The sequence below is a fragment of the Gymnoscopelus braueri genome (assembly GCF_963280865.1).
Source record: "Gymnoscopelus braueri genome assembly, chromosome: 17".
Taxonomy (NCBI): Eukaryota; Metazoa; Chordata; class Actinopteri; order Myctophiformes; family Myctophidae; genus Gymnoscopelus; species Gymnoscopelus braueri.
The window spans coordinates 42878412-43353969 of record NC_137617.1 but is presented as its reverse complement, the minus strand read 5'-3'; the positions used below and the strand labels follow the sequence as shown (position 1 = coordinate 43353969).

Below are 475558 nucleotides of genomic sequence, written 5' to 3'. Positions count from 1 at the left end.
GTGACAATAAAGTTGAAGTTGTAGTTGATTGGTCAAAATCATGTTTTATTCACAAAAAAATAGTTATGGATTGCAGCTTGAAAATATATAATGTATATAAATGAAATAAATAAATAAAGGCTGACATACTTTTGAACTTACATGGTCTTAGTCGGTTTGCCAACTGACACAAGTTTTAAAATGTTTAAATTGCATAGAGTTTGGCTGCGGAGCCATTGTGCTGCGAATTAGGCTTCGAGTCAGTCTTAACGTGTCAAATGTTTGTAAAAAACATAATTATGGAAAGAAAATGGTTTATTTTTCTGCACTCGCTCAAGGGATTCCGATGATAATAATTTAAGGAAAGCGTCACTTCGGGGGTCTCACGATACTACTGATCCTTAACGATGTGTGTCCACCGAAGTTAAACTTCTCGTCAAAACATGCAAGCATATTTCTTTGTGCCTATAAACTATACTTGTTTGTCCTCAAAGCCAATCTTTTCCACAACATTCAAGTCTATGTTAAAATGCTCTCTCTCGTTCTCTCTCTTTCTCTCTCTCTCTCTTCTCGTTTTCCTCCGTTTACTCTTTCTCCCACACCTTGCTATGGAGAATGAGATTTTCTCTTAGGGGTGCATCCTTCTCCTCCTTAAAGGGGTAGTTCATGTTCTCATGACATTTGTTCTATCGATTAGTCACCCCATGGAGAAAAATATCCATGAATTCAAGTCTCCATGGGGTGACTAATCGATAAGAACAAAATATTTTTGGGTGAACTATCCCTTTAACAAAGTGAAGGGCAGGTGTGCACCTAACTATTTTCTGCGTTGTATGCTTTTATGCTTGGTGTTTGTGAAGCACAAATCCAACACTAACGTCAAATGGCAGAGGGAGGTATTTTCTTAAATATTTTATGGTTTATTTCAATGAACACAAACAAACACACACACATACACACACACACACACACACACACGCACAGAACAAAATCTGTTAATACTGTCATTATCCAGAGAATACTTTGGAACCACGACCTCTGTAAATAACTTGTACTATAACGGACTGCTATCTTATTTTTTGTTTAGGTTTTTTGTTTTTCTGATGTGCCACTTTTATGAAGTAACTTCTTTTTTTTATACATCTCCTAATGTGTCTCTCTTACGGTGGAGCATAACAAAGTTCGCATCATTGAAGAAGGACATTGTTTCGTAAACCACTTAAAGTGGCACAACACATTTTCAACCGTATCTTCATATAGGGCATAGCAGTGTTGGCCATTTTGTGGTGCCACCGATAGCAAACCCATACATTTTTCCCACAGAGATTTCCGAAAATATTCATACAAATTAGTTAAAGCCTGGAATCAAGCCATCCAGGCTCATGGTGAACCATGCCCATTTGATTCTGTGTCAAAACATATTTTAATATTTAATTATATTATATAGTATATTTAACCAAGCCAATGGGTGGCTTGGTTCCAGGCTTAGAACTATTTATGTAAATATTTTCGGAAAGATTTATGGGTGTTATGTGGCACCACAAAATGGCCGCCACTGCTATGCCCTATATAGCCTAACTGGTGCTCATTATAAGATGATTTCTGCTCACTCTGTGTCTCCTACCAATGACATCATCAGTGGTGCGGTTGCAAGCCACTGTAATAGAAACTGCAGTCTTTCGCTTCCTGGAAAGTTTGTACAGTATGCTATAATAGAACCTGTTGTTCTTGCATTAATAATAAATCCCAAAAAAAGTTTGAAAGCTCGTTTGAAATGGCCAAACCATGCCTATACCCTACTGGTAGACAGGGTTCTGAGTTGCCCACAGACCTCCTTTGAGACACAGGCCGAGTAGACAACAATGGGGCCATATTACAGTATAAGCATTAGTGAGGGCCGTTACTGTATATGAAGATGATGTTGAAAAATAGGTGAAGCATTCCTTTAAGCTCTATTCAAAAAGTATTTTTGAATGTTTTTGGAAACTTTGGAAATGTACGCCTACTATATAATGACAAGCCCAAAAATAGGGACGACAGTTTGAAAGTTGTTAAAAGAGTAGTTCAACCAAAAAATGACTTATTTTCTATCAATTACAAACCCCATGAAGCCTTGAACTCATGGAGATTTGTTTTGTTTTTGTCGCATTCCTGAGCCAATAATTTGATGACCGGCGGAGACTCAAAGAGTCTCCTACTGATGACTCGGTTATCACATTTTTGACTCAGGAATGCGACAAAAAAAATCCATGAATTCAAGGCTTCATGTGGGGTGTAATTGATAGAAAATAAGTCATTTGTGTTTTCTGCATACCATTCCATTCAAATAAAGCTGTACAAATCAAAACTCTGGCCACCACTTTGTACAATGTGCTGCTCTAACTATGACATATAGTTAAATAATATACATAGCAAGGTAACCTGACTAACTATTACCTTATTTGATTTTTCCATTACAATACATATCACCAAAAGATGCATTCTCCTATTGACCAATAATGTTTTAATGTAGGGATCTTTTAATATGATTGTTTCTTTTTGTATTATTTTTTTGTTGATTTGTTTGTTTGTTTGAGTGCATGTTATACTGTGTACAGCCATCAAGAGTGTGATCATTTTGAGTGATAATTGTGAATTTAATAAAAAATACCTTTTGAGTAGAATTGTCCACGTTTTTTGGAGTGCTGACATTGCTTGTTGTAGTAATTGCTGTTCTGCCATTCAAAGACTTTTGGACATTATAGTCAGTGTGCAGAATGTCCCGTTTCACAAGGTATGTATACAATGTATTAAAATCTTTTGAAAATAGCCGATATACAAGCTTATGTTGATGTATTGTATACAGCATAATGTGTTATTAAACATACATTAACCACTTCAACCCTATATATACTTTGGCTATTTGAAAATAGCAACGCGTTGTGAGCTTGTAATTTGTTTTAGATATTCTGCATAATGAGTCTACTTGAGATTCTTTAAGTACATTTTGATACCAATGCTTTTGTAAAAAAATTATTCCACACTTTTACTTGTAACAGAGTATTTCTACATTGTAGTATTGATGCTCTTGCTTATAAGTAAAAACAAGTGTGAATGCTTTCTCCATCACTGCTTGTGTGTTTGAAAGCGTATATAAAATGCTGGCAATTGATTGATTCTGACCCCGTATAAACCAACTAAATGGCCCACACACAGCAGCTGGCAGGACCAATGGAATCATTCATGACCACGCAGCATACGGCTCACTTGGCCACACTATGCGCACATATCTGGTTTTAGAAGATAAAGGTTGTACGTTTATAACCGAGATAAGATGTGCTGAATTTAATTCTGGTTGATGATTAACGCAGTCACGAGTGGAGAGACATTTTGCATTCCATTAAGGGCTATAGGCAACCTTAGGTATGGCTGCCAACATTAGCACAGGGGAGGGTGGCATAAGTGTGAGAGAGGAATTTTATTTTAAAATGTATATTAAAAAATGTCAATTTAATTAAGTCTGTGTGCAAATTACATCCCGCACATAATTCTACTTTCATTCAACCTCTGAACTCTGACTGGGGAGGGAGTCTGAGAGAATATTATTGCTTTTAGTTCAACGGTCATTACAATGTCCTGATGTGAAAGAAAATATTTCAAAAGAAGGCACACTGACTGATCACGAAAATAAAAACATGGCACTCTATGTTAAAAAGGTTGCCGACACCTGAAAAAGCATCCTCCTGAAAAGACATGGCAGGGCACTGTTTTGCGTTTTCTGTTTGTCTGTAATTTTCTAGCATGCCTTCACTGGATGTTGGGAAAATGTAGACTACTAGAGGTTCTGCCTCATATCTACTGTATGTCACACTGATGATCCGACTAATATGCCCATATATGGGCGTCAGGGGCCACATGCACAAATTGACGTTGTTCGGCAACTATTTCTGTTGTGTTTGACATCAGTGCATGTTACGTTTGTGACGTCCGTCCGCCCACAAGGCAATTTTCATGTAGGATGTATCTGTTAGAGCGGTGTATGTCTGGGACAGTAGTGCATGACAAGAATATGGAATGTGATATTCCAGCGGTGTTCTAGCTATTGGTGCAGGTAGAGTCATATCATATGAACCAAATGACAGAGTGACATGGTATGGCATAGAAGTGGCATGGCAACAAAAGTGAATGTTTAAACTTTGTTAAAGTAAAGATTATGCATTGATTATCTCAACGTGTCTACTACCTGTGTCTCCTCCTTTCACTAATTTTCATGTCCAATCAAACAAGTTAGGCCAGCCATAGATTTACATTTGATCATAATTTCTCCCAAAGCTTCATTTGCATTATGTTTTGAAGTAGCCTCAACATTAGGGCTATTTAACAACATTCATTGGAAAAGGGCCAATTGGAAAGGTGAATACTGTATATTTCAAATCATACTGTTTAACATCCATTTTAGTAGTGTTTTTGGTACCACCTCTGGTAGCTATGTTGTCTGTTAGAACTGTCGTTCAGCAACGGTATTACTTTAAAATACACCTCGCAAACAAAAAAGTTTGTTTAGAGAAGTCAAAACACATCTATCTGAAATGGTCTATTGTTAAAAATACAGTATACCAGTGAAGGATTATCCAAAATAACATTTGTAACACAGTATGACTAAAAGGAAACTGACTGCTTTGTCTTTAATATCGCACAGTCCTATTAAAGTATTATCATTATGATTAGAATGTGAAGAACACCATAACTACTAGCCTCACTAACCATTGTTATATGGTAGTATGGTAAATTGTTTCTATATTAGGAAGCATCGACAATGCCTCTCTCAGCCAATCATAATTTAAAGTCAGAACTAACTCTGACATCACGCCGACACTATAAAACCCTGTCCAAGCTAGAGTTCATTTCAGATTGCACAGTGCACAGTGCTCGTCCGAGGACCCTGACGTTCTATACTGTTGTTTTGTCCAGGCCGGCTGTCACACTTTAGCAAGACAAGTGTGCCGGATTGGACCAAAGAGGGGCTGCTAACAGTGTATGTTGTCGTATTCCACTTAAAAGTCTTCGCATTTGTTTTTGGGACCGTGGCATAATGGCCGCCGAAGATAAAATGGATATGTCCTTATCCGACATCATCAAACAGGACAGACAGCAGAGAGGAGGAAGTGGGGGCAGAGGTCGTGGAGGTCGAGGCGGCTCAGGCAGAGGCCGAGGAGGCGGTGGTGGTGTTGGTCATTTTGGAGGACCCACCAGAGGAGGAGGATATGGCGGCCCTGTGAGGTACCGTGGCCGAGGCAGAGCGATGCTGTACGGCAGGCCCAAGTGGCATCACGACGACTTCAACGCCAGCGCTGGCGGCAGCGGCGGCGGCGGATGGTCCGGCAATGTGGACACCGGAGGCAAGCTCGTCGTCTCAAACCTCCACTTTGACGTCTGTGATTCAGACATCGTGGAGCTTTTCTCTTCCGTCGGCACTCTGAAGAAGGCTGCCGTTCGAGAGGACCAATACGGAAAAAGTTTGGGCGTCGCAGATGTCCACTTCAAAGAGAGGGAAGACGCCCTGGAAGCCATAAAACAGTATGATGGCTGGACACTTGACGGGCGCGCCATGCACATACAATTAATGGACCCACAGTTTGAGAGACAGCGGCGGCCGCCCATGCAGGGCGTGAACAAACGCGGCGGATGGAATCGTTTCGACGGAAACTTTGGAGGCATGCAGAATATGTCGAGGTCACAGCGCCGCAGGAGCCAGTGGCCACAGCAAGCGGGTATTTCTGCAAAGAAACTTGACGCCCAGATAGATGCATACCATGACATGATGGACACCAGCTAAAGGATGAAGCCATTGTGCCTGTTAATGTCCCCGGTCTTCCCCTCCTGTCTGCCCAGAAGGGCAGGTTTTACAGCCTTCAAATGGGCAGGATATGTTACACTTGGGTGTCCTCAAATGTGAGTCTGAATTGTGCACCAATTGTTTTCCAAGGTGACTCCTTTTTTTTTTACGGTGTGGCGCTGTAGGAGGCACAGAGCTGTCTAGAAGAGATGTCTGTGTGTGTGTGACGTGTGTTTGTCCAGGGCTAATCTCTCGCAGACCGCTGTACTGATAAAGAGCCAGATTTCTTGTGCACACTGCCAGTAGGCCAAGGAACTATACCTTCACCGCAGTTTTTTGAAACATTTGATTTGATTTTATAACAATGGGAACCAATAGCTGTCTGATTGAGACTTGTTTTAAACCATCTGTACATAATTAACCATAAAAAAGTTAACTATACTGTGTCAGACTATTCTCATTACTTTTTTAAAGTACCAAATCGAATGAGAAGGAAAAAGTAGCCAGGCTCCTTCCATCAGGAGGACTGGAGTGGTATGGATTTGTGTTCCATTACCAGCAACCCCCCCCCCAGCCTAGAGAGAAGAGCTCAACCAGGAAAAGAGGACCTTACCTGCGGACCCCAGCCCCCCCTCCAAGAGAAGAGCTCCATCAGGACATGGCCATTTCCTGATGACCCCACACCATGATGGAGTCAGGTACTATCACCATCACCACCAGCGACCACCCCTGCGAGAAGAGCTCAACCAGGAAGAGGACATCGGAGATTTCTTCAAAGAGTTCCTTGGCTACTACTTACAGGAAGGAAGAGGATGATGCTTCCACTATTGTTTTTTTGTTTGCTCCATGTTTTATCAAAAACTAAATTGAACTTTAATTTTATAATAGTAATAAAAGACAAATGGCAGGGTCGGATCCGGCTGAAACCTTCCCCAAACATGGAGTTACGTGTCAAAGTTATGTCATAGATCACTGACATTTCCGCCATAGACTGGCCCAAATATAGAGTTCCACCTGGCCTATGGTAGAGATATGAATTCCACAGAGAAGGCTACTTGGAAGTCAGTCTATGACGTATACTGTATAGTGTGACAGTGGAAAAACACGTCGCACGTATAGCCTGTCAGAAAAGCCAATTGAGAGACACACAATGAATTGTAGAATTTATAGATACTGAATGAATAACCTTTATCAAATAATAGAAGAAAAAAAAATGAACGGAAGAAAACGGTCCTTTTCAGGGCCACTTCCTCTCCTATTGCTGTGACCTTGTCGTGGTGGAGAGGCTTAAAGTGACTCAGACCCTGAGAGTGATGCTGGTGGGGTTTCAAACCCCTGACAGGTTCAACCATACCAGACTGGTCACAGGTGAGAGTCCAAACAAACAACAGCAAAGTCTCTTTTTTTTGTTGCATTTAGTTATTTCGAGGAGGTACATTGTCTTAATTAACCCATTATTAAAACCGGGAAAGCATCGGTGTCATTCATTTTAAGCACTTTAACCATTGTTTTATACTTTGGCTATTCAAAAATAGCTGATCTACAAGCTCATAGTGCGTCACTTTGTGCTGTGCTATGAGCTTGTAGATCTGCTATTTTTGAAAAATCTTGAAAATGTGTGCAAATCTTTGAATTATATATTTCCCTGGAACAAAATATTTTGAGATGGGGTGTCTGCGGCAACATTATACATATCATTTTGGGGGTCCATGACATGAAAACGTTTGAGAACCACTGATATAGCAATCTATGTTTTTCAGAAAACTGTTAGGATTTAGAAGACAATTGTAGAATTGGCCTTAATGGGTTAACACAATTGTTGCTGCCACTACACGCACGCGGCAAGCCTCCTGCAGAGCCACACCTGATAAAAGACTGTGGACTTTTATCCAGTGATGTCATTCCTCACAGCAGGTAGTTAATGATTCTCTATTTACAGGAATCACTTCTCAGTTTTCAGGTAACACGTTGACACTGGAGGACGCAGCTTAAGGAGTCCGGACCAGTTTCTTCAACCAGACGCCTTGTAGGAATCACTCTGAATGAGAGAAAAGGTACTAATCTTTTGATAGATAATATCGTCGCTGTCGGGCAGACACCAGCTATTTTGTTGTATTTGACTATCGATTAGTCTGATTTAGTCTGACTTTCATTAAAAGGTTTCTTGCAAAAATACAGAAAATAGCCATCTACGAACTCAGAAGACATTGCATTGCGATGTGTCATGAGCTTGAAGATTAGCTATTTTTGGAAACATTTTCCTCCTAAATGTATTATTTAATTAAAATATATCATTTTTTGTAATCAATTAAATCGATAAAATATATGTTCGATTGACTTTTGCACCCTTATATATTGCTGCATTCACATGGATGTTGGACATTTTGCTTACTGTGCTATGTGTCAGTGTTAAAGTCCACAGCATAAAGTCAGGTGGAATGCTTGCACACAGTCTATTATAAAACCTAAGGTGTGTGTAGTAAATACATATATGTAATTAGAGTCTAATTATATATTTAGAAGATAAGGGATCTTACAGCTAATTTGATGATGTGTTCGTATAGAAGCTCCACAACAGTGGTGGATTTGAACCCACAACCCACAGCCCGGTGGGCGGGCACTTGACTGAACATTTGTAAAATTCCCCTGCAAGCCATCAGCTCCAGGACATTTGTTAGCTAGCATAGATTGAGGAATCCATTTTCAGGTAGCAAAATTATACATTATCATTTTGGGGGTCCATGACATGAAAAAAGTTTGGGAACCGCTGATATATTTCAGAAAACAGTTTTTAGAAGATTTAGAAGACATTTTGTAGAATCGGCCTGAGCTCAGGCCATAATGGGTTAACACAATTGTTGCTGCCACTACATATTGTTTGTAGCTCTCCTTCTGGTAGGTATGCACACACGCACACACACACACGCGCGCATGCGCATGCACACACACGCACACACACACACACACACACACACACACACACACACACACACACACACACACACACACACACACACACACACACACACACACACACACACACACACACACGCACTCACACACTCACACATACATACACACACACACACACACACACACACACACACACACACACACACACACACACACACACACACACAGCAAGCCTCCTGCAGAGCCACACTGTGGACTTTTATCCAGTGTCATATTTCTCTATTAACAGGAATCACTTCTCAGCTTCCAGGTAACATGTTGACACTGGAGGACGAAGCTTAAGAGTCTGGACCAGTTTGTTCAACCACACGCCTTAGGCAGGTGATAAGGAATCACTCTGAATGAGAGAAAAGGTACTACCGGTAATCTTTTGACATAATCAGTGGTGGAAAAAGTACTAAAATGTTTTACATAAGTAAAACTATCAATACTGCAATGTAGAAGTACAGGAAAGACAGGAATAAAAAAATTACTTGAGTAAAAGTACAAAAGTATTGGTATCAAAATGTACTTAAAGTACCAAAAGTAAAAGTACTAAAATGTTTGAAAATAGCAGATCTGCAAGCTCACAACGTGTTGCTATGCGACGTGTTGTGCGCTTGTCTGCTATTTTCAAACATTTTAGCTTGTAGATCGGCTATTTTAAAATAGCCTATAGGTGTAAAATAGGGCTAAAGTGGTTAATGTATGTTTTATAATATAATAATTTATATTTGCAAAGTAACTAGTAACTAAAGTTTTCAAATAATTGTAGTGGAGTAAAAGTATAGGTACCACTTAATATTTGCCTCTGAGATGTAGTGGAGTAGAAGTAAAAGTATAAAAAATTGGAAATAGTAAAAGTACCTCAAAATTGTAGTTAAGTACAGTACTTGAGTAAATGTACTTAGTTACTTTACACCACTGTCTTTTGATATATAATATCGTCGCTGTCGGGCAGAAACCAGCTATCTCCATTTTTCAACTTTTTATTTAATTTTTTATAAATCAGTGCTAAACACCCTTTACGTCTGTGTGTGGGTTTTACAAATATTGATCCAATGAAAAATATAAAAAAGTGCTTCTGACTAAACCTCCTAACTCCATTGGATCCTCAAACTGTCAGTCAAACCACCTAACTCCAACTTTGGAGATTGTTTGTTGTTTTTTCCATCATTGATTAGAATGACGAAGTCGGACGGAAAAAAAGCCTATCTCCACATTAATGGTCAAAAACCTCCTAACTCCACTTGAGCTGTATTTTGGGTAAAGTGATGATAATATAAAGACACATTCAAGTATTTTACAATGTATAAAGTCACCATACCAACTTTGATGAGGCTGTGTTGTGTTGTTCTAAAAAAAACTTAGAACAAATTATATAGCGATGCGTCGTGAGCTTGTAGATTGGCTATTTTTGGCATTTTTGGATACCTTTTTCTCCTAAATTGATTATTTAATTAAAATAGATTATTTTTTGTTATCAATTAAATCGATAAGTTATACGTTCGATTGACTTTTGCAACCCTATATGGCTGCATTCACATGGATTGTTTGTGATGATGTTGGACATTTTGCTTACTGTGCTATGTGTCAGTGTTAAAGTCCACAGCATAAAGTCAGGTGGAATGCTGGCACACGCAGTCTATTATAAAATCTAAGGCGTGTGTAGTAAATACATAAATATGTAATTAGACTCCTTCACTCTAATTATATATTTAGAAGATAAGGGATAAGGGAAGATAAGGGATCTTACAGCTAATTTCAGTCCATCAGTCAAAAATTGTTAACATATGAGAGAATGTGGTGATGATCAGGGCATCAAGTTTCCTTCTTAACAAAATTGTCTAATCTATCATAGAGGGTAGAACTGTTTTTTTGGGGTGATTTTTACCTCCTTTCTCCCCAATTTAGTTCTTATGCCAATTGATTCCTCCCCACACACATTTCTGTGTTGTGACTGCTGTTGTATCCTATACTGACTGCCCCCACCGGGAGGACGTAGAGCCTTCATCCTACTCCTCCTGCCCCAGCCTGTAGGAGTACCTGCAGTACCCTCTCTATAAATTGAATACACAGGACCGCAATGGAAATAAGCCCTGCAGGGCTTTTTGTGCTATCCTTTTAGCACCATTGTATAATCCAGTGGTTCTCAACCTTTTTCATGTCAAGGACCCCCAAAATGATATGTATTTGGCCGTGGACCCCATCTCAAAATGTTAAGACATTTAAAGACTTATACAATAATAAACAAGGCATAATTAACACTAGTAGAATTGAACATATACTGTATGTACAGTAAACTGGGGAGGAGGGAGTGGGTGGGGGATCCTTTTTGGTGTTAAGCTTAGAGGGCGTTTCTAGGACTCTTCACAAATTGCACACATGTGCTCTTTTATGGCAGTTTTGAAGGAGGGTAAGGAGTCACACTTTTGGATGTTTGTTTGAAGAGCATTCCACATTTTGGTGGCATAGCAGTAGAACAAATTTTACCCCATGTTTGTGCCAAATCTATGTTGAGTGAGATCAGAGGAGCGCCCTCTGGTGGTGTGCCTGCGTGTGTCTTCTACGCTAGTCTGAACTGCACATTTTCCTTGCACAGCTCGGAATCTGTTCTTGAGAGATTAACCATTATCTGAACAGTGTGCAACACACGCCATTCTGACACCCCCCCCCCCACCCACCCCCTCGACAGACCTGCTACCAGTAGTGATATCAGATCTAAATAGCGGTACAAAGTCCCAGGAAGATTATTGTGATTTTATTGAGATTTATTTCACAGTCACATGGCAGGCCAACTTTAGTGACTGACTGTCCTTTCCAGTGGTGGGAAAAGTACTCCCATGTTTTACTTATAAGTAAAAGTATCAATACTGCAATGTAGAAATACTCTGTTATAAGTACAATTCCAGTATTCAAAATGTACTTGAGTAAAAGTGCAAAAGTATTGGCATCAAAATATACTTAAAGTACCAGAAGTAAAAGTACTCATTTTGCAGATTCACAAGTACAAAATGTATAAACATCTTTTGAAAATAGCAGATCTACAAGCTCACAATGTGTCGCATCGTGATGCATTGTGAGCTTGTAGATCTGCTATTTTCAAATGGGCGAAATACATAGGCTGAAGTGGTTAATGTATGTTTTGTGATAATAATCTAAATCTGCAAAGTAACTAGCAACTAAAGCTGTCAAATAATTGTAGTGGAGTAAAAAGTACCATATTTGCCTCTGAGATGTAGTGGAGTAGAAAGTATTGAAAATAGGAAATACTGAAGAAAGTAAAAATACCTCAAAACTTTACTTAAGTACAGTGCTTGAGTTCATTACTTTACACCACTGGTCCTTTCAGCGACCTTCTGGTGAAGGTTTACCTTGCACTTTACCCGTTGTACATTGAATCCTGATCTAACTGATTTGAAACATATTTATTATTTATTTGTACAGTATGTCTATTTGTATGAGTTTTATGAGCGGCAAATTCCTGAAGTTGAGGTGGCAATAAATTATTGAATTGAAGTACATTAAACAGTAGGCTATACTGCACAAATACTTAGTTTGTAGACAATGTTACTTAAATATACAGAAGTTTAACTGAGATTATGTTAAATGTAACATGTTTGTCAAATGTAGTAGTGCAGATATATTATTTGAGCATAATAACTGTAGTAATAATAATAATAATAATAATAATAATAGATTATTGTGACTTATTTTACTGTTTAACAGTTCAAACAGCAGCTGTAGACAGGATGGCCAGTGGAACCTCAGCTTCCATCAGAGGTGAGTTCTATTAAAACACATGAAACCAGCAAAATGACACTGGTTTAGTCTGTCATCTTTACATATATTATACACAATATATTAAATTTTTCCAACCAGGGAACAACAGCGACCCATCAGAACTGAGAATTGTTCTGATCGGGGGAAGACATGAAAGTAAACCCAGCGGAAAGAGTTCAGTAGGAAACATCATCCTGGGCAGAGATGTCTTTGAAACAAACAGAAGAACATCCAAGAGTGTCATGAGACAGGGGGAAGTGTCTGGGAGACAGGTCACTGTGGTCAACACTCCAGCATGGATGTCTCATCGGCCCCTAGATCTGACCCCAAAACTGACTCAGTTAGAAATCCAACAGAGTATGAATCTGTGTCCACCAGGGCCCCATGTCTTTGTCCTAACGATGCCATTGGATAGATCACATTATGCAGGAACAGGGATGTCAGTAGAGGAGCATGTTAGTTTTCTCCTCAGTGACCGAGTGTGGAAACACACTATTGTGGTGTTCACTGTAGCTGATGAAAACAAAATGAGACATGATCTCATTAGATCTGACCCTGAATTAAGATATCTTACTGAGAAATGCGAAGGCCGCTTCCATGTTCTTAACATCACCGACAGTGGAGATGGAAGTCAGGTCACACAGCTGCTAGAAAAGATAGAGCAGCAGATGGTGACTAGTAATGGTTGTCACTATGAGACAGAAAAACATGTCTCAGAGGAACTGAAGAAGATGGAGAGAGATATCACAAGAAGAGCAGATCAAAGGAAGGCAGACACTCAGAAACAAACAACTAGACTTCCAAAAGATATTGGTATGTTTTGTACTTACTTGTATTATTCTGATGTGAGGAGATCATATTGGCAATTCATTTTTTGTTTTACATGCTGGCACACAATTTGGAAAGGCTCACCTTTTAGTTAACGCTGGTGTCCCTGTTTTGAAGACGGATATAACGTATAACACAGGGACGTGCACAGATAGACTCTAGGTGCTAGAGCACCTGCCCTTTGCCCTCTTGACCAGAAGTGCCCTTAAAAAAAAAAAAAAAAAAAAAAAAAAAAAATCCAGTTTACAGTATGTAGCCCATGGTGACATCGATCAATTCTGGATTAAAAGCTTCTAATATATTGACAATTCCCCACAATGTGCATTGCAATTTTCTTCTATAAATCTCACACTACTAGGGCAGCCGGCGGTTCCGCGTGCCGCGCAAGGTGCCCTTTTTTTTTTACTTGAGCACCTGCCCCTCAAAATGTCTGTGCACGCCACTGGTATAACACATGTGTCACATCACATGTAGATGAATGAGCGTTGATTGCGATGCACTCCACGCCAATCTACAAAACACATTCGTGAAAATAGGCTCAAAGGGATAGTTCACCCCCAAAATGACTTTTTTAAATATTGCTTAGTCACCCTATGGAGACTTCAATTCATGGAAATGTTTTGATTTTTATGTCTCCTACCGGAACCGCTGCTTACCGGTCCGCTGGTCATCAAATTATTGGCTTAGGAATGTGACAAAAACACAAAAATAGTCTCCATGGGGTAACTAATCAATAGAAAACTGTTTGGGTGAACTATCCCTTTAAGAACAGCATCTGACATGTTGTGTCACAATGTGTAACGTTGCAAAGCAATGTGAACTTGTAAATAGGTTAATTTGTGAAAGTGAAAGTAAACTATGTTTTCTCTGACAGGACTTACTGACCTCAGGATTCTGTTGTTCGGAAGGTGTTGGTCTGGAAAGAGCTTAGCAGGAAATGCCATTCTGGGAGGAAGTGTTTTTAAAGCAGGTCAGAGGTCAGCACAGTGTGAGGTGAGACAAGGTGAAGTAGCAGGGAGACATCTGACAGTGGTGGACTCACCAGGCTGGTGGTACAACAGTGAACTACAGGACATTTCAGAGATGGACAAACTAGAGATCCAGAACAGCGTGTGTCTCTGTCCTCCTGGACCACATGCTGTTCTGCTGATGGTTCCTCTTCACCAAGCATTCACCAAAGCACAGAGAGTAGCAATAGAGGAACACATGACACTTCTGTCACAGAGTGTTTGGAGTCACAGTATAGTAGTGTTCACCTTTGGAGACTGGCTGGGAGGCACAAGCATTGAGCAGCACATTGAGGCTGAAGGGGAAGACCTCCGCTGGCTTGTTGACAAATGTGGGAACAGGTATCATGTCTTGAATGAGAAGAGACATGACACTCAGGTCACAGAGCTACTGGACAAGATAGAGGAGATGGTGGCAGGGAACAGATCTGGACACTATGCAGTTGATGGAGATGTTTCAGAGAAGTCAGAGAGGAAGAGAAACATAGGGGAGCGTGTCCAGACATTCATGACCAAGACACACAGACAGAAAACTGCTCTGAAAGCTCTTTTTCAAGGTAATGTTTATATCCGCCTGTCTGTTATCAACCTGGCTGGTCATTTATTATTATAATAACAATATTGATAATAGTCCTTATGATGATGATGATGATATTACACTTTTTTATATAGCCATTTGATATCAGAATACAGTTCAAAGTACTGTACAGTACAGTGCATAAAAAGAAAAAAATAATAACTAAGTAACTATTCTCAATTTTTTATTTGCTGTAGGCCATATTTATTTTTTATTTAAACTTTATTTATTCCATCAAATCCATATAGTAAATTCTCCATATTAGTGTCATAGTCGTTTAGTATGTAGGCTACAACGTATATCTATTTCAACGTAAATGTTTTCATCAATTAATGTCGTACTTTGTCGTTCAAGTGTATCACGTAAAAATAGCAAATCTACAAGCTCACATGTCTTATCACAACGCATTGTGAGCTTACAGATCTGGTATTTTTTTAAAGTCTGTCTATTTATGAATATTGAACCAATGATCAGTATTAAGAAGAGCTTGTGACTAGGTAATAACTATATCCATTGGAATACATTCTTTTTTGAAAAGTTACGGTTTTGGAACATACACAGTAAAATTTTAGTTTGACTAAAGACCAACCGATTGATTTGCTGCAGGAATTAATTCATGATTTTTTATAAATTTACATAACTGATCACATGAAAACATACAGCATAATAATACTAAATGATACATTAGTAGGCTAGTACTGTTCTGTGGTCAGTTCAGTCAGAATTGTTTATAATATTTCCTATAACTCAATCTCTGAATTCAGGTCCTAAATATTTTTGTCAGTGTTAAGTGAACTAATGTAGAGTTTGTGTCTGTCAGGAGAACATCAGAGTCTACCAGATGTGAGGGTGATGCTGGTTGGAGGGGAGCAGGATCAGAGAAGCAGAGCTGGAAATCACATACTGCATCATTATGCGTTTAAACGAACTCCACTCAAGGTGAGTAATACTATATGAATGTGATGTTAAAATGAATGACCTCTAGGTAAACTGTAATGAGGTTTTCTGATGATAATGTAAAAGTATCTGCTGTCCTGAATGTTTAACACATTTTGGGCGGGATCCCCTTTTTGTAACTATACCTTTCAGGACGGGAATAATGAATAATTTTTGAATAAATAGTGGAAGTTTTTCAGAAAACTTAGGTCAGGATTTAGAAGGCGTTTTTAGAATCGGCCTCAAGTCTAAATGGGTTAATCACTTTCACCCTCGTGTCCCAAAATGTTTCATAATCCTCCCCCTTCTTTTTTGCTGAATTGTTCAAAAATAGCAGATCTGCAAGCTCTCAACCTTATTGTTCTTATTGTTCTGCGATTTACGACTAGCCAAAGTATAAAATAGGGCTTATGGATTTAAGACATCTTGTGAGATGTGACCAGTGATCAGTGCACACAAGTTCCCTCTTAGTTTATTGTATATTACATTTACATGAAACTGAAGTTAGTCTTCAGTATTCTGATAGACAGTTAATCCTATATTAAATAATGGGAGGGCGGGCCGGCCATATACAAACTCGATAACCATATATAGGCATGCCACTATGACATATACTGTATGGAGATCTGGTTGTCCAGAGCCATAGATCTGACCGCTGTGCCCATATACATATAGCATATACGGTCATGTGCATATGGGAACAACCGACTTCAAACCTGGCACATGCATCGGCAGACTCGAGAGAGTGCGGTGCCCGCCGTTGAGTAGTTCGGATATGCGGTTGTCCAAAACCACTGATCCGACCAATATGTCCATAAGTATATAGGCCTATATAGACATCCAGTTGTCCTGTACATGCCAATATATGGGCATGTACAGATGATATCAGGGATCACCATATTGGCATAAAAGGGACAAGGACTGACAGATACAGAGATTTCCATATACAGTATGGGTACAAAAGGGACACAGTCAGACAGGTACAACGGGTACTCTGACCCCGACACTATGACTCGGCGGTGCGACAGTTGTGAGGGCCGCGTAGTGGCCTGAAGTGTTTAAAAAACAGGTAATAATTGTGCAATGTGTGGTGAAAATAGTACAAGCTCACAATGCGTTATGAGCTTGTAGATCTGCTATTTCTGTTTTGAAAATTAAAATTTGTGCCTAAAATGACACGTCCACAATAGGGACGGCAGGTTGAAAGTGATTAAATAAAGAAATAGATACATTAATAATAATAATGATGACGACGATAAAAATATATAATAACAATAATAAACATTCCATATTCCATATATAGGAGAATGATAAATTCAGAATGAAGGTTTTGACTATTATGACTAACATACACTATACCTCATGTTCCAGGAGTTTAAAACCCAGACTAAACTGACAGAATGTGTCAGACAACAGAGTCGAGTTGCTGACAGAAATGTGAGTGTGGTGATCTGTCCAGACTGGTCGACTACACCTCCATCACAGAAGATCAAAGACGTCCTTCTTCACGGTAAGACTCTGTGTTCTCCTGGACCCCACGCTGTCCTGTTGACTGTTGATGTCAGGTCCAGTTTCTCTGAGGCTGACCGGAGATCAGTGGAGGAACAAATGGAGCTGCTGGGGGACAGAGTCTGGAGACGCGCTCTGGTTCTGTTCACATGGGGACGGTGGCTGGGTGAGCGACGTGTTGAGGAGTACATAGAGTCTGAAGGTGAACCTCTGAGGTGGCTCCTGGAGAAATGTGGCTGCAGGTACCATGTTCTCCAGTTCCTCAAGTGGGACATTTACACAGAAGTAACAGAGCTGATGGAGAAAATAGAAGGCGTGGTGACAAGGAACAGAGGACACTTTGAACCTTTAGACTCGAGGGAAATCAGGCCTGTCAGAGACCCAGAACATTTCAAGGTGGAACATGAGACAAGACAGAAGACACTGTTTGAAAGACTGAAAGGAAAGAAAACGATAACAGATGAAGAATGGAACAATCTGAAAGAAGAATTGAAGAAGAGAGAGGAGGAAGGGAGAAGGAGAGAGGAAGAAGGGAGGAGGAGAGAGGAGGAAGGGAGGAGGAAAGAGGAGGAAGGGAGGAGGAAAGAGGAGGAAGTTAGGAGAAGAGAGGACGAGATGGTAGACAGGATGTTGACGTTTGTGGTGAAGGAGCCAGAAGAACCAACCGTGCCAGCTGTCACAGGAAGGAAGAGAAGGAACCCCATGGACCTAGATGATGCATGGAGTATGGACCATCCTCTATTTTGTGAGTTTCAATATAATTGATCTGCTATACTAACATACTTCAATGTGACTTGTATGTTCTTAGCATTACAACATCAGGAAAAACTCTGAAATGTGGAAAAAACACTAAACACAAAAAAGGGACCTAGATTCTAATACACATTCAGTAATAGTGCATGTGAACTCAAAATAAATGAATACATCATCAACAGTATAGTATGTATGTCATATCATTTATCATAAGTTGCGGATCTTTCTTGTATTATTGTCATTGAAAATGTCTTGTTGTCTTGTGTTCCTGCAGTCAGTGGCGGAGCACCATCTGAAACAGGAAGTTCATACTTCAGGTCACCTGTCAAGGTTTCTGATTGGCTGCTGAAGGGACATCCTGGACCAATAGCACCCGATTCAGGACAGGACACCATGAGTGAAGCTCCTACCAGCCCTATAGGATGAGTATGAGAGATGACGATGTTTCATAGATGAAACTTTAATTTGACAACAATCACGCACATTTCAATGCTTTTTTTGTTTTAAGTTAAGGGACATATTTCCATAAAAGAAGTCTCAGTGCAGATGAATAGGATGCAAATAATCTGTCTACTCATAGGAGACACCTGGTGTCAATTGAAAAACAAATTTCAAGTATTTACATTGAAAACAAAGAATCATGAAAGTGGAGACATCATCTCGAATAATTTGATTGACCCACATGGACCAATCAGGTCACACACTAGATATGCCGTGGGCCAAATGCGGCCCCTGGGAAGCTTTCTTGTGGCCCCTGGAACACATTCTATATTCTAATGTTAAAAAAAAAGAAAGAAAGAAAAGAAAAGATGAAACTGTCATCAGGCTGGTCCCAGACTTTTGCTCTTCCTTGGACCTGCCTGTGGATTATACCAGGGACAAATTACTTTTGCTTTTTTTTTTGCTCCTCCTCATGGATCTACCTTCGGATTATACCAGTGTCAGTTTACCGCATGTGGATTATGCGGTCGACAAACTTTTTTTCAATAAAGCTGAATCTCATTCTGATCTAATTAAATTATTCACCAAAAACCTAAAATAGAAAATCATGTCGGAAAAATCACCCAAGATATGTTTAAGAAAATTAATGGTGTCATTAATGTTATTTATTCCCACACATGTGAAAATATGTCTATTTGACACAAATGCAATGATTATTATTATTGTATTGTATTGTATTGTATTGTATTGTTTATTGTTTTTGTTTTTTTTATGTGTTTTTAAGTCCCTAAACTGACTTATTTATTTATTCTGTAGAAATTGTATTTCTATTGGTGTTATTTGTTATGCTATGTTGATGAATTGAATACATAGGACCTCAATGGAAACATGTCCACAGGATTTTTTTGGGGTTATCCTTTTAGACCAAGTGTATGACGTGCTGTACTCGTGCTGTTTGCATTTCTGTCTGTAAAGTATTCAATCAATCACTCAAGATATAGGCCTAAATGCTCACTTGTATTCATTACTTGGAGAAGAAACAGATTCAAACCATAAGTACAATAAAATACAATAATAATATGAAAATTGTGATTTATTATTCATTTATTTATTGGATCAGACTCATTATTAAGCACCAACCAACACTGACCTAGGGCTACAATGATCAATTATTATCTATTTTTTCCAACATTTTTTTAATATAATAAAAGATAATTGTGAAAACAATTTAAGGGAATCGGCTAGATCAATTGGTCTGATATAACACTTAAAGCAGGACTATGTAACTTTCCTCTTCTACCCCGCATTTGAAGCTGGTTTCCTGCTTAAGTGCTGAAATGTTTACCACTGAGCTAATAGAGCCGGCCTGCTTGCTCAGGGGATAAGTTGAATCTTAACCATCAGGTCAAAATCTGTGTCAGATCCTGTGTCTAGGTGAGACATGACCTTTGACACAATCCAAATGTCTCAATAGAAGAGCAGGGAGACAACATACAACCACCCCAGTAGTATAAGTTATATCGTATTAACATATTCTACCATACAGATTGGACAAAATGACATTGTATTCATTTAAAAGGAAGTACATAGTGAGTACAATGGCATGCAATTTCCCCTTATAATGACAATAATTACAATACCAAAATAGGGATGCCAGGTTGAAATGGTTAACTTTTACTTTCTTCACCATCCATTTAAATTTTTTAAAATAAATCATATTTTTTTGTAAATTAGATTATTTTTTATTAAGTGTTCCACCCCTAAACTGTCCTATTTCTTTAGTTTGATGTGCTGGCCTTGAGAGGCCACTGTCATAATGCTATTCATTGTTGATAGTCAGCTGTTTAGAATTGTACACACATTTATTTCCCTGCCTATAGTACACTATGGTGCTCCCAGCTGTATTGTATGAATGGTTCACAATAAACACAACATTTATGGATAAGCATACTGTACAACAGTTTTGTTTGCTCAATTGATTACTGCCAATGACTACCTGAGGAAAAATACTTTTACACCAGTACTCTTGTTTAGTCAGTCCAAATACTACTGTACATGAACATGAGTGACCTCAGTGATCACAGTTAACCTTTGAAAAGAAGAAACAGCCACTGACTAGCTTTGATCCTTTCAAAAGGAAACCAGCAACATCATTATACATGTTTAAAACATTTTGCATAGCTGTTTGGATGACACGGCCTGTGCTCTCACAGTCATCAGGCTGAACCTCCTGTGTCGTTTCAACCTCCAGGCTACACAGGGTGAACTCTGTGTGGACTGGGACATTGTAGAGGCCATTTGTCAGAAAGATCTCCCGATTTACACCCAAGATATGTTTAAAGGGATGTTTCACTTTCAAACATGTTTGGGGTCATTTTAACGTCTGCTCAGGCTTTTGTGAGCCCCCAGACAGTTTTTAAGTTGCTTCAGTATTTAGATGTTTGATATAAATTTTATCAGACACGCCCCCAACCTATACAAACCCAATGTAACTTCAAACTTACATATATTATATATATATATATATATATATATATATATATATATATATATATATATCCCTTTAACCATGATTGATTCATTGAACAAGTCATTATTCTGGCCGTCTGTAAGGCGAAGATCCACAAAGCTTTATGTCTTTTTAACAAGTCAACTATGTTAACAACAATCATGGGTCATTCCTCTGTATGGCAGGATCATTTGATTTTAATGTGTTTATGGCATTGAAAGGGTTGGACATTGGACAGACTACAGTTAGTGATCATGACTTGTTATCTGCTGAAGACACATGCTGGATCAATAGTGCCCTCTACAGGATGTGATGCCCATGAGGGCTCAAACACATTTTAATAGGTTAGGTTCAAATGTATTTTATCATGTTGGCAGAATGACTAAATGACCGTCTACTCTACAGAATCTTGTAGCTTGAGGTTGTAGCTCATCTACAGCAGTGGTTCTCAACCTGTGGGTCACAATGAGTGACAATTTAAGGACTTTTAATACCTCAGACAAAACAAAAAAAGAGACAAGAAAAAACTACAATAAATACTGGTCAAACATGGGCCAAATTGTCAAATAATAAGAGGCAACATTTTAACGAATAGCCAATCTACAACGCCTCGCGAGCTTGTAGATCTGCTATTTTCACAATATTTATCTGTGGAACTGAGTCAAACTAAATGTAATGCCTCAACTCCTACAATTCCAAGTGCTTGTCAGGGCGGGGGTCCCCAGTTCAAATATGATTATTTTGGGGGGTCCCCAGTTCAATATGATTATTTTGGGGGGTCACAGCCTGAAAAGGTTGAGAACCACAGTACCTGTACTTTTTGTAAAATTACCAAATCAACTTTATCTACAGAGGGAATATTTAGCTAAACATGTTGGTTTTATATATCTAGAGATATATCAGCTTTCATGTGGAAAATGTATTTCTATGTTATTGTCACCTTTTATTTCTATTGTTAAGATTTGAATGTAAAGTATACAGATTCAGTTGTTTGATATTGATTTATGGAATCATATTTGTTGTACTGTTATATTAGATTTGGTGTGTGGGATCCTATATAAATGTTATATATAGAATGTTAACATATAAGTATTTTTGTCTCATCTACATATAAAATCTTCCATCTAAGAGTATAGATGGCAAACACATAATTTAATAGAACTAGTAGATATATCTACTAGTTCTATTAAATTATTTGTTTGCCATCTGACTGACAGAAATGTAATGATTAATAGGAATAGTAATATGACAAATCAAAGGTGTGTTTTTTTCATTCAATGTCAACTTTAGGACAGTCATGGATGAAGTGCAGTGGTACATGAAGTTTGGACTTCAATGCATATTCATGTCCTATACTTAAAGTGGCACTATGTTTTTTTTACTACTTAATACAATTTAATTCTGTCCAATCTGTATGACAGAGTAGGCTATGTTAATACATATTAACTTTCACATAACATTGCATACAATTTGGGGTGGTGGTTTTGTCTCCCTGCTCTTCTATTGAGACATTTAGATTGTGTCAAAGGTCACGTCTCACCAAGACACGCAAGCAACCCGGCTCTATTAGCTCAAAAAATGGCAGCACTTGCGCAGGAAACTATGTTCAAATCCGGGGTAGAAGAGGAAACATAGTGCAGCTTTAAATATGCGATAGGCACTATTTTTTAATATTACCCCATAGCCAGAAGGTTGTCCATATCAGTAATAATTCTCATTTTACACATCGAACACATCAAACCTCTTACCAGAGGTGGGGACCGACTTAAAAAAAACCTGGATACACTACCTTGACTCACTTCCCCTGGGTTAAAGCAGTAACCAGACTGAATGCCACAAGCATAATCACAAACAATCGACCCAAAAAGTAAAAAACAAACAAACAAAAAGGTAAATCTCAAATAGTGTACAGTACTGTTTTTCATAATTTATTGTTAACTATTATGGCCACATGCTTTTTGTTCATGACTTTCTCTTTTTTTGTTCTACTGATTCTACAGAGTGAAGACCCGCCCTCGCTGCGGTTGCAGCCAATAGCATTCGTTTCCGGTTGCTTTTCGGGGAACCGGAAGTTCCAAGATGGCGGATTTGAAAATCGCCAAAAAGATTGCTTCAAAACTGTTCTGTATAAACCAATGGGTGACGTCACCGCTCCCTTCGTCCATATTTTTTACAGTCTATGGTTGGTATTTAATCCGGAAGTAATCTCAGCTGGAGGTTAACCAACAGGATGCGACGCAACAGGCATTGTTGAGAATGATGTCTTCCAGTGCGGTAAATTCAGAGCCTTGTATCAGAGTTGCGTCACCTCGGGGGCAGCGCCGTTCACGTGGTTCATGTAAACTCGAAATAATGACAAACGCTCACAGACTCCACTGCATTCCGTAAACTTCCGGTTCAGGTCTTTGTCACTATTCGGCTCCTCGTACTGACACGACTCTCCTTAAATGGCTCTGGGTTAATCATACCGTACTAACAGGAACAGGAACTGTCCGGCGGCTTGTCCAACGTGTGCGGTGCGTCCAATTTGACGTTGTCGATCATTCCGTCTTTGCTCGTCTCCTGCATGCTCTCCATCCCGGGGAGTGCGGCCGCCAAGCATCGGAACAGCTGTTTGTCGTTATAGCCCGTCTTGGCGCTGGTCTCGGTGAACATGGCGCTGAGCTCCTTGGCCCTCCGTTCTCCTTCCTCCGTCGTGACTTGCCTCGTATCCGCCAGGTCCGTCTTGTTGCCCACAAGCATGACGATGACGTCACTTCCTCTCTCGCTCCTCACGTAGTCGATCCATTTCGTGGTCTGCTCGAAGGAACGAACGTCCGTGATGTCGTAGACCACCACGGCCACGGTGGAGTCCCGTATGTAGCTGGGGATGAGGCTCCTGAAGCGCTCCTGTCCCGCCGTGTCCCACAGCTGCAGCCGCACCGTGCGGTCCTCCAAGTGCAACGTCTTTGACAGGAAGTCGATTCCGATCGTGGCCTGATACGTGTTGTCGAACTTGTCGTTGACAAAGCGCGTGATCAGAGACGTCTTCCCGACACTCTGCTCCCCCAGAAAGACCAGTTTGAATTTTCTTAATGGGCTCCCAAAGTCACTGTTACCCACGGACATGTTGGGGAACGTCTGAATGATCTGACTTGTCTTGTGATGCTGTCAAAAGTTCTTATAGGTCTTATAGGAATGGACACTGCTGCTGGGGTATCCTTGAAGGACATCCCTGAAGGATCCTTCTATTTATCCATCTCCATGCCTGACGTCACAGGGCTGACATCACAGCATTGACGCAAGAGTAATGACAACATCCCAGAGATGAACTTAAGATTATTAGTATGCACCCATGACCAGATTATTAACATCTGCCCACGCTATCACTTAGATATCTGCAAGTGTCAAATCTACCCAGATTTACACTGCTCATTAAAGTCTATTATAAACGTTTGTTTGGTAAACAAACAAATAGGTGTGGTGTAATGTGTGTAAAGTTTACATCAGTTTTCAATTGTAACCTGTGTGGTATTGTCTACCTGTTGTCTTAGCCTCTGCCTTGAAGTGCTATAAGTGTGACAACGACTGCACCAAAACCGAAGAATGTGGTATGCTCGCTGGTACCAAGATGGATCGTTGCGCAACGTCAAAAGGTAGGCTAATATCTTTATTGCTTCAGACAACTGTCTCTCCTTTTTACACAAACATTTCACATTCCTCAGCTCAGAAAATTGTCCATGATGTTTCTGATTTTCAGACAACATTGCTGAATGATGAAAATATGTTGTATCACAGTGATTTAAAAAGTAGTGAAAGTGTTTACAGCTGGTAAGAGAGTAATGTGCAGTGGTGGAAAAAGTACTAAATGTTTTTACTTAAGTTAAAGTATCAATACCATCATGTAAAAATACTCTGTTACAAGTAAAGGTCCAGTGTTCACATTGCACGTGAGTAAAAGTACAAAAGTATTGGCATCACAATTTACTTAAAGTACCAAAAGTAAAAGTACAAAAATGTTTGAAAATAGCAGATCTACAAGCTCACAAGGCGTCGCCATGCGAGGCCTTCTGAGCTTGTATATCGGCTATTTTCAAGTAGCATAGGTCTAAAATAGAGCTAAAAGTGATTAATGTGTTTTATAATGCAATAATGTATATCTGCAAAGTAATAAGTAACTAAAGTTTTCAAATAATTGTACTGGAGTAAAAGTACAATATTTGCCTCTGAGATGTAGTGGAGTAGAAGTACTGAAAACTGGATACACTCCAATAAAGTAAAAATACCTCTATACTGTACTTAAGTACAGTACTTGAGTAAATGTACTTAGTTACTTTTACACCACTGGTTGTGTGTGTGTGTGTGTGTGTGTGTGTGTGTGTGTGTGTGTGTGTGTGTGTGTGTGTGTGTGTGTGTGTGTGTACCCATTAAGACCTGCAGTACAGCGGCGTTGTGTATAGCGGCGGCAGCTACGGGCGGGAGGTGCTCTGACAAGGACTTGTGCAACGGAGCCACCATCGCTGCAGTGAGCCTCTTGGTCCTGGCTGCAGCTGCACCATGTGGTCTGTGTCGCTCTGCTCAACTGAAGGATTCTCTCTGCTGCTTCAGTTTGACCCTTAACATCTAGTTCAGGGGTCTTCAACGTTTTCAGGCCAAGGACCCCCTAGCTGAGAGAGAGATGAAGCAGGGACCCCCTCCTCTATATTGTATAAAATTGTGTTTCAGATTAAAAAAAATGTTTTTACTTAGTCTGCTATTTTTTCCCTCTACACCTATAGCCTCTTTGCCAAAAATAGCCGATCTACAAGCTCTCAACGCCTCGCAGCACGAGGCGTTGAGAGCTTGTAGCTCTGCTATTTTCGGCTAATGTTCCCCTCAGAAAAGGAATTTTAGGGTTCAAGTGGTTAATGTAAAAAAAACGAAATCCTATCGCACAAGATTTGGCGGACCCCCTATAGTAGCTCTGAGGACCCCATGTTGAAGACCTCTGATCTAGTATCTCTAACTGCTATCCACTGCTCATCATCTAGTAGTCTATAGCTTTTTCAGGGAGATCGGCAAACCTCTTTGACACAAAGTGTCGCGTTTTATTTTATTGATAGGATCAGTTTGCTATATCAACATTAAGTTGAATTATGAGACCACATTATTTCCAACAGATTTTGAGTTCCCAAAATAAATAACCTTATTTTTTTCTTCTTTTGAAATATTTTCTTTCACCTCAGGAGTACATTATAATGACCAATTAGACTCAATAGGCGCAATAACCCACCTATCTCCCACACTCCCTCCCCAGTCAGAGTTTAGAGTTTGCATGAATGTAGAATTATGTGCAGGATGTAATTTGCATTCAGATGTGAGGGGACTTCATTTAATTGACTATTTAAAAATATATATTTTTTATTTCAAAAGAAAAAACCTCTCTCACACTTATGCCAGTGTGCCAGAGATCACCCTACCCTGTGCCCATGTTGGCACCAAGGTTGCCGCCCACCCCTGTAGCTGATCCACTCCCCAAATAATACTCATTGATTTACCAATGCTTGTCATTCTGTATTTTTTTTAACCTTATTTGTGTGCAGCATCCATTCATTTGTATTAACACATTCTTTTTTTTTGACAACCCGTTAGTGAGTGTCAATGTGGTTTTCATGTCTCTGCTGTCTCACATTGTCCGTATAAATGTAGCTACAGACTTGGATGGAAAAAGAGGGTTAAAGTGAAAATGTTAGGATTTTAACAGACTTTTCCTTTCTTATACGAGCTGATGATAACAGCTTCCTGTCAGAATGTCAGTTAGAAATCTGTGAAGTTACAGATAAATCACATCATGATAGAGAAAGAGATAATCATAACATTTATATTTAAACCTGTTATCATAAAGATCTTCACTGTATTCTGAATGCGTCACATCGCGACGAGTTGTGAGCTTGTAGATCGGTCCTTTTTTCCCACTATAAAAAAAATGTAATTGATAATGTTTTGAATGTTTTTACCTATAATGACATGCCCAAAATAAGGATGCCAAGTTGAACGTGCTTAAAGCTGCACTCTGTAACTTTCCTCTTCTACCCCGTATTTGAACCTGTTTTCCTGCGCAAGTGCCGACATTTTTACCATTGAGCTAATACAATTGAATCTTGACCTTTAGGTCAGAATTTGTGTTAAAGCGCCGCTTTAAAGCAAGTTAGTTACCCTCCTTCCATCGATGTATCAAATCAATTTCAACATTGCTTTCAACGCAGCATTACTGTACAGTATATAATGTTTCTCTTGTCAAGATAAAACTAGTCTTCCTCGGGACCAGTGTGAACCCCAGTGCCTCAAAAGATTATTATTTTCTCATGAGGAAATAAAAGGAGTCACACATGAGTGACACATCACTGACAAAGCTGCACTCAGATCAAATTAATTATATTCCAGTTCTTAATGTTAACTTTGGTGATAAAGAAAATCTATTTGGTACAAATTCTCAGATGCAGGACCATCAACTGTGACCTTTTTGTCAAGATACAATAACATTCAGCTTCAAAGATTTGGACATGGAGCTAACTTTAAACTGAGGCCATTTGTTCTAAAATAAATAAATAGACATTTTTAATGCATAGAGTAACTGTCATGAAGGGTGTTTTGATTAGTGATTAGACATATTTTTTCACCAGATCATAAGTAACATCTGGTGATATGACACAATACCTTACATGCTCATTCTGCATGCATACAGTTGACATATAAAACAGAACATTCTCTATGTTCAGTATATGTTTGTGCAGAGACCTGCAGAAATTGGCGACAATCTTGTGGGTGCCGGGGAGCACGAGCACCCAAGGAGAAAGCCGCGCACCCACAGGAAATGTGTCGGTCGGATGACTATTATGTGATGCTTTGTAACGTGCACAGCATGTATGATGTACCCGCTCTGATACCGTGTGTTATTGTGAACAGAGGCAGCCAGTGCATGAGACAGGAAAGAATGGTGATCACGCACACTGTCTTCACTTACAGCAAAAAAGTATTTTATTGCCAACTGACATTCATCAGGTATTTCTGATTAAGGGGTTAAAACTTGGTTGATGTGTGTGTGACTTGTTGTTGAGTACCCTACCCACCTAACATAAATCGGCATCCATGCCTGCAGAGATGGTGGTTGCAGAGAGGCAGGTGTTGTTTGCAAGGCATGTGGTTAGGTTGAAGGTTTCAATTCTGTCATTTCTCAGTAGACACGATCTACAGCCTTCTTGACCACATCCTCTGCTCTCATGAGAGCAGAGGATGTTTCATATGTACCCACACGCACGCACAAAACCACCCCAATTGTATAAGTTATATTGTATTAACATACTCTACCATACGGATGGGACAAAATGACATTTTCATTAAAAAAAAAGTTACATAGTGCCTCTTTAAGTAGATCTCATGTCATATTTTTTTTACAGTACATGTTTAAAAAAAAAACTTAAAGTACAAGTAAAAGTAAAAGTAGAAGTACATTTCTTAATTTTTATATCAATGAATTGCTGTAATGCCAGAAACACGGCTAATGTGAGAGCAGAAGTGTGGTAAAAAGAAACAGCCAACCTAAAAGTACTCAGTACTTTATAGCCTTCCTAGAGATGTACTCGAGTAAGAGTAAAATATTTGTCTTGGAAATGTACTCAAGTAAGAGTAATAAGTATTAAAACAATCTAATACTCAAGTAGAGTACAGATCCTCAGAATCTGTCCGTTACTGTCCACCACTGATCTGTACACACTCATAAACACCTGTAAGGGTCCATTTGGTTCCATCTGTACACTCTCAGAGTTACACACCTGTAAGGGTCCATTTGGTTCCATCTGTACACACTCATATTTACACACCCGTAAGGGGCCATTTGGAACCCCCTCAAGGAACCATGAGGGTCCCTGGACCACACTTTGAGACCCACTGGTGTAGCAGAGTGTTTCCAGTGAGTCACCATGCACAATATCAGCACCCTGACTCTGTTTGACCAGAATGGAACGGAGCCTTCATTAGTATCATTGGTAACAGCTGTGAAGGAAGTACGGGAAGAGGTCCAATTTCTTTCCAATATGGCTGCTATAAGTACTATTTTTTTTTACTTAAGTAAAAGTATCAATATACTGCAATGTAGAAATACTCTGTTACAAGTAAAAGTAAGGTATTCAAAATGTACCTCAGTAACGCACCTCGGCTACTCATTCAAACATGGAAAAAAAGGTTTCAGGGTCTTTTTCATTACATTTGGGCAAAAGGCGCAAATTGCTGAACATATCAAAATCTTGAGCTTGAGACCCTGAGGCCGATGACCTACTCCTGTCCACCCCAGCCTCCCCAGCTGTGACTTTACCTTCTTTCATTAGCTCCAATATGGTCCGCTTTATCTCAAGTCCAGAGTGCTCTATTCGCAGCCTCTCCACTTGTAACCCCTTCTCATCTAAAGTGCATCAAAAAAAATGGCAGCATCAACAAAGAAATACAGATAGAGCACGTTTTTTTGGTTAAAACAAAAAGTTGTTTGTTAAAAGGTTAAAGCACTATATTCTGATAGCAATCATTGCTATATAGTGTTTGTTAAGTCACAGGGGTCTCCCTGTCTCTCCAGATCTTTAATAAACAGAAAATACATTTTCAGGTAGGTGACAAACTGTCAGCCAATCAGAAGAGAGTACCCATTTATCAGCTTAATTTTAGTGATCCAGTTGCAATTTTGTTTGATCATTTCTTTTTGACATCACTTCCAATTTCACTTGTTTAATCTGTATGCTGACTGAGTTCTCTATCCTGATTGGATAAAATTGGTATCCTGACCCGAAAATGCATTTTCTGTTTATTAAAGAGCTGGAGAGACATGGAGACTCCTGTTACTGAACAAACACTCTATAGCAATGAGTACTATCAGAATATAGAGCTATTTAACACTTATTTTAACCAAAGAAAATCACTTACCCTACCTTTAATATTATAATAGATTATATACCTACTAACATCTGCCCAAGCTATCACTTAGATATCTGCGAGTGTCAATCTATTTTTTACCCAGATCTACACTGCTCATGAAAGTGTTTTAATTGTAAACGTTTGTTTGGTAAACAAACAAATAGGTGTGGCGTAATGTGTGTAAAGTTTACATCAGTTTTCAATTGTAACCTGTGTGATATTGTCTACCTGTTGTCTTAGCCTCTGCCTTGAAGTGCTATAAGTGTGACAACGATAACACCGACTGCACCAAAACCGAAGAATGTGGTATGCTCGCTGGTACCAAGATGGATCGTTGTGCGACGTCAAAGGGTATAATATCTTTATTGCTTCAGACAACTGCCTCTCCTTTTTACACAAACGCTGATGATAACAGCTTCCTGTCAGAATGTCAGTTAGAAATATGTGAAGTTACAGAGAAACCACATCATGATAGAGAAAGAGATAATCATAATATAACATTTATATTTAAACCTGTTATCTTAAAGATCTTCTCTGTATTCTGAATGCGTCACATATCGCATGTTGATCGGTCCTTTTTTCCCCACTATATATATATTTTTAATTGATCATGTTTTGAACGTTTTACCTATAATGACATGCCCAAAATAGGGATGCCAAGTTGAATGTGCTTAAAGCTGCACTCTGTAACTTTCCTCTTCTACCCCGGATTTGAACCTGATTTCCTGTGCAAGTACCGACATTTTTACCTTTGAGCAAATAGAATTGAATCTTGACCTTCAGGTCAGAATTTGTGTTAAAGCGCCGCTTTAAAGCAAGTTAGTTACCCTCCTTCCATCGATGTATTAAATCAATTTCAACATTACTTTCAATGCAGCATTATATAATGTTTCTCTTGTCAAGATAACACTACATTTATTGTAATGATATTGCATTGTATTCAGTGGTTTGGCTCTACTCTTGTGCTACAGAGTAATTACAGAAACAGACTAAAAATACTGGTATTTCATGAACAAGAAAATACCAGTGAACAATTCCTATTCTCCAGGATATCTAAGTTCTCTCTGGGCGTTCTATAGACATGTCTTTGAAGAAGCTCCACCTTCCACCATGAAAAGGAGTGATTTCCTCCATTCACACTTTCTCCATTCACTGTTCTAAATCCTAAGAGTTTTCTGAAAAACGTATGTTGCTATATAGCTAAAATCTAAAATGACACAGATAGTTTCCTCGGTTTTAATATGTTAATACTCGGCAGCAGTTCTGTGGAATGGACTCCATGCAAACGAGTAGTTCACCCAAAAAATGACTTATTTTCTATCAATTGCACACCCACTGAGTTTTTAGTTTTTGTCGCATTTCTGAACCAATCATTTGATGACCGGCGGAGTCTCCGGTAATTTGATGACGGATAACCCGGTCATCAAAATGCATAATAAGGTACAATGACAATAATGTATTGTTATGACCGGGTTATAAAAAGAAATATGTTAATACAAATGAATGGATGCTGCACACATAAGGTTTATTATAAAAAAAATACAGAATGACAAGCAGTGGTAAATCAATGAGGATGATTTGGGGAGTGGATCAGCTAAAATATATAGAAATAATTAGTCAATTAAATTAAGTCCCCTCACATCTGTATGCAAATTATATCCTGCACATAATTCTACATTCATTCAAACAAAAATAAGTTTATGTATTATGGGAAATCAAAATCTGTTTATTTTGATGTGGTGTAATCACAATAATTAAAGTTAATGTTGATATGGCACACTGACCTACCAATAAAACAAAACGTGGCACTTTGTGTCACAAAGGTTGCCGACCCCTGAAAAGCTAGATGATAGCACTTAGACATCATACAAGATGTCAGGGTCAAACTGGAGCAGAGAGAATCCTTCAGTTGAGCAGAGCGACACAGACCAGTGGTGCTGCCAGGACCAAGAGGCTCACTGCAGAGATGGTGGCTCCAGAGTCGGAGGATCCAGAGACGCCGGTTTCAGAGACTTGTGCAACGGCTCCGTTGCACAAGTCACTGTCACAGCATTTCCCCTCCGGGTGCGCTTCTTTCAGTGTGGCCGATGCACACTGGGCCGATGTAAAGCAGGCCTTAATGGGTGCTTTATTCACTGCACGCACGCACGCACGCACGCACGCACGCACGCACGCACGCACGCACGCACGCACGCACGCACGCACGCACGCACGCACACACACACACACACACACACACACACACACACACACACACACACACACACACACACACACACACACACACACACACACACACACACACACACACACATTACTGTCTGTACCAGCTGTAAACACTTTCACTACTTTTTAATGAAATACAACGTATTTTCATCATTCAGTAATGTTGGCTGAAAATCAGTGGTGGCCTTAAAAGTCTAGAAAAATCATGGACATTTTTTTCTGAGCTAAGGAAGGTGAAATGTTTGTGTAAAAAGGAGAGGCAGTTGTCTGAAGCAATAAGAATATTACCGGTTGCCTCCATGCATCTATCCTGACCCGGACGACAATCTTCAGGCTTGGTGCAGACGGGTTGGTCTGGGCTGCTGCACACATAGCACTTCAAGGCAGAGGCTAAGACAACAGGTAAACAATATCACACAGGTTAAAATTGAAAACTGATGTAAACTTTACACACATTCCAAACAAACGTTTATAATTTAAAACTTTAATGAGCAGTGTAAATCTGGGTAAAAATATATATCTAGTTTATTTAAGGTAGATTGATACTCACAGATATCTAAGTGATAGCTTGGGCAGATGTTAGTATATAATCTATTATTATATTAACTTGTTAGTAGGTAATATAATCAGCTATAAAATTAACTTGTTAGTAGGTATATAATATACTAATATATTAACTTGTCAGTAGGTATATAATCAGCTATAATATTAACTTGTTAGTAGTTATATAATCTACTACTAATATATTAACTTGTTAGTAGGTATATAATCTACTAATATATTAACTTGTTAGTAGGTATATAATCTACTCAAATATAAATTTCAGTATCAGTTGTTAGTAGGTATATAATATACTATAATATTAACTTGAGTATCAGATGTTAGTAGGTATATTATATACACTATAATATTAACTTGAGTATCAGATATTAGTGGGTATATTATATACTATAACATTAACTTGAGTATCAGATGTTACACTGTGTGTGTATTTCACTGTCACAGTGAAATTACTGTATATCATTAATGTATTATTATTATTATTATTATTATTATTATTATTATTATTCACATGTTGTGAAAGGCAGATAGCAGACAACAAAAAGCATATAGCAAATACTTACCATGAGGTAAGAGCACGAGGCCAAGGATGAGTATGATCAGACGCATTGTGTCGGACACAGAGGTTCAAATGACACATTGAGCAGCAGTGTTAACCGCTTTAATAGCTTTGTTAAGGGGGCGTTGCTGGTGTCTGCATGGGAGTCAACGTGTTAATATGTATAAATACATGTGTCATTTGTTCTAAGTCTTTAGGATTTATTGTTGTTGAATTGTAACCATCTAGAATGAAAAATAACAACCACATCTTAATCTTTAGTAAGTTATCACCTATAAACTGCATACAATACTGTATGTGTGTGCGTGCGTGCGTACGTGCGCGTGCGTGCGTGCGTGCATGCGTGCGTGCGTGTCTGGGAAGCCTTTGAGAGAAGATGACGAAGGAGTAATAGGGGACACACCTCAGCATCTGTACCAAGATAAAAAAGAGAGAAGTATGACTAAGTTACAGAAGCGGTCACCTTTATCATCAACTTCATGTTGAAATGTGTTGTCTGTAGATCGTATCACAATAATCACATGGGCAGAAAAGTGCCAAAATAATCTTCTAAAGTACAATTCAAAGGAATTAGTTCAATAAAGCTAACTAAAGTGCACAGTCCAATGAACTCACCTGAGTCTAAAATCGTGTTCCAACACTGGTGACTTATCGAAATAAGTGACTCCAGTTGTTCCAGCTGTTTTAATATTCCATTATGAATCTGATCCAATTCATGTGATATTTGACCCTCTAGCCTAGTAGGTTCCCATGTAATTGTTTTGTTGCCTTTGTTGTTTTATGCCATGTTTTTATACCCTGTAGCACTTTGAGGTTTGCAGAAATGTAAAGTGAGTTATGAATAAAATTCATTGCAGATTTTGATTATTATTACAAAACATGCATTGCCCACTTCAGCCCTATGCATACTTAGGCTATTTGAAAAAAGCCGATCTACAAGCTCACAACACGTCCCAAAGCGACCCGTTGTTAGCCCAAACTTTTCAGGCCGCGTCTCAACAAAATAATCATAATGAGATGGGGACCCCCAAGTACTTGGAATTGTACTCTGCTGCCTCAGTGGAGCTATTGCCGCATCGGTGCATTTCACGAAAACCCTGGGGCTCAGTGACATGCCAAAAGGAAGAACCGTGTACTCGTACACTTTCCCTTCGTAGCCAAAGCACAGGAATTTCCGGTGCGGAGGGTAGATTGGGACGTGGAAATAAGCATCCTTGAGATCTATACTCGTCCACCAATCCCCCCGTCGTACCGTGCGTAACAGCGTCCTGGTTGTTAGCGTTCGAAAATTGAAGACCCTCAGATATCTGAGGCCTTTCAGATTCAGAATGGGTCTCACGCCCCCCCCCTTCTTTTTCACCAGAAAGTATTCCGAATAGAACCCCAACCGGTTCTGATCCGGAGATAATTCTCTGATCGCACCTTTGCTCAAGAGAGACAAAACCTCCTCCCTCAGCGTCACGGCCGCAGGGCCCGACGCTCGAGAAAACAGTACTTTGTCTGACATCGGAGGTTTGCTGGAAAACTGCAACCTGTAGCCCTTTCGAACAGTGCGCAGCACCCAGGGATTCGGTTTGCAGGCTTTCCATTGATCCAAACACAGAGCGAGGGGATTCGACGGGAAGGTGGGGGCTGCTGACGTCACCTTCTCCGTGGAGCTCGCGTCCGTTTCCATGGGGACCGTTAGCTACAGCTGGGTCCGTGGAGAGGCGCGGGGTATTGACGTCATCGTCACCGCAGAGTGCGTGCTCGTTCCCGAGGGAAGCGGAGGCGCCGTCGCTCTGAGTGTCGTCACAGCGGAACCTTTCTGCGACGAGGGTGCTACCCGGAACGTAGCTCTCGTCACTCAAGGGGAGCGTGACCGGTGTAACACCGGGGCCCTCTGACATGTAAACATCCGCCTCTCCTCGTCCGCCATCTTGGGGAGGTTGAGGGAGGCGGCCATCTTGTCTCTCCTCCGTCCCACAGAGGCGCTTTTCTGCCATCTGCCGGACGGATGAGAGAACTGGCGTGACCCAGTTAGATATTTTACGTTTACATTGGGCACCTGTTTTACACCCTGAAAGCAACACTTTAGAGACATTTGATTCATTGTAAAAGGTTGTACCTTCAATTGATTCAAGTTGGTCATTGCATGCTTCGGTATCGTCCCAGCAGTGCTCGGACTGTCGACCAAGGGACAGACCGAGCACTGTGGGCTCATTAAAGAGAGATGATGATGGGGCACCCCATTTGCTTCGGGGTGCGATCCGCATCGTACTCTGACAGGGGAAATAATGAGCGGTTGTGTAATATGCAATACTTTTATTCCACACACAGGCTGCACATCTTTCACACACAGTGGGACCACAGGACGACAAAATTGAACCTTGTTCACATTGTAAAGCGTCTCTTTTAGTCTCTTTGTCCCCGAGGAGCCGCCCGTGGCTCTGTCCATCGGGGCAAGGCAAGCGCCAGTCCTTTTCCCTAAGTGCAGCTGGGGAAAGGGCCCTACACCACACCGACCTAGTGGTAGTGGTGGGGCCAGCTGAGGGCCTGGTGAAACCGGGAAGGAAATGTCACCTACCCCGCCCTCTTCCACTAGCCCCGCTGTCCTTGCGTTGGGACTTCGGGGAAGAGGGTGGGGGCGGGGGGGGGGGGGGGGGGGGCTTCTCATCCTTGCGTCTGACGTCGCCCACTCCGAGCGAACCAGGCCGTCCCTCCCGGGAGCTGGTTCTGGTCGAAGATGAGCGGGATGTTCCCTGTCGGCGAGCGGGGGCTTTCCTCTTTTGAGGCTGATTTTCAGCAAGTGGGGCCGGGGTCTGTGTCTCCTCCGCCTTTGTGCTGCGCAGCAGCTCGGCGGCCGTGTGAAACAGATTATCCGCCTTGAGGGGGAGATGGAGCAGCTTCGGGGCGAAGTCCTTGTCGTACTCGGCGGCGAGTTCGAGCCATTTCGCACTCTCCATGTCCGCGACGAGGGCCATGGCTCGACCCGTCCACATCATGCCGTGGCAGGTGCACATGATGGCGATCTGCACCAGCCTTTCGAGCTCCTTTGCATCTGCGACCCACTCGGCGTGTACCTCTGTAGCTGTGGCCTGGTCCCCCAAGGGTTTGGCCACCAGCTCCACGAGTCTCTTGGCGGCCGATCCTTGCAGGAGGGCCATGGCGTTGAATGCCTCCGCAGCACGGCCCGAGGCCTTGTAGAGGACGTTCAGCGACCCGGTGTTGGTCCTCCTGCTCTGGTCCGTGAAGACGGGTCTCTCATCGACAATCTTTACGGAGCCAGGCTTGCCGTCCCCGAGACTCCTGGCCAGAGTCGGGTCCATCGGGGGAAGGCCGACGACCCCCAGGTCTGCAGCTGAGACGAGCTTCGTCACAAACCCCAGTTTGGATGGCTCCTCTCTCTCGGCCCACGAGAACTGCAAGGCATTCCTGACGCCGCTGGCCTCGGGAAGCAGTTTCGATTCCACCCATCTGGGGGGAAGGGCTGCCAGACCTTGGAAACCTGGAACCGGGGCTGCGCCTGCCTCCATCGGTTGCTCCAGGCCGCACCTCACGATGGCCCGCCTGAAGATAGCCGATACTGGCTTGAGTGGCTCCTTGCCTGCGGTAGAGGCCTCCGACGCAGGAGCAGAAGGAACGTCAGGCCCCGGGCTCGACATCGTCACCTCCTGGACCTCCTGGTACGAGGTGAGTTCCCCTTCTTCCTCCTCTTCCCCACCTTCATCCATGTCGGCGTCACCTGTGGTGTCCTTGACATCGGAGAAGATGATGCTGCCTTCGGGCGTCGGCGAGTTGACCCAGGTTGGAAGGGAGACGGAGGGGGAAGCAGGGGCGCCACTGGCGGAGACCGGCGACGAGGTTAAGGCCCCGGAGGCCACCCCGCGCCGGTCTCGAGTAGCGTCGCTGGCCCTTGGAGCGGCGTGAAGCGGCGGGCCCATGGCTCCAAGGTTCTGGGCCACTAGCGGAACAACCAGCGGTGCTGCAGGCCCCCTGGCGAGGGGAAGGCCGCCGCGGTCGTCGCTTGCAGAGGCAGCGAGCAGATTGGCCCTCGACAGCCGATGATCCAAATGGAAGACCGTAAAGCATGCACATGCCCGGCAGGCGTCCTCGTCTGCTGGGTGGTAGCGGGCGAGGAGTGCATGGTGCGGCGCCAGGCAGGAGATGCACAGGCGGTGCGGATCATCGGCTGCCACAAGAAGACTGCAGCCCACTAGGCCGCAGACCTTCGGAGCCTCCATCCTATCCTGCTCCGACACGTGGCGAGATAAGGCTAGGTAGCCACCTAGCCTAACTTAAAGGAGAATTCCGGACAAATTAAGTGTTATCTTTCATGTCTCGTTACTCACCTAGCGACGTAAAAAGTGGCGTTCTTTTTTTGGCAACACGAGTTGCCAGGTTCTGGAAAGAAACAAGCATCCAGTGTTAAATCGTTCGCCATTAACGGCAGGCTCGCAGGAATTTTCAGCGCATGTTTGACTATCATGAGACTCTACAATGAATCGTAGTAGAGAAAAAAATAACATTGCGTCGGTTATAATAGACGAACTTCACTAACCCACTCGCTCCCATTATAACAACGGAGGGTGTTTAAAAAATGACGACAGGGGAATATATGGAAAAAAAGAACGCCACTTTTGACGTCGCTAGGTGAGTAACGAGACATGAAAGATAACACTTAATTTGTCCGGAATTCTCCTTTAACGTCTAGCTTGCGGCCTAACCTAATAGAAGCCTGAGCTAGCTCGACACGGGGAAAACAGAGAGGATAGGAAATAAAATAACAAATAACGATAAAGATGAGGTAACGCGGGAGCGTTAATTAACATTGACTGCCAGAGTTATTTTCATAAAGTACTCCCCCCTTGCCAGCGATTTGCGTGTTTTTTTGTTTTGTTATTTTGTTATTTAATTTTCATATAGATTGTCTAGCTGGACTTTTGAACTCATACGATCGTTCCACCACTAGAGAGCAGCAAATAGCCAGCTTGATCAGCTCGCTGACTCACTCGCCCCCCCCACACCCAGTCAAACAGTCAAATACGTCAAACCGGATGTGACGTGGTCTCAGATTCTCTGATCGGCGAAAATTACGATGTGATACACGACGGCGATGACTGTTCGTCACCCAGACCATAGATTATAGAAGGGGAGGTCTCCGTTCGTTTTTTATACCGTGTGAAAAACCGTGTGTTTCCCTATTCTGGCCAAAAATGACCGTGAAAAAAAAAAGAAAACCGGAAACGGAATTTGCGTCATAAAACCGGATGCAGTGGTGGGTGAAGTAAGTGGAACCTGAAACTTAGAGTGATTCATTACAGAATAGCGTGATCAGAGATTAAACCACAAAAAAGACCATAGATCTTGGCGGCTAAGCTATTTATTAGATCGCATTAATGCGATCTTGGCGGCCAATGAAACTTTTTAAGCCTGAAACGCCCATAGAGGTACCGTAGAGGTACACTCCGTGCCCTCGCTTTGGGATTTGTTGGGATCGAGCAAAAGTTCTCCGTGCTGTTGTGCTGAAAACTCTGCGCATTCGCTAGTGCAGAGTGAAGAAAGAGGGCGTATCCCAGTTACACGAGGGGTTTTATACTCCTTCCGGACTACCGGTTCCGCGTAACATGACCCTATCCAATGAAATTGTTGCGGGAGTCCATGTGTTTTGCTCTGTGCATCGCCAGGGGGCGCTGATATCCCATAAGTAAGTATATTACGAGAGGAGTGACATAATAACCTTGATTTTGCGATGAAATATGCAGGGTTTTTTTGCAATTTTATGCTGTGAAATTGCGGGAAGTTGTGAAATATGCGGAAAGTTGTGAAATATGCGGCAATATGCGGCAATATGCGGCAATATGCGAAATATGCGATGCGAAGCGCATATTATGCGAAGCGCATATTATGCGATGCAAAGCGCATATTATGCGATGCAGGCTTTTTGAAAAAACGTTACCCCTGCATAATTATGCGCCATTTTACTGATTATACAGTAAATTCTGCGATCGCATAATCACATTTTTGTGGAGGGTCTATGTAATGTTCAATTACCACAATAATAAGTAGGGCCGGGTATCGCCTGCAACCTCACGATACGATATGTATCACAATACAGAGGCCACAATACGATAGAGAGAGAGAGAGAGAGAGAGAGAGAGAGAGGTGCAGCTATTGGTAAAAACACGAATCAGCCTGTTATAGCGCCACCATGAGGCTGATTTGAAACATTTCAATTGCCATTTCTTCCTCGGCCTAGTGGGAATGTGTGTGCAAAATCGCAGGGAAATCGCTTAGCCAATCAGAATGGAATATGAAAAATCTGAAAGATACATTTCTTTGTATGACTATAGCGATACTGTGTACCAATTTGCGTGATGTTCGGACAAAATCTTTTGGAGTACTGTAAAAAAGAATTGTTTAGCAAAAAGCAGCCTACTGGTGGCGCTATGACAGGCCCATGTGAACATTTTGGGGCAGAGATTCTGCTCTGGCATCCAGGGATTGTGCGTGCACAGTTTCGTTGCGAGCATGCCAACGGTGGCGGAGATTAGCTGTCCACAGACGGAGGGGGCGACGGACGGACAGACACACGGACACACAGACACACGGACGGACAGGGTGCAAAACATACTCTCTCGCCATGCCTTTCGGCCTGGCGGAGACAAACATACTCTCTCGCCATGCCTTTTGGCCTGGCGGAGACAATAACACATTTTATTCATAACACACTTTACATTTTTTGCAAACCTCAAAGTGCTACAGGGTATAAAAACATCAAAGGGAACCAAACAATTACATGGGAACCTACTAAGCTAGAGGGTCAAATTTCACATGAATTCATATGGAATATTAAAACAGCTGGAACAACTGGAGTCACTTATTTCGATAGGTCACCAGTGTTGGAACACAATTTTAGACTCAGGTGAGTTCATTGGACTGTGCACTTTATGCTGTTCCCACCACAGTAATGGCCTATATGTCAAGAGTGTGATCTAGGCTATTTGATTTTGCCTAAGTCAAAGACACTGTGACTTGGGCTAATTTATTTTGCCCTACTTAGGCCAAAAATATTGCTTAAAATAATTTGGCCGGGGTGTAGTGGACTGAATTTGTGCGTATGTGGCATATGGCCACCTCTTGACCAACACGCACGTACACACAAATGCACGCACGCCAGACTGATTTACGGTAAGCAAGGAAAACACGAGGTAATACATCAAATGCATGGAAATAGTAATCTAGTAATAGATCGTAGGCAAACCAAGAACTTATCATCAGTATAAATAAACAGTATAATAAAAAAAAAGAATAATCTGTACAATGAAACTATATACACACTATAGGATGCCAGGTCACCAAATGAACCTGCCATCTGTGCTATGCTATCTAAATGACATTTTAGCCTTTGCATAAGCCTTGCTATTGATATGTCTCATCAGGTGAAAGGGCTGGTTACAATTATTTGGGCAGAGAATCACTTTTTTTTATTTTTTATCGAAGATTTCGATTTTGGTTCAATGACACAATTTAAGACTTAATTCCTTGCATTGTGCACTTCAGTTTAATTCATTCCTTTGTGTTACAATCATTTGGAAGATTATTTTGCAACTTTTCTGTCCATGTGATACGATCTATGGACACAATTTCACATGAAGTTGATGATAAAAGTGACCGCTTCTGTAACCATACTTCTCTCTTTTTTTATCTTGGTACTACAGATGCTGCGGTGTGTCCTCTATTACTCCTTCGTCATCTCTCAAAGGCTTCCCGGACACAAGCACACACGTAAGTACGCACGCACGCACGCACGCACGCACGCACACACACACACACACACACACACACACACACACACACACACACACACACACACACACACACACACACACACACACACACACACACACACACACACACACACACACACACACACACACACACACACACACACACACACACACAAAAAATTGAAGGCCGCATATCCAGCCCTATATTGCGCTGATCAGAGCTATGGTCACGAGTTATGCCATTTGAAGTGTTAAACACTGCTGTCCGCACGCACACACACACACACACACACACACACACACACACACACACACACACACACACACACACACACACACACACACACACACACACACACACACAAAATTGAAGGCCGCATATCCAGCCCTATATTGCGCTGATCAGAGCTATGGTCACGAGTTATGCCATTTGAAGTGTTAAACACTGCTGTCATGGCCCATGTGTATGCAATTTAGTTTTTTGGGTGTGACTATCTTCATGGCAGACCCCTGAACAGTGTTTGTGCAAGTTTGGTCTTGACGTTTGTGACGTCCACCGTCCGTCCGCCCGTCCGCCCGTCGGTTGACCCTCTAGGCAATTTTAATATAGGATATATATCGTATATAACATAATTAAATATTCAAATATTTCTTTGGTCAAATTGCCTTTACAGTATATCCTTATTAAAGATTATGCTGTTCCCATCACAGTAATGGCCTATGTCAAGAGTGTGATCTAGGCCATTTGATTTTGCCTAAGTCAAAGACAATGTGACTTGGGCTAATTTATTTTGCCCTACTTAGGCCAAAAATATTGCTTAAAATAATTTGGCCGGGGTGTAGTGGACTGAATTTGTGCGTATGTGGCATATGGCCACCTCTTGACCAACACGCGTACACACAAATGCACGCCCGCCAGACTGTGTGCCCGCTACATGGAATCAAGAGGTGCGACAATGAATGCCTGGGTGATTTGCACAAATACTACCGCTGTAGCAGCCTAGCATGCAGCTTTGTTGTTGGTGCTTAACCCATTACAACCGGGAAAGCATCTGTGTCATTTTAGATTTCAATCTCACAACGCCTCGCACTGCAAGGCGTTGCCTCTTTCTTACGAAACATTTGCAAATTTGGCCAATTTGGTATTAAAAAGGGTCTTAAAAGTCATTAAATTGTCACTTTAGAAATCCCTGTATATACTTATACTGGGTTTCACCACACTAGTCCGACACACCGTTAGTAATGTTTTTGGCCTAAGTAGGTCAAAATAAATTGGCTGGTCTGGCTGGTAAATTGGTGGCTCCCGGATGAAAGGTGTATAACAAACCTACAGGTAATCCAGAGCGATTTACGGTAAGCAAGGAAAACACGAGGTAATACATCAAATGCATAGAAATAGTAATCTAGTAATAGATCGTAGGCAAACCAAGAACTTATCATCAGTATAAATAAACAGTATAATTAAAAAAAGATGAATAATCTGTACAATTAAACTATATACACACGATATGATGCCAGGTCACCAAATGAACCTGGCATCTGTCTACATAACATGCTATCTAAATGACATTTTAGCCTTTGCATGAGCCTTGCTATTGATATGTCTCATCAGGTGAAAGGGCTGGTTACAATTATTTGGGCAGAGAATCTGATTTTAATTTTTTTATGAAGATTTCGATTTTGGTTCAATGACACAATTTAAGACTTAATTCCTTGCATTGTGCACTTTAGTTTAATTAATTCCTTTGTGTTACAATCATTTGGAAGATTATTTTGCCACTTTTCTGTCCATGTGATACAATCTATGGACACAATTTCACATGAGTTTGATGATAAAAGTGACCGCTTCTGTAACCATACTTCTCTCTTTTTTATCTTGGTACAGATGCTGCGGTGTGTCCTCTATTTCTCCTTCGTCATCTCTCAAAGGCTTCCCGGACACAAGCACACGTACGTACGCAAACACACACACACACACACACACACACACACACACACACACACACACACACACACACACACACACACACACACACACACACACACAAAAAATTGAAGGCCGCATATCCAGCCCTATATTGTGCTGATCAGAGCAATGGTCACCGAGTTATGGCCATTTGAAGTGTTAAACACTGCTGTCATGGCCCATATGTATGCAATTTAGTTTTTGGGGTGTAACTATCTTCATGGCAGACCCCTGAACAGTGTTTGTGGCAAGTTTGGTGTGGATCGGAGCATATATATCGTATATAACACAATTAAATATTCAAATATTTCTTTGATCAAATTGCCTTTACAGTATATCCTTATTAAAGATGATGCTGTTCCCACCACAGTAATGGCCTATGTCAAGAGTGTGATCTAGGCCATTTGATTTTGCCTAAGTCAAAGACACTGTGACTTGGGCTAATTTATTTTGCCCTACTTAGGCCAAAAATATTGCTTAAAATAATTTGGCCGGGGTGTAGTGGACTGAATTTGTGCGTATGTGGCATATGGCCACCTCTTGACCAACACACACTTACACACACATGAACGCCCGCCAGACTGTGTGCCCGCTACATGGAATCAAGAGGTGCGACTATGAATGCCTGGGTGATTTGCACACATGCTGCCGCTGTAGTAGCCTAGCATGCAGCTTTGTTGTTGGTGCTTAACCCATTACAACCGGGAAAGCATCTGTGTCATTCAAGATTTCAAGCTCACAACGCCTCGCACTGCAAGGCGTTGCCTCTTTCTTACGTAACATTTGCAAATTTGGCCAATTTGGTATTAAAAAGGGTCTTAAAAGTCATTAAATTGTCACTTTAGAAATCCCTGTATATACTTATACTGGGTTTCACCCCACTAGTCCGACACACCGTTAGTAATATTTTTGGCCTAAGTAGGTCAAAATAAATTGGCTGGTCTGGCTGGTAAATTGGTGGCTCCCGGATGAAAGGTGTATAACAACCTATAGGTAATCCAGGGCGATTTACGGTAAGCAAGGAAAACACAAGGTAATACATCAAATGCATAGAAATAGTAATCTAGTAATAGATCATAGGTAAACCAAGAACTTATCATCAGTATAAATAAACAGTATAATAAGATAAAATAAATAATCTGTACAATGAAACTATATACACTCTATAGGATGCCAGGTCACCAAATGAACCTGCCATCTGTGCTATGCTATGCTATCTAAATTACATTTTAGCCTTTGCATAAGCCTTGCTAAAGAGATGTCTCATCAGGTGAAAGGGCTGGTTACAATTATTTGGGCTGGGAATCTGATAAAAAAATGGTGTCATTGAACCAAAATCAAAATCTTCAATTACATTTTTAAGACTTAATTCCTTGCATTGTGCACTTCAGTTTAATTAATTCCTTTGTGTTACAATAATTTGAAAGATTATTTTTGCAACTTTTCTATCCATGTGATAGGATCTACGGACACATTTCACATGAAGTTGATGATACTTCTCTCTTTTTTATCTTGGTACAGAGATGCTGCAGTGTGTCCTCTATTACTCCTTCGTCATCTTCTCTCAAAGGCTTCCCGGACACAAGCACGCACGCACACACACACGCGCGCACGCACGCACGCACGCACGCACGCACGCACGCACGCACGCACGCACGCACGCACGCACGCACACACGCACACACACACACACACACACACACACACACACACACACACACACACACACACACACACACACACACACACACACACACATACACACAAAATTGAAGGCGGCATATCAGCCCTATATTGCGCTGATCAGAGCAATGGTCACCGAGTTATGGCCATTTGAAGTGTTAAACACTGCTGTCGTGGCCCATATGTATGCAATTTAGTTTTTTGGGTGTGACTACCTTCATGGCAGACCCCTGAACAGTGTTTTTGGCAAGTTTGGTCTTGACGTTTGTGACGTCCACCGTCCGTCCGCCCGTACACCCGTCGGTTGACCCTCTAGGCAATTTTAATATAGGATATATATCGTATATAACATAATTAAATATTCAAATATTTCTTTGGTCAAATTGCCTTTACAGTATATCCTTATTAAAGATGATGCTGTTCCCATCACAGTAATAGCCTATGTCAAGAGTGTGATCTAGGCCATTTGATTTTGCCTAAGTCAAAGACAATGTGACTTGGGCTAATTTATTTTGCCCTACTTAGGCCAAAAATATTGCTTAAAATAATTTGGCCGGGGTGTAGTGGACTGAATTTGTGCGTATGTGGCATATGGCCACCTCTTGACCAACACACACGTACACACAAATGCACGCCCGCCAGTCTGTGTGCCCACTACATGGAATCAAGAGGTGCGACAATGAATGCCTGGGTGATTTGCACAAATACTACCGCTGTAGCAGCCTAGCATGCAGCTTTGTTGTTGGTGCTTAACCCATTACAACCGGGAAAGCATCTGTGTCATTTTCGATTTCAATCTCACAACGCCTCGCACTGCAAGGAGTTGCCTCTTTCTTACGAAACATTTGTAAACTTGGCCAATTTGGTATTAAAAAGGGTCTTAAAAGTCATTAAATTGTCACTTTCGAAATCCCTGTATACACTTATACTGGGTTTCACCCCACTAGTCCGACACACCGTTAGTAATATTTTTGGCCTAAGTAGGTCAAAATAAATTGGCTGGTCTGGCTGGTAAATTGGTGGCTCCCGGATGAAAGGTGTATAACAACCTATAGGTAATCCAGAGCGATTTACGGTAAGCAAGGAAAACACGAGGTAATACATCAAATGCATAGAAATAGTAATCTAGTAATAGATCATAGGTAAACTAAGAATTTATCATCAGTATAAATAAACAGTATAATAAAAAAAACTATAATCTGTACAATGAAACTATATACACACTATAGGATGCCAGCCAGGTCACCAAATGAACCTGGCATCTGTGCTGTGCTATGCTATCTAAATGACATTTTATCCTTTGCATAAGCCTTGCTATTGATATGTCTCATCAGGTGAAAGGGCTGGTTACAATTATTTGGGCAGAGAATCACTTTTTTTTTTTTTTTTAAGATTTCGATTTTGGTTCAATCACTTCAATGACACAATTTAAGACTTAATTCCTTGCATTGTGCACTTCAGTTTAATTCATTCCTTTGTGTTACAATCATTTGGAAGATTATTTTGCAACTTTTCTGTCCAAACGATCTATGGACACAATTTCACATGAAGTTGATGATAAAAGTGACCGCTTCTGTAACCATACTTCTCTCTTTTTTATCTTGGTACAGATGCTGCGGTGTGTCCTCTATTACTCCTTCGTCATCTCTCAAAGGCTTCCCGGACACAAGCACACACGTACGTACGCACACACACACACACACACACACACACACACACACACACACACACACACACACACACACACACACATACACACTCACACACAAAATTGAAGGCCGCATCTCCAGCCCTATATTGCGCTGATCAGAGCAATGGTCACGAGTTATGGCCATTTGAAGTGTTAAACACTGCTGTCATGGCCCAAATGTATGCAATTTAGTTTTTTGGGTGTGACTATCTTCATGGCAGACCCCTGAACAGTGTTTGTGGCAAGTTTGGTCTTGACGTTTGTGACGTCCACCGTCCGTCCGCCCGTCCGCCCGTCGGTTGACCCTCTAGGCAATTTTAATATAGGATATATATCGTATATAACATAATTAAATATTCAAATATTTCTTTGGTCAAATTGCCTTTACAGTATATCCTTATTAAAGATGATGCTGTTCCCACCACAGTAATGGCCTATGTCAAGAGTGTGATCTAGGCCATTTGATTTTGCCTACTGTAAGTCAAAGACAATGTGACTTGGGCTAATTTATTTTGCCCTACTTAGGCCAAAAATATTGCTTAAAATAATTTGGCCGGGGTGTAGTGGACTGAATTTGTGCGTATGTGGCATATGGCCACCTCTTGACCAACACGCACGTACACACAAATGCACGCCCGCCAGTCTGTGTGCCCACTACATGGAATCAAGAGGTGCGACAATGAATGCCTGGGTGATTTGCACAAATACTACCGCTGTAGCAGCCTAGCATGCAGCTTTGTTGTTGGTGCTTAAAGGAGCATTTCACCCCTGGAAGAACTTGCAGTCACTCAATGTTAATAATATATATATTAATTATCTATTATAATATAGTAGATAACAGTAGCAAAATTTCAAATTTGCACCCTATGGCCCGAAAAATATAGAAGTCTTGACTTTGACTGGATGACTGGGGTTTGGCTGCATTACTACAATGACCACAATGCTTTGTGGCACTGCACTTCCTTGTGGGGAGGAGGCTGCGTGGGGGCGTGGTCTACATTGTAACTTTCCCCTCCCAGTTCTCACTACAACAACATCAACAAACACATACAGCACATTGGCCAGTGTTGCCATGTCTGCTTATTATAAGCGGCTGGTTTCTAAAATGTAGTTGATATTTGGGCTCGTTTCCAAATGTTTTGATTGTTGTTTAAAACATGTTCATGTACTTTTCCACGGACCCTCATCTGTGCACTGCGCGCCAACATATTTGCCAGGGAGACCCTACCAAAAATGTGTTGTTAAAATGTTTAAAAAATATTCCACATTTTGCACTTTTTTCCCCTCAAGATTTTTGGGAAAATAGCAGATCTACAAGCTCACACTGCGTCACATCGTTACGCATTGTGAGTTTGTAGATCGGCAATTTTCAAATAGCCCATGTCTAGGTTTAAAGTGCTCTTGGCACAGGTATTTTCTTTTGGGCTTGTTTTCATATACCTGGTTGCTTATTTCTCTCACAAGATCTGGCAACACTGAATGCTGAACTTTTCCGACTTTTTTGTCTACCTTTGGATCACAAAACACGACATCGAAGCCATGTTCTTTCTTGGACCACGTGAAATCTGCCTCTGTTGAACCTGTAGTTGGACCAGTAGCCTACCCATTGCAAGTTACCAGGATGTCAGTCCCATCATCACTGTGTCTTGGCTGCTGTTGTATTGTGTTCTGTATTGATTTGATTGTATCTTATAGTGAACTAAATATATATCATGTATAAATTAGCATAGTAACACTAAACGTGTGTGTCTGTGTGTGCGCGCGCGCATGCATCAATTTTTTTTCTACATTCCATCCCACCATGTAGACAGTCCGGTGCTGGTGACGTGATGTCCATCTTCTACTTGGGAGTCGGGACATCCATGGAGATGCAGCATATAGTCAACAATATAATAATATAACAAAACGTTTCATACTCATGTCATGTGTGACTCCTTATTTCTGAGAGCATATGTTTCACTGTCATTTCCAGTTATATTCTTTGGACTAAACTTATAGAAAACATGGGCATTACTTTAGAATGACATGCTAATGTTCAAATACTCTTGTCATACACAGCCTAATCGTTTTTTGTTTTTGTTTTTCAACTGAGACCGTTTCATGCTTTCAATTGGTGTATATGGATAATATTAGGTTTTACTATAGCCTATTGTATCTAAGACCAGTAAAGTTGAATCCAATGTGCTGGGGTCCCCAGAAAAATAATGATTACATGTAGAAGTAAATAGGCTACTAACAGAATGAACAAGACCTTTTCACTATTATATCTGTAATGCTTACAGTCATGTAATTATGTACCATTCTGCCAAATGAAAGACCATCTCCTATATCATGAAACAGTATCAACAAACAACCCTTATAGAATTGGGTGTTCATACATTTTGTCATTATAAATGCTTACACAATGTAGAATATACCAATGAGTAGAGCAAGCAGTGTGTAAATGTAACCGTTTTATTTTGAAAAATAATATATATGGCTGTAGTCAAAGGTCTTCATCAGCAGTTCCTTCATTTTTGCAGGCTGACGACACCACTTTCTGTCCTGTCATTGGAAAGAACACATTAGATTAGACTTGTAGTTTACATGGATATCACCCGACTTACTTACTTATGCCTGACACCCTTTCCAGGGTATAGGCCGTCGACAAGGGACCTCCAGAGTTCTCGGTCACTGGCATTCTTTTCTATCTGCGACCAGGTGCCTCCCAGCCTCTTGGTGTCTGCCTGGAGATCCCTCCGCCAGGTGTTTTTGGGCCGACCTCTGTTTCTCTTCCCCTGGGGGTTCCATGTCAGAGCCTGTTTGGTCGTATTTGACACTGGCTTGCGTAGTGTGTGCCCGATCCATCTCCATCTTCTTCGTCCGATTTCATCTGCTGCTGGGAGTTGTTTGGTCTTCGTCCATAGGTCTATATTGCTGATCTTGTCTGGCCAGTGTATTTTCAGGATTCTTCTGAGACATTTATTGATGAAGGTTTGCACTTTATTTGTTGTGGTCTTTGTTGTTCTCCATGTCTCTGCCCCATAAAGCAGGACTGATTTTACGTTAGAGTTAAATATTCTTATTTTTGTTTGTTGTTGTATCTCTCTAGAGCTCCAGATGTTCTTGAGGAGTAGGAATGCTGTTCTTGCCTTACCTATCCTAGCTTTCACATCTGCATCCGTACCACCCTGGTTGCTGATGATACTCCCCAAGTAGGTGAAGGACTCTACTTCTTCCAACGTGTTGTCCCCTAGAAGGATTGGCTCTGTGCTGGTGTTATTTATCTTCATGAGTTGTGTTTTTCCCTTGTGGATGGAGAGTCCTACTTGTGAGGAAGTCTCTGCCAGTATTTTGTTTTTTTCTTGCATTTGGTGGTGACTGTGAGAGAGTAGTGCCAGGTCGTCGGCAAAGTCCAAGTCGTCTAGCTGTGTCCATAACGTCCACTGAATTTCGTTCTTTCTTTGTTCTGTTGTTTTTCTCATTGTCCAGTCAATGGCAAGTAAAAACAGGAATGGGGATAGTAGACAACCCTGTCTGACCCCAGTTTTGATCTCAAACAGGTTTGTGAGCTCCCCATCGTGTATCACTCTACAAGTCATTCCAGAATAGCTGTTTTTGATTATGTTTACTATTTTAGTGGGCACTCCATGGTGTCTTAGTAGCTTCCAGATGGTCTCCCTATGTACACTATCGAAAGCTTTTTCATAATCTACGAAGTTGACGTAGAGTGGTGCATTCCACTCTAGTGACTGCTCTATAATAATGCGGAGCGTGGCAATTTGATCTATACATGACCTGTTCTTTCGGAATCCTGCTTGCTGGTCTCTTAGTTGGTGGTCAACTGCATCCTTCATTCTGTCTAGGATTACTCTATTTAGCACTTTCCCTGGCACTGAGAGTAGGGTGATCCCTCTATAGTTGTTGCAGTTACAGAGGTCCCCTTTCTTTGGGAGCTTGTTGATAAGGCCCTCTTTCCAGTCTGCTGGTATCTGTTCCTCTTCCCAGATCCGTTTGAAGAGTGGATAAAGCAGCCTCACAGTGGTATCGACATCTGTCTTTAAGGCTTCTGCCGAGATGTTATCTGGCCCTGTTGCTTTTCCATTTTTCAGCTGTTGTACGGCTTTCCTGATCTCCTCTCTGCTGGGTATGTCACAGCTGATGGGGAGGTCGGTCTGTGCTGGTTGTATCTCTGGGGGGTTTGTTGGTGGGGGTCTATTGAGCAGTTCCTCAAAGTATTCGGCCTATCTATTAAGTTGGCCGTCCTTTGTATTAATGAGGTTTCCCTCTCTATCCTTGACCGGTCTTTGTGGCCTGCTATATCTACCTGACAGCTTTCTGGTGGTGTCATACAGCTGCTTCATGTTTCCATGTCACCCGAGGTGATACCTAATTTATTCTTAGTTGCATGCGCACTGAAAATAGAAGACCTACAAGCTTACAAAGTGTCGAGTCCACGACGCGTTGTGAGCTTGTAGATCTGCTATTTTCGGGACCTGACGTCGTCATGTACTCAGTAGCTTTGAAACATGTCAGTCATGGCGGAGCTTCAACCTGGTGTTTGCACTTTCTACATGTACAGACCGTACATCTACATAAACGTTCAGATTTCAAATATAAAGTGCTGACCTCATGCCACGGATGTTACAATTTGAATCGGGTGGGTCTAAGTACCAGTATCTTACGTATTGTTTAATAAAAAGCATTTTAATCCAATCGGTGGCCATTTTCACCTTATGCTTTCAATTACGCGATCCTATCGGTTGGGATGTATATTGCACTCTGATACATTATACATCTAAGAGGAAATGGCCACTGTTCGGATTTAAATGTTTTTTTATTGAACAATACGGAAGATACGGGTACTTAGACCCATCCGATTCCAATTGTAACATCTGTGGCCACGGGGTAAGAACTTTATATTTGAAATATGAACGTTTATGTAGATGAAAGGGTTGTGAATGGAGAAAGTGCCAAAACCAGGTTGAAGTTCCGCCATGACAGTCATGTTCCCAAAAAAAAAGACATGGGTTTCCGTGGCTACAGGCAACGTCAACAATAACAAACGTTCCGTTCACGCCACGGCTCCACAAGCTAGTTTAGTCTATCCGAGGGATACAACATGAGATTATAGTGATAGTGGCAACTTTACAGCATGTTTACTTACTCGAGAGACAAGCGTCCACCGTCCACGGTCCGTGTACATTCTGTCAGTTCCACTAGGAAACATCCCCGACGGGTTGTTGCTCCTCACTGTCCGCATAGCTGCGTGTGGGTCCGGGTACTAAAGTATAACTCTGATATGTTTGCAGACGCCATGATAGTACACATGTGAGGTAGCTAATGGGAGTGGTCGAGTGGGGAAAGAAGGTTGAACAATGTTACGGTGACACCTTCGGGGCCGGTCCTTTGAGCTAAGGGGGTTGGTTTGGATTTGAACCACACCTGTAGTCACCTGCAGTCATGTAGTGCGGACATAAGGTGAGAAGCTGCGGAAAACGTAATTTGACGCTATGGGCAGCAAAATCGGCGAAGTTTCCCTTTAACCCATTACAACCGGGAAAGCATCTGTGTCATTTTCGCACTGCAAGGAGTTGCCTCTTTCTTACGAAACATTTGCAAACTTGGCCAATTTGGTATTAATAAGGGTCTTAAAAGTCATTAAATTGTCACTTTCGAAATCCCTGTATACACTTATACTGGGTTTCACCCCACTAGTCCGACACACCGTTAGTAATATTTTTGGCCTAAGTAGGTCAAAATAAATTGGCTGGTCTGGCTGGTAAATTGGTGGCTCCCGGATGAAAGGTGTATAACAACCTATAGGTAATCCAGAGCGATTTACGGTAAGCAAGGAAAACACGAGGTAATACATCAAATGCATAGAAATAGTAATCTAGTAATAGATCATAGGTAAACCAAGAACTTATCATCAGTATAAATAAACAGTATAATTAAAAAAAAGCATAATCTGTACAATGAAACTATATACACACTATAGGATGCCAGGTCACCAAATGAACCTGGCATCTGTCTACATAACATGCTATCTAAATGACATTTTAGCCTTTGCATAAGCCTTGCTATTGATATGTCTCATCAGGTGAAAGGGCTAGTTACAATTAATTGGGCAGAGAATCTGATTTTTAAATTTTTATGAAGATTTCGATTTTGGTTCAATGACACAATTTAAGACTTAATTCCTTGCATTGTGCACTTTAGTTTAATTAATTCCTTTGTGTTACAATCATTTGGAAGATTATTTTGCAACTTTTCTGTCCATGTGATACGATCTATGGACACAGTTTCACATGAGTTTGATGATAAAAGTGACTGCTTCTGTAACCGTACTTCTCTCTTTTTTATCTTTGTACAGATGCTGCGGTGTGTCCTCTATTTCTCCTTCGTCATCTCTCAAAGGCTTCCTGGACACAAGCACACATGTACGTACGTACGCACACGCACACGCACACGCACGCACGCACGCACGCACGCACACACACACACACACACACACACACACACACACACACACACACACACACACACACACACACACACACACACACACACACACACACACACACACACACACACACACACAAAATTGAAGGCCGCATATCCAGCCCTATATTGCGCTGATCAGAGCAATGGTCACCGAGTTTTGGCCATTTGAAGTGTTAAATACTGCTGTCATGGCCCATATGTATGCAATTTAGTTTTTGGGTGTGACTATCTTCATGGCAGACCCCTGAACAGTGTTTGTGGCAAGTTTGGTGTGGATCGGAGCAACGGTGCGCCTCGCAGGTCTTGACGTTTGTGACGTCCACCGTCCGTCCGCCCGCCTGCCCGTCGGTTGACCCTCTAGGCAATTTTTATATAGGATATCGTATATAACATAATTAGATATTCAAATATTTCTTTGGTCAAATTGTCTTTACAGTATATCCTTATTAAAGATTATGCTGTTCCCACCACAGTAATGGCCTATATGTCAAGAGTGTGATCTAGGCCATTTGATTTTGCTTAAGTCAAAGACACTGTGACTTGGGCTAATTTATTTTGCCCTACTTAGGCCAAAACTATTGCTTAGAATAATTTGGCCGGGGTCTAGTGGACTGAATTTGTGCGTATGTGGCATATGGCCACCTCTTGACCAACACGCACGTACACACACACATGCACGCCCGCCAGACTGTGTGCCCGCTACATGGAATCAAGAGGTGCGACTATGAATGCCTGGGTGATTTGCACACATACTACCGCTGTAGTAGCTTAGCATGCAGCTTTGTTGTTGGTGCTTAACCCATTACAACCGGGAAAGCAAGGGGGCACGGTGGCACAGTCGGTAGTGCTGTCGCCTCACAGCTAGAAGGTCTTTGTTTCGATTCCCGCAGGGGACGCTGTGGGCGCTGGGGGCGTGTTCTCTCCTCCGCGTCATCAGTGCCCATACCCTAGGTGGGGTTGGCGAAAGGGCCTACTCTGTGTGGAGTTTGCATGTTCTCCCCGTGTCTCCTAGGGTAGGTACCCTCACAAAAACATGCAGTAATCCTGGTCACTATACTGCCTCCCCCTGGCCAGCCGGGGCGCCTGATGGAGGGGAAGGGAACTGGTTGGAATAACGTGTTCCTTCCACGCGCTACGTCCAACCAGGGAAACTCTCCGATGTCAGGTGACAAGAAGGTCATTTGGCTCTCATATATAGTACCTTTATTAGAAGGATCAACCCCTTGAGATGAGTCATCTCGTTTTCGAGAGGGTCCTTATGACAAAAATACAAACAGTACAGTAGACAAAACAATACAATAAGTACAACCATGCATACTATACATAAACAGGACAAAACAGACTTGACAAAACAAAACAAAACAAAACAGAACAAAAGCTCTCCAGAAACTGTCCGCTCCCACCCCACCTGAACACCCACAAAATAAGTAATGATGTACCCATGTAAAGCTAGTTAATCCAAAACACAAGTAGCAACTACATGCACATAACAGGTAACAAGCAATGACATACACATGCAAGTAAACATAAAACAAACATGCACATGCACTTTGGAAATTAAATTGCAGTATATTCCTCATCAATCACAGGATAGATAAGAGACAGAGAAACAGTCCAAAGTTAATCAGAAGTCAATCAGAAGCCTTTAGAAACAAGAGCAGGTTATTTGAAGATGAGTAACGATGGAAACTTAAAAAATATTAAAGGAATTAATAGTTCTAAGTGAACTTTGAAGGAGGCATGAGCTCGGCCCTGGCCTCCCTTGGTTGGCAGAGGGAAGGTAGTGCCCAGGATTACATAGATAGACAATTGGCACTGGGTGTAAAAAATAGGGTTACAAAATCGCGGGATAAAAATGTAAGTTAAAAAAAGAAAAGAAAACGGGAAAGCATCTGTGTCATTCAAGATATCAAGCTCACAACGCCTCGCACTGCAAGGCGTTGCCTCTTTTTTACGTAACATTAGCCAATTTGGCCAATTTGGTATTAAAAAGGGTCTTAAAAGTCATTAAATTGTCACTTTCGAAATCCCTGTATACACTTATACTGGGTTTCACCCCACTAGTCCGACACACCGTTAGTAATATTTTTGGCCTAAGTAGGTCAAAATAAATAGGCTGGTCTGGCTGGTAAATTGGTGGCTCCCGGATGAAAGGTATAACAACCTATAGGTAATCCAGAGCGATTTACGGTAAGCAAGGAAACACGAGGTAATACATCAAATGTATAGAAATAGTAATCTAGTAATAGATCATAGGTAAACCAAGAACCTATCATCAGTCTAAATAAACAGTAGGCCTATAATTAAAAAAAACAATAATCTGTACAATGAAACTATACACACTATAGAATGCCAGGTTACCAAATGAACCTGCCATCTGTGCTATGCTATGCTATCTAAATGACATTTTAGCCTTTGCATAAGCCTTGCTATTGAAATGTCTCATCAGGTGAAAGGGCTGGTTACAATTATTTGGGCAGAGAATCTGATAAAAAAAATGTAATTGAGGATTTCGATTTTGGTTCAATGACACAATTTAAGACTTAATTCCTTGCATTGTGCACTTCAGTTTAATTCATTATTTTGTGTTACAATAATTTGGAAGATTATTTTGCAACTTTCTGTCCATGTGATACGATCTATGGACACATTTTCACATGAAGTTGATGATTAAACTGACTGTAACCATACTTCTCTCTTTTTTATCTTGGTACAGATGCTGCGGTGTGTCCTCTATTACTCCTTCGTCATCTCTCAAAGGCTTCCCGGACACAAGCACACGTGCACGTTCGCACGCACGCACACACGCACACATGCACACACGCGCACACACACACACACACACACACACACACACACACACACACACACACACACACACACACACACACACACACACACACACACACACACACACACACACATATATACACGCACACAAAATTGAAGGCCGCATATCCAGCCCTATTAGGTGTACCAAAAAATCCTAAAGGGGGCGTCAACATGTGTAACTTGGTAGCGGCGGCCATTTTGGGAGGCTGGCCGCCGGAGTGTTGGGGCCGGAGGGTACATAAACAGCTTGTAAACAATGACCTGACCTCATTTTTTTTACTCACAGTCACAATGGTGATTTTTTTTTACCAAAAACATGAAACTGCTATTTTGTCTCTGCTAACTAAAAGTAACTAGGTATTCAACTAGGCTAGGGTAGCCTAGGATAGTCCAGAGTGTTACTGTCTTTTTCTCTCTCTAACGCTATGACAGGCGGGCTGCTCTGCTCATAGACCGAACATTACACTACCGTGCGAGGTCTCCAACTTACTGTACATAAAAAATAAACAAAGCTATTTCGCTACTCACCGAAACTTTCAACAACACAAAACTGCCTGAATAATGAAATAGTTTTGTTCATTTTTATTAAAGTTGGAGACCTCGCACGGTAGTGGAATGTTCGGTCTATGAGCAGAACAGCCCGCCTGTCAGAGCGTTAGAGAGGAAAAAAAAGTCACTTAACACTCTGGACCACCCTAGTTGCATTAGTTAGCAGAGACAAAATAGCAGTTTCATGTTTTTGGTAAAAATGTACCTTTGAGAAAATGACGTGAACAAACACGGCTGTACTTGGGTAGGTTGTTGAACTTTAAATCTTTGTGTGGTACAGCTGAGATCCAAGCCATACTACGTCTCTTGAACAGTGGTAGAAAGTAACTAAGTACATTTACTCAAGTACTGTACTTGAGTATTTTTTTTAGGTATTTGTGCTTTACTTGAGTATTTCCAATTTCCAATACTTTTACTTCTACTCCACTACATCTCAGAGGCAAATATTGTACTTTTACTCCACTATTTGAAAACTTTAGTTACTAGTTACTTTTCAGATATAAATTATTATATTATGAAACATACATTAACCACTTCAGCCCTATCTTATACCTCGGCTATTTGAAAATAGCCGATCTACAAGTTCACAACGTGTCGCATCTAAACGCGTTGTGAGCTTGTAGATCTGCTATTTTCAAATATGTTAGTACTTTTACTTTTGGTACTTTAAGTATATTTTGATGCCAATACTTTTGTACTTTTACTCAAGTAAATTTAGAATCCTGGACTTTTACTTGTAACAGAGTATTTCTACATTGCAGTATTGGTACTTTTACTTAAGTAAAACATTTGAGTACTTTTTCCACCACTGCTCTTGAATACATTGTTAGCCTCACACTGTATTCAATCTTGAAGAGGAGAGCTGCGACATGTGAACAGCTTTCTCATAGACCAGCCACACATGTGCAGTGTGCACTGATCACTATGTATTCGGCAAAGAAGTTAATGTTTACAAACACAAACCACCGTCACTCTCTAGTCTTAAGCGCGTCTCTATGTACCGTCTGACCCCCAAAGGGCTGGAGCGTCGAAAAAGGGGGCGTGGCTAGCTTTTGGTGACGCGACGTTGGTACACCTAATATTGCGCTGATCAGAGCAATGGTCACCGAGACGAGTTATGGCCATTTGAAGTTTTAAACACTGCTGTAGTGGCCAATATGTACGCAATTTCGTTTTTTGGGTGTGACTATCTTCATGGCAGACGCCTGAACAGTGTTTGTGGCAAGTTTGGTGTGGATCGGAGCAACGGTGCGCCTCGCAGGTCTTGACGTTTGTGATGTCCACCGTCCGCCCGCCCGCCCGTCGGTTGACCCACTAGGCAATTTTAATATAGGATGTATATCGTATAACATAATTAAATATTCAAATAGTCCTTTTTGCTGCCAGCTTTTGTCATTATTATTTCCTGTTAGCCTATTATATACCCAGTCATTATACAGTAAGGTAATAAGGAACGTTCACATTCAATTTTATTTTTTTAAATACATTTTTCCCCACGATGTTTTAAGCCTATTTTTCACCCAGTGCCAATGCCTAAGCTTGTAATCCTGGGCGCTACTCTCCCTCTGCCGGCCCAGCCCTAAACCCCTTTTTGATGCTGTTTCTTATAAAATCATGTGAATGCAAATATAAAGGTACGACCAGCTATGTAAATTGTCATACAATTCTGTTTCTATGTTGAAAACGACACTTGCTGATGCCGACATTTTTAGTTTAGGCAGAATTTCAGAAAATGTACTTTACTTTCATATTTTTTATCCTGCGATTTTGTAACCCTTATTTTTCACCCGGTGCCAATTTTCTAAGTCATCCTGACCGCTACACTCCCCTCACCAGCCTAGGGAGGCCAGGGCCGAGTTCATGCCTCCTTCAATGCATGAGAGCCAACTGACCTTCTTGTCACCTGACAGGGGGGAGTTTCCCTGGTTGGACGTAGCGCGTGGAAGGAACACGTTATTCCAACCAGTTCCCTTCTCCTCCATCAGGCGCCCCTGCTGTCATGGGGGAGGCGGTATAGTGACCAGGATTACTACATGTTTTTGTGAGGGAATTAACTACCCTGAGAGACACGGGGAGAACATGCAAACTCCACACAGAGTAGGCCCTTTCACCAACCCCACCAAGGGTATGGGCGCTAATGTACTTTAGTGCGTGCGTGTGTGCGTGCGTGTGTCCGCCTGTCCGGGAAGACTTTTAGAGAAGATGACGAAGGAGTAACAGAGGAGACACACGGCAGCATCTGTACCACACTCTAAGGGAGGAAAGAAAAAAAAGAGATAAGTATGACTAAGTTACAGAAACGGTCAATTTGATCAACGCCATGATGAAATGTGTTGTAGTAGATTAGTGGTTCTGTTTTGGCAGCAGTATAGCTGACACCCCTTTTCATTGATCTGTGACTCTGAGCATCGCCTTTACCCCACGACAGCATTTTGCCTAGCAACCTACAAAAGAAAACCATAGCTAGCATACCTGGCCCGGCCAAATAGCAGATCTACAAGCTCAAAACACGTCACATCACGACGTTTTGTGATTTTGTAGATCGGCTATTTTCAAATAGCCAACATCTAAATAGGGCTGAAGTGGTAATGAATGTTTTGTAGGCTAATTATAATCAAAATCTACAAAGTAACTGGTAACTAAAGTTTTCAAATAATTGTAGTGAATTGAAAAGTACAATATTTGCCTCTGAAATGTACAGTAGTGGAGTCGAAGTAAAAATATTGAAAATTGGAAATACTCCAGTAAAGTAAAAGTACCTGAAAATTGTACTTGAGTACATGTACTTTGTTACTTGACACCACTGCTTGTCCCAGCCTAGTGGAAAAGTCAAGAAAACGACCTGCATGTTCTCGCCCAGCAGACACACACACACACACACACACACACACACACACACACACACACGAATGCACGCACGCACGCACATAGACAGTTTGTGGGGGTTGACTTGTTATTTTCAAACCAGCGGTTATGAATTCAGTAACTATAAATCACATGACTTAAGAACAAATGACACATGCAGTTATGCATATTAGCACGTTGACTCCCATGCAGACACCAGCCACGCCCCCTTTACAAAGGTATATAAAAGGCTGTTAACGCTTATGCTCAATGTGTCATTTGAACCTCTGTGTCCAACACAATGCGTCTGATCATACTCATCCTTGGCCTCGTGCTCTTGGTGGATGGTAAGTATTTTTTTCTTTCTGATCTGTTTTAGTTTAAAGGAGTATTTCACCCAAAAAAAAACAAAAATACGTATTTTCTGTCAATTGCACACCCCATGAAGGGTTAGGGTCTTTTTAATCATCACATTATTGGCTCAGGAATGCGACAAAAACTAACATATTTCCATGAATTCAAGGCTTCATGGGGTGTGTAATTGATAGAAAATAAGTATGTTTTTGGGCAAACTACTCCTTTAACCATTTAAAAACCGGGAAAGCATCTGTGTCATTTTACATCATTTTGCATTACAATCTTTTAACCGCTTTAACCATATTTTATACTTTGGCTATTGGCTAAAATAGCAGATGTACAAGCTCATAGCACGCCACTTCGTGCTGCTCTCTGAGCTTGTAGAGCTGCTTTTTTTTTTTATTGTGAACATGTGTGCAAATATATATATATATATATATATATATATATATATATATAAAAAAATTCTAATTCTTTATCTATTTTTCTTTTTTTTTTAAAGCAAAATTTGTTTTACTTCCGGGGGTCCGTGGAAATTATTGAATATATTGCAACACAAGTTTTTCATAAAACTGTTAGGATTTACAAGACGTTTTTAGAACCAGCCTCAGGTCTTAATGGGTAATTCGTTTTTTAATTGTATGATATTGTCTACCTGTTGCATTAGCCTCGGTGTCTAAATTGGAGTGTCACGAATGTGACATGTCTGTCACAGCCAAGAAGGACTGCAGTAAGAAGAAAACATGCACCACGGAGGATCGCTGCTACACATCAAAAGGTAATTATCCTATGGCTTCAGACAATCACTTGTCCTGTTTACATGAATATGTCACATTCCTCATCTCAGAAAAAAATTCAATGATCTTTCTAGACTTTAGAAGGCCCCTATTTTGTGCGTCGCCTTACCCCTTATGCCTAAACATTTTAGGCATGTATTTACTATTTTGAAAAACATTTTGAAACCGCTCAACTAGCCGATCTACAAGCTCACAACGTTTCAATGTAGATCGGCTAATTTCGCTATTTAAAAATGTTTTTCAAAATTGTAAAAAATAAATGCCAAAAAGGTTTAGGCATAAGGGGTCATTATGCCTAACACTGTGTGTGTGTGTGTGTGTGTGTGTGTGTGTGTGTGTGTGTGTGTGTGTGTGTGTGTGTGTGTGTGTGTGTGTGTGTGTGTGTGTGTGTGTGTGTGTGTGTGTGTGCGCGCGCGTTCACAGAGGGTGGAAAGGATAAGAAGGGCTGCATCGCGAAGGCTGAATGTAAAGACGGAAAGGATTGCTGCGATAAGAACTTGTGCAATACAGCCACCATCTCTGCTATGAGCCTGTTGCTCCTGATCGCCCCGATGGTCCCTGTTGCTCTGTTCAACTGAAGGATTCTCTCTCTGCTTCAGCTTGACCCTTACATCTAGTATGATGTCTTACTGCTCTCAGTCTCGTTCAGGGGTTGGCAACCTTTTTGACACGAAGTGCCATGTTGTCATTGTCTCGATAGTCATATCATATATGTGCCATACTACAAACATTAAGTTTAATTATGACACCACGTCATATATTTCCAAATGATTTTGATCGTCCATAGGCTGCATAGCAAACGTTATTTTTTCATTCTTCTACGTTATTTAGCAATGCTTTCTTTCAAATCAGGATGTTCGATCATAGACTCAGCAAGTTTGAATGGATTTAGAATCATGTGCAGGATGTAATTTGTATCTGTTGTGATATGAGGGGACTTAATTTAACTGACTGAAAATGTAATTTTAAAGAAAAAAAACCTCTCTCTCAAACTTGTGCCAGTGATCACCCTCCACTGTGCCCATGTTGTCACCGTGCCTAAGGTTGCCTAACCCCCTCTAGCCAATCCCCTCCCCAAATCTTCCTCACTGATTTACCACCGCCTGTTTTTCCATATTTTAATAATAAACCTTCTGGTTAAAGAATTCATCCTTTTGCGTGGTGTTTGGACAAAATCTGTAGGAGTACTGTCAAAAATGTGTCTAGCTAAAATCTGCCTCTATAACGCTACAACAGGTCCATGTGAAAAAATTCGGGCAGAGGTTCTGCTCTGGCATCCAGGGAGTGTGTGTGCACAGTTTCGCTGCGATCAAGGCAACGGTAAAAACAGCACAAGTACAGTTAAAACACTTTGTCTAAAGGTCTGTCAAAAAAGTCCTTGCGGTCTTGTTTCCATTGAGGTCCTTGGTATTCAATTTATAAACATATAAAGTAGCACCAACAGTTCAATATCATCACAAAGTACAGAAAAAGGGGGGTCGTCTGTCTAAGCTAAGGGAGAAGTGGTACTACCTCCCCCTTTGGCCTCCTGAAAGGTGAATTGAACACACACACACACACACACACACACACACACACACACACACACACACACACACACACGTTTTTTGGGTGTGACTATCTTCATGGCAGACGCCTGAACAGTGTTTGTGGCAAGTTTGGTGTGGATCGGAGCAACGGTGCGCCTCGCAGGTCTTGACGTTTGTGACATCCACCGTCCGTCCGCCCACCCACCCACCTGTCGGTTGACCCTCTAGGCAATTTTAATATAGGATATATATCGTATATAACATAATTAAATATTCAAATATTTCTTTGGTCAAATTGTCTTTACAGTATATCCTTATTAAAGATGATGCTGTTCCCACCACAGTAATGGCCTATATGTCAAGAGTGTGATCTAGGCCATTTGATTTTGCCTAAGTCAAAGACACTGTGACTTGGGCTAATTTATTTTGCCCTACTTAGGCCAAAAATATTGCTTAGAATAATTTGGCCGGGGTGTAGTGGACTGAATTTGTGCGTATGTGGCATATGGCCACCCCTTGACCAACACGCACGTACACACACACATGCACGCCCGCCAGACTGTGTGCCCGCTACATGGAATCAAGAGGTGCGACTATGAATGCCTGGGTGATTTGCACACATGCTGCCGCTGTAGCAGCCTAGCATGCAGCTTTGTTGTTGGTGCTTAACCCATTACAACCGGGAAAGCATCTGTGTCATTTTAGATTTCAATCTCACAACGCCTCGCACTGCAAGGCGTTGCCTCTTTCTTACGTAACATTTGCAAATTTGGCCAATTTGGTATTAAAAAGAGTCTTAAAAGTCATTAAATTGTCACTTTAGAAATGTGCTGATACGCTGTATACACTTATCCTGGGTTTCACCCCACTAGTCCGACACACCGTTAATATTTTTGGCCTAAGTAGGTCAAAATAAATTGTCTGGTCTGGCTGGTATATAACCCTATATATATTATGTTCTGTACCATATAGCAGCGAGGCTCAGATACTGTGTGTGTGTGTGTGTGTGTGTGTGTGTGTGTGTGTGTGTGTGTGTGTGTGTGTGTGTGTGTGTGTGTGTGTGTGTGTGTGTGTGTGTGTGTGTGTGTGTGTGTGTGTGTGTGTGTGTGTGTGTGTGTGTGTGTGTGTGTGTGTGTGTGTGTGTGTGTGTGTGTCTCCAGGAAGCCTTTGAGAGAAGATGACGAAGGAGTAATAGAGCACACTGACTTTGCAAAAGCTCCCAGTCAATGCTTTCTTACAGATTAAACGTTTCCGATACACAGACTTCCTGCAGCTGCCGTCCAGCGGATGTGGCAGTTTTTTTTGTGTGTGTTACTGATCATCATAATAATAATTCAAAGATAAATCATGACTATAATAGGCACCACTAGACCATAATACCGTAGGTAGTATTAGGTAGACCAGGAGACAGGCCTAGTCCTTTTTTGTGTCAGCTTTTGTCACTATTATTTCCTGTTAGCCTATTATATACCCTGAGTCATTAAGGTAATAAGGAACATTCACATTCAATTTTATTTTTTTTAAATAATTTTTTTTCCCACGATTTTGTAAGCCTATTTTTCACCCAGTGCCAATGCCTAAGCTTGTAATCCTGCTACTCTCCCTCTGCCAGCCCTAAACCCCTTTTTGATGCTGTTTCTTACAAAATCATGTGAATGCAAATATAAAGGTACGACCAGCTATGTAAATTGTCATACAATTCTGTTTCTATGTTGAAAACGACACTACAATATGTGTCGTTTTTTGTCGAAATTTGTAGTCTAGGTAGAATTTCAGAAAATGTACTTTAGTGCGTGTGTGCGTGCGTGCGTGTGTCCGCCTGTCCGGGAAGCCTTTTAGAGAAGATGACGAAGGAGTAACAGAGGAGACACACGGCAGCATCTGTACCACACTCTAAGGGAGGAAAAAAAGAGAGAAGTATGACTAAGTTACAGAAACGGTCAATTTGATCAACGCCATGATGAAATGTGTTGTCTAGTAGATTAGTGGTTCTGATTTGGCAGCAGTAGCTGACACCCCTTTTCATTGATCGCTGACTCTGAGCACCGCCTTTACCCCACGACAGCATTTTGCTTAGCAACCTACAAAAGAAAACCATAGCTGGCATACCTGGCCCGGCCAAATAGTAGATCTACAAGCTCAAAACAGGTCACACATCACGACGTTTTGTGATTTTGTAGATCTGCTATTTTTAAACAGCCAACGTCTAAATAGGGCTGAAGTGGTTAATGAATGTTTTGTTATAATAATCTATAAGTTAATAATAATAAGTTATCTACAAAGTAACTGGAAACTAAAGTTTTCAAATAATTGTAGTGAATTGAAAAGTACAATATTTGCCTCTGAGATGCAGTGGAGTAGAAGTAAAAGTATTGAAAATTGGAAATACTCTAGTAAAGTAAAAGTACCTGAAAATTGTACTTAAGTACAGTACTACTTGAGTACATGTACTTTGTTACTTGACACCACTGCTTGTCCCAGCCTAGTGGAAAAGTCAAGAAAACGACCTGCATGTTCTCGCCCAGCAGCCACACACACACACACACACACACACACACACACACACACACACACACACACACACACACACACACACACACACACACACACAGGCGCGTGCAAACGCAGATACAGTTTGTGGGTGTTGACTTGTTGTTTTCAAACCAGCGGTTATGAATTCAGTAACTATAAATCACATGACTTAAGAACAAATGACACATGCAGTTATGCATATTAGCACGTTGACTCCCATGCAGACACCAGCCACGCCCCCTTTACAAAGGTATATTAAAAGCTGTTAACGCTGCTGCTCAATGTGTCATTTGAACCTCTGTGTCCGACACAATGCGTCTGATCATACTCATCCTTGGCCTCGTGCTCTTAGATGGTAAGTATTTTTTTCTTTCTTATCTGTTTTAGTTTAAAGGAGTATTTCACCCAAAAAAATATGTATTTTCTGTCAATTGCACACCCCATGAAGCCTTGAATTCATGGAGACTTTTTAATTATCAAATTATTGGCTCAGAAATGCCACAAAAACTAACACATTTCCATGAATTCAAGGCTTCATGCGGGTGTGTAATTGAAGTATTTTTTTGAGCAAACTAGTAACTACTCCTTTAACCATTTAAAAACCGGGAAAGCATCTGCGTCATTTTACATCATTTTGCATTACAATCTTTTAACCGCTTTAACCATATTTTATACTTTGGCTATTCTAAAATAGCAGATGTACAAGCTCATAGCACGTCACTTCGTGCTGCTCTCTGAGCTTGTAGATCTGCTATTTTTAATTGTGAACATGGGTAATTCGTTTTTTAATTGTATGATATTGTCTACCTGTTGCATTAGCCTCTGTGTCTGCCTTGGAGTGTCACGTATGTGACATGTCTGTCACAGACAAAAAGGACTGCAGTAAGAAGAAAACATGCACCACGGGCACGGAGGATCGCTGCTACACATCAAAAGGTAATTATCCTATGGCTTCAGACAATCACTTGTCCTGTGTACATGAATATGTCACATTCCTCATCTCAGAAAAAAATGCAATGATCTTTCTAGACTTCAGAAGGCCCCTATTTTGTGCGTCGCCTTACCCCTTATGCCTAAACATTTTAGGCCTGTATTTACTATTTTGAAAAACATTTTGAAACGGCTCAACTAGCCAATCCACAAGCTCACAACGTGTCAATGTAGATCGGCTAATTTCACTATTTAAAAATGTTTTTCAAAATTGTAAAAAATAAATGCCAAAAAGGTTTAGGCATAAGGGGTAATCTACTCAGGCTTTTTTGTTTCACCCCAGACAGTTTTTGTCTGGGGTCAGGGTCGCTTGATTCAGTATTTATATATTTGATATTCATTTTATCAGACAAGCCCCCTAACTACACAAACCCATTGTAACTTCAACCTCCATTTCAACCATGTTAGATTCATTGAAAACACCCGTCCTTGGTTCTGGTGACTCATACTGCCCTCCTAATACGTGATTATGTTTGAACGTGAAATATCCCTAAGTACAGTACAGAGAGTAAGTGTGTGTGTGTGTGTGTGTGTGTGTGTGTGTGTGTGTGTGTGTGTGCGCGTGTGTGTGCGCGTGTGTGTGCGTGTGTGTGTGTGTGCGCGTGTGTGTGTGTGTGTGTGTGTGTGTGTGTGTGTGTGTGTGTGTGTGTGTGTGTGTGTGTGTGTGTGTGTGTGTGTGTGTGTGTGTGTGTGTGTGTGTGTGTGTGTGTGTGTGTGTGTGTATTTGCGCATGTGCGCGTTCACAGAGGGTGAAAAGGAGAAGAGGGGCTGCATCGCGAACACTGGATGTAAAGACCCAATGGTCTGCTGCAAGGAGGACTTGTGCAATGTCAAAGCCGCAGCCATCATCAAAGGCGGCGGCACCAACGCCGGAGCCACCGACGCCGGAGCCACCATCTCTGCTGTAGGCCTGCATGTTGCTCCTGATCGCCCGGATGGTCCCTGTCGCTCTGTTCAACTGAAGGATTCTCTCTGCTTCAGCTTGACCCTTACATCTAGTATGATGTCTCTAACTGCTATCAGTCTCGCTCAGGGGTCGGCAACCTTTTTGACACGAAGTGCCATGTTGTCATTGTCTTGATAGTCATATCATATATGTGCCATACTACAAACATTACGTTTAATTATGACCATATTTCCAAATTATTTTGATCGTCCATAGGCTACATAGCAAACGTTATTTTTTCATTCTTCTACGTTATTTAGAAATACTTTCTTTCACATCAGGATGTTCGAGCAAGTTTGAATGAATGTAGAATTATGTGCAGGATGTAATTTGTATCTGTTGTGATGTGAGGGGACTTAATTTAACTGACTAAACTTTTTTTGAAAATGTAATTTTAAATAAATAAAACCCCTCTCTCTCACACTTATGCCAGTGTGCCAGTGATCACCCTCCACTGTGCCCATGTTGGCACCGTGCCTAAGGTTGCCTAACCCCCTCTAGCCAATCCCCTCTCCAAATCTTCCTGACTGATTTACCACTGCTTGTTTTTCCATATTTTAATAATAAACCTTCTGGTTAAAGCATTCATCCATTTGTATTAACAGTATTTATTTACAACCCCGTCACCATAATACAATGTTGGCATTGTACCTTATTATGCAAACTATATTATACTATACTATATTATGTATTATATATTATATATTATATATTATATATTATATATTATATTACGCTATATACTATTGTATTGAACTATATTATTGTACCAAAATAATTATAATTTATATTATTAATATTATGATTTATATTATTATAATGATATTATTATATTATACTATTATAATTATATATAATGTAAATTATACTATACTATACTATACTATATTATTATACTATTATGCAAACAAGCATTGAATCTGGACATTTCTGAACCAGAAATACATTTCGTATCAACATCCTAGTTTTAACTGCTTGTGTTGCTGTCGGTGTTTAGAGAGAATAAAAAGAGCTATATTTAATCATCTTCTGTTCATGAAATATCATAACAAAAATGATACATTTAATGAAAACCTCATATGTCCAAAACTGTTATTTTTTTTTTGGATTCAAATAAAAAAATTGCAAAAGTAGCAGATCTACAAGTTCAAAACGCTGCGTTTCAAGCTTGTGGATCTGCTACTTTTGATGCTTTTGTGCAACGCTGTAGTACGATCATGTAGGGCGATAATTGATTTACGAAAAAACACAAGAAGTTAAAATATGGAGATAAGAGATAAGCTCGATAGCGACAATATGAGTTTGTTTACGGCTATAGTTGAATTTTCTCGGACATACTTACACACAGTCAGGGGGGGGGCAATTGAGAATAGTTATTCAGAAATGACGTTTGGTAACTTGTTTGGGTAAAAGCTGAAAGTCTAGCTGAAGGCCGGGACTCACGTTTGGGTCACGGACCAATTTTTATGGGTCGCAAGTAAATATATATCTTTCTATATATTTCACTACTTTAACTACATTCTGTAGTACAAACCGAGCCCATGGATATCATGCTGTGTAAGAGTTGTCACAGCCCCTTTGGTCTCGCCTGCAGGGCCTGATGTGTTGTCTGTCTATATGTCTGTGTACAGTACACTCCCCTGTGTGTGTTTCTCCCACAGAGCCTATAGGCGTCGGCCAACTTGGGGTTCCCAATTAGGTGCATTGGGAGCACCTGATCAATGCTCCCTGGAGCCCTATAAAAGAATGGGTGCCAGTTCCATTCCAGGTGTCCTTCTCCAGATTGACAGCACCCTTTTGCGTGTATGATTGAGTTTACACACACTGCAACACTCCCACACTACATTGATCACACATCCATACATTGCTGACATTACTGATTACTGAATTACACAGCTCACACCTTTTTATAGCATTATTTAAGTTACTTGTTAATAAATTATTGTTATTTTTTGCTCTACCGCCGTGTCCTCCTCAATTTGTCATGGCATCACGGGCCGGGTTGTGACAGACCGTTGTACTGGTGAAGGAGACTCAAACCAGGCACATTTATTGACTGACAAATACTCTTCTCCCTCGCCGTCACTTTGTAGTTTGTAACAGAACATTTGTGCAAGGGATAATTTACCCTGATAAGGTCTGACACATTATGTATGTCAGGCTTTACAGTAGTGACCTGGCAAGTACCTTGTGCCAGAGTAACAAGGGCCCCGCAAGGGCTTGTTCAAGTTGGTTAGAAGAGCCCTATGACATGTTCTGTCTAGAGCCTCAGGTCTTAATGGGTAATTCGTTTTTAATTGTATGATATTGTCTACCTGTTGCATTATCCTCGGTGTCTGCCTTGGAGTGTCACGTATGCGACCCGGATGAAAGAGACACAGCCCAGCATGACTGCACCAAGAAGGATTGATTGATGTACTTTATTTAGTAAGACAACAGTACATGGAAGTACAAATTCACAATAAAAGGTCTACTAAACTGGGAGACTCATTAAGCACTGAGCTTGTTTAAGATGAGATCCCCATGCACACAAATCATGATGACATATAAGAGACAGACAGATATACACACACTACTATACAGAACGTCATACAATCAGCTTACAGGTTACTGGTATGAAGAGTGAAAAATATGTACTAGAGAAGGAAAAAAAAGGAAACATGTAGTCCCACCATGGATCGCTGCTACAAAGAAACAAGTAATTATCCTATGACTTCAGACAATCACTTGTCCTGTTTACATGAATATGTCACATTCCTCATCTCAGAGGAAAATGCAATGATCTTTCTAGACTTTAGAAGGCCCCTATTTTGCGCGCCGCCTTACCCCTTATGCCTAAACATTTTAGGCATTTATTTACTATTTCGAAAAACATTTTGAAACAGCTCAAATAGCCGATCTATAAGCTCACAATGTGTCAATGTAGATCGGCTAATTTCACCATTTTAAAATGTTTTTCAAAATTGTAAAAAATAAATGGCGAAAAGGTTTAGGCATAAGGGGTAAGGCGGCGTGCAAGATAGGGCCCATTTATTAAAGGGATATTTCACTTTCAAACATGTCATTTTAACGTCTACTCATGCAGGCTTTTGTGTTTCACCCCAGACAATGTTTAAGTTGCTTGATTCAGTATTTAGATTTTTGATATTCATTACATCAGACACGCCCCCTTCCTATACAAACCCATTGTAACTTCAAACTCCATTTTAACCATGATAGATTTATTGAAAACACCCGTCCTTGGGTTCCGGTGACTCATACTGCCCTCCTAATACGTGAAGGTATTAAGAGGGTATTAAAAAACACAGCAACTTAAAAACTGTCTGGGGTGAAACACAAAAGCCTGAGTAGACGTTAAAATGACCCCAAACATGTTTGAAAGTGAAATATCCCTTTCAGTACAGAGAGAGTAATAATATCTATTCTCTCTCACCTGCATGACGCAGGCTGACTGTAAGTCAGGCCCTGGAGGGGCCTGCTGCGAAACTAACTTGTGCAACGGAGCCACCTTCTCTGCTGTGAGCCTGTTGCTCCTGATCGCCCCGATGGTCCCTGTCGCTCTGTTCAACTGAAGGATTCTCTCTGCTTCAGCTTGACCCTTACATCTAGTAGCCTATATGATGTCTTAACACATTGAGTGCCAAAACCGTATTAATACGGTTTTGCAAATACACCCGTGGAGTGCCAACTTTCCTAAAAAACGTATATATACGTTTTTTTTTATCTTTTTGTTTTTTTCGTTTATTTCCATGCGGGAGGGGCCAGAGCAGCTCTGGGATCACCCTAGGCGATTCTGAGAAGGAAGGGCCAGATGGATCATCGTGTCAAAAACATAGCAATACTTTCTTTCACATCAGGATGTTCGATCATAGACTCAGAGCAAGTTTGAATGGATTTAGAATTATGTGCAGGATGTAATTTGTATCTGTTGTGATGTGAGGGGACTTAATTTAACTGACTAAACTTTTTTTTAAATTTAATTTTAAAGAAAAAAAAAACCTCTCTCTCACACTTATGCCAGTGTGCCAGTGATCACCCTCCCCTGTGCCCATGTTGGCACCGTGCCTATTGTCTAGTGGTGGAAAGGACTCATTGCCCAGAATGCCCACACATCCATAAAGCTACTTGTGTCTTTATTTACTCACCATATAACAACTGCAATAAAGGTTTATCTTACTTATCTTGTGTCGATTAATTAGCATTTATTTCTACACAAAGGAAAATGACAACATAATCCAATTCAGCATTCCATGACATACATTCATAGTTTAGTATGAAGGTAAAGTAGGCTCAATAAGAATAAGTGTCGTTCTTAAAGACTCAGGTCATAGTTCATAAAAACAGAGGTCATGGTGGACAAACACGTTCTCAAGTAGATTAATAGTTACACTGCAATCTGTAATAAGTTTAAAACGTATTAAAAAATACATTTAATAAGTATAATGCAGTATGTGAATGTATTGGAACCCACAGATATACTTTATTTAGGCTTCATGGTTTGAGTTCCACTGTCAAACCTTTGTGTGGAGTATATAATTTAACATATTAACCTTATACTTCACAAGAGCTTGTAGAGCTGCTTTTTCCGCAGAATGTTTGCACACTTTCACTTCAATGCTATGCATTATTCACCACTGGAGATAGTTATGGGACAGGTCATTGCTTACAAACTGTCCTGCAGCTTTATCAATGAGGAGGGTTCAGCATTTATTCATTTATAGAGCTGTTTTACAAAAGCTCTCCTCGGCCCTGCTTTCTTGGAATGTTGGTGTTATAGCTCCCCCTGCAGGTCACAACAACTTCACACAGGAGTTGTTGTGTCCGGAACTGATCTTCTGTAGTGTGTTTGTTGTCAGGAGGACACATCTAGGTGTAACACGTCGTCCCTTTGAAGAGGAGCTGCGGGAGGAAAGAAAGTGTGTTTGTTGTTAAAGTTTAAAACGTCTAAAACAACGAGGTATGTTTATTTAAGGTGTGTTTGTCTTTGTGTTCATGAGTTTTACGTTTGATGTACAAATATACATGTGTACGTTATGTTTGTGTCGTTTGCGTGTTGTGAGAGCTTGTTTACAGTTGGACGTTGGATTTAGGCTGATGTTAGAATGGTGTTTAATAGAGATGTTAAATACATGTGAGTAAAGGAAGAACCAGTGAGTTTAACCAGGAGGCAGTGATGGTGATGTGGAAGTAATGGTGGGATAAAGACATAGCCTTAGATAAAGACTATCGTAGATGTATTTTATCGATTTTGACATTTTTATACCTACAAGAGTCTTAGCGACCACCTCCCCCCTAGTTTGCCCTGGAATTTCACCGGTAAAGCCCGTATTTCTCCTAACATGTACAAATGCAAAATATAAGGTACTTTCCCGCTTGCCCCAAATGTTAACTAGGTGTCCGGAGTATTTGTGAAATGTATTAGTCCATATTGTTCAATAAAGAAGTGTTTTAATCCCGTCTGTGGCCGAACGCCATTTCTTACCCCTCGTTTACTTCCTGTTTACATTGAGTGCAATTCCGACTTTCACCGGATGTGCCCCGTCACTACCGCCCATTGTTAACTTCCGACAGAATCGGCCACATACATGATTAAAACACTAATTTATTGAAAAATATGGACTAATACATTACACAAACACGTCGGACACCTAGTTAACATTTGGGGCAAGCGGGAAAGCACCTTATATTTTGTCTTTGTACATGTTTGGAGAAATACAGGCTTTACTGGTGACATTCCAGGTTAAACTGGGGGTGGTCGCTAAGACTATCGTAGATACGAAAGTAAAAGTTAGACTCGATTGATTGATTGATTGATGTAGTTTATTTAGAAAGACATGAGAATAGTACATGACAGTACATAACAGTACATGGAAGTACAAATTCACAATACAAGGTCTACTAAACTGGAAACCCTCATTAAGCACTAAGCTTGTTTAAGATGAGAACCCCATGCACACAAATCATGATGAAATATAAGAGGCAGGCAGATATACACGCTACTATACAGAATGTCATACAATCAGCTTTCAGGTTACTGGTATGACGAGAGAAAAAAAATAAATATATATATATATATATATACAAAAGAGGAAAATGAAGGAGGGGGTGGGGGGGGTAGGTTAAGACTTAGACAGGGGCCATTTTCGAATTGCAGCCTCCTGAAGGTGTATCTTTAGGGCAGTTTTGAAAGTGAGTAGGGTTTTACACTCCTTTACTCCTTTTGGTAGGGCATTCCACATTTATGATGAATAGCATGAGAACGAGTTCATACCCTTAGTTGAGCCAAATCTGGGTTGAACATGATCAGTGGAGCTGCCTCTGGTGTTATGATCATGGACTTCATTAACATTTTGGAAGTATTTTGACAAATACAGGGGGATCCCAATGTTGTGGTGTATCTTGAAGACCAGGCCCATAGCAAGTTGCTGTACTCTGTCCTCAACCCTAAGCCACCCAATCCTAGCAAAATGAGCAGGGGTTAGATGGGTTCTGTGATTGAGGCCAAGAAGTAGCCTTACAAGTTTGTTTTGGGATGTTTGGAGCCTTGTTTTTAAGGCCTTGGAGGTGTTGTGATACCATGAAGTGCATGCATAATCATAATGACCTTGAATGAGGGCCCCTGCAAGAATCTTCAGAGTATTCTTACTGACTAGGCGATCAATCCTCCACAAATAGCGTGTTGTTCGGTTGACATTTTTGATCACTTTTTCGGCGTTTCTTTTTTTTTTTTTTGTGGTGTTTTTGTTACCAGAGAGGTTTGCCTCCAAGAAAAAATAAAATACACTTTACATCTACGATAGTCTTGCTAAGGCTAATAAAGAGTAAAGACACACATAGACCAGAGTTTGATATTTGAATAGACCCCATAATCAACGTCTGCTTGAATCCTTTTCCTCCTCATTCAGTATTTGATCACCTGGTTAGTGCTGATGCTGCTGACATCATGGTTAGATAATACTACTACTGTACTAATTCTGTCTAAATACTCAAGTAACAGAATTAGAATAATGCTTATTGCCAAGTGTGTTTGCACATGTCAGGTATTTGTCTTGATGGGGTTGATGCATTGACAGCAAGTTTTCACAGCGGGTAGTAGCATACAGTACCATAATAATTGTGTAAATGAAATGATTGCACACATACATTTAATTTCATATTCAGTCCACATACATACACTTGGTGGAGGGGATTTGTGTGAAGGGGACCTCTGTACAGTAGCTATACTGTAGTTATACTTCACCGACTGTGAGCTTGTGGATCTGCTGTTTTCTTATAATATTTTGAAAATCATTTAAATTATTTTCATTTAATGGCATGTCCAAAATAGGGATGCCAGGTTGCCATCCTACTATAGATAGCAGTGTAATATTGACGCTGCTATGTACTATGTTGCAGTGATGTGTATAGGCTGTATACTTCTATACCACTATACCACTATACTATTAATGCAGGTATGTATGCAGCAGTGATGTATATAGCCTTTATTCTTCCATAGATATCTCTGTAATATTAATGCTGGTATGTGTGATGGGGTATTTCATCATGTCTCCCACTGCAGTGTGTGGAGTGGAGTCTGTTTAGCAACTACACTGATTAGTATAACTATTATTATGGTAAAGGAGTGATGAGAGGCTCTCTGCTGCGTCTTGGTGGCCACCTTGTGCATTACAAATACAATTTAGAGTGACTTATCCAGAGTGACTTCCCAGAGTGTAAGATCAGAGTAAATGACATGAACCCTATAGTCAAACACATAGCTGGCTAAATGGTCACATAAATTGTAGAATAATCCATTATTATGATGTAACGGTGGCGTTTGTATTGGCATGTTACCTGTACATGTGGCCTTCTAGCGCCTTCCTGTATCTTATTTTCAGAATGTTTCAGGATATTTATGGGGCGGCAGTGGCTCAGGGGTGGAGTGGTCGGGTAGAGTGAACTGGAAACCGCAAGAGAGTTAATGTCGAAGTGTCCTTGTCTGAGCAAGACGCTGAACCCCTAATTGCTCCCGATGAGCAGGTTGGTGCCTTGCATGGTTTCCTCCGCCATCGGTGTATGAATGAATGGGTGAATGTAATGCACAATCTATGTAAAGCGCTTTGGATAAAAGCGCTATATAAATGCACCATTTACCATTTATTTAGCCATAATAAGTACAAATATATGCAATTCTAAGAAACTACAGCTGTGACTACGCTATTGAAACCAGGGGACTTTGTACATGTCACATGAGAGTGTTGAGAGAGTTGATTGATTAGATCAGATAAGGACGTTGTTTATGTTTCCTTTCCTAGGTTTATAACCTATTGGCCTAGAAGTGTTAGAGTATATTTGTATTGTAATGTTAGTATAATAAAATCATCAAAGACACGGGTCTGAGTTGTGTCCGCTAACTCGGTTGCTCCAATACCCTTTACAAGGGGAGATCTAATTAGTTGCATTGCTTGTGTGACTGGCTAGATAATTGTACATAAATAGAGTGCAAAGAAAACAATTTAGTGCTTCAAAGAAACTAGGATGGCAGGTACACGTCAATCCTTCTAAGATCTGATTAAACAGCATGCTGTCTAAATAGCACAAAAACAAATCTCTGAATAACAATAACATGTGAACAAATAACCAGCATATCTATGCATAGTATAACTTTGTAACACTGTTTAAAAAGGGGGCACGGTGGCGCAGTCGGTAGTGCTGTCGCCTCACAGCTAGAAGGTCCTGGGTTCGATTACCGCCGGGGACGCTGTGGGTGCTGGGGGCGTGTATTCTCCTCCTTGTCATCAGTGCCCATACCCTAGGTGAAAGGGTCTACTCTGTGTAGAGTTTGCATGTTCTCCCCGTGTCTCCTAGGGTAGTTAATACCCTCACAAAAACATGTAGTAATCCTGGTCACTATACTGCCTCCCCCTGGTCAGCCGGGGCGCCTGATGGAGGGGAAGGGAACTGGTTGGAATTACGTGTTCCTTCCACGCGCTACGTCCAACCAGGGAAACTCCCCCCTGTCAGGTGACAAGAAGGTCAGTTGGCTCTCATGCATTGAAGGAGGCATGAGCTCGGCCCTGGCCTCCCTAGGCTGGTGGGGGGAGTGTAGTGCCCAGGATCACTTAGCAAATTGGCACCGGGTGAAAAAAGGGTTACAAAAATCGAGGGATAAAAACTATAAAATATAAAATAAATATTAAAAAAAAAAAAAAAAAAGTGCTATACAAATAAAGTTTTATTTTTATTATAACAATACGCTAACACGTCAAGAAGCTATTTCTTTGCATTTTAAACGTGGTGAGAGAGTAACTCCAATACTCCATTCGTTCACATCTTACCACATTATTACAACCTCATTTCACTAATGCTCAGCCTGAGTTGAATTAAATCACTGTGATCAACAGGCAATAAAAACGGTTTTAGTATGATCAGTGAATCATGTTCATTCCATCAAGGTTCCCTTTGTACCCTCTCAAGAGTTAAATGAACGCTGAGGATTTCACTGTGTGACCACATGTAACCGTAATGTTGTGTGTTCTCTCTGCAGACCAGACCCACTCCACCTCACCTCAGACATGGCTGACAACATCCTGGATGCTGCCTGCCAGAGAGAATCACCACAGGCTGCCAAGAGGATGAGACTGGACACTGACCATGTGAGTGAAATTTTTTGTTTTGTTTTTACATGTTTTTTTCAGCTTTTGTCAGCGGAGTAGACAGAAGAAAACATCATTTCAATATCAGTTTAAATTTTTTCCCCTACATCCCCCCTCCCCCATTACTGGTTAATGTCCAAGCAGACAAAGCAACATAAATAAATAAATATTTATTATATATTAGTACAAACTAAAGATACATAAATACAGTAACAAATTGATAGTGACAGATATCCATAAATATGTGTACCTGCAAGCACACATCAAGACATGATTAAATGTTGAGAAATAAATAAATAATAGTAATAATAAATAATAATAATAATAATAAACAGGTGACCCCCCCTTCTCTCTCTTTTTTAATTTTGTTAGCCTAATTGCAGCCAGTTACCACAGCATGTCCCTTGTAGGTGTGACAATTTTCAAGCATCATTACCAGATCAGCAACATTACTCACAGATGAATAGTAGTTTAATTGTCTGATTTATAAATCTCCCTCTGGATGTTGTTGTCGTTGCACTTCAGGAGGACGGCACCAGTGTACCTCTATCCTCCCTGGATGCTGAGATGTTTGTGGATCCCAACCATCCCAACAAGGTCTTAGAGGGTCTCAACAGGCTGCGTCTCAACAGAACCTTGTGTGATGTGGTTCTGTGCTGTGAGGGACAGGAGGTCCCCTGCCATCGTTATGTACTGGCCTCCTTCAGCCCTTACTTTGAGGTAAATCCACACTCGGTGTTTCCCCTAGGATGAAGTTGTAACCATGGCGCCCGGGAGCGACAATTCTTTTTAATAATTCTTTTTAAAGATTGTTTTAATTTAAATTATATATTTTTTCCTCAAAATATTAAGTTGATTGACAGTGTCACTCTGGCTATTGACAAGCAAAACAACACCTCACCTCAAGTCCTTTATGTCTGTCTATCAGTCATTGTTTCAGTGACGCAACACCACCGACCGCTTTCTTTTTCTCCCAAATGAAGGGGGCCGGATTCTAATCTTTTTTGCAGATGGCATTAGTTACCTTCCACTCCCGAATCATAGCTCTTCATTGTAGGCAACAGGCGATTAGGACGGAGATAGTGCGGCGTGGAATTCACTGCGCACGTAGCTCTGCGTTTGGAAAGCTGTACCATAGCAGCTACAACCAGCTTCAGCGTGAATATGTTTTAATTTAAAATGCCTGCTGCTTCGATGGGACAAGTGGGGTAATTAAAGAGGCTTATTGAACAGCTGAGAAACATGCACATTTTACCACATAGAAAAGTAGCGCAAATGAAGTACAAATGTTTATGCTGAAGTCTGTGTCCTGTGAGGTTTTCTCTAGCTCAAGAACTCAGCAGTCAGATGCGTCCCAGCAACAGGCATTTGGGTTGAAAATAGTGAAGTAAATGAGAGGAGGGGGGGGCAAGGGGGCTGTAAATACTAAAACTGGAAAAGCATGGACTTAGCGCGACTGCAAGCTCTTGACAAAACAAATACATCTGTTGCAACTTGATTTAATATGCTGCGATGATGTACAGGCAAGCGCAAAGTTATTGATTTGGGCCGGAATATGAATTGATACAAATTCTTCTGCAAATACCAGCTTCAACTTAAGTTACTCACCGTCAATGCGTCCATGGCATGCATCTTTGTTAGCCTTGGATCAAGACTATCATAAATGTATTTTATCGAGTCAGACTTTTACTTTCATAGATATACAAATGTCATAATCGATAAAATACATCTATGATAGTCTTGATCTATCTTTTTGAACAACAACATCTGCGTTGAAATCATCTTAGAAAAGCATACGGTAGCTGTAAACACAAAACAAAACACATTCCAGCGAGCCGACATACGGTGCACGGTGGAGCCTAGTAGGTTACTGAAACCTTTGTGACCCATAGAAAGCTGTTACCCTAGGGAAACCCGTTTCACAGGAGACCCGTTTCACAGGAGACCCATAGACCCAAGAGAGCACGAGAACACGGCCCAATTCATACCCTGTCGCACAACGGCGTTGCGCACCTACAAGCTGAACACCGCTGAGTTTGTTAATTATCTGTTGCATTAAAAATAATATATATATATTTATATATATGTATATTTTTCTTATTTTCATAAAAATCAAGCTGTGGTGGCCAAAAACAAGGCGTGGCGTGCCGCCACTGTTAACACATTGGGTGCCAGCATTTTTTCATAACAACTTACGTTGGGTGCCAGCATTCTCCCCATTGACTGCGCTTTGCTGTTTAAAGCTCTAGACTCCACGAGGAGCAAATCCATGTAAAAAAAAACATCCATTCATGTTGCGCGATGACCCTGGCTACAGCCTGGAACGATAACATTTCACTCGCGAGTTACAATGGGGGGGGATCGCGCATCGCGCATGACCGGTTTTCCCCACCGGAAACAGATTCGGAGATATAGGTGTTTTAAAGAAGGAAATAGACAGGAAGTGGATGGCAGCCATGTTTTTGTTTTTCCGGTGATCTATCTGGCCTATCCTTCTCAAGATCACAATGGGTACTCCCAGAGCTGCTCTAGCCCCGCCCGTGTGGAGAAAAACGAAAAAAACAAAAAGACATATTTCACGGTCTGGACCGTGTTCGGCACCGGACCGCTACTCTGCGCAAACACGGTTCAGACCGTGTTTGGCACCCGATGTGTTAAATGCATATAGGGGAAACACTGACACTTTTATTGACCTACTGTTAAGGAAATACATTTTAATTCTGCCTTGGCTTTCAGGGGAACCGATGATCATGCTATTTCCATGCTATGTCCAATTAATTAAATTAACCGTTGACACTATGTAAATAAGAAAGGCCTAAGCCATAAACATGCCCAAGCCAACCATTCAGCTTTTCAACCTGCACAGGCCATGTTTACATCTGGTATGATGGAGTCCACACAGGAAAGGGTGACCATCAGTGGAGTAGAGCCTCAGATGATTGGTTTGCTCGTGAACTATGCCTACACTTCTAAGGTCTCCATCTCTACTGATAATGTGAAGGTAATGTATTATCATCTTAAACCTCATTCATTGTCTCCATGTTTGTCCTCCTACATAACATCAGTGCTTAATAAAGACATTTTGTTCATTTGTTCTAGGCCCTGCTAGCAGCATCAGACTTGTTTGATGTCACGGCTGTTCGAGAGGCCTGCTGTAAATACATGAGGCGTCACCTGGACGTAAATAACTGTGTAGAGATTTACTGCTGTGCCGATGACCACTCCTGTAAGATGTTGGAGAAACACAGCATGGATTACATTCTGGAACACTTCAGTCTCATCTACCAGCAGGTCAGTGATTGAGGAATCATATATTTCCCGAGTTGATTTTGTCTGTTGTTGGCTTTTATCTGCTATAACATTGTTTTATTACTATTACTCAACCTCCCACCACCACAACTGACCCAGACCTGGGTAGAAACATTCAATCAGTCACAGTGATTGGATATATATTAATAAGCTACAGGCACATGTCCATTTCACTAAACAAACCATCTATCAACAGTGAGCACTTCAGAGGAGAAAATGTTATGAGAACAGTCTTCTCCATATATGGGCTAATCTACTGTATTTCTTTTTCTACCAATAGGAAGAGTTCCTGTCTCTCTCTGTGGAAAGACTGACAGAGGTTCTCTCCAGTGACCATCTCAATGTGCCCAAGGAGGACATGGTGTTTGAGGCTGCCATGCTGTGGTTAGACAAGTGTCCTACCCGCAAGCACAGCTTTGAAAAGGTCAGTCATTTCTTAGTCTCACCTTACCAGACGATCAGAGGTCTCTGCCTATCAATATGTCAGGGGTCTTCTAAATGCAAGGTAGTTTCTAGAGTCACTTTCCAATACATGCTTGGCATCTACTGTATATGTGGTATTGGCTGGTAATATGCATAATTATTATGTAATGTTGTTCCAGTTGGTCTGGTAAATACTTGGTGTTCTATGCATTCTTTTAGGTGCTACAGCACATCCGTCTGCCTCTCGTCAGTCCCTCCTACCTCCTCACTGTGGTTGAGCCTCTGAGCCAGAGGTTCATCTCTGAAGCCAAGGAGCGTCCCTACTGTAACACATCACGCCCACGCAGGACCACAGGTACCCTGCTGAACACATGCATGCATGTTGCACCTGATAATGCTGGAAAAAGCTTATTTGCCAATAATAAATATGACTGTGGTTTGATATTCAGACTTCATAATGGTTATTGTCTCTGCCAGGCCGAAGGCATGGTGGAGACTATAACCGGACTGTCTGTCCTCCGTCCGTCCGTCCGTCCGTCCGTCCGTCCGTCCGTCCGTCCGTCCGTCCGTCCGTCCGTCCGTCTGCGAGCAGCGAAACTGGGCACGCACACTCCCTGGATGCCAGAGCAGAATTTCTGCCCCGAAATTTTCAGATCGGCCTGTTGTAGCGCCACCAAGAGGCAAATCTTTGGCAAAACCTTTTTTTTATATTACTCTTACAGATTTTGTCCAAACATCACGCAGATCGGTACACATGATCTCTATAGTAATTAAACCAAGCAGATTTTTCATATTCCATCCTGATTGGCTCCGAGTGGTCCGTTTTGAACAAAATGCCTCAAATCATGAACACAGTGTGCGATTGCTGTGAAACTTTGCATGAACAGTGCCACTAGGCCATGGAAGAAATGCCACTTGACAATGTTCAAATCAGCCTCATGGTGGCGCTATAACAGGCCAATTCGCGTTTTTACCTATAACTGGACCGATCTGTGTAAAACTTTGTACGCACACTCCCTACAGGCCAAGAAAAACCTCTGCCCTGCACACCCAGCCACCAGGAGGCCAACTTCTGTAAAACATTTTTGCGAACGCAGCGGAAGGAGGCGCGCCTCCGCGCAAGTGGAGCTTACTATGAAACCGTGCTCGGGTTGTGTCTCTGTGTCTCTGTGTGCACTGTGTCTCTGTCTGTGTCTCTGTGTGCACTGCCTGCGTGCAGCTCCTCTGAGATAAGTAAATGTCCAATTTAGACGTACCATACATCAAATGAAAGGTCTTTGAAAACTGAACACACCTGTCAAGGTTGCGTTTAAGCCCGCCCCTTCCCCCGGAAGCCACGCCCCGGAGAAGGCTCCTAAAAACTCCCCATTGAAACCCCATGTTAAATGAAAAGTGCCCGAATCGCTCCGAAACTTTTTCTACCCCCCCTAAGTGGGGGTCTACGAACAAATACTTCGGGCTCGGATTTTGTCTCCGCCCCCCGGAAGTGGGTGAAACGGGCACTTCAAACACTTTGTTGAATTGTTCAAAAACATTAAAAGTTTTTTTTTTGTGAATTTCTATTTTTCTAAGATGCTCATTTTAACGCAGATTTTTTTTGTATTTTTTTTAAATTTCTTTATTGGTTACTTTTTTAAAAACTTTTTAAAATTTGTTTGCGTTCGCTTCCCGCGTTCGTGCGTCTTACTTGTTGTAATATTACTCCTTCGGATTTTTCCAAACATCACGCAAAGCGGTACACAGTATCTCTATAGTCAAGTGATCAGGAAGGAATTTTCATATTCCTTCCTGATTGGCTAACATTGACTTCCAAAGTTTGAAGGATTGGTCCTTTTTGAACAAAATGTCTCAAATGAACGCAGCATGCAATTTAAGTGAAATTTTGCACGCACATTCCCACTAGGCAGAGGAAGAAATGCCACCCTTTTCACATTGGCCTGTTATAGTGCCACCAACAAACGATCTTTGCTAAACAAATTTTTTTAACAAAATGACAAACCAGAAACCACGTCCGATTGCCATGAAAGGCTGAGGAAGAAATGGTACCCTTTTCACATTGGCCTATTATAGCGCCACCAAGAGGCCCCAATAACCTACCTGACCTGGCGGAGACCTGTGCTCCGAGGAGCACTTTTTCTAGTTGCATCGTTTAATCATTTTTAGTTAACAATTCAAGCTTTCATTTAGTTAATTGCGCTTTTATACATGTCAAAATGCATACCAATTTTCTCCTGGATTCATTCAGTGACTGCTAATTTGGTGCTGCCTCTCTGGTGAGAGTTCCAGAGGGTTAGGGCTGCCACACTGAAAGCTCTATCCCAGAAGGTTCTAATCTCCATGGGGAGAGAGTTCCACAGGGTTGGGGCTGCCACACTGAAAGCTCAACCAAATACATTTGGTTTCTCCTTCAACTCTTTAATCTACTCTGTCTCATCTGCTCCTTCTCCTCTGTTTGTTGAAGTGATCGTGACGTTGCTACAGAATAGTAATTCGGCCAGGTACAACTATGACAAAGTTGAGAGCTTTGATCCCCTGACCAATCAGTGGAAGACTCTTGGACGACTGCCCTTGGTAGTAAGCGGGTATTCTGTGGTTGCATCAGGTGAGGATTACCATCAGAGTCAATCAATTTAACCCTCGTAGGGTCTTCGTGTTTTAGTCACACCCAGGGCCTTCGGGTCACTTTGACCCGAAGGCCCTGTGTGAAAATTTTCATTTTCATGAAAATGAAAATTTTCATTTTCATATCACATGTTTAGTACAGTAAATAAGGCAAATAGAAGAAGTTTCATAGAGAACAAAAAATGTTTACATACTTTTAATTCATGTTGAAAATTTTAAACCGGGTCAAAAGGACCCGAGGACCCTACGAGGGTTAAGACCTGTAATGGATCCTTACTGTTTTACCTCTGAATAGACTGATCACTAAGCCCCACCCAACGATAGCGTTTGTTCAATGCTAGCTTAGCAACCATCATGTTGGACAAGCTGCCATTCATAGAAATCAATGTAATCTTGCACACACATTAGTGCTGCACGATTAATCGAAAAAAGATCGTGATCTCGATTCAGACACCTATGCGATCTCGATTTTAAATTATGACGATTTCTTTTTCAATTAAAATTTTTTTTTTTTTTTTTTTTTTTTTTTTTTGCTTTATATTTTTATATTTACAAGAGAATTGTGTGAGAATCGTGTGAGAATCGTGATCTCAATTCTTATGGAGGAAAATCGTGATTCACATTTGAGCAAGAATCGTGCAGCACTAACACACATACAAGATAATTACCGGTACTCGTATCTATCATTATTATTATAACATTGGCAGATCAACACCCTAATTTATCAATAGATATAAAGATAGATAGACATAGACAGAAGTTCTCATAATTGGTTCTAGTGAGCAAAGACAATCAATAATAAGTCAACTCTGTAACCTGACTGCAGAAAGTAACACTAAGTAAAGTAAAATAATGAACCTGGGGGTTATTAATGATTCTGAATTTTAATACACACATTAATCATGTTACCAAGATTGCCGTCGTTGGGCGATGCAAAAACGTTGATCCACACTTTTGTTTTCTCTCGGCTTGATTACTGCAATGCACTTTACTCTGACCTCCCAGAGAAAACAATTGACAGATTGCAACTTGTTCAAAATGCGGCAGCCAGTGTTTTAACTAAAACTAAGATGAGGGAACATATTACTCCAGTTTTAGCTTCACTACACTGGCTTCCGGTTGTTTTTTAGGATTGATTTAAAACCAGTGTGAAGTGAGTGGTGCCTCTGTGTTGCACTCCTGTTGGTGTTGAATTAGTGTAACTGGTTGCATCTTTGTGTTGCAATCAGCTGCAGCTGTTGAGGCCGTGCTCAAATGGACGGACAGACCCACACACACGGTCAAGTGTAGGAGTGGCTGGCACCACTCAAATATATTACTTGTTTATAAAGCTCTCAATGGTCTGGCACCTTCCTACCTTTATGACTGCCTGCCTAGATATGTTCCAAACCGACCCCTCGGGTCTTCTAGTGCTGACCTATTACCTTTGCAGACAGGGTGCGATTTTTCGCACGGAAAAAACGGACAATATATTTTTTTTAATGAACACATGGTTCTCTATGACCTCATGCACACCGGCTCCGAATTTGCCGTGCGGCAAGTGGCTGCGGCGGTGCGTTTTTTTTCTTCAATCGAACCCAGTTCGATTTGTGCGTCTTTTCGCATGCGGTAAAAACTGATTGACTAATCGCACCCTGTCTGCAAAGGCCTTTAGTTGATTTTTAAATCTCTGTGTTATTGAAGTCCTCACTGTTTCGACTGATTCATTGCCTTTTTATATTTGTTTATGTTTTATGCTTTTTCTTTTCTTTTTTGCTTTATTGTTAAATTGTTTTTACCTTTTCTGTAAAGCACTTGTGCTTTATTCTGGCTCTGTAAAGCACTTTGAGTGCTATACAAATAAAGTGTATTATATAGCCCACCTGGCAGCGTACTGGTACTGTTTTGGTGAATTCCTTGGCTTTATAAGTAAACCATCACAATAAGATGGAAGAAATGTAAAGTTGTGTATACATATTCAAATCTCATTTATTGTTTTAATTGTTTTAATTGTGCTCTTCTTCCACCATAGGTTCCACTCTGTATTTGGCCGGAGGCTCATTCGATAATGATGATCTCCCCCTGGATAATAAGGGTCAGGATTATCTTTGCAATAGAGAGATGTGGCGCTATGATGTTCACCATAACTCATGGTTGAAGATGGCTCCCATGAAAAAGCCATGCTATGACTTGAGTAAGATTGTCAAACTATCACATTCAAATGAACCACATTAACCCTGGGGGCCGTATTTTGGTCAGGTCACCATAGGCAACTTTAAAAAAAAATGATTTTAATTGTTTTCTTTCAAATAATAGCAAATCTACAAGCTCACTACTGTACATGTCACATCAGCTAGTAGATGGTCTGTTTCCAAATAGCCACATTTGTAAACCAAATGTACGCATTTCAGAATATAATTCTAGACCATATCAGTTGCTTTATATCAAATTATATGGAAATGTATTAAAATGAGCAGGTTCTGAAAAGGCATCTGTACAGGTAGCAAAAATGTATCTGTTCCAACTGCAGAATAATGACATCACAACTAGATCCAGTTGCTAATTGTACATACTGCTGTGTTAGTGGAGTGGTGCGGTCAAGCAACAGTAAGGTAATGCTACTTCCACTCCTGACATCCCAGACTTTAGTATGGGAAATGTTGGAGGCGGGGTGGATTTAGCTCTTCAAACATGACTTATAGAATATATGTATGTAATGTATATGTATTTTTTACGAGAATGTAAAATTATAACATAGATCATAGATACTGTTTTTTCATATAATCAATTTTCAGCATTTAAAATGAGCTGTTGCCCTGTCTTTGTTTTGGAATAACCGCTAAGTGTTTTTGCCTTGGTTACCCAATGAGATGCTGCATAGTGCATTATGGCTAAGGTCAGAGGCGCTTTATGGGGCAATTTTGCCAATGGGAGCTCAAGTTCAAGTTGTGCAATTTGATTATTGGCGGATGATAACTATTGGAACAAGGAATTAATAATCAGACATTAAAGATTACAGAGGGAGAGTATTAACTCATTCACTGCCAGAGTTTTTCAGAATAGTCTGCAGCCAGTGGTGCCAGCGTTTTTGAGAATTTTTACTAACCTTTCAAGAGACACAGAATATTTAGCTCCAGGACGATCAACACACAGAGTGTCGCAAAAGACAGAGGAGTGTCTCCTTCCATCTGAAAAAAGGCGTGTCACCCTCCGTTCTTTATTTGTTGGCTGTTGAATATAGCTTGTTCCCGCCAAAGAAACAAAGCAAAATGTATTTTTCTAAATCCTTTAACATTAGATCGGACAGGGCTGGGTTTGTTGTGATCACGTTATTTCCAGGTATACCTTTTCTCCGGAAGTCATAGGACCATCTAGCGTAAACACTGAAAACAGTGTTGACATGTTACACCGTGTAACATTTCAAACGTGTGTAACTTACACATTGGCACTGTGGGCTTTGGAAAAAAGTGACGTGTTACACGTCATTGGCACTGAATGACTGCACAGGATGTCATGCATCCTGTGCAGCGTGCATGTTACAAAGCATTTTAACTGTCCGACTGCCGCATTTCTAGTGGGTGCTCGCTGTCTCCCGTGGGTGCTCGAGCTCCTGAGCACCCATCGGATAGGCACCTATGGCCAAGGTCATCACTTCATCAGTTAATCTTTTTTTCTCTGCTCAACCCCACATGTTACATAGGCCTGGTGATGCTGGATGGATATGTGTTTGCAGTGGGGGACTGGGGGGCTGATAACTTGAGGGACCCCTCGATGGAACGCTACGACCCCAACACGGACACCTGGCAGCTCATGGACTCTGTCGGTGTGACAGCGCATTACGATTCTAAGAGCTGTAATGTGGTCGCACTTGATGGACAGCTCTATTTTATTGGTATGGAACAGATGTATGCACCTGCAGGTTCAGCCTGCTGGGCTTCATGAGGTTGTGTTTTTCATGTAGTGTTAGTGTATGTCAAGCATAATGGTTCACTGAAAATGTACTACAAATCCTTTGGTATTATGATGTATTCATGCTTCTCCTGTTGACGGTGAATAATGTTTTGACATGTGTGTCCTCCTGGACTCTAGGTGGTGATCCAAATGTCTTCAGTCCAAAACGGCCCCAGGTGGCCAAGTACAACCCTAAAACATCTTTGTGGACAGAAGTCGCTCCTATGCAGATTCCACGTAATAGATCAGCTGCTTGTGTTCTGAATGGAAAGATCTATGTTACAGGTATTTTACCTCTTCTAAGTCAGTGGTGGAAGAAGTACTCTCTTTTTTTTTTTTTTACTTAAAGTTGTACAATGCAGAATCACAAATAACGATTTTTAGCAACCTCTGCTGGTCACTACCGTCACTGCATACAATTTCCGTAGTCCTCGATTACCCAGAATTCCATTCGTTTTCACCGGAAGCCGGAAGCGTTTCAAAAAGCGATCTTTTAATTGTTTTATACTATCTACGGATCGTTTCTCTTAGCCAGTGGAGCATTAGTTACCATGAGCTGTGCTTTTTTTTTCTGTTCTTTTTCGATCTTCCAATCCTACATTCTCTTAAAATCAGCGTGAGGTTCCTTTTTGTTATTAGCGCGGTAGTTCCTGGCCAAACAGGAAACCGTTGCGTTAGTTCCTGGCCAAACAGGAAACCAGTGCATTTCCGCCTCCGTATTCCGGCCAGATGACGTCATTTCCCCGGGAAAGTCCCCCCCTTCACCGTTCAATAGTAAATATATAAATAAAAGGCTTCCGGGGGTGAAATTCATGGAGTGGGTGTTGTGAAACTTTTGCCACTCACAAAAGATATACAATTTAACTTTAGTTTTGTTGAAAACGTTACCTAGTATGCCTTTAAGTAAGAATAACAACACCAGAATATAGAAATACTTTTTTACTCAAGAGAAAAAATATAGGCAGAAAATGTAAATATGCTTGCAATACCAAATGGCTAACGGCCCTTTTCACAGTTTCAGAGTTGTATTAATGAATTGTAATAAGTAATGCATTAATGTATTGATCACTTTAATGTTAGATCTGATTCAGGTGGAGTAGCTGTATGGCTTAACCTATAATAATAATCATCATTTATCAGTTAATGCATGTTTAGTATAAATAATAAAAATTAGCAAAGTAAGTAGGCCTAGTAAACGGTCAAATCACTGTACACCAATCACTGTATTTATATTATAAAGTTAGCAGTTCGTAGACATTAGCAACATTGTATTTTATTTATTTGTAAGTCCTTATGTGGTAAGCTTCCTTTGTACCTATCCTCGCTTTTAGAACCAAAGGTTACTGGACATTCAACACGTTCACAAACACATTAGATATACCAGTCCACGTAAGAGCTGTGAACAAGGAAAGACTGCTTTCATTTATTATGCTCCACACAAATGGAACAAACTTCAGGACTCTCTGAAACTGGTGCGATTGGTGTCAATAGAGACATTTAGGGTTCTTCTTGAGGACACACTACACAGTGAACTGCACCTGTTTCATGTAACACTATTCTTATTTGCATCTTTGACATTGTAATTTGATTCAAATGTTTGTTATTGTTTTTTTATTATTGTATGTGTTCTATATGGTGTTATCAGGGCATCCTTGAAAAAGAGAGCTTGCTCTCAATGGGCTTCCCTGAATATATAAAGGAAAAAGAAAGAGAGAGAAATAATTGCAAAAAGAAATATAGTAAAGTATTTGCCTCTGACTTGTAGTGATGTAGAAGTTACAAGTATGAAAAAAGAAACATTCAGGTAAATTAAAAGTACAGTACTTGAGTAAATGTATTCAGTTACTTTCCACCACTGATCTTAGTTCCCTAATAGACTCACCTAAACTCTACTGTAGTTTGAGCATATTATAAAACACACTAACAGTCACTATCCTGTTAATTCTTGTTTGTCTATAGGTGGTCTGCATTCTCATGATAATAGGACAATGGAAAATAGGATGGAGTGCTACAACCCCGAGACCAACCAGTGGACCATGTGTGCCCCTATGCAAGTGGAACGCTACTCGCCTAGCATGGCTGTGGTGGATGGATTGATCTACGTACTAGGAGGGCGGAGCTTCTATAACTACAAAGGCGACAATAGGTATGACACTACTGCTCCATTAATGTCTGGGAAAATATGTCGTCTTGTCCACACCAGACATTTCTCTCACGGCTGTTTGTTTGTGTCTCTTCATGTAGTTCTGCCCGTCACATCGAGTGCTACTGTGAAGAGACGGACACGTGGGAAACTGTGGGGAAGGTCCCTGATACTTACTCCGGTGCCAACTGTGTCTCTCTCAAGCTGAGGAGGGATCATGGTGGTCCCATTAGGCATAGATGATTCTGATGATGATTCTGATGTTGACTAGGGTTAGCGTCCGTAACCGGAGGAACTCTATCCAACATTAAGGAACCTGAATCGGTTCCATCACATTTGGAACCGGTTTGTCACTCTGTCAGAAGCATGGTATGTGGACTTCATTTCTGCTATACAATTACAATACCAGTGGTTCTAAAACGTTTTAACTTCAAGGACCACCATAACTCTCGAGTTACAGACCTGTAAGGGCCCATTTGGAGCCTGACTGAATTAAAAAAAAATGTATGTAGTTTTGGCTTTCATTCAAATGTTTGATAAATATAGGAATTGTCAAAGGGAACCGTTATGGAATCGGACCGTTAAGAGGGAATCCTTAACAAACCAGAATCGTTAAAATCCTTAAGGGTCTCAACCCTAAAGGTGACAGAATATAGATGGATATATAATATGATTAGAATAGATTGATATAATGTAAACAATGATGATTAAGAAGCTTCCTGCTGGGACGTCACAGAGAAGAGACACTGTGTTGTGATGGTAGGGTCAGCATCCCATTGAGTTGAGTTCAGAAGCTCTGCTCAGACCCAGCTCACTCAGATGAAAGAGATGAGGAGGAGAGAGAGATGGACACAGCGTCCCATGCTGCTACTGCTGCTCCTGGCCAGCCTATCAGAGCTGAGGGGCTTCCCTTCCAGTCCCTCCATGGATGCATACGTCACTCCCAGAACCGCCATCTTGTTGAAAGGTAAGTTCAACCTGTTAGTCTGTTCCTGTTCAGAAAACTGCCTACCTGTGAACGACGAGATTGGATGATTTAAAAATAAAAATAAAACCAGGAGATAACGTGATCCAAAGATTTACTGCTCCATTCACTTCCTGGTTAACGTATTACTTAAAAATCCTGTATCTCGGCTCCTGTGGGTTTTTTTTAATGTTTTTTTTGCCGAAACATGCTATTTTTAACGGCGTATAACAAGCGAATGAGAGGTCGCAATGACATTATTATTTTTTTGCACAGTGAAACCCTCCGTGATTAGCAACCCTCAGGGGATCAATCATATTGGAGATAAATATTCTGTGAATACTTGAAATGGTAAGAAAATCGAAAAATCGCTGGCAGTTAGTTATAAATACTCTGACAGTTAACACATCGACCGCCAGAGGTTAATCTCATAATGTACTCACCAGTGCCAAGGTGTTTTTGTTGTTTTTTTGTTTTTTTCATGTCGCCATAGATCTTGTTAAAATCCTTAAGATTGAGCCGTAAACGGTCTGTTTACATCCGCGACATCTCAACGTATCTCCCAGTGAAAATCACGTGTCAAACGGGGCATCCATGTTGTAGTTAGAGCGGATTACGTTAAACAGTGAAATGCGAGGAGAAAAAACTACAGGAAGAGAATTGAGTTTCAGTTTCGTCTGTAGAATGGGAGCGGACGTGATCGTCAAAACCGGATCCCAAATAATTCCGTTTCCGGTCATCAAACCGGAAACGGAAGTGGATCAAAAAAAATCCGAAAGTGAACCCGGACATTTGTAGCGCGAAAAGACCGTGGACCGTAGGGCTACGGTCTCGGCGCTTAACAGTTGGATTTAACGGACCGTAGGACTACGTTCTTGGCGGTTAATGTGTTAAAGAGTTAACGAAATGCCAAAGAAAAAAAAGAACCTTTTTTTTATTGATGATCCAAGAAGAGAAAGGCAGTAGTTTCCCCAATGATGATGTCGTTGGTAGGTAGGTTTCCGAACTATACATAGCCCACCAATGAGACGCAGAGTGTCTCATCCTTTGTGGACATGTAGCTGTAGTTTTGTTTTGTTGTTGCCTTTTGGGGCTTAAAAAAAATATTAGATTTTTTCATTCAACGGTGAGTAGACAAAAATGGTAACATCTTATAATGAGCATTAGTGAGGACCAATTATATGAAGATATGCTCCTTCTGGCCAAATTATACTTAGCACATGGAAAATAGTCAATATGAGCTTTCCGCTGCAGAGGCACAAAGCTAAGTATATATATGACTTTATTGACTCAAATGAGGGTGCACGTGATGAAGGAAAATCAAGATGTTGAAATCAAAAAATAAATATAAAAAGCGGAAAATTCAAAGACTTCAAATTGACCTTTTATTCAAATTGATTATTTTTCTGATTAACTAGCAGTTAATTTATATCTATGACAGTTGATTTTTGGAACTGTCAAGTTATTTTTGTCTAACAAAATTGCTTATTAGATTGATAAATTATGACAAGAAGTTGCAATTTTGCTGCTTGGCCATATTATTATTATTAGTACTCATACATTTTTTGTAGGGGGCGCTATAAGCAACTGTCCCCCCTGTTGATAAAGTGACTTTAAACCTGGGGTCCCAATGCATTTTCATACTCATCTGTGTATGGCTTTCTTTTTCTTTATGTCCTTGCAGTGAATGGCAACGTGAAGGAAGGAGGAACCCATCGACGACAAAAACCTCCCAGCAGATTCAGGAGCTTGTGACCAAGTTGACCAATCAGTCTGGCTTGGACGTCATCCACAAGCCTTTCCGCACAGACAACCCCAGCATCCAGGGACAGTGGCATCCTTTCACTAACCCACCACCTTCTATAGGCCCAGTTATACCTTCTATAGGCCCAGTTACACACACACACACACACACGCACACACACCACAACCTACATCAATAAAGGCCAGCCCTGGGGCAATATACCATACATTTTTACAGAAACCTGCTAGAGACTGAATATTGTTTTTAGAGATGCGCATGAGTACTTGATTTGGATGTCAGTATTCGGTCAACATATAGAGTAATCACAATCTTTTGTTCTTTTGTAAAAGAGAAACTCAAATTGATATAATGAACATAAATCAGCCTTGTTCTTTTTATATTTTTTTCTAGAGTTGCCAGTTATTTTCACCCCTTTTTTTTACCCCCAGCCCATTGGAGTCGCTAACACAGCTTCCCTCTCCCGAACACGGACAGTGTGTTCGTATAGATGTGCGTCAAAGCCGGTTGCCCCGGTGGTAAATTCGAACCCCTTAGATTCTAGACTTTATTTACCCCTGCGACAACCAAGTGCCACTGAAGTTGATTTTTTTGGGGGGTGGGATGAAGTGATGTAACTGCAGATAAGGTTTGTAAATGAAAAGAACGTTCAGTGTTTTCTGTCATACATCAGTCGATCTAACGTTACAGGCAGAATGGCGACCAGGCAGGGCCGCATTAACCGCGGAACTTAGTGGAACTTGTGTTCCACGGCCTGCAGCCTGCAGGGGCCCTGTGTGAATTATGTATTTAAAAAATATATATATTATTGTAAAAAAAAATATATATATATTATTTTATTTTAATATTATATATATTCTTATTCTTATTATTTATAAAAATGTATACATTCGGGCCCTGCTGTGTGAATTATATATATTTAGAAACATATGTTGCTTTAGTTTTAATGTTGCGCGGCAGAACAGATGCAAACCTCTTGCATACCGTCGCTGGTACTGATGTGTCACTTCTACTTCCTGTAAGTAAACAAAAAAATAATACTACTGTCGAGTAATCTTTACAAGTGGCTCTTATTTTGAAATCCTCCACTTTTAGCGTAAGTTTGTTTCTGTTAACCAGTTTTACTCTGCTATCATGGTCTTGGTCTGTGACAGCAACACAAATAAACAAGAACCATGTGGATTAAACGCAAGATTTGTGCCAACGTTCATATTTACGATATGAAAACCAGCTCCTGTGACTTAAACATTGTACAAACTTTGGAAGTGCTGTGCGTTAAACTCTTTGAACCTCGGCGCAGCATGGTGAGTTAATCTTACAATGAAGATGTGTGTGTGTTTGTTTGTTTGAAGTTAGCTCCATAAAGAACCTCTCACTCCGCTATACAATAGCGGAGTGAGAGGTTCTTTATGGAGCTAGTTTGAAGTAGGCTTAGCTTAGACTGTATCTCACGTGCTGTGTTTGAATAATGTAGCTCACAGTTGTTAATGTCATCTCTGTCTGTCTGTCTGTCTTAGTGCTACCATAATGTACACTGTGAAAATCTAAATGAAATATTCTTAATACATTCGTACTGTGCAAATAGCTGAATAGGATGGGGTAGTAGGTCTACCTACTGTATTTTAACATCAGTCAGTCATAATGGTGAGCCATAATATTATTTTCTGAGGTGGTAAAAAGGTTGAGAACCACTGCGGTAGACTTCAATAGGTCTTTTTGCTTTAACTTTTCAAGTATATTTCAGAGCCTGTACTTTTGTACTTTTACTTGAGTAATTAGTTGAATGAGTACTTTTACTAAAGTTAGTGTATCTGAGGCTACTTCTACTTTAAGTAAAGAAAGTGAGTAGTACTTTTCCCATCTCTGCTGAGTATTGTTTTCTCAATTCTAAACTTGAATTGTTGAATTTCTTATGAAGAATAAGAAAATAAATATGAAACATTTGTTACCCATCTCATCACCATATGTCTAGTAGCCTACGACTGTAATGACCATAAAGTAACCTCCTTAATAATAAACGTAATTTGTAATGATAGACACTGTAGTTATAGCATAGACTGAAGTTGGAAAGGCTGTGCCCAGTGCCTGTGTCAGCACCGATCGTGCTGGCGGTGGCACGTGTACCAAACGCACGTGCGCGTGAACGCACCCAATATTGTCCGATTAATGTTGAGGGGGGGGCCTTTGATTTGGTATAGTTCCACGGCCCTGAGGGGCCTTAATGCGGCCCTGCGACCAGGCATAACTATATATCGTTGCTGTCAGGCAGAAACTCCATTTTGAAGCTTATGCATTTTTTTCCCTATAAATCACTGCTATTGAACATCCTTTATGTCTATCCACCAAAGGGGGTTGGAGTTAGCTGGTTTTGACTTTTTTTTTTTTTTTTTTCATTTCCTGAAAAATGAACATTTTGGAGTTAGCTGGTTTCTGCCCGACAGCAGAGATATGCAAGTAACTCATTGAGTAACTAAAGCACACATTTATTTTGAGTGGAATCAAAAGTACGATATTTACCTCTGTGAATGATGTAAGTAGTATAAGTTATTGAGGACAATTTTGAAATACTCAAGTTGATTAAAAATACCTCAAAATTCTATTGAAGTACAGTACTTGGAGATACCTTCCACCACTGGGATCATCCTCCTTTTGTTTCTCCAAATGTCTGTCAACTGAATAGCTTAAATGTCTGTCAACTGAACAGTGCATAGTATCCAGGATATTACTGAAAAATACTTGATATGCTCAAATAAAGCTTCAGTATATCAGATGACTTTTGACTACATAAGAAGCGAGGAAGTCAATAATAGAGAGTGTTAATTTAACTCTGAACCAGCGAGGAGGTTAAAACACTCCAGAATATACAGTGCGTGCCATTGAGACATGACCTAAACATGAGAGTAGAAAATATGACATTGTATGTGATGGTATTTACTGAACTATCCGTGGTTGTAATACCATAGTTTGTAGGATGATGGGGATCAGAACCTGTTGTCTTTTAGTAGACCTACGCTGGAAAGGACTCATTGCCCACACATTCATAAAGCTACTTGTGTCTTTATTTACTCACCATATAACATCTGCAATAAAGGTTTATCTTATCTTATTTTGTGTCAATTAATTAGCATTTATTTCTACACAAAGAAAAATGCTAACATATGCCAATTCAGCATTCCATGACATACATTCATAGTTTGGTATGAAGGTATAGTAGACTTAATAAGAATAAGTGCCGCTCATAAAGACTCGGGTCATAATTCATAAAAACAGAGGTCATGGTGGACAAGTTCTCAAGTAGATTAATAGTTACACTGAGATCTGTAATAAGTTTAAAACTTATTAAAAAATAAATGTAATAAGTATAATGCAGAATGTGAATGTATTGGAACCCACAGATATACTGCATTTAGGCTTCATGGTTTGAGTTCCACTCTCAAACCTTTGTGTGGAGTATATCATTTGACATATTAACCTTATACTTCACAAGAGCTTGTAGATCTGCTTTTTCCGCAGAATGTTTGCACATTTCCACTTCAGTGCTATAAATCATTCACCACTGGAGATAGTTATGGGACAGGTCATTGCTTACAAACTGTCCTGCAGCTTTATCAATGAGGAGGGTTCAGCATTTATTCATTTTTATTCATTTGTAGCAGTGGTTCTCAAAATGGGGTCCGGGGACCCCCAGGGGTCCTTCGGGGGGTTCCAGGGGGTCCCCAGCGAAAGTTAACCTTTTACACTTTGGCTATAAAAAAAATAGCAGATCTACAAGCTCATGCCGCATCACTTCGTGCCACACTATGAGCTTGTACAGTAGATCTGCTATTTTTCAAAAATCTTGAACATTAGTGAACATTTAGTAACCCAGATCTTTGCTTCTGGGGGTCCCTGGCACAACCTATTTTCAGATGGGGGTCTGCGTTCAAATATTTATCCATTTGGGGGTCCTTGACATGAAAATCACTGATTTATAGAGCTGTTTTACAAAAGCTCTCCTCAGCCCTGCTTTCTTGGAATGTTGGTGTTATAGCGCCCCCTGCAGGTCACAACAACTTTACACAGGAGTTTTTGTGTCCGGAACTGATCTTCTGTAGTGTGTTTGTTGTCAGGAGGACACAGTTAGGTGTAACACCTCGTCCCTTTGAAGAGGAGCTGGTGGAGGAAAGTGTGTTTGTTGTTAAAGTTTAAAACGTCTAAAACAACGAGGTATGTTTATTTGAGGTGTGTTTATCTTTGTGTTCATGAGTTTTACGTTTGTTGTACACATATACATGTGTACGTTATGTTTGTATCATTTGCGATAGCAATAGGTTTTGATGATACGTCAGTGAACTGGATGAGATCCTACCTGGAAGGGAGGGAGCAAGTGGTGGAAGTAAACGGCACCCAGTCCCCCCCCCTCCCTGTGACTTGTGGTGTCCCACAAGGAAGTATACTAGGACCTTTACTGTTCCTGATATATGTGAATGACATGTCATCGGCCTGCGACTGCAAGCTGTTCCTGTTCGCAGATGACTCGGCCCTGCTAGTCTCGGACAGGGACAGGCTGCAGGTTGAGAAAACTCTCAGCTCCGAACTCAACAAGATCTGCATCTGGCTCTCTGACAACAAACTTTCATTACACCTGGGTAAAACTGAATCCATCCTCTTTGGGTCCAGTCCTAACCTTAGCAAGGCAGAGAGTTTCACGATCAAAGTGGGTGATAATGTCATCAAAAGAAAGGATGAAATTACCTACCTGGGCTCCATCTTGGAGGCAAACCTCTCCGGTAACAAAAACGCCGAAAAAGTGATCAAAAATGTCAACCGAACAACACGCTATTTGTGGAGGATTGATCGCCTAGTCAGTAAGAATACTCTGAAGATTCTTGCAGGGGCCCTCATTCAAGGTCATTATGATTATGCATGCACTTCATGGTATCACAACACCTCCAAGGCCTTAAAAACAAGGCTCCAAACATCCCAAAACAAACTTGTAAGGCTACTTCTTGGCCTCAATCACAGAACCCATCTAACCCCTGCTCATTTTGCTAGGATTGGATGGCTTAGGGTTGAGGACAGAGTACAGCAACTTGCTATGGGCCTGGTCTTCAAGATACACCACAACATTGGGATCCCCCTGTATTTGTCAAAATACTTCAAAAATGTTAATGAAGTCCATGATCATAACACCAGAGGCAGCTCCACTGATCATGTTCAACCCAGATTTGGCTCAACTAAGGGTATGAACTCATTCTCATGCTATTCATCAAAAATGTGGAATGCCCTACCAAAAGGAGTAAAGGAGTGTAAAACCCTACTCACTTTCAAAACTGCCCTAAAGATACACCTTCAGGAGGCTGCAATTCGAAAATGGCCCCTGTCTAAGTCTTAACCTACCCCTCCCTACCCCCCCCCCCCCTCTTTCATTTTCCTCTTTTGTATATATATATATATATTTTTTTTTTTTTTTTTCTCTCGTCATACCAGTAACCTGAAAGCTGATTGTATGACATTCTGTATAGTAGTGTGTATATCTGCCTGCCTCTTATATTTCATCATGATTTGTGTGCATGGGGTCCTCATCTTAAACAAGCGTAATGCTTAATGAGGGTTTCCAGTTTAGTAGACCTTGTATTGTGAATTTGTACTTCCATGTACTGTTATGTACTGTCATGTACTATTCTCATGTCTTTCTAAATAAACTACATACATCAATCAATCAATGCGTGTTGTGAGAGCTTGTTTACAGCTGGACGTTGGATTGAGGCTGATGTTAGAATGGTGTTTAATAGAGATGTTAAATACATGTGAGTAAAGGAACAACCAGTGAGTTGTTTAACCAGGAGGAAGTGATGGTGATGTGAAAGTAATGGTGGGATAAAGACTTAGCCTTAGATAAGTATTTAGTATTTGATCGATTTTGACATTTTTATATTTACAAGAGTCTTAGCGACCCCCTCCCCCCTAGTTTGCCCTGGAATTTCACCAGTAAAGCCCGTATTTTTCTGAACATGTACAAATGCAAAATATAAGGTACTTTACCGCTTGCCCCAAATGTTAACTAGGTGTCCGGAGTGTTTGATAATGTATTAGTCCATAGTTGTCTATAAAGAAGTGTTTTAATCCCGTCTGTGGCCGAACGCCATTTCTTCCCCCTCGTTTACTTATTGTTTATATTGAGTGTAATTCCTACTTTCACCGGATGCTCCCGTCACTACCGCCCATTGGGAACTTCCGACAGAATCGACCACAGACGGGATTAAAACACGTCTTTATTGAAACATATGGACTAATACATTACACAACCACGTCGGACACCTAGTTAACATTTGGGGCAAGCGGGTAAACACCTAAATTTTGCATTTGTACATGTTTGGAGAAATCCAGGCTTTAATGGTGACATTCCAGGGCAAACTCGGGGGGGGGGGGGGGGGTCGCTAAGACTCGTCTATACGAAAGTAAAAGTCAGACTCGATAAAATACACTTTACATCTACGATAGTCTTGATCTAAGGCTAATAAAGACACAGACCAGACATAGACCAGAGTTTGATATTAAAGTAGACCCCATCTAGCCTGGTAAACCCTCCCTCCAGAAATCTCATTTGTATTTTATTTCAGGAGTGAGTCTGGCCTGCAGACCTATATGGGCAATTTGGCTGTGGGCTGGAGCTGGGCGGGAGTAATGTAGCTTTGATGTCCAAGTGGCCCTTTGATGTCCAATTAAGCCACTTTAGGCTGCAGTGATTATCACCAGGAGTAATTGGTTTGTCTTTGATGTTAATGAGCAGCTTGTATGAAAGGTGTATTGATTAGTGACGTGTGAACCACTCTGGTTCCACCTGATTGGCCTACCCCCGCTGTCAATCACAAAACAATGAGCGAGGACGCTGATTGGCTCGGTTATTTGGTAATGCACTAGAAACGCCCATACAAGCCTTCATGCCAGACTCACTCCTGGAATCAAATGGAAATGAGATTTCCGGAGGGAGGGTTTACCAGGCTAGACCCCATCACCACATAATCAACGTCTGTGTGAATCCTTTTCCTCCTCATTCATTATTTGATCACCTGGTTAGTGCTGATGCTGCTGCTGACATCAGTGGTTCTCAAACTTTTTCATGCCAAGGACCCCCAAAATGATATGTATTTGGCCGCGGACCCTCATCTCAAAAATGTTGTTCCAGGGACACCCAGAAGCAAAGATTTGAGTAAAAAAAATTCGCCTAAAAATATATATATATTTAAAGATTTGCACACATTTTCACGATTTTTCAAAAATAGCAGATCTTTCAGCTCATAGCGCAGCACTCGGTGCCGCGCTATGAGCTTGTATAACTGCTATTTTTGAATAGCCAAAGTATAAAAGGTTAAAATTATTGTGATGATATATATTGACACATTTTGCTGGGGACCCCCTGGTACCCCCTCAAGGACCCTTGGGGGTCCCCGGACCACACTTTGAGAACCAATGGCTTACATCATGGTTAGATACTACTACTACTGTACTACTAATACAGGCTAAATACTCCAGAAACAGAACCATGCTTATTGCCAAGTGTGTTTGCACATGAGATAGTTGTCTCGATGAGGTTGGTGCATTGAAAGGAAGTTTACACAGACGATAGTATACACAGTACATATACCAAAATAATACTTGTGTAAATGAAATGATTGCACACATACATTTAATTTCATATTCAGTCCACATACATACACTTGATGGAGGGGATTTTGTGTGAAGGGGACCTCTGTACAGTAGCTATACTGTACACTGTAGTTATACTTCAACGACTGTGAGCTTGTAGATCTGCTGTTTTTTTTTAATATTTTGAAAACCATTTAAATTATTTAGATTGAATGGCATGTCCACAATAGGGATGCCAGGTTGCCATCCTACTATAGATAGCAGTGTAATAGTAATACTGCTATGTACTATGTTGCAGTGATTTATATATTCTGTATACTTCTACACCACTATACTATCAATGCAGGTATGTGTACAGCAGTGATTATATAGTAGGCCTGTTAACATTCCTCAGAAATGATATCTGAATATTGGTCTTAAAAATTGGCTTATATTCAAATATTATTATTATACTTTATTTTTATTGTATTATGTTAATTTGACAGGGACAATACAAAAAAATAGCATTTATTCCACAGCTTGGAAGTCAGGAGGGAGAAGAGTCTCTAGGATGTGTTGCTGACATGTTATAAATGAGATAGTTCGCCCCAAAAAAATTACTATCTATCGATTAGTCACCTTATGGAGACTAATTTGATGAACCGCAGTGGTTCCGGTAGGAGACACAAAGAGTCTCCTTTGTACCTACCGGTCCGCTGGTCATCAAATTATTGGCTTAGGAAAGCGACAAAAACAAAAAATATCCATGTGTCCATGGGGTGACTAATCGATAGAAAAAAAGTATTTCTTTGGGTGAACTATCCCTTTAAAGCCACAATGCATAGGAAGCATAATGATGCTTAATACTTGCACCATAGAGGTATAATATAACTAGAGGGCGGATTGCCCCGCCCCCAGCTATCATTTCAATGAATGTGCTCAGTGGCGTTTTGAAGCACCCGGAAACCTGCCGGAAGTAGAATTATTGGTTCGATTTTGACCACACGTAGAGTTATGAGCATGCGCACTAGTGTCCTTTTTGCGTTCTACGGCAGCCTGTGTGTCAAGGATTGAACGCGAGATATTTATTAAATACACTCGAGATGCATATTTATATGTAAATGCATATGTATGTATGTATAATATGTTTACATATATGTATAAATATCTCTCAGTATGTTTTGCGCGTGCATGTATTTCTCCCTGCCTGCAGTTCCAGCTTTGGCCACTGGGGTGGCAGCTTCAATGTTTCTCAGCAACTCTGGGGGCTTGGTTTGCACTCACTGAGAAACATGTCCTTGTTCCTTTCAAGTTTGTCAAAGAAGTAACCCAGAGAAAGAATCCTGATACTCAACCTGCTCTAGTGACCAGCCGTAGAAGACAGGCTGTACTGTGAAGCTCCCAGGTACAAAATGTCTGTTAACTAAACAGTATGTTGTAGCCAGGATATTACAAAAAAGTACTTGATATGCTCAACAAACCTCCCCTGATTAAATAAAACGTCAGTAAATCAGACGGCAACATAGTGTCGTTCAAATATAAAGAGGACCCTTTTGGTCAAGAAGCTATTTCGTTGCATTTTAAATGTGGTGAGAGAGTAACTCCAATCCTGCATTCGTTCACATCTTTTTTACACATTATTACAACCTCATTTCACTAATGAATTAAATCACTGTGTTCAACAGGCAATAAAAACGGTTGTAGTTTGATCAGTGAATCATGTTCATTCCATCAAGGTTCCCTTTGTACCCTCTCAGAGTTAACCCATTAAGACCTGGAACGCATCTGTGTCACTTTTTTGATTTGAGCTAAAAATAATTATTTTATACTTTGGCTATTTTTAAAAAATCGAGATTTTTTTTGCAAATCTTTGAATATATATTGTTTTAAAGTGAACATTTTTAACTATATTCTTTGCTTCTGGGGGGTCCCTGGAACTAAATATTTTGAGGTGGGGGTCCGCGGTCAAATACATATCATTTTGAGGGTCTTTGACATGAAAAAGTTTGAGCACCACTGATATAGAAACATACGTTTTTTTTTTCAGAATACTGTTGGGATTCAGAAGACATTTGTAGAATCATGTAACAAACATGTAACAGTAATGTTGTGTGTTCTCTCTGCAGACCAGACCCACTCCACCACCACACCTCACCTCAGACATGGCTGACAACATCCTGGATGCTGCCTGCCAGAGAGAATCACCACAGGCTGCCAAGAGGATGAGACTGGACACTGACCATGTGAGTGACAGTCTTTTTTTTTTAACATGTTTTTTTCAGCTTTTGTCAGCAGAGTAGACAGAAGAAAACATCATTTCAATATCATTTTGTATTTTTTTCCCCCACATCCCCCCCCCCCCATTACTGGTTAATGTCCAAGCAGACAAACAAGATAAATAATATATTATATATTAGTAACAAATATAGATACATAAATAAATAAATAAATAGAGTTACAAATTGATAGTGACAAGTGACAACCGATATCTATAAATGTGTACCTGCAAGCACACATCCAGACATGATTAAATGTTGAGAAATAAATAAATAATAGTAATAATAATAATAAACAGGTCACCCCCCCTTCTCTCTCTTTTTTAATTTTGTTAGCCTAATTGCAGCCAGTTACAGCAGCATCTCCCTTGTAGGTGTGACAATTTTCAAGCATCATTACCAGATCAGTAACGTTACTCACAGATGAATAGTAGTTTATTTGTCTGATTATAAATGTCCCTCTGGATGTCGTTGCACTTCAGGAGGACGGCACCAGTGCACCTCTATCCTCCCTGGATGCTGAGACGTTTGTGGATCCCAACCATCCCAACAAGGTCCTAGAGGGTCTCAACAGGCTGCGTCTCAACAGAACCTTGTGTGATGTGGTTCTGTGCTGTGAGGGACAGGAGGTCCCCTGCCATCGTTATGTACTGGCCTCCTTCAGCCCTTACTTTGAGGTAAATACACACTCGGTGTTTCATGGCGCCGGAAGCGACAATTCTTTTTAATAATTATTTTTAAGGATTTTTTTAATTTAAATTATGTATTTTTTCCTCAAAGTATTAACTCTCTCAGTGCCACGCCCCGAGTTATCCCGAGTTTTTTCTGAATGCCCTCAGTGCCAGAACGAGAAATCCCGAGTTTTTACTTAATGTTGTTTTATAGACCGTCACGGTCTGATCTTGAATCCGAAGGGAGCAGTAAAACTGTAGCACAAACGATACGGAAATAATGGATTTAACGTCATTCCGTTCCCGTCGACTCCATGTTTGTAGTTATTTTTCTTTCGCCTGTATATCTGTTCTTTTTTTTGGGTCCATTTTTTTCTAAACTTTTATGACAACTTTAAAACTACTAAAAACACGAAAATCGCTTGGCACTGTGTGAGTACATTATGAAAATACTCTGGCAGTCAAAGAGTTAAGTCAGGTGTCTGAGATTGACAGTGTCACTCTGGCTATTGACAACCAAAACAGCAGCTCAGCTCAAGTCCTTTATGTCTGTCTATCAGTCATTGTTTTAGTGACGCAACACCACCGACCGCTTTCTTTTTCTCCCATATGAAGGGGGTCGGATTTAATATTCTGCGATGATGTACAGGCAAGCGCAAAGTTATTGATTTGGCCCGGAATATGAATACGCCGTTCTGCAAATACCAGCTTCAACTTAAGTTACTCACCGTCAATGCGTCCATGGCATGCATCTTGTTAGCCTTGGATCAAGACTATCATCGAGTCAGACTTTTACTTTCATAGATATACAAATGTCATAATCGATCAAATACATCTATGATAGTCTTGATCCATCTTTTTGAACAACAACATCTGCGTTGAAATCATTTTAGAAAAGCATAAACGTAAACACAAAACAAAACCCATTCCAGCGAGCCGACCTACGGTGCACGGTGGAGCCTAGTAGGTTACTGAAACCTTTGTGACCCATAGAAAGCTGTTACCCTAGGGAGAGCCGTTTCACACGAGACCCATAGACCCAGGAGAGCACAAGAACACGGCCCGATTCATACCCTGTCGCACAACGGTGTTGCCCACCTACAAGCTGAACACCACTGAGTTTGTTAATTAACTGTCGCATAAAATATATATATATATATGTGTATCTATATTTTTCTTATTTTTATAAAAATCAAGCTGGTGGCCAAAAACAAGGCGTGGCGTGCCGCCACTGTTAAATGCATATAGGGGAAACACTGATACTTTTATTGACCTGCTGTTAAAGGTAGGGTAAGTGATTTGCAATTATTCAAATAATTGCAAAATGTTCTGATAGTGCTCGTTACTATAGAGTGTCCTGTCCATATAAGGAGTGATGTCTCTCCAGCTCTTTATAAAACAGAAAATGCATTTTCGTTTCAGTTTCAGTTTCATTTCCAATTTTATCCAATCAGGATAGAGAACTCAATCAGGATATAGATTAAACAAGTGAAATTGGAAGTGATGACACTAAGAAATGAGCAGGCAAAATTTGAACTGGAACACTATAAAATGAAGCTTAAAAATTGGTACTTTCTCCTGATTGGCTGAGATTTTGACACCTACCAGAAAATGTATTTTCTGTTTATTAAAGAGCTGGAGAGACGGGGAGACTCTTGTTACTGAACAAACACTCTATAGCAATGATTACTATCAGAATATAGTGCTTTAACCTTTTAAAAAAATACTTTTTTTTAAACCCAAAAATATCACTTACCCTACCTTTTAAGGAAATGCATTTTAATTCTGCCTTGGCTTTCAGGGGAACCGATCATCATGCTATTTCCATGTTATGTCCAATTACCAATTACATTAACCGTTGACACTATGTAAATAAGAAAGGCCTAAGCCATAAACACGCCCAAGCCAACCATTCAGCTTTTCAACCTGCACAGGCCATGTTTACATCTGGTATGATGGAGTCCACACAGGAAAGGGTGACCATCAGTGGAGTGGAGCCTCAGATCATTGGTTTGCTGGTGAACTATGCCTACACTTCTAAGGTTTCCATCTCTACTGATAATATGCAGGTAATGTATTATCATCATAAACCTCATTTGTTGTCTCCATGTTTGTCCTACATAACCTCAGTGCTCCATAAAGCTAATTTGTTCATTTGTTCTAGGCCCTGCTAGCAGCATCAGACTTGTTTGATGTCACGCCTGTTCAAGAGGCCTGCTGTGACTACATGATGGATCACATGGATATAAATAACTGTGTAGAGTTTTACTGCTGTGCCGATGACCACTCCTGTGAAGAGTTGAAGAAACACAGCATGGATTACATACTGGAACACTTCAGTGTCATCTACCAGCAGGTCAGTGATTGAGGAATCGTATATTTCCCGAGTTAATTTAGTCTGTAGTTGGCTTTTAGCTGCTATAACATTGTTTTATTACTCAACCTCCCACCAGCACAACTGACCCAGACCTGGGTAGAAACATTCAATCAGTCACAATCAGTCCATTTAAAAAAAAACATCTATCACCAGTGAGCACTTCAGAGGAGAAAATGTTACTTCAGTATGAAGTATGAGAACAGTCTTCTCCATATATGGGCTAATCTACTGTATTTTTTTTTCTATCAATAGGAAGAGTTCCTGTCTCTCTCTGTGGAAAGACTGACAGAGGTTCTCTCCAGTGACCATCTCAATGTGCCCAAGGAGGACATGGTGTTTGAGGCTGCCATGCTGTGGTTAGACAAGTGTCCTACCCGCAAGCAGAGCTTTGAAAAGGTCAGTCATTTCTTAGGCTACGTTTAGACGAGGACGATAAGAACAGAAAACGACAAAGTGCCGTACCGTCGTCACTTTTAATTTCGCATCTACACGGAGACGCTCCAGTGAGTTCTAATGCTGTAGTGTGCATGCCAGGTGGCTAGGTGGCGGTGACGTGTCTTCTTCCTATCAGCTGTTTGTTTGGATGCCATGTCCACTTATTATAAGCGACTTTAGGCTTGTTTCTAAAGTGTAGTTGCTTATTTGGACTTGTTTCCTAATGTTTAAACCAGTGGTTCTTAAACATCTTAATGTCAAATTATGTATTTGACCACAAACCCCCCCCCCCTCTGAAAATATGTTGTGTCAGGGACCCCCATACAAGATTTGTGTTGTTAATATTGTTAACATGTATAAAAAATGTTCGAGATCGACCTCTTTTTATTTTCTCAAGATTATTTTTTCTTCTTTTTTGAAAATAGCAGATCTACAAGCTCACACCGCGTTGCATCGCAACGCGTTGTGAGCTTGTAGATCTGCTAAATAGCCGTAGCCAAGTCGCTTCTTTTGAGTTTTCATAAACGTGGTTGCTTATTTCTCTCGCCGAATCTGGCAACACTGGTTAACACTGTTTTTGCCATAGAGTTAAAAATAAGGTTATTGCACGTTTACACGGAGACGCGAGGCGCAGCGTTTTCAAAGTTCTCCACCCTGGAAGGAGGTTTCACTTTATTGCGTTTTCAACCCCTGAAAAACGGACGGCACATCTGATACTTTATTTTGCCGTTTTCTGTAGAGACGGTCCTCGTGTAAACGGCACTTTAGTCTCACCTTACCAGACGATCAGAGGTCTCTGCCTATCAATATGTCAGGGGTCATCTAAATGCAAGGTAGATGGTAGAGTCACTTTCCAATACATGCTTGGCATCTACTGTAAATATGGTACTGGCTGGTAATATGCATAATTATTATATAATGTTGTTCCAGTTGGACTAGTAAATACTTGGTGTTCTATGCATTCTTTAAGGTGCTACAGCACATCCGTCTGCCTCTCGTCAGTCCCTCCTACCTCCTCACTGTGGTTGAGCCTCTGAGCCAGAGGTTCATCTCTGAAGCCAAGGAGCGTCCCTACTGTAACACAGCACGCCCACGCAGGACCACAGGTACCCTGCTGAACACATGCATGCATGTTGCACCTGATGATGCTGGAAAAAGTTTATCTGCCAATAATAAATATGACTGGTTTGATATTCAGGCTTCATAATGGCTATTGTCTCTGCCAGGCCGAAGGCATGGTGGAGACTATAACCGGACTGTCTGTCCTCCGTCCGTCCGTCTGCGAGCAGCTAATGTCTGACACCGTTGGCCTGATCGCAGCGAAACTGTGCATGCACACTCCCTAGATGCCAGAGCAGAATTTTTGCCCCGAAATTTTCAGATTGGCCTTTTGTAGCTAACCTCACTCCGTCAAATGGAAGAAGCTTGCGACACACATTTTGTTTCACAGCGTACTTGCATCTGAGACTCCGGGCGCAGAATCGATGACAGACGGAGTTTCATTTTTTCAAGCTACTAGGCAGGTGATTGGATGATCCCGCCCCTAGCAGCCGCTGATTGGTTCGTATGCGCAGCGGTTCGGGCAGCTTTACTCTGTGAGCAATCCCAGACCCTCCTTCCTGAAACCAAATGCAAATGAGATTTCCGGAGGGAGGGGGTGTTTACCAGGCTATTTTGTAGCGCCACCAAGAGGCAAATCTTTGGCAAACCTTTTATTTATATTACTCTTACAGATTTTGTCCAAACATCACGCAAATCGGTACACATGATCTCTATAGTAATTAAACCAAACTGATTTTTCATATTCCATCCTGATTGGCTCCGAGTGGTCCGTTTCGAACAAAATGCCTCAAATCATGAACACAGTGTGCGATTGCTGTGAAACTTTGCATGATCAGTGCCACTAGGCCATGGAAGAAATGCCACTTCAGATTGTTCAAATCAGCCTCATGGTGGCGCTATAACCTGCTATGCATTTTTACCTATAACTGGACCGATCTGTTTAAAACTTTGTACGCAAACTCCCTACAGGCCAAGAAAAAACCTCTGCCCTGCACATCCATAGCCTGGTAAACACCCCCTCCCTCCGGAAATCTCATGCATTGCATTGCATTTGGTTTCAGGAAGGAGGGTCTGGGATTGCTCACAGAGTAAAGCTGCCCGAACCGCTGCGCATACGAACCAATCAGCGGCTGCTAGGGGCGGGATCATCCAATCAACTGCCTAGTAGCTTGAAAAAATGAAACTCCGTCTGTCATCGATTCTGCGCCCGGAGTCTCAGATGCAAGTACGCTGTGAAACAAAATGTGTGTCGCAAGCTTCTTCCATTTGACGGAGTGAGGTTAGCACATCCAGCCACTTCTGTAAAACATTTTTTTAATATTACTCCTTCGGATTTTTCCAAACATCTCGCAAATCGATACACAGTATCTCTATAGTCATGTGATCAGGAAGGAATTTTCATATTCCTTCCTGATTGGCATTGACTTCCAAAGTTTGAAGGATTGGTCCTATTTGAACAAAATGTCTCAAATCATGAACGCAGCGTGCAATTTAAGTGACATTTCGCATGCACATTCCCACTAGGCCGAGAAAGAAACGCCACCCTTTTCGCATTGGCCTGTTATAGTGCCACCAACAGGACGATTTTTGCTAAACCTTTTTTATAAAAAAAAATGTTAACCCCCCCCAAAAAAATCCTTCCCCTTTTAAAAAAATGTCACCCCCTAAAAAAAATATAGCCTCCTCTTTTTTTTCTGCCAACAAATGATTTTTTTTCCCCATACCACAAAACATAAACCTTTTAAAAATAAAGTCACCCTTTAAAAATGTTTACCTACCCTTAAAACAATCTACCTAGTAATGTCCCTTCAGGGGCTCCGTAGAAAGCTCTATCCCAGAAGGTTCTAATCTCCATGGGGAGAGAGTTCCACTGAAAGCTCAACCAAATACATTTGGTTTCTCCTTCAACTCTTTAATCTGCTCTGTCTGACCTGCTCCTTCTCCTCTGTTTGTTGAAGTGATCGTGACGTTGCTACATAAATATTCGGGCAGGTACAGCTTGGACAAAGTTGAGAGCTTTGATCCCCTGACCAATCAGTGGAAGACTCTTGGACGACTGCCCATGACAGTAAGCGGGTATGCTGTGGTTGCATCAGGTGAGGATTACCATCAGAGTCAATCAATTTAAGACCTGTAATGGATCCTTACTGTTTTACCTCTGAATAGACTGATCACTAAGCCCCACCCAACAATAGCGTTTGTTCAATGCTAGCTTAGCAACCATCATGTTGGACAAGCTGCCATTCATAGAAATCAATGTAATCTTGCACACACATACAAGATAATTACTCGAATCTATCATTATTATTATAATATTGGCAGATCAACACCCTAATTTATTGATAGATATAAAGATAGATAGACATAGACAGATAATTAATTGGTTCTAGTGAGCAAAGACAATCAATAATAAGTCAACTCTGTAACCTGACTGCAGAAAGTAACACAAAGTAAAGTAATGAACCTGGGGGTTATTAATGATTCTGAATTGAATTTTAATACACACATTAATCATGTTACCAAGATTGCCGTCGTTGGACGATGCAAAAACGTTGATCCACACTTTTGTTTTCTCTCTGCTTGATTACTGCAATGCACTTTTATCTGACCTCCCAAAGAAAACAATTGACAGATTGCAACTTGTTCAAAATGCGGCAGCCAGTGTTTTAACTAAAACTAAGATGAGGGAACATATTACTCCAGTTTTAGCTTCACTACACTGGCTCCCGGTTGTTTTTTAGGATTGATTTAAAACCAGTGTGAAGTGAGTGGTGCCTTTGTGTTGCACTCCTGTTTGTGTTGAATTAGTGTAACTGGTTGCATCTTTGTGTTGCAATCAGCTGCAGCTGTTGAGGCCGTGCTCAAATGGACGGACAGACCCACACACACGGTCAAGTGTAGGAGTGGCTGGCACCACTCAAATATATTACTTGTTTATAAAGCTCTCAATGGTCTGGCACCTTTCTACCTTTATGACTGCCTGCCTAGATATGTTCCAAACCGACCCCTCGGGTCTTCTAGTGCTGACCTGCTCGAAGTGCCTACAATGACTGATAAAAAACACGGTGAAGCAGCATTCTGCTTCTACGGGCCGACGGCTTGGAATTAACTCCAATTACACCTAAGACTGGCAGCCTCTGTGGATAGCTTTAAAGCACAACTCAAGACCTATTTCTTCACTCTAAAGGCCTTTGAGGACAGGGTGCGATTTTTCGCACGAAAAAAACGGACAATATCACTTTTTTAAATGAACACATGGTTCTCTATGACCTCATGCACACCGGCTCCGAATTTGCCGTGCGGCAAGTGGCTGCGGTGGTGCTTTTTTTTTTTTAGAGTTGACTAAGAGACACGCAGTCGACTCGGACCCCCCGCGACTAACCAGTCGACTAGTCGACTTAGTCGAGGTCAGGCCTAGTATACATATTCAAATCTCATTTATTTTAACTTGTTTTAATTCTGCTCTTCTTCCACCATAGGTTCCACTCTGTATTTGGCCGGAGGCTATGTCGATAATGATGATGATTATCTTTGCGGAGAGATGTGGCGCTATGATGTTCACCATGACTCATGGTTGAAGATGGCTCCCAAGAAAAAGCCATGCTATGACTTGAGTAAGATTGTCAAACTATTAGGGCTGTGAATCGTCTGCTATCTCACGAATCGATTCGATTCCGATTCTTGGGGTCACGATTCCGATTTTTATCAATTTTTTTCAAAACAAACGATTTTTGATTCAAAATCGATTTTTTTCCGATTCAAAACGATTCTTGATTCAAAACATAGGATTTCAGGATCTACTCCAATCTGCTGGCATGAGAACAGTAGAATCGCGATTCGTATTCGAATCGATTTTTTCCGACACCCCTACAAACTATCACATTCAAATTTACCACATTAACCCTGGTGGCCGTATTTTGGTCAGGTCACCATAGGCAACTTTAAAAAAAAAAGATTTTAATTGTTTTCTTTCAAATAATAGCAAATCTACAAGCTCACTACTGTACGTGTCACATCAGCTAGTAGATGGTCTGTTTCCAAATAGCCACATTTGTAAACCAAATGTACGCATTTCAGAATATAATTCTAGATTATCAGATAAGATATCAGTTGCTATATATCAAATTATATGGAAATGTATTAAAATGAGCAGGTTCTGAAAAGGCGTCTGTACAGGTAGCAAAATGTATCTGTTCCAACTGCAGAATAATGACATCACAACTAGATCCAGTTGCAAATTGTACATACTGCTGTGTTAGTGGAGTGGTGCGGTCAAGCAGCAGTAAGGTAATGCTACTTCCACTCCTGACATCCCAGACTTTAGTATGGGAAATGTTGGAGACAGGGTGGATTTAGCTCTTCAAACATGACTTATAGAATATATGTATGTAATGTATATGTATTGTTTACGAGAATGTCAAATTATAACATAGATCATAGATACTGTTTTTTCATATAATCAAATTTTCAGCATTTAAAATGAGCTGTTGCCCTGTCTTTGTTTTGGAATAACCGCTAAGTGTTTTTCCCTTGGTTACCCAATGAGATGCTGCATAGTGCATTATGGCTAAGGTCAGAGGCGCTTTATGGGGCAATTTATGATTTCGCCAATGGGAGCTCAAGTTCAAGTTGTGCAATTTGATTATTGGCGAGGAATTAATAATCAGACTTTAAAGATTACAGAGGGAGAGTATTAACTCATTCACTGCCAGAGCTTTTCAGAATAGTCTGCAGCCAGTGGTGCCAGCGTTTTTGAGAATTTTTACTAACCTTTCAAGAGACACAGAATATTTAGCTCCAGGACGATCAACACACCGAGTGTCGCAAAAGACAGTGGAGTGTCTGCTTCCATCTGGAAAAAAAGCGTGTCACCCTCCGTTCTTTATTTGTTGGCTGTTGAATATAGCTTGTTCCCGCCAAAGAAACAAAGCAAAATGTATTTTTCTAAATCCTTTAACATTAGATCGGACAGGGCTGGGTTTGTTGTGATCACGTTATTTCCAGGTATACCTTTTCTCCGGAAGTCATAGGACCATCTAGCGTAAACACTGAAAACAGTGTTGACATGTTACACCGTGTAACATGTCAAACGTGTGTAACTTACACGTCATTGGCACTGTGGGCTTTGGAAAAAAGTGACGTGTTTACATTGGCACTGAATGACTGCACAGGATGTCATGCATCCTGTGCAGCGTGCACGTTACAAAGCATTTTAACTGTCCGACTGCCGCATTTCTAGTGGGTGCTCGCTGTCTCCCGTGGGTGCTTGAGCTCCTGAGCACCCATCGGATAGGCACCTATGGCCAAGGTCATCACTTCATCAGTTACATTTTTTTTTCTCTGCTCAACCCCACATGTTACATAGGTCTGGTGATGCTGGATGGATATGTGTTTGCAGTGGGGGACTGCAGGGCTGATAACTCAAGGGACTTCTCGATGGAACGCTACGACCCCAACACGGACACCTGGCAGCTCATGGACTCTGTCGGTGTGACAGCGCATTACGATAATAACTGCTGTGATGTGGTCGCACTAGATGGACAGCTCTATTTTATTGGTATGGAACAGATTTATGCACCTGCTGGTTCAGCCTGCTGGGCTTCATGAGGTTGTGTTTTTCATGTAGTGTTAGTGTCAGAATCAGGTTTATTGTCACATCACAGGTTTACAAGGTAAAAAAGTAGGTGAAATTCGTTTTTGTACATCGTTCCCATCGCAACGTTATTTCCATTGAAAGAAGAGGGGGGCGGAAGAAGAGGGGTGGGGGGGGGGGCAAGTGGGAAGGAGATCAAACAAGTGAACAACAAAAGGCCAAACAAGTTATCTACATATTTACAAAAGTACCTGAGATTTTTTTTTAAGTTAAATGACTAAGGTGCCTGAGCATAGCAGCAATGTATGTTTACTGTGCATGATATAGTGTATGTCAAGCATAATGGTTCACTGAAAATGTACTACAAATCCTTTGGTATTATTATGTATTCATGCTTCTCCTGTTGACGGTGAATAATGTTTTGACATGTGTGTCCTCCTGGACTCTAGGTGGTGATCCAAATGTCTTCAGTCCAAAACGGCCCCAGGTGGCCAAGTACAACCCTAAAACATCTGTGTGGACAGAAGTCGCTCCTATGCAGATTCCATGTAATGAATCAGCTGCTTGTGTTCTGAATGGAAAGATCTATGTTACAGGTATCTTACCTCTTCTAAGTCAGTGGTGGAAGAAGTACTCTTTTTTATTTTTAGTAAGAATAACAACACCAGAATATAGAAATACTTTTTTTACTCAAGAGAAAAAATATAGGCAGAACATTAAAATGTGCTTGCAATACCAAATGGCTAACGGCCCTTTTCACAGTTTCAGAGTTGTATTGTTGAATTGTAATAAGTAATGCATTAACACATTAACCACCAAGAACGTAGTCCTACGGTCCGTTAAATCCAACTGTTAAGCGCCGAGACCGTAGCCCTACGGTCCACGGTCTTTTCGCGCTAAAAATTTCCGGGTGCACTTTCGGATTCTTTTTGATCCACTTCCGTTTCCGGTTTGATGACCGGAAACGGAATTATTTGGGATCCGGTTTTGACGATCACGTCCGCCCTCATTCTACAGACGAAACTGAAACTCAATTCTCTTCCTGTAGTTTTTTCTCCTCGCATTTCACTGTTTAACGTAATCCGCTCTAACTACAACATGGATACCCCGTTTGACATGTGGTTTTCACTGGGAGATACAGTGGGATGTCGCGGATGTAAACAGACCGTGTACGGCTCAATCTTAAGGATTTTAACAAGATCTATGGCGACATGAAAAAAACAAAAACAACAAAAACACCTTGGCACTGGTGAGTACATTATGAGGTTAACCTCTGGCGGTCGATGTGTTAATGTATTGATCACTTTAATGTTAGATCTGGTTCAGGTGGAGTAGCTGTATGGCTTAACCTATAATAATAATCATCATTTATCAGTTAATGCATGTTTAGTATAAATAATCAAAATTAGCAAAGTAAGTAGGCCTAAACGGTCAAATCACTGTACACCATCACTGTATTTTGTATGATAACGTTGGCAGTTTGTAGACATTAGCAACATTGTATTTTATTTATTTATAAGTCCTTGTGTGTTAAGCTTCCTTTGTACCTATCCTCGCTTTTAGAACCAAAGGTTACTGGACATTCAACACGTTCACAAACACACATTAGATATACCAGTCCACGTAAGAGCTGTGAACAAGGAAAGACTGCTTTCATTTATTATGCTCCACACAAATGGAACAAACTTCAGGACTCTCTGAAACTGGTGCGGTTGGTCTCAATAGAGACATTTAGGGTTCTTCTTGAGGACACACTACACAGTGAACTGCACCTGTTTCATGTAACACTATTCTTATTTGCATCTGTGACATTGTAATTTGATTCAAATGTTTGTTATTGTTTTTCATTATGTATGTGTTCTATATGATGTTATCAGGGCGTCCTTGAAAAAGAGAGCTTGCTCTCAATGGGCTTCCCTGAATATATAAAGGAAAGGGAAAGAAATAATTGCAAAAAGAAATACAATAAAGTATTTGCCTCTGACTTGTAGTTAGTCCCCCCAGGAATCCGCGATTCCGCGATCGCAGAAATTACCGCAGATTTGAAGGCCATCCGTGGATTTTGAAGCCGTCCGGATTACAAGGCATAGTGCAGAAAACAAGAAAAATCTCTGTAAAACACAGCCGTATGGAGAAGTATTCTCTCTCTGTCTCAGGGCAGTGCGAGCTGCTGCTAAACTCCCCCCCTCCTCTCACACACACAGGCACAGAGAGAAAGTGAGAGTGCTGCAACTATAGCCCAACTTCGAAGCAAGTTAACGATGGCTCGTTGACCCCAATTTGACCACTAGGCAATCAACACTGAACAGCACTAATTAATGGCAGCTGTGATTCTTGTGTCTGTCGTGCAGCCTAGATATCAAGTAATTCTCTGTAGAGGGACCCTCCCCCTCATGTTCAACTTCAAGTGTGACTTCTAAGTTCTACTTCTCCTCAAAAGGACAACTCTATTATTTACCATCCTGAATGACAAGCCTATTATTTATTATTGCATTTGGCTATGTGCAATAACTGCAAGCCAATGTTCAGTATTTGTCTTAATTTCTTTAATTCATTTTTCTTTAGTCGCCAAAAATTCAACTGTAAGCCAGTGTTTTGAGACATATTGTCTTGTATTTCTACAAAATAAATGGTAAAAATGCATTCTACATGCATAAATACAAAAATAATAAAATCAAAAAAATTATTGGATCGGTGATTGCTATCGGCCTGATCGGACCACCTCTATTTATAACCAGTAACATTGACTCAATTACTATGTTCCACGGTATTTTAGTGTTTTAGGATGGTATAACAATTAATTGTATCTATTTCATTATGGAATTTACTTGATTATTAAAACTTAATCTATTTTTGCTTGATAACTGGTAATTTCAGGTTGTTTTTTAATGCCAGCGGAATATTAACAATAAGCCGCGGAATCAAGAATTGCTCTCCGGAATCAAGACTTGCTCTCTGTGGAATCTAGACTTTTTCTCCGTGCTTTCCTGGGGGGACTATGTAGTGGTGTAGAAGTTACAAGTATTAAAAAAGACAAGAAAAAAGAAACATTCAGGTAAATTAAAAGTACAGTACTTGAGTAAATGTATTCAGTTACTTTCCACCACTGATCTTAGTTCCCTAATAGACTCACCTAAACTCTACTGTAGTTTGAGCATATTATAAAACACACTAAGGGCAGGTACACACTGTAGGACTTTTAAAGTGTCGGGATTCATCTGATCGTTGAACATTACACACTGCAGGAGTTTATTTCTTGAAATCGGCTGTCATATATCGTTGTGGTTTTCACACTATAGCTTGATCCCCGACCAGGGATTACACACTGTGGGATAGTTCACTAGGATGCTATCCAGGATCAGACCCAATACATACATTTGTTTTTATTCCAAGTCATTTTAATCGACGTCTCCCGTGATGCGTCTCTCTCTTTCTCTCTCTCTCTCGTCAAGTAGGCTACGCAGCACTAGCGTTCCCATGTCCGCTTATTATAAGCGACTTTGGGCTTGTTTTTTCTGTAAAGTTGCTTGACAGTTTAGTTGCTTATTTGGCCTTGTGTCCTAATGTTGTTTGAACCAGTTGTTTTCAAACATTTTCATGGCAAGGACCCCCAAATTAATATTTGTCTGCAGACCTCCCCCCTTCTGAAAATATGTTGTGCCACAGACCCCCATACAAGATCTGTGTGGATTTGGAAAATATTCCACAATTTCCATCTTTTTTTCTCCAATATGTTCTTCTTTGAAAATAGCCTATCTACAACGTGAGCTTGTAGATCGGCTATTTTCAAAATCCAATGTATTTGTATATAGGTTAAAAGTGCTAATGTGGCTTGTCGCTTTTGTTGGGCTTGTTTTCATAGATCTGGTTGCTTATTTCTCTGGCAAAATCTGGCAACAACAAAAGAAGGCACGGGTTCCCGTGTGACAGACACGCACACACACACACACACACACACACACACACACACACACACACACACACACACACACACACACACACACACACACACACACACACACACACACAACAATACACACAGCTCTCTCTCTCATTCAGTTTTATAATGTTTAACTTAAAACAGGACTGGACGGTAATATATATATATATATATATATTGTGGGGGAGGGGTCGGTCTGTTTGTTGCTGTTTGGTCAGGTAGCCACGGTGGCTGCTGTAATGTGATCTTCATTGGCTGTGGCGCTGATCTCCTCGCAGACCCCTTTCATACTGTATGATACTGTGAGATGTCTAGTCGGCGACATAGCCGAATAACTAACCTGGTAGTTATTTGAAAACGGTCGGAAAGCCGTCGCAGAGCGCGATGATATCGGCCAGATCGTCTCGCAGAGCCTTTCACACACAGCGAGCATTATCTCGCCGATCTGCGTCAGATCGGGAGGTTTTGTCGGCGAGCGCCAAAAAAGGTCGCCGACAGCATAATCGGACCAAATATCCTGCAGTGTGTACCTGCCTTAACAGTCACTATCCTGTTAATTCTTGTTTGCCTATAGGTGGTCTGTATGGTGATAAAAAGACAATGGAAAATAGGATGGAGTGCTACAACCCCGAGACCAACCAGTGGACCATGTGTGCCCCCATGCAAGTGGAACGCTACTCGCCTAGCATGGCTGTGGTGGATGGATTGATCTACGTTCTAGGAGGGCGGAGCTTTTCTAACTACAAAGGCGACAATAGGTATGACACTACTGCTCCATTAATGTCTGGGAAAAGAGTCGTCTTGTCCACACCAGACATTTCTCTCACGGCTGTTTGTTTGTGTCTCTTCATGTAGTTCTGGCCATAACATCGAGTGCTACTGTGAAGAGACGGACACGTGGGAAACTGTGGGGCAGGTCCCTGAAACTTGGGACGGTGTCAAATGTGTCTCTCTCAAGCTGAGGAGGGATCATGGTCATGCCATTAGGCATATGTGATTCTGATGATGATTCTGATGTTGACTAGGGTTGGCGTCCGTAACCGGAGGAACTGTATCCAACATTAAGGAACCTGAATCGGTTCCATCACATTTGGAACCGGTTTGTCACTCTGTCAGAAGCTGGTATGTGGACTTCATGTGTGCTATACAATTACAATACTAGTGGTTCTAAAATGTTTTAATTTCAAGGACCACCATAACTCTTGAGTTACAGACCTGTAAGGGCCCATTCAGCCCTGACTGAATAAAAAAAAATCTATGTAATTTTGGCTTTCATTAAAATGTTTGATAAATATAGGAATTGTCAAAGGGGAACAGTTATGGAATCGGACCGTTAAGAGGGAATCCTTAACAAACCAGAATCGTTAAAATCCTAAAGGGTCCCACCCTAAAGGTGACAGAATATTGATGGATATATAATATGATTAGATTAGATTGATATAATGTAAACAATGATGATTAAGAAGCTTCCTGCTTAGACATCACAGAGAAGAGACACACTGTGTTGTGATGGTAGTGTCAGCCTCCCATTGAGTTGAGTTCAGAAGCTCTGCTCAGACCCAGCTCACTCAGATGAAAGAGATGAGGAGTAGAGAGAGATGGACACAGCGTCCCATGCTGCTACTGCTGCTCCTGGCCAGCCTATCAGAGCTGAGGGGCTTCCATTCCAGTCCCTCCATGGATGCAGACGTCACCCCCAGAACCGCCGTCTTGTTGAAAGGTAAGTTTAACCTGTTAGTCTGTTCCTGTTCAGAAAACTGCCTACTTGTGAACGACGAGATTGGATGATTTTTTTTCCCACACAGAACCAGGAGATAACGTGATCCAAAGATTTACTGCTCCATTCACTTCCTGGTTAACGTATTATTTAAAAATCCTGTATCTCGGCTCCTGTGTCTTTTTTTAAATGTTTTTTTTTGCCAAAACATGCTATTTTTAACGGCGTATAACAAGCGAATGGGAGGTCGCAATGACATTATTTTTTTTGCACAGTGAAACCCTCTGTGATTAGCATTCCTCAGGGGATCAATCATACTGGAGATAAATATTCTGTGAATACTTGAAAAGGTAAGAAAATCGAAAAATCAATGGCAGTTAGTTATAAATACTCTGGCAGTTAAAGGAGAGATCCGGACATTTTAAGTGTTATCTTTGATGTGTCGCTTATCACTCACCATCCTTGAAAGGGACGTTGAGTTATTTCAGAGAGTCCTGTGTCGTCATTTTTCGACCCCCTCCGTTGGCATAATGGGAGCGCGTGCCTAAGTGAAATTCGTCTATTATAACAGATGCAAAGTAATTTTTTTCTCTACTACTACTCATTGTAGAGTCTCATGATACTCAAACATGCACTGAAAGTTCCTGAGAGGCTAATGCTAATGCCGAATGAGCTAACGCTGGTTGCTTGTTTCTCTCATTATTGATGATCCAGGAAGAGAAAGGCAGTAGTTTCCCCAATGATGATGTTGTTGGCAGGTAGGTTTCCGAACTATACATAGCCCACCAATGACACGCAGAGTGTCTCATCCTTTGTGGACATGTAGCTGTAGTTTTGTTTTGTTGTTGCCTTTTGAGGCTTAAAAAAAAGTATTTGATTTTTTTCATTCAACAGTGAGTTGACAAAAATGGTACCATCTTATAATGAGCATTAGTGAGGACCAATTATATGAAAATATGCTCCTTCTGGCCGAATTATACTTTCTATAGTCAATATGAGCTTTCCGCTGCAAAGGCACAAAGCTAAGTATATATACAAGTAAGACGCGCGAACGCTGGAAGCGAACGCAGTCCTATTTTATTTGTTTGTCTTTTTGAAATGGTTATGTTGTGTATTTACGGACTTCCGTGTTAATAATCCGTGTTATTTCACCGTGATGGGGAGAGCGTAGAGAGAAAGTGACGTGACTGCCGCCGCCTCGTATTGAAGTTAATGGGGGGGATATGGTTCTCCTATGCACGGAGTTTCAGAGTTCCTACTCATTACATATATGCACGACTCCACTCTGACATCTGTCAGCAGGCAATGAGAGCGTGAGTCACATGGGGGCGCGTCTGTCAGCAGCCAATGAGAGCGCGAGTGACATGGGGGCGCGGCTGCACACATACTGCACACAGAGAGACACACACACAGACAGACAGAGACACACACACCCCAAGCACGGTGGCATAGTAAGCTGCACTTGGGCGCGTTCGCAATGACTTTATTGACTCAAATGAGGGTGCACGTGATGAAGGAAAATCAAGATGTTGAAATCAAAAAATAAATATAAAAAGCGGAAAATTCAAAGACTTCAAATTGACCTTTTATTCAAATTGATTATTTTTCTGATTAACTAGTAGTTGATGTATATCTATGACAGTTGATTTTTGGAACTGTCAAGTTATTTTTGTCTATCAAAATTGCTTATTAGATTGATAAATTATGACAAGAAGTTGCAATTTTGCTGCTTGGCCATATTATTATTAGTAGTACTCATACATTTTTGTAGGGGGCGCTATAAGCAACTGTCCCCCCTGTTGATAAAGTGACTTTAAACCTGGGGTCCCAATGCATTTTCATACTCATCTGTGTATGGCTTTCTTTTTCTTTATGTCCCTGCAGTGAATGGCAACGTGAAGGAAGGAGGAACCCATCGACGACAAAAACCTCCCAACAGATTCAGGAGCTTGTGACCAAGTTGACCAATCAGTCTGGCCTGGACATCATCCGTATCCACAAGCCTTTCCACACAGACAACCCCAGCATCCAGGGACAGTGGCATCCTTTCACCAACCTACCTCCTTCTACAGGCCCAGTTATACCTTCTATAGGCCCAGTTACACACACACACACACACACACGCACACGCACACGCACACACACACACCACAACCTACATCAATAAAGGCCAGCCCTGGGCAATATACCATACATTTTTACCGAAACCTGCTAGAGACTGAATATTGTTTTTAGAGATGCGCATGAGTACCGGTACTTGATTTGGATGTCAGTATTCGGTCAACATATAGAGTAATCATATTCTTTTGTTCTTTTGTAAAAGAGAAACTCAAATTGATATAATGAACATAAATCAGCCTTGTTCTTTTTATAATTTTTTCTAGAGTTGCCAGTTATTTTCACCCCTTTTTTCTTCCAATTTTGTCCTTATGCCAATGAACCACACATTTCTGTGTTGCCACTGTTGTTGTTGTTCCATTGGATCCTCAAACTTTCTGCTAAACAACCTCATTGTGAGCTTGGAGGTCCATTCAGCTGTTCTTATCAATGATGAACAAAACCTAACTTTTTTTTCTTTTTTTCATTTCCTGAGAAATGAACAGTTAGCTGGTTTCTGCCCGACAGCAGAGATATGCAAATAACTAATTGAGTAACTAAAGCACACATTTATTTTGAGTGGAATAAAAAGTATGATATTTACCTCTGTGAATGATGTAAGTAGTATAAGTTATTGAGGACAATTTTGAAATACTCAAGTTGATTAAAAATACCTCAAAATTGTATTGAAGTACAGTACTTGGAGATACCTTCCACCACTGGGAACTATAAATAGTCATCCTCCTTTTGTTTCTCCAAATGTCTGTCAACTGAACAGCTTAAATGTCTGAACAGTGCATAGTAGCCAGGATATTGCTGAAAAATACTTGATATGCTCAAATAAAGCTTCAGTATATCAGATGACTTTTGACTACATAAGAAGCGAGGAAGTCAATAATAGAGAGTGTTAATTTAACTCTGAACCAGCGAGGGGGTTAAAACACTCCAGAATATACAGTGCCTGCTATTGAGATGGGAGGGGAGGGACATGACGTAAACATGAGAGTAGAAAATACTACATTGTATGTGATGGTATTTACTAAACCATCCGTGGTTCTAATACCATAGTTTGTAGGATGATGGGGGTCAGAACCTGTTGTCTTTTAGCAGACCTACGCTGCTCTCTAGTGGTGGAAAGGACTCATTGCCCACACATTCATAAAGCTACTTGTGTCTTTATTTACTATTATTATTATTATTTACTATTTATCTTATTTTGTGTCAATTAATTAGCATTTATTTCTACACAAAGAAAAATGCTAACATATGCCAATTCAGCATTCCATGACATACATTCATAGTTTGGTATGAAGGTATAGTAGACTTAATAAGAATAAGTGCCGCTCAAAAAGACTCGGGTCATAATTCATAAAAACAGAGGTCATGGTGGACAAACAAGTTCTCAAGTAGATAAGTTTAAAACGTATTACAAAATAAATATAATAAGTATAATGCAGTATATGAATGTATTGGAACCCACAGATCTACTGTATTTAGGCTTCATGGTTTGAGTTCCACTCTCAAACCTTTGTGTGGAGTATATCATTTAACATATTACCCATATACTTCACAAGAGCTTGTTCATCTGCTTTTTCCGCAGAATGTTTGCACATTTCCACTTCAATGCTATAAATCATTCACCACTGGAGATAGTTATGGGACAGGTCATTGCTTACAAGCTGTCCTGCAGCTTTATCAATGAGGAGGTTAAAGCATACATTTATTTGTATTCATTCATTCATTGTATCATTTTTGGCAGTGGTTCTCAAAGTGGGGTCCGGGGACCCCCAGGGGTCCTTCGGGGGGTTCCAGGGGGTCCCCAGCAAAATTTGGCTATTAAAAAATTGCAGATCTACAAGCTCATGGCGCATCACTTCGTGCCACACTATGAGCTTGTAGATCTGCTATTTTTCAAAAATCTTGAACATTAGTGAACATTTGTTAACCCAGATCTTTGCTTCTGAGGGTCCCTGGCACAACCTATTTCCAGATGGGGGTCCGCGGCCAAATATTTATCCATCTGGGGGTCCTTGACATGAAAACCACTGATTTATAGAGCTGTTTTACAAAAGCTCTCCTCAGCCCTGCTTTCTTGGAATGTTGTTGTTATAGCTCCCCCTGCAGGTCACAACAACTTTACACAGGAGTTGTTGTGTCCGGAACTGATCTTCTGTACTGTGTTATTGTCAGGAGGACACAGTTAGGTGTAACACATCGTCCCTTTGAAGAGGAGCTGCGGGAGGAAAATGTGTTTGTTGTTAAAGTTTAAAACGTCTAAAACAACGAGGTATGTTTATTTAAGGTGTGTTTGTCTTTGTGTTCATGAGTTTTACGTTTGATGTACAAATATACATGTGTACGTTATGTTTGTGTCGGTTTGCGTGTTGTGAGAGCTTGTTTACAGTTGGACGTTGGATTGAGGCTGATGTTAGAATGGTGTTTAATAGAGATGTTAAATACATGTGAGTAAAGGAAGAACCAGTGAGTTGTTTAACCAGGAGGCAGTGATGGTGATGTGAAAGTAATGGTGGGATAAAGACATAGCCTTAGATAAAGACTATCGTAGATGTATTTGATCGGTTTTGACATTTGTATATCTACGAGAGTCTTAGCGACCACCTCACCCCCCCTAGTTTGCCCTGGAATTTCACCAGTAAAGCCCGTATTTCTCCTAACATGTACAAATACAAAATATAAGGTGCTTTCCCGCTTGCCCCAAATGTTAACTAGGTGTCCGGAGTCTTTGTTTAATGTATTAGTCCATATTGTTCAATAAAGAAGTGTTTTAATGCCGTCTGCGGCCGAACGCCATTTCTTTCCCCTCGTTTACTTCCTGTTTACATTGAATGTAATCCCGACTTTCACCGGATGCGCCCCGTCACTTCCACACATTGGGAACGTCTGACAGAATCGGCCACATACATGATTAAAACACTGTTTTATTGAAACATATGGACTAATACAATACACAAACACGTTGGACACCTAGTTAACATTTGGGGCAAGCGGGAAAGCACCTTATATTTTGGCTTTGTACATGTTTGGAGAAATACAGGCTTTACTGGTGACATTCCAGGGCAAACTGGGGGGGTTGTCGCGAAGACTCGTAGATACGAAAGTAAAAGTCAGACTCGATAAAATACATTTTACATCTACGATAGTCTTGCTCTAAGGCTAATAAAGAGTAAAGACACATGTAGAACAGAGTTTGATATTAAAGTAGACCCCATCACCACATAATCACCCACTGAGCCATAGTCGTCTATTAGACCTCCGTCTAAAACTGGGTTATAATTGGTCTAACAGTGAAAGTTTTTTAGCGGTCTAGGCTTAGCCTAGACGTTGATTAGCTGTTTTTTAAGCGTCTATATATAGACGTCTATATTATAGACGTCATTTCAACGTCTATAATATAGACGGTCTATAAATAGACGCTTAAAAAACAGCTAATCAACGTCTAGGCTAAGCCTAGACCGCTAAAAAACTTTCACTGTTAGACCAATTATAACCCCGTTTTAGCCTAGCCCTTAGACGTATTTTAGACGTCTAATAGCCCGAAAAATGCTCAGTGGGCAACGTCTGTTTGAATCCTTTTCCTCCTCATTCATTATTTGATCACCTGGTTAGTGCTGATGCTGCTGACATCAGTGGTTCTCAACTTTTTCATGCCAAGGACCCCCAAAATGATATGTATTTGGCCGCGGACCCCCATCTCAAAAATGTTGTTCCAGGGACCCCCAGAAGCAAAGATTTGAGTTAAAAATGTTCGCATAAAAATATATATATTCAAAGATTTGCACACATTTTCACGATTTTTCAAAAATAGCAGATCTACAAGCTCATAGCGCAGCACTCGGTGCCACGCTATGAGCTTGTAGATCTGCTATTTTTGAATAGCCAAAGTATAAAAGGTTAAAATTATTGTGATGCTATATTGACACATTTTGCTGGGGACCCCCTGGTACCCCCTCAAGGACCCCTGGGGGTCCCCGGACCCCACTTTGAGAACCAATGGCTTACATCATGGTTAGATACTACTACTACTACTACTACTGTACTACTAATACAGGCTAAATACTCAAGAAACAGAACCATGCTTATTGCCAAGTGTGTTTGCACATGAGATAGTTGTCTCGATGAGGTTGATGCATTAAAAGGAAGTTTACACAGACGATAGTATACACAGTACATATACCAAAATAATACTTGTGTAAATGAAATGATTGCACACATAACATTTAATTTCATATTCAGTCCACATACATACACTTGATGGAGGGGATTTGTGTGAAGGGGACCTCTGTACAGTAGCTATACTGTACACTGTAGTTATACTTCAACGACTGTGAGCTTGTAGATCTGCTGTTTTGTTTATATTTTGGAAAACATTTAAATTATTTAAATGTAATGGCATGCCCACAATGGGGAATGCCAGGTTGCCATCCTACTATAGATAGCAGTGTAATAGTAATACTGCTATGTACTATGTTGCAGTGATTTATATATTCTGTATACTTCTACACCACTATACTAGCAATGCAGGTATGTGTATACAGCAGTGATGTATATAGTAGGCCTGTTAACATTCCTCAGAAATGATATCTGAATATTGGTCTTAAAAATTGGCTTATATTCAAATATTATTATTATACTTTATTTTTATTGTATTATGTTAATTTGACAGGGACAATACAAAAAAATAGCATTTATTCCACAGCTTGGAAGTCAGGAGGGAGAAGAGTGTCTAGGATGTGTTGCTGACATGTTATTTAATGAGATAGTTCACCCCAAATAAATGACTATCTATCGATTAGTCACCTTATGGAGACTAATTTGATGAACCGCAGTGGTTCCGGTAGGAGACACAAAGAGTCTCCTTTGCACCTACCGGTCCGCTGGTCATCAAATTATTGGCTTAGGAAAGCGACAAAAACAAAAAATATCCATGTGTCCATGGGGTGACTAATCGATAGAAAAAAAGTATTTATTTGGGTGAACTATCCCTTTAAAGCCACAATGCATAGGAAGCATAATGATGCTTAATACTAGTTGTTTGCACCATAGAGGTATAATATAACTAGAGGGCGGATTGCCCCGCCCCCAGCTATCATTTCAATGAATGTGCTCAGTGGCGATTTGAAGCACCCGGAAACCTGCCGGAAGTAGAATTATTGGTTCGATTTTGACCACACGTAGAGTTATGAGCATGCGCACTAGTGTCCTTTTTGCGTTCTACGGCAGCCCGTGTGTCAAGGATTGAACGCGAGATATTTATTAAATACACTCGAGATGCATATTTATATGTAAATGCATATGTATGTATGTATAATATGTTTACATATATGTATAAATATAAATATCTCAGTATGTTTTGCGCGTGCATGTATTTCTCCCTGCCTGCAGTTCCAGCTTTGGCCACTGGGGTGGCAGCTTCAATGTTTCTCAGCAACTCTGGGGGCTTGGTTTGCACTCACTGAGAAACATGTCCTTGTTCCTTTCAAGTTTGTCAAAGAAGTAACCCAGAGAAAGAATCCTGATACTCAACCTGCTCTAGTGGCCAGCCGTAGAAGACAGGCTGTACTGTGAAGCTCCCAGGTACAAAATGTCTGTTAACTGAACAGTATGTTGTAGCCAGGATATTACAAAAAAAGTACTTGATATGCTCAACAAACCTCCCCTGATTAAATAAAACGTCAGTAAATCGGACGACAACATAGTGTCGTTCAAATATAAAGAGGACCCTTTTGGTCAAGAAGCTATTTGGTTGCATTTTAAATGTGGTGAGAGAGTAACTCCAATACTGCATTCGTTCACATCTTACCACATTATTACAACCTCATTTCACTAATGCTCAGCCTGAGTGAATTAAATCACTGTGATCAACAGGCAGTAAAAACGGTTGTAGTTTGATCAGTGAATCATGTTCATTCCATCAAGGTTCCCTTTGTACCCTCTCAGAGTTAACCCATTAAGACCTGGAACGCATCTGTGTCACTTTTTTGAGTTGAGCTAAAAATAATTATTTTACACTTTGGCTATTTAAAAAATAGCAGATATACAAGCTCATAGCGCGGCACCGAGTGCCGTGCTATGAGCTTGTAGATATGCTATTTTTGAAAAATCTAGATTTTTTTTTGAAAAATCTTTGAATATATATTGTTTTAAAGTGAACATTTTTAACTCTATTCTTTGCTTCTGGGGGGTCCCTGGAACTAAATATTTTGAGGTGGGGGTCCGCGGTCAAATACATATCATTTTGAGGGTCTTTGACATGAAAAAGTTTGAGCACCCCTGATATAGAAACATAAGTTTTTTTTCAGAATACTGTTGGGATTCAGAAGACATTTGTAGAATCATGTAACAAACATGTAACAATAATGTTGTGTGTTCTCTCTGCAGACCAGACCCACTACACCACCACACCTCACCTCAGACATGGCTGACAACATCCTGGATGCTGCCTGCCAGAGAGAATCACCACAGGCTGCCAAGAGGATGAGACTGGACACTGACCATGTGAGTGACATTTTTTTCTTTTTACATGTTTTTTTCAGCTTTTGTCAGCAGAGTAGACAGAAGAAAACATCATTTCAATATCAGTCCCCCCACATCCCACCTCCCCCATTACTGGTTAATGTCCAAGCAGACAAAGCAACATAAATAAATAAGTAATATACATACATTATATATTAGTAAAAACTAAAGATACATAAATACAGTAACAAATTGATAGTGACATATATCCATAAATATGTGTACCTGCAAGCACACATCAAGACATGATTAAATGTTGAAAATTAAATAAATAATAGTAATAATAAATAATAATAATAAACAGGTCACCCCCCCCTTCTCGCTCTTTTAATTTTAATTTCAAAGCCTAATTGCAGCCAGTTGCAGCAGCTTGTAGGCGTGTGACAATGTTCAAGCATCATTACCAGATCAGTAACATTACTCGCAGACGAATAGTAGTTTATTTGTCTGATTATAAATGTCCCTCTGGATGTTGTTGTCGTTGCACTTCAGGAGGACGGCACCAGTGCACCTCTATCCTCCCTGGATGCTGAGATGTTTGTGGACCCCAACCATCCCAACAAGGTCTTAGAGGGTCTCAACAGGCTGCGTCTCAACAGTACCTTGTGTGATGTGGTTCTGTGCTGTGAGGGACAGGAGGTCCCCTGCCATCGTTATGTACTGGCCTCCTTCAGCCCTTACTTTGAGGTAAATACACACTCGGTGTTTCCCCTAGGATGAAGTTGTAACCATGGCGCCGGGGAGCGACAATTCTTTTTAATAATTCTTTTTAAAGATTGTTTTAAATTATATATATTTTCCTCAAAATATTAAGTCTGGTGTCTGAGATTGACAGTGTCAGTCTGGCTATTGACAACCAAAACAGCAGCTCAGCTCAAATCCTTTATGACTGACGCAACACCACCGACTGCTTTCTTTTTCTCCCAACTGAAGGGGGGTCTGATTCTAAACTTTTTGCAGCTAGCGTTAGTTACCTTCCAAGTAACAAGTGGGCTAATTAAAGAGGCTTATTGAACAGCTGAGAAACATGCACATTTAACCACATAGAAAAGTAAATGAAGTACAAATGTCTGTGTCCTCTGAGGTTTTCTCTAGCTCAAGAACTCAGCAGTCAGATGCGTCCCAGCAACAGGCATTTTGGGTTGAAAATAGTGATGTGAATGAGAGGGGGGGCAAGGGGGCTGTAGATACTATAACTGGAAAAGCATGGACTTAGCACGACTGCAAGCTCTCGACAGAACAAATACATCTGTTGCAAGTTGATTTAATATTCTGCGATGATGTACAGGCAAGCGCAAAGTTATTGATTTGGCCCGGAATATGAATACGCCGTTCTGCAAATACCAACTTCAACTTAAGTTACTCACCGTCAATGCGTCCATGGCATGCATCTTTGTTAGCTTTGGATCAAGACTATCATCGACACAGACTTTTACTTTCATAGATATGCAAATGTCATAATCCATAAAATACATCTATGATAGTCTTGATCCATCTTTTTGAACAACAACATCTGCGTTGAAATCATCTTAGAAAAGCATACGGTAGCTGTAAACACAAAACAAAACACATTCCAGTGAGCCGACCTATGGTGCACGGTGGAGCCTAGTAGGTTACTGAAACCAACATTTGTGACCCATAGAAAGCTGTTACCCTAGGGAGAGCCGTTTCACAGGAGACCCATAGACCCAGGAGAGCACGAGAACACGGCCCAATTCATACCCCGTCGCACGACGGTGTTGCGCACCTACAAGCTCAACGTTGAGTTTGTTAATTAACTGTGGCATTAAAAAATATATATATATGTGTATGTATATTCTTCATATTTTCATCAAAATCAAGCTGTGGCGGCCAAAAACAAGGCGTGGCGTGCCGCCACTGTTAAATGCATATAGGGGAAACACTGACACTTTTATTGACCTGCTGTTAAGGAAATGCATTTTAATTATGCCTTTCAGGGGAACCAATCATCATGCTATTTCCATGCTATAGTAATTAATGCTACAGTATATATTCATTAACCGTTGACACTATGTAAATAAGAAAGACCTAAACCATAAACACACCCAAGCCAACCATTCAGCTTTTCAACCTGCACAGGCCATGTTTACATCTGGTATGAAGGAGTCCACACAGGAAAGGGTGACCATCAGAGGAGTGGAGCCTCAGATGATTGGTTTGCTGGTGAACTATGCCTACACTTCTAAGGTCTCCATCTCTACTGATAATGTGCAGGTAATGTATTATCATCATAAACCTCATTCATTGTCTCCATGTTTGTCCTCCTACATAACATCAGTACTTCATAAACACATTTTGTTCATTTGTTCTAGGCCCTGCTAGCAGCATCAGACTTGTTTGATGTCACGGCTGTTCGAGAGGCCTGCTGTGAATACATGAGGCGTCACCTGGACATAAATAACTGTGTAGAGATTTACTGCTGTGCCGATGACCAATCCTTTAAAATGTTGAAGAAACACAGCATGGATTATATTCTGGAACACTTCAGTCTCATCTACCAGCAGGTCAGTGATTGAGGAATCATATATTTCCCGAGTTGATTTAGTCTGTTGTTGGCTTTTATCTGTTATAACTTTGTTGTATTACTATTACTCAACCTCCCACAACCACAACTGACCCAGACCTGGGTAGAAACATTCAATCAGTCACAGTGATTGGATATATATTAATAAGCTAAAGTCATATGTCCATTTCACTAAACAAACCATCTATCACCAGTGAGCACTTCAGAGGAGAAAATGTTACTTCAGTATGAAGTATGAGAACAGTCTTCTCCATATATGGGCTATTTTTTTCTACCAATAGGAAGAGTTCCTGTCTCTCTCTGTGGAAAGACTGACAGAGGTTCTCTCCAGTGACCATCTCAATGTGCCCAAGGAGGACATGGTGTTTGAGGCTGCCATGCTGTGGTTAGACAAGTGTCCTACCCGCAAGCAGAGCTTTGAAAAGGTCAGTCATTTCTTAGTCTCACCTTACCAGACGATCAGAGGTCTCTGCCTATCAATATGTCAGGGGTCTTCTAAATGCAAGGTAGTTTCTAGAGTCACTTTCCAATACATGCTTGGCATCTACTGTATATGTGGTACTGGCTGGTAATATGCATAATTATTATGTAATGTTGTTCCAGTTGGACTGGTAAATACTTGGTGTTCTATGCATTCTTTTAGGTGCTACAGCACATCCGTCTGCCTCTCGTCAGTCCCTCCTACCTCCTCACTGTGGTTGAGCCTCTGAGCCAGAGGTTCATCTCTGAAGCCAAGGAGCGTCCCTACTGTAACACATCACGCCCACGCAGGACCACAGGTACCCTGCTGAACACATGCATGCATGTTGCACCTGATAATGCTGGAAAAAGCTTATTTGCCAATAATAAATAGGACTGTGGTTTGATATTCAGACTTCATAATGGTTATTGTCTCTGCCAGGCCGAAGGCATGGTGGAGACTATAACCGGACTGTCTGTCCTCCGTCCGTTCGTCCGTCCGTCTGCGAGCAGCGAAACTGTGCACGCACACTCCCTGGATGCCAGAGCAGAATTTCTGCCCCGAAATGTTCAGATCGGCCTGTTGTAGCGCCACCAAGAGGCAAATCTTTGGCAAAACCTTTTTTTTACATTACTCTTACAGATTTTGTCCAAACATCACGCAGATCGGTACACATGATCTCTATAGTAATTAAACCAAACAGATTTTTCATATTCCATCCTGATTGGCTCTGAGTGGTCCGTTTTGAACAAAATGCCTCAAATCATGAACACAGTGTGCGATTGCTGTGAAACTTTGCATGAACAGTGCCACTAGGCCATGGAAGAAATACCACTTGACAATGTTCAAATCAGCCTCATGGTGGCGCTATAACAGGCCAATTCGCGGTTTTACCTATAACTGGACCGATCTGTGTAAAACCTTGTACGCACACTCCCTACAGGCCAAGAAAAACCTCTGCCCTGCACACCCAGCCACCAGGAGGCCAACTTCTGTAAAACATTTTTGTAATATTACTCCTTCGGATTTTTCCAAACATCACGCAAAGCGGTACACAGTATCTCTATAGTCAAGTGATCAGGAAGGAATTTTCATATTCCTTCCTGATTGGCTAACATTGACTTCCAAAGTTTGAAGGATTGGTCCTTTTTGAACAAAATGTCTCAAATCATGAACGCAGCGTGCAATTTAAGTGAAATTTTGCACGCACATTCCCACTAGGCAGAGGAAGAAATGCCACCCTTTTCACATTGGCCTGTTATAGTGCCACCAACAAACGATTTTTGCTAAACAATTTTTTTTAATAAAATGACTCAAACCAGAAACCACGTCCGATTGCCATGAAAGGCTGAGGAAGAAATGGTACCCTTTTCACATTGGCCTATTATAGCGCCACCAGGAGGCCCCAATAACCTACCTGACCTGGCGGAGACCTGTGCTCTTTCTAGTTGCATCGTTTAATCATTTTTAGTTAACAATTCAAGCTTTTTTTTTTTTTTTTTTTTTTTTTTTTGCGCTTTTATACGTGTCAAAATGCATACCAATTTTCTCCTGGATTCATTCAGTGACTGCTAATTTGGTGCTGCCTCTCTGGTGAGAGTTCCAGAGGGTTAGGGCCATAGACATATAAAGGTAGACGCCTCATTCGGCTCTGAAGCGTCTGTATCTCGGGCGCGCTTCCTGCTTCTGCAGGGCTGCCGTGTGCGTCACACACGCGGAAGTTCGGTAGGCCAATCAGAGGCAGGTGGGGGCGGGTCATTTTGTAACCCAGCTTTTAACCCTTTAAGAGGCAGCAGCTGTGCGCAGCATCTAGTTAGTTGGAACTTGGCAAACTCCACACTCTATTTGTGAAATTCAAATAAGACATGGTCGCTTCGTGTGGAAAATGATTAGCCCGTATACAAGCGTCACGTGAACCATGGCTAGAAAATGATGTGCTTCTGGTATTATTTTATCTTTATTGCCATTATGATATTCTGCTCTGTGACTTTGGAATGATATTATTTTGGCTGTCTTGGAGTATTTGTGTTATATGTTATACTTTCAGTGCCATTAAAATATGGAACACAGACTTTTCATTTATAGTTGCTGTTTTTGGAAGAGAAAATTCTCAAATGAACAATTATTTCAGTCTTTCAAAGTTGATAGCTCTGTTCTGACCTGAATAGCTAACATGAAGGATGTTAGATAAAGGCAATTCTGCAATGTGGCCAGCATATTTCATGTAGTCTGTCAGTGAATGGAGACAAAAATATTTTGTGAGTATTACTGTTACTTGAAAGTATTTTGGTATGAAAATATGCAATTTAGATGTAACCAAATAGGCCTACGCCTACTGGATCCATAACTCCATGTCTCGCATTTGTGACAAACTTTACCGCTTGAAAATAGGTTGAAAATTCAGGGAGTTGTGATGATTTTAATTGTGGAGAGACCGTCTGCTTCAATGGACGTAAATGCATTAGAACAGTGGTTTTCAACCTTTATCATATCAAGGTGACAAGGTCCATTATTTATTCAGCATTTGAGTCACGGACCACCGTTTGATAAGCTTTAGCCTCTCACACCCAAAACTTAGAATGTTATCATTCGATTAGATGTTGTCAAAATAACAATTATTTACGTTCTCTAATTGTGTACTTGTTTAGTAAGTAATGTAGATGTTTAACAATTTGACTCTTCTTGACAGTGTGAAATGTTATACTCAAGATTTAAAGATCTATATAAGGGTCCATTTGGTTATCAACTCTCCATCATTTAGCTGGGTACCACCTGGAACCCCCTCAAGGACCACTGGTGGTTCCCGGACCACTGGTTGAGAACCATTGCATGACAAGTCCCGGAAAAGACGCACTGTGATTGGCCAGTAGTCAACGCGCTGTGAGCGCTGTGATTGGCCAGTAGACACTTTGAGTGGCAGGTGCAGCCGTGCAGGGCGGAAGAGCCGTGTGTATTGCGATACAAGTCGCCCCAATGAACTGCAGAGGCCAATGAGGTATCTAGGTTTCTAATATCTATGGTTAGGGCTGCCACACTGAAAGCTCTATCCCAGAAGGTTCTAATCTCCATGGAGAGAGAGTTCCACAGGGTTGGGGCTGCCACAATGAAAGCTCAACCAAATACATTTGGTTTCTCCTTCAACTCTTTAATCTACTCTGTCTCATCTGCTCCTTCTCCTCTGTTTGTTGAAGTGATCGTGACGTTGCTACAGAATAGTAATTCGGCCAGGGACAACTATGACAAAGTTGAGAGCTTTGATCCCCTGACCAATCAGTGGAAGACTCTTGGACGACTGCCCTTGGTAGTAAGCGGGTATGCTGTGGTTGCATCAGGTGAGGATTACCATCAGAGTCAATCAATTTAAGACCTGTAATGGATCCTACTGTTTTACCTCTGAATAGACTGATCACTAAGCCCCACCCAACAATAGCGTTTGTTCAATGCTAGCTTAGCAACCATCATGTTGGACAAGCTGCCATTCATAGAAATCAATTTAATCTTGCACACACATACAAGATAATTACTCGTATCTATCATTATTATTATAACATTGGCAGATCAACACCCTAATTTATCGATAGATATAAAGATAGATAGACATAGACAGAAGTTCTCATAATTGGTTCTAGTGAGCAAAGACAATCAATAATAAGTCAACTCTGTAACCTGACTGCAGAAAGTAACACTAAGTAAAGTAAAGTAATGAACCTGGGGGTTATTAATGATTCTGAATTGAATTTTAATACACACATTAATCATGTTACCAAGATTGCCGTCGTTGGACGATGCAAAAACGTTGATCCACACTTTTGTTTTCTCTCTGCTTGATTACGGAAATGCTCTTTACTCTGACCTCCCAAAGAAAACAATTGACAGATTGCAACTTGTTCAAAATGCGGCAGCCAGAGTTTTAACTAAAACTAAGATGAGGGAACATATTACTCCAGTTTTAGCTTCACTACACTGGCTCCCGGTTGTTTTTTAGGATTGATTTAAAACCAGTGTGAAGTGAGTGGTGCCTTTGTGTTGCACTCCTGTTTGTGTTGAATTACGGTAGTGTAACTGGTTGCATCTTTGTGTTGCAATCAGCTGCAGCTGTTGAGGCCGTGCTCAAATGGACGGACAGACCCACACACACGGTCAAGTGTAGGAGTGGCTGGCACCACTCAAATATATTACTTGTTTATAAAGCTCTCAATGGTCTGGCACCTAACTACCTTTGTGACTGCCTGCCTAGATATGTTCCAAACCGACCCCTCGGGTCTTCTAGTGCTGACCTGCTCGAAGTGCCTACAATGACTGATAAAAAACACGGTGAAGCAGCATTCTGCTTCTACGGGCCGACGGCTTGGAATTAACTCCAATTACACCAAAGACTGGCAGCCTCTGTGGATAGCTTTAAAGCACAACTCAAGACCATTTCTTCACTCTAAAGGCCTTTGAGGACAGGGTACGAAAAAAACGGACAATATCACTTTTTTAAATGAACACATGGTTCTCTATGTCCTCATGCACACCGGCTCCGAATTTGCCGTGCGGCAAGTGGCTGCGGTGGTGCTTTTTTTTTTCAATCGAACCCAGTTCGATTTGTGCGTCTTTTCACATGCGGTAAAAACTGATTGACTAATCGCACCCTGTCTGCAAAGGCCTTTAGTTGATTTTTAAATCTCTGTGTTATTGAAGTCCTCACTGTTTCGACTGATTCACTGCCTTTTTATATTTGTTTATGTTTTATGCTTTTGCTTTTCTTTTTTGCTTTATTGTTAAATTATTTTTACCTTTTCTGTAAAGCACTTGTGCTTTATTCTGGCTCTGTAAAGCACTTTGAGTGCTACACAAATAAAGTGTATTATATAGCCCACCTGGCAGCGTAATTCCCAACACACTGGTACTGTTTTGGTGAATTCCGTGGCTTTATAAGTAACCCATCACAATAAGATGGAAGATATGTGAAGAAATGTAAAGTTGTGTATACATATTCAAATCTCATTTATTTTAACTTGTTTTAATTCTGCTCTTCTTCCACCATAGGTTCCACTCTGTATTTGGCCGGAGGCTATGTCGATAAAGATGATGATCAGGGTTATCTTTGCGGAGAGATGTGGCGCTATAATGTTCACCATGACTCATGGTTGAAGATGGCTCCCATGAAAAAGCCATGCTTTGCCTTGAGTAAGATTGTCAAACTATCACATTCAAATTTACCACATTAACCCTGGTGGCCGTATTTTGGTCAGGTCACCATAGGCAACTTAAAAAAAAAAAAAAATGTAATTGTTTTCTTTCAAATAATAGCAAATCTACAAGCTCACTACTGTACGTGTCACATCAGCTAGTAGATGGTCTGTTTCCAAATAGCCACATTTGTAAACCAAATGTACGCATTTCAGAATATAATTCTAGACCATATCAGTTGCTTTATATCAAATTATATGGAAATGTATTAAAATGAGCAGGTTCTGAAAAGGCGTCTGTACAGGTAGCAAAATGTATCTGTTCCAACTGCAGAATAATGACATCACAAGTAGATCCAGTTGCAAATTGTACATACTGCTGTGTTAGTGGAGTGGTGCGGTCAAGCAGCAGTAAGGTAATGCTACTTCCACTCCTGACATCCCAGACTTTAGTATGGGAAATGTTGGAGGAGGGGTGGATTTAGCTCTTCAAACATGACTTATAGAATATATGTATGTAATGTATACATTATATAATATGTATTGTTTACGAGAATGTCAAATTATAACATAGATCATAGATACTGTTTTTTCATATAATCAAATTTTCAGCATTTAAAATGAGCTGTTGCCCTGTCTTTGTTTTGGAATAACCGCTAAGTGTTTTTGCCTTGGTTACCCAATGAGATGCTGCATAGTGCATTATGGCTAAGGTCCGAGGCGCTTTATGGGGCAATTTATGATTTCGCCAATGGGAGCTCAAGTTCAAGTTGTGCAATTTGATTATTGGTGGATGAGAACTATTGGAACAAGAAATTAATAATCAGACTTTAAAGATTACAGAGGGAGAGTATTAACTCATTCACTGCCAGAGTTTTTCAGAATAGTCTGCAGCCAGTGGTGCCAGCGTTTTTGAGAACACGTCATTGGCACTGTGGGCTTTGGAAAAAAGTGACGTGTTACACGTCATTGGCACTGAATGACTGCACAGGATGTCATGCATCCTGTGCAGCGTGCACGTTACAAAGCATTTTAACTGTCCGACTGCCGCATTTCTAGTGGGTGCTCGCTGTGTCCCGTGGGTGCTCGAGCTCCTGAGCACCCATCGGATAGGCACCTATGGCCAAGGTCATCACTTCATCAGTTACATTTTTTTTCCTCTGCTCAACCCCACATGTTACATAGGTCTGGTGATGCTGGATGGATATGTGTTTGCAGTGGGGAACTGCAGGGCTGATAACTCGAGGGACCCCTCGATGGAACGCTACGACCCCAACACGGACACCTGGCAGCTCATGGACTCTGTCGGTGTGACAGCGCATTACGATAATAACTGCTGTGATGTGGTCGCACTAGATGGACAGCTCTATTTTATTGGTATGGAACAGATTTATGCACCTGCAGGTTCCGCCTGCTGGGCTTCATGAGGTTGTGTTTTTCATGTAGTGTTAGTGTCAGAATCAGAATCAGGTTTATTGTCACATCACAGGTTTACAAGGTAAAAAAGTAGGTGAAATTCGTTTTTGTACATCGTTCCCATCGCAACGTTATTTCCATAGAAAGAAGAGGGGGGCGGAAGAAGAGGGGTGGGGGGGCAAGTGGGAAGGAGATCAAACAAGTGAACAACAAAAGGCCAAACAAGTTATCTACATATTTACAAAAGTACCTGAGATTTAAAAAAAAAGTTAAATGACTAAGGTGCCTGAGCATAGCAGCAATGTATGTATACTGTGCATGATATAGTGTATGTCGAGCATAATGGTTCACTGAAAATGTACTACAAATTATTATTATGTATTCATGCTTCTCCTGTTGACGGTGAATAATGTTTTGACATGTGTCCTCCTGGACTCTAGGTGGTGATCCAAATGTCTTCAGTCCAAAACGGCCCCAGGTGGCCAAGTACAACCCTAAAATATCTGTGTGGACAGAAGTCGCTCCTATGCAGATTCCACGTAATAGATCAGCTGCTTGTGTTCTGAATGGAAAGATCTATGTTACAGGTATCTAGCCTCTTCTTAGTCAGTGGTGGAAGAAGTACTCTCCCTTTTTTTTTAACTTTAGTAAGAATAACAACACCAGAATATAGAAATACTTTTTTACTCAAGAGAAAACATATAGGCAGAACATTAAAATGTGCTTGCATTACCAAATGGCTAACGGCCCTTTTCACAGTTTCAGAGTTATTGAATTGTAATAAGTAATGCATTAATGTATTGATCACTTTAATGTTAGATCTGGTTCAGGTGGAGTAGCTGTATGGCTTAACCTATAATAATCATCATTTATCAGTTAATGCATGTTTAGTATAAATAATCAAAATTAGCAAAGTAAGTATGCCTAGTAAACGGTCAAATCACTGTACACCCATCACTGTATTTTATATGATAAAGTTGGCAGTTCGTTCACAAACACACATTAGATATACCAGTCCACGTAAGAGCTGTGAACAAGGAAAGACTGCTTTCATTTATTATGCTCCACACAAATGGAACAAACTTCAGGACTCTCTGAAACTGGTGCGAATGGTCTCAATAGAGACATTTAGGGTTCTTCTTGAGGACACACTACACAGTGAACTGCACCTGTTCCATGTAACACTATTCTTATTTGCATCTGTGACATTGTAATTTGATTCAAATGTTTGGTATTGTTTTTCATTATATATGTGTTCTATATGGCGTTATCAGGGCGTCCTTGAAAAAGAGAGCTTGCTCTCAATGGGCTTCCCTGAATATATAAAGGCAAAATAAAGAGAAAGAAATAATTGCAAAAAGAAATACAATAAAGTATTTGCCTCTGACTTGTAGTGGTGTAGAAGTTACAAGTATTAAAGACAAGAAAAAAAGAAACATTCAGGTAAATTAAAAGTACAGTACAGAGTACAAAAGTACAGAGTATATTCCATCACTGATCTTAGTTCCCTAATAGACTCACCTAAATTCTACTGTAGTTTGAGCATATTATAAAACACACTAGCAGTCACTATCCTGTTAATTCTTGTTTGCCTATAGGTGGTCTGCATTCTCATGATAATAAGACACGGGAAAATAGGATGGAGTGCTACAACCCCAAGACCAACCAGTGGACCATGTGTGCCCCCATGCAAATGTCACGCTGCTCGCCTAGCATGGCTGTGGTGGATGGATTGATCTACGTACTAGGAGGGCGGAGCTTCTTTAACTACAAAGGCGATAGGTATGACACTACTGCTCCATTAATGTCTGGGAAAAGATTTCGTCTTGTCCACACCAGAGATTTCTCTCACGGCTGTTTGTTTGTTTGTTTGTGTCTCTTCATGTAGTTCTGGCCATAACATCGAGTGCTACTGTGAAGAGACGGACACGTGGGAAACTGTGGGGCAGGTCCCTGAAACTTACTCCGGTGCCAAATGTGTCTCTCTCAAGCTGAGGAGGGATCATGGTCATCCCATTAGGCATAGATGATTCTGATGATGATTCTGATGTTGACTAGGGTTGGCGTCCGCAACCGGAGGAACTGTTTCCAACATTAAAGGAGAATTTTGGACTAAAGTTTTCTTACCTTTTCTATGACGTTATGATATCTTAGGATGAATGGTACAGTAGAAATTTTTCATAACTCCACCCCTAAGCCGCCACAGCTTAAAAGGTGCGCGGATAGGCCTTAGGTTAGATCACATATTTTAATAGCTTTTTTTTTAATATGTTTTGGTGAGATCTGACGTTCATAGTGACAGAACACTATGCAACCAAAAAAAAAAAACAGAAGTCTCGCTAGACGAGATTGAAATCTCGAGATTTCAATCTCGTCTAGCGAGACTTCTGTTTGCAATTTTTGGTTGCATAGTGTTCTGTCACTATGAACGTCAGATCTCACCATATATATATATTTTTTTAAGCTATTAAAATATGTGATCTAACCTAAGGCCTATCCGCGCACCTTTTAAGCTGTGGCGGCTCAGGGGTGGAGTTATGAAAATTTTCTACTGTACCATTCATCCTAAGATATCATAACGTCATAGAAAAGGTAAGAAAACTTTAGTCCAAAATTCTCCTTTAAGGAACCTGAATCGGTTCCATCACATTTGGAACCGGTTTGTCACTCTGTCAGAAGCTGGTATGTGGACTTCATGTCTGCTATACAATTACAATACCAGTGGTTCTAAAACGTTTTAATTTCAAGGACCACCATAACTCTTGAGTTACAGACCTGTAAGGGCCCATTTGGAACCTGACTGAATTAAAAAAGAAATCTATGTAATTTTGGCTTTCCTTCAAATGTTTGATAAATATAGGAATTGTCAAAGGGAACCGTTATGGAATCGGACCGTTAAGAGGGAATCCTTAACAAACCAGAAATTAGAGTTAAAATCCTAAAGGGTCTCAACCCTAAAGGTGACAGAATATAGATGGATATATAATATGATTAGAATAGATTGATATAATGTGAACAATGATGATTTACGGCGCTTTCACACTCAGGTCCCGGGTGCGCATTCCAGACCGCTTGGCTAGTGTGAATGTAGCGAATCGACCCGCGAAACGGATCACCGTTCCGTTCCCGAAACCACCTCGGGAGGCAGTCTCGGATCCGAATCATGCGTTTTCGGGTACGGTAGCTGCAATGTGAAAGCAAGCGTACCGTTAGACGGAAGTGGCCCGCTATTTGGAATAGGTGACGGTATATAAACTCGACAAAAACAGCCAACAAAAACACAGCTCTTCTAGCCGGTGCTACTGAATGAATGAAAACGCCCCAGAATGCATTGCGCACTTAAAGGGCTGGTGCATATTACTCTTAAGGTGGAACATAACAATTGAAATAATAATAAACTTATATGGGAGCCTTTCTAACAATTTTACTCATTCAATTCTGAACCGATTCTTAAAATTTAAAATTCTCTATTAGCTGTGAAGGGCCTTCTTTCATGTCTATCAGTCATGAAACATTGGCGGGTCTCCATCGCGCATTTCAGGTGCGCGAGCAGCGCATATAGTATATCTTGAGGGTATCTTGTGGAGTTTCAGCTACTATGCATCCCAGAAATATATAGCTTATAAGGCTTTGTAATTTGAAATTTGTAAGTAAATATGGTAACTCATTTAGATGTAGGCCTACGTAGGTTTATAGTTTCCCAAGGACTATAGCCGTTTCACTCATGATGCAATTTCTCCTGAATGCACAGTTTAGTTTATCCCTTCTAAATAGCTTATGTGAGCATAATAAAGAATAGCAGAATAATACATTAAATTACTATCCAAAATACATTATAATGAGCATTATGAGGACCAGTTATATGAAGATAATATATAATATAATATTATAATGAGCATAATGAAGAATAGCAGAATAATTACTATCCAAAATAAATGAGAAGTTTCTTTTTATTAATTCTACAGTTTCACACACAAACGTGGGCTACAAAAACGAAACATCTCTGTGCTTTATTGTCATAAATTGCACTCTTCTACAATATGAATCTGTCATTCATAATTATTGATGTAATTCACATGTATGTCTGTATTTGTTTGTTTGTTGATGTGGGCAACGAGACCAAAGTTATTTTGGTCTCATTTTAGTTTGTTTAAATGTGTTTTCTTTATTGCTTGTCAGAATTAACTTACTTGTTAACTATGGTAGGCTATTCCCTTATGCTTAAAAAAAAACGTGTATCTTTTATTTGACCTTTTCTCCAATTGTAGCATAAAATAAGGTAACTCATGTTTTGAAAAGTGCTATATAAATAAAGTTATTGTTTTATTATTATGTAGCCTACTTAAACCCTCTATTCTCAGTAAAAACGGACCTACTTTTTTGGACGCTTTTATCTGTCAACACCAAATCTCTCTGTCAAAAATAGCAGATCTACAAGCTCACAACGCGTCGCGCGTTGTGAGCTTGTAGATTGGCTATTTTTGGCTTATGTTCCCCCCATGCTGGGGTTCATGTGGTTAATACTATTCATAATAATGTAATGGTGTTTTAATTTTGTCAAGGCACCTTGAAATAAAATATTAATATTATCCAGTGATATAAAAACATTAGCTAATGTTTTCATATCACTGGATAATATTAATATTTTATATTGCACGTGCATGATGTTTTCATGATGAGTAGTGTTATTCAGTTCTCACCGCAACTCCGCCCCCTTGCTTTCAACATATTTAAACGCATATTTGTGCGAGACCAGCACAAACATTGTCGCATAGTTGATGACGTCTGTGTCCACAGGGGAAACACTATGTGCATGCCGCCACCTGTAGGATCGGGGGTGTATATGCATGTGTTCTGTGGTGCGATAGGATCTATGCCCAATGTGAATGCAGGCCACTGAGGCCAGCATTCGAACTGGGAAACGTTTTCAATGAAAACGGATCCAGTGTGAAACCGCCCTTAGAAGCTTCCTGCTGGGACGTCACAGAGAAGAGACACTGTGTTGTGATGGTAGTGTCAGCCTATAATTGAGTTGAGTTCAGAAGCTCTGCTCAGACCCAGCTCACTCCCATCCCATGCTGCTACTGCTGCTCCTGGCCAGCCTATCAGAGCTGAGGGGCTTGCCTTCCAGTCCCTCCATGGATGCAGACGTCACCCCCAGAACCGCCGTCTTGTTGAAAGGTAAGTTCAACCTGTTAGTCTGCTCCTGTTCAGAAAACTGCCTACCTGTGAACAACGAGATTGGATGATTTATTTTATTTTATTTTTTCACACAGAACCAGGAGATTACGTGATCCAAAGATTTACTGCTCCATTCACTTCCTGGTTAACGTATTACTTAAAAATCCTGTATCTCGGCTCCTGTGTTTTTTTTGTGATGTATTTTTTTGCCGAAACATGCTATTTTTAACGGCGTATAATAAGCGAATGGGAGGTCGCGATGACATTATTTTTTTTTGCACAGTGAAACCCTCCGTGATTAGCAACCCTCAGGGGATCAATCATACTGGAGATAAATATTCAGTGAATACTTGAAAAGGTAAGAAAATCAAAATATCGCTGGCAGCTAGTTATAAATACTCTGGCAGTTAAAGAGTTAACGAAATGCCAAAGAAATAAAAACAAACTTTTTTTTATTGATGATCCAGGAAGAGAAAGGCAGTAGTTTCCCCAATGATGATGATGTTGGTAGGTAGGTTTCCGAACTATACATAGCCCACCAATGAGACACAGAGTGTCTCATCCTTTGTGGACATGTAGCTGTAGTTTTGTTTTGTTGTTGCCTTTGGGGCTTAAAAAAATGATTGATTTTTTTAATTCAACAGTGAGTTGACAAAAATGGTACCATCTTATAATGAGCATTAGTGAGGACCAATTATATGAAGATATGCTCCTTCTGGCCGAATTATACTTAACACATGGAAAATAGTCAATATGAGCTTTCCGCTGCACAGGCACACAGCTAAGTGTGTATATATATGACTTTATTGACTCAAATGAGGGTGCACGTGATGAAGGAAAACCAAGATGTTGAAATCAAAAACAAATATAAAAAAACGGAAAATTCAAAGACTTCAAAATGACTTTTTATTCAAATTGATTATTTTTTCTGATTAACTGTTACAGTTGTTGAGTTGATGTATATCTATGACAGTTGATTTTTGGAACTGTCAAGTTATTTTTGTCTAAGAAAATTGCTTATTAGATTGATGAAAATTATGACAAGAAGTTGCAATTTTGCTGCTTGGCCATATTATTATTATTATTAGTACTCATACATTTTTGTAGGGGGCGCTATAAGCAACTGTCCCCCCTGTTGATGAAGTGACTTTAAACCTGGGGTCCCAATGCATTTTCATGCTCATCTGTGTATGGCTTTCTTTTTCTTGACGTCCCTGCAGTGAATGGCAACGTGAAGGAAGGAGGAACCCATCGACGACAAAAACCTCCCAGCAGATTCAGGAGCTTGTGACCAAGTTGACCAATCAGTCTGGCCTGGACATCATCCGTATCCACAAGCCTTTCCACACAGACAACCCCAGCATCCAGGGACAGTGGCATCCTTTCACCAACCCACCACCTTCTATAGGCCCAGTTATACCTTCTATAGGCCCAGTTACACGCACGCACGCACGCACGCACGCACACACACACACACACCACAACCTACATCAATAAAGGCCAGCCCTGGGGCAATATACCGTACATTTTTACAGAAACCTGCTAGAGACTGAATATTGTTTTTAGAGATGCGCATGAGTACTTGATTTGGATGTCAGTATTTGGTCAACATATAGAGTAATCATATTCTTTTGTTCTTTTGTAAAAGAGAAACTCAAATTGATATAATGAACATAAATCAGCCTTGTTCTTTTTATATTTTGTTCTAGAGTTGCCAGTTATTTTCACCCCTTTTTTCTTCCAATTTTGTCCTTATGCCAATGAACCACACATTTCTGTGTTGCCACTGTTGTTGTTGTTGTTCCATTGGATCCTCAAACTTTCTGCTAAACAACCTCATTGTGAGCTTGGAGGTCCATTCAGCTGTTCTTATCAATGATGAACAAAACCTAACTTTTTTTTTCTTTTTTTCATTTCCTGAGAAATGAACATTTTGGAGTTAGCTGGTTTCTGCCCGACAGCAGAGATATGCAAATAACTAATTGAGTAACTAAAGCACACATTTATTTTGAGTGGAATAAAAAGTACGATATTTACCTCTGTGAATGATGTAAGTAGTATAAGTTATTGAGGACAATTTTTAAATACTCAAGTTGATTAAAAATACCTCAAAATTCTATTGAAGTACAGTACTTGGAGATACCTTCCACCACTGGGAAAAATAAATAGTCATCCTCCTTTTGTTTCTCCAAATGTCTGTCAACTGAACAGTGCATAGTATCCAGGATATTACTGAAAAATACTTGATATGCTCAAATAAAGCTTCAGTATATCAGATGACTTTTGACTACATAAGAAGCGAGGAAGTCAATAATAGTGTTAATTTAACTCTGAACCAGTGAGGGCGTTAAACCACTCCAGAATATGCAGTGCGTGCTATTGAGATGGGAGGGGAGGGACATGACGTAAACATGAGAGTAGAAAATATTACATTTTATGTGATGGTATTTACTAAACCATCCGTGGTTCTAATACCATAGTTTGTAGGATGGTGGGGGTCAGAACCTGTTGTCTTTTAGCAGACCTACGCTGCTCTCTAGTGGTGGAAAGGACTCATTGCCCACACATTCATAAAGCTACATGTGTCTTTATTTACTCACCATATAACATCTGCAATAAAGGTTTATCTTATCTTTCTTATCTTATTTTGTGTCGTTTATTATTATATATATATTATAGCGTTTATTTCCACACCAAGAAAAATGCTAACATATGCCAATTCAGCATTCCATGACATACATTCATAGTTTGGTATGAAGGTAGTAGACTAATTAAGAATAAGTGCCGCTCATAAAGACTTGGGTCATAATTCATAAAAACAGAGGTCATGGTGGACAAACAAGTTCTCAAGTAGATTCATAGTTACACTGAAATCTGTAATAAGTTTAAAACTTATTAAAAAATAAATGTAATAAGTATAATGCAGTATGTGAATGTATTGGAACCCACAGATATACTGTATTTAGGCTTCATGGTTTGAGTTCCACTCAAACCTTTGTGTGGAGTATATAATTTAACATATTACCCATATACTTCACAAGAGCTTGTAGATCTGCTTTTTCCGCAGAATGTTTGCACATTTCCACTTCAATGCTATAAATCATTCACCACTGGAGATAGTTGTGGGACAGGTCATTGCTTACAAACTGTCCTGCAGCTTTATCAATGAGGAGGGTTCAGCATGTATTCATTTGTATTCATTTATAGCAGTGGTTCTCAAAGTGGGGTACTTCTGGGGGTTCCAGGGGGTCCCCAGCAAAAGTGAACCTTTTACACTTTGGCTATTAAAAAATAGCAGATCTACAAGCTCATGGCGCATCACTTCCTGCCACACTATGAGCTTGTAGAGCTGCTATTTAAAAAAGATATTGAACATAGTGAAAAAAAATTAACCCAGATCTTTGCTTCTGGGAATCCCTGGCACAACCTATTTCCAGATGCGGGTCCGCGGCCAAATATTTATCCATTTGGGGGTCCTTGACATGAAAACCACTGATTTATAGAGCTATTTTACAAAAGCTCTCCTCAGCCCTGCTTTCTTGGAGCAGTCTTGCTGGTGTTATAGCGCCCCCTGCAGGTCACAACAACTTTACACAGGAGTTTTTGTGTCCGGAACTGATCTTCTGTAGTGTGTTTGTTGTCAGGAGGACACAGTTAGGTGTAACACGTCGTCCCTTTGAAGAGGAGCTGCGGGAGGAAAGTGTGTTTGTTGTTAAAGTTTAAAACGTCTAAAACAACGAGGTATGTTTATTTGAGGTGTGTTTGTCTTTGTGTTCATGAGTTTTACGTTTGATGTACAAATATACATGTGTACGTTATGTTTGTGTCGGTTTGCGTGTTGTGAGAGCTCGTTTACAATTGGACGTTGGATTGAGGCTGATGTTAGAATGGTGTTAATATTTAACATCTTAGATGTTAAATAAATGTGAGTAAAGGAAGAACCAGTGAGTTGTTTAACCAGGAGGCAGTGATGGTGATGTGGAAGTAATGGTGGGATAAAGACATAGCATTAGATAGCCTAAAGACTATCGTAGATTTGTATCGATTTTGACATTTTTATATCTGAGTCTTGTGACCACCCCCCCAGTTTGACCTGGAATTTCACCAGTAAAGCCCGTATTTCTCCAAACATGTACAAATGCAAAATATAAGGTACTTTCCCGCTTGCCCCAAATGTTAACTAGGTGTTTGACGTGTTTGCGTAATGTATTAGTCCATATGTATCAATAAAGAAGTGTTTTAATCCCGTCTGTGGCTGATTCTGTCAGAAGTTCCCAATGGGTGGTAGTGACGGGGCGCATCCGGTGAAAGGCGGAATTACACTCAATGTAAACAGGAAGTAAACGATGGGAAGAAAAGGCGTTCGGCCACAGACGGTATTAAAACACTTTTTTATTGAAACATATGGACTAATACATTAAACAAACACAATGGACACCTACTTAACATTTGGGGCAAGCGCGTAAGCACATTTATATTTTGGGTTTGTACATGTTTGGAGAAATCCAGGCTTTATTGGTGATATTCCAGGGAAAACTGTGGGGGGGGGCGATCACTAAGACTCTCGTACTACGAGAGTCCTACTGACCACCCCCCCAGTTTTCCCTGGAATCTACGAGACTCGTAGCTACGAAAGTAAAAGTCAGACTCGATAAAATACACTCGATAGTCTTGATCTAAGGCTAATAAAGACACATGTAGACCAGAGTTTGATATTAGAGTAGACCCCATCACCCCATAATCAACGTCTGTTTGAATCCTTTTCCTCCTCATTCATTATTTGATCACCTGGTTAGTGCTGATGCTGCTGACATCAGTGGTTCTCAAACTTTTTCATGCCAAGGACCCCCAAAATGATATGTATTTGGCCGCGGACCCCCATCTCAAAAATGTTGTTCCAGGGACCCCCAGAAGCAAAGATTTGAGTTAAAAATGTTTGCATAAAAATATATATATTCAAAGATTTGCACACATTTTCACGATTTTTCAAAAATAGCAGATCTACAAGCTCATAGCGCAGCACTCGGTGCCGCGCTATGAGCTTGTATATCTGCTATTTTTATTGTATAAAAGGTTAAAATTATTGTGATGCTATATTGACACATTTTGCTGGGGACCCCCTGGTACCCCCTCAAGAACCCCACTTTGAGAACCAATGGCTTACATCATGGTTAGATACTACTACTACTACTACTACTGTACTACTAATACAGGCTAAATACTCCAGAAACAGAACCATGCTTATTGCCAAGTGTGTTTGCACATGAGATAGTTGTCTCGATGAGGTTGATGCATTAAAAGGAAGTTTACACAGACGATAGTATACACAGTACATATACCAAAATAATACTTGTGTAAATGAAATGATTGCACACATACATTTAATTTCATATTCAGTCCACATACATACACTTGGTGGAGGGGATTTGTGTGAAGGGGACCTCTGTACAGTAGCTATACTGTAGTTCTACTTCACCGACTGTGAGCTTGTAGATCTGCTGTTTTGTTTATATTTTGAAAAACATTTAAATTATTTTAAATTACTGGCATGCCCACAATGGGGAATGCCAGGTTGCCATCCTACTATAGATAGCAGTGTAATAGTAATACTGCTATGTACTATGTTGCAGTGATTTATATATTCTGTATACTTCTACACCACTATACTATCAATGCAGGTATGTGTATACAGCAGTGATGTATATAGTAGGCCTGTTAACATTCCTCAGAAATGATATCTGAATATTGGTCTTAAAAAATGGGCTTATATTCAAATATTATTATTATTATTATACTTTATTTTTGTTATGTTTGTTTAACAGGGACAATACAAAAAACTAGCATTTATTCCACAGCTTGGAAGCCAGGAGGGAGAAGAGTCTCTAGGGTGTGTTGCTGACATGTTATTTGATATGAGATAGTTCACACCCAAAAGGACTTTCTTTCTATCGATTATTCACCTTATGGAGACTTGAGTTGAATTCATCGATATTTATTGTATCTCCTACCGGAAACGGCAGCCTACCGGTCCGCTGTTTATTGGCTTAGGAAAGCGACAAAAACTAAAAAAAATCCATGAATTCAAGTCTCCATGGGCTGACTAATCGATAGAAAAAAAGTATTTATTTGGGTGAACTATCCCTTTAAAGCCACAATGCATAGGAAGCATAATGATGCTTAATACTAGTTGTTTCCACTCACTGAGAAACATGTCCTTGTTCCTTTTCAAGTTTGTCAAAGAAGTAACCCAGAAAAATAATCCTGATACTCAACCTGCTCTAGTGGCCAGCCGTAGAAGACAGGCTGTACTGTGAAGCTCCCAGGTACAAAATGTCTGTTAACTGAACAGTATGTTGTAGCCAGGATATTACAAAAAAGTACTTGATATGCTCAACAAACCTCCCCTGATTAAATAAAACGTCAGTAAATCAGACGGCAACATAGTGTCGTTCAAATATAAAGAGGACCCTTTTGGTCAAGAAGCTATTTCGTTGCATTTTAAATGTGGTGAGAGAGTAACTCCAATCCTGCATTCGTTCACATCTTTTTTACACATTATTACAACCTCATTTCACTAATGAATTAAATCACTGTGTTCAACAGGCAATAAAAACGGTTGTAGTTTGATCAGTGAATCATGTTCATTCCATCAAGGTTCCCTTTGTACCCTCTCAGAGTTAACCCATTAAGACCTGGAACGCATCTGTGTCACTTTTTTGATTTGAGCTAAAAATAATTATTTTATACTTTGGCTATTTTTAAAAAATCGAGATTTTTTTTGCAAATCTTTGAATATATATTGTTTTAAAGTGAACATTTTTAACTATATTCTTTGCTTCTGGGGGGTCCCTGGAACTAAATATTTTGAGGTGGGGGTCCGCGGTCAAATACATATCATTTTGAGGGTCTTTGACATGAAAAAGTTTGAGCACCACTGATATAGAAACATACGTTTTTTTTTTCAGAATACTGTTGGGATTCAGAAGACATTTGTAGAATCATGTAACAAACATGTAACAGTAATGTTGTGTGTTCTCTCTGCAGACCAGACCCACTCCACCACCACACCTCACCTCAGACATGGCTGACAACATCCTGGATGCTGCCTGCCAGAGAGAATCACCACAGGCTGCCAAGAGGATGAGACTGGACACTGACCATGTGAGTGACAGTCTTTTTTTTTTAACATGTTTTTTTCAGCTTTTGTCAGCAGAGTAGACAGAAGAAAACATCATTTCAATATCATTTTGTATTTTTTTCCCCCACATCCCCCCCCCCCCATTACTGGTTAATGTCCAAGCAGACAAACAAGATAAATAATATATTATATATTAGTAACAAATATAGATACATAAATAAATAAATAAATAGAGTTACAAATTGATAGTGACAAGTGACAACCGATATCTATAAATGTGTACCTGCAAGCACACATCCAGACATGATTAAATGTTGAGAAATAAATAAATAATAGTAATAATAATAATAAACAGGTCACCCCCCCTTCTCTCTCTTTTTTAATTTTGTTAGCCTAATTGCAGCCAGTTACAGCAGCATCTCCCTTGTAGGTGTGACAATTTTCAAGCATCATTACCAGATCAGTAACGTTACTCACAGATGAATAGTAGTTTATTTGTCTGATTATAAATGTCCCTCTGGATGTCGTTGCACTTCAGGAGGACGGCACCAGTGCACCTCTATCCTCCCTGGATGCTGAGACGTTTGTGGATCCCAACCATCCCAACAAGGTCCTAGAGGGTCTCAACAGGCTGCGTCTCAACAGAACCTTGTGTGATGTGGTTCTGTGCTGTGAGGGACAGGAGGTCCCCTGCCATCGTTATGTACTGGCCTCCTTCAGCCCTTACTTTGAGGTAAATACACACTCGGTGTTTCATGGCGCCGGAAGCGACAATTCTTTTTAATAATTATTTTTAAGGATTTTTTTAATTTAAATTATGTATTTTTTCCTCAAAGTATTAACTCTCTCAGTGCCACGCCCCGAGTTATCCCGAGTTTTTTCTGAATGCCCTCAGTGCCAGAACGAGAAATCCCGAGTTTTTACTTGATGATTTTACTTAATGTTGTTTTATAGACCGTCACGGTCTGATCTTGAATCCGAAGGGAGCAGTAAAACTGTAGCACAAACGATACGGAAATAATGGATTTAACGTCATTCCGTTCCCGTCGACTCCATGTTTGTAGTTATTTTTCTTTCGCCTGTATATCTGTTCTTTTTTTTGGGTCCATTTTTTTCTAAACTTTTATGACAACTTTAAAACTACTAAAAACACGAAAATCGCTTGGCACTGTGTGAGTACATTATGAAAATACTCTGGCAGTCAAAGAGTTAAGTCAGGTGTCTGAGATTGACAGTGTCACTCTGGCTATTGACAACCAAAACAGCAGCTCAGCTCAAGTCCTTTATGTCTGTCTATCAGTCATTGTTTTAGTGACGCAACACCACCGACCGCTTTCTTTTTCTCCCATATGAAGGGGGTCGGATTTAATATTCTGCGATGATGTACAGGCAAGCGCAAAGTTATTGATTTGGCCCGGAATATGAATACGCCGTTCTGCAAATACCAGCTTCAACTTAAGTTACTCACCGTCAATGCGTCCATGGCATGCATCTTGTTAGCCTTGGATCAAGACTATCATCGAGTCAGACTTTTACTTTCATAGATATACAAATGTCATAATCGATCAAATACATCTATGATAGTCTTGATCCATCTTTTTGAACAACAACATCTGCGTTGAAATCATTTTAGAAAAGCATAAACGTAAACACAAAACAAAACCCATTCCAGCGAGCCGACCTACGGTGCACGGTGGAGCCTAGTAGGTTACTGAAACCTTTGTGACCCATAGAAAGCTGTTATCCTAGGGAGAGCCGTTTCACACGAGACCCATAGACCCAGGAGAGCACAAGAACACGGCCCGATTCATACCCTGTCGCACAACGGTGTTGCCCACCTACAAGCTGAACACCGTTGAGTTTGTTAATTAACTGTCGCATAAAATATATATATATATATGTGTATCTATATTTTTCTTATTTTTATAAAAATCAAGCTGGTGGCCAAAAACAAGGCGTGGCGTGCCGCCACTGTTAAATTCATATAGGGGAAACACTGATACTTTTATTGACCTGCTGTTAAAGGTAGGGTAAGTGATTTGCAATTATTCAAATAATTGCAAAATGTTCTGATAGTGCTCGTTACTATAGAGTGTCCTGTCCATATAAGGAGTGATGTCTCTCCAGCTCTGTATAAAACAGAAAATGCATTTTCGTTTCAGTTTCAGTTTCATTTCCAATTTTATCCAATCAGGATAGAGAACTCAATCAGGATATAGATTAAACAAGTGAAATTGGAAGTGATGACACTAAGAAATGAGCAGGCAAAATTTGAACTGGAACACTATAAAAATGAAGCTTAAAAATTGGTACTTTCTCCTGATTGGCTGAGATTTTGACACCTACCAGAAAATGTATTTTCTGTTTATTAAAGAGCTGGAGAGACGGGGAGACTCTTGTTACTGAACAAACACTCTATAGCAATGATCAGAATATAGTGCTTTAACCTTTTAAAAAAATACTTTTTTTTTAACCCAAAAATATCACTTACCCTACCTTTAAGGAAATGCATTTTAATTCTGCCTTGGCTTTCAGGGGAACCGATCATCATGCTATTTCCATGTTATGTCCAATTACCAATTACATTAACCGTTGACACTATGTAAATAAGAAAGGCCTAAGCCATAAACACGCCCAAACCAACCATTCTGCTTTTCAACCTGCACAGGCCATGTTTACATCTGGTATGATGGAGTCCACACAGGAAAGGGTGACCATCAGTGGAGTGGAGCCTCAGATCATTGGTTTGCTGGTGAACTATGCCTACACTTCTAAGGTCTCCATCTCTACTGATAATATGCAGGTAATGTATTATCATCATAAACCTCATTCGTTGTCTCCATGTTTGTCCTACATAACCTCAGTGCTCCATAAAGCTAATTTGTTCATTTGTTCTAGGCCCTGCTAGCAGCATCAGACTTGTTTGATGTCACGCCTGTTCAAGAGGCCTGCTGTGACTACATGATGGATCACATGGATATAAATAACTGTGTAGAGTTTTACTGCTGTGCCGATGACCACTCCTGTGAAGAGTTGAAGAAACACAGCATGGATTACATACTGGAACACTTCAGTGTCATCTACCAGCAGGTCAGTGATTGAGGAATCGTATATTTCCCGAGTTAATTTAGTCTGTAGTTGGCTTTTAGCTGCTATAACATTGTTTTATTACTCAACCTCCCACCAGCACAACTGACCCAGACCTGGGTAGAAACATTCAATCAGTCACAGTGATTGGATATATATATTAATAAGCTACAGGCACATGTCCATTTCACTTAAAAAAAACATCTATCACCAGTGAGCACTTCAGAGGAGAAAATGTTACTTCAGTATGAAGTATGAGAACAGTCTTCTCCATATATGGGCTAATCTACTGTATTTTTTTTTCTATCAATAGGAAGAGTTCCTGTCTCTCTCTGTGGAAAGACTGACAGAGGTTCTCTCCAGTGACCATCTCAATGTGCCCAAGGAGGACATGGTGTTTGAGGCTGCCATGCTGTGGTTAGACAAGTGTCCTACCCGCAAGCAGAGCTTTGAAAAGGTCAGTCATTTCTTAGGCTACGTTTAGACGAGGACGATAAGAACAGAAAACGACAAAGTGCCGTACCGTCGTCACTTTTAATTTCGCATCTACACGGAGACGCTCCAGTGAGTTCTAATGCTGTAGTGTGCATGCCAGGTGGCTAGGTGGCGGTGACGTGTCTTCTTCCTATCAGCTGTTTGTTTGGATGCCATGTCCACTTATTATAAGCGACTTTAGGCTTGTTTCTAAAGTGTAGTTACTTATTTGGGCTTGTTTCCTAATGTTTAAACCAGTGGTTCTTAAACATCTTAATGTCAAATTATGTATTTGACCACAAACCCCCCCCCCCTTCTGAAAATATGTTGTGTCAGGGACCCCCATACAAGATTTGTGTTGTTAATATTGTTAACATGTTTAAAAAATGTTCGAGATCGACATCTTTTTATTTTCTCAAGATTATTTTTTCTTCTTTTTTGAAAATAGCAGATCTACAAGCTCACACCGCGTTGCATCGCAACGCGTTGTGAGCTTGTAGATCTGCTATTTTCAAATAGCCGTAGCCAAGTCGCTTCTTTTGAGTTTTCATAAACGTGGTTGCTTATTTCTCTCGCAGAATCTGGCAACACTGGTTAACACTGTTTTTGCCATAGAGTTAAAAATAAGGTTATTGCACGTTTACACGGAGACGCGAGGCGCAGCGTTTTCAAAGTTCTCCACCCTGGAAGGAGGTTTCACTTTATTGCGTTTTCAACCCCTGAAAAACGGACGGCACATCTGATACTTTATTTTGCCGTTTTCTGTAGAGACGGTCCTCGTGTAAACGGCACCTTAGTCTCACCTTACCAGACGATCAGAGGTCTCTGCCTATCAATATGTCAGGGGTCATCTAAATGCAAGGTAGATGGTAGAGTCACTTTCCAATACATGCTTGGCATCTACTGTAAATATGGTACTGGCTGGTAATATGCATAATTATTATATAATGTTGTTCCAGTTGGACTAGTAAATACTTGGTGTTCTATGCATTCTTTAAGGTGCTACAGCACATCCGTCTGCCTCTCGTCAGTCCCTCTTACCTCCTCACTGTGGTTGAGCCTCTGAGCCAGAGGTTCATCTCTGAAGCCAAGGAGCGTCCCTACTGTAACACAGCACACCCACGCAGGACCACAGGTACCCTGCTGAACACATGCATGCATGTTGCACCTGATGATGCTGGAAAAGGTTTATCTGCCAATAATAAATATGACTGTGGTTTGATATTCAGGCTTCATAATGGTTATTGTCTTTGCCAGGCTGAAGGCATGGTGGAGACTATAACCGGACTGTCTGTCCTCCGTCCGTCCGTCTGCGAGCAGCTAATGTCTGACACCGTTGGCCTGATCGCAGCGAAACTGTGCATGCACACTCCCTGGATGCCAGAGCAGAATTTTTGCCCCGAAATTTTCAGATTGGCCTTTTGTAGCGCCACCAAGAGGCAAATCTTTGGCAAACCTTTTATTTATATTACTCTTACAGATTTTGTCCAAACATCACGCAAATCGGTACACATGATCTCTATAGTAATTAAACCAAACAGATTTTTCATATTCCATCCTGATTGGCTCCGAGTGGTCCGTTTCGAACAAAATGCCTCAAATCATGAACACAGTGTGCGATTGCTGTGAAACTTTGCATGATCAGTGCCACTAGGCCATGGAAGAAATGCCACTTCAGAATGTTCAAATCAGCCTCATGGTGGCGCTATAACATGCTATGCATTTTTACCTATAACTGGACCGATCTGTTTAAAACTTTGTACGCAAACTCCCTACAGGCCAAGAAAAAACCTCTGCCCTGCACATCCAGCCACTTCTGTAAAAAAAAATAATAATATTACTCCTTCGGATTTTTCCAAACATCTCACAAATCGATACACAGTATCTCTATAGTCATGTGATCAGGAAGGAATTTTCATATTCCTTCCTGATTGGCTAACATTGACTTCCAAAGTTTGAAGGATTGGTCCTATTTGAACAAAATGTCTCAAATCATGAACGCAGCGTGCAATTTAAGTGACATTTCGCATGCACATTCCCACTAGGCCGAGAAAGAAATGCCACCCTTTTCACATTGGCCTGTTATAGTGCCACCAACAGGACGATTTTTGCTAAACCTTTTTTATAAAAAAAAATGTTAACCTCCCCAAAAAAATCCTTCCCCTTTTAAAAAAATGTCACCCCCTAAAAAATTTTTTTTTATAGCCTCCTCTTTTTTTCTGCCAACATATGATTTTTTTCCCCCATACCACAAAACATAAACCTTTTAAAAATAAAGTCACCCTTTAAAAATGTTTACCTACCCTTAAAACAATCTACCTAGTAATGTCCCTTCAGGGGCTCCGTAGAAAGCTCTATCCCAGAAGGTTCTAATCTCCATGGGGAGTAGTAGGGGGTACTAACCACCAAAAATGGCCAAATCGTTACGCGGTGGATAAAAGCATGAAATTTGATACAGATGTCCCTTGGGTCATCCTAAAACATCCTAGAAGGGGTGCCCAAAAAAATCTTAAACAGGAAGTGAGTTATGGACAAAATTCAAAATGGCCACCTAAACTGTTGACCGTTGACTCAAAAGACACCAAAAGAATCTCCAAAAAGCATAACATTTGGCACATATGTCCCTTGGGTCATCCTAAGACATCCTAGAAGGGGTGCCCAAAGGAATCTGAAACAGGAAGTGAGTTATTGACTAAATTGAAAATGGCCGCCTAGTGTTGTCGATTGACTCAAAAGACAACTAAAGAATCTCATAAAAGCATACAATTTGGCACACATGTCCTTTTGGTCATCCTAAGACATCCTAGAAGGGGTGCCCAAAAAATTCTTAAGCAGGAACTGAGTTATTGACAAAATTGAAAATGGCCGCCTACAGTGTTATCTATTGACTCAAAAGACAACTAAAGAATCTCATAAAAGCATACAATTTGGCATACATGTCCCTTGGGTCATCCTAAGACATCCTAGAAGGGGTGCCTGAAATTATCTGAAACAGGAAGTGAGTTATTGACTAAATTGAAAATGGCCGTGTACAGTGTTGACAGATGATGCAAAAGACACTCATAAAAAATAATCTCATAAAAGCATGAAATTTGGTACAAATGTCCCTTGGGTGATCTGAATGCATCCTAAGGGGTGCCAAAAAAAAGTTTTAATAGTCTCTAAATGGAAAACACTCCTCCCACACGGGCTGCACTGCTACAATATTCAAATCGAGCAGCCAATCTGGCATTTGGTCCAGAAGCCTGAAAGCTATGCAATCTCTACCATCTCCTGACAAATATGGATGGATTAAAGTCGCTGATTCGTGGACACCTTTATGGACACTCTTGCCAGAGGCTGCTTAAGTTTGTAGAGAACTCAAGTGTGGCTGCAAAGCTGAGCCCTTCTGTTCGAGAAAGTGTAGATGCCGGGATGCTGGGTTACCTTGCAGAGCATTATGCCAATGTGCTGGTAATTGCAAAATGGCACACATGAATACATGTAGTTACTAAACACTAATCACAAAAAAACAGTAATGATCAAGAAGAAAATACATGAGAAGATAGAGTGTAAAACAAGCAAGAAGATGTAGAGTGCAAAATAAATAAGATGCAGAGAGTAAAATAAGAATATGCAGAGTAAGATAAGATGCAGAGTAAAATAAATAAGAATATGCAGAGGTAGATAAATAAAGAAGATTCAAAGAGTACAATAAAAAGATATGCAGAAAGTAAAATAAATAAGTGATGTAGAAATGAAAACAGAAGGTAGACTACAAAATACGGCAGGTTATGCACTGCATAACCTGTCGTATTGAGTCTGCATAATATGCAGACTGCCATGGTCAACTGTTTAAACAGCCATTTAGAATTTCTTCAACATGGTCCCTTCCTAAAAAGTTTAATAAACAAGCAAACAAACAAATAAATAACCCCTTCTAGGATATATTAAGAAGCACTCAATGTACGTACCAAATTATACACTTTTATGACGTCCCTTTATGTTTTCTTTTGTGTCAACTGCTTTAGGCAGTCACTTCCTGTTTAAAACCTTTTTGGGCACCCCTTGTAGGATGCGTTCAGATCACCCAAGGGACATTTGTACCACATTTCATGCTTTTATGAGATTCTTTAGGTATCTTGCATCATCTTTCAACACTGTAGGCGGCCATTTTCAATTTAGTCAACAAGTAAGACGCGCGAACGCGGGAAGCGAACGCAATTTGTTTTTTAAAAAAAGTTTAAAAAAAGTAACCAATGAAAAAATAAAAATAAAATACAAAAAAAATCTGCGTTAAAAGGAGCATCTTAGAAAAATACAAATTCACAAAAAAAAAACTTTGAATGTTTTTGAACAATTCAACAAAGTGTTTGAAGTGCCTGTTTCACCCACTTCCGGGGGGCGGAGCCAAAATCCGAGGTCGAAGTATTTGTTCGTAGACCCCCACTTAGGGGGGGTAGAAAAAGTTTGGGAGCAATTCGGGCACTTTTCATTTAACATGGGGTTTCAATGGGGAGTTTTTAGGAGCCTTCTCCGGGGCGTGGCTTCCGGGGGAAGGGGCGGGCTTAAACGCAACCTTGACAGGTGTGTTCAGTTTTCAAAGACCTTTCATTTGATGTATGGTACGTCTAAATTGGACATTTACTTATGTCAGAGGAGCTGCACACAGGCAGTGCACACAGAGACACAGAGAGAGAGACAGAGAGAGACACAACCCGAGCACGGTTTCATAGTAAGCTCCACTTGCGCGGAGGCGCGCCTTTGGCGCGCCTCCTTCCGCTGCGTTCGCAATAACTCACTTCCTCTTTCAGATTATTTTGGGCACCCCTTCTAGGACGTGTTAGGATGACCCATGGGACATATGTGCCAAATTGTATGCTTTTTGGAGATTCTATAGGCTTTTTGAGTCAATTGCCAACACTGTAGGCGGCCATTTTCAATTTAGTCAATAACTCACTTCCTGTTGAAGACTTTTTTGGGCACCCCTTCTAGGATGTCTTAGGATGACCCAAGGGACATGTGTGACACATTTTATACTTTTTGGAGATTCTTTAGTTGTCTTTTGAGTCAATCAACAACACTAGGCGGCCATTTTCAATTTGGTCAATAACTCACTTCCTGTTTCAGATTTTTTGGGGCACCCCTTCTAGGATGTCTTAGGATGACCCAAGGGACATGTGTGCCACATTTTATGATTTTTGGAGATTATTTTGGTGTCTTTTGAGTCAACGGTCAACGGTTTAGGTGGCCATTTTTCAATTTCAATTTTGTCCATAACTCACTTCCTGTTTAAGATTTTTTTGGGCACCCCTTCTAGGATGTTTTAGGATGACCCAAGGGACATCTGTATCAAATTTCATGCTTTTATCCACCGCGTAACGATTTTTCACTTAGTGCCCCCTACTAGAGAGAGTTCCACAGGGTTGGGGCTGCCACACTGAAAGCTCTTTAATCTGCTCTGTCTGACCTGCTCCTTCTCCTCTGTTTGTTGAAGTGATCGTGACGTTGCTACATAAATATTCGGGCAGGTACAGCTTGGACAAAGTTGAGAGCTTTGATCCCCTGACCAATCAGTGGAAGACTCTTGGACGACTGCCCATGACAGTAAGCGGGTATGCTGTGGTTGCATCAGGTGAGGATTACCATCAGAGTCAATCAATTTAAGACCTGTAATGGATCCTTACTGTTTTACCTCTGAATAGACTGATCACTAAGCCCCACCCAACAATAGCGTTTGTTCAATGCTAGCTTAGCAACCATCATGTTGGACAAGCTGCCATTCATAGAAATCAATGTAATCTTGCACACACATACAAGATAATTACTCGAATCTATCATTATTATTATAATATTGGCAGATCAACACCCTAATTTATTGATAGATATAAAGATAGATAGACATAGACAGAAGTTCTCATAATTGGTTCTAGTGAGCAAAGAGAATCAATAATAAGTCAACTCTGTAACCTGACTGCAGAAAGTAACACTAAGTAAAGTAAAGTAATGAACCTGGGGGTTATTAATGATTCTGAATTGAATTTTAATACACACATTAATCACGTTACCAAGATTGCCGTCGTTGGACGATGCAAAAACGTTGATCCACACTTTTGTTTTCTCTCTGCTTGATTACTGCAATGCACTTTTATCTGACCTCCCAAAGAAAACAATTGACAGATTGCAACTTGTTCAAAATGCGGCAGCCAGTGTTTTAACTAAAACTAAGATGAGGGAACATATTACTCCAGTTTTAGCTTCACTACACTGGCTCCCGGTTGTTTTTTAGGATTGATTTAAAACCAGTGTGAAGTGAGTGGTGCCTTTGTGTTGCACTCCTGTTTGTGTTGAATTAGTGTAACTGGTTGCATCTTTGTGTTGCAATCAGCTGCAGCTGTTGAGGCCGTGCTCAAATGGACGGACAGACCCACACACACGGTCAAGTGTAGGAGTGGCTGGCACCACTCAAATATATTACTTGTTTATAAAGCTCTCAATGGTCTGGCACCTTCCTACCTTTATGACTGCCTGCCTAGATATGTTCCAAACCGACCCCTCGGGTCTTCTAGTGCTGACCTGCTCGAAGTGCCTACAATGACTGATAAAAAACACGGTGAAGCAGCATTCTGCTTCTACGGGCCGACGGCTTGGAATTAACTCCAATTAAGACTGGCAGCCTCTGTGGATAGCTTTAAAGCACAACTCAAGACCTATTTCTTCACTCTAAAGCAGGGGTCTTCAACCTTTTCAGGCCAGGGACCCCCAAACTGATGGGTAGATGGAGCAGGGACCCCCTACCTCGCAGGGTAGGGGGGGCTACCACATATATTGTATGTATACAATTGTGTTTTATATTGCCTGCTCCTACGCACCTGCCCCAGTAGGTGTGCAAATAAAAAATCTCTACAAAATATGTATAAACATACCATGTTATTGTGCATTGTGCCTCCATTTATCTGTTTGCTATGGATTCATGTTATGTTTAAAGACAATTTGACATTTTGGGGGGAAAAATAAAACATTTTATTTATTTTTTTTCAAACAAAAATATTGTTTAATCAAACAACAATTTCGCGGACCCCCTGCAGTACCTCCGCGGACCCCCTAGGGGTCGCGGACCCCCTGTTGAAGACCTCTGCTCTAAAGGCCTTTGAGGACAGGGTGCGATTTTTCGCACGAAAAAAACGGACAATATCACTTTTTTAAATGAACACATGGTTCTCTATGACCTCATGCACACCGGCTCCGAATTTGCCGTGCGGCAAGTGGCTGCGGTGGTGCTTTTTTTTTTCAATCGAACCCAGTTCGATTTGTGCGTCTTTTCGCATGCGGTAAAAACTGATTGACTAATCACACCCTGTCTGCAAAGGCCTTTAGTTGATTTTTAAATCTCTGTGTTATTGAAGTCCTCACTGTTTCGACTGATTCATTGCCTTTTTATATTTGTTTATGTTTTATGCTTTTGCTTTTCTTTTTTGCTTTATTGTTAAATTGTTTTTACCTTTTCTGTAAAGCACTTGTGCTTTATTCTGGCTCTGTAAAGCACTTTGAGTGCTACACAAATAAAGTGTATTATATAGCCCACCTGGCAGCGTAATTCACAACACACTGGTACTGTTTTGGTGAATTCCTTGGCTTTATAAGTAAACCATCACAATAAGATGGAAGATATGTGAAGAAATGTAAAGTTGTGTATACATTAGGCCTGTCCCCGACTAAGGATTTGTTTAGTCGAATCTAATTGGCGACTAATTGCCAATAGTCGACTGGCAGTCGACTAAAAAAAAAAAAAAAAAAAACGTATTTCTTTTTTAGGGCCAAAATATTTTTCTTTTCAAAGGGCCAAGTCTACACAGTTTGTTTTGTGTCTCCAGCAGAGTTTCTAGTGTCTCTCTCTTTGGAAGAGGTTGCACATGAACTCTGCAGCCGCACTGAGGCGCTCCAACACAAACAATACCAATACAAAGACGAGGAATAAGAAGAATAAAGTGGAAGTTACGTGTGGTTGCTGGTGTAGACTTGGCCAAAAAACAATTAAAAAAAATTTGTCATTTTTTTTTATTTTTATTTTTTCGACTAGAGTTGACTAAGAGACACGCAGTTGACTCGGACCCCCCGCGACTAACCAGTCGACTAGTCGACTTAGTCGAGGTCAGGCCTAGTATACATATTCTCATTTATTTTAACTTGTTTTAATTCTGCTCTTCTTCCACCATAGGTTCCACTCTGTATTTGGCCGGAGGCTATGTCGATAATGATGATGATTATCTTTGCGGAGAGATGTGGCGCTATGATGTTCACCATGACTCATGGTTGAAGATGGCTCCCAAGAAAAAGCCATGCTATGACTTGAGTAAGATTGTCAAACTATTAGGGCTGTGAATCGTCTGCTATCTCACAAATCGATTCGATTCCGATTCTTGGGGTCACGATTCCGATTTTTATCGATTTTTGATTCAAAAGCGTTTTTTTCCGATTCAAAACGATTCTCGATTCAAAACGATTCTTGATTCAAAACATAGGATTTCAGGATCTACTCCAATCTGCTGGCATGAGAACAGAGTACATTTATGTAGCTTTTATAATTGTAAAGGTTTATCAACTGATAATATTTTTTTTTTTTTTTTTTTTTTGAAAATTGATTTTTTGAAAATGAGAATCGATTCTGAATCGTCCAACAGTAGAATCGCGATTCGTATTCGAATCGATTTTTTCCGACACCCCTACAAACTATCACATTCAAATTTACCACATTAACCCTGGTGGCCGTATTTTGGTCAGGTCACCATAGGCAACTTTAAAAAAAAAGATTTTAATTGTTTTCTTTCAAATAATAGCAAATCTACAAGCTCACTACTGTACGTGTCACATCAGCTAGTAGATGGTCTGTTTCCAAATAGCCACATTTGTAAACCAAATGTACGCATTTCAGAATATAATTCTAGACCATATCAGTTGCTATATATCAAATTATATGGAAATGTATTAAAATGAGCAGGTTCTGAAAAGGCGTCTGTACAGGTAGCAAAATGTATCTGTTCCAACTGCAGAATAATGACATCACAACTAGATCCAGTTGCAAATTGTACATACTGCTGTGTTAGTGGAGTGGTGCGGTCAAGCAGCAGTAAGGTAATGCTACTTCCACTCCTGACATCCCAGACTTTAGTATGGGAAATGTTGGAGACAGGGTGGATTTAGCTCTTCAAACATGACTTATAGAATATATGTATGTAATGTATATGTATTGTTTACGAGAATGTCAAATTATAACATGGATCATAGATACTGTTTTTTCATATAATCAAATTTTCAGCATTTAAAATGAGCTGTTGCCCTGTCTTTGTTTTGGAATAACCGCTAAGTGTTTTTCCCTTGGTTACCCAATGAGATGCTGCATAGTGCATTATGGCTAAGGTCAGAGGCGCTTTATGGGGCAGTTTATGATTTCGCCAATGGGAGCTCAAGTTCAAGTTGTGCAATTTGATTATTGGCGAGGAATTAATAATCAGACTTTAAAGATTACAGAGGGAGAGTATTAACTCATTCACTGCCAGAGCTTTTCAGAATAGTCTGCAGCCAGTGGTGCCAGCGTTTTTGAGAAATATTACTAACCTTTCAAGAGACACAGAATATTTAGCTCCAGGACGATCAACACACCGAGTGTCGCAAAAGACAGTGGAGTGTCTGCTTCCATCTGGAAAAAAAGCGTGTCACCCTCCGTTCTTTATTTGTTGGCTGTTGAATATAGCTTGTTCCCGCCAAAGAAACAAAGCAAAATGTATTTTTCCAAATCCTTTAACATTAGATCGGACAGGGCTGGGTTTGTTGTGATCACGTTATTTCCAGGTATACCTTTTCTCCGGAAGTCATAGGACCATCTAGCGTAAACACTGAAAACAGTGTTGACATGTTACACCGTGTAACATGTCAAACGTGTGTAACTTACACGTCATTGGCACTGTGGGCTTTGGAAAAAAGTGACGTGTTACACGTCATTGGCACTGAATGACTGCACAGGATGTCATGCATCCTGTGCAGCGTGCACGTTACAAAGCATTTTAACTGTCCGACTGCCGCATTTCTAGTGGGTGCTCGCTGTCTCCCGTGGGTGCTTGAGCTCCTGAGCACCCATCGGATAGGCACCTATGGCCAAGGTCATCACTTCATCAGTTACATTTTTTTTTCTCTGCTCAACCCCACATGTTACATAGGTCTGGTGATGCTGGATGGATATGTGTTTGCAGTGGGGGACTGCAGGGCTGATAACTCGAGGGACTTCTCGATGGAACGCTACGACCCCAACACGGACACCTGGCAGCTCATGGACTCTGTCGGTGTGACAGCGCATTACGATAATAACTGCTGTGATGTGGTCGCACTAGATGGACAGCTCTATTTTATTGGTATGGAACAGATTTATGCACCTGCTGGTTCAGCCTGCTGGGCTTCATGAGGTTGTGTTTTTCATGTCAGAATCAGGTTTATTGTCACATCACAGGTTTACAAGGTAAAAAAGTAAGTGAAATTCGTTTTTGTACATCGTTCCCATCGCAACGTTATTTCCATAGAAAGAAGAGGGGGGCGGAAGAAGAGGGGTGGGGGGGGGGCAAGTGGGAAGGAGATCAAACAAGTGAACAACAAAAGGCCAAACAAGTTATCTACATATTTACAAAAGTACCTGAGATTTCTTTTTAAGTTAAATGACTAAGGTGCCTGAGCATAGCAGCAATGTATGTTTACTGTGCATGATATAGTGTATGTCAAGCATAATGGTTCACTGAAAATGTACTACAAATCCTTTGGTATTATTATGTATTCATGCTTCTCCTGTTGACGGTGAATAATGTTTTGACATGTGTGTCCTCCTGGACTCTAGGTGGTGATCCAAATGTCTTCAGTCCAAAACGGCCCCAGGTGGCCAAGTACAACCCTAAAACATCTGAGTGGACAGAAGTCGCTCCTATGCAGATTCCATGTAATGAATCAGCTGCTTGTGTTCTGAATGGAAAGATCTATGTTACAGGTATCTTACCTCTTCTAAGTCAGTGGTGGAAGAAGTACTCTTTTTTTATTTTTAGTAAGAATAACAACACCAGAATATAGAAATACTTTTTTTACTCAAGAGAAAAAATATAGGCAGAAAATTAAAATGTGCTTGCAATACCAAATGGCTAACGGCCCTTTTCACAGTTTCAGAGTTGTATTGTTGAATTGTAATAAGTAATGCATTAATGTATTGATCACTTTAATGTTAGATCTGGTTCAGGTGGAGTAGCTGTATGGCTTAACCTATAATAATAATCATCATTTATCAGTTAATGCATGTTTAGTATAAATAATCAAAATTAGCAAAGTAAGTAGGCCTAAACGGTCAAATCACTGTACACCATCACTGTATTTTGTATGATAACGTTGGCAGTTTGTAGACATTAGCAACATTGTATTTTATTTATTTATAAGTCCTTGTGTGTTAAGCTTCCTTTGTACCTATCCTCGCTTTTAGAACCAAAGGTTACTGGACATTCAACACGTTCACAAACACACATTAGATATACCAGTCCACGTAAGAGCTGTGAACAAGGAAAGACTGCTTTCATTTATTATGCTCCACACAAATGGAACAAACTTCAGGACTCTCTGAAACTGGTGCGGTTGGTCTCAATAGAGACATTTAGGGTTCTTCTTGAGGACACACTACACAGTGAACTGCACCTGTTTCATGTAACACTATTCTTATTTGCATCTGTGACATTGTAATTTGATTCAAATGTTTGTTATTGTTTTTCATTATGTATGTGTTCTATATGATGTTATCAGGGCATCCTTGAAAAAGAGAGCTTGCTCTCAATGGGCTTCCCTGAATAAATAAAGGAAAGGGAAAGAAATAATTGCAAAAAGAAATACAATAAAGTATTTGCCTCTGACTTGTAGTCAGTCCCCCCAGGAATCCGCGATTCCGCGATCGCAGAAATTACCGCAGATTAGAAGGCAATCCGTGGATTTTGAAGCCGTCCGGATTACAAGGCATAGTGCAGAAAACAAGAAAAATCTCTGTAAAACACAGCCGTATGGAGAAGTATTCTCTCTCTGTCTCAGGGCAGTGCGAGCTGCTGCTAAACCCCCCCCCCCTCCTCCCCCTCCTCTCACACACACAGGCACGGAGAGAAAGAGAGAAAGAGAGAGTGAGAGTGAGAGTGCTGCAACTACAGCCCAACTTCGAAGCAAGTTAACGATGGCTCGTTGACCCCAATTTGACCACTAGGCAATCAACACTGAACAGCACTAATTAATGGCAGCTGTGATTCTTGTGTCTGTCCGTGCAGCCTAGATATCAAGTAATTCCCTGTAGAGGGACCCTCCCCCTCATGTTCAACTTCAAGTGTGACTTCTAAGTTCTACTTCTCCTCAAAAGGACAACTTTATTATTTACCATCCTGAATGACAAGCCTATTATTTATTTTTGCATTTGGCTATGTGCAATAACTGCAAGCCAATGTTCAGTATTTGTCTTAATTTCTTTAATTCATTTTTCTTTAGTCGCCAAAAATTCAACTGTAAGCCAGTGTTTTGAGACATATTGTCTTGTATTTCTACAAAATAAATGGTAAAAATGCATTCTACATGCATAAATACAAAAATAATAAAATTAAAAATGATTGGATCGGTGATTGCTATCGGCCTGATCGGACCACCTATTTATAACCAGTAACATTGACTCAATTACTATGTTCCACGGTATTTTAGTGTTTTAGGATGGTATAAAAATTAATTGTATCCATTTCATTATGGAATTTACTTGATTATTAGAACTTAATCTATTTTTGCTTGATAACTGGTAATTTCAGGTTGTTTTTTAATGCCAGCGGAATATTAATGATAAGCCGCGGAATTAAGAATTGCTCTCCGGAATCAAGACTTGCAAGACTTGACGCGCTTTCCTGGGGGGACTATGTAGTGGTGTAGAAGTTACAAGTATTAAAAAAGACAAGAAAAAAGAAACATTCAGGTAAATTAAAAGTACAGTACTTGAGTAAATGTATTCAGTTACTTTCCACCACTGATCTTAGTTCCCTAATAGACTCACCTAAACTCTACTGTAGTTTGAGCATATTATAAAACACACTAAGGGCAGGTACACACTGTAGGACTTTTAAAGTGTCGGGATTCATCTGATCGTTGAACATTACACACTGCAGGAGTTTATTTCTTGAAATCGGCTGTCATATATCGTTGTGGTTTTCACACTATAGCTTGACCAGGGATTACACACTGTAGGATAGTTCACTAGGAAAGTCATTTTAATCGACGTCTCCCGTGATGCGTCTCTCTCTTTCTCTCTCTCTCTCGTCAAGTAGGCTACGCAGCACTAGCGTTGCCATGTCCGCTTATTATAAGCGACTTTGGGCTTGTTTTTTCTGTAAAGTTGCTTGACAGTTTAGTTGCTTATTTGGCCTTGTGTCCTAATGATGTTGGAACCAGTTGTTTTCAAACATTTTCATGGCAAGGACCCCCAAATTAATATTTGTCTGCAGACCTCCCCCCTTCTGAAAATATGTTGTGCCACAGACCCCCATACAAGATCTGTGTGGATTTGGAAAATATTCCACAATTTCCATCTTTTTTTCTCCAATATGTTCTTCTTTGAAAATAGCCTATATACAACGTGAGCTTGTAGATCGTCTATTTTCAATAATCCAATGTATTTGTATTTAGGTTAAAAGTGCTAATGTGGCTTGTCGCTTTTGTTGGGCTTGTTTTCATAGATCTGGTTGCTTATTTCTCTCTATATATATATATATAAATATTGTGGGGGAGGGGTCGGTCTGTTTGTTGCTGTTTGGTCAGGTAGCCACGGTGGCTGCTGTAATGTGATCTCATTGGCTGTGGCTCTGATCTCCTCGCAGACCCCTTTCATACTGTATGATACTGTGAGATGTCTAGTCGGCGACATAGCCGAATAACTAACCTGGTAGTTATTTGAAAAGCCGTCGCAGAGCGCGATGATATCGGCCAGATCGTCTCGCAGAGCCTTTCACACACAGCGAGCATTATCTCGCCGATCAAAGGCCGATCGGGAGGTTTTGTCGGCGAGCGCCAAAAAAGGTTGCCGACAGCATAATCGGACCAAATATCCTGCAGTGTGTACCTGCCTTAACAGTCACTATCCTGTTAATTCTTGTTTGCCTATAGGTGGTCTGTATGGTGATAAAAAGACAATGGAAAATAGGATGGAGTGCTACAACCCCGAGACCAACCAGTGGACCATGTGTGCCCCCATGCAAGTGGAACGCTACTCGCCTAGCATGGCTGTGGTGGATGGATTGATCTACGTACTAGGAGGGCGGAGCCATTCTATACCATTCAATAGGTATGACACTACTGCTCCATTAATGTCTGGGAAAAGATGTCGTCTTGTCCACACCAGACATTTCTCTCACGGCTGTTTGTTTGTGTCTCTTCATGTAGTTCTGCCCTTAACATCGAGTGCTACTGTGAAGAGACGGACACGTGGGAAACTGTGGGGCAGGTCCCTGAAACTTACTCCGGTGTCAAATGTGTCTCTCTCAAGCTGAGGAGGGATCATGGTCATCCCATTAGGCATATGTGATTCTGATGTTGACTAGGGTTGGCGTCCGTAACCGGAGGAACTGTATCCAACATTAAGGAACCTGAATCGGTTCCATCACATTTGGAACCGGTTTGTCACTCTGTCAGAAGCTGGTATGTGGACTTCATGTGTGCTATACAATTACAATACTAGTGGTTCTAAAACGTTTTAATTTCAAGGACAACCATAACTCTTGAGTTACAGACCTGTAAGGGCCCATTCAGCCCTGACTGAAATAAAAAAAAATCAATGTAATTTTGGCTTTCATTAACACATTGACCGCCAGAGGTTAATCTCATAATGTACTCACCAGTGCCAACGTTTTATTGTTGTTTTTATTTTTTTTCACGTCGCCATAGACCTCGTTAAAATCCTTAGGATTGAGCTGTGCACTGTTTGTAAACATCGCGGAGATCTCCCTGCGTGTACCAGTCCAAACCACGTGTCAAACGGAGCCGCCATGTTGTAGTTAGAACGGTTTATGTTAAACAGTGATCAGCGAGGAGAAAAACTACAATCGAAGAAAATGGCGTTTCAGTGTGCGCTTTAGAATGGAGGCCTACGGGATCTGCAAAACGTGATCCGGAATAATTCCATTTCCGGTGGTGTTACGTTGAAATGTGCCGTACTAGAAAATTGAATAACGTTTTTTTTTCGAAAAAAATGAAAAAGCACCACAGCCCGTAGGCTACGGGATCGGCGCTGTACAGTTGGATTTATCGGCCCGTAGGCTACGGGCCCGGCGGTGAGAGTGTTAAAATGTTTGATAAATATAGGAATTGTCAAAGGGGAACAGTTATGGAATCGGACCGTTAAGAGGGAATCCTTAACAAACCAGAATCGTTAAAATCCTAAAGGGTCCCATCCTAAAGGTGACAGAATATTGATGGATATATAATACGATTAGATTAGATTGATATAATGTAAACAATGATGATTAAGAAGCTTCCTGCTTAGACATCACAGAGAAGAGACACACTGGCCCTCATTTATCAACGCAGCTTATAAACCGGCTTATATTTTTCCATATATTCGGCCGTACACCAACGTCGAAGTCACATTTATCAACGAATCCTACACAGCTGATCCGAGCCTACATTTGGTCCCAGGCTTGATAAATGTCACGGCTGGAACCTAGCGTCATTTAAATAACACGCCCTTAAATATTCTCAAAACGCCCCGATTTTACGACATGAAGAAGGACCAGAATACGACCAAAGACATCAAAAGCCAATGAGAAAGAGTTTCCCCCGCCTGCCTCGCCACACACGCACACGCACACGCCCCCCTGTCTGTCTCTCTCTCTCTCACACACACACACACACACACACACACACACGCCCGCCCAGCTGTGTTTTTCATGTATTGTAATCCCTACCGTAGCGGTACAATCTTTGTCACGTAGGCTTGTAGCCTACATGAATGACATATTATGATACCAATCACATCGCCATGAATGGAATACGTTTGTATATTAATTTATTTAACCCATACCGAGCAGTGCACAAGCAGTCATGTAGGATATTCCCCGTGAGACGGCAGTGGTTTCGGTCCGTCCCGTTAATAAGAGATTGGAGCGTCGGGTTTATATCCTTAACCCAGTCAGGTTGTAGTCTTCAAAACTCTCTATGACATAACTTCATAACATAGGACAAGCTACTGTAAGTTTGTACACCTCACTGTCCATGAAAAGATCGTCGGCAGTCCCGACCGCGGGACTCCCGAGTCCCGACGCAAAAGCGCTCGTATATTTTGAAAATAGCAGATCTACAAGCTCACAACGTGTCGCGATGCGACCCGTTTTTGAGCTTGCAGATCTGCTATTTTAAAATAGCCAATGCAACTGAATGACTGTTAAAGCAGTTTGTTTAAAGGAGAATTCCGGACATTTTAAGTGTTATCTTTGATGTGTCGTTACTCACCTACCGACGTAAACAGTGGCATTGTTTATTTCCAGATATTCCCCTGTCGTCATATTTTCCAACCTCCTCCGTTGTCATAATGGGAGCGCGTGTCATAGGGAAATTCGTCTATTATAACCGATGCAAAGTTATTTTTTTCTCTACTACTACTCATTGTGGAGTCTGATGATAGTCAAACATGCAGTGAAAGTTCCTGAGAGGCTACCACTAATGACGAACGAGCTAACGCTAGTTGCTTGTTTCTCAACATGGCAACACCAAGTTGCCAGGTTCTGGGAGAGAAACAAGCAACTAGCGTTAGCTCGTTCGTCATTAGCGGTAGCCTCTCAGGAACTTTCACTGCATGTTTGACTATCATCAGACTCCACAATGAGTAGTAGTAGAGAAAAAAATAACTTTGCATCGGTTATAATAGACGAATTTCCCTATGACACGCGCTCCCATTATGACAACGGAGGAGGTTGAAAATATGACGACAGGGGAATATCTGGAAATAAACAATGCCACTGTTTACGTCGGTAGGTGAGTAACGACACATCAAAGATAACACTTAAAATGTCCGGAATTCTCCTTTAAATTACTTTATAAAATGTTATATTTTCACAGGGATTAATTATTAGTGTAGATATACATTTAGGAGTGGATTATGTGTCCAGATGCCTGTCAGACAGTCAGACAATGCTGCTCCGCAGGTCTAGAATGGAATAAACGGGCGCAGCCAACGTCAACAACTGGTCTCGACCAGACGTGAGATCTCAGCGTATGGTAGGATGAAGCCCACGTCAGGATATATTGATAAATGCCGAAAGGTGCGGTGATCTCGCCCTACGCCCATTATTTGGGCTGCACCGCGTTGATAAATGAGGGCCACTGTGTTGTGATGGTAGTGTCAGCCTCCCATTGAGTTGAGTTCAGAAGCTCTGCTCAGACCCAGCTCACTCAGATGAAAGAGATGAGTAGAGAGAGATGGACACAGCGTCCCATGCTGCTACTGCTGCTCCTGGCCAGCCTATCAGAGCTGAGGGGCTTCCATTCCAGTCCCTCCATGGATGCAGACGTCACCCCCAGAACCGCCGTCTTGTTGAAAGGTAAGTTTAACCTGTTAGTCTGTTCCTGTTCAGAAAACTGCCTACTTGTGAACGACGAGATTGGATGTTTTTTTTTTTCACACAGAACCAGGAGATAACGTGATCCAAAGATTTACTGCTCCATTCACTTCCTGGTTAACGTATTATTTAAAAATCCTGTATCTCGGCTCCTGTGGTTCTTTTTAATGTTTTTTTTTGCCGAAACATGCTATTTTTAACGGCGTATAACAAGCAAATGGGAGGTCGTGATGACATTATTTTTTTTGCACAGTGAAACCCTCCGTGATTAGCATTCCTCAGGGGATCAATCATACTGGAGATAAATATTCTGTGAATACTTGAAAAGGTAAGAAAATCGAAAAATCAATGGCAGTTAGTTATAAATACTCTGGCAGTTAAAGGAGAGATCCGGACATTTTAAGTGTTATCTTTGATGTGTCGCTTATCACTCACCATCCTTGAAAGGGACGTTGAGTTATTTCAGAGAGTCCCGTGTCGTCATTTTTTCGACCCCCTCCGTTGGCATAATGGGAGTGCGTGCCTAAGTGAAATTCGTCTATTATAACCGATGCAAAGTTATTTTTTTCTCTACTACTACTCATGGTAGAGTCTCATGATACTCAAACATGCACTGAAAGTTCCTGAGAGGCTAATGCTAATGCCGAACGAGCTAACGCTGGTTGCATGTTTCTCTCCCAGAACCTGGCAACTCGGTGTTGCCAGGGAGAGAAATAAGCAGACTTTAAACCTGGGGTCCCAATGCATTTTCATACTCATCTGTGTATGGCTTTCTTTTTCTTTATGTCCCTGCAGTGAATGGCAACGTGAAGGAAGGAGGAACCCATCGACGACAAAAACCTCCCAACAGATTCAGGAGCTTGTGACCAAGTTGACCAATCAGTCTGGCCTGGACATCATCCGTATCCACAAGCCTTTCCACACAGACAACACCAGCATCCAGGGACAGTGGCATCCTTTCACCAACTCTACCTCCTTCTACAGGCCCAGTTATACCTTCTATAGGCCCAGTTACACACACGCACACACACACACACACACCACAACCTACATCAATAAAGGCCAGCCCTGGGCAATATACCGTACATTTTTACCGAAACCTGCTAGAGACTGAATATTGTTTTTAGAGATGCGCATGAGTACTTGATTTGGATGTCAGTATTCGGTCAACATATAGAGTAATCATATTCTTTTGTTCTTTTGTAAAAGAGAAACTCAAATTGATATAATGAACATAAATCAGCCTTGTTCTTTTTATAATTTTTTCTAGAGTTGCCAGTTATTTTCACCCCTTTTTTCTTCCAATTTTGTCCTTATGCCAATGAACCACACATTTCTGTGTTGCCACTGTTGTTGTTGTTGTTGTTGTTCCATTGGATCCTCAAACTTTCTGCTAAACAACCTCATTGTGAGCTTGGAGGTCCATTCAGCTGTTCTTATCAATGATGAACAAAACCTAACTTTTTTCTTTTCTTTTCTTTTCTTTTCTTTTTTTCATTTCCTGAGAAATGAACAGTTAGCTGGTTTCTGCCCGACAGCAGAGATATGCAAATAACTAATTGAGTAACTAAAGCACACATTTATTTTTAGTGGAATAAAAAGTATGATATTTACCTATGTGAATGATGTAAGTAGTATAAGTTATTGAGGACAATTTTGAAATACTCAAGTTGATTAAAAATACCTCAAAATTGTATTGAAGTACAGTACTTGGCGATACCTTCCACCACTGGGAACAATAAATAGTCATCCTCCTTTTGTTTCTCCAAATGTCTGTCAACTGAACAGCTTAAATATCTGTCAACTGAACAGTGCATAGTAGCCAGGATATTACTGAAAAATACTTGATATGCTCAAATAAAGCTTCAGTATATCAGATGACTTTTGACTACATAAGAAGCGAGGAAGTCAATAATAGAGAGTGTTAATTTAACTCTGAACCAGTGAGGGGGTTAAAACACTCCAGAATATACAGTGCATGCTATTGAGATGGGAGGGGAGGGACATGACGTAAACATGAGAGTAGAAAATATTACATTTTATGTGATGGTATTTACTAAACCATCCGTGGTTCTAATACCATAGGTTGTATGATGATGGGGGTCAGAACCTGTTGTCTTTTAGCAGACCTACGCTGCTCTCTAGTGGTGGAAAGGACTCATTGCCCACACATTCATTAAGCTACTTGTGTCTTTATTTACTCACCATATAACATCTGCAATAAAGGTTTTTCTTATCTTATTTTGTGTCAATTAATTAGCATTTATTTCTACACAAAGAAAAATGCTAACATATGCCAATTCAGCATTCCATGAAATACATTCATAGTTTGGTATGAAGGTATAGTAGACTTAATAAGAATAAGTGCCGCTCAAAAAGACTCGGTCATAATTCATAAAAACAGAGGTCATGGTGGACAAACAAGTTCTCAAGTAGATAAGTTTAAAACTTATTAAAAAATAAATGTAATAAGTATAATGCAGTATATGAATGTATTGGAACCCACAGATATACTGTATTTAGGCTTCATGGTTTGAGTTCCACTCTCAAACCTTTGTGTGGAGTATATCATTTAACATATTACCCATATACTTCACAAGAGCTTGTTGATCTGCTTTTTCCGCAGAATGTTTGCACATTTCCACTTCAATGCTATAAATCATTCACCAATCACCACTGGAGATAGTTATGGGACAGGTCATTGCTTGCAAACTGTCCTGCAGCTTTATCAATGAGGAGGTTAAAGCATAAATTTATTTGTATTCATTTATAGCAGTGGTTCTCAAAGTGGGGTCCGGGGACCCCCAGGGGTCCTTCGGGGGGGTTCCAGGGGGTCCCCAGCAAAATTTGGCTATTAAAAAATTGCAGATCTACAAGCTCATGGCGCATCACTTCGTGCCACACTATGAGCTTGTAGATCTGCTATTTTTCAAAAATCTTGAACATTAGTGAACATTTTTTAACCCAGATCTTTGCTTCTGGGGGTCCCTGGCACAACCTATTTCCAGATGGGGGTCCGCGGCCAAATATTTATCCATCTGGGGGTCCTTGACATGAAAACCACTGATTTATAGAGCTGTTTTACAAAAGCTCTCCTCAGCCCTGCTTTCTTGGAATGTTGTTGTTATAGCTCCCCCTGCAGGTCACAACAACTTTACACAGGAGTTGTTGTGTCCGGAACTGATCTTCTGTACTGTGTTATTGTCAAGAGGACACAGTTAGGTGTAACACCTCGTCCCTTTGAAGAGGAGCTGCGGGAGGAAGGTGTGTTTCTTGTTAAAGTTTAAAACGTGTAAAACAACGAGGTATGTTTATTTAAGGTGTGTTTGTCTTTGTGTTTGAGTTTTACGTTTGTTGTACAAATATACATGTTTACGTTATGTTTGTATCATTTGCGTGTTGTGAGAGCTTGTTTACAGCTGAACGTTGGATTGAGGCTGATGTTAGAATGGCGTTTAATAGAGATGTTAAATACATGTGAGTAAAGGAAGAACCAGTGAGTTGTTTAACCAGGAGGCAGTGATGGTGATGTGGAAGTAATGTTGGGATAAAGACATAGCATTAGATAAAGACTATTGTAGATGTATTTGATCGGTTTTGCCATTTTTATATCTACGAGAGTCTTAGCGACCCCCTCCCCCCTAGTTTGCCGTGGAATTTCACCAGTAAAGCCCGTATTTCTCCTAACATGTACAAATACAAAATATAAGGTGCTTTCCCGCTTTCCCCAAATGTTAACTAGGTGTCCGGATTCTTTGTTTAATGTATTAGTCCATATTGTTCAATAAAGAAGTGTTTTAATGCCGTCTGCGGCCGAACGCCATTTATTTCCCCTCGTTTACTTCCTGTTTACATTGAGTGTAATCCCGACTTTCACCGGATGCGCCCCGTCACTTCCACACATTGGGAACTTCTGACAGAATCGGCCACATACATGATTAAAACACTTTTTTATTGAAACATATGGACTAATACATTACACAAACACGTCAAACACCTAGTTAACATTTGGGGCAAGCGGGAAAGCACCTTATATTTTGGCTTTGTACATGTTTGGAGAAATACAGGCTTTACTGGTGACATTCCAGGGCAAACTGGGGGGGTTGTCGCGAAGACTCTCGTAGATACGAAAGTAAAAGTCAGACTCGATAAAATACACTTTACATCTACGATAGTCTTGCTCTAAGGCTAATAAAGAGTAAAGACACATGTAGAACAGAGTTTGATATTAGAGTAGACCCCATCACCACATAATCAACGTCTGTTTGAATCCTTTTCCTCCTCATTCATTATTTGATCACCTGGTTAGTGCTGATGCTGCTGACATCAGTGGTTCTCAACTTTTTCATGCCAAGGACCCCCAAAATGATATGTGGCCGCGGACCCCCCATCTAAAAAATGTTGTTCCAGGGACCCCCAGAAGCAAAGATTTGAGTTAAAAATGTTAGCATATAAATATATATATTCAAAGAATTGCACACATTTTCACGATTTAAAAAAAAAATAGCAGATCTACAAGCTCATAGCGCAGCACTCGGTGCCGCGCTATGAGCTTGTAGATCTGCTATTTTTGAATAGCCCAAGTATAAAAGGTTAAAATTATTGTGATGCTATATTGACACATTTTGCTGGGGACCCCCTGGTACCCCCTCAAGGACCCCTGGGGGTCCCCGGACCCCACTTTGAGAACCAATGGCTTACATCATGGTTAGATACTACTACTACTGTACTACTAATACAGGCTAAATACTCAAGAAACAGAAACATGCTTATTGCCAAGTGTGTTTGCACATGAGATAGTTGTCTCGATGAGGTTGGTGCATTGAAAGGAAGTTTACACAGACGATAGTATACACAGTACATATACCAAAATAATACTTGTGTAAATGAAATGATTGCACACATAACATTTAATTTCATATTCAGTCCACATACATACACTTGATGGAGGGGATTTTGTGTGAAGGGGACCTCTGTACAGTAGCTATAATGTACACTGTAGTTATACTTCAACGACTGTGAGCTTGTAGATCTGCTGTTTTGTTTATATTTTGAAAAACATTTACATTATTTTTATTTAATGGCATACCTAAAATAAGGATGCCAGGTTGCCATTCTTCTATAGATAGCAGTGTAATAGTAATACTGCTATGTACTATGTTGCAGTGATTTATATATTCTGTATACTTCTACACCACTATACTATCAATGCAGGTATGTATATGCAGCAGTGATGTATATAGTAGGCCTGTTAACATTCCTCAGAAATGATATCCGAATATTGGTCTTAAAAATTGGCTTATATTCAAATATTATTATTATTATTATTATCCTTTATTTTTATTTTTGTATGTTTATTTGACAGGGACAATACAAAAAACTAGCATTTATTCCACAGCTTGGAAGTCAGGAGGGAGAAGAGTCTCTAGGATGTGTTGCTGACATTTAATGAGATAGTTCACCCCAAAAAAATTACTTTCTAGCTATCGATTAGTCACCTTATGGAGACTTGTTGAATTCATGGATATTTTTTGTTTTTGTCACATTCCTCCTAAGCCAATAATTTGATGAACCACAGTATCTCCTACCGGAAACGGCAGCCTACCGGTCCGCTGGTCATCAAATTATTGGCTTAGGAAAGCGACAAAAACAAACAAAAAAGTCTCCATGGGGTGACTAATCGATAGGAAAAAAATATTTATTTGGGTGAACTATCCCTTTAAAGCCACAATGCATATGAAGCATATGCATATGCATATGCTTCATATGGGGGGCGGCCATAACTGAGTGGTTAGCGAGTCCGCCTCGGGAGCCAGAGGCCCTGGTTGCCCCGGGTACGATTCCAGGCCAGGCCAGCAAATGTGTCGATGAAATGAAATTTGTCCCTGAGCAAGACTCTTTTTTTACTATAATTTTTATCACTCGATTTTGTAACCCTTTTTTCACCCGGTGCCAATTTGCTAAGTGATCCTGGGCACTACACTCCCCCCACCAGCCTAGGGAGGCCAGGGCCGAGCTCATGCCTCCTTCAATGCATGAGAGCCAACTGACCTTCTTGTCACCCGACAGGGGGGAGTTTCCCTGGTTGGACGTAGCGTGTGGAAGGAACACGTTATTCCAACCAGTTCCCTTCCCCTCCATCAGGCGCCCCGGCTGACCAGGGGGAGGCAGTATAGTGATCAGGATTACTACATGTTTTTGTGAGGGTATTAACTACCCTAGGAGACACGGGGAGAACATGCAAACTCCACACAGAGTAGGCCCTTTCGCCAACCCCACCTAGGGTATGGGCGCTGATGACGCGGAGGAGAAGACACGCCCCCAGCGGACCTGTTAAAGGAATTATCCTTATCCTAAGCATAATGATGCTTACTAGTTGTTTGGACTCACTGAGAAACATGCCCGTGTTCCTTTCAAGTTTGTCAAAGAAGTAACCCAGAAAAAGAATCCTGATACTCAACAAGCTCTAGTGGCCAGCCGTAGAAGACAGGCTGTACTGTGAACTAAAGCTCCCAGGTACAAAATGTCTGTTAACTGAACAGTATGTAGAAGCCAGTATATTACAAAAAAGTACTTGATATGCTCAACAAACCTCCCCTGATTAAATAAAACGTCAGTATATCAGACGGCAATAAAACCGGTTGTAGTTTGATCAGTGAATCATGTTCATTCCATCAAGGCTCCCTTTGTACCCTCTCAGAGTTAACCCATTAAGACCTGGAACCCATCTGTGTCACTTTTTTGATTTGAGATAAAAATAATTATTTTACACTTTGGCTATTTAAAAAATAGCAGATCTACAAGCTCATAGCGCGGCACCGAGTGCCACGCTATGAGCTTGTAGATCTGCTATTTTTGAAAAATCAATATTTTTTTTGGCAAATCTTTGAATATATATTGTTTTAAAGTGAACATTTTTAACTCTATTCTTTGCTTCTGGGGGGTCCCTGGAACTAAATATTTTGAGGTGGGGGTCCGCGGTCAAATACATATCATTTTGAGGGTCTTTGACATGAAAAAGTTTGAGCACCACTGATATAGAAAATATTTTTTTTCAGAATACTGTTGGGATTCAGAAGACATTTGTAGAATCATGTAACAAACATGTAACAGTAATGTTGTGTGTTCTCTCTGCAGACGAGACCCACTCCACCACCACACCTCACCTCAGACATGGCTGACAACATCCTGGATGCTGCCTGCCAGAGAGAATCACCACAGGCTGCCAAGAGGATGAGACTGGACACTGACCATGTGAGTGACGGTTTTTTTCAGCTTTTGTCAGCAGAGTAGTCAGAAGAAAACATCATTTCAATATCAGTCCCCCCCCCCCCCCCACATCCCACCTCCCCCATTACTGGTTAATGTCCAAGCAGACAAAGCAACATAAATAAATAAGTAATATACATACATTATATATTAGTAAAAACTAAAGATACATAAATACAGTAACACATTGATAGTGACAGATATCCATAAATATGTGTACCTGCAAGCACACATCAAGACATGATTAAATGTTGAAAAATAAATAAATAATAGTAATAATAAATAATAATAATAAACAGGTCACCCCCCCTTCTCGCTCTCTTTCAATTTTAATTTCAAAGCCTAATTGCAGCCAGTTGCAGCAGCTTGTAGGCGTGTGACAATGTTCAAGCATCATTACCAGATCAGTAACATTACTCACAGATGAATAGTAGTTTATTTGTCTGATTATAAATGTCCCTCTGGATGTTGTTGTCGTTGCACTTCAGGAGGACGGCACCAGTGCACCTCTATCCTCCCTGGATGCTGAGATGTTTGTGGACCCCAACCATCCCAACAAGGTCTTAGAGGGTCTCAACAGGCTGCGTCTCAACAGAACCTTGTGTGATGTGGTTCTGTGCTGTGAGGGACAGGAGGTCCCCTGCCATCGTTATGTACTGGCCTCCTTCAGCCCTTACTTTGAGGTAAATACACACTCGGTGTTTCCCCTAGGATGAAGTTGTAACCATGGCGCCGGGGAGCGACATTCTTTTTAATAATTCTTTTTAAAGATTGTTTTAAATTATATATTTTTTCCTCAAAATATTAAGTCTGGTGTCTGAGATTGACAGTGTCACTCTGGCTATTGACAACCAAAACAAAACAGCAGCTCAGCTCAAATCCTTTATGACTGAAACAATCAGTCATTGTTTCAGTGACGCAACACCACCGACTGCTTTCTTTTTCTCCCAACTGAAGGGGGTCGGATTCTAAACTTTTTGCAGCTAGCGTTAGTTACCTTCCACTGCCAAATCATCGCTCCTCATTGTAGGCAACAGGCGATTGGGACGGAGATGGTACAGTGTGGAATTCACTGTGTACGCAGTTCTGCGTTTGGAAAGCTCTACCATAGCAGCTACAACCAGCGTCAGCGTGGATATGTTTTAATTTAAAATGCCTGCTGCTTCGATGGGACAAGTGGGGTAATTAAAGAGGCTTATTGAACAGCTGAGAAACATGCACATTTTACCACATAGAAAAGTAGCGCAAATGAAGTACAAATGTTTATGCTGAAGTCTGTGTCCTGTGAGGTTTTCTCTAGCTCAAGAACTCAGCAGTCAGATGCGTCCCAGCAACAGGCATTTGGGTTGAAAATAGTGAAGTGAATGAGAGGAGGGGGGGGGCAAGGGGGCTGTAAATACTAAAACTGGAAAAGCATGGACTTAGCGCGACTGCAAGCTCTTGACAAAACAAATACATCTGTTGCAACTTTTTTAATCTAATCTTTTTCATTTTTAAGCGATTTAATATGCTGCGATGATGTACAGGCAAGCTCAAAGTTATTGATTTGGGCCGGAATATGAATTGATACGCTGTTCTGCAAATACCAGCTTCAACTTAAGTTACTCACCGTCAATGCGTCCATGGCATGCATCTTTGTTAGCCTTGGATCAAGACTATCATAAATGTATTTTATCGAGTCAGACTTTTACTTTCATAGATATACAAATGTCATAATCGATAAAATACATCTATGATAGTCTTGATCTATCTTTTTGAACAACAACATCTGCGTTGAAATCATCTTAGAAAAGCATACGGTAGCTGTAAACACAAAACAAAACACATTCCAGCGAGCCGACCTACGGTGCACGGTGGAGCCTAGTAGGTTACTGAAACCTTTGTGACCCATAGAAAGCTGTTACCCTAGGGAGACCCGTTTCACAGGAGACCCATAGACCCAAGAGAGCACGAGAACACGGCCCAATTCATACCCTGTCGCACGACGGTGTTGCGCACCTACAAGCTCAACGTTGAGTTTGTTAATTAACTGTGGCATTAAAAAAAATATATATATATGTGTATGTATATTCTTCTTATTTTCATCAAAATCAAGCTGTGGCGGCCAAAAACAAGGCGTGGCGTGCCGCCACTGTTAAATGCATATAGGGGAAACACTGACACTTTTATTGACCTGCTGTTAAGGAAATGCATTTTAATTATGCCTTGGCTTTCTGGGGAACCAATCATCATGCTATTTCCATGCTATAGTAATTAATGCTATATATTCATTAACCGTTGACACTATGTAAATAAGAAAGGCCTAAGCCATAAACACACCCAAGCCAACCACTCAGCTTTTCAACCTGCACAGGCCATGTTTACATCTGGTATGATGGAGTCCACACAGGAAAGGGTGACCATCAGAGGAGTGGAGCCTCAGATGATTGGTTTGCTGGTGAACTATGCTTACACTTCTAAGGTCTCCATCTCTACTGATAATGTGAAGGTAATGTATTATCATAATAAACCTCATTCATTGTCTCCATGTTTGTCCTCCTACATAACATCAGTACTTAATACAGACATTTTGTTCATTTGTTCTAGGCCCTGCTAGCAGCATCAGACTTGTTTGATATCACGGCTGTTCGAGAGGCCTGCTGTAAATACATGAGGCGTCACCTGGACATAAATAACTGTGTAGAGACTTACTGCTGCGCCGATGACCACTCCTGTAAAATGTTGAAGAAACACAGCATGGATTACATTCTGGAAGACTTCAGTCTCATCTACCAGCAGGTCAGTGATTGAGGAATCATACATTTCCCGAGTTGATTTTGTCTATTGTTGGCTTTTTTTCTGCTATAACTTTGTTTTATTACTATTACTCAACCTCCCACCACCACAACTGACCCAGACCTGGGTAGAAACATTCAATCAGTCACAGTGATTGGATATATATTAACAAGCTACAGTCACATGTCCATTTCACTAAACAAACCATCTATCAACAGTGAGCACTTCAGAGGAGAAAATGTTACTTCAGTATGAAGTATGAGAACAGTCTTCTCCATATATCTGCTAATCTACTGTATTTTGTTTTCTACCAATAGGAAGAGTTCCTGTCTCTCTCGGTGGAAAGACTGACAGAGGTTCTCTCCAGTGACCATCTCAATGTGCCCAAGGAGGACATGGTGTTTGAGGCTGCCATGCTGTGGTTAGACAAGTGTCCTACCCGCAAGCAGAGCTTTGAAAAGGTCAGCCATTTCTTAGTCTCACCTTACCAGATGATCAGAAGTCTCTGCCTATGAATGTGTCAGGGGTCTTCTAAATGCAAGGTAGTTTCTTGTATAATGACCGATGAGCTCAATAACAGAATGCTGTCTAATCAAAGACTCAGAGCACCTGCTGCGCTTCTTGAATGTTATATTATGCTGTATCCAACATGACAGCCATGTAAACAAACAATGTCATTTACAACTAAACATTGCTCTCAAGATTGTTTTTGAAAACATTTGAATCAAGAAATAGACAATGCAGGAACCGAAAATGTATACTATTTGATCAGCACTTCCTTGTTTTCTGAGAAGACCGTGTCCAACCAACACTTATGGAATACTTTCATTACCGTACGCAAGGAAATACTTCGCTTTTTTTGTTACTTTTGGGTCAATTTATTTATTTATTAAGTAGCCGTTTAATAAGTGGGATAATTGTCACCGCGCCGGTAGTTGTTTAGAAATAACCCCCTTCTGGATGATTTAAACCTCAGTTAATCATCCTGTCGGGTGTTATTTCTCAACAACTACCGGCGCGGTGACAATTATCCCTTACTTATTATGCAATGTTGTTCCAGTTGGACTGGTAAATACTTGGTGTTCTATGCATTCTCTAAGGTGCTACAGCACATCCGTCTGCCTCTCGTCAGTCCCTCCTACCTCCTCACTGTGGTTGAGCCTCTGAGCCAGAAGTTCATCTCTGAGGCCAAGGAGCGTCCCTACTGTAACACAGCACGCCCACGTAGGACCACAGGTACCCTGCTGAACACATGCATGCATGTTGCACCTGATAATGCTGGAAAAAGATTATTTGCCAATAATAAATATGACTGTGGTTTGATATTCAGGCTTCATAATGGCTATTGTCTTTGCCAGGCTGAAGGCATGGTGGAGACTATAACCGGACTGTCTGTCCTCCGTCCGTCCGTCCGTCTGCGAGCAGCTAATGTCCGACACCGTTGGCCTGATCGCAGTGAAACTGTGCACGCACACTCCCTGGATGCCAGAGCAGAATTTTTGCCCAGACATTTTTTGATCGGCCTGTTGTAGCGCCACCAAGAGGCAAATCTTTGGCAAAACCTTTTTTTTATATCACTCTTACAGATTTTGTCCAAACATCACGCAAATCGGTACACATGATCTCTATAGTAATTAAACCAAACAGATTTTTCATATTCCATCCTGATTGGCTCCGAGTGGTCCGTTTCGAACAAAATGCCTCAAATCATGAACACAGTGTGCGATTGCTGTGAAACTTTGCATGATCAGTGCCACTAGGCCATGGAAGAAATGCCACTTGACAATGTTCAAATCATTCTCATGGTGGCGCTATAACATAATATGCATTTTTACCTATAACTGGACCGATCTATTTAAAACTTTGTACGCACACTCCCTACAGGCCAAGAAAAACCTCTGCCCTGCACATCCAGCCACTTCTGTAAAACATTTCTTTAATATTACTCCTTCGGATTTTTCCAAACATCTCGCAAAGCGGTACACAGTATCTCTATAGTCATGATGTGATCAGGAAGGAATTTTCATATTCCTTCCTGATTGGCTAACATTGACTTTCAAAGTTTGAAGGATTGGTCCTATTTGAACAAAGTGTCTCAAATCATGAACGCAGCGTGCAATTTAAGTGAAATTTTGCATGCACATTCCCACTGGGCCAAGGAAGAAATGCCACCCTTTTCACATTGGCCTATTATAGCGCCACCAGGAGGCCCCAATAACCTACCTGACCTGGCGGAGACCTCTAGTTGCATCGTGATTTAATCATTTTAAGTTAACAATTCAAGCTTTCATTTAGTTAATTGCGCTTTTATACATGTCAAAATGCATACCAATTTTCTCCTGGATTCATTCAGTGACTGCTAATTTGGTGCTGCCTCTCTGGTGAGAGTTCCAGAGGGTTAGGGCTGCCACACTGAAAGCTCTATCCCAGAAGGTTCTAATCTCCATGGGGAGAGAGTTCCACAGGGTTGGGGCTGCCACAATGAAAGCTCAACCAAATACATTTGGTTTCTCCTTCAACTCTTTAATCTACTCTGTCTCATCTGCTCCTTCTCCTCTGTTTGTTGAAGTGATCGTGATGTTGCTACAGAATAAATCTTGGGCCAGGGACAACTCGGACAAAGTTGAGAGCTTTGATCCCCTGACCAATCAGTGGAAGACTCTTGGACGACTGCCCTTGGAAGTATGCGGGTATTCTGTGGTTGCATCAGGTGAGGATTACCATCAGAGTCAATCAATTTAGGACCTGTAATGGATCCTACTGTTTTACCTCTGAATAGACTGATCGCTAAGCCCCACCCAACGATAGCGTTTGTTCAATACTAGCTTAGCAACCATCATGTTGGACAAGCTGCCATTCACAGGAATCAATGTAATCTTGCACACACATACAAGATAATTACTCGTATCTATCATTATTATTATAACATTGGCAGATCAACACCCTAATTTATCGATAGATATAAAGATAGATAGACATAGACAGAAGTTCTCATAATTGGTTCTAGTGAGCAAAGAGAATCAATAATAAGTCAACTCTGTAACCTGACTGCAGAAAGTAACACTAAGTAAAGTAAAGTAATGAACCTTTATGATTATTATGGGTTATTAATGATTCTGAATTGAATTTTAATACACATTAATCATGTTACCAAGATTGCCTTCTTTCATCTTAGACATATTGTTCCGGATTAGAGCCTATCTGTCGTTAGACGATGCAAAAACGTTGATCCACGCTTTTGTTTTCTCTCGGCTTAATTACTGCATTGCACTTTACTCTGGCCTGCCAAAGAAAACAATTGACAGATTGCAACTTGTTCAAAATGCGGCAGCCCGAGTTTTAACTAAAACTAAGATGAGGGAACATATTACTCCAGTTTTAGCTTCACTACACTGGTTGTTTTTAGGATTGATTTAAAAATATTTTACTTGTTTATAAAGCTCTCTATGGTCTGGCACCTTCCTACCGCTATGACTGCCTGCCTAGATATGTTCCAAACCGCCCCCTCAGGTCTTCTAGTGCTGACCTGCTCGAAGTGTTTACAATGACTTATAAAAAACACAGTGAAGCAGCATTCTGCTTCTACGGGCCGACGGCTTGGAATTAACTCCAATTACACCTAAGACAGGCAGCCTCTGTGGATAGCTTTAAAGCACAACTCAAGACCTATTTCTTCACTCTTAGTTGATTTTTAAATCCCTGTGTTTTGAAGTCCTCACTGTTTCGACTGATTCACTGCCTTAATGTTTTATGCTTTTGCTTTTCTTTTTTGCTTTATTGTTAAATTGTTTGTACCTTTTCTGTAAAGCACTTGTGCTTTATTCTTGCTCTGTAAAGCACTTTGAGTGCTATACAAATAAAGTGTATTATATAGCCCACCTGGCAGCGTATTTCACAACACACTGGTACTGTTTTGGTGAATTCCTTGGCTTTATAAGTAAACCATCACAATAAGATGGAAGATATGTGAAGAATTGTAAAGTTGTGTATACATATTAAAATCTAAAGTTGTGTATACATATTCAAATCTCATTTATTTTAACTTGTTTTAATTCTGCTCTTCTTCCACCATAGGTTCCACTCTGTATTTGGCCGGAGGCGCAGTCGATAATGATGAGGTCCGGCATGATGATGATCCGAATTATGTTAGCAATAGAGAGATGTGGCGCTATGATGTTCACCATAACTCATGGTTGAAGATGACTCCCATGAAAAAGCCATGCGAGCATTTGAGTAAGATTGTCACACTATCACATTCAAATTAACCACATTAACCCTGGTGGCCCTATTTTGGTCAGGTCACCATAGGGAACATTTAATTTTAATGGATTGTAGTTATTGTTTTCTTTCAAATAATAGCAAATCTACAAGCTCACTACTGTATGTGTCACATCAGCTAGTAGATGGTCTGTTTCCAAATAGCCACATTTGTAAACCAAATGTACGCATTTCAGAATATAATTCTAGACAATATCAGTTTCTTTATATCTAATTATATGGAAATATATGTTGAATATAGCTTCTCGCCAAAGAAACAAAGCAGAGCAAAATTTATTTTTCTAAATCCTTTAACATTAGATCGGACAGGGCTGGGTCTGTTGTGATCACGTTATTTCGAGGTATACCTTTTCTCCGGAAGTCATAAGATCACTCAATGGTTGGCAAAGAGCTCCATCTAGCGTAAACACTGAAAACACTGTAAAACAATGTTGCACCATGTAACATGTAAAACGTGGCACTGTGGGCTTTCGAAAAAATTTACGTGTTACACGTCATTGGCACTGAATGAGTGTGTGGCAACCCGGGGGTGGTGGAGACAAGTTTCACCATAAAACAGGAGGCTCGGAGTCAGTTTGTAGATTTACAGAATATAGATTTATTAAATAAAGTGAGGGAAAAAGGGGGGTGGGTCCAAATCGCAAATGAGGTTCTTCCCGGCTGGGGTCTTTGTCCTTTAACTTAGGCGTACTCACAGTGACATACTCCTGTCCTGTAAGCAGAGCATAAAGAGAGCAGTGAGCCTTTAGGTTTTGGGGGGGGAAATCCAGCTTTCCCCTGTGGTGTTGGAGTTGATTGTGCCTAGGTGGGGGGAGGGAGAGCGAGAAACCAGGTGAGCCACAAAATATGAAGACATCCAAAGTTCATCCAAAGTTGTTCCACACTGTTTGAGAATTACATCCAACTCACTTGTAACGTCCTCCTTACCAGTCTCCTACTGGTAGAGCAAGAGGTCCTTCCTCCTTGCTGTCTGGCATCAACTGGCACACTGTCTGTTTGGGGCTGGTTATATAAGGTTCAGCTGGCTGATTAATGAATGAGCTCCAGGTGTGACCAATGTCACTTACCTAGTGGCTGTAGAACCTGGACAGGGTAGTACACTCCCTCTATCAACTCCCCCAGTCTGAGCTTGACTGACAGCTCAGTTTCCCCTGGTCTGCCACAAGTGCCAATCCCTTCAGCATTACGTGTGTTATAAGACCGGCCCGGTGTGACCGGGTGTCATGCATCCTGTGCAGCGTGCACGTTACAAAGCATTTTAACTGTCCGACTGCCGCATTCCCAGTGGGTGCTCGAGCTCCTGAGCACCCATCGGATAGGCACCTATGGCCAAGGTCATCATTTCATCAGTTTCTTTTTTTTCTCTGCTCAACCCCACATGTTACATAGGCCTGGTGATGCTGGATGGATATGTGTTTGCAGTGGGGGACTGGGGGGTTGACGACTCGATGGAACGCTACGACCCCAACACAGACACCTGGCAGCTCATGGACTCTGTCGGTGTGACAGCGCATTACGATTCTAAGAGCTGTAATTTGGTCGCACTGGATGGACAGCTCTATTTTATTGGTATGGAACAGATTCATGCTCCTACAGGTTCAGCCTGCTGGGCTTCATGAGGTTGTGTTTTTCATGTAGTGTTAGTGTATGTCAATCATAATGGTTCACTGAAAATGTACTACAAATCCTTTGGTATTATGATGTATTCATGCTTCTCCTGTTGACGGTGAATAATGTTTTGACATGTGTGTCCTCCTGGACTCTAGGAGGTGATCCAAATGTCTTCAGTCCAAAACGGCCCCAGGTGGCCAAGTACAACCCTAAAACATCTGTGTGGACAGAAGTCGCTCCTATGCAGATTCCACGTAATGGATCAGCTGCTTGTGTTCTGAATGGAAAGATCTATGTTACAGGTATCTTACCTCTTCTAAGTCAGTGGTGGAAGAAGTACTCTCTTTTTTTTTAGTAAGAATAACAACACCAGAATACAGAAATACTTTTTTACTCAAGAGAAAAAATATAGGCAGAAAATGTAAATGTGCTTGCAATACCAAATGGCTAACGGCCCTTTTCACAGTTTCAGAGTTGTATTATTGAATTGTAATAAGTATTGCATTAATGTATTGATCACTTTAATTTTAGATCTGGTTCAGGTGGAGTAGCTGTATGGCTTAACCTATAATAATAATCATCATTTATAAGTTAATGCATGTTTAGTATAAATAATAAAAATTAGCAAAGTATGTAGGCCTAGTAAACGGTCAAATCACTGTACACCAATCACTGTATTTATATTATAAAGTTGGCAGTTCGTAGACATTAGCAACATTGTATTTTATTTATTTGTAAGTCCTTATGTGGTAAGCTTCCTTTGTACCTATCCTCGCTTTTAGAACCAAAGGTTACTGGACATTCAACACGTTCACAAACACATTAGATATACCAGTCCACGTAAGAGCTGTGAACAAGGAAAGACTGCTTTCATTTATTATGCTCCACACAAATGGAACAAACTTCAGGACTCTCTGAAACTGGTGCTATTGGTGTCAATAGAGACATTTAGGGTTCTTCTTGAGGACACACTACACAGTGAACTGCACCTGTTTCACGTTACACTATTCTTATTTTCATCTGTGACATTGTAATTTGATTCAAATGTTTATTATTGTTTTTTATTATTGTATTTGTTCTATATGGTGTTATCAGGGCATCCTTGAAAAAGAGAGCTTGCTCTCAATGGGCTTCTCTGAATATATAAAGGAAAGAGAAAGAAATAATTGCAAAAAGAAATACAATAAAGTATTTGCCTCTGACTTGTAGTGATGTAGAAGTATTAAAAAAGACAAGAAAAAAAGAAACATTCAGGTAAATTAAAAGTACAGTACTTGAGTAAATGTATTCAGTTACTTTCCACCACTGATCTTAGTTCCCTAATAGACTCACCTAAACTCTACTGTAGTTTGAGCATATTATAAAACACACTAACAGTCACTATCCTGTTAATTCTTGTTTGTCTATAGGTGGTCTGCATTTGCCTTCTCATGATAATAGGACAATGGAAAATAGGATGGAGTGCTACAACCCCGAGACCAACCAGTGGACCATGTGTGCCCCCATGCAAGTGGAACGCTACTCGCCTAGCATGGCTGTGGTGGATGGATTGATCTACGTACTAGGAGGGCGGAGCTTCTTTAATAGGTATGACACTACTGCTCCATTAATGTCTGGGAAAATATGTCGTCTTGTCCACACCAGACATTTCTCTCACGGCTGTTTGTTTGTGTCTCTTCATGTAGTTCTGTCCGTCACATCGAGTGCTATTGTGAAGAGACGGACACGTGGGAAACTGTGGGGCAGGTCCCTGATACTTACTCCGGTGCCAACTGTGTCTCTCTCAAGCTGAGGAGGGATCATGGTCGTCCCATTAGGCATAGATGATTCTGATGATGATTCTGATGTTGACTAGGGTTAACGTCCGTAACCGGAGGAACTGTATCCAACATTAAGGAACCTGAATCGGTTCCATCACATTTGGAACCGGTTTGTTACTCTGTCAGAAGCATGGTATGTGGACTTCATGTCTGCTATACAATTAGTTGTATAGCAGTTTTAATTTCAAGGACCACCATAACTCTCGAGTTACAGACCTGTAAGGGCCCATTTGGAACCTGACTGAATTTAAAAAAAAATCTATGTAATTTTGGCTTTCATTCAAATGTTTGATAAATATAGGAATGGTCAAAGGGAACCGTTATGGAATCGGACCGTTAAGAGGGAATCCTTAACAAACCAGAATCGTTAAAATCCTAAAGGGTCTCAACCCTAAAGGTGACAGAATATAGATGGATATATAATATGATTAGAATAGATTGATATAATGTAAACAATGATGATTAAGAAGCTTCCTGCTGGGACGTCACAGAGAAGAGACACTGTGTTGTGATGGTAGTGTCGGCCTATAATTGAGTTGAGTTCAGAAGCTCTGCTCATACCCAGCTCACTCAGGTGAAAGAGATGAGGAGGAGAGAGAGACGACACAGCGTCCCATGCTGCTACTGCTGCTCTTGGCCAGCCTATCAGAGCTGAGGGGCTTCCCTTCCAGTCCCTCCATGGATGCAGACGTCACTCCCAGAACCGCCGTCTTGTTGAAAGGTAAGTTCAACCTGTTAGTCTGTTCCTGTTCAGAAAACTGCCTATCTGTGAACGACGAGATTGGATGATTCTTTTTTTTTCCATTTTTTTTTCACACAGAACCAGGAGATAAGTAACGTGATCCAAAGATTTACTGCTCCATTCACTTCCTGGTTAACGTATTGCTTAAAAATCCTGTATCTTAGCGCCTGTGTTTTTTTTGTGATGTTTTTTTTTTGCCGAAACATGCTATTTTAAACGGCGTATAACAAGCGAATGGGAGGTCGCGATGACATTATTATTTTTTTGCACAGTGAAACCCTCCGTGATTAGCAACCCTCAGGGGATCAATCATACTGGAGATAAATATTCTGTGAAAAGGTAAGAAAATCGAAAAATCACTGGCAGTTAGTTATAAATACTCTGGCAGTTAAAGAGTTAACGAAATGCCAAAGAAATAAAAACAAACTTTTATTTCCGAACTATACATAGCCCACCAATGAGACGCAGAGTGTCTCATCCTTTGTGGACATGTAAATGTAGTTTTGTTTTGGGGCTTTAAAAAAAAGTATTTGATTTTTTCATTCAACAGTGAGTGGACAAAAATGGTACCATCTTATAATGAGCATTAGTGAGGACCAATTATATGAAGATATGCTCCTTCTGGCCGAATTATACTTAGGACATGGAAAATAGTCAATATGAGCTTTCCGCTGCAGAGGCACAAAGCTAAGTATATATATGACTATATTGACTCAAATGAGGGTGAACGTGATGAAGGAAAATCAAGATGTTGAAATCAAAAAATGAATATAAAAAGCGGAAAATTCAAAGACTTCAAATTGACTTTTTATTCAAATTGATAATTTTTCTGATTAACTTTTGCAGTTGAGTTGATGTATATCTATGACAGTTGATTTTTGGAACTGTCAAGTTATTTTTGTCTAACAAAATTGCTTATTAGATGATGAAAATTATGACAAGAAGTTGCAATTTTGCTGCTTGGCCATATTATTATTATTAGTACTCATATATTTTTGTAGGGAGCGCTATAAGCAACTGTCCCCTCTGTTGATAAAGTGACTTTAAACCTGGGGTCCCAATGCATTTTCATACTCATCTGTGTATGGCTTTCTTTTTCTTTATGTCCCTGCAGTGAATGGCAACGTGAAGGAGGAACCCATCGACGACAAAAACCTCCCAGCAGATTCAGGAGCTTGTGACCAAGTTGACCAATCAGTCTGGCCTGGACATCATCCACAAGCCTTTCCACACAGACAACCCCAGCATCCAGGGACAGTGGCATCCTTTCACCAACCCACCACCTTCTATAGGCCCAGTTACACTTTCTATAGGCCCAGTTATACCTTCTATAGGCCCAGTTATACCTTCTATAGGCCCAGTTACACACACACACACACACGCACACGCGCACACACCACAACCTACATCAATAAAGACCAGCCCTGGGGCAATATACCGTACATTTTTACAGAAACCTGCTAGAGACTGAATATTGTTTTTAGAGATGCGCATGAGTACTTAATTTGGATGTCAGTATTCGGTCAACATATAGAGTAATCACAATATTTTGTTCTTTTGTAAAAGAGAAACTCAAATTGATATAATGAACATAAATCAGTCTTGTTCTTTTTATATTTTTTTCTAGAGTTGCCAGTTATTTTCACCCCTTTTTTCTTCCAATTTTGTCCTTATGCCAATGAACCCTCCCCACACATTACTGTGTTGCCACTGTTGTTGCACCGTACTGACTCACCTGCCAGTGAGGAGCCCCCACCAGGAGGACGTAGTGTCTCCGTCCTACTCCTCCTGTTCAACACCCATCTCTGACAGGTGCCGTCCCCCCTTCCCCCCAGCCTATTGGAGTCGCTAACACAGCTTCCCTCTCCCAAACACGGACAGTGTGTTTGTATAGATGTGCGTCCAAGCCGGTTGCCCCCGTGATAAATGCGAACCCCTTAGATTCTAGACTTTATTTACCCCTGCGACAACCAAGTGCCACTGAAGTAGATTTTTTTGGGGGGTGGGATGCAGTGATGTAACTGCAGATAAGGTTTGTAAATGAAAAGAACGTTCAGTGTTTTCTGTCATACATCAGTCGATCTAACGTTACAGGCAGAATGGCGACCACGCATAACTATATATCGTTGCTGTCGGGCAGAAACCAGCTAACTCCATTTTGACGCTTATGCATTTTTTCCCTATAAATCAGTGCTATTGAACATCCTTTATGTCTGTGTGTTGGTAAAATAAATATTGAACCAATGAAAAGTATTAAAAGCGCTTCTGACAAAACCAGCTAACTCCATTGGATCCTCAAACTTTCTGCTAAACAAGCTAATTCCACCAGAAGGGGGGTGGAGTTAGCTGGTTTTGATGACTCCAGGCTCCACCCCTGTTTGACCTCCAACCTCATTGTGAGCTTGGAGGTCCATTCAGCTGTTCTTATCAATGATGAACAAAACTACTTTTCATTTCCTGAAAAATTAACATTTTGGAGTTAGCTGGTTTCTGCCCGACAGCAGAGATATGCAAATAACTAATTGAGTAACTAAAGCACACATTTATTTTGAGTGGAATAAAAAGTACGATATTTACCTCTGTGAATGATGTAAGTAGTATAAGTTATTGAGGACAATTTTGAAATTCTCAAGTTGATTAAAAATACCTACAAATTCTATTGAAGTACAGTATTTGGAGATACCTTCCACCACTGGGAACAATAAATAGTCATCCTCCTTTTGTTTCACCAAATGTCTGTCAACTGAACAGCTTAAATGTCTGTCAACTGAACAGTGCATAGTAGCCAGGATATTACTGAAAAATACTTGATATGCTCAAATAAAGCTTCAGTATATCAGATGACTTTTGACTACATAAGAAGCGAGGAAGTCAATAATAGACTGTTAATTTAACTCTGAACCAGCGAGGGGGTTAAAACACTCCACAATATACAGTGCGTGCTATTGAGATGGGAGGGGAGGGACATGACGTAAACATGTGATGGTATTTACTAAACCATCCGTGGTTCTAATACCATAGGTTGTACGATGATGGGGGTCAGAACCTGTTGTCTTTTAGCAGACCTACGCTGCTCTCTAGTGGTGGAAAGGACTCATTGCCCACATTCATAAAGCTACTTGTGTCTTTATTTACTCACCATATCACATCTGCAATAAAGGTTTATCTTATCTTTCTTATCTTATTGTCTCCGCCGAAGGCGGAGAGTATGTTTTCGCTTCGTCCCGCCGTGTGTTAGCTTGGCCCCTAGCCAAGCTAACATTGGTCAAGCTCCACGTGACACGTGACAATATGTTGACACCAATGCTTTTGATTGGCTAGAGGGACGCATGACGAAATAAAATCCTATAAATAGGTGTGTCACTTCAAAAAACCATTAATGTTTTTGAAGTGAGGTAAGACAGGATCAATCAGTCTTGATTGGAACAGTACCTTCCAGTACAAATCACCCGTCTGTGCGTGTGTGTGTCCCTCTGAGTCAGTTTCACGTGACATCACAATATGTAATATAAATAGCTTAGACAGGAGAGGCTGAGATCACACAATGCAACTTTAACAACAGGACGCATTAAATACATTGCGCTCACGGCTGGGGAAGCAAAAACTGCTAATCATTGACGAAGTTTCCATGGTGGGTGAAGATCTTCTACATCACATTCACAAACGCCTTCAAGACATCACAGGCATACACAGCTCAGAGTCCCGTTTTGGCAATGTCAGTATCCTCGCAGTCGGTGACCTGTACCAACTACCACCAGTCATGGCAAAACAAGTATTCGATACCCCTTCTGATGCCTATGTCAGACTACATGGTTCATTGTGGAAAGAAAACTTCCATCTATTTGAACTAACAGAAACGATGCGCCAGAAAGATGACCAACCCTTTGCATAACTGCTTATGAGAGTTCGTACAAACACATGCTGTGCAGAAGACATTGCACTGCTACACACCAGAATCGTCTCTAAAACAGATCCCTCATACCCAAGTGACGCATTGCATGTCTTTAGAACAAATGCAGCCACAGATTCACACAATGGCGAAAAGCTAATAAAGTTGCCAACAGAAATATCCAACATCACCGCAATTGATTCACAAAAAGATTGTAAGACAGGACTAGTTAATGTTACACTATCAAGCAACCCATCGCATACAGGAGGCTTACGGGAGGTCGTGTCTGTAGCAGTTGGGGCCAGAGTCATGTTGACAACCAACATCAATGTCTCTGACATTGTTCCTCATCTCAGGGGTACATAAATTACTTTAACATTCACCTTTTAACAAAGAACTTTTTGTTTAACTAAAAGATATATCTTTTACCCTACTGTATCTCATTAGTTATTATTATGATAATATAATTGCTATGATATAGTAACATGTTCTATTTTAAGTAAGAATTAGAACATTCCTAGAGAACTATGGTTAAAGATAGGGTAAGTGATTTCATTTGATTAAAATAGCATGGGTCTGCCGGCGGAGACTTGTGCTCCGAGGAGCACATTTTCTAGTTTTGACTATGTTTTTGCTTCGTCCCGCTGTGTCCCCCCCCCCCAGCCAAGCTAACATTGGTCAAGCGACACGTGACAATATGTTGACACCAATGCTTTTGATTGGCTAGAGGGACGCATGACGAAATAAAATCCTATAAATAGGTGTGTCACTTCAAAAAGACATTTATGTTTTTTGAAGTGAGGTAAGACAGGATCAATCAGTCTTGATTGGAACAGTACCTTCCAGTACAAATCACCCGTCCGTCCGTCCGTCCGTGCGTGTGTGTCCCTCTGAGAACACCTAACATTGGTCAGTTTCACGTGACATCACAATATGTAATATAAATATATAAATAGCTTAGACAGGAGAGGCTGAGATCACACAATGCAACTAACTCCCATTACTTACCCTATCTTCTGGTTAAAGATAGGGTAAGTGATTTCATTTGATTAAAATAGCACGGGTCTGCTGGCGGAGACTTGTGCTCCGAGGAGCACATTTTCTAGTTAGCATTTATTTCTACACAAAGGAAAATGCCAACATATGCCAATTCAGCATTCCATGACATACATTCATAGTTTGGTATGAAGCTATAGTAGACTTAATAAGAATAAGTGCCACTCATAAAGACTCGGTCATAATTCATAAAAACAGAGGTCATGGTGGACAAACAAGTTCTCAAGTAGATTAATAGTTACACTGAAATCTGTAATAAGTTTAAAACTTATTAAAACATAAATGTAATAAGTATAATGCAGTGAATGTATTGGAACCCACAGATATACTGTATTTAGGCTTCATGGTTTGAGTTCCACTGTCAAACCTTTGTGTGGAGTATATAATTTAACATATTACCCATATACTTCACAAGAGCTTGTAGATCTGCTTTTTCCGCAGAATGTTTGCACATTTCCACTTCAATGCTATAAATCATTCACCCCTGGAGATAGTTATGGGACAGGTCATTGCTTACAAACTGTCCTGCAGCTTTATCGATGAGGAGGGTTCAGCATTTATACATTTTTATTCATTTATAGCAGTGGTTCTCAAAGTGGGGTCCGGGGACCCCCAGGGGTCCTTCGGGGGGTTTCCAGGGGGTCCACAGCAAAAGTTAACCTTTTACACTTTGGCTATTAAAAAATAGCAGATCTACAAGCTCATGGCGCGTCACTTCGTGCCACACTATGAGCTTGTAGATCTGCTATTTTTCAAAAATCTTGAACATTAGTGAACATTTATTAACCCAGATCTTTGCTTCTGGGGGTCCCTGGCACAACCTATTTTCAGATGGGGGTCTGTGGCCAAATATTTATCCATTTGGGGGTCCTTGACATGAAAATCACTGATTTATAGAGCTGTTTTACAAAAGCTCTCCTCAGCCCTGCTTTCTTGGAATGTTGGTGTTATAGCGCCCCCTGCAGGTCACAACAACTTTACACAGGAGTTTTTGCTTCCGGAACTGATCTTCTGTAGTGTGTTTGTTGTCAGGAGGACACAGTTAGGTGTAACACGTCGTCCCTTTGAAGAGGAGCTGCGGGAGGAAAGTGTGTTTGTTGTTAAAGTTTAAAACGTCTAAAACAACGAGGTATGTTTATTTAAGGTGTGTTTGTCTTTGTGTTTATGAGTTTTACGTTTGATGTACAAATATACATGTGTACGTTATGTTTGTGTCGTTTGCGTGTTGTGAGAGCTTGTTTACAGCTGAACGTTGGATTGAGGCTGATGTTAGAATGGTGTTTAATAGAGATGTTAAATACATGTGAGTAAAGGAAGAACCAGTGAGTTTAACCAGGAGGCAGTGATGGTGATGTGGAAGTAATGGTGGGATAAAGACATAGCATTAGATAGCCTAAAGACTATAGTAGATTTGTATCGATTTTGACATTTTTATATCTGAGTCTTGTGACCACCCCCCCAGTTTGACCTGGAATTTCACCAGTAAAGTCCGTATTTCTCCAAACATGTACAAATGCAAAATATAAGGTACTTTCCCGCTTGCCCCAAATGTTAACTAGGTGTTTGACGTGTTTGCGTAATGTATTAGTCCATATGTTTCAATAAAGAAGTGTTTTAATCCCGTCTGTGGCTGATTCTGTCAGAAGTTCCCAATGGGTGGTAGTGACGGGGCGCATCCGGTGAAAGTCGGAATTACACTCAATGTAAACAGGAAGTAAACGATGGGAAGAAAAGGCGTTCGGCCACAGACGGGATTAAAACACTTTTTTATTGAAACATATGGACTAATACATTAAACAAACACAATGGACACCTACTTAACATTTGGGGCAAGCGCATAAGCACATTTATATTTTGGGTTTGTACATGTTTGGAGAAATCCAGGCTTTATTGGTGATATTCCAGGGAAAACTGTGGGGGGGGGGGCGGTCACTAAGACTCTCGTACTACGAGAGTCCTACTGACCACCCCCCCAGTTTTCCCTGGAATCTACGAGACTCGTAGCTACGAAAGTAAAAGTCAGACTCGATAAAATACACTCGATAGTCTTGATCTAAGGCTAATAAAGACACATGTAGACCAGAGTTTGATATTAAAGTAGACCCCATCACCCCATAATCAACGTCTGTGTGAATCCTTTTCCTCCTCATTCATTATTTGATCACCTGGTTAGTGCTGATGCTGCTGACATCAGTGGTTCTCAAACTTTTTCATGCCAAGGACCCCCAAAATGATATGTATTTGGCCGCGGACCCCCATCTCAAAAATGTTGTTCCAGGGACCCCCAGAAGCAAAGATTTGAGTTAAAAATGTTTGCATAAAAATATATATATATTCAAAGATTTGCACACATTTTCACGATTTTTCAAAAATAGCAGATCTACAAGCTCATAGCGCAGCACTCGGTGCCGCGCTATGAGCTTGTATATCTGCTATTTTTATTGTATAAAAGGTTAAAATTATTGTGATGCTATATTGACACATTTTGCTGGGGACCCCCTGGTACCCCCTCAAGAACCCCACTTTGAGAACCAATGGCTTACATCATGGTTAGATACTACTACTACTACTGTACTACTAATACAGGCTAAATACTCCAGAAACAGAACCATGCTTATTGCCAAGTGTGTTTGCACATGAGATAGTTGTCTCGATGAGGTTGATGCATTAAAAGGAAGTTTACACAGACGATAGTATACACAGTACATATACCAAAATAATACTTGTGTAAATGAAATGATTGCACACATACATTTAATTTCATATTCAGTCCACATACATACACTTGGTGGAGGGGATTTGTGTGAAGGGGACCTCTGTACAGTAGCTATACTGTACACTGTAGTTATACTTCAACGACTGTGAGCTTGTAGATCTGCTGTTTTGTTTATATTTTGGAAAACATTTAAATTATTTAAATTTAATGGCATGCCCACAATGGGGAATGCCAGGTTGCCATCCTACTATAGATAGCAGTGTAATAGTAATACTGCTATGTACTATGTTGCAGTGATTTATATATTCTGTATACTTCTACACCACTATACTGGCAATGCAGGTATGTGTACAGCAGTGATGTATATAGTAGGCCTGTTAACATTCCTCAGAAATGAATATTGGTCTTAAAAATTGGCTTATATTCAAATATTATTATTATACTTTATTTTTATTGTTTTATGTTAATTTGACAGGGACAATACAAAAAACTAGCATTTATTCCACAGCTTGGAAGTCAGGAGGGAGAAGAGTGTCTAGGATGTGTTGCTGACATGTTATTTAATGAGATAGTTCACCCCAAAAAAATGACTATCTATCGATTAGTCACCTTATGGAGACTAATTTGATGAACCGCAGTGGTTCCGGTAGGAGACGCAAAGAGTCTCCTTTGTATCTCCTACCGGAAACGGCAGCCTACCGGTCCGCTGGTCATCAAATTATTGGCTTAGGAAAGCGACAAAAACAAAAAATATCCATGTGTCCATGGGGTGACTAATCGATAGAAAAAAAGTATTTCTTTGGGTGAACTATCCCTTTAAAGCCACAATGTATAGGAAGCATAATGATGCTTAATACTAGTTGTTTGCACCATAGAGGTATAATATAACTAGAGGGCGGATTGCCCCGCCCCCAGCTATCATTTCAATGAATGTGCTCAGTGGCGTTTTGAAGCACCCGGAAACCTGCCGGAAGTAGAATTATTGGTTCGATTTTGACCACACGTAGAGTTATGAGCATGCGCACTAGTGTCCTTTTTGCGTTCTACGGCAGCCCGTGTGTCAAGGATTGAACGCGAGATATTTATTAAATACACTCGAGATGCATATTTATATGTAAATGCATATGTATAATATGTTTACATATATGTATAAATATAAATATCTCTCAGTATGTTTTGCGCGTGCATGTATTTCTCCCTGCCTGCAGTTCCAGCTTTGGCCACTGGGGTGGCAGCTTCAATGTTTCTCAGCAACTCTGGGGGCTTGGTTTGCACTCACTGAGAAACATGTCCTTGTTCCTTTCAAGTTTGTCAAAGAAGTAACCCAGAGAAAGAATCCTGATACTCAACCTGCTCTAGTGACCAGCCGTAGAAGACTGGCTGTACTGTGAAGCTCCCAGGTACAAAATGTCTGTTAACTGAACAGTATGTTGTAGCCAGGATATTACAAAAAAAGTACTTGATATGCTCAACAAACCTCCCCTGATTAAATAAAACGTCAGTAAATCAGACGGCAACATAGTGTCGTTCAAATACAAAGAGGACCCTTTTAGTCAAGATGCTATTTCGTTGCATTTTAAATGTGGTGAGAGAGTAACTCCAATACTGCATTCGTTCACATCTTACCACATTATTACAACCTCATTTCACTAATCCTCAGCCTGAGTTGAATTAAATCACTGTGATCAACAGGCAATAAAAACGGTTTTAGTTTGATCAGTGAATCATGTTCGTTCCATTAAGGTTCCCTTTGTACCCTCTAACGGTGCGTTTTAACAGCGGGCGATCAGGATAGTATTTTCCGGAAGTGCATTATATGTCTATGAGAGCCGGCAACTACTGGCGACGTGGGCGGGGGGGCGATGAAAGATGGATTTTCTTTATCTTTTGGACGATGTCGTCCGGCGATCGCCCGAGGGTCGCCCGCTGTTAAAACGTACTGTCAGAGTTAACCCATTAAGACCTGGAACGCATCTGTGTCACTTTTTTTATTTAAGCTAAAAAAATATAATTTTACACTTTGGCTATTTAAAAAATAGCAGATATGCAAGCTCATAGCGCGGCACTCGGTGCCGCGCTATGAGCTTGTAGATCTGCTATTTTTGAATAGCCAAAGGTAAAGGTTAAAATTATTGTGATGCTATATTAACACATTTTGCTGAGGACCCCCTGGTACCCCCTGCCGCGCTATGAGCTTGTAGATCTGCTATTTATTATTTTTGCAATCTTTGAATATATATATTGTTTTAAAGTGAACATTTTTAACTCTATTCTTTGCTTCTGGGGGGTCCCTGGAACTAAATATTTTGAGGTGGGGGTCCACGGTCAAATACATTTTGAGGGTCTTTGACATGAAAAAGTTTGAGCACCCCTGATATAGAAACATACGTTTTTTTTCAGAATACTGTTGGGATTCAGAAGACATTTGTAGAATCATGTAACAAACATGTAACAGTAATGTTGTGTGTTCTCTCTGCAGACCAGACCCACTCCACCACCACACCTCACCTCAGACATGGCTGACAACATCCTGGATGCTGCCTGCCAGAGAGAATCACCACAGGCTGCCAAGAGGATGAGACTGGACACTGACCATGTGAGTGACTGTTTTTTCTTTAACATGTTTTTTTCAGCTTTTGTCAGCAGAGTAGACAGAAGAAAACATCATTTCAATATCATTTTGTATTTTTTCCCCCACACCCCCCCCCCCCATTACTGGTTAATGTCCAAGCAGACAAACAGCATAAATAATATATTATATATTAGTAAAAACTAAAGATACATAAATAAATAAATAGAGTTACAAATTGATAGTGACAAGTGACAACCGATATCTATAAATGTGTACCTGCAAGCACACATCCAGACATCATTAAATGTTGAGAAATAAATAAATAATAGTAATAATAATAATAAACAGGTGACCCCCCCTTCTCTCTCTTTTTTAATTTAGTTAGCCTAATTGCAGCCAGTTACCACAGCATCTCCCTTGTAGGTGTGACAATTTTCAAGCATCAGTACCAGATCAGCAACATTACTCACAGATGAATAGTAGTTTATTTGTCTGATTTATAAATCTCCCTCTGGATGTCGTTGTCGTTGCACTTCAGGAGGACGGCACCAGAGCACCTCTATCCTCCCTGGATGCTGAGACGTTTGTGGACCCCAACCATCCCAACAAGGTCCTAGAGGGTCTCAACAGGCTGCGTCTCAACAGAACCTTGTGTGATGTGGTTCTGTGCTGTGAGGGACAGGAGGTCCCCTGCCATCGTTATGTACTGGCCTCCTTCAGCCCTTACTTTGAGGTAAATACACACTCGGTGTTTCCCTTAGGATGAAGTTGTAACCATGGCGCCCGGGAGCGACGATTCTTTTTAATCATTCTTTTTAAAGATTGTTTTAATTTAAATTATATATATTTTTCCTCAAAATATTAAGTCAGGTGTCTGAGATTGACAGTGTCACTCTGGCTATTGACAAGCAAAACAGCAGCTCAGCTCAAGTCCTTTATTTCTGTCTATCAGTCATTGTTTCAGTGACGCAACACCACCGACCGCTTTCTTTTTCTCCCAAATGAAGGGGGTCGAATTCTAAACTTTTTGCATCTAGCGTTAGTTACCTTCCACTCCCGAATCATCGCTCTTCATTGTAGGCAACAGGCGATTAGGACGGAGATAGTGCGGCGTGGAATTCACTGCGCACGTAGCTCTGCGTTTGGAAAGCTCTACCATAGCAGCTACAACCAGCGTCAGCGTGGATATGTTTTAATTTAAAATGCCTGCTGCTTCGATGGGACAAGTGGGGTAATTAAAGAGGCTTATTGAACAGCTGAGAAACATGCACATTTAACCACATGGAAAAGTAGCGCAAATGAAGTACAAATGTTTATGCTGAAGTCTGTGTCCTGTGAGGTTTTCTCTAGCTCAAGAACTCAGCAGTCAGAACCCAGCAACAGGCATTTGGGTTGAAAATAGTGAAGTGAATGAGCGGAGGGGGGGGCGAGGGGGCTGTAAATACTATAACTGGAAAAGCATGGACTTAGCGCGACTGCAAGCTCTTGACAAAACAAATACATCTGTTGCAACTTGATTTAATATGCTGCGATGATGTACAGGCAAGCTCAAAGTTATTGATTTGGGCCAGAATATGAATTGATACGCTGTTCTGCAAATACCAGCTTCAACTTAAGTTACTCACCGTCAATGCGTCCATGGCATGCATCTTTGTTAGCCTTGGATCAAGACTATCATAAATGTATTTTATCGAGTCAGACTTTTACTTTCATAGATATACAAATGTCATTATCGATAAAATACATCTATGATAGTCTTGATCTATCTTTTTGAACAACAACATCTGCGTTGAAATCATCTTAGAAAAGCATACGGTAGCTGTAAACACAAAACAAAACACATTCCAGCGAGCCGACCTACGGTGCACGGTGGAGCCTAGTAGGTTACTGAAACCTTTGTGACCCATAGAAAGCTGTTACCCTAGGGAGAGCCGTTTCACCAGGACAGAGACCCATAGAGCCAGGACAGCACGAGAACACGGCCCAATTCATACCCTGTCGCACAACGGTGTTGCGCACCTACAAGCTGATGTTGCATTAAAAAAAAATATATATATATGTATATTTTTCTTGTTTTCATAAAAATCAAGCTGTGGTGGCCAAAAACAAGGCGTGGCGTACCGCCACTGTTAAATGCATATAGGGGAAACACTGACACTTTTATTGACCTGCTGTTAAGGAAATACATTTTAATTCTGCCTTGGCTTTCAGGGGAACCGATGATCATGCTATTTCCATGCTATGTCCAATTAATTAAATTAACCGTTGACATTATGTAAAAAACATGCCCAAGCCAACCATTCAGCTTTTCAACCTGCACAGGCCATGTTTACATCTGGTATGATGGAGTCCACACAGGAAAGGGTGACCATCAGTGGAGTGGAGCCTCAGATGATTGGTTTGCTGGTGAACTATGCCTACACTTCTAAGGTCTCCATCTCTACTGATAATGTGCAGGTAATGTATTATCATCATAAACCTCATTCATTGTCTCCATGTTTGTCCTCCTACATAACATCAGTGCTTAATAAACACATTTTGTTCATTTGTTCTAGGCCCTGCTAGCAGCATCAGACTTGTTTGATGTCACGGCTGTTCGAGAGGCCTGCTGTGAATACATGAGGCGTCACCTGGACATAAATAACTGTGTAGAGATTTACTGCTGTGCCGATGACCAATCCTGTAAGATGTTGGAGAAACACAGCATGGATTATATTCTGGAACACTTCAGTCTCATCTACCAGCAGGTCAGTGATCGAGGAATCATATATTTCCAGAGTTGATTTAGTCTGTTGTTGGTTTTTATCTGCTATAACATTGTTTTATTACTATTACTCAACCTCCCACAACCACAACTGACCCAGACCTGGGTAGAAACATTCAATCAGTCACAGTGATTGGATATATATTAATAAGCTACAGTCATATGTCCATTTCACTAAACAAACCATCTATCACCAGTGAGCACTTCAGAGGAGAAAATGTTACTTCAGTATGAAGTATGAGAACAGTCTTCTCCATATATGGGCTAATTCTTTCTACCAATAGGAAGAGTTCCTGTCTCTCTCTGTGGAAAGACTGACAGAGGTTCTCTCCAGTGACCATCTCAATGTGCCCAAGGAGGACATGGTGTTTGAGGCTGCCATGCTGTGGTTAGACAAGTGTCCTACCCGCAAGCAGAGCTTTGAAAAGGTCAGTCATTTCTTAGTCTCACCTTACCAGACTCTTACCAGGTCTCTGCCTATCAATATGTCAGGGGTCTTCTAAATGCAAGGTAGTTTCTAGAGTCACTTTCCAATACATGCTTGGCATCTACAGTGGTCACCTGCTGACCTTTGCGCCTCAGTCTCTGAAAGGTACCTACCACGTATATGTGGTACTGGCTGGTAATATGCATAATTATTATGTAATGTTGTTCCAGTTGGACTGGTAAATACTTGGTGTTCTATGCATTCTTTTAGGTGCTACAGCACATCCGTCTGCCTCTCGTCAGTCCCTCCTACCTCCTCACTGTGGTTGAGCCTCTGAGCCAGAGGTTCATCTCTGAAGCCAAGGAGCGTCCCTACTGTAACACATCACGCCCACGCAGGACCACAGGTACCCTGCTGAACACATGCATGCATGTTGCACCTGATAATGCTGGAAAAAGCTTATTTGCCAATAATAAATATGAAAAACTGTGCACGCACACTCCCTGGATGCCAGAGCAGAATTTCTGCCCCGAAATGTTCAGATCGGCCTGTTGTAGCGCCACCAAGAGGCAAATCTTTGGCAAAACTTTTTTTTATTACTCTTACAGATTTTGTCCAAACATCACGCAGATCGGTACACATGATCTCTATAGTAATTAAACCAAACAGATTTTTCATATTCCATCCTGATTGGCTCCGAGTGGTCCGTTTTGAACAAAATGCCTCAAATCATGAACACAGTGTGCGATTGCTGTGAAACTTTGCATGAACAGTGCCACTAGGCCATGGAAGAAATGCCACTTGACAATGTTCAAACCAGCCTCATGGTGGCGCTATAACAGGCCAATTCGCGTTTTTACCTATAACTGGACCGATCTGTGTAAAACTTTGTACGCACACTCCCTACAGGCCAATAAAAACCTCTGCCCTGCACACCCAGCCACCAGGAGGCCAACTTCTGTAAAACATTTTTGTAATATTACTCTTTCGGATTTTTCCAAACATCACGCAAAGCGGTACACAGTATCTCTATAGTCAAGTGATCAGGAAGGAATTTTCATACTCCTTCCTGATTGGCAAACATTGACTTCCAAAGTTTGAAGGATTGGTCCTTTTTGAACAAAATGTCTCAAATCATGAACGCAGCGTGCAATTTAAGTGAAATTTTGCACGCACATTCCCACTAGGCAGAGGAAGAAATGCCACCCTTTTCACATTGGCCTGTTATAGTGCCACCAACAGGACGAGTTTTGCTAAACAATTTTTTTTAACAAAATGACTCAAACCAGAAACCACGTCCGATTGCCATGAAAGGCTGAGGAAGAAATGGTACCCTTTTCACATTGGCCTATTATAGCGCCACCAGGAGGCCCCAATAACCTACCTGACCTGGCGGAGACCTGTGCTCCGAGGAGCACTTTTTCTAGTTGCATCGTTTAATCATTTTTAGTTAACAATTCAAGATTTCATTTAGTTAATTGCGCTTTTATACGTGTCAAAATGCATACCAATTTTCTCCTGGATTCATTCAGTGACTGCTAATTTGGTGCTGCCTCTCTGGTGAGAGTTCCAGAGGGTTGGGGCTGCCACACTGAAAGCTCTATCCCAGAAGGTTCTAATCTCCATGGGGAGAGAGTTCCACAGGGTTGGGGCTGCCACACTGAAAGCTCAACCAAATACATTTGGTTTCTCCTTCAACTCTTTAATCTACTCTGTCTCATCTGCTCCTTCTCCTCTGTTTGTTGAAGTGATCGTGACGTTGCTACAGAATACATATCCGGCCAGGTACAACTATGACAAAGTTGAGAGCTTTGATCCCCTGACCAATCAGTGGAAGACTCTTGGACGACTGCCCTTGGTAGTAAGCGGGTATTCTGTGGTTGCATCAGGTGAGGATTACCATCAGAGTCAATCAATTTAAGACCTGTAATGGATCCTTACTGTTTTACCTCTGAATAGACTGATCACTAAGCCCCACCCAACGATAGCGTTTGTTCAATGCTAGCTTAGCAACCATCATGTTGGACAAGCTGCCATTCATAGAAATCAATGTAATCTTGCACACACATACAAGATAATTACTCGTATCTATCATTATTATTATAACATTGGCAGATCAACACCCTAATTTATCGATAGATATAAAGATAGATAGACATAGACAGAAGTTCTCATAATTGGTTCTAGTGAGCAAAGACAATCAATAATAAGTCAACTCTGTAACCTGACTGCAGAAAGTAACACTAAGTAAAGTAAAGTAATGAACCTGGGGGTTATTAATGATTCTGAATTGAATTTTAATACACACATTAATCATGTTACCAAGATTGCCGTCGTTGGACGATGCAAAAACGTTGATCCACGCTTTTGTTTTCTCTCTGCTTGATTACTGCAATGCACTTTACTCTGACCTCCCAGAGAAAACAATTGACAGATTGCAACTTGTTCAAAATGCGGCAGCCAGTGTTTTAACTAAAACTAAGATGAGGGAACATATTACTCCAGTTTTAGCTTCACTACACTGGCTCCCGGTTGTTTTTTAGGATTGATTTAAAACCAGTGTGAAGTGAGTGGTGCCTTTGTGTTGCACTCCTGTTGGTGTTGAATTAGTGTAACTGGTTGCATCTTTGTGTTGCAATCAGCTGCAGCTGTTGAGGCCGTGCTCAAATGGACGGACAGACCCGCACACACGGTCAAGTGTAGGAGTGGCTGGCACCACTCAAATATATTACTTGTTTATAAAGCTCTCAATGGTCTGGCACCTTCCTACCTTTATGACTGCCTGCCTAGATATGTTCCAAACCGACCCCTCGGGTCTTCTAGTGCTGACCTATTACCTTTGCAGACAGAGTGCGATTTTTCGCACGGAAAAAACGGACAATATAATTTTTTTAATGAACACATGGTTCTCTATGACCTCATGCACACCGGCTCCGAATTTGCCGTGCGGCAAGTGGCTGCGGCGGTGCGTTTTTTTTCTTCAATCGAACCCAGTTCGATTTGTGCGTCTTTTCGCATGCGGTACAAACTGATTGACTAATCGCACCCTGTCTGCAAAGGCCTTTAGTTGATTTTTAAATCTCTGTGTTATTGAAGTCCTCACTGTTTCGACTGATTCATTGCCTTTTTATATTTGTTTATGTTTTATGCTTTTTCTTATCTTTTTTGCTTTATTGTTAAATTGTTTTTACCTTTTCTGTAAAGCACTTGTGCTTTATTCTGGCTCTGTAAAGCACTTTGAGTGCTATACAAATAAAATGTATTATATAGCCCACCTGGTACTGTTTTGGTGAATTCCTTGGCTTTATAAGTAAACCATCACAATAAGATGGAAGAAATGTGAAGTTGTGTATACATATTCAAATCTCATTTATTTTAACTTGTTTTAATTGTGCTCTTCTTCCACCATAGGTTCCACTCTGTATTTGGCCGGAGGCTCATTCGATAATGATGATCTCCCCCTGGATAATAAGGGTCAGGATTATCTTTGCAATAGAGAGATGTGGCGCTATGATGTTCACCATAACTCATGGTTGAAGATGGCTCCCATGAAAAAGCCATGCTATGACTTGAGTAAGATTGTCAAACTATCACATTCAAATGAACCACATTAACCCTGGGGGCCGTATTTTGGTCAGGTCACCATAGGCAACTTTAAAAAAAAATGATTTTAATTGTTTTCTTTCAAATAATAGCAAATCTACAAGCTCACTACTGTACGTGTCACATCAGCTAGTAGATGGTCTGTTTCCAAATAGCCACATTTGTAAACCAAATGTACGCATTTCAGAATATAATTCTAGACCATATCAGTTGCTTTATATCAAATTATATGGAAATGTATTAAAATGAGCAGGTTCTGAAAAGGCGTCTGTACAGGTAGCAAAATGTATCTGTTCCAACTGCAGAATAATGACATCACAACTAGATCCAGTTGCTAATTGTACATACTGCTGTGTTAGTGGAGTGGTGCGGTCAAGCAACAGTAAGGTAATGCTACTTCCACTCCTGACATCCCAGACTTTAGTATGGGAAATGTTGGAGGCGGGGTGGATTTAGCTCTTCATACATGACTTATAGAATATATGTATGTAATGTATATGTATTTTTTACGAGAATGTAAAATTATAACATAGATCATAGATACTGTTTTTTCATATAATAACATTTTCAGCATTTAAAATGAGCTGTTGCCCTGTCTTTGTTTTGGAATAACCGCTAAGTGTTTTTGCCTTGGTTACCCAATGAGATGCTGCATAGTGCATTATGGCTAAGGTCAGAGGCGCTTTATGGGGCAATTTATGATTTCGCCAATGGGAGCTCAAGTTCAAGTTGTGCAATTTGATTATTGGCGGATGATAACTATTGGAACAAGGAATTAATAATCAGACATTAAAGATTACAGAGGGAGAGTATTAACTCATTCACTGCCAGAGTTTTTCAGAATAGTCTGCAGCCAGTGGTGCCAGCGTTTTTGAGAATTTTTACTAACCTTTCAAGAGACAGAATATTTAGCTCCAGGACGATCAACACACAGAGTGTCGCAAAAGACAGAGGAGTGTCTCCTTCCATCTGAAAAAAGGCGTGTCACCCTCCGTTCTTTATTTGTTGGCTGTTGAATATAGCTTGTTCCCGCCAAAGAAACAAAGCAAAATGTATTTTTCTAAATCCTTTAACATTAGATCGGACAGGGCTGGGTTTGTTGTGATCACGTTATTTCCAGGTATACCTTTTCTCCGGAAGTCATAGGACCACCTAGCGTAAACACTGAAAACAGTGTTGACATGTTACACCGTGTAACATTTCAAACGTGTGTAACTTACACATTGGCACTGTGGGCTTTGGAAAAAAGTGACGTGTTACACGTCATTGGCACTGAATGACTGCACAGGATGTCATGCATCCTGTGCAGCGTGCACGTTACAAAGCATTTTAACTGTCCGACTGCCGCATTTCTAGTGGGTGCTCGCTGTCTCCCGTGGGTGCTCGAGCTCCTGAGCACCCATCGGATAGGCACCTATGGCCAAGGTCATCACTTCATCAGTTAATTTTTTTTTCTCTGCTCAACCCCACATGTTACATAGGCCTGGTGATGCTGGATGGATATGTGTTTGCAGTGGGGGACTGGGGGGCTGATAACTTGAGGGACCCCTCGATGGAACGCTACGACCCCAACACGGACACCTGGCAGCTCATGGACTCTGTCGGTGTGACAGCGCATAACGATAATAACTCCTGTAATGTGGTCGCACTAGATGGACAGCTCTATTTTATTGGTATGGAACAGATTTATGCACCTGCAGGTTCAGCCTGCTGGTTTTCTTGAGGTTATGTTTTTCATGTAGTGTTAGTGTATGTCAAGCTCAAGCATAATGGTTCACTGAAAATGTACTACTAATCCTTTGGTATTATTATGTATTCATGCCTCTCCTGTTGACGGTGAATAATGTTTTGACATGTGTGTCCTCCTGGACTCTAGGTGGTGATCCAAATGTCTTCAGTCCAAAACGGCCCCAGGTGGCCAAGTACAACCCTAAAACATCTGTGTGGACAGAAGTCGCTCCTATGCAGATTCCACGTAATAGATCAGCTGCTTGTGTTCTGAATGGAAAGATCTATGTTACAGGTATCTTACCTCTTCTAAGTCAGTGGTGGAAGAAGTACTCTTTTTAAAAAATATATAAATACTTTTTTTACTCAAGAGAAAAAATATAGGCAGAAAATTTGAATATGCTTGCAATAGAGCACCGAAGTCCTGATGTCACTCGTTCATCCCCAGGTTTGCGGAAGTAATTTCTCTATGGAGAATAACATTGGGTCATCTTAGAATCGTCTCATATAAGAATTGTGGTCCAAAAATAAACACCGCGTGTCGGCGTTATTGTCAGGGAGGAGGTTCTGTATCGTTTATGATAGTCAGTCACTTATATTTGATACAGTATGTTTCTGGCGAAAATGTAACTAATTCGGCGGAAGTAACATTAGCGTTTTCTCACCGTCAGTTGATGCTTCATATCCATAAGAGTCAACCCGCCGGGGTCATTTGTTTATTTTTGGAACACAGTTCTTATTTGACGCGATATTAAATACGTCTATGGGATTCAGAACGGGGGTGGAAAACTGCGAACCAGGTAGACAAACAAAGGATGTGTAAATGACGTCAGACTTCGGCGGTCTATACCAAATGGCTAACGGCCCTTTTCACAGTTTCAGAGTTGTATTATTGAATTGTAATAAGTAATGCATTAATGTATTGATCACTTTAATGTTAGATCTGGTTCAGGTGGAGTAGCTCTATGGCTTAACCTATAATAATAATCATCATTTATCAGTTAATGCATGTTTAGTATAAATAATAAAAATTTGCAAAGTAAGTAGGCCTAGTAAACGGTGTAGCAACTCATAATGTAATAACGGCTCATAATGTAATAACGGTTCATAATGTAATAATTTAAATGTAATAAAAACTCATAATGTAATAATCAGCTCATAATGTAATAAAAAAATGAGCGCATAACGTAATAACAGATTTTTCTATAATGTAATAATGTAATAATGTGTTACATTATAAATCTCACTTAGCCGCTTATAATGTAATAAAAGTTCATAATGTAATAATGTCTCATATTGTTGAGAAAAGTAAAGTGTTACATCATAATAATCATTATCAGTATCATGGTCAGTATCAGTATCATAGTCAGTACCATGGTCAGTACCATGGTCAGTATCAGTATCATGGTCAGTATCAGTATCATGGTTAGTATCATGTCAGTATCATGGTCAGTATCATGGTCAGTACCATGGTCAGTATCAGTATCATGGTCTGTATCATGGTCAGTACCATGGTCAGTATCATGGTCAGTTTCATGGTCACCATGATACTGACCATGATACTGATATGATACGGACCATAATTAACCATGATACTGGCCATGATACTGGCCATGATACCGACCATGATAATGACCATGATACTGACATTAAACTGACCATGATACTGACCATGATACTGACATGATACCAACCATGATACTTATATGATACTGACATTATATTGACATGATACTGACCATGATACTGACCATGATACTGACCATGATACTGACCATGATACTGACATTAAACTGGCCATGATACTAACCATGATACTGACCATGATACTGACATTAAACTGACCTTAATACTGTCATGATACTGACCATGATACTGACCATGATACTGACCATGATACTGACCATGATACTGACCATGATACTGACATGATACTGACATGATACTGACCATGATACTGACATTCTACAGACCATGATACTGACCATGATACGTACATGATACTGACATTATACCGACCATGATACTGACCATCATACTTGCCAGGAAACAACTATTTGAGCCGTTATTGTCTCCGCCAGGCCGAAAGGCATGGCGAGAGAGTATGTTTTGCCCCTGTCCGTCCGTCCGTGTCTCCGTGTGTCCGTCCGTCCGTCCGTGTGTCTGTCTGTGAACAGCTAATCTCCGGCACCGTTAGCCCGGCCGCTGCGAAACTGTGCACACACATTCCCTGGATGCCAAAGCCGAACGAAATTTCAGATTGTCCTGTTATAGCGCCACCAGGAGGCTGATTTGTGCAAAACACATTTTTGGATATCACTCCTACAGATTTTGTCCAAACCTCACGCAAATCGGTACACAGTATCTATATAGTCATGTGATCAACACGGATCTCTCAGATGTTTTATATTCTATCCTGATTGGCTAAGATTGGCTTCCAAAGTTTGCAGGATTGGTTTGTTTTGAACAAAATGCCTCAAATCATCAACGGAGCGTGCGATTGCCGTGAAAGTTTGCGCACACCTTCCCACTAGGCCGAGGAAGAAATGCCACCCTTTTCAAATTGGCCTGTTATAGCGCCACCAGCAGGTCTAATTTAGCAAAACACATTTTTGGTACAAAATGCCTCAAATCATGAATGCAGTGTCCGATTGAAAGGCCTAAGAAGAAATGGCACCCTTTTCACATTGGCCTGTTATAGTGCCACCAGGAGGCCACAATAACCTACCTGACCTGGCGGAGACCTCTGCTCCGAGGAGCACTTTTTCTAATTACATTATGCAGTGTTATTACATTATGAGTGGCTACGCAAGGTTCTTAATGTAACACATTATTACATTATGGGCTCATGATTTTAATACATTATGAGCTGATTATTACATTATGAGCTTTTATTACATTTAGTTTATTACATTATGAGCTTTTATTACATTTAGTTAATTACATTATGAGCTTTTATTACATTTAGTTTATTACATTATGAGCTTTAATTACATTTAGTTTATTACATTATGAGCCGTTATTACATTATGATTTGCTATAGCAACTCATAATGTAATAACTGCTCATAATGTAATACATTTACAGTAATAAAAGCTCATAATGTAATAAACTAAATGTAATAAAAGCTCATAATGTAATAATCAGCTCATAATGTAATAAAATCATGAGCCCATAATGTAATAATGTGATACATTAAGAACCTTGCGTAGCCCCTCATTATGTTATAACAGTACATAATGTAATAACGGCTCAAATTGTTGTTTTTATTACATTTTGAGCTAATTATTACATTATGAGCTTTTATTACTGTAAATGTATTACATTATGAGCCGTTATTACTTTATGAGTTGAGCCGTTATTGTCTCCGCCAGGCCGAAAGGCATGGCGAGAGAATATGTTTTCCACCCCGATACTGACCATGATACTGACATGATACTGACCATGGTACTGACCATGATACTGACCACGATACTGACCATGATACTGATACTGACCATGATACTGACCATGATACCGATACTGACCATGATACTGACCATGATACAGACCATGATACTGATACTGACCATGATACTGACCATGATACAGACCATGATACTGATACTGACCATGATACTGACCATGATACTGATACTGACCATGATACTGACCATGGTACTGACCATGATACCGATACTGACCATGATACTGACCATGGTACTGACCATGGTACTGACCATGATACAGACCATGATACCGATACTGACCATGATACAGACCATGATACTGATACTGACCATGATACTGACCATGGTACTGACCATGATACTGACCATGATACTGATACTTTACTTTTCTCAACAATATGAGACATTATTACATTATGAACTTTTATTACATTATAAGCGGCTACGTGAGATTTATAATGTAACACATTATTACATTATTACATTATAGAAAAATCTGTTATTACGTTATGCGCTAATTTATTTATTACATTATGAGCTGATTATTACATTATGAGTTTTTATTACATTTAAATTATTACATTATGAACCGTTATTACATTATGAGCCGTTATTACATTATGAGTTGCTACAACGGTCAAATCACTGTACACCACTGTATTTTATATGATAAAGTTGGCAGTTCATAGACATTAGCAACATTGTATTTTATTTATTTTTAAGTCCTTGTGTGTTAATCTTCCTTTATACCTATCCTCGCTTTTAGAACCAAAGGTTACTGGACATTCAACACGTTCACAAACACACATTAGATATACCAGTCCACGTAAGAGCTGTGAACAAGGAAAGACTGCTTTCATTTATTATGCTCCACACAAATGGAACAAACTTCAGGACTCTCTGAAACTGGTGCGGTTGGTCTCAATAGAGACATTTAGGGTTCTTCTTGAGGACACACAGTGAACTGCACCTGTTTCATGTAACACTATTCTTATTTGCATCTGTGACATTGTAATTTGATTCAAATGTTTGTTATTGTTTTTCATTATGTATGTGTTCTATATGATGTTATCAGGGCGTCCTTGAAAAAGAGAGCTTGCTCTCAATGGGCTTCCCTGAATATATAAAGGAAAGGGAAAGAAATAATTGCAAAAAGAAATACAATAAAGTATTTGCCTCTGACTTATAGTGGTGTAGAAGTTACAAGTATTAAAAAAGACAAGAAAAAAGAAACATTCAGGTAAAATAAAAGTACAGTACTTTAGTAAATGTATTCAGTTACTTTCCACCACTGATCTTAGTTCCCTAATAGACTCACCTAAACTCTACTGTAGTTTGAGCATATTATAAAACACACTAACAGTCACTATCCTGTTAATTCTTGTTTGCCTATAGGTGGTCTGTATGATGATAACAGGACAATGGAAAATAGGATGGAGTGCTACAACCCCGAGACCAACCAGTGGACCATGTGTGCCCCCATGCAAGTGGAACGCTACTCGCCTAACATGGCTGTGGTGGATGGATTGATCTACGTACTAGCAGGGCGGAGCTTCTTTAGCTACAGAGGCGACAATAGGTATGACACTACTGCTCCATTAATGTCTGGGAAAAGATGTCGTCTTGTCCACACCAGACATTTCTCTCACGGCTGTTTGTTTGTGTCTCTTCATGTAGTTCTGCCCGTAACATCGAGTGCTACTGTGAAGAGACGGACACGTGGGAAACTGTGGGGCAGGTCCCTGAAACTTACTCCGGTGCCAAATGTGTCTCTCTCAAGCTGAGGAGGGATCATGGTCGTCCCATTAGGCATAGATGATTTTTTTTTTTTTTTTTTTTTTTTACGTCACTTTATTCTTGATACTGTATTAACAGCTCACACACATGTCAAGTCTCAGTATACTTTCTAAATGTGCCTACTATCTTATAGTTATTATGTAGCATCAGGTGGTAGCCTAGTTGTGGTTGCCCTCTAGTGGTTGGACTAAATCAAATATCACTACAGTAACAATAAAACTTTCTCAATGCAGGCCATACTAAAGCATATGGTAACAGCCAAAAACTTAACGGGACTAGAAAAGTTTACATATCTGGAGTCTGCATAGATTATAAATGCAATGAAGCACGCTTTATTAACCTTGTTAATAACATAATGAGATAATAAACTCTAAACACAATTCAATGGCACTATTGCATACAGAGGCTTATAGCATAAATGGTATAACATGAGCACATTTGTTTTATGGACATTCAGTGACAGCTTCTTTTCTCAATCTGTAAGTAAATAAGCAATGGACGTATCGACCATATAATTGAGGCTTTAATTTAGTAAAAGTAATCATGAGTGGGCAGCTTGGAGGTAGGAGCAGCATCAGGGGTTTCTGGTGTCGAGGCACTGGAGTCCTCCACCAGCTGAATCTGGCTCTGCCGGACAAATATTCCGTGGTTTTCCTGGCAGGTGAAGTATCGCTTGCCCTGCACCAAAGCAGGACACTCAGCTAAGAGCATTGGGGGGGGCGCCGGAAGACGGGGACGGACGGTGGCTCGACTGGCGTCCGACCGTCAGCTCGATCGAGCAGGCATAGATGATTCTGATGATGATTCTGATGTTGACTAGGATTGGCGTCCGTAACCGGAGGAACTGTATCCAACATTAAGGAACCTGAATCGGTGCCATCACATTTGGAACCGGTTTGTCACTCTGTCAGAAGCTGGTATGTGGACTTCATGTCTGCTATACAATTATAGTATACCAGTGGTTCGATTGGTAATTTCAAGGACCACCATAACTCTTGAGTTACAGACCTGTAAGGGCCCATTTGGAACCTGAAAGAATCTATGTAATTTTGGCTTTCATTCAAATGTTTGATAAATATAGGAATTGTCAATGGGAACCGTTATGGAATCGGACCGTTAAGAGGGAATCCTTAACAAACCAGAATCGTTAAAATCCTAAAGGGTCTCAACCCTAAAGGTGACAGAATATAGGTGGATATATAATATGATTAGAATAGATTGATATAATGTGAACAATGATGATTAAGAAGCTTCCTGCTGGGACGTCACAGAGAAGAGACACTGTGTTGTGATGGTAGTGTCAGCCTATAATCGAGTTGAGTTCAGAAGCTCTGCTCAGACCCAGCTCACTCGCATCCCATTTTGCTACTGCTGCTCCTGGCCAGCCTATCAGAGCTGAGGGGCTTCCCTTCCAGTCCCTCCATGGATGCAGACGTCAACCCCAGAACCGCCGTCTTGTTGAAAGGTAAGTTCAACCTGTTAGTCTGTTCCTGTTCAGAAAACTGCCTACCTGTGAACAACGAGATTGGATGATTTATTTTATTTAATTTTTTCACACAGAACCAGGAGATTACGTGATCCAAAGATTTACTGCTCCATTCACTTCCTGGTTAACGTATTACTTAAAAATCCTGTATCTCGGCTCCTGTGTTTTTTTTGTGATGTATTTTTTTGCCGAAACATGCTATTTTTAACAGCGTATAACAAGCTCTGTGAAACCCTCCGTGATTAGCAACCCTCAGGGGATCGATCATACTGGAGATAAATATTCTGTGAATACTTGAAAAGGTAAGAAAATCAAAATATCGCTGGCAGCTAGTTATAAATACTCTGGCAGTTAAAGAGTTAACGAAATGCCAAAGAAATAAAAACAAAGGAAGGAAGAGAAAGGCAGTAGTTTCCCCAATGATGTCGTTGGTAGGTAGGTTTCCAAACTTTACATAGCCCACCAATGAGACGCAGAGTGTCTCATCCTTTGTGGACATGTAGCTGTAGTTTTGTTTTGTTGTTGCCTTTTGGGGCTTAAGAAAATATATTGATTTTTTTCATTCAACAGTGAGTTGACAAAAATGGTACCATCTTATAATGAGCATTAGTGAGGACCAACTATATGAAGATATGCTCCTTCTGGCCGAATTATACTAGACACATGGAAAATAGTCAATATGAGCTTTCCGGTGCACAGGCACACAGCTAAGTGTATATATATGACTTTATTGACTCAAATGAAATTGATTATTGTTCTGATTAACTGTTGCAGTTGTTGAGTTGATGTATATCTATGACAGTTGATTTTTGGAACTGTCAAGTTATTTTTTTTTAAATTAGATTGATGAAAATTATGACAAGAAGTTGCAATTTTGCTGCTTGGCCATATTATTATTATTATTATTAGTACGCATACTTTTTTGTAGGGGGCGCTATAAGCAACTGTCCCCCCTGTTGATAAAGTGACTTTAAACCTGGGGTCCCAATGCATTTTCACACTCATCTGTGTATGGCTTTCTTTTTCTTTATGGCCCTGCAGTGAATGGCAACGTGAAGGAAGGAGGAACCCATCGACGACAAAAACCTCCCAGGAGATTCAGGAGCTTGTGTCCACGTTGACCAATCAGTCTGGCCTGGACATCATCCGTATCCACAGGCCTTTCCACACAGACAACCCCAGCATCCAGGGACAGTGGCATCCTTTCACCAACCCACCACCTTCTATAGGCCCAGTTGTACCTTCTATAGGCCCAGTTACACACACACACACGCACACACCACAACCTACATCAATAAAGACCAGCCCTGGGGCAATATACCGTACATTTTTATAGAAACCTGCTAGAGACTGAATATTGTTTTTAGAGATGCGCATGAGTACTTGATTTGGATGTCAGTATTCGGTCAACATATAGAGTAATCACAATCTTTTGTTCTTTTGTAAAAGAGAAACTCAAATTGATATAATGAACATAAATCAGTCTTGTTCTTTTTATAATTTTTTCTAGAGTTGCCAGTTATTTTCACCCCTTTTTTCTTCCAATTTTGTCCTTATGCCAATGAACCCTCCCCATACATTTCTGTGTTGCCACTGCTGTTGTACCGTACTGACTCACCTGCCAGTGAGGAGCCCCCACCGGGAGGAAGTAGTGCCTCCGTCCTACTCCTCCTGTTCAACACCCACCTCTGACAGGTGCCGTCCCCCCTTCCCCCCAGCCCATTGGAGTCGCTAGCACAGCTTCCCTCTCCCGAACACGGACAGTGTGTTTGTATAGATGTGCGTCCAAGCCGGTTGCCCCCGTGGTGAATTCGAACCCCTTAGATTCTAGACTTTATTTACCCCTGCGACAACCAAGTGCCACTGAAGTTGACTTTTTTGGGGGGTGGGATGAAGTGATGTAACTGCAGATAAGGTTTGTAAATGAAAAGAACGTTCAGTGTTTTCTGTCATACATCAGTCGATCTAACGTTACAGGCAGAATGGCGACCAGGCATAACTATATATCGTTGCTGTCAGGCAGAAACCAGCTAACTCCATTTTGACGCTTATGCACGTTTTTCCTATAAATCAGTGCTATTGAACATCCTTTATGTCTGTGTGTTGGTAAAATAAATATTGAACCAATGAAAAGTATTAAAAAGTGCTTCTGACACAACCAGCTAACTCCATTGGATCCTCAAACTTTCTGCTAAACAAGCTAACTCCACCAAAGGGGGGTGGAGTTAGCTGGTTTAGACTTTTTTTTTCTTTTTTTTCATTTCCTGAAAAATGAACTTTTTCTTGAAGTTAGCTGGTTTCTGCCCGACAGCAGAGATATGCAAATAACTAATTGAGTAACTAAAGCACACATTTATTTTGAGTGGAATAAAAAGTACGATATTTACCTCTGTGAATGATGTAAGTAGTATAAGTTATTGAGGACAATTTTGAAATACTCAAGTTGATTAAAAATACCTACAAATTCTATTGAAGTACAGTACTTGGAGATACCTTCCACCACTGGGAACTATAAATAGTCATCCTCCTTTTGTTTCTCCAAATGTCTGTCAACTGAACAGCTTAAATGTCTGTCAACTGAACAGTGCATAGTAGCCAGGATATTACTGAAAAATACTTGATATGCTCAAATAAAGCTTCAGTATATCAGATGACTTTTGACTACATAAGAAGCGAGGAAGTCAATAATAGAGAGTGTTAATTTAACTCTGAACCAGCGATGGGGTTAAAACACTCCAGAATATACAGTGCATGCTATTGAGATGGGAGGGGAGGGACATGACGTAAACATGAGTAGAAAATATTACATTGTATGTGATGGTATTTACTAAACCATCCGTGGTTCTAATACCATAGTTTGTAGGATGATGGGGGGTCAGAACCTGTTGTCTTTTAGCAGACCTACGCTGCTCTCTAGTGGTGGAAAGGACTCATTGCCCACTTATATTTCATCATGATTTGTGTGCATGGGGTTCTCATCTTAAACAAGCGTAATGCTTAATGAGGGTTTCCAGTTTAGTAGACCTTGTATTGTGAATTTGTACTTCCATGTACTGTTATGTACTGTCATGTACTATTCTCATGTCTTTCTAAATAAACTACATCAATCAATCAATCAATCAATTCAAAAAGCTACTTGTGTCTTTATTTACTCACCATGTAACATCTGCAATAAAGGTTTATCTTATCTTTCTTATCTTATTTTGTGTCAATTAATTAGCATTTATTTCTACACAAAGAAAAATGCTAACATATGCCAATTCAGCATTCCATGAAATACATTCATAGTTTGGTATGAAGGTAAAGTAGACTTAATAAGAATAAGTGCCACTCATAAAGACTCGGGTCATAATTCATAAAAACAGAGGTCATGGTGGACAAACAAGTTCTCAAGTAGATTAATAGTTACATTGAAATCTGTAATAAGTTTAAAACGTATTAAAACAAATGTAATAAGTATAATGCAGTATGTGAATGTATTGGAACCCACAGATATACTGTATTTAGGCTTCATGGTTTGAGTTCCACTCTCAACCCTTTGTGTGGAGTATATAATTTAACATATTACCCATATACTTCACAAGAGCTTGTAGATCTCCTTTTTCCGCAGAATGTTTGCACATTTCCGCTTCAATGCTATAAATCATTCACCCCTGGAGATAGTTATGGGACAGGTCATTGCTTACAAACTGTCCTGCAGCTTTATCAATGAGGAGGGTTCAGCATTTATTCATTTTTATTCATTTATAGCAGTGGTTCTCAAAGTGGGGTCCGGGGACCTCCAGGGGTCCTTCGGGGGGTTCCAGGGGGTCCCCAGCAAAAGTTAACCTTTTACACTTTGGCTATTAAAAATAGCAGATCTACAAGCTCAGTTTCAAAAATCTTTAACATTAGTGAACATTTTTTAACCCAGATCTTTGCTTCTGGGGGTCCCTGGCACAATCTATTTTCAGATGGGGTTCCGCGGCCAAATATATATCCATTTGGGGGTCCTTGACATGAAAACCACTGATTTATAGAGCTGTTTTACAAAAGCTCTCCACAGCCCTGCTTTCTTGGAATGTTGGTGTTATAGCTCCCCCTGCAGGTCACAACAACTTTACACAGGAGTTTTTGTGTCCGGAACTGATCTTCTGTAGTGTGTTGTTGTTAGGAGGACACAGTTAGGCGTAACACGTCGTCCCTTTGAAGAGGAGCTGCGGGAGGAAAGTGTGTTACTGTTTGTTGTTAAAGTTTAAAACGTCTAAAACAACGAGGTATGTTTATTTAAGGTGTGTTTGTCTTTGTGTTCATGAGTTTTACGTTTGATGTACAAATATACATGTGTACGTTATGTTTGTGTCGGTTTGCGTGTTGTGAGAGCTTGTTTACAGTTGGACGTTGGATTGAGGCTGATGTTAGAATGGTGTTTAATAGAGATGTTAAATACATGTGAGTAAAGGAAGAACCAGTGAGTTGTTTAACCAGGAGGCAGTGATGGTGATGTGGAAGTAATGTTGGGATAAAGACATAGCCTTAGATAAAGACTATCGTAGATGTATTTAATCGATTTTGACATTTTTATACCTACAAGAGTCTAAGCGACCACCTCCCCCCTAGTTTGCCCTGGAATTTCACCGGTAAAGCCCGTATTTCTCCTAACATGTAACAAATGCAAAATATAAGGTACTTTCCCGCTTGCCCCAAATGTTAACTAGGTGTCCGTTGTGTTTTTGTAATGTATTAGTCCATAGTTGTCTATAAAGAAGTGTTTTAACCCCGTCTGTGGCCGAACGCCATTTCTAACCCCTCGTTTACCTATTGTTTACATTGAGTGTAATTCCGACTTTCACCGGATGCGCCCCGTCACTACCGCCCATTGGGAACTTCCGACAGAATCGGCCACAGACGAGATTAAAACACTAATTTATTGAAACATATGGACTAATACATTACACAACCATGACGGACACATAGTTAACATTTGGGGCAAGCGGGTAAACACCTTATATTTTGCATTTGTACATGTTTGGAGAAATCCAGGCTTTAATGGTGACATTCCAGGGCAAACTGAGCGGGGGGGGGGGGGGGGGGGGGTTGTCGCTGAGACTCTCGTAGGTACGAAAGTAAAAGTCAGACTCAATAAAATACACTTTACATCTACGATAGTCTTGATCTAAGGCTGTTAAAGACACAGACCAGACATAGACCAGAGTTTGATATTAGAGTAGACCCCATCAGCCCATAATCAACGTCTGCTTGAATCCTTTTCCTCCTCATTCATTATTTGATCACCTGGTTAGTGCTGATGCTGCTGACATCAGTGGTTCTCAAACTTTTTCATGCCAAGGACCCCCAAAATGATATGTATTTGGCCGCGGACCCCCATCTCAAAAATGTTGTTCCAGGGACCCCCAGAAGCAAAGATTTGAGTTAAAAATGTTCGCATAAAAATATATATATTCAAAGATCTGCACACATCTTCACGATTTTTCAAAAATAGCAGATCTACAAGCTCATAGCGCAGCACTCGGTGCCGCGCTATGAGCTTGTAGATCTGCTATTTTTGAATAGCCAAAGTATAAAAGGTTAAAATTATTGTGATGCTATATTGACACATTTTGCTGGGGACCCCCTGGTACCCCCTCAAGGACCCCTGGGGGTCCCCGGACCCCACTTTGAGAACCAATGGCTTACATCATGGTTAGATACTACTACTACTACTGTACTACTAATACAGGCTAAATACTCAAGAAACAGAACCATGCTTATTGCCAAGTGTGTTTGCACATGAGATAGTTGTCTCGATGAGGTTGGTGCATTAAAAGGAAGTTTACACAGACGATAGTATACACAGTACATATACCAAAATAATACTTGTGTAAATGAAATGATTGCACACATAACATTTAATTTCATATTCAGTCCACATACATACACTTGATGGAGGGGATTTGTGTGAAGGGGACCTCTGTACAGTAGCTATACTGTACACTGTAGTTATACTTCAACGACTGTGAGCTTGTAGATCTGCTGTTTTGTTTATATTTTGGAAAACATTTAAATTATTTAAATTTAATGGCATGCCCACAATGGGGAATGCCAGGTTGCCATCCTACTATAGATAGCAGTGTAATAGTAATACTGCTATGTACTATGTTGCAGTGATTTATATATTCTGTATACTTCTACACCACTATACTAGCAATGCAGGTATGTGTATACAGCAGTGATGTATATAGTAGGCCTGTTAACATTCCTCAGAAATGAATATTGGTCTTAAAAATTGGCTTATATTCAAATATTATTATTATACTTTATTTTTATTGTATTATGTTAATTTGACAGGGACAATACAAAAAAATTAGTCACCTTATGGAGACTAATTTGATGAACCGCAGTGGTTCCGGTAGGAGACACGAAGAGTCTCCTTTGTACCTACCGGTCCGCTGGTCATCAAATTATTGGCTTAGGAAAGCGACAAAAACAAAAAATATCCATGTGTCCATGGGGTGACTAATCGATAGAAAAAAAGTATTTCTTTGGGTGAACTATCCCTTTAAAGCCACAATGCATAGGAAGCATAATGATGCTTAATACTAGTTGTTTGCACCATAGAGGTATAATATAACTAGAGGGCGGATTGCCCCGCCCCCAGCTATCATTTCAATGAATGTGCTCAGTGGCGTTTTGAAGCACCCGGAAACCTGCCGGAAGTAGAATTATTGGTTCGATTTTGACCACACGTAGAGTTATGAGCATGCGCACTAGTGTCCTTTTTGCGTTCTACGGCAGCCCGTGTGTCAAGGATTGAACACGAGATATTTATTAAATGCACTCGAGATGCATATTTATATGTAAATGCATATGTATGTATGTATAATATGTTTACATATATGTATAAATATAAATATCTCTCAGTATGTTTTGCGCGTGCATGTATTTCTCCCTGCCTGCAGTTCCAGCTTTGGCCACTGGGGTGGCAGCTTCAATGTTTCTCAGCAACTCTGGGGGCTTGGTTTGCACTCACTGAGAAACATGTCCTTGTTCCTTTCAAGTTTGTCAAAGAAGTAACCCAGAGAAAGAATCCTGATACTCAACCTGCTCTAGTGACCAGCCGTAGAAGACAGGCTGTACTGTGAAGCTCCCAGGTACAAAATGTCTGTTAACTGAACAGTATGTTGTAGCCAGGATATTACAAAAAAAGTACTTGATATGCTCAACAAACCTCCCCTGATTAAATAAAACGTCAGTAAATCGGACGACAACATAGTGTCGTTCAAATATAAAGAGGACCCTTTTGGTCAAGAAGCTATTTGGTTGCATTTTAAATGTGGTGAGAGAGTAACTCCAATACTGCATTCGTTCACATCTTACCACATTATTACAACCTCATTTCACTAATGCTCAGCCTGAGTGAATTAAATCACTGTGATCAACAGGCAGTAAAAACGGTTGTAGTTTGATCAGTGAATCATGTTCATTCCATCAAGGTTCCCTTTGTACCCTCTCAGAGTTAACCCATTAAGACCTGGAACGCATCTGTGTCACTTTTTTGATTTGAGCTAAAAATAATTATTTTACACTTTGGCTATTTAAAAAATAGCAGATATACAAGCTCATAGCGCGGCACCGAGTGCCGCGCTATGAGCTTGTAGATCTGAAAAATCAAGATTTTTTTTTAAAAATCTTTGAATATATATTGTTTTAAAGTGAACATCTACACTCTATTCTTTGCTTCTGGGGGGTCCCTGGAACTAAATATTTTGAGGTGGGGGTCCACGGTCAAATACATATCATTTTGAGGGTCTTTGACATGAAAAAGTTTGAGCACCCCTGATATAGAAACATACGTTTTTTTTCAGAATACTGTTGGGATTCAGAAGACATTTGTAGAATCATGTAACAAACATGTAACAGTAATGTTGTGTGTTCTCTCTGCAGACGAGACCCACTCCACCACACCTCACCTCAGACATGGCTGACAACATCCTGGATGCTGCCTGCCAGAGAGAATCACCACAGGCTGCCAAGAGGATGAGACTGGACACTGACCATGTGAGTGACTGTTTTTTTTTTTTTTACATGTTTTTTTCAGCTTTTGTCAGCAGAGTAGACAGAAGAAAACATCATTTCAATATCAGTCCCCCCCCCCACACCCCACCTCCCCCATTACTGGTTAATGTCCAAGCAGACAAAGAAACATAAATAAATAAGTAATATACATGCATTATATATTAGTAAAAACTAAAGATACATAAATACAGTAACAAATTGATAGTGACAGATATCCATAAATATGTGTACCTGCAAGCACACATCAAGACATGATTAAATGTTGAAAAATAAATAAATAATAGTAATAATAAATAATAATAATAAACAGGTCACCCCCCCCCCCCCCCTTCTCGCTCTCTTTTAATTTTAATTTCAAAGCCTAATTGCAGGCAGTTGCAGCAGCTTGTAGGCGTGTGACAATGTTCAAGCATCATTACCAGATCAGTAACATTACTCGCAGATGAATAGTAGTTTATTTGTCTGATTATAAATCTCCCTCTGGATGTTGTTGTCGTTGCACTTCAGGAGGACGGCACCAGTGCACCTCTATCCTCCCTGGATGCTGAGACGTTTGTGGACCCCAACCATCCCAACAAGGTCTTAGAGGGTCTCAACAGGCTGCGTCTCAACAGAACCTTGTGTGATGTGGTTCTGTGCTGTGAGGGACAGGAGGTCCCCTGCCATCGTTATGTACTGGCCTCCTTCAGCCCTTACTTTGAGGTAAATACACACTCGGTGTTTCCCCTAGGATGAAGTTGTAACCATGGCGCCGGGGAGCGACAATTATTTTTAATAATTCTTTTTAAAGATTGTTTTAAATTATATATTTTTTCCTCAAAATATTAAGTCTGGTGTCTGAGATTGACAGTGTCACTCTGGCTATTGACAACCAAAACAAAACAGCAGCTCAGCTCAAATCCTTTATGACTGAAACAATCAGTCACACCACCGACTGCTTTCTTTTTCTCCCAACTGAAGGGGGTCTGATTCTAAACTTTTTGCAGCTAGCGTTAGTTACCTTCCACTCCCAAATCATCGCTCCTCATTGTAGGCAACAGGCGATTGGGACGGAGATGGTACAGTGTGGAATTCACCGTGTACGCAGCTCTGCGTTTGGAAAGCTCTACCATAGCAGCTACAACCAGCGTCAGCGTGGATATGTTTTAATTTAAAATGCCTGCAGCTTCGATGGGACAAGTGGGCTAATTAAAGAGGCTTATTGAACAGCTGAGAAACATGCACATTTAACCACATAGAAAAGTAAATGAAGTACAAATGTCTGTGTCCTCTGAGGTTTTCTCTAGCTCAAGAACTCAGCAGTCAGATGCGTCCCAGCAACAGGCATTTGGGTTGAAAATAGTGATGTGAATGAGAGGGGGGGCGAGGGGGCTGTAAATACTATAACTGGAAAAGCATGGACTTAGCACGACTGCAAGCTCTCGACAGAACAAATACATCTGTTGCAAGTTGATTTAATATTCTGCGATGATTTACAGGCAAGCGCAAAGTTATTGATTTGGCCCGGAATATGAATACGCCGTTCTGCAAATACCAGCTTCAACTTAAGTTACTCACCGTCAATGCGTCCATGGCATGCATCTTTGTTAGCCTTGGATCAAGACTATCATCGAGTCAGACTTTTACTTTCATAGATATGCAAATGTCATAATCCATAAAATACATCTATGATAGTCTTGATCCATCTTTTTGAACAACAACATCTGCGTTGAAATCATCTTAGAAAAGCATACGGTAGCTGTAAACACAAAACAAAACACATTCCAGCGAGCCGACCTATGGTGCACGGTGGAGCCTAGTAGGTTACTGAAACCTTTGTGACCCATAGAAAGCTGTTACCCTAGGGAGAGCCGTTTCACATGAGACCCATAGACCCAGGAGAACACGAGAACACGGCCCAATTCATACCCCGTCGCACGACGGTGTTGCGCACCTACAAGCTCAACGTTGAGTTTGTTAATTAACTGTGGCATTAAAAAAAATATATATATGTGTATGTATATTCTTCATATTTTCATCAAAATCAAGCTGTGGCGGCCAAAAACAAGGCATGGCGTGCCGCCACTGTTAAATGCATATAGGGGAAACACTGACACTTTTATTGACCTGCTGTTAAGGAAATGCATTTTAATTATGCCTTTCAGGGGAACCAATCATCATGCTATTTCCATGCTATAGTAATTAATGCTACAGTATATATTCATTAACCGTTGACACTATGTAAATAAGAAAGACCTAAACCATAAACACACCCAAGCCAACCATTCAGCTTTTCAACCTGCACAGGCCATGTTTACATCTGGTATGAAGGAGTCCACACAGGAAAGGGTGACCATCAGAGGAGTGGAGCCTCAGATGATTGGTTTGCTGGTGAACTATGCCTACACTTCTAAGGTCTCCATCTCTACTGATAATGTGCAGGTAATGTATTATCATCATAAACCTCATTCATTGTCTCCATGTTTGTCCTCCTACATAACATCAGTACTTAATACAGACATTTTGTTCATTTGTTCTAGGCCCTGCTAGCAGCATCAGACTTGTTTGATGTCACGGCTGTTCGAGAGGCCTGCTGTGAATACATGAGGCGTCACCTGGACATAAATAACTGTGTAGAGATTTACTGCTGTGCCGATGACCAATCCTTTAAAATGTTGGAGAAACACAGCATGGATTATATTCTGGAACACTTCAGTCTCATCTACCAGCAGGTCAGTGATTGAGGAATCATATATTTCCCGAGTTGATTTAGTCTGTTGTTGGCTTTTATCTGCTATAACTTTGTTGTATAGAACGCCGAAGTCTGACGTCATTTACACATCCTTTGTTTGTCTACCTGGTTCGCAGTTTTCCACCCCCGTTCTGAATCCCATAGACGTATTTAATATCGCGTCAAATAAGAACTGTGTTACAAAAATAAACACATGACCCCGGCGTGTTGACTCTTATGGATATGAAGCATCAACTGACGGTGAGAAAACGCTAATGTTACTTTCGCCGAATTAGTTAAATTTTCGCCAGAAACAGACTGTATCAAATATAAGTGACTGACTATCATAAACGATAGAGAACCTCCTCCCTGACAATAACGCCGACACGCGGTGTTTATTTTTGGACCACAATTCTTATATGAGACGATTCTAAGATGACCCAATGTTATTCTCCATAGAGAAATTACTTCCGCAAACCTGGGGATGAACGAGTCACGTCAGGACTTCGGTGCTCTATTACTATTACTCAACCTCCCACAACCACAACTGACCCAGACCTGGGTAGAAACATTCAATCAGTCACAGTGATTGGATATATATTAATAAGCTAAAGTCATATGTCCATTTCACTAAACAAACCATCTATCACCAGTGAGCACTTCAGAGGAGAAAATGTTACTTCAGTATGAAGTATGAGAACAGTCTTCTCCATATATGGGCTAATTTTTTCTACCAATAGGAAGAGTTCCTGTCTCTCTCTGTGGAAAGACTGACAGAGGTTCTCTCCAGTGACCATCTCAATGTGCCCAAGGAGGACATGGTGTTTGAGGCTGCCATGCTGTGGTTAGACAAGTGTCCTACCCGCAAGCAGAGCTTTGAAAAGGTCAGTCATTTCTTAGTCTCACCTTACCAGACGATCAGAGGTCTCTGCCTATCAATATGTCACGGGTCTTCTAAATGCAAGGTAGTTTCTAGAGTCACTTTCCAATACATGCTTGGCATCTACTGTATATGTGGTACTGGCTGGTAATATGCATAATTATTATGTAATGTTGTTCCAGTTGGACTGGTAAATACTTGGTGTTCTATGCATTCTTTTAGGTGCTACAGCACATCCGTCTGCCTCTCGTCAGTCCCTCCTACCTCCTCACTGTGGTTGAGCCTCTGAGCCAGAGGTTCATCTCTGAAGCCAAGGAGCGTCCCTACTGTAACACATCACGCCCACGCAGGACCACAGGTACCCTGCTGAACACATGCATGCATGTTGCACCTGATAATGCTGGAAAAAGCTTATTTGCCAATAATAAATAGGACTGTGGTTTGATATTCAGACTTCATAATGGTTATTGTCTCTGCCAGGCCGAAGGCATGGTGGAGACTATAACCGGACTGTCTGTCCTCCGTCCGTTCGTCCGTCCGTCTGTGAGCAGCGAAACTGTGCACGCACACTCCCTGGATGCCAGAGCAGAATTTCTGCCCCGAAATTTTCAGATCGGCCTGTTGTAGCGCCACCAAGAGGCAAATCTTTGGCAAAACCTTTTTTTTACATTACTCTTACAGATTTTGTCCAAACATCACGCAGATCGGTACACATGATCTCTATAGTAATTAAACCAAACAGATTTTTCATATTCCATCCTGATTGGCTCTGAGTGGTCCGTTTTGAACAAAATGCCTCAAATCATGAACACAGTGTGCGATTGCTGTGAAACTTTGCATGAACAGTGCCACTAGGCCATGGAAGAAATACCACTTGACAATGTTCAAATCAGCCTCATGGTGGCGCTATAACAGGCCAATTCGCGGTTTTACCTATAACTGGACCGATCTGTGTAAAACCTTGTACGCACACTCCCTACAGGCCAAGAAAAACCTCTGCCCTGCACACCCAGCCACCAGGAGGCCAACTTCTGTAAAACATTTTTGTAATATTACTCCTTCGGATTTTTCCAAACATCACGCAAAGCGGTACACAGTATCTCTATAGTCAAGTGATCAGGAAGGAATTTTCATATTCCTTCCTGATTGGCTAACATTGACTTCCAAAGTTTGAAGGATTGGTCCTTTTTGAACAAAATGTCTCAAATCATGAACGCAGCGTGCAATTTAAGTGAAATTTTGCACGCACATTCCCACTAGGCAGAGGAAGAAATGCCACCCTTTTCACATTGGCCTGTTATAGTGCCACCAACAAACGATTTTTGCTAAACAATTTTTTTAAATAAAATGACTCAAACCAGAAACCACGTCCGATTGCCATGAAAGGCTGAGGAAGAAATGGTACCCTTTTCACATTGGCCTATTATAGCGCCACCAGGAGGCCCCAATAACCTACCTGACCTGGCGGAGACCTGTGCTCTTTCTAGTTGCATCGTTTAATCATTTTTAGTTAACAATTCAAGCTTTTATTTAGTTAATTGCGCTTTTATACGTGTCAAAATGCATACCAATTTTCTCCTGGATTCATTCAGTGACTGCTAATTTGGTGCTGCCTCTCTGGTGAGAATTCCAGAGGGTTAGGGCTGCCACACTGAAAGCTCTATCCCAGAAGCCTAGGTTCTAATCTCCATGGAGAGAGAGTTCCACAGGGTTGGGGCTGCCACAATGAAAGCTCAACCAAATACATTTGGTTTCTCCTTCAACTCTTTAATCTACTCTGTCTCATCTGCTCCTTCTCCTCTGTTTGTTGAAGTGATCGTGACGTTGCTACAGAATAGTAATTCGGCCAGGGACAACTATGACAAAGTTGAGAGCTTTGATCCCCTGACCAATCAGTGGAAGACTCTTGGACGACTGCCCGTGGTAGTAAGCGGGTATGCTGTGGTTGCATCAGGTGAGGATTACCTCAATCAATTTAAGACCTGTAATGGATCCTACTGTTTTACCTCTGAATAGACTGATCGCTAAGCCCCACCCAACAATAGCGTTTTTTCAATGCTAGCTTAGCAACCATCATGTTGGACAAGCTGCCATTCATAGAAATCAATGTAATCTTGCACACACATACAAGATAATTACTCGTATCTATCATTATTATTATAACATTGGCAGAACAACACCCTAATTTATCGATAGATATAAAGATAGATAGACATAGACAGAAGTTCTCATAATTGGTTCTAGTGAGCAAAGACAATCAATAATAAGTCAACTCTGTAACCTGACTGCAGAAATTAACACTAAGTAAAGTAAAGTAATGAACCTGTGGGTTATTAATGATTCTGAATTGAATTTTAATACACACATTAATCATGTTACCAAGATTGCCGTCGTTGGACGATGCAAAAACGTTGATCCACACTTTTGTTTTCTCTCTGCTTGATTACTGCAATGCACTTTACTCTGACCTCCCAAAGAAAACAATTGACAGATTGCAACTTGTTCAAAATGAGGCAGCCAGAGTTTTAACTAAAACTAAGATGAGGGAACATATTACTCCAGTTTTAGCTTCACTACACTGGCTCCCGGTTGTTTTTTAGGATTGATTTAAAACCAGTGTGAAGTGAGTGGTGCCTTTGTGTCGCACTCCTGTTTGTGTTGAATTAGTGTAACTGGTTGCATCTTTGTGTTGCAATCAGCTGCAGCTGTTGAGGCCGTGCTCAAATGGACGGACAGACCCACACACACGGTCAAGTGTAGGAGTGGTTGGCACCACTCAAATATATTACTTGTTTATAAAGCTCTCAATGGTCTGGCACCTTCCTACCTTTGTGACTGCCTGCCTAGATATGTTCCAAACCGACCCCTCGGGTCTTCTAGTGCTGACCTGCTCGAAGTGCCTACAATGACTGATAAAAAACACGGTGAAGCAGCATTCTGCTTCTACGGGCCGACGGCTTGGAATTAACTCCAATTACACTGAAGACTGGCAGCCTCTGTGGATAGCTTTAAAGCACAACTCAAGACCATTTCTTCACTCTAAAGGCCTTTGAGGACAGGGTACGAAAAAAACGGACAATATCACTTTTTTAAATGAACACATGGTTCTCTATGTCCTCATGCACACCGGCTCCGAATGTGGCTGCGGTGGTGCTTTTTTTTTTCAATCGAACCCAGTTCGATTTGTGCGTCTTTTCGCATGCGGTAAAAACTGATTGACTAATCGCACCCTGTCTGCAAAGGCCTTTAGTTGATTTTTAAATCTTTTTATATTTGTTTGTTTTATGCTTTTGCTTTTCTTTTTTGCTTTATTGTTAAATTATTTTTACCTTTTCTGTAAAGCACTTGTGCTTTATTCTGGCTCTGTAAAGCACTTTGAGTGCTACACAAATAAAGTGTATTATATAGCCCACCTGGCAGCGTAATTCCCAACACACTGGTACTGTTTTGGTGAATTCCGTGGCTTTATAAGTAACCCATCACAATAAGATGGAAGATATGTGAAGAAATGTAAAGTTGTGTATACATATTCAAATCTCATTTATTTTAACTTGTTTTAATTCTGCTCTTCTTCCACCATAGGTTCCACTCTGTATTTGGCCGGAGGCTATGTCGATAAAGATGATGATCAGGGTTATCTTTGCGGAGAGATGTGGCGCTATAATGTTCACCATGACTCATGGTTGAAGATGGCTCCCATGAAAAAGCCATGCTTTGTCTTGAGTAAGATTGTCAAACTATCACATTCAAATTTCCACATTAACCCTGGTGGCCGTATTTTGGTCAGGTCACCATAGGCAACTTAAAAAAAAAAAAAAAATTAATTGTTTTCTTTCAAATAATAGCAAATCTACAAGCTCACTACTGTACGTGTCACATCAGCTAGTAGATGGTCTGTTTCCAAATAGCCACATTTGTAAACCAAATGTACGCATTTCAGAATATAATTCTAGACCATATCAGTTGCTTTATATCAAATTACCGGTATATGGAAATGTATTAAAATGAGCAGGTTCTGAAAAGGCGTCTGTACAGGTAGCAAAATGTATCTGTTCCAACTGCAGAATAATGACATCACAAGTAGATCCAGTTGCAAATTGTACATACTGCTGTGTTAGTGGAGTGGTGCGGTCAAGCAGCAGTAAGGTAATGCTACTTCCACTCCTGACATCCCAGACTTTAGTATGGGAAATGTTGGAGGAGGGGTGGATTTAGCTCTTCAAACATGACTTATAGAATATATGTATGTAATGTATACATTATATAATATGTATTGTTTACGAGAATGTCAAATTATAACATAGATCATAGATACTGTTTTTTCATATAATCAAATTTTCAGCATTTAAAATGAGCTGTTGCCCTGTCTTTGTTTTGGAATAACCGCTAAGTGTTTTTGCCTTGGTTACCCAATGAGATGCTGCATAGTGCATTATGGCTAAGGTCCGAGGCGCTTTATGGGGCAATTTATGATTTCGCCAATGGGAGCTCAAGTTCAAGTTGTGCAATTTGATTATTGGTGGATGATAACTATTGGAACAAGGAATTAATAATCAGACTTTAAAGATTACAGAGGGAGAGTATTAACTCATTCACTGCCAGAGTTTTTCAGAATAGTCTGCAGCCAGTGGTGCCAGCGTTTTTGAGAACACGTCATTGGCACTGTGGGCTTTGGAAAAAAGTGACGTGTTACACGTCATTGGCACTGAATGACTGCACAGGATGTCATGCATCCTGTGCAGCGTGCACGTTACAAAGCATTTTAACTGTCCGACTGCCGCATTTCTAGTGGGTGCTCGCTGTGTCCCGTGGGTGCTCGAGCTCCTGAGCACCCATCGGATAGGCACCTATGGCCAAGGTCATCACTTCATCAGTTACATTTTTTTTCCTCTGCTCAACCCCACATGTTACATAGGTCTGGTGATGCTGGATGGATATGTGTTTGCAGTGGGGAACTGCAGGGCTGATAACTCGAGGGACCCCTCGATGGAACGCTACGACCCCAACACGGACACCTGGCAGCTCATGGACTCTGTCGGTGTGACAGCGCATTACGATAATAACTGCTGTGATGTGGTCGCACTAGATGGACAGCTCTATTTTATTGGTATGGAACAGATTTATGCACCTGCAGGTTCCGCCTGCTGGGCTTCATGAGGTTGTGTTTTTCATGTAGTGTTAGTGTCAGAATCAGGTTTATTGTCACATCACAGGTTTACAAGGTAAAAAAGTAGGTGAAATTCGTTTTTGTACATCGTTCCCATCGCAACGTTATTTCCATAGAAAGAAGAGGGGGGCGGAAGAAGAGGGGTGGGGGGGCAAGTGGGAAGGAGATCAAACAAGTGAACAACAAAAGGCCAAACAAGTTATCTACATATTTACAAAAGTACCTGAGATTTAAAAAAAAGTTAAATGACTAAGGTGCCTGAGCATAGCAGCAATGTATGTATACTGTGCATGATATAGTGTATGTCGAGCATAATGGTTCACTGAAAATGTACTACAAATTATTATTATGTATTCATGCTTCTCCTGTTGACGGTGAATAATGTTTTGACATGTGTGTCCTCCTGGACTCTAGGTGGTGATCCAAATGTCTTCAGTCCAAAACGGCCCCAGGTGGCCAAGTACAACCCTAAAATATCTGTGTGGACAGAAGTCGCTCCTATGCAGATTCCACGTAATAGATCAGCTGCTTGTGTTCTGAATGGAAAGATCTATGTTACAGGTATCTAGCCTCTTCTTAGTCAGTGGTGGAAGAAGTACTCTCCCTTTTTTTTTTTACTTTAGTAAGAATAACAACACCAGAATATAGAAATACTTTTTTACTCAAGAGAAAACATATAGGCAGAACATTAAAATGTGCTTGCATTACCAAATGGCTAACGGCCCTTTTCACAGTTTCAGAGTTATTGAATTGTAATAAGTAATGCATTAATGTATTGATCACTTTAATGTTAGATCTGGTTCAGGTGGAGTAGCTGTATGGCTTAACCTATAATAATCATCATTTATCAGTTAATGCATGTTTAGTATAAATAATCAAAATTAGCAAAGTAAGTATGCCTAGTAAACGGTCAAATCACTGTACACCCATCACTGTATTTTATATGATAAAGTTGGCAGTTCGTTCACAAACACACATTAGATATACCAGTCCACGTAAGAGCTGTGAACAAGGAAAGACCGCTTTCATTTATTATGCTCCACACAAATGGAACAAACTTCAGGACTCTCTGAAACTGGTGCGAATGGTCTCAATAGAGACATTTAGGGTTCTTCTTGAGGACACACTACACAGTGAACTGCACCTGTTCCATGTAACACTATTCTTATTTGCATCTGTGACATTGTAATTTGATTCAAATGTTTGGTATTGTTTTTCATTATATATGTGTTCTATATGGTGTTATCAGGGCGTCCTTGAAAAAGAGAGCTTGCTCTCAATGGGCTTCCCTGAATATATAAAGGCAAAATAAAGAGACAGAAATAATTGCAAAAAGAAATAAAAGAAATACAATAAAGTATTTGCCTCTGACTTGTAGTGGTGTAGAAGTTACAAGTATTAAAGACAAGAAAAAAAGAAACATTCAGGTAAATTAAAAGTACAGTACAGAGTACAAAAGTACAGAGTATATTCGATCACTGATCTTAGTTCCCTAATAGACTCACCTAAATTCTACTGTAGTTTGAGCATATTATAAAACACACTAGCAGTCACTATCCTGTTAATTCTTGTTTGCCTATAGGTGGTCTGCATTCTCATGATAATAAGACACGGGAAAATAGGATGGAGTGCTACAACCCCAAGACCAACCAGTGGACCATGTGTGCCCCCATGCAAATGTCACGCTGCTCGCCTAGCATGGCTGTGGTGGATGGATTGATCTACGTACTAGGAGGGCGGAGCTTCTTTAACTACAAAGGCGATAGGTATGACACTACTGCTCCATTAATGTCTGGGAAAAGATTTCGTCTTGTCCACACCAGAGATTTCTCTCACGGCTGTTTGTTTGTTTGTTTGTCTCTCTTCATGTAGTTCTGGCCATAACATCGAGTGCTACTGTGAAGAGACGGACACGTGGGAAACAGTGGGGCAGGTCCCTGAAACTTACTCCGGTGCCAAATGTGTCTCTCTCAAGCTGAGGAGGGATCATGGTCATCCCATTAGGCATAGATGATTCTGATGATGATTCTGATGTTGACTAGGGTTGGCGTCCGCAACCGGAGGAACTGTTTCCAACATTAAAGGAGAATTTTGGACTAAAGTTTTCTTACCTTTTCTATGACGTTATGATATCTTAGGATGAATGGTACAGTAGAACATTTTCATAACTCCACCCCTAAGCCGCCACAGCTTAACACATTGACCGCCGGGCCCGTAGTTCTACGGGCCGTTAAATCCAACGGTTAAGCGCCGATCCCGTAGCCTACGGGCTGTGGTGCTTTTTCCTTTTTTTTGATTTTTTTTTTTTTCCAATTTTCTAGGGGGACCATTTTCAGTGTAACACCACCCGATGTCGACCGGAAGTGCGATCTCGTTTTTTGTTTCCCGTCTGTCTCCATTCTAAGTCGTACACAAAAACCCCTGTAAAAGCCCCTGTAAACATGTAGTTTTTCATCCTCGCATTTCCCATGTTAACATAAACGATCAGAACTCAAACATGGCGGCTCCGTTTGACACGCGGTCTCGACGAGTAGACACCAGGACATGTGCCCGTTGTTTACAAACAGTGGATCGCGCAATCTAAAGGATTTTAACGGGGCCTATGGCGACCTGAAAAAAACAACAATAAAACGTTGGCACTGGTGAGTACATTATGAGATTAACCTCTGGCGGTCAATGTGTTAAAAGGTGCGCGGATAGGCCTTAGGTTAGATCACATATTTTAATAGCTTTTTTTTTTTAATGTTTTGGTGAGATCTGACGTTCATAGTGACAGAACACTATGCAACCAAAAAAACAAAACAAAAAAAAAACAGAGTCTCGCTAGACGAGATTGAAATCTCGAGATTTTTGGTTGCATAGTGTTCTGTCACTATGAACGTCAGATCTCACCATATATATATATTTTTTTAAGCTATTAAAATATGTGATCTAACCTAAGGCCTATCCGCGCACCTTTTAAGCTGTGGCGGCTCAGGGGTGGAGTTATGAAAATTTTCTACTGTACCATTCATCCTAAGATATCATAACGTCATAGAAAAGGTAAGAAAACTTTAGTCCAAAATTCTCCTTTAAGGAACCTGAATCGGTTCCATCACATTTGGAACCGGTTTGTCACTCTGTCAGAAGCTGGTATGTGGACTTCATGTCTGCTATACAATTACAATACCAGTGGTTCTAAAACGTTTTAATTTCAAGGACCACCATAACTCTTGAGTTACAGACCTGTAAGGGCCCATTTGGAACCTGACTGAATTAAAAAAAGAAATCTATGTAATTTTGGCTTTCATTCAAATGTTTGATAAATATAGGAATTGTCAAAGGGAACCGTTATGGAATCGGACCGTTAAGAGGGAATCCTTAACAAACCAGAAATTAGAGTTAAAATCCTAAAGGGTCTCAACCCTAAAGGTGACAGAATATAGATGGATATATAATATGATTAGAATAGATTGATATAATGTGAACAATGATGATTAAGAAGCTTCCTGCTGGGACGTCACAGAGAAGAGACACTGTGTTGTGATGGTAGTGTCAGCCTATAATTGAGTTGAGTTCAGAAGCTCTGCTCAGACCCAGCTCACTCCCATCCCATGCTGCTACTGCTGCTCCTGGCCAGCCTATCAGAGCTGAGGGGCTTGCCTTCCAGTCCCTCCATGGATGCAGACGTCACCCCCAGAACCGCCGTCTTGTTGAAAGGTAAGTTCAACCTGTTAGTCTGCTCCTGTTCAGAAAACTGCCTACCTGTGAACAACGAGATTGGATGATTTATTTTATTTTATTTTTTCACACAGAACCAGGAGATTACGTGATCCAAAGATTTACTGCTCCATTCACTTCCTGGTTAACGTATTACTTAAAAATCCTGTATCTCGGCTCCTGTGCTTTTTTTGTGATGTATTTTTTTGCCGAAACATGCTATTTTTAACGGCGTATAATAAGCGAATGGGAGGTCGCGATGACATTATTTTTTTTTGCACAGTGAAACCCTCCGTGATTAGCAACCCTCAGGGGATCAATCATACTGGAGATAAATATTCAGTGGTAAGAAAATCAAAATATCGCTGGCAGCTAGTTATAAATACTCTGGCAGTTAAAGAGTTAACGAAATGCCAAAGAAATAAAAACAAACTTTTTATTAGTACTCATACATTTTTGTAGGGGGCGCTATAAGCAACTGTCCCCCCTGTTGATGAAGTGACTTTAAACCTGGGGTCCCAATGCATTTTCATACTCATCTGTGTATGGCTTTCTTTTTCTTGACGTCCCTGCAGTGAATGGCAACGTGAAGGAAGGAGGAACCCATCGACGACAAAAACCTCCCAGCAGATTCAGGAGCTTGTGACCAAGTTGACCAATCAGTCTGGCCTGGACATCATCCGTATCCACAAGCCTTTCCACACAGACAACCCCAGCATCCAGGGACAGTGGCATCCTTTCACCAACCCACCACCTTCTATAGGCCCAGTTATACCTTCTATAGGCCCAGTTACACACACACACACACACGCACACGCACACGCACACACACCACAACCTACATCAATAAAGGCCAGCCCTGGGGCAATATACCGTACATTTTTACAGAAACCTGCTAGAGACTGAATATTGTTTTTAGAGATGCGCATGAGTACTTGATTTGGATGTCAGTATTTGGTCAACATATAGAGTAATCATATTCTTTTGTTCTTTTGTAAAAGAGAAACTCAAATTGATATAATGAACATAAATCAGCCTTGTTCTTTTTATATTTTTTTCTAGAGTTGCCAGTTATTTTCACCCCTTTTTTCTTCCAATTTTGTCCTTATGCCAATGAACCACACATTTCTGTGTTGCCACTGTTGTTGTTGTTGTTGTTGTTGTTCCATTGGATCCTCAAACTTTCTGCTAAACAACCTCATTGTGAGCTTGGAGGTCCATTCAGCTGTTCTTATCAATGATGAACAAAACCTAACTTTTTTTTTTCTTTTTTTCATTTCCTGAGAAATGAACAGTTAGCTGGTTTCTGCCCGACAGCAGAGATATGCAAATAACTAATTGAGTAACTAAAGCACACATTTATTTTGAGTGGAATAAAAAGTACGATATTTACCTCTGTGAATGATGTAAGTAGTATAAGTTATTGAGGACAATTTTGAAATACTCAGGTTGATTAAAAATACCTCAAAATTCTATTGAAGTACAGTACTTGGAGATACCTTCCACCACTGGGAAAAATAAATAGTCATCCTCCTTTTGTTTCTCCAAATGTCTGTCAACTGAACAGTGCATAGTATCCAGGATATTACTGAAAAATACTTGATATGCTCAAATAAAGCTTCAGTATATCAGATGACTTTTGACTACATAAGAAGCGAGGAAGTCAATAATAGAGTGTTAATTTAACTCTGAACCAGTGAGGGCGTTAAACCACTCCAGAATATGCAGTGCGTGCTATTGAGATGGGAGGGGAGGGACATGACGTAAACATGAGAGTAGAAAATATTACATTTTATGTGATGGTATTTACTAAACCATCCGTGGTTCTAATACCATAGTTTGTAGGATGGTGGGGGTCAGAACCTGTTGTCTTTTAGCAGACCTACGCTGCTCTCTAGTGGTGGAAAGGACTCATTGCCCACACATTCATAAAGCTACTTGTGTCTTTATTTACTCACCATATAACATCTGCAATAAAGGTTTATCTTATCTTTCTTATCTTATTTTTTCTGTCAATTAATTAGCGTTTATTTCCACACCAAGAAAAATGCTAACATATGCCAATTCAGCATTCCATGACATACATTCATAGTTTGGTATGAAGGTAGTAGACTAATTAAGAATAAGTGCCGCTCATAAAGACTCGGGTCATAATTCATAAAAACAGAGGTCATGGTGGACAAACAAGTTCTCAAGTAGATTTATAGTTACACTGAAATCTGTAATAAGTTTAAAACTTATTAAAACAAATGTAATAAGTATAATGCAGTATGTGAATGTATTGGAACCCACAGATATACTGTATTTAGGCTTCATGGTTTGAGTTCCACTCAAACTTTTGTGTATATAATTTAACATATTACCCATATACTTCACAAGAGCTTGTAGATCTGCTTTTTCCGCAGAATGTTTGCACATTTCCACTTCAATGCTATAAATCATTCACCACTGGAGATAGTTGTGGGACAGGTCATTGCTTACAAACTGTCCTGCAGCTTTATCAATGAGGAGGGTTCAGCATGTATTCATTTGTATTCATTTATAGCAGTGGTTCTCAAAGTGGGGTCCTTCGGGGGGTTCCAGGGGGTCCCCAGCAAAAGTGAACCTTTTACACTTTGGCTATTAAAAAATAGCAGATCTACAAGCTCATGGCGCATCACTTCCTGCCACACTATGAGCTTGTAGAGCTGCTATTTAAAAAAGATCTTGAACATAAGTGAAAAAAAATTTACCCAGATCTTTGCTTCTGGGGGTCCCTGGCACAACCTATTTTCAGATGGGGGTCCGCGGCCAAATATTTATCCATTTGGGGGTCCTTGACATGAAAACCACTGATTTATAGAGCTATTTTACAAAAGCTCTCCTCAGCCCTGCTTTCTTGGAATGCTGGTGTTATAGCACCCCCTGCAGGTCACAACAACTTTACACAGGAGTTTTTGTGTCCGGAACTGATCTTCTGTAGTGTGTTTGTTGTCAGGAGGTCACAGTTAGGCGTAACACGTCGTCCCTTTGAAGAGGAGCTGCGGGAGGAAAGTGTGTTTGTTGTTAAAGTTTAAAACAACGAGGTATGTTTATTTGAGGTGTGTTTGTCTTTGTGTTCATGAGTTTTACGTTTGATGTACAAATATACATGTGTACGTTATGTTTGTGTCGGTTTGCGTGTTGTGAGAGCTCGTTTACAGTTGGACGTTGGATTGAGGCTGATGTTAGAATGGTGTTTAATAGAGATGTTAAATACATGTGAGTAAAGGAAGAACCAGTGAGTTGTTTAACCAGGAGGCAGTGGTGGTGATGTGGAAGTAATGGTGGGATAAAGACATAGCATTAGATAGCCTAAAGACTATCGTAGATTTGTATCGATTTTGACATTTTTATATCTGAGTCTTGTGACCACCCCCCCAGTTTGACCTGGAATTTCACCAGTAAAGCCCGTATTTCTCCAAACATGTACAAATGCAAAATATAAGGTACTTTCCCGCTTGCCCCAAATGTTAACTAGGTGTTTGACGTGTTTGCGTAATGTATTAGTCCATATGTTTCAATAAAGAAGTGTTTTAATCCCGTCTGTGGCTGATTCTGTCAGAAGTTCCCAATGGGTGGTAGTTGACGGGGCGCATCCGGTGAAAGTCGGAATTACACTCAATGTAAACAGGAAGTAAACGATGGGAAGAAAAGGCGTTCGGCCACAGACGGTATTAAAACACTTTTTTATTGAAACATATGGACTAATACATTAAACAAACACAATGGACACCTACTTAACATTTGGGGCAAGCGCGTAAGCACATTTATATTTTGGGTTTGTACATGTTTGGAGAAATCCAGGCTTTATTGGTGATATTCCAGGGAAAACTGTGGGGGGGGCGGGTGGTCACTAAGACTCTCGTACTACGAGAGTCCTACTGACCACCCCCCCAGTTTTCCCTGGAATCTACGAGACTCGTAGCTACGAAAGTAAAAGTCAGACTCGATAAAATACACTCGATAGTCTTGATCTAAGGCTAATAAAGACGCATGTAGACCAGAGTTTGATATTAAAGTAGACCCCATCACCCCATAATCAACGTCTGTTTGAATCCTTTTCCTCCTCATTCATTATTTGATCACCTGGTTAGTGCTGATGCTGCTGCTGACATCAGTGGTTCTCAAACTTTTTCATGCCAAGGACCCCCAAAATGATATGTATTTGGCCGCGGACCCCCATCTCAAAAATGTTGTTCCAGGGACCCCCAGAAGCAAAGATTTGAGTTAAAAATGTTTGCATAAAAATTTATATATTCAAAGATTTGCACACATTTTCACGATTTTTCAAAAATAGCAGATCTACAAGCTCATAGCGCAGCACTCGGTGCCGCGCTATGAGCTTGTAGATCTGCTATTTTTATTGTATAAAAGGTTAAAATTATTGTGATGCTATATTGACACATTTTGCTGGGGACCCCCTGGTACCCCCTCAAGAACCCCACTTTGAGAACCAATGGCTTACATCATGGTTAGATACTACTACTACTACTACTACTGTACTACTAATACAGGCTAAATACTCCAGAAACAGAACCATGCTTATTGCCAAGTGTGTTTGCACATGAGATAGTTGTCTCGATGAGGTTGGTGCATTAAAAGGAAGTTTACACAGACGATAGTATACACAGTACATATACCAAAATAATACTTGTGTAAATGAAATGATTGCACACATACATTTAATTTCATATTCAGTCCACATACATACACTTGATGGAGGGGATTTGTGTGAAGGGGACCTCTGTACAGTAGCTATACTGTAGTTCTACTTCACCGACTGTGAGCTTGTAGATCTGCTGTTTTGTTTATATTTTGAAAAACATTTAAATTATTTTAAATTACTGGCATGCCCACAATGGGGAATGCCAGGTTGCCATCCTACTATAGATAGCAGTGTAATAGTAATACTGCTATGTACTATGTTGCAGTGATTTATATATTCTGTATACTTCTACACCACTATACTGGCAATGCAGGTATGTGTATACAGCAGTGAATCAGAATCAGAATCAGTTTTATTGTCACATCACAGGTTTACAAGGTAAAAAAGTGGGTGAAATTCTTTTTTGTACATCGTTCCCATCGCAACGTTAGTTTCCATAGAAAGAAGAGGGGGGGGGGAGAAGAAGAGGGTGGGGGGCAGGTGGGAAGGAGATCAAAACAAGAGAGCAACAGAAGGCCAGACAAGTTATCTACATATTTACAAATTACCTGAGATAATAAAAAAACTAAAAAAACTAAACTAAGGTGCCTGAGCATAGCAGCAATGTATTGTATACTGTGCATGTTATACTTATACTGTGCATGATAGACAATGGACGTTAAGGTGCTTAGAGGAAAAGGAGCACAATAAAAAAAGACAAAAAAAAAAGTCAGTGCGTTATACAAGGGATTAAGGTGCAAAAGGTCAGTGCGTGTCCACCTAGAGTGGACTGACCCTAGTATAATCCGCAAGTAGCTCCATGAGGGAGTGCAACAAAAAGTCATTTGTACCTGGTGTAGTCCACAGGTGTGTCCGAGGGGGGGCTAAAGTCCAAGTCATTGTCCCTGGTATAATCCACAGGTGTGTTCAGGAAGAGCCAGAAAAGTCTGCGCCGCCTGCTGTCAGGCTGCTGAACAAGGCCCATGCCTCATCCAGGCTTATGCCCCATTCAGCATTCTGACAGCAGCTGGATTGAAACTACACCAAAACCTGGTGGTGGAACTCTTGATACTGCGGTAGAGCCCCTTGCCCGGTCGCGGTCGTTGTAGGGGGTTGAACAGTCTGTGACTTGGGTGGTGCTTGTCCTTGATGATGCGCTTGGCTTTGACCACGCACCGCTTTTTGTACAGTTCCTGGAGCACTGGGAGCTCGATTCCCATTATCCGCTCTGCCGATCGCACTACTCGTTGTAGGCTGATCTTTTCTCGGGCAGTGCAGTTCCCGAACCAGGCCGTGACACAGCCTGTTAGGATGCCTTCAACAGAACTGTTGTAGTACAGCCTGAGGATGCGACGTCCTACGTCCAGTGATGTATATAGTAGGCCTGTTAACATTCCTCAGAAATGATATCTGAATATTGGTCTTAAAAAATGGGCTTATATTCAAATATTATTATTATTATTATACTTTATTTTTGTTATGTTTATTTAACAGGGACAATACAAAAAACTAGCATTTATTCCACAGCTTGGAAGCCAGGAGGGAGAAGAGTCTCTAGGATGTGTTGCTGACATGTTATTTGATATGAGATAGTTCACACCCAAAAGGACTTTCTTTCTATCGATTATTCACCTTATGGAGACTTGAGTTGAATTCATCGATATTTATTGTATCTCCTACCGGAAACGGCAGCCTACCGGTCCGCTGGTTATTGGCTTAGGAAAGCGACAAAAACAAAAAAAAAATCCATGAATTCAAGTCTCCATGGGCTGACTAATCGATAGAAAAAAAGTATTTATTTGGGTGAACTATCCCTTTAAAGCCACAATGCATAGGAAGCATAATGATGCTTAATACTAGTTGTTTGCACTCACTGAGAAACATGTCCTTGTTCCTTTTCAAGTTTGTCAAAGAAGTAACCCAGAAAAAGAATCCTGATACTCAACCTGCTCTAGTGGCCAGCCGTAGAAGACAGGCTGTACTGTGAAGCTCCCAGGTACAAAATGTCTGTTAACTGAACAGTATGTAGTAGCCAGGATATTACAAAAAAGTACTTGATATGCTCAACAAACCTCCCCTGATTAAATAAAACGTCAGTATATCAGACGACAACATAGTGTCGTTCAAATATAAAGAGGACCCTTTTAGTCAAGAAGCTATTTGGTTGCATTTTAAATGTGGTGAGAGAGTAACTCCAATACTGCATTCGTTCACATCTTTTTTACACATTATTACAACCTCATTTCACTAATGCTCAGCCTGAGTTGAATTAAATCACTGTGTTCAACAGGCAATAAAAACGGTTTTAGTTTGATCAGTGAATCATGTTCATTCCATCAAGGTTCCCTTTGTACCCTCTCAGAGTTAACCCATTAAGACCTGGAACGCATCTGTGTCACTTTTTTGATTTGAGCTAAAAATAATTATTTTACACTTTGGCTATTTAAAAAATAGCAGATCTACAAGCTCATAGCGCGGCACCGAGTGCCGCGCTATGAGCTTGTAGATCTGCTATTTTTGAAAAATCAAGATTTTTTTTTTGAAAAATCTTTGAATATATATTGTTTTAAAGTGAACATTTTTAACTCTATTCTTTGCTTCTGGGGGGTCCCTGGAACTAAATATTTTGAGGTGGGGGTCCGCGGTCAAATACATATCATTTTGAGGGTCTTTGACATGAAAAAGTTTGAGCACCACTGATATAGAAACATATGTTTTTTTTTCAGAATACTGTTGGGATTCAGAAGACATTTGTAGAATCATGTAACAAACATGTAACAGTAATGTTGTGTGTTCTCTCTGCAGACCAGACCCACTCCACCACCACACCTCACCTCAGACATGGCTGACAACATCCTGGATGCTGCCTGCCAGAGAGAATCACCACAGGCTGCCAAGAGGATGAGACTGGACACTGACCATGTGAGTGACTGTTTTTTTAAATTTGTACATGTTTCTTTCAGCTTTTGTCAGCAGAGTAGACAGAAGAAAACATCATTTCAATATCAGCCCCCCCCCCCCCCCCCACATCTCACCTCCTCCATTACTGGTTAATGTCCAAGCAGACATAGCAGCATAAATATATAAGTAATATACAGTGGTGGAAATGGCCTGGATTCGCTTTGGGAACCCTACTAGTCACTGCGCGCGCGTGCATGTGTTTTTTTTTGCGGTTCTGGGCGGATTGGGTTCGTTTTTTTCGCGGTTCTTGGCGGATTGGGTTCGTTTTTTTTCCAGTTTTTGGTTTCTTTATTTTGGTTTTAGGATTAGGAGTTAGGTTAGGGTTATGTTATTTAATTCATATTTTTGCCTGATTTTACCAATTATCACAAAAAACTATTTCTGCCTAATAAAATATTCAAACAAAATGGGTTTATACTAATGTATTTTGTGGATTATATTAGACAACAACTAGACTGTTTCTCAAATACTAATCATTGTTTATTATAACAAACAACAACTGGAGTGTTTTTCAAAATGTACTCCATGAAGTGTATATGGGGGACAAAAAGGAAACGTTGCAGGGGGGGCTTATTTAATTGTTTTAATATATATATATATATTTTTTTATCAATTATCATCAACATTGGCCATCATCTTCAGTTTCAAAGTGTTTCTTCTTTTACTTTATTTCAGTTTTAGGGTTAGGGTTAGGTTAGGGCAGGGGTCGGCAACCCTAGATGTTTAAAGATCCATTTTGGACCAAAACAAATCATACAAAATATGTCTGGAGCCGCAAACAATATTTAAGCCTTATAATGAAGGCAGCATAGGCATATTAGCCATATAAAGTGTATATTAGCCTATAAAAAATACTAGTTACTTGCAAATAGTAAATGAGCATTCATTTTAATGTTGTCAAAATATTCCACGCAGCAGGATCAGTGTTGCCAGATTCTGTGAGAGAAACAAGCGACGAGGTCTATGAAAACAAGCCCAAAAGAAGCGACCAGTTTCACCACTTGAGCCCTATTAAATCAGCTATTTTCAAAAATAATCTTGAAAGCAAGCCCAAATAAGCAACTACACTTCAGAAACAAGACAAAAGAAAAGCAACCAGCAACTGAATATTTACAAGCGACTTTACAGGAAAACAAGCCCAAAGTCGCTTATAGTAATCAGACATGGCAACACTGAGCAGGATCAGCGCACCACAGGACTTACTTGATAACTTTTCATTGCAGAGCAAACATTCAGGAAATCCATCTGAAGTGGCAATGAAAGCAAATGCCTCTGTCCACGAACTGTTAAATCCTCTGTTTTCCTCAGCTATCTTTCTTTTTTTGCCTTTAGAATCCATAGCGTAGCAGTGAACCACACACCCACCGGTTTGTTTACATGGCTGGCTGGGCGCCGTGCCGAAACGTGTGTCGCAGGCTATGGGTACAGCCACACATGTCCGTAAAGCGTCCGTCAAGTTGCCGTACGGACGCCGGAAGTCCCATCCACTCCCATGTTAAGTTTAAAACCGGAAGTACCGTTCCGGTTTTTTTTTAACATGGGAGTGGACGGGGCTACCGTCACGTAGCGTACCGTTGCACGCCGTTGTACGGACATGTGTGGCTGTACCCTATGATGTAATTCTTAGTTGACAGAATTGTTGAAACTTAATATTTATTCTACACATTTTTACAACATTGGAAAACGTAAGAATGTTTGTGTCACGTTTGGCCTCATACAGCAACCATAAATTAAAAATGTTATATAAAAAAAAAAAAAGAAAGTTGGACGCTCTGAAGAGCGTTCCCACATGTGTTCACAGCGTTCCCCCGCAACGGTTGCTATGGGAACGCCGTTCCCAAGCGTGCAACGCCATTTCCACCACTGGTAATATATATATATTATATATTAGTAAAAACTAAAGATACATGAATACATAAATACAGTAACAAATTGATAGTGACAGATATCCATAAATATGTGTACATGCAAGCACACATCAAGACATGATTAAATGTTGAAAAATAAATAAATAATAGTAATAATAAATAATAATAATAAACAGGTCACCCCCCCTTCTCGCTCTCTTTCAATTTTAATTTCAAAGCCTAATTGCAGCCAGTTGCAGCAGCTTGTAGGCGTGCAATCTGGGAACCCATCGCCATATAAAAAAGGGAAAACAGCGCCCTCTGCTGTTTTTTACTCTTTCACTTAGCTCTGGGGGGGGCTAATGGAGCACCCGCACGCAAGGAAACCGGGGTTTTGGTCTGCCTTCAGCCTTTCACTTCCGGGTGGACTAAGTTTTAATTCCCACTAACAATATTTCTACACGGAACACTAACACCACTTCTCCCAGAGAACATGGATCGTTTAGCCCACTTGTTTCTATGATGAAAGAGCAAATTAAAATGTGAATAATATCTTTCCGTGGTTTTGTCTGCTCCGAGGGCGCTATTGTTAAATGAGTTTCGGTTTGTTTCTAGTTGGGAAGGATCACGTAAATCCCGCCCACTACATTTGATTGGGTAAAGCGCGGCCTGCTTCCTGATCTGAAGGCACGCCCACTTGTAGGCCAGTGCGTACGCGATATGACGAACCCCCCCCGACAGATTCAAGCGGAGAGCAGAATCTGTTCTTGAGAGATTAGTAGGCGTGTAAAAATGTTCAAGCATCATTAGAAAATCACTAACATGACTCACAGATGAATAGTAGTTTATTTGTCTGATTTATAAATGTCCCTCTGGATGTTGTTGTCGTTGCACTTCAGGAGGACGGCACCAGTGTACCTCTATCCTCCCTGGATGCTGAGATGTTTGTGGACTTCAGCCATCCCAACAAGGTCTTAGTGGGTCTCAACAGGCTGCGTCTCAACAGTACCTTGTGTGATGTGGTTCTGTGCTGTGAGGGACAGGAGGTCCCCTGCCATCGTTATGTACTGGCCTCCTTCAGCCCTTACTTTGAGGTAAATCACTTTTATTGACCTGCTGTTAAGGAAATGCATTTTAATTCGGCCTTGGCTTTCAGGGGAACCGATCATCATGCTATTTACATGCTATAGTAATTAATGCTATATTTTCATTAACCGTTGACACTATGTAAATAAGAAAGGCCTAAACCATAAACACACCCAAGCCAACCATTCAGCTTTTCAACCTGCACAGGCCATGTTTACATCTGGTATGAAGGAGTCCACACAGGAAAGGGTGACCATCAGAGGAGTGGAGCCTCAGATGATTGGTTTGCTGGTGAACTATGCCTACACTTCTAAGGTCTCCATCTCTACTGATAATATGCAGGTAATGTATTATCATCATAAACCTCATTCATTGTCTCCATGATTTTCCTACATAACATCAGTACTTAACTCATTGAGTGCCATTAACGTGTTTCACGTGTTTTACCGCTATGGTGCAATGTGCCATTAGCGTGTTTCACGTGTTTTTGAAAAAAAATAGAAAAAACCTAAAAAAAAATAAGATCATTATTATATTATATTATTATCTGAAGATTTGCAGCTCCATCCACTCCTTGTTTAACTTATAACTTAAAAAGGCTGTATCTCGCTTCCTAAGCACTTTTTTTTTTTTTTTTTCCAAAAAATAAAAATCATAATGGCCAGAAATAGATAATAATAATTTGGGCACTCAATGAGTTAATAAAGACATTTTGTTCATTTGTTCTAGGCCCTGCTAGCAGCATCAGACTTGTTTGATGTCACGGCTGTTCGAGAGGCCTGCTGTGAATACATGAGGCGTCACCTGGACGTAAATAACTGTGTAGAGATTTACTGCTTTGCTGATGACCACTCCTGTAAAATGTTGGAGAAACACAGCATGGATTACATTCTGGAACACTTCAGTGTCATCTACCAGCAGGTCAGTGATTGAGGAATCATATATTTCCCAAGTTGATTTAGTCTGTTGTTGGCTTTTATCTGCTATAACATTGTTTTATTACTATTACTCAACCTCCCACCACCACAACTGACCCAGACCTGGGTAGAAACATTCAATCAGTCACAGTGATTGGATATATATTAATAAGCTACAGACACATGTCCATTTCACTAAACAAACCATCTATCCACAGTGAGCACTTCAGAGGAGAAAATGTTACTTCAGTATGAAGTATGAGAACAGTCTTCTCCATATATGGGCTAATCTACTGTATTTTTTTTCCACCAATAGGAAGAGTTCCTGTCTCTCTCTGTGGAAAGACTGACAGAGGTTCTCTCCAGTGACCATCTCAATGTGCCCAAGGAGGACATGGTGTTTGAGGCTGCCATGCTGTGGTTAGACAAGTGTCCTACCCGCAAGCAGAGCTTTGAAAAGGTCAGTCATTTCTTAGTCTCACCTTACCAGACGATCAGAGGTCTCTGCCTATCAATGTGTCAGGGTTCTTCTAAATGCAAGGTCGTTTCTAGAGTCACTTTCCAATACATGCTTGGCATCTACTGTATATGTGGTACTGGCTGGTAATATGCATAATTATTATGTAATGTTGTTCCAGTTGGACTGGTAAATACTTGGTGTTCTATGCATTCTTTTAGGTGCTACAGCACATCCGTCTGCCTCTCGTCAGTCCCGCCTACCTCCTCACTGTGGTTGAGCCTCTGAGCCAGAGGTTCATCTCTGAAGCCAAGGAGCGTCCCTACTGTAACACATCACGCCCACGCAGGACCACAGGTACCCTGCTGAACACATGCATGCATGTTGCACCTGATGATGCTGGAAAAAGCTTATTTGCCAATAATAAATATGACCTTGGTTTGATATTCAGACTTCATAATGTTTATTGTCTCTGCCAGGCCGAAGGCATGGTGGAGACTATAACCGGACTGTCTGTCCTCCGTCTGTCCTCCGTCCGTCCGTCCGTCTGCGAGCAGCGAAACTGTGCACGCACACTCCCTGGATGCCAGAGCAGAATCTCTGCCCCGAAATTTTCAGATCTGCCTGTTGTAGCACCACCAAGAGGCAAATCTTTGGCAAAACCTTTTTTTTATATTACTCTTACAGATTTTGTCCAAACATCACGCAGATCGGTACACATGATCTCTATAGTAATTAAACCAAACAGATTTTTCATATTCCATCCTGATTGGCTCCGAGTGGTCCGTTTTGAACAAAATGCCTCAAATCATGAACACTGTGTGCGATTGCTGTGAAACTTTGCATGAACAGTGCCACTAGGCCAAGGAAGAAATGCCACTTGACAATGTTCAAATCAGCCTCATGGTGGCGCTATAACAGGCCGATTCGCGTTGTTACCTATAACTGGACAGATCTGTGTAAAACTTTGTACGCACACTCCCTACAGGCCAAGAAAAACCTCTGCCCTGCACATCCAGCCACCAGGAGGCCAACTTCTGTAAAACCTTTTTTTAATATTACTCCTTCGGATTTTTCCAAACATCACGCAAATCGGTACACAGTATCTCTATAGTCATGTGATCAGGAAGGAATTTTCATATTCCTTCCTGATTGGCTAACATTGACTTCCAAAGTTTGAAGGATTGGTCCTATTTGAACAAAATGTCTCAAATCATGAACGCAGCATGCAATTTAAGTGACATTTTGCACGCACATTCCATCTAGGCAGAGGAAGAAATGCCACCCTTTTCACATTGGCCTGTTATAGTGCCACCAACAGGCCGATTTTTGCTAAACTATTTTTTTTAACAAAATGACTCAAACCAGAAACCACGTACGATTTCTGTGAAAGGCTGCGGAAGAAATGGTACCCTTTTCACATTGGCCAATTATAGCGCCACCAGGAGGCCCCAATAATCTACCTGACCTGTGCTCCGAGGAGCACTTTTTCTAGTTGCATCGTGATTTAATCATTTTAAGTTAACAATTCAAGCTTTCATTTAGTTAATTGCGCTTTTATACATGTCAAAATGCATACCAATTTTCTCCTGGATTCATTCAGTGACTTCTAATTTGGTGCTGCCTCTCTGGTGAGAGAGTTCCAGAGGGTTAGGGCTGCCACACTGAAAGCTCTATCCCAGAAGGTTCTAATCTCCATGGGGAGAGAGTTCCACAGGGTTGGGGCTGCCACACTGAAAGCTCAACCAAATACATTTGGTTTCTCCTTCAACTCTTTAATCTACTCTGTCTCATCTGCTCCTTCTCCTCTGTTTGTTGAAGTGATCGTGACGTTGCTACTGGGTTCGTGCTGGGAGGATGGGTGCTTTGAAAAAGTTGAGAGCTTTGATCCCATGACCAATCAGTGGAAGACTCTTGGACAACTGCCCTTGGTAGTATGCGGATATGCTGTGGTTGCATCAGGTGAGGATTACCAACAGAGTCAATCAATTTAGGATCTGTAATGGATCCTATTGTTTTACCTCTGAATAGACTGATCGCTAAGCCCCACCCAACAATAGCGTTTTTTTCAATGCTAGCTTAGCAACAATCATGTTGGACAAGCTGCCATTTATAGAAATCAATGTAATCTTGCACACATATACAAGATAATTACTCGTATCTATCATTATTATTATAACATTGGCAGATCAACACCCTAATTTATCGATACATATAAAGATAGATAGACATAGACAGAAGTTCTCACAATTGGTTCTAGTGAGCAAAGCGAATCAATAATAATTAAACTCGGTAACCTGACTGCAGAAAGTAACACTAAGTAAAGAACTTTGGGGTTATTAATGATTCTGAATTGAATTTTAATACACACATTAATCATGTTACCAAGATTGCCTTCTTTCATCTTAGAAATATTGTTGCGGATTAGAGCCTATCTGTCGTTGGACGATGCAAAAACGTTGATCCACACTTATGTTTTCTCTCGGCTTGATTACTGCAATGCACTTTACTCTGGCCTGCCAAAGAAAACAATTGACAGATTGCAACTTGTTCCAAATGCGGCAGACAGAGCTTTAACTAAAACTAAGATGAGGGAACATATTACTCCAGTTTTAGCTTCACTACACTGGCTCCTGGTTGTTTTAGGATTGATTTAAAAATATTTTACTTGTTTATAAAGCTCTCAATGGTCTGGCACCTTCCTACCTCTATGACTGCCTGCCCTGCCTAGAGATATGTTCCAAACCACCCCCTCAGGTCTTCTAGTGCTGACCTGCTCAAAGTGCCTACAATGACTTGAAAACACGGTGAAGCGGCATTCTGCTTCTACGGGCCGGCGGCTTGGAATAAACTCCCATTACACCTAAGACAGGCAGCCTCTGTGGATAGCTTTAAAGCACAACTCAAGACCTATTTCTTCACTCTTCGTTGATTTTTAAATCTCTGTGTTAATGAAGTCCTCACTGTTTCGACTGATTCACTGCCTTTTTATATTTTTTAATGTTTTATGCTTTTGCTTTATTGTTAAATTGTTTGTACCTTTTCTGTAAAGCACTTACTTGTGCTTTATTCTTGCTCTGTAAAGCACTTTGAGTGCTATACAAATAAAGTGTATTATATAGCCCACCTGGCAGCGTATTTCACAACACACTGCTACTGTTTTGGTGAATTCCTTGGCTTTATAAGTAAACCATCACAATAAGATGGAAGATTTGTGAAGAAATGTAAAGTTGTGTATACATATTCAAATCTCATTTATTTTAACGTTTTAATTCTGCTCTCCATAGGTTCCACTCTGTATTTGGCCGGAGGCGCAATCGATAAGGATGATTATCATAATTATGTTTGCAATACAGAGATGTGGCGCTATGATGTTAACCATGACTCATGGTTGGAGATGGCTCCCATGAAAAAGCCATGCGAGGATTTGAGTAAGATTGTCACACTATCACATTCAAATTAACCACATTAACCCTGGTGGCCCTATTTTGGTCAGGTCACCATAGGCAACATCTTTTTTTAATTATTTTAGTTATTGTTTTCTTTCAAATAATAGCAAATCTACAAGCTCACTACTGTACGTGTCACATCAGCTAGTAGATGGTCTGTTTCCAAATAGCCACATTTGTAAACCAAATGTACGCATTTCAGAATATAATTCTAGACAATATTAGTTTCTTTATATCTAATTATATGGAAATGTATTAAAATGAGCAGGTTCTGAAAAGGTGTCTGTACAGGTATCAAAATATATCTGTTCCAACTGCCGAATAATGACATCACAAGTAGATCCAGTTGCTAATTGTACATACTGTACTGACTGTACTTGGTGCAATATTGACCTATAAATGTAGCATTCAAAACTAGTTGCATTTGCAATGCTCTGGAACCATTTCTATTGTTAACTCATTCACTGCCAGAGTTTTTCAGAATAGTCTGCAGCCAGGTTTTTGAGAATTTCTACTAACCTTTCAAGAGCCACAGAATATTTAGCGAGGAGTGCATCTGCTTCCATCTGAAAAAGAAGGGTGTCACCGCGACCCTCTGTTCTTTAGTTGTTGGCTGTTGAATATAGCTTCTCGCCAAAGAAACAAAGCATAGCAAAATGTATTTTTCGAAATCCTTTAACATTAGGTCGGACAGGGTTGGGTTTGTTGTGATCACGTTATTTCCGGGTATACCTTTTCTCCGGAAGTCATAGGATCACTCATAGGTTGGCGAAGCGCTCCATCTAGCATAAACACTGAAAACAGTGTTGACATGTTACACCGTGTAACATGTCAAACCTGTGTAACTTACATGTCATTGGCACTGTGGGCTTTGGAAAAAAGTGACGTGTTACACGTCATTGGCACTGAATGAGTGCCAATCCCTTCAGCATTACGTGTGGTATAAGACCGGCCCGGTGTGACCGGGTGTCATGCATCCTGTGCAGCGTGCACGTTAGAAAGCATTTTAACTGTCCGACTGCCGCATTTCTAGTGGGTGCTCGCTGTCTCCCGTGGGTGCTTGAGATCCTGAGCACCCATCGGATAGGCACCTATGGCCAAGGTCATCACTTCATCAGTTTCATTTTTTTTCTTCTGCTCAACCCCACATGTTACATAGGCCTGGTGATGCTGGATGGATATATGTTTGCAGTGGGGGACTGGGGGGTTGACGACTCGATGGAACGCTACGACCCCAACACAGACACCTGGCAGCTCATGGACTCTGTCGGTGTGACAGCACATTACGATTCTAACAGCTGTAATGTGGTCGCACTTGATGGACACCTCTATTTTATTGGTATGGAACAGATTTATGCACCTGCAGGTTGAGCCTGCTGGGCTTCATGAGGTTGTGTTTTTCATGTAGTGTTAGTGTATGTCAAGCATAATGGTTCACTGAAAATGTACTATAAATCCTTTGGTATTATGATGCTTCTCCTGTTGACGGTGAATAATGTTTTGACATGTGTGTCCTCCTGGACTCTAGGTGGTGATCCAAATGTCTTCAGTCCAAAACGGCCCCAGGTGGCCAAGTACAACCCTAAAACATCTGTGTGGACAGAAGTCGCTCCTATGCAGATTCCACGTAATAGATCAGCTGCTTGTGTTCTGAATGGAAAGATCTATGTTACAGGTATCTTACCTCTTCTAAGTCTGTGGTGGAAGAAGTACTCTCTTTTTTTTTTTTTACTTTAGTAAGAATAACAACACCAGAATATAGAAATACTTTTTTACTCAAGAGAAAAAATATAGGCAGAAAATGTAAATGTGCTTGCAATACCAAATGGCTAACGGCCCTTTTCACAGTTTCAGAGTTGTATTATTGAATTGTAATAAGTAATGCATTAATGTATTGATCACTTTAATGTTAGATCTGGTTAGGATAAGGATAATCCTTTTTTTAACAGGTCGTCCAGTTAAGTCCTTGCGGTCTTGTTTACAATGAGAACCTGTGAGCAATTAGGGGTTAAGAGTCTTGCTCAGGGACAGATATCATTTCATCAACACATATGCTGACCTGGCCTGGATTTGAACCTGGGGCAACCAGGGCCTCTGGCTCCCTAGGCGGGCTCACTAACCACTCAGCTATGGTGACCCCAATGGGAGGGACAGCGAGTGCATTTTCCGGCAGCGGCTGCTGGCGGCGGCGGCGGCGGCTGGAGCTGCCGGTGGCGTCAGCTTTGGGAGTGTGCTGCGTTTGTGTAACGCAGTCCCCACTAATATTATTTACGATTCTGTGCCTATCGGTACATAACTCGGACGCCGCTTAGTCGAATAGCAGACCATCGGCCGGTCGTCGCGGGCACTCGCGCCTGGAGGCGCTCGGGCGCGACTCCTTGGCCTCAAGGTCTGCTGATTCGGCGCGGCTCCGTCATGGTCCAAAACTATACTTTATCGGCGGAAAAAGAAGTTGACTGCCGCTCCTCCACCGGCAGTTCCGCGACTGCCGCTCCTCCACCGGCAGTTTCCGCGGCAGTTCCGCTGCTCCGCCGGCAGCTGACGCTCCACCGCCGGCAGTCACTGCCGGGAGCTGCCGCTCCTCCACCGGAAGTTCCGCGGACGTTCCGCGGCTGTTGCCGCTGCCGGAGAATGCACTCGCTCCTTCTGCCCAATGGTTCAGGTGGAGTAGCTGTATGGCTTAACCTATAATAATAATCATCATTTATCAGTTAATGCATGTTTAGTATAAATAATCAAAATTAGCAAAGTAAGTAGGCCTAGTAAACGGTCAAATCACTGTACACCCATCAATGTATTTTATATGATAAAGTTGGCAGTTCGTAGACATTAGCAACATTGTATTTTATTTATTTAGTCCTTGTAAATCCTAAGCTTCCTTTGTACCTATCCTCGCTTTTAGAACCAAAGGTTACTGGACATTCAACACGTTCACAAACACACATTAGATATACCAGTCCACGTAAGAGCTGTGAACAAGGAAAGACTGCTTTCATTTATTATGCTCCACACAAATGGAACAAACTTCAGGACTCTCTGAAACTGGTGCGGTTGGTCTCAATAGAGACATTTAGGGTTCTTCTTGAGGACACACTACACAGTGAACTGCACCTGTTTCATGTAACACTATTCTTATTTGCATCTGTGACATTGTAATTTGATTCAAATGTTTGTTGTTGTTTTTCATTATTGTATGTGTTCTATATGGTGTTATCAGGGCGTCCTTGAAAAAGAGAGCTTGCTCTCAATGGGCTTCCCTGAATATATAAAGGAAAGAGAAAGAAATAATTGCAAAAAGAAATACAATAAAGTATGTGCCCCTGACTTGTAGTGGTGTAGAAGTTAAGTGTAGAAGTATTAAAAAATACAAGAAAAAATAAACACTCAGGTAAATTAAAAGTACAGTACTTGTGTAAATGTATTCAGTTACTTTCCACCACTGATCTTAGTTCCATAATAGACTCACCTAAACTCTACTGTAGTTTGAGCACATTATAAAACACACTAACAGTCACGATCCTGTTAATTCTTGTTTGCTTATAGGTGGTGTGCATTCTCATGATAATAGGACAATGGAAAATAGGATGGAGTGCTACAACCCCGAGACCAACCAGTGGACCATGTGTGCCCCCATGCAAGTGGAACGCTACTCGCCTAGCATGGCCACGGTGGATGGATTGATCTACGTACTAGGAGGGCGGGAATTCCATGGCGATCGGTATGACACTGCTGCTCCATGAATGTCTGGGAAAAAATGTCTTCTTGTCAACACCATACATTTCTCTCACAGCTGTTTGTTTGTGTCTCTTCATGTAGTTCTGCCCGTAACATCGAGTGCTACTGTGAAGAGACGGACACGTGGGAAACTGTGGGGCAGATCGCTGATACTTACAACCGTGCCAAATGTGTCTCTCTCAAGCTGAGGAGGGATCATGGTCGTCCCATTAGGCATAGATGATTCTGATGATTCTGATGTTGACTAGGGTTGGCCTATTAAAAGCCGCCACGTGCCAATCGCGTAGATCTACGTGAACTAAAAAAAAATAATAATAGTTGTTCAATTTGACCCAAACACCAAGGAGATATGATTTTTCGAAGATCTAGACTCCTATCCACTTCCTTGTTAACTTAAAACTTAAAAATTCTGTATCTCGGCTTTTTCAATGGAAAAACTCTGGCACTGGCTAAAAAAATATGAAAATACCTCTGGCAGTTAATGGGTTAAGGTCCCATTTTGAACCTGACTAAAAAAAAAAAAAATCTATGTAATTTTGGCTTTCATTCAAATGTTTGATAAATATAGGAATTGTCAAAGGGAACCGTTATGGAATCTGACCGTTAAAGGAGAAATCCGGACATTTTAAGTGTTATCTTTGATGTGTCGCTTATCACTCACCATCCTTGAAAGGGACGTTGAGTTATTTCAGAGAGTCCCGTGTCGTCATTTTTTCGACCCCCTCCGTTGGCATAATGGGAGTGCGTGCCTAAGTGAAATTCGTCTATTACAACCGATGCAAAGTTATTTTTTTCTCTACTACTACTCATTGTAGAGTCTCATGATACTCAAACATGCACTGAAAGTTCCTGAGAAGCTAATGCTAATGCCGAACGAGCTAACGCTGTTTGATTATTTCTCTCCCTGGCAACACCGAGTTGCCAGGTTCTGGGAGAGAAACAAGCAACCAGCGTTAGCTCGTTCGGCATTAGCATTAGCCTCTCAGGAACTTTCAGTGCATGTTTGAGTATCATGAGACTCTACAATGAGTAGTAGTAGAGAAAAAAATAACTTTGCATCGGTTATAATAGACGAATTTCACTTAGGCACGCGCTCCCATTATGCCAACGGAGGGGGTCGAAAAAATGACGACACGGGACTCTCTGAAATAACTCAACGTCCCTTTCAAGGATGGTGAGTGATAAGCGACACATCAAAGATAACACTTAAAATGTCCGGATCTCTCCTTTAAGAGGGAATCCTTAACAAATCAGAATCGTTAAAATCCTAAAGGGTCCCACCCTAAAGGTGACAGAATATTGATGGATACATAATATGATTAGATTAGATTGATATAATGTAAACAATGATGGGACAGCTACTTCTGCTCCTGGCCAGCCTATCAGAGCTGAGGGGCTTCCCTTCCAGTCCCTCCATGGATGCAGACGTCACCCCCAGAACCACCGTCTTGTTGGAAGGTAAGTTCAACCTGTCAGTCTGTTCCTGTTCAGCCTACCTGTGACATCATCAGGAACCATTCTTGGTCATTCAAAAGATGGGGTGAAAAGAAAATGATGATTTCAATGATGCAATGATGATCGAATGATGTTATTGATGATCCAGGAAGAGAAAGGCAGTAGTTTCCCCATTGATGATGTCGTTGGTAGGTAGGTACATAGCCCACCAATGAGATGCAGAGTGTCTCATCCTTTTCGGACATGTAGCTGTAGTTTTGTTTTGTTGTTGCCTTTAGGGCTTTTTAAATATATATATTTTTTGTTTATTTTTTAGATTTTTTGTTTACTTTTAGCAAGTTTTTTCATTCAACGGTGAGTAGACGGAAATGGTAACATCTTATAATGAGCATTAGTGAGGACCAATTATATGAAGATATGCTCCTTCTGGCCGAATTATACTTAGCACATGGAAAATAGTCAATATGAGCTTTCCGCTGCAGAGTCACACAGCTAAGTGTATATATATGACTTTGTTGACTCAAATGAGGGTGCATGTGATGAAGGAAAATCAAGATGTTGAAATCAAAAATAAATATACAAAAACAGTTTTTTTTTCTTTTTTCAAAACGTTTTATTAAAATAGATTTTTTTTCATAACTGATGAAGTTGTTGAGATGATGTATATCTTATTTTTGTCTAAAAAAAAATCTTATTAGATTGATGATTTTTTATTTATTTTTTTACAAATCTCTATTGATTTTTTCAGACAGTAACAACAAAAGCATCATGTCAATAGATAAAAAACAGAGGTCTGATTTTTTGACAAAACAAAAACAAAAAACAAAATAAAACAACAATTAAACAAGACACAGCACAACAGAACAAACAGTAAAATAGATACAGTAATCAATGTACATTTTAAAAGTGAGACATACAAAATAATAATAAGAAACAGACAGGACAAACAACAGACAAGACACTCATTCATACCAGGGAACAGGAGGGGGAGAGAAGGGGGGGGGAGGGGGGGTTGTTTCTCTGCACAGAACATTAATTTATGAGTTATTTGTCATAGTAGGGATGTCAATGTGGGTCCAGAAAGGTTATAAATTTTAGTGGAACATATTAAGAAGTCATTTGAGGGGGAGCCAATTTAGTCTCGCCGTCAAGAGAGACATTAATTTGTGAGTTCTTCCACCATAGTAAGGGTGTCAATGTGGTCCAGAAAAGGTTGCCAAATTTTGTGAAACAAATTCAAAGAGCCGTTAAGGGAGACCCTGATCCTCTCAAGTTTGAGACAATATAGAATTTCATGGAACCATCTGTTATGCGTAGGAGGGGAGGGGTGTATCCATTTAAGGAGAATAAGCCTCCTAGCGAGTAAGGTTGTGAAAGCAACAACTCGGCGTGCGGAGATGCGCGCATTAAGCATTACAGGGATTCCAAAAAGGGCAGTGAGGGGATCCGGGTTAATTGGTTCACCCAACACCACCCCAAGGGAGTTAAACACCTCTGACCAAAATGCTGTTAATTTTATTACAAGCATCGGACCTGTCAGGGTATATTCTGGCCAGCTTTGCATTGGTGTAGTGGACTCTATGTAATATCTTGCACTGCAATAGTTTGTGCCTTGCACAAATAGAAGAGGTATGTACCAGGTCTCGAGCATGGTCCCACTGATCATCTGACATGGTAATACCAAGGTCCTGGTCCCAGGTCGCTCTCAGGGAATCTAAGTGTGTCGAATTAACTGTAAAAATAGTATCCTATATAATTGAAGTAAGCTTCCTTTCACCAGCTCTAAGGGATACAAATGAATCTATCACAGAATCAGGTGGCCGGCTCGGGAACTGAGGGTTCTGACTTTTCACAAAGTGCCTGATTTGGAAAAAGCGAAACATATGAGCAGTGGTGGAAATGGCCTGGATTCGCTTTGGGAACCCTACTCGCGTTTTTTCGCGGTTATTCCCCTTTTATTTCGCGGTTTTTCGCGGTTATTCCCCTTTTATTTCCGTTTTTTAATACTTTAATTCGGTTAATTTGGTACAAAAAAATTTACTCCATGAAGTGTATATGTGTGGCAAAAAGGAAACGTTGCAGGGGGGGCTTATTTAATTGTTTTAATATATATATATATATATATATATATATATATATATATATATATATATATATATATTTTATCAATTGTCATCAACATTGGCCATCATCTTCAGTTTCAAAGTTTTGCGGTTAATTTCGCGGATTTGGGTACTTTATATTGGTTTTTTTGTTACTTTATTTCGTGGTTAGGGTTAGGGTTAGGTTAGGGTTATGTTATTTAATTCTTTTTTTTTTGCGGTTAATTTCGTGGATTTGGGTACTTTATTTTCGTTTTTTTGTTACTTTAATTCGGGTTTAGGGTTAGGTTAGGGTTATGTTGGTTAATTCTTATTTTTTTCGATTGGGTGCCCCTGATTACTCAATAAAAATACCTTAAAATTATACTTGAGTACAGTACTTGAGTACATGTACTTAGTTACTTTCCACCACTCACTCTCACTGTCAGCGTTAGATTAAAATTGCTTACTCACCTTCTGCAAAGATTGTCTTGGTTTCAGAGAGCAGAGCATGGTGGTAAATATGAACTTTTGCCCCAAACTTTAAGTCTTTATATTCCATATGTCAACGTCCGTGTGTTGTTTACCTTTTACTCAAGCCAACATGGAGTGTGTGAGAAGAACGTAGGCTTGACGTTAGTCAAGCAAGCGGCCACAGAAGTCTGTTTCCTTTCAAAGTGATGTGCATTTCAAAATATTTCAAAATAAGAGGTTTTTTAAATCTATACTTGAAATGTGTTATAATTCAACACACGTTTTATTTTGAAATACTACTGGAAATAGAAGTAGCCAGGTAGCCTAGTTGAAACTACTTCACACGCTATTTTTTCCTGGAGCCCCCCCCCCCACACACACACACATTCATATTTCATAATAATCATAATACACAAAAAATATCATATGGCTTCATGTCTCACAGACCTTTTTTTTTTTTTTTCACGGCAAACTATTCTGCAACAAGTAACAAACAACAAATAACAAGCCAAAAAAATAAAAATTATAATTTGGACACTGAGGGAGACTCTGAAGAGCGTTCCCACACGTGTTCACACCGTTCCCCCGCAACGGTTGCTATGGGAACGCCGTTCCCAAGCGTGCAACGCCATTTCCACCACTGCATATGAGAATTGGGGAGGCCGAATTCAGCAGATAGGGCTGCAAATGAGGAGAAGACATTGTCAATATAAAGGTTGTTGATGGATCGCAGACCCTTGTCTGCCCAGATCCTAAAGACAGGGTCAGTACACGATGGAAGGAAATGGTGATTCCTGTACACGGGTGCTAAATTTGAGGACCTATGTAGACCAAATTGCCTCCTAAACTGGTTCCAAATCTTCAGTGTATGAATTACGATAGGGTTTTTGGACACTTGTTTAACCGGGAGAGGTAGTTGAGAGCAGACCACCGACCATAAAGAGAGATTCGAGGAGGATGCCTCCATTTTGGCCCATTGGGGTTGTACTTCAAGAATCAAATTAGTATTCCAAAAAATTATTTTATGGATATTGGATGCCCACTAATACTGACGGAGATTGGGAAGGGCTAGACCACCTTCGGATTTTGGAAGTTGAAGGACCGCGCCTCTGATTCGAGCCCTCTTATTACACCACAGAAACGAGTTAATGAGCTGATCAAGTGTAGAAAAAAGGCTTTACTGATGAAAATCGGAATATGTTGAAAGGGATACAAAAAGCGGGGCAGCACCACCATCTTTATCAAATTTACACGTCCCAGCAATGAGAGAGGCAAGGTGGACCATCTAGCCAAGTCAGACTTAAAACGTTCCACCAGAGGGCTGATGTTTTTTGCGAATAGCTCTATGAAAGTTTTAGTGACGAATATTCCCAGATATTTAAATCCCTCTGTAGCCTTTTTAAAGGGAAAGAGAGTTTGAGGAAGCCTGTCAGCCAGGGCATTAACAGGGAAATATTCACTCTTCTGGAGGTTAAGTTTATAACCAGAGAGTTTCTTGAATTGATCTAGAATGCGTAAAATTACAGGAATAGAAGATAACGGATTAGAAATGTACAACAGAAGGTCATCTTCATATAAGGAGAGCTTATGCGTAAAACCAAAACGGGTAATGCCTTGAAACCTCTCTTCATTACGAAGCCAAGATTGATGAAAATTATGACAAGAAGTTTTAATTTTGCCGCTTGGCCATATTGTTGTTAATACTCATACATCTTTGTAGGGGGTGCTATATAATACCATCTTTCATGAGGCCTAGAGATTTAGCATGGTGCATTGTTGACATTTTCTGTCAGCTGAAATCTGTCCCCTGTTGATAAAGTGACTTTAAACCTGGGGTCCTAATGCATTTTCACACTCATCTATGTATGGCTTTCTTTTTCTTGACGTCCCTGCAGTGAATGGCAACGTGAAGGAGGAACCCATTGACAACAAAACCTCCCAGCAGATTCAGGAGCTTGTGACCAAGTTGACCAATCAGTCTGGCCTGGACATCATCCGTATCCGCAAGCCTTTCCACACAGACAACCCCAGCATCCAGGGACAGTGGCATCCTTTCACCAACCCTTTTATAGGCCCAGTTATGCTTTCTATAGGCCCAGTTATTCCTTCTATAGGAACACACACACCACAACCTAGATAAATAAAGGGGGGCAATATACATATAGGGGCCCTGGGGCAATATACTGTACATTTTTACAGAAACCTGCTAGAGACTGAATATTGTTTTTAGCGATGGGCATGTGTACTTGATTTGGATGTCAGTATTCGGTCCAGTTATTTTCACCCGTTTTTTCTTCCAATTGTGTAATTCTGCCAATGAACCCTCCCTACACATTACTGTGTTGCCACTGCTGTTGCACCGTACTGACTCACCTGCCAGTGAGGAGCCCCCACCGGGAGGACGTAGTGCCTCTGTCCTACTCCTCCTGTTCAACACCCATCTCTGACAGGTGCCGTCCCCCCTTCCCCCCAGCCCATTGGAGTCGCTAGCACAGCTTCCCTCTCCCGAACACGGACAGTGTGTTCGTATAGATATGCGTCCAAGCCGGATGCCCCGTGGTGGATTGGAACCCCCTAGACCAGGGGTCTTCAACAGGGGGTCCGGGACCCCGAGGGGGTCCTCAGAGTTACTACAGGGGGTCCGCCAAATCTTTGTGTGATATGATAATTTTTTTTTACATTAACCACTTGAACCCTAGCATCCCTTTTCTGAGGAGAACTTTAGCCAAAAATAGCAGATCTACAAGCTCAAAACGCCTCGCGCCCCCTGTTGGCTCTGCGAGGTGTTGTGAGCTTCTCGGCTATTTTTGGCAAAGAGTTATTGGTGCAGAAGGAAAAAAGAGCAGCAAAAGTTTATCTGAAACACACATTTTATACAATATAGAGGGGGTCCCTGCTTCATCTCTCTCTCAGCTAGGGGGTCCTTGGCCTGAAAATGTTGAAGACCCCTGCCCTAGACTCTACAGTGGTGGACTTTACCCCTGTGCCACCCGGGTGCCACTGAAGTTTACTTTTTGTTTTGGGTGCGACGCAGTGATGTAACTGCAGATATGGTTTATAAATAAAAAGAACGTTAAGTGTTTTCTGTCGTACATCAGTCGATCTAACGTTACAGGCAGAATGGCGACCAGGCATAACTATATAGGTCTGTGAATTGTCTGCCGTCTCACGATTCGATTCCGATTCTTGGGGTCAAGTTTTTTCAGATTTTTCCAAACAAACGATTAGGATTAGGATATACTCTAGTCTGCTGGCGTGAAAGCGGAGTACATATAGGTAGCTTTTATAATTGTAAAGGTTTTATCAACTGATAATAATGTAAACACACAAAGGTAAATCCAACCCCCCCCCCCCCCAAAAAAGTATAAAAAATATTTTTTGGAAAATGAGAATCTATTCTGAATCATCCAAGCCCTCTACCAAAAGCTCTCCTCAGCTTTCTTAGAATGTTGATGTTACAGACCAATAATCAGTTAATAATGATAATGATAATACTTTTTACTCCTGTGAATAAATAAAAACGACATGTCTTAAATTCTTCCATTTTGCCTCCCATCGGGCAGCCAATCCAAACAGATATCACTCACTCCAGAGCCTTCTATTGGAGAGTTACGTCAATGAGGGGGCAGAAACGGTGTCGGTCACATGGTTCATGTAAACTCGGTGCACTCATGTAAAGTGCATTCCTTAAACTTACGGTTCAGGGCTTTGTCACTATTCACCAATTAGAAGGCTCTGTAGAAGACCTGGCCCGATGAAGTGAACCGAGGTTACGCAACTCTCCTTATATGGCTCTGACTCACTCACTCCACATTCATGTGGGGGGGAGGGACTAGAACAGATTTGTTATAAATTCTTTATTTTCCGTTTAAAATCTACAGTGCACTGGCTGTCTAATGAACAAAATGCATGTGATAACACAGAGCTGTTTCCTCTTCATATGGGTGCTTGCTCTGAACCTGGGCAGTGCGGAAGGTAAGAACATTCTCATTTACAGAGCAGATTAGATCACTGGTTCTCAAACATTCTCATGTCAAGGAACCCCCCCCCCCCCCCCATGTAATGTATACATTTTTCTAATTCTTCTAATTAATGTTACGATTCTTTTGAAAATAGCTGATCTCCAAGCTCACAATGTGTCACATTGCGACGTGTTGTGAGATTGTACATTGGCTATTTTCAAATAGCATATGTGTGCAACTGATTTTGATGCTATATTAACTGATTTCGCTGGGGAACCCCCTGGAACCTTCTCAAGGACCCTTGGGTCTGTTGTTTTTTTCTGTTTTGGTTTATTTATTCCCACATAATGTGAAAATGGGTCCCTATTGGGTCAAAAACTGTGAAATAATAATAATAATAATTATTGATAGAAATTACATGGAGTTAACAATTGCAATAGCGTTTTTAAACTTAAAGGATTCTTAATTTGGCATTTTGTAGAATATGGTGTATAGACCTCAAGCTGGTCCTGCACCATACAGGGACAGCAGAGTTTTGCCTTGATTACATTAACCCATTAAGACCTGAGGATTTTACAAAATGTCAGTTGGCAATTAAAAAAAATAAAACAATGTGACTACAACAGTGGTTCTCAAACGTTTTCATGTTCCATCTCAAAATATGTTGTTCCAGGGACAAAAATATATATTCAAAGATTTGCACAAATTTGCACGATTTTTCAAAAATAGCAGCTGTATATCTGCTATTTTTGAATAGCCAAAGAAATTAAATTTACACGTTAGAGGTCTTAATGGGTTAAAATGTAACGTTTTTAAATAACTGATATTGCTATGCCACTGCTGCTATGTCTTGGTGGGGCCTATCGACCCATGATGGACTTCTTAGTGTTTTTCTCAGGTCTCAGCAGGATGATATAACATTTTAGTCCGAATAGTGCAATCAATAGACCAAAACTAGATGCTAAAATGGCAAACACCTCCACTACATCCGCATATTTGCCCGGAGAGCTGATATAGGCTGGGACGAAGGCTATCCACACGGCACAGAAGATCAACATGCTGAAAGTGATCAACTTGGCTTCATTGAAGTTGTCCGGAAGATTCCTCGCCATGAATGCCAGGAGGAAGCTGAGGAGCGCCAGTAAACCGATATAACCCAGCAACACCGCAAAACCAACCCTCGACCCCACAGCACACTCGTAGATTATTGTATCGCTGTGATATTGCGTGTTTTTATGAGGAGTCGGCGAGTCGGACGCGAGCCAGGCCGTGCAGATTATCGCCTGGACGAAAGTGAGAGCCAGAACGGTTCCTCTCTGCTGCATGGCGCCGAACCACTTCATGATGTCTCCGCTCCCGGGCTTGGAGGCCCTGAACACGGCCAACACCACCATGGTCTTTACCAGGATGCACGAGACGCACAGCACGAAGCTGATCCCGAACGCCGCGTGCCTCAGCTGACAGGTCCAGAGCCTGGGACGGCCGATGAACAGGAGCGAGCACAGGAAACACAGTTTGAGGGACACCAAGGTGAGGAAGCTGAGTTCCGAGTTGTTGGCGCGCACCATGGGCGTGTCTCGATGATAGATGAAGACCCCCAGGACGACGGCGCAGGTGAGCGTGCCCAGCAACGAGATGGTCGTCAAGGAGATGCCCAGGGCCTCGTGGTAGGAGAGGAACTCCATGCTCTTGGGGACACAGTGGTCACGCTGGGAATTGGACCAGAAGTCCTCCGGACAACCGGTGCACTCTGTAGAGTCTGTGACAAAGAGGGTCATGTTAAACGGACAGACAAGCACAGTATCATCCTTAAAGATAACTTACTCTGTGACGTTCAGTGGTGGAAGAAGTACTCAGGTATTTTACTTAAGTAAAAGTAGCAATACCACAAAAGTAAAAGGCCTGTGTTATGTTAACTTGAGCAAAAGTACAAAAGTATTTACATAAAAATATATTTAAAGTACTAATGTTTGAAAATAGCAGATCTGCAAGCTCACAAGGCGTCGCGATGCAACATGTGAGCTTGTAGATCGGCTATTTTCAAATAGCCTATGTAGGGCTAATGTGGTTGATGTATGTTTTATAATATAGAAATGTATATCTGCAAAGTAACTAGTAACTAAAGTTTTCAAATAATTGTAGTGGAGTAAAAGTACAATATTTGCCTCTGATATGTAGTGGAGTATAAGTATAAGTATTGCAAATTGGAAATACTCTAGTAAAGTAAAAAAGTAACTCAAAATTGTACCTAAGGACAGTACTTAAGTACATGTACTTAGTTACTTTCCACCACTGGTGACGTTGTTGCTACATAATGTAAACCTATACCAGTCTCATTGCTGATCTCTCCCTCAGAGCAGGCGATGCAGTCAAAGCAGCAGACGGGTTGCCCTTTCCTTCTGGCCACACGGGTTCCAGGGGAACAGCTCTCGCTGCACACTGACCTAGGAGGCTACAGAGGAAAGAAACGGTGATCAATTTCAGTCCAAATCCGAGGGTAATAAAGAACAAAAAAGCGAAAACATAATCTCCGCCCGAGATAATAATTTACATGCACATCATTAGCTTAACCCATTAAGACCGGGAACGCATTTGTGTAATTTTAGATTTCTTTGGCTATTCAAAAATAGCAGATCTACAAGCTCATATGAGCTTGTAGATCTGTTATTTTTGGAAAAATGTGTGCAAATCTTATATATATATAATCCAATATATATATTTAAAGCGAACATTTGTAACTCAAAATGTTGCTTCTGCAGGGTCCCTGGAACTAAATATTTTGAGATGGGGGGTCCGTAGCCAAATACATATATTTTGGGGGTCCTTGACATGAAAAAGTTTGAGAACTGCTGTAATGTTTCAGAAAACTGTTAGGATTTACAAGACATTTTGTAGAATCGGCCTGTAGGTCTTAATGGGTTTAACATTAGCTATTTCAGAAAGTCAAAGTGACCTTTGAGGATTCAAAGTTCCAGAAGATTCTGTCTTCGTCGAGGATGAGTTCTTCACCTGCCGATGCTGACTTCTTGACCACACCTACATTGTGAAGCTTTGTGCTTCCATCAGGGAGCCACTCCCAGTTCATGACATCATAGATTAGTAGCGCGTCACCGTGCTCGTCAAATGATACTTCATCACCGAATGATGTGGTGAAGTTGACCTTTTCCATGTAATACACGAGCTAGAAATGAGCAAAATTATGAAGCGCAAGATACTTAATAAAACTACTGCATACAATATACAGTATACACCATAGTTACGGCTCTTCCACACAGTTTTCTGCATGAAAAATATGGACAAAGTTGAACTCATTTGTCTTACACACTCCAAAATTGCAGACGAGTAGCTGCGATGATGAGTAATTTGTTTTTTAATTGAACCTGGTTTGATTCCTGTGCCTTCGGATGTGTTAAAAACTGATTGACCAATAGAAAAATTGCATTATCAGACTCAAAAACACAAGCAAACTCAAAGCACACCAAACGCCATAGGGAAAATAGCTGATCTACCAGCTCACAACTCCTCACAATGCAATGAGTTATGAGCTTGCAGACCTGCACTATTGATGATTTGTGAAATAAACACCCTCCCCAGAAAGCTTCTGTGTTACTGCCATTACTATATTTACTTACCGGTAGTATTGCGATATATCACTATAAGAAAAGTACGTCCATTTTCATGCTCTTTACCAATGACATATTTACATATTCATTGTCATCCTAAAAATATAATCGAATTAGAAACATTAACAGGTAAATTGTGAGTTCATATCACACCTGCCATGGTTGTATTGTCTGCAAACTGGCACAGCTGTGTCCAATGAAAGGCCCTCTTCCTGGCACACATTGCAGCATGTCATGGAGGGCATGGGCCAGAGCGTACACGGCCTTGTATATGTTATACTCTATCCTGAGGTCAGACACGTCCAACAGGGTGGTGTCTGCCGTTCCTAGGTCCTCCTGTCCAGTACACATTCCCCCACCAGCATCCAGCCACTCTGACGGAAGGGGAGCAAATTTACACTGAAACGTGTGCTCCCAAAACAGCCTCACCTGAAGAAACACCATGGAGACTGAAGGTCATTGTATGCTTTGCGCGACAAGTGTCGAACAGGCATGTCCTGTAAATAGCAGATCGACAAGCTCACAACGTGTCGCGATGCGACGCGTTGTGAGCTTGTAGATCGGCTATTTTCAAATAGCCTATGCATAAATTAGGGCCGAAGTGGTTAATGTATGTTTCATAGTATAACAATTAATATATCTGCAACGTAACTAAGGTTTTCAAATAATTGTAGTACAATATTTGCCTCTGAGATGTTGTGGAGTAGAAGTAAAAGTACTGAAAATGTAAAATGCTCCAGTAAAGTAAAAATACCAAATAAAATTACTTAAGTACAGTTCTTGAGTAAATGTACTTAGTTACTTTACACCACTGACTTTAAGCTTAAAATGCTACTGTACGTACCATGTTATTTTCATGTCTGTAGTCAGGGTCATTGTCAGGATGTATTCTTAACAAGAAGTCCTTGAGACCTGGCATTTCTCCACGGCGCACGGCAATACCCAGGGCTCCTCTCAGGTAGGGCATGAAGCGAGGAATCTGGAGCACTGTGGAGTATGTCCAGTACGCACAGGCTACCCATTGTAGACTGGTCACATCCTGCTTTACCACCTGTTAAAATGGGTTGATATATGTCAAATAACGATGTGTTACTATGGCAGTGAGATAGGTATTTTTACTTTACTGGAGTATTTCCAATTTTCACTACTTTTACTTCTACTCCACATACATCTCAGTGGCAAATATTGTACTTTTACTCCACTACAATTACTTTAAGACTTTAGTTACTTTGTAGATTTTGATTATTATTGCAAAACAGACATTAACCACTTCAGCCCTATATATATTTCGGCCATTTGAAAATAGCCGATGTGTCACTGTACTTTTACTCAAGTACATTTTGAATTCCAGATCTTTACTTCAGAATAGGCCTATTTCTATATGTATATTGCAGTATTGATACTTTCATTAAGTAAAACAATTTAGCACTTTTTCCACCACTGGCGCTACATAATAATTGTACTAATTTCAGATGTCCTTATAATTACGAATCCTTAAATGAACGTGAATCATGATCCCCCCTAACCTCTTCCAGTAGATTAACCATGTTGAAGGCATAGACGAATACGAGGACCACACGAGCTGTGGACGTCTTCATCACGGTGACGATCCTCTGGATTTCAGTCGGGTCGTTCCTCTCCAGCTCGTACGGCAGAGCCTCGGCGTAGGCCAGGCAGCCCAGGCCGGAGCGGGCCAGGTTGGACTGGAAGATCCGGGCGGAATTGCGACCCTCCTCGTTATCCATGAACAGCAGCCCCGCCCAGGTCCACCCGAACCGCCGCATGATCTGGAGCATCGCTTGGCCCTGATTGGACAAAAGAATTGAGGCTCCGGAGGTAACAGACACGAGCAAACAAACTGCACTAAAGTAAAGGTATTGTTACTTAAATATAATAATTACTCCAAGTAACTACTTGAGTACGAGTAAGAACAACTATCTATTGAAGACTATTACTGAGTTACTTCATACGATCTGATGTATTGTAAATAATCAGAACGTAATCATGAAATTATAAGTGTTTAGGTATTGTTACAATCATGCTTTAAGATATGAATTACTTCATCAGAAGTAAAAGTAGTTTTCCAAATAATGACTTTAGTACGTGTAAGATGAAATAAGTATCTGGTGAAGACACTATTCACTATTCATAAGTTAATTCATACGATCTGATGCGTTAGTTTAAATAATCAGAACATTATTGAAAAGTCTAAAATATAAAATTATAAGTGCTTAGAAATAAACTAAATCTATAGCCTACAACGTATATCACTTTTAAATAAAACAATACACACATCTCTGAAGTCTCTCTGGGAGAATGAAACAAACAGAATGTGCATTTAACTCATTCAGTGCCACTGGCCAAAATTCATTGTAAAAAAAAACATTCAGTGCCACAGCCAAAATTCATTGTAAAAAAAAAGTGCTTAGGAGCCGAGATACAGCCTTTTTCAGTAAGAAGTTAAACAAGAAGTGAATGGAGCAGAACATTTTCAAATCATCATATCTTGGGTTCTGAGCATTTAAAAAAAAAAGAAAAAAAAGTATTTTACGTCCTGTGGCACAGGGCTTATTACATTGGACGTATTTTACGTCCAGTGGCAATAAATGAGTTAATTTGCAAAGTGCAAAACAAAATAAAAATAAAGAAAATGATACTGTAGTTCCATTTTTTCCACTGTTTTTGCTACGGCACCATTGTGCGACAAAGTTTAAGGTTAATCAGACTAAATTATTTAGTCTATTGTTTACAAAAATCGATTAAAAATGTTTTCATGTGGATTTCATTGATATCATTAAAAAAAAGTAAGCGATAGAATAGCTAAATCACTAAGAAAACAATTAATAGTTGCAGCTGTAATCGGTGCCAACACATCTTTAGTCACCTGGAAGGCGTCGTTGGGGACCGTTCTGAAGAAGGATGGGAACTGGTCGCGGTTACTCAGACAGTTGCAGGTGGCACCGTAACTGACCTGCCAGATGTGCACAAAACATCTGTAATAGACCACATAACTGACCTGCCAGATGTGCACAAAACATCTGTAATAGACCACATAACTGACCTGCCAGATGTGCACAAAACATCTGTAATACACCACATAACTGACCTGCCCAAAGGCACAAAACATCTGTAATACAACACATAACTGAACTACCCAAAGGCACAAAACACCTGTGATATACATTGTTTTAAGAAATGTACAACAGTTAACAGAGGTTCTCAACCTTTTCTGGATCAGAGCCCACTTGAAAATCTCAAAGCGTTCGCACGCAGCCTGCGTGCATTTTCAGAGCATGTTTATTTTTTTTAAGATGTATTCTTTGGCTTTTATGACATTATGTAGGCCTATAGGACAACTGGCTGCCAGGAAATGGGGAGAGAGATGGGAAGTGACATGCCGCAAAGGCCGTCGGGATCGGAAGGGATCTGGCCACAAGTCCGGACCAACTAGGATTCCAACTCTCAGGTCTGAGCTAAGAACCAGACCTCTAACACAGAGCAAACCTTTAAAAAACCTGCCCAGTCCACTCCGCTCCCATGCTCTGCCTACAATACATATGTTCTATGTCATACAAGCTGTAAAAAAAGACTATACATAGCTCAGAGATTTGTAAATAATGAAATAATGAAAATTAAGTACATTGTTGCTGTTGGGTGGAAACCTTGCATGTCCAAAACTTCTCTTTTCATCGGTTCAATATTTATAAAACCCACATAAATACTTAACCACTTTCAACCAATCAAAGGTGAAGACTATCAAACATAAAGACAACACAGAAAATACGATTCTAAAATAGCTAAAATAGCCGACCTACAAGGTCACAACGTGGCACATAGCAACAGACAAAAATAAAGGGCATTAATTTATGGGGAGAAAAAAATATGAAATACTGTATGGAAATGCAAGGTTTCTCTGCCTGACAGCATTGATATTTTAGATTTGTACGTGATCAAATAACTAAAAGGAGGGTTCACACTTACCAGGGGCACTCTGTACAAACCTAGTATTCTAGAGATGTGAATAGAACTGGACGAGGCTGCCGGGCCCACGATGCCCAGCACCGGAGGCGAGCCGACACAGTTCTCATCATCATCATCATCCAGCTGAAACATCCTTTCTCTCCCCACCAGTGACAACGCCGCACGCACTCGTCCGAACTGGGCACAGCTGTCATACAGACTGTAGCCCAGAGTCACGTTGGGCAGTAGGCTGCTGTCTCCATTGATCTCAGTGATGGCAAAGGCCATGACCTGGGAGAACCGGAACCATTCGACCCAAAATCTAACACACAAAATGTTACTGTTTATCTTTGTAGACATAATATAACATCAATAATCATACTATTTCTTCGGTGTTGGGCAGAGAAACCTTGTATCTCCATATTTCAACATTTTATGTTTTTACATTTTTCTTATTTTTGTAAATAAATGCCCATCTTTATTGTACAACATGTTGCTCAAAGGTAGAGAAAAAAGCCGACCTACGAGCTCACGAGCTTGTAGATCGGCTTTTGAAAACATTTGAAGGTTTACAGGTGAAGGAGTAGTTCACCCAAAAAATTACTTATTTCCTATCAATTACTCATCCCATGAAGCATTGAATTCATGGAGATTTTTTTTGTTTTTGACACTAAGAGTCTCCTTTGTGTCTACTACCAGATACACAAGCATCTTTATCAGTATCATTAAATTATTGGCTTCGGAATGCGACAAAAACAAAAATAAACTCCATGAGTTAAATGCTTCATGGGGTGTGAAACTGATAGGAAATACAGTAAGTAATTGGATGAACTACTCCTTTAAGTGTGCCTGTGAGTTTTACAAAATTGGTTCAATATTTAAAATTGAACCAATGAAAAGTATTAACAACAACAAAAACTACATTGCATTCATTGGAACACAGGTTATTATTTTTTTCCCCATATTGGACATACAAGGTTTAACACCCCGACAGCACCAAAACAATGTCCTCGTTCTCGTGGCTTGCTGTTGTAATATGTGATGATTCTCACCCTTTGCAAGGGGGTTCCTGTGGCTTGGAGGTGAAGGTGACCTCGGGGTCGACGGGGATGAGGTGAATGGGAATGATGCCGCCCAGAACAAAGTCCCCGGCCTTGTGCATTCTGTTGAGATTAAACTGAGCCTGCAGCTCACAAGACGAGGAGGAAGGTGAGGAGGAAGACACAGAAGGAGAGAAGGAAGAGAACAATATCAAGTACGTGTACACGTATGAAAGCATGGGGCGTGTGTCAGGAGAAGCTCTCATGATGACTGTCCTCGTCAGTCTAACCCCCCACCCCCTCCTCCTCTTCCCCAAACCCTTTGTCCAGTTGCTGACATTTTATACGCAGCGCTGCTGTGACACAATGGTGTAAAGTAACTAAGTACACTTACTCAAGTACTGTACTTAAGTACAATTTTTAGGTATTTTTTACTTTACTGGAGTATTTCCAAATGTTCTACTCCACTACATCTCAGAGAAAAATGTTATACTTTTACTCCACTACAATTATTTGAAAACTTTAGTTACGAGTTACTTTGTCGATTTGGATTATTATTATTAGATTATTATTACAAAACATACAGTAACCACTTCAGCCCTATATACATTTTGGCCATTTGAAAATAGCCGATCTACAAGCTCACAATGCGTCGCGATGCGACGCATTGTGAGCTTGTAGATCTGCTATTTTCAAAAGAGCTTTTCTTGAAAACTTGTGAAATGGGACATTATGCATAATGAGTACTTAGTACTTTTGGTACTTTAAGTACATTTTGATACCAATACTTTTGTACTTTTACTAAAGCACTTTTTTTATTCCGAACTTGTAACAGAGTATTTCTACATCGCAGTATTGATACTTTTACTTAAGTAAAACATTTGAGTACTGTTTCCACCACTGCTGTGGCATCATCCCCTGTGCCACCTTGTTGTGGCGTTACGTAATCTGTCACGCCATGCACCCATCTGGGCAGAGGCAGATGTATCGGGGCAGGGCTTGGCATACATTCATAATCCTTTCATATGAAAATAAATAATGTTGGGTGTGTACACTGTGATGTGTCAATTGCACTATCCAGGGTTAACCCATTAAGACCTGAGGCCGCTTCTAAACATTTTTTAAATCCTAACAGTTTTTCGGAAAGAAATAAATAAATCATTTTCACGATTTTTCAAAAATAGCAGATCTACAAGCTCATAGAGCGGCACTCGGTGCCGCGCTATGAGCTTGTAGATCTGCTATTTTTGAATAGCCAAAGAAATCTAAAATGCGTTCCAGGTCTTAATGGAACGACAGTAGTTAACCAATGGTTAACTACTGTCTGGGTTGTACAGGTTCTATTTACAGTACCCATGTTGTTTTTTGGGTATTTTAATTGTCTAACACGTTGAAATTGTATAAACTAGGATAGGTGCCCGTCTGCCCTTTGACCCTTCGGGCACCGGCCAACTCGGGATCCACACAAGTTGGGAATTCCTGCCCCACCCGCTTATGCAATACCCGTTGTCCTTGTTGTCAGAGTGTGTGTGTGTGTGTGTGTGTGTGTGTGTGTGTGTGTGTGTGTGTGTGTGTGTGTGTGTGTGTGTGTGTGTGTGTGTGTGTGTGTGTGTGTGTGTGTGTGTGTGTGTGTGTGTGTGTGTGTGTGTGTGTGTGACTGTGTGTGTGTCCTCAAGTAGTTGTTCGAGGCCCATGATGCAACAGACCTGAAGATGGATCTGGATGCACCACCAGATCCAGTTGGATCTGAGAAGGAAAACATGAAAGAGCAGACGATTTGGACAGTGTTTTCCGGGACGGGCGCCAAATATCACAGGGGGTTGTGCACTGCATGGGAGGCCTTGTCTGTTTGGTAATAGTCCAAATGAAACATGTTGCATGTACCAATTTGCTTTCATCCACTTTCTTACTTGGCATCCATTTTTGGGCATGCCATCAGATACCATACCATAGTCAAGAAGATTCAACTTTTCAAGTTTTAAAATTAGTGAAAATAGCCAATCTACAATCACACAACGCGTCACTGTACGAGAACTGTAGTGTGTGCGTGGCGTGCACATATGTTGTTGGGGGCTCAACTTTTGTCAAATGAGGTAGTAGATCTTGTAGATCTGCTATTTTCATTGGAAACACTTCGGTTAACTCAAAAGTGCACTTAAGTGCAGTGCTTGAGTAAATGTACTAAGTTACTTTTCACCACTGCATGGCTGAGGTGTGGAGGAAAACAAGGATGAAGCCTAAGGCGTCTGCGGCTCACCAGTGAGCTCCGCTCCCATGTGACAGTCCCTTAGCTGTGCTGTCACCATGACTGGGAGCCCCACAGACACACGAACATGTTGTTTTTAATTAAACCCAGGCCTATGAGACACATCAACAGGTTAAAGGAAATTAAATGCCACTAGATTTAACAAATAAAACTATGCAATAACACCAATTAAATATCACATGGATCAGTGCCTTGGTAAATCAGCCACAATAGTTTTCTTTGCTGAGATTTTCAAAAGTGCAAGTTTACCAGTACTACCCTTATGCAGATGACCAATTCGGAATCGGAATCAGATTCTTGTAACTTGTAATATAACCATATTAAAACATTATGCCAAAAATAATTAATTGCTAATTCACAGTGATTAAAATCATTCATTGTCGATTCACAGTGAATATGTGTTTTATACAGTAGGCTAACACACATTTATGTGTTTTCATATACACAATAATTAGTCATTTGTTAGTAGCCTAATGTATGGTCTCAGTCCAATACATTTTCAGGTGGCATTTAAAGGAATAATTACGTACTTATATCATATCACCAGATAATAGACTATCCAATTAGTCGAACACTCAATTCAATAAATAATTTCAGTAGAAGCCGAGTGCAGTTTTAAAGATTTACTGAATCAAAGTGTGAAACATACAATATAAATACAACCAAGAGGTGAGGAAGAGCCTCCCTGGCTCAAAACGCACCAATAAAGAAAAAGAGCAGCATTCTGGTGTGTGGAAAATGTATTGTTATTTCATTCAGCTTTCTCTAACCCATTAAAACTGGGAAAGCATCTGTGTCATTTTAGACTTTAACCATTATTTTATACTTTGGCTATTCAAAAATAGCAGATATACAAGCTCACGTATGTATATCTGGGCGTGGCACGAAGCACGTCGTTTCATGCCAATCTTGCTGAGGGAACATATGGGGCCTAATTTGGATGACTTTTTGTTGTTGTTAATTGTTGTTAGGGATTGAGGGAACATAGGGCTGAATGGACATGCGGTACCTGTATAGGCCCTTTCCTTCTGCATGAGTGTCACCAGTAACCTACATCTATTAATATGTTGATATGTTGCTGCCTCTCCCGAAAATATCGCACACACATCAAGGTTCAAGGTGTCACGGACAGTGAAATTCCTCAACAGTCTGGATAAAATAAATACATGTAAATAAAATGAGAAGGATGTCAATAGCAGTGCAACAAAATGGCATTCAAAATTCAAGAGATTATGTACTGTGAAAAACATAGGTTGAGCTGCTCCATAATACACAGTCAAACTAAACTGTATAATTAACAGTACTAAAGTAATGACTGCCCTAAAAGCTATTTCTAAAATATGCAAAAACAGTAAAACAAATAAATAAAAATCATACAAGGCCATAATACAATCATCATTGCATCATCATCAAATAGCAAAAATAAAAAAGCATCTGTAGGCTACAACTGTAACATCTGCAGGACTTTATAGTTGCTTTTCCTACAGGATTGGTTCCAAAATATGATGGAAGAAATTAAATATGATTTTTGTTGGCTTTTACTTTTTGACAAACATGAGTGAATGTTACTGTTCATGTGTCATATTTATAAAGCAGTGGTAGAATTGCCTGGATGTAAATAATGTTGTTTCATTTCGTGTATTTGGTTTGAAAACTGTCTTCAGTGAGTTACACTCATAGACAGTGGTGTAAAGTTACTCAGTACATTTACTCAAGTACTGTACTTCAGTACAATTTTGAGGTATTTTTTTTTATTTACTGAAGTATTTCCAATTTTCAGTACTTTTACTTCTACTCCACTACATCTCAAAGGAACATATTGTACTTTTTACTCCACTACAAGTATTTAAAAACTTTAGTTACTTTCTAGATTTTTATTATTATTGCAAAACCACTTCAGTACATACCTATATACTTTGGCAATGAAAATAGCAGATCTACAAGCTCACAACTCGTCAGATTTTTATACATTTGATTGAAAACGTGTGAAATGCAACCTTCTGCGATGAGCACTTTTACTTTTGTACTTAAAGTACACTTTGTCTTTGATTCCAATACTTTTGTACTTTTACTCAAGTACATTTTGAATTCTGGACTTTTACTTGTAACAGAGTAATTCTACATTGCAATATTGATACTTTCCCCACCACTGCTCATAGAGTTGATTCCAGGGACTCTCTGGGTTCCTTCAGGAGGGGTCTAAATTGACCCTTACAAGTTTGTAACTCTGACAGTACACAAATGGAACCGGTCCATTTGTACACTGTCAGAGTTAAGGGGAGACCTTGACATTTTTAAGTTTGAGAACCATTGGTATATTATGGGTTGTTACCTAGCCATGGTTCACATGACGCTCGTCTGTCACAAGCGTCATTGAACCACTTGTTCCTGGTTTGAGAATATTTTACATTTACAACCGGTACATCTACATAAATGTTCAAATTCCAAATGTAAAGTGCTTACCCCCAAGCCACTGATGTAACACGTTAAAGCGGCATGGTTTGAAGTACCAGTATCTTCCGCATTGTTCAATAAAAAGCATTTTTACCCGATGTACTGCCATTTTCATTTTCTTATTCACTGTAACGGAGTGCAATACACCTTCCAACCAATAGGGGCACATCGTTGAAAGCATGGAGAGAATTCGGAGGCAATGGCCCCCGATCGGATTAAAATGTTTTTTATTGAACAATACAGAAAATACAGGTACTTAGACTAAGCCGCTTTAACCTGTTACATCAATGGCTTGAGGATAAGCGCTTTATATTTGAAATGTGAACGTTTATGTAGATGTAGCAGTTGTAAATGTAAAATATTCTCAAACCAGGCAGGAACATGTTTCAGGGCTTGGTTGTTACCATCCTCCTCCAGCAGGTGGCGGAAGGCAACCATAGTCCCGCGTCCACCAAGCCCTGGTTCCTTTATTGCGCATGCGCGACACACACTGACCCGGAAGTGTGTCGTGGTGTTGTCATTCTGTTAGAGAGGATCAAAGATCTCACACACTTCTCTCAGTGTAACACAAACAATGTCTCATAAACGAGTTAAAACGTTTCAAATAGAGGCCGTCAGGTTGACGGTAAATGAACAGCTGACGTCGGTAGGAGAGGAGATATTAGAGGAGATAATGAGCGTCTGGGAGAAACAAAGTCGAGAAGATTTGAACGTTGTCAGAGTGTTTGTGTTGCAGCGCCTCACCGTGGCCGCAGAGCTCATCTGCAGCCTGTTCCAGAGAGAGATGGAAGAACTACACACACACCTACAGCAACACGTTAAACTACTACACACTGCAGGTAACTACACACACACACACACACACACACACACACACACACACACACACACACACACCTACAGAAACAACACGTTAAAGTACTACACACTGCAGGTAACTACACACACACACACACCTACAGCAACACGTTAAACTACTACACACTGCAGGTAACTACACACACACCTACAGCAACAACACGTTAAACTACTACACACTGCAGGTAACTACACACACACACACACACACACACACACACACACACACACACACACACACACACACACACACACACACACACACACACACACAGCAGCAGCAACACATTAAAGTACTACACACTGCAAGTAACCCCACACACACTCACAGAAACAACACACAAACTACACACTGCTTAGTAGTGTATATTCGTCTGTCATTAATGTTTCGATGAATTGAGTACAAAGGACCCCAATGGAAACAAGCCATAGAATTTCTTGGGTTTAAAATCCTCTTAGCAGACCTTGAATTGATTGAAAGAAATACTTTATTTAAAAAGACATGGAAAAGTACATGGAAGTACAGTTCACACTACAAGGTCCACTAAACTGGATCGCCCATAAAAGCACGATGGCTTATGAACTGTACTTTCCTGTGCTTTTTTTTGCAAACTGCTAATAAAATATTCAATCAATCAAGGTTGGTTCAACACACTGTATAGCAACTAAGTCATCACTTTTGTTAGTAGTAAAAGTGATGACTGCATATGAGGTCATCATGTCAGGAATATGTTATAAAGGAGGTTACAGTGCTGTGTTCATGATGCACCCCATTGGATTATAACGTTTATTTAACTTAAACCAGTGGTTCTTTGTGATTGAATACTTTATTAGCAGTTTGCAATTAGTACGGTTTACAATGATTGTTAACACAAAAAGCCCTATAGGGGCTCGTTTCCATTGTGGTCCTGTGTATAGAATAGATATATTTCAAGGTCCTGCTCATAGTTGCCACTACACTCATTCGAACACCAGTGACCATAACATAACAGGACAAAAATCAGGACTAAATTGCAATCAAGTTTATTCTACATTCAGATAAACATGTTCAAAGATCTTTATAGAAAGCAACACGAATATTTAATGTGCCAGGAGGGTAGAAACAAGAAATTAACCCAAAACAAAGACCTAAATAAATGTCCTAAACAAACAAAGGAGTAATAGGCTGGCCGAACTCAAAAATGGGGAGTCTGTAGTCTGGCTCATAGCACGGCACTGAGTGCCGTGCTATGAGCTTGTAGATCTGCTATTTTTGAATAGCCAATGTATAAAAGGTTAAACTGGTTAAAATTGTTGTGATGCTATAACGGTAACACATTTTGCCTGGGGACCCCCTGGAACCCCCCCCCCCCCCCCCCCCCAAGGACCCCTGGGACCCCACTTTGAGAACCAATGCTCCACAGCAGGTCTACTTCACAACCCAGCGCCCACAAAAGAAAATAGGAGAGGCAGCGTATTTCTTTCTATGCACCAACATTGTGGAACATACTTCCTGGGGAAGTTACAGAGGCTAACTCAACTCCACAAAACATTTTTAAACATAAGAAAAGTAGGCGAATCAATCAATCTTATTGAACTGGAAAACTCTTTTATTTTGGTCTGTGCCGATGTTAACTCCTCTCTCCTCCTGTAGATGTCCCCCTGCTCCCTGTGTGTAAGGAGCAGCTCCTCCAGGAGGAACAGCAGGAGGAGAGGAGCCCCAGTCCGGTGGTCCAGGAGGAGGAACTAGAGGCAGGAACACATCAAGGTATAAGGCAATTGGTTGGCCATCAATCTTAAGAATTAGATGTATTTGTCTTCATATGGATAATTGTAGTACATCAGCATTATTCAGGCTGCATGACAGGCTATAGTAAAGCCTGTACTTTAAAATATGACCTTGGTTCTCCAATAAGTTGCAAGTTTTACGTATTATTAGTGAACACAAGTCTTATTTTGAAGTTTAACACTGGGGTGGGAAGACACTGTGGTCCCTCCTCCTCCACAATCTTCACAGAAATGTATTTAATTTCTCCCTCCATTGCAGTAGTGCGAGTGTTGAATCTATTTATCTCATAACCCATTCATTAAAGGAGAGATCCGCCCATTTTAAGTGTTATCTTTGATGTGTCGCTAATCACTCACCATCATTGAAAGAAACGTTGAGTTATTTCAGAGAGTCCCGTGTCGTGCAATCTATCGACCCCCTCCGTTGGCATAATGGGAGCCTGTGTAAGAGTGAAAATCGTCTATTATAACCGATGCAAAGTTAGTATTTTCTCTACTGCTGCTCATTTTGGAGTTTCGAGATGATGCTGGTTGCTTACTTCTTCCACAGACGCCAGGTTCTGTGGAAGAAGTAAGCAACCAGCGTCGTCTAGTTCTGCACGAACGATAACTCGTGCGCGACTTTCAGTGCATGTTTGAGTATCATGAGACTCCACAATGAGCAGTAGTAGAGAAAAAACTAACTTTGCATCGGTTATAATAGACGAATTTCACTCTTGCACGGGCTCCCATTATGCCACGGAGGGGGTCGCCAGACTGCATGACATGGGACTCTCTGGAATAACTCAACGTCCATTTCAATGATGGTGAGTGATTAGCGACACATCAAAGATAACACTTAAAATGTCCGGATCTCTCCTTTAAGACCTGGAACGCATCTGTGTCACTTTTTGATTTGAGCTAAAAAGCATTATTTTACACTTTGGCTATTCAAAAATAGCCGATCTACAAGCTCATAGCGCGGCACCGAGTGCCGCACTACGAGCTTGTAGATCTGCTATTTTTGAAAAAATCGTGAAAATGTGTGCAAATCTTTGAATACATACATTTTTAAAGCGAACATTTTTAACTCAAATCTTTGCTTCTGGGGGGTCCCTGGAACAATATATTTTGAGATGGGGGTCCGCGGCCAAATGCATATAATTTTGGGGGTCCTTGACATGAAAAAGTTTGAGAACCCCTGATATAGCAACATATGTTTTTCAGAAAACTGTTTAGGATTTAGAAGACATTTTTATAGAATCGGCTTCAGGTCTTAATGGGTTAAAGCCATGCTGACAGATATATTTTGACAGACATACAAACAAACGAATTAAAAAAGTCTCAAAGTGGGGACCAGGGAGGGACCCCAAGGGGTCCTTGAGGGGGTTTCCAGGGCGTCCCCAATAAATGATAGAAAATAAGGCCCCGTTTTAGACTGCCGTCAAATCCTATTTATTTTTCAAATCCGATCTTTAGGCCCGACTGTTCACACTGCATTTTGCAAGTGATTACATCGGATCTGTCACAGATCTGTGTGTTCAGACTGATCTAAACCACGTCAACCCAAAGCCGCCCTGCGTCGACATACAGTATATCTGCTTTGGTTGCCGAGGTGACGACGTAGCAGTCATGGCGTCGTGACTTTTATCTCTTTACGTGTGTTCTTCAAATTCTTTCTTTTCCTTTGACACTGCAGATAGGACCTCGTGAACCCATTTTCTGCCATGCCGTGAGATATGTCTTCATATATTTGCCTTGTTCCTGTACATTCCTACAAGTGTTCGCTTGTACTGAGGCATCCCCCCAAAGTGCAAGACATTGAATATCTCTATCTGTCCACTGAATGCTGCTCGCCATTTCTTCTGTAAAACCTATGCTGCACTATTGTTTTGTTTTCATTACACCCCTTGCGCTCTCGTAAATCTAAATTCTCGGGCTCTGTGACGACTTCAGTGGCGCTCGGGTCACGCTGCAAGTGACGTTTTGGACAGTTATGTGACTTGGGTGGTTAGAGCAGGTTACTGCGTTCAGACTGAGACGCATCTTTAGAAATCAGATTTCAATCAGATTTGAAACCACCTCTGAATGTGACTCGAGTCAGATTTGTAAAAAAAATCCCAAATTCCATTTGACCGGTTCAGACTTCATAAATCTAGATATGGCATAGATCTTATTTAGGCTGGATTTGGCTGCCAGTCTAAACAGGGCCTAAATGACCCTTTACAGGTCTGTAAGAGTTTACAAAGGAACCAAATGGACCCTTATGGGTCCATTTGGTTCTATTTGTATGCTCTCGGAGTTACGAGGGCCAGGGCCTAATACATAACAAACTGAGGGTCCATGAGAATCACTGTGTAAAACACATATTTTTGCAATTTGCAAGAGAATATTTGGTTCTTAAACAAAAAAAGTGCATCTATATCTTAGCTGGTTGCTGTTTCCTTGTCTACGGTGCTGATACAATAATATCTGGAAGATATCGACTGAATACAAAATGCCTCATGACATACATACAGTTTGTCCCCTTTGAAAACATGCAAGGAGGAATCCTGATAAGGCCATTACACACACTGCCTGCGAAAGGCGTGTCAAAGCGGCCGGCCCCATTATTGTCAATGTACCTACCCCGCTCTGGCGTTCCATTGGTTCTCAAAGTGGGGTCCGGGGACCCCCAGGGGTCCTTTGGGGGGTTCTAGGGGGTCCCCAGCAAAATGCGTTACTATAGCATCACACTAATTTTAACCTATTATACTTTGGCTATTCAAAAATAGCAGATCTATAAGTCATAGCGTGGCACCAAGTGCCACACTATGAGCTTGTAGATCTGCTATTTTTGAAAAATAGTGAACATTTGTGCAGATCTTTATATTTTTAAGCGAACGTTTGTAACCCAAATCTTTGCATCTGGGGGTCCCTGGAACAAAAATATTTCAGATGGGGGTGTATTTGGGTGGCGGCCAAATACATATAATTTTGGGGTCCTTGACATGAAAACGTTTGAGAACCACTGCAATACGCCACTGTTCTATTTCCAGGCGTCACCGCATGGTGACAAATGATATGTGTGTATTCTCGATTGGTGCTCTCCCTCATCAACTCTCTCCTCTGCAGCTGTGCCTAACCACAAAGCATGTTCACAGAGCAGAGGTCAACCTGTCAGGTTATCTTTGCTCCTCACAGAGCAGAGGTCAACCTCTGCTCTGTGAGGAGCAAAACTTTGCTCCTAGGGTGCATACACACAGTTAGGTGTGAAGACAGATGTAGAGATTCTAGTATAAAAGTTAATAACTTTAGACAAAGCCTTTCTCATGTCCCAGGAGCAAATATAAATGACAAAAACATTATTAGCAAGTTGGCAATTTGGCAAAAAAAAATCTTCCAAAAAAATATTATCTTAACCTAAAATGTTACGGAGGGACTAGTGGAGAAGAGATGCAGTAGAACTAAAAGACAAGTCATTTTATGTTTGGTTGCACTCTGAAAATAGCAGATCTACAAGCTCACAACGTGTGACGCGTTGTGAGCTTGTAGATCGGCTATTTTTCAGCATGCAACCAAGTGTAAAATCAGTCATTATGACGCCATCAAGGCCTACAGTACCAAAATACATTTTTGTCAACAAAATCAACTTTAGATTTAGTCGACTAAAACTAAACAAAAACTTTTAGCGTTAGGGTTAACTTAATCAAAATTAACACTGGTTTCATGCTTGTTTTTTTCTGGAGCATCACAGGAGCAGTGCCACGTTGCCAAATAAAAACGTATCTCAATGAGTGTTCTGACTTAACCACCATGTTATCTTTCTCCTCCCAGACTTCCACTACCTTTGTGAAGAGATGTCCCCTGAACAGCAGGAGAGGAGCCCCAGTCCGGTCCGGGAGGAACCAGACTCTCCACAGATTAAAGAGGAACAGGTGGAGCTACTTGTCAGACCAGAGGAGGCTCATGGGTCTGCGTTGACGTCACCAACGGTGAAAAGTGAAGATGAAGACGACGAAAATAAAGAGGAAGACCCTCCGGCCGGCACCTCAGCTGAGCACATGAAAACACAAGCCTACATAAAGTACTGGGGAGGTTCACAACCAACTGGAGATGATGAGGACAGTGATGATGAGTGGGAGGAGACTAGGGAAGCTCAGTCGGTCGACCAGGACCTGGAATCATCCAAACAAACGCCACCCAAGACTCATACAGGGGAAAAACCCTTTAGTTGTGAGATTTGTGGCAAAGGCTGTAATTACAGGTGTGAGCTGAAAAAACACATGAGCACCCACACAGGGGAAAAACCCTTTAATTGCACTATCTGTGGCAAAGGTTGTAACTACATGTGTGATTTGAAAAAGCACATGAGGACTCATACAGGAGAAAAGGCCTTTATTTGTACAGTTTGTGGCAAAGGCTGTAGTTATATGTGTGACCTAAAAAATCACATGAGGACTCATACAGGGGAAAAACCCTTTAGTTGTACAGTCTGCGGCAATAGCTTTAGTGTAAAAACTAATCTGAGTCAGCATATGAGGATTCATACGGGTGAAAAAACCTTCTCTTGTTCGATTTGTTCCAAAGTTTTTGTGCAAATGTCTAATCTGAAAAGACACATGAGGACTCATACAGGGGAAAAAACCTTTAGTTGTACAGACCCTTTAGTTTACAGTTTATGGCAACAGCTTTAGTGTAATAACAAATCTTATAGTTAGCCTGGCATTGGCCAGACTGATAACGTGGATTCACTCTCACGTTCCTCCCCGGTATCAGTCTCCGTGAGAGTGAATCCACTTTATCAGTCTGGCCAATGCCAGGCTACCATATAGTCACAGTCGGGTGGAAACAGAAACTGTAATTTTTCAGGAAATGGAAAAAAAACTATCCTGTGATTCTGATTTGAATGTCAGTTATTGGTAATACTTTTCATTGGTTAAACATTAACAGACAAATGACTCTGTTATCTGCATTGTAGCTTGTAGAAGGCTATTTTTTTTCTTCTGCACGAACAAGTATGGAATAGGATATTAATTTATGAAAAAGCACTAAAGCATGAAATAGGAGATGCAAGGTTTCTGCCCGTCAGCGACGATATGAGGATTCATGCAGGTAAAACAAACATTTATTTTTTGTAGTTTGTGGCAATTTTTTTGTTCAACGTTTTGCTAAAATCCAAGTTCTGGAAAATCACGTGAGGAACATTAATTATAATGCAGTACGACCGATAACAAGATACAGATACTAAATCAGAGAAATCTGAAACGTGTGACGAGTTCAACAGGTTAAACCAGTTTGCAATTACTTGTTGATCAAGTATTATAGATTATATTCACAACGAGGAGAAGGTCCTCACCAGTTATTATAGTTTATTAGTATAGTATGTCGTTTTTTTCAGTTTGGTGTTTGATTTCTGTGTAGTTTTACGGGTGCATAAGTAGTTTTTGTTTAAAGGACCATTTTCAACCTATCTTCATATAATAGGTCCTGACTAATGCTCATGATAGAATGGTACAATTTTTGTGTACTTGGTCTCAAGTACCTCATAGGAGGACTGCGGACAGTTCAGAAACCTGTCTCTACCAGTGACATCATCGATGGGGAATCCAAGCTAATAGAAAGGCTTGGTATTCCTGGAAAGTTGCAATGCAATGATAGAAGCCATTGTTCTCGCGTTAATACAAATCTAATTTAAAAAATTGAAATCTTGTTGGGAAAAAAAATTCCTTCCTAATGATGATGTCACTGGTAGACGGGTTTCTGGATATTTTGTTTTTCTTTTCTTGGACCAAGCCAACTGCTTTGCCCAAGGGCGTTACAGATGATTTATCAGAAATGTACGTTCCTTTTTTATTTGCCTTTCCCACTCCCCACAAAGTTGCTGATTCATATTTTCTTTTATATAGAATTTTTTTTTACCATTTTATCATGAGCATTAGTGAGGACCTATTATATGAAGATAGTTTGAAAATGGGTGAAAACTGGTGGTCTTGAATAAATCTACTGCCCTGTTTTATTCATTGGTCTTGTTATTTTTTGAGAGAATGGAAACTTTGACATTTCTTCTGCCAATGGTTTTTCTATGATGACTGTACTCACAATAAAGGTATTCATCTTCCTGTTGTCCCTGTTTTGTATTCATTGGTGTTATGTTCATATTGTAATAATTATGACTATCAATCATATTTGCTCTATTACAATAATGTTTTCTATTATAATGACTATCACGCACAATGGATTGGAAACAATTCATTTAATGGATTGGAAACAATTAATTTAATTAATTGCTGTCATCCATGCAACAGTGGTTCACTTTATAAGCATGGACTGAACTTTCTATCATATTCTCTATTATGGTAGTTTTTCTTATGGTAGTTGTCTCGCTCTTATGGTAGTTGTCTCTATCTTTCTTTCTTATGGTATTTACGGTAGTTGTCTTTCTGGAACTGAAAAAAAAAACTATAATACCCGGGGCATGACTAATTCCTGGAACTGAAAAAAACATAAATACTCGGGGCATGACTAATTCCTGGAACTGAAAAAAACATAAATACTCGGGGCATGACTAATTCCTGGAACTGAAAAAAACATAAATACTCGGGGCATGACTAATTCCTGGAACTGAACAAAAACATTAATACTCGGGGCATGACTAATTCCTGGAACTGAACAAAAACATTAATACTCGGGGCATGACTAATTCCTGGAACTGAAAAAAATGAAAAAACATTAATACTCGGGGCAGTTGTCTCTGTCTTCTCTTATGGTAGTTGTCTCTAGCTTTCTCTCTTATGGTAGTTGTCTCTATCTTTTCTCTCTTTTGGTGGTCTCTCTCTGCCCCTTCCTCGCTTCAGCTCCGCCCCTTCCTCTCCAGCTCTTTAGGTCCTCCCTGCTTGCTCCACCCGCCTTCCTCCCTTTAGCTCTGCCCCTTCCTTGCTTCAGCTCCGCCCCTTCCTCTCCAGCTCCGCCCCTTCCTCTCCAGCTCTTTAGGTCCTCCCTGCTTGCTCCACCCCTCCCTCTCGCTCCGCCCCTTGCTCCATCTGGCGCCGCCCCTTCCGCCCCTTCACCTCTTTAGCTCCTCCTTTCTTTATCCGCCCCTTCCTCTCTTTAGCTCCACCCCCTTCCTCTCTTCGGCTCCACCTCTCTTTAAAGCCACAAAAAAAGAGCAACCATGGTAATTTATTGTAAGTTAATGAATACATTAAATGATTTTTTTCCTTCCCTGGTACTGTACCTTCATAGCCAATAATCCTGCAATTGTGTAACACAATTATTAATTACCAGAAGAGAATACCATTATAAGTCTTAGCTAAGAGTATTGATCAAAACGTATATTCAGTCTGTGTGTAAATTTGCAGTACAACTGTAAGAGTTCTGCTTCGCAGCAGCGTGTACACTAATTGGTCCTGATAATTGACAAAGTCAGACTCCATCTCATCCCTTAGTATTCCTCATTTCTTTGTAACAGGTAAACAGATGCTAGTGTAGATGCTTTCTAGATTTATGTTGATTATTGGTTCACCTATGCTACTATATGTAGGTTATTTAATAGCTGTATGGTATTTTCTTGTCCACAGATGCTATTTAGACAGATGTTGGGTTTATCTGCTATCCTAGTTACTCTGTACTGTCACAGTTAATAGTTTTCTTTGCACTCTATTTACTTGTCCAACTACCCTGTTGACTATAGAGTTCATGCCAAAAGTGATGCCACCAAGAGGGCACAGCAGTAAGCGTCGGTGTCCATGTGCATGTGTGGGCTTGAGGAATTAAGAGCTTCAGAGCCTCCTGCTGCGACTCTGATCCAACAATAACTGTTGTGTTTTCTTGTTGTGTTCCTTGTTTCTTAGTTATATACTTGGTGTTTTACAATACAGTTGTGTTTCTTTACATATTTTAGAAATATATCTTCTTAGTTCTAGTTTTAATTTACACTTGTATACCTTTTGTTTTGTAGTGATGTCTGAGTGTTTCCTGTTTGCTGCTACCTGTCTTGTCTCACCCTGTCATTTGCAAATGTTGTTCACCTGTGTCTTGTTTAGCCCTAGCCAATCGTGTGTTGATTGTCCATAGATAAGCACCTGTGTCGCCAATGTGTTTCTGTTTGCCCTTCACTGCCAGTCTGTTTGTTGTGTGTAGTTGTCTGTGAGTATCTTAGTGTTTGATCTAGTCTCCTTGATTCGGTGTATGTAGGCTTTCTTCTTGTGCTTTTACAAGTGAAACTTGCAAGTGCCCTCCTAGTCCTTCTCGTGCTCCTTGTGTTCCCTGGTTTTTGTCATAATAAAAAAAGAAAACTCCTTGTATCTGAACTAGTCTGCCTTGGTCTTTCTGTCCTGCACTCCCTCCTGACTCGCATAGTGACAGCAGTCTTCATTACTTTTGGAGTCTCTCATTCTCCCCTCTCACGTTTGTCTTTTGGTTTGCATCCATCATCCAACTCCTTACTTCTAAGACATTTTAATTTCAATGACCCCCATATCTCTGAGAGTGTACAAATGGACCATTAGGGGTCCATTTGGTTCCATTTTGTGCACTCTCTCGAGTTACAGAAATGTAAGGGGACATTCAGAACCCCCTCAAGAAACCATGAGGGTCCCCTGGACCCCACTTTGAAAACCACTGCTTTACACACGTCCACTACAGATTCTGCAGACTAACTCACTCATAAACAATTAGTTAATTAGCCTTTGTCTTTATATTCATAATCAATTCTGTGTTTAAGTGTATTGCTCTTATTTTGTTTGAACTCTGAGCCAGGTTCACACTCTTGATTAAAACAGCTAGTTTTGGTCTTCTGAAATTGATAAATGACTTTAAGATATGACAATAACGAATATGTGTTTTGATAACATTAAACATCCCTCTGTTTGCTCTCCAACCATCTGTTGCATTTTTTTTTTCAACAGATGGTTTTTAACAATAACCTAAAACTCAAAAAAGTTGTGTCATAATGAACCCTGATCATCAGTGAATCTAGTAGATTCAGTCATTCTGTCAGGGGGAGAGGTGTTTGCTGTAGACTTTCAACTTTTGACCTGCTACCTCTCCCTTAAACTTCAAATATTACCTCGAGTTTCTAATTAGTGTGAAAAGCCTGGTGGCGCAAGAGAAAAGGAGAGGCCTCGCAGGTGGAAGGTTGGGGGTTTGAATCTTGGTCCTGGTAAATCTCTATCTTTGCTCTTTTTAAGGCGAGGAGTGTGGAATCAGCCCGCCTCCCTCCTCACGCCCTCTTTTAGCTCCGGTAGGAGGGGGAGGAGCATGGGTAAAGCCCACCTCCAGTGGGAGGAGCTTAATAAATGTACATACTAATAAGCAAAGCCATTTTTGTTGTATGTCATTGACATTATTAGTATTATAGCTGACTTATTTGTTATTTTTTTGACCACTGTTTTATGTTTTTTTATTGAGGCACTTTGTATTGATTGTTCTTTTGGTTGTTTGAGATATTTTGTATTAGTTGTTGGAGTGGTCTTTTGTATTGGTTGAGGTTTGAACCCTGAACCTTTGGTTTATAAACCATTGATTCATCTATTGAGCCACGCTGGCATAGAAGATGCAATCGGGAATGTAATACTTAACTCACCCTTTACAATTTAGATGGAAAGTGAAAAATGCACTTTAGGAGTTTTGAACCCAGAACCTTTGGTTTATAAACCCCAGATTCATCTATTGAGCCACACTGGCATAGGAGATGTAATCGGGAATGTAATACTTAACTCACCTTTTACAATTGAGATGGAAAGTGAAAAATGCTCTATGGGAGCTTTGAACCCAGAACCTTTGGGTTTTGAACCCCTGATTTATCATTTGAGCCATGCTAGCATGGAAGAAGTAGTTCGGGAATGTAATACTTAACTCACCTTTCACAATTTAGATGGAAAGTGAAAAATGCTCTTTGGGAGCTTTGAACCCAGAACCTTCCGATTTTTAACCCCTGATTTATCATTTGAGCCATACTAGCATGGAAGAAGCTATCGGGAATGTAAGAGTTAACTCACCTTTCACAATTTAGATGGAAAGTGAGAAATGCTCTTTGGGAGCTTTGAACCCAGAACCTTTGGATTATAAACCCCTGATTAATCTATTGGGCCACACTGATTTAGGAGATGCAATTGGGAATGTAATAGTTAACTCACCTTTCACAATTTAGATGGAAAGTGAAAAACGTTCTTCGGGAGTTTTGAACCCAGAATATTCAGATTATGAACCCCTGATTTATCATTTGAGCCATGGTTTGTACTCCTGACTTATGTGCCATGCTAGCTTGCAACATGCAATTGAGAATGTAATGATTAACTGAGAATGTAATACTTCACCCACCTTTGAGAATTTAGACAGAGAGTGAATCTTTTCCTTCTGGAGTTTTGGTCCTTAAACTTTCTGTTTATAAACCCTTGATTCATCATTTGAGCCATGGTTTGTACTCCTGACTCACATGCCATACTAGCATGGAAGATGGAATTGACAATGTAATAATTAACTAAGAATGTGATACTTAACCCACCTTTTAGAATTTAGATGGAGAGTGAAAAAGTTGTTTAGGTGTCTTGAACCTTTAACCAACGGTTCCTAAACCACTGATTTATCTCACATGCTAGCTGGCATGGAAGATGCAATAGGGAATGTATTACTTCACCCACCTTTGAGAATTTAGACGGAGAGACATTTTTTTTCTTCTGGAGTTTTGGCCCTTAAACTTTCTGTTTAGAAACCACTGATTTAACGTTTGAGCCACACTGGCATTGAAGATGCAACCGAGAATGTAACATTTAACCCACCTTTTAGAATTTAGATAGAGTGATGATAATGTTCTCGATGAGGTTTGATCCCTGAACCTTTTATTTATGAAACCCTGAATAATACCTCGAGCCACACTAACGTGGAAAACTCACGTAAGAATGCAATACTTAACCAACCTCTTCGATTTTCGATTGAGAGTGAAAAATAATATTAAGGAGTTTTAAACTCTAAACCTTCAGCTTATAAATCCCTGGTATATCTCCTGAGCCACACTGATATGGAAGATGCAACTCTATTTAATGACTATAAGATATGACAATAACGGATTTGTATTTTGATGACATTAAACATCCCTCTGTTTGCTCTCAATGAAAGAGTAAATCTGGGTGCAGAGACATTTTTTCCAACAGATATTTTTTTTTAGCAATAACTGTTGTGTTTTCTTGTTGTGTTCCTTGTTTCTTAGTTATATACTTGGTGCTTTACAATACAGTTGTGTTTCTTTACATATTTTAGAAATATATCTTCTTAGTTCTAGTTTTAATTTACACTTGTATACCTTTTGTTTTGTAGTGATGTCTGAGTGTCTCCTGTTTGCTGCTACCTGTCTTGTCTCACCCTGTCATTTGCAAATGTTGTTCACCTGTGTCTTGTTTAGCCCTAGCCAATCGTGTGTTGATTGTCCATAGATAAGCACCTGTGTCGCCAATGTGTTTCTGTTTGCCCTTCACTGCCAGTCTGTTTGTTGTGTGTAGTTGTCTGTGAGTATCTTAGTGTTTGATCTAGTCTCCTTGATTCGGTGTATGTAGGCTTTCTTCTTGTGCTTTTACAAGTGAAACTTGCAAGTGCCCTCCTAGTCCTTCTCGTGCTCCTTGTGTTCCCTGGTTTTTGTCATAATAAAAAAAAGAAAACTCCTTGTATCTGAACTAGTCTGCCTTGGTCTTTCTGTCCTGCACTCCCTCCTGACTCGCATAGTGACGGCAGTCTTCATTACTTTTGGAGTCTCTCATTCTCCCCTCTCACGTTTGTCTTTTGGTTTGCATCCATCATCCAACTCCTTACTTCTAAGACATTTTAATTTCAATGACCCCCATATCTCTGAGAGTGTACCAATGGACCATTAGGGGTCCATTTGGTTCCATTTTGTGCACTCTCTCGAGTTACAGAAATGTAAGGGGACATTCAGAACCCCCTCAAGAAACCATGAGGGTCCCCTGGACCCCACTTTGAAAACCACTGCTTTACACACGTCCACTACAGATTCTGCAGACTAACTCACTCATAAACAATTAGTTAATTAGCCTTTGTCTTTATATTCATAATCAATTCTGTGTTTAAGTGTATTGCTCTTATTTTGTTTGAACTCTGAGCCAGGTTCACACTCTTGATTAAAACAGCTAGTTTTGGTCTTCTGAAATTGATAAATGACTTTAAGATATGACAATAACGAATATGTGTTTTGATAACATTAAACATCCCTCTGTTTGCTCTCCAACCATCTGTTGCATTTTTTTTTTCAACAGATGGTTTTTAACAATAACCTAAAACTCAAAAAAGTTGTGTCATAATGAACCCTGATCATCAGTGAATCTAGTAGATTCAGTCATTCTGTCAGGGGGAGAGGTGTTTGCTGTAGACTTTCAACTTTTGACCTGCTACCTCTCCCTTAAACTTCAAATATTACCTCGAGTTTCTAATTAGTGTGAAAAGCCTGGTGGCGCAAGAGAAAAGGAGAGGCCTCGCAGGTGGAAGGTTGGGGGTTTGAATCTTGGTCCTGGTAAATCTCTATCTTTGCTCTTTTTAAGGCGAGGAGTGTGGAATCAGCCCGCCTCCCTCCTCACGCCCTCTTTTAGCTCCGGTAGGAGGGGGAGGAGCATGGGTAAAGCCCACCTCCAGTGGGAGGAGCTTAATAAATGTACATACTAATAAGCAAAGCCATTTTTGTTGTATGTCATTGACATTATTAGTATTATAGCTGACTTATTTGTTATTTTTTTGACCACTGTTTTATGTTTTTTTATTGAGGCACTTTGTATTGATTGTTCTTTTGGTTGTTTGAGATATTTTGTATTAGTTGTTGGAGTGGTCTTTTGTATTGGTTGAGGTTTGAACCCTGAACCTTTGGTTTATAAACCATTGATTCATCTATTGAGCCACGCTGGCATAGAAGATGCAATCGGGAATGTAATACTTAACTCACCCTTTACAATTTAGATGGAAAGTGAAAAATGCACTTTAGGAGTTTTGAACCCAGAACCTTTGGTTTATAAACCCCAGATTCATCTATTGAGCCACACTGGCATAGGAGATGTAATCGGGAATGTAATACTTAACTCACCTTTTACAATTGAGATGGAAAGTGAAAAATGCTCTATGGGAGCTTTGAACCCAGAACCTTTGGGTTTTGAACCCCTGATTTATCATTTGAGCCATGCTAGCATGGAAGAAGTAGTTCGGGAATGTAATACTTAACTCACCTTTCACAATTTAGATGGAAAGTGAAAAATGCTCTTTGGGAGCTTTGAACCCAGAACCTTCCGATTTTTAACCCCTGATTTATCATTTGAGCCATACTAGCATGGAAGAAGCTATCGGGAATGTAAGAGTTAACTCACCTTTCACAATTTAGATGGAAAGTGAGAAATGCTCTTTGGGAGCTTTGAACCCAGAACCTTTGGATTATAAACCCCTGATTAATCTATTGGGCCACACTGATTTAGGAGATGCAATTGGGAATGTAATAGTTAACTCACCTTTCACAATTTAGATGGAAAGTGAAAAACGTTCTTCGGGAGTTTTGAACCCAGAATATTCAGATTATGAACCCCTGATTTATCATTTGAGCCATGGTTTGTACTCCTGACTTATGTGCCATGCTAGCTTGCAACATGCAATTGAGAATGTAATGATTAACTGAGAATGTAATACTTCACCCACCTTTGAGAATTTAGACAGAGAGTGAATCTTTTCCTTCTGGAGTTTTGGTCCTTAAACTTTCTGTTTATAAACCCTTGATTCATCATTTGAGCCATGGTTTGTACTCCTGACTCACATGCCATACTAGCATGGAAGATGGAATTGACAATGTAATAATTAACTAAGAATGTGATACTTAACCCACCTTTTAGAATTTAGATGGAGAGTGAAAAAGTTGTTTAGGTGTCTTGAACCTTTAACCAACGGTTCCTAAACCACTGATTTATCTCACATGCTAGCTGGCATGGAAGATGCAATAGGGAATGTATTACTTCACCCACCTTTGAGAATTTAGACGGAGAGACATTTTTTTTCTTCTGGAGTTTTGGCCCTTAAACTTTCTGTTTAGAAACCACTGATTTAACGTTTGAGCCACACTGGCATTGAAGATGCAACCGAGAATGTAACATTTAACCCACCTTTTAGAATTTAGAAAGAGTGATGATAATGTTCTCGATGAGGTTTGATCCCTGAACCTTTTATTTATGAAACCCTGAATAATACCTCGAGCCACACTAACGTGGAAAACTCACGTAAGAATGCAATACTTAACCAACCTCTTCGATTTTCGATTGAGAGTGAAAAATAATATTAAGGAGTTTTAAACTCTAAACCTTCAGCTTATAAATCCCTGGTATATCTCCTGAGCCACACTGATATGGAAGATGCAACTCTATTTAATGACTATAAGATATGACAATAACGGATTTGTATTTTGATGACATTAAACATCCCTCTGTTTGCTCTCAATGAAAGAGTAAATCTGGGTGCAGAGACATTTTTTCCAACAGATATTTTTTTTTAGCAATAACTGTTGTGTTTTCTTGTTGTGTTCCTTGTTTCTTAGTTATATACTTGGTGCTTTACAATACAGTTGTGTTTCTTTACATATTTTAGAAATATATCTTCTTAGTTCTAGTTTTAATTTACACTTGTATACCTTTTGTTTTGTAGTGATGTCTGAGTGTCTCCTGTTTGCTGCTACCTGTCTTGTCTCACCCTGTCATTTGCAAATGTTGTTCACCTGTGTCTTGTTTAGCCCTAGCCAATCGTGTGTTGATTGTCCATAGATAAGCACCTGTGTCGCCAATGTGTTTCTGTTTGCCCTTCACTGCCAGTCTGTTTGTTGTGTGTAGTTGTCTGTGAGTATCTTAGTGTTTGATCTAGTCTCCTTGATTCGGTGTATGTAGGCTTTCTTCTTGTGCTTTTACAAGTGAAACTTGCAAGTGCCCTCCTAGTCCTTCTCGTGCTCCTTGTGTTCCCTGGTTTTTGTCATAATAAAAAAAAGAAAACTCCTTGTATCTGAACTAGTCTGCCTTGGTCTTTCTGTCCTGCACTCCCTCCTGACTCGCATAGTGACGGCAGTCTTCATTACTTTTGGAGTCTCTCATTCTCCCCTCTCACGTTTGTCTTTTGGTTTGCATCCATCATCCAACTCCTTACTTCTAAGACATTTTAATTTCAATGACCCCCATATCTCTGAGAGTGTACCAATGGACCATTAGGGGTCCATTTGGTTCCATTTTGTGCACTCTCTCGAGTTACAGAAATGTAAGGGGACATTCAGAACCCCCTCAAGAAACCATGAGGGTCCCCTGGACCCCACTTTGAAAACCACTGCTTTACACACGTCCACTACAGATTCTGCAGACTAACTCACTCATAAACAATTAGTTAATTAGCCTTTGTCTTTATATTCATAATCAATTCTGTGTTTAAGTGTATTGCTCTTATTTTGTTTGAACTCTGAGCCAGGTTCACACTCTTGATTAAAACAGCTAGTTTTGGTCTTCTGAAATTGATAAATGACTTTAAGATATGACAATAACGAATATGTGTTTTGATAACATTAAACATCCCTCTGTTTGCTCTCCAACCATCTGTTGCATTTTTTTTTTCAACAGATGGTTTTTAACAATAACCTAAAACTCAAAAAAGTTGTGTCATAATGAACCCTGATCATCAGTGAATCTAGTAGATTCAGTCATTCTGTCAGGGGGAGAGGTGTTTGCTGTAGACTTTCAACTTTTGACCTGCTACCTCTCCCTTAAACTTCAAATATTACCTCGAGTTTCTAATTAGTGTGAAAAGCCTGGTGGCGCAAGAGAAAAGGAGAGGCCTCGCAGGTGGAAGGTTGGGGGTTTGAATCTTGGTCCTGGTAAATCTCTATCTTTGCTCTTTTTAAGGCGAGGAGTGTGGAATCAGCCCGCCTCCCTCCTCACGCCCTCTTTTAGCTCCGGTAGGAGGGGGAGGAGCATGGGTAAAGCCCACCTCCAGTGGGAGGAGCTTAATAAATGTACATACTAATAAGCAAAGCCATTTTTGTTGTATGTCATTGACATTATTAGTATTATAGCTGACTTATTTGTTATTTTTTTGACCACTGTTTTATGTTTTTTTATTGAGGCACTTTGTATTGATTGTTCTTTTGGTTGTTTGAGATATTTTGTATTAGTTGTTGGAGTGGTCTTTTGTATTGGTTGAGGTTTGAACCCTGAACCTTTGGTTTATAAACCATTGATTCATCTATTGAGCCACGCTGGCATAGAAGATGCAATCGGGAATGTAATACTTAACTCACCCTTTACAATTTAGATGGAAAGTGAAAAATGCACTTTAGGAGTTTTGAACCCAGAACCTTTGGTTTATAAACCCCAGATTCATCTATTGAGCCACACTGGCATAGGAGATGTAATCGGGAATGTAATACTTAACTCACCTTTTACAATTGAGATGGAAAGTGAAAAATGCTCTATGGGAGCTTTGAACCCAGAACCTTTGGGTTTTGAACCCCTGATTTATCATTTGAGCCATGCTAGCATGGAAGAAGTAGTTCGGGAATGTAATACTTAACTCACCTTTCACAATTTAGATGGAAAGTGAAAAATGCTCTTTGGGAGCTTTGAACCCAGAACCTTCCGATTTTTAACCCCTGATTTATCATTTGAGCCATACTAGCATGGAAGAAGCTATCGGGAATGTAAGAGTTAACTCACCTTTCACAATTTAGATGGAAAGTGAGAAATGCTCTTTGGGAGCTTTGAACCCAGAACCTTTGGATTATAAACCCCTGATTAATCTATTGGGCCACACTGATTTAGGAGATGCAATTGGGAATGTAATAGTTAACTCACCTTTCACAATTTAGATGGAAAGTGAAAAACGTTCTTCGGGAGTTTTGAACCCAGAATATTCAGATTATGAACCCCTGATTTATCATTTGAGCCATGGTTTGTACTCCTGACTTATGTGCCATGCTAGCTTGCAACATGCAATTGAGAATGTAATGATTAACTGAGAATGTAATACTTCACCCACCTTTGAGAATTTAGACAGAGAGTGAATCTTTTCCTTCTGGAGTTTTGGTCCTTAAACTTTCTGTTTATAAACCCTTGATTCATCATTTGAGCCATGGTTTGTACTCCTGACTCACATGCCATACTAGCATGGAAGATGGAATTGACAATGTAATAATTAACTAAGAATGTGATACTTAACCCACCTTTTAGAATTTAGATGGAGAGTGAAAAAGTTGTTTAGGTGTCTTGAACCTTTAACCAACGGTTCCTAAACCACTGATTTATCTCACATGCTAGCTGGCATGGAAGATGCAATAGGGAATGTATTACTTCACCCACCTTTGAGAATTTAGACGGAGAGACATTTTTTTTCTTCTGGAGTTTTGGCCCTTAAACTTTCTGTTTAGAAACCACTGATTTAACGTTTGAGCCACACTGGCATTGAAGATGCAACCGAGAATGTAACATTTAACCCACCTTTTAGAATTTAGATAGAGTGATGATAATGTTCTCGATGAGGTTTGATCCCTGAACCTTTTATTTATGAAACCCTGAATAATACCTCGAGCCACACTAACGTGGAAAACTCACGTAAGAATGCAATACTTAACCAACCTCTTCGATTTTCGATTGAGAGTGAAAAATAATATTAAGGAGTTTTAAACTCTAAACCTTCAGCTTATAAATCCCTGGTATATCTCCTGAGCCACACTGATATGGAAGATGCAACTCTATTTAATGACTATAAGATATGACAATAACGGATTTGTATTTTGATGACATTAAACATCCCTCTGTTTGCTCTCAATGAAAGAGTAAATCTGGGTGCAGAGACATTTTTTCCAACAGATATTTTTTTTTAGCAATAACTGTTGTGTTTTCTTGTTGTGTTCCTTGTTTCTTAGTTATATACTTGGTGCTTTACAATACAGTTGTGTTTCTTTACATATTTTAGAAATATATCTTCTTAGTTCTAGTTTTAATTTACACTTGTATACCTTTTGTTTTGTAGTGATGTCTGAGTGTCTCCTGTTTGCTGCTACCTGTCTTGTCTCACCCTGTCATTTGCAAATGTTGTTCACCTGTGTCTTGTTTAGCCCTAGCCAATCGTGTGTTGATTGTCCATAGATAAGCACCTGTGTCGCCAATGTGTTTCTGTTTGCCCTTCACTGCCAGTCTGTTTGTTGTGTGTAGTTGTCTGTGAGTATCTTAGTGTTTGATCTAGTCTCCTTGATTCGGTGTATGTAGGCTTTCTTCTTGTGCTTTTACAAGTGAAACTTGCAAGTGCCCTCCTAGTCCTTCTCGTGCTCCTTGTGTTCCCTGGTTTTTGTCATAATAAAAAAAAGAAAACTCCTTGTATCTGAACTAGTCTGCCTTGGTCTTTCTGTCCTGCACTCCCTCCTGACTCGCATAGTGACGGCAGTCTTCATTACTTTTGGAGTCTCTCATTCTCCCCTCTCACGTTTGTCTTTTGGTTTGCATCCATCATCCAACTCCTTACTTCTAAGACATTTTAATTTCAATGACCCCCATATCTCTGAGAGTGTACCAATGGACCATTAGGGGTCCATTTGGTTCCATTTTGTGCACTCTCTCGAGTTACAGAAATGTAAGGGGACATTCAGAACCCCCTCAAGAAACCATGAGGGTCCCCTGGACCCCACTTTGAAAACCACTGCTTTACACACGTCCACTACAGATTCTGCAGACTAACTCACTCATAAACAATTAGTTAATTAGCCTTTGTCTTTATATTCATAATCAATTCTGTGTTTAAGTGTATTGCTCTTATTTTGTTTGAACTCTGAGCCAGGTTCACACTCTTGATTAAAACAGCTAGTTTTGGTCTTCTGAAATTGATAAATGACTTTAAGATATGACAATAACGAATATGTGTTTTGATAACATTAAACATCCCTCTGTTTGCTCTCCAACCATCTGTTGCATTTTTTTTTTCAACAGATGGTTTTTAACAATAACCTAAAACTCAAAAAAGTTGTGTCATAATGAACCCTGATCATCAGTGAATCTAGTAGATTCAGTCATTCTGTCAGGGGGAGAGGTGTTTGCTGTAGACTTTCAACTTTTGACCTGCTACCTCTCCCTTAAACTTCAAATATTACCTCGAGTTTCTAATTAGTGTGAAAAGCCTGGTGGCGCAAGAGAAAAGGAGAGGCCTCGCAGGTGGAAGGTTGGGGGTTTGAATCTTGGTCCTGGTAAATCTCTATCTTTGCTCTTTTTAAGGCGAGGAGTGTGGAATCAGCCCGCCTCCCTCCTCACGCCCTCTTTTAGCTCCGGTAGGAGGGGGAGGAGCATGGGTAAAGCCCACCTCCAGTGGGAGGAGCTTAATAAATGTACATACTAATAAGCAAAGCCATTTTTGTTGTATGTCATTGACATTATTAGTATTATAGCTGACTTATTTGTTATTTTTTTGACCACTGTTTTATGTTTTTTTATTGAGGCACTTTGTATTGATTGTTCTTTTGGTTGTTTGAGATATTTTGTATTAGTTGTTGGAGTGGTCTTTTGTATTGGTTGAGGTTTGAACCCTGAACCTTTGGTTTATAAACCATTGATTCATCTATTGAGCCACGCTGGCATAGAAGATGCAATCGGGAATGTAATACTTAACTCACCCTTTACAATTTAGATGGAAAGTGAAAAATGCACTTTAGGAGTTTTGAACCCAGAACCTTTGGTTTATAAACCCCAGATTCATCTATTGAGCCACACTGGCATAGGAGATGTAATCGGGAATGTAATACTTAACTCACCTTTTACAATTGAGATGGAAAGTGAAAAATGCTCTATGGGAGCTTTGAACCCAGAACCTTTGGGTTTTGAACCCCTGATTTATCATTTGAGCCATGCTAGCATGGAAGAAGTAGTTCGGGAATGTAATACTTAACTCACCTTTCACAATTTAGATGGAAAGTGAAAAATGCTCTTTGGGAGCTTTGAACCCAGAACCTTCCGATTTTTAACCCCTGATTTATCATTTGAGCCATACTAGCATGGAAGAAGCTATCGGGAATGTAAGAGTTAACTCACCTTTCACAATTTAGATGGAAAGTGAGAAATGCTCTTTGGGAGCTTTGAACCCAGAACCTTTGGATTATAAACCCCTGATTAATCTATTGGGCCACACTGATTTAGGAGATGCAATTGGGAATGTAATAGTTAACTCACCTTTCACAATTTAGATGGAAAGTGAAAAACGTTCTTCGGGAGTTTTGAACCCAGAATATTCAGATTATGAACCCCTGATTTATCATTTGAGCCATGGTTTGTACTCCTGACTTATGTGCCATGCTAGCTTGCAACATGCAATTGAGAATGTAATGATTAACTGAGAATGTAATACTTCACCCACCTTTGAGAATTTAGACAGAGAGTGAATCTTTTCCTTCTGGAGTTTTGGTCCTTAAACTTTCTGTTTATAAACCCTTGATTCATCATTTGAGCCATGGTTTGTACTCCTGACTCACATGCCATACTAGCATGGAAGATGGAATTGACAATGTAATAATTAACTAAGAATGTGATACTTAACCCACCTTTTAGAATTTAGATGGAGAGTGAAAAAGTTGTTTAGGTGTCTTGAACCTTTAACCAACGGTTCCTAAACCACTGATTTATCTCACATGCTAGCTGGCATGGAAGATGCAATAGGGAATGTATTACTTCACCCACCTTTGAGAATTTAGACGGAGAGACATTTTTTTTCTTCTGGAGTTTTGGCCCTTAAACTTTCTGTTTAGAAACCACTGATTTAACGTTTGAGCCACACTGGCATTGAAGATGCAACCGAGAATGTAACATTTAACCCACCTTTTAGAATTTAGATAGAGTGATGATAATGTTCTCGATGAGGTTTGATCCCTGAACCTTTTATTTATGAAACCCTGAATAATACCTCGAGCCACACTAACGTGGAAAACTCACGTAAGAATGCAATACTTAACCAACCTCTTCGATTTTCGATTGAGAGTGAAAAATAATATTAAGGAGTTTTAAACTCTAAACCTTCAGCTTATAAATCCCTGGTATATCTCCTGAGCCACACTGATATGGAAGATGCAACTCTATTTAATGACTATAAGATATGACAATAACGGATTTGTATTTTGATGACATTAAACATCCCTCTGTTTGCTCTCAATGAAAGAGTAAATCTGGGTGCAGAGACATTTTTTCCAACAGATATTTTTTTTTAGCAATAACTGTTGTGTTTTCTTGTTGTGTTCCTTGTTTCTTAGTTATATACTTGGTGCTTTACAATACAGTTGTGTTTCTTTACATATTTTAGAAATATATCTTCTTAGTTCTAGTTTTAATTTACACTTGTATACCTTTTGTTTTGTAGTGATGTCTGAGTGTCTCCTGTTTGCTGCTACCTGTCTTGTCTCACCCTGTCATTTGCAAATGTTGTTCACCTGTGTCTTGTTTAGCCCTAGCCAATCGTGTGTTGATTGTCCATAGATAAGCACCTGTGTCGCCAATGTGTTTCTGTTTGCCCTTCACTGCCAGTCTGTTTGTTGTGTGTAGTTGTCTGTGAGTATCTTAGTGTTTGATCTAGTCTCCTTGATTCGGTGTATGTAGGCTTTCTTCTTGTGCTTTTACAAGTGAAACTTGCAAGTGCCCTCCTAGTCCTTCTCGTGCTCCTTGTGTTCCCTGGTTTTTGTCATAATAAAAAAAAGAAAACTCCTTGTATCTGAACTAGTCTGCCTTGGTCTTTCTGTCCTGCACTCCCTCCTGACTCGCATAGTGACGGCAGTCTTCATTACTTTTGGAGTCTCTCATTCTCCCCTCTCACGTTTGTCTTTTGGTTTGCATCCATCATCCAACTCCTTACTTCTAAGACATTTTAATTTCAATGACCCCCATATCTCTGAGAGTGTACCAATGGACCATTAGGGGTCCATTTGGTTCCATTTTGTGCACTCTCTCGAGTTACAGAAATGTAAGGGGACATTCAGAACCCCCTCAAGAAACCATGAGGGTCCCCTGGACCCCACTTTGAAAACCACTGCTTTACACACGTCCACTACAGATTCTGCAGACTAACTCACTCATAAACAATTAGTTAATTAGCCTTTGTCTTTATATTCATAATCAATTCTGTGTTTAAGTGTATTGCTCTTATTTTGTTTGAACTCTGAGCCAGGTTCACACTCTTGATTAAAACAGCTAGTTTTGGTCTTCTGAAATTGATAAATGACTTTAAGATATGACAATAACGAATATGTGTTTTGATAACATTAAACATCCCTCTGTTTGCTCTCCAACCATCTGTTGCATTTTTTTTTTCAACAGATGGTTTTTAACAATAACCTAAAACTCAAAAAAGTTGTGTCATAATGAACCCTGATCATCAGTGAATCTAGTAGATTCAGTCATTCTGTCAGGGGGAGAGGTGTTTGCTGTAGACTTTCAACTTTTGACCTGCTACCTCTCCCTTAAACTTCAAATATTACCTCGAGTTTCTAATTAGTGTGAAAAGCCTGGTGGCGCAAGAGAAAAGGAGAGGCCTCGCAGGTGGAAGGTTGGGGGTTTGAATCTTGGTCCTGGTAAATCTCTATCTTTGCTCTTTTTAAGGCGAGGAGTGTGGAATCAGCCCGCCTCCCTCCTCACGCCCTCTTTTAGCTCCGGTAGGAGGGGGAGGAGCATGGGTAAAGCCCACCTCCAGTGGGAGGAGCTTAATAAATGTACATACTAATAAGCAAAGCCATTTTTGTTGTATGTCATTGACATTATTAGTATTATAGCTGACTTATTTGTTATTTTTTTGACCACTGTTTTATGTTTTTTTATTGAGGCACTTTGTATTGATTGTTCTTTTGGTTGTTTGAGATATTTTGTATTAGTTGTTGGAGTGGTCTTTTGTATTGGTTGAGGTTTGAACCCTGAACCTTTGGTTTATAAACCATTGATTCATCTATTGAGCCACGCTGGCATAGAAGATGCAATCGGGAATGTAATACTTAACTCACCCTTTACAATTTAGATGGAAAGTGAAAAATGCACTTTAGGAGTTTTGAACCCAGAACCTTTGGTTTATAAACCCCAGATTCATCTATTGAGCCACACTGGCATAGGAGATGTAATCGGGAATGTAATACTTAACTCACCTTTTACAATTGAGATGGAAAGTGAAAAATGCTCTATGGGAGCTTTGAACCCAGAACCTTTGGGTTTTGAACCCCTGATTTATCATTTGAGCCATGCTAGCATGGAAGAAGTAGTTCGGGAATGTAATACTTAACTCACCTTTCACAATTTAGATGGAAAGTGAAAAATGCTCTTTGGGAGCTTTGAACCCAGAACCTTCCGATTTTTAACCCCTGATTTATCATTTGAGCCATACTAGCATGGAAGAAGCTATCGGGAATGTAAGAGTTAACTCACCTTTCACAATTTAGATGGAAAGTGAGAAATGCTCTTTGGGAGCTTTGAACCCAGAACCTTTGGATTATAAACCCCTGATTAATCTATTGGGCCACACTGATTTAGGAGATGCAATTGGGAATGTAATAGTTAACTCACCTTTCACAATTTAGATGGAAAGTGAAAAACGTTCTTCGGGAGTTTTGAACCCAGAATATTCAGATTATGAACCCCTGATTTATCATTTGAGCCATGGTTTGTACTCCTGACTTATGTGCCATGCTAGCTTGCAACATGCAATTGAGAATGTAATGATTAACTGAGAATGTAATACTTCACCCACCTTTGAGAATTTAGACAGAGAGTGAATCTTTTCCTTCTGGAGTTTTGGTCCTTAAACTTTCTGTTTATAAACCCTTGATTCATCATTTGAGCCATGGTTTGTACTCCTGACTCACATGCCATACTAGCATGGAAGATGGAATTGACAATGTAATAATTAACTAAGAATGTGATACTTAACCCACCTTTTAGAATTTAGATGGAGAGTGAAAAAGTTGTTTAGGTGTCTTGAACCTTTAACCAACGGTTCCTAAACCACTGATTTATCTCACATGCTAGCTGGCATGGAAGATGCAATAGGGAATGTATTACTTCACCCACCTTTGAGAATTTAGACGGAGAGACATTTTTTTTCTTCTGGAGTTTTGGCCCTTAAACTTTCTGTTTAGAAACCACTGATTTAACGTTTGAGCCACACTGGCATTGAAGATGCAACCGAGAATGTAACATTTAACCCACCTTTTAGAATTTAGATAGAGTGATGATAATGTTCTCGATGAGGTTTGATCCCTGAACCTTTTATTTATGAAACCCTGAATAATACCTCGAGCCACACTAACGTGGAAAACTCACGTAAGAATGCAATACTTAACCAACCTCTTCGATTTTCGATTGAGAGTGAAAAATAATATTAAGGAGTTTTAAACTCTAAACCTTCAGCTTATAAATCCCTGGTATATCTCCTGAGCCACACTGATATGGAAGATGCAACTCTATTTAATGACTATAAGATATGACAATAACGGATTTGTATTTTGATGACATTAAACATCCCTCTGTTTGCTCTCAATGAAAGAGTAAATCTGGGTGCAGAGACATTTTTTCCAACAGATATTTTTTTTTAGCAATAACTGTTGTGTTTTCTTGTTGTGTTCCTTGTTTCTTAGTTATATACTTGGTGCTTTACAATACAGTTGTGTTTCTTTACATATTTTAGAAATATATCTTCTTAGTTCTAGTTTTAATTTACACTTGTATACCTTTTGTTTTGTAGTGATGTCTGAGTGTCTCCTGTTTGCTGCTACCTGTCTTGTCTCACCCTGTCATTTGCAAATGTTGTTCACCTGTGTCTTGTTTAGCCCTAGCCAATCGTGTGTTGATTGTCCATAGATAAGCACCTGTGTCGCCAATGTGTTTCTGTTTGCCCTTCACTGCCAGTCTGTTTGTTGTGTGTAGTTGTCTGTGAGTATCTTAGTGTTTGATCTAGTCTCCTTGATTCGGTGTATGTAGGCTTTCTTCTTGTGCTTTTACAAGTGAAACTTGCAAGTGCCCTCCTAGTCCTTCTCGTGCTCCTTGTGTTCCCTGGTTTTTGTCATAATAAAAAAAAGAAAACTCCTTGTATCTGAACTAGTCTGCCTTGGTCTTTCTGTCCTGCACTCCCTCCTGACTCGCATAGTGACGGCAGTCTTCATTACTTTTGGAGTCTCTCATTCTCCCCTCTCACGTTTGTCTTTTGGTTTGCATCCATCATCCAACTCCTTACTTCTAAGACATTTTAATTTCAATGACCCCCATATCTCTGAGAGTGTACCAATGGACCATTAGGGGTCCATTTGGTTCCATTTTGTGCACTCTCTCGAGTTACAGAAATGTAAGGGGACATTCAGAACCCCCTCAAGAAACCATGAGGGTCCCCTGGACCCCACTTTGAAAACCACTGCTTTACACACGTCCACTACAGATTCTGCAGACTAACTCACTCATAAACAATTAGTTAATTAGCCTTTGTCTTTATATTCATAATCAATTCTGTGTTTAAGTGTATTGCTCTTATTTTGTTTGAACTCTGAGCCAGGTTCACACTCTTGATTAAAACAGCTAGTTTTGGTCTTCTGAAATTGATAAATGACTTTAAGATATGACAATAACGAATATGTGTTTTGATAACATTAAACATCCCTCTGTTTGCTCTCCAACCATCTGTTGCATTTTTTTTTTCAACAGATGGTTTTTAACAATAACCTAAAACTCAAAAAAGTTGTGTCATAATGAACCCTGATCATCAGTGAATCTAGTAGATTCAGTCATTCTGTCAGGGGGAGAGGTGTTTGCTGTAGACTTTCAACTTTTGACCTGCTACCTCTCCCTTAAACTTCAAATATTACCTCGAGTTTCTAATTAGTGTGAAAAGCCTGGTGGCGCAAGAGAAAAGGAGAGGCCTCGCAGGTGGAAGGTTGGGGGTTTGAATCTTGGTCCTGGTAAATCTCTATCTTTGCTCTTTTTAAGGCGAGGAGTGTGGAATCAGCCCGCCTCCCTCCTCACGCCCTCTTTTAGCTCCGGTAGGAGGGGGAGGAGCATGGGTAAAGCCCACCTCCAGTGGGAGGAGCTTAATAAATGTACATACTAATAAGCAAAGCCATTTTTGTTGTATGTCATTGACATTATTAGTATTATAGCTGACTTATTTGTTATTTTTTTGACCACTGTTTTATGTTTTTTTATTGAGGCACTTTGTATTGATTGTTCTTTTGGTTGTTTGAGATATTTTGTATTAGTTGTTGGAGTGGTCTTTTGTATTGGTTGAGGTTTGAACCCTGAACCTTTGGTTTATAAACCATTGATTCATCTATTGAGCCACGCTGGCATAGAAGATGCAATCGGGAATGTAATACTTAACTCACCCTTTACAATTTAGATGGAAAGTGAAAAATGCACTTTAGGAGTTTTGAACCCAGAACCTTTGGTTTATAAACCCCAGATTCATCTATTGAGCCACACTGGCATAGGAGATGTAATCGGGAATGTAATACTTAACTCACCTTTTACAATTGAGATGGAAAGTGAAAAATGCTCTATGGGAGCTTTGAACCCAGAACCTTTGGGTTTTGAACCCCTGATTTATCATTTGAGCCATGCTAGCATGGAAGAAGTAGTTCGGGAATGTAATACTTAACTCACCTTTCACAATTTAGATGGAAAGTGAAAAATGCTCTTTGGGAGCTTTGAACCCAGAACCTTCCGATTTTTAACCCCTGATTTATCATTTGAGCCATACTAGCATGGAAGAAGCTATCGGGAATGTAAGAGTTAACTCACCTTTCACAATTTAGATGGAAAGTGAGAAATGCTCTTTGGGAGCTTTGAACCCAGAACCTTTGGATTATAAACCCCTGATTAATCTATTGGGCCACACTGATTTAGGAGATGCAATTGGGAATGTAATAGTTAACTCACCTTTCACAATTTAGATGGAAAGTGAAAAACGTTCTTCGGGAGTTTTGAACCCAGAATATTCAGATTATGAACCCCTGATTTATCATTTGAGCCATGGTTTGTACTCCTGACTTATGTGCCATGCTAGCTTGCAACATGCAATTGAGAATGTAATGATTAACTGAGAATGTAATACTTCACCCACCTTTGAGAATTTAGACAGAGAGTGAATCTTTTCCTTCTGGAGTTTTGGTCCTTAAACTTTCTGTTTATAAACCCTTGATTCATCATTTGAGCCATGGTTTGTACTCCTGACTCACATGCCATACTAGCATGGAAGATGGAATTGACAATGTAATAATTAACTAAGAATGTGATACTTAACCCACCTTTTAGAATTTAGATGGAGAGTGAAAAAGTTGTTTAGGTGTCTTGAACCTTTAACCAACGGTTCCTAAACCACTGATTTATCTCACATGCTAGCTGGCATGGAAGATGCAATAGGGAATGTATTACTTCACCCACCTTTGAGAATTTAGACGGAGAGACATTTTTTTTCTTCTGGAGTTTTGGCCCTTAAACTTTCTGTTTAGAAACCACTGATTTAACGTTTGAGCCACACTGGCATTGAAGATGCAACCGAGAATGTAACATTTAACCCACCTTTTAGAATTTAGATAGAGTGATGATAATGTTCTTGATGAGGTTTGATCCCTGAACCTTTTATTTATGAAACCCTGAATAATACCTCGAGCCACACTAACGTGGAAAACTCACGTAAGAATGCAATACTTAACCAACCTCTTCGATTTTCGATTGAGAGTGAAAAATAATATTAAGGAGTTTTAAACTCTAAACCTTCAGCTTATAAATCCCTGGTATATCTCCTGAGCCACACTGATATGGAAGATGCAACTCTATTTAATGACTATAAGATATGACAATAACGGATTTGTATTTTGATGACATTAAACATCCCTCTGTTTGCTCTCAATGAAAGAGTAAATCTGGGTGCAGAGACATTTTTTCCAACAGATATTTTTTTTTAGCAATAACTGTTGTGTTTTCTTGTTGTGTTCCTTGTTTCTTAGTTATATACTTGGTGCTTTACAATACAGTTGTGTTTCTTTACATATTTTAGAAATATATCTTCTTAGTTCTAGTTTTAATTTACACTTGTATACCTTTTGTTTTGTAGTGATGTCTGAGTGTTTCCTGTTTGCTGCTACCTGTCTTGTCTCACCCTGTCATTTGCAAATGTTGTTCACCTGTGTCTTGTTTAGCCCTAGCCAATCGTGTGTTGATTGTCCATAGATAAGCACCTGTGTCGCCAATGTGTTTCTGTTTGCCCTTCACTGCCAGTCTGTTTGTTGTGTGTAGTTGTCTGTGAGTATCTTAGTGTTTGATCTAGTCTCCTTGATTCGGTGTATGTAGGCTTTCTTCTTGTGCTTTTACAAGTGAAACTTGCAAGTGCCCTCCTAGTCCTTCTCGTGCTCCTTGTGTTCCCTGGTTTTTGTCATAATAAAAAAAAGAAAACTCCTTGTATCTGAACTAGTCTGCCTTGGTCTTTCTGTCCTGCACTCCCTCCTGACTCGCATAGTGACGGCAGTCTTCATTACTTTTGGAGTCTCTCATTCTCCCCTCTCACGTTTGTCTTTTGGTTTGCATCCATCATCCAACTCCTTACTTCTAAGACATTTTAATTTCAATGACCCCCATATCTCTGAGAGTGTACCAATGGACCATTAGGGGTCCATTTGGTTCCATTTTGTGCACTCTCTCGAGTTACAGAAATGTAAGGGGACATTCAGAACCCCCTCAAGAAACCATGAGGGTCCCCTGGACCCCACTTTGAAAACCACTGCTTTACACACGTCCACTACAGATTCTGCAGACTAACTCACTCATAAACAATTAGTTAATTAGCCTTTGTCTTTATATTCATAATCAATTCTGTGTTTAAGTGTATTGCTCTTATTTTGTTTGAACTCTGAGCCAGGTTCACACTCTTGATTAAAACAGCTAGTTTTGGTCTTCTGAAATTGATAAATGACTTTAAGATATGACAATAACGAATATGTGTTTTGATAACATTAAACATCCCTCTGTTTGCTCTCCAACCATCTGTTGCATTTTTTTTTTCAACAGATGGTTTTTAACAATAACCTAAAACTCAAAAAAGTTGTGTCATAATGAACCCTGATCATCAGTGAATCTAGTAGATTCAGTCATTCTGTCAGGGGGAGAGGTGTTTGCTGTAGACTTTCAACTTTTGACCTGCTACCTCTCCCTTAAACTTCAAATATTACCTCGAGTTTCTAATTAGTGTGAAAAGCCTGGTGGCGCAAGAGAAAAGGAGAGGCCTCGCAGGTGGAAGGTTGGGGGTTTGAATCTTGGTCCTGGTAAATCTCTATCTTTGCTCTTTTTAAGGCGAGGAGTGTGGAATCAGCCCGCCTCCCTCCTCACGCCCTCTTTTAGCTCCGGTAGGAGGGGGAGGAGCATGGGTAAAGCCCACCTCCAGTGGGAGGAGCTTAATAAATGTACATACTAATAAGCAAAGCCATTTTTGTTGTATGTCATTGACATTATTAGTATTATAGCTGACTTATTTGTTATTTTTTTGACCACTGTTTTATGTTTTTTTATTGAGGCACTTTGTATTGATTGTTCTTTTGGTTGTTTGAGATATTTTGTATTAGTTGTTGGAGTGGTCTTTTGTATTGGTTGAGGTTTGAACCCTGAACCTTTGGTTTATAAACCATTGATTCATCTATTGAGCCACGCTGGCATAGAAGATGCAATCGGGAATGTAATACTTAACTCACCCTTTACAATTTAGATGGAAAGTGAAAAATGCACTTTAGGAGTTTTGAACCCAGAACCTTTGGTTTATAAACCCCAGATTCATCTATTGAGCCACACTGGCATAGGAGATGTAATCGGGAATGTAATACTTAACTCACCTTTTACAATTGAGATGGAAAGTGAAAAATGCTCTATGGGAGCTTTGAACCCAGAACCTTTGGGTTTTGAACCCCTGATTTATCATTTGAGCCATGCTAGCATGGAAGAAGTAGTTCGGGAATGTAATACTTAACTCACCTTTCACAATTTAGATGGAAAGTGAAAAATGCTCTTTGGGAGCTTTGAACCCAGAACCTTCCGATTTTTAACCCCTGATTTATCATTTGAGCCATACTAGCATGGAAGAAGCTATCGGGAATGTAAGAGTTAACTCACCTTTCACAATTTAGATGGAAAGTGAGAAATGCTCTTTGGGAGCTTTGAACCCAGAACCTTTGGATTATAAACCCCTGATTAATCTATTGGGCCACACTGATTTAGGAGATGCAATTGGGAATGTAATAGTTAACTCACCTTTCACAATTTAGATGGAAAGTGAAAAACGTTCTTCGGGAGTTTTGAACCCAGAATATTCAGATTATGAACCCCTGATTTATCATTTGAGCCATGGTTTGTACTCCTGACTTATGTGCCATGCTAGCTTGCAACATGCAATTGAGAATGTAATGATTAACTGAGAATGTAATACTTCACCCACCTTTGAGAATTTAGACAGAGAGTGAATCTTTTCCTTCTGGAGTTTTGGTCCTTAAACTTTCTGTTTATAAACCCTTGATTCATCATTTGAGCCATGGTTTGTACTCCTGACTCACATGCCATACTAGCATGGAAGATGGAATTGACAATGTAATAATTAACTAAGAATGTGATACTTAACCCACCTTTTAGAATTTAGATGGAGAGTGAAAAAGTTGTTTAGGTGTCTTGAACCTTTAACCAACGGTTCCTAAACCACTGATTTATCTCACATGCTAGCTGGCATGGAAGATGCAATAGGGAATGTATTACTTCACCCACCTTTGAGAATTTAGACGGAGAGACATTTTTTTTCTTCTGGAGTTTTGGCCCTTAAACTTTCTGTTTAGAAACCACTGATTTAACGTTTGAGCCACACTGGCATTGAAGATGCAACCGAGAATGTAACATTTAACCCACCTTTTAGAATTTAGATAGAGTGATGATAATGTTCTCGATGAGGTTTGATCCCTGAACCTTTTATTTATGAAACCCTGAATAATACCTCGAGCCACACTAACGTGGAAAACTCACGTAAGAATGCAATACTTAACCAACCTCTTCGATTTTCGATTGAGAGTGAAAAATAATATTAAGGAGTTTTAAACTCTAAACCTTCAGCTTATAAATCCCTGGTATATCTCCTGAGCCACACTGATATGGAAGATGCAACTCTATTTAATGACTATAAGATATGACAATAACGGATTTGTATTTTGATGACATTAAACATCCCTCTGTTTGCTCTCAATGAAAGAGTAAATCTGGGTGCAGAGACATTTTTTCCAACAGATATTTTTTTTTAGCAATAACTGTTGTGTTTTCTTGTTGTGTTCCTTGTTTCTTAGTTATATACTTGGTGCTTTACAATACAGTTGTGTTTCTTTACATATTTTAGAAATATATCTTCTTAGTTCTAGTTTTAATTTACACTTGTATACCTTTTGTTTTGTAGTGATGTCTGAGTGTCTCCTGTTTGCTGCTACCTGTCTTGTCTCACCCTGTCATTTGCAAATGTTGTTCACCTGTGTCTTGTTTAGCCCTAGCCAATCGTGTGTTGATTGTCCATAGATAAGCACCTGTGTCGCCAATGTGTTTCTGTTTGCCCTTCACTGCCAGTCTGTTTGTTGTGTGTAGTTGTCTGTGAGTATCTTAGTGTTTGATCTAGTCTCCTTGATTCGGTGTATGTAGGCTTTCTTCTTGTGCTTTTACAAGTGAAACTTGCAAGTGCCCTCCTAGTCCTTCTCGTGCTCCTTGTGTTCCCTGGTTTTTGTCATAATAAAAAAAAGAAAACTCCTTGTATCTGAACTAGTCTGCCTTGGTCTTTCTGTCCTGCACTCCCTCCTGACTCGCATAGTGACGGCAGTCTTCATTACTTTTGGAGTCTCTCATTCTCCCCTCTCACGTTTGTCTTTTGGTTTGCATCCATCATCCAACTCCTTACTTCTAAGACATTTTAATTTCAATGACCCCCATATCTCTGAGAGTGTACCAATGGACCATTAGGGGTCCATTTGGTTCCATTTTGTGCACTCTCTCGAGTTACAGAAATGTAAGGGGACATTCAGAACCCCCTCAAGAAACCATGAGGGTCCCCTGGACCCCACTTTGAAAACCACTGCTTTACACACGTCCACTACAGATTCTGCAGACTAACTCACTCATAAACAATTAGTTAATTAGCCTTTGTCTTTATATTCATAATCAATTCTGTGTTTAAGTGTATTGCTCTTATTTTGTTTGAACTCTGAGCCAGGTTCACACTCTTGATTAAAACAGCTAGTTTTGGTCTTCTGAAATTGATAAATGACTTTAAGATATGACAATAACGAATATGTGTTTTGATAACATTAAACATCCCTCTGTTTGCTCTCCAACCATCTGTTGCATTTTTTTTTTCAACAGATGGTTTTTAACAATAACCTAAAACTCAAAAAAGTTGTGTCATAATGAACCCTGATCATCAGTGAATCTAGTAGATTCAGTCATTCTGTCAGGGGGAGAGGTGTTTGCTGTAGACTTTCAACTTTTGACCTGCTACCTCTCCCTTAAACTTCAAATATTACCTCGAGTTTCTAATTAGTGTGAAAAGCCTGGTGGCGCAAGAGAAAAGGAGAGGCCTCGCAGGTGGAAGGTTGGGGGTTTGAATCTTGGTCCTGGTAAATCTCTATCTTTGCTCTTTTTAAGGCGAGGAGTGTGGAATCAGCCCGCCTCCCTCCTCACGCCCTCTTTTAGCTCCGGTAGGAGGGGGAGGAGCATGGGTAAAGCCCACCTCCAGTGGGAGGAGCTTAATAAATGTACATACTAATAAGCAAAGCCATTTTTGTTGTATGTCATTGACATTATTAGTATTATAGCTGACTTATTTGTTATTTTTTTGACCACTGTTTTATGTTTTTTTATTGAGGCACTTTGTATTGATTGTTCTTTTGGTTGTTTGAGATATTTTGTATTAGTTGTTGGAGTGGTCTTTTGTATTGGTTGAGGTTTGAACCCTGAACCTTTGGTTTATAAACCATTGATTCATCTATTGAGCCACGCTGGCATAGAAGATGCAATCGGGAATGTAATACTTAACTCACCCTTTACAATTTAGATGGAAAGTGAAAAATGCACTTTAGGAGTTTTGAACCCAGAACCTTTGGTTTATAAACCCCAGATTCATCTATTGAGCCACACTGGCATAGGAGATGTAATCGGGAATGTAATACTTAACTCACCTTTTACAATTGAGATGGAAAGTGAAAAATGCTCTATGGGAGCTTTGAACCCAGAACCTTTGGGTTTTGAACCCCTGATTTATCATTTGAGCCATGCTAGCATGGAAGAAGTAGTTCGGGAATGTAATACTTAACTCACCTTTCACAATTTAGATGGAAAGTGAAAAATGCTCTTTGGGAGCTTTGAACCCAGAACCTTCCGATTTTTAACCCCTGATTTATCATTTGAGCCATACTAGCATGGAAGAAGCTATCGGGAATGTAAGAGTTAACTCACCTTTCACAATTTAGATGGAAAGTGAGAAATGCTCTTTGGGAGCTTTGAACCCAGAACCTTTGGATTATAAACCCCTGATTAATCTATTGGGCCACACTGATTTAGGAGATGCAATTGGGAATGTAATAGTTAACTCACCTTTCACAATTTAGATGGAAAGTGAAAAACGTTCTTCGGGAGTTTTGAACCCAGAATATTCAGATTATGAACCCCTGATTTATCATTTGAGCCATGGTTTGTACTCCTGACTTATGTGCCATGCTAGCTTGCAACATGCAATTGAGAATGTAATGATTAACTGAGAATGTAATACTTCACCCACCTTTGAGAATTTAGACAGAGAGTGAATCTTTTCCTTCTGGAGTTTTGGTCCTTAAACTTTCTGTTTATAAACCCTTGATTCATCATTTGAGCCATGGTTTGTACTCCTGACTCACATGCCATACTAGCATGGAAGATGGAATTGACAATGTAATAATTAACTAAGAATGTGATACTTAACCCACCTTTTAGAATTTAGATGGAGAGTGAAAAAGTTGTTTAGGTGTCTTGAACCTTTAACCAACGGTTCCTAAACCACTGATTTATCTCACATGCTAGCTGGCATGGAAGATGCAATAGGGAATGTATTACTTCACCCACCTTTGAGAATTTAGACGGAGAGACATTTTTTTTCTTCTGGAGTTTTGGCCCTTAAACTTTCTGTTTAGAAACCACTGATTTAACGTTTGAGCCACACTGGCATTGAAGATGCAACCGAGAATGTAACATTTAACCCACCTTTTAGAATTTAGATAGAGTGATGATAATGTTCTTGATGAGGTTTGATCCCTGAACCTTTTATTTATGAAACCCTGAATAATACCTCGAGCCACACTAACGTGGAAAACTCACGTAAGAATGCAATACTTAACCAACCTCTTCGATTTTCGATTGAGAGTGAAAAATAATATTAAGGAGTTTTAAACTCTAAACCTTCAGCTTATAAATCCCTGGTATATCTCCTGAGCCACACTGATATGGAAGATGCAACTCTATTTAATGACTATAAGATATGACAATAACGGATTTGTATTTTGATGACATTAAACATCCCTCTGTTTGCTCTCAATGAAAGAGTAAATCTGGGTGCAGAGACATTTTTTCCAACAGATATTTTTTTTTAGCAATAACTGTTGTGTTTTCTTGTTGTGTTCCTTGTTTCTTAGTTATATACTTGGTGCTTTACAATACAGTTGTGTTTCTTTACATATTTTAGAAATATATCTTCTTAGTTCTAGTTTTAATTTACACTTGTATACCTTTTGTTTTGTAGTGATGTCTGAGTGTTTCCTGTTTGCTGCTACCTGTCTTGTCTCACCCTGTCATTTGCAAATGTTGTTCACCTGTGTCTTGTTTAGCCCTAGCCAATCGTGTGTTGATTGTCCATAGATAAGCACCTGTGTCGCCAATGTGTTTCTGTTTGCCCTTCACTGCCAGTCTGTTTGTTGTGTGTAGTTGTCTGTGAGTATCTTAGTGTTTGATCTAGTCTCCTTGATTCGGTGTATGTAGGCTTTCTTCTTGTGCTTTTACAAGTGAAACTTGCAAGTGCCCTCCTAGTCCTTCTCGTGCTCCTTGTGTTCCCTGGTTTTTGTCATAATAAAAAAAAGAAAACTCCTTGTATCTGAACTAGTCTGCCTTGGTCTTTCTGTCCTGCACTCCCTCCTGACTCGCATAGTGACGGCAGTCTTCATTACTTTTGGAGTCTCTCATTCTCCCCTCTCACGTTTGTCTTTTGGTTTGCATCCATCATCCAACTCCTTACTTCTAAGACATTTTAATTTCAATGACCCCCATATCTCTGAGAGTGTACCAATGGACCATTAGGGGTCCATTTGGTTCCATTTTGTGCACTCTCTCGAGTTACAGAAATGTAAGGGGACATTCAGAACCCCCTCAAGAAACCATGAGGGTCCCCTGGACCCCACTTTGAAAACCACTGCTTTACACACGTCCACTACAGATTCTGCAGACTAACTCACTCATAAACAATTAGTTAATTAGCCTTTGTCTTTATATTCATAATCAATTCTGTGTTTAAGTGTATTGCTCTTATTTTGTTTGAACTCTGAGCCAGGTTCACACTCTTGATTAAAACAGCTAGTTTTGGTCTTCTGAAATTGATAAATGACTTTAAGATATGACAATAACGAATATGTGTTTTGATAACATTAAACATCCCTCTGTTTGCTCTCCAACCATCTGTTGCATTTTTTTTTTCAACAGATGGTTTTTAACAATAACCTAAAACTCAAAAAAGTTGTGTCATAATGAACCCTGATCATCAGTGAATCTAGTAGATTCAGTCATTCTGTCAGGGGGAGAGGTGTTTGCTGTAGACTTTCAACTTTTGACCTGCTACCTCTCCCTTAAACTTCAAATATTACCTCGAGTTTCTAATTAGTGTGAAAAGCCTGGTGGCGCAAGAGAAAAGGAGAGGCCTCGCAGGTGGAAGGTTGGGGGTTTGAATCTTGGTCCTGGTAAATCTCTATCTTTGCTCTTTTTAAGGCGAGGAGTGTGGAATCAGCCCGCCTCCCTCCTCACGCCCTCTTTTAGCTCCGGTAGGAGGGGGAGGAGCATGGGTAAAGCCCACCTCCAGTGGGAGGAGCTTAATAAATGTACATACTAATAAGCAAAGCCATTTTTGTTGTATGTCATTGACATTATTAGTATTATAGCTGACTTATTTGTTATTTTTTTGACCACTGTTTTATGTTTTTTTATTGAGGCACTGTGTATTGATTGTTCTTTTGGTTGTTTGAGATATTTTGTATTAGTTGTTGGAGTGGTCTTTTGTATTGGTTGAGGTTTGAACCCTGAACCTTTGGTTTATAAACCATTGATTCATCTATTGAGCCACGCTGGCATAGAAGATGCAATCGGGAATGTAATACTTAACTCACCCTTTACAATTTAGATGGAAAGTGAAAAATGCACTTTAGGAGTTTTGAACCCAGAACCTTTGGTTTATAAACCCCAGATTCATCTATTGAGCCACACTGGCATAGGAGATGTAATCGGGAATGTAATACTTAACTCACCTTTTACAATTGAGATGGAAAGTGAAAAATGCTCTATGGGAGCTTTGAACCCAGAACCTTTGGGTTTTGAACCCCTGATTTATCATTTGAGCCATGCTAGCATGGAAGAAGTAGTTCGGGAATGTAATACTTAACTCACCTTTCACAATTTAGATGGAAAGTGAAAAATGCTCTTTGGGAGCTTTGAACCCAGAACCTTCCGATTTTTAACCCCTGATTTATCATTTGAGCCATACTAGCATGGAAGAAGCTATCGGGAATGTAAGAGTTAACTCACCTTTCACAATTTAGATGGAAAGTGAGAAATGCTCTTTGGGAGCTTTGAACCCAGAACCTTTGGATTATAAACCCCTGATTAATCTATTGGGCCACACTGATTTAGGAGATGCAATTGGGAATGTAATAGTTAACTCACCTTTCACAATTTAGATGGAAAGTGAAAAACGTTCTTCGGGAGTTTTGAACCCAGAATATTCAGATTATGAACCCCTGATTTATCATTTGAGCCATGGTTTGTACTCCTGACTTATGTGCCATGCTAGCTTGCAACATGCAATTGAGAATGTAATGATTAACTGAGAATGTAATACTTCACCCACCTTTGAGAATTTAGACAGAGAGTGAATCTTTTCCTTCTGGAGTTTTGGTCCTTAAACTTTCTGTTTATAAACCCTTGATTCATCATTTGAGCCATGGTTTGTACTCCTGACTCACATGCCATACTAGCATGGAAGATGGAATTGACAATGTAATAATTAACTAAGAATGTGATACTTAACCCACCTTTTAGAATTTAGATGGAGAGTGAAAAAGTTGTTTAGGTGTCTTGAACCTTTAACCAACGGTTCCTAAACCACTGATTTATCTCACATGCTAGCTGGCATGGAAGATGCAATAGGGAATGTATTACTTCACCCACCTTTGAGAATTTAGACGGAGAGACATTTTTTTTCTTCTGGAGTTTTGGCCCTTAAACTTTCTGTTTAGAAACCACTGATTTAACGTTTGAGCCACACTGGCATTGAAGATGCAACCGAGAATGTAACATTTAACCCACCTTTTAGAATTTAGATAGAGTGATGATAATGTTCTTGATGAGGTTTGATCCCTGAACCTTTTATTTATGAAACCCTGAATAATACCTCGAGCCACACTAACGTGGAAAACTCACGTAAGAATGCAATACTTAACCAACCTCTTCGATTTTCGATTGAGAGTGAAAAATAATATTAAGGAGTTTTAAACTCTAAACCTTCAGCTTATAAATCCCTGGTATATCTCCTGAGCCACACTGATATGGAAGATGCAACTCTATTTAATGACTATAAGATATGACAATAACGGATTTGTATTTTGATGACATTAAACATCCCTCTGTTTGCTCTCAATGAAAGAGTAAATCTGGGTGCAGAGACATTTTTTCCAACAGATATTTTTTTTTAGCAATAACTGTTGTGTTTTCTTGTTGTGTTCCTTGTTTCTTAGTTATATACTTGGTGCTTTACAATACAGTTGTGTTTCTTTACATATTTTAGAAATATATCTTCTTAGTTCTAGTTTTAATTTACACTTGTATACCTTTTGTTTTGTAGTGATGTCTGAGTGTCTCCTGTTTGCTGCTACCTGTCTTGTCTCACCCTGTCATTTGCAAATGTTGTTCACCTGTGTCTTGTTTAGCCCTAGCCAATCGTGTGTTGATTGTCCATAGATAAGCACCTGTGTCGCCAATGTGTTTCTGTTTGCCCTTCACTGCCAGTCTGTTTGTTGTGTGTAGTTGTCTGTGAGTATCTTAGTGTTTGATCTAGTCTCCTTGATTCGGTGTATGTAGGCTTTCTTCTTGTGCTTTTACAAGTGAAACTTGCAAGTGCCCTCCTAGTCCTTCTCGTGCTCCTTGTGTTCCCTGGTTTTTGTCATAATAAAAAAAAGAAAACTCCTTGTATCTGAACTAGTCTGCCTTGGTCTTTCTGTCCTGCACTCCCTCCTGACTCGCATAGTGACGGCAGTCTTCATTACTTTTGGAGTCTCTCATTCTCCCCTCTCACGTTTGTCTTTTGGTTTGCATCCATCATCCAACTCCTTACTTCTAAGACATTTTAATTTCAATGACCCCCATATCTCTGAGAGTGTACCAATGGACCATTAGGGGTCCATTTGGTTCCATTTTGTGCACTCTCTCGAGTTACAGAAATGTAAGGGGACATTCAGAACCCCCTCAAGAAACCATGAGGGTCCCCTGGACCCCACTTTGAAAACCACTGCTTTACACACGTCCACTACAGATTCTGCAGACTAACTCACTCATAAACAATTAGTTAATTAGCCTTTGTCTTTATATTCATAATCAATTCTGTGTTTAAGTGTATTGCTCTTATTTTGTTTGAACTCTGAGCCAGGTTCACACTCTTGATTAAAACAGCTAGTTTTGGTCTTCTGAAATTGATAAATGACTTTAAGATATGACAATAACGAATATGTGTTTTGATAACATTAAACATCCCTCTGTTTGCTCTCCAACCATCTGTTGCATTTTTTTTTTTCAACAGATGGTTTTTAACAATAACCTAAAACTCAAAAAAGTTGTGTCATAATGAACCCTGATCATCAGTGAATCTAGTAGATTCAGTCATTCTGTCAGGGGGAGAGGTGTTTGCTGTAGACTTTCAACTTTTGACCTGCTACCTCTCCCTTAAACTTCAAATATTACCTCGAGTTTCTAATTAGTGTGAAAAGCCTGGTGGCGCAAGAGAAAAGGAGAGGCCTCGCAGGTGGAAGGTTGGGGGTTTGAATCTTGGTCCTGGTAAATCTCTATCTTTGCTCTTTTTAAGGCGAGGAGTGTGGAATCAGCCCGCCTCCCTCCTCACGCCCTCTTTTAGCTCCGGTAGGAGGGGGAGGAGCATGGGTAAAGCCCACCTCCAGTGGGAGGAGCTTAATAAATGTACATACTAATAAGCAAAGCCATTTTTGTTGTATGTCATTGACATTATTAGTATTATAGCTGACTTATTTGTTATTTTTTTGACCACTGTTTTATGTTTTTTTATTGAGGCACTGTGTATTGATTGTTCTTTTGGTTGTTTGAGATATTTTGTATTAGTTGTTGGAGTGGTCTTTTGTATTGGTTGAGGTTTGAACCCTGAACCTTTGGTTTATAAACCATTGATTCATCTATTGAGCCACGCTGGCATAGAAGATGCAATCGGGAATGTAATACTTAACTCACCCTTTACAATTTAGATGGAAAGTGAAAAATGCACTTTAGGAGTTTTGAACCCAGAACCTTTGGTTTATAAACCCCAGATTCATCTATTGAGCCACACTGGCATAGGAGATGTAATCGGGAATGTAATACTTAACTCACCTTTTACAATTGAGATGGAAAGTGAAAAATGCTCTATGGGAGCTTTGAACCCAGAACCTTTGGGTTTTGAACCCCTGATTTATCATTTGAGCCATGCTAGCATGGAAGAAGTAGTTCGGGAATGTAATACTTAACTCACCTTTCACAATTTAGATGGAAAGTGAAAAATGCTCTTTGGGAGCTTTGAACCCAGAACCTTCCGATTTTTAACCCCTGATTTATCATTTGAGCCATACTAGCATGGAAGAAGCTATCGGGAATGTAAGAGTTAACTCACCTTTCACAATTTAGATGGAAAGTGAGAAATGCTCTTTGGGAGCTTTGAACCCAGAACCTTTGGATTATAAACCCCTGATTAATCTATTGGGCCACACTGATTTAGGAGATGCAATTGGGAATGTAATAGTTAACTCACCTTTCACAATTTAGATGGAAAGTGAAAAACGTTCTTCGGGAGTTTTGAACCCAGAATATTCAGATTATGAACCCCTGATTTATCATTTGAGCCATGGTTTGTACTCCTGACTTATGTGCCATGCTAGCTTGCAACATGCAATTGAGAATGTAATGATTAACTGAGAATGTAATACTTCACCCACCTTTGAGAATTTAGACAGAGAGTGAATCTTTTCCTTCTGGAGTTTTGGTCCTTAAACTTTCTGTTTATAAACCCTTGATTCATCATTTGAGCCATGGTTTGTACTCCTGACTCACATGCCATACTAGCATGGAAGATGGAATTGACAATGTAATAATTAACTAAGAATGTGATACTTAACCCACCTTTTAGAATTTAGATGGAGAGTGAAAAAGTTGTTTAGGTGTCTTGAACCTTTAACCAACGGTTCCTAAACCACTGATTTATCTCACATGCTAGCTGGCATGGAAGATGCAATAGGGAATGTATTACTTCACCCACCTTTGAGAATTTAGACGGAGAGACATTTTTTTTCTTCTGGAGTTTTGGCCCTTAAACTTTCTGTTTAGAAACCACTGATTTAACGTTTGAGCCACACTGGCATTGAAGATGCAACCGAGAATGTAACATTTAACCCACCTTTTAGAATTTAGATAGAGTGATGATAATGTTCTTGATGAGGTTTGATCCCTGAACCTTTTATTTATGAAACCCTGAATAATACCTCGAGCCACACTAACGTGGAAAACTCACGTAAGAATGCAATACTTAACCAACCTCTTCGATTTTCGATTGAGAGTGAAAAATAATATTAAGGAGTTTTAAACTCTAAACCTTCAGCTTATAAATCCCTGGTATATCTCCTGAGCCACACTGATATGGAAGATGCAACTCTATTTAATGACTATAAGATATGACAATAACGGATTTGTATTTTGATGACATTAAACATCCCTCTGTTTGCTCTCAATGAAAGAGTAAATCTGGGTGCAGAGACATTTTTTCCAACAGATATTTTTTTTTAGCAATAACTGTTGTGTTTTCTTGTTGTGTTCCTTGTTTCTTAGTTATATACTTGGTGCTTTACAATACAGTTGTGTTTCTTTACATATTTTAGAAATATATCTTCTTAGTTCTAGTTTTAATTTACACTTGTATACCTTTTGTTTTGTAGTGATGTCTGAGTGTCTCCTGTTTGCTGCTACCTGTCTTGTCTCACCCTGTCATTTGCAAATGTTGTTCACCTGTGTCTTGTTTAGCCCTAGCCAATCGTGTGTTGATTGTCCATAGATAAGCACCTGTGTCGCCAATGTGTTTCTGTTTGCCCTTCACTGCCAGTCTGTTTGTTGTGTGTAGTTGTCTGTGAGTATCTTAGTGTTTGATCTAGTCTCCTTGATTCGGTGTATGTAGGCTTTCTTCTTGTGCTTTTACAAGTGAAACTTGCAAGTGCCCTCCTAGTCCTTCTCGTGCTCCTTGTGTTCCCTGGTTTTTGTCATAATAAAAAAAAGAAAACTCCTTGTATCTGAACTAGTCTGCCTTGGTCTTTCTGTCCTGCACTCCCTCCTGACTCGCATAGTGACGGCAGTCTTCATTACTTTTGGAGTCTCTCATTCTCCCCTCTCACGTTTGTCTTTTGGTTTGCATCCATCATCCAACTCCTTACTTCTAAGACATTTTAATTTCAATGACCCCCATATCTCTGAGAGTGTACCAATGGACCATTAGGGGTCCATTTGGTTCCATTTTGTGCACTCTCTCGAGTTACAGAAATGTAAGGGGACATTCAGAACCCCCTCAAGAAACCATGAGGGTCCCCTGGACCCCACTTTGAAAACCACTGCTTTACACACGTCCACTACAGATTCTGCAGACTAACTCACTCATAAACAATTAGTTAATTAGCCTTTGTCTTTATATTCATAATCAATTCTGTGTTTAAGTGTATTGCTCTTATTTTGTTTGAACTCTGAGCCAGGTTCACACTCTTGATTAAAACAGCTAGTTTTGGTCTTCTGAAATTGATAAATGACTTTAAGATATGACAATAACGAATATGTGTTTTGATAACATTAAACATCCCTCTGTTTGCTCTCCAACCATCTGTTGCATTTTTTTTTTCAACAGATGGTTTTTAACAATAACCTAAAACTCAAAAAAGTTGTGTCATAATGAACCCTGATCATCAGTGAATCTAGTAGATTCAGTCATTCTGTCAGGGGGAGAGGTGTTTGCTGTAGACTTTCAACTTTTGACCTGCTACCTCTCCCTTAAACTTCAAATATTACCTCGAGTTTCTAATTAGTGTGAAAAGCCTGGTGGCGCAAGAGAAAAGGAGAGGCCTCGCAGGTGGAAGGTTGGGGGTTTGAATCTTGGTCCTGGTAAATCTCTATCTTTGCTCTTTTTAAGGCGAGGAGTGTGGAATCAGCCCGCCTCCCTCCTCACGCCCTCTTTTAGCTCCGGTAGGAGGGGGAGGAGCATGGGTAAAGCCCACCTCCAGTGGGAGGAGCTTAATAAATGTACATACTAATAAGCAAAGCCATTTTTGTTGTATGTCATTGACATTATTAGTATTATAGCTGACTTATTTGTTATTTTTTTGACCACTGTTTTATGTTTTTTTATTGAGGCACTGTGTATTGATTGTTCTTTTGGTTGTTTGAGATATTTTGTATTAGTTGTTGGAGTGGTCTTTTGTATTGGTTGAGGTTTGAACCCTGAACCTTTGGTTTATAAACCATTGATTCATCTATTGAGCCACGCTGGCATAGAAGATGCAATCGGGAATGTAATACTTAACTCACCCTTTACAATTTAGATGGAAAGTGAAAAATGCACTTTAGGAGTTTTGAACCCAGAACCTTTGGTTTATAAACCCCAGATTCATCTATTGAGCCACACTGGCATAGGAGATGTAATCGGGAATGTAATACTTAACTCACCTTTTACAATTGAGATGGAAAGTGAAAAATGCTCTATGGGAGCTTTGAACCCAGAACCTTTGGGTTTTGAACCCCTGATTTATCATTTGAGCCATGCTAGCATGGAAGAAGTAGTTCGGGAATGTAATACTTAACTCACCTTTCACAATTTAGATGGAAAGTGAAAAATGCTCTTTGGGAGCTTTGAACCCAGAACCTTCCGATTTTTAACCCCTGATTTATCATTTGAGCCATACTAGCATGGAAGAAGCTATCGGGAATGTAAGAGTTAACTCACCTTTCACAATTTAGATGGAAAGTGAGAAATGCTCTTTGGGAGCTTTGAACCCAGAACCTTTGGATTATAAACCCCTGATTAATCTATTGGGCCACACTGATTTAGGAGATGCAATTGGGAATGTAATAGTTAACTCACCTTTCACAATTTAGATGGAAAGTGAAAAACGTTCTTCGGGAGTTTTGAACCCAGAATATTCAGATTATGAACCCCTGATTTATCATTTGAGCCATGGTTTGTACTCCTGACTTATGTGCCATGCTAGCTTGCAACATGCAATTGAGAATGTAATGATTAACTGAGAATGTAATACTTCACCCACCTTTGAGAATTTAGACAGAGAGTGAATCTTTTCCTTCTGGAGTTTTGGTCCTTAAACTTTCTGTTTATAAACCCTTGATTCATCATTTGAGCCATGGTTTGTACTCCTGACTCACATGCCATACTAGCATGGAAGATGGAATTGACAATGTAATAATTAACTAAGAATGTGATACTTAACCCACCTTTTAGAATTTAGATGGAGAGTGAAAAAGTTGTTTAGGTGTCTTGAACCTTTAACCAACGGTTCCTAAACCACTGATTTATCTCACATGCTAGCTGGCATGGAAGATGCAATAGGGAATGTATTACTTCACCCACCTTTGAGAATTTAGACGGAGAGACATTTTTTTTCTTCTGGAGTTTTGGCCCTTAAACTTTCTGTTTAGAAACCACTGATTTAACGTTTGAGCCACACTGGCATTGAAGATGCAACCGAGAATGTAACATTTAACCCACCTTTTAGAATTTAGATAGAGTGATGATAATGTTCTTGATGAGGTTTGATCCCTGAACCTTTTATTTATGAAACCCTGAATAATACCTCGAGCCACACTAACGTGGAAAACTCACGTAAGAATGCAATACTTAACCAACCTCTTCGATTTTCGATTGAGAGTGAAAAATAATATTAAGGAGTTTTAAACTCTAAACCTTCAGCTTATAAATCCCTGGTATATCTCCTGAGCCACACTGATATGGAAGATGCAACTCTATTTAATGACTATAAGATATGACAATAACGGATTTGTATTTTGATGACATTAAACATCCCTCTGTTTGCTCTCAATGAAAGAGTAAATCTGGGTGCAGAGACATTTTTTCCAACAGATATTTTTTTTTAGCAATAACTGTTGTGTTTTCTTGTTGTGTTCCTTGTTTCTTAGTTATATACTTGGTGCTTTACAATACAGTTGTGTTTCTTTACATATTTTAGAAATATATCTTCTTAGTTCTAGTTTTAATTTACACTTGTATACCTTTTGTTTTGTAGTGATGTCTGAGTGTTTCCTGTTTGCTGCTACCTGTCTTGTCTCACCCTGTCATTTGCAAATGTTGTTCACCTGTGTCTTGTTTAGCCCTAGCCAATCGTGTGTTGATTGTCCATAGATAAGCACCTGTGTCGCCAATGTGTTTCTGTTTGCCCTTCACTGCCAGTCTGTTTGTTGTGTGTAGTTGTCTGTGAGTATCTTAGTGTTTGATCTAGTCTCCTTGATTCGGTGTATGTAGGCTTTCTTCTTGTGCTTTTACAAGTGAAACTTGCAAGTGCCCTCCTAGTCCTTCTCGTGCTCCTTGTGTTCCCTGGTTTTTGTCATAATAAAAAAAAGAAAACTCCTTGTATCTGAACTAGTCTGCCTTGGTCTTTCTGTCCTGCACTCCCTCCTGACTCGCATAGTGACGGCAGTCTTCATTACTTTTGGAGTCTCTCATTCTCCCCTCTCACGTTTGTCTTTTGGTTTGCATCCATCATCCAACTCCTTACTTCTAAGACATTTTAATTTCAATGACCCCCATATCTCTGAGAGTGTACCAATGGACCATTAGGGGTCCATTTGGTTCCATTTTGTGCACTCTCTCGAGTTACAGAAATGTAAGGGGACATTCAGAACCCCCTCAAGAAACCATGAGGGTCCCCTGGACCCCACTTTGAAAACCACTGCTTTACACACGTCCACTACAGATTCTGCAGACTAACTCACTCATAAACAATTAGTTAATTAGCCTTTGTCTTTATATTCATACTCAATTCTGTGTTTAAGTGTATTGCTCTTATTTTGTTTGAACTCTGAGCCAGGTTCACACTCTTGATTAAAACAGCTAGTTTTGGTCTTCTGAAATTGATAAATGACTTTAAGATATGACAATAACGAATATGTGTTTTGATAACATTAAACATCCCTCTGTTTGCTCTCCAACCATCTGTTGCATTTTTTTTTTCAACAGATGGTTTTTAACAATAACCTAAAACTCAAAAAAGTTGTGTCATAATGAACCCTGATCATCAGTGAATCTAGTAGATTCAGTCATTCTGTCAGGGGGAGAGGTGTTTGCTGTAGACTTTCAACTTTTGACCTGCTACCTCTCCCTTAAACTTCAAATATTACCTCGAGTTTCTAATTAGTGTGAAAAGCCTGGTGGCGCAAGAGAAAAGGAGAGGCCTCGCAGGTGGAAGGTTGGGGGTTTGAATCTTGGTCCTGGTAAATCTCTATCTTTGCTCTTTTTAAGGCGAGGAGTGTGGAATCAGCCCGCCTCCCTCCTCACGCCCTCTTTTAGCTCCGGTAGGAGGGGGAGGAGCATGGGTAAAGCCCACCTCCAGTGGGAGGAGCTTAATAAATGTACATACTAATAAGCAAAGCCATTTTTGTTGTATGTCATTGACATTATTAGTATTATAGCTGACTTATTTGTTATTTTTTTGACCACTGTTTTATGTTTTTTTATTGAGGCACTTTGTATTGATTGTTCTTTTGGTTGTTTGAGATATTTTGTATTAGTTGTTGGAGTGGTCTTTTGTATTGGTTGAGGTTTGAACCCTGAACCTTTGGTTTATAAACCATTGATTCATCTATTGAGCCACGCTGGCATAGAAGATGCAATCGGGAATGTAATACTTAACTCACCCTTTACAATTTAGATGGAAAGTGAAAAATGCACTTTAGGAGTTTTGAACCCAGAACCTTTGGTTTATAAACCCCAGATTCATCTATTGAGCCACACTGGCATAGGAGATGTAATCGGGAATGTAATACTTAACTCACCTTTTACAATTGAGATGGAAAGTGAAAAATGCTCTATGGGAGCTTTGAACCCAGAACCTTTGGGTTTTGAACCCCTGATTTATCATTTGAGCCATGCTAGCATGGAAGAAGTAGTTCGGGAATGTAATACTTAACTCACCTTTCACAATTTAGATGGAAAGTGAAAAATGCTCTTTGGGAGCTTTGAACCCAGAACCTTCCGATTTTTAACCCCTGATTTATCATTTGAGCCATACTAGCATGGAAGAAGCTATCGGGAATGTAAGAGTTAACTCACCTTTCACAATTTAGATGGAAAGTGAGAAATGCTCTTTGGGAGCTTTGAACCCAGAACCTTTGGATTATAAACCCCTGATTAATCTATTGGGCCACACTGATTTAGGAGATGCAATTGGGAATGTAATAGTTAACTCACCTTTCACAATTTAGATGGAAAGTGAAAAACGTTCTTCGGGAGTTTTGAACCCAGAATATTCAGATTATGAACCCCTGATTTATCATTTGAGCCATGGTTTGTACTCCTGACTTATGTGCCATGCTAGCTTGCAACATGCAATTGAGAATGTAATGATTAACTGAGAATGTAATACTTCACCCACCTTTGAGAATTTAAACAGAGAGTGAATCTTTTCCTTCTGGAGTTTTGGTCCTTAAACTTTCTGTTTATAAACCCTTGATTCATCATTTGAGCCATGGTTTGTACTCCTGACTCACATGCCATACTAGCATGGAAGATGGAATTGACAATGTAATAATTAACTAAGAATGTGATACTTAACCCACCTTTTAGAATTTAGATGGAGAGTGAAAAAGTTGTTTAGGTGTCTTGAACCTTTAACCAACGGTTCCTAAACCACTGATTTATCTCACATGCTAGCTGGCATGGAAGATGCAATAGGGAATGTATTACTTCACCCACCTTTGAGAATTTAGACGGAGAGACATTTTTTTTCTTCTGGAGTTTTGGCCCTTAAACTTTCTGTTTAGAAACCACTGATTTAACGTTTGAGCCACACTGGCATTGAAGATGCAACCGAGAATGTAATATTTAACCCACCTTTTAGAATTTAGATAGAGTGATGATAATGTTCTTGATGAGGTTTGATCCCTGAACCTTTTATTTATGAAACCCTGAATAATACCTCGAGCCACACTAACGTGGAAAACTCACGTAAGAATGCAATACTTAACCAACCTCTTCGATTTTCGATTGAGAGTGAAAAATAATATTAAGGAGTTTTAAACTCTAAACCTTCAGCTTATAAATCCCTGGTATATCTCCTGAGCCACACTGATATGGAAGATGCAACTCTATTTAATGACTATAAGATATGACAATAACGGATTTGTATTTTGATGACATTAAACATCCCTCTGTTTGCTCTCAATGAAAGAGTAAATCTGGGTGCAGAGACATTTTTTCCAACAGATATTTTTTTTTAGCAATAACTGTTGTGTTTTCTTGTTGTGTTCCTTGTTTCTTAGTTATATACTTGGTGCTTTACAATACAGTTGTGTTTCTTTACATATTTTAGAAATATATCTTCTTAGTTCTAGTTTTAATTTACACTTGTATACCTTTTGTTTTGTAGTGATGTCTGAGTGTTTCCTGTTTGCTGCTACCTGTCTTGTCTCACCCTGTCATTTGCAAATGTTGTTCACCTGTGTCTTGTTTAGCCCTAGCCAATCGTGTGTTGATTGTCCATAGATAAGCACCTGTGTCGCCAATGTGTTTCTGTTTGCCCTTCACTGCCAGTCTGTTTGTTGTGTGTAGTTGTCTGTGAGTATCTTAGTGTTTGATCTAGTCTCCTTGATTCGGTGTATGTAGGCTTTCTTCTTGTGCTTTTACAAGTGAAACTTGCAAGTGCCCTCCTAGTCCTTCTCGTGCTCCTTGTGTTCCCTGGTTTTTGTCATAATAAAAAAAAGAAAACTCCTTGTATCTGAACTAGTCTGCCTTGGTCTTTCTGTCCTGCACTCCCTCCTGACTCGCATAGTGACGGCAGTCTTCATTACTTTTGGAGTCTCTCATTCTCCCCTCTCACGTTTGTCTTTTGGTTTGCATCCATCATCCAACTCCTTACTTCTAAGACATTTTAATTTCAATGACCCCCATATCTCTGAGAGTGTACCAATGGACCATTAGGGGTCCATTTGGTTCCATTTTGTGCACTCTCTCGAGTTACAGAAATGTAAGGGGACATTCAGAACCCCCTCAAGAAACCATGAGGGTCCCCTGGACCCCACTTTGAAAACCACTGCTTTACACACGTCCACTACAGATTCTGCAGACTAACTCACTCATAAACAATTAGTTAATTAGCCTTTGTCTTTATATTCATACTCAATTCTGTGTTTAAGTGTATTGCTCTTATTTTGTTTGAACTCTGAGCCAGGTTCACACTCTTGATTAAAACAGCTAGTTTTGGTCTTCTGAAATTGATAAATGACTTTAAGATATGACAATAACGAATATGTGTTTTGATAACATTAAACATCCCTCTGTTTGCTCTCCAACCATCTGTTGCATTTTTTTTTTCAACAGATGGTTTTTAACAATAACCTAAAACTCAAAAAAGTTGTGTCATAATGAACCCTGATCATCAGTGAATCTAGTAGATTCAGTCATTCTGTCAGGGGGAGAGGTGTTTGCTGTAGACTTTCAACTTTTGACCTGCTACCTCTCCCTTAAACTTCAAATATTACCTCGAGTTTCTAATTAGTGTGAAAAGCCTGGTGGCGCAAGAGAAAAGGAGAGGCCTCGCAGGTGGAAGGTTGGGGGTTTGAATCTTGGTCCTGGTAAATCTCTATCTTTGCTCTTTTTAAGGCGAGGAGTGTGGAATCAGCCCGCCTCCCTCCTCACGCCCTCTTTTAGCTCCGGTAGGAGGGGGAGGAGCATGGGTAAAGCCCACCTCCAGTGGGAGGAGCTTAATAAATGTACATACTAATAAGCAAAGCCATTTTTGTTGTATGTCATTGACATTATTAGTATTATAGCTGACTTATTTGTTATTTTTTTGACCACTGTTTTATGTTTTTTTATTGAGGCACTTTGTATTGATTGTTCTTTTGGTTGTTTGAGATATTTTGTATTAGTTGTTGGAGTGGTCTTTTGTATTGGTTGAGGTTTGAACCCTGAACCTTTGGTTTATAAACCATTGATTCATCTATTGAGCCACGCTGGCATAGAAGATGCAATCGGGAATGTAATACTTAACTCACCCTTTACAATTTAGATGGAAAGTGAAAAATGCACTTTAGGAGTTTTGAACCCAGAACCTTTGGTTTATAAACCCCAGATTCATCTATTGAGCCACACTGGCATAGGAGATGTAATCGGGAATGTAATACTTAACTCACCTTTTACAATTGAGATGGAAAGTGAAAAATGCTCTATGGGAGCTTTGAACCCAGAACCTTTGGGTTTTGAACCCCTGATTTATCATTTGAGCCATGCTAGCATGGAAGAAGTAGTTCGGGAATGTAATACTTAACTCACCTTTCACAATTTAGATGGAAAGTGAAAAATGCTCTTTGGGAGCTTTGAACCCAGAACCTTCCGATTTTTAACCCCTGATTTATCATTTGAGCCATACTAGCATGGAAGAAGCTATCGGGAATGTAAGAGTTAACTCACCTTTCACAATTTAGATGGAAAGTGAGAAATGCTCTTTGGGAGCTTTGAACCCAGAACCTTTGGATTATAAACCCCTGATTAATCTATTGGGCCACACTGATTTAGGAGATGCAATTGGGAATGTAATAGTTAACTCACCTTTCACAATTTAGATGGAAAGTGAAAAACGTTCTTCGGGAGTTTTGAACCCAGAATATTCAGATTATGAACCCCTGATTTATCATTTGAGCCATGGTTTGTACTCCTGACTTATGTGCCATGCTAGCTTGCAACATGCAATTGAGAATGTAATGATTAACTGAGAATGTAATACTTCACCCACCTTTGAGAATTTAAACAGAGAGTGAATCTTTTCCTTCTGGAGTTTTGGTCCTTAAACTTTCTGTTTATAAACCCTTGATTCATCATTTGAGCCATGGTTTGTACTCCTGACTCACATGCCATACTAGCATGGAAGATGGAATTGACAATGTAATAATTAACTAAGAATGTGATACTTAACCCACCTTTTAGAATTTAGATGGAGAGTGAAAAAGTTGTTTAGGTGTCTTGAACCTTTAACCAACGGTTCCTAAACCACTGATTTATCTCACATGCTAGCTGGCATGGAAGATGCAATAGGGAATGTATTACTTCACCCACCTTTGAGAATTTAGACGGAGAGACATTTTTTTTCTTCTGGAGTTTTGGCCCTTAAACTTTCTGTTTAGAAACCACTGATTTAACGTTTGAGCCACACTGGCATTGAAGATGCAACCGAGAATGTAATATTTAACCCACCTTTTAGAATTTAGATAGAGTGATGATAATGTTCTTGATGAGGTTTGATCCCTGAACCTTTTATTTATGAAACCCTGAATAATACCTCGAGCCACACTAACGTGGAAAACTCACGTAAGAATGCAATACTTAACCAACCTCTTCGATTTTCGATTGAGAGTGAAAAATAATATTAAGGAGTTTTAAACTCTAAACCTTCAGCTTATAAATCCCTGGTATATCTCCTGAGCCACACTGATATGGAAGATGCAACTCTATTTAATGACTATAAGATATGACAATAACGGATTTGTATTTTGATGACATTAAACATCCCTCTGTTTGCTCTCAATGAAAGAGTAAATCTGGGTGCAGAGACATTTTTTCCAACAGATATTTTTTTTTAGCAATAACTGTTGTGTTTTCATGTTGTGTTCCTTGTTTCTTAGTTATATACTTGGTGCTTTACAATACAGTTGTGTTTCTTTACATATTTTAGAAATATATCTTCTTAGTTCTAGTTTTAATTTACACTTGTATACCTTTTGTTTTGTAGTGATGTCTGAGTGTTTCCTGTTTGCTGCTACCTGTCTTGTCTCACCCTGTCATTTGCAAATGTTGTTCACCTGTGTCTTGTTTAGCCCTAGCCAATCGTGTGTTGATTGTCCATAGATAAGCACCTGTGTCGCCAATGAGTTTCTGTTTGCCCTTCACTGCCAGTCTGTTTGTTGTGTGTAGTTGTCTGTGAGTATCTTAGTGTTTGATCTAGTCTCCTTGATTCGGTGTATGTAGGCTTTCTTCTTGTGCTTTTACAAGTGAAACTTGCAAGTGCCCTCCTAGTCCTTCTCGTGCTCCTTGTGTTCCCTGGTTTTTGTCATAATAAAAAAAAGAAAACTCCTTGTATCTGAACTAGTCTGCCTTGGTCTTTCTGTCCTGCACTCCCTCCTGACTCGCATAGTGACGGCAGTCTTCATTACTTTTGGAGTCTCTCATTCTCCCCTCTCACGTTTGTCTTTTGGTTTGCATCCATCATCCAACTCCTTACTTCTAAGACATTTTAATTTCAATGACCCCCATATCTCTGAGAGTGTACCAATGGACCATTAGGGGTCCATTTGGTTCCATTTTGTGCACTCTCTCGAGTTACAGAAATGTAAGGGGACATTCAGAACCCCCTCAAGAAACCATGAGGGTCCCCTGGACCCCACTTTGAAAACCACTGCTTTACACACGTCCACTACAGATTCTGCAGACTAACTCACTCATAAACAATTAGTTAATTAGCCTTTGTCTTTATATTCATACTCAATTCTGTGTTTAAGTGTATTGCTCTTATTTTGTTTGAACTCTGAGCCAGGTTCACACTCTTGATTAAAACAGCTAGTTTTGGTCTTCTGAAATTGATAAATGACTTTAAGATATGACAATAACGAATATGTGTTTTGATAACATTAAACATCCCTCTGTTTGCTCTCCAACCATCTGTTGCATTTTTTTTTTCAACAGATGGTTTTTAACAATAACCTAAAACTCAAAAAAGTTGTGTCATAATGAACCCTGATCATCAGTGAATCTAGTAGATTCAGTCATTCTGTCAGGGGGAGAGGTGTTTGCTGTAGACTTTCAACTTTTGACCTGCTACCTCTCCCTTAAACTTCAAATATTACCTCGAGTTTCTAATTAGTGTGAAAAGCCTGGTGGCGCAAGAGAAAAGGAGAGGCCTCGCAGGTGGAAGGTTGGGGGTTTGAATCTTGGTCCTGGTAAATCTCTATCTTTGCTCTTTTTAAGGCGAGGAGTGTGGAATCAGCCCGCCTCCCTCCTCACGCCCTCTTTTAGCTCCGGTAGGAGGGGGAGGAGCATGGGTAAAGCCCACCTCCAGTGGGAGGAGCTTAATAAATGTACATACTAATAAGCAAAGCCATTTTTGTTGTATGTCATTGACATTATTAGTATTATAGCTGACTTATTTGTTATTTTTTTGACCACTGTTTTATGTTTTTTTATTGAGGCACTTTGTATTGATTGTTCTTTTGGTTGTTTGAGATATTTTGTATTAGTTGTTGGAGTGGTCTTTTGTATTGGTTGAGGTTTGAACCCTGAACCTTTGGTTTATAAACCATTGATTCATCTATTGAGCCACGCTGGCATAGAAGATGCAATCGGGAATGTAATACTTAACTCACCCTTTACAATTTAGATGGAAAGTGAAAAATGCACTTTAGGAGTTTTGAACCCAGAACCTTTGGTTTATAAACCCCAGATTCATCTATTGAGCCACACTGGCATAGGAGATGTAATCGGGAATGTAATACTTAACTCACCTTTTACAATTGAGATGGAAAGTGAAAAATGCTCTATGGGAGCTTTGAACCCAGAACCTTTGGGTTTTGAACCCCTGATTTATCATTTGAGCCATGCTAGCATGGAAGAAGTAGTTCGGGAATGTAATACTTAACTCACCTTTCACAATTTAGATGGAAAGTGAAAAATGCTCTTTGGGAGCTTTGAACCCAGAACCTTCCGATTTTTAACCCCTGATTTATCATTTGAGCCATACTAGCATGGAAGAAGCTATCGGGAATGTAAGAGTTAACTCACCTTTCACAATTTAGATGGAAAGTGAGAAATGCTCTTTGGGAGCTTTGAACCCAGAACCTTTGGATTATAAACCCCTGATTAATCTATTGGGCCACACTGATTTAGGAGATGCAATTGGGAATGTAATAGTTAACTCACCTTTCACAATTTAGATGGAAAGTGAAAAATGTTCTTCGGGAGTTTTGAACCCGGAATCCTTGGATTATAAGACCCTGATTCATCTATTGAGCCACACTAACTTAAGAGATGCAACTGGGAATGTAATACTTAACTCACCTTTCACAATTTAGATGGAAAGTGAAAAACATTCTTCGGGAATTTGGAACCCAGAATATTCAGATCATGAACCCCTGATTTATCATTTGAGCCATTGTACTCCTGACTTATGTGCCATGCTAGCTTGCAACATGGAATTGAGAATGTAATGATTAACTGAGAATGTAATACTTCACCCACCTTTGAGAATTTAGACGGAGAGTGAATGTTTTCCTTCTGGAGTTTTGGTCCTTAAACTTTCTGTTTATAAACCCTTGATTCATCATTTGAGCCATGGTTTGTACTCCTGACTCACATGCCATGCTAGCATGGAAGATGGAATTGACAATGTAATTATTAACTAAGAATGTGATACTTAACCCACCTTTTAGAATTTAGATGGAGAGTGAAATAGTTCTTTAGGTGTTTTGAACCTTTAACCAACGGTTCCCTAAACCACTGATTTATCTCACATGCTAGCTGGCATGGAAGATGCAATAGAGAATGTATTAAATCACCCACCTTTGAGAATACTTTCCACCACTGTGTATACTTTATACCCTTAAGAATCACTGCTTTATAGAGAGGTTATAGACCCATGAGGGTCCATTTGGTTCCTAACTATCTATCACATGGCTGGGGACCCCCTGGCACTCCCTCAAGGACCCCTGGGGGTCCCCGGAACCCACTTTGAGAACCAATGTTTTCGAAGACCCTGTCTCCTTAAACATAGCCTGCTGAGAAGAAGACACATGCCTATACACATTATGCAAAACGTTAATTCAATGGAATAAGTGTAAATATAGTCAGATTAATTTTGCCAGCAGTCATGCATTTGTGATGCCCACTAAAGTGTGATCACATCAGTGTGATTGTTTTATGTGTCACAGTGTTTTGAGAAGTGTTTGTATTTTTATTTTACCTTTCAAACCCAGGTTGTCTTCATATAATGTCTTCACCAAAAACAATAATAACTTTGGTCAATAGGTGGCAGTGCAATACCATGGTATAAACCTGTTTTGCCTTCTGAGATGTCTTCTAGTCAGTCTAGTGCGCATGCGCAGCTGGTTCTTCTCATAACTGAGAGAAGATTCGTGAAAAAAGACTACATTTCACTGTCTCTATTCTTCTGAACCACTTTAACCTGTCTTCCAGGTAAACAGATATCTGCTACTAGGTTACAGATCCTGGTACCTGTAACACATTTACCACCTGTAACTGGCTAGGAGTCATTTAAAACACAATAATTGCTGTATGCACCGCTATGTTTGAAATATTCCTATTTGTTTAATATTGTCATACTAAGTTGAGGATTAGGAAGCTATCATCCGTTAAAACATATATGTAAATTGTGTGCAACGTTGAATTCATTTACACACAAAAAACAACTCATAAATCTGACCCAATAGACATATAGAATATCATTTCTTAATTAACATAAGTCCACCAACTTTATTTTTCATCATTATTCATCGATTGTCTAAATAAATAATCTGCGTTTCGAGCTTGTCGATCAGCTACTTTTGCCATTTATTTTATTTGAACCCTGAAAAGTAACAGTTTTGGACATATGAGGTTTCCACCCGACAGAGACAATATACAGCAACATGATTTCTTTTAACATTATATATTTTTAATACAAAAAATACATTTTTTTCAGGAAACGTAGGTCAGGATTTAGAGGGTGTTTTTTTTAAAAATCGGCCTCAGGTCTAAATAGGTTAAACTACTGGGGTTTCGGCATAATGGGCCGTGGGACCAACGGCGCCGAAAAACGAACAACACGCCTTTGACGCCTTTGACCAGCGTGAGACTGATTCCTCATGTGTCTCTTCAGAGCTTCCTCTTGTCCAAAACACTTGCCACACACCGTACACCCAAACGGCTTCTCGCCCGTGTGAGTCCGCATGTGTCTCCGTAGGTGTGAGTTTCGATTAAAGTGTTTGCTGCAGACCGTGCATTCGAAGCTTTTTTCGCCCGTGTGCGTGGTCTCGTGTCTCTTCACGTCGGTCATCTGAGCGAATCGTTTGCCACACACTTTACATATATAAGGCTTCTCCCCAGTATGAGTCATCATGTGTCTCTTCAAGTAATTTCTAACGACGGTTTTGCCACAAACTGTACATCGAAAAGGCGTTTTCCATCCTTGTTTTGGCGATTTCAGGTCCTTGTTGCTAGTCTGTCCTTCCACACGCTGTGTCTCGTGAGGTTCCAGCACGCTGAAAACGCTGGTCTCTTCCCACTCGTCACTGTCTTCGGTGACGGTGTCTTCGTCTTCGGAACAGTGTGAGGAGAGGGGCTGAACATCAACGGTCGGTTGTGACGCTCCCCAGTAGTTTACGTAATCTTGTGTTTTCATGTGTTCAGCTGAGGTGCTGCCGGCTGGAGGCTCCGTCTCTCCGTTTTCATCATCTTCACCTTCACTTTTCACTGTTGGTGACGTCAACGCTGCTGCCCCATAAGCCTCTTCTGGTCTTAGAAGTAGCTCCTCCGACTGTTCCTCTTTAATCTGTGGAGGCTCTGGTTCCTCCTGGACCAGATTGGGGCTCCTCTCCTCCTGCTGTTCAGGAGAAATCTCCTCTTTACACACAGGGAGGTGCAGGAAGTCTACAAAGGAGAAAGAAATAACATGTCAGAAATAGTGACCGGGTGAAAAAGGTGAATGAGCAGAGTTGTATTACAGGAAATACAATTGGACGCATCCTTTATCATAAGACCAGCCCATAAAAGGGGGCTGGCATTATTTATCAATGAATGCATTGATTACATCGTTCCCATAAGGGAATGACCCCACCACTTCCTGCAACCATGTGCTTTCCAAAGACTGTGAAAAATGACTAATTGAAAAATCCCTGTTAACCGGGGTCCCCCAGGGCTCTTTCCCCCCTCTACACCAAATCTGGTTGGCAAAAATAGCACATCTAGGTCTGCTATTTTCACCAAATGGGACAATGACAATGAAAAACCTGGCCACAATACTTTCTGAGGTTGCAGATTTGTTGATATAGACATAAAAATACATTCCACTTATCTGAAAGCTAATGAATCAAATTATGAATGCTGCGAATCACCAACAATATAACAACACAGCTAGGACATAACCTCACTAGAATCCTCAATGACCACATTGATACCGCAGTTCTCCTGACATTTGCAAACTTGCTGGGTCCGAGAGTAAAAAAAAAAAGGTTTTCACAACCAAGTACAGGCCAAAAACATCAATCTGATGACTGACACTAGAGCCAGATTAATGGCAGATTTTATTTTTTTGTCTAGATTTCAGAAATCTCAGAAATTTAAAAAAAAAAGATCTAAAAGCTGACGTGTTGTGAGCTTGTAGATCTTCTATTTTTGAGCAATTTTGAATAGTGCTTAGGTGGTTACATAAAATAATAAAGTTCAGATTAATGAGGGTCAACAAACACTGTTTGTTGTCCGGGTAGCCCAGTCGATAGAGCACTCGCCTCTTGACCACAAGTTCATGGTTTTCGATCCCGAGCACCGCTAACTCAGCGAATGAGTAGCGCGGCTTGGGTGCGGGAAGTCGTGCGGTAAGTACTGGGAGCTGATGGTCGGTGTTGTGCTCCACCTCCCAGAGGTCTAGAGCAATGGGGATAGACTCCCACCCTCTTATTGTCATACTGACAATAAGCCTCTACGACCGACTTACTTAGATTAGTACTAATAAAGAGAAGGTTTTTGTTTTTACCTGAGAGAGTGTCGCCCCTTGCCCTCCTGTCTAGTAATATCAACGATGACCCCTCAGCCTCCTCTGGTCTTAGAAGTAGCTCCTCCTGTTCCTCTTTAATCTGTGGAGGACCTAGTTTCTCCTGGACCAGTCTGGGGCCCCTCTCCTGCTCTTCTTTAATCAGCGGAGGCCCTGGTTCCTCCTGGACCACCAGTCTGGGGCTTCTCTCCTGCTGTTCAGGACAAACCTCTTTACACACAGGGAGCAGGGGGACATCTAGAGGGAGGAGAGACAGTAATGTTAGCACACAGCAACTCACACAGTGTTTTCTGAAGGGATGGGATTTTATTCAACCCCCACAGTATGAGAACCACTGGACCTTACATGAGGAGAACTGTGGCAGGACCATGCACTTTGTCTGTGTGCAGCACTAATACATGTTAAAACATCGCTATCTCCTACCGGAAGTATCTTCCAGTAGGAGACACAAAAGAGACTCTCTGTGTCTCCTGCTGCTGGTAATCAAATTATTGGCTTAGGAATGCGACAAAAACAAAAGAATATCCATGAATTCAAGTCTCCATGGGTTGAGTAATTGATAGAAAATAAGTCATTTTGGGGGTGAACTATCCCTTTAATATTGTTCTTTGTGGTTGTTATGTCCCGTCTTTAGCTCTGTTTGTGAAACACTTGGAGCTATAATGCTGCAGATATATATGAATGTGTTCTACAATACGAATGAAAGGGAGCAAAGTAAAAGCTATGTGTGTTGTGGTTGATCCAACCTGCTCCATGCAGTTCAGTGTGTTTTGCATGTAAAACATGTGGTTGATACAGATCCAGTGTTTTAACCCAGATGACAGGACCACAGGACCATTTAAATACCTCAAAAAATAAAAAAAGAAAGAGATAAAGAAAAGGAAAAGACCATTACTGCATCAAAAGTAAATAACAAACTGTACCATAAAAACTGGTCAAATATCGGCCACATTGTCAAATAATAGAAGAGGATTTTTTTAGTTAATGTAATGCCTCAACTCCTACATTACAAGTAGGATGGGATGTTTGTTGGGGGTGGGGGGTCCCCAGTTCTGCAGTGTGTAGTTTCAGGTGTGTGTGTGTGTGTGTGTGTGTGTGTGTGTGTGTGTGTGTGTGTGTGTGTGTGTGTGTGTGTGTGTGTGTGGTTTGTGTCTTGAACAAACCTGCAGTGTGTAGTAGTTGTTGTTTCTGTAGGTGTGTGTGTAGCTCCATCTCTCTCTGGAACAGGGTGCAGATGCGCTCTGCGGCCGCGGTGAGGCGCTGCAACACAAACACTCTGACAACATTCAGACCACTTTGTTTCTCCAACAGGCTCATTATCTGCTCTAGAATCTCCTCTCCTACCGACGACAGGTGTTCGTTTATTATAAACATGACCGACTCCATGAGACTCATTTTAACTGCTTTAGGAGACACTATTAACACTATAGTATGAAGACAGAGTGAGATCTCTGATCCTCCAGTCTAGCAGAATGACAACAAAACGATACACTTCCGTGTCAACGTGTTTCGCGCATGCGCAATGAGGAATCCCTGACATGGTGGAGAACTGTTGGCTTCCGCCACCTGCTGGAGGAGGAGTGTAATTACTGTGTAGTCCATGGAATAATATATTATAACTCTATGGGAATAACTCGTGTGTTCAGCTTCTCCATGTTTTATTTATGTATAGCAAATTGTACTTAGTCTTTAGAATTGATTGATTGGTATCTCATCAATTCCATATATTTCTTTGGCGTAGGATACCATTTGACCATGCCATTGTCATAGGCAAAAAATAAATAATGTAATGTCAAAATCCCTCTTTATCTTTAAACTAGAATGTGAATAAGGTCTGAACGTTTGATTTGCATCATTGAATGGTGAAAGAACGGCAATCCTTCAACTGAATTTGTGCAGAATAAACATATCAACCTATACATGCCTTATTGCCTTACCCAATAAACAGTGCAACGTTTTACTTTTATTTCACTTGCAATATCCCCTCTGTCCGCTTGAGGGAGACAGAGACCGTGGAATGCAAACAAAGTGCCCTTCCAAGCACACCATGTAACCAACTAAGATACTAGCAGTGGCGTCTGGTGTGTACTTTTTCCCCAGGGAGTGCTACACCAAAAATTAAGCCAACAATAACATGTACTATATTGTTATCACACTAGTTTATTTTGATAGGCCCTGCCCTAGTAGTAGTCATTCATTTGTGAAAGACAGACATAATTAATGGCATGAGCAAACATTTAGTTATACTACACCTTTTTGGCTAATAATAAATACTGCTGTATTATATGATTCATATCCATCAGTGGTGTAAAGTAACTGAGTACATGTACTCAAGTAGCCTACTGTACTTAATTACAATTTTGAGGTATTTTTTACTTTACTGGAGTATTTAAAATTGTCAGTACTTTTACTTCTACTCCACTATATCTCAGAGGCAAATATTACTTTTACTCCACTACAATTATTGGAAAACTTTAGTTACTAGTTACTTTGTAGATTGTGATTATTATTACAAAACATACATAACCACTTCAGCCCTACATTTCGGCCATTTGAAATGTGAGCTTGTATAGATCTCCCATTTTCAAAGGATTTTTATAATTTTTTAAAACTCTTTAAAAAATGGGACATTCTGCATATTCAGTAATGAGTACTTTTACTTTTGGTACTTTAAGTACAGTTTGATACCAATACTTTTGTACTTTTACTCAAGTACATTTTGAATTCCAGACTTTTACTTGTAACAGAGTATTTCTACTTTCTACTAATTGATACTTTTACCTAAGTAAAACATTTGAGTATTTTTTCCACCCCTGATATCCATAATTCACTGCAATAACAGACAAAAAGTTGTTTTGTTTTCTAAGTTAGGCTATACTATATTATGTTTATTTTTTATGTTTTAAAAAAGAAAAAAGCTTTATGAAAGCCAATACAATCCTGTATCGTACAGTACAAACCAAACCGTGTGTAAATGGGTTGAGAACTGAGTCAGTTGTGGTGCTTTTCATGCAATAATAAGCTTGGTTATTCAACTCGCCTCCGTCGTGGAGTCCGCTTGTGGGCTTGTACATCGAGTGTGCACATTTTGATCTATAGGCTATATGGCCATTATTAAAGGAGGAGTTCTTTAATAATTATTTTATTCTTTTTTGTTTTTGTCGCATTCTTAAGCTAATCATTTGATTCCCGTCTCCTACCGGCTAATGTATCCGGTAGGAGACACAAAGTAGATTATTTGTGTCTCCTACCGGAAATACACACGGTCATCAAATTATTGTCTTAGGAATGCCACAAAAACAAAAATAAATCCATGAAATCAAGGCTTCATGGGGTGTGTAATTGATAGAAAATAAGTAATTTTTTGGGTGAACTCCTCCTTTAAGACTTCTAAAGGATGAATATAATAACACAAAAGTAGCCTACTTTAAATGCAGCTGATGTTGGTGTTACTGATGTTACTTAGAACTGGATTGTCTTTTTACTTCTGGACCGCAAAGCTTGAGGTGGAACTCTTTTTCTAAAGTATTTACAAAAATACACTAATGTATGTACACATGTAGTTACTAAAAGTAGCTCAAATATACATAAACATTTAGCCTATTACAAAGTCATTATCCAAGTAGGTTGAAGCTTGAAAGAACTGTCTTTTATAATCTGTCCCTAGAGAAAGTCAAAGAAAGGAGAAATGAAATATCAGAAAACATATACATCTCATAACATCACATTAATGTTGAAATCATCATTGTGAATGTAAAGGGAAAATAAATAAAGCTTCACATCTTTTTAACAAGTCAACCTTTTTTAACAACAATCCTGGTCATTCCTCTGTATGACAGGATCATCCTGTAGCTGTGCATTTATATGATGTAAATATGATATTTCATCTTACGGTTTTATCGCACTGAAAGGGTTAATGTGTAGACAGAGATGTACAGTAGCCTATAGACCAATTATTTGTTTACCAACATTGAGACTGGATGCACAGGTGATTGTTTCATGCAATCAATTCTCAACCTGCTATTGCCTGCAGGCAGGCAATAGCCTACCACTCGTAACTAGGTTGTGTCCAGTGATGGAAGAAGTACTCAAATGTTTTACTTAAGTAAAAGTATCAATACCCTATTGTAGAAATAGTGTCCGGTATTCAAAATTTACTCGAGCAAAAGTACAAAAGTATCGGCATCAAAATATACTTAAAGTATGTCATTCTTTACGTCATTATGCACCCAATTTGCTATAGGCCTACTCTGATGTGGTCCATATAAACACACATTTTGTAACTTGATTAGATTTTTAAGCAAAAGTACCACATGTAAGTACTCATTATGCAGAAGGTCCCATTTCACAAGGTTTCCAATTTATAAATGTATGCAAATCCTTTGAAAGTAGCAGATCTACAAGCTCACAACGCGTCGCAAAGCGACACATTGTGATCTTGTAGATTGTCTATTTTAAAATTGCCCACGTATATAGGTCTGAAGTGATTCCGTAATAATAATCCAAATCTACAAAGTAACTACTAAAGAAAGTTCTCCTAAGTGGATACAATCGGTATCCTGAACTGAAAAATAGTTTTTCTGTTACTAGAGCTGGAGCGACTGAACCCTGTTACTGAAAGAACACTATAGCAATGATCGCTGTTTGAATATACCGGTATTTAACACAAATTGTTACAACAACAAAGCCCTGTAAAAGCTGCAAGACCCTCATCCATCCATCCGTCCGTCCATCTGTCAAATCAATTCAAATATTACAATGTTACATAATGCCTATTTATTTTTTCATTTTTACTTTCTTGGCCACAAGAATTGTGCCTGCGGGCCACCAGTTGAATATCTATGATCTACGCCATAAGCACTAACTTAATCTTTCAGTAGTTGTTATTAAGTAAATCAGATGAAGCTCTGCATTAACGAATATTAATGACAAAGCTTTGTCAGAGTTTGTATTAATCACTTAAAAACCTATACTTCATTGTACTTCAACAGCAAAAATAGATTTTTAAAAAAATATATTGGTGTTAAAAAAAAGGGATATTTCACTTTCAAAAAAACTTGTGGTCATTTTATCGTCTACTCAGGCTTTTGTGAGCCCCCCAGACCGTTTTTAAGTTGCTTTATTCAGTATTTAGATATTTGATATTCATTTTATAAGACACGCCCCCTTCCTATACAAACCCATTATAACTTCAAACTCCATTTTTAACATGTTAGATTCGTCAAAAACACCCGTCCTTGGTTCTGGTGACTCACCCTGCCCTCCTAATACGCGAGGGGTCCGTGTTTTTTCAATAACTTTTTTCATTTATTTTAAAAAAAAAATTTGGAAAATGAAAAAAAAGAAAAATACTTAAAAAAAATTAAATAAAATAAATGATTTTTTTTTGCATGCCCACTCTTTGACTCCGAATATCATGTTTTATTCTATGGAGATCAGTACATCAAGTGTACTGAGTGTATTCTATGAAAGGCAGAGTCTACGGTCTCAACGTTAGAGACAGAGACAAGTGTAGATATTGGGACTAGGTCTGTGTGTGTGTGTGTGTGTGTGTGTGTGTGTGTGTGTGTGTGTGTGTGTATGTGTGTGTGTGTGTGTGTGTGTGTGTGTGTGTGTGTGTGTGTGTGTGTGTGTGTGTGTGTGTGTGTGTGTGTGTGTGTGTGTGTGTGTGTGTGTGTGTGTGTGTCTCTTCATACCTGTCATTACTATCATACCTGAGTGTTTTCTCTCAGTGTGTGTGAACTTGAAGTACTTGATTTACAGGCATCACGTCTCAGTACATGTTGACACTGGAGGCCGATGCCTCCAGTGTCAACACCATCTTCAAGTCTTGACACGCCATCGGTGTGTCTGTGCGTGCGTGCTCACGAGAGAGAGAGAGAGAGAGAGAGAGAGAGAGAGAGAGAGAGAGAGAGAGAGAGAGAGAGAGTAAAAGTACAATAGTATTGGCATCAAAATATACTTAAAGTAGCACATGTAAAAGTACTCATTATGCAGAAGGTCCCATTTCACAAGTTTTCCAATGTATAAATGTAAACAAATCCTTTGAAAGTAGCAGATCTACAAGCTCACAACGCATCGCAAAGGAAGCGACACGTTGTGAGCTTGTAGATCGGCTATTTTAAAATTGCCAAATTAAATAGGTCTGAAGTGATTTCGTAATAATAATCCAAATCTACAAAGTAACTAGTAACTAAAGTTCTCCTGAGTGGATAACATTGGTATCCTGAACTGAAAAATAGTTTTTCGGTTACTAGAGCTGGAGCGACTGAACCCTGTTACTGAAAGAACACTATAGCAATGATTGCTGTTTGAATATACCGGTATTTACACAAATTGTTACATACATAATACTTTCACTTCTACTCCACTAAATCTCAGAGGAAAATATTGCACTTTTACTCCACTACAATTATTTGAAAACCTTAGTTACTAGTTACTTTGTAGATTTTGATTATTATTACAAAACATAACCGCGTCAGCCCTATATTTCGGCCATTTGAAAATAGCAGATCTACAAGCTCACAATGTGTCGCAATGGTCCCCCAAGGTTTTCTTGTTTGTTCGGGGGATAGAGAGGAGGTCCAAGTCTGTGGACCGCAGGTTATGTGACAGTTTATGGAGGCCTGAGGTACTGTGGAGCCATGGCCTTGAGACATTTGTATGTGAGAAGGAGGAGTTTGCATAGGTCTCCTGTGCAACTAAGATGTTTACCACTGAGCTCAGAGGTGAACTATAATTGTGACCTTCAGGCACGTCGTCTCAAACCAGACACAGGATCTAAATGTGTCAATAGAAGAGCAGGGAGACCAAATAACAATAAGTTATGTGGCATAACCATACATACAGATTGGACAAAATAAAAATGTATTCACTAAAAATAAGTTACATAGTACAGCTTTAATAATATAGGATCAAGACTGTCACTTTATCGATTCTGACAGTGAGTTTCTATGACAGCCTTCCTCCTTGGATACTTCCCCAAATAGTGTTTGGAGTTCCGTGTTTAAGGCTCGTACATCTCCATAAATAATATAAAGTGTTTACCCGGTAAGCACTTTATATCATTTATGGAGATGTACGAGCAGTTCTAAATCATCGGTTCTAAATCTCTGCTTTAAAAAAAAGAGGCTGTAGACCTTTTTCAGAGTCATTACAGCAGATTAATCATTACAGTTTCCTCTTGATTGACAGGAAGCACTTGTGCGTCAGAGCGTGTTGACAGTGGAGGACTGTAGTTTACTGTCTGGACTCATTACTTCAACACGTAAATAAGGTATCAGAGTGACAGAAAGGTTACTAATCTTTCAATATATCATTAGAAGCTCATTATGGGGCGCTAGAGCGCCACAATGATGCTGTTTAAAGATACATCCAGCCGTTACGTGAACTTGAACATTCGAATAATACAGGATCAAGACTGTCACTTTATCGATTCTGACATTGAGTTTCTATGACAGCCTTCCTCCTTGGATACTTCCCCAAATAGTGTTTGGAGTTCCGTGTTTAAGGCTCGTACATCTCCATAAATAATATAAAGTGTTTGCCCGGTAAGCACTTTATATCATATATAAAGTGCTAAATATATCTGGGTTAATCAAACAACACATTCTAATTTAAAAGTGCATTTTAACTCATTAGAACCACAGAACTTTGTATTTTCTCCGTGCCCAGGATCAGTCCCTCTTCTTACAGACAGAGCGGGTGAAAGTTATAAACACTTTCTTCTGACACTCATTATTCCACTTAATTTATTACTTAACCACTTAGGCACGGTTTTATATTTCCTCATATGATGGTGTCGAATGGCAAAAAATAGCAGGTGTACAAGCTCACAACGTGTCGCAATATGAAGCGTTGTGAGTTTATAGATCTCTCTCTAGCTTCATTGCTGTCATACAGTACATATCTGAGTTCTCTCTGTGTGTGTGTATGTAAATTAACTAAGTACATTTACTCAAATACTGTACTTAAGTTTGAGGTATGTTTTACTTTACTGGAGTATTTCCAATTTTCAGTAGCCTACTTTTACTTCTACTCCACTACATCTCAGAGGCAAATATTATACTTTTTACTCCACTACAATTATTTGCAAACTTTAGTGACGTGTTGTGAACTTGTAGATCATCATCTGCTATTTTTTAATGGATTTCATACATATACAAAACTTGTGAAATGGGACACAATGCACAATGCACAATGAGTACTTTTACACTTGGTACTTTAAGTACATTTTGATGCCAATACTTTTACTCAAGTACACAGGACTTTTACTTGTAACAGAGTATTTCTACATGATGGTATTGATACTTTTACTTAAGTAAAAAAAAGTTATTTTTCCACCACTGCCGGTGACCACACTACATCAAAACACACAGAGATTCAGCGCATCCTCCGCAGACAGACAGATATACAGTCGTCCATGGTTTTTGTGGTGCCACAGATAGAAAACCCATACGTTTTTTTCCCATAGAGATTTCCGAGAATATTTATATAAATCATTTTAAGCCTGGAACCAAGCCATCCACACTCCTGGTACATCGTTCTCCCGTACCTCGAGTGAGTGCACTGTTTCAATTGTGGGCATGAATTTGTAGTCCGCCGTGTGTCTCTATACACAGTGGAAGACTTCCATAATGTTATAATTGTTTACGGTACTAACGCAGGTACAACGTACTTATATTGTAGGAATTGCAAGAAGGAACGTACTTCTCTCTTTGGGCACGCAGAACAACGTGTCCCATTTATTTCACACACTCACTCATACTGACAACACAACAACACACACCTGTTCAGTATTGTCTCTAATCAGACCCCCCCACTCTCTTAAAGAGCCAGTGGTGAATTATGTCCCAAGACAGTCACTACACAGGCCCCCCCAGAATTCACCATAACAGAAAAAGGAAGTCATCTTAGACGAAGAGGGGGGCGAATGGCCCGACCACCACGACTCCGCCGGGCGGGCGCAGGGGCCGGCGTGTGGAGGCGAGGGGCGCGGGAGGTGGGCTGGGAGGCCGTGCCTGGCCTGTTGAGGGGAGGGGAAGGGGCGGGAGGGCGTCCCCGCCGTGGGGGCTGTGCCAGGCCCAGAGGCCGGCCCAAATCCAGATGGGCAGGCTTAAGGCGATCCACGGAAATGTGCTCCGACCTGCCGCCGACCTCGACGACAAAGGCCTTGTCCCCGACCTTCAGGACCCGGAAAGGGCCATCGTATGGGGGCCTCAGGGGTCCGCGGTGAGCGTCATGGCGGATGAAAACGAACTCCGCCGACCGCAGGGACGCAGGGACGTGAGACTGAGGCAGGCCGTGGTGTGCAGTGGGGACAGGGGCAAAGGCCGCGGCCCGATCCAGGAGCAAGGAACGCTGACGGGAAGCCGACCAGGGAGTCGTGGTGGTGGGAACGAAATCCCCCGGGACCCGCAGTGGTTGGCCATAAACCAGCTCGGCAGATGAGGACTGGAGATCTTCCTTGGGAGCGGTCCTGATACCCAGCATAACCCACGGGAGCTTGTCGACCCAGGCACTGTCCGTGAGGCTGGCCCGCAGAGCAGCTTTCATAGCACGATGAAAACGTTCGCACATGCCGTTGCCCTGTGGGTGGTAGGCGGTGGTGCGGTGGAGCTTTGTGCCCAGGCCCTCAGCAACAGCGTTCCACAGCTCAGACGTAAACTGGGGGCCACGATCGCTGGAAAGGTCAGACGGGGCGCCAAAACGAGCAACCCAGGTCCCGATGAACGCCCGGGCAACATCGGCAGTCGTCGTCGAAGACAGCGGAACGGCCTCCGGCCAGCGGGTTGTCCTGTCCACCATGGTGAGCAGGTAGGTGAAGCCGTGGGAGGAAGGCAGGGGACCCACTAGGTCGACGTTCACGTGGTCGAACCGCCGCTCAGGTACCAGGAACGGCGCCAAGGGGGCCTTGGTGTGGCGGTGCACTTTGGCCCGTTGGCACGCCACGCATGTGGTCACCCAGTCTCTTACATCCTTTTTGAGGCCATGCCAGACGAACTTGGCCGCGACCAGTTTTTGAGATGGCTTCCTGCCCGGGTGTGAGAGCCCATGGACCGCGTCGAAAACACGTCGGCGCCACCCACTGGGAACGACAGGCCTGGGCTGACCCATTGAGACATCGCACAGGAGTGTGGCACCGGCATCGGTGAAGGCCACATCCTGCAACTGAAGCCCTGTGATCGCCGTCCTGTAAGCCTGCACGTCCGGGTCGGCGGCCTGGTCCGCAGCCATGCAGGCATAGTCGAGGCCCAGATGAACGGCCCCAGCGACGGCCCGGGACAGGCAGTCAGCAACGAGGTTGGTCTTGCCAGCGACGTGACGTATGTCTGTAGTAAACTCCGAGATGTAGGAGAGGTGACGCTGTTGGCGTGCAGACCACGGTTCAGCCACCTTGGCCATAGCAAAAGTCAGCGGCCTGTGGTCCACAAACGCTGTGAATGGGCGAGCCTCCAGCAGGAACCGGAAGTGACGGACAGCCAGGTAGAGGCCTAGGAGCTCCCGATCGAAAGTGCTGTACTTGCGCTCACTAGGACGCAGCTGTCGACTAAAGAAAGCGAGCGGCTGCCAGGCGCCGCCCACCCACTGCTCGTGCACTGCGCCGACAGCATAGTCCGAAGCGTCAGTAGTGATGGCGATGGGAGCCCCGGGCCATGGGTGAGCCAGCATGGTTGCATCGGCTAGAGCAGTCTTGGCAGCCTTGAATGCACTGTCCCTCTCCGGGGACCAGTCCACAGCGTGCTTGGGGGCTTTGCGTTTAAGGGCCTCATACAGGGGCCGCATGACGTGGGCAGCCCGGGGCAGGAAACGGTGATAAAATGTTACCATGCCGATGAACTCTTGTAGGGACCTGACCGTGAGCGGCCTAGGAAAGGTCGCGATGGCATCCACCTTCGACGGAAGGGGAACAGCCCCCTCTCCGGTGACTCGGTGCCCGAGAAAGTCAATGGTCGCCAGGCCGAACTGGCACTTAGCCGGATTGAGTATAAGGCCGTGCGTAGTGAGCCGCTCGAACAGAGTCCGGAGGTGGGACAGGTGCTCGGCTTTGGAGGTGCTGGCGATGAGAATGTCGTCCAGGTAGACGAAAAGAAAAGGCAGGTCCCGCAGCACCGAGTCCATGAGGCGCTGGAATGTCTGTGCAGCGTTCTTAAGGCCAAACGGCATGCGAAGAAACTCAAACAGTCCGAAAGGAGTAATCACAGCCGTTTTGGGGATGTCCAGCGGGTGGACAGGCACCTGGTGGTATCCACGCACAAGATCCACCTTGGAAAAAATGACCTTCCCGGCCAAGTGGGCGGAAAAATCCTGGATGTGCGGCACTGGATAGCGATCCGGCGTAGTCGCCTCGTTAAGACGGCGGTAATCGCCACACGGGCGCCACCCACCGCCAGGCTTTGAGACCATATGAAGAGGGGAAGCCCATGGGCTGCTGGAGCGGCGAATGATGCCGAGGCGCTCCATGGACTCGAACTCTGCTTTGGCGATGGTAAGCTTGGCAGGGTCGAGACGGCGAGCCCGAGCATAGACCGGAGAACCTGCAGTGGCTAAGTGGTGCTCCACACCATGCTTGGCTGTGGATGAAGAAAAGGTGGGTTGCGTGAGGGCCGGGAACTCAGCGAGGAGCCGGGGGAACTCATCCGCGGCGGAGAGCATGTTGGACAGTCTGACAGAATTCGCCCCCCCGAGCGTGCACGCGTAAGAACAGTAGGTGGCCGCATCGAGCAAACGGCGGTTTTTCACGTCCACCAGCAGGCCATACGCGCACAGGAAATCTGCGCCGATGAGGGGAAATGACACGCTTGCCAATACAAAGTCCCAGTCGAACTGCTGCCCGCCAAAACCCAGAGACACATGCCTGGTGCCGTAGGTGCGGATAGGGGTACCATTAGCAGCTTCCATCGGGGGGCCGTGTCCGTTGGCCCGGATGTCCGCTGCTGATGCGGGCAGGATGCTGCTCTGTGCACCTGAGTCACACAGGAAACGCCGGCCGGAGATTGTGTCCTGAATGAAAAGCAGCCTGCCAGTCCGGCCAGCACACAGGGCCACTACCGTGTGCTGGCGTTGGCGTTTCCCGGCACGCCAAAAGAACACGGAGGTCGGCACCGCTTGGCAGTGGGGCCAAACCTTGTGTGGTAATAGCACAAACCAGTGTCCCGCCCCTGGCGTGGGGCTGTTGCCGCGACAGCGGCCGCCGTGGCGTGGGGCAGCGGCGAAAAGGGCAGGGCAGGTAACAGCGCAGCCGCACATTGTTGTTGGCCAGCGAGGAAAAACTTCTCAGCCTCCGCAGCCAGGGCACGGCAGTCTGTTATTTTAGTGTTGGCCAGAGCAGCCCGTACCAGAGATGGCAGCTGTCGCAGGAACAGATGGATGAAGAGGAAATCGGGTTTATTTGCTCCCATGAGGCTCAGCATCCTATCCATAAGTTCAGATGGTTTATTATCACCCAGACCTTGCAGGGAGAAGAGACGGTCGGCGCGCTCTGCATCAGAAGGCTGGAACGTCTTCAGCAGGTGAGTTTTGAGCGCATCGTATTTAGCCGCCCGCGGGGGGGAAACAATCAAACTCTCCACTCTGAGCGCAGTTGAACTTCCAAGGGCTGACACGACATGATAATACTTAGTAGCGTCGTCGGTAACGTTCCGCAACGCGAACTGAGCTTCCGCCTGTGCAAACCAGGTCGCGGGAGAAGCTTCCCAAAACTCCGGTAATTTAACAGGAGCGGCCGTCGCCATGGTTACGTGCTGTCACTGTCACTAGTAGAAACGTCTAGCAGACGAATGTCGGGGTCACCAATGTAGGAATTGCAAGAAGGAACGTACTGCAACTTCTCTCTTTGGGCACGCAGAACAACGTGTCCCATTTATTTCACACACTCACTCATACTGACAACACAACAACACACACCTGTTCAGTATTGTCTCTAATCAGACCCCCCCACTCTCTTAAAGAGCCAGTGGTGAATTATGTCCCAAGACAGTCACTACAATATAATGAATATACAGTACTGGCACTTCACTGTCAACTGCAACAACAATGACGTGTGATATATCAGCAGTTGTACATTTCTGGACCATGTTGTAAAAAGATATATGGCCTGTGGACTTTAATCCAGAGTTATTCCTTACAGGTTAATGATTGAACAGGAATCACTTCTCAGTTCATGTTGACACTGGAAGACGAAGCTCAAAGAGACTGGACTTGCTTCTCAGGTTATCAGGTAAGCAGTAACTACTCTTTTTATATACGTATGATTAGTTATTAAGTAAATCCGATTAAGATCTACATTCATGAATATTAAAAAAGACAACACAAGATAGTCCTTTGTCAGACTTAAAACCTATAGGCCTACTTTGTTGTACGTGGCAAAAAATACCAATCTACAGGCCCACAATGCGGCGCAACGTACGCAACACAAACTGTAATCCTGTGTTACACATTGAGGAGCGAGAGAGGGGGAGAGAAAATGAGATGGATTTATTTCCATAAGACAGCTTATTTTGTTATTGAATAATATGTGTTCAAATACCTCATCCTGTAAGACAAGGGTTCCCAAAGTGTTCAGGCTGCGACCCCCCAAAATAATAATAATTTGAACTGACAAACACATGGAGTTATAGGCATTACATTTAGTTTAGTCAAACTAAATGTTCCACAGATAAATATTGTGAAAATACCTGCAGGGTGGATCAGGGTGAAACTCGGTTGTGATTTCTAAGTTTGAAGTCTGTTGGACGGACGGTTCTCGAGATGCGTGAACTATTTTTATTGTAAGGCTGTTAGATGATTGGACACTGCAGGTGGAAAGCTCCTTTACACACATGACTGGTTAAAGGTGATCTGTAGTCACCTTTAACCAGTCAAAACATGTTTTCTGGAATGTGACATGACAGAATATTGAGAGATCATTGGTGCTTTTCAGTGTTGGGAGCACAGACAAGTAATCTGGTTCACACGAAATCACAATTTGACCAATCCAGACCGCTGCCCAAAAGGAGGTTGACACCCCTGATAAGAGGTTATAATTTGAACGTTGTTAACAAAATGGTATCACTTTACATATGTGCTACCTCGGATGAAGAAATTAGTTCAGATTATATCTTCTTTTTTACAAACCTACACTTTAACTGTTAGACATGAATCCTGATCTGACCTGATGTGAAACTGTTGTTTATTGTTTTATTATGTCTTGGAATGGTGTTCTGGTCATATGATTTCATACGCTGGGCAGCGGAATATCAGGGATTGCAGTACATCAGCAATTTCTTAATATGCTGTGAAAAAATGGTTGAAGGAAAATAATCTTTTAAGTGGGGTAGTTCTGTTATAACTATTTATTGTGCTTCTTTTTTCCTTTCTTTTAGGTGGATTAGAGTTATATAATTTTTTTTAGCTTGGGTGTAGTTTTGATTTAACTATTTCCTGTGTTTTCCTGTTTGTTAGAACTGTTGGGCCTGTCTTTAATGTATTTGTGTGTTGTTGTTGTTCTGTGTTAAAGAGACCTCCATCCGGCTGTGTATTTGTGTTGTGTTTGTGTGGCGATGGCATCTATATAGATGCAAATTAGCTAATAACTATATCTGCCGGGACAAATATATTGTGTAATGTCCATTGACAAAAAACAAACAGAAAACTGTTGAAATTGAGGTGCAATACATGTGTATTATGAAAGTGTATAAAAGTAGGAAGCGATATCTAAACCCATCGAAATGTAACTGAAATAGTGTGAACCTGCAAATGTAGCAGTGCAGGTATATTGTTTGACCATAGTACCTGAAACAATAATATCTTATTGTGACTTGTTTTACTATTTTACAGTTCAAATTACAGCTGACAGGATGTCCAGGATGTTCAGAGGTGAGTTTGATAAGCCAACAAACTGATACTGGTTTAGTTACATGACGCACATCTGTGATCTTTACAAATAATATATTTATTTTTCTAACCAGGGAAGAACAGCGACCCGTCAGAACTGAGAATTGTTCTGATCGGACCAAGACATGGAGCTGAACCCAGTGGAAAGAGTTCAGTAGGAAACATCATCCTGGGCAGAGATGTCTTTGAAACAAACAGAAGAACATATAAGAGTGTCATGAGACAGGGGGAAGTGTCTGGGAGACAGGTCACTGTGGTTGACACTCCAGGATGGATGTCTCATTGTCCCCTAGATCTGACCCCAAAACTGACTCAGTTAGAAATCCAACAGTGTGTGAATCTGTGTCCTCCAGGACCCAATGTCTTTGGCCTAGTGATGTCATTGAAGAACTCAGTTGTAGGGACAAGAATGTCAGTAGAGGAGCATTTGAGTTTTCTCCTCAGTGACAGAGTGTGGAAACACACTATTATGGTGTTCACTGTAACTGATGAAAACAAAATGAGACCTATGAGCGATCTCATTAGATCTGACTGTGACGCAGCATATCTTATTAAGAAATGTGAAGACCGCTTCCATGTTCTTAACATTACTGACAGAGGAGATGGAAGTCAGGTCACAGAGCTGCTGGCAAAGATAGAGCAGATGGTGGCTAGTAATGGTTGTCACTATGAGACAGAAAAACATGTCTCAGAGGAACTGAAGGAGATAGAGAGAGCTATCACAAGAAGAACAGATCAAAGGAAGGCAGACGCTCAGAATCAAACAACTAGACTTCCAAAAGATATTGGTATGTTTTACTTTGTTAAAGTGACAATTTGTTCATTTGGAACCTAAATTGCATTGTTCATTTTTTTTGCCAATGTAAAGTTTTTCATTATGATAACATACTGTATATAGGGCTTATGAAGCCCAGGATCCCTATTCTGGGGCAAACATTCTGCAAAAAAGATTTGATCTACAAGCTCGCAACGTGCCACATGTTGTGAGCTTGGTGAAGATGTTCAGTGTTTACCCATTAAAACCGGGAAAGCATCCTGTCATTTTAGATTTCTTTGGCTATTCAAAAATAGCAGATATACAAGCTCGTAGATCTGCTATGTTTGAGAACCACTGATATAGCAACATACGTTTTTCAGAATACTGTTGGGATTTAGAAGACATTTGTAGAATCGGCCTCATGCAGGTCGTGGGTTAAGTGAAACAAGAGCAGGCCTATAGTAAAGTCCCCTTGGGGATTCCAGTCAATTAAGTATAGGATTGAAGTAGTTAAGTGGTTAAAGAACAAAGCTACCTATACTTTGTTGTAGCACAAATAGCTGAAATAGCTGATCTTCAACCTCACAATGTGTCGTTTTGTGAAGCAATGTGAGCTTGTAGATCCGGCTACTTTTGAGAATTGTGTCAAAAAAGTCTCAAAATGCAAGTAAACAATGTTTTCTCTAACAGGACTGACTGACCTCAGGATTCTGTTGTTGGGACGGTGTGTGTCTGGAAAGAGCTCAGCAGGAAACACCATTCTGGGAGGAAGGGTTTTTAAAACAGGTCAGAGATCAGCACAGTGTGAGGTAAGCCATGGTGAGGTAGCAGGGAGATGTCTGACGGTGGTGGACTCACCAGGCTGGCTCTACAACAGTCCACTAATGGACACCTCAGAGATGGACAAACTGCAGATCCAGAACAGTATGAGTCTCTGTCCTCCTGGACCAAATGCTGTTCTGCTGATGGTTCCTCTTTATGCAGCATTCACCAAAGCACAGAAAGTAGCAGTAGAAGAACACATGGCCCTTCTAACACCGAGTGCATGGAGTCACACTTTAGTACTGTTCACCTGTGGAGACCTGCTGGGAGACACAAGCATTGAGCAGCACATTGAGGCTGAAGGGGAAGACCTCCGCTGGCTTGTCGACAAATGTGGCAACAGGTATCATGTCTTCGACAATCAGAATAGAGATGACACTCAGGTCACAGAGCTGATGGAAAAGATAGAGGACATAGTGGCAGGAAACAGAGGTGGACACTATGAAGTTGATGGAGATGTTTCAGAGAAGCTGTCAGAGAGGAACATAGAGGAACATGTCCAGACATTCCTGACCAGGACACGCAGTCAAAGAACTGCTCTGAAAGCTCTGTTTGAAGGTAAGCAGTCAGTCAGTCAGTCAGTCTGTTTTATATAGTGTGATGTATATAATCTCATCAAATGACTAACATATTGATATCTTCAGGGATTAATTCATGAATATATCAAAGATATTTGTACGTTGTGTTTTAGTTTCTTCAAGAAAAAATATGTCATGTTCATTTTATTTAACCACTTTATCCTTGGCATCACACAATATGTCACACAAATTAAAAAAGCATCTCCTAAGTGAAGTAATATTGAGTTTGTGTCTATCAGGAGAACACCAGAGTCTACCAGATGTGAGGGTGGTGTTGGTCGGTGGAGAGCAGATTGAGAGGAGTGCAGTTGGAAATGTATTACTGCAGTCCACTGTGTTTACAGGAACTACAGTCAAGGTGAGTAATATGATATGAATTTGGTGTTATAATGAATGACCTCATTGTAATCAGTTAAGGCCTGGACCGCTGGCGTAGCGGTCCAGGCACCTAGGCTCAATGTAGCCTTACAGCGTGTCGCGGGTTCAACTCAAGATCCCGATGGCCTTTGCTGCATGTCACTAAAATAGCAGATCTATAAGCTCATAACCCACAAATCATACATGTGGGGATAAAACACAATAAAGTCCAGGACGCTATCACAACCATTTGTTGTGGACTGACAGTATGCATTTCCTTTGATCTATCTGTAGCTTGTCTTTATTGTTCATGTTGCTATGGTAACAGCTTTGTCCATTGTTTTATTTATATTCAGTGGTTAAAAGCTGGTTGATAGATTTGTACACAATACAACAAATACCCTGTATGTAATTTACAAGCCATGTCTGTTTTGCTTTTTCATTTAGATAACTGTCACTGTTAGCTTTATTCTCTTTACTTCCATATAGTAGTGCCACGCTGCTGGCTTCTGTCTTCACTGTATTCATTCCATTGAGTTTAAATTATTCCATAATAGTTATTTACTGTTCATATCATTATTTTGTACTGTTCCTGTGGCACTATTTAACAAAGTGAAGAATAATACATTCCGTTGTGTCATGGTTGAGACAAACTCAGAACAGAATAAAAGTTGTGATTAAGGTTTCTGCTAAGTATTGATTTTTAGGACTCACATACAGTAAACCTTATATTCCAGGAGTTTAAAACCCTGACTAAACTGACAGAAAGTGTCGGGCAACAGAGACATGTTGCTGAAAGAAATGTGAGTGTGGTGATCTGTCCAGACTGGTCGACTACACCTCCATCACAGAAGATCAAAGAAGTCCTTCTACGCGGTGTGAGTCTTTGCTCTCCTGGACCCCATGCTGTCCTGTTGAATGTTTCTGTCATGTCCAGTTTCTCTGAAGCTGACCGGAGATCAGTGGAGGAACACATGGAGCTGTTGGGGGACAGAGTCTGGAGACACATTCTGGTTCTGTTCACACAGGGTTTCTGGTTGGGAGAGAGATGTGTTGAGGAGTACATAGAGTCTGAAGGAGAACCTCTGAGGTGGCTACTGGAGAAATGTGGCTACAGGTACCACGTTCTAGACATGATCAAGAGGGACATTTCAATAGTAACAGAGCTGATGGAGAAAATAGAAGACATGGTGATGAGGAACAGAGGACACTTTGAACCTTTAGACTCAAGAGAAGACGGGTCTGTCAGAGACACAGGGCACGTCATGTTGGATGGTGGGGCAAGACAGATGAACCTGTTGGAAATGAAATTGAAAGGAATGCAAATATTCACATATGAACAATGGAACAGACGAGAAGAAGAATGGAAGAAGAGAGAGGAGGAATGGAAGAGGAGAGAAGAGGAGATGATAGAGAGGGTGTTGTTGAACTTTGTGGTCAAGGAGCCAGAAGCTGTCAGGAGAAGCAGCATGGACCGTCACCCTCCAAGTAGTGAGTATCAATATCACTGATGTACTTGAACAGACTTGGATGTGATTGTTCTTACAGTGAATTTCTTAAATGAAATATTTCTACATCATAAACTTGAAATGGACATGTAACACTTGAAAAACATGACCTAGACTTTAAAAAATATTCCACTTTCAGTACTCGAGTACTCGAGAATATTATTCTGTTATCATTAGGGTAATAATAGTAATAGTAATAATAATCTTAATTGCAATTATTTCTTCTCCTATTGTTATCATTGTAAATGTCTTGTTGTCTGTTGTGTTGTGTTCCAGTGAGTGGTGGAGCACTGTCTGAAACGGGAAGTTCATACCTCTGGTCATCGGTTTGCAATGTTTATGATTGGCTGAAGAGACATCCTGAACCAATAGCGTCTTCTTCTGGATATGATGACACCATGTGTGAAGCTCCCAGCCAGGCAGACACTGATGAGATGAGTGTGAGAGATGAAGATGATTCATAGATTAAACGTTTAGGTATGACATTAGTCACACCTATATGAATACAATAAGTTAAAATAAACAATGTTCCACCCATCACCCATGGTGGAAGATTATAAATCAGACAGTTAAGTGAAGTAATTACACTCCTTCAACATACGTATAACGATAACACAATCAAATGAAGTATGAAAACACTTGAAAACACTGAAAAAAAGAAGAACAGAAAGAATGGAGGCACTATCTCAGGCTGATTGACCCACTTGAACCCTCAATTAAACAATCAAGCGTCATGATGTAATTTACACATGCCACTTTGCCAACCATCTCATGAAACATCTTATACACAAACACACAAGTATACACATTCAGAGTACCTAAAAATAACAATAATTCCAGTAGGTTGGAGGTTGAAAGAATCTTTTATTTGAGAAAAGAAAAAAAAAGAGAAATGAAATGTCAGAACATATGCATCTCATAACATCACATTTATGTTTAAATCATCATTGTGAATGTCTGTAAAGTGAAAATCCACAAGCTTAGGTCATTTTAACATTTTAACTATTAAAATGACCTAATAACTATCAACTTTTTAAAACAAGAATCTGGGTCATTCCTCTGTATGACAGGACCATCCTGTAGCTGTACATTTATGAGGCAAACATGACATTTCATGTTAATGTTTTTATGGAATTGGAAGGGTTAATCTGTAGACAGACACATCATGACTTGTTGTTGGCTGAAGACACATCCTGGATCAATAGCGCCCTCTTCAGGATGTGACACCATGAGGGAAGCTCACACACATTTTAACTTGTGTTTCTTCCCCTTACATTTGATGTCATACATGATCATTGTAAGAACACTGATTTATTTTATATCTTTATTCGTGTCATTTCTTCATCATACCTGATCATTGTAAGAACAAATTAATGTGTTCCTTATTTCTGTTATAACTTGTAATTTTAAGGAAACAGAAATATATATATTTTTTAAAAACATTCTTCTTGAACTGTGAACAAATCCAGTTGGGCTTGGCTTCATTCTCAGTTTATATTCATATTTCTATACCAATTACTATTTTAGGAGTAACTTTGTTTTAGACTGTAGACAAACATGTATTTATATGTATTGGCATATTACATAGAAACAATGTATTGATGAATATGTCATCATTGATTACAGACAAAACTGTACACATTTGAATAAAGATGACATTTTGAGCAGATACGTGTTTTCTGTGTATCATAATATTAACATATTATTTCAACATGTTGATGTATATAGGCTAGTTTACGTTAAAACAAATTTGACATGTCAAGCTCAGCTAATGACTAAGGAAGTTTCTATCTTGTAGCTGTTATCATCCATTATACTTTTTTAACATTTACTACATTTTACATGATTTTTAAATTGACTATTGTTGTTTGGATGTTATGGATGTTTTTTATCTTGACACTGTAAAGACACTGTTTTCAAAAAAGCGCTTTATGAATAAATGGTATTATTATTATTATTATTATTATTATTATTACTAAATGAACTTAATCTATAGACAGAGTTGCTAAACGTAAATTATTTATACATTTAAAACTAAATCAGCTTTCATCTGAAACATTTATTTCCACGTAACAACAATATTTCTGAATATATTCAACATTACAGTTCAAATTTAAATGTAAACTATCTCTACAGTACCTGCTGATTCATTGTGAGTTCCATGGTATGATTTAAACAGATTCAGTTTTTTCATATTGAATTATGGATTCATAATACTGTATTTTGTATTCCAGTTTATGCATAGGATTCTGCACATTAATGTACAGTGTTTGTCTCATTTATCAGGAAATAAATCACTGGTTCATGTAAAAGTAGTAGGCTACTGGAAATACATTTTTTCCAGTAGGTTTTATATCCAAACACTACTTTTTCATATTAGATTGTGTTTACTCTCTATATAGATGACTTACAGAAACGCATAATATGACAGATCAAATGTATGTTGTTTCATACATAAAAAAATAAAGGACAGTTATAGGTGAAGGTCAATGGTGCATTGGTTGGTTCATATGCTATCCCCAATTTTATATGGCACATTGGAAAGGTCTTTAATCTCTAATCTTGAGGACCCTTTGTTATAACAAAGGGTCCTATGTCAAGATTAGAGATTAAAGACCTTTTTATTTGTTACATCTCATATGTGGCAAGGTTCAAAAGTCATCATATTGAAAAGTAGCCGACTACGCTACGCCACCTGGAAGCTATGGAGCCCATGCAGGACCTCCACTATCACGTTAAGTTAAGAAGTTAAGAAAACATTTTCTTTCCTCCTTACATGGATTGTCCAGCAGAGAGAGGCAGTGTTCCTTTTTTATTTGAGAGCTGTAACTTCTCACCAGTGATGGGAGAGTAGATGATGTACAAAACAGTCATCACACAATCCTTCATGTTAAAGTAATAGAATATTTGTTGAATATTTTCTTTGGATGCTGGCTTGCAAAAATATCCTACTTGAAGCTGCAAAGTGGACATTGGACTTGAACCGGTAATGTTGTGTCAATGTTGCAACGTAGTCCATTTGAGCCACCACTGCCGAGCTTGTGTGGTTTTAAAATGCTGCTTCTATTTGTAAAACTCAGGTCAAGTATTGAGACTAATTTCAACAACTTTCTACTTTCTGCTTACATGAGCTAAAGCCTTATGGCTTTTCTCTGCTTGTTCCCAGACAGATTCCCTTTCCTCTGGTTGCCTGCACACAAGTAGACATAAGAATTAAGCAATATTACACGAGAGGGTGTGCTTTACCGTCATTATTGGCACGCCTGTGATGCGGTCAGGAACGAGGCGAAGCTCACAACGCGTCAAGATGGCGATGCGTTGTGAACTTGTAGATCGGCTATTTTTGCCGTGCGATACCTTCGTACGATAAAGTATAACATACACTGGACTGTTAACGAAATGGGAGTAATTTTACTTTAACACAGGAGGATATTTATACAGTATGGATGTTACCATTGAAATAAAGCACACTTTTTTCCAGTTATTCCTTTTATTATAGGATTTTAGGCGATTTAGTGTGCTCTCTTCTAACCATTGATCAACCGTAAGTCCACCAAATAAGTCAAAATTAACAACATAGTCCATTTTGCGTAGCTGTTTGTTCTCCGGTGGCGGCGGTGGGTACTGTCTGTTTGTTTTCCTATCGTGGGACAGCGTGACGTCACAGCACAGCTGTGCCATATATGGTCTAAGCAGGTGCGGACTGCAGTGCGGAGTGATTTATTAATGTGATTAGGCCCGTGCTATGATGCTGGTTTGAAGCACGGCTAGAAAGCTAATATCAGATTGCTTGGTCGGAACTACCTGTTGTATAATGTTAGTTTGAGGATTAGAAGCACACAACTTTAAAACATTGTGTATACTGTACATGCACTAGTAGCACTACATAGCCTACTGTAGTCCACTTTAGATCAATGGTTCTCAACCTCTTCAGGTACCCCTGTCCTACTTATTTTTCAGTCTATAGGACGAGTTTAGTTATTGTTAATTTCTATTTTACCGTTATTTATACACTTTTGGCATTTAGCAGACGTTCTTCCGGGAACGCATCTGTGTCATTTTAAGATTTCATTGGCTCGTTTCCCTACTGTAGCCTATGCTGTAATGTCAAAATCCCTCTTTATCTTAATTTAAACTAGAATGTGAATACGGTCTGAACGTTTGACTTAGGCTCTATAGGCTATATGGCCATTAAGACATTTAAAGGCTTAGTACGAAAATGTACTTTAAATGCATGCAGCTGAGAAACTTGCTTGCTTACCTAGTCTACTTTGGATCTGTGTGGGTGGGTGCATGCCTGCTTGCGTGCGTGCGTGCGTGCGTGTGTGCGTCCGTGCGTGCGTGCGTGCGTGCGTGCTTGCGTGCGTGCGTGCGTGCGTGCGTGCGTGCGTGCGTGCAGAATCGGCCTCGGTCTTCATGGGTTAAAGCTGACCTCTTTTAGAAACCTCCTCAGCAGTGTGAGGGTATTTTATGATTGTCCTGTTAAGAATGACCACAGCAGAGGACACAAGTCTCATTTGAGTATCCCTGCTACCTGATGGGTGCAATGGATGAAATAATGGATGGGTGGTGTTGGTGTTGGTGTTACTGGTGTTTCATAGGTTAAACTTCAAATTGACCACAATCACACCCATTTGAATTATTATTGATTTCATTCAGGGAAATAGTTGAAGCTCTAAAATAAGTCTTCCAAGGTCATCAGCATTGGCAACATCTATGCCAGGCATTGTATGAGAAAACAAGGACCTCTGTTTACAGTAGGCTACACAACTACTGCAATACACAGTGGCACACTTCTATAAAGCTATCATTGTTTACAGTAGCCTACTAATGCAGGTACAATGCACTTCTGTAATGAATATACTGTACCTGTACTTCAATGTCATCTGACTGCAACAACAATGACATGTGATATCAGCAGTTGTATCTCTGGACCGTGTTGTAAAAGGATAGATGGCCTGTGGACTTTTATCCAGAGTTATTCCAGTCAATGATTACAGGAATCACTTCTCAGTACATGTGAACACTGGAAGACGATCTTTATAGAGACTGGACTTGTTTCTCAGGTTAATCGATCAGGTAAGCACTAACTTAATCTTTCAGTAGTTGTTATTAAGTAAATCAGATGAAGCTCTGCATTCATGAATAATGAATATTAATGACACAGTTTTGACCGATTTCTTATTAATAACTTAAAACCTATTGCAGACCTATTGAAAAAATAGCAACTCTTACAAGCTCACAGTTAAAGGAGTAGTTCACCCCAAAAAATTACTTATTTTCTATCAATTACATTACATCAATTACAGATTTTGCATTCCTGAGCCAATAATTTGATGACCAGCGGAGTCTCCGTTAAAGAGTCTCCTACCAATATATAGTAGGAGACTCAAAGAGTCGTACTGAGTCCCCTATTGACCGATGACCCGGTCATCAAATTATTGGCTTAGGCATGCGACAAAAAAAAAAAAAAATCTCCATGAATTCAAGGCTTCATGGGGTGTGTAATTGATAGAAAATATGTTTTTTTGGGGGGGGTGAACTACTCCTTTAATGAGCAGAGATTAGCATTTGTGTATTATTAGTAACACATTTTTGATACTGCCTATTGGTGTAGTGTTAAAATTTGACATGTTTATGTCAAAATCTACGTTAAGCTTGAAAAGCAATAGAAGCCATTTTAAGCTAGCCTGGTTCCAGACGAATCTGCCATTGCAAAATTGCATTTCATTTTGCATACATGCAGTGTGACCACGCGAGGCTAATTTTAAGCTCTGTTTGAGCAGAGATGAGTGTTTTTCTGTGTATTATAATGATAACAACAACACATTTCTACATGTTGGTTTATGTATGTTTATGTTCACTGGCTATAGGAACCATGTTGAGCTGGGCTAATGTCTTCCCGGTTTCTTATTATTTGTAGAGCAGAATTGAAGCAGAAGAGGTGTTAACCTGGATGACGTTTGTCTTGTCAGGTGTGTTCTTGTATTTTATTATAGGCTATATTATCTGTAAAGTGTTGCAGTATCACACATTTATAGTCTGCTCTGCCCTTTGTACTTCCTCAATGGAGAGACAGAGGAGTTGAAGTGTCAGAGGTATTAACCTGGATGACGTTTGTCTTAATTTTATTAATATCATACAGAGGGAATGAACAGAGATCAACTCCAAAGAGATCCTGGGCCGGCCTCTTTATAACACAAGCACAACGCAAGTCTTCACCGGTTAGTGTATAAGTCTTCACTTTTTACTTAATTGCACTTATAGGGGTCTCCAGAGTAGAGTGGAATAAAACAGTTTAACAGCTTTTTAATTTGCTCTTAGGAAGGCTGGGGCCGAAACACGTTAGCCTAATAAAAATAATGCACAACTGAGCCTCTGTCTTGCACCCCTTTATTTTGGGGTGTGGTTCCTTTCTTTAACTGGGCTAAAACAGTGTTTCCATTGTTATTGGGACCCAAAATTAATATGACTAACAATAATGTAATCACAATCAATTTTATTATATGTATTATCAACATTTTTGCATGCCCACTCTTTGACTCCGAAAGTTGTATTCTATTGAGATCAGTACATCAAGTGTATTCTATGTAAAGGTTAAAAATTAGGACTGATTTGGTTCTGCCAGTGAGGAGGCATTTGTGCCCAGTGAAGATGGGCTGTGTCTAGTGAGGAGTTTGTGAAGATGACATTGAGTCTACGGTCTCAACGTTAGAGACAGAGACAAGTGTAGATATTGGGACTAGGTGTGTGTGGGTGTGTGTGTGTGTGTGTGTGTGTGTGTGTGTGTGTGTGTGTGTGTGTGTGTGTGTGTGTGTGTGTGTGTGTGTGTGCGTGCGCGCATGTGTGCGTGCGCGCATGTGCGTGTGTCCACTATGGAGTTGGACATTACACTGTCATATTAGTGCAAAAAAACAAATTAAGGAGATAAAGTAAATAACTTAATTTAGTTTGTTTACATTGAGCTTTTTCAAAATAAGATAGTCATATTTCATAAGTGTATTAATACTGTAGACAATACAAATACAGTATAAATACATGGTGGTATACTTTTATGACTATAATTGTACTTCACTATCAACTGCAACACATGACCGGTTCTACATCTCTGCTTTTAAAAAGAGGCTGTGGACTTTTATCAGAGCCTTACAGCAGATTAATCATTACAGTTTCCTCTTGATTGACAGGAATCACTTGTGCGTCAGTGCGTGTTGACACTGGAGGACTTTAGTTGACTCATTACTTCAACACTTAAATAAGGTATCTGAGTGATAGAAAGGTTACTAATTTTTCAATATATCATTAGAAATCAAATTAAATCAAGTTACATTTGTGTTTTTATAGGTAGAACAGATACGTTCATATTCAATTATGGGTGTACAGTTTACTATATTATACAGTCATCCCAGCAATGGACTGTTCACTCTGAGCATCAGGTCTTAATCCAGCAGACTTTTCTGTATTTTCAACTCAATTCAATCTTTATTTGCGGATTAGTTCATTAACGGATAAATACATAACTGCACCCTTAGTCTGGATGTATAGCGTGAACAGCTCATTAAGGGGCTTGAGAGCGCCACAATGATGCTGTTTGCAGATGCATCCAGCCGTTGCATGAACTTTGAACATTCGATTTCTTAGAAGTGCTTTAAATGTCCTCACTCCTGCAGTGACAAACTTCTGACTAGCACTGCCCCCTCTGGGTTTTATGAGGAGTATTCTCATTGCATCACATGTAACTTGCAACCTTTGCATACTAATATAATATATAATATGCCTTAAACAATGACACTTTCAGACAGCGCTTTTGCTGGCATTGTATTTCATGTCATGTTGCACACCATACATAGTACATACTGTATGTCAAGTAGCTGCTGTAAACCAGCACTACTGGGACAGAGGACCACCAGGTCATTTGCATACATCAGATGGTTCACAAGTGTTCTCATAATCTAATACTGTAGGTATTTCACATTAATGCCATGTACATTTTTGGTGTTTCCAGTAGGCTACAATGTTTTCCAAATTGAGGAGCTGGATACTGGCGATGTTTCAAAACAATCCCAAAGGTAGGTGACGTGTGTGTGTGTGTGTGTGTGTGTGTGTGTGTGTGTGTGTGTGTGTGTGTGTGTGTGTGTGTGTGTGTGTGTGTGTGTGTGTGTGTGTGTGTGTGTGTGTGTATATGATGGACTGTCGTCTGGTTGTATGATTTCTATGAGTGCACTGCAGTATATTCATAACTATTAAAACTGAGGTAGCAATATACAGTATTGGAGTACATTAAAGAATACAAAGTATAAACATTTTAAATGTTATCTAAATCTATAGATCTGAATTAATGTATCTGGAATGGGTTTAGGCTATACAGTATGTCAAATGACGCAATACCACAACAACAATAGATTAGATGATGATTAGATCTGATGATGAATTAAGATATCTTAATACAAAATGTGAAGACGGGGCACTCAAGTGGTGCAGGGGTAAAGTACCTGACCAACACTGCGGAATCTAGGGGTTCGATTCCACAGTGGTGCACCCAGCTTGCCGAGTGTACAAACACATTTGGGCGTGTTCAAAGGAGGGAAGCTGGACGGGGAGGGTGATCCTTGTCACTGCAAGTACCTGTAGTACTGTTGGCTGGACCTGTCAATGGGGAGCGTTGAACGGGAGGAGTAGGACAGAGGCACACACTGGCAGATGAGCCATTAGGGTACAACAGTAGTGGCTGGCAGGGGAGTAATTAATTGGCATAACAACGAAATTGGGAGAAAACAATGGGTAAAAATGATTGGTTACTCTAAATGTATTAAAATAAATAAAGGTGAAGAGGGCTTCCATGTTCTCAACATTACTGAAAAAAGAGATGGAAGTCAAGTCACAGACCTGCTCGGGACGTTTTGTTCATCATTGATAAGAACAGCTAAATGGACCTCAAAGCTCACAATGAGGTTGGAGGTCAAAAGGGGGTGGAGCCTGGAGTCAGCAAAACCAGCTAACTCCACCCCCCTTTGGTGGACTTAGCAGAAAGTTTGAGGATCCAATGGAGTTAGCTGGTTTTGTCAGAAGCGCTTTTTAATACTTTTCATTGGTTAATTTTTTTTTGAATCAACACACAGACTTAAAGGGTGTTCGATAGCACTGATTTATGTAAAAAAAAAATGCAAAAGCGGAAAGATTTAGTTAGCTGGTTTCTGCCGGACAGCAACGATATGGTACATATACCTATACTGTACTGTACATCTCTGAGGAACTGAAGGAGATGGAAAGAACTATTAGAAGAAGAGCAGAACAAAGGAGGGCAGATATGTATTGTATTGTTGCAGTATGTATGTATTGTTTTACTTTGTTTAGAAACAGTTTTTCTTGTTCATTTAATTTCAATTTGATTATTAGATATCAAGAACAGCATATAATATCCTGGGCATTATGGTGTTGTTTCTTAAACAAAAAGCTGTCAAGGTGAAAGTAAACAATGTTTTCTCCAACAGGAAATAAGGAAATAAGGATTCTGTTGTTTGGAAGGTGTGGGTCCAGGAAGAGTTCAGCAGGAAACACCATTCTGGGAAGAAATGTTTTTAAAGCTAGTCAGAGGTCAGCGAGCTGTGAGGTAAAACATGGTGAAGTAGCAGGGACACATCTGACAGTGGTGGACTCACCGGGCTGGCTCTACAACAGTCAACTACGGGACATTTCAGAGATGGACAAACTAGAGATCCAGAACAGTGTGCGTCTCTGTCCTCCTGGACCACATGCTGTTCTTCTGATGGTTCCTCTTGATGATGCATTCACCAAAGCACAGAGACTATCAGTAGAAGAACACATGGCACTTCTGACACAGAGCGTATGGAGTCACACTATAGTACTGTTCACATGTGGAGACCTGCTGGGAGACACTAGCATTGAGCAACGCATTGAGACCGAGGGAGAAGACCTCCGCTGGCTTCTTGACAAATGTGGGGACAGGTATCATGTCTTCAACAATCAAAAGAGGGATGACACTCAGGTCACAGAGATGTTGGAGAAGATCGAGGAGATGGTGGCAGGAAACAGAGGTGGACATTATGAAGTTGAAGGAGATGTTGCAGAGAAGCTGTCAGTGAGAAGGGACAACATAAGGGAACATGTCCAGACATTCAGGACCAGGACACACAGACAAAGAACTGCTCTGAAAGCTCTGTTTGAAGGTGATGTTTATCAAATCTGTCAGTCTGTCTGTCTGTCTGTCTGTCTGAGTATTACTATTAATTAATTAATTAATTCATGAAAAATAATACAACACTTGTAGATTAGAGGAACAGAGAAGAAGCATCATAACTGAACAACAGTAAAGCAGCTGCTCATTATGAAACAGTTATGTGTTCATTTGTATTATATATTCTCAATGTGGTAACTTGCATTCTATATTATGAAGTTTGCTGTGCAAATACAGTTTGATGTTATGATTGATCTAATGACCAACAGATTGACGTCTTCAGGGATTAATTAATGAATATTCAACACATTTACATAGTTAATCACAAGGGAATATACAGTATAGTAACTAATCACATTAGTTCAAGTGTTCAACATAGTTGGTTGTGATATTAATTTAGCCCAATCTCAAAATCCAGGCTCTAAATAGTCAAATTGGTGTTAAGTGAACTAAAGTTGAGTTTGTGTCTGTCAGGAGAACATCAGAGTCTACCAGATGTGAGGGTGATGTTGGTTGGTGGACTGCCGAATGCAAGGAGCATAGCTGGAGATATCATATTGCAGAAGGTTGCGTTTAGTGAACCTATGGAAAAGGTGAGTAATGTATGAATTTTATGCTATAATGAATGACCCCAAAGTAAACAATGAAGAGATCAAATATACATGTTTTCTGGTGATCTTGTGAATTTATCGGTGACTAATGTGTCCAATGATCTGTCAGTGATCAATACACACAGATATCCCTCTAAAATGAAGGAAAACATTTAAATAAAAATAATAAGTAATACTTATTAAGGTTTTGCTTAAAACATTGATTGATTATTGATTAATGATTATTATGATTAACATACAGTAAACCTCATATTCCAGGAGTTTAAAACCCTGACTAAACTGACAGAATGTGTCAGAGAACAGACACAAGGTGCTGAAAGAAATGTGAGTGTGGTGATCTGTCCAGACTGGTCGACTACACCTCCATCACAGAAGATCAAAGACGTCCTTCTACACGGTGTGACTCTGTGTTCTGCTGGACCCCATGCTGTCCTGTTGACTGTTTGTGTCATAGCCAGTTTCTCTGAAGCTGACCGGAGATCAGTGGAGGAACACATGGAGCTGCTGGGGGACAGAGTCTGGAGACACGCTCTGGTTCTGTTCACAGATGGATGGTGGCTGGGAGAGAGATGTGTTGAGGAGTACATAGAGTCTGAAGGAGAACCTCTGAAGTGGCTCCTGGAGAAATGTGGTTACAGGTACCATGTTCTAGACTGCATCAAGAGGGACATTTCAGAAGTAACAGAGCTGATGGAGAAAATAGAAGACATGGTGACAAGGAACAGAGGACAATTTGAAGCTTTAGACTCAAGAGAGGACAGGTCCGACAGAAACACAGAACACGTAAGGGTGGGACATGAGACAATACAGAAGACACTGTTTGAAAGACTGGACGGAAAGCAAACATTTACTGTTGAACAATGGAACAGCCTGGAAAAAGAATGGGAGGAGAGAGAGCAGGAATGGAAGAGGAGTGAGGAGGAGTGGAGGAGGAGAGAGGAGGAAGGGAGGATGAGGGAGGAGGAAGGGAGGATGAGAGAGGAGAAATGGAGGAGGAGAGAGGAGGAAATGATAGAGAGGATGTTGAAGTTCATGGCGAGAAGGAAGGGAAATAGCATGGACCAAGCAGCACCAAGTAGTGAGTATCAATATAATTGAACTGCCAACAGAATGTGATCGCTCTGAATGTGGATAATATTTAATACTTGAAAAACAGCGACCTAGACTTTAATATCCTTCTTTCAGTGATAATACATTCACAAAACCTTTGCCAGTGTGTCTGTGTGTATGTCTGTCCTGAGCGTAACTCGGACGCTGTCTGACTGATAGATGACATCAAACTTGGCGTGTGTGCCGGCAATCACCCGGGGGTGTGCACTGCCGAATGGGAATTTGGTCAGACCAACGGTTGTTGAGAACCAAAAAAATATGGATGTCTGTCTGTCCACAGGGCTGTGGAAGACGCACTGAATCTGTGTGTCTCTGGGGGGTGTAGGCGCCGGCTTCCCTGATTGGCCAATCAATCAGCTTCATGGTTGGACTGTTGTGTCACTCTAAGTGGCAGCATGCACAATAGAACTCTGATGGGCGCCTGTCTCCCATTTACTGTACACCCATGTACGTCATCAACACGAGATCAGCAGTTTGTGATGACATCAGGGATATATAGTTTTAGTCGATTAGTCATAATGGTAGTGGCCCTGGGTCCTCGGCGATACACACGTCTGAAGTCAATTGATTGGACAGGTTTCGAGTTATGCGTCACACACACACACACACACACACACACACACACACACACACACACACACACACACACACACACACACACACACACACACACACACACACACACACACACACACACACACACACACACACACACCATGCATTTATAGATAAGTACTACTACTACTACTACTACTACTACTGCTACTGCTGATGATGATGATGATGATGATGATGATGATGATGATAAATGACCAGTTGCAGTTCTTTTCTCTTGTACTATTATCATTGTAAATGTGTTGTTGTCGTCTTGTGTTCCAGTGAGTGGTGGAACACCATCTGAAACAGGAATGGCATACCGTTCGTCCCATGACGTGGTTTCTGATTGGCTGCTGAAGAGCCTTCCTGGACCAATTGCACCCTCGTCAGGACATGCTGGACCAGGTGAATCCACTAACCATCCCCACCCACCTGCGAATAAACTGAACACTAAAACAAACAACCAGCTAGGGTGTATTTGGGCAAGGTTTCAGACCAAATACATCCCCCCTGACTTTCATTATAACATTTTTAAAATAATTATAATTGGCGCTGATCACACCGGTGGTTTGCGAGGTCGCACGCGCACACACGCACGCACGCACGCACGCGCACACACACACACACACACGCACACACACACACACACACACACACACACACACACACACACACACACACTCACAGTGCTCGTGTAATGGCCGACCCCTGACGAACACCACGGCGTGGGCATTTTAATTATAATAGTTAGATGACCAGTTGCAGTTCTTTCTTCTTGTATTGTATTGGTAAATGTGTTGTTGTCTGTCTTGTGTTCCAGCGAGAACACGATCTGAAACGGGAAGTCCATACCTCAGGTCCCCTGCCAAGGTTTCTGATTGGCTGCTGAACAGACCTCCTGCACCAATGGCACCCTCGTCAGGACATGCTGGACCAGGTGAATCCACTGACCATCCCCACCTCCTACCTGCTAAGAGAATAAACTGAACACTAACACAAACAACCAGCAAAGGGTATATTATTCCTCAGAGCACAGGTCTCTGCCAGGTCAGGTAGGTTATTATGGCCTCCTGGTAGCGCTATAATAGGCCAATGTGAATAGGGTGCCATTTCTTCTTAGGCCTTTCACGGCAATCGGACACTGCATTCATCATTTGAGGCATTTTGTTCCAAAAATTTGTTTTGCTAAATTAGACCTGCTGGTGGCGCTATAACAGGGCAATGTGAAAAGGGTGGCATTTCTTCCTCGGCCTAGTGGGAATATGTGTGCAAAATTTCACTGAAATCGCATGCTGCGTTCATTATTTCAGGCATTTTGTTAAAAACAAACCAATCCTGCAAACTTTGAAGCCAATCTTAGGCAATCAGGATGGAATATGGGAAATCAGACAGATCCGTGTTGATCACATGACTATAGAGATACTGTGTACCGATTTGTGTGATGAAAGGACAAAATCTGTAGGAGTAGTATCAAAAATTTTTTTTTGCACAAATCGGCCTCCTGGTGGCACTATCTGAAAAATTGGTGAATCCACTGACCATCCCCACCTCCTACCTGCTAAGACAATAAACTGAACGCTAACACAAACAACCAGCAAAGGGTGTATTTGGGCAAGGTTTCAGACCAAATACATCCCCCCTGACTTCCATTATAAAATTAATGTTAAAAAAACATTATAATTGGCGTTGATCACACCGGTGGTTTGCGAGATTGCACGCACGCACGCACGCACGCACGCACGCACGCACGCACGCACGCACGCACGCACGCACGCACGCACGCACACACACACACACACACACACACACACACACACACACACACACACACACACACACACACACACACACACACACACACACACACACACACACACACACACACACACACACACACACACACACACACACACACACACACATTATGTGCATTCATAATGATGATAGCAATAATAATAATAATAATAAGTGTAATAATAATAATAACAAAAACAGTTGTTGTGGCAAGTTTGGAGGCAATTGGAGTGCTCGTATAATGGCCGACCCCTGACGAACACCACGGCGTGGGCATTTTAATAGTTAGATGACCAGTTGCAGTTCTTTCTTCTTGTATTGTATTGGTAAATGTGTTGTTGTCTGTATTGTGTTCCAGGGAGAACACGATCTGAAACAGGAAGTTCATACCTCAGGTCCCCTGCCAAGGTTTCTGATTGGCTGCAACAGAAGCATGCTGGACCAGCATCGAGACACAATTCAGAACGTATGTCACGCACTTCCAGCTTGAGTAGTCTGAGAGATCTGTTATAATTACACTTTAGTTTGACAACAATCACACCCATTTTCTCCAGGATGTAACACCATGAGGGAGGCTCACAAACATTTCTTCACCTTACATTTTATATCATTCTTGATCATTGTAAGAACACTGAAAACAGTAAAAGTAATATTCAATATTTCTTTTCCTCCCTGGTTAGTTTTTGTTTATTTTAAATTACTGTTCAGAGGTTTGGGGAAATACATATAAATCTTCACTTCAGGCAATAATTATACTTCAAAAAAGAGCTATAAAAACAATACATAAAGCTGGATAGCGAGATCATACGAATATATTATTTTAAAATTCAAATCTCTTAAAATTCAGGGATATAATAGATATAAAACTGCCCTTATAATGTACACAGCTAGGAATAATCAACTCCCTGGAAATATCCAGGTGATGTTCTCTGATAGAGAGGGGGGCTATAATTTAAGGGGGAGTAAATTTCAAAACTCAAGGTGCTCGGACGGACAATTTGAAAGATTTGGTTTATTTAAGGGTATACCATGTGGGTATATGTAAAAGAATGAGATGACGCTGAAGTAAGAGGAACAAAGGGGTAGGACTAAATAAGTTTTATACTTCCATCCTACTCCTTTTTGAACATGTAGAATTATAGTTTTGTTGTTGCCTGAGAGGCTGTATTTCACAAATTTTTTATCATATTGCATTTATCTTATATTTTGTTTTTTAACTGTTGCCTAATTTTAACATGTTCAAAATAAAGATTTCATTAATTCATTCATTTTCTTAATCTCTTATTTCTGTTATAACATCATTATAGGGAAACAGAAACGTTTTTGTTATTTTCTTTCCTGAACGTTCAGATCGAGCTGGGTTTGGTTTCATTCTTGGTTTAATCTCTCAGGATAAAATTTGGAGCGTTGATAAAAATGTATTTTTATGTATTTTTATGTATTGTACTGACATTGTTTCTATGGTATTGATTGCTAAATCATCATTGATTGCAGACAAAACCGTATGAAAAAGTTATGAAAACGATAATGACTTTCGAACAGAGATTAGGTATTCATAGTAACACCTTGCTATATATTGGGGTACACGTTGATGTCAAAATCTACGTTAAGCTTAAAAAGCAACAAAAGCAATGTTAAGCTCTGTTTGAGCAGAGATGAGTGTTTCTGTGTATTTTAATAATAACACATGTCTACATGTAGGTTTATGTATGTTAAGGGACTACTTTACATCTCAGAACACATCTGATCTGTATACGGTATGTGTGTCAAGTTGGATTTGACCAATAAAGAACCATAGAACTGAGTTCCCTTCTCCAGTGTTTTTGTTTATAATATCGTTGTGTAAATAGGCCACATACAGTACACAACAGTGTACATAATAGTTTAGGTTCAAGTTTGATTTTGACATGTCAATGTGAGCTAGTGACTAAAGCAGCTTCTTTCTTATAGCTTTTATCCTTTTATCTATACTTTTATAGACTACTTAAAGCGGCACTATGTAACCTTTTTTATGAATGAAAGGCAATTTTGTTGGTCAGTCGGTGTCAAAGTGTATGATTGGCTGCTGAAGAGACATCCTGGATCAATAGTGCCCTCTTCAGGATATGACACCATTGCTCTAAGCCAGGCTGACACTGATGTAATGAGAGTGAGAGATGAGGATGTTTCATAGATTTTAGTTTGACAAGAAACAGCCCTTCTCTCCCAACATTACTCAGTATGTTTTATATTTTCCTTTCCTCCTTACATGGACTGTCCAGCAGAGGGAGGCAGTGTTACATTTTTTATTTGAGAGCTGTAACTTCTTTGGGAGAGTAGATGATGTACAAAACGGTCATCACACAATCCTTCATGTTAAAGCAATAGAATATTTGTTGAATATTTTCTTTGGATGCTGGCTGGAAAAAATATCCTACTTGAAGCTGCAAAGTGGGCATTGGACTTGAACCAGTAATGTTGTGTCAATGTTGCAACGTAGTCCATTTGAGCCACCACTGACAAGCTTGTGTGGTTTTACAATGCTGCTTTTATTGTTAAAACTCAGATCAAGTATTGAGACTGTAATTTCAACAACTTTCTACTTCTGCTTAAATGAGCTAAAGTCTTGGCATGGCTTTTCACAGCTTGTTCCCAAACAGACAGGCATCCCTTTCCTCTGGATGCCTGCTTGCAAAACACAAGTAGACATGAATGTTAGTTTGAGGATTAGAAGCACACAACATTAAAATATTGTGTACTGTACTACATACTGAAGTCTACTTTAGATCAATGGTTCCCAACCTCTTCAGCCTACCTCTGTCCTACTTAATTTTCAGTCTACTAGCAAGGGTTCTCAACCTTTTCAGGCCGTGACACCCCAAAATAATCATATTTTAACTGGGGACCCCCCTCCCTGACAAGCACTGAATGTAGGAGTTGAGGCATTACATTTTGACTCGGTTCCACAGAGATAAATATTGTGAAAATAGCAGATCTACAAGCTCACAATGCCTCGCAATCGCAACGCGAGGCATTGTGAGCTTGTAGATCGCCTATTTTCACATATTTGCCTCTTTCCTATATTATTTGACAATTTGGCCTATGTTTGACCAGTTTGTTGATTACTTTTGATACAGCAATGGTCTTTTTCTTGTCTTTTTTCTTGTATCTTTTTGAGGTATTAAATAGGTCTTAAAAGTCCTTAAATTGTCACTTCACTGTGCATCATCAGCGCCCATACCCTAGGTGGGGTTGGCGAAAGGGCCTACTCTGTGTGGAGTTTGCATGTTCTCCCCGTGTCTCCTAGGGTAGTTAATACCCTCACAAAAACATGTAGTAATCCTGGTCGCTATACCGCCTCCCCCATGTCAGCCGGGGCGCCTGATGGAGGGGAAGGGAACTGGTTGGAATAACGTGTTCCTTCCACGCGCTACGTCCAACCAGGGAAACTCCCCCCTGTCAGGTGACAAGAAGGTCAGTTGGCTCTCATGCATTGAAGGAAGCATGAGCTCGGCCCTGGCCTCCCTAGGCTGTGGGGGACTGGTGTAGCGCTGGTGTAGGGCTGGTGTAGCGCCCAGGATCACTTAGGAAATTGGCACCGGGTGAAAAAAATGGGTTACAAAAAAACGTGGGATAAAAATTAAGGTAAAAAAAAAAAAAAGTAACTTCATTGTCATCTGGGGACCCCCCTACCCCCCAAAAAAAGACAAAAAATCATGAGGGGACATACCTGGGGGTCCCGACCCACAGGTTGAGAATCACTGGTCTATATAGGACGTCCTAGTTTATTTATTGTTTATTTTATTTCATTTTCACTCACAGGTGAGTCCAACTGAGATACAAGATCTATTTTATAAGGGAGCTCTGTTCAGGGTAGATTAGGTAGTGGTCCTTTAGAATCAGATGATGTCTGCCCAGTCTCTGTCTGTCCTACCTCTACAGACTGTGCCCCTCAACCATGGTAACCTACCATTCAGTCACCCGTCTCTCTACCCCTGTGGTTGCCAAACGATTTGTGCCTTAAGGCACAAATTCTCAAGATACACCTGTATTCATAGATAAAAAATAGCCGCTATTTTTGCTATTTAAAAGAAGGCCAAAATAGGGATGCCAGGTTGAAAATGGAAATATTAATAGAAATTGAGTGTGCACAAATAACTAATAATAGTAAATAAAATAAATATTCATAAACTTATTGTACATATTGGACTATTAATAATTGATTTCTACAAAATCCCAAGGCAGACCTGAATGTGTCTCATGGCACTTACTATCTTTGTGTCGGCACTAATCTCTGTTACTTACAAATTGCTTTTATATTAATTTGTTTGTGTTTTATGTCTGTGAAGCACTTTGTAAACCTGTTTGTGAAAAGTCCTATTAAAGTAAAGTTTATTATCATTACAATTATTTTGTAGCATATATCTACTTCATTTCCCCAAGGGGTTTACCTGGTCCCATCCTTCTTTCCCTCTACACCAAGTCTATTAGCTGAAAGATGTTCACCTATTTTGACATGCCCAGAAGAGGGATGCTACGGTTCATGTGGTCAATGTTAATGGCAGCACTCACGCCTGCTCCAATCTTGCACTTTTCAGTAGACCCATAAAAATTAGTCCGTGACCCAAACATGGGTCCTGACCCACTGTTTGGGAAACGGTGATATAAGAGCACTGAGGATTCTCTGTTTTATTGGCATTTCTTAAGCCATGTTCCCTGAGTCTCACAGGGGCTTGTTTTTCTTGGATGCTAAGTGTGATGACAAGCAAATCCAGAGCTCTCATGTGATTTTGTCTTTATTGTTTTAGCAATTACTGGCCATCTACTATCACATAATCGCTTCCATGTGTGTTGGAGTGTTCTTAACCACTTAAGCCCTATTTTATACTTTGACGTACGAATGTGTCGTGACTCGCGGGGCACAAATAGTCTATAATAATAATCTTCTATTTTCGCTTGCTTTTGGGAAATTCTTGAAATTCTTTGAAAACATTTTCGAACATTTTTTGAAAAATTGTAAAACCTTTTTGAAAATGTTCACCTAGGCTACTGTATAATGACTTGCCCAAAATAGGAACAGTTAATGCTGTAAGAATTTCACCACCATGGGTGACAAACTGCAAAGATCACAGAAACTATATCAGGATTGTTTCACTTTTTCCGAAGGGTTACAAAAGTGTCTCTATAAAGTGTGCAGAAGCTAAATTCATGTCTTTTGGTGTGGGAGGAAACCTACGTGAACGCAGGGCAGGGGATGCGTACGGAATCACTCAAATGAACAGAGTAGTGGATTTGTGGAGGATGGCCCAGCGGCCCACCGGGCATTTGTCCGGCATGCAAAATGGCCAGTCCGCCCCTGCAACTCAAGGGTTTTAATAATGAAGGTTCACCAAAACTTAGCATACAGTCCGTAAACTAAGGTTCTCCAGAAACAGGGCAGGTCAAACATAACCAGGCACAACACTGGATTCAAAAGACTAAACGTCCGAAACACATGCATAAGGATAAGGATAATTCCTTTTAACAGGACGTTCATGAAAGTCCTTGCGGGCTTGCTTCCAATGAGGGCCTGTGAGCAATTAGGGGTTAAGAGTCTTGCTCAGGGAGAAATTTCATTTCATCGACACATATGCTGGCGTGGCCTGGAATCGTACCTGGGGCAAAAGAGGAATTAGACATTTGCCCGTGGGACCCAAACTAGTGAGCCGCGTTGTGAGCTTGTAGATCTGCTATTTTCACTATACTTCTTAAATATTTATATGAATTTATTCATGGCAATGTATTTGATTTTGTGATTTTATTCATGAAATACTTTTGAAATAATATATTCTGTTTTCTTCTGTTTTCAAATGTAGGAAACTAAAAGGGGGGATTTTTATCCCCTTTTTCATAAAAATTGGTCCACGATCCACCGTTTGGGGAACACAAACAGGACACATGTGACTATAGGGGTTAACAATAATCAGGGTGGAGAGACTGCAGGTAAAGCTACAAGGGTAGACGGGAAGCACAATACTACAAAATAAGATGCAACAGCTGGCCGAAGAACAGAGTAACATAATTACAAGACCTACCTACACACTGCATACAGAACAAAGTGAACATAGAGTAGCTACAGAAACCAAACAATCAGGAAAGCATAACACTAAAACCAAAACAGGAAGAGAAATGTCCAAAACAGAAATTCTGTACATCTTTCATAGCTAATTTGTCTATTTAATTTTCTATATAGTCGATATTCTTTAAATTATATTTTTGGCTGCAATTATACACATAAATCCTACCTCAATAACCCAGGAAAGGTGCAATTCTAATCTCTATATTCTGTAAGTCCTAATGTATTCATACATTCTTTATTTTTCTCTGTACTGTATATTCTGTATATTTTCTATACAATTATCCTACCAGGTACCCAGTGAAGTCTATGGACACCCACTACACCAACAGTCTCGAAAATATCATGTAAGTTCTCTTTCAGTGCAACAGCAGAGATCAAATGAGACAACATTGTAGGGCAGTTACCTGCCAAATGCGGCACATGCTTCTTTTGACAAATGGGACATTTACTCACGTTTCACCATTCAGCTGGTTTTAATTTGGGGTCCTGGGAGTGAGTAGGTACAGTAGGGTCATATTGTGGAGAAAACCTCTAATCCTGTGCCTGTTATGTAGCATAATTGAGGTTGACATTTGGAGGGCGATCAAAAGCCCTAACGAGAACCACCACCAAACAAAGTTCTCCTCTGTTTAGTCTATAGCATTCCAGGCAGACCTATACTCCTTTTAATTTACTTCTTTGCCCTTTAATAAGACATTTTGTGACAGTGCACCCTTAAACAAACAGTAAAGACTGTTGCAGTGCAATGTCCCCTGTAAGAATGTACGTGTAACGTACTGAACTTAAGAGTTAAAATAACATCACATTTGGTGCTCCACTGTCCTCTACTACTTGCTACTGGATAGTTTGTTGGATTATCCTTAATCAAAAATAGCAGAAATACAAAGCTCACAACGTGTTACAATGTGACGCGTTGTGAGCTTGTACATCTGCTATGTTCGGTACACGATGCCCCAACACTCTTTTGTGCATGTTAGAGATGCTACTTATCTGTAAATGTTTAAAGCAATGGATTCACTTTGAGTACTGCCAACATTGGACTCCTTCAAGTCTGCACTGAAGAGACATTTATTTACCCAGGCTTTTGGCAATTAATTTGATATTTTGTGTACTGTAAAGCGTCCTTGGGTTTCTGAAAGGTGCTATATAAATCCAAGTTATTATTATTATTATTATTATTATTATTACTGCCCTGTGTGCGGCACTTCACTGACGCTCTCCTAGTTTCTACTGTGCTCCTATTTAACAATGTATGCCAAAATAAATAAATAATTTCTTTGTAAAAAAAAATTGTGTGTATTAAAAAACATTGTGAGATCGTAGAACTAACATTTTCAGTTATAATGACCTGCCCAAAATTGGGACGCCAGGGTTAATGTTGTACATTTGAGTGGCCAAAACATAGATCTCTATGTGAAGCAGAAGAGGTATGGAGGGGAAAAGGAACTGGTTGGAATAACATGTTCCTTCCACGCGCTACGTCCAACCAAGGAAATAAGAAGGCTTGTTAGCTCCCATGCATTGAAGGAGGCATGAGTTCGATTCTGGGCTCTCCCTAGGCTGGCAGAGGGAGTGTAGCGCCCAGGATTACTTAGCCAATTGGCTCTGGGTGAAAAAATGGGGTTGCTAAATCGTGGGATAAAAATAAGGTGTGGCACTGGCACAGATGTCACAATATCTATAAAGCAGCGGTTCCAAATGGACCATAACAGGTCCGTAACTCTGAGAGTGTACAAATGGAACCAAATGGACCTGTATGGGTCCATTTGGTTCCATTTGTACACTCTCAGAGTTATGGGAGGGTCCTTGAAATCAAAAGGTTTGAGAACCACTGGGCCATAGGATGGAAACTATAGTCTATACGTGACTCTGGCGTTCGTTGGGACACACCTATAAGTCATGGTGTGTAGAGAGGCCAGAGGGTGTGATTACTGTGTGGGCCCACATAAACACACTCAGCGTGAGTATGGACCATCACCAAGGGATCTGAAGCTGACCACATGTACCTCAAACACTTAAATATTTAGCTTAGCGAAGCCGAGGCAGTCCAACGCCAGACAATTAATCTCTGCAAATGAGAGCGTGTGGTCAAACAAACCGATATTAGAGCAATAATGAAGCAGGAGCTGCAAGTGCATGCGTGATATAGTGCACATATAGTGTGTGTGTGAGAGAGAGAGAGAGAGAGAGAGAGAGAGAGAGAGAGAGAGAGAGAGAGAGAGAGAGAGAGAGAGAGACTGAGAGAGAGAGAGGGTGTGTGTGTGTGTGTGTGTGTGTGGGCAAGCATGTGTGAGAGAGAGACAAAATGTGTGTGTGCGTGCACATGCATGAGGGAGAGAGAGAGAGAATGTGTGTGCGCGTGCATGTGCATGAGAGGGAGAATGTGTGGGTGTGTGCACGTGCATGAGAGGGAGAGAGAGAGAATGTGTGTGCGCGTGCATGAGACGGAGAGAGTGTGCGTGCGTGTGTGGTGTGTGTTGAGTATGTTGCATTTGCTTGAACAACCAAACAGCCACAGTCAACATCTGCAAGAGATGTTTCACGGAGAAAAATACAACCACATATTTGTCCTGAGGGGTATTGGCAGCCCAAGACTCAACATACAGTATCTGACACAGATTGTAAGTGTTATTGTTTACAGCATGTGCCAAAAAATGTTTGGGGGGGAAACCGTTTGAAATGGGCCGTTATGTCAAGGTCCAAAAGTCTGTTCCTCGTAAATTGTAATTAATGAGCCTGGCAGGTGTTTTTCTTTTTCTGTCTGGCTGTGTCAGCTATTTTCAGCTGAGCAAGCACATTGAAATGAAAGCATAACAGCCGTGCACCGCGGCCTTTCAGTTGGAGCACTTTGGAAAAACAGTGGTTCGGAAATGGCCCCTTGAAGTATGTCGTGCAGAGGAACCAGCTTTGAGGACCTTGAGTGAAGCATTTTGTTTCTCTCTTGCTTCGCCCTCAGGTCTTCTGAGTAGGCTGTTGGATTAGGTGGCCAAAAATCCAAATGCACAGTCTAGTCATATTTAACTATAATTATATTTTAACCTATTAAGACCTGAGGCCGATTCTACAAATACCTTCTAAATCAGTCGAGATTTTTCAAAAATGTTCAAAAATAGATGTACAAGCTCGCAGCGTGACACAAAGTGACACGCTGCGAGCTTAGATCTGCTATTTTTGAATAGCCAACGCTAAAATCGAAAATGACACAGATCGGTTTCCCGGTTTTAATGGGAGAAAGATAACACTTACAGCACCTTTAACTATGAAAGTGTTAGTTACACTTCCACAGTTAAATGAATATTCAAAACTAAAAGACATTCTGTCATCTGTCAGGTTTTAGACCCTAAAGCAGTGGTTCTCAAAGTGCGGTCCAGGGACTCCCAGGGGTCCTTGAGGGGGTGCCAGGGGGGCCCCATTAAAATGAGGAAAAGTTAAGCCAATGAGAGAATGTATAAGAAAGAATGAGTATTCAAATCATTCCACTGTTATCTCCCATCTACAGTATAACACAGATTTAAACTTTTAGGAGTCGCTTACAATTTTGTTTTTCAAATAGGGGTCAACGGACTAATGATGTATAAAGTTATGTTGGGGTGAGTCCAGTGACTAAGGGTCCTTTCACACGGCAAGCGGCCAACGCGCCTATGTAATTCATTTTCAATGAGAGGCGGGCGATTATTTGGGACGCGCGGAGAAGTTGAGGGGCGGTGAGGCAGGCGGGCAAGAACTGGATTGTGGTGAGATTTTCTTTTCACCGCACCGCGCAGGAGGAAAAAAACAACAATGATCGCGGAGCGATCACCGCTGATCCGAGCGGTACCACCCGCGTGAACCGCTTGCCATGTGTCAAACCCTGGGTCAAACCCAGGGGGTCCCCACATGATTTTGGGAGGGTCCCCAGATGACAGTGAAGTGACAATTTTAAGACTTTAAAGACCCTTTTAATACCTAGAAAGAAGAAGGTATTAAAATAAAATAAAAAGATCATTACTGCATCAAAAGTAATCAACAAACTATACTATAAAAACTGCTCAAACATTGGCCAAATTGTCAAATAATATGTGACAAATAACAAAGAGGCAAATACTGTAAAAAATAGCCGATCTACAAGCTTGCATGTAGATCAGCTATTTTCACAATATTTATCTGTGGAACCGAGTCAAACTAAAATGATTATTTTGGGGGTCACGGCCTGAAAAGGTTGAGAACCACTGGACTAGAGAGAGAAAGAGAGAGAGAGAATTGGACAACATCCCGAAATCCTCTTCCCATGTCTTTTCGATATTTGTCTATGCACAAGCGGGCCTTTACAGCTGAGCACATGCTAGCTCATGCCTACGTGAGCATTTGCAAGGAAACTATGCATGTTTATTTTAGCAGACCTTTGACCAACAGGCATTCTCATAAATTGTCAACGCACACAGTGTAAGTGAACAAAAATAAAACCACTTGAGAATGTGTATTCTCTTCCAGTTGTCATTTGGCAAGAATAGAACTCAAAACCAAGATGGAAAAAACATGAAAACAAGCATGGCCGAGATTTATTTTTAATCTATTTCTATGATTTTTTTTTCATGTGACATGTCAGTCAAACGTTGTTTTGATTCATATATGACCGTGGAAATACAAACTTAGCCACAGTGTGTCCTTAACCTTTGACGTTGGTCCATTCATCAAAACGAGCCATAGGGAGTGTATTCCAGTCCACAAAGGTTCATGAAGTTCTTGCTATTTTGTATTAACCACTTTCAATCTGGCATCCCTACTCTGACACCATTGACACCGGGAAAGCATCTGTGTCAATTTAAGTCTCAGCTACAGTATATATATGAGTGTGTCACAATGTTGTGACGTCACTTCGTGCCACAGTATGAGCTTGTAGATCTGCAAAATTGTGAACATTTGTGCAAATCTTTATATATAGGCCTACAGTATATATATTTTAAAGCAAAAAGTCAAATCTTTTCTACAGAGGGTTCCTGGAACAAAATATTTTGAGGTGGGGGTCGGCAGCCAAATCAGTCATTTTGGGGGTCCTTGACATGAAAAAGTTTGAGCACCACTGATATAGCACCATAAGTTTTTCAGAAAACTGTTAGGATTTAGAAGACATTTCGGCCTCAGGTTTTAATGGGTTAAGTGGTTAACCGCTAGGAAACCGCTATAGGAATTTACAATCAATTAAGTTGTGATATTTAAACCAATGGTTGCTTTTGTCCTCAATGTTCACATTTAACTTCCTGGGTTTAACCTGCCCTGTGTGATGAGTGCTGGTATGCAGGATGCAGAGACTGGCTTCAAGCCCCACACCATCACAACAATGTCTTCTGACATCTCTCCCTCTGAAAGGAAACGCTATGGCTGCTCGCTTTCTCAAAATTGAGTGACTTTTTACTTCTTTTGAGATGAAATGCGAGATGAGAGATTGGGGGAGGGGGGTCAGGGTGTTACAGCAGCATGAAATACAATGTAATTGTTAAGAGACGACACTCCACAATACTCCTTCTCAACCATACACACATGTAATCTCTCACTCGCAAACCAACACATCACCCAACTAGTTGTGCACCCCATTCGGATGCTATCAATGCATTGAATGGGCTCACGTTTTATCAGACCATTGAATGGGCGAGTAGGCGACATACTGACCTACCCACGATTTATCAGACCATTCATCTGGGTGTTATCAGGACATACTGACCTACCGATGGAGATGACCTATATAAAGTTCGGTTTCGGTTTCGGTTTAGAGAGGCGCAGTCTCAAGCGAACTGGAGCCACGTGAAACACCACCGAGCGAGCTAAAGCGAGCGAGTTGCGTGCTGAACGCTGCGACGCTCGCTTGAGCCTACTCAGCGCTGTCCGAGTTATATACCGATAGGCACAGAATCGTAAATCATGTTGTGGGGACTGCTCTGCCTCCGGGTAGGTCAGTATCTCCTGATTTCACCAGATGAATGGTCTGATAAATTGCGGGTAGGTCAGTATGTGGCCTACTCGCCCATTCAATGGTCTGATAAAACGTGATAACGTCCCATTCAATGCACTGATAGCATTCGTCAAGCAGTCCTGGGCGTACAGTCCATGATTTGAAATGACAAAGGGAGGGGCTTCTTCCTAGATTTATTGTAACCTATAGGCTAAAGGCCCTCTGCCGCAGCTCATCACAGTGGACGGGAGGGGTATTCCGGGATGCAATTGAATTTGTCTTTCATCCTCCGCTCTGCAACTACCTCCACCTCTAGGCCAACAATAATGAATCATAATTAAAAATGATATTGTAATTATATTGAAATATCATGTTTGTGTTTTTTCCCCTTTTGGTGGGAGTGGGAGGAGTATAGAAGCTCTGAAGTCGCTATCCCATCTTTATTCCATCCCACATTAAGCCTATAGTGATACTGAATGGGACATTTAACTGCCTGGAGTTGAATCTTCAAACGCATGGGGGGATGGAGACAAAAAGTTTGATGCAAACACTTGTTGTAGCAAAGATACAGTGTCTGTTTTTTTCATGGAAAAGGGGAGTTTTTAGGGAGGTTCACCGTGACACGGTATGAAGCTTCCTAACACTCTTGACATTCCACATCCTGCCCCTCTGCACATCGAGGCAGGCAACACAGTTCCCTTGGCCTTTCCTGCTGTCGGGTTCAGGGTGAAACCAACCTCCTACCAGCCAGCCAGCCAGTCATTCAGCCACAGCCAATCAACCAGCCAGCCAGCCCATCAGCAGTGGTGGAAAAAGTATTCAAATTGTTTACTTAATGTTACTTATGTAGAAATACTCTGTTTACAAGTAAAAGTCCGGAATTCGAAATTTACTTGAGTAAAAGTACAAATGTATTGGCATCAAAATGTACTTAAAACTACCAAAAGTAAAAGTACTCATTATACAGAATGTATACAAATCTTTTGAAAATAGCACATCTATAAGCTCACACAACGCAATGTGAGCTTGTAGATCTGCTATTTTCAAATGAAGTGGTTAATGTATGTTTTGTAATAATAATCAAAATCTACAAACTAAAGTTTTCAATTAAATGTAGTGGAGTAAAAGTAAATATTTGGATCCAAGACGTAGTGGAGTGGAAGTATTGGTGATAGGAAATATACTCTAGTAAAGTACAAATACCTCAAAATTGTACTAAAGTACAGTACTTAAGTAAATGTACTTAGTTACTTTCCACCACTACCCATCAGTCAGTCAGCCAGCCATCCAGCCCTCCAGTCATGACAGACAGACAGATAGATAGATAGACAGACAGACAGACAGACAGACAGACAGACAGACAGACAGACAGACAGACAGACAGACAGACAGACAGACAGACAGACAGACAGACAGACAGACAGACAGACAGACAGACAGACAGACAGACAGACAGACAGACAGACAGACAGACAGACAGACAGACAGACAGACAGACAGACAGACAGTGAGACAGACAGACAGACAGACAGACAGACAGACAGACAGACAGACAGACAGTGAGACAGACAGACAGACAGACAGACAGACCCATTAGCCACGCTCCCTTCCGCCACCTCCATCTCCAGGCTGTCAGGGATTTGACCTTCACAGGGTGGGGAGACTCAGCTTCCTTCCCTTGAGAGGAGGGAAGGGACACGATGGGGGGTGGGGGGTGTGAGGGGAAGGGGTACATTTCTCTGTTTACAGAAAACACGTCCGCGCAGCGCGCATTCTCTCACTCATGGCTTTGGAAACGAAACACGCCGGAGGAAACCGATGGGACGGATACCTCACCACTCCATCATGCACGCCGCCCTTTCCCCCTCTTATATTGACTTTTTCTTTTTACAAACATGCGCGCGTATATATACACACACACACGTGGAAATGCATGCGTGTTCATGTGCACGTTCGTGTGAGTATGTATCTGTGTGTGTGTGTGACAATAAGATAAAGGATAAAGGAGGGGCTCCTACTACACTTTGGCTCGAGGTCCCCGGGATCGAAAGTCTGTCGGTCCTGGTGGTCCGACCGCACCCAGATCTATGACATCACTCCATCCACACCCAATGTTACTCACGTCTTTAAACTGCAATCAATAACCTTTCTGTGAATACATTTCATTTGAACCAATCTGTATGGTAGATTGATTGATTGATTGATTGATTGATTGATTGATTGACAGACACAAAAAAAGATTGAGAGCAAATCTCCATTGTGGTCCTTTATGGTATATATGATAAGATATGATATGTATGGTGTGGTGTGGTGGTTGGAGGTGGTCTCCTGTCTCAGTTTATGAATTGAGTACAAGGACCTCAATGGAAACAAGACCGCAAGGACTTTTTTGGACGGACCTTTTAGTTAAAATGCTATTAACTGCACTTGTGCTGTTTTTACATTATGCCTAATAAAATATTCAATCAATCTCTTCTATTGAGACACTCAGATCCTGTGATCGGGTGTAGGACCACTATTGGCTGATAAGAGGTATTGCATGAAACTCAAAGGGGAATATCTCATCTTGACAAACTGTCTTTCTGTTGTACAGCTCAACAGTAGAATTTCACTGCTTGCACAGGGGATCGGATCCCAGGTAGGAACTTGAGGTCTTGGCTCATGATACAAACCACAGCTTTAAAGAAACCATCCATTCCCCCCCCCCAGACTCTTTTTCTAAAGCTAGCCTACATCATTTTACACAAATAAATGATCAATTACTAGTATTGCTCAAATTGCTAACATCATCCAAGATGCATGGGCCATTATACTGTACATTTTTCTCCATCTATAAATGTATTAGAACACATGGTGGCAATTCCTCCGTCTCATTGGTTAATGGAACACATCTGTGGCTGCGTCTGCATTCCAGGCTGCAGCCTATGAGGTTCTGGTGGCCATGCATTGCTCTTCACTGGGACGTCCCAGGAGGATGCAGTGTGCAGACTGATTGGGAGAAACTTGGGAGAACTCCAACATATGAGGGCTGGACTGTCTGTCATCACATGTGGCTAACAAGGCCTGTGGTTTATTTCACCAGTTTTTCTTTCTTTTTTTTGGGGGGGGGGCATAAATCAGATTTATTCGGTATGTCTGTGGTCTTGCCAGCTTTGCTATATAAAGCAGTGGTGGAAAAGGTACTCAAATGTTTTACTTAAGTAAAAGTATCAATACTGCAATGTAGAAGTACTCTGTTACAATTAAAAGTCAGGAATTAAAAATTGACTTGAGCAAAAGTACAAAAGTATTAGCATAAAAATGTACTTAAAGTACCAAAAGTAAAAGTACTAAAATGTTTGAAAATAGCAGTTCTACAAGCTCACAATGCCGCATTGAGCGTGTAGATCGGCTATTTTGAAATAGCCAAGGTATGAAATAGGGCTAAAGTGGTTAATGTATGTTTTATAACGTAATCATTTATATCTGCAAAGTAACTAGTAACTACAGTAATGTTCAAATAATTGTAGTGGAGTAAAAGTACAACATTTGCCTCTGAGATGTAGTGGAGTAGAAGTAAAAGTATAGACAATTGGAAATACTCCATTAAAGTAAAAGTACCTCAAAATTGTACTTAAGTACAGTACTTGAGTAAATGTACCACTGGACATTTCCAAGCGAACAATAACACATCAGGCAATAAAGTATGAAGATCAAAATGCAAAGGTATAACGGAATTTAGGTATTTATGGATATAAGCTGCTGAATTGTCACTGATTTCTTTCACTACAGACTTCTCAAGATTCTGAGGGGGGCGTTATTGATAGTCAGTAAGAGAGAGAGAGAGACAGGAAACTGGGAGAGAGAGTATGGGAATGACATGCAGCTAATGGTCTGCCATGGCCCGAGAGTCAAACCAGGGACTTATGTGGTGTATGCCTAACCATTCGACTATTGGTTGCCCCTTACACTACAGGCTTAAAAATGGACCCCTTGAAGGCACTTGTAAGGGTTAACCGTAAACATTTGCACAGCAAACCAAGAAGGCCCCACAGTGACTGACAGTGGTAGCAACCTGGGTCAGAGTAATGAGACATTTAGGTGGCCCATTCACAAACCGTGGGCTGACCTCAAAGGTTACACGCTTGAACGGTGGCACCCGCCAGTTGTTTGGTTAGTTCGTCGTATAGCAACCAAAACCTCCAGCTACATTGCCGCAGTGGAGAAAAGTGGAATGGAAAAGAAATTGACACCTGAAGTGGGACACACACACATGGCTGGCAGAAAGGGAACATCTCGGCCCAAAGCAAAGCTGAAGCCACCATGCTGTCATACAACCTTCCAAACAGCAAGGTTTTAGCTTTTAACTAAATACTAATCATAACCACTATAACACTCTGCCCTCAGGCCGCTGGTAACAGAGTCTGAGATGCCATATTTGGCATATTTGCGGTTCAAGAACCATTTCATGGGACTTTTGGGACTACCCTGAACGTTGAAAGCGACGTAAAAGGGGTACCTTTTGCGTCAACCGTATGTATCTCGGTCTAGATGTTCTCCAAGCGTGGTGCTATGACAATCTGGAAAACTTTGGGCATTAAGGTTGTGAAGATGTTTAGCATATTCACTGTCTTGTGAATGTTTCACCATGTGAGCTGGGAAAAGAACTTAATCTCTGAGAACAATAAACGTCATCAAATCTAATCTTATCTAACGCCCTGAGATGCCCCTGGAGCAGCAGAGTATAGGATCAATTCTCATTTATTTCAGTGGAAGGCTGCAGAGGGCATTCAGCGTGTGAAAGCAGACATGCAGCAAGCATTTACTGCGTTTCCTTTCGCCAATGTTCATAATCAAGACTTTTGTTTTCCTGCAGCTTGACGGCTTTGAAGAATTAATGGACATGTTCGAAGTCATATCCGTCTGTATTTTCTTACAGCAGAATAACAGGGCGGTTGAACAATAATGATGGACAGCGTTTCTAGCTATAACCAGAACCCCCTCAAGTGTGCTTTATCAACCTCAACACTATAGGCTATTCCAGGAAGTTCTCTCTCTCTCTCTCTCTCTCTCTCTCTCTCTCTCTCTCTCTCTCTCTCTCTCACTCTCATACACACGAGTGGGGTGAGGAGGAAGGAATGATGGTTGGACCACACACACCGTGGCACCCCACACCTCCACTTTTAGGCGGAGGGTTTATTTATACGGGGCCCTAGCACGTATCCTCCCATTCAAAAGGGAATAATTACATCTGACAACAATTTCGCTAATGTTTTGACTCTCGGCTCCTCCCGTGTCGAAGATCGCCCAACATACTGTAACGGAATGCCTGCAAAATGCTGTCGGAAAATGAGAAATGTTTTATCGCGGGCGATAGCACTTGTTGGCATCCTGCACACTACACCCACATGTATCCCTTTACCTCCTGTTTATAGAGGAATAATAATTGTAATATTCTGTGCAATATATAATATTTCTGCATTACATTAATTGCTGTGTTGCCTTTGTGTGAAACCAGAAAGCCACAAAGCATATATATTTAACTCTAAAGAGTGTACAAATGGAACCAGCTGGACTTGTTTGTACGGGTTCATTTGGTTCCATTTGTACACTCTTGTGTAATGAACCCCCCATGTAGACAATAATGAGGCCAATGTCAGGGAATGACAATCTACACCACACGTGCGTGCGTGCGTGCGTAGACGTAGACTCTCACACACACACACACACACACACACACACACACACACACACACACACACACACACACACACACACACACACACACACACACACACACACACACACACACAGTCCCCTAAATGCCCAATCCTAACCATGACCTCGACCTGACAGGGTCTCAAACATTGTTAACCATGAAAACAACATTTTTCTCAAGTTACTACAGGGGTGTACTTATTGGATAATCTGGCCATTATATAGTATATACCTGGTACATACGTATGTACACACGCATCAAGGTTCAAGGAGGTTCAAGGAGCTTTATTGTCACCCAGGTCCTGGCCATGGCAGAATAAATAAAAATATAAATTCAATACATAAAAATACACCTAAACACAACATAAAACTAAAAACTGTGCAATAACAACAACAGTAAGACAAGCATGCACGCACGCATGCAAGATTTTTAAGACCACAATCCTGGTAAATTTCCGCACACACTCTCGACGGACATGTTCTTGGCACGGACCACACGCCGGACCCTTAAATCTACTGCTTGGCACATTCCTAGCGCTGCATGCCGCGGGTCAAAAGGCCACTCATTCCTTACAGCCGGGAAACAGAGCGGCTATTTTGGAGGTGCTCAGTGTACCTTACTTAAGGGTGTGAACCTATGAGCCCACACAGATTGAAGGGGACCACTGTGTTTTATGCCACTTACACACACAGCACAGACCACTACAGAACATTCACGTCATAAAACGCAACCACTTTCAACCTGGTGTCCGTATTCAATACTGCACTGTAGAAGTACTCTGTTACAGGTAAAAGTCCGGAATTAAAAATTTACTTGAATAAAAGTACAAAAGTATTGGTATCAAAATGTACTTAAAGTACCAAAAGCAGAAAGTACTCATTATGCAGAACGTCCCATTTCACAAGTTTTCAAATGTGTACAATGAAAATAAAAATGTATAAAAATCTTTTGAAAATAGCAGATCTACAAGCTCACAATGCGTCGCATCGCGGCACATTGTGAGCTTGTTGATCGGCTATTTTCAAATGGCCTAAATGTATATACTGTAGGGCTGAAGTGGTTAATGTATGTTTTGTAATAATAATCTAAATCTACAAAGTAACTATAGTAACTAAAGTTTTCAAATAATTGTAGTGGAGTGAAAGTACAATATTTGCCTCTGAGATGTAGTGGAGTAGAAGTAAAAGTACAGAAAATAGGAAATACTCCAGTAAAGTAAAAAATACCTCAAAATTGTACTTAAGTACTGCAGTACTTGAGTACATGTACTTAGTTACTTTACACCACTGGGTAGAGAGGCCGCGTCTGGTAATTAGAATCGGCACCGGCCTGCCCAGGCAACCCAGCATACGTGTCAAATGTCCCTGATCAAGATGTTAATAATACTGTATATGGATGGGGCGCTTGAAAGAAACTAAAATCGAAATAAATATAGTGGAAGAAACTATAGAACGGGTGATGAAGCAGACAACATAATGAAACATGTTGTGTGTATCACACGTTCAGTTAATTGCATTATAATTGCGATTGGAAGTGGCACATTGGCAGTGGCAGTGAAATTGAAATTGACCTACGTATTAGCCAAATCCTTCAAACACATTCCCTCTTGAAATGCACTTTCTGTTTTTAATCACACACACCTCATGCCTGTCTTATTTACTTTTCCAGAAGGACCCCATGGCATTTGAGATGGGCCCCGTAACCCCGTTTCTTGACCACCCCCCGTAAAGCCCTGTATTTGCCCCCCCATCAGACAAATGCCCTTGGCTGAGGAACAGATTGCAGCTGAGAGTCCCTGCATCAAGATTCAAGATTCAATCACATGATGTCAGGTGTAAGAAAGTGGGTGAAATCCCCTGCAAGATCCTCAACATTTTCAGTTTCAAGAAAGAAAGAGTAGAGAATGAAAGACACCTGTAAAACAGGTCATATTATTATGTCAACTATAAAGCGAGCAATGTCAGTATATAGTATACTGTACATAAGGTGCATGGTTGAGACTTGTGCAAATGCAGAAATAGTCCCTTGTGTGTAAAATACTCCATTGACACGCTGTGAGCTTGTAGATTATTTTCAATATTTTAAAATGTTTTTCAAAAGAATACAAAAATGCCTGATAAGATTAGGGATAAGGGATAAGGGCACCGTGCAAGATAGGGCCCATAAACTCTTGTGCAGGTGAGACATCACTTAGTAGCAGATATCAAACATGTCAGTGTGTACCTAAGTGACAGTACACAAATATATAAATCTATAGCCTATATATCCTGGACCTCCCCTCCCCCAACTCCTAAAATTCTAATTTCCCACCCAGTGATTCATTGCAGTTGGGAGACATGTCAAAGAGAAGGTGGTCTACAGTCACATAAGAGGACCCAGGTTGGCAAGTCAATGTCTAGACTCGCCTTTAGTCTGAGACCTGAGTTTCGCATTGTGTCACGGAGCGAACATATATCTACAAGCTACAAATCTACGAGCTCTCAACGCTCGTACATTGGCTTTTTTCGGTGCGCGGCGACGCCATGCACATTATGTATAAATCAGGCTTTGGATGAAGTTGTGGTAACTAAGGCGTAGAAGTGACCTATGACTACGTATTAACAGCTCTTCTTATGTCAGAACCGGGCGGTGTGTGTGTGCGTGTGTGTATGTGTGTGTGTGTGTGTGTGTGTGTGTGTGTGTGTGTGTGTGTGTGTGTGTGTGTGTGTGTGTGTGTGTGTGTGTGTGTGTGAGGCATATTTTGCATAAATCCAGGAGAGCTTTTCGCTGGCTGTAAATACCCAGGGTGCATGCGGCGTAGATCACGGGGGCCACATACCTCTGCGGTGAGCTGTCAGATACCTTGTTGACTGCTTGTTGCCGACGCATCTATAATGGTAAATGGACTGCATTTAATATAGAGCAGGGGTCTTCAACGTTTTTCAGGCCAAGTACCCCCTAGCTGAGAGAGAGATGAAGCAGGGACCCCCTCTATGTACAAAACATTTTTTTCTTGGTCTGCTCTTTTTCCCATCTACACCTACCAGCACCTACAACACCTACCAGCTCACAATGCCTCGCTGAGCGAGGCATTGTGAGCTATTTTTGGCTCAAGTTCTCCTCAGAAAAGGGATGCTAGGGTTCAAGTGGTTTAGGTAAAAAAAAAAAGATTTGGCAGCCCGCCTGTAGTAACTCTGAGGACCCCCTAGGGGTCTCGGACCCCCTGTTGAAGACCCCTGATATAGAGCTTTTCTCCAAAGCGCTTTACAATGTATTTCACATTCACACACACATTCACACACCGATGGAAGAGGAAACCATGCAAGGAACCAGCCTGCTCATAGGGAGCAGTTAAGGGTTCACAGTGTCTTGCTCAAGGACACGTCGACACGTAGCCAGGAGGGGATCGAACTTGATTTCAAGACGACCGCTCTACCTCCTGAGCCACTGCCGCCCCCATTCATTTGTGAAAAAAAAAGAAAGGTAATAATAATTTTTAAAAGCGCAGTGAATTTCAGATACGTTTAGAGGGGGTGTATTTATAAGTGGCGAGCATGCGTTGCCTGGCGTGCCTCGCATGCCTTGGCTGTTACCAGAACTGTCCCCCATAAAGGCCAACAGCATTCCTTAAAGCCCTCGATATACTAAGATGCAGAAGATCTCTGACACCTTTCCCACCTTTCCCACCGACCGTCATGGAATATAATCTGTCCTCGCATATTGTCCTCGGAAATCCATTGTCCTGTTCAAAACAGGCACAACGGTGCCAGGGTTGCGATAATGAGTTTTTATTGGAAACTGACCAAGTTGTTGGCATTTGATGTGATTTCCATCTTGCTGAATTTGAGTATAGCCTACTGTATGCCAGGTCACAAGGCCATCGCCTTAATCTTTAGCATGTAAAGAAAACATCCCTTTTTCTCACATTTTACCACTTCTGTTTATGTTTTTTTATATTGTGCAGATGATCTGTATTGATGTGTACAACAGATCACCATAATCAAGTACAAATAGGAAGGTCAGAGAGAGCAGTCTTCTTCTACAAATCTACAAATGTCCGTCTGTCTGTCTCCCGCGTAACTCAAAACCGTCTGACAAATCAACTTTAAACTTGGCGTGCGTACTACCCAAGGAAGTCGATGTGAAGAGTGGGAAGGCGGTCGGATCGGCCCTACCGTAAACCACGCAATGCTTTATCAACCAACAGTAGTATTTAAAAGATACTACTGTTGGTATCGTTTTCTGTCTGTTTTCAAGACCTCTAAAGATATTGCAGTAGTTGATTCTATTGAAGATAAATGCAGGGGCTAAGTTTTTCCAAATCCTACTGAGGCCTAAAATGTCCTAAATGTTTTATTCAATTGACCAGAAGCAGGGATAAAAAACCTATCCCCAGTGATAAAAATGAATGGCCAGAGGGGTATATCAAAAACAGAGGCATGGATTCCCCCACCCCCCCCAATAACCCCCCCAGCAAATCCAACCCTGCACTCAAGGATATCAAACAGATTTGGCTGCAGCCTGTCGCGTGCAAAGTTTCCATTCCTCCATCCTACTGCTTCAAATAAAACTGACATCTAACATGCTTATTCTTAGCCTCCAAACATCCACTACAATATCTGTCTAATGCTGCAACAAAAGCCTGGAGGCTTAACCCTTCCAAACCACTTCTGAAGCGACCAGAACACAGAGCGGAATGGCACAGAGCTGGCATGGTCTCACGACAGCGGGGCTTAACTCTCGCTTAACGCTTCCTTCTTATATGCAGCGACCAAAATTAACATTTCCAAGAAACTGTAAAACACTCTTGTCACTGTACTGCTCACAATCCTGGGTGTTAATTTAACTTAGCAGTGACCCTCGTGGGTCCATCTTTGCACTCTTTGTTACAGTGTGGTGTTAAATCATGTCTGTCACGTACTGGACTCAAACCTTCCCAACCATCTACAGTACTCAGTGGTTTAAAATAATGTTGTGCCCAAGCCCCAAGGGACTGAATGGGTATCTCAATGCACACCTGTATTCTTAGCGCCAATAGCGCATTTGCAAGCTCACAATGTGTCACTCACAATGCGACACACGCTTTAAGCTTGTAGATCTGCTACCTTAGAAATTAATGAAAATTTGTGGGAAAACCGTCTCATGAATCATGAGACGGTTGAGCCATATGTGACAGATGTTTGCATTTAAATACAGTATCTGTGCTATACGCAAAGCAGAAACGTATACGCTGGATTCAATTAGCCTTTTCGAAAATTCCTCTGCACACCACCACAGCTAGCAAACTCCGACAAAGCAGAACCATGAAGTGCAGCCCAAAACATACTTGACATTTTTACCAAGCAGGGTGAGCTGAATCGAGACCACATAGAAAAAATTTATTCCTTCTATGTCCAAAACTGTTACATTTCAGGAAATGAAAAAAAAAGGCTCTCTGTTCCAATGGATCCAATGTAGATATTAGTCAAAAGCACAGTACTTTTCATTCCTTAAATATGTATAAAACCTACCGTCAGACGTACTGACTTTCAAGATGGCATCCTGATTTTTTTTGGGGGGGAATAACAGATCAACAAGCTCACAACGTGACGAGATGTGTTGTGAGTGAGCTGTTAGATCTTAGCTTGTAGATTCGAACTTGCAGATGTGCAATTGTGGATCGGCTATTTCCACTACTTTTATGTGACACTGTCATATGACAAAGTTTGCCATTCATTCATAACAAAACAAAACAAAAACAAACATAATATGGAGATACAAGGTTTCTGCCCGACAGTGACGATATAGTCCAGATGAGAAGGAAACAACGTACAGTAGATGAGTACAGTACATCTCTCCTAAATGCCCTCTGTGAGACCTGTCCCTGTGGCCAACATTTATTTAGCTAGTGTGCTGTGCGGCCAGGGAGGAAGCGGTCTCACATTAAAAGGCCCGGGGGAAGACACCGCTGCCAAGAGAGAGAGAGCGAGCGAGAAAGAGAGAGAAAAAACCTTCCTCATCTCTTCCTGTGTTCCTCATCCAAAGGAGGCCAAGGGGATCTATTAGGGCCCATCGCAGGAAGAGGCGATGGCAGAGGAAGGGAATGAGAAAGACGGAGATGTAGTGGGGAGAAAGTAAGTCCCTGGGGAGCAACAACAATGGGTCACAATAGACCTATTTACCTAAATTAGCAATTCATTATTCGGAAAATGAAATGATTATCATCTTTTTTTTTTTTTTGGATGAGCTTGTTCTGTAAATAGGCTGTGATAACTGGTTCACTGGTTGATTAGCAGTGTTGCCAGATTTTGCAAGAGAAATAAGCAACCAGGTCTATGAAAACAAGCCCAAAAGAAGCGACTAGGCTACGCCTATTTTTAAAAAAAATGTTTTTTTTATATTTTTGAAACATTTTAACAACACAAATCTTGAATGGGGGTCCCTGGCACAAAATATTTTCAGATGGGGGGGGGGGTCTGCGGACAAATACATATTAGTCTGGGGATCCTTGCCATAAAAATGTTTGAGAACCACTGGTTTAAACAACATTTAGGAAACAAGCCCAAATAAGCAACTACACTTTGGAAACAAAAATGCAACCCACGACTACAGTACCAATATTTACAAGCAACTTGACCGAAGAAACAAGCCCAAATTAAGTCGCTTATAATGAGCACACCTGACAACACTGGCTGATTAGCTGAGGCTATTATATACCGGCTGCCTGTGTTTGCACAGGGGGGGGGGGGAGAGGAGAAAAGCTCAGTGTGAGGAGCTAACAGTTCTCTCCCGGCAGGAATTTGCTCTATAAAACAGGCTGGTAGTTGTCCAGCAGCGGTCCAGGCGAAGTGGGAAACACCGGCGTGCATTCACACTTTCACCAGCCTGAAAGCATAGGAAAGGGAAATGCCTCTGAAATCGTTCTCGAAAATGCCGGGGAGCCAAATGGACACTGCAGGCTAAATGCATCAAGTGTGCAGTATAGGTTAAATGGGAAATAAAATGGTATAAATGGTACTGTAAATGTACCATTTAAATTAGGCCTAATAGTGCGGCTTCCTCCATATCAATTTACAATGTAGGCCTTACATTCACCCATTCACACACACCTTCACACACCGACGGCAGAGGAAACCATGCACGGTTTCCACATGCAATTCAGGGGTGTGTGTAGGCCTACCGTACTCAGTGCAGATATTTTACCTAAGTAAAAGTAACAATACCACAATACAAAAATACTCTGTCACAAGTAAAAGGCCCGTGTTCAAAATGTTACTTGAGTAAAAGCACAAAAGTACTAATGTTTGAAAATAGCAGATCTACAAAGCCACGCTTTGTAAGCTTGTAGATCGGCTATTTTCAAATAGCCTACAGTATGAATAAAATAGGCCTAATTAATGTATGTTTTATAATATAGTAATTCATATCTGCAAAGTAACTAGTAACTAAGGTTTTCAAATAGTTGTAGTGGAGTAAAGGTACAATATTTGCCTCTGAGATGTAGTGGAGTAGAAGTAAAAGTATTGCACATTGGTAATACTTTAGTATTAAAAAAATTAAAAGTACAGTACTTAAGTTCATGCACTTAGCGCTATTTTCCACCACTGACCGTACTGTCTGCGTGCATGTACTCAAAGGACCCCAATGGAAACAAGCCATAGGCTTTCTTGGGTTTAAAATCCTCTTGGCAGACCTTGTATTGAATTGTACTTTCCTGTGCTTTTTTTTTGCAAACTGCTAATGAAGTATTCAATCAATGTGCTTGCGTATAGCATTTTGTTTATCTGTAGTATAAACTGTGGCAGCTGCTAGCTACATTAACCCTTTAAGACCGGGAACGCATCTGTGTCATTTTAAGATTTCTTTGGCTATATAAAAATGGCAGATATACAAGCTCGTATCTGCTATTTTTTTTAAAGAAAAATCGTGAAAATGTGTGCAAATCTTTAGTTTGAATATATTTATACCTTTTTAAAGCGAAAGTTTTTAATTGAAATCTTTGCTTCTGGGGATTTTACAGTTGTCTTTTTTCCAAAAGTTTTTTTATTTTTTTTAACTTATGTTGCTATATTATCAATGGTTTTCAAGCTGTTTTCATGTCAAGGACCCCCAAAATAATATGTATTTGTCCGCGGACCCAATCCCATCTAAAAATATTTTGTTAAAGGGACCCCCAGAAGCAAAGATTTGAGTTAAACATGTATATAAAAGATTTGCACACATTTTCACGATTTTTCTAAAAATAGCCAAATAAATCTTAAAATGACACACATGCATTCCCTTCCCGGCCTTACAGGGTTAACGCACAGGATGACAACATTTTTATGTAGAACGTAGAGGTATTTGCCAGACCAGGCCCTGGGGTCAGGAAATGAGATATGATATGAAGAAATAAAATGTGCGGCCATTTGTCATCATGGTGTTTTCCCCACTTTTAAATGTTCTTTTCCGTTTTGGACAAGAGGAGAAGCGGAGGGAAGTGGAGGCCTCTTGTTAAAGCTAAGGCACCTGGTAGTAAACACATTATGTAAACTACATTACCCATCGTCATCTGGACTGCAGTTTGCCATGAGTGCTAATCACATTGCTTCTGGCTCAACCTGATACCCTAGCCTAGGCCATGGGCCTTCAACAGGGGGTCCGGTACACCTAGGGGTCCTCAGAGTTACTACAGGGGGAATGAAGAAGTTTAATCTGCAACACAATATATGTAGTGGTGGTCTTTCTCTCATCTATGGAGTCCTTGGCCTGAAAGATATTGAACCGCTGCCCTAGACAATCATGTTCATAAAGAACATTTTAAATAAATTACAGACACTATAAAATGTGTGGTTGACATATGCTGCTCTCTGATACATGCTAATGCAGAGTTTCCCAAACTTTTCCATGGCAAGGACCCCCACATGTACTTCAAAGAGCTATATGTTGTGCACATGGTCACTGGTGCAAGACAAAATACAAAACAATCCACACACAGCTGTAGCTCCGAAAACATGTTCACTGTGCAATAACCAAGTACACAACATTTCGGCCATACAACCTGGCCTTCATCAGGTGACCCGACAAAGACTCCCTGGCGGCCCCCCTAGGGACCCTGGCCCTCACTTTGAAAAACCTGCGCCCCTATAAAATGTGTTTAACATGCTGCTCTCCTACAAGCTATAATGCACTCCGAAAGCCAACATGAACCGATGCTCTTAACCCATCCGCAGCTACGAAGCGAGATGGGTAGCATGGGGGATTATACGTCCATATGGTGATGCTTAGCACAGAGACATCACCTCCAGTCTAACCGGAGAACAGAGCCATGGGGTAATTGCAAACAGCCCGGTTTCTTGGCAACTCACATCTTACACCGAGCAATGGAAGCAGACTAACAGAGGAGTAGGAAACGTCTACCCCTCCGACATCTCGCTACTGTACACCGTCTTGAATTTCAGGGGATTTTGCATGATACAGAATCACGATGACAGTAATCAGAGGCTAATCAGGATCATAGTATAGCTATGGATGTTGAATCCAACATGTTTAGCAGAGGAGAACAGTGGTGGGCTAGCTTAAACAATGGTAAGCCTTTGTAGCAGAGCAAGGATTCTAGTTTTTTTTTTGTCAGCCTGTCCGCCCCTCATTACAGTGCTAATGATAGACCAGGTAACTCTAGCTTCCAAAAACCCCATCTCACTCTCGCCACTCCCCTAGCTGTCCTCTCTGAAATCCTCTCCCTCAATCTGTCTTTTGGGTTCTTCTCTCCTTCCATTACTTTGAGCCCTCCCTTCTCTCTCTTAATCTCATCATCTCCTCTCTTACAGCATGTCCTCCCTCTGCAAGACCCTGTCCTTCCGTCTTAAATCCCTCTCTCCTCCCCTCCTCTCTTCGAATCCACCGCAGTCAGAGCAGCTCCTTGGCTTTGTCCAAACTGACCACAGCCTGCTGGAAGTCCACAATGATCTCCTCCACCTCAATAGCTACAACAAGATGTCCAGGGTGCAAAATCCACCTCGAAAACCGAATTGCACTATTCCAATGATCCTGGATGGTGAAGTTAAAACAACTGACTCTGGAGATGTGCAACATTCAATATGGATGAAAAATGCTGACCTATATGGCCGTGAAATGTGGATCATGACGAATGAAACAAGATTGTGGATACGAGCAGTCGAAATGAGTTTTCCCTGGAGTATGGAAGCTCAGCAATCCGTGAGAGAGTCGGAGTTGAGCTGCTGCTCCTCTGCTCCTCAGCATGCTTGGCAAGACGTAGCCGGTTGAGTGTCTAAATGGAAGTACCGGAATTTGGCGGAAGTACCGCCCAAGGAAATGACGTTGACGCTTTACAAATCTGTTTACATTCTCCGTGAATGAAACGAGTGGTATGACTGGTTGAAAAAGATCGTTTCCGGGGGAAATACGTACGACATAAGTCCCGCCCTTAAAGACACGCTCTGCATTAGGTCGTGACCAGGCTTTTCACACCAAAGTAAGACTGGGAACGAGGCTAGCGTATAAGGGTCCAGTCGAGGTGGTTTGGGCATCTAGTGAGGATGCCTGCTGGTCGTCTCCTCCCCAGGGAGGTTTTCCATGCAGGCACGCCCACCTGGGAGGAGGCCACGGGGCAGATCAAGGACCAGGTGAGGGGCTGGGAGTGGGTGGGTTGGGGTTGCTGAGTTTATATGTCCATGCTGGCCTGGGACGGCAACGCCTCGGGATCCACCTTTTTAGAGCTGGCTAACGTGGCCAGGGAAAGCTGGAACTGCTACCTCTGTGACCCAACCACGGATAAGCAGACGAAGATGGATCGCTGGATGGATGGAGGGATGGGTGGCTGGATAAAGTCTGGAATGTTAATGATGCAATGTCAGCGTGTAAGTGTGTGAGTAGCCTATGTGTTCAGTGCATGTGTGTTTGGTCACACGCCAGTTATGCACCCTGGCAAACACTGTCAAACACCAAACAGAACAACAGTTATCAGCTATTTTATGCTACTTTTACGTGACACGCTTGTACAACGAAGTAAGGTATTTACGGGGGGGGGGACATAAAAAGTTGAAATATGGAGATACAAGGTTACTTCCCGACTGCAAAAATATGCAGTCCATTGACTGCACGACTGTACAAACCACTGCACCCTGATGAGTGCAACATGACACTTACTGTACATGAACTCACAACCTTTTTATTTTTTCCTGCATTTTTATGCTTCGCTAGTCCATACCCACATTTCCACCCATTGTCCATCCGGGCTATGGAACAGCGACCGCAACTACAAATCCCATAGCCCGTGTCTAAAATGCTTTAAAACAGCTTAAATTTGGGGTAAAGTGAAGAATCAGCTGCCTCACTCGCTGCATATGCCAATGGTCAATGCCCATGTGCACGTTCAGATCTACTGGTCAACCGAATGAGAACAAAACATGGATGAGGACAGACTGACAGAGGTTTGTTCATTTAACAGTAGGACAGTAGGGTTTCTGAGATATGAAAGTGTACAGTGGAGGGGCAGGAAGTGCAGAGAGGGGAGAGTCGTCTGAGACAAGACTGGGAGTCGGATTTGAACTTAGTTGGGTCTTCCTGGCTCAGAAGGAACACACGGTCTGTGCACCTGCCACCCCGACTGTCACCTTGTTAACCTCCTCTGATTTATCTGATGCTCAAACAACCTGCTCTCCATAAATTCTTGACCTCCTGCTCTGACCTCACCCTCCTGACCCTCCAGAATGACTCTCTCATCATCTTCACCTCCCTCCGGGACCTCTCGTCCATGCACACCTTCCTAATGGGACCCCCCACACCTTTCTAACCAATATAATTCTACCCGGCTACCACCGGATTGTTGAACAATTAAGGCCTGAACTACGCTTGCCGCCGGACTAGCCTGCCACACTGGAATACTTTTTCTTACATGATGCGGATTTACTGTGTGGTTTTTACCTTTCAATGTGGACAAACTGGCCTAGTAAACTGCACCTTAAGAAGATTGAACACTGGTGGCACGTTTATGCACACACCTGCATATGAGGCTAATATCCTGAAGAACATGTACCCCTGCATATGATGCTAATGCTGTGTCAAGGGTTCTTGAGGGGGTTCCAGGGGGTCCCCAGCTAAAGTAGTTATATATGCTATATAATATAGCATCACAATCATTTTAACAACTTTCACCTTTTATACTTTGACTATTCAAAAATAGCAGATCTACAAGCTCATAGCGTGGCACACAGTACTTGTAGATCTGCAATTTTTTCAAAAATCTTAACACAAATCTTTGCTTCTGGGGCTCCCTGGCACAACATATTTTCAGATGGGGGCCCCCGGCCAAATATTTATCAATTTGGGGGTCCTTGACATGGAAAAGTTTGAGAACCACTGACGTACAGTACCTGTTACTCCACATACTATCTGTATATGTATAACCCTAACCCTACACACTATTTAGTTTTTGACCTATTTCTATCCCGTTTTTCTTTTCTCCCCTGCTCTTACTCTGCCTCTATATCCTCTCACGGAAACTACCAAATGATGGAGTGCACAAAGTAAAAGCCTTTCACCCACTTTAGTGTGTAAAATGTATGGAAAAACATGAAGTCATGCCATCAGAACATGGGCTGTAAGACAACCCATTGAACTTTGACCTGACACCCAGCAGCACTCTCAAACACACACACAGTAATTCTTTTGACGTGCACGCTTGCTTGCTTGCTTGCAGACTCTGGCGTCTCCACAGACAGGAGTAGGACGGTGGTATGACATTAATGTGCGAGGTGGGAGAAACCGGAGTGGGATAATTATGACAACAGACACGCTCTCTCTCTCTGCACACAACGCTGGCAGATAGAAATAGACTTTGGGAATCTGGAGGGATGGTTTGTGTCTGCGTTTGAATCACACAGACACAGTCAACAACACCTTTGTCCGCTTTGGCAGGTAGGGGGCGCTATAGGCTGCCATACTTACGGCTCTGTGTCTGAGCCAACCAGCAGACAGCAGACCCAGCCCTGAAAATACAACAATGAGCCAAAACCTGGACAGCAGTATTGATATTGATGATGTGTGCCCTGTGCATGCAGAGAGGGGCATGATTGTTGACTGTGTGGAAAGCTATGCATGGTGTGCCTGTGTGTGTGTGTGTGTGTGTGTGTGTGTGTGTGTGTGTGTGTGTGTGTGTGTGTGTGTGTGTGTGTGTGTGCGTGTGCGTGTGCGTGTGCCAGTGGTGGAAAAAGTACTCGCATGTTTTACGTAAGTAAAAGTATCAATACTGCAATGTAGAAGTACTCTGTTGCAGGTAAAAGTCCGGAATTCAAAATTTACTTGAGTAAAAGTACAAAAGTATTGGTATCAAAATGTACTTAAAGTACCAAAAGTAAAAAAATATTTGAAAATAGCAGATCTACAAGCTCGCAATGCGACACGTTGTGAGCTTGTAGATCGGCTATTTTCAAATAGCCTATAGGTATAAAATAGGGCTAGAGTGGTTAATGTATGTTTTATAATGTAATAATTCATGTCTGCAAAGTAACTAGTAGCTAAAGTTTTCAAATACTTGCAGTGGGGTAAAAGTATTGAAAATTGTAAATACTCCAATAAAGTAAAAAAAAACTCAAAATTGTGCTCAAGTACTGTGCTTAGTTACTTTACACCACGGGTGTTAGTGCGTGTGCATGTGTGCGTATGTGTGCATGTCTGTTTGCATTGACTGCATTTGTTTAACCCATTAATACCTGGAACGCATCTCTGTCACTTTAGATTTCTTTGGCTATTCAAAAATAGCAGATATACAAGCTCATAGCGCGGCACCGAGTGCCGCGCTATGAGCTTGTAGATCTGCTATTTTTGAAAAATCGTGAATTCTTTTTTTTAAATATTTTTTCCGATTTTTCTTTTTGGATTTTGAAAATGTTTAGAAGCGGCCTCAGGTCTTAATGGGTTAAGTCTGTGTGCACCTGCGTGTGAATCTGTGTGAATGTGTGTCTGTATGTGCGTGCGTGGCACTGTGCGTGTGTGTGTGTGTGTGTGTGTCGTCACACTAGTAAACAAGAGTATTAGCAGCTTCCCCCGTACGAGCAGAGCTTAGCTCCTGCACCATCACTTCATGGTCAGACCATCTAAGGAGAGGTAAACACAGTGATGATTTACGTCCGGCAGGCAGCGCTGCACTGTGATCACGTACGTTGGCTTTATTACAGCGCTCCAAGTTCACATCAGGACTGCCCTGTAGGCCTCGCAGCCATCTGACACATTCCCCACCGTCCAAGCAGCCAATCAAATTAATTTAATTAATTTAAGGGAGCAAACACTGCATCCATTTTCGACAATATTTTCAATATGATTGGATTTGGACCGCACTAATGCTCGTCATAAGATAATGTCCGTCTAATCGGTGTGTGAGAGGTGGTTTGTGGTTTTGACAAGTCAAATTAAGTTAAATCTGCTTAGTTTGTGACAGTAAATTAAATGTAATTAGTGTAACTCTGAGTGTGCACAAATATAACCAAATGAGCCTGTAACAGGTCCATTTGGTTATATTTGTGCACACAGTTACAAATGCAGTCAGTGGGTACAAGTGTGTGTGCGTGTGCGTGTGCGTGTGCGTGTGTGTGTGTGTGTGTGTGTGTGTGTGCGTGCGTGCGTGCGTGCGTGTGTGTGCGTGCGTGCGTGCGGTATGAGAATAGCTATCACAGTGACGTGCCATTCAGGCTAATAGGCTTTCGCTCCTGACAAACAGCAACATCTGCTCTCTCACCGGCCAATCAGGGTGTCTTGAATGAGAAAAAAAAAATGAAGAAAAAAACGAATGGCTGAGGCATCCACTTCATACTGCATGACCTCACCGATGCAATATGCATCGTACAGCACACCGAAATACACTCTAAATACAAACCTGAATGTAACCGTGTACTGTACCTTAATGATTTTTTCAACTTGTTGGAGAGCTAACAGTATGCTGCCCGACAAAGTGCAGTAACTACGATTTTGGACACACTGACTTATTTGTGTATCCCAAAGGTCAAATTAGCCTTCGGGATTTTGGGGAATAAACAATTATGACTTATATGCCAATAACCCATTTGAATGACTAATTGAAACCGTTAAATTATTTGTGTAGTTACTGCACCTTGGCTTTGTAGGGCAGTATGGTTTAATGTAGTTTATGATGCACAATGGTTTGTTATATTAAAGCTGCAAACCATAACTTTTACGTCCTACCCGGTACTTGAACCCTGGCCTCCCGCACATGAGCCGAAATTCCTTCCACTGTTCCAAGACGGAATCCCTAGCCTGCTTTAATAGTCAGGGACAGGGGAGATCTTGACCAGGGGAGATATCGTCACTGATGAGCTTAGGGCAGCACTACTTGTCGACCAGTAAAGTGTCCTACCCTGACACCATGCAGGCAGGGCCAGATTAACCCTTCGTGGTGCCCTGTGCTACAAGCTCACAACGCGTCACGTTGTGAGCTTGTAGATCTTCTATTTTCAAATAGCCAACATTTAAACAGGGTATGTTTAGTAATAATAATCAAAATCTATAAAGTAACTAGTAACTAAAGTCTTCAAATAATTGTAGTGGAGTAAAAGTACAATATTTGCCTCAGAGCTGTAATGGCGTAGAAGTAAAAGTACTGAACATTGGAAATGCTCCAGTGAAGTAAAAAATACCTCAAAGTTGTACTTAAGTACAGCACATGAGTAAATGTACTTAGTTGCTTTCCACCACTGGTATAGGCATAAAGGGAGATAGACGCACAGGATCAGATTCCTGGATTCACTCATATATACGGTATATAAGATGTAGAGATTTCCTAAAAAACACATCTCACTGCATTGGTATCAGGTTGCAATGGATACCCAATATGTTCTTACAGGCCTAGAGCTCTGTTAAACTCCATGTTTGGGCACAACTGACGTCACATTTGATGATGTCACATTTGATGATGCGAGATTTGAGTCAGCTTGATTTAAAAGCTGATTACACAGAGTGTGAGGGGTTTAGTCAAAGAGAAGAAACCCTGATTTCTATTCCTGGATCTTAAAGTCGCATCAAGGATTCCAGTTAGTCAAGCGTTAAGTAGATCGCACATCGTGTTACTAGCGTTTCACACTTCACTTTTATTCTCAGTGTGTAGAAATGGCCTCTGCCAGCAGTCTCCTGTCTGAAGATCACTTCCTGTGTTCTATCTGTATGGAGTTGTTCACTGATCCAACCACCACTCCATGTGGACACAACTACTGCAAAGCCTGTATCACATGTTACTGGGACACTACTGATGTGTGCAAGTGTCCACTGTGTCAAGAAACCTTCTATAACAGACCAAAAGTATCCGTCAATACTTTGTTTTCTGAGATGGTTCATCAGTTCAGGAGTCAAAAGTTGAAAGAAGAATATGAAGCAAAGACAGAGGCTCAAGTTCAGCAGATGATCCAGGAGAGACAACGGAAGATTCAGGAGGTCAAACACTCAGTAGAGCTCAGCAGGAAAGATGCAGATACAGTGATAGCAGAGAGTGTGCATCGGTGTGTGACCGCGCGCTCGAAGCGCGTGACCGCGCGAGCGAAGCGCGTGACCGTGCGCGCGCGCGCGAAGCGCGTGACCGTGCGCAGACTTTAAGTCTTTATATTCCATATGTCCACGTCGCGAACGGCTTTTGTTTACTAGGAACGTAGTCAAGCAAGCGGCCACAGAAGTCTGTTTCCTTTCAAAGCGATGTGCATTTCAAAATAAGAGTTTTTTTAAATCTATACTTGAAATGTGTTATAATTCAACACACGTTTTATTTTGAAATACTACTGGAAATAGAAGTAGCCAGGTAGCCTAGTTGAAACTACTTCACACGCTATTTTTTCCTGGAGCCCCCCCCCCCACACACGCACACATTGTGTGGTCAACGCTACTTCCTGTAACCCTTGTAACCATAGGTGGAAAGCGGGGACCCTGCAGTATTACGGCTGCCTATTGGCTGTGTTCAGAGCCATGTGCGTGTGTTGACAAACACACCCACGGCTCAGCCCTGCCTGGAGTGATGCATTCAAGTGCCGTAAGACTTATGGACGATTTAGGAAAACAGTGCTAAACCTCATAAGCGATTATTTAAAAAAAAAAGAAAAAAAGTTGGACACTCTGAAGAGCGTTCCCACACGTGTTCACAGCGTTCCCCCGCAACGGTTGCAATGGGAACGCCGTTCCCATGCGTGCAACGCCATTTCCACCACTGATCGATGCACATGTGATTGATTGATGTGATTGATTGATGTGATTGAAGAGAAGCAGAAAACAACAGAGAAACAGGCTGAAGGCTTCATTAAAGAGCTGCAACAGGAAATCACTCAGTTAGAGAAGAGAAGCTCTGAGCTGAAACAGCTCTCACACACTGAAGACCACCTCCACCTCCTCCACAACTTCAAATCCAACAACACAGGCTGGAGACCCACCAAGGATTGGACAAAGGTCGATGTCCAATCCTTGGTGGGGACAGTCAGGACAGCTATGGCTGTCCTCACTGTGATGCTGAGCTGAGGAGGATCCAGCAATATGAGGTGAATGTAACTCTGGACCCTGATACAGCATATCCCAACCTCATCCTGTCTGAGGATGGAAAACAAGTGAGTGAAGGAAACGTGACGAAGAATCTCCCAGACAACACAGAGAGATTCTCTAGATGTTGCGACGTGTTAGGAAAACAAAGTCTCTCCTCAGGAATGTTTTACTATGAGGTTCAGGTTACAGGGAAGACTGAGTGGAATTTAGGAGTGGCCAGAGAGTCCATCAACAGGAAAGATGTAAACACACTGAGTCCCAACAACGGTTACTGGACTATAGGGTTGTGTTATGGAAATAGGTACAGGGCTCCTGCTGGCCCTTCTGTCCTCCTCCCTGTAAGAGAGGAGGTCCAGAAAGTGGGAGTGTTTGTGCATTATGAGGAGGGTCTGGTCTCCTTTTATGATGTGGAGACCAGTCTCTATTCTTACACTGGCTGCACCTTCACTGAGAAACTCTTTCCATTCTTCACTCCATGTAATAATGATGGTGGTAGAAACTCTGCTCCTCTGATCATCTCTCCAGTAAGGGTGCAGCGCGGAAAAAAATGTACGCTTCACCGGCGAGTTTCACCGTTTCAGCACTCCTTCAGCAGCCGGCACTTCAACGTTTGGAAGGGAGATGGATTGTTGAGGTGGAGCGCCACATCTACCATCAACTCCCAGTAGCAGCTGCATAACCATCTTTGATTGAGAAGAAACAAGAGAAACCCTCATTCTTTTATAGCGCATAAATAACTGTACAGCATGCATCCTCCCTCTGTTTCCATGAGAAACATGTGCTTGGTGTAAAGATTTGAGGGGATTAAAAACAAAACAAAGCGAAACAACGGAACATGATGAACGGCCTGTTTTCTGTGCCAGCGGGGAGTGCAGGGTGAACGTTTCAAAAGCTGGTTCATCAGGTTCACAGGGGTAACGTTGTGAGAGGATGTTGTACTCTGCTTTCCAAGACAAGCATCACATGGAATCCCCTACTGTCATAAACTACGTTGTGTGTGACAGATTATAAATTTGCCGCTGGCGGGCAGAATACTTGTATCTTAACATCTCAAGCCTAATTTATATCACGCACGAGTGTTGCCTGCCAAAGGGAACATGTCTGCAGGCTAACAACGTGTCAAACTTTTTGGCAAGTGACACCGTCATACTTGGGAGTTAAGCATTTGGCTTTGATCCTGGCTTTTTAATTTCTACTGGACATAAATGTCTACTCATCTTAACTGTCTACTTAACTTTACTGTCTACTTAACGATCTACTTAAAGGCCTCACTGCCTCACAACGTAACTTCTTTGTATGAATAAAATGTCATTTTGTCCAATCTGTATGGTACGAGTATGTTAATGCAATATAACTTATACAATCGGGGTGGTTGTATTTTGTCTCCCTGCTCTTCTATTGAGACATTTAAGATCGTGTCAAAGGATCATGTCTCACCTAGGCACAGGATCTGACACAGATTTTGACCAGATGGTCAAGATTCAATTTATCCCCCGAGCAAGCAGGCAGGCTCTCTATTGGCAGCTCTTCACAGGAAACCAGTTTCAAATCCGGGGTAGAAGAGGAAAGTTACATTGCTTTGACCCATTAAGACCTGGAACTGTCTTTTTTAGATTTGAGCTAAAAAGCATTATTTTACACTTTTGGCTATTCAAAAATAGCAGATCTACAAGCTCGTAGCGCGGCACCGAGTGCCGCGCTACGAGCTTGTAGATCTGCTATTTTTGAAAAATCGTGAAAATGTGTGCAAATCTTTGAATATATATATTTCTAAAGCGAACATTTTTAACTCAAATCTTTGCTTCTGGGGGTCTCTGGAACCAAATATTTTGATGGGGGTCTGCGGCCAGATGCATATAATTTTGGGGGTCCTTGACATGAAAAAGATTGAGCACCACTGATATAGAAACACACGTTTTTCAGAATACTGTTGAGATTTAGGAGACATGTAGAATCGGCTTCAGGTCTCAATGGGTTAACCAGACAGACACGTGATGATGGACCGCTGTGGGTCATGGATGTGCCTGGGGGTTTGGTCAGTGGTCAGGAGGAGCAGCTGTTGAGGAGAAAGTGAGGGAACGCGGCGGACAGGGAGCCACAGTATGACTTCCACAACGTGAGGAGAGAGAATCCTACGTCTAGCAGCTGCACCCTGCCAACCTCGGCACGGGGCACGTGATGAGAGAGAGAGAGCGCGAGAGAGAGAGAGAGAGATTTGCTTAAACCGTTAAGACCTGAGGCCGATGCCAAAAATGACTTCTAAATCCTAAACAGTCTTCTGAAAACAAGACCAGGAGACCTGGTTCTGCCAGACCCAGACTTCACATGACGTGTCAGCCTGTGTCTATGCCCCATGTATGGACGAAAGGGGGACAGACTTTTATGGCTGGGGCCTAAGGACAAAGTGACCAAAACCAGTTTTTTGCCCATGTATGGAGAAAACAGGTACAAAACATGCCCATGTATGGACGAAAGGGGGACAGACTTTTATGGCTGGGGCCTAAGGACAAAGTGACCATGCCCATGTATGGAGAAAACAGGTACAAAGCCTCATGTAAGCCAGACCCCCTGGGTCCGGCAAAAAACTATGTTGCTATACCAGTGGTGCTCCAACTTCAAGAAAATGATTTGTATTTGGCCACCGACCCCCCATCTAAAAAATATGTTGTTCCAGGGACCCCCCAGAAGCAAAGATTTGAGTTGAAAATGTTTGCTTGAAAGATATATTATATTCAAAGATTTAAAAAAAACGTTCACGATTTAAAAACAATAAATAGCAGATCTACAAGCTCGAAGTGACGTGCTATGAGCTTGTATATCTGCTATTTTTTAATAGCCAAAGTATAAAAAGTGGTTGCAATCTAAAATGACACTAGATCTGCTATTTAGGCGGGGAGATGGGGAGAGAAACGGATATGGGTAGAGGGAGAGAGAGAGAAATCAGCTGGGGGAGAGAGAGAGAGAGAGAGAGAGACGGCCTACTACCCCTTCTGGGGCATATGCCCTCAACAAGCCATCTCCAGGCATCTCTGTCTTGAGCTGGTTCTCTCCAGTTGGCTCCGGGTCAAAAAGAAAGAGAGAGAGAGAGAGATGGGGGAGAAAAGAACGAGGCGAGAAAGCGCGCGAAAGGGCCACCTCTCCTCCTCCTCCTCCTCTCTCCACCCGGTGTGGTCGGAGGACCACGCGGGGTGGTCCTCCATGAACGCTGCGCGGAAAGGAGAAAACAAGCTGTGTGAAACAACTGGCGGCTTCAACCACAGCGGGCTTCTGTTACACACAGGGATGTATAAAGCCATAGTGGGGAGAGGGTTGGCAAGCGCTCACACACACATGGGGATTAGAGGCAGAAATAGCGATGGGTGTTTTAGCGGAAGACAAAACCCGACTTGATTTACTCCATTTTCACGTTTCGTTTCTCCTCCGTCCGATCGGCGCGGCGTAGCCGACGGCACTCTGACACGCTATGTCCGTTTCACCCTGTTGGTGGTCAACCACAACATGGAGTCCGGGATTCCTCACCAATCCCCCCCCCCCCCCCCCCCCTCTGTTGGCAGCATTCCCAAAATATCAGGGGTGTGTCGCGAGGCCCCAGGAGTATTTGAGGTCGAGGAGTCATGTTAGAGAACAGACCACAAACTCTGGGCTAAAGTAGGAGTCGGTTTACATTCCAGGTGTTATTTCTGTTCAGATAGACACATACAAATTCTCATGAAGTCTTTTTCTCTGACTTGAACCGCTCTCGTTCACTGGTCCTCAATGTCTGGTTTCGAGGACCACTAGAGGTCCGAATGGAACCGTAACTCTGTGTACAAAATGGAACCAAATGGACCCGTTTTGCACACTCTCAGAGTTCAATAACACAGAGGATTTTACAGTGTAGGTTGGGAACCCCAGAGATATACGTTTAATGTAAAAAAAATAAAGGGTTGTCCGTGGTCTAATGGCAGTAGTTCAGTGATGGAAGAAGTACTCAAATGTTTTACTTAAGTAAAAGTATCAATACCACAATGAAGAAATACTCTGTTACAAATAAAAGTTCGGTATTAAAAATTTAGTAAAAGTACAAACGTATTGGCATCAAAATATACTTAACACATTGACTGCCAGAGTTTATTCATAATGTACTCACCCCTGTGCCAGCAATTTGCGTGTTTTTTAATTTTGTAATTTTTCATTCAAATAAATTCTCTGATTGTGGTGTTAAGCACATACGACAGTTCCACCAGTAGAGAGCAGCAAATCCACACATTGATCACGTCGCTCGCCCCCTCCCAAACAGGCCCACGTCATATCCTGTCATTCACCGGATGTTATGTTTTCGACAATCCCTGATCCGCTGATCGGCCTGAAAACGATGTGATATACTACGACGATGACTGTTAGTCACCCGGACCAAAGAAAATAGAAGTTGAGCTGTCCGTTCGTTTTTTATACCGTGTGAAAAACCGTGTTTTTCCTTATTCTGGCCGAAAATGACCGGAGAAAAACAATGTGACCCGGAAATGTTTTTTTTTTTTTACATCCGGCTCCGGGTGAGTGTGACGTAAGTGGAAAACGAAAGTGCTGATGAGAAATAAACAGAGCCGTGCGATCACAGATTAAACAATGAAAATTCAAAAGAACGCATCAATGCGTTCTTTTGAATTGCTGGCATTCAAGCGATGGATTTGAAATTTGAAAGGTTGCCCACTGCTCTAGTTTACATGTATGCACCATGCATCTCTGCCAAGATCAGGAGGAGGATGGTTTGAATTTCTACCAGCGGTTTGTGTTGGGTGAGGTGCAGCAAAGAATAGTTCCCCTTCCCTCGTGATTCATTGTACAGTAATAATCGTACCTCCAGGTCTGTGACATTGCTCACAGGCCTGACTGAGGGGGACGGCACAGAGAGGAGCGACGCGTCCCGCATGTCTCTAGAACAAGGTTTCTCAAAGTGGGTGCCGTGACGCAAGTCCAGGGGTGCCGCAGAAGTATTTGGAATTTATCAATATCACTTCAGTTTAACCACTTAGACCGTCTAGACTTTGTAAAAGGGACATGAGTTGCACTGTTCTTGGTGCTTTTTTTTTCATTCTACAGTCTACCAAGTCTCTTCACCAAAACTAGCAGATCTACAAGCTTGTAGATTGCGTTGTGAGCTTGTAGATCGGCTATTTTTGGCGAATGTTCCCCCCAGACTAGGGATGCTGGGGTAGATTGATTGAAATAATGTAAAACATCACCATTACATTTATAATACTTTTGTCTAAAGGGTCCGTCCAAAAAAGTCCTTGCAGACTTGTTTCCGTTGGGGTCCTTGTTATTCATTTCATAGACATATACAGTAGTAGCAACCAAACAGTTCAAATATCAACATAAATATACAGGGGGAAAAAATAACACGGATATTCTCTCAAGTTTTCCTCATGACGTACACTGGATCTTAGAGGGAAAGTTTCACATATTTACGTAGCGTAATATGACATAAGGTTCTAGAAATTAACAATGTAATAAATGCAGGTGTGCCGTGGATGATGAAGTTATTTAAAGTTTGAGAACCACTGCTCTAGAAAACCAACCTTAACCTCACTGCTGCCTGCAGTAGATCTACTCGTCCACCGTGACCCTGCCATTAAGGACGACCTTGGCAGCAGCTAGCTCCTCGTGAGTTCAGTATACATTCCCAGCTGCCACGGCCCGTCATGTCCACGAGCGCACACACACACACATACTGTACACACACACACATACTGTACACACTCACACGAAATGAAGTTCTATACTGTACTTTAGATGCCACACGGGTCCACCAGGGCGGGACGGGGTTCATGGCACAGATAGCTCACGTGGTGCATGATGCACCTGACACTACGCTCCAGTATAGTGCATGCACCCGTCGCATTCATCATTATAGAACGGGGCGCATTTGAAGCCAACGTGGTGATAGTCAGGATGTGGGGATTTGATTGAGGACAGGAATAGCTGAAATTGCCTTTCAGAACTCTACTGAGACATTGTTAGGCATCATCTGTCTATATGTGTCAACGAAAAATTCGGGTCATGTGCAGTGTTGATTTCGGCGACTAAAACTATGACGAAAAATGTACCTCTTTCCACTGACGAAAAAAGCTACAATGAGTAAAATTAGGACTAAAATATATTGACAATTTCGTCAACAAATAAAAAATGGACTAAAATGTTAGTGAGGGACTAGTGGAGAAGAGATCCAGTAGAACTAAAAGACGAGTCATTTTATGTTTGGTTGCGCTCGGGTGCGCTCTGAAAATAGCAGATCTACAAGCTCACAACGCGTCACGCTGCGACGCTGTCATGCACTAGGGTAACACATGGCAAAAAGAGGGAGTCCACACAAGGTCAACGTTTAATTTATATTTATTATTCTTTAATTAATTCTGAATAATAAATATAATTTAAACGTTGACCTTGTGTGGACTCCCTCTTTTTGCCATGTGTTACCCTAGTGCATGACAAAATGGGTGAGTAAGTCAGTAATCAGTAATGTAATGCAGTGTATGGATGTGTGGAATGTGCTGTGCGAGTGTTGTATAAGGTGTGTAAAGGAACTGAAAACAAAAGGGTTAGGCCCCACAGGCCAGGTAGCAGAGATCCTGCTTTCAGGGAGGAGAGAGAGAGAATGAGAGGTTGTGGGAGAGCTCTCTATATACTCTCCCAAACCATTTACTGTCAAAATGAACCCTGGTCATGTGTCCATATTTGCCTCCACCTCCTCCCTCCACATCTTGGCGCCTGAGGTGAGTTGATGGCATACCAATGGCCCACGGCTGATTCCAGTCAATTCTCCTACGGTGCCCGGTAGAGCCCCCCCCCCCCCCCCCCAAAAAAAAAGGAGGGGAAGCAATTAAATTGTCCCCTGACAAAATAGAGAGTTCCTATACAATGGTCTTCTAAGAGGAGATTCTGCCTGGGAAGCTTCATGGCTTTCTCTCAACTGCGCTGAAGAAGGCCGGCCTGCATGGAAGAATAGCCCTATTCTACTGCTGCAGACCAAATTTGGGAGAGGGAGAACAATCTGGAAGCCTGTGAGGGCCTCTGTCAGCCAGACACCATCGGCATGTCAGAAGGAGAAAGCAGGGGGAGCGGGGGTCACTAAATGCCTCCGAACCAAAAAAAAAGAAAAAATAAGCCTATTTGAATTCCTTTCTCCGCCTCATAGTATTATATCTGACTCGCCCTTGGTCTTTTGTTTGGCCACAAAGTGAATTATGAGAGAAGAATGTTGAGAGGTCTGTATATGAGCGAGAGAGAAGGAATTCTCTCCATGTTCTACACAAGATCAACAACTTCTCTCGGGGTTAATCATGTTTCCCGCGTCCTCTCGCCGCTGGAAACGTCCGACTTCGACGGACAACAGAGCCGATTCACTAATTCTGGGCAATCTGTGAGACATAAAGTGAAAGGAAAGGGAGTATTTTCTGGTCTCCAGGGGAGCGTGAAGTTGCTTTTACAGTTTTACCCAGCTAAGGCTTGCTCAGATGGCTTATTGATGGAGAGATGAGCACACATGGGAGCTGTTAGACGTTAAGGGCCCTAACTTAGGCGCCGCCCTACCCCTTATGCCTAAACTTATTAGCCATTTTTTACTATTTTTTAAAACATTTTTAGATAGTTCAACTAGCCTACATCGACACGTTGTGAGCTTGTAGATCGGCTATTTGAACTATTTGAAAATGTTTATCAAAATAGTAAAAAATGGCAAAGAAGTTTAGGGATAAGGGGTACGGCGGCGCCCAAGATAGGGCCCTAAATGTCTTGCTCAAGGACACTTTGACACGTACACTGGGCGAGCCAAGGGTCGAACCATTGACCTTCAGATTCCCAGATGGCCCCTCTACCCACTCAGCTTTGGCCACCCTATACGCCGTAGCTTCTACGAAACAACGGCCATTATGGGTCTGAATGTCACGCCAGTTGCATGCGTACTGCGAGGAATAGCGTACAGATCAAAACGCTGACAAATCAACTTTTGATCATTTTCAAAGTGTAATTAGTGGATGCTAAACGGCAGAAGGGGTCAGGTTGCAACAGGGTGTGTCTGTCTGAGGGCCTAACTTGAGAACATGCTGACGCACTCTGATACCAGGCATGGTGCACTCTCACCTTTGGCAGGGGGCGAGAGTTGTACATGCCACGGCCGCAGCTGTGTATATGCTGTACTTGTCAACGTATGTGTGTCATATATGCATGTGCAGTCGCAACACCAGAACCCTGCGAGTAGACACTGCTGATAGAGGATGACATTTTGATTTGCAGTGGTTCTGAGGTTCAAGTGATTGACATTTTCCATGGCTTGTACACTCTCTGTGTGTAAATGTAATTAATTCACACTAATGCTAGCTAGAGCATGTCACAGTCACAAACATATCCTCGGCTTACTTTTGCACCCCAGAGAGTTACATCTTATATTCAACAGTTTTTTCCCCCAGTTTTCTTTGTTTCATCATTTCTGTGACTTTGACTTTTGTTAATCCGTTTTAACGAACTTTAATTTGGTGAAACCGCGGTCCCTTGTTCTGTTTTTGCATGCACTTCAATGTATTATGTGGCACATATAGTACTGCACTTTAACATATGAAATGTGGAATAAAAATAAAGATTGGTTTAAACTGAATTAACATGTGTCCATGTACTGCAGTCTGGCAGTAGTGATCACTATGAGTCGGCAGAAACACTGAGTCTAATGGCAACAAACCACAGAAAAAAAACAGAATGATAGATTTTGCTATGCTAACATGACAAGTGAAACCTGCAGCGAGCATTCACATGCAGCGTTGCCATGTCAGCTTATTATAAACGACGTTGGGCTTGTTTTTAAAGTTGTAAAGTTGCTCGTAAATATTGGTGCGGGTTGCAGATTTTTGGGCTTGTTTCCAAAGTGTAGTTGCTTATTTGGGCTTGCTTTCCAATGTTGTTTAAACAGTAGAACAAAGATTATGTCAAGGACCCCCCAAATTGTATGTATTTGTCTGCGGACTGAACATATTTTGTGCCAGGGGCCTGTGTACCAGATTTGTGTTGTTAAAACATTCCACATTAGTCAAATTTTTTCCAAGATTCTTTTGAAAATGGTTTCAAATAGCCAATGTATAGGTTTAAAGTGCTCATGTGGTCTAGTTGCTTCTTTGGGGCTTGTTTTCATAGACCTGGTTGCTTATTTCTTAAAATCTGGCAACACTGATGCTGACACGACAAGTGAAACCTGCAGTGAGCATTCACATGGCACCTGTTGCACATTCTCACTTCATGGGTGGTTTGCATAAGTGAACATGGAGACTTCCCTCACAGTGTTATTGCACACAATTATGAGCAGAGGTTAAAAAGAAAACAGGGAACATAGGAAATAGCGAAAATATGAGATTTTCCAAAACCCTGTGGTACTGTATATCAACATGACAGGCCTTCAAATAAAGACATCAGCACGCAAATGGTCTGCAGCGCCTTTTGTCCAAAGTGCTTTTACAATGTGTGTTACATTCATAGGGACAGCATCTTAAATCATATTTTGGGCTGAGCGTTCGGCAGTATTGAAAATTGGAAATACTCCAGTAAAGTAAAAATACCTCACAATTCAAGAAGTACAGTACTTGAGTAAATATACTTAGTTACTTTACACCACTGGACTTACACTGCATGTGCTCTCATTGGCTGACGCTATAGCGCACTAGCTTCTTGCTCTATAGCTTCAAAGTTCAGGGTTTAGGAGGTTTGAAGCGACACAAAAATGCTGTCCAGCTTCATGACGCTAAAGTAAAACTTCAAATGCTCATATTCAAAGACATTACAATGACATTTGAAACTAATCTTTTGCGCCAAGCTACTCAGTCTGAACGGGGCAATTAGGCTTGATTCATACGCAGTTTTGTACACCGGTGGCATGCCGAAAATAGCCCATCGACAAGCTCACAACGTGTCGAACTGTGACGTGTTGTAATCCTCTAGATCTGCTATTTCGGGTGCGCGACACCTGCACGCAACTAAGTATAAATCAGATGTAAGGTCCCGGGCCTCGATTGGTTCCAAAACCCGAGTCCATAACGGCCAAGGCCCGCAGGCCAGCTGTGCACTGTGCCTCATTAACACCGACAGACACCTCATTGTGTGGATGGACACAGGCTGAGGTTGGCTGTAAAGTGGGATACGGCAGGAGCTGAGCAAATGGAACACTTAACGAGCCATTAAAGAGAATGATGGAGGTCGGTAGGAGGAGGAGGAGGAGGGAGGTGAGAGCGTTCGTGTAAAAAGGAACACAGGAGAGAGAGAGAGAGAGACAGAGAGAGAGAGAGAGACACAGAGAGAGGAGACAGAGGGAGAAAGAGATAGAGCCAGCAGACTTCCCCTCTTCCTTCCTTTCTTTATTTGCCTTGTCGGTGTATGGTTCACACATCGGCCGCCGGGCCGCATGTTGCGAACATGCCCCCGTCCCCGTCCCGCCCGACATCCTCGCCCCTCGAGTGACAAAACCATGAGGAATGCAGGGGCCAGGGGTCTTTGGGCCGTGACCGCCGTGACCGTGAGTCACCGTGGAACCATCCTGAGGTTTTTCTAACGGAACCCTGCGCTCACTTCCTCCCATACATGCCTGCTTTTCTTTCCCCTAATTTGGGGTGGAGGTCCGTCCGCCAGCGCGATCCTCCACGCCCCCGGGGCCGGGGGTGAATAATTCAACTCCTGAGTCAGCACTTACTGTAGAAGTCGGGCTGTTCTCTTGAAGGAAAAGAAGGAAACAAAAAAGGAAGAAAAAAAAAAGTTTGGGCCAAAAATAGCTCAAGTCACATGCTCCAGCTGAGCAACTTCAAAGAGTAATTTACTCTACATGTTTGACTGGAGGACTGCATCGTGAGCCCCATCAATCGTACTGTAACAACACACGACGAATCCTCAAAAAACTAGGTTTCGCGAAGGGTCGGTCATGGTTAAAAGTAAACAAAGTTAAATATAGACAGTGGGGTGAGGGAAAATGCATACTGTGCACTGATGAAAGTGCTAATGGAAAACAAATTAGAAGCGGTGAATTTGAGAGGCTTGGATTCCACAGCGCTGTGCAGGACAGATCCACTGCAGGGCAGGCCGAGCCCGTTCCCCTGGCCTGTGAAGCAGGCCCTGCTGCTACTGATGATGGCCATGACTCATACCTTCCACTGCTGGCCACGGACCAGTCAGAGATTAAAACATGAAGCAGTTCATTACTGCAGAGAGTGTGTGTGAGTGAGAGAGAGAGAGGGGGGGAGAGAGAGAGAGAGAGAGAGAGAGAGAGAGAGAGAGAGAGAGAGAGAGAGAGAGAGAGAGAGAGAGAGGTACACTTCCTCAGGCTGACCAGCGAAGGCACTGTCCTTGTTTGAAATCAGTATCGCACTGGATTAACCACTTACAGTAAGCCCTACATACTTTGTCAATTAGTGAAAATAGCTATTGTAAACTTGTAGATCTGTTCATTTCACTATTTTTTATAATCGAAATTATTTGAATTTCTTTGCACATTTTTACCTATAATAACATGCCCAAAACCACACCAGGGGAACCAGATTGAAAGTGATTAAACTCGCTGGGCTCTCTCTCAGGACTGAAGAAAGAGAGGGCTTCGGGTTCGTTTTCAGGCCTGTGCTGTTTTTGATAAGAACAAAAAAATCATGTCACATTTGTGCCACAGCTCAGCGCACGTACGATACTAAACAATAAACAGCAGAGGAACCCCAGATGGGGCGGCCAGCGAAGTGCTCTGCGTGCCATATGAATTTAGAAAGGCAGCAGCGCATGAGACCCCGGCCCGTATACTCCCCCACCCCCCCTTTTCCTCGCCTGACATTGTCACATTGTGGCCGAGTGCCTGTTGAGTGTCTCCTCTCCAGCCCTCTCCTGTCCTGTCCTGCCCTGCCCTCTCTCTCTCTCTCTCTCTCTCTCTCTGCAGCTCTCTCCACATAGTGGCTCCAGTGGAATTTGATGATGGTGTGCTGGACAAAGCCCTGCATTCATGGCCCCGCATCCCACTCCGGGAGTCTGCTAACCGGGAAGCCTCGATCACAGTAGAGAGAGTTCAACCACCCCACCACCATCCTGCCCGTCCTGTCCTATGGCAGACAAAGTGTTGCCCACCTTTCGAGTCGCCGGGCCGCCGCCTCGATCGTGGGCAGAATCAGCCGCTGTTGTCTGCTGTCTCTCTGCCCACCTGTTTGTTTTGTTATGTTGCTCAGCGAGCGTTCGGTCCATTAACCTTTGACACGGTCGAAAAGTTCAGCCAATAAAAAGGAGAAATCGGTGGTTGCTTTCTTTGACCTCATTCATCCCTCTGTTTTACCCAACCCGATCCTATAATCCCCTCTCCAACCTGAGGTGTAAACACTCCGTGCCTGACATGTTGAATGGAGGTTCAGGCTTCAGTGGTCAGGGGCGCAGAAAGCTGGAGTTCATTAATATAAGGTGTGCCGGAGTCAGGAGGCATTGAGACCCTCAAGCGAAGCTTCTTGGAGACACTTGAATGAATCTCACTTGAATGTGAGAACAGGCTCAGTGAAAGCACTGAGGCAGGAGCATTCCAGTAAACCTACTGACTCAGGGGTGGGCAACCTTTTTCTTTCCAATAGATCCATATCGACGTCAGTAAAATGAGCGAAAGACGTACTGAATTCTATTAAAGCTGCATGAATTGCAACAATTACAGAAAACAAACCAGAAGGAAAGGAAGACAGATCAAGAGGAGTGAGAGAGAGAGAGAGAAAAGCTGATGCCAGGGAATTCTTCCATTCGCAGAATATTTTAATGGACAACCCTTTCAACTTAAAATACCACATTTTCAACAGTGTGTTCCAATCACAATCAGCCGGATATCCTTCCTTCCAAGAGCAGGAGACATTCTGATGTGACGTCATTACATTATAATCACTTTCATCTGCAGCAGGCAGGTGCTACGACCTGGAGTTAATTATCTGATATTACCAGCCTGACCGACCCCACACACACACACACACACACACACACACACACACACACACACACACACACACACACACACACACACACACACACACACACACACACACACACACACACACACACACACACACACACACACACACACCAGCATTACTGTCATATTAATAGTGTAGTGAGGTATTTACCACAGCTGTCATGAAGAGAGAGGAATGTATACTGCCTGTATAGACTGCAAAATACAGCAAAAAATATGCATACATTGGAGGTTAACTACATAAAACATGCCATCCCAATCTCAGGTCATTATCCGCGTCAATAATTTTATAATAATTTTAAAAAATGATGATAATAATTTCAAACATTACAAAAATAGCCACTCTACAAGCTCACGTCATATTGTTATGCACTGTGAACTTGTAGATTGGCTATTTCTGCTATTCTTCGTCGTAGTAAAACTTAGACTAGAGCATAAGTGGTTAAGTCAGCATGTTTACCCGCAATGCTTTTTATGCACACATGAGGTGAACATTCACCTCATGTACCGAATCAGGTTTGAGTTCTGGCTTGTGAACATTGACGCCCATCAGTGTAGAATTATGTTTTTGCCAGGTACTGTAGCATAAACAGAGCTATAGAAGTCATCATCTGCTGCCTGTCTGTCTGTCATCCGGGTCCCTCTGTCTGAGTATCTGATGCAGAGTGCCTATTCTGTTCCTTTGTGTAATATAATAGAGCCTGCATACACAGTAGGTTACACCACTCTGTGTCCCGGAGGTTTTCTCCATCCAGACCAACAGACATCAAACTCGCAGGCAGGCAATCACACCAGGCAACTAAAACAGCAGAACTACACATAAACTTTTTCTGTGCTTGGGTTTAAGCTTTACAAGCTTTACTCATGGGAGATTTGTGTATAGATCAAGATAACTGCACGAATATTGTATATCGGTCATCTGTCTTTTACAAAGCCAAGCAGACCGCAGGAAGGCAAACAAAACGTAAAACCTTTCAGAATGTAAAACATTCCTCAGGTTTCTCAAGAGGAGGAAACTGAGCCGTAAAACAGATGCAACCCCATGCAATGCCAAAGATCGTTGGAGACCACCAAATACCAGTCTCCTAGTAGTGACTGGAATCTCAATGCTATGGATGGATAGCTTCTACTGTATAGCATATAAAGTTATGGTAGACCTCAGTATCATGAACACTGGCACAGTAAATAACTGGATACCCCACTGTTATATCTGTGGATGTGTAATCAATTTGTGACATTAACTGTGTTGATCGATGCAAAAATGGCTTGATTGCAATACGGACTGAGGAAATGCATTTTGTTTTTGTCCCATGCTAAACATGGTACAACTACAATACCCAGAATTCATTGTGAAGGCTTGGTTTTCAAGGGAGTCAAGGAGTATGGCTGTCGTTTGCTATGCCGGTGCAACTACGTCACTGTACGATAATCTGTGTTGCTTTCGATACAGAGAAAGACAGCATTGATGGTCTTTAACCCCATGTATTGATCACAACTCCCAATGAACACATACTGTAGGGATGAGGATGAAAAGCAGTTTGTTATATCTTGAATATTAACACATTGGGTGCCAGAGGTTTATTAAAATATTATACGTTGAGTGCCAGCATTTCTTCCATCCACTTGCGTTATACATTTCGTGCTGTGAGAAGCCCAGACGCGGAAGTGCATGTAAACAAAGCGTGCGTGCGAGACGGCGGAGGGTCCCGACTAACGCCTGGAACAATAATATTTCCAACGCGACCCTCCATTGCAGCGTGATCGCCGATCGAAAACGGCTCGTTTCCACCACATTAAAAAGAAATGGAGATATTAAGCTTTTAATCAAGGAGATAACATTGAAAACGCCGACCGGAAGGATTTTTGACATGGAGCCACATCCAGCCTCTTCTTCTCAGAAACTGCTTGGGTGATGTCAAAGTTTCGTTTTAGCGCCCCACGTGGCCCACATGTATAAAAATAGAATTGGGTCAAAAACGGTCCGGACCGTTTTCGGCACTTCTCGTTTGGACCCTCAAAAACGGTCCGGACCGTTTTTGGCATTCAATGTGTTAAGTGATTTTTCAGCAAAAGAAAAGAAAACGTTGGGATATAAAAATGCAAATGTCCGTTTCACTGCAGAAAATCTCATATTTTGTTCTCCAAACTCTTTGTGCAAAGAGCACGTCAGGCAACCAGTCAAATGATATGGCTTCGAGTTTTGTGTTTCCAAATACCTATTCACCACTATTGTACTATGACACGAAAGAGCTCGGCATGCAGTGACTGCTTGGAGTACTAGCTCAGTAAACATACAGATACAAGATACAGGTGACGTACATACGTACATACCACGGCTACAAGTGTAAGCTCCCAGACTGCTCTCTCTCCCTCTCTACCTCTCTCATGATTTGTGACCAGGGTATATAGGCCTGTGATTCTTTTGTCTGGGATGAGCCATGGGCCTGGCGGGGGATCTGCGATACCATCATCACATTTTATGGCCGGCTGCCTCGCCTGTGTTCCTGTGTCTTCAGGTGTGGCCGCCCTCCTCAAAGGCAGAGCCATCCACAATTCATGAGAGCAGAGCGATTCATTACAGTGTTATATATAGAGGGAGGGATCGACAGAGAGAAGAGAAATCATCCATTTCACTGAAGGGATTGGAAGACGATACAGGCGGTGAAATTCCTTGACGTTCCATTTGTAAACTTTCAGATTTAGATTGATGCTTCTGATTTTACTGTGCTATTTGCACTGTACAGTGTGGTATTTTACTGTTTTCAGCACACAACACTGACTATAAATCAGGCTTTACAGCGACAAACAGCGTTTGTACAGAAATCAGTGGTGTAAAGTAACTAAGTACATGTACTTAAGTACTGTACTTAAGTAAAAAAATAAAAAAAAAAAAATGTTTTTACTTTACTTGAGCATTTCCAATTTTCTGTACTTTTACTTCTACTCCACTACATCTCGGAGGCGATAGATGAGGATTTTTAAATATAATTGCCGGTTATTTTTCCCCCTTTTCCTCGCAACTTCATTGGTCAGGCTAGAAGACAGGGTTGAGCAATTGAAAATAGGATTGGTATTTAAGATAGTCAAAGGGGCAGTGCCCTCAACACCTCCAACACAGGCAATTGTGCTCCTATGGATGCCTGCCCGGCCAAAGCCACAATCTCCGCAATGGCGAACAGGAGCTTTAGCCCTGCGCCATCCACACAAGGAACGTATAATGAACTGAAGCGTTGGGTATTCAGGAAGCTTGCTGTGTCGACAGACTCGACACACAGCTGTGGAAGACACCGGGGATGGAGAAGCACTGTGGATGTGATGCTTAGAAAGCAAATCGGACATCCTTATCCCTTCTGTTCTTCTGGGGTCAAGGATGTCAAGGCTTTAGACCTGTGTGTGTGTGTGTGTGTGTGTGTGTGTGTGTGTGTGTGTGTGTGTGTGTGTGTGTGTGTGTGTGTGTGTGTGTGTGTGTGTGTGTGTGTGTGTGTGTGTGTGCCAATAGCCAACGCCTTTTTCCTTCCCCATTGGGACAGCGTTCCAATCACCATAGGTTACTATAACACACACACACCAAACCCTGAAATCCAAGCCTCTCTGCGCTGTCACCGGAGAGCACCGGTTTTAGGTTCAGTGCGTCGTTGGTTCTGTCGCTGTCCTGTCTAAGTGCCAGCGTGTATCGAGTCTCTCTCCTCTCCTCTGCTCTATACTCCCAGCCCCTCCATGAGACAAAATCCAGTAAGGTGTCAAAATACCTCCAGGCCCTTTGGCACGGCCAGGCCACATGACACAGCCTCTGACCGTCTATGATACCTGCCTTGCCCTGTTCTGTCCAGGTTGGCTTTCACTGTGATGCTCATTGCTCAGTGATGGAAACAGTACTCACATTTATTACTCAATAATACCCTGTTACAAGTTTGGTATTCAACATTTTCTTGAGTAAAAGTACAAAAGTATTGGCAAAATCGTACTTAAAGTACCAAAAGTAGAAAGTACTCATTATGCAGAATAATGTAAAGTAACTAAGTAAGTAAGTAAGTAAGTATGTAACTACATGTACTCAAGTAAATGCAGTTAATTACTTTACACCACTGCAAATACCTCCAGGACTTTGGCATGGCCAGGCCACATGACACAGCTTCTGACAGTCTATGATACCTGCCCTGGTTGTCTTTCACCGTGATGCTCATCGTATCATGTATATACACACGCAAATGATGACCTGTTTTAACAGCTTTCAAACTGATGTCCCTAAAATGTAAAGAATTTATTCCACACATCAGTTTAATGTGAGAGCACTCTTAAGTGGTGGGACGTCCAGCTTGCTCCCTCTGACATCCCGACTATGCAGCGGCCCACACGGCAGGAGTAAATATATTTATATAGGCCCCCCTATAGCATTTCACTCACGTTCTCCATTGAGGCCTATGGGGGGGGGGGATCTTTGAGGGACCACTTTTCCAGGGGTCAGAAGAACTCAGAACTCGATCCGGCAGGGCTAGGAATCTCATACGTGGGGCTGGCTTTTTTTTGTGCTTTTTTTCTAGGGGACGTATTATTTATAGTGACTGAGGTCACGGCGGCAGAGGAACGCGGGGTGGCCTTTTTCAACCCCAGCCATGTTAAGCGATACCGAGGACCACGAGGGACTGCGGTTGGGGGGGAGGGGCAAAATGTCATTCCATTCTAAATCCAATCCTCCATGTTTATGACAATGCTAGCACCGCCTCAAGCATGCGTGGGAGCTGGTCTCTTTGAAGTGCCCCCACCCCCCCCTCATGTCCAATTATGTTAGACTATAGCCATCAGTACACTGTCAAATCATCAATGTTGATTTAACCCCAAGAGTGCACAAATGGAAATCATTTCAACAAGTCCATACCCGTCGGGGGATATGAGCACCCAAAGTATGTGCAGTTTGGGTTATGTGCTGTGCTGTACAGCAATAGTCCCAAACCTTTTTGGCCCCAAGGAGGACCTTGGGGGCCAGGCTGCAACCATGGCGACGGCTGTAAGCATGCCGACGATAGCTCCCATAGCCCAAATTATTTTACATAAAAACGCTAATTAACAGCTTACATTTTGGGAAAGTGAAACATGCTCATGGTCAATGGCCGTGCACTGACAATACGGCTGACTTTTGTCTTTGCTTGCACATAGACAGATTTAGGTGCAACCATGGCTTTGGAGTTTGGACACACCTAAATCTAAGTGATCTAGGTTAATTGAATCTGTTTAAATTAACCTAAACTGGAAAATAAGCTAAATCAGCCAAGGATTTCCTTCACCTTTAAGTTACTTTTTTGAATAAATTGTAGCCTACTTGTAAAAGTAGCTTTACTGCGAGAACCTTCCTCTGTGTAAGTTAGGAATAAATCCCAACTAAACTGTCCTATATTCCATCTCTGAACCAGCAGCGATGAATGGCATCAAACGGTGTTATGGCATTTTCATAATTACACCAATCAAAATGACACATGGGTGCTGTGCGCACAGTGGGGTCATTAGAGCCTGGCACCGTGGGGAATAGGCTGCTAATGCCGGGTGGTATGACCTGAACGTTATATGAGTCTTGTCGATATTCTAATCTGGATTAATAAATAGACCAGAATGTCGACTATGTGGGAGAATATACATTGGGTTGATGTAGTGGATATATACAGGTGTTCATTCCAAAATAATAGTATCTATTAAATAACCTGCTCAGAAACAAAACAGTGCGTTAACAGATACTGTATAAGAAAATAGGTTTAATTTGTGTATATTTGGCTATATCCATTTGAGAGAAGAAGGGCTTAACTTTAGTATATTTGGCTATGTCCATATCAGATAAAAACATTTGATCCATTTGTATCTATTTCATCTATTCAAGAATGCTTATTGTAGCTATTTATTTTTTATAAATCTGAATATTGTGCACAGCTACAATGCAACTTGTTTAATGAATAAAATGAAAGTTTGTCCAATCTGTATGGTAGAGTATGTTAATACAATATAACTTATACAATTGGGTCAAAGGTCATGTGACATGTCTCACCTAGACACAGGATCTGACATGAATTTTGACCTGATGGTCAAGATTACATTTATCCCCAGAGCAAGCAGGCAGGCTCTATTAGCTCAATGGTATAAAAAAGGGGAAAAAAGATAGAAAAACTCTGCACTTGCGCAGGAAACCAGGTTCAAATCCGGTGTAGAAGAGGAAAGTTACATAGTGTAGCTTTAAATCGGTAACAAAATCTTGACCATAGTGTGGGAAAAACCTATACAGAGAAAATAATAAGGTTTATATCGTTACGTACACAATGTGCACAAAAGGTTAAGAAGGCCTTTGTGTCATGTTATTATTTCAGCTCTCTCTGTCCAAACTTGTGGAAGTGGAAGGCTAATTTCCTCCACTTCCTCCATACTGGATGTCACACACAATGGCACAGTGCCAGTGGGTACAATATGGCTTCTGTCAGTGGCAACATGTGTGGGAAAGGGGGCAAGGTTAACATGGCAAATCATTGTCAATTGCTAACCACTTTGAACCCCAGCATCCACATTCTGGGGGGACCATTAGCCAACAATACAGATAGTTGTGTTGTGATGGGTTGTGAGCTTGTAGATCGGCTATTTTTGCAAGTACAGTTGCCCATCAGTACATGTTTTACTGAGAATAGAGGGTTTAAGCTGAAGACAGTTGTTACATCCAACATCATATCATCAAGATACAAAGACCCTAAGGAAGGACTTCAGATTGCACACGTTTCACGATTTTTCAAAAATAGCAGATCTACAAGCTCATGGTGGTACTTGGTGCTGTGCTATGAGCTTGTATATCTGCTATTTTTGAATAGCCAAATAAATCTAAAAATGACACAGATGCGTTCCCGGTCTTAATGGGTTAAAAGAGGACTGGGTTGTGGCCCCCCCAGGTAAGTTTGAAAGGCAGTTGAAAGACTTGAACAATCTTGTGGGAATGGGGTCAAGAGAGAAGAGACTGCAGACTGCATTCAGGTACTGGCAGCATAGCATAGCATAGTGGGATACGTTTCCCTCCCCGTGACACATCACTGGCATGCTAGTCTGAACGACCAGGGAGGAAATGATTTACTTCTATATCTGATTGACTGTATCTCTCCTCACCTGTTGCAACCAGAGCGATGCCAAGGCGAGGCTTGCATGCCAGCTCTGTGCGAGCGCCAGGTAGAATAATACTGACAATACAAGATCAAGTTTTACATAACTCATATATCAAACAAAATGAAGTAATATAATGTCAAGAAACATTTGATTTAATACTCAAAGGCAGGGCCTGGGAACCAGCTGCCTGCTCACCATCTCAGTTTGCAGACAAGACAGAATATAAACCAAGTACAGGAGCCTATTTGCAGTGGTGGAAAAAGTACTCAAATAGTAAAAACTTTGCACACAAACACTCCCAGTAAGCCAAGGAAGAACATTCACCCCAGATAACATTTTTAAGAAATAGAGAAAATAGCAGATCTACAAGCTCAATAGGCACCACAATGTGACACGTTGTGAGCTTGTAGAACGACTATTTTTGCCATGCGACACTGTCATATGATGAATTGATTGATTGATTGAATACTTTATTAACAGTTTGCAAAGACAAGCACAGGGAAGTACAGTTCAATACATGGTCTGTTAAGAGGATTTTAAACCCAAGACAGCACTATGGCTTGTTTCCATTGGGGTCCTTTGTACTCAATTCATCGGGAAAAAATCGACGAAGCGTATATAATAGGGCTTAAGTGGTTAAGATTCACTATTGTGAACATGGGATTGACAAGTTGTCCTAGTGTATGTCTGTAACTGAGGGTCCTTGACATGAACAGATTAGGAGAAAGCCTGACATACATGCCAGATAATTAGCGCATTTGTTTTGTTCCCGGACAAAATTATGTGACACAAACAAAGACTAAGCCGTGGCTACTGTTAGGCAGCAGCGAGCGGAAGTAGAGCTATCGCCTGTCAGACCCAAACCCCTGCAGAACAGATTAGTTGAAAATGATCCTCATTTCCAGAAGGTATACGGTAACACGACACAGATTATCATTCTGTGGCACAATTGTGTGGTCCCTTCCTGTGCCATGAATCATTGAGCAGGAGACTGTAAGCCCATACGTGCAGGTAGTTATCTCTGGGTGAGGGCTGGCTATCTGATGAGACCCGCTCAACTCAAAACAACGCGCTCAGATTCAGTGGTGGAAAGTAACTGAGTACATTTACTCAAGTATTTTTACTCAAGGATTTTTATACATTTGAAAACTTGTGAAATGGGACCTTCTGCATATTGAGCACTTTTACTTTTGGTGCTTTAAGTATATTTTGATGCCAGTACTTTTGTATTTTTACTCAAGTATATTTTGAATACCAAACTTGTACTTGTAACAGACTATCTCTACAATGGGGTATTGATACTTTTACTTAAGTAAAACATTTGAGTACTTCTTCCATCACTGTTGGACGGTCAGCCCTTTCAGTTTTGACCTGTGCAGGTCAGTGAAGTTGATTGCCAAGATAGAACAATGTGGAGGAGGAGTGAGTGTGTTCACCTGATTGCTCTGTCCCAGGCAGTGTCATGGATCTGTAACACAGAACCAAGACACTGCCTGTATTGCTCTCTCAAGCTGAACGCATCACCACAAAGCCAAAACTCTCCCCTGGCAAAAGAATTGCAAAAGTAACGTTCCAGAGACAGAGTCAGAGACACAGACAGACAGGCAGACAAACAGACAGACAGCTTAAGAGTTCAGTGGGTTGTAATGAGATGGGTTAGTTGAGGAAGAACAGTCCGAAGCTGTAAGTGGACTTATGTAAGAGACTGTTTCGTCATATTGCAGGTATGGTAATGTGTCGATGATTCAGTCATTAATCCATATCTCCTGTCAAGACTGGATTAAAAATCAATCAATAACAGGAAATCTAAGAAATTCATCTCTCTCTCTCTCTCTCCCCCCTCCTCTGTCTCACAGACAAGTACACACAAACCGTAAAAGCCATAGCAACAACTCAATCCATCTAAATGACAAAGTTGGAAATCCTGTGTATTTACGATACAAAGCCTTAACACCTGCACAACAACTTTTATCTGTTAATCTCATCAGTATAGCACTTTCTTGCTCCTGCTCTCACGGTAAGTTCGGTAACCATTAGCAACACTGTTTCTGTGTCAACAGTAAAGTCAGGAGGACAGCCCCAGCTGTTGCAACTATTGGCTCTCTGTAAGCAGCCATTGGCCAGCTCCACCTAAGTGAATGGATGGCTTGCTTCTATCAATAATGCATGTTAGTTTATCTTTGGTGCATTCTTAAGTTCATTTCTACGCGGGCGCCTGCCGAGAGGACAGCCTGATTACAGCTCGGACGCTGGAAGAGGTGGAAAACGTTTTTAGTGAGTAATACCACTTTTTAATCACTGTTTGGAGAATGATTATTGGTAACATTACTACATTGAATTGAATAAACTAGGATAGATGCAGCAAGGTAGTTAATGATCTTATTCCACAGACAGATCAGAAAAAGCTCAGCTAATGTCTCACTGAACCTGTAATAAAAGGAATAAAGAAATTCACCTTAACATTTTTCACGAGATACATGCGTGCCTGTAACTCATAATTCTGATAACTTTTAGGCCTTTGTGTGTTCTGCTCAAATAGAGTTCAGTTGTTTTATGAACGCTGTTACCGCATTCTTGAAAGCATCTACGTCTGTATCTCTTCTCTTCCTTAAAGCTACATATTTGGTATGAAAAATGTCTACTAGGTTTCGTGCTTGAGTTTCCTTAGCACAACATCTGTGCATTACACATTTTCTGTGTTGATGAACCTTGTGCTACAGTAATTCTTACTTCAAATGTGTTAATGACATTAACAAAACTGGGTCGACAAAGACTGCTGTTTTTGTTGCGAACCAAATCTGCTAACAATAGACCTTGATAATGTGCAACGTTTCGGTCACTGATGACCTTCTTCAGGCATGAAGAAGGTCATCAGTGATCGTTGCTTCTCCTTCAATGAATCTACTCCTGTACCGTGCAGTTTGGCAGTGTGCGGGCATATTATTTTATTATTGATGATCACTGGTTTGCCTACTCTTAAGCTTTTATTCTAGGTGTTCGGAAGTTTTTCTCAAAAATTATCATTTAGCACAAGTGCAAAAATGGTCGGGGGGGGGTTGACATTTTAACTAAATTTGGAAATGTTATAGTTGAGAACCTCTGCTCTAATAAAGCAGGAATGTAAGACATTACAGCACAACTGCTGAGTGAAATAATCTTGTTTTATCATATTTAAAGCGGCAGGTACACGCTGAGTGGAGTCTGAAATGGAGCTGATGGGGTCCACTATGACGGCCACCTACGCCCGTCCCAGAACCAGCCACTTCCTCCCCGCCATCTCTACCATGGCGTCTAGCTACCGCAGCACCCAGCCTCCCTTGGCCATGAACGCCGGCGGCAGCCAATGGAGGACCAACAACGGATACTTCAGGGCCAGCAGTGCCGTCCCTTCCATCGCCGCCGCGCCGAGGGAGAACATGGAGATGGCCCGCGCCAAGACCATGTTCTACCCGTCCAACCGGACCATGCTGAACACCCGCTACACGCCCGACGACTGGTTCAAGTCCAACAACAGCAACTACCGCGAGTCGGAGTCGTCGCGGAACAGCGCCGAGCGGCTGCGGAGGGACACCATCAGGCTCATGCAGGACAAGGAGCAGCTGACCCGACGCAGCCAGGAGAACACCAGCAAGAACATCGGAGAGCGCCTCACCGACATCACCTTCTGGAGGTCCGAGCTCCACCACGAGATCGACAACATGGTGACCGAGATAGCGGCCCTCTCTGAGGTCAAAAGGAGGCTGGAGAGGGCCCTGGCCGAGACCGAGGGACCCTTGCAGGTATAGAGAGACCTTTGCACTGGGGGTGTGGGCCGGAGGGGGGAGGGTTGAGTCTTTCAGCAAATGTGATCTAAGCAGGGGACAATGATGTAAAGTAACTATAAGTACATTTCCTCAAGTAATGTACTTAAGTACAATTCCGAGGTACTTTTACTTCTACTCCACTAGGCAAACATTGCACTTTTACTCCACTACAATTATTTGAAAACTTTAGTTACTAGTTACTTTGCAGATATAAATTATTACGTAATAAAACATACATTAACCACTTTAGCCCTATTTTATACCTCGCATCGCGACGCATTGTGAGGTTGTAGATCTGCTATTTTCAAACATTTTAGTACTTTTACTTTTGATACTTTAAGTACATTTTGATACCAATACTTTTGTACTTTGACTCAAGTAAATTTCTTATTCCGGACTTTTACTTGTAACAGAGTGCTTCTACATTGCAGTATTGATACTTTTATTTAAGTAAAACATTTACTACATACACTTTTTCCACCACTGGCAGGGGATGACAATGATACATTAAAAGGCGTATAGACTACAGACGTGTCAGCACACATAATTATGCTATCTAGTGACACCCTTACAATTAATTTCTGCTGTCGGTATTATTCGGATGATTAATAATTCACAGAGCAGGATGGAACAGTCACTTAATCAGTTCATGAGCCACGCCGACCAAGCAATAATGTGCAATCAAGTCTAACCAATCACATTCACGAGGCCACAAACCCCAAAAGTCATGAAGACATTTAGCACCATGGACAGCGAACCACAGAACCACAACAAAAATAAATAAAAAGAATGGGCTAAAGCAGTGGACCCCTAAATTGATATACATTTGGCCGTGGACCCCCATCTGAAAATGTTTAGTGCCAGAGACCCCCAGAAGCAAAGAATTGAGTTAAAACTGTTCGCTTTAAAAAGTCTATTTAATCAAAGATATACACACATTTTCAAGATTTTTCAAAAATAGCAGATCTACAAGCTCACAAGCACTCGGTGCCACGCTATGAGCTTGTATATCTGCTATTTTTGAATAGCCAAAGCTAAGTGGTTAAAATGATTCGACCCTTGGTCCCCCCCTCCCCCCCCCCAACCACTGGTTGAGAACCACTGCAGTAGTGGAAGAAGTTTTTTACTTAAGTTAAAGTATCAATGGAAAGAATTTAGTGTATTCAGGTTTTCTTTCCATGCAGCCAGACTATTGATTTCACTAAGACATTATGTGAAATGAGGTCCACCCTCTCTAGTTGAAGGTCTGTGTGCTGAAATCACCTGGTGTACTGTGGATGCTGACCTACATGGTACATTATTGAACACTATTGCCGACACTAAACGGTCCTTCGCAGCTCTTAAAAGACGAAGGGGGCCTTCATTCACCCATCCTCTTCATTAGGTGACGTTATGCCCTACTCAGGTAACCAGACAGCCTTCCACAGAGAGCACCAGCATTGTAGTCCAGACTGTCACCAGGGACATGCTGGTGACTTAGTATGTTGTTGAGGATTCAGGAAGATGCATGATCGGACACAGAAAAGGCTGTTTTCCGTGCTTTAAAAAACGGAATGCCCAGAGTTTTTGAGTCTGGAAATGGAATAATGACCCAATCAGGAAATTTGGTCATTATTCCAAAATCTAAACTAAACATTGGAAAATGATTGCTAATGTAAAGTATGTGTGAGGTAGAACATGCAACAATACCAGTATGGTCCAGCAAGACCAAGACCAAGATCATGTGAAATATGAATTGTAAAATAGTGCAGCTGTAATTTTAAACTTTAATGTCAAGTTTATGGACATAAAAGAGTAGATGAAATTGTTTCACGTAATAACTTACACAAATTTCAATTCAAAAGATAATCATAAGAAATGTGAAAATGTCAAATGACAAAATTATCTCTTGTGCACGTAAGAGACATCAAGTATGTATTAAATGAGTGGGAAAGGAGTAATCACAGTCATATATATTTACAGTCATATACACATGGTGACAGTGCCAATGTGACGGCCTGTATCGCCCAAGACCCACATGGTGACAGGGCTCAGCGCCTGGTCAGCGCCTGTTGGCGCCTTTTCAGCAGTTCTTTCAGACATCTGTCTATTTTATTGGTCTATTAACTCCAAGAAAAGACCCAGACAACATGTGTTCACGACCCAAGAGGTCACCGAGGTCAGAGGTCAGGGCCCACTGGCCTCCAGAGACCCTGGAAAGCACTAAGCCTACTGACTGGTCACTCGCTCTCTCTCTCTCTCCCAGAGTGCTTTGCAGCATTAGAGGTAGAGTCAGCTGGATCTGTTTGCAGATCTCGTGACATGCAGTGGTGTAAAGTAACTAAGTACATTTACTCAAGTACTTATAAGTACAATTATAATTATTATATAAGTATACATGATGTGATACGATGAGCATCACGGTGAAAGCCAAACTGGACAGGGCAGGGCAGGTATAGACTGTCAGAAGCTGTGTGTCATGTGGCCTGGCAATGCCAAATGCCTGGAGGTATTTGCAGTGGTGTAAAGTAACTAAGTACATTTACTCAAGTACTGTACAATGTTGTGGTATTTCTTTGCTTTACTGGAGTATTTCCAGTTTTCAGTACTTTTACTTCTACTCAACTACATCTCAGAGGCAAATATTATACTTTTACACCACTACAATTATTTGAAAACTGTAGTTAATTACTTTGTAGATTTTGATTATTATTACAAAACCACTTCAGCCCTATATACATTTAGGCCATTTTCAAAAGATTGCTATACATTATTCAAGTACATTTTGATACCAATACTTTTGGACTTTTACTCAAGTAGATTTTGAATACCAGACTTTTACTTGTAACAGTATTTCTACATTGCAGTATTGATACTTTTACTTAAGTAACAAATTTGAGTACTTTTTCCACCACTGACATGGACAACACTCTAGACTAGGATGGCGGGAGGTGTTCTCAGGGATATCAAAAGTGAACTGAAACTGGAGAATAGAAGTGAAGAGTCAAGCCAACTAGGGCAAACATGAGCAACAGTTCAAACTCAAGCGGGAAGCTCCCGCTTTGAAAAATGAAGCCTGTGTAGAAGTGACTTAGACCTGCATGCTCACTTAATAGGCCAGCAGGGGGCGACTCCACTGTTTGCAAAAAATAAGCTACCCGACTTCTCACATGATTTATTTATTCAGCAAATACTTTCTAATGGGTTCATGTTCTCCATTGCTAGTTTTAAATCTTCAATACAACATGATGTTGTGATTGACAAGTCACAACCACGGCATTGAGGATATGAGGCATATTAATGCGTACATCCACCTTCTAGTCCAAATATGATTACTTCTGGCTGCTAATATCCATGATGGTGATAGTCAAATACCAAGATGGTGACGGTAAAAAAATGCCAAACTCAATTAAGGCTTCAAAACACAAACCAATGGGTATAACGTCACGGTTCACTGCGACCAATTTTTAACAGTCTATGAATGTTCAAAACACAGCAAATCAAATCAAGAGTGGACTAAGCCATTAAAAAATTTGGGTTTCAAGTGTTTTTTTAACCTCTCTTTAACCTCTTTTGCCACAATTTCTTTGTCAACAGGTGGCCCAAGAGTGTCTCTACCACAGAGAGAGGCGGATGTTCATCGATCTGGTGCACGATGGCGTGGAGAAAGACCTCATCAGGGTAATGCCGAAGCATCGGTGCAATGCAGTGATTCTCAAACTTGTTTATTTCCCCCAGTTTGATATGCATTATTAGGGCCCACAGACCCCCATAACTCAGAGAGTGTACAAATGGAACCATATGGACACATAATATGGGTCCATTCGGTTCCATTTGTACACTCTTGGAGTTACAAACCTATTACCTATTATTTAGCTGGGGGACCCTCTAGAAACCCCTCAAGGACCCCTGGGGGACTTTGAGAACCACTGGTGTAATGTACTGTTACAGTAGGTGATGGTGAGCTCATCTTTAGATAACACTGCATGCCCTGCCCCCCCCCCCCCCCCCCCCTCCCCCTTGTGCTGGAGGTAGGAAGTGGAAGTCATCAAGTCCTGCCAGGAGAGGATGAGACGTCATCTAGACAGAGCTATTGCTCAGCTGGCGTGAGTGTATACATTTATATCTACAGTATTATTGTATTAGCAGGTACAACAGGTACCTTTTCATGCCCCCCCCCATTCCAAAGTCTAGTGGAGTGCAGTGGAGTTGAATGGTAAATATTTTTACAAATGTATTTTAGCACCAACATTGATTATGACCGCTGTGTGTGGGTTAACTCAGGTCAAACCGAGCGGCGCAGCACGAGCTGGAGAGAGACCTGAGTGACAAAGTGTCGGCTCACAGGATCGACAACAGGTGTCATCATCTGAGGAACTCTTCAGACGGGATTAGCTACTACAGAGGCATCGACAGACTAGACCCCTCGTAAGTTTGCCGCTAAACCACTTAAACCCGACCAGAGCCCTCAAGAGTCTATACTAGGCCCAATCTTTTTTCAGCTCTACATTTCTTTGCCTAAAATACCAGATCTAAAAGCTCACAATGCATTGCAGCACATTGTGTGCTCACTGAGTGTTTGCCTATTTTCACCTCTGACATAGCCAGAAAAGCAATGTAACTTTAGGATGATGTCTTCTTGTAGGACAACTCAGGAGTTATGTCCATCATGGGTTCCTACTGAAGATTGGCAATACTTTGGTTTGCATTGAGTTTTGGATAAATTACGGAACTAGAGTAGCACACAAAGGCTTATTATATTCACATGTTTGCACACGCTCAACTAATATAAATGAATGTTGGAGTGAAGGACTACAAACAATGACCGAATTGTAAAGGAAATGGGAGTATTTTCTCATTATTGTTCAACATCTTATGCATCAGATGGAGCTTGTCTGAACCCCCCCCCCCCCTCTTGCAAAAAAAACAAACACTTAAAACCGGGAAAGCATCTGTGTCATTTTAGATTTTATTGTCGGCTATTCAACACTATTGAATTCAAGAATAGCAGTTATACAAGCTTACAGCGTGTCACTTTGTGTCGCACTGCGAGCTTGTACATCTGCTATTTTTGTTACAAAATACAAAATAAATTAAGAAAACGTTTGAGAACTACTGATTTAGAAGGCATTTGTAGAATCGGCCTCATGCAGGTCTTTATGGGCTAAACCTGTAAACCTGTGATACCCAATAAAAACCCAATAAACTTATTCTGATTCTGATCAATTGATCTTACACTCTGGACCCTGCTGGTTAAAGCGGAAAATCTAACATAAATCTAGTCCTTGCAAATGTTCTAATACAGCGGGATCAGTATGAATTTATATCATCTCTCTGTCTGTCTGCTTCTCTGTCTATCTCTGTCTCTCTTTGTATATCTCTCTCTCTCTCTCTCTCTCTGTCAGGCTGTCTCTGCCAGACTCCTGGTCCAAGTTCACGGATGACAACATCCTGCTGTCGCAGAGCGAGCGGGCGGCCTCCCACAATCTTCGGAACGAGATCGAGATCCTCCTGAACGCCACGTCCAACGAGATGTGGAACCAGTTCAACAACGTCAACGTGTCCTTCACCAACCGCATATCGGAAACCGCCGACGCCAAGAACAGCCTGCAGACCCACCTGGCCAAGGTGACTGACTGTCCTTTTGAGCTTTTTAGCCAGAAGCTCATCATGGCCTCATTCATATCGTTGGACCTTGTTGTTGTTTTTGGTGGTCATTTAGGTGGAAACCTTCACTGAACCTCTGCCAATGGCTAAGTAGATTTTCTGTTTAATGGGAGATCATGTGAGAGTTTCTGGAATTGTTCCTCGCTACTTTATACCCCCCCAACCCCCGCCCCAACAACACTGCACGCCCACCCACCCCAAACATACCGCTGCTATTATTAGGCACCCTCCACCCTAATTGCGTTATACAGATCGAGTCATGCACACTAACCCAGAAACATTGTTAACTGTTGGGACACTCCTGGCAAAAAGAATGGACCCAAAATAGCTCCTTTATTGTTTTGCTCTATCTCTTGTACACTGGATCCCATTGTTATGAGGGGTTAAATATTGTGCATGGGCCATGGCCACAGGCTGAGTCTACATCAGCTGTTGCTGGATGGACTTATCAGCAGTGACAGTTGTGATGTGAGACACACCATCTTTAATAAGCCTCAGTCACTAAGGAGTTCTAAAGGAGCGCTGCTCATTCTCTGGAATTGCATTACATCCAATGTGTTTGGAAAGAGGAGGCCATTGTGTTACAGTGTGCGTGTGTGAGTGTCTACCTACAGTGTTTTCAGGCCAAAAACGTAAGTGAGGTGGCAGTACCGGCAGATTTAAGGTTTATTATGTCCCCCAACCCCAAGACCCCATAGTTTTTGATTCATGTAGAAAATAAGGTCTGTGGTTGATATGGAACTTAACAACTAAGAGGAAAGAATCCTCACCATAAGGCAAAGCTACGAAAGAAATACATCTTTCCAAACATATGAACATCATCTGATTCTACAGCTGATCTGCAGTCAGCATCATGAGTGATGATTCACAACAACAACAGTATGGGTCAGATGTCAGTCAATGACTGACATCTGACTGACATACTGCTTACTTCCTCTCATCCAGACCCTGCAGGAGATCTTCCAGACAGAGATGCTGATAGAGTCTCTGAACAAGGCCCTGCGGGACAAAGAGTGTCCACTGAAGGTGGCTCAGACCAGGCTGGAGGAACGGACCCGCAGGCCCAACGTGGAGCTCTGCAGGGACAACCCACACCACAGGTGTGTCAGCTGTTATTGCATAAGATATACACTTTTTTTTGTTGTTGTTCCATTAGTACACTCTCTGGGTTAGAAACATGTAAGGTTCCTATAACTTTCATCATTTAGCTGGGGACCTCCTGGAACCCATTCAAGGACCCCCAGAATAGGGATGGTAGTTAATAAAACATCAACTGATGCACAAACTGAGATACATCATTGGTGTTGTTTCCTGGAGTCACTGGGTGTTTGGGGTCTTGCAACAGACACCCTCCTCCAGGCGACCCGACCGAGGCTGATCAGACCCCGGCCTGTGTCCAAGTGGCATGCTACTGCCCCACTGTCTCTTGGCGGTAGTTAGAGAAAGTGCTAATTGTGGGTTAGGGTTAGCCTGGCACTAGCCAAACAGAGAACGTGGATCCACTCACACGTGGCAGTATGTGAGTGGATGCATCAGTCCGGCCAATGCCAGGCCAGGTTAGGTGAGATGTTGCAGCTGGTGTTGGTGTGCGTGTGCGTGTGTGTGTGTATGTGTATGTGTATGTGTATGTGTATGTGTGTGTGTACAAATATTGGCTCTAGGCACTGTGGGTTGCCTCAGGGCCTGGCTCATAGGGTTCATGTGGTTAAGACATGGCTTCAAATTATCGACACAAGATTCCATAGTTTCTCCTGAACCAATAGACATTCCTGATCTTTCTAGTGTCACTGAAAGTGTCTTCCAGATGAAATAATTGGATAAAACAAGGCCCTCATAATAAGTGACCACCTCTGCCCTCTCTGTCCCCATGCACGTTCAGACTGGTGGGTGAAGTGCGTGAGATCGAGGACACCATCCACAGACTGCGGGACCGGCTGATGGAGGCGGAGAACGCCCTGCAGGTCCTGGTGAAGACCAAGATCACCCTGGAGCACGACCTGTCCGTCAAGGCCAACTCGCTCTTCCTGGACCAGGAGAAGTGCATGAGCATGAGGAAGAGCTTCCCCAGCACGCCACGCCTGGTGGGCTTCACCTAAGACCACCCAGTGAGCCACAGTCGGCTATTAGACCTCTGTCTAAAACCGGGCTATAACTGGTCTAAAAGTGAAAGTATTCTTAGCCTAGAGACGTTGATTAGCTGTTTTTTAAGCGTCTAGACGTCTATATTATAGAAGTAATTTCAACGGCTATAATATAGACGGTCTACATACTGTATACACACTTAAAAAACAGCTTTTGAGGGTTTCGGAATAGGGTTCACACAGGTGCTTGAAATATTTGAACATACTTGAATTTTAATGTTATTTTCCAAGATGAAAATGCTAGAAAATTGTTGAATTGGTGTAGGTAACAATTCTAATATATGTGCTACTGTACATGTATGCATTTATCTTTCAATATCCATCTACATCCTCACACAAAGTGTAGTAATGTACAAGAATAATGTGGCTTTTGAAATGGATAGTGCTTAATTAAAATTGTGGGGGAAAAAAATCACTGCACATTGAAGGTGATTGAAAGATGCTCGTACTGTAAATGTGACTTATTTCAGAACCTGAATTCTATACTTTGGAGGTTAATGACGAACATTACATACAAATGAATGAACATACTTGAATTGACCACATTGCTGTTGGTATCAACATCCAAGTGAAAATAAACCACAGATTAGATCAGTTATGAATGCTACTCAAATGTACTCATAGATTAATGTATGTTTTTTTACCAATGTATTCTACATTATTCATCGAGGAAATGTAACTGTTCATTTGGTGTTGTTACGGATATATATTTCAAAGTCTTTAATCAACAACTAACATCAGTGGAGGCCTCCGAAAATGGCCCCACAGTAACTGCCTGTGCATGCAGATAAAACAAAACTATAAAACGGTTCCCTTTCCTATCCAAGTAAGGACATTTTGCATGGTAGCCTACTGTAGTTTAAATAAACTGCATAGTAGTAAATATTACCACTGAATATGAATAATTGTGCTGGGAATCAAGAGTGTTTACACTTGAAACCAACACATTCAGGGCCCGATTCATCACTGATGCTTAAACGCAGTACAGCCCTCATAACAAGCATGTGATCTCCTAGCTCTATCATCCTACTGGTCTACAAGTTGATGGAATCATGTGTTGACAGCTTTCTATCAAAAAGTGTTGAAAACGTACTTTAAGGGGTCAAAGGTGAAAGGCTAGTGTCAATATTAGCTTTGACTTAATCACGAGCAAACACTAGCTTTATCCCTGGTATTTTAGTCAATGGGGATAAAAATAACCTTTCCCAGAACCAGTATTCTGCAATCGTAACCGTATGGTATATAAACAGTTGACTTACAAGACTAAACGGAAACGGTTCCAAATTTGATGGAACCAATTCCGGTTCCTCAATGTTGGTTCCGGATCTCAACCCTAAGTGCGACGCCTTGTGAGCTTGTAGATGTACAGTAGATGCTATAATTTCTACACGTCAGCACCGCCGCACGACAGAGTACAAATCAGCCTGTCCCCCCCAACACCATGTACAGCTGTGTTGTGTCTTCTGTTCTGTAAGTAGCTCGTCCATCCCCATAGTATTCTGTGTTTGCTTGAGGTTACATGGGGATGGAGGGGAGGGGGGGGGGGGCTCATCCCCAAGTGGGCCCTGGGCCAGTGAAATACAAACATCAGGCCTGGCAGTAGCAGATGTGACAGCAAGCCTTCAAACAAACACCCTGAATTAGCTCCTGCGACACTGGAGAGCAAGACAAACACATACTTACACACACACACACACACACACACGGCACGGGACACATTCACGCACACACACACACACACACACACACACACACACACGCGTCTTTGATAGCTTAATTTGCACAGATCTGTCAGCGTTTAACTGACCCGAGCGTCACCTTTGTTGAGCGCTGACATGTAAAGCGGGGGGACGCGCACTGGGGGGCTTTCAAGTGTGAAGTCAAGGGTTCAGATTTAACAGATGCTCTTTGCCTTGAGCTTACACTGACTGGGTTCTTGGGGAGCGACACACAACTTTTCTTCTTTCTTTTTTTTACAGCTATGACACATCCATTCACTGCATTTTTACCTAAAGAAGAGTTGTACAATCTGCATCATTAATGCAACCCCACACCCATCCTTAAAGGCCTACATTAATCATTTCTTTGTCAGGCCCATTCTGTGCCATCCTATTGTCTCTTCATGTGACCGAGTCAGGAGGACAGTCTTATACAGTGTTTAACACCTTTACCGCCGGGCCCGTAGTTCTACGGGCCGTTAAATCCAACGGTTAAGCGCCGAGCCCGTAGTCCTACGGGCTGCGGTCTTTTCGCGCATGCGCGGTCCGGGTGCACTTTCGGAATTTTTTTGATCCACTTCCGTTTCCGGTTTGATGACAGGAAATAGAATTATTTGGGATCCGGTTTCGACGATCACGCCCGCTCCCATTCTACAGACGAAACTGAAACTCAATTCTCTTCCTGTAGTTTTTTCTCCTCGCATTTCACTGTTTAACGTAATCCGCTCTAACTACAGTCATGGAAGTCCGTTTGACATGCGGTCTTCACTGGGAGATACAGGGAGATCTCGCGGATGTAAACAGACCGTTCACGGCTCAATCTTAAGGATTTTAACAAGATCTATGGCGACATGAAAAAAACAAAAAAACAACAAAAACACCTTGGCACTGGTGAGTACATTATGAGATTAACCTCTGGCGGTGGATGTGTTAATGCATGGCTGGTGCACACACCAAAGTCCACACACTCAAGTATGTATGGAGAGCATTGATTTTCATTAAACAAACTATACGCACCCTCTTGAGTGGGTCCCGACCCACTGTTTGGGAAACAGTGCTCTACGGTGACCCGACATCCCGGTTTGTCAGGGATTATCCTACTTTCAAGCTGTTGAAATACAAATTCTTGTTGTCAGCACTTACATGCTTATCATGTTCTGTTTTGTAGAAAGGTGCAGTCATAGGTGTGCTCAAAGTGAAAATAATCGCCCCCATCTGGATTAAAATAAATACATGTGCGCATATACTGTAAGTACATGAATGACATGTACGTGTATGCATCTGTTCATTTCAGGGTCATGGTTTGTGTTTGAAAATATGGTCACCCCTTGTGTTGTCGTAAGGAAGGGTTAGCAAGCAGCATCAGTCTAACCCGGGAGGGAACCTCACCTCAAATGCTCTGCATATCTCCATCTCAGTCCCACACGCTGTACACACTGGTAAGACAAGAAAAATGATAACAAACCAGAGCAAACATAGGATCAGATGCCTGAGAGGAGGGTGGGGGTGTGGACTGTATAAAGATAGAACTCTTATCGCAGGTGAGATTCCTGCCTTTCATGTGTGTGTGTGACGTGTGTGTGTGTGTGTGTGTGTGTGTGTGCGCCCGTGTGTGAAACTTGCACTTTGACTCAGGCGTAACATTTTACAGTTGTATGCAAAGTCATGTTTGTTCCGGACACACACACACACACACACACACACACACACACACACACACACACACACACACACACACACACACACACACACACACACACACACACACACACACACACACACACACACAGTTGTTGTGCAAACACCTTAAAGCGATTGACTGCGACCTGTCCCAGAACAAATACATGGGAGGAAGAGGCTCTGCCCTGGAAGGCTTTTGAGTGTGCATATGTGTGCGCGCGTGCGTGTCTCTGTGTGTGTGTGTGTGTGTGTGTGTGTGTGTGTGTGTGTGTGTGTGTGTGTGTGTGTGTGTGTGTGTGTGTGTGTGTGTGTGTGTGTGTGTGTGTGTGTGTGTGTCAGTATTGTGGACACAGGCCCCTGTTGTCTACCTTAGATCATAAGACTCCCTTCTTTCATCACTTCCAAATTAAACACATTGACAGACGCCAATCAAATGAGGCTTTACCCCCTCTCTCTCCGTCTCCCTCTCTCCCCCCCTTAACCACATGAACCCAAACGGTCCTATTCGGGCTGAACATTTGGCAAAATAACAGATCTACAAGATCACAATGCGTTGCAATGTGCCATGTTGTGTGAGCATGTACATCAGCTGTTTTTGGCGAAGAGATTTGAGATGTAGAAGGGGGGAAAAAGGAGGGAGGCTTGTATACAACCTCTGGTCAACAAAGTATGTAGAGTTTAAGCGATACATTTTTCTATCCTTGGACAAGATGCATTGCGTGTGTGTGTGTGTGTGTGTGTGTGTGTGTGTGTGTGTGTGTGTGTGTGTGTGTGTGTGTGCGCGCGCGCGCGCACAATCCAAAAAGAGTTCTCATTTGCAGATAGTTAGAGGCCTCTCTCTGGGGGCGGACGCAAATAGACCCCCCCCCTAAAAACCGCCTCCCCCCACCCCTCTGCATACAGGGAATGTACTCTGGAATTCTCCCCACAGTCCAAGCATATCTGCTAGTTTATTTTTATCCCAATCTCTCGTTATAGATGCCCTGTGGCCCCCCATGTATTTGATGTCTTTTCGACAGGCCATTCTAAAGAGCCGATGGCATGCTGCTCAGTGAAGACCCTGCAAAACGCTGTGGTATATTGACACACAATGTCAACTCTCTCACCCAAACACGTGGCTGACGTTCTAATTGCACTCTAATCCGTATTGCACTTGGCTCGGTTTTACTTTCCCATTCGCCCATCTCCCCTTTGAGTACTATAAACCTGAAGTGCCTGTCTGCGATCTGTCCAGATCAGTTGGCACCAGTTAGACAAAAGCCATTAAACATCCTGGGTGCAAGCAGCATGGTCCCTTCTTTTCCCAAAACTAAAGCAAATAAGGTAATTGAAAAACACGTCATTATGGGGAAATGTCCCATTTGGTTCCCACACGAGGGGTGCTCATATATTAGCTGTGCAACAGTGTTTGCTCACTCAACAGTAAACAACCCAACATACAGTATAAGAGTATACAGGGTATCTGCACATCTCTAAAGTGACAATTTAAGGACTTTTAAGACCTTTTTAATACCAAATTGGCCAAATTTGTCAAACGTTATGTCAGAAAGAGGCAAACATTGTGAAAATTGCCGATCTACAAGCTCACAAATGCATCGCGAGGCGTGTGGTTCGGCTATTTATCTGTGGAACCGAGTCAAACTAAATGTAATGCCTACAATTCCAAGTGCTTGTCAGGGTGGGTTCAAATATGATTATTTTGGTGGGTCTCAGCCTGAAAAGTTTAACCCTTGCGATAAGGCATGCAATCCAGTTTGTGTAGCAGGTATCTGATGTCATTGTTCTAAGATGAGATAGTAGAAAACTCATGATGATTAACCAGCAGCAGTGTGAAGCAGCTGTAGCAACATTCAATTTGAAAAATATCTTGCTAAGGGACAGGTCGATTTTTAAAGAAGGGTACCCCTGGAGAAAATGTATGTGCCCTGATCTAAAATGCCATGACCCTCCCTTTGACTAAAAAAACAAATCAATGACCCTCCCCAAGTGATTAAAAAAAGAAGATTAACCCTCCCCGCCTATAGGAGTGTCACGATATATTGTCCCACGATATAGCCTATGGTGGTATTAAAATGTGACGATGGTATTGTCAAGATGTCATACTGTATTGTAATATTTTTTAAATTATTTGTCTTTTCTTTATTTTTTTTGACGGTGAAAGTTATAGGAGTTCTTACTTGCACAAATGTATTTATTTGTGTGTACAAAGCACTTTGTAATTGTTTTTTTAAAGTGCTTTATAATTGTTATTTTAAAACGAAAGATGATGGCCAATGTTGATGATACATGAGAAAAGAACATTAATAATGTATCATATCGATATCATATGCCCAACATCATGTATGTATCGTGAAATTAGTGTTATCTTGACACCCCTAACCCTCCCCATCAAATACAACATGACATTTAAAACTGATAATATGTCCGATGTTTTGCTTTCCACATTGATTAGAACATTACTGTAGTCAGTCTTGCTAAATGCACAGTGTAGTGTCTGTAGTGGTAGCAGAATGGACAGTGTTAAACTTACATGTGGGAAACCCATTGAATCCCATAATTATTAACTACAGTGACTACACTGTTGCCTACATCATGGGTTTTCAACTAGTGGTCCGTGGAGGTATTGCATGTGGTCCCTGACCATGCATTTAGTAATGTAGGAAAGTGAAGATTTGTATTATATTTTATCTTATCGATGGTGGATACTGTTAATGTGCATGACAACAGAAAGGAAATTCAACTCAAGGATGACAGTTTTACACACGCACACAGCGCAAAGTATATAAGGGAGGTTTTAGTACATCAAGGTAAATACAGGCTTTTATTTGATGTATGATAACGCATCAATGTTGTCAGTTACTGTCGGATGTCAAGAACTTCCACAGAAATGGGAGTTAGAATTTCAAGGGAAACTGAACCCGTTTACCTGGTTGAGTCATCATTAGTAGGAAATGTGCCCATATCAATCGCATGTGCTTGCTTGTACTTTTTCTCTGGAATTTGCAATTCGAAAATGGCCCCTGTCTAGGTCTTAACCCACCCCCTCCCTGATTTTTTTTCTCTTGTACATAGTTTTCACTCTCCATACCAGTAACCTGTAAGCTGATTGTATGACGTTCTGTATAGTAGTGTGTATATCTGTCTGTCTCTTATATGTCTGGTGTTACTGGATTTGACTCCTTTGTATCATTTGAAATAGAGAGGGGTCATTGACCACTGTTCTGCTGTACTAAAAAGGTATATAAAAAACTGACTATTTTATCAATTGAAAATTGCATGACCCTCCCTTGGATTCAAAGTAAAATTAGCTGACCCTCCCTTGTACTAAAATTATAAAGGCATGTCCCTCCCCTATTTTCCTCCAGGGACCCCCTTCTGTAAATTTCGACTGGTCCCTAATGAGGACTACTGGCAAAAGGATCGGCATCGACAAAGTAAAACAAGGGCACCCGCTGGCCTAGCGGTCCAGGCGCATACCACATATTGGCTCTAATGCTCGAATCCCGATCCTGACGACCTTTGCTGCCTGTCACTCCCCGTCTCTCTCTCCCCGTTTCCAGTCAATCTACTACTATAAATAAAGGCAGAAAAAAAAGAAAAAGGTTCCAGTTATCCAGCATATCAACAGTACAATGACTCATACTCAGCCATCTAAACATTTACCAACCTTATCATGGTTATTGGTTAATTTGTCGTGTCAGTTTAACTCTGAGACACTGGGTGAGTCAGAGTTTTAATTGTAAGTTAAACAAACAGCTCAGGGTTTTGCTGTACTGTGCAGTTTCAATTCCTAGTGGTACTGTACAGTAGGTGGCCAGTGACTTTGACCAGTTTCACTTTCAAAACCTTTGCATTATGCATGTCACACAAACAGAATGCGATGCGTTTCGTTGCTATAACAAGTTTGTTCATATAAAGTCCTATCCACAAATCCACCATTGAACTTCCACAATCCACATTATCAAAACCATTGGTATTGTGTGCTGGATTCGAACCGAATAGTTCACCTAAGAATTTAAAATAATTTGATGAGACGAGCAGCATCCAGTCATCAAATTATTGGCTTAGGAATGCGACAAAAAAAGAAAGAAAGAATCTCCATGAATTCAAGGTTTCATAGGATGTGTAATTGATAGAAAATAAGTCATTTGTTTGGTGAACTACTCCTTTAACTTAGCAGCCTGAAGGCCTCCATTTGAAGTGAATAGTAAACATTCATGGGAACCAAACGTTCTTCCCGGGTTTTGCTGAATCCCTGCCAAGCTCTGTTTTCTCAGCAGAGAGTCCATGGTCACTCTTTGTTGGGCCTCTCAGTGAAACGTTTGACTCACATTCGGAAGTGACAGAAATAAGTAATGGGCTATTAATGTTCTAGCCTGTATGTTTTCTGCCCAGATTTGCTGAAAATGGTGCAACGATGACACAATATATTTTTTTTTGTGTTAACCATACCCATCAATCATTTAGCTTCGGGAATGAAGACAGTTTCCTTTGTGGTAAAAAGAAAGAATGAAACAAAGTATATAGGCACGAGTAAAGGGCTTGATATAGTTAGTTGCTGGCATTGTTGTTGTTCAATGAAAATAACACGTCTACAAGCTCACAACACAGCAAAACCGTGACGCGCTGTGAGCTTATAGATCGGCTATTTTTGGTGCGCGACACCGACATGCAGCAAAGTATATACATCCAGCACGAGAGTCACTTTTGACAGTTAGAGGGAGGAAGCTGGCTGAGAGCAGATAACGTGACGTTCGCGCGGTTTGCCGTAACTGCCAGGGAGAGGATACAATGGGGGACTGTGGTGGCAGTGGGTAGGACCTACTGTACGGTATGTTATGTGTAACTGTTCCATTGACACGTTAATACCAGGAACAACCCCCACACGGCTTCTCCTCCTCAAACTGTCATTCATCTTCATTATCATCGCCGAGCATTCTGCGCATAACTGCTTCAACGATAAGCCGGAGCCTTCCAGCTTTTTTTACTAAGAGACAATCCATCCAGATCAATGGAGAGTGCATTAGAGCCCCTATAACAATGCACAGATGACTAAACTCACGGAGACAGGAGTCTGTGGTGGGTTGTTGTGTGGACTGGGGCGGAATTCCAGAACGATCCATATACCATCGATCTGTTTGGCTTTCTCACAGACAACCCCCCCCCACCACCACCACCACCCCCCTACACCAGTGTTGCCAGATTTTGAACCCTAAGTACAAGCTTGTAGATCTGCTATTTTCAAAACATCTTTGAAATATTTGGAATATTTTTGGAAAACATGAAATAACATTTAATATACACAAATCTTGTATGGGTCCAAATATATATCTTGTTCTGCTCAAAATATGTTCAGATGGGGGTCCACGGACAAATACATTTTAATTTGGGGGTCCTTGACGTAAAAAAAACTTTGGGAACCACTGGTTTAACCAACATTTAGGGAGGAAGCCCAAATAACTTTAGAAACAAGCCCCCGAAAATATGCAACCCGCAACCTCCAATATTTACAAAAGCGACTTTACAGAAAACACAAGCCCCAAAGTGGCTTATAATAAGCAGACTTGGCAACACTGGACAAAGAGGTGTGGACCAGAGCCATTCAAGGAGAGTTGCGTCACCTCCGTTCACTTCATCGGGCCAGGTCTTCTACAGAGCCTTCTATTGGCGAATAGTGACAAAGCCCTAAAACGGAAGTTTATGGAATGCACTGGAGTCTATGAGCGTTTGTCACTATTGTCAGTTTACAATGAACCACGTTACCGGTGCTGTTTCCGCCCCCTCATTGGCGGAACTCTCTAATACAAGGCTCTGGTGTGGACTAACACGGGTGGGGTGTAGTAGGTGGGTGGGGTGTAGTAGGCGGGTGGGGTGGGTGGCTTCGTGGTCAAGATATGCCATCGCGGGTTTTTCCGCTGAATCATATAGCGTGGGATGACGATGGTGACTTGTTGCGCTGCAGTCTTTTCTCTGCCTTGAGGCTGTGTTGTTTATTTATACTCCTCGTCACCAGGGAAGAGACAGGAAACTGGGTGCTTATGAGAAAGAAAAGGGAAGAGACTCGGGCCAATGGCGTCGTCACACACACACACACACACACACACACACACACACACACACACACACACACACACACACACACACACACACACACACACACACACACACACACACACAGTAATGTAATTGAACTTTGTTACAGATTAGCTTCAATGAGTGTGCATTTATACTCTCCACGGTTTCCGTGACAACCGTTGCATCTATCGTCCTTTCCAGTGAAATTACATCACAGGGTAATGTCTGGTGAATCATGGTCATTTGCACTGAGGCTCTTTCAAGACCAGAGCAAGGAGACTCCATTTAGCCTTTGTCACATCCAGCCAGTGTTGCCAGATGGGAAATGTTGAATTATCGTACCGGAGGCTTAACATTTTTGTATTATAAAGAAAATATCGTACACAGCCAAAAAAAAAAGAAAAAAAGAAATCACACGTGTAAATATGTGATATCACAAAACATTGCATATTTAGTGTAAGAAACAACCTTGTTTGAGACTCCTCCGTGACAAAAACACGCTTCGTGGAAGCAGGCAATTTCCTGGACCTTATACAAATAAAAGCCTAAAACTGGACGTGACCGGTGTGTTTAATGCCTCCAAGTACAGATCTAGGGTCACATTTACTGATTTACTGACTTATTTTGAAAAGCCAAACCAGATCCTGTATCAGCAGCCAGCTCTTTTTTGAATATGGCGAAATTATTGTACATTTGGGCATTCTTTGAATTATTGATCGTACATCATACAGAGGTTAAAATTATAGTACAAATACGATAATTTTGGTACATCTGGCAACACAGGTTTCTGCTCAATCTGGGAATCCATTCGGTAAAAAAAAGGAGGGGAAGAAAAATCCTTTGTTTTTGCCTCTGGGGGCACCACCTCTCTGCTCCTCCCCTTTCTTAGACCACTTCCTCCCGGCTGCTTCTGTGTTTATTCCTACTAACAACAGCGCTACATGTTTATAGGGCAGTGGTGCCGACAGATTCTGCTGTTAGCAGAATCTGTCTAGAAGAGATTAGTTTCTGCTATATATATATATTTGAACCTCTGTACCGTCTGACTCACTTAGGCGGAGGCTCTCTGTATACTGTAGTCGAGGCAAAGTGTCTCTGGTGACATATCTGAGTGTATTAAGCGTGCCAACGTGTCGTCACCAGCAGAAGGGGCAAATCAGCCTGCGGGGGCGAGGCATTGGGCGTGGCATTGGGCAATGTTAAGTCAACCTGATGTTAAGTCAACCTGGTTTTTACCCCTCAAAGATGTCCGCAGCTACCAAAAGACACTTGTTGACCCCCCCTTCAGGATTTTTGGCACGCTCTATTATGAAGCATTGGTTCTCAAAGTGGGGTCCTTGGGGGGATACCAGGGGGTCTTCTTTCTTCGTGCCGCGCTGCGAGCTTGTACATCTGCTATTTTTGAATAGCCAACGGTAGAATCTAAAATGATACAGATGCTTTCCCGTCTGGGTTTTAATATAGGTGTAATATAGATGTAATATATGTGCATATCAGTGGCTCTCAAAGTGGGGTCCAGGGACCCTCAGGATTCCCTGACTGGGTCCAAATGGACCCTTACAGGTCTGTAACTCTGAGAGTGTACAAATGAATCAGAATCAGCTTTATTCACATTACAGGTTTACAGGTGTAAAAATGGAACAAAGGTCCATACCCCGCCCTAATTCAAATCTCCCTTTCTGCCTTTTCTTTGCTAAATTTTATGCCTTTTAACTATTTCTCTCTTAATAAAGTTGTTTATGTTGTTTTGTTTTGTTGTAAAGAGACTTATGGTTGTTTTGTTTTGTTTTGTTGTAAAGAGACTTATTGTTGTTTTGTTTTGTTGTAAAGAGACTTATGGTTGTTTTGTTTTGTTGTAAAGAGACTTATTGTTGTTTTGTTTTGTTGTAAAGAGACTTATGGGTACTAAGAAAAGCGCTACATAAATCTGATGTATATTGTTATTATTATTATTATTACCTCTCAGATTTATGGCGGTCCTTTAAATTAAAAACGTTTGAGAACCACTGGTTCACTGGGGAATTTTACTTGCCTCAGTAACCAGAACCTGCACTGGGTTTTGGGAAAAGGTCCTTCATGTTCTCTGCTCTCTCTGCCTGGAATGAACTTACTACTTATTAGGCCTACTTTATAGATGATTTTAAAGCTTGAGTTATAGGCATGTTAAAGACTGAGATGGTCAAATGTTGTTGTTTAATGTAGAGTCAGTTCATTATTTAATTTATTAAATAATGATGTCATATCAGAATCCTTTGCGCCTTTCTTATGTAATTGTCTTGCATATCATTGCTGTCTGGGCAGTAACCTCGTATCTCCATATAAATGTAGTGAAAGTAGTGAAAATAGCAGATCTACTCACTATTTTACTTTCATAATAATAATAAAAAGCAACAGTTTTGGACATAAAAGGTTTCCACCCGACAGTGACGATATGTCTTTTAACAGCAGCTGTTTTGCCCAGGTCTTACTCGGAAAAAAAATAGATCTAATTTCAAGCGACTACCTGGTAAAATAAAGCTAAAATAAAACGTTAAAGAATTCCAACTGCTCCCTGGTAAACGTGAAACAGATGGTCAACAGGAGGAGAGCAGGCAGTGATCAAGTAGCATGGATGTCACATCATCATGACTCAGGGAGGACAGGAGGCATTTACTCGCCAGGTCGCTTTATTTGTCATCGCTTTGCGGTTTGTTTGATTAAAACCCGATGACAAGACAAGAGGTCCACGTGGTTTGAAACCCATCGGTAAACAGACAAACAGGCTAAGATTAACCTGTCATCTCTCCCTCTCTCTTGCTTCCTTCCACCCTATATCGTTTTTTCCTACAACCCCCCCTTCACTCCCAGTCACTTTAATGTCCAGCATTTCCACATCCACACCGTTTAACTTTCATTTACATCTGAGAGAGAGTTAAATGAACACTGAGGACTTTGCTGTGTGGACATTCATAGACTAATTTCCATGCTGGCAGACACAAGCAACAAACAACACGTGCTTCCTGTCTGGTCGCTTGAGAACTGCCGTCGCATCACTATTGTGTGTTTATGTTTGTACTTAGCACTGTACGAGCGAGAGCGTCTGTGCTCACATGTGCACCGCACAGGACAAGTGTCTGTGTTTATACACAGTGCATGTGCACGACAGCAATGACAGCTCACTGTCTGGTGCATAATAGTATGAGCAAGTTTGACTTTAACTTGACTACAACCAGCCGCCAGCTGTGCAAATAACTGGCAGAATAATTGTTCTGTGACACATCTGGGCGGTTAGCATCTAAAAGCGACGGGCAGTGGCAGCAGGTCAGTAGGAGGGGACAGTGGTGGAATAAGTACTCAGATATTTTACTTACTGTAAGTAAAAGTAGAAATACCACAATATAAAAATACTCTGTTACAACCAAAAGGCCCGTGAACAAAATATACTTAAATACATTAAAAACAATGCATCGCCTGTGTATAAAATAGGGCTAAAATGGTTAATGTATGTTTTATAATATGATAATTTATATCTGCAAAGTAACTAGTTACTCAAGTTTTCAAATAATTGTAGGTGGAGCAAAAGTACAATATTTGCCTCAGAGATGTATAGTGGAGTAGAAGTAAAAGTATTGAAAATTGGAAATACTCCAGTAAAGTACAAATACCTCAAAATTGTACTTAAGTACAGTACTGAAGTACATTTACTCAGTTACTTTACCCCACTGGGAGGGGAAGCTGCCCGACTGACCCCATGCATAAGAACAACTTCACACGCTGATGACAGGGAGACATGGGACAACCCACTGTTGACCAGCAGCTGCCACAAGCTCAAACACAAGTGGCCGGGCAAGCGACTCCCCCTCCCCCAACACACACACACAACAAACACACGCACACACATGTGTGCGCGCACACGCCTGGCCTGCAAGGATCATCAGCTGGGCCGGCCGGCTGGCCTTCAAAGGCCGTCCACAGACGGCTCATTGTACGTATTAAGAGTGTGTTCACTCCACCTAGCACATGGAATGTGGTCTGGGGACTGTGATCCCGAGTGTGGTGGCACTGAATGCAGTGTAGGAAACCAAGATAGAGTGTGGCTTTGTGTGTGTGTGTGTGTGTGTGTGTGTGTGTGTGTGTGTGTGTGTGTGTGTGTGTGTGTGTGTGTGTGTGTGTGTGTGTGTGTGTGTGTGTGTGTGTGTGTGTGTGTGTGTGTGTGTGTGTGTGTGCGCGTGTGATTGGATTAATATCCACAAAGAGGGATAGTGTTATGTGCTCGTGTCGAGGAGAAAAAAGGCTTGTCTCTTGTTAAAGCAAGGCCATAAGGTTCTATCAGTGAGAATTATTTTTTTCCACACACACACAGATTATTTCCTAGGGATCGTTTAAATAGAGAGCCGGCTTTCACTTTCTTCGACGTGAGAGAGAGAGAGACAGACACAGGCGCATCTGTTTTAACACTCTCTCTCCTACATGGGTTGGCTTGTGGATTTGGATTTGGAACTACTGCAATTCATTCACCTCCTACTAACATACCTCCTGGCCCGGGGCCTATCTATGGCCCCTGGCATGCGGCTCTCCGCTGCTCGCATAAATCTCAGCGTCGCTAATGACGGAGGGGCCGGTAACGTTACACCACGGGACCAGATGCAACGTTACACCGTAATCTCAGGGCAGAATGTGCGTCGGGAGGCTTGTCCAACACATAGTCTGGCCCTGGGCCACCATCCGTGAGCTTCACCAATGGAGTATAAACTTGACCCTCCCATGTGCCTGGCTGGCAGGTTCACCCCGCCCGCAGCCCCACGGATTGTCAAGCTTTTACAAACATTGACATATAAGGAATTGGGGGGGGGGGGGTTGGGTATATTAGGGAGGCTGAAACTCAGACTCCCTGGTTGCAACACGGGACTATAGCTACTTCTTATCGGAGATATCCATATACTGATACTGTATGTCTGGTGACATCTTAATTCAATGTAGGGGCTAAAACTGGGTGGAAACAATGCATATCTTAGCCAACGCTAAAATCGAAAATGACAAAGATGCTTTCCCGGTTTTAATGGGTTAAAAGCAGTGGGTGTAGGTATGTTAGGGCTGTTTTCTCGTTATCTTCTCCACAGAAATGTCAGTATCTATCTGCAGCCTTAACCAATTCAAGAGGTCATTTGAATTTGTCTTCTTAACTGTATGTGTTAAGACAAAATGCATACCCCATCATCTCAACGTATTCTACAGCTGATTAGCCTTCAGAGCAGGGTTTGATTGGGATAAACACAGCAGATATCAGCCCCGAAACAATGGATCGATCAACTATGATGTAGGAATTCAGGGAAGGAGCCGATGACCAACAGAACAGAGGCACACACCCTCTTGTCATTGAGAGGCTACTCAGCGCTCACTCAGAGCCACACTTCAATGACAGTGTTCTGGCCTTGTTGTAGCGCTGTGTGTGTGTGTGTGTGTGTGTGTGTGTGTGTGTGTGTGTGTGTGTGTGTGTGTGTGTGTGTGTGTGTGAGAGGAGCACTGAGCACGCAGAGATTAGCACAGTGAAAAGGCATTTTCACAGTGGGTGTGGAGACACGGGTCAAGTGGCACCTGTAGGAAGTGAGAGCTATACGTGATATGTGCACAGGACAGAGAGAGTAGATAATAGGGGTTATCTGAGGTCGGTGGGGGGGGTCCTGGGGGTCTTTTTCACTGGTTAGAAGGCATGCCGCCCTGACATTCATCTAACAACTATTCCTTGCACGGCTTGAAATCAATTTGGTTGTCTTCTATCTGAAGTGTGCCTCTTTTTTTGTTGCTCTAAGTAGCGAATATTGATCATGCACGCAGGAGCTATAGCAAAAAACTGTGGCACGCGGGGAATGATTTCATAAATATGCCAATGCATAAAGAATTGAGAAGGGAGACCATGCTGGTACAATGCAAAAGAATAGTTGTAATGCTGTCAAACAGCTATATCATACAACTTTTTTGTTTAGGCAAACAAACAACGTATGCATTTCTGCCTGAGGAAGAGTTCTATGTACTCGAAACGTGTTGCTCAGTAAGCCAATTGTTTGTTTGTTTGCCTAAACAAAGAAGTTGTAAAATATAGCTGTTTGAGGGCATTATAACTATTCTTTTGAATTGACAGTCGTGTGCCTCCTCAATTGTTTTTGCATTGGATTTTTACCTCTTTGGGAACAAGGAAGAAATTATATGGCTGCTTATATCTAAGCGTTATATTTTACCATCACTTATAATACTTCTACAATACAGTATGATATTTGGCAGCTTGTAAGAGCCTAGATGTCTCCACTAGGCCTATTAGCAATTGTTTTGGTACAGCCTATCTTGTTATGGTTCAGTTTGTCCTTGAAGCAGCTACAGTGTAACCATGATCTCTGCCCTGTGCTCTTGGCAGAACTACCTTACCACTGACATGAGTGTTATTGTATTTCTCCCCATGATATCATGTACATAAAGCATAATCATCACCACCTAGAATATTGTCTCGACTCCTATGTGCCTCATCGATTGCTGATTGATCCAGAATTCCACGACAGGAACCCCAGGACTCTCCACTTTTTTGGTGTGGCATAAATATGCCAATCACAGGAATGGCTGAGATGTTATTGCCCCACATGTCTGTTGCTCAACTCGCATCAGGTTTACACTGTATAGGTCATGGGGGGGAGGGGCGGGGCTTTGCAGACTGGATTCCAGAGAAAGAGGTGAAAAGATAAGAAATAGTTTTAACTATTGTCCGGTACCAGTGTACTCTCACTGTAAAACTAATGTTCTTGAATTATGAGTTCTGACCTTTGCTTCAACCATGTTTAAAAGGACTGCGTTATCTCAGCGTGCGCTTGTAAATTCTGTATTTGTAGGCCTATTACACAGTAAAATTCCAACTCTGAGATAATACAAATGTATCCAAATGGACCAATGCAGGTCTGTGCCTCCAAGAGTGTACAGTAAGGGTCCATTTGGTTACATTTGTGCACTCTTAAGAGTTAAATTGATTGATTGATTAGGACGTTATGTTAAAAGAGAGAAATACAAGTAATGCATTCACTGAAATAACTTGTCAAGGATAAAAAGGCACAATACAGTCAAAGACTTATTTACATTGTGGTCCTTGGTCTAGTACTGAGGGTAACCGGAACACTCGCCCCAAAACATATTCGCCCCCATTTCTTTTCACGGAACGCTCACCCCGAGTGGTTATTTTATTTTTTATTCATTTTACTGAGGATAAGGTTAGGTATAAGTTTAGGATTAGGCATAGTTTTGCTGAGGTTACATTTAGGAATACCTGGCGGCGACCGTTCCGAGATCGCTGGATTTGACCTGGTGCGAGCGTGTTTTGCGGCGAGCGTTCTCGTATTCGTACAGACAGACATAATGTTATGTCAGAGAACAGACAATGATCCCTAAGCCCAGTGGTGTGTTCTACCGTGTTACGCTACGCTAAATACGTAGTGTGACCTGCAGAACATTTTCGTACCCAAGCGTAGCCCTCTAGTCTATACCATTTCATCCATTGAAAACGCGCTAGCGTATCTCCATGACCACGCGCATGTCGTGCAGGGAATGATTATCGTATCCTCCGAAAAAACCTATAACACACCACTGCCTAAGCCCACTCCAGAAACAATACAACTATAAAACTGAGCCCTCATTCACAGCATAGATACACACATTAAACAGACAACCGCTGCTAAACTGCAACACTAGAAGCCATGATTTGACCTTTTGCTCTTTAAGGACAGTGGTACTGTAGCATGGAGCAAATTAACAGTGTACAGTCAGTGAGGGTGGGATCCCATCTCTGCTAATGGCATGCCCACCGCCCTCTCTCTCTCTCTCTCTACTCCCACTGGAAATGAATCATACTGAGGCAAACGGAGGAGAACCCCAGATGCAATCTGTCAGTAGCACCGCCGGCCGCGCTGGGCATACCCGTCGACGCATTCACACGTGCTGTGAGTCACAGGGTTGTACTGCACACACACACACACATGACTCCTCGCAGAGAGGGGGGGAAAGACCACCACACTGTTTGTTGTGCCCCATCGCCCGGGCAACACAGAGTATAGAGCCCAAAAAGACATCACTCCGTTGTTACGCTCTCTGTATAGCCAGTATTAGCCACAAATAGCAGCTGAATTAATCACAAAGTCTGACTCGACTATAAATTCAAGGCCCGGTCATTGACGGCTGCATGTTTGACTTGGCTGAGCCACGATCCATAAATGAAGTCAACTTTCTGTCACATCGTTCCAAACAACATTCCCACGTAATCCTGAAGATATGGGCTTTATTCTGGGATATTTTGAAAGTTTACTTAAGATGTAAAAAAAAAAAAAGATCTGCAGCTGTTGAACTTGAGTTTGTGTAATGTGAACTTGAGTTTTTGCTTTCTTTTATATTTTGTTTTATGTTGTAATTTTTGCTTGTTGCTCCCTTGAAGTATAAAGAATAAAATAAAAAGTATTGTATTAAATCTATAGAATAGAATAAAAGCATATAATAAAAATATAGTAAAATACTTTTTTGTTGTTGTTGCATAATAGAATATTTAATATCCAAAGCTGAGCAGGCAGCTTTAGAATAAAGAGGCAGATGGAATTCCTTTGCATAGAGATAATATATGTACCCTGCCATTTTCATACTGTGTAAAAAAAAAAGAAGAAAAAAAAGAGGGCAAATTCCTCGAATGCAAAGCTATGATTCTTTGGTATCCATGGAGAACCAAACAATGGTCCTGAAAGTTGCTGAAACCTCTCCAAAGCTCACATTGGGTAACTCCTCCGGTTAGGTTCTCCTTTCGCTATTACGCATACATAGAGCGTCTGTACTGGGAACCCTTTAGCTGTCATACAGGGGGGGGGGTCCTTTCCTCTCCTCTCTGTGACGTAGGGACGCACACAGGGGGGTCCTCTCCTCTCCTCTCCCCTCCCCTCCTCTCCTCTCCACTCTTCCCCTAACCTCCCCTCTCCTCTCCTGCCCCCCTCACCCCTCCCCTCCCCTCTCCTCTCTCCCCCTCCCCTCCCCTCTCCTCTAGTGACGTAGGGACGCACACAGGGCGTTGTTCATCCATAATGAGACACTTTATAACAGCGGAGTAAAGCCTGCCATCAATCTAGTCTGAGAGACTCACTGACTGAAGGATCTACTGCCGCTGCTCTTTGGACTCTTTTTGGGAAACTTTTGCTTTTTGCTGCCGTTTGCAAATTCGAACTATTTTTGTTTCCTTTATTTTTGTGGGAATACCTTTCCGCTAGAAGTAAGTGGAGCATTTATATCTGGTTTGCTTTTGGTTAACTTTGGTGCGCCGCTGCGCCTCTCTGGTCCATAGCGAGAAGGAGTTCGTTCTCCTTAACGCTATGTTACTTTCAAGCCGTTTCCCGCAAACCCGCGGTAGCGCAGGCTGCGCAGCCTCTCGTCTCTACTAAAAATAATAAATAGGCTTTCGCTATTTACCAAAACGAAGACGGTTTTAAAATGTTGAAGGCCTACTTTCTTTAGTGGGAACACTCGGAGCCCCCACCTCACGTCTAAAATACACTTTTTGGCCAGAAAATTAAATATTTCACCGGAAGGAAAATATTTTATGTTACTCCACTGCGCCCCCTACAGATCTAGTTAATGGATTTTTTTCTATTGACAACATTTTTTCCATCCGGTGGATTATTTCACATGTTGGTCAAAAAGTGTATTTTAGACGTGAGGTGGGGGGCTCAGAGTGTTCCCACTAAGGAAAGTAGGCTTTCAACACATTAAACCAGTCTTTGTTTTGGTGAGTAACGAAAGTGAATGTTTTCTTTTTTACTAAAGACGAGAGGCTGCGCAGCCTGCTCTACTGGGGGTGTTTGGGCAACGGCTCTAAAGTAACATAGCGATCTAACGCTATGGACCAGAGCTACGCTGCGCTCAAAGTCTGTGAGATATTTAACATGAAACGCGTTTTCCTGTGGAATGTATGCAGATACAATGACGCCCGGACCAGAAAGAAAGTGCATCAGTGTCTTATATTGATGGTTTATTTATAACAGATCTTTGTGAAGTTTGGTGCACGTTTAACACGCGATGCTGGAGATGGTTCGATCTTTTCCTTTATTTTGGAAATGAAACGAGTGGGAATGAACGAACGCGCTGTTTAAACCATAATTAGGCTTCTGATATGACAATGACATTGAGCAGTGTACATTTACTTAAGTAGCCTACTGTAGCCTATCAGTTTTGAGGTATTTTTACTTGACTGGAGTATTTCCAATTTGCAGTACTTTACTCTTTACTTTACTACATCTCAGAGAAACATATTGTACTTTCAGTCCACTATAATTATTTGAAAACTTTAGTTAGTTACTTTGTAGATTTTGATTATCACAAAACACAGTAACCACTTCAGCCCCATATGGACTTCAGCTATAGCAGATCTACAGGCTCACAACACAAGCTTGTAGATCTGCTATTTTCAAATGATTTCATACATTTTGAAAACATGAAATGGAAGATTTCTGCATAATGACTACTTTTACTTTTCGTACTTAAAGTACATTTTGATGAATAAGAATACTTTTCTACTTTTACCCAAGTACATTCTGAATACCAGACTTGCACTTGAAACAGAGTACTTTTACTTAAAGTAAAACATATGAGTACTTCTTCCACCACTGGACATTGAGCCATCACAGATCAGACAGCTGATCAAATAGTATAGGTGATCTTTGCGATGGATTTGATTTGTACCAGAGAGTTTAAAGTCCATTCTAAAGCTGTCATATAGGCCTACATACTGTATATACTGTAGTGTACTTGTTTGAATTGGAACACCCTTCCTTTTCCAAACAAAACAGAGCAAACATCAGCAGTCATACAATCACAGCTCTCGTTAAATATCTAAGACTTTATATGTTGTATACTGTTGGTGCAATAAGCTGCACTAGGCAGGCTACTACAGCACACTAAATAAAGGTGTCCTGTTTTAGTGTGACTGACACACCCATGTCCCACCAATCTGAGGCATTCACACACACACACACACGCACACACACACACACACACACACACACACACACACACACACACACACACACACACACACACACACACACACACACACACACACACACACACACACACACACACACACACACACACACACACACACACACACACACACACACACACACACACACACACACACACACACACACAGAGAGCTGTCAGTGACAGGGTGCTCTGCTCTTCTCATTACTGTCCAGACTCTCTCTGCAAAGATGCTTCTCCTTCTGCTTGGAATCATCCTGCTGCACGTCGCTGCCCTGGTCCTCCTGTTTGTTTCCACTATTGTCAGCGTGAGTAACATAACATATTTAAGAGCCAATCCATTTCTAGGGCAGTGGTTCTCAAAGTGGGGCCCCTTGAGGGACCTTCAGGGGGTCCTTGAGGGGGGCTCCAGGGGTCCCTCAGCAAAATTGGTTAATATATCATCAAAATGAGTTGAACCACTTTAAGCCTATTTTATACTTTGGCTTTATATAAGAAAAAAGCCGATCTACAAGCTCACAACCCTTCGCGATGCGAAGGGTTGTGAGCTTGTAGATTGGCTTTTTTCCCCTTCTTTTGTTAATTGTGAAAAACACAAATGTTCTCTTATGGGGTTTCCTGGCATAACATCTTGGTGTCCGTGGCCAATTACCTACCAATGTGGGGGTCATTAACGTTTGAGAACCACGTACTGTTCTAGGGTGTCCCTTGCCAACAGGAACTAATAAGATAGATATTAAGGGCAAGCAACATCATCAGCTGATGGGGAATTTAAGCTTTATTATGAATACCCCCCCCCCCCTCCAACCCCCCATTCTGGCATGCAGCATTAAAGTGAAACTGTACGCCTATACTTCAAACTCCTTTAATCGTAGCCTGTGTTTAGGCTATATACTGTGCATGGGAATCAATGAATAATGTGTCATCATTCTATGTGTGTTATTGATAATAGTTTTCATGTTGTTGACATGCAGGTATGGACGACAGGCGAGGCCGGAACCTCAGATCTGTGGAACAACTGCTCTTTAACTTCCAATGGAGGTTACCACTGTGACCCTGCCTCCGCGGGAGGTAAGATCAATCAACTAATCAATCAATCAATCAATCAATCAATCAATCAATCAATGGAGGGTACCACTGAGGCCCCACCTCCATTGGAGGTGACATGCTCACCATGGACGAACCTCGACAACCACTTACATGCAAAGGTTTTGCAGGTTTTACAAATTTGTGTAGTTGCTCTGTAAATGGCCTACAACCAGGTATTCATTAGGTTTAAGTGATTTCAGCAAACAAGTTGGATTGTGCAACATCATGGTTGTCCTTCATACGTACAGTAGGTAGCCTATAACAACATCATGTTGTGAGTTGGGACTCTAGTACATTCTCTGTTTAAAGTGACTTGGGTTTAAATCAGCTCTGCTGGCCTGTTAGACATGCAGAGGTGGGCGTGTCACTCAGGGGCTCCTCAAGGGGGGACCCAGGCGCCATCTAGGGGAGAGAATGTGAAACTGCAGCCCATGGCGCTCCCCAGCAGGCAGGCCAGGCAGGCAGCTCATAGGCTGCCCACTGTATAAATAGTCATGGTGTGATGTCCATATTCAACCCCCATGTTTGGGAGTCCGTAGTGAGAGGATATGGAGGCTTCAGGGAGGTGTGTTCCAGGGTGGGGCAGGGAATATTTAAAGTGCTGGCGTGCATGCATGTATGTGTGTGTGTGTGTGTGTGTGTGTGTGTGTGTGTGTGTGTGTGTGTGTACAGTTGGACCGCCCCGTGCAGTACATAGCGTGCTGACACTGTGTCACTCCCCACTGTCAGATAAGAGCATGTGCCGCTACTCTACTTGCGGATCATTAATAAAAAGTAAACGCAGCAGCTGCAGCGTTTAAAGACATATTTAGACCAAATGCCCAATTTATACTCCATCATATGACGGCGTCAGGACTGAAAATACCAGATCTATAAGCTTAATTGTGCACCGCAGGCCCCCCCAATGCAGTTAAAAGATAGATGGAGAATTAGAGCATACAAGTAGAATAAAGTGCATAAAAAAGTGGCTAATGTGCATAATAATTTATGAGTCATGAATGCATGTAAAGGAGAGTCCATTAAAAACACAGTTCAGTGGCTCACAATGCGGTGCATCCGCGATGTGTTGTGAGCTTATAGATCTGCTTTTTTTTCTCCGACACGCAACTGTCGTTCCACAAAGTATAAATCTGTCTCAAAGCCGCCCCCAGTTCCATGTAATGCTTATAGCTTCAACCGTCCCAAGTCCTCCATCAGGATGTTTCTCTGCAACCAAGTGGAAACACATGAGGTTATTTTGACCCTGGTAACACGAAACCCCCAAACATTATTAAAAAGCTCCCTCTGAGGTTTTTCGAGAATCATCGATGGAGGAGGAAACGAAAACGGATGAATTCGGCAGTTTACGTTTTGCTGCTAAAATGCGGCTGTCAGAAAGTGGTGCGGTAGCAGGCACAGAGGGCCTGGCTGGCAAGGGCTGCAGCTGGTGATGTCATGTGTCTAGAATGAGCCGTGCTCAGCCAGTGTGTGTGTGTGTGTGTGTGTGTGTGTGTGTGTGTGTGTGTGTGTGTGTGTGTGTGTGTGTGTGTGTGTTTTGTCGACGGGGGCCAGCGTGCTCTCTGCCAGGTGGTTTCATGGTACAGTCGGTTTGTTTGACTTGCTTTCATTAGCGCACTGACGCACACTGTTTGTTCAACCGAGGCGCCCCGGTCCTGACGGCGGTAGATGGTGGGAGATTGTGCTGCCTAGTATCGGAACCTCGCATGGGGCCCAGCGGGCTGCTCTGACTTGCAGCCGTTAAAACCGGTCCAAAGGAGCTTTGCTATAGCAAAAACTACGGATATCTACCTTTTATTGTTCAGTTGTGACATTATATCAGACTCAGACAGTCTACAGTTTCCAAAAGAAAAGGCATGTATTTTATTCAGTCTGACTTGAAGAAGCAGGGCTTAAACATATCCCCACCGGAGATGGGACGATATGAAAATTACACGTCACAATTATTGTGCCAACATTTTTGGCGATTAGCGATATTATCGCGAGAATTAAAATGCCACTTTGTTAACCCCTTGAACCCCAGCAACCCTATTCTGGGGGGAACATTAGCCAAAAATAGCAGATCTACAAGCTGCAACGTGTTGTGAGCTTGTAGATCTACAATTATTTGGCCAATCGATTTGAGCATAGTGAAATATGAGTGTGCCAAATGCGCTCTTTACAGATCCATTTGATCAAGTATAGAGCATTTAAGTGGTACTGAATTTGCAGCTCAACAAAAGCAAATTCATCCTAGTGTATGACGGAGGATAATTTCACAATACATTTAAATCTCCACGATACGATTATTGTGAGCAGGTTTTTTATCGCGATAAATGATGATAACGATTATCGTCCCATCCCTAGCTACAGTATACATCATCCCTAACCACCGGCCATAAAAAAAGAATGACGAGGGCGTGTGACGTGTGTTATCATTAATAGAGGCATGGATTTCCATCCCCCTCCCCAGCAAATCCAACCCTGGATCTCTATTCCCCTGTTATATCACATGTTACTAGTGGTTGTAGTGGACCAGGATGAAAAATGTCTCCGAATTTTACTCCCCTCCAAATTTAGCCATTCAAGAAGAATGTCTCTCTTCCCCGCCACCCACCCACACAGGACGTAAATATAACCAAGACGAATGCTGTGGTGGTTGAAATATTTCACTTTGCGTCACCGTGTTTACTTGGATAGCTGACAATAACATGTTTATTGTCACTGTATGGAACACGCAACAAAATGTTGTTTAGTGCATCCACTTAAAACAAAATAGCAGCATCAACAAAGAAATACAGATAGAGCAGCGTTATGCCATAAACTGTTAGTCCGTCATAGTCGAGTCATCATAGTCTGTTGTCAAATAAAAACATCCATAGTACATACAATAAATCTTAAGAAAACAAATCTTAAAATCTTAAAATATTGAAATAAGGGGAGACCACAGGGAACCATCCACTAGGTACAATATTGCACTTGACCATTAGCCCATATTGGACTTGGCATCATAAACAAAGAGAACAGAGTGTGTGTGTGTGTGTGTGTGTGTGTGTGTGTGTGTGTGTGTGTGTGTGTGTGTGTGTGTGTGTGTGTGTGTGTGTGTGTGTGTGTGTGTGTGTACGTGCGCGCATGTATATGTGTGAGTGTGAGTGTGAGTGTGTGTGTGTGTGTGTGTGTGTGTGTGTGTGTGTGTGTGTGTGTGTGTGTGTGTGTGTGTGTGTGTGTGTGTGTGTGTATTGGACAATGATGTTATGAGTCCATCAGTGCTGACAGTTCTTGGAAGAAGCTGTAGTTTCCAGTCATAGTAGGGTGTTTGGGCCTCATCATCAACAGCCATACAGTAAGAACCACAACAACCACCACACCAACAACAGTCTTTTTCCTGTTTGACATTCCGGAAACAAAAGTATGTTTGTTTGGTTTGGTTTCGTATTACATTACCCATGGCAAACCGTGCCATTCAGTTTAACCCATTGCTTCTCAAAGTGGGGTCCGGGGACCCCCAGGGGTCCTTGCGGAGGTCCCAGGGGGTCCTTTTGAGTAGCCCTTTACTTTGGCTATTAAAAAATAGCATATATACAAGCTCACTCAACCTTCTCTTCTGGGGGTCCCTGGCACAAAACATTTTCAGATGGGGGTCTTCGCGGCCAAATACTACATATCAATTTGGGGGTCCTTGACTCGAAAACGTTTGAGAACCACTGGTTTAACCCGCTGAAAGTGAAGCACTTATCAGTCACCATCGGGAGGCCCTTGTTAACTGCAAACGCACGGCAGGAAACGGCCCCATGTCAGGGCTCTTCGGGTACCAGGCCCGTCAAGGAAGGAAGACGAGATGTCTGTTTATCTGAAAACAGTGATATACTGTCGGTATTTATAAACCCAACCGCTATTCATAGACCCGGGGAATGGAACATTTGGCCCGTAGCGTAGCTCACTGGCCGTAATTGTGTTATACAAACGTCCAGACAATGTAATTATTAGGGTGAAATATAATTGCATTTCCAAATGGCATAGAAGGCTTTTTCAGGACGTGGATGGATAGATAGATAGCATAGCATTGTTTATTTGTTTTTTTCGGGGGGAGCCGAGCGTGTCGTGTTTCCTCCATCGGTCTTCAAGAGACAAGCCTTGTCGTTCTGGGTAACTTGACTCTATTAGTGACCCGACGCAATCCATCAAGCTGTTGTTTTCTTCTCTACATCTGTACTAGAGTCATATGGGTAATAATACCATTTAATACGTAATAATAATAATAATAATACATCTAATTTATATAGCGCTTTTCTTGGCACTCAAAGTCGCTTTACGCAACAGGAAAATGTATATAAAATAAACAACTTTAGGTAAAGGGATAGTTCACCCCCAAAATTACTTTTTTTCTTTCGATTAGTCACCCCATGGAGACTTGAATTCATGGATTATTATGTTTTTTGTCCCATTCCTAAGCAAATAATTTGATGACCGGCAGCGGTTCCGGTAGAAGACACAAAGAGCCTCCTTTGTATCTCCTACCGGAACCGCTGCCTACCTGCTTTCCTAATATGAAATTATTGGCTTAAGAATGCGACAAAAACAAAAAAATATCCATGAATTCAAGTCTCCATGGGGTGACTAATCGATAGAAAAAAAGTTATTTGTTGGGTGAATTATCGCTTTAAAGGTTTTTGAACAGGGCAAGGTTGAGGGCGCTTTAATGTGAGGTGCGAGTGAGTTCCAAAGGGAAGGGGCTGCAACTGAGAAAGCCCTGTCTGTCACCCCAGGTGCGTTTCTTTGTTTTGGGGGATGTCCAGGAGGCTGGCATCACCAGACCTGAGGGAGCGGGAAAGGGGCGTGGCGTTTGATGAGGTCAGAGAGGTAGCGGGGAGCCTTGTAGGTGGTGATCAGTATTTTGAAATCTATCATGTGCAATAAAGTCATATACTGTATATGGGTGACAAATTAAAGGAAAAACCAGCCTAAGAAACATAGGTGTATGTATTCCTTCATCAGTTTCTTCACACATCGAGTACCTTATAATCCCAATGGAGGGTGGAAGGATGAAACAGAAGTAGGAATTAGACAGCATGCACCTATATTAGTTTGTTTTTCAGTTCAGGTTCAAAACTACAGCAGATTAAAAACATGGCAGACTAGTAAGCAACACAGCTGCACCAAACAAATTAATACTAATGAGTGTAAGGTTGTGTCCCGAGCCAAGGGCATGGCCAATGTGCAAGCATGATAGACTTAGTGTTGACACACCTAAAATCTAATCTTAATTTGATTAGCTGCAGCTGTGTCGCTCACATCACGATGCAGCCTGCCATGTTTTTAACCTGCTGTAGTTTTTCACCTGAAGTGTTAAACAAACTATACAATCAATCTATAGGGTGTCGTGACTCATGCCCCTTTAAGGTAGACATTATCATGTACACCAGTACATTACAAGATATTGAAATCACAAAACAATGCACACATACACCCCTCCCCCAATGAGCTTACATGATTTACATTTTCATTTAAAATGTTATCCTTCGAATGCAATTCACTTTAGATTACCTGCTCATATAGGTACACGTATCATAATGAAATATTGAAGGGATAGTTCACCCCCAAAATGACTTTTATTAGTCACCCCATGGAGACTTGAATTCATGGATATTTCTTTGTTTTTGTCGCATTCCTAAGCCAATAATTTGATGACCGGCAGTGGTTCCGGTAGGAGACACAAAGAGCCTCCTTTGTATCCTCCTACCGGAACCGCTGCCTACCGGTCCGCTGGTCATCAAATTATTGGCTTAGGAATGCGACAAAAACTCAAAAATATCCATGAATTCAAGTCTTCATGGGGTGACTAATCGATAAAGGGATAGTTCACCCAAATACATTTTTTTTTTCTAGACAAACTTATACAGCATTTAATCATTAGAAAACCTCACTAAGACCATTTTATGTTGGTTATCCCTTTGCCACTTGACTATATTTGTGTACAATAGTTTTCCGGGGGGGGGGGGCTAAACGTTATAGCAGCAGACATGTCAGTCATGAATAAGTGATGTGGCTGTGGTGGAGTGCTTTTACTTTAGCCTGCAGCGTTATGATGTGGTTCATCAATGTCTGCTGCACTAAGTAAGCTGTCTCGCAGTGTAACTGTTTTTCTTTACGACCGCCGATGAATTCTCCATCATGGCTTTTCATGTCATGAAGCGAACTGTAAACCCCCCATTAAGCCACATGACTTTGATTTCACAGCGAGAAACATATGCTGGAGGAGGGAAAGTTATGGGAGATTGAGATGAGAGCAATGTGCTCGCGTGTATAGACGAAGCAATCATAGTACTCTACAAGTCACGTGCAGTGGTGTAAAGTATTTTTTACTTTCTTCAGTATTTCCAGTTTTCGATACTTTCACTTCTATTCCACTACATCTCAGAGGCAAATATTGTACTTTTCACTCCACTATAATTATTTGACAGCTTTAGTTACTAGTTACTTTGCAGATTTCGATTATTATCACAAAACATACATTAACCACTTCAGCCCTATATATATTTCGGCCGTTTGAAAATAGACAAACTACAATCTCACAATGTGTCGCATTGTGAGCTTGTAGATCTGCTATTTTATAAAGATTTTTATACATTTTGAACTTGTGAAACATTCTGCACAATGAGTACTTTTACTTTTGGTACTTTAAGTACATTTTGATGCCAACCAGGGCAGGAATTTCATGGAGGCCATGAAGGCCATGGCCGCCGTTGCCCCTCAGTTTGGCCTTTCTGCCCCTCAAAAAGTTAGATTCCCTGAGGCCACAGTGGCCTTGATGCCCTGTCTATGCTGCCCCCATACAGCTTATTACACCGTTTTCTCTTCCGTCTCTTTCCTGTAGTCTAGAAAACGTACAATCCTGCTTCTGTAGAACAGGAAGTGAAGCGTTTGCGGTCAGAGAAGGACGCATAGAGCTGAACTAGGCCCTTACAAGAGCGTAGATTGGCGAAAAGGGTGACAAAAAGGATGATCAAAAATAGCTACATGACTTCTGAGATACTGCGAATGTGACAAACAGATCATACACTAATACTCACATGCACTAATCATGCACAGATTGCACACACTGTTTGGGCCAACTGTTACAGGACATTAGGTCATCAGTACAGAATTACAGTTAAATCTATTTCACTGTCAAGATTCTGAATTGTTAACTCCTCCTGAGTCCCCATCCCCATCTTCACACCAGTCCAGTGACTCTGAGTATGAACGTTTGAACTCCTTTTCAGGACTTTGTACAAATATTGGTAATTTGTAAATACCAATCATTTATTTCACTGATAGTTATACTACATATGTAATACAAATTCATTCTTAATCCTTGAATTAAATACATTATTTCAGTGGACTTCATTGTTTTATTTGATGGCCTTGCTGTCCTGTCATTTGTGCCCTCAACACATTTACAACACCAAAGCCTTGCCTCTAAAAAGATGAAATGCCAGGCCTGATGCCAACGCTTTTGTACTTTTGAATACTAGAATTTTACTTGAAACTGAGTATTTTTACATTGAAAGTATTGATACTCTTACTTAAGTAAAACATGTGAGTACTTCTTCCATTACTGTGTATAAATCTAGGCTTAATGCAAGAGTGCTATCAGAGGTGTGGTGATCCCTCGTACAGGACGGACCGTGAGGTATGAACTCCACTGGAGAATGTCATGGCGTAGTGGGTCGGCCAGACACTAAAACAGGGCAGCAGCAGACACAGCTAAACATGAGATGATAGGAGTGGGAGAGAGAGAGAGAGAGAGAGAGAGAGAGAGAGAGAGAGAGAGAGAGAGAGAGAGAGAGAGAGAGAGAGAGAGAGAGAGAGAGAGAGAGAGAGAGAGAGAGAGAGAGAGAGAGAGAGAGAGAGAGAGAGAGAAATTGATATAGAGATCGAGTGAGAGAAATTGATAGAGAGAATCAAGTGAGAGAAAATGGAAGAGACAGAAAGAGAGCACATATTCGAGATGACGAGAGTGAGAGAGAGAGAGATAGTGAGACAGAGAGTGAGTGAGAGAAAGAGAGAGTGAGTGAGTTAGAGAGAGAGATGGATAGATACGTAAAGAGAGAGGGAGATGGCTTAGGAAACCTGAGTGTGCTGGAGGTCTGCATACATAACCCTCCAACAAGAAATAGAACCTGCTTGGAAGGCCTGAGATTCCTGGCAGAGTGCCACAGCCACACACACACACACACACACACACACACACACACACACACACACACACACACACACACACACACACACACACACACACACACACACACACACACACACACACACACACACACACGTACTGTACGTACTTAAACCCCCATCAATACAGGTAACTAATGAGTTAATGGCCTTTGGAAGGATCAATATTGTACATTACGCTCATATAATAGGCTGACTGTGGGACCTGTTGTTTGGGAGGCAGGGTGCTTTCAGGAGGAGGATGTCCAGGTACTATCACTGATGAGGATCCATTAAGCATTCCAGGAAGTACAGATGTTCTATCTGGATCATGCAGGGTCGTTAACCTTCTTTTTTGTTAGGAGGGGGGGGGGGGGTGCTTGAACTCAATATGATTAGTGTGAGTACATATCTTGGCCTATATTTGCAAGTTTGAAAGGTTCCAGGGCCATGGAAGACTTGTGAGGTATTCGTGAATGGAAGATGATTGAGTTTTAATTCAACTCTGAAAGAGTGTCAGATTTAAAGCTGCAATCCATAGCATTTATGTCCTTTCCGGGACATCCGGGTCCTATTCAAATCCAGGTCTCTCGCAATATGCCAGGCCAAATTTCTGTCTTTTCTTTCTATTAATTAAAATAAGATTGCAGCTTTAATTTAGTACTCAATCAAACTCGATTTTACATCTTAAAGTTGTGACAATAAAGTTGTGTAAAGTGTACAGTGTAACGTAAATTAATAACAGGTGATGTACACTGTTTTTTTCCTTCTTATTGTGCAGAGTATTGATTGCATTCATTCTTATTTGCTGGTCTAAATTACTCTTCATGGTTGAGTTAAAAACCACCGCCACTCTTGAGTAGTGGTGCACTATAGTTTCTCTTGGATTCTCTTCCCCGTCATGGGCTGCTTAACAAACTCATAACGCAGCATGTGTTGTGATTTTAGAAGACCCTCTGTGTGGTCCTAATAGTAATCCTTTACTGTGGCTGGTGGTGAGTGATGACTCTGTTTGAAGTACTTCTTCTGTAAGCAAGCAGCGAGCCCCGGAGAACAAGATGACACCAAGGCAGTATCATACCACAAGTTCACTAAGTTTATTGCACACTGTTGGGAATAGGGTTGTTTTAACTATTCCGGTTCCTTGACGATTCCCTCTTAACGGTCCGATTAACCTGGTGATCACCCTCTCACCGCGGTGGTTGGAAAACAACATGACGTCACTGAGCCGTGGTGATAAGCGTCTCACCGCTCACCTCAGTACATCTAGCTGTTTTTACTAACCAAAATCACCCCTGGGGAGAGACCTCCGTGATAAATTCACCACGGCAGTTCGGAGATTGCCCCGAAAAGAAGTGATGCAGGACGGGAAGGTTGTTCCGTTCATTCAGACCAGAGCGATTATGTGGGATTTATACAAAGAATGTATTCCCCTCTAGTGACCATGCATAAACACAGACTGTCAATATAATAGCAGGCCAGAAAGTGAGGACTAGTTGCAGTGTCTGTTTATTGACCGGTTTGGCAACCTGTAAAACAACGATCCAAGGCATTCTTCTGGCCTTGGATCTTTTTTTCATGTCGGTGTGTGTGTTGTTTTGACGGGTCTCCTTTCCTCTCCTCCCTCTACAGAGTGGATCCAGTCCGTCCAGGCGTTGATGATCCTCTCCATCATCTTCAGCATCATCTCCCTGTTCCTCTTCTTCTGCCAGCTCTTCACCCTGCAGAAGGGCGGACGATTCTTCCTCACGGGAACCTTCCAGATCCTAGCCAGTGAGTTCTCCTCTTCCTCCCCTCCGTTTCATGTGACCTTTGACCAACACATCAAACAGACCCTAACTAAGGGGTCTTCAACAGGGGGTCTGGGTCCCCTAGAGGGTCCTCAGAGTTACTACAGGGGGGGCCGCCAAATCTCTGTGTGATAGGATCATTTCTGTACATTGACCACTTGAAAAGCCTAGCATCCCTAGAAAACTTTAGTCAAAAAAAGCAGATCTATTTGCTTGTAGATCGGTTATTCTCGACAAAGAGGTTTGGTGTAGAGGGAAAATAGAGCAGACCAAGTACATAGCGATAAAGGTCAAGTTTAGTAAGTAATTAGTGGTTAAATGTCCGAAAATACACATTAACCTGAATGAACGAATATGAAATCTATGAAAAAGTTTAATCTGCAACACAATTTTATAGAATATGTAGTGGGGGGTCCCTGCTTCATCACTCTCTCTGTTAAGGGGTCCATGGCCTGAAAAAGACCCCTGGGCCTAACCCTGGCTACCGGTAGTTTATGGATCCAAAAACACAGACTGCTGGTGAATTCAGGAGGTTTATTGTAGTTCATTGACTCTAAAAGCCAAGCACCCACACACACATGAAAACACAATGCAACCCGTGCTACTCATACGCTGAGTTGGCGGTGCCCGGCGTTGAACCCAGGACCTTGCCAGTTCAAAGGCGAGTGCTCTACCAAATTGAGCTTTCTAATTATTGTAGTGGAGTAAAAAGTACAATATTTGCTTCTTAAACGTACAGGAGTTATAAATGGAAATACTCAAGTAAAGAACAGGCACCTGAAAATGTTACTTAAGTAACAGTACTCGAGTAAATTGTACTTAAGTTACTTTTCCACCACTGATGAAAACACACACACAACCAGAATGGCGGTGGATGTGTTGTGTTGCCCCGGGCAGCAGAGGACTGAGACCCAGGGCAGTGTCAGTGTATAAAAGTATAATGTTCCACTTGTCTTCTGCATTCGGTGCCCTTTTGGCCAGAGATAGGGGCCGGCTGTGCCCAGTCTATTGTGCTGCCCCGCTTGGCAGCCCTTTACAACATCCCAGTCACACACACACACACACACACACACTGGCACACAGAACCATGCAGCGAGAGACCTGGGGGCGGGCACAGCACAATGTGAGGCGCACAGGTGCCCACTCACCACCAAGGGGAGGGGGGGGGGGGTTGGGGGGGAGATGATGCTGGGCGCGGTCCCAAGTTGAAATGTCAACTTGGGGGCGAGGAGGAGGGGGGGGGGGGGGGGTTCTGAATAACAAACAGATCACGCCATGTCACATCGTGAGGATAGGTGGGGCACCGTGCCATGACGCCGATCAGAGAGAAAGAATGGGACTAATCCAGCAACGCAGGCCTACGCACAATGTGATAAATACAGTACACAACACCCTGTGATGTGTGACATGGAGGGAGATCTATCTGGGGGGGGGGGGGGGGGATCATTATAAATCAATATGAAGAAGTAAGGTACTGGAGCAAACTCGGACAATTAAAGGACGACTTCACCCATTTTCAACCTACAGTATCTTCATATAATTGGTCCTCACTAATGCTCACGATAAAATGTTATCATTTTTTTACTCAGTCTGTGTCTCATAGGAGGGCTGTGGACACTTCAGAAACCCGCCTACGACTGACATCATCGTTTGGCCGATTTTGTTTTCCAAACAACATTTCACATTTTTTATTTAGATTAACGCGAGAACAATGGCTTCCATTATACAGTAGCATGCTAACTTTCCAGGAAGAGAAAGCCTGCAGTTTCTATTAGCTTGGATTCTACATCGATGATGTCACTGGTAGGCGGGTTGCTGAAATGTCCACAGCCGCTGAGACACAGAACGACCAATTATATGAAGATACGTTGAAAATGGATGAAGTATACAGTGCTTTAAAGCCTTTTTAATATCAGGGTGCAAACGTCAAAGTTATTTGCCTGCACCCTGATATTGAAAAGGCTCTAATTGTCCGAGTTTGCTCCAGTGCATTCCTTCTTCATATACATACCAGTCCCGCTCCTGAGATGCACCGGACCAGCCTGAATTTGGCTTGAGGCGTGGTGGAACCCCTTTGGGTTCCATTATAAATCAATACTTATTGGATGAGATTCAGTCAGGAGACGTACAGAGCGAAGACACAGAGAAACCTGATCTGTGTAATGATGAACAACGATAGCTTTCCCCTAATGCAGTGGTTCTCAACCAGTGGTCCGGTGGACCAACAGTGGTCTTTGAGGGGGTTCTAGGTGGTCCCCAGCTAAATGATGGACAGTTCGTAACCAAATGGACCCTTATAGAGCTTTAACTCTTGAGAGCGTAGAGAAATTATTGTTAAACATCTGCATTACTTAATTAAAGAATTGTTATTTCGATCAACGTTTGCCTGTCATCTCTCCTACGGTACGAACATCAATACAGAATGGAATTGTGGACAAAATCGTATCCAACGATAACAAAATATTCAAAGTTTTGGGTGTGAGAGGCTAGATCTCGAACTGTGGTCCGGGGCTCAAATGCCGAATAAATAATGGGCCTTGATATGAAAAGTGTTGAAAACCACTGTCCTAATGCTCCCCTCTCTCTCCAGGTCTGTTTGTTATGAGTGGAGCCATCATCTACACGGTGATGAGCCCGGCGTGGACTCCAACGACGGACACGTTTGGCGTCTCCTACATCCTGGCGTGGGTGGCCTTCCCCCTGGCACTGATCAGCGGTCTCATCTACGTCATCTTGAGAAAGCGAGAATGAGACCCCCCCTACCCCCCACCTCTCTGTCCCTTTTAGCAGCCCCCCCCCCTAGTCCAAAACCTCGTGTTCCCAGTAACACCCCTTATTGCCCCCAGCTCCGGTGACATCAGTCCCTCCCTGCACCCCCCCAACTACCACTCCACCTTTTGGAGAAGAAGCAGCTTTGGCACCCACACCTAAGAACCAACTGCTGGCCAAGGAGCCAAGAAGAGGCTAATGTGTCTACATCACTACAAGGGGGGCTAAGAAAAAACAAATAAAAATACCACCACCACCATCAATAACAACAACACGTGAAAACCGACATGGAAACAACCAATCCTGTCTGAAGTTGAAGATGTATATAGTATCTATGGTTTAAAACCTATTTATAACACTTTTTACATATATGTACATAGTTTTTTTTTGTGTGTGTGTTGCTACGTCAACAAGGATACTTGTATGGGCTTTGTCTAGCTGATTAAGTGCCTAAATGTTTGTTTGTAATGATTGAAAAGATTAGATGCTATTTTTGTCGTATTTTTTTCTTTTTTTTTGTTGGGGTCATTGCCAAAGAGTTAGTTTAAAAAAACAGTTTTTTGAAGTATTTTAACCAAAGTGCATGTATAAAAACAATAGAAAAGTTAGACTTTTTAATTGAGCTCAGCTTGCTTTACAAAAGAGTGGTAAACATCCAAATGAGATGTGCGTAGGATAGCCATCAGAAATGTAGGTTGGGTCCTTTTCTATTTTGTGAATTTGCAAAGTGTCAGTGTTTTTATTTTCGTTACAACTTGTTTTTGTCTATTTCTTATTTTCAACAAAAGATGGTGCTATGTATTTACCATTCCTATAACTGATAGCAGTCATTTACGATCGAGTTACTTTTGCCATTTTGTCTGGAGAGAGAATAACAACTTTGCCGTTCGGAGCGAGTTGCGAGTCGGAGAGAGGTACACTTGTAGCGTTAACGTGCCTAATTGCTTCTTTAGGGAACACAGCCCATTTCTCACTGCATTGTTGGAATAATTCGTTTTTTTCTTGTTTGATCAGTTACTGTAACTAAAGAACGGAATGGAGTCTGGGATTGTAGCGCATTGGTGAATGCAACATTATGTCATTTACAATGTCAGTATTATGCCATGACAATCAGTTTATTACGAGAAGACTTTTAGTACAATTTAAATGACTGTACATCATATTTTCTCCCTGCCTCACATCTCTTTCCGTTAGGGTTGATCATTTCCTGTGAATCACCTGTTAAAACTCTCTCAATGCCAATCAGCATCTGGGACAAATTACTGTACTTTGCAGCCTCAGATAAGTAAGCAACATTCTTTCAACATGAGAAACAAAAAATGTCAAGCCATATCGCAAAAACAAGAGGATGGGGAGGAAAAGCTTATCTAGTAGTAACTAACTGTTTGTCAGAGCAAAGGACTAGCCAGGGGGTTTGCGGTGGTTGACACGAAAGTCTGTTTCACGTACTTGAAGTTTTGAACACGCTTCTTTCGGCCCCACCGAAGTTATCGAGGATTATCATGTTTTACTGTATAATACGTTGTTTATATCCTGTGCATAACAAAATGTCAATGACAAAATCTATCCTGAACACTCACTCAAAAAAAAAACATTAAAAAACATTAAAATAAAAAAATGAAACTATAGTTTACTATTCTCACATGATCTAACACAGTGGTTCTCAACCTTTTCAGGCCGAGACACCCCCCAAAATAATCATATTTGAACTGGGGACCCCCCACAATGACAAGCACTTGGAATTGTAGGAGTTGAGGCATTACATTTAGTTTGACTCGGTTCCGACAGATAAATATTGTGAAAATAGCCGATCTACAAGCTCACAACGCCTCGTACACTTGTTGCCTCTTATTTCATTTGACAATTTGGCCAATGTTTGACCAGTTTTTATAGTATCGTTTGTTGATTACTTTTGGTGCAGTAATCATATTTTTTCTTATCTTTTAGTTTATTTTGCTCTTAAAAGTCACTTAAATTGTCACTTCGCTGTCATCTGGGGACCCCACCCCCCAAACAAAAATTAAATTAAATTAAAATCATGTGGGGACCCCCCTGTGGATCCCGACCCAAAGGTTGAGAACCACTGATCTAACATGGTGTTGTTATTCCACTGTTACAAGGGACTGGACTGATGCTAACACTTGCATATGATGTGTTAGCATATGATGCTAACACTATGAAAGGTAGAGCTTTAACTGACTTCCTACTAGGTTTAACATGAAGCTGTTGTGGGTTGAATGTCTACCGATAAAACCTTTTTGCCATAAACTACTCAAATCATGAGATGCGAGCTACAAAGAGGCATCATGTTGAACCCCTCTGCCCAATAACTGGTAACAGTGTGTTATTATTATTATTAAAGTTGAATGCAAATTCTAAACGATTTTGTTTGTGGCCCATGGATCTGTTTACATGGATAAACACAGACTTATATGTAACAATTATAGGGTTGGGATCCGAAACCGAAGGAAACCTGATCCAACATTGAGGAACCGGAATCGGTTCCGGTTCCATCACATTTGTAACCGTTTCCGGAACCGGGTTCTATCTACACACTGTCAGAGCTGGTTATGTGGACTTCACGTCTGCTATGCAATTAGAATACCGGTGGTTCTCAAACTTTTTAATTTCAAGGACCACCGATACTCTTGAGGGTGTAAATGGAACCAAATGGACCCATAAGGGTCCATTTGGTTTCATTTGTACACTCTCAGAGTTACAGACTTCACCCATTCAATCCGGGAACACATTCTGTGTTATTTTGGATGTTTTTTTTAGCTATAACCATTATTTTATACTTTGGGCTATTCAAAAATAGCAGATCTATAAGCTCATAAAGTGGCACAGAGTACCGCACTATGAGCTTGTAGATCTGCTATTTTTTTTAAAGATCTTGAATATATATTTTTTAAAGTGAACATTTGTAAGCAACAATCTTTGCTTCTGGAGGATCCCTCCCTGGAACTAAATATTTTGAGATGGGGATCGGCGGCCAAACTCATATCGTTTTGGGGGTCCTTGACATGAAAAGGTTTGAGCACCACATACACAGTGAAATCCTCAGTGTATCCTTTTGTAACGCAGAAGTTTACATAATGTGTTACCAAAAGAACCCTAACAGAATTAAAGTTGCAATCCAGAGGTTTTAGTCAATAAAATCTTCACCAATCTATATGGTAGGTTCTCTTAACCTTTTCTGGATCAGGGCCCACGTCTTGAAAGCAATCACGGCCGGGCCCACAAATAAAAGTTTTTCCATCGATTAGTCACCCCATGGAGACTTGAATTCATGACCAGCGGACTGGTAGGCAGCAAAGGAGACTCTTTGTGTCTCCTACCGGAACCGCTGCCAGCCATCAAATTATTGTCTTAGGAATGCGATAAAAACAAAAAAGTATCCATGAATTCAAGTCTCCATGGGGTGACTAATCGATAGAAAAAAATGTCATTTTGGGTGAACTATCCGTTTAATGCCAGCATGTACTGTACTGTACTGTACTGTACTGCACTGTACTGTACTGTACTGTACTGTACTGTACTGTACTGTACTGTACTGTAATGTATGCTTGAACCTGTCACCCTCTGCTCTTCATACCAGTGCTGGGAGACTATGTGAGGCTGGTGTGCGGCCATGAGTCCTATGCATGTAGGAGACACGACTTGTGTTCCACACGCTGGAGTCAAGGCTCCGCGTTGGCACCCGATGCCAGTCATCCTTGGCATGTTGGCTATTATAGGGTTTCAATGTCAGCTCACCATCACCCACACAGGTAGAAAAAGAAGAACACAATCACATGACTTAACCCAGTGGTTCTCAACCTTTTCAGGCCGTGGACCCCCAAAAATAATCATATTTGAACTGGGACACCCCCCCACCCCCCACCCTGACAAGCACTTGGAGGGAGTTGAGGCACTTGTAGGATTTGAGGCATTACATTTAGTTTGACTCGGGCATGACTCTGGCTTTTTGCATATTTCTTAGGTAATATTTGACAATTTGGCCAATGCTTGACAATTTTTTATAGTATAGTTTGTTGGTTACTTTTGACGTGGTAATGGTCTTTTTATTATATATTTTTGTATTACATTTATATATTCTTATTTTAATTTAGAGGTATTAAAGGTCTTAAAAGTAATTGAATTGTCACTTAAGAAATGTGCAGATATCCTATATAAACTTATACTGTATATTTGTTTACTGTTGAGTGAGAAAACAATGTTGCACATTAAGCTAAGCATCTGATCTGGGGACCCCTGAAAATCATTTGGGGACCCTCCTGGCGACCCACAGATTGAGAACCACTGACTTAACCCATTTAAAGGCCCACACTGAACACTATAACTATAAATAAATATATAGTTTTAAAATTATAAGTCAAGTGGATGGCAGAGTTCATACCAACTATAAAACAAGACTGACATTTGTGAAATCTGACACCGCTGTGCTGTGCCGTGTGTCCAGATCCCATAGTCTGAGAGGATGGCGAGCCCTCATTGGCTGAGAGGCTAGCCAATGAGGAAAAAGTGTCGAGAAGTGTCAAGTAGTGTCAAGAAGTGGCGACTAGGTACAGGTCTGTTTGTAGACAGGCTGGCTTTAGACCTGAGGCCGATTCTACAAATGCCTTCTGAATCAGTAGCGGTGCGAAGCGACGTGTTGTGAGCTTGTAGATCTGCTATTTTTTCACTAGTTTGGGTCCCAGGCAAACGTCTAATTTATCTTTTGGGTCTTGAGCTAAAACGTTTGGTTAACCACTGCCATAGTGTCTTGCAGTGGTGGAAAACGTACTCAAATGTGTAACTTACAGTAAATAAAAGTATTAATACTGCAATGCAGAAGTACCTACTCTGTTACAAGTAAAAGTCCCGATTAAAAAAATTACTTGAGTAAAAGTACAAAAGTATTGGTATCAAAATGTACTTAAAGTACCAAAAGTAAAAGTACTAAAATGTTTGAAAATAGCAGATCTACAAGCTCACAACGTGTCGCGATGCGACGCGCTGTGAGCTTGTAGATGTGCTATTTTCAAATAGCCTAGGTATAAAATAGGGCTAAAGTGGATAATGTATGTTTTATAATAGTAATTGATAATTGCAAAGTAACCAGTAACTAAAGTTTTCAAATAATTGTAGTGGAGTGAAAGTACAATATTTGCCTCTGAGAGAGTAGAAGTAAAAGTACTGAAAATTGTACTGAAGAACAGCACTTGAGTAAATGTACCTAGTTACTTTACACCACTGGTGTCTCGGCGGTTCAGCTTGAAGAGGTGCATGCTTTCTAATGACAACTGCCACTATTTTTTCTCCTAGGTTTTTGTAAAGCTGCAAAGTTCACCTTTGGAAGGCAATAATACAGTGTATCTTAACTACCAAATGATTTTGACTTTACACCAAAACCACTTTTGAATGTAACCATTAAAGGAGGCTTATTACCACCAATACAGGTTGCTGGAGTCATTCAATGTATTATTCCTTAAACAGTAGGCTCAACGACTGCCTATGGAAAACATTATTGTCACTGTCGGGCAGAAACCAACTATCTCCATTTTTCAACCTTTCAACTTTTTTTTACGTTTTCCAAGAACCGAAAAGAAAAAACATCTATACTGTATGTATCTATCTGTCTGAACTTGGGTCTGAGGAGGAAGCACTGATTCTGGGCTGGCCTATCAGGGAAGCCGAGAAGATCGGAACTAGCCGATCTACATCGACACGTTGTGAGCTTGTAGATTGGCTATTTGAACAATTTTAAAATGTTTTTCATGATAGGAAAAATGGCAAAGAAGTTTAGGGATAATGGGTAAGGCGGCGTCGCCGGCGTGCAAGATAAGGGCCCTATATGTGGTTTTCACCTGGACCGCTAGGTAGTTGTTTTTGGTGGACCTTATCCCACTAAGAACCGATGTTTTTTTTAAATAGCAGATGTACAAGCTCACAGCGCGTCACTTTGTGCCACACTGTGAGCTTGAATATCTGCTATTTTTGAATAGCAACGCAAAAATCTAAAATGACAAGGATGCTTTCAGGGTTTTACATGGGTTATTATCTACTCCTGTTGGCAGTCATGGCTGCCAGTTCCCACCTGATGTCGTGTGGGAGTTCAGACTGCTCCAGATCGTACTGAATAACCGCTAGCTTGCATAACGTCTTCAGAGGAGGACTCAAGTCTAAGATGAACAGGTCACTGGGTCTGTCTCTGTATCCTCTAAAGAGGACGATACGATCTCCCACCATGCAACAGGACACATCAGACATCCCAAGCGGGGGTTCCCCCTTGGGCTCAACCTTCTTCCAGGAGAAGGTCTCTGGATTGAATTTCCACACATCATTGAATAACTGCTTCCATTTATTGCCACCAAATATGTACAGCTCTCCATTGTAGGCAAAGGCTGAATGACCACAGCGTTCTTCTGGAAGAAGCTGTGCAGAAGGCGTGCTCAGCCAGCAGTTGGTCTCCATGTCAAACACTCTGATGATGTTGTACTCATCCTGGTCGTTCCAGCCCCCAAATACAAACATCTTTGTCCCGAGGATGGTTGCAGAGTGACCTGATGGAGCAGGTGTTGGAGTGCCTCTAGTATTAATTGAAGACCAGACCATTGTGGTGGTGTCCAAATTGTATATGTCATTAGTGTTCACAGTCTTGCAACTTCCTCCATAGATATACATGACTTTCCCCAAAACACAGGCTGAGTGGTGCCACCTCCCCGCTGGAGCGGTCCCAGATACCTTGGGTTTTAACCATCTGTGAGTGTCCACATCAAATGCATAAAGCATGTTGGAGTCGTACCCCTCTATGTCAATCCATAATACATCCTCCTGTATCAGAAACTTCACTGCTCCCCCCCAGACGTAGACAACCTCTTCTATCAGCACAGCTGTGTGAAGCACACGGTTGGAGGGGACCTCGGGAGGACATTCTCCTCTTCCAGTTGTCACAGGAGGCAACTGAATCCAGCGCAAAGCCACTGTGTTGATGACGTGCACCGCAATCTGGCCCCCCTCCCTGCACACGTTCAAGTTATAGTTCTGTATCTGTACCCCGAAGGAGTACAGATTGTCTCCCACTGATACAGCGGCATCAAAGGATCGCTTTGTTCCACTGTTCAGGTGCAAGGTCCAGCGCCACATATTGGACAACAATAACAACAACAAAATGGATGGATGTGAAGTCTTCAGATCTCCGTAAAACAATGGCAGTGCTGTGCCGCACGCTAACATTTATGTTGAGTACAGCAACACTAATCGTCAGGCAAAGGACTCCATATTTAGGCAAAACTAACATCATATTGATGACATCGGTGTGGAACTCCTTATTTGGGCAAGACTGGTATCAGTCGTACTCTGATCTGTTTGTGTTTTAGATGGCCTTAATAGAGCACTGACATCACTGCAACTAGAGGGCGCTATCCCCTTGGGTCACTCACAGCGTTATTTCTTTGTATTGGAATCCCCATAGAGGAATCTTAAGTTGCGTCATATAAGAACAGTGTTC

The 475558-nt window shown here is 41.0% G+C and overlaps 17 protein-coding genes and 1 long non-coding RNA gene across 21 annotated transcripts; 15 read left to right on the top strand and 3 right to left on the bottom strand.

Annotated features, from left to right (window-relative positions):
* Positions 1 to 5050: 5050 nt before the first annotated feature.
* Positions 5051 to 5794, top strand: LOC308105165 (THO complex subunit 4-like; the record flags this gene model as incomplete). Its single annotated transcript, XM_080455796.1, has 1 exon — positions 5051 to 5794. One exon carries the CDS (start codon positions 5051 to 5053, stop codon positions 5792 to 5794), a length of 744 nt encoding a protein of 247 aa, XP_080311922.1.
* Positions 5795 to 12498: 6704 nt separating this feature from the next.
* On the top strand, positions 12499 to 18565 carry LOC308105164 (GTPase IMAP family member 8-like; the record flags this gene model as incomplete). Its single annotated transcript, XM_080455795.1, has 6 exons — positions 12499 to 12529; positions 12629 to 13342; positions 14232 to 14921; positions 15762 to 15880; positions 17249 to 18131; positions 18414 to 18565. The coding sequence occupies 6 exons, from the start codon at positions 12499 to 12501 to the stop codon at positions 18563 to 18565; spliced, it is 2589 nt and encodes an 862-aa protein (XP_080311921.1).
* A 4996-nt stretch (positions 18566 to 23561) lies between these two features.
* On the bottom strand, positions 23562 to 24197 carry LOC308105163 (ras-related protein Rab-6B-like; the record flags this gene model as incomplete). The annotated part of the gene is made up of 1 exon (XM_080455794.1): positions 23562 to 24197. The coding sequence occupies one exon, from the start codon at positions 24195 to 24197 to the stop codon at positions 23562 to 23564; it is 636 nt and encodes a 211-aa protein (XP_080311920.1).
* A 7311-nt stretch (positions 24198 to 31508) lies between these two features.
* On the bottom strand, positions 31509 to 33458 carry LOC308104803. The gene is made up of 3 exons (XR_013934858.1): positions 33359 to 33458; positions 32523 to 32624; positions 31509 to 32143 (listed from the first exon to the last, which is right to left on the bottom strand). It is a non-coding gene; the product is annotated as an uncharacterized lncRNA (long non-coding RNA).
* A 25999-nt stretch (positions 33459 to 59457) lies between these two features.
* LOC308104661 (uncharacterized protein) lies at positions 59458 to 66912 on the top strand. 2 transcript variants are annotated; one of them, XM_080455125.1, is made up of 4 exons: positions 59458 to 59520; positions 60198 to 60281; positions 65295 to 65324; positions 66125 to 66912. In XM_080455125.1, the coding sequence occupies exons 1-4, from the start codon at positions 59475 to 59477 to the stop codon at positions 66457 to 66459; spliced, it is 495 nt and encodes a 164-aa protein (XP_080311251.1). In that variant the 5' UTR covers positions 59458 to 59474; the 3' UTR covers positions 66460 to 66912. The 2 variants fall into 2 exon arrangements, with proteins under 2 accessions (XP_080311251.1, XP_080311250.1); XM_080455124.1 differs by lacking the exons at positions 59458 to 59520; positions 60198 to 60281 and adding an exon at positions 64684 to 64743 and having other exon boundaries at positions 65208 to 65324.
* A 4311-nt stretch (positions 66913 to 71223) lies between these two features.
* Positions 71224 to 88517, top strand: LOC308105162 (kelch-like protein 21; the record flags this gene model as incomplete). Its single annotated transcript, XM_080455793.1, has 13 exons — positions 71224 to 71281; positions 75851 to 75959; positions 76485 to 76679; positions 78826 to 78960; positions 79059 to 79250; positions 79549 to 79692; positions 79911 to 80046; positions 82153 to 82293; positions 84325 to 84486; positions 85993 to 86184; positions 86382 to 86528; positions 88203 to 88379; positions 88507 to 88517. Exons 2-13 carry the CDS (start codon positions 75879 to 75881, stop codon positions 88515 to 88517), a joined length of 1713 nt encoding a protein of 570 aa, XP_080311919.1. The 5' UTR covers positions 71224 to 71281; positions 75851 to 75878.
* A 6724-nt stretch (positions 88518 to 95241) lies between these two features.
* On the top strand, positions 95242 to 211341 carry LOC308104262 (kelch-like protein 38). Of its 3 annotated transcripts, none has more exons than XM_080454655.1 (14): positions 95242 to 95318; positions 100033 to 100125; positions 100847 to 100963; positions 101479 to 101673; positions 103602 to 103736; positions 127756 to 127947; positions 128249 to 128392; positions 128611 to 128746; positions 131619 to 131759; positions 133459 to 133599; positions 134787 to 134978; positions 135458 to 135604; positions 136616 to 136799; positions 210892 to 211341. In XM_080454655.1, the coding sequence occupies exons 3-14, from the start codon at positions 100883 to 100885 to the stop codon at positions 211031 to 211033; spliced, it is 1830 nt and encodes a 609-aa protein (XP_080310781.1). In that variant the 5' UTR covers positions 95242 to 95318; positions 100033 to 100125; positions 100847 to 100882; the 3' UTR covers positions 211034 to 211341. The 3 variants fall into 3 exon arrangements, with proteins under 3 accessions (XP_080310781.1, XP_080310780.1, XP_080310779.1); XM_080454654.1 differs by lacking the exons at positions 95242 to 95318; positions 100033 to 100125; positions 100847 to 100963; ... (1 more) ...; positions 103602 to 103736; positions 210892 to 211341 and adding exons at positions 121084 to 121190; positions 124391 to 124483; positions 125288 to 125404; ... (1 more) ...; positions 127523 to 127657; positions 136906 to 137211; XM_080454653.1 differs by lacking the exons at positions 95242 to 95318; positions 100033 to 100125; positions 100847 to 100963; ... (1 more) ...; positions 103602 to 103736; positions 210892 to 211341 and adding exons at positions 121099 to 121175; positions 124391 to 124483; positions 125288 to 125404; ... (1 more) ...; positions 127523 to 127657; positions 136906 to 137211.
* On the top strand, positions 111005 to 116405 carry LOC308104264 (uncharacterized protein). The gene is made up of 4 exons (XM_080454657.1): positions 111005 to 111098; positions 111584 to 111730; positions 115649 to 115832; positions 115930 to 116405. Exons 1-4 carry the CDS (start codon positions 111017 to 111019, stop codon positions 116069 to 116071), a joined length of 555 nt encoding a protein of 184 aa, XP_080310783.1. The 5' UTR covers positions 111005 to 111016; the 3' UTR covers positions 116072 to 116405.
* Positions 143863 to 165688, top strand: LOC308104369 (kelch-like protein 23). Its single transcript, XM_080454781.1, has 14 exons — positions 143863 to 143939; positions 146429 to 146521; positions 147243 to 147359; positions 147875 to 148069; positions 150005 to 150139; positions 150235 to 150426; positions 150737 to 150880; positions 151897 to 152032; positions 156374 to 156511; positions 159095 to 159229; positions 161091 to 161282; positions 161756 to 161902; positions 165070 to 165247; positions 165346 to 165688. Exons 3-14 carry the CDS (start codon positions 147279 to 147281, stop codon positions 165485 to 165487), a joined length of 1815 nt encoding a protein of 604 aa, XP_080310907.1. The 5' UTR covers positions 143863 to 143939; positions 146429 to 146521; positions 147243 to 147278; the 3' UTR covers positions 165488 to 165688.
* On the top strand, positions 171769 to 181301 carry LOC308104368 (kelch-like protein 20; the record flags this gene model as incomplete). Its single annotated transcript, XM_080454780.1, has 8 exons — positions 171769 to 171835; positions 175653 to 175769; positions 176273 to 176467; positions 178138 to 178272; positions 178371 to 178562; positions 178877 to 179020; positions 179660 to 179795; positions 181129 to 181301. The coding sequence occupies exons 2-8, from the start codon at positions 175689 to 175691 to the stop codon at positions 181299 to 181301; spliced, it is 1056 nt and encodes a 351-aa protein (XP_080310906.1). The 5' UTR covers positions 171769 to 171835; positions 175653 to 175688.
* Positions 200772 to 236021, top strand: LOC308105161 (kelch-like protein 21; the record flags this gene model as incomplete). The annotated part of the gene is made up of 16 exons (XM_080455792.1): positions 200772 to 200840; positions 220421 to 220534; positions 221060 to 221254; positions 222839 to 222973; positions 223072 to 223263; positions 224003 to 224146; positions 224365 to 224500; positions 225956 to 226096; positions 227725 to 227865; positions 229058 to 229249; positions 229724 to 229870; positions 230892 to 231075; positions 231182 to 231242; positions 232842 to 233008; positions 233584 to 233776; positions 235986 to 236021. Exons 2-16 carry the CDS (start codon positions 220454 to 220456, stop codon positions 236019 to 236021), a joined length of 2145 nt encoding a protein of 714 aa, XP_080311918.1. The 5' UTR covers positions 200772 to 200840; positions 220421 to 220453.
* A 3582-nt stretch (positions 236022 to 239603) lies between these two features.
* Positions 239604 to 252701, top strand: LOC308104263 (kelch-like protein 21). The gene is made up of 13 exons (XM_080454656.1): positions 239604 to 239670; positions 240480 to 240596; positions 243382 to 243576; positions 243776 to 243910; positions 244298 to 244489; positions 244802 to 244945; positions 245164 to 245299; positions 246764 to 246904; positions 248230 to 248373; positions 249551 to 249730; positions 249920 to 250066; positions 251935 to 252109; positions 252208 to 252701. The coding sequence occupies exons 2-13, from the start codon at positions 240516 to 240518 to the stop codon at positions 252347 to 252349; spliced, it is 1812 nt and encodes a 603-aa protein (XP_080310782.1). The 5' UTR covers positions 239604 to 239670; positions 240480 to 240515; the 3' UTR covers positions 252350 to 252701.
* Positions 252702 to 253376: 675 nt separating this feature from the next.
* LOC308104626 (large ribosomal subunit protein mL43-like) lies at positions 253377 to 258854 on the top strand. Its single transcript, XM_080455079.1, has 2 exons — positions 253377 to 253584; positions 258032 to 258854. Exons 1-2 carry the CDS (start codon positions 253473 to 253475, stop codon positions 258274 to 258276), a joined length of 357 nt encoding a protein of 118 aa, XP_080311205.1. The 5' UTR covers positions 253377 to 253472; the 3' UTR covers positions 258277 to 258854.
* Positions 258855 to 274015: 15161 nt separating this feature from the next.
* On the top strand, positions 274016 to 282091 carry LOC308105160 (uncharacterized protein; the record flags this gene model as incomplete). The annotated part of the gene is made up of 3 exons (XM_080455791.1): positions 274016 to 274280; positions 275933 to 276046; positions 279862 to 282091. 3 exons carry the CDS (start codon positions 274016 to 274018, stop codon positions 280719 to 280721), a joined length of 1239 nt encoding a protein of 412 aa, XP_080311917.1. The 3' UTR covers positions 280722 to 282091.
* Positions 282092 to 331584: 49493 nt separating this feature from the next.
* Positions 331585 to 335106, bottom strand: LOC308104559 (uncharacterized protein). The gene is made up of 3 exons (XM_080455004.1): positions 334813 to 335106; positions 333632 to 333886; positions 331585 to 332529 (listed from the first exon to the last, which is right to left on the bottom strand). The coding sequence occupies exons 1-3, from the start codon at positions 335042 to 335044 to the stop codon at positions 331649 to 331651; spliced, it is 1368 nt and encodes a 455-aa protein (XP_080311130.1). The 5' UTR covers positions 335045 to 335106; the 3' UTR covers positions 331585 to 331648.
* A 26914-nt stretch (positions 335107 to 362020) lies between these two features.
* Positions 362021 to 381867, top strand: LOC308105159 (GTPase IMAP family member 8-like; the record flags this gene model as incomplete). The annotated part of the gene is made up of 8 exons (XM_080455790.1): positions 362021 to 362732; positions 363215 to 363333; positions 363610 to 364429; positions 365341 to 365463; positions 365879 to 365995; positions 367211 to 367318; positions 368892 to 369001; positions 381790 to 381867. 8 exons carry the CDS (start codon positions 362021 to 362023, stop codon positions 381865 to 381867), a joined length of 2187 nt encoding a protein of 728 aa, XP_080311916.1.
* Positions 381868 to 424302: 42435 nt separating this feature from the next.
* tekt3 (tektin 3) lies at positions 424303 to 433703 on the top strand (the record flags this gene model as incomplete). Its single annotated transcript, XM_080455120.1, has 8 exons — positions 424303 to 424432; positions 425336 to 425937; positions 429538 to 429621; positions 429976 to 430046; positions 430225 to 430368; positions 431346 to 431568; positions 432553 to 432707; positions 433487 to 433703. Exons 2-8 carry the CDS (start codon positions 425365 to 425367, stop codon positions 433701 to 433703), a joined length of 1467 nt encoding a protein of 488 aa, XP_080311246.1. The 5' UTR covers positions 424303 to 424432; positions 425336 to 425364.
* An 18643-nt stretch (positions 433704 to 452346) lies between these two features.
* On the top strand, positions 452347 to 470449 carry pmp22b (peripheral myelin protein 22b). Its single transcript, XM_080455955.1, has 5 exons — positions 452347 to 452477; positions 454459 to 454551; positions 455218 to 455314; positions 465140 to 465280; positions 467888 to 470449. Exons 2-5 carry the CDS (start codon positions 454474 to 454476, stop codon positions 468046 to 468048), a joined length of 477 nt encoding a protein of 158 aa, XP_080312081.1. The 5' UTR covers positions 452347 to 452477; positions 454459 to 454473; the 3' UTR covers positions 468049 to 470449.
* Positions 470450 to 475558: the final 5109 nt, after the last annotated feature.

Excerpts from the sequence above, each read along its gene's own strand:
- LOC308104661 (XM_080455125.1), top strand. The coding sequence starts at position 59,475 with ATGCGTCTGATCATACTCATCCTTGGCCTCGTGCTCTTGGTGGATG. Across the intron at positions 59,521-60,197 it reads CCTCGTGCTCTTGGTGGATG|CCTCGGTGTCTAAATTGGAG; the intron begins GTAAGTATTTTT and ends CTGTTGCATTAG. Across the intron at positions 65,325-66,124 it reads TCGCTGCTACACATCAAAAG|AGGGTGAAAAGGAGAAGAGG; the intron begins GTAATTATCCTA and ends GCGCGTTCACAG.
- LOC308104262 (XM_080454655.1), top strand. The coding sequence starts at position 100,883 with ATGGCTGACAACATCCTGGATGCTGCCTGCCAGAGAGAATCACCACAG. Across the intron at positions 134,979-135,457 it reads TGGACAGCTCTATTTTATTG|GTGGTGATCCAAATGTCTTC; the intron begins GTATGGAACAGA and ends CCTGGACTCTAG. Across the intron at positions 136,800-210,891 it reads TTTAACTACAAAGGCGATAG|TTCTGCCCGTAACATCGAGT; the intron begins GTATGACACTAC and ends CTCTTCATGTAG.
- LOC308104264 (XM_080454657.1), top strand. The coding sequence starts at position 111,017 with ATGGACTCTGTCGGTGTGACAGCGCATTACGATAATAACTGCTGTGAT. Across the intron at positions 111,099-111,583 it reads TGGACAGCTCTATTTTATTG|GTGGTGATCCAAATGTCTTC; the intron begins GTATGGAACAGA and ends CCTGGACTCTAG. Across the intron at positions 115,833-115,929 it reads AACTACAAAGGCGACAATAG|TTCTGGCCATAACATCGAGT; the intron begins GTATGACACTAC and ends CTCTTCATGTAG.
- LOC308104369 (XM_080454781.1), top strand. The coding sequence starts at position 147,279 with ATGGCTGACAACATCCTGGATGCTGCCTGCCAGAGAGAATCACCACAG. Across the intron at positions 161,283-161,755 it reads TGGACAGCTCTATTTTATTG|GTGGTGATCCAAATGTCTTC; the intron begins GTATGGAACAGA and ends CCTGGACTCTAG. Across the intron at positions 165,248-165,345 it reads CATTCTATACCATTCAATAG|TTCTGCCCTTAACATCGAGT; the intron begins GTATGACACTAC and ends CTCTTCATGTAG.
- LOC308104263 (XM_080454656.1), top strand. The coding sequence starts at position 240,516 with ATGGCTGACAACATCCTGGATGCTGCCTGCCAGAGAGAATCACCACAG. Across the intron at positions 240,597-243,381 it reads TGAGACTGGACACTGACCAT|GAGGACGGCACCAGTGTACC; the intron begins GTGAGTGACTGT and ends GTTGCACTTCAG. Across the intron at positions 245,300-246,763 it reads ACGCCCACGCAGGACCACAG|TGATCGTGACGTTGCTACTG; the intron begins GTACCCTGCTGA and ends TGTTTGTTGAAG.
- LOC308104626 (XM_080455079.1), top strand. The coding sequence starts at position 253,473 with ATGATGGGACAGCTACTTCTGCTCCTGGCCAGCCTATCAGAGCTGAGG. Across the intron at positions 253,585-258,031 it reads AACCACCGTCTTGTTGGAAG|TGAATGGCAACGTGAAGGAG; the intron begins GTAAGTTCAACC and ends ACGTCCCTGCAG.
- LOC308104559 (XM_080455004.1), bottom strand. The coding sequence starts at position 335,044 with ATGAGTCTCATGGAGTCGGTCATGTTTATAATAAACGAACACCTGTCG. Across the intron at positions 333,887-334,812 it reads ACAACTACTACACACTGCAG|ATGTCCCCCTGCTCCCTGTG; the intron begins GTTTGTTCAAGA and ends TCCTCCCTCTAG. Across the intron at positions 332,530-333,631 it reads AAGGGGCGACACTCTCTCAG|ACTTCCTGCACCTCCCTGTG; the intron begins GTAAAAACAAAA and ends TCTCCTTTGTAG.
- pmp22b (XM_080455955.1), top strand. The coding sequence starts at position 454,474 with ATGCTTCTCCTTCTGCTTGGAATCATCCTGCTGCACGTCGCTGCCCTG. Across the intron at positions 455,315-465,139 it reads TGACCCTGCCTCCGCGGGAG|AGTGGATCCAGTCCGTCCAG; the intron begins GTAAGATCAATC and ends CTCCCTCTACAG. Across the intron at positions 465,281-467,887 it reads AACCTTCCAGATCCTAGCCA|GTCTGTTTGTTATGAGTGGA; the intron begins GTGAGTTCTCCT and ends CTCTCTCTCCAG.